The sequence below is a fragment of the Mytilus trossulus genome, chromosome 9, assembly GCF_036588685.1.
Source record: "Mytilus trossulus isolate FHL-02 chromosome 9, PNRI_Mtr1.1.1.hap1, whole genome shotgun sequence".
Taxonomy (NCBI): Eukaryota; Metazoa; Mollusca; class Bivalvia; order Mytilida; family Mytilidae; genus Mytilus; species Mytilus trossulus.
The window spans coordinates 40,846,979-41,359,007 of NC_086381.1; the positions used below are offsets into that span (position 1 = coordinate 40,846,979).

The 512,029-nt window shown below is 32.5% G+C and overlaps 21 protein-coding genes and 1 long non-coding RNA gene across 34 annotated transcripts; 17 read left to right on the top strand and 5 right to left on the bottom strand.

The window, feature by feature from the left end:
* Nucleotides 1-23,940: 23,940 nt before the first annotated feature.
* Nucleotides 23,941-35,321, top strand: LOC134684623 (uncharacterized). The gene is made up of 6 exons (XM_063543923.1): nt 23,941-24,047; nt 28,423-28,496; nt 30,460-30,603; nt 31,347-31,461; nt 32,468-32,540; nt 35,167-35,321. Exons 1-6 carry the CDS (start codon nt 23,952-23,954, stop codon nt 35,319-35,321), a joined length of 657 nt encoding a protein of 218 aa, XP_063399993.1. The 5' UTR covers nt 23,941-23,951.
* Nucleotides 35,322-45,582: 10,261 nt separating this feature from the next.
* On the bottom strand, nt 45,583-51,102 carry LOC134682919 (nurim-like). The gene is made up of 4 exons (XM_063541838.1): nt 50,935-51,102; nt 48,833-48,996; nt 47,804-47,971; nt 45,583-46,620 (listed from the first exon to the last, which is right to left on the bottom strand). The coding sequence occupies exons 1-4, from the start codon at nt 51,053-51,055 to the stop codon at nt 46,339-46,341; spliced, it is 735 nt and encodes a 244-aa protein (XP_063397908.1). The 5' UTR covers nt 51,056-51,102; the 3' UTR covers nt 45,583-46,338.
* Nucleotides 51,103-51,232: 130 nt separating this feature from the next.
* On the top strand, nt 51,233-62,987 carry LOC134682918 (prostaglandin reductase-3-like). The gene is made up of 12 exons (XM_063541837.1): nt 51,233-51,482; nt 53,678-53,765; nt 54,655-54,750; nt 55,381-55,479; nt 56,627-56,666; nt 57,269-57,297; nt 57,745-57,819; nt 59,159-59,230; nt 59,787-59,848; nt 60,892-60,994; nt 61,573-61,758; nt 62,531-62,987. The coding sequence occupies exons 1-12, from the start codon at nt 51,346-51,348 to the stop codon at nt 62,600-62,602; spliced, it is 1,059 nt and encodes a 352-aa protein (XP_063397907.1). The 5' UTR covers nt 51,233-51,345; the 3' UTR covers nt 62,603-62,987.
* Nucleotides 62,988-72,596: 9,609 nt separating this feature from the next.
* Nucleotides 72,597-118,462, top strand: LOC134682920 (sodium- and chloride-dependent glycine transporter 1-like). 3 transcript variants are annotated; one of them, XM_063541840.1, is made up of 16 exons: nt 72,597-72,794; nt 81,157-81,267; nt 82,123-82,318; nt 94,948-95,082; nt 95,780-95,923; nt 96,376-96,538; nt 98,824-98,956; nt 99,396-99,530; nt 99,896-99,999; nt 100,491-100,615; nt 101,648-101,760; nt 105,729-105,857; nt 106,290-106,389; nt 107,447-107,556; nt 109,261-109,437; nt 111,335-118,462. In XM_063541840.1, exons 1-16 carry the CDS (start codon nt 72,693-72,695, stop codon nt 111,482-111,484), a joined length of 2,127 nt encoding a protein of 708 aa, XP_063397910.1. In that variant the 5' UTR covers nt 72,597-72,692; the 3' UTR covers nt 111,485-118,462. The 3 variants fall into 3 exon arrangements, with proteins under 3 accessions (XP_063397910.1, XP_063397911.1, XP_063397909.1); XM_063541841.1 differs by lacking the exon at nt 72,597-72,794 and adding an exon at nt 73,169-73,350; XM_063541839.1 differs by lacking the exon at nt 72,597-72,794 and adding an exon at nt 77,463-77,696.
* Nucleotides 118,463-119,828: 1,366 nt separating this feature from the next.
* Nucleotides 119,829-122,106, top strand: LOC134683899 (collagen alpha-1(X) chain-like). The gene is made up of 3 exons (XM_063543206.1): nt 119,829-120,042; nt 121,089-121,142; nt 121,682-122,106. Exons 1-3 carry the CDS (start codon nt 119,895-119,897, stop codon nt 122,086-122,088), a joined length of 609 nt encoding a protein of 202 aa, XP_063399276.1. The 5' UTR covers nt 119,829-119,894; the 3' UTR covers nt 122,089-122,106.
* A 10,170-nt stretch (nt 122,107-132,276) lies between these two features.
* Nucleotides 132,277-161,592, top strand: LOC134682921 (DC-STAMP domain-containing protein 2-like). 5 transcript variants are annotated; one of them, XM_063541842.1, is made up of 5 exons: nt 142,023-142,216; nt 142,960-144,148; nt 144,961-145,316; nt 145,915-147,243; nt 150,949-151,049. In XM_063541842.1, exons 2-4 carry the CDS (start codon nt 142,970-142,972, stop codon nt 147,191-147,193), a joined length of 2,814 nt encoding a protein of 937 aa, XP_063397912.1. In that variant the 5' UTR covers nt 142,023-142,216; nt 142,960-142,969; the 3' UTR covers nt 147,194-147,243; nt 150,949-151,049. The 5 variants fall into 5 exon arrangements, with proteins under 5 accessions (XP_063397915.1, XP_063397912.1, XP_063397913.1 ...); XM_063541845.1 differs by lacking the exons at nt 142,023-142,216; nt 142,960-144,148; nt 144,961-145,316; nt 145,915-147,243 and adding exons at nt 132,277-132,595; nt 156,035-156,132; nt 158,932-161,592 and having other exon boundaries at nt 150,949-151,618; XM_063541843.1 differs by lacking the exons at nt 142,960-144,148; nt 144,961-145,316; nt 145,915-147,243 and adding exons at nt 156,035-156,132; nt 158,932-161,592 and having other exon boundaries at nt 142,040-142,216; nt 150,949-151,618.
* A 34,450-nt stretch (nt 161,593-196,042) lies between these two features.
* Nucleotides 196,043-203,339, top strand: LOC134682922 (collagen alpha-1(X) chain-like). 2 transcript variants are annotated; one of them, XM_063541848.1, is made up of 2 exons: nt 196,043-196,297; nt 202,905-203,339. In XM_063541848.1, the coding sequence occupies exons 1-2, from the start codon at nt 196,135-196,137 to the stop codon at nt 203,297-203,299; spliced, it is 558 nt and encodes a 185-aa protein (XP_063397918.1). In that variant the 5' UTR covers nt 196,043-196,134; the 3' UTR covers nt 203,300-203,339. The 2 variants fall into 2 exon arrangements, with proteins under 2 accessions (XP_063397918.1, XP_063397919.1); XM_063541849.1 differs by having other exon boundaries at nt 202,908-203,339.
* A 9,316-nt stretch (nt 203,340-212,655) lies between these two features.
* On the bottom strand, nt 212,656-409,418 carry LOC134682928 (cysteine--tRNA ligase, cytoplasmic-like). Of its 2 annotated transcripts, none has more exons than XM_063541861.1 (22): nt 409,124-409,418; nt 407,459-407,584; nt 405,440-405,531; nt 257,965-258,053; nt 256,783-256,879; nt 256,205-256,303; nt 254,389-254,535; nt 253,471-253,611; nt 252,262-252,350; nt 250,993-251,114; nt 249,989-250,095; nt 237,573-237,701; nt 235,318-235,551; nt 230,480-230,580; nt 229,271-229,311; nt 226,385-226,533; nt 218,296-218,361; nt 217,810-217,891; nt 216,774-216,910; nt 215,554-215,613; nt 214,381-214,464; nt 212,656-212,870 (listed from the first exon to the last, which is right to left on the bottom strand). In XM_063541861.1, exons 2-22 carry the CDS (start codon nt 407,559-407,561, stop codon nt 212,730-212,732), a joined length of 2,310 nt encoding a protein of 769 aa, XP_063397931.1. In that variant the 5' UTR covers nt 407,562-407,584; nt 409,124-409,418; the 3' UTR covers nt 212,656-212,729. The 2 variants fall into 2 exon arrangements, with proteins under 2 accessions (XP_063397931.1, XP_063397930.1); XM_063541860.1 differs by having other exon boundaries at nt 256,629-256,879; nt 409,124-409,417.
* LOC134682930 (small ubiquitin-related modifier 3-like) lies at nt 231,753-234,145 on the top strand. The gene is made up of 2 exons (XM_063541864.1): nt 231,753-231,921; nt 233,122-234,145. The coding sequence occupies exon 2, from the start codon at nt 233,159-233,161 to the stop codon at nt 233,459-233,461; it is 303 nt and encodes a 100-aa protein (XP_063397934.1). The 5' UTR covers nt 231,753-231,921; nt 233,122-233,158; the 3' UTR covers nt 233,462-234,145.
* LOC134682929 (heavy metal-binding protein HIP-like) lies at nt 244,600-245,400 on the top strand. The gene has a single exon (XM_063541862.1). The coding sequence runs from the start codon at nt 244,647-244,649 to the stop codon at nt 245,367-245,369; it is 723 nt and encodes a 240-aa protein (XP_063397932.1). The 5' UTR covers nt 244,600-244,646; the 3' UTR covers nt 245,370-245,400.
* Nucleotides 260,348-267,030, top strand: LOC134682927 (E3 ubiquitin-protein ligase DCST1-like). The gene is made up of 4 exons (XM_063541859.1): nt 260,348-260,559; nt 261,339-262,527; nt 264,542-264,930; nt 265,625-267,030. The coding sequence occupies exons 2-4, from the start codon at nt 261,349-261,351 to the stop codon at nt 266,901-266,903; spliced, it is 2,847 nt and encodes a 948-aa protein (XP_063397929.1). The 5' UTR covers nt 260,348-260,559; nt 261,339-261,348; the 3' UTR covers nt 266,904-267,030.
* On the top strand, nt 272,951-282,000 carry LOC134682923 (DC-STAMP domain-containing protein 2-like). 2 transcript variants are annotated; one of them, XM_063541851.1, is made up of 4 exons: nt 272,951-273,052; nt 274,546-275,215; nt 276,623-276,720; nt 280,349-282,000. In XM_063541851.1, the coding sequence occupies exons 2-4, from the start codon at nt 274,559-274,561 to the stop codon at nt 281,595-281,597; spliced, it is 2,004 nt and encodes a 667-aa protein (XP_063397921.1). In that variant the 5' UTR covers nt 272,951-273,052; nt 274,546-274,558; the 3' UTR covers nt 281,598-282,000. The 2 variants fall into 2 exon arrangements, with proteins under 2 accessions (XP_063397921.1, XP_063397920.1); XM_063541850.1 differs by lacking the exon at nt 272,951-273,052 and adding an exon at nt 273,252-273,329.
* On the top strand, nt 286,535-290,947 carry LOC134682924 (DC-STAMP domain-containing protein 2-like). Its single transcript, XM_063541852.1, has 4 exons — nt 286,535-286,654; nt 287,619-288,585; nt 289,027-289,382; nt 289,621-290,947. Exons 2-4 carry the CDS (start codon nt 287,629-287,631, stop codon nt 290,900-290,902), a joined length of 2,595 nt encoding a protein of 864 aa, XP_063397922.1. The 5' UTR covers nt 286,535-286,654; nt 287,619-287,628; the 3' UTR covers nt 290,903-290,947.
* LOC134682925 (DC-STAMP domain-containing protein 2-like) lies at nt 306,352-311,626 on the top strand. The gene is made up of 4 exons (XM_063541856.1): nt 306,352-306,452; nt 307,081-307,779; nt 309,658-309,755; nt 310,274-311,626. Exons 1-4 carry the CDS (start codon nt 306,450-306,452, stop codon nt 311,520-311,522), a joined length of 2,049 nt encoding a protein of 682 aa, XP_063397926.1. The 5' UTR covers nt 306,352-306,449; the 3' UTR covers nt 311,523-311,626.
* On the top strand, nt 312,211-403,215 carry LOC134682926 (uncharacterized). Of its 2 annotated transcripts, none has more exons than XM_063541857.1 (7): nt 312,211-312,541; nt 365,749-365,835; nt 380,923-381,020; nt 391,328-391,475; nt 391,880-392,056; nt 399,406-399,584; nt 400,030-403,215. In XM_063541857.1, the coding sequence occupies exons 1-7, from the start codon at nt 312,448-312,450 to the stop codon at nt 400,330-400,332; spliced, it is 1,086 nt and encodes a 361-aa protein (XP_063397927.1). In that variant the 5' UTR covers nt 312,211-312,447; the 3' UTR covers nt 400,333-403,215. The 2 variants fall into 2 exon arrangements, with proteins under 2 accessions (XP_063397927.1, XP_063397928.1); XM_063541858.1 differs by lacking the exon at nt 312,211-312,541 and adding an exon at nt 324,390-324,543.
* On the bottom strand, nt 361,710-363,831 carry LOC134683901 (uncharacterized protein KIAA1958-like). Its single transcript, XM_063543207.1, has 2 exons — nt 363,352-363,831; nt 361,710-362,373 (listed from the first exon to the last, which is right to left on the bottom strand). Exons 1-2 carry the CDS (start codon nt 363,811-363,813, stop codon nt 361,756-361,758), a joined length of 1,080 nt encoding a protein of 359 aa, XP_063399277.1. The 5' UTR covers nt 363,814-363,831; the 3' UTR covers nt 361,710-361,755.
* Nucleotides 409,419-416,153: 6,735 nt separating the features above from the next.
* Nucleotides 416,154-435,040, top strand: LOC134682931 (eukaryotic translation initiation factor 3 subunit M-like). Its single transcript, XM_063541865.1, has 10 exons — nt 416,154-416,329; nt 421,377-421,515; nt 427,843-427,984; nt 430,308-430,431; nt 430,854-430,948; nt 431,666-431,749; nt 432,221-432,320; nt 433,208-433,289; nt 434,003-434,146; nt 434,729-435,040. Exons 1-10 carry the CDS (start codon nt 416,288-416,290, stop codon nt 434,932-434,934), a joined length of 1,158 nt encoding a protein of 385 aa, XP_063397935.1. The 5' UTR covers nt 416,154-416,287; the 3' UTR covers nt 434,935-435,040.
* Nucleotides 435,041-440,316: 5,276 nt separating this feature from the next.
* Nucleotides 440,317-458,159, bottom strand: LOC134682932 (uncharacterized protein DDB_G0284459-like). 2 transcript variants are annotated; one of them, XM_063541866.1, is made up of 12 exons: nt 458,078-458,159; nt 451,972-452,824; nt 450,836-450,919; nt 449,870-450,044; nt 449,405-449,523; nt 448,041-448,229; nt 447,209-447,327; nt 445,020-445,114; nt 444,335-444,389; nt 443,581-443,754; nt 442,639-442,765; nt 440,317-441,732 (listed from the first exon to the last, which is right to left on the bottom strand). In XM_063541866.1, exons 2-12 carry the CDS (start codon nt 452,808-452,810, stop codon nt 440,847-440,849), a joined length of 2,862 nt encoding a protein of 953 aa, XP_063397936.1. In that variant the 5' UTR covers nt 452,811-452,824; nt 458,078-458,159; the 3' UTR covers nt 440,317-440,846. The 2 variants fall into 2 exon arrangements, with proteins under 2 accessions (XP_063397936.1, XP_063397937.1); XM_063541867.1 differs by having other exon boundaries at nt 458,003-458,125.
* Nucleotides 458,160-460,327: 2,168 nt separating this feature from the next.
* LOC134684624 (homeobox protein Hox-A3-like) lies at nt 460,328-461,023 on the top strand. Its single transcript, XM_063543924.1, has one exon. It carries the CDS (start codon nt 460,328-460,330, stop codon nt 461,021-461,023), a length of 696 nt encoding a protein of 231 aa, XP_063399994.1.
* A 1,167-nt stretch (nt 461,024-462,190) lies between these two features.
* On the top strand, nt 462,191-477,387 carry LOC134682934 (uncharacterized). Of its 2 annotated transcripts, none has more exons than XR_010100932.1 (6): nt 462,191-462,529; nt 468,895-469,094; nt 471,005-471,122; nt 472,197-472,263; nt 473,066-473,213; nt 477,198-477,387. It is a non-coding gene; the product is annotated as an uncharacterized LOC134682934 (long non-coding RNA). The 2 variants fall into 2 exon arrangements; XR_010100931.1 differs by having other exon boundaries at nt 462,193-462,529; nt 473,099-473,213.
* Nucleotides 470,947-473,190, bottom strand: LOC134682933 (uncharacterized). The gene is made up of 3 exons (XM_063541868.1): nt 472,953-473,190; nt 472,188-472,238; nt 470,947-471,093 (listed from the first exon to the last, which is right to left on the bottom strand). Exons 1-3 carry the CDS (start codon nt 473,188-473,190, stop codon nt 470,990-470,992), a joined length of 393 nt encoding a protein of 130 aa, XP_063397938.1. The 3' UTR covers nt 470,947-470,989.
* A 21,528-nt stretch (nt 477,388-498,915) lies between the features above and the next one.
* On the top strand, nt 498,916-504,799 carry LOC134684625 (GTPase IMAP family member 7-like). Its single transcript, XM_063543925.1, has 3 exons — nt 498,916-499,057; nt 503,027-503,860; nt 504,705-504,799. The coding sequence occupies exons 1-3, from the start codon at nt 498,916-498,918 to the stop codon at nt 504,797-504,799; spliced, it is 1,071 nt and encodes a 356-aa protein (XP_063399995.1).
* The last annotated feature ends 7,230 nt before the right edge of the window (nt 504,800-512,029 follow it).

Genomic DNA, 512,029 nt, shown 5'->3' on the forward strand with positions numbered 1-512,029 from the left:
TTAATTTATAGGCAATTCATCACGTTTTCAAGGTAATATAGCGGAATATTTGTTTTTTCAGAACTCAATTGATCTGTCCTGATAGACTTAAATATATGCATTGTCGTCTTCGTCTACCTCCCTACTATTTATTCCTATTGAATCTAAATTCCAAAATCTCTCCAGATTGAATTCTTCAACTTTGTGTGATACTAGAACATTACACATACTAGTCTTCGACGTGTTTGTTTTCTTACCGTATGTAAGTACCGAAAGCATTTATCCGATATTGGATTTCACGGCGGTCGGATCGTTTACACGGACAATATAATCTTTAACAATGTCCCCGTAGTGATATGCGCCTACCAGCAACGATATCTCGAATGAATCGTGCTTTGTCACCGTGTGCGCTATCTTTAAACCACGCAAATAACCGTTCTGTGTATCAATATTACGTATGTGATTCTGTATAGGCATGCCGATCATCTGTACTATCAGTACTTTGATTGACAATACGTGTCCTACATCGGTTTTCAGATAGATTGTTGACTTTTCTATGTGTCTCACGTTTTTCTCTGCACCTCCAAATGCCGATTAATATATTATTTATGTTCCCGCTATCTGTAAATTTAGTTAAGTTTTGCGTTTCAAAAGATGTTTGCCCTCCTTCGTCAAAAAGAATATCCGTATCGATAAAGAACTGATTTGAGCCTACTTGTGCCACGGCAGTTTTCAAAAGTACATTCGATTGCAATTCTGTCCGTTGAGAATACAAAATAGTAGTATTATGTTCCGTATCATCAATGTCATTCACGAGTTGAACGTAGGGCGAATTCTTTCTACGAGACTTTTTTCCGAGACTTTCCGTAAATGTCTATTTGTAAATGAATTGTATGATGCGAGAGCATAAGAAATTGAACATTTATCAAAATCATCATGTAACCGAGAAGCTTAATCCTTATGGAACAATTTTGTTCGGTGGATGGTGGGAGAGATTGAGAGGAATAACGAAAAACTGCATTAAACGAGCAAATATGGACAATGAAACACTCAACACGATAATGACTGAAGTAGAACGTTTACTCAGTGATAGCCCACTAACATACGTTTCATCGGATCAAACGCGGACGACGAACCCCTTACTCCGTCACATTTATTATATTGAAAACGGACCAAGACGCTACCGTATAACGGCCTTAAAGACTGTAGTTTACAACCAGGAACCAAAGACACTACGCATGAACCAGTAACTGGCTAGACAATCGAAGTTTCTTTCATTAATTCTTAAAAACTACATAAAAAGATGGAAGCAGGAATACATAAATTCGCTTAGGAAATATTACCGATACACAGATCGAAACACATAGAACATTAACGTCGGAAATATGTAGTTCAGATTCAGGACTATGTATCTAGAGTAAATTGGACTTTGGCGATCATTGACAAATTATTTTACGGCAAAGATGGACTTACACGATCAGCCATAATTCAAACAAAAACTGGTTTGATATCTAGACCAATCAACAAACTTGAATTCTTTGGAACTTGAAAATATAGCAGCTCAGAGTGAGGAAAAGACGAAAATAAAAACATAGACTAACATGTGTTAAATATAAATCGTGAAAAGTAAAATGATAACGTGTGATAAGCATATGTACATTAAAATGAATTTAAACCGTGGGCTGTTAAATATTTTACATATAAACTTTAAAATTTTACTAGTAATTTATTTTATTAGAACTTTAATAATTAATGTTGTGATCACTTTCATTTATTTTAAAGTAATTCATGTGCGGCCCAAGTATGTTAAGAGCAAAATCACAAACGCAACGTTCTTGCTGCCCATATTCATTGTAACATGTGTGACATGTTGACATTAGAGCTTGAATAGAAAGAATTATTCACACGAGTCATTATATCAGAGGGAGAGGTATCCATTGCCTCAAAAATGACAAAAATCTTTAATGCCCTAGACTCGTACGACTTAGCCAGGAAAGGATAAGGTTGGTTCCTTTATATATCACAAAGTCGAAATGAACTATTGCCAGCTGGCCAAACCAAGACATTTTCCACATGCGTCATGACACAAGAGGTATATGTAGTAGTTGTATAATGGCCCATAGTACTTATGTCCTAGACCCGTACGAGTTTGTCAGGAGGGGATAACAAGGGTTGTGGTACTCCGATTCATCACGAAGTCGAAAAAAACTATTGCCGGATGGCCAAATTAAGAAATTCTCCACGTGGGTCATTATATCAGAGGAAGAAATAGAAATTGCCTCTAAAATGACCCATACTACTATACCCTAGACCGTACGACCTAGTCAGCAAAGAGAAAGATAGGCACCTTTATATATCTCAAAGTCGAATTGAACTATTGACGACTTGTCAAACTAAAAGATTCTCCTCGTGGACCATGATACAGAGGTTAAGGTACTAATTACCTTCAAAATGACCAGCAAGTAAAAGTATGTTTGAATATTTTGATATACAAGAGTACTTCCCTTACCCTTTTCCTACCAATACGTACGGATCTATGATATACGATACATGGGCCTTTTTAGAGAAAACACCTACGCTAATCTTTTTGTTAGCCCACAAGGAGAAACTCTTAGTTTGGTCTTTGTGATATACAAGAGTACTTCCCTTTGCTGTTCAACAGGTACGGGTCTAGGACATAAGAACCATGGGTAATTTTAGAGGCAACATTATTCCATACATCTGATATGTTTGACAACGCAATCAGGGTTAGTGCTATGGCCCATCTTAAAGGCAATGGCTACCTCTACCTCTGCTAATATGGTCCACGTTTAGATTATCTTAGTCGGTCAGCTGGCAATATTTCACTTTGACTTCGTTGTACACCGGGATACTATATTCCCCTTTAAACCGTCTGCTGACAAATTTGCACAGGTCTAGGGCATGATTGTTATGGGCCATTTTAGAGGAAATGCCTACCTCTACCACTGGTATAATGGCCCACGTGGAGAATCTCATAGTTTGGCCAGCCGGCAATAATTCAGATCGAATTCGTTGTATACCGTGACACCATATCCCCCCTATTAACCCTTTACTGACAAAATCGTACGGATCTAGGGTATAATTTTTATGGGCCATTTTAAAGGCAATAAGTACCTCTTCCTCTGGTATCATTGCCCACGTGATGAATCCCTTCGTTTGGCCAGCCGGCAATAGTTCATTTTCGAATTTGTGATATACCAGGGTACCCCCCTTATCCTTTTCTGACTAACTCGTACGGGTCTAGGGCATAAGTGCTATGGGCCATTTTAGAGGCGATACCAACATCTACCTCTGGTATAATGGTCGATGTGGAAAATCTCTTAGTTTGGCCAGCCGGCAATAGTTCAGTTCGAATTCGTTGTATCCGGGATACCATATCCCCCCTTTGAACCCTCTACTGACAAACTCGTACGGGTCTAGGGTATAAGTGCTATGGGCCATTTTAAAGACAATAAGTACCTCTTCCTCTGGTATCATTGCCCACGTGGAGAATCTCTTCGTTTGGCCAGCCGGCAATAGTTCATTTTCGAATTTGTGATATACCAGGGTACCCCCCCTTATCCTTTTCTGGCTAACTCGTACGGGTCTAGGGCATAAGTGCTATGGGCCATTTTAGAGGCAATACCAACCTCTACCTCTGGTAAAATGGTCGATGTGGAGAATCTTTTAGTTTGGCCAGCCGGCAATAGTTCAGTTCGAATTCGTTGTTAACCGGAATACCATATCCCCCCTTTTAACCTTCTACTGACAAACTCGTACGGGTCTAAGGTACAAGTGCTATGGGCCATTTTAAAGGCAATAAGTACCTCGTCCTCTGGTATCATTGCCAACGTTGAGAATCTCTTCGTTTGGCCAGCCGGCAATAGTTCATTTTCGAATTTGTGATATACCAGGGTACCCCCCTTATCCTTTCCAGACTAACTCGTACGGGTCTAGGGCAAAATTGCTCTGGGCCATTTTATAGGTAATACCAACCTTTACCTCTGGTATGATGGTCGATGTGGAGAATCTCTTAGTTTGGCCAGCCGGCAATAGTTCAGTTCGAATTCGTTGTATCCGGGATACCATATCCCCCCTTTGAACCCTCTACTGACAAACTCGTACGGGTCTAGGGTATAAGTGCTATGGGCCATTTTAAAGACAATAAGTACCTCTTCCTCTGGTATCATTGCCCACGTGGAGAATCTCTTCGTTTGGCCAGCCGGCAATAGTTCATTTTCGAATTTGTGATATACCAGGGTACCCCCCCTTATCCTTTTCTGGCTAACTCGTACGGGTCTAGGGCATAAGTGCTATGGGCCATTTTAGAGGCAATACCAACCTCTACCTCTGGTAAAATGGTCGATGTGGAGAATCTCTTAGTTTGGCCAGCCGGCAATAGTTCAGTTCGAATTCGTTGTATCCGGGATACCATATCCCCCCTTTGAACCCTCTACTGACAAACTCGTACGGGTCTAGGGTATAAGTGCTATGGGCCATTTTAAAGACAATAAGTACCTCTTCCTCTGGTATCATTGCCCACGTGGAGAATCTCTTCGTTTGGCCAGCCGGCAATAGTTCATTTTCGAATTTGTGATATACCAGGGTACCCCCCCCTTATCCTTTTCTGGCTAACTCGTACGGGTCTAGGGCATAAGTGCTATGGGCCATTTTAGAGGCAATACCAACCTCTACCTCTGGTAAAATGGTCGATGTGGAGAATCTCTTAGTTTGGCCAGCCGGCAATAGTTCAGTTCGAATTCGTTGTATCCGGGATACCATATCCCCCCTTTGAACCCTCTACTGACAAACTCGTACGGGTCTAGGGTATAAGTGCTATGGGCCATTTTAAAGACAATAAGTACCTCTTCCTCTGGTAGCATTGCCCACGTGGAGAATCTCTTCGTTTGGCCAGCCGGCAATAGTTCATTTTCGAATTTGTGATATACCAGGGTACCCCCCCCCCCTTATCCTTTTCTGGCTAACTCGTACGGGTCTAGGGCATAAGTGCTATGGGCCATTTTAGAGGCAATACCAACCTCTACCTCTGGTAAAATGGTCGATGTGGAGAATCTCTTAGTTTGGCCAGCCGGCAATAGTTCAGTTCGAATTCGTTGTATCCGGGATACCATATCCCCCCTTTGAACCCTCTACTGACAAACTCGTACGGGTCTAGGGTATAAGTGCTATGGGCCATTTTAAAGACAATAAGTACCTCTTCCTCTGGTAGCATTGCCCACGTGGAGAATCTCTTCGTTTGGCCAGCCGGCAATAGTTCATTTTCGAATTTGTGATATACCAGGGTACCCCCCCCCCCCTTATCCTTTTCTGGCTAACTCGTACGGGTCTAGGGCATAAGTGCTATGGGCCATTTTAGAGGCAATACCAACCTCTACCTCTGGTAAAATGGTCGATGTGGAGAATCTCTTAGTTTGGCCAGCCGGCAATAGTTCAGTTCGAATTCGTTGTATCCGGGATACCATATCCCCCCTTTGAACCCTCTACTGACAAACTCGTACGGGTCTAGGGTATAAGTGCTATGGGCCATTTTAAAGACAATAAGTACCTCTTCCTCTGGTATCATTGCCCACGTGGAGAATCTCTTCGTTTGGCCAGCCGGCAATAGTTCATTTTCGAATTTGTGATATACCAGGGTACCCCCCCTTATCCTTTTCTGGCTAACTCGTACGGGTCTAGGGCATAAGTGCTATGGGCCATTTTAGAGGCAATACCAACCTCTACCTCTGGTAAAATGGTCGATGTGGAGAATCTCTTAGTTTGGCTAGCCGGCAATAGTTCAGTTCGAATTCGTTGTATCCGGGATACCATATCCCCCCTTTGAACCCTCTACTGACAAACTCGTACGGGTCTAGGGTATAAGTGCTATGGGCCATTTTAAAGACAATAAGTACCTCTTCCTCTGGTATCATTGCCCACGTGGAGAATCTCTTCGTTTGGCCAGCCGGCAATAGTTCATTTTCGAATTTGTGATATACCAGGGTACCCCCCCTTATCCTTTTCTGGCTAACTCGTACGGGTCTAGGGCATAAGTGCTATGGGCCATTTTAGAGGCAATACCAACCTCTACCTCTGGTAAAATGGTCGATGTGGAGAATCTCTTAGTTTGGCCAGCCGGCAATAGTTCAGTTCGAATTCGTTGTATCCGGGATACCATATCCCCCCTTTGAACCCTCTACTGACAAACTCGTACGGGTCTAGGGTATAAGTGCTATGGGCCATTTTAAAGACAATAAGTACCTCTTCCTCTGGTAGCATTGCCCACGTGGAGAATCTCTTCGTTTGGCCAGCCGGCAATAGTTCATTTTCGAATTTGTGATATACCAGGGTACCCCCCCCCCCCTTATCCTTTTCTGGCTAACTCGTACGGGTCTAGGGCATAAGTGCTATGGGCCATTTTAGAGGCAATACCAACCTCTACCTCTGGTAAAATGGTCGATGTGGAGAATCTCTTAGTTTGGCCAGCCGGCAATAGTTCAGTTCGAATTCGTTGTATCCGGGATACCATATCCCCCCTTTGAACCCTCTACTGACAAACTCGTACGGGTCTAGGGTATAAGTGCTATGGGCCATTTTAAAGACAATAAGTACCTCTTCCTCTGGTAGCATTGCCCACGTGGAGAATCTCTTCGTTTGGCCAGCCGGCAATAGTTCATTTTCGAATTTGTGATATACCAGGGTACCCCCCCCCCTTATCCTTTTCTGGCTAACTCGTACGGGTCTAGGGCATAAGTGCTATGGGCCATTTTAGAGGCAATACCAACCTCTACCTCTGGTAAAATGGTCGATGTGGAGAATCTCTTAGTTTGGCCAGCCGGCAATAGTTCAGTTCGAATTCGTTGTATCCGGGATACCATATCCCCCCTTTGAACCCTCTACTGACAAACTCGTACGGGTCTAGGGTATAAGTGCTATGGGCCATTTTAAAGACAATAAGTACCTCTTCCTCTGGTATCATTGCCCACGTGGAGAATCTCTTCGTTTGGCCAGCCGGCAATAGTTCATTTTCGAATTTGTGATATACCAGGGTACCCCCCCTTATCCTTTTCTGGCTAACTCGTACGGGTCTAGGGCATAAGTGCTATGGGCCATTTTAGAGGCAATACCAACCTCTACCTCTGGTAAAATGGTCGATGTGGAGAATCTCTTAGTTTGGCCAGCCGGCAATAGTTCAGTTCGAATTCGTTGTATCCGGGATACCATATCCCCCCTTTGAACCCTCTACTGACAAACTCGTACGGGTCTAGGGTATAAGTGCTATGGGCCATTTTAAAGACAATAAGTACCTCTTCCTCTGGTATCATTGCCCACGTGGAGAATCTCTTCGTTTGGCCAGCCGGCAATAGTTCATTTTCGAATTTGTGATATACCAGGGTACCCCCCCTTATCCTTTTCTGGCTAACTCGTACGGGTCTAGGGCATAAGTGCTATGGGCCATTTTAGAGGCAATACCAACCTCTACCTCTGGTAAAATGGTCGATGTGGAGAATCTCTTAGTTTGGCCAGCCGGCAATAGTTCAGTTCGAATTCGTTGTATCCGGGATACCATATCCCCCCTTTGAACCCTCTACTGACAAACTCGTACGGGTCTAGGGTATAAGTGCTATGGGCCATTTTAAAGACAATAAGTACCTCTTCCTCTGGTATCATTGCCCACGTGGAGAATCTCTTCGTTTGGCCAGCCGGCAATAGTTCATTTTCGAATTTGTGATATACCAGGGTACCCTCCCTTATCCTTTTCTGGCTAACTCGTACGGGTCTAGGGCATAAGTGCTATGGGCCATTTTAGAGGCAATACCAACCTCTACCTCTGGTAAAATGGTCGATGTGGAGAATCTCTTAGTTTGGCCAGCCGGCAATAGTTCAGTTCGAATTCGTTGTATCCGGGATACCATATCCCCCCTTTGAACCCTCTACTGACAAACTCGTACGGGTCTAGGGTATAAGTGCTATGGGCCATTTTAAAGACAATAAGTACCTCTTCCTCTGGTATCATTGCCCACGTGGAGAATCTCTTCGTTTGGCCAGCCGGCAATAGTTCATTTTCGAATTTGTGATATACCAGGGTACCCCCCCTTATCCTTTTCTGGCTAACTCGTACGGGTCTAGGGCATAAGTGCTATGGGCCATTTTAGAGGCAATACCAACCTCTACCTCTGGTAAAATGGTCGATGTGGAGAATCTCTTAGTTTGGCCAGCCGGCAATAGTTCAGTTCGAATTCGTTGTATCCGGGATACCATATCCCCCCTTTGAACCCTCTACTGACAAACTCGTACGGGTCTAGGGTATAAGTGCTATGGGCCATTTTAAAGACAATAAGTACCTCTTCCTCTGGTAGCATTGCCCAACTGGAGAATCTCTTCGTTTTGCCAGCCGGCAATAGTTCATTTTCGAATTTGTGATATACCAGGGTACCCCCCCCCCCCCTTATCCTTTTCTGGCTAACTCGTACGGGTCTAGGGCATAAGTGCTATGGGCCATTTTAGAGGCAATACCAACCTCTACCTCTGGTAAAATGGTCGATGTGGAGAATCTCTTAGTTTGGCCAGCCGGCAATAGTTCAGTTCGAATTCGTTGTATCCGGGATACCATATCCCCCCTTTGAACCCTCTACTGACAAACTCGTACGGGTCTAGGGTATAAGTGCTATGGGCCATTTTAAAGACAATAAGTACCTCTTCCTCTGGTATCATTGCCCACGTGGAGAATCTCTTCGTTTGGCCAGCCGGCAATAGTTCATTTTCGAATTTGTGATATACCAGGGTACCCCCCCTTATCCTTTTCTGGCTAACTCGTACGGGTCTAGGGCATAAGTGCTATGGGCCATTTTAGAGGCAATACCAACCTCTACCTCTGGTAAAATGGTCGATGTGGAGAATCTCTTAGTTTGGCCAGCCGGCAATAGTTCAGTTCGAATTCGTTGTATCCGGGATACCATATCCCCCCTTTGAACCCTCTACTGACAAACTCGTACGGGTCTAGGGTATAAGTGCTATGGGCCATTTTAAAGACAATAAGTACCTCTTCCTCTGGTATCATTGCCCACGTGGAGAATCTCTTCGTTTGGCCAGCCGGCAATAGTTCATTTTCGAATTTGTGATATACCAGGGTACCCTCCCTTATCCTTTTCTGGCTAACTCGTACGGGTCTAGGGCATAAGTGCTATGGGCCATTTTAGAGGCAATACCAACCTCTACCTCTGGTAAAATGGTCGATGTGGAGAATCTCTTAGTTTGGCCAGCCGGCAATAGTTCAGTTCGAATTCGTTGTATCCGGGATACCATATCCCCCCTTTGAACCCTCTACTGACAAACTCGTACGGGTCTAGGGTATAAGTGCTATGGGCCATTTTAAAGACAATAAGTACCTCTTCCTCTGGTATCATTGCCCACGTGGAGAATCTCTTCGTTTGGCCAGCCGGCAATAGTTCATTTTCGAATTTGTGATATACCAGGGTACCCCCCCTTATCCTTTTCTGGCTAACTCGTACGGGTCTAGGGCATAAGTGCTATGGGCCATTTTAGAGGCAATACCAACCTCTACCTCTGGTAAAATGGTCGATGTGGAGAATCTCTTAGTTTGGCCAGCCGGCAATAGTTCAGTTCGAATTCGTTGTATCCGGGATACCATATCCCCCCTTTGAACCCTCTACTGACAAACTCGTACGGGTCTAGGGTATAAGTGCTATGGGCCATTTTAAAGACAATAAGTACCTCTTCCTCTGGTAGCATTGCCCAACTGGAGAATCTCTTCGTTTTGCCAGCCGGCAATAGTTCATTTTCGAATTTGTGATATACCAGGGTACCCCCCCCCCCCCTTATCCTTTTCTGGCTAACTCGTACGGGTCTAGGGCATAAGTGCTATGGGCCATTTTAGAGGCAATACCAACCTCTACCTCTGGTAAAATGGTCGATGTGGAGAATCTCTTAGTTTGGCCAGCCGGCAATAGTTCAGTTCGAATTCGTTGTATCCGGGATACCATATCCCCCCTTTGAACCCTCTACTGACAAACTCGTACGGGTCTAGGGTATAAGTGCTATGGGCCATTTTAAAGACAATAAGTACCTCTTCCTCTGGTATCATTGCCCACGTGGAGAATCTCTTCGTTTGGCCAGCCGGCAATAGTTCATTTTCGAATTTGTGATATACCAGGGTACCCTCCCTTATCCTTTTCTGGCTAACTCGTACGGGTCTAGGGCATAAGTGCTATGGGCCATTTTAGAGGCAATACCAACCTCTACCTCTGGTAAAATGGTCGATGTGGAGAATCTCTTAGTTTGGCCAGCCGGCAATAGTTCAGTTCGAATTCGTTGTATCCGGGATACCATATCCCCCCTTTGAACCCTCTACTGACAAACTCGTACGGGTCTAGGGTATAAGTGCTATGGGCCATTTTAAAGACAATAAGTACCTCTTCCTCTGGTATCATTGCCCACGTGGAGAATCTCTTCGTTTGGCCAGCCGGCAATAGTTCATTTTCGAATTTGTGATATACCAGGGTACCCCCCCTTATCCTTTTCTGGCTAACTCGTACGGGTCTAGGGCATAAGTGCTATGGGCCATTTTAGAGGCAATACCAACCTCTACCTCTGGTAAAATGGTCGATGTGGAGAATCTCTTAGTTTGGCCAGCCGGCAATAGTTCAGTTCGAATTCGTTGTATCCGGGATACCATATCCCCCCTTTGAACCCTCTACTGACAAACTCGTACGGGTCTAGGGTATAAGTGCTATGGGCCATTTTAAAGACAATAAGTACCTCTTCCTCTGGTAGCATTGCCCAACTGGAGAATCTCTTCGTTTTGCCAGCCGGCAATAGTTCATTTTCGAATTTGTGATATACCAGGGTACCCCCCCCCCTTATCCTTTTCTGGCTAACTCGTACGGGTCTAGGGCATAAGTGCTATGGGCCATTTTAGAGGCAATACCAACCTCTACCTCTGGTAAAATGGTCGATGTGGAGAATCTCTTAGTTTGGCCAGCCGGCAATAGTTCAGTTCGAATTCGTTGTATCCGGGATACCATATCCCCCCTTTGAACCCTCTACTGACAAACTCGTACGGGTCTAGGGTATAAGTGCTATGGGCCATTTTAAAGACAATAAGTACCTCTTCCTCTGGTATCATTGCCCACGTGGAGAATCTCTTCGTTTGGCCAGCCGGCAATAGTTCATTTTCGAATTTGTGATATACCAGGGTACCCCCCCTTATCCTTTTCTGGCTAACTCGTACGGGTCTAGGGCATAAGTGCTATGGGCCATTTTAGAGGCAATACCAACCTCTACCTCTGGTAAAATGGTCGATGTGGAGAATCTCTTAGTTTGGCCAGCCGGCAATAGTTCAGTTCGAATTCGTTGTATCCGGGATACCATATCCCCCCTTTGAACCCTCTACTGACAAACTCGTACGGGTCTAGGGTATAAGTGCTATGGGCCATTTTAAAGACAATAAGTACCTCTTCCTCTGGTATCATTGCCCACGTGGAGAATCTCTTCGTTTGGCCAGCCGGCAATAGTTCATTTTCGAATTTGTGATATACCAGGGTACCCTCCCTTATCCTTTTCTGGCTAACTCGTACGGGTCTAGGGCATAAGTGCTATGGGCCATTTTAGAGGCAATACCAACCTCTACCTCTGGTAAAATGGTCGATGTGGAGAATCTCTTAGTTTGGCCAGCCGGCAATAGTTCAGTTCGAATTCGTTGTATCCGGGATACCATATCCCCCCTTTGAACCCTCTACTGACAAACTCGTACGGGTCTAGGGTATAAGTGCTATGGGCCATTTTAAAGACAATAAGTACCTCTTCCTCTGGTATCATTGCCCACGTGGAGAATCTCTTCGTTTGGCCAGCCGGCAATAGTTCATTTTCGAATTTGTGATATACCAGGGTACCCCCCCTTATCCTTTTCTGGCTAACTCGTACGGGTCTAGGGCATAAGTGCTATGGGCCATTTTAGAGGCAATACCAACCTCTACCTCTGGTAAAATGGTCGATGTGGAGAATCTCTTAGTTTGGCCAGCCGGCAATAGTTCAGTTCGAATTCGTTGTATCCGGGATACCATATCCCCCCTTTGAACCCTCTACTGACAAACTCGTACGGGTCTAGGGTATAAGTGCTATGGGCCATTTTAAAGACAATAAGTACCTCTTCCTCTGGTAGCATTGCCCAACTGGAGAATCTCTTCGTTTTGCCAGCCGGCAATAGTTCATTTTCGAATTTGTGATATACCAGGGTACCCCCCCCCCCCCCTTATCCTTTTCTGGCTAACTCGTACGGGTCTAGGGCATAAGTGCTATGGGCCATTTTAGAGGCAATACCAACCTCTACCTCTGGTAAAATGGTCGATGTGGAGAATCTCTTAGTTTGGCCAGCCGGCAATAGTTCAGTTCGAATTCGTTGTATCCGGGATACCATATCCCCCCTTTGAACCCTCTACTGACAAACTCGTACGGGTCTAGGGTATAAGTGCTATGGGCCATTTTAAAGACAATAAGTACCTCTTCCTCTGGTATCATTGCCCACGTGGAGAATCTCTTCGTTTGGCCAGCCGGCAATAGTTCATTTTCGAATTTGTGATATACCAGGGTACCCTCCCTTATCCTTTTCTGGCTAACTCGTACGGGTCTAGGGCATAAGTGCTATGGGCCATTTTAGAGGCAATACCAACCTCTACCTCTGGTAAAATGGTCGATGTGGAGAATCTCTTAGTTTGGCCAGCCGGCAATAGTTCAGTTCGAATTCGTTGTATCCGGGATACCATATCCCCCCTTTGAACCCTCTACTGACAAACTCGTACGGGTCTAGGGTATAAGTGCTATGGGCCATTTTAAAGACAATAAGTACCTCTTCCTCTGGTATCATTGCCCACGTGGAGAATCTCTTCGTTTGGCCAGCCGGCAATAGTTCATTTTCGAATTTGTGATATACCAGGGTACCCCCCCTTATCCTTTTCTGGCTAACTCGTACGGGTCTAGGGCATAAGTGCTATGGGCCATTTTAGAGGCAATACCAACCTCTACCTCTGGTAAAATGGTCGATGTGGAGAATCTCTTAGTTTGGCCAGCCGGCAATAGTTCAGTTCGAATTCGTTGTATCCGGGATACCATATCCCCCCTTTGAACCCTCTACTGACAAACTCGTACGGGTCTAGGGTATAAGTGCTATGGGCCATTTTAAAGACAATAAGTACCTCTTCCTCTGGTAGCATTGCCCAACTGGAGAATCTCTTCGTTTTGCCAGCCGGCAATAGTTCATTTTCGAATTTGTGATATACCAGGGTACCCTCCCTTATCCTTTTCTGGCTAACTCGTACGGGTCTAGGGCATAAGTGCTATGGGCCATTTTAGAGGCAATACCAACCTCTACCTCTGGTAAAATGGTCGATGTGGAGAATCTCTTAGTTTGGCCAGCCGGCAATAGTTCAGTTCGAATTCGTTGTATCCGGGATACCATATCCCCCCTTTGAACCCTCTACTGACAAACTCGTACGGGTCTAGGGTATAAGTGCTATGGGCCATTTTAAAGACAATAAGTACCTCTTCCTCTGGTATCATTGCCCACGTGGAGAATCTCTTCGTTTGGCCAGCCGGCAATAGTTCATTTTCGAATTTGTGATATACCAGGGTACCCCCCCTTATCCTTTTCTGGCTAACTCGTACGGGTCTAGGGCATAAGTGCTATGGGCCATTTTAGAGGCAATACCAACCTCTACCTCTGGTAAAATGGTCGATGTGGAGAATCTCTTAGTTTGGCCAGCCGGCAATAGTTCAGTTCGAATTCGTTGTATCCGGGATACCATATCCCCCCTTTGAACCCTCTACTGACAAACTCGTACGGGTCTAGGGTATAAGTGCTATGGGCCATTTTAAAGACAATAAGTACCTCTTCCTCTGGTAGCATTGCCCAACTGGAGAATCTCTTCGTTTTGCCAGCCGGCAATAGTTCATTTTCGAATTTGTGATATACCAGGGTACCCCCCCCCCCCCTTATCCTTTTCTGGCTAACTCGTACGGGTCTAGGGCATAAGTGCTATGGGCCATTTTAGAGGCAATACCAACCTCTACCTCTGGTAAAATGGTCGATGTGGAGAATCTCTTAGTTTGGCCAGCCGGCAATAGTTCAGTTCGAATTCGTTGTATCCGGGATACCATATCCCCCCTTTGAACCCTCTACTGACAAACTCGTACGGGTCTAGGGTATAAGTGCTATGGGCCATTTTAAAGACAATAAGTACCTCTTCCTCTGGTATCATTGCCCACGTGGAGAATCTCTTCGTTTGGCCAGCCGGCAATAGTTCATTTTCGAATTTGTGATATACCAGGGTACCCTCCCTTATCCTTTTCTGGCTAACTCGTACGGGTCTAGGGCATAAGTGCTATGGGCCATTTTAGAGGCAATACCAACCTCTACCTCTGGTAAAATGGTCGATGTGGAGAATCTCTTAGTTTGGCCAGCCGGCAATAGTTCAGTTCGAATTCGTTGTATCCGGGATACCATATCCCCCCTTTGAACCCTCTACTGACAAACTCGTACGGGTCTAGGGTATAAGTGCTATGGGCCATTTTAAAGACAATAAGTACCTCTTCCTCTGGTATCATTGCCCACGTGGAGAATCTCTTCGTTTGGCCAGCCGGCAATAGTTCATTTTCGAATTTGTGATATACCAGGGTACCCCCCCTTATCCTTTTCTGGCTAACTCGTACGGGTCTAGGGCATAAGTGCTATGGGCCATTTTAGAGGCAATACCAACCTCTACCTCTGGTAAAATGGTCGATGTGGAGAATCTCTTAGTTTGGCCAGCCGGCAATAGTTCAGTTCGAATTCGTTGTATCCGGGATACCATATCCCCCCTTTGAACCCTCTACTGACAAACTCGTACGGGTCTAGGGTATAAGTGCTATGGGCCATTTTAAAGACAATAAGTACCTCTTCCTCTGGTAGCATTGCCCAACTGGAGAATCTCTTCGTTTTGCCAGCCGGCAATAGTTCATTTTCGAATTTGTGATATACCAGGGTACCCCCCCCCCCTTATCCTTTTCTGGCTAACTCGTACGGGTCTAGGGCATAAGTGCTATGGGCCATTTTAGAGGCAATACCAACCTCTACCTCTGGTAAAATGGTCGATGTGGAGAATCTCTTAGTTTGGCCAGCCGGCAATAGTTCAGTTCGAATTCGTTGTATCCGGGATACCATATCCCCCCTTTGAACCCTCTACTGACAAACTCGTACGGGTCTAGGGTATAAGTGCTATGGGCCATTTTAAAGACAATAAGTACCTCTTCCTCTGGTATCATTGCCCACGTGGAGAATCTCTTCGTTTGGCCAGCCGGCAATAGTTCATTTTCGAATTTGTGATATACCCGGGTACCCCCCCCCCCCCCTTATCCTTTTCTGACTAACTCGTACGGGTCTAGGGCATAAGTGCTATGGGCCATTTTAGAGGCAATTAAATAGACTGGTAATGTTGAGATTAAAGACTCTTATTGATCTCCGTAATTTTGAAGAATTATGTCATTGAAATAGTAATTGACAGTTTCTATTTTTCTGTTTATTATATTCCTTCAATAAACTATGTTTCTTGTTTTTCTGATCTTTTTAATTGTGTGATACTATCGTATGTATTGTATATTTTAGTTTTAGAATTGGACTATATTTGTAGACAACGAACAGATTATGGAATGCCCATATGACAATTAATTCCATTTAATTACCCCATATTTAATCATCTTGTTTTAATTACTATAGTTTACATTGATTCAATAATAACAACATTTTAATGTTCATAATTGTTTTGTGTTGTGTGAGGCAATGCAATTAAACTTTTCATTTACTTTCATTTTAAATGACGCGGACCTTGCAGAAGACACCTATTGGCTTACTATTTCCTAATTACTTTATATTGCTATAAATAGCATAACCATAATGGATATTAACAGCAAAAGTTATTTTATTGTCACAATCTAATAACTACCCAAAACATTTCATCGAACGCGGTTTTGATCTCATGAATATTATTGACGGCTAGCCTCATGAATATTAACGCCGGCTAGATCCACACTAGTCAATATTTCCAATATACAAAGTCCGTTACAGAAAGGCTTTACTCAAGGTGAAATACCACTTGTTGCTGCTCTTATTCTTACTGAATTACATACTGAGGCTAAAGATAATGGGAATCCACTTATTATCGCACTCACAGATGATAAAAGTGCTTTTGATGTGGTCTGGCATGATGGTCTCCTTCGAGAAATGAATAAAGCTGGTCTTTGCGGTGACAACTGGCTTCTTTTTAAAGACTGATACAAAGGGCTGAACTCTAATATCAAATGGCAAGGACAAACGTCCAGAACATTTCTGGAATCTCAAGGTGTCCGACAAGGTGATGTCTGGTCCCCTACCGCTTATAAGATTTTCATAAACTCACTACACTCGAAACCTATCGTATATGTTCTCATATTGGTTCAATCTCGCAGATTCCTAAATTTCACTGACGAATATTGTAAAACAAAAGAGATATTTTAAAACACTCGTTTCAATATATTTAAAGCATTTATCATATATTTAGTACAAAATACAGCTATTTTGTATATTTAATAAAGGTTGTTTTTCCAGTCTGCATCACCTACCCTGTATCGCATACCCCGTATCGCATAGCTAAACCCGTATCGCATACCCCGTATCGCATAGCTAAACCCGTATCGCATACCCCGTATCGCATACCTTTTTTTTAAAAATTTTTTTTTTACATAAAGTAAGTTTTTTGTTGTTTTTTTATTTAAGAAAAAAAATCCTCAAAATAGGTCATTTTTTTAATGACGTCATTGTTTGGTATGTAACGTCACGAACGTCCAGTTTTCATATTGTATGTGACGTCACGAACGTCAAGCTTTCATATTGTATGTGACGTCACGAACATCAAGTTTGCATATTTTTTGGCACACTAACATGCTAAATGCAACTATAAAAAATCGAAACACTCAAATAAATACAATAATAAACAAAATATTTTTTAAAACAGCAGCAGGCAAATGGTAAGGTAACCCAGGTGCTTTGTATAAGCAGTTATTTTTAGGCTTTGAAACAAGACAAAAGCAGAACTGAAGGTAACCGAGTGCTAATCTATGGATCAGAAAACAGTTCATATAATATAATACTCTTCTGTTGAAATATATGATAAAGCGTATAATACATGGCAAAATCCGTATCACATGCCGTATCACCCTCGACCAATATCATCCCTCGGGCCTAAAGGCCCTTGGGCTGATATTGATGTCTCGGGATGATACGACATATGATACGGATTTTGCCATGTATTATTCTCTCTATATCGGCAAATGTGAATACCGTCCGGTCAACTTTTTTAGCAAACTTTATTTGCTCAAAAATATTTGTTTCCCTTTTTTTGTTTGGTTTTCTTAATATATATTTTAATCTTAAAACTTATCCTTAAAATTAGTCAGTTAGCCGTTAAGATATGGGTTTTAAATAATTTTATGCCACAGGATTTCTCTACTTATTAAAATACACCTGTGACGGAAATCTTTTGTCCAACTCTCCATTATTTTTCAGGAATGGAGAGTTATTTTCTATTGTCCGTCTTCATTATTATTCTTCCGAACGTTTTACCCTTTGGACATTTCCATGGGCAGTTTTGGAGATTCCTCTGCTTAATCCATTTATTAAATCTTACTTAAAAGTTTTAACTGGCTTGACGTGAAAAGATAAAAGGACTAAAAGTTAAATAGACTATTGAACGCACCTAGCCCTTGGATTAAGTTGTCAGACCACCGATTAAAAATCTTTATCTGCTAAACCAAATTTTGCAATTTTCACAGCTTTCTAAATATTTTACCTTAAGCTAAACTTCATAGAAACCAGGTATATCATGAATTCTACATGTATCACCTTAATTTCTACATGTCAATTTTCAACCCATGTTTAAATTCTTCTAAGAAAGAATTGCCTTTGGGAAAATAACTACTCCAAAAATAACCCCTGGTTTTCTGGAAATCCTAAATTAGTATACAGTTATTATGTAGTGCATTAATCCTGATTTTTTTTAGGCAAACTCAAAGACAAGTGAAATTTGGCTCAAAATATATTTCTCTTTCATCAAAAGTTTTATTTCTGTAAATTTGTTGGTTAGTTTAAGTAAACAGTGATATCAAAAGCACAATTTTGTGTCAGAGTAGTGCTACTTTTACGTTTTAAATTGGAGGGAGTTATTGGTGGTCTTACACCTAAAAATCAGTCTAACCCCACGTTAATATCAAGCCTGGAACATTTTTCCTGGGCTTGAAGTCATAAAACTTTGCTCAGTGCTCGAAGCACAAAAATCGTGCTTGAAACATGAAATCCAGCATTATGGTTGTTTAAATTTGGAGTTCGAGTACTAAAAACACAAGTTTCTATCTGGTGGGACATCTCAACAGAGTGTAGTACCATTGGTAATGACGGATTCATGAAGTCGTTTATCATCTGTAAAAATAGTCTACTACACTTCACGTTATGTGATTTGATAGATGACTCTCCGTCCAATGTCAGTGGCGGATCCAGAAATTTTCATATGTGGGACCCATTGACTGACCTAGGAGGGGACCTAAGAGTAGAATACGGTATTTTTTTTGACACAACGCCTGTTTTTTGTATTAAACGTAGAATATCTTTGGACACAACGTCTGTGTTTGTATTGAACGTAGAATATCTTTGGACACAACGTCTGTGTTTGTATTGAACGTAGAATATCTTTGGACACAACGTCTGTGTCTGTATTGAACGTAGAATATCTTTGGACACAACGCTTGTGTCTGTATTGAACGTAGAATATCTTTGGACACAACGTCTGTGTCTTTATTGAACGTATGGAATATCTTTGGACACAACGTCTGTGTCTGTTTTGAACGTAGAATATCTTTGGACACAACGCTTGTGCGTCTGTATTGAACGTATGGAATATCTTTGGACACAACGCTTGTGTCTGTATTGAACATGGAATATCTTTGGACACAACGCTTGTGTCTGTATTGAACGTAGAATATATTTGGACACAACGCTTGTGTCTGTATTGAACGTAGAATATCTTTGGACACAATGTCTGTGTCTGTATTGAACGTAGAATATCTTTGGACACAACGCTTGTGTTTGTATTGAACGTAGAATATCTTTGTTTGGACACAACGCCTATGTCGGTATATATTAAACGTAAAATATCTTTGTTTGGACACAACGCTTGTGTCTGCATTGAACGTATACTATCTTTATTTGGACACAACGTCTGTGTCTGTATTGAACGTAGAATATCTTTGGACACAACGCTTGTGTTTGTATTGAACGTAGAATATCTTTGGACACAATGTCTGTGTCTTTATTGAACGTATGGAATATCTTTGGACACAACGTCTGTGTCTGTTTTGAACGTAGAATATCTTTGGACACAACGCTTGTGTCTATATTGAAAGTAGAATATCTTTGGACACAATGTCTGTGTCTTTATTGAACGTATGGAATATCTTTGGACTCAACGCTTGTGTCTGTTTTGAACGTAGAATATCTTTGGACTAAACGCTTGTGCGTCTGTATTGAACGTATAGAATATCTTTGGACACAACGCTTGTGTCTGTATTGAACGTAGAATATCTTTGGACACAACGCTTGTGTCTGTATTGAACGTAGAATATCTTTGGACACAACGCCTGCGTCTGTATTGAACGTAGAATATCTTTAGACACAACGCTTGTGTCTTTATTGAACGTAGAATATCTTTGGACACAACGCTTGTGTCTGTTTTGAACGTAGAATATCTTTGGACACAACGCTTGTGCGTCTGTATTGAAGGTATGGAATATCTTTGGACACAACGCTTGTGTCTGTATTGAACGTAGAATATCTTTGGACACAACGTCTGTGTTTGTATTGAACGTAGAATATCTTTGGACACAACGCTTGTGTCTGTATTGAACGTAGAATATCTTTGTTTGGACACAACGCTTGTGTCTTTATTGAACGTAGAATATCTTTGGACACAACGCTTGTGTTTGTATTGAACGTAGAATATCTTTGGACACAATGTCTGTGTCTTTATTGAACGTATGGAATATCTTTGGACACAACGTCTGTGTCTGTTTTGAACGTAGAATATCTTTGGACACAACGCTTGTGTCTGTTTTGAACGTAGAATATCTTTGGACACAACGCTTGTGCGTCTGTATTGAACGTATGGAATATCTTTGGACACACCGCTTGTGTCTGTATTGAACGTAGAATATCTTTGGACACAACGCTTGTGTCTGTATTGAACGTAGAATATCTTTGGACACAACGTCTGTGTCTTTATTGAACGTATGGAATATCTTTGGACACAACGCTTGTGTCTGTTTTGAACGTAGAATATCTTTGGACACAACGCTTATGTCTGTATTGAACGTAGAATATCTTTGTTCGGACACAACGCTTGTGTCTTTTTTGAACGTAGAATATCTTTGGACACAACGCTTGTGTCTGTTTTGAACGTAGAATATCTTTGGACACAACGTCTGTGTCTGTATTGAACGTAGAATATCTTTGGACACAACGCTTGTGTCTGTTTTGAACGTAGAATATCTTTGGACACAACGCTTATGTCTGTATTGAACGTAGAATATCTCTGTTCGGACACAACGCTTGTGTCTTTATTGAACGTAGAATATCTTTGGACACAACGCTTGTGTCTGTTTTGAACGTAGAATATCTTTGGACACAACGTCTGTGTCTGTTTTGAACGTAGAATATCTTTGGACACAACGCTTGTGCGTCTGTATTGAACGTATGGAATATCTTTGGACACAACGCTTGTGTCTGTATTGAACGTAGAATATCTTTGGACACAACGCTTGTGTCTGTATTGAACGTAGAATATCTTTGGACACAACGTCTGTGTCTTTATTGAACGTATGGAATATCTTTGGACACAACGCTTGTGTCTGTATTGAACGTAGAATATATTTGGACACAACGCTTGTGTCTGTTTTGAACGTAGAATATCTTTGGACACAACGCTTGTGTCTGTATTGAACGTAGAATATCTTTGTTCGGACACAACGCTTGTGTCTTTATTGAACGTAGAATATCTTTGGACACAACGCTTGTGCATCTGTATTGAACGTATGGAATATCTTTGGACACAACGCTTGTGTCTGTATTGAACGTAGAATATCTTTGGACACAACGCTTGTGTCTGTATTGAACGTAGAATATCTTTGGACACAACGCTTGTGTCTGTATTGAACGTAGAATATCTTTGGACACAACGCTTGTGTCTTTATTGAACTAAAATATCTTTGGACACAACGTCTGTGTCTGTATTGAACGTAGAATATCTTTGTTTGGACACAACGCTTGTGTCTATATTGAAAGTAGAATATCTTTGGACACAATGTCTGTGTCTGTATTGAACGTAGAATATCTTTGGACACAATGCCTGTGTCTGTTTTAAATGTAAATAAACTTTGACCACAGCTCATTTTTCTGTATTAAATGTAGATTAACTTTGAACACAACGCCTGTGTTTGTATTAAACGTAGAATATCTTTTGATACAATGCTTGTTTCTGCGTTAAAGGTAGTAGACTATTATTCGGACACAACGCCTGTTTCTGTTTTTTAATGTAATCGAATTTTATTTGGCATAACGCATGTACCTGTATTGAACTTGAGTATTTTTGACAAATGAACTGTTTCTACGTGATTAACAGTCTTTTGATAAAGATAACAACTTATTGGTTTATTCGTTCTAAAAACTAATATGTAACACATATATAAACGACAACCACTGAGTCACAGGCTCCTCAAATCTAGATATCATCTCCCATTTAGAAAAAAACACATGAAAAAATTAATCTGTTATGTGTTGCTCTCCCAGCTACAAAATGTATACAAAACCAAAGATGTAGAACATGTTCTATCATAATCATTTGGTAACTAATGTAATTACTGTCTCCCCATGTCTGTATTGAACATAAAAAAATATTAAATAAATAACACTCCTAATGCTCAGATCGGTTGTCACCGTGCCACACAGTTAATAACACCATATACTATAGGAAAAACATAGAACTCTTTTTGTCATAAGACACTGTCAAACATCCAAACATACTATCCACACTCATCTGTGTCCACACTTGTTCGTTCTATCAAAATATTGATGGGCGTTTTGTAAGTCGTCCAAAATGCATCTGACTGTAGATTATAAAAGTATATAAATCAAAAAGAGCGAAATAAAAGAAAAACATTGTAGATTATGACAATCCAGTACTTATAGTTCAATAGAAAACCAACATGTTGCATTACACACAACAATAATATTTACAAGTTATTTCTGTTGTTCGTATCTTGTCATTCATAAAAATGGATTAGTCTGAATAAACGAATTCATGACCGTTTTAATTAATGCATACAACTATTCTGAAGCTATTAAACTCCTCGGAATAAACAGTGTTTAAATTTGTGGATATTTTGTATGCATTTCCTCATAAGGTATGTTATAATTATCCTATTTATTTTTATGTGAATCAAGAAAATTAGAATTATTGGTAATTGATTGTGGAGAGTTGTTTCATTGACAATCATACCACATCTTCTTTTATTACGTTTTACTAATTCTTCCGCGGAAACTGTCTTAATTTATGTAAATGAAACACGTATATTTAGGCATTACTAGTAATTTGTTTAAAGTAAGACTGGATTATTATCGGAAGAAACTACTGAGTTATCTCTAATATTGTACTTGGCCATTATCCTTTTTCTTATTAATCGGATTACGTCTGCCGTTTTTATTGATATAAATGCATATTTCTTCATAAAATCCTTTCCTTAAATGTTCAAATCTGCTTTGCAAGTTTAAAATGTCTATCATTATTCCATCATTAGAGGACTAATTCATCATTAAGACTATTTTTCATACAATTTTAAGATTTAGAAGAATTTCTATATTGAGACAGTCGTTAAGTTAGTAAGTTGTCGTAGCAAGAGACCCACACACGATGAAAGGACCTTTGCAGAATGATCTAAATGGACAAGACAAGCAAACAGCATAACAATAACAAAGACTTCGGTACTTTGATTCATAAAATTGTCTCGACTTGCTTGCTCATACATGAAATATATTTTGATGATTAATAATAAGACGCCGTTCGTAGCTATAGAAATTTGGGATAGTGTATATTTAAATGAAACGACTGTCTTCCATAAACCAAAGGAAGTTAATGTGAGTAGTGTATAGTTCAGTCGTTGTCGTTGGTTCATGTCTGTCTTATTTGTTTTTCGTAAATTGCTTTGTTATATATTTGGCCGGTAGTTTTCTCATATGTTTAATGTCGGGGCCTTGTAATTGGGTTTTCTTATCGTTGAAGGTCGTACGTTTGCCTATAATCAATTACAGCCACTTAATTTGGTGGATAGTTGTCTTATTGGCAATACTAGTACTATCATATCTTCTTATTTTATATGAACTGTATGAAACCAGTCTCATTGTGTGTTTTCATACTGTCATACAGATGAACACTGGCAGAATGAACTAAACAATGACATTTCTACGTTATATATTATGCTTGCGTTTGCTTTTAAGCGTTGTTCTATTTGCCCCCCCCCCCCTTTTCCATGAATGTGATCTAGCTAATATGACTATTTACCGGGTTTTTTTAATGAGCAACACGATGGGTGCCATATTTGGAGCAAGATCTGATTACCTTTCCGGATCACCTGAGATCACCCAAATTTTTGATGGGCTTCGTGTTGCTTAATCTTTAGTTTTCTATGTTGTATCTTATGTAATATTGTTTGTCTGTTTGTCTTTTTCTTTTATAGTTATAACGTTGTCAGTTTATTTTCAATCTGTGAGTTTATGTATATCTGAAATCTATCGCTCCTCTTTTGTAAGATATAAGTCAACTTAGTTTTATTTTCAGTGCCACAGTTGTATAATGGATAGCGCAGAAATATCAAGAGAACAAATTGATTTACCCAGACAATGGGAAGGCAAACTTGCGTATCTTTTACATAGAGTTTTATCTAAAAAGGTAGGAACTAATTACCCAGGCAATGGGAAGGAAAACTTGCGTATCTTTTACATTGAGTTTTATCTAAAAAGGTAGGAACTAATTACCCAAACAATGGGAAGGCAAACTTGCGTATCTTTTACATAGAGTTTTATCTAAAAAGGTAGGAACTAATAACCCAGACAATGGGGAGGAAAATTTGCGTATCTTTTACATAGAGTTTTATCTAAAAAGGTAGGAACTAATTACCCAGACAATTGGAAGGCAAACTTGCGTATCTTTTACATAGAGTTTTATCTAAAAAGGTAGGAACTAATTACCCAGACAATGGGGAGGACAATTTGCGTATCTTTTACATAGAGTTTTATCTAAAAAGGTAGGAACTAATTACCCAAGCAATGGGAAGGAAAACTTGCGTATCTTTTACATAGAGTTTTATCTAAAAAGGTAGGAACTAATTACCCAGACAATGGGAAGGCAAACTTGCGTATCTTTTACATAGAGTTTTATCTAAAAAGGTAGGAACTAATTACCCAGACAATGGTGAGGAAAATTTGCGTATCTTTTACATAGAGTTTTATCTAAAAAGGTAGGAACTAATTACCCAGACAATGGGGAGGAAAATTTGCGTATCTTTTACATAGAGTTTTATCTAAAAAGGTAGGAACTAATTACCCAAGCAATGGGAAGGAAAACTTGCGTATCTTTTACATAGAGTTTTATCTATAAAAGGTAGGAACTAATTACCCAGACAATGGGAAGGCAAACTTGCGTATCTTTTACATAGAGTTTTATCTAAAAAGGTAGGATCTAATTACCCAGACAATGGTGAGGAAAATTTGCGTATCTTTTACATAGAGTTTTATTTAAAAAGGTAGGAACTAATTACCCAGGCAATGGGAAGGAAAACTTTCGTATCTTTTACATAGAGTTTTATCTAAAAAGGTAGGAACTAATTACTCAGACAATTGGAAGGCAAACTTGCGTATCTTTTACATAGAGTTTTATCTAAAAAGGTAGGAACTAATTACCCAGACAATGGGGAAGAAAATTTGCGTATCTTTTACATAGAGTTTTATCTAAAAAGGTAGGAACTAATTACCCAGGCAATGGGAAGTAAAACTTGCGTATCTTTTACATAGAGTTTTATCTAAAAAGGTAGGAACTAATTACCCAGACAATTGGAAGGCAAACTAGCGTATCTTTTACATAGAGTTTTATCTAAAAAGGTAGGAACTAATTACCCAGACAATGGGGAGGCAAACTTGCGTATCTTTTACATAGAGTTTTATCTAAAAAGGTAGGAACTAATTACCCAGACAATGGGGAGGAAAATTTGCGTATCTTTTACATAGAGTTTTATCTAAAAAGGTAGGAACTAATTACCCAGGCAATGGGAAGGAAAACTTGCGTATCTTTTACATAGAGTTTTATCTAAAAAGGTAGGAACTAATTACCCAGACAATTGGAAGGCAAACTTGCGTATCTTTTACATAGAGTTTTATCTAAAAAGGTAGGAACTAATTACCCAGACAATGGGGAGGAAAATTTGCGTATCTTTTACATATAGTTTTATCTAAAAAGGTAGGAACTAATTACCCAAGCAATGGGAAGGAAAACTTGCGTATCTTTTACATAGAGTTTTATCTAAAAAGGTAGGAACTAATTACCCAGACAATGGGAAGGCAAACTTGCGTATCTTTTACATAGAGTTTTATCTAAAAAGGTAGGAACTAATTACCCAGACAATGGGGAGGAAAATTTGCGTATCTTTTACATAGAGTTTTATCTAAAAAGGTAGGAACTAATTACCCAGGCAATGGGAAGGAAAACTTTCGTATCTTTTACATAGAGTTTTATCTAAAAAGGTAGGAACTAATTACCCAGACAATTGGAAGGCAAACTTGCGTATCTTTTACATAGAGTTTTATCTAAAAAGGTAGGAACTAATTACCCAGGCAATGGGAAGACAAACTGGCTTAACTATTATAATTGTGATAAGATATAGTACTTCTAAAGATAATGGTTTATTCATACTAAATAGTATACACATAAACATATGCATTCTTCTTCGATGTTAATATTAAAAAAAGATGCCAATGAGACAACTGTCCACAAGAGACCAAATGACACAGTAATTAACAACTATAGGTCACCATACGGCATTCAACAGTGAGCAAAGCCCATACCGCATAGTCAGCTATAAAGGCCCCGATATGACAATGTTAAACAATAAAGCCTTCTACATGTGTAAGACTGCTAGCAAGCTTTTATACCGTGACTATATTTATATATATACAATTGAAAATAAAAAGACACATCATAATATATAAAGACTAAACGATTTTACAAAATTATATGCTTTCAGTGTTCCTACTCAAATAGTTTGACAAAATGTCTGAAACGTTAACATACACTACTACGGGGCGCCGAATGGGACTCTTGTGGTTTTGTACAAAATTCGATTATGTCATAACAAAGTCATTTTTGTTTTACAAAACTATGGGATACAGACTTGTTTAATGAGAACTTCAATTTTGTGATGACAAAATTCATTTTTGTAGACAAAATTCAATTTTGTCAAAAAGGTATGCAAATATAAACTTATTTGCATACACAATTGACTTTGTTACCTGATATGGAAATTAAAACACATGCAAAAGTCAATTGTGTGAGACAAAATTGACTTTTGTGAGACAAAATTGACATTAGTGAGACAAAATTGACTTTTGTGAGACAAAATTGACATTTGTGAGACAAAATTCAATTATGTCAATTTTGTCTCACAAAAGTCGATTTTGTGAAAACAAAATTCAATTTTGTGCGACAAAATTAATTTTTGTGACAACAAAATTCATTTTTGTGACAACAAAAGTGACAAAATTGAATTTTGTCTCAATTTTGTCAATTTTGTCTCACAAAAGTCAATTTTATGAAGACAAAATTCATTTTTGTGACGACAAAATTGACTTTTGTGAGACAAAATTGACAAAATTCAATTTTGTCTCAATTTTGTAACACAAAATTCAATTTTGTCTCACAAAAGTCAATTTTGTTACTTTTGTTAGACAACATCGACAAAATTGAATTTTGTCTAAATTTTGTGAGACAAAAGTCAATTTTGTCTCACAAAAGTCAATTTTGTCTCACAAAACTCAATTTTGTCTCACAAAAGTCAATTTTGTCTCACAAAAGTCAATTTTGTCTCACAAAAGTCAATTTTGTGTTACAAAAGTCGATTTTGTATGCAAATTAGTTCACAGAATCCAAACTTAACTAATTTGCATACACAATTGACTTGTGTCGCCCATTATTCAAATAAGGTAACATTCTGTTTAACACAAATGAATTTTGTCATGACGAAAGTGACTTTTGTCCACTGAAAGATAATTTTGTATGACAAAATTTTAAATTTATAGTATGTTACAAATTTTGTTAAACTGAACTCATTTTTGTTGAACAAAAGTCACTTTTGTCCGTACAAAATTGAATTTTGAGTACAAAACCACAAGGGTCCCATTCGGCGCCCCGTAACTACAGCTATTCTGGACCTCCTTTACCATATCTGTTACCAACCAGTATAGCAAACATGTTCATTCTTTGACAACTACTACTACGTTTTAAAACAACTTGTACAAAACATACACCTCCTTTATCAGCTATGTTAGAAACTAGATGCAAAACTGATGGTATATGCATATTCAGAATGCTATATCAGCTACGTAAAGATCTTTAAGCAAACCTATCTTTTCTGCTACGCTAACAACCGGTATCAAACCTGTTACTCCCTTGTCATCATCGCAAACATCCAATTGCCAATGAGAGCTCAGACAACTCCCTACTAGAGACCAAATGACACAGAAATTAACAACTATAGGTCACCGTCCATCCTTGAAGGCCTCAACAATGAGCAAAGCCTATACCGCATAGTCAGCTATAACAGGGCCCGAAATGACAATGTGAAAAAATTCAAACGAGAAAACTCACGGCCGCCCTAAAATTATGTACAAAAAATGAACGAATACAAATATACGTAAACATCAAGTATGTAGTAGCAAGTATGAACCTAATTTATAAGCTACATTAGAAACACGACGGGTGCCACATGTGGAGAGGGATCAGCTTACCCTTCCGGAGCACCTGAGATCACCTCAAGTTTATGGTGGGGTTCGTGTTGCTGAGTCTTTAGTTTTCGATGTTGTGTCTTCTGTACTATTATTTGTCTGTTTGTCTTTTTATTTGTAGCCATGGCGTTGTCAGTTTATTTTCTATCTATGAGCTTGACTCACTCTCTGGTATCTTTCGTCCCTCTTTTTTTGCTCCTTTGTCGGCTACGTTAATATTCAGGAGCAAATGTTATATGTATATTTAGGATGTTATGTTCTTTATGCATTAGGAATGTGACGATCTTATACAAAAGGCAGAAGACAAAGGATTTGAACCAACATTTTTAAACTGTAAAGGAAGACGGTAGGAATTATATATATATATGCTTATTAATTACAAAACAGTATTTATCATTGTTAGGGACAAACTATTCAACCAACTATACATGGCTTTAACATTTGGGAACGTACATTCATATTATAGACATGTTTTTATTAATTTCACATTTTTAATTCTAAAAAAAAAATCAAATATATATATTACTTACTCCTTTGTAAACTTGTTATACAAGTTATACTTCCACAATGATACTGTTATATGTATGCAGTCAACTTAATTGTTTGCCACATTTTCAGAAATATTTAAAGAATAAATAGAGTATTTATTTATTCTTTCAAAATGCTACCGTAGACGTTATTTATATAAATATTGAATATTCAAACTGTATGAGCAATCTAATTAAAATATTGATCTCTGATCACGTTATACTACATATGAGTATAACGAAATCAGAGATCAATATTTTAATTAGATTGACTGTATGAGTAAAATAAGATGTAGGATAGGAGTCAATGAATTAAGGGGAATCATCTGCAACCAACACCTAGATCTCAACATATAAAAAAGAAACACATCATGTTACAGATATAACATAAGGCAACGTACGAGATTCCTGACTATTGACATGATACATCGTTTGTAAACTTTGCTTTTGCAAGCACACATTCAGAGCCAAATTGTCCTGCTTGAGTTAAAACAATATCAAAATGTACTTTTAGTGAAATTTCGACCGTTTAATTTTTGCTTTAAGTAATCTCTTATTTATTTTCTAAAATCAAAATAATATCATTTGTCCATACAAGTTCAGACTACCCAAAAACGGCTATGCATACAGTTAATTAACATATAACATAGTCTTTATGGTCAAATACTTGCTACATGACGGTATTCCTACCCTTGTCATAGGTAAAACGTATTCTTTCTGCTTTGATGATTTTGACCTGATGTAAACAATGTCTAGCCGATCATGTTCTGTCGTGTAGTTTTCATAATCCGTTTTTATCGAGATGACCAATGAAAGTGTCATACATACAAAAGATAGGGGAAAAGGACATTAAGTTTAGGGATCAATATCAAAATGTTCATTAATCTTGATTTTTCTAAAAGGTCTGTCAAGAAAGGAAGTTTACAACATAATTATTGTGCGACTTTACACAGATTTCTAAAGTGTATAGTCTATTTTATGTTAGGTGTAATTTACAGTTCGGGGTGAAATATACGAAATTCGCACATATTAACATTAATATCTTGATGGAATGAAATAAAGTTATGATTGATTTTAGATCTGCACTCTAGATTAGCGTCTTATTAACATGGAAATAATTAAGTATCACACAAACTGTCTCGAAACAAAAATAAACGCAGACGAAATAAAAATAAGATAATATGGTAACACATGATTTTTATACCCGTAAATAAAAATTGGTGTTGAACATATAAAGAATACATCAGATAGCTTTTGTCTAATTTTGGTTATGCCAAAACGTAGTATATATTGATATATGTTAAAAAAATTATGATAAAAATGGTAGGTCATCCCGCATTTTCTCAAGCTATAAAATTAAATCTAATTATAGAGTTGTAAAATAAATTACGAGAAAATAGCTTTTAGAAAATGCTTTGAGAATATCAAAAGAAAGGATAGGGTTATCGCACGTTTTTTCCAGCAACATACAAAATAGTAAAATTCCATGTAGATTCCCACAGAAAAGGACTATATTTCAGAGTAACCTCCCCTCAAAATGCCAATTTAAGAATATTTAAAATCAAGCAAAATAATCTACAATTGTGATAATATTGAATTTATAAGTCATAATCTGATGAATTTATTCTTTGAAAATTCATATGAGTTATCTGCATTTCTGCTTCAAATTTTGCTAACTGGATTGAAAACCTAGACCTTAGGTTTTCTGATTTTTACAATCCAAGATGGCAAGAGACACCCATACCACCTTAAATCAGTGATTTTTTTATATCTATTTTCAAGTAGAAGCAATGGAATAGATGAGTATGGAAATTGTTCACGGTGTACTCTGGAATCAAAAGAAGTGGCAGACACGATGTGGAGACGAGTTGGTAATCTTATTCCAGAAATATGGAACAACAGAAAAGTTGTCGGTTTGAATGAGAGGTATGTTAGCATTACCAGATATTTGAGGTTTTTGACCCATGGTAAGAATATTTTGGTTGAAATCATAATTAATGAACAAAACAAGGACATAATACATTATTTGAATATAGCATTTTCTTTTATTCGGGTAACAGCCCATACCTCTACCTAGAATCAAATACAACGTTATAAATTCTTAATTCAACATCATCACCTAGACATGCACTTTTATCCAAAATGCAACCATCAGTGTGGATTCCATGAAGAGTGATTTAGTGATAGACATAGTTTAATAAATGTTTAACGATGGTGAAATACTATTAGTGACTAGAATGTTGCTAGTCCGAGATTACTCTAGTTTAATAAATGTTTAACGATGGTGAAATACTATTAGTGACTAGAATGTTGCTAGTCCGAGATTACTCTAGTTTAATAAATGTTTAACGATGGTGAAGTACTATTAGTGACTAGAATGTTGCTAGTCCGAGATTTCTCTGACGTCCAACGACTGTTTTGCCAGACAAGCTATGGGCCGTGGTCCATCTACTGTTTTGCCAGATAAGATATGGGCCGTGGTCCAACGACTGTTTTGTCGGACAAGCAAGGGCCCATGGTACCACGGCCCCAGATTGTCTGTCAAAACAGCCGTTGGACGTCAGAGTAGTCACTGACTAGAATGTTGCATGCATAAGACATAATTTGAATTATGAAAAAAACGTTCTAATTGGGGTTGTCCATACAAACGTGAACATATATATTTACAGAATAAGAGTGTTGAGGTATAATCCGGGTGACAATTTCCACCCCCATTTAGATGGATCTTATATAAGAGAGGATGGAGACCGAAGTTATATGTCCGTACAGGTGTATCTCAATCAAGTAAGTATATATATCTTAATCTATTGGTTTCCATATCAAATCAATTTAGTTCTTAATTAAGTGCATATATTTGATTAAAATCGAATTACAATGAAAACAAGTATTAGAATGTAAATATATGTACATATTAAGCTTTAACATTGGTTGAACTTATTGTTGCATGTGATCTATAAAGCAAATGATGTAATATATTAAACTGCACATGGTACAGATTATACTAGAAAATACATTTTGTGTTATTTATCCTTTTTTTTTACACGAAAGATTTGTTCGATCATTACCTTTTCGCTTCTTATGTGTTTTGTAGGCAGTTCCAATTTTATAAGTAATCTATTCTTACTGGGAAATCATACTTGTGAGAGTTCTCAGTATATCTATAGAAAACCCGATATATAACAAACACATATATTTGTTTTAGAAACATAATATATTGATTGTGAGTTTTCTGTAACATTAATAACATTATATTTTTTCTGTGATATTTCATTTGTTTGGGGATACATGTACGATGTTATTTACAAAAATGTGATAAACTTAGCATTATAGATTGATTGATTGTTGGTTGCATAAAATCCTCTTTTTTTGTGGAGAAAATGAAATTGTTCTAAAATATTGCAAATAAACTTGAATAGAATGGAGTTGATAGGTTTGAAACAAATGAGCAAATGAAGCTTGACAAAATTAAATGAATTATTCATAGGGAAAATATAACACATTAGATTAAATGTGTACACTGAATTACTTTGAATAATACTTTGCAGTCAAATTATATTTAAGGTATCTATGAATTTAAATTTTTGTGAGATATTAAAATTATCATTTAACCGAGTCTTCAGTATAAAGATAAACTGTCAAAATGTGATTGTCATTTACAAATGTAGAAACAGTCAGAACAAAAATGACTTTCTACAGAAAGCACAAGGAGACAACATCTGTTTGGATAATAAGAATTATAAGTTTGAAACGAATCATTTGTACTAAATGTTTTGATTAATTATTGTTGTAGAATTTTGAGGGTGGCAACACTACATTTCTGTGCATGTTAGAGGAAGATAAAACAGAAATTATACCACACACAGGTAATAATTAAAGGCAATAGTCTCCTTTCATTTGTCTTTCAAATACAGTACACAATAATCAAAGTTTTAAAATGAAAAATTGCATTGCATCAGTCAAACAAGAAGAAAAATGTTTTGAATTGAAGTTATCTTCCTTTGTTTAATATAATTGTTATTTTAAGAGTTATCTTCCTCTGTCCATAATTATTGCTTTGATAGTTATCTTTCTTTTTCCATAATTTTAGTTTTTGGAACAGATAAATAATTATTGTTTTGATAGTTATCTTTCTTTGTCCATAATTTTAGTTTTTGGAACAGATAAATAATTATTGTTTTGATAGTTATCTTTTTTTGTCCATAATTTCAGTTTTTAGGACAGAAAGAATCAAACACTATGTACGACTTAAGTTTCAATATCAAACTTTTCTTGAGAATTATGGTAATAAACGTATACATCATTTTGTAACTTGAATTTCTGTGTAATGGGAGGGAAAGGGTGATATTTATCGTGACCTTCACATCTGTGAAAATATTATTGCCTTAAAAATCAAAACATATATTCATGCATGATTGTCTCAAAAAAGGTTTATTTCTCACAATAACTGAAAATATATGGTGTGCAGCTTCCTCTATTAGAATGTATAATGGTTGTTCCCTTGCTATTAAACATGTTTTATTTTCATAGAAGGCAAGTGCTACTTCAACTTTTTTTCTTTCTAAATATTAGATAAATAAAAGATATTCCATTGAGTTTGTTTAGAAACTTGTTGGCTACATAAGGGCATGTCAGTTAACTGCTAGTAGTCTGTTGTTATTTATGTATTATTGTCATTTTGTTTATTTTCTTTGGTTACATCTTCTGACATCAGAATCGGACTTCTCTTGAACTGAATTTTAATGTGCGTATCGTTATGCGTTTACTTTTCTACATTGGTTAGAGGTAAAGGGGGAGGATTGAGATCTCACAAACATGTTTTACCCCGCCGCATTTTTGCGCCTGTCCCAGGTCAGGAGCCTCTGGCCTTTGCTAGTCTTGTATTATTTTAATTTTAGTTTCTTGTGTACAATTTGGAAATTAGTATGGCGTTCATTATCACTGAACTAGTATATATTTGTTTAGGGGGGGGGGGGGGGGGGGCAGCTGAAGGACGCCTCCGGGTGCGGGAATTTCTCGCTACATTGAAGACCTGTTGGTGACCTTCTGCTGTTGTTTTTTAGCTCACCTGGCCCAAAGGGCCAAATGAGCTTTTCTCATCACTTGGCGTCCGTCGTCCGTCGTCGTCGTCGTCCTGCGTCCGGCGTTAACTTTTACAAAAATCTTCTCCTCTGAAACTACTGGGCCAAATTTAACCAAACTTGGCCACAATCATCATTGGGGTATCTAGTTGAAAAATTGTGTCCGGTGACCCGGCCAACCAACCAAGATGGCCGCCATGGCTAAAAATAGAACATAGGGGTAAAATACAGTTTTTGGCTAATAACTCAAAAACCAAAGCATTTAGAGCACATCTGACAAGGATTAAAATTGTTTATCAGGTCAAGTTCTATCTGCCCTGAAATTTTCAGATGAATCTGACATTCCCTTGTTAGGTTGCTGCCCCTGAATTGGTAATTTTAAGGAATTTTTGCTGTTTTTGGTTATTATCTTGAATATTATTTAAGATAGAGATAAACTGTAAACAGCAATGATGTTCAGCAAAGTAAGATCTACAAATAAGTCAACATGACTAAAATGGTCAGTTGACCACTTTAGGAGTTATTGCCTTTAAAGTCAATTTTTAACCATTTTTCGTAAATCTTAGTAATTTTTTACAAAAATCTTCTCCTCTGAAACTACTGAGCCAAATTAATTGAAACTTGGCCACAATCATCATTGGGGTATCTAGTTTATAAATTGTGTCCAATGACCTGGCAATCAAACCAAGATGGCCACCATGGCTAAAAATAGAACATGGGGTAAAATGCAGTTTTTGGCTTATAACTCAAAAACCAAAGCATTAAGAGCAAATCTGATCGGAAGTAAAATTGTTAATTAGGTCAAGATCTATCTACCGTGCAATTTTCAGATGAATTGGATCATCGGTTGTTAGGTTGCTGCCCCTGAATTGGTAATTTTGAGGAAATTTTGCTGTTTTTCTGTTATTATCTTGAATATTATTATAGATAGAGATAAACTGTAAACAACAATAATGTACAACAAAGTAAGAACTAAAAATAAGTCAACATGACCAAAATAGTCAATTGACCCCCTAAGGAGTTATTGACCTTCATAGTCAATTTTTAACAATTTTCACAAAATTTGTAGATTTTCACCAACATTTTCCACAGAAACTACTGTTACAGATAGAGATAATTGTAAGCAGCAAAATTGTTTAGTAAAGTAAGATCTACAAACACATCACCATCACTAAAACACAATTTTGTCATGAATCCATCTGTGTAAAATGTTTAATATTAACATAGACCAAGGTGAGCGACACAGGCTCTTTAGAGCCTCTAGTTTTATTTGATCGGGTTGTTGTCTCTTTGACACTTTCCCCATTTCCATTATCAATTTTATACTCTTTCAACACAAGAAGTGAACATTTACAATGTAGTTTCTAAAAAATAGTGTAATTATCACATTTATTATTTGTTTATATTTTAGGTACAATGTTGATATTTGAGCATGATATCCTACATGAGGGATCCAAGATCTTGTCTGGAAGAAAGTATGTGCTCCGTTCAGATGTGATGTACTCTGGTGAAATTATACCAAAGAAATCTAAACTGTCGAGACTGTGTCATCTCTTTAAAACTTGATCGAAATATACATACTTATAACAATCATGAATACCAAAAGTCAGATTTGTCTTGATACACTAATCAGTAAAATAAAATTAAACACATTTTTACAAGTTTATTTCAAAATATATTTTCAGTTGTAAATTCAACTGAATACAATTTATTAAGAAGGACCAAAATCTGACCGGACCTTTAATCCTAAAAAAAATTTCTTTTAATCTACCAGATTTGTGAAATCCCTTTATCGTTCACGGTCAATGACGAAATGAGAGACCTTGCTACTTTTCTGGTAAAAAGTTTATCATATACTTTGATACAAAAGTCTATCTAATCCATACATGCTTATGTTTATAAAATTCTGAAATTGAAAGAGTACAATCCATATTTACTTATTAGCTACCTTAAATAATATCATTTACTATTTGCACAGAACTAACAGATTATAAGAACGATGATCTCCTTAGCATCTTGATTTGTTCTAACTAAACTAACCGGCTTTATCCAGATAATAAAATAGATGTATAACTCAGTGTAAAACACTTTATTAGCTCAGCAACAGCTGACTTGTGTTTTATGCATCTAACAAGAAATGGAGGTAACAGATGACGGTGTGCGTATACAATTCGCTAGTGAAAGTCACACTATCACTAAATGCCAAGTGTGTGACAAATAAAGACATAAGGCAAAAAAAATGCCAAAGGTATAACAAGAATGAAAATAAGACAAAAGAAAACCCTAAAAATTAGCCAAAACCATCTAAGGTCAACTTTGCCTGAGGGAGTTGAGACCTCTGATGTTAAGTACTATATATACCATGGTTTTGACGAGTTAACATATTTAAACAAACGAATCCGAAGGATGAGTTTGTTTAAATATGTTAATGAGTAAGACACATGGTATATAAAATTTGTAATATAAATAAAATGATTGACAGCTTCAAGGCCTTCAACTTATATTGGAAATTGATCACGTTACAGTTTTATCCAATGAAATGGAAGCTCGCGCAAGTCACTTTTGCGCCTTGTGTATGCTCTTTTGTGTATTTCATGTAATAGAACCCCTGCATTTGCAAAAAGGAAAGGGAATGTCATATTTTCCCGATTTTTATTTAGTTTTGCGCCCCGTGTATGGTTGTTTGCGCAAGTAACTTCATAATGTCACCAGACTGAGGTAAACAAAAATATCGGATTCCAGCGTCGGACAAGGATTAAATAATTATTCTAATGGCGGTAAGAATTTTTGTTTTTTTGTTTTCAAGTATCATACAAATTAATCATATTTTACAGAATTTTCAGCTCATTGAAAAATGCATATTTGTACATTTCTAGTTTTCGTACAAACTGCTTTCTTCCGTTATTTTATAAATTCGATTATTAGATTATTAATTTTATTAAAACACAATTTTAATGATAAAACACTGTATTTAAACAGTAGCGGATCCAGGGATCGTAGATAGTGTACTGTACGTTCCCCTAATTGATCGCAAAAAAATCATGTTTTTTTCACAGATATTTGTAGCCGATATTTATTCCTTTTTCTATAGGTACCCCCTTTTTTAAATCGAAATTTAATTGGATCTTCGCAAAGGAAATGATAGTTTCACATTTCATTTGTTTTACAACTTAAAGAAGAAACATCTAGTAATTGTTTCCAAAAATAGGGGAGTTCGTAACAATCCTATATAGTTTGAAAAAGGTTTCTTAAGGTTTGGGTACACATTATTTATTGCTTTTTGTTATGAAATGACAACAAATGAAGATCTTGACCTTTTAGTACGTTTAACAGTTTTCTAAATATTTAAGAGGCGGATACATTTAAAACTGAAAAGGTGGAGCTTCAGCCATGGAATAACATGAACATGAATATGTTATACCATGGCTGAAGCTCCGCCTCTTTTCCTTTGAATTCTAGTTGAGTTGCATATTTAATTAGCAAAGTATGGTACAACATTAATTTGCATATAATATACCATGGTTTTCCCTCACCACACTTTTTAAGCAAATTATTTCATAAAAACATCAAAGGATAAAATCTAATTTATGTTACAACTGACCAATATAAAGTTTCTCATAAGATCTTGCTATGGACTTGACATAGCTTTATTGTCAAAAAAATGTTGATAAACTTTAATATCAATGTAATAGTAACTTTGTGTGCTGACATGAATTATCATTAAACTGGTTATATTTAAAAATTGACTGTTAACAAAATTTTGAATATTTGAAATACTAAAGCTTTTCTACCTCAGACACAGACAACCTTAGCTGTAATTGGCAAAACTTTAAGGAATTTTGGTCCTCAATGCTCTTCAACTTCGTACTTTATTTGGCTTTTTGAAAATTTTATTGGATTCGAGCGTCACTGATGAGTCTTTTATAGACGAAACGCGCGTCTGTCGTATATACCACACTTAGTCAGTCCTGAAATCTATGATGAAGTTATTTACTGTGCAACCCATGTACTGTTTAAACTGTCACATTAATCAAGAGAAAGATCATTACGCTTATTATGTATTGACCATCAAATCTCCGATGTGATTGACACTGTTACAGTTATATAGCTTATAAAACATTTCTACTTTTTTTTTCAACCATAGTTCCAATAACTCTAAAAATAAATCTTCGGGTTCTGATTGGTTTGTAAAACTGGAATGAAGAGAAAATTTTGATATTCCTTTTTAATATTTATTTATAAGATATAAGTCTTTAATTATAGTTTACTATTATGGTATATTTTTAGTTATGGCAGTGATGCTAGCTAAGCAGAAACATTAGTATGATATCCGAGGTTTAGTAGTCCCATTAGAAGTGATACTATCATAATATATTTTTTGAAATGGCAGTGATGCTAGCTCAGCAGAAACATTAGTATGTTATCCGAGTTATAACAAAAACTGTAAAAGTTCATAGGTGGCCAATGTAGAGTATCTTTCAGTCCGAATTGTTTTACAAACGTTTCATCCGAATTCAAAATAACAACCTGGCCAGTTAAGTGCCAGTCTTTGTAAGAATCAGGCAATTTAGGTAAAAATTAAAACATGATTAGAAAAAACCCACCAAGCTAATCATGCTATTTAATACTAACCATCATCCTGAGTTAAACAGTATTAGTCTTTCGTTTGTGTGTGCCTGGTGATATCAAATAACTTGGTTAGAAAATTGGTTAGAATGATAGCAAATTACTGAGTTATCTCCCCTTATTCGTTAATTTCTAGTGCATTTCAACCAAATTGTATCTTCTATTACCAAAGCAGAAAATGGAAATGAATGTTGATTTTGTGCATAACTGCATATTATGAACTTAAATCAATGTCAAATTGGGTGGGTTTTTTTGGTCATGTTTTCACCACTGCCTGATTCTTAGGCAGACTGACACTTAAGCTTAATACAATGATGCTTCCTACTCATGTGGACTCTACATCCATCGGTTGCCCTATATGTTCCTTCCAAATTAACTTCCCATCCTGGTTAAAAACTTTTACTTCATTTTGGTACAAACTAGGTACACAAATATTTCCATTAAGTTCTCTGTTATTTTGAATTTGTACAGAGAACCAGACACTAAACACTCTTTTTCAATAAAACTTTTTCTTCACATTTTATAGTTTTTACAAAAACTTAATAAAGAATCATAATTTGACTATCTCTACTCCAACAAAGTTTTTTAATCTGGTAATGTGTAAAAAGTAGGATTTCATCATGTTCATTTTTGACCTGGATAGCAAGATTTTCTTCAACAGCAAATACAAGCTTCTTTGACTCTAAAAAAAGCATTTCAATAACTTGTTTCATCCCGCCTATCAATCTTGGGCTTTTATCTGGTTTCAGTTCATAACAACAGTTTTCATTTGAAGCTAAAATTGTTCTCAATTTTCTCAAAATCGTATGATTTCAAAGCTTTAATTTCAGTGTCTGGTTCTCCTTTCAAAGGAACTATATGTAGATGTCCAAAGTCATATTCTTTTAAAATCTTTTGACCTTTGGAGAATTATTTCGTCTCCTTTGGTATCAATAAAGGTTTTTCATAATCTTCAGGATTGGAAGACAAATCCAGAACATCCTTTTGGATTTGTAGTATATTGTGTTTGACCTTTGATTGTTTTATGAGTTCAATTTTTGCATTCAATTCCTTTTGAAGCTGTTCTAATGTATCCTGTTCTCTGGAAATAGCATCAGAATTACCAACAAAATTGTTTCTCAACTCTTCGATCAATGTACCCTCACACTTTCTTACTACTAGCTTCCTCAACTCATTTGCATGTTCTTCAATTATCTTCGTTTCTTCTTGAAACTTTATTTTATGTAGATTCTTCAATTCATCTAACGAATCAAGTTTTCCTTTGACACAGGGCAGCATGTTTGTTTTATGTAATTCTCTAATATCACAAGCTCTTCCAGGGATTCCTCGTGTATTTTATTTCTATTTTATTCCTATGTGCCAAATGACAAGAACTAACAGATAAACATTCCGGGCAAACAAGTGTTTTGAATTCAAGACAATAATAAGTACAAATGCGATTTACATGATCTGCACAACTAAATGTCTTTCAGATTTGTTTTTGTTTTTGAACTACTTTCCAACGAAATAGCCCTCACAATGTTATAATATCTCTTTCTCAAATCCCATTAATGATACTTTTACATTCATAGCATATCGGTTGATCGCTGTCAGAACATGTTCATTCAGGTATTTTTCTACTTTACAAAACCCACAGATGTGAATTTGTGCAGCCAGACTTGACGACGAAGCCATTTTACTTCAAACCAGAAAAATAAAACTTTATTTCGACACAATATTATTTAATACGGAAGCCGATAAGGGCCATTCAAAAAAAATATTTTATGTCGTAATTACGACATAGCATGTCGTAATTTCGACATAATATGTCATTATTACGACATCGCTATGTCGTAATTTCGACATCGCTATGTCGTTATTTCGACATAACATGTCGTTATTACAACATCGCTATGTTGTAATTTCGACATAACATGTCGTTATAACGACATCGCTATGTCGATGTCGTAATAACGACATCACTATGTCGTTATAACGACATCGTTATGTCGTAATAACGACATCGCTATATATAAAAAATATGTATTATGATTGCCAAGAGATATTAACACCTATACGTCATTATGATGCCCCCAATAATTAGAAAAGCCCCCAGCATAGTCAGCTATAAAAGAGGGAGGAAAGATACCAGAGGGAGAGTCCCCGAAATGCTGTGTTGCAGACAGTGTTATTATTCAATTATTAGCTCCCTTGGTAAAACTCCAAATTTCATATTTAATGCATTTTATTGTTAAATAATTTACATGAAGCTTTATAAGTATATATTTGTTAATTGCATAGCTTTTGCAATTTGAATTCATTGGTTAAAGATATTTATTTATATTGTAAAGTTTAATATTTGCATCGTCGCAAAATCTTTGGATACCTTTTTTGAATACCTTCAGTGAGAAACTTATATATTTTATTAAATACAAAATTGATAAATTAACGTTTTGTCAAATGGTGGTATAGACAAATTAGGTAAACAATCCTATGTGAATATGCGAGCCTAACTTGCCAGCGAAGCATCCCACATCCCTTAAAATAAGCACATACTACATGGCTTCTTGTAATAAGTAGAATTCAAGTATCAATTGCTCTAATGCTAAGTTATTTCAACTTAAAATGCAGTACTGTCGCAAGTAATGTAGGAAGGAAAGATGGGACGGAAGTACATGTATACGGTTTTCATATTAATTTTTTTATCATATAGGATGTTAAACATTCAAGTTGCATATCATCTGTCATTGTAAAATTTCTATATCCTTATTCATCCCCAATACAAATATATCTGACACTCTGCAAGTAAATCGAACATTTTTACTCTTGGTTAAATTTGAATAGAATTGTATTTTCCCTGACACATAAGTTGTCGAAATACACCCCTTCAATTACTTGAACCTTGGCTTGAAAATTATTTCCCAAGTCATCTTCAGATATATACATTTTGAAATATAGTAATCTACTCCTGGGTCGTCCGCGAAAACGGCAAATAAAAATATAATCCTTTTTTTTTTAATTCATTGAAACGGTTTTCGTTGCTGTTTGGGATTCGTCTTTCAATTATCTCCATTTCATGCACAAGTTTATATTGACGAAAAGTTCCGGCTTCGCTAGTACAGGAATTATTTTCATCACGAAATAGCAGGACAAATCGCGAAGTAAAACATTCCGTGAACTGGTATTAATTGTTTTGATATTGGTAATTGCACCTTACTGAAGTGAAGACTTTAAATGATCTATTTCGGAGTACTTTCGTAACATAAATTTCAATTTATTTTATAAAATGGGATTTTTCCCCCATTTCCAAATTCTTTCCCCGGGCGGAGTCTTTAGCAACATGCACTATTTTTTTTCCGGCAGCAATCATTAATATCTTTCTCCAAATTTCATAACACGATTTGTTTTAATTATCATAATCATTTAATTGAAACTTTAGCACATTTAACGTCGGAAATCAGCGTCTCTAGGATTTTAGACGTTTTCAGACATTTGGAAAAATTGGCTACCGTTTTGTAATGTATGGAAGCATTTTATTCCTTTAAGACCCAAATATGTAGTTAATAAGGAAAGAATCTTGGCATTTTTTACTCTTCGTATATCTAACTTTTGTTTTGATCAATTATAAAAAATACACCTTAACTGCTTTGAAAAATGAAATATCAACTTGGACAAAATGGCTACCGTTTAAAAAACGACTGTGGAGAGAAGATTTTATTGAATCAGCAATATGCCACAAAGAACCGACACATGTCGTTGTTCCTGTTAAGAATCAAGAAGATCAGAAAATAAGAAATAGGATCACTATACATAAGAGTTAAAACAGTTTTTCATAAATGTAACGTTGGATTGGGACATCCGTTTTTTTCACATAGCTTTCTTTTTTTAATCCTCAAATATACTAGATATTACTTAGGAGATGATCAAGAGCTGTAAAAACATAATTCAAAACATATATTGAATTTGTTTTAATATTGGTTAGTGTTTTCGAACATTTTTATTTTGTTTTGCGGATGAAATTTCGAAGATTCTGTTTTAAATCCTAGGGGTTGTAGGAATACGCGCACGCCCAACGTTTGAAAGTAGAAAAAGAGCTATCAATACTTCAATACACCCTTATACCAAGAAGCCATGTAGTTTGCGCTTATTTAAAGGGAGATGGAAAGCTTGGCATGGCTTGGTTGTACAATTTCAGTCGTCTATTAATTCCACATTTCATTCTTGACTGCATAGCTATTCTACGACCGGTATCTTGTTAATCTAAACGACTTTGTCGGTCTGTACAGCCCTAATACTATGGGCCAAGTTAATGTGAAATGGTATCTATAACATATTTAAGTTTCTCACTGAAGGTATCCAAAGAAGGTAACCAAAGATTTTGCGACGATGCAAATATTAAATTTTACAATATAAATAAATATCTTTAACCAATGAATTCAAATAGCAAAAGCTATGCAATTATCAAATATATACCTATTAAGCTTCATGTAAATTATTTAACAATAGAATACATTAAATATGAAATTTGGAGTTTTACCAAGGGAGCTAATAATTGAATAATAACACTGTATGCCACACAGCATTTCGGAGAATCTCCCTCTGGTAGCTTTCTTCCCTCTTTTATAGCTGACCATGCGGGGGCTTTTATAATTATCGGGGACATTATGATGACGTATAATTGTTAACTTCTTTGTCATTTAGTCTCTTGCCAATCATAATACATATTCTTTTAAATATAGCGATGTCGTTATTACGACATAGCTATGTCGTTAAAACGACATGATATGTCGAAATTACGACATAGCGATGTCGTTATGTCGAAATTACGACATAGCGATGTCGAAATTACGACATAGCGATGTCGTAATAACGGCATGTTATGTCGAAATTACGACATCCTATGTCGTAATAACGACATAAAATATTTTTTTTGAATGGCCCTTATCGGCTTCCGTAATTTAACTACTGTTATCTCAATAAATAAGAATAAAGAATATTTGAAATGACTTTAACTACTGTAAACAAAGATATCGGCATATCTATTTACAAAACTATCACAGTCTTAAATTGAAAAACAGAGATATATATTTTGTGTATTTGATTTTTAATATACAATTCTGTGCACCGCTTTAAAAGAAACTTTTTCGTTTATTTTTGAAAATATTATATTTATGTCTGCCTATTTGTAAATTATACCTTGTCCATTTACCTAATGAATAGGAATTCTATGTATTAGAATAATTAATAAAATGCCAAGAATATCAACGTATCAATATTAAAGTAGATCTGATGTTTTACTTCCACCCCAAATTAGACTTATTGCCTCCTCTAACTATAGCTGATCAAAATAAGCTTAAGTTTCGGGAGGTGTTACCTTCTCGTGTTTTCTGTTAGTAAAGAGCTCACACATTCATACGAGTAAACTCATGTATTATCCAATGTTCACAGGCTTGGTTTCATATGCCTTCATCTAAATGGACGTGTACAGGTATCTTTGGTATAACAATCCTTGCAAAGGAATCACTATTTGATTTGGTATCTACAAATATCGTCCTCAGTGATAGAGTAGAGCATTTCATGTACATTTTAGGCACGTTACCAATCCATCTCATGCTTTTTGTACAAAAATATAAGCTAAGAGTACAATGGAAAGGGAATGGGGAAAATCAAACTACCAAAACTTTGTTTGGGTCTTGAATTAAAATGTAAAATGGTGATATGGTTCATTCGAAAAGGGTCCAAATGATTATTATTATAAATAAAATAATGAGCATTTATTGTGTTTCAGAAATGCACTACAAGATTAACATTATATATATATCGAATTTGATACATGTGTCAACCTGATTGTCCCTAAGCTGATTAATATGTATTCTAATTAAGGTTTATTGTATGTTTTACTGCCAATATAAACATTGAGATAGAGTAAATAAATAAAATTATCTGTTACATGAACAGTCCAGATACATGTATAAATAATATAGCAACTGCGCATTAAAACATTGTTTTTTTCCTTATCATATCCCCTATCATGGTCAACTTAAAACATGTTGTGACGACTATTATAGTATGTTGTTTGTGTATTTTCCAGTTATGGATGTTTTTGAGTGTGTTCTCAATGATGACATCTGCCCACTAGACATATACACCTTACAATCATCCCATACAACATATATAGTAGACCTTTTGCATAAAGTAAAAGAAAAACAGACCAAAACACAAAAACTTAACTATAACCACCGAACCATGAAAATGAGGTCAAGGTTAGATGACACCTGCCAGTTGGACATGTACACCTCACAGTCCTTCCATACACCGAATATACTAGCCTTATTGCCTATAGTATCTGAGATATGGACTTGACCACCAATGATCCATAAAATAAGGTTGAGGTCAAGTGGAAACTGTCTGACAGGCATGAGGACCTTGCAAGGCACACACATATCAAATATAGTTATCCTATTACTTATAATAAAAGGGAATTCAGCATTACAAAAAAACTGAACTTTTTTTTCAAGTGGTCACTGAACCATGAAAATGAGGTAAAGGACATTGGACATGCAAACCTTGTAACATGAGGCATCTATATAAAAGGATGAAGCATCCAGGTCTACCACCTTTGTCAGACCGACCGTGCAAGGGCTGTATAGCCAGTCAAGGTCGTTAAAAACTTCCATTTGTTGTTGTCTACCACCTTCTAAAATATAAAGCTTTTAAGAAATTAGTTAACGCAGCTTCCGCCAGATCAATATCCCTATGTCGATCTTTCTGCAACAAAATTTGCAGGCTCGACAATAAACCACTGGCCCATTGAGCCCTACAGCAATTCATTCGGATATAATACAAGTTGATATATGATCGCCTTTAATAATTTTAATAGTAAAACATGTAAACAAAGACAACACAAATACCTTTCTATTGATTTTTATTAAAAATATATATAAAAAAGCATGTATAACAATAAGATAAAGTATGAACACAGACTTACTTCACTTAATAAACTAAATCTATAAGCAATGTAAAATAATAACTTGTAAAAATAATGAGCATTGAATATAATATAACAAAATTGCAACAAATACATATTAAAGTTCAACAATACCTGACAAAATATATTAACAATTGCATGTCCTTCATGTTCAAAACAAAGATAGAAATTCAAATAATTGGAGAATATATCCATGAAACATAGATTATGCTTCTGCTTGCAAATAACAGAATAAAGGGGTATAACTCAAAAACGATAAAAATGAATCAACCCAAATTCTACGTTTTGTGGTAATAAGCATTGTTTTAGAACATTTGGTTGAGGCAAACAAAAGTTAGAGAAACAAAAACTGTTTTAGGTCAAAGGTACATGCTGCCTTCCAGAAATTTTCGGTTATCAATCTGCCATATGATGTCAAAAAATTATTAAGTAACCTTAAGAAAGTCAATGTTAATTGACAAAATAATAAACAAGTTATATATTTAATAAATGTACATCTCAATTGTTTGATAATCTAAATTTATCTTTTCTTCTTCAATAGCTCTTTATAATATGTCAGAGAGTATATATTCTAATGAAAATATTAGGGTCTTCCTAGGTCTATCTCATTCAAATACTTGTAATCTAGTCTGCATATGCTTATGTTAATAAAAATCTGAAATTTTAAGTGGTCAACCCATAAATTCTAAAATAATATCATTTAATTTTTGCTCAAAGCTAAGCTTGATAATCTCCTAAGCCACCTGATTTATTTAACTAAAATAACCTTTATCTAGACAATAACATGTACATAGCACTTGAAATAACATGGATATAACACTTTATATAAACCTTACTACTACAGCAACATCTACCTTGTGTTCAAAGCATCTAATAAATAGTCCTACTGGCAGTGGTTTCTAATATCATAGAACAGCCCTGTTACTTATTTTTTAAAGAATAACAGACTGTTTCTCAAACTTCCTCCTTCATAACATAGGTTGCATCATTCTATTCTGTAATGGTAGTTGATGTTGACATAGTGACATACTCAGCTGTTTGTATCTGTTGTTCTGTGTATAGGTAATCCTGATGTGTCACACTGTAAGACTTACACATGTACATCGTCAGCACCGTAGCTAACAACCACCGATCCAGGGTCATTATTGGGAACACCCACAGGATCAAAATAAAACAGGTTGTACCAGGATGGGGCATGTGAGAGAGAAGTTCCTGAAACTGACGACTAAAGAATCTCTTGGGGGATCTGTATCCTTGTATAGAGTTATACAGCTGAAAATAGAAGTGAAACAAAAATAAGTATTTTAATAATTATGTTAACAGGAACAAGAGTTAACACCATTGTACATGTCTTGTCTGCTTTATTAATTTTGATAGAGATCGACAATTTAAGATCAACAGTTACTATAGGCTACATTACTTGTTCAATGATCCGTGCCTGTTAACTGATGCCTATCCTGAGGAAGATACTCATAAATTTCAATTCTCACACAGGATATTCAAATACCTGCCAGGTTATTATATAACCAGGAATTCAGATATGACCCTTTTTTTACCAGATTCTTTAGTCTTTAGATTGATTTCATAAGTGATTTTCAATGTACATTCATTTTTTTTTAGATTTTACAGGGCTTAATAAGCCAAGAATCTTTTCCTTCAAAAGTAAAAATACAGTTGCAGAACAATTTAAGCTGTACAACAAAATCACTTTATAATTACGTTATCTGTATTTTATTGCACACTTTTAAAAAAGATCTAATTTTTTTTTATCCTTATAAAAAAATCATGGATGTTAATTTTTTGTTTTGTGAAACTGACTCCTATTTGAACTGATAAGCTTGTCAGATCCAATTCATATAATATTGAACACACATTTATAGTGAAAATTATAGGGCTCCTGCATTCTATATACTGGGCCCTTATAAAATCATCTGAGATAACTCCTGTAAAATGTAACATTTAGTTAAAAGCTTTTCAAAACATTCATTTGCAATAAAGGATTTTGTTATTTTAATATCTGTTAACACAAATACACACCAATTATCATCTAAAACTTAAAAGAAAATGAAAAAAAGAAATTACTGTACTATTTTGACTGTTGTACCCAAATATCATGAATGTGTTCTATTAAAAATTTCATTTTTGTATTTTAAGAATGGACAGCTGCAGGTTCACACTAAGGCAAATCCATAAGTCCCGGACTCAGGAAAATCGGTCTGGACTCACCATTTTCAAAAAGAGTCCAAAGATGCATCAAGATTAAAATATTTTGTATAAACTTAAAAGTTTAAAAGTGATGTGAATGTGCTTTTATTGCTCTATTAGGTCATTGGAGACTAAAATAATATATGACAAATGTATGATATTGCAATAAAATATTTTCTTCTAACTGTTGGACTCACCATGGCCAAAAATTACCAGTCCCTAGAATTGCCTTAAAATATCCTTTACTAACCTGCTTGATTCCAATTAGGAAGAACGGCTCTGTCAATGTATTCTCCAAAAACAGAATCATCCAACAAAATATTTGTACTAATGTGAAGAAAAGGGAGGTGAGAGGAGCATCTTCTGTGTTAATCAACCATAAACTTATGTCTGTTCTCTGCCAGAAATACATCAATGTCTGAAAAATATAACTACTGTAAATGATAGGACAGTGAGACAGACATATGTTCTGAATCTAATTAGGATTTTTGGTTTTTTAAAATTTGAATCTTTGGTATATATTCAATCCACTTCTAATCTTTTCATTATTCATTCTATCAAGGCTTGTTAGAGAAAACCCCTGATGTTTTAAAAACTAAATGGAAGATGAAATGTAAAGAACTACCATTAATTATTTGTGTTAGGTAAATCCATTGATTAAAGATTCATAAGGTTTCCTCTTAATATTTATTTCCATGGTTTTATCGGTTTCTAACAAATCTGTTTATAGGTCTTGTTTTGTGAGAAACGGATTAAAGATGTTTTGCATGAAGGGAGATAAACTGATGGGCAATAACTGTTCATCGTAGATTAAGGTGGTACCTAACACTACAGGGAGATAACTCTGTAAAGTCAGCTAAACGTTTTAATTACGTTGTGTTGTAAAGGGAATATGTTAAGCTTCTCAATGATCAAAATTGGTGTCTGACAAAACGCTTGGTTCAAAATTTTTGAAATTTTTATATTTTTGTGAAAGGGTCAAAGTGAATACATTGTCCAAATTTTATGAAAATTAAACGAGCCAAATTAATTTTAGTGAAAGTGTTGGGTACCACCTTAAGAGGCATTTCTGGATGATATTCTGCAATAAGTTCTATAGAGTACTGTACATGTATTTAAATTTATTTTTATGTGGCTTCAATTTTTAGTTATGTATTTTAAGGAGCAGAAATAAGATATCCATATACTTGAATTATAAGAAATGAGAATATTGAATATATTTTTACATAGATTTCAAATATAAATATGACCATAAAAATGTTATTTATGATGTACAAACCTGGAGAGCTACACAAGTGGATATTGTATACAATGTTCTGTAGAGAGGTTTACACAAGGGCCATAACTCTTTCTTTATTGATTTTGATGTCATCACACTATGTTGTACCATGAACAGCAGTAAAAGACAAAAGTCTACCACTATCATAACTAGGTTTGATGAATCTAAAATTACAATATATATATATAAATTTGTCTGAATAAAGATAACACTGTAGACAAAGCATTATTTGAAATTGCATATAACATGTATAAACATGTCTATATATGTAACGATAATCTGCTGTTTCTTTGAAACAGGGAGAAGTTCACCCTCACTTTAATTTTTAAAATATTATTGAAATCTCATTGGTTTTTTTTATCTTAATCCACAAAATGTTTCTCTACTGTCCCCTTTAAAGCATCTCAACACAATTCTAAGAATAAACTGTAGAGCAAGGATGTCAAGAATTATCATGCAACACTAATACTATATTATTGTTTGACAATTTTAGACATAACAGTCTATTTTTATTAGAAGATACATAGAGTGGTGACTAAATTGTCACACATTTTTAGGGACTAAAAGAAATTTAAAGGTTTGATATACTTTAAATACCTAAAATTTTACCAAAAAAGGAAGATATATGCAGAAGCTTTAAAATAAAAGCTTTTTGGTAAAATTTTAGGTACAAATGTAAATCACAATTTATTGTTTGGTTACTGTATTTCAATTTTGCATCAAAATCATGGCAGTATAATGAGTTTTTTTATTGTATAAAAAAGAAGATGTGGTATGATTGCCAATGAGACAACTATCCACAAAAGACCAAAATGACACAAACATTAACAATTATACATGTAGGTCACCATACAGCCTTCAACAATGAGCAAAGCCCATACCGCATATAGTCAGCTATAAAAGGTGGTCATTTTGCAATGTTACATGGCAGATGCCTATTAGTTGGCTCAAAGTATATCAAACCTTTAAATTTTTCTTAGTCCTTAAAAATGTGTGACAATTTAGTCACCACTCTGTTTATCTTCTAATAAAAATAAACTGTTATGTCTAAAATTGTCAAACAATAATATAGTCACATACCTGCCAACTTTTCAAAATGACCATGGGGGTTTTATGTGCAAAATGGCTCACATAGTCCCACAAAACCTTCAAGGGGGGCTTCATATATATTCTTATGTTGTTTTTTGGCGTCTTTATACTTTTACAAGCCTATAGCCATTGTAAAATTAATTGTTTTGATTTAAATTGTGGATGAAATTGCTCTTTCAAAATTTCGATTTGGGAGCCTCCATGGGGAAAATCCCCCACAAATAGTGACAGTTGGCAGGTATGAATAAAAGATATGTAACAAGTGTTATAAAAATAATAAAATAAAATAATATACCACAGAAAACACACTCAACAAAATAGTAGCAATGTATTAAATAATCACTACTATTATTCAATGAATACTATGTTGACATTCACTCAAGTGCACCCGGTAAGTGTATTTTCACTTTGAAAAGACAAACATGAGGCATTAGTAGTTTGTGAAAGGATATCAACACAGCCTTGTGTACCCACCACCAATTTACAACGCAAGAGCAGTTGGTCTTATCCAATATAAGCTACACATGTAAGTCTGCGATCCAAGCTGGGTGCTCAAGTAAAAAACTTGAGGCCCTCCTACAAATTATGTAGCTTTAAAATAACTTCACATATAAAGTTATAACAATCGTGACACGTGAAAGTCAAATGATTGTGTCCTGAAAACGGGAAATGAGGTCTTGTAGGACCCGGGAAATGTCAAAAAATTGAGAATTGCTTACGTATATACATGTAGTGTAAGCGGGATACAGGAATCTGACAAAACAGTCAGGAGGATCCGGGATCAGAACCCCCAATGAGACCCCCCTATAATACTCTGCCCAGTTATTCTTTTTTAATGTACCTCATAGGCGGGTGAAGGGTGGGGCTTTGGGGGCCACCAGCCCTCTTGCATGGGAAAAATTTTGTTGATTATATAGGGAATCATTGGAGCATGACTGGAACGAGCTCCCCATCCCCCTTTTTAGGTCAGTCATCGGGCCCCCCTTAGGAAAGTTATGGATCCGCCACTGTACCTTTAATAACATATTCTTGATCAGGTTGTGTGGAAAGAAACCTGACAAGCTTGAACGTTGTTCCTGCTAACAATGTAAAGGAGAATATACCAAACAGGAGAAACATAGCAGTCTGCAACATTTTGTTAAAAATAAGCCTCCTACATCACCAATAATTTTTATTCTATATAAACTCATATTATCTTAAATTTTGAAAAACATACACCGTTATCATTATTCAAGTAAATCTTGAATATTTTTTTGAATTAAATTACCAATATCAAATATAAAGAAAATGTTTGTCCTTTTTTTGTTAAAACGTAAGCAAGTAGGACAAGGGCAGATAACTCCAAAATTTGCAGACGGACTTTGAACCTAAATTTAGCTGAAAAAGTGCATATAAAATTATATTGCAAACTAGACTTTCAAAAAATGGCATCCAGACAGCTACCTTCTACGATGAGGAAACTCGTTGTAACAAAAATAAGTCAGAAATTCCGTGATGTTGTCAAAATTACGCAAGAAAGTTTGCCAAATCCTGGAGCTGGTGAAGTGCTTGTGAAAAACAGGTGTTTAATTTAAAACGTCTCTTCCATATATCTCATTACAAAATCAATTGACAATGAAACTCTCTGAGATTTTTTCTAATATGAGGCAGGCATAACCTGTAAATGGGGATGAAGTCTGTATGCATTATTTTTTGTAACTTTAAAATTTGTTAAAAAAATAAAACGGAAATACCGTAACGTTTCCGATTTTGATTCTGTTGTTAGGGATTTTAGTTGTGACGTTATTTAAATTATGACGTCATATGCAATGTAAACAAAGAAACCCTTTCATCAGGTAACGTTTTTTCATATCAAAGAATTATTTAAAAAAATGAAAATTGGTATTGCGTTCCCTCCTTTTTATACTAGACTGATAAATATATATTTTACTCAAAGATTCATAACGAGACCGGAAAAAGGAAGTATATTGTAGATTTCTGCGCCGGTCCGGGATTTCAAAACATGACATAAAAAAAAGTTAACGATTTTGAGTTCATTAGTACAATGAAAAATTCGGGAAATTTTCCCGATTTTTTTTTTTTTTTATTTTTCTACCGTAATTGGGGACTCTGACCCCATATAATACTAGGAAGGCGCTACCTTATATGCTAGTCGAAATAATAATGACATCTTGAAAGGCTATAATATTTTTATTCTTGGACGCCTAATTACATCGTCCCAGGAAGGCGTAAAAGCAAAAATTTAAAATAGCCTTCCAAGACATCATAATTATTTGGACTTCCTTAAACGCTTTATAACAAGACTATGTTGAATATATTGATTGATTGTTTAACAATGTTGGTTGCTTAACGTCCAGTGGCAAATATTTCATGCATATTCAGGCTGAATGTCCTTCATATAGTTTTGTCTAAAATGAAATAATAAGTTCAGATGGAAAATGTTTAGGGAAAGATCATTAAACTTTCACATGTTCAAATGACAGGAGGGGATCATACTGTATTTTTTTTGCTTTGACATGTCGCAAGAAGGTATGAAAGCAAAAATTAAAAAAAGCCTTCCTTATTTGGGCCTAAAATAGAATATTGTTTGATTCCCAAATCCCGACCGACCCTGCAAAAACGGTGCTACTCATAAAATTTTATTGTCAAAACTAAGTCGAAAATTATTTTATTCATTTCAGATTTTTCAGCTTACAGCATCGTCCAATACTATGATACTATTCAGGCTTTTTGGAAAAAATAAAATTATTTCCCTACCTACCTACCCACACCTTGCTTGGCAGGGTCGGGATTGGGGAAACAAACAATATATTAATTTCTAAAGCCTTGTACTAGTATTTTCTTAAAAAAAAATATTGTAATTTCCAAATTGATGAGAGAAAAAAATTACTCTGATTTAGCAGACGATAAAAAAATAATTCTGAATTAAGATTTTCCCCATACCTTCTAGTGTAATATTTTGACTAAATCATTTTGATTGATGGCGTTTAAGCGCTTCACGTTTTAAAAATCTGACTAATACATGAAAACACGGAACTTTAGAATTGAAGATTTAACAAAATTGAATGTAATATGAGAAAGGCGCTACCGTAAATGCCAGCTTTATACCAAGACTATGTCCTAAATTTGAATTGATTGTTGGTTTCTTTTAACATCCAGTGGCAAATAGTTCATGCATGTCCAGGATGAATGTTCTACATATATTTTTTGTCTAAAACAAAATAATAAGTTCAAATAGAACAATCATTGAACTTTAAAAGGCATGAGTGGGCATGGTATTTTTCTTTAAAAAATATTCTGATTCCCAAATTGATGAAAAAAAATACTCTGTACATGTTCAAGCAGAGGACCAATTTTTTTTTAAAAACTGTAAGACCATATTTGAGAAATTATATTAAGAAATGGTGATATTGACCATGTTTGAGATCTTCCCAACCTGATAAACTATTATCTCATTGTCAATCTTTTTTTTTTCATGAAAGGATTGTTCATTGAGATTGCACAACTGTTAACAAGGTTAATCTTGATTATAAAAATAATAAGTTTTGTTATGATTGCCAATGAGACAACTCCCCAACATAGACCAAATGGCATAGAAGTTAACAACTTTAATATACTGTAGTGTATGACCTTCAACAATGATCCAAACCCTCACCTCATTGTGATATATAAAAGCTTGTATCAATTTCGTTAATTCAGTGAAAATTTGAATTCCAGGAGCCTTATGTGTTCATGTTTTACATTTTTTATTTATAGATTTGTTGGAATAAATGCATCAGATATAAACTACACTGCAGGCAGATATGATACAACTGTGAAACCTCCCTTTGATTGTGGATTTGAGGTTTGTAAAGATAAAACTAAATTTGTGTTCACTGTTGTAATAAACATATCTTTCTTTTGTTTTCTTTTCAAAAACTGTTAAGTGCCATACATGTATGAGTTGTCATTTTAAGATTGTCTGACCAAAAACTAGTGTTTGATACACCTATTAAATCGCTACATCCATTTAGTGTTAGATTTTAAATTACACAACTTTTTCATTCAGTTTATGAGTTGAAACTATCTGGGACCCTGTTTAAACAATGCACCATTCATAATACTTTTTGATGAGACCTGTTTAAACCATCGTAAACACTTCAAACAAAATACTTTTTTGTAAAAGTGGATCATTCTCTATCAAATTTTCTTGAGATCTCTTTCTAAATGTTTTCCTCTCTCAGCTCTTTACTGATGACCTTTGTTTTGTTTAACTTTTGACCCAAACAGGTAGTTTTTAAAATGACTATTTTTTCCCGATTGGACTAAATTGTGATAAGGTGTATAATTCTATGAATTTGAAGTCTATATGATTATTTGGGGTTAACTTCAATGTACATGTATAATAATAACTTTTTAGATTGTCCTTCATTTTGCAGGCTGTACTGATGATTTTATTTTACTGCAATCTGTTATTTTGCATGCTGTATGTGTTGACCATATTTAACTATACTCCTTGATTTTTCAAGCTGTAGGTGATTACTACATTTTACTATAATCTTTTATTTTCCAGGTTGTAGGTGATGACTATATTTTTCTATAGTCCTTTATTTTCCAGGCTGTAGGTGATGACTATATTTTTCTATAATCCTTTATTTTCCAGGCTGTAGGTGATGACTATATTTTTCTATAATCCTTTATTTTCCAGGCTGTAGGTGATGACTATATTTTACTATAATCCTTTATTTTTCTAGGCTGTAGGTGAAGTGGCAGCCATTGGACCTGGAGCTTCTCTCACAATTGGCCAGCCAGTAACTTATTCACAATTTGGTGCTTTTAGTGAATACAAAGTAAAATGGTTATTTCAGTTTGAGTATTAATTAGATATAGGATGATGTAGTATGAGTGCCAATGAGACAACTCTCCATCCAAATCACAATTTATAAAACTAAACCGTTATAGTCAAGGTACGGTCTTCAACACAGAGCTTTGGCTCACACTGAACAGTCAGCTATAAAGAGTCCAAAAAAATTAATTAAACCATTCAAACAGGAAAACCAACAGTCTCACCTATATATATAAAAAAGAAAAACACTTAGGAACCACATCAACAAACAATAACTACTGGACATCAGATGCATGCATTTACAACTACATGAATGGGAAGTAAAATTAATTTGAAGTTGTGTTTTAAAAAAAATAATGCATTTGTAAAACAGAACAAAATCAATAGTAAATTATTTCATTTATAGCTGAAAAAATATGAAAGAAGATTGTTTAGATAGGTAGATACTGTTTTATTAAAACTTGTTTACTGTTATGAATGTAAGATTTAAATGTACCACTCTTTTATCTAGGAAGTCTAATGAGCAATTATTTGTTATAGTTCCGGAAAATGATTAATGCCAAATTTTTACTGTTGCAATCTTTTGACAAACAAGTTAAAATAATATTCAATCATTTCATTACTCATTTTTCAGAATATCCCAGAGAGAAATTTGCTTAAATTACCAAGAGTGTCAGCTGATTATCTCCCTTTACAAGTTAGTGGAGCCACTGCTGCCATTGCTTTAGATAAGGTAAAAAAACAACGGGGCTTTTATAGCTTAGAAATGTCAGTCTGTAAGTGATCATTCTTTTAGGATAAACGCAAAAACTTTAAATAAGATTACTTCTCATGCATAGTGTATTTTAGGGGTGCTAAATCAAATACTACATATGGGATATTAACCTCACTAGGATAATTCGTCACAATTTATGAGCAGAAGATCCTTTTGATTTTTCCTTCATTGTTTAAGGTCAAGGTCAAATGTACTAAAAATAGACTAGAATTTGTGGAGAACTGTGAGTTTACAACAAAAAAGAATCATACCTTAAGTTAACAGAAAATACTATGCCATCAAGTCACTTAATCATGTCCTAATCATATAGGTGATGTGGGGTATCAGTGGTGGATCCAGAACCTTTTCATAAGGGGGCCCCACTTCTGTCATGCTTCAGTGATTCCCTATATAACCAACCAAACTGTCTTCATGAAAGGGTGGGGGCTGTAATGGCCCCCTGTATCCTCCTACGGGCATGCGAGTAGAGTTAACTTTTGTTAAATCAGTCATAATAGTTGATTATCTCCCCTTTTACAATTAGTAAGTGCTCCTGTTATCCTCATATCAAACTTCTTATACATGATAACATAGTTATAACTTTAACTAATTCATTACTATTTGTGAGCTACTAATTTAGGTTGATTTTTCTTGTAAAGATAAACAGTGTATTTGAATGTGCAATAAAGTAAAAAAGTACCCAAAAGAATAAATCCATACATGGATCCTAGGTAAGACTAGTCCGGAAAACACATTATAGGAAGTAAACAAGTGAGCTAAAAAAGTATGTCAGATTTGTTCAAATGTTCATTGCCTGCTCATATACTGTAGATTCATTTATTTTCATGGTTTTTACTAGGTCTACATACTAGCCTATATGAAATATGTTATTCGTTGAACATTTAATTTTGTGGTTTACCTGTACCCACGAAATCCATGAAAATTGGTTTCCAACTAATAATGAATCCACAGCAAATATAAATACTTTCTTTGGAGAATTTAAATATATCGATTATCAACAATTGTTTGAACATTCCATTTTAATTAATCAACTTAAACCACTGTTAATAAAGGTCAAACTGCATTCATTTGTCACGATTGAATGATATATTTTCTTTTATTCCAGTATGGAGAGTTAAAAGCTGGAGAAACAGTTCTTGTTACAGGTATTTAAATATCGTAAATCTATAAATTATTATGAGCCTTTGTAATAACTAAAATGTGAGACTTATTATTAAGATTTTAGAAAGAGTTGCAAAGAGATATACGTATCAGACATCAGAATTCAAGTTATTTTTGAGATACATACCGGTTTCCTTATTCAAATTAATAGAAGCAATTATTTATGAATTACATCATACATGATACAATTTAAAACTGGTTACATTGAAAATGTTGAAATGCTGAATTTTTGAGAATCATCTAATTGACAGTAACAAAATTATTTTTCTTAAATTACCTTAGCCCTGATCATCAGGATTATTTAGAATAACCATAATGCTTTACCTTTTTAAATTGCATTTTTGTATGACATTAACTACTGTATCAATTTTAGTTACATGAGAAGTATCAGAAAGGACCAATAATGCTGACTATGCCGTATGGGCTTTGCTCATTGTTGAAGGCCGTACGGTGACCTATAGTTGTTAATGTTTGTGTCATTTTGGTATTTTGTGGATAGTTGTCTCATTGGCAATCATACCACATCTTCTTTTTTGTAATGTCAACATGATTTGAAAAGGATATAAAAATATATATTTTATTTCAGCTGCTGCAGGAGGCACTGGACAGTTTGCTGTGAGTAGTTTAAAGTAGTACACTTACATTTTATATGTATGACTTACCTTTTTGATGAAAAATAATTCAGAGTCAAAACTTTTGAAAATAAACTGAAACATGACACAATTGAGAACAAAAACAAACAAATTCATCTGAAGTATTTTTCAAAAGTTTTTTTAGTTTGAGATTAGTCTATTTCATGGAGTGAAAAGAGATTTGAAAAGACATATACAGTAGTTTCAAATACTTACAATATAATCAGCTACCTTTCTCACCTTTTTATAGAAGATTAGAATATTGACGCAAAGGCTCATCCCTTCAACTTAGCACATAGTTAGTGTCCCATCTGAGAGTGGTAATAGAAAAACTATATTTAGTTTTCATTAAACTTCAATATGCAAGATGTAAATACATGAAAATATTTATACGTACATTGATCTATATTGTGATTATCTCCCTTTGCAGGTACAATGGGCCAAGAGAGCTGGATGTCATGTCATAGGAACATGTTCCACAGATGATAAAGTGCAATTTTTAAAGGTACGGCATAAGATATCAATAACAAATACTAACAGGAAACAATATTTCATAAAACTTTTGCATGAAATTTTACTTTTTATTTTAAACTTTTAATTCGTCTTTGCACTATATTTCAACATTTTATTTATACACAATACAATACAATACAATACAATATTTTTATTGTCAATCAAGGACGCCCTAAAAGAGCAGTATAATTACAAACAATTTATTACAATGAGTATTATTAATTCTTAATAATATACAAATGACAAAATATAGGACAAAGAAAATAATCACAAAAGCAAAATTAAAACCGCAGTTATTTATATATGCATATATTCAACATGTAAAAATGTTATTCAACTGTTTATGAATACCATTCGTGCCACAAAATTTAAATTTGGTCTATAAATGATTCACTGGGTCAGCAAATTGGCATCATTTACATTTTATCAACTTATCCCTCTCATTCCAGAGACTGATTATTAAATTATATAGGTGTTTTAGAACTTCTATATTCTCACAACCCATTAGCCGTATAAACATATTTTCATCGTTACATTTCTTTAGATTAGGATAAGAAATACAAAGTTCTTTAATAAATGTTATTCTGTATGTTTCTAATTTTTTGCATTATAGGAGAAAGTGGATCTCATCTTCTACCTCCTCCTCACAAAGTTTACAAATACGCTCATGAGCTGGGATGTTTTTGTGCCTCCCTGTTTCAATTGAAAGTTGATGGTCCCCAATTCTTAGTTTTGTTAATGCCTGCCTTTGTTTAAAGTTTAGCAGGTTTAAATAGGGTTCAAAATTGAAATTTGTTTTGAATAAACGAAATGTACAAAGTTTATTTTTTTGGTTATTAATACTTCTTACATCATTAAAAATATTAATTTTCGATTCTTTTATATATAATCAAGTATTCCCATGACTATTTTTTTAATATAATATTTACTCTTATGTAGTAAACTGTTGGGAGTGAGATCCAGAAGCTCCAAAACTTTAACAATATAAATATTTATATGTAAATTAAGATTATCAGCCTCTTTTTGCGGAAACTGTACAATTTTGGACAAAACAGTTCTACTTAAGTATTGTTAACATGATTATTCATGTTTATAAACCAAATTAAAGATGATATTTCAATTTATTCATATTGGTAAATGCCAAAATGCATCAGTTACACTTTTGTTGAGTTTGTCACTGTGATTCACCAGGCAGAATTCTGCTTGATAATTGTGTAGAAGAAATGTCTCTTGGTAATGAAAAATACATGGAAAATAGTCTTTAAAGTGCCGTTATGCTTACTCTACTCTTTTTTTATAAACGTTTTATGATAATACATTTCTTGTTTCAGAAAATTGGTTGTGATAGACCTGTTAATTATAAGAAAGAAAATCTAAAAACAGTGCTGAAAACAGAATATAAGGTAAAGAAATGTCAATGTTATGTTATGTTAAAATAATGTGTTATAGTACAAATATAAAGGGATTAAAATTTTAAAAAAAAAAGGTTGATCTACTGATGGCACCAAATTGTCATGTTTGTCAAATTGGATGTTTTGTTTAACCTCAAAGGTATAATTGCATCTCTCTTACAATCAAAGTCTGAATACAACAGCTGTATGGACAGTTACTGTTTCAAATGTTTTTCTAACACCTGCAAAAGAAAATTATTTTCACCTTTCTTTTATAGAGTTCTAGAAGTTTAAATTATCATTGCTTAATATATCTAATTTCAAATCTTAAAAAAAAATGAGTTATTGCCCTTGGTTGATGAATTTTTATATTTGCTTCACATCAATGGAATAGCTATCAGTTTCATACATTCCAGTAAAAGTAATAATGAAATTGAAAAAAAATTTAAGTTATGTGGTAACTCAAATCAAATTGAAATTTAACTTTTGTAACTTAACAAGCCTGAAGCAGAATTATAATTTTCAATATTCTATTGTTTGGCATTTCAATATGACATTTCTATTTAAGAATGGAGTAGATGTTGTGTATGAGTCAATAGGAGGAGAAATGTTTGAAACTTGTTTAAACGGGTAAAGACATACCATATTTTCACTTTAAGTATGCTTATAAAAAAGAATATAAGGTATGATTGCCAATGAGACAACTCTCCACAAGAGACCAAATGACACAGAAATTAACAACTATAGGTCACCTTCAACAATGAGCAAAGCCCATACTGCATAGTCGGCTATAAAAGGACCATGAATGACAATGTTAAGTTTGCCACTGCATGATATGAATTTTCACTTTGCTAAGAGCCTAGTCCTCTATTGATACCAAACTATGAGAAGAAAGTGAATCTGTTAAAAGTTAATATTATATAACAACATTAAAAAAGAAAAACACATATGTAATAAGAACCAGTTTAAAAGATGCCTATAATGTGCTGTTTCATCTATGTTAATTTAACTTCAAATGTATATCACAAGATGTTTTTAATACCCCCGCCTTGGCAGATGTTAAGTGTTGCCCTTCCAAAGGGTGTTTTTAATACCCCTGCCATGACAGAGGTTGAGTGTTGCCATTCCACAAGATGTTTTGAATACCCCCATCATGGCAGAGGTTGAGTGTTGCTCTTCCACAAGATGTTTTTAATACCCCTGCCATGGCAGAGGTTAAGTGTTGCCCTTCTTACATCTGCACCTCTGTATGTACATTCTGAAATTAGTTTCTGTTCTTTAACTTTTATTTGCCTTAACTTAAGGTTATGACAGTTATACAAAATGCTTATTACAACAAAATAACATTCAAGTTTGAATATAAGTACCATCACTTTTGCAGTTCTCTAGTTATGTCCCTTATTACGCTATGTGAGAGTGGGTGCATCATCTGTGTCTCTTGGACACATTTTCCATTTATTTCTTTATACAATTGACAGATATAGTTGAGATATATTACATGTTTGATTATTGTATAAGCATTGTTCATTGGAAAAGAAACATCAATGCCAAAAAAAGTCTTTGAAGGGAGTATATAGAAAAGCCACACACCTTGTAGAATTGAAATACATTTTCAATTACATTTATAAGTGAACACATTCAAAATAATGCCATTCTTTGTTTTATTATCATAGATTAAAGACCAAAGGTAGATTGATAGTAATAGGTTATATAACAGATTATGAATCTGACCAGGGATTTAAACCTACCAGAACTTTAGCAACAATACCAATCAGGGTAAGGTTATATGCTATTCTTACTGCACCTTAGTATAATATCTGCAATTATATAAAAAAAAAATGATTTAAGTTCGGAAGATATGAATTGATATTTGATTAAGATAATAGTCAGCACTGAATATGAAAAATTCCCTATGAGTAATAATTTCTGGTGTTATTCTATACCCCTCCCATTTTTTACATTGCATGATATTGTCTGTTAGATGTTTTGGAATTGAAGTTGTACATGTTGAACATTTGTTTCATCAAATGGAGGACCAGAATATTTTATTTAAGAATCAGTTATTATAAAACCATACCCCCTTTGCAGTATAATATATAGGTTAAAGCAAAAATTGAGACAAGTATCTATGTCCCAATCCTTAAACTTGTAATTAGGAGTTTAAGTATATATGCACTTATTAAATATAATGGACTCCATCAAGGAAAATATTTTTGAAACAAAATGAAAATGAGGAATTTTCTAATTTATTAAAATATTCATTCATTATTTTGTATGCCAATTTGTGAGATTGACTCAATATTGCAAATAAGTGCTTTAAATAGACTATTCTCATTTTGAGTGTTTTATTTTAGTTACTTACGAAGTCAGCAAGTATCAGAGGATTCTTCCTAAACCACTTTGTCAGGGACTGGGTACCATATGTTTCCAAAATGGCTGACATGATAGACAGAAAAGAATTACAAAGTGTTATAGATATGGGAGAGAACTCTCCGAAGGGACCTTTTATTGGCATAGATAAAATAGTGGATGCTGTCGAGGTAAGAAAGCAAATAATTTTACAAAAATTAGTAGTATAGTTGATGTTGTTGAGGGTGAAACATTTTACAAACATTGATAAATAAAGGCAACAGTAGTATACCACTGTTCAAAAGTCAGTAATCAATTGAGGGTTTACAAATATGGGTTAGGAAATATAAACAAGGAAAACAATGGATCAACAGTTACACTGAAGTGCAACAAAAAAAAAACGTCAGTTCTATTCATAGTAGTGAACTATGATTAATTAGTAGATGTTTATGTTTTAAACAATGAAAGTGTTATCAAGGATTCATTGTTTGGACGAGACCTGTAAATCTATCAATGAAACGGTTAATATTTTATGTTGAAGTTAAGTGTGGTAGATAGATGAAGATAAAGACATTAATAGAGCATCTACATTTTATTTGTATGAATAAAACCTTATTATAGTAAAGAATTTTAGATTTATTTAAGAATCCTAAATTATAAATAATTCTAATGAAAAGGAGTGGATGTTAAGACAATACTCCAATCAACCAATCAAGATACTGGATTTTGTGTTTTGAGCACAAATTATACTCCTTAAGTATTGAGTCAAGTTTTATGACAAAAAAAGCTTTGTGGCTTTGTCTTACTGTTACCAATGTTTTTATTTATTATTTTGATTCATCAAAAGTTTGTTGTTATGTGAGTTTTTATGACTCCCTTTGACATATTTGACCTCAGTAAAGTTTTGAGTTATATTTCGGTTGTTTGAATATCTTGATTTTTATTTATTCTTTTCTTTTTCAGTATTTGTATTCTCAAAAGAGCATAGGAAAAATAGTAGTTGAATTAAATAAACCTGCGACCAGTAAATTATGACAAAAGGACCAGTGAAAAAATAAGTGGCAACAAACACAAATCCTTCAGGAAAACAGATAAATTATATAATCAGAGAACTTAGAGAAACTATAGACGTGTTATGTGTTAGAGAATATCCAAGTTACAACTAATTGAGTGAGGTGATTCTCATTCATTGTGATGACTCATAAATATATCATAATGATTAAAACTGATTTAAATTTGATCAGAATTTGAATCCTAATGATGGCATTACTTTTCATTCACAGTGAAAAGGTAATATTGTTAAACTACCGAATTATGAACTAATTTATATAAAAAAATTATTAAAATTGTTTTGTTTGAATCGATATCAATAAAATAGGTCAGAAGACTATCATGGCAGGCCATTATTTGTGGATACAAATTTTTTTTTTTCTTTGGAAGAAATCAATCTGCTTTTGGATTTAAGATTTCATAGTTAAAGAATGTTGTTTTTAACATCCATATTTTATAAACGCATTTCTGTGGTTTAACACCTAATTGTTTGACCAATATTATTATCTATGTTTCTAATATGATAATATTTTTGTAAACCCTATTACTTAAACTTTAGAGCCATGATATTATTTTTGTAGAGCCTTCCACTTTAGTGGAAAAAGCGAGACTAAGCGATCCTACATTCCATTGTCGGTGTCGGGGGCTGCAGCGGCTCCACAAATATTCACTCTGTGGTTAAAGTTTTTGAAATTTTAATAACTATCCTGGATTTGTACCAAACTTGGACAGAAGCTTGTTTATGATCATAAGATAGTATCCAGAAGTAAATTTTGTAAAAATAAAATTCCCATTTTTTTCTGTATTTTACCTATAAATGGACTTAGTTTTTCTGATGGGAAATATTACATTCACTCTGTGGTTAAAGTTTTTAAAATTTTTATAACTTTTTAAAACTATCCTAGGTTGGTACCAAACTTGAACAGAAGCTTGTTTATGATCATAAGATAGAATCTAGAAGTAAATATTGTAAAAAAATAAATCCATTTTTCTGTAGTTTACTTTTAAATGGACTTTTCTGCTAGGAACAACGCATTCACTCTGTGGTTAAACTTTTAATTTTTTTTATAACTTTCCTTTACTTTTTTGGATTTGTACCGAACTTGGACAGAAGCTTGTTTATGATCAAAAGCTAGTATCTAGATGGACATTTTGTATTACAATCAGTCTGCAGTTAAAGTTTTTAAACATTTATTAGATTCATAAACTATCCTGGATTTTTACCAAACTTGAACAGAAGCTTTTTGCAATCAAAAGATAGTAATATCAGGAATATTTTATTGATTTATTTTCTCATTTTTGTTGAGCCTGCAATTAACAGAAAGAGTAGGCGACTGGGTTCCACCAAACCCTTACAATTTTTTTATATTTTCAATGGCTTCCTATTTGTTTATTAATCTTTTCCTTAACAGTTGTTATACAATTTGATGTATTTGAAATTGACAATGGAAATTGGGAATATGTCAAAGAGACAACATTAATCGGTTCTAAAGATATGTCTGGTAATTAAAGTCAACGCATATGGGAAAAAAAATATCAGCTAAGTAATGGACTAGAAGACCATTACTTAATAGGAATACAATAATAAAGATTTTGATCAGATAACATATTTCCTATTACAAGAAAGGTCACATACACTTGTTTTAAGGTAGCACTCCACAGTTAGGTGTGTAGTTTCGCATTTTGGCCCCTGTGGATTTTTTAAATATGAGAGCTAGTGTGCAATAAAATTCATTTTTGGATAGCTGAGTATTAAAATAGCCTTTGTATTGGGTTTATATGAACATCAAGGTTATGTAATGTATGTAATATAGGCTGTTTTCTGTATGACAGTCCGTATTTGCATGTCCATACCATACATTGGTCCGGCAATTATTGTAATGTTTTTTTCCAACTTTTTATCGCACGAACTTTGTGATTGGATTTTACGAAAAAATGAGGCGAAAGACACCCATTTTTTATTTGAGAAAACAGTTTCTAAAAAGGTATCACTCAAAGTCATTGAAATTCTAGTTTGATCCCAATTTTGGGGGGATATATGACATGTTCACCCCCCTTTTTGCAATATTTTATGGTAAATAAATGCTGAATGTTGCCATGGATACACATAAAAGAAATTAATTTTCACTCTTTTAACTTTGGAAAATTGAATCTATGGAAGATACTGATTACATACATATGCACATGTGCAACACAAACAGTTAGGTTAATGTATTAGAAATCCAGGAATAGGAGATGATAAAACATTTTGGGGCTCATTTTTAATTTTATTTTCTAACTGTGGAGTGCTACCTTATAGCACATCAGAAAGCACAGAAATGCACTTTTAAAGTTAAAATTGACCACAAATCTTTAGTCTTTTATGTTCTTGTTTTAGTTCTGAAGGTAAAAAAACTGCCAGGAATGCAATTTACGTTAATTTTATTGTTTACTGTCCTTAGCAACCAAATATACACATTTTGACACTTAGACATGTTGCGGTCTTAAATTTGTACCCCGTTAGCTTTGCCCTTGTAACCAAAGATTGCGCTTTATATGATAATCTCAGAATGTATCGCTTTATATTTTTGAATGCGAATAAGTCAAATAAACATTTTTAGTAGGATTTTATATCATAATTTGGCATTAATTAAATTTAATGATGCCAGTACTGTTAGAAATTTATACCCTGCTTGAGAGCTTCTAAACCAAGGTTAGGTATGCTATTTACAGCAAAAATTACCTATAAGTTCTTTCAAACACCTAAAGCTTGTACAATTTGTCCTCTTTTAAGGTAATTTTATAATTTCAAATAAAAAAAAGAGAAAAGTTTTAGAAATTTACCCCAAAAATGAGACAGACTTGAAGTTTTTCACTTTGATCCAGCATTTATTTTAAAATCACTTTTTGTCGCGTTTCAACACCAACTGCTAACCTTCATAAAATCTTTATTACTGAACCAATTTTAAAAACTAAGGTACCATTTTCATCGTAACAACTAGTAGAACACAGAAAACATAAAAAAGTTGAGGCAGGAGGGGAAAAATTTCACCTTAAGGTAGCACTCCACAGTTAGGTGTGTAGTTTCGCATTTTGGCCCCTGTGGATTTTTTAAATATGAGAGCTAGTGTGCAATAAAATTCATTTTTGGATAGCTGAGTATTAAAATAGCCTTTGTATTGGGTTTATATGAACATCAAGGTTATGTAATGTATGTAATATAGGCTGTTTTCTGTATGACAGTCCGTATTTGCATGTCCATACCATACATTGGTCCGGCAATTATTGTAATGTTTTTTTCCAACTTTTTATCGCACGAACTTTGTGATTGGATTTTACGAAAAAATGAGGCGAAAGACACCCATTTTTTATTTGAGAAAACAGTTTCTAAAAAGGTATCACTCAAAGTCATTGAAATTCTAGTTTGATCCCAATTTTGGGGGGATATATGACATGTTCACCCCCCTTTTTGCAATATTTTATGGTAAATAAATGCTGAATGTTGCCATGGATACACATAAAAGGAATTAATTTTCACCCTTTTAACTTTGGAAAATTGAATCTATGGAAGATACTGATTACATACATATGCACATGTGCAACACAAACAGTTAGGTTAATGTATTAGAAATCCAGGAATAGGAGATGAGAAAACATTTTGGGGCTCATTTTTAATTTTATTTTCTAACTGTGGAGTGCTACCTAAAGTAAAACTTAGCAAGTTAGGAATATAATTTTAAATTTCATATGATTTCCAAGAATCAATGTGTCAGCCAGTTACTTCATAAATAATTTAAAAAAATACAAGGCTCTGCACTATCAGCTTCCCACATATATATATGTATATATGACAAGGTTGTGACTCAATGGTGGTTGGTGAAGGAAGTCAGCAAAAATCATGACATTTGGTAGGAAAACTGAAGTCCTTGTCAATTGTGGGTTTCAAACTCACAACATCAGTGTTTATAGGCTAGTGAAACAGTGGTTTGACTTCTTAGACTACTAAGTCACAATGTCTTCCTTGCTGCTAAATGAAAAGAACACTTTATAAATTTAATGTGTCTAAGGTGCTTTTCTGAATTTACTTAAACCAGGAATGTTTTAATCCAGATATTTAAAAAATACAAGCATATTTTAATATCCAAACACATGAGGAGCTCTAAAATCAAAAAGGTATACTACTGTAAGAAGTGGATATGCATCCTTTGCAGATAATAATTTAGTGTCCTGTAGTCCACACAAACACATTTAGTTTGAATTTCTGTCAATACATAACTGAATTGGTACTATGAATAGAATGTATATTGCACTCAGTAAAAATCATGTTTGCTTCTAAGTTCATTAGTAGCATAATTTGGTGCTTGGTTTTTTTTCCGGCACTTTATTAGTTGATTGAATTTACAAAAATAGATTTATAAATATGACATTTGAAACAGAAACCATCTTTACAGTTTCTACATGAAGCGCTTTTTGTAGAAGTATGCAAGGCAAACTCATTTGAGGAAATGACATTTACAATAATTTGATATTACGTTTTATGCCGTTTCCTATGAAAACCCCTCATTTAGAAGTTTTGATGGGATACAATTTATTGAATGGCATTTTCCTATTCAGAGGTTTCAAAGATAAATAATGTGGAAAAGATGCTTGGCAATAAAAATGTGACAAACAAATAGAAAAACAACCAAAATAATGTACAAAACACAACATAGAAAACTAAATATTGAGCAACACAAACATCAAGGAAATATTTCATTCAGTAGAAACTTTGTGGAGTGCGACCCTAGTTTCAATCAGTGTTTAAATGTGTTATACATTATTAGCTTGGAACATTATCGCACAATTGGACTTGTGTAAGACCAAGGATTAAAACAAGTTGGTCCTTTAAACCTGAACATGTTGATTCTCTCCTTGAAGGAGTCGATAAGAATCACCTGCGACCATGATATGTGACAGGGAGTTCCTCAGGATCGACCATACCAGCGGGGAATAATGAGTCAAGGTAGCTGCTGGTAGAGCAAACTGCTTACTGAAATTTATGTGTGTGTCCCCTGGTTGTTAGGTAACGCCTGTATCAATAGTGATGATACTTAAGCAGTTGGTAGATGACTCGAATTATCATGGTGCAGCTGGCCTTGTTTTTACGTTACTGTAGGCTTTCTGAAGTAATAGTTTACTTTTATAAATTGTTATTTGGATGGAGAGTTGTCTCATTGGCACTCACACCACATCTTCCTATATCTGTAGACTATTTGTTGGAGGATCGATGTTACACTGCTATCTCTCCTTTAGTCATTCATGCATTAAAAATCTGGATGCACTTTGTTGTATAGATTTAATGACTGGTTATGCGGATGACTTCACATTTCTAGTGTGTAGCTCATCACTCAGTCTTTCTCCTACTGCTTCAGTTGCCCAAAATCTTCTTGTAATATATTGGCATTTTCTGATCTCTGAATAGGTCTAGGCAATCGTCTGCAAATAATATGGTCACTGGAACTTTAATGGTTTATTATTTATTAGTATATAGACAAGAAAAGGAAGACTGTAATTGCCTGTTGCACTCCAGATGTTACACCAGCTGGCTAAGATGACATGCCCTCGTAATCCATGTTGATGAACTGTCTCTTCCATTCATGAACGGTTTTTTTTTTTCTGAAACGGAACTGTTGGTCGGCTAGTATGTTATTGTCCTCTATAGTTGGTTGGTGGATTGGCTGTAAATGACGTGCTCTACAACTTTACAGCAAACTGATCTTGCTGTGATGTTACACTATTGTTTCAAGTGAAGGTGTAGGTTGGCGACTATTAAAACGTTTAAGCCATCTGCAAATGCAGCTGTCATCAGTCAGTAACCTGATGTCTAGTGGTGTGATTCATTAGTGTTTCTCGTTTTTATATACATTAGACCCGTTGTTTTTTCTGTTTGAATGGTTTACACTAGACATGTAATGGACCCTTTATAGTTAGCTGTTTGGTATTGGCTCCATGTTGAAGGCAGTACTTTGTACATTTGCACCTTTATATTCTTACATCTATGATGTCAGTGATACATGGTTATAGTTGGAAGCCTTTGATTTATCTCTTTTTTATATATATTTATTGAAGTGGCGATTGCTAGCTTCCAGTCTGGGGCTGTTCATTGATTAATTGCATGATGTCTGGAACAGTATTGTTAAAGTTGGTGTGAATCTGTCGCTCGGCTGTAGTCTTCAGGAACATGGTTGATTTTTTGTCTACGACTAGCTTTGTGAGGATTCGATCCTTTTAGTAGTTTTAGTACACCATTCTCTCACGTGACTTAATGTGTGATGCTTTGCTTTGTTGTGATTCTCCAAGGTGCGGCATACTATTCCATTTTACTTTGTTGAAGATTATTAAAAATTGGCGGTTCAGCATTTTCGCTTTTCTGATGGTGTTGAATAATGTGCCCTTGTAGTGGGGCAATACCAGTGTTATCAGGTTTGATTGTTTTGCTTTTGACAATTTGATGAAATGATAAATTTCCTTGTTGGTTTTTTTGTCTGATACTATGTTATGGACGTTGTTGTTGAAGGTTTCCAGCATGTATCTTTACTTTCTTGTTGGGCTCTATGGTATCGATCCCAGTCTGCTTTTGTTTTGGATTGTCTTTGCCTTCTTATGAGCTCCCCTTTCCCCCCTACTATGCTTTTAGAAGTTACGGTTGTAACAAGGATGGCTGTATCTAGCAGATGTGTATGTTGATGTTATATGTTTGTTGATAGTAGTTGTACAAACAGATTAAAATTCGTTCCACAACGTATTGAATTGTAAGGTTGCTTTTCTTTCTTGTATGGTCTTTGAGTACTGTTCCAGGTCGCTGAACATGCATTCGGTATTTGCTTTCGAACACATGTTTATGAGTCTTCTTACTAATCGTCGTCGTTTTGAAGTTACTTTGGTGGCTATAAGGATGATGTCGTAATCGCTTAGCCAAGGTAGTGGTGTACGGTTTGTTGCAAAATGCACTGTTATGGCTGCACCCCCGCGCTATGGTGTAGTGGTTAGTGTTTTCTCCCGTCTTATTTCCCCTTTTGCATTTACCTGTGTAATTCTTATGTGAAAGTCGACAAAAGAAGGTTTGAATTGAACGATCTAGTCAAATGTTGACTACCCCTCACCAGTACCGTTTCAGATTTTATTTCCTTATTGGTTTTATTTAAGTTATCTTAACACTATTACAACAGTCAGATAGTGTCTCTCTTCCGGGGGAAGTCTTTTAAAGGTGAGCACTTCCTTTGTGTAATAACCTATTCAAACAAACTCATCATAGATATCATACCAGGACTAAATTTTGTATATACGCCAGACGCGCGTTTCGTCTACAAAAGACTCATCAGTGACGCTCGAATCCAAAAAAGTTAAAAAGGCCAAACAAAGTACGATGTTGAAGAGCATTGAGGACCAAAATTCCTAAAAGTTTTGCGAAATACAGCTAAGGTAATCTATGTCTGTGGTAGAAAAGCCTTAGTATTTCAAAAATTCTAAATTTTGTAAACAGGTAATTCATGAATATAACCATATCAATGATAATTCATGTCAGCACAACAAAGTTAATTTATTTACATAAATAAGACCGTTAGTTGTCTCCTTTAATTGAATTGTTTTACATTGTCTTATCGGGGCCTTTTATAGCTGACTATGGGGTATGGGCTTATTGCTTATTGTTGAAGGCCGTACTGTTGACCTAAAGTTGTTAATGTCTGTGTCTTTTTGGTGGATAGTTGTCTCATTGGCAATCATACCACATCTTCTTTTTTATATTGACTACAATATAAAGTTGGCGATCTACACATAAATGTTTGTCCAAATTTTCCATACTGTGGTGATCCTCCTTTGATTGATTGATTAATTGATTGATTGTTATTGTTATTATGATTTCTATATTAAACTTCCGTTTTATAATAGTACGTAATTCATGTCTTTATTCAAAAGCAAAGTCATCACATATTACTTGTTTAGTACAAAACCTTTTTCTGAGCAATAAATCATCAGATATGATTCAATGACTTGATGGTTGGACAAGACTGGCGATGGTTGGACGACAACAGTTGAACATGACGATCCTGGTCATTATGTCTTCTTGCTTTTCTGCAGTGTTCAAATGTTTTAGAATATTAATTTCAGTTATTAAAATGATGTATAAAATCTTTTTACCAAAAATACAGATACTAATGGTGGCCTTGAGATATTATTTACTGAGTAGATATAGTGCCATCTGTCAAAAAAGATGAATTTGAATGATTCGTATACTGGTTTGTATTACTGTTGACATTCAGTTTTTGTCACGTACATGACACAAAACCTTGACTTTGTCAAACTAACACTCAGAGTTGTTTCTGTGTTGTTTTCATCCAATAGCATGGAAGCGTGTTTGTAATGCATACAAATATTTTACTGAACACTTCTTACACTCTATCAGTCCTTATAATGTCTGTCTTAGTCACTTCAACTGAGTTTAACTTATAACACTAAGTGTTGGCTTTCTTTGACAACTTTAGTTTTATATGCTACCACATTTTCCTTTTAAACAATATCTTTAAATTAAGAAGCTGCAATAAACCTATAAAATGACAGATAGGGTAAGACATAAATATTTACGTGCTGTTTTCGAGACATTGCATCTAAAGCGACTGCCGTTGGTGAAGGTAGCGAATTCATTTGCACTCAATTGATGACGTTCGAGTTCAGACAGAAAGCCTTCGAACAATATACTGTAGAAATGGACGCTATTTTGTCGGATTACATGAATCATTACAATCATGGAATACTAATAATCAGAAGGAGATGTATCAATGTGACTGGGTACTTTTTTTTATATATATAATCCAAGAAGTAGAAATCGGAAATTGTACGAAGAATGCATTTTTTGGTGATAAGACAATACACAATACACCTTATCGCTATTTGTTCGCCATTACTGGATATCACACAGGTTCCCATAAAATTTTGACGTCATAAAACAAAACATCTGACGCCACAATGGAAAGTGATTGTTGTATGCGTCAAAAGGTCGAGCGGCCGGGTCGGCCGGCCGAGTAGGATAATAGCGAAAAGGTGTATGAACTTATCTTCGCTGTTCAACATGCAAACAAATGGAAGTTTTTAACGACCTTGACTGGCTATACAGCCCTTGCACGGTCGGTGTTCAACATGGACAAATTATGTAAAGTTTTGGATTGTTAAAAAGCAGTTCATATTCGGTCTAGTTCTTTGCTTAAATCTGCAAAATTTGAGACAGATAGGCAAAAACCTGGCTGAGACAGTAAAAAAGAATATAGAAAATAATGATTTATTGCATTAAATACATTGATTTATCAAATATCAAATGTCTGTATTTGTTTGACTCAAATTGTCAACGAACCTAATGCCCAATTAAGGGGAGACCACTCAAATAATTATTTTTTTTAAATAAAGGATTGATGTTTATTTTTAGCAAGACAACAAGGTCGGTCCCGCCATATCTCTTCTAGCTTGAAAAGTAGTATGGTGACCCATACTTTTTATTGTATTAAAAAATAATTAAATGAAAAGTCTACATTCTGGCAGTGTATACAAAGAAAATGCTATCTGAGGAAACATATACTAATGACCCACCCGATATTAACAATACACTGAGCACTATTTGTTGTGATTTCTTCAATTATTTGTTAATTTTTGAAAGCCAATGTTACCCTATTGGTATATACACATCTTGAATTTTGGATCTATATAATATTCTGTTTTATTGTTTGTATATATATAATTATGTCAGATCATGAGATATAACAATTTATTAAAGTGAATGTGTTTGTGCAAATCAGGAGATAAATAGATATATTGTTCACAGTGCAAATAAATATTTCCTAATAGATTTGTATGCAAGTCTAAAAGAAATCTCTATTTCATTAATCAATTCATTTATTTAGACACAGGTTGCTCAGTTGCAAACAATAACAACTGTACTTTCAGAGACAAATGCCTAGTATTATAAACAGAGCATAGTGGTGCTCCTAAAAAGGAGACATATGCAGAGCATTCGCATGTGTTCGTTCGGCAACGTCCGTAAAAGGTCCGATTTCGCGGTAAAAACATCATGTCGTCTCACGGCACCAACGATTCTAACAGCAGACGTACACTAGAAGAAAGTAACGGGGATGAAATTATAGATGACAATGAAGCTCAAGTCGATCTTTTAGTAAGTAGAACCAAAATTTAAAACCTGAAGTGTTTATTTACAGGGAAGAAATTCACGAAACATGGGTTTCTCTTTTGTGCTCTCAACCATGGAGAATCAAAACAACGTGGCACGTGTTTACATTAAAATAATGCAGTTAAGAATGCCAATACGTAATAATTTATCAAAATTAAAAGTCAAATTGAGTTTCGCTTAATGTCGGTTTTATGTTTGAAAGAGTATAGATAGTTGTTATTGTTTATTTTTTGTGTGTGGATATTTTGTTTTGATGTCAAGCTGTTGTCACGATTCCATTCATGAAGAGTAAACAGACCGAAAAGTCATTGCGTCACCCTTGGTTTAAAAAAAAATGAAAAACGCTATTTATCAGTCTGTCAATACTTAATCTTTGAAATTCCATTGTACTTTCATTGATTGGAGTGTACACAGTATCTGATACATACATGAAACAAGTGTGTACAAACATGTACTTAATTGATTGATTGATTGATGACTGTAATCTGATTCCATCTGTCTACACAATCTTACCTACACCAGCAACTTGTTCACCCACATGGTGAGTGCTTTGGATATATTTTTTTTTTCACAATCTCACATTTTTATTGTCAAGAGTATTTTGAATTCCAGAGCTTATCATGCTTATGTTTGTAATTGCTTGCTTATACCGACTCTAAATAAAGCTTTATTATTATGAAATTTTGTGAGTTCCTATGATGTATTGTGGGATCACAAAATATATCCAAATCATCCTCCAAATTTGATTAATACCCTGCTTTGCTTTATTGTTGGAATTAATAAATTAGTAACTTAAAACAAATATTACAGTTTATAACAAAAAAAAAATGTTACAGCATCTTTCAGATAAAAATGTCAATGTTGAAGTATAAATGAAGAGCGAAACATGTTTGACTGTGTTATGGTTGTCATTACCAATCACAGGTCTTACAATGATTTAAAATGGTGTAAAAATATTTATTTTATAAACAAAAAAATCTGTTTTCACAACTTAGTAGTGATGTTTGCCTTTCTCTCAAATTTACACTTCATCACTTGTTGGTTGTTATAATACATTCAAAATATAACCTAATAAATACACAAGTAACAACAAGAGACAATCTATATAGATTTACAATACATGTATATGAAAGACGATTAAACATTTTTGTCGAGCCTTCGACTTTAGTCGAAAAAGCGAGACTAAGCGAGACTACATTCCGTCGGCGTCGGCGGCGTCAACAAATATTCACTCTGTGGTTAAAGTTTTTGAAATTTTAATAACTTTCTTAAACTATACTGGATTTCTGCCAACCTTTGACAGAAGCTTGTTTATGATCATAAGATAATATCCAGAAGTAAATTTTGTAAAAATAAAATTTCATTTTTTTCCGAATTTTACTTATAAATGGACTTAGATTTTTCTGCAGGGAAACATAACATTCACTCTGTGGTTAAAGTTTTTAGAATTTTAATAACTTTCTTAAACTATCCTGGGTTTGTACCAAACTTGGACAGAAGCTTGTTTATGATCATAAGATAGTATCCAGAAGTAAATTTTGTAAATAAATAAATCCATTTTTTCCACATTTTACTTTTAAATGGACTTAGTTTTTCTGCGGGGAACCATTACATTCACTCTGTGGTTAAAGTTTTTAAAATTTTAATAACTTTCTTAAACTATCCTGGGTTTGTACCAAACTTGGACAAAAGCTTATGTATGATCATAAGATTGTATCCATAAGTAAAGTTTGTAAAAAGATTACTCTGTTTTTTATGTAATTTACTTTTAAATGGACTTAGATTTGCTTACAATCATAAAATAGTAACAAGAGGAATATTTTTGTTGATTTTTTTCCTCATTGTTGTTGAGCCTGCGATTTACAGCAAAAATAGGCGAGACACTGGGTTCCGCGGAACCCTTACAAATTTTTACTTTAACCCTTTCACCAATTGCTGCCCAGACAGAAGTTACTCTGAGACGATGGCTCCCCTGGCTACTACTCCTGAAGTGGGAGATCTTCATAATAAATGTCGATAAAAACTTGTTTGTAATTATTTGTGTATTTATTTCATTCACTAACACCATGTTCACAGTTTTGTTCATGTTTTGATATTTTTTTCTTCATCAAATATTCAAATTTTCTGCATTATCTAGGTGAAATTCTCAAAATTCTGCTCTTTGACCCCAAATCGTAATTTTTTAACCCAAAACGGCAAAATTTTTTTTTTTTTAGGCTGTTCAAATTCCTCACACTGAACGATGTCCATTCCAAGGGTTTTTGTATATAAAACGACATTTTATGTTAAATAGGTACACTAGTTTTGCTTCAATTCTTCCATATTCTTTCAAAAAAAATGTTCCCTCATTTCAAATTCTTGTAAATTCCCTAAATGTCCTCTGATTTTGACATGATTTTCAATGAATGGAAGCGCCATGTTTACACTTTCATCCGGGAATTCATCAAAGAAAGATAACTTATATTTGCACTACGATCCCGGTAAAACAGGACTCATCGTCAGCTGTCCTAAGCGTGAATCCCGATAAACCGGGACTCATCAGGGAAAGGGTTAATTAAAATTTTAGTAGACTTTAATGAATTTAATGAAATTTGATTTCACATTATATAAATACCAATCAACAAATTAACAAATACATTAAATGGAAAACATTGTTTGTAATAGAAATATAACTTCAACTGGGCACATTGCATTTGCACCAATTTTTATAAAATCCAATCTTTCATTTGCACCACTACATTAAATTACATTTTGGTGTTAGTTTGATATGTGTTTAAGATGGTATTATTGGGATGACCCCTTTTAAAAGCCCCTCTGCAATTTTAGTGAAGGGTCAATAAGAAATCAATACTTATTAAGTTATTAATCTTTTATTGAATGCCAGAATGAGAACCTTTATGAATTTTTTTTTGGACCAGTTTCAGCTAAGGTGGAATAATTTTACCATTGCATCATTATTTGTTTACATCATTAGTTGAATAGATTCCAGGTTATACAATTTAGTTTGAAAAGTTTACATATAATTGACTGAAGCAAATGCATGAAATAAGTGAAATAAACTTTATTGTAAACTTTGATTAATGGCAGATTTTTAGCAGAATTGTCAAGAAGACAGGGACTTGTAAGTAAAAATTGATAGATTTTACAAAAATGAAAACAATAATCACAGGATGAGAACAAATTAAATAAACTTTAAACTCAAGATTGGTGGCCTGGCCTAGTACATGTAACATGCATCCTCATATGGGAATGATCAATCTATATTCAGATATATCCCGTAAGACATTGGCTACACTACTGGACAGGAAAAGACCACAGGACCATATATCTATTTAACAATCAACCTTTGGGCTCTAATTAATCTAACAAATGTAACGATCATGTAAAATTAGAATTTACTAGAAAAAATCAGAACAAAAAAAAAAAAAAAAAAAAAAATTGTCAATTCCTGTCTGGTGCATAATGCATGTACTTATTCACAGATAATTTAAGAGAATATCATGTTAAAAAAATAACTGATACATGATATTTGTCTCAGAAGTATGTACCTAGATCACTCAACTGTAGCTTTGTTTCAATTGCTATCCTTTGTGTACTTTAATATCAGTGGCTTCAGTGTTTAGACCTACATTTGTAAATATATGAAAAACTGGCAGAAAATCTAAATTTTTTATTTTTTATTGGAAAATTTGAATAATCAATTGTGATTTGTAACAGATGTCTGCTATATACTGAATATAACATAATAATGTACAGAATTATAATTCTTGGGGGTAAACTTTGGGTCATGTTTGTTTATTTCTGTGTGTGTTAGTAGTGGCCCATACATAGGGTAGTGATTATTCTTTAAGTCATTGTTAGGCCAAAATAAATAAAATGTATGCCTAGTACTGATCACATACATGTATCTGACCTCATTTTGTACTTTGCTGATACTGTTTTACTGGAAATAAAAACTAGTTAGGTGCTGTTAAAGTCTGTATGTTTTTGTAAAACAAGCAAGAGATTGAAGAATAATAATATGCTGTTTACATGTACATGTACTTAGCTGTCTTTCAGAGTAGATAGCCATGATAGTAAGAAACAATTATTTGATTTTGGTTTGAGGTTATTCTATTGAAAAACTTGAAAAATTCAATCTGATTATAAAGTAAATCTTTGTATGAAATATACAGTTAAATGTCCAAAGATTAGCCTTTGTGTTAAACTGGACATAAGTCCTATTCACAGTCAAATCTAGATTTTTTTTAGTCCTAATTCTATTCAAGCTTGATAATCATCACTTCATTTTTAGAAAAATGTCATAATAGAAATATATGTATGAAGTCTTGACATATATATGCATACAATAATGTCTTATTTTATAATATATACATGTACACTATATAAATTAAATTTTGGCGTTCGGTTGATATGTATTTAAGATGGTATTATTAGGACTGATGACCCCTTTAAAAAGCCCCTCTGCAATTTTAGTCAAGGGTCAATAAGAAATCAATACTTATTAATCTTTTATTGAATGCCAGAATGGGAACCTTTTTGATATAATTTTTGGACGAGTTTCAGCTAAGGTGGAATAATTTTACCATTGCATCATTCTTTGTTTACATCATTTGTTAGTTGAACAGATTCCAGGCTTTACAATTTAGATTGAAAAGTTTACATGTAATATGGACTTAATCAAATGCATGAAATAAGTGGAATAAACTTTATTGTAAACTTTAATTAATGGCAGATTTTAAACAGAATCGTTCAAGAAGTGAGGGACATGTAAAAATTGATAGATTTTACAAAAACGAAAACACTAATCGTAGTATACCTGACATTGCCGCTGGAACTCCTCTAATGGAGGACATTCAAGGTAGTTCTCAAGAAAGCAAGGGTGAGGTAAGGGGAAATAACTTTTAGATGTTCTGGTTGCTGTGTGTAACATTGTATGGAAAGTTCAAGGTCAGAGGAAGTTATTTCTACTTGAATACATATTGACTAAATACTAAATAGAAGTGGTTTTTTTTCTTCAATATGTAGGTGTTAGCCAAAGAAAATATTTGAATTCTGTAGGTTTGATGTCAAAATATAAGAAATTCAAAATCCTATTAAAATGTTCAAGGGATTAATAAGACAAGCAATGTTTATTTATCTATTGACACCTACATGTGTATAAGTATAGGTACTGGGATCGAAGCATATGCAAGGTCTATGCTATAGTAAGAAAACAGGAGTGAAAATTATTTGGACCAGAAACTAAGGAGGATTTGCACTTTGGCATTTCTTATTAAGATTCTGAGAGTGAGACAATTATGATAAATTTTTCGATTAGGGGTTTAGGAGGAGATTCAGTTTATACAAATGTATGCTAAAGAAAGCAGATACGACAAAGTTCATGTCATCCCAAAATTAACAAAGAAATCATTTTGATGAATAGATTAATACTGATGTACAAAAACATGAAAAAGACAGGATGTTAGTAAAAGTTCCACAAAATTCTATCTTAATGTTCTTGATCAGTTGCAGATTCCCTCCCCCCATCACTATATACATGTACCGCCCGCTGCAGAGAAATAGTAATAGAAAAGACAACAGAGAGCACTTTAAATTCAGCAAAAGATTTGAAAGTTACACTTCTGTTTCAGTAAAGGATTTGGGTTTGGAAATTGGGTATAAGCAGACAACAAGATAGAAACTTAAGAACACAAATAGAACTAAATGGATGTCTGTCCCATTCCCTATTTATTTCATAAACATTTATCAAGTGAAAGAAAACTCCCACGTAGTGTACATACAGAAAAATGTCATAAAAAAGACAATAAATGTAATGTTATATGTCAGATATTTGGACAAGTTCATAATGAGAAAAACCTGACGTTTTATGTGGAGGTCTAGTTTATAGTAAATATGGTTAGACATGTTACCGACTCCTGCAGAAAGTAATCAATGAATCCAAAGAAATTCTAACCTTTTCAACCTTTTAAATTCACATAAATCAATGTTTTGTTTGAATTGAAATGTAAAAAGTGTTGTAGTTGTAGTGAACTTTATTTGACCTCTGAGTTCATCTTGTTTAGACTAGAAATTCTGTAGTGTGTAAGATGTTGTAGCATTCATAGGCAGATCCAGGGGGGGCCCTGGCCCCACTTTCTTTGGGAAAATTTTGTTGATTATATAGGGAATCATTGAAGCATGACTGGAGTGGGCCCCCCTTAGGAAAAGTTCTTGGTCCGCCCAGTGGCATACATGTATGCTCTTATATAAAAATTCCATTTTATTTTAGAAATAAGCTTTGAATCACTACTAGCTTAAACAGGTATTGACTTGCATGTCAGGCCCAACTTATATTAGAAATAAGTAATAGAATATGATTTGCTCTCTGAATGCACATTTTTGCTGTCAGACAGGTTGAATACACGACCATAACTTACATTTCCATTAGAACAGTCTATGCCTACTCTGGTCTAAATGACAGATTTGATCACTAATCTTTATCCCTGTGAGGCTTCATTGAAGCCATAATCCTCAAAGTAGTCTGTATTAAACTTTATATATTTTTTTTGTAGAAAATACCTTAAAGATTAGTAGAATCGTTAATCCCTCTTCTCTACTCACTTAATACAATATACTGGAGAATTCTAGATATGTATATTTACAATGTATATCTAATTTCCTTCAAAAAATCCTAATTTTATACCTTCAATGTCAGAAATTAGAACATTTGTCCTCATGATCAAATGACTTTGTATTGGAATATTACATGAATATATAATGGCAAAGTATCATATTCAAAGTCACAGAATTTTTCAGAATCATGGTAAAGGATATTGTACATGTAGTATGTATAAATTAAATTTAAATTTAATGGTCTTCTAATCAAATATAAATTAGTGAGAATAATAATGGGACATTAGATTGAGAAAGATATGATATAATTGGCATGTAGATTTTAATATGTTGTATTTACCTTTTCATGTCTCTATATATAATGTCATAATTATATTTTTATTGCATATATTCCTCAAATTTCCCTAAAGAGAAGATATGAATGAAGTTTGGATGGCTTACACATTCAGATTATTTTTGAGCTAATGGTGATAATATAGATATTTGAGATTTCCAATCATGTACATATTGAGTAAAAGTTCTCTTGTTTCTTATTCATTAAATTTATGCTATAAAGATTTGTTAGATATTTATATGAAAAATGAAATGTGTTGTACAGAAAATATTGATCTGTTTCCAGTTGGTGTGCAATGATTAATTTCAGATGTTACTTGAGGAATAAATCCATTGTTTACACTGCATTCTTATTTGTTTCAGTAGCTAGCTGTGAGAATATGTACATTGAGTGATGGTTTATTGTGTCTAGACCTTTGGCATTGATGTAAATATCCCATCACGTTTTATCATTCAAAGGTGAACAAAATGGCATATAAATGGAGCTATTTTCAGGGCGTTCGACCATATTTAGATATTTTTATTTTATTGATATCAAATGTTTTTAAACGGATCCTTTGGGAAAGTTTTTATTTGGCACAGGATACTCTTTTGTCTTTTTCTCTAGGGATCGTTTAAGGGAACATCATTAATGATAAGTTAATTTTGTACAGACTCTCTCGAGAGTATTCTAAGAGTAGAGGGAAACAATGAACAGCAGATTCAATGTATGTTCTCTCTTTAAATTTCTGTTTTCTTATTTTTATATTCAGTTGGTTTAGATATATTAGATATGATCCATGATACATTTTATGTACTTCCACCATACTATTGAGTACATCAACATTCAATATTATCAAAATGAAAATGGCAATACTCTGCTGATATTTGATCCAATCCTATGACAACCAGTTTTTCGAGTACATGTATATGTTAGTTAGGTTGTTGAGTTTGTCCATTCTAAAAAGCCTATTGTCTTTATAGCGTTTTTAGGTTGCTGAACTAGTGTGTGGCAAACATTTATGTTGAGAGCATGAGTGCAGGTTCTGTTTACCCTTCTGGAGCATTTAAAATCATCCCTGATTGTTTTGTGGGGTAAAAGTTTCTAGGTCATGTTTTCTGCCAAACAGACTAACTTTTGTGTAAAAAGCATTACATTTGATTGATTATTTGGAGTTTTGACAGATGAACAGTACAAACATGGTTCTCAAATTTTTAAGAACTGATTTCTTAGGAGTATAAGACAGCATGCCTCTGGGTGCAGGAGTTTCTTGCTGCACGGAAGACCCATTGGTGGCCTTCGGCTGCTGTTTGCTCTTTGGTTGGGTTGTTGTCTCTTTGACACATTCCCCATTTCCATTCTCCATTTCATTGAAATTATATATCTCATAATTTATTGATTTCGATTTTGTTTTTGCAGAGAGGAACAGAAAAATACCACCATGAGTCCGATTCAGAAAAGAACAAGCACAAATGGGGAGTGGCCTATTATAAAAACAATGACTACAGTGGACCACAGGATGATGATATAGTAATTACATCTTTTGAGTTACTTTAGGTTTATAATGACATGTAAACACTTCACATATTTAAGTAAGGTCTCAACTCCCTCAGAGTAAAATTTTATTGTTCCGCTAGTCGACAACACTTACAAACTTAAGCATAAAGGTTAGATCTCCTACTTTTTACCTATTTTGTGATTTCTAGAACTGGCCTTTCAGCGTTTCTCAATTGGTGTTTTCATCTCATCTTGTCTTCTTTAGATTTAAAAATAAAAAGAAGCAGAAAGTACTGGCATACCTGCTGTTGTGTTCAATTGTTCAGGAATTCATATTTAATAAGAAAAATGTAAATCCCCAATGAACGATTTAGGAATCAATAACCTGGACATAGACCTTGACAAATGGACAGGCTATTGTAGTTGAATGTCCGGTAAATGTATGACCCCCTGCTGTTACTAGACACATACTTTGTAAGGAGTAGGGATCCAGTTATATCAATTGACTTATATTCAATTTCAGGTCTTTTTTTTAAAAGACAACAGTTATGCTGACTTTTGTTATTTTTCAATTTGTCCAACATTCCTCACTTTTTATCTATTTTGTCATGTTTGGTCTAGACAGATATAAATTACAAAATATAAAAATAAAATTAAGTTACTTTTCTCCTAACTTTGGCTACTGGTTGGTTTATGCATGAAAATGACAGTTGGTAAAATTAAGGTAAATAGTTTTAATTCTTTTGTCAATATTGCATATAATTCATTTACACAAAGATCTATATTTTTTGTTTCAAGAAACAGATTAGTTAATTTCTTGTACCAATGTCAAAAGACAGTTTTAAGTAATTCATTTTAATTAAAATTGCTAAAAACTTTTATTTTCAGAATCCTAATGAATCGTTGGTGCAGGAGGTATCCAGTACTGCTGTCCTGACCCCTCTTGATGATGACCTTGTCGGGGAGGAAGATGAGAGAGACAATTGGTCCGGACGGTTGGATTTCTTGATGTACCTCCTGGGATACTCGGTTGGACTGGGAAATGTTTGGAGGTTTCCATACTTAGCATACAGTAATGGTGGAGGTAAGAATCTCTGACTGAAATTCAAGTGCTAGATCAGGAGCTATTGATTTTGAAATAATTTTATGATCTTGCCGTAGCAAAGGCGGCATTAATGTAATATATTTAAAGTCAAATATACTGGTACACATATGATGTCAAATTGATTGTTTATTAGAAGAAGTGGTACAAAGAAACGATCAAAAGGACTTTAGTACACATAAAAGGTCAAAATTGACTGTTTTTTCATTCAGAGTGGTACAAACAGTCAAAGAGACTGTATATCAGCATATGGTACACATATGAGATCAAAATAGACTGTTTTATCATTCAGAGTGGTACAAACAGTCAAAGAGACTGTATATCATCAGTATATGGTATGCATGTGAGATCAAAATAGACTGTTTTATCATTCAGAGTGGTACAAACAGTCAAAGAGACTATATCAGCATATGGTACACATATGAGATCAAAATAGACTGTTTTATCATTCAGAGTGGTACAAACAGTCAAAGAGACTATATCAGCATATAGTACGCATGTGAGATCAAAATAGATTGTTTTATCATTCAGAGTGGTACAAACAGTCAAAGAGACTGTATATCATCAGTATATGGTATGCATGTGAGATCAAAATAGACTGTTTTATCATTCAGAGTGGTACAAACAGTCAAAGAGACTGTATATCATCAGTATATGGTACACATATGAGATCAAAATAGACTGTTTTATCATTCAGAGTGGTACAAACAGTCAAAGAGACTGTATATCAGCATATAGTACGCATATGAGATCAAAATAGACTGTTTTTTCAGTAAGAGTGGTACAAACAGTCAAAGAGACTGTTTATCAGCATATGGTACGCATATGAGATCAAAATAGACTGTTATCAGTAAGAGTGGTAAAAACAAAAAGATAAAATTTACTGTGTATCAGTCAATGTGGTACTTGTAAAAGGTCTGATTGACAAGTTTTATATCTTGGGGAGATTGTATTTGGTAAATAATTGAACACTTGCTCTTTTGAATTTGAATTTTTTTTAAATATTTGCCTGTCATTATAATTAAGCAGTAGTTGTATGAATTCTGTTTAAAAAAAGTGAAACTACAGCTTAACACCCCTATTTCAATGTTTAAGTATGGTTGTTAGCGAAGTTAGATTTAAATTGAACAAAAGACTATTTATATGACTTAGAATAATGGATTAATTCTCTTTTGTGTGAATTCAATATAGTGGTCACCTTGTAAGGACATTTTTTTTGTTTGTTTTCTGATGTGGTCAGGAGTTATTCAGTTCAGTAAGACCATGGGTCATATTTACATAACGAAGAACAAATATGGCATTAAATTTAGTCTGAAATTTGTTTGAAGTGTTATTACTGAGTTTTAATTCTTTTTAAATGTTGTTTGATGCTTATAATTGCATTAGAATAGTATGGGAAAATTTAAATGTCATTTTGTTCATTCTTAACCAAATCTAAATTGAATAATAGTAATATATGGTGCAGCTGCTATGGTGTAGTCTTAAGCTTCATTAAATATTTATCAGAATAGTAAGAAAATGAACATTAAATATAACAATTTTAACAATGATTTGTTCTTGGTAGTTTTACTATTTTATCCTACACATTCATAGTTATAAGGATTGAGGAATTGTAATAATTATAGTATTAATAAAATCGATAGAAAAGTATTCCTAAAAATTAAAAAAAGTACCAGCCCATGTCATAAAACCTGTATTTTCACAAGGATAGACTACATTACACCACATTTCTAATTTGCAACAATTTTTTTGTAAATACAGAATTATGACATTGGAGCTTTTATATTTTACAATGGAAAGTTTACAATGGAAAGGAATGATTGATTGCTTGATTGGTATTTAATGCCACTTTTAGCACATCTGTACTATTTCATGATGGTCAGATTTGATTTGTTGAGGAAAACCAGTGGTTCCCAGAGAACAACCAACCTTCTTCTGGAAAACTGACAATTCTAGCAAAATGGGGGTTTCGAGCTTAAAACCTCTGTGTTGGACAACATTGCCACTGAGGCTCCCAAATGGCAATGAACTGAAGATACAACTATATTGCTCCCCAATATGCCCAATGACAATGGACTATGTAAATTTACTGAGAGCCTGTATTCTGGAATCATCCACAAATATTAAACAGAAATGAGAAAGGAAATGGGGAATGTGTCAAAGCAACAACAACCCAACTATTGAGCAGACAACAGTCAAAAGTCACCAATGGGTCTTCAATGTAGTGAGAAACTCCTGCACCCTTAGGCATCCTTCAGCTGGCCCCTTTGAAAATATGTATACTAGTACAGTGATAATGGACGTCAGACTAAACTCTGAATTATACACAAGAAACTAAAATTAAAAATCATACGAGACTAACAAAGGCCAGAGGCTCCTGACTTGGGACAGAGGCAAAAATGCGGCAGGTTAAACATGTTTATGAGATCTCAACCCTCCCCCTATACCTCTAGCCAATTTAGAAAAGTAAACGCGTAACAATACACACATTAAATTTAGTTTATAATAAATAAAGTTTATATATAGTATTATTTTTAGAATGATGCAATGTTTACATGACACATATACTTTATATTTATGTATGTGTTAATTTGATGTCCAACCATCTTGGACATCTGACAAAATATGTCAGGTTAATTATGTGACACAGTAACTTAGATAAATAACCAGGTGTTGTTCTATAAGTCAGGTGATAATTGGGCCAGTTCCAACCCACATTGTGTTAATTTAAAAAGAAATAAACATTGTCATTGTACTCTTAATGACAATATACAATATGTCTGTTGGGAAAAATATTCTGTAATTAATTGTTCTTTTAATATTTGATTAAGGTGGTACCCAACACTTTCACTTAAATTAATTTGGCTCATTTAATTTTCATAAATTTTGTCAAAGTATTTACTTTGACCCTTTAAAAAAAATATAAAAGTTTCAAAAATTTTGAATCTGACAACCGTTTTGTCAGAAATATTACACTGGTTATATAGCAGTTTGACAAAAACCAATTATGATCTTTGAGAAGCTTTATATTCTTTTTACAACACAACATAATTAATAAAAGGTTTAGCTGACTTTACATAGTTATCTCCCTGTAGTGTTAGGTACCACCTTAAAGTAAGGGAACCCATGGGGCAAAAGTTAAAGATAGTTCTGATGTACTCCATAAACAGGGGCGGATCCAGCCATTTTAAAAGGGGGGGGTCCTAACCCAGGACAAAAAGGGGGGGGGGGGGGTCCAATTACATGTCCCCATTCAAATGCATTTATCGTCCAAAAAAAGGGGGTGTTCCAAAAGTCAAAATTTTTATTTAGTGAAATATCTAAATCAGACTAAGCTTGTGTAAACAAAGTAAAGTATGATTATGATAATATATCCAGTGTTTTACTTTCAACATTTAAAATAATGTCAAGTGTCTGTAACCCACAAACATTGGTATAATATTTCCTGTTGACAGATACTATAGAGAGACAACAAATGCCACTTACAATCATACCGCAGAATTCAATGTTATTTACATCAAATCTTATAGATTCACTTTGTACTGTTTACAAAGTTAAATCTGACCACACCTTTGATTGATGGTATTTTCACCATTTATTTGTCTTTTAATGTTTGCGTACATGTATTAATGAAAACATTAGATTTAAGATGAATGAGGTTTTCAGTCATAAGAACTCATGTTTGATATATATGTCTTTTAATTCATCAGTATATGAATTATTAATTTAAAAAATAAAATTGAAATATTAACAATAACACTTAAGTTTTCATGCATTTTGTATATTTTGTTAATTTTATTGGGTTTTCTAGAGGACTAAAGCGTCACATGTAATACACCAATTGTAGGCTATAGTGATGTGGTTATAATGGAAAAATTTGATTATGTTCATTCAAAGACAGATATTTTTGTGGTTGTTATATAAAGAAAAAATTAATACATTGAAGTTGTACAGATTTTACCAATGAAAACAATCTTGAGCTTACATAATTATTTGCGTTCTTTCCAAGATAACCCCTAGAATTACATCATATTTATAGTTTGAAGGGTGACCTTAACATACTGACGTCGCAATTGTATAGGTATATGCCCAAAATAAAATTAATATGAAGACATTAAATGAAGCATTGACGTCATGAATCGGTAAATCAGTACCAGGTACAAACTCAATCTGTATACATAGTGTATAGTATTACCACTCAAGGTTTTATTGTTTATAATGAATGAATAAAGTTACTACGTTTTATGGGCAAATAATGTTTACAAACATTGCAAGAGGAAAACAAAGGGGACCTATAGTTGATTACTTCCATGTCATTTAGACACTTCTGGTTAGTTGTAAAACTGGCAATCACACCATAATTTAAGGTGGTACCCAACACCTTGACTAAAATTTATTTTGCTCGTTTAATTTTCATAACATTTTTACAAAATATTTACTTCGACCCTTTGACAAAAAATATAAAAACTTCAAAAAATTTGAACCAACCATTTTATGAGAAAATTACACTGGTTATATAACAGTTTGACAAACACTAATTTTGATCATTGAGAAGATTAATACTCCCCTAACAACACATCGTAATTAAATCTGATTTTACAGAGTTATCTCCCTGTAGTGTTAGGTACCACCTTAAGCCGCATGACCAAATGTGTCAAGTACAATTTTTTCTTTACTTTGCATCCATCATCAACTGTTAACTTATGAAAGTCTTCCCTTCCGAAACTACCAGGCCAATTAGCCATAATCACCATTAATGGTTATCTGGTTATAATAAAAAAAATGGTCAAATTATACTGCCTGCCACCCTTCATGGCTAAAATTAGAACATATGGTTTAAATACAATTTTTGTCTATTATCTTGAAAACCGTTAGATGAGAAAAAAGTTGACAATGCAATTATGTAAAAATTGTTGAGACCTGCAGTTCATTTACATCAACTTCCAGATCATTTCTTATTGAAATCAAATCAAAAATCAAAACAAAACATAAACTATGATTCTACAAGAATAGTTATTGCCCCTAAAAAAAACTTTTACCAATTTTTGCTGTCATTTGTGGCATTGAGTACTTTCATGACTGTGTTAGATAGAGTGAAGCTTTAAAATTACAAAATATTTACAATGAACAGCAAGACAAGATCTACAAATTAGTCACTTTGGCCAAAATAGACGGATGACAATGTATAGGAGTTATTGCCCTTTGATGAGAGAAAATATTCACAAAAAAGTAATCAGCAGTACATGATTAACAAAGAACAGATTTTAGTCGTGAAATATTCTAGAGACTTGCAGATAAATAGTTGTCATTCATTTGAGCAAAGGGGATATGTTTCTTTTCATGTTTCATTAAAAAGAATAAATACAAGGATTTTCTTGGTCATGACACTTTTTTTTATAAAATTCTATTTGGCAGTACATTGTAGTACAACCTGTACAATGATCTGGGAAATTAACACGATGGTAAACATTGATAAAATATGTTACTAATGTAACAGGTGATGATGTATGGGGTTATGTAGACAATACATGATGTACATGTAAAAACATCTGTGTGTACACATTTTACATGTTAGAAATGTCTCGTTCTTTTGAAACATTTGAAAAATTTAAATATAAAAACATATTAGAATTGATCCTTATAGCAACATACCAGATTTTGTTTCAAGTTGAAAGTCATAAAAAAGTCAATTTCTAATCTTCCGCCAGGAATAATAATAAATTAAACAGAGACCTGTTATGTTTCATGTAGCTAACTCTTGGATTGACACCCCCCCCCCCAACAAAAGAACCAACAACGAACCAATAATAGAAGAAAGAAAGAAAATAACACCCCACACAAACAAACAAACAAGGAAAAAAAATGAGAGAAAGGGATAATCCTCTTGTTGTCATGGCCTCCTTGCATTCTTGCTATTTTAAACTTCTGTTAAAATGTCTGTCAAAAAAGAAGACCCCTAAAAAATCCTTACTTTTATATTGGTTATTCTGGGACAGGATACTTGTTTACCTCCTGCAATGTTTATAAACATAATTTTCTGTGAAACGTAGTAAATAGACATGTTAATGTTGATTTAAACCACAAATAATATCAATGGATTTAAACTTTTTACGATGTTTTATCTCCAAAATCAATAGTAACTTTTGTTTACTATATTTTCATTCATAAAACTCAATTCCTTTGATATAACGCATAAGGTAAAACATTCTTTTGAAGAAAGGAGTGTACTTAGATACCAATATATAGGCTTTACCTTTAATGTTTTACTTTGGCGGGCTTTTTTCTGCCCGCTTAATTGAGAAATTGTTTGGTCTACTTTAGGTAGATTTCAATTCAATAGACGTAACCTGTTAAATTTTATTTTGGGTTTGTTTCTGATTAATCTTTACACTTTTCAAAAGTGAAATTGAAAAATTAATGTCCATTTAAATTAAGATTTAATCATTAATTATTTGGCATGGATATTTCTTGTAAAATGTTCAATAAGCCAACTGTTTATAAATGATATAAAAGACACATCACAAATGTATGCAGTATATAGAACCAAAGATAAAAATAGATTGATTTATGATTTCTGCACTGGTTCACTTAAATGGTTGTATGGTTTTGGTTCTTTCCTAGATCAAACTTCCAGAATTAATGAGAAAAAAACTTATTCATATTTGAAATAGCAAAAAATTTTGAATCCACAGACACAAAGCTCAATTTTATAAAAAAAACCTTGATGTTGGCCTGTATAGAGGTTCAAAATCGATTAAACTTGCTTTGCCTAGGGGTCTGTGATTTAGCATGAAGACTAAGATACTACTATTAACTTGTCATGTAAAGACTGAAGCTTTCAACTCTATATATATATGTCTTGTAAAAATGAGAAACCCAGTGAGGTCTTTTATGGTGTTTTTTTTACAATTTTATATGGTTTCAAATCACAAAGACATATTTGCATGATGTGCCTCTGCATTATTAAAGATTGGTTTCAGGTTCTTCAGAAGTATCTTGGTCAAATTTGCTGGACTTTTCAAGCCTACTTTTATGAACATATCGAACAATACTTTTAAGTGGTAGGTCCATTCAACTCAAACTTTTTTCACTATGTTAACCCTCCTAAGGCTAGTTGTTGCTCTGGGCACTCCGTCTTACTTCACCAATAAAAAATATCCAATAGTGCAATAGTACTCAAGTCTTTATTCTATTCTTGTAGAATCATAGTTTATGTTTTGTTTTGATTTTTGATTTGAGTTTGAAGGAGGCAGTTATTGTTTTTTCCTTTTACAGAATTAAATAGAGTTGTAATTAATGACAAATGACTATTGTTTCTGACACTAAATACCATAATGAATAATTATTGATGTTTACATGGTTGAAAGCTATTTATATCATCATTTTACGATGTAGTTGTTAATATGGCAATATATCATAAATGGTATTGTTAATTTACTGAGACCTTGGCTTTAATACAAAACTTTACTGTTAAAACTAATAAGTCACTGATCCACAAAATCAGATTATATTTAAACAAATCATGGCTAAAGAATTTACACTTGAATTTTTAACTCTTGTCATGTTTTTTCAATATAAATTAAATGAATACCATGCATGCTTTTGGTTTTGACACCTTCTGTTCAGTTTGTGATTTATGATAGGTTTTTTAACTAATATGAGGCAGAATGCCAATATATAAGGCCTGCACTGAATTAAAAATAAAATTTACTTGAAAAAAAAAGTTTAACTTTGATTTTGGGCTAGAATGCTTTGGTATTAACATATTATATGTAATTAAAATTGTTCAGTTATCGTCCTTTGGTTTTCTTTTTTTGGATAATGGAAATTCCTTAGGAAATAAGAATAAAAATTCCAATAGTGTTAATTACATCAGGTGTAAAATAAAATGTATTTGTATGCCTCTTTGTTGAATTACATTGTAGTGCACACTGAGCTGGAATAATCCAGTAACCTCTGGTCCTCAATGTATGTAACAGATTGTGTTGTCTCGACTGTACTGGAATTAACTGGTATCCTTGTAAAGTTCAGACTATGTTTGAAGTCATATGAAAAGAATTTATAGCTATTAAAATGTTCAGGAAATTATTGAACTGATGCATGCACACATACTAAAATAAGTCCTCTGTGCATGTTTTTTAAAAACTTTTATGACAAATAAATATTGTATAATCCGACAACAAATATTTCATTGGTGAATGTGGAACAAATAGTTTTGCTACTTATTGATTTTCAGATTTTGGTGGCAAAGTTAACCTTTCACAACTTTAGAAATAAACAATACGAATCATGGACCATATAGCTAACTTCTTAAAAGCTTTGTATATAGATGCCTCATGTTACGAAGTTTCTGTCAGTCACATGTCCAATGTCCTTTCATGGTTCAGTGACCACTTGAAAAAAAGTTCAGATTTTTTGTAATGTTGAATTCTCTCTTATTATAAGTAATAGGATAATTGTATTTGGTATGTGCGTACCTTGCAAGGTCCTCATACCCGTCAGACAGTTTTCACTTGACCTTGACCTCATTTCATGGATCAGTGAACAAGGTTAAGTTTTGGTGGTCAAGTCCATATCTCAGATACTATAAGCAATAGGGCTAGTATATTCGGTGTATGGAAGGACTGTAAGGTGTACATGTCCAACTGGCAGGTGTCATCTGACCTTGACCTCATTTTCATGGTTCAGTGGTTATAGTTAAGTTTTTGTGTTTTGGTCTGTTTTTCTCATACTTTATTCAATAGGTCTACTATATTTGTTGTATGGAATGATTGTAAGGTGTGCATGTTTAGCGGGCAGATGTCATCTGACCTTGACTTCATTTACATGGTTCAGTGGTCAAAGTTAAGTTTTTGAGTTTTGGTCTCTTAATCTAATACTATAAGCCATAGGTCAACTATATTTGGTTTATAGAAATATTTTATGATCTATATGTCAGTGGCGCAGGTTTTATTTGACCTTGATCTCATTTTCACGGTTCATTGATCAGTGTTAAGTTTTTGTGATTTGGTCTATTTTCCTTAAACTATAAGTAATAGGTCAACTATAATTGTTGTATGGAAGCATTGTTAGCTATATATGTTTGCCTGGCATTGTCCATCTGACCTTGACCTCATTCTCATGGTTCATTGGTCTTTTTTTTAGTGATCTTGGTTAATGTTAAGTTTATGTGACAGTTGTAATAAAGCTTTATACTTAGGACTATCAACATAATATCAATGATTAGTAAAGAAGGCGAGACATTTCAGCGTGTGCACTCTTGTTTAGTTATGGCCCTTCATTGACTTGCATATTTAAAAGCAAGGGCATCTGTGTGACATGGACACATTCTTCTAGAATTTTTTCTCTATTTATATTTCCCGACCGATTGTGAAAAAATTGTTCTCTTTAGGGAAATGATTGTTCTCAACAAACAATTGGTTTAAATTTAATTTGGCATCAAATTTTCTTTGTTTCTTTCTTAGGCATAAAAAAAAGGTGTTCGCATTCAGGATGATGTCACATTCAAAGAGCACAAATTTTTGAAAAGCAAGGATAATGATTATAAGAGAAACAGAAAACAAATAACAAAGTTTCTAAAGGAATATATTCAGACTTTGCAAAACATAAAAAAATCAACAAAATGCAAGTTTTTCTCAATCCATGGAAATTGCATTGGTACCCACGAAAAATAAATGAATCCACGGTAGTTGTTATATCTAGGTCACTGTCTCTGGTGGAATCATTGGCAATTATATCACATATACCGGTATATTCATTTTTAGAAACACAAGAAAGACTCGCTCACCACATAAAAGATTTATACTATAAAATTAAATTTCTTTTAACATTAAATCCAAATAAATATACATAGAATTACAATATAAACTCAGCACATAGGACATTTAAACCAAAATCTAATAGGATTATTTTGCAGACAAAATATAAATGTTTAATGCACATCATTCAGTTACATAAAAGTCTTTATTGTATTATTTTTGATGTTTTTGTTGTAAAAGTATTGATATTGTCACAACAGTTACATTATAAATTTGATGGTCTATTTACAAGTACATTTTGTTCCTTGAAGTTTTGAAAAATTAAGTTGTTACAACAGGAGTAAACTTGTAAAGTTGATATGAAAAATTTGTCAAAATTGAATCTACAAAAATTATATACATATTTAGTTAATTTATTGTGCCTGGCATGTTTGTCAACCCAATTTATTTCATTAACATTGTAGTACTTGTTATTCTAATCATGGAAGTATTATATTGACTGTTTCATAAACAATATAATACTTCCATGTTCTAATGCATTCCAGCCAATACAAAACAGAAAGTGTCTTTGCTTCTTAATTGACTCAGTTCTGTACCATCATGTAAATATCTTATTAGTACTAAGGCCACATTAAAAAATAATGTTGCATTTGATGTTATTTCATATGATTGTTATTTCATTGGATACAAACATGAGACTTTCAGAAACATCTGGCGCAAGTGTATTATCAGGGCTTGTTACTCATGTTTCTGAATAACATTTAGTAAAGAAATTATAAACTTATTCAGGTTCTGTAGACCCCAATCCAGGGATCCCAAAACATCTTTGAAAATAGAAAATAGTAGAACTATATTTTTGTTTGGTATTAGTTGATATTGGTTGAATATTGGTCGCTTCTTATTGGTTGTTTGATATTAATTAATCAAGGTTGTTTGTTATTAGTTGAATGTTGGTTGTTTGAAATTACTTAATAAATGGTTGTGTGGTACTGACTGTTAGTTACTTGGTAACTGTTGAATATTTGTTGATTGCTAAAAAAATGTTAAAGTTGATGAATGGTTGTTCAAGGAAAGTTGATAAGTGGTTATTTTGAACAGGTTGATTAGAAACTAACCAGGTTTTGTAGACATCTTCCTTTATACATCTACACACTCACCATTTTTGGGGCCTCATAATTTCTGGGTACAGATGACTACAATATATTGTGACGGAAAGTTTGTATTTATATGATAAGTACATTCATACTCTGCTATTATTCCTGATAGGTTATAATTAAATAATTACCTTGACTTTGCCTAATTATGAGATAAGAGACAGAAGTGCAGTCTAGTGATTGTTATCAGATTCTTATATTACATAATATAACCAACCTTCAGGGTGCCAAAAAAATGTGCAATGGAAGTTTTATGTCAATGCATTCAAAACCATAAGGAGCAAGGGATTGTATTCCAACAAAAACATTGCAGGGCTTTTGTTTAAAGAATACATATGCAATTTATTTCATAACATGCAGTCACTTGATACCCAATAAAAATTGTACAAAATGATATTATTATGTAATTTTAAACGCTATGCACTCATTTTACTCCAAGAAGTTAAGGAAGGAAATGTGAATTAAAATTTTAAAGAGCTTTTTATTTAAATATTTCTAATGTCATTTGTTGGTCTTTGCTGAACATATTATAAACAATTGATAGTTGTTTTGGATAATGTCCAGTGGCAAATATATAATGTGTTTATCAGAGGGATATTTATTAGAGTCATATGTTATGTGTTTCTTCCTGTAACTGTCTTATCTCTCAGATCTACATAAGAATAAAGGGGTGTGTGTGTAATTGTTCTAAATCCCCTTTGCTGTTTTTTAAGGCAGAAAAAATAATAATTGTCACATATTGCCTTATAAGTTGATATTCTCACTGTAAAACAATGCGCTAGGGGAAAGGACATTCTCCCTGTTTTTTTTCTGTCTAGCCAGAACATTTATTGTCCTAGAACAAAGATAATTGTTTTCTAGCAACACAAGGTACATGCACAGATGCAAAATTAATTTCTCTTGACAGTATGAGTCAATAGGCACAATATATATACCGGCATATCTAAAAAAGTAAGATATAGTCAAATTGAAATGTACTTTATGAAGAGGTTTATTTTGTTGTGGTAATTATCACTCTCAGTCTACATTGTGTCAAGGCTGAGAAAGATAGAACAAGTATGAGGCAGTCATTTTGTTGGCCTCTCTCTTTTCTTTAAACTTTTTTGAGTCTTAGAAAATTTGCTCTCTTTTCTTGTGGATCACTGACAACATAATATCATGAATGAACACCATTCTTAAGCTATATCAGACTAAGAGAAATTCTAATGAAAATTGCATTCAACCCTTTAGCTATAGGCAACTGGAGCACTATGTGTTAACCTTGACAGTCTTTTTGTCCTTTTGTCATTTTCATTATCACTCGCTAAATAATGTTTGCCTTGAGCAATTTTTATGAAATTCATAAACAATGCTATAAACTACAACACACAGATTTCAAATTTGAGCAGTGAATTGCTTATCATTCTAGAGTTACACCCCTTTATAACTTGTAAAATTGCATATTGTTTGATTCCTTTCTCAGTTCAGTTTGCATCATGCAAATGTTATGAAACTCATAATGCTAAGAACCAAAACTTTCTAAAAAGTTCTAATTTAGGCAGTAATTCTCCTTGCATTCTAGAGTTAAGCCCCTTTTCAACTTGGAAAATTGCAAAGTTTGAGTGCATTCATATCTTCAGCTGAACGAGTTGATATGATTTTAAATACTCATTTGCATTTTCAGTATTATAGAATAACAAAATAATTTGTATAATTTCAGGTGCCTTTGTATTTCCTTTCATTCTGATGTTGTTTTTACTGGGTATACCGTTGATGTTCCTGGAGTTGGCTTTTGGACAGTTTGCTGCCTTGGGACCTGCCGCCATCTTTGACAGATTTTGTCCTTTGTTTACTGGTAAGTCACTTAAAATACTGTTGTTAAATGGTTGATAATTACCCTTATAATTCAAATGTTGATGACAAGCAAAGTTTTCAGATCACTAACATGGAAGAAACTTTTCAGTAAACAAAAATACCTCAAACAACTAAGTAAATTAGGTGGATAGTTGTCTCATTGGCAATTGTACCACATCTTATTTTCATATAATGATAATTTTTTTACTGACTATGATGGAAATGACTGAACCTTTTATTACACACCTCTTTACACATCTTTTTTTGAATGAGTTTCATAGAGGCTTAAACTTGCTTTGAAATTCCATATAAATTTTAATTATCAGGTACTTATAAAAAAAGAAGATGTGGGATGATTGCCAATGAGACAAATATCCACTTAAGACCAAAATGACACAGACATTAACAACTATTGGTCACCGCACAGCCTTCAACAATGCCCATAATGGATAGTCAGCTATAAAAGGCCCGATATGACAATGTAAAACAATTCAAACGAGAAAACTAACGGCCTTATTTATGTAAAAAAATAAACGAAAAACAAATATGTAACACATAAACAAACGACAACCACTGAATTTACAGGCTCCTGACTTGGGACAGGCACATACATAAATAATGTGGCGGGGTTAAACATGTTAGCGGGATCCCAACTTGCACAAGACAGTAATAACGTATGGTGTGACTTTGTTTTTCAGGACTGGGCTATGGTATGATAGCTATATCAGGAATGGTTGCTTTGTATTACACAGTAATCATAGGGTGGTGTATACTCTATCTTTTTATATCCTTTACTGCTGTTTTGCCATGGGAAGATTGCCATCCAGACTGGGCTACACAGTGTAAGTACCCTCAATCCTTGGTATTAACCATGTAAAAAGATCTTCATTTTAAGCAAACTTGAAAGTTATTCTAATACATCTTTGATTGGATGATGACTGCTGTCAATTCAAACCTTGATAGACAATTGAACACAATGCATATCAGATCTGTTATTTTGAACCATCTTATGCAGAGTTATAGCCCTTGGACTTAAAAATTCACTCAAATAGTTAGTTTACCATACTTTTCGTCATACTTGAAGATATTTGCTTGATATTTGTTATATAGTTCACACCATGACAAGTTATAGATCAAGTTAGCATTTGTTCCAGTACAATGAAGATTTAAACATTAGGGGACTATATATTGACATGCAATACTCTTGGAATGCTTGATATTTGTATTTTTAGACTGTTATCTTTATAGTTTTGCTGAAGTGCCATTTTAACACAATTATTGTTTGTATTTTCAGATTGTTACTCATACAGTGCTGCAGATGCTTGTTCAGCTGTAAATGGAAGTATTTACTTCAATCAGACTTGTTATAACGCTACCTCGGCTATTGAAGGAAATATTCATCACCTTTTAAATACAACCCATGCAGAAAGACATGCTCCTGCTCAAGATTATTTTGAGTATGTTTACAAATCAATTGTAAGCTTGTGAAATGTTGCTATGAATTATATGATATGTAATGATTGTGATAGGTAAAAATTTCGTGATGATGGGGATTTACAAGAGTTGTAATACAGATTCAGCTGAGATTTGTCAATGTCATGAGTAAAAGTCTTGACTTAAAAAATCATAAGCAGTGCTCCTGAAAACCTTGTTCTTGGCTACTAAAAATTAAGTAGGTCCTACAATTTGTCTTGCAGTCTTGATGTTCAACTTAAAGTTTGTGCTATTAAGTTCTTCTTTGCAGCTTTTTGTTATTAAGAAAACTGTCTATAGAGGAATACAGTTTTTTCAATAATATTTTCATTGTCTTGCCTCTTAAATTTTGAAAAAGCTGTTCTTAGGCGTGATATTCATGCCCTCGACTTATTTCTTTCTTGTTTAGGTCCTCATTGGTCTAAGTAGTCAAATTACTGCATCACTAGCCAGTCAGCACTAAGGTTGTGATTTAGAGTCCCACAAGGAGCAGGTGCACTCTACTCCAATCAGTTTTATGAAATCATAATCTTTCAGTTAGTTTAATTGAAGTCTGGAGCTGGCATGTCAGTTAACTGCTAGTAGTCTGTTGTTATTTATGTATTATTGTCATTTTGTTTATTTTCTTTGGTTACATCTTCTGACATCAGACTCGGACTTCTCTTGAACTGATTTTTAATGTGCGTATTGTTATGCGTTTACTTTTCTACATTGGTTAGAGGTATGGGGGGAGGGTTGAGATCTCACAAACATGTTTAACCCCGCTGCATTTTTGCGCCTGTCCCAAGTCAGGAGCCTCTGGCCTTTGTTAGTCTTGTATTATTTTAATTTTAGTTTCTTGTGTACAATTTGGAAATTAGTATGGCGTTCATTATCACTGGACTAGTATATATTTGTTTAGAAGCAAGCTGAAGGAGGCCTCTGGGTGCGGGAATTTCTCGCTACATTGAAGACCTGTTGGTGATCTTCTGCTGTTGTTTTTTATTTGGTCGGGTTGTTGTCTCTTTGACACATTCCCCATTTCCATTCTCAATTTTATTCCTATCAAAAGTCTGTGGCTCTCTTAATTCCAGCATTTGTACTATACCACCAAAATTACATATTAAGGCGAGACATACATCTGTGTCACCAGTTTATTTAATACACTCAAAAAGAACTAAGCCTTTTGGTTGGTGCATAGCTTCAAAGGCCTTCATCAATGTTCAATCAATAAGTGGGTTGAATTTTTCCATTGAAACATTGTTTTTTTATTGTTGACTAATTAGATAGAAGAAAATGTGGTATAAGTGCCAATGAGACAACTCTCAATCCAAGTCACAAGTTATAAAAGTAAACCATTATAGGTCAAAGAAGGGCCTTCAACATAGAGCTTTGGCTCACACTGAACAGCAAGCTATAAAGGACCTGAAAAAGATACTAGTGTAAAATCATTTAAACAGGAAAACCAACTGTCAAATCTATATAAAAACAAGAAACACTTAAAAACCACATCAACTAACTACTGAACATCAGATTTCTGACTTAGCACAGGTGCAAACAATTTCAGCGGGTTTGATGTTTTTATTGTACCAAACCTTCACCTTATCTGACACAATAGTGTTACATCACAACATAGAATGACACACTATATATGAAATATTAATTACAATGGTTCAACTCAATAAAGACATTAACACAAGTGGACATACTGTGGATTTATTTATTTTTGTGGATACCAATTTTCGTGGATTGAGGAAAACTTACCCTTTCATGGCTATTTAATTTCATGGTTATGCAAAAGTCTGCATACAAGGCAAGGGAAAATTTACAATCGATGAAGACTTAAATTCATGGTTAACCTGTACCCACAAAATCCACGAAAATTGGTATCCAACGAATATTAATGAATCCACAGTACACTGAAAGATGAGATTTGTTCTATGATTCAATGTAAATACAAAACAATAGAATAAGGGATGAATAATTAAAGTAACAGTAATATCATTGATTCTATGTGGTAAAGTGATAGCTTTGACAATCAATTATATGATAAGAAAAATGGTTATCACCCATTGAATATGATATATATGTAAATAGTTCCTGGAATATATAAGAAAATAATTTCCTTGCGTTTCACCCTTACATTCCCTTATAGATTTTGACAAGAGGTTGGATAGCTGTTCTTTTATTACAAAAGAATTTTAGGTCTATTCTTGTAAGAAAAAAGTCATAGACAATGAAATCTTGTATATTACATGTGTCATTACTAAACATTGTTATATTTTTTCAGGGTTGAAATTTTGGGTTTGTCACCTGGTATTGAAGTAATTGGTAATGTACGTTGGAAAGTTATCTTATGTTTGGCTGCTGCCTGGACACTTACTTTCTTAGCTTTAGGAAAAGGTGTCAAGTCCACTGGAAAGGTTTGTCATACACAATATTAGATAAAACTGAAGCAAAAATAGATAAATTTGTGATTATCAACTCGTCTGTGTATTGTACAAGCTCTTGTACTCAAATGTAAAAATTGTCAGACAAGATTTGAATTGAAGAGTACTATAGTAAAAAAAATAAGCATAGAAGGACAATTTCACAATGTATGTTTTCCTCCTGGATAGAAATGGACGCCATTAAATAAACAGTAAATCTGTTGAACTGTACCCTGTATATACTAAAACATGTTTTATCTGAATCCTGTATATACAAAAACATGACCCTTTATACCCTTTATAGACCAATAAACCTTATTCGAACTGATCTCTTGTACTAGAACCTGTAGTAAATACTCTTGAATACCTACATCTGTGTAAAACAAAACATTTCTTTGTCAGTATTGTGCAATGAATTTTTTTTTTTCTTCAGGTGGTATATTTCACAGCCTTATTTCCTTACTTGGTATTGTGTATCTTGTTTTTCCGTGGGGTTACCCTCCCTGGTGCTATGGATGGCGTCCTATATTACATCACACCGAGATTTGAGAAGTTAACTGAAGCTAAGGTATGTTGGTACATAGTCATTAAATCTTATCTTTATAATTATATTTAAGAACAGTGTCAATTAGAAGAATCTCTATTTACAATCAAAATCTATCAATTGTTTTTCTTCATCTACTTGTATCTATATTTTTTGGGAATATATAAAATCACTAAATAGTTAATTTAAAGAATAATAGCAATTACTCAATTTAATTTCAATAACTGTACAAAAGGAAGTGATTCAGTTATTGGTTGATCAATAAGTCTGGCAGATTATATTCTTTGGTAGTTTAAAAGTTTTAATTGTAAAAAATAATATTGCTTAACATTAGAATTTAATTTACAATAATATCACATAAAGTCAATAATACCATCTCAATTTGACAGGTATGGTCGGATGCAGCAGCTCAGATTTTCTTTGCTCTGAGTCCAGCCTGGGGTGGATTAATCACACTTTCAAGTTATAATAAATTTCACAATAATTGTTTAAAGTAAGTATCAACTGTTTCTATCATGAGACTAAGTCAAAAGAAGTTTTATTGAAATGGGACTCACAGTTATTATTTTTTTTCAGATTCATAAATAAAGGTTAATGAATGCCTATATTGAAAAATGTAGTTAAAAAACAAAATGATGGTGAATTATATTGAGTAAAAAATGTCTATTATACATACAGCCTTTTATGCGGTATGGGCTTTGCTCATTGTTGAATGCCGTACGGTGACCTATAATCGTTTATGTTTGTGTCATTTTGGTCTTTTGTGGATAGTTGTCTCATTGGCAATCATACCACATCTTCTTTTTTATATTTTACTCTATATTTTTTTTAAAATTACTGACAAGATATCCTATCGTATTTAACCACCCATACTTTTTTCTCTGGAATAGTTAAAATTAATTTCAACTACCGAGTAACATATTCATGGTTGCAATTTGGTTGAAGTCATAGATTGATTTCATATCTTCTTATTTTATTTTCCAGAGATTCGTTAATAGTGTCGTTTGGCAATATTTGTACAAGTTTATTTGCTGGCTTTGTGATATTCTGTATCATTGGATACCTGGCCAAAGAATTAGACATGCCAATAGATAAAGTCGTAGATGAAGGTAAATATTGGATAGCTTTTTACAAATATGTTAAATTATGGAATTGAGCAAGGTTTTTATTAGACCTCAAGTTTTTTTGGGGGTTTATATAATGCTATGATGTTGTCGGTGTCTTCATTTGGTTTCCAGACAATAACTTTAGTTTAAATGAATGTATCTCAATGAAATTTTTTAAGAAGGTTCAATATTACAAAAGAAGGGTTGGGATTGATTTTGGCAATGATGGTCCAAGTCAAAGTGGAATTAGGGGCCCAAAACAAGCATTTTTCTAGTTTCAGGATAATAGCTTGTGTAGAAATATTTCGATTGCTCTGAAATTGTACCACAATGTTTAATACCACAAGTAGAAGTATAGGATTCATTTTTGGGGTTATGGTGCAAATAGTTTAGGAATTAAGGGCCAAAAAAGGTAAAAACACAAGCATTTTTGTAGTTTCCAGACAATTTCTTGTGTGTAAGTGTATGGATCTCTCCGACATTGTACCTCAAGGTTCCATATCAGAAAGGGAATGCTGAGATTGAGTTTGGGGTTATTTGCCCTAAACATGCAGGAATAGGGGGCATAAATCGTTCAAAAACAAGCATTTTTCTAGTTTCCAGACAAGAACTTATGTGTAAGAGTATGGATCTCTCTAGAATTGTACTACAAGGTTCTATACTACTAAGGAAAGGCTGGGATTGAGCTTAGATGTACTTGCTTCAAAGAGGGGGGGAGGGGATTTTTTCCAATTTTTTCAAAGAGTTCATAAATATTTTTCAAAGTTTTTTCAAATTTCAAATTTTTGAAAAGTTTCGCAGAGAAATCTTTAATTATAGAATTGTAAGATTTTGGCCACATTTATTTTGTGTAAAAAATTTACTCACAATCCAAATAAAGACAGTATCAAGCTTGAATATTGTGTCCAAATTTTCCCCAACTGTTCAGACCTCTGCGGTCATATTGGGCTGTGCTAAGTTAAGGATTTTATTAATTCTGACTTAATAATCGATGCACCTTTATAAGGGAAATAACTCTGAATTTATTCTATTCAGGTGCTGGTTTAGCCTTTGTTGTATACCCAGATGTAGTGACTAGATTACCTATATCTCCTCTGTGGGCTATATTATTTTTTGTTATGATGATCACCCTAGGAATGGGTAGTGAGGTGAGTTATATATGACATTTATATCGAATATAGTGACTGATTGATAAGTACACACCCATTAGTAAAATATTGTACTACAATTGATATAAAGTACAAACCTATTTGTACAAATAAAGATATAATCATTTGTATTTTTTTTTTTTATCTAAGAACAAGATGTGTATATAAAAACTTTTGATTTTTTTTTTTTTTGAATAGTCAAAACTAAAAAGTTGTTAAAGTCAAAAGAAACCTCAAATTAAAAAAAATAATGCATATATTTTTAGCTCACCTGGCTCAAAGGGCCAAGTGAGCTTTTCTCATCACTTGGCGTCGGTCGTCTGTCGTCCGTCGTCGTCGTCCTGCGTTTTGCGTTAGCTTTTACAAAAATCTTCTCCTCTGAAACTACTGGGCCAAATTTAACCAAACTTGGCCACAATCATCATTGGGCCGCAATCATCATTGGGGTATCTAGTTTAAAAATTGTGTCCGGTGACCCGGGAAACCAAAGATGGCCGCCATGGTTAAAATAGAACATTGGGGTAAAATGCAGTTTTTGGCTTATAACTCAAAAACCAAAACATTGAGAGCAAATCTATTAGAGTAAAAATGTTCATCAGGTAAAGATCTATCTGCCCTGAAATTTTCAGATGAATCTGACATTATGTTGTTAGGTTGCTGCCCCTGAATTGGTAATTTTAAGAAAATTTTGCTGTTTTTGGTTATTATCTTGAATATTATTATAGATAGAGATAAACTGTAAACAGCAATAATGTTAAGCAAAACAAGATCTACAAATAAGTCAACATGACCAAAATGGTCAGTTGACCACTTTAGGAGTTATTGCCCTTTATAGTCAATTTTTAACCATTTTTCGTAAATCTTAGTAATCTTTTAGAAAAATCTTCTCTGAAACTACTGGGCCAAATTAATTAAAACTTGGCCACAATCATCTTTGAGGTATGTTGTTTTTAAAATGTGTCTGGTAACTCGGCCAACCAACCAAGATGGCTGCCATGGCTAAAAATAGAACATGTAGGTAAAATGCAGTTTTTGGCTTATAACTCAAAAACCAAAGCATTTTAAAATAGAGCAAATCTGACAGGAAGTAAAAATGTTGATCTGGTTAAGATCTATCTGCCCTGGAATTTTCAGATGAATTGAATTATCAGTTGTTAGGTTGCTGCCCCTGAATTGGTAATTTTGAGGAAATTTTGCTGTTTTTATGTTGTTATCTTGAATATTATTATAGATAGATATAAACTGTAAACAGCAATAATGTACAGCAAAGTAAGAACTAATAATAAGTCAATATGACCAAAATAGTCAATTGACCCCCTAAGGAGTTATTGCCTTTCATAGTCATTTTTTAATAATTTTCACAAAATTTGTAGATTTTCGCTAATATTTTCCTCAGAAACTACTGTTATAGATAGAGATAATTGTAAGCAGCAAAAATGTTCAGTGAAGAAAGATGTTCAAACACATCACCATCACCAAATTACAATTTTGTCATGAATCTGTCTGCTTCCTTTGTTTAATATTCACATACACCAAGGTGAGCGACACAGGCTCTTTAGAGCCTCTAGTTTTTATAACTCAATGAAAAGTTTTCATTATAAAACTTTGTACATTTTTCTTTTTTCTGAAGAAAATTCTTTAATTTATTCATTTTTAGAAGAAGTTTACTTTATTTTAATTGTCCTCCGACATATTTTCCGTATGCAAAGTGACATCGGTGTGACCTATCTCAGAAAAATCCTGGGATCACAATATGCATGGATGTCCTTAAAATAAACTATAAGTTGAATTTTCATGTTAATCATGTGCTCAATTTCCATGCTTTTTTGTTGCCTTTTTGTCAATTGTTGACAAACAGGTGACAATCGTTAAACTTTGGCTCCAAAACATGAACTTTGATTACCTGCCATATTTTCACAACAACACTGACCGATTGAAAAAAAATATGGACGATTATACAAAATTTACACGAAAAAAATGATAAATTTGTGCACAGGAGATTAAGTTTATGATATTTGTATGCATTGGTTCAAGAATTTGTAGAACATTATTTTTCACGGGTCACTCGTTTCTTATCACTTTAAGCTTGTTAAAAATCTACTCTCCCTTAACTTTGGATTGTGACAAAAATGAAAATTACAAAGGTGGAAATGGTAATATCAAACAAGCACTAACAACATATTTATCAGCTGCAGAATAAGTTGTTTAAAAAAACTATTTTTTCTTGCTGTATGTGTTATAGAGAAGTATATTTTATTTATTACTCAGTTTAACATTTTAGGCCAACCTTAAAAATATGTTTGTTTGCAGTTTTCCGACTGTACCTTCAAACTGAAGGGTCGGTAGGTAGGAAAAATATTTTATTTTATCAGCCAAAATACAGTTTAAACAAGCATGCAGTTACACTAAACCAAGTTTCTTGTGAAGAAAAAAACCCATTTTAAAACAACAAACACTGGACATGCTGAAAACCAACATCAAATAAACAGGCATTTTCAGATAATTTTTTTTTTAACCAAAACTGAAACTTTAACATAGTGTCATTATCCAATTTATGACATAAAATATGGTATAATTATTAAATACTGGAACACTTATAAACAAGGAATGTCATTATGACTAGATCTATTTAAAAGAAATATATTCAGACATGTATGCTTCTTTACTAGAATGTTTTCATGAGTAGAGTATTTTCACCAGAAAAATGTATATATTAAAGATTTATAAGACAATTATTAAAGAGTGTATTTTTAATAAAAAAAAAATAACCATTGAAACTTCCTCAATTGAAAAAAAGTATTAAGACATCCGACTGTTTTCATATCTCGAACAATATTTAATTATATGTGATAAGGTTATATTTTTGCCAGGCTTTAATGAAAACCAAAGAAATCTAAAGTTTGGGGTGAAATCCATAGCACCCCATTAAAAGTAAATGGTCTGTACTGAAATGTTTTAAATGCATAAAAAAAAATTGGAAGCATAGCTCCTAAGGACATGTTTAAATTGAAATCACACAGGCCACACAGTTTTGGTATATTTAATATTGTAAGAAAGAGAATAATTGCAATGAGTGGGGCAGCCCCCCTTATCCTAAAGGAGTATACTCATTGCAATCGAAGATAGATTTAATATAGAGAGAGTATATTTATTTTTCAAGCTAACCATTCATTTTCTCTACATCTTTGTGTAGTTAGGGCTGCTTCTTATTGATTTGGCATGATCTATATATCCATTAACATTTTAAATGAGCCCTTCCTCTGTACAGGCGTGTTTACAGATATCCATGAAGATTTAAGTCACGGATGAGTGGTTTCATCTTTGTCGTCTTCACAACGATTTGTAGAAAATATGCCATACTTCAAGCTGCTGTCAAATTATTTAACCACTGAAATTGGTTCCATCTGGGAACAGTATATTTATGTTCCTGGTTCCATAAAGTCAGGCTCCACAGATTCTGAACCTGATTTGTTTGAGACAGAATGGTTATCGAATATCGTGTCAGTTATGATTATCCGCTGCATCATCGTCAATGATATCATCACACATCATTACATGTGCCTGAATCTGTATAAACAGTTTACTAATAAACTTTTTTGTTTGTTATTTGTCTTAAAATTGACACGAGACGACAGCGTAAAGTACTCCTCTGTGACTTCATGGATACCTGTAAACAATTTCCATGTGCTTTATCATTAAATGGTCACATGAACGCTTGACGGGAAGCTAAGAAAAACCGAACTTGAAATGTGTAATTGACCCAGACTTTAAATCATTTCCGGAAAGGACCCAAAGATCCGGATCGCGTCAATAGAGGTATTAAAAAAAAATTCTTTAAATTTAAAGCAATAAAATCTTCACAGTCGGGAGGATTTTCAAGGGTCGGTCGGTAAACTGCAAACAAACAATATTTTAATTTAAGCCTTAAAAACATAAGGTTACTGAAGTCTATAATTGTTTATTTCTAGTTTGCTCTGTTAGAGACCTGCTTGACAGCCATTCAGGATACATACCCAGAGTTGAGAAAGAAGAAAGTATGGGTAGTACTAGTCACATGTATCATTGGATTCTGTGGAGGTATCATTGTTACAACTCAGGTAAATATACAATCAGTTTTTCTACCTTATGTTTTTGGTGTTTGCGGGATAAAAGTGATTAGCTTCCCAATAAGATTATAACAGACTGCACCAGAAGAACAGATTGCTTTCGCTACCAGCTCTAAAAAAAAAAGAAAAACTAGCGACAAGATCCACTCATTTCTCAGATATGATATACTAAGTGACCTACAGTTTAGAATTTTATACGGAAATGTTCATTTCTGTATATGCTTCACTAGTAAAACATGTTCTGGCTTTATATGTACAATCATTTAACAAAATTATTGATATATGATATTGTATTTTTCACTATTGAATGTTTATTTTCAGCAACTAATCAGTAATTTATCAATTAATTATGTTTGTACATTATATTGTTGAATGTTGCTATGTGTAATAGTTGATAGATAACTTCTCTTAACAATTTTTCAGGGTGGTATGTTTGTGCTACAATTGATGGACAACTATGTATCTAGTTGGTCAGTGTTTATTATGGCTGCCGGAGAAAGTGCCCTGGTTGGTTGGGTTTATGGTATGTATTCAAATAGTGTCAAGTCTTTTTTCTTTGTTTTGGAGTAAGAGCTGACACTGGTCACCTCAAAGTCAGATTGATTTATTTGGATAGATTGATGGAAATGTCTTCCTGAAGACATGGGATGTTGCACTGTCAGAATCCAGCTATGAGTGTTAAACAAGCACATAGCAGTAATCATATTCACTGGATCTAAAACATCTATCCATCTATCAGTGTCACCTTTCTTTAATCAGATAGAATTTGACAGAGATGTGGGGTATACGTTAATGAGCTAAACCACAACAATAAAACAAAACATTTGTGAGCATGCTGTATGCAGAATATATTACACAATCATTTTGTGGAGATAAAAGTAGTTAGTAAATTGAAGAGACAGATTTACCATAGATGGTTACTTTCATGGAAATCTGTCTACTAAGCGATACTTTTATGGATATATTTTTATTCAGATTAAAGACCAGTTGAAATATGTTCATTATCGTTGTATTTCCATCATATATATATAATATATATATATTGATCAGATAATTCATGATTTGAAATAGATTGCTTACTGTGGATACATATGTTTTCATGGGAACACATTTTCTCGCTTGTTTTGAAAACATTTTATTTTAGGTAATTATTGATTTCATGAATTTACATACAAACCTATAAAAGATGTATTCTTCATTGAAAATTTAAATTTATGTTTCACCCTTATCAACAATCTCAACAAACATTGGTACCCCACAATTAAATTTTTTTTTTAATTTAAAGTAGCTTTATATTTTTAATACTACTGATTTAACTTTATAGTATTCTGCCTTACAAGCTAAACAGACTGATGCATATATTTCTTTCATTTATTTGATAAAATTAGTAACCCACAATTAATAATGAATCCAGTTAGAAAAAACTGTGCATGGATTATTTTCATGATTTTAAGAAGCTTTAGTTTCAATACTTTCCTGTCTTAAAGAGTGAAATATTCTTACTATTTAGTATTTCACCTGACAACTTGAACAGACTGTTTCAAATATTAGTTTAATTTACATGCTTATTTGATTAACAGGAGCAGAAAATTTCTTACGAGATATACAGATGATGATTGGTCCAATGTCAAGAAAAACACAAATATTCTTCACAATCTTCTGGAAGTACTTATCTCCCCTTACACTTGTTGTAAGTATTGTTTATATGTAATCCTCTCTTTACATTTTGTAAGTAGTTTTTAAAATCATTTGCATTTACTGTCATAGTGAATAGCCATTTTGTTTATTGCCAAATTAGAGTGGTCACTTTTTTAGCTCACCTGGCCCAAAGGGCCAAGTTAGCTTATGCCATCACTTGGCGTCCCTAGTCTTCCGTCGTCTGTCGTCATCGTTGTCATCTGTCATCGTAAACTATTTCAAGAATCTTCTCCTCTGAAACTACTTGGCCAAATACTTCCAAACTTTAAATGAATGTTTCTTAGGGTATCTAATTTATAAATTGTATCTGAAGTTTTGATCTATCAACAAACATGGTCGCCATTGCTAAAATAGAACATAGGGGTCAAATGCAGCATTTGGCTTATATCTCAAAAACCAAAGCATTTAGAGCAAATCTGACAAGGGGTAAAAATGTTCATTAGGTCAAGATCTATCAGCCCTGAAATTTTCAGATGAATCAAACAACCCAATGTTGGGTTGCTGCCACTTAATTGGTAATTTTAAGGAAATTTTGCATTTTTTGGTCATTATCTTGAATATTATTATAGATAAAGATAAACTGTACACAGCAAAAATGATCAGCAAAGTAAGATCTACAAATAAGTTGATATGACCAAAATTGTCAATTGACCCCTTAAGGGGTTATTGTCCTTTAATGACAATTATTTACAATTTGTTCATCATATTTGCTAACTTTAAAAAATCTTCTCCTCTAAAACTACTCAAACAAATTCAACCAAACTTCAAGTGAATAATCAGTAGGGTGTATAAAATAAAGTTTGTGTTTTATTTTCTATTTCGTCAAAAAACATGGCTGTCATGGCTAAAAATAGAACACAGGGTAAAATGCAGTTTTTGGCTTATATCTCAAAAACTCCAGCATTTAGAGCAAATTAGACAAGAAGTTAAAGTATTTATTAGGTCAAGTTCTACCTGTCCTGAAATTGTCAGCCCAATTGGGTAACTGGTTTTTCAAGTATAATGCCCCTGAATTGATGATTTTAAAGAAATTTTGCAGTTTTTGGTTATTATCTTGAATATTATTATAGATACAGATAAACTGTTCATAGCAAAAATGTTAAGCAAAGTAAGATCTACAAATAAGTCAATTTGACCAAAAATGTCAATTGACCCCTTAGGAGTTGTTGCCCTTTAAAGACTTTTTTCACAATTTGTTCACCATGTTGACTTACTTTAAAAAATCTTCTCCTTTGAAACTGCTGTATCAATTTCAGCCAAACTTAGGCTAAATGAGTTTCAGAGTATCTAGTATAATTTTTATATTTTATTTCCTTGTATGTCAAGAAACATAGCTCCTATGGCTAAAATAGAACATAGGAGAAAATGATTTTTTTTTTTTGCTTTTGAAGAAAATGGGACGATTCAAAGAACATTTAAATAAATTGAAAAGCCAAAATAATCATTGATGAGAGATTTAACCAAAAAAATAAGGTGAGCGATTCAGGCTCTTGAGAGCCTCTTGTTCATTTTGCAGTTCTATCAAGATCCAATAAAAGGATGTGGTTTGCTTGATTTTTGTATGAGAAATTAAAAGTTATTTGAAAAGGCATCTCTAGTATCATCAGTGAGCAATAGTTTCATTTGTATTTAATAAAACAGAAACTCTACATGAAATATTATATATATTATATTTTTTATGTTTTGTTTTTTCCAGTCTGTACTGTTGTTTAACCTGATCCAGTACAAGCCTCTTGCATACGGAAATTATACCTATCCAGGCTGGGCCAATGGACTAGGATGGGTCCTGTCACTCATACCTATGATTATTATTACTGCTCTCGCCATCAAGAAAATTTACTATACTCCTTCGGGCAACATGTCACTTTTTCAGGTAAGTTTTAACATTGCATAGACATTTTTAAAATTTGTGCATTAGCCTGTACATTTCCTATGTTAGAATGTATATGTTATTTCATCACATTAAGATCTAATGGTTCAATTACGTCAGCTGATGTAAATCATTTATAAAACTACCTTTAGATTGGTGTATTACAATTTTATATTCTAATGTTTAAACATGCAAACAACATATTCAAAGCAAAAAAATACCTTTTGTATATAAACAGCAACATTTCAAACTTTTTCATGATTCAAAAAAATTCTTCAAATGAGAAAACAGTTTCAGTCCTGAAATGATTTGCAAGTTTTTTCTCTGTAACTGTTTCAAATTAAATAAGTTTTTACTGAAATTTGAAGTTTTGCCAGAGACATTCAGTTTATTTGAATAGCAGTTTAAAAAACTTTTTGAATTTTTGATATGTGCTGAATCATGTTCTTTCAAAATCAAAGGCTATTTTATTAGCTCACCTGGCCCAAAGGGCCAAGTGAGCTTTTCTCATCACTTTGCATCCGGCGTCTGTCGTCCGTCGTCGTCGTCGTCCTGCGTTAACTTTTACAAAAATCTTCTTCTCTGAAACTACTGGGCCAAATATAACCAAACTTGGCCACAATCATCATTGGGGTATCTAGTTTAAAAATTGTGTCCGGTGAACCGGTCAACCATTCAAGATGGCCGTCATGGCTAAAAATAGAACATAGGGGTAAAATGCAGTTTTTGGCTCATAACTCAAAAACCAAAGCATTTAGAGCAGTTCTGACATGGGGGTAAAATTGTTGATAAGGTCAAGATCTATCTGCTCTGAAAATTTCAGATGAATCGAACAACCTGTTGTTGGGTTGCTACCCCTAAATTGGTAATTTTAAGGAAATTTTGCTGTTTTTGGTTATTATCTTGAATAATGTTATAGATAGAGATAAACTGTAAACAGCAATAATGTTCAGCAAAATAAGATTTACAAATAAGTCAACATGACCGAAATGGTCAAATGACCCCTTTAGGAGTTATTGCCCTTTATAGTCAATTTTTAACCATTTTTCATAAATCTTATTAATCTTTTACAAAAATCTTCTCCTCTGAAACTACTGGGCCAAATTTAACCAAACTTGGCCACAATCATCATTGGGGTATCTAATTTAAAAATTGTGTCCGATGACCCGTCAAACCAACCAAGATGGCGGCCATGGCTAAAAATAGAACATGGGGTAAAATGCAGTTTTTGGCTTATAACTCAAAAACAAAAGCATTAAGAGCAAAACTGGCATGGTGTTAAATTGTTTATCATGTCAAGATCTATCTGCCCTGAAAATTTCAGACACATCGATATTCAATTTTTAACAATTTTCATAATATTTGTAAATTTTTACTAACACTTTCAACTGAAACTACTGGGCCAATCATTATAGATGGTGATATATTTACGCAGCAAGAATGTTCAGTAAAGTTAGATCTACAAGCACGTCACCATCACCAAAACACAATTTTGTCACGAATCCATCTGTGTCCTTTGTTGAATATTCACATATACCAAGGTGAGCGACACAGGCTCTTTAGAGCCTCTAGTTTATTTTAAAAAAATAGTTCTCATTCTTCTTATCTGCATTGAAATCACTTAAGGTATATTCAGTGGTCCCTCATATAAAGTAAGTAAAACAACTAACTCAAAAACTGTGTTCTTTGTACATTTTTTCTGATTTTCCATTTTTTTTTTTTATTGTTTACAAATGCCAGACCAAAGGACAGAAAAATGAAATTCTTGATATGAATGTTAAAAAATTTGATTTGTTTGTATATTGAGTATTGAGATATACTTTTTTTTTCTTTTTTTTGTCTCAAACTGCTTTAAAGTTTTCAAATGAAGTTTCTAATTATATTACATTCTATTTTGCAGAAAATCAAATTTTTATTGAAGCCATCACCAGCTTGGGGCCCTGCACATAAAGTTCCCACGTTTAAAATGGATGAAGATGATGATGAAGACGATGGAGTCGTATCTAATCCAAACTTTACGATTACCAATATACGTGAGATCTCAGCATAGTTCTGATAGCACCACGTGTGTAATGCTCAATGACCAGAAACACAAATTATTGCCTTGTTTTTATACGGCTAAGCAGCATTTATGTTCAGATATTTTCAGCCAATATGAATGTTTCTGATTTAAGCATGAATGTACATATTGTTTATGATCAAGTCCAACCAAATATTCATAAGGTTAGCAAACTCAAAAGACTTTAGCATCATGTCCAATAGTTAATTCTTTTACAGCATCAAAGATCTAAAGATTGAAGTTTTATGTTAAAGAATGTGAATCTCATAAGTAAATATCTTTTATTTTTGAAATGTTGTAAAATTTGTTATTTTTGATAGTTTTGTATCAGTTTAAAAGATTTCCGATTCTCAACATAAAGAATCTCTAATATTTTAAGTTGTTTATTTATGAACAGTTGTTAAAAGTGTGTAATTTTTGAAGTCTTATTTGATTGTTAACTGAGTATTATACATGTATTATGAATGAAATTGTTGACAATGTGATTGATTATTTGTATTGAAAATGAATTCAGAATTATCAGCATTAAGTATCAATGGTCTTAAATTAGATGAATGTATGATATCATGTGAGCAATATTTCAACAGAAATCAAGATGAGACTATAAAGATGTGAAAATCACCTAGATTACACATGTAGCTTGATTTTTGTATGTTTCAACTTTGGCAATAACCAGCCAGAAAAACACATTATATTCTTACTCATATCAGTAATGACCATGTGACTACTTCAACAGTTGATCCATTCTGAAATTGCTAAAACTATCCCTTTGGTAATATTTGTGATAAACTGATCAGGTTCTTATTTATAGGAGCTCAGGCTCTGCTGTTATAGTTCAGGATAAAATGTTGACAAAGTTTTAGTTCATTGATATTTAAATTTTTGTTGGGTATTTTTATGTTGTATTTTAAAACTTTTAATATTTTAAAAATCATACCAAAGCCTTTCTTTATGTAAACAATGCAAAAGTTAGAACAGTTGAACAAAGTCGGTAAAAAGTATTTTGTGGAACTGTTTATAATTTGTCTGATAGTCATTAACATTGTAAGAATGAGAATGGTATATTATTTTGTATTAATTTATAAATAATTATATCAGCCTAGGTGTAGTGACAACTGCAATTTATACCTTATCCATCGAATTTCATGATTAATAAATACCAGGCGTAACGATATTATAAAGTGCCTTGAACATCAATTTAACGATGTTAGGGTAGATCTGATTCTGTAATTCCGCCCCAAGTGGGACTTGAATCTGTACCTCTCACTTCTATGACAATACCGCCTAGCATATAAATGTGCAGGTAAATGTATATTCATGAATTCTTTTCAAACTATTTATTCCTTTTAACTACTTTGAAAGTTTTAATGTAGATTCTGTTGTACACTATGAGACATACACAATATATTCAAACATTTGATTAATTTTATTATGAATTAAATATTTTATTTATTTTACTAATTTCAAACATCAATGCCTTTCAGAGTAATTGCATATTTTAACTTTGTTTAACATCTGGGTATGGAGTCAGGCCTGTTATTTTAATTTAGAACAAATTATGTTAAAATGTTCCTATTCTTTAAAAAATATCAAATTTGTAAAATAGAATTCATCCCAAATATCCCATGATAACTATTTTTACATGCAAGATTTCTTTATGAATAGGATCACATGATTTTAAATACTTTACACTTGTTATATTTATATTGTTGTTTGTTATGTATTTCAGTTTTTATTCAAAATAAGTTTTACTGCCCTTTAATCTCAGTTCAATGATATTGAATTCTTTTAGAGTTGTATCTTACATATAAGTCAAAATATCCAGTTTAATATTTCTCAAATTTGCTTTCTCTGGTTCTCTACATATTTGAAATTTAAAGAGGTGTGTCATTATGTCTGTCTGTCACAAAATTTGCAGACTTAAAATCTCCTATGGTTTACATAGAAATTGGAAGACATTTCACAGTATTGCTTTAGAGGTACAAACTAAACTATTTTGTGGTTATTTACTTGTGTTGAAAGTAAGCTTATCTGTTATCCTTTAAAAAGTTTTTTTTTTAATTTTACATATTTATTTACTTGAGATTTTAAATATTAGTGCTGTAATAAAAACTTTAATTTGAAGGTCTTTTTATACTTGGCATTTTAAATAATAGTGCTGTATAAATAACCTTTTAAATTTTGATATTTTAAATAATAGTGCTGTATTAAAAACTTTTTTAATTGAAAAGTTGATTTTAGCTAATATACTGTATTCAGTTTAATTGGCTGCTTTTATAAAATCTACCAAAAGAAATATCCTTTAATTAATTGTTGAAAAAGTTTATTTCTTTTTATTTATATCTATCATGTTGATTTTTTTTTTCATTTTTGTGGTTAATTACTAATTTTGAATAATGATTATCATTCAATAATTATGAAGTTTTAAATTTAGAAACTCAAGATTCTTAGAATAAGAGCAAGAAGGCAAACTGCAGTGAGAGAGTAGTTTGTTTTACTCCACCACAATGAAGTTCTTATCTGATGCAAAAAGTGAAAATGAATTATTTAAATGTATAAAAAATGTATGAGTTTAATGAACTGTGATTTTAATAGGGCTATGTAAAACTGTTCAAACATTGCTAGAATGAATTTTACTGATTTTTGTTGTGGTCCATAAATGTTTATGATAACAAATGAAAACGAAGCAATTGTGCAGTTAAGATTAGGAATCATAACGTTAAATATGATTTTGTTGATGATTTATTCCTTGAATTTTATATTATTTTAATTGTCATAGGAAAGTGTCTTTTGTCAAACAAAACAACAATGTAAATTTACAGAACATTATCAGACTTGAGATATTGGTTAATGAATAACTTTTATTGATACTCTTAAATATTAATCCATTATTTAATCTTTTAAATTTGACTTTTTTGGTTGAGATTTGCAAATATAGAATTAAAATTAATTCTGCAAATATTCAATAGCAATTCATTTCCATGTCTCTTGACGATCATTAAATCAGTCTATTTTTAGTAATTTCAAAAAGATTAAGTTCTATAATTGGGAGACTTTTCACATAGAATGGTCTGTATGGTAAACAATCAAATTTTGCCAAACATTTGGGCTTCTTAACTAGGAGATCACCAACTAAATTTACATTGTCTGGCTTGAAATATTTCTGAGTAGAACACTATTAAAAATCATCTAGATCTTAAGAACAAAACTTATTTGACATATGTAACAATCAGAATGAATTATACATAATATCATATTAAACTTATTTAATTCTACAAGCTCATAACAATCACCAATTTTATATAAATACTCTTTTTCCAAAGGTATTTACACAAAGCAGATTAACTCATTGTACGTTACACACATTTATTTATAATGTTGAAATTTCTGAAGGTTGTTTGCTTGTTTCATTCCCTGGAAGTTAAATACTCATTAATATCGGTTAAATTAATGAGAAAACAATCTTGACATGGTAATGCTGATCTTTATATCTTCTGAAAATGAAATTGTTAACATTACCCTGATCTCTTTAGTCCTCTGTGATATTACTGCTACTTTTGATCTCAGGTTCAAATGACTAACAACTTAAATGTATATCTTAAAATGATCCTCAGTATAAAATGCTTCTGGTGAGTGGTGACCATTGTATTTTCCACCTTTAGAACTCCAAGTGAAAATGTGTGAATCCTAACTAATCAGTTCAATAATTTTGTTCAGTTTTATACAATTCAACTTTCGTTTTGTTTTAACTTGAGTAGGTTTTTGCTGTTTCTTTTTTTTTGTTCATTGTATATATGATGGCTTCATTGTTGTAAATAGACATTAATCCAGGGTTTGTTATTTGATTATATAATGCTGATATTTGTTTAAAAGCTGTCATTCTTTTTATTTTTCTGATACTTTTGTGAGCATTTTACGATTTGGCATAAAGCTGTGCTTTTCTGTATATGCCAGTACCAAAGTGGCATTATTCAGTTGGGATTAAAATGTCCCCAGTTGTTGTTCAGAAGTCATGCTCACTGTTAAAGGCTGCCATCATTTAAATTTATAAGCAAATTCCTAGAGAACATGCAAACCATAATGTGCATGATTCTATTCCAACATTCATTGTTTGAACATTTCTTTGGTTTCATGTGTGACATAAATGTTAATATGAATTAATGTATTTGTTCATCACATTTATTTATGATTTTATTTTCCAAGTAAACTTTAATGAGGAATGATTGTTATGTAAATAAAATGTAAATAATGATAGGTGACTGGTTTTATAGTGTAAGTAACATGTAATATTTAGTTCTACCATATATATCATTTTTTCTTACGTTTCTCCAAAATCAATGAAAATAAATCTTTTTCATTTTTAGCATAATAAATCCAGAAATTACTCTAACCTTCAATGTAATCTTTTGAAATCTAAAAGAGTGGTCAAAACAACAAATTACCTTCCAGAGAATAATGTTTAATCTTTACTACAAGTACTGATTGAAAGGTACAACAAAACTTATAGAAATTCACTTGCAGCTTGTCATATTTGGTCTGTGAATAATAATATGAATACTGCAAGGTTATTTGCAACTTTCAAATCCCTAAATTACTTTACTTTGAAAATCCATCAATAGATTACTAACAGTTGTTGTTTTTTCCCCTTTAAACACTTTTTTTCTCTTTACCCCCACCTTTTACTTTTAATCATCCATTAAGACAATATATGGTTTCTCTTTGACATAAGATCTAAGATTTGATCCAACACATAGGCTCTATTTCACAATGTATGAAAATCTTATATTAAAATGTTCACTTGTCCAGATTTGATTATTTGTTTATGAATTAATTTTGTTTTATTTTTGCTTTCCATGTAGCTTATTGACATGACTTTCGCTTGTATCTTTATTAAAATATTTATTTAGCTTTAAAACTTGATTAAAATTGCTTGTATCTTTTTTTTTAATTTAATAAGCTTTAAAACTTGATGACCTGTGAAACAAAATGATTTTATCACATTTTAATTTATAAGATTATTTTACTTTATATTTTGCATAATATAAACAGTGATCAAAGTTTACTCATATATTTAGTTACAATGAATCTCACTTTAAAAGCTTTACTTGTGTGATCAAATGTTGTATAGTTTTTGTGAAGTTTGCTCAAAATAAGATCAGTATCTTTGCATATCAAACATTTTATATTAAACAGAAGATATACAATTAATAAACATAGTTTAGCCTTTAGTCAACATGATATGCACATCCAAAGGTGTCAAAAATATTGTCTGTGTTTAGTCAGAAGACTGAGTACTATGTAATCTATAGCTAAACCTTAGTCATTAAAAAACTTTATATTAAGTTTAATTTACTGTATTTTTTCTAAGTAATTATTAATGAGAAAGTTAAATTGGAATGAATTTAAGATCTATAAAATCTAATTGATAACTAATCTTTAGGCAGATTGACAACATTCCTGTCTGGGTAAATATTTTTAACAGAAAAAGAATTTTGAGAAGGCACTTTCTATTATCTGTATACTCCTTTAAAGTTATAAAAAAAAGTTCCAATATTATTGACTTTTAAAAAAAAAAAAAAAAAAGTTTCCGTACCATGGGTGGTCCCATTATTTACTGGGTCTTGACAATTTGTTTTCATCTTTGCCCATTTTTCATAGTATTGGATATTTGGAGTACCAAGGTTGCATGAGTTTACCATTGTTAATCTCAATTTAGAACTGACCTGTTAGTTTAAATACATTATTTTTACATGTCAAGTTTTGAACATTATTGTTCTGAATCTAGTGCTTTGAGCTGAATCTCCTGCTATATATAACTGTGTTGTGTTGAATCTCTTACTTCATATTTTATGTTTTACTGTATATATTTTTTGCTACCGTGCCTTTATTTTGTGTTATAAATGACATTGTTATTTTGAATTGATCAAATGCTCACTCCTAAGTGTCTTGTTTAAAATCATAGTGCTCACATTTTAATTATTAGTTTACAACCTAAGTGCTGAACACAAATTTCTAAATTTATTTGCCGAATGTCTAAGTGCTACCTTTTTACATCATCTTTGAAATAAGATTTTATGGTACAATCCTAAAAAAATATATGTTTAATATCTATGAAGCACTTTGCTTCTGAAATTGACTGTATGAATACTTCTGTCAATGTAGACAAGCTGGATCATTGCATATAGTTTCAAATAATCACTTTTTCCAAAAGCTATGTTGTTTTTGCATTTATTAGATGTTTATTTATAAGACGAATCAAAACTGTTTTCTTTATAAATTCATATTCAAGGGGCATTTCTGTTTAAAGACTGAACATTTTTAATCACCATAATGTTATTATCTTAATCATGTGTTTAGGGTTTTAGACCATTATAAAACATTTTCCCATAAAACAATCATTTGAAAGTTAAAGGCTGATATATTTTTTTCCTTAAAAGATTTTCCACTGACTAATAAAACTGTATTTGACAATAATTTCCAAAATTAAAAGTTTAGTATTATTCTTGACTTATTAATTAAATTCCATACATGTATCAAAATCTCATGTTTTTGTTGCTAATTTTTTTGTGACCATCAAAAAATATTTGATTATCTATTATTTATAAGTAGTAAAGTTAATATTAGGGTTAGATTTGTGAGTGATTTTTTTTTGCATACTTTGAATGTTTCAAGTAATGGGTATACATTTTATTTAATCAAATTCTTTGTTGCTTTGTTTTATTTTTATTCCGTGTGGTTATAAATTTGACTTTGTTGTATAAAAGGTGGTAAACATGTACAGAGTAATTACCTGTTGTCAATGCTTAACTGATTTACCTTTAAAATACTTATATTTTTTTTTCCAATACAGCCTTTGGCAGCTATTTTATTGCACAAATCATATTTTCCTTGCTTTTAAATAAATGAAATTGATGAACAAACAATGAATTGCCACAAAGTGTTTCATTTTAATAAAGAATTTGCTTGAAATGGTTTTGTTTTTTGTTCTTCCATTAATCAGGTTGGAAAAATTTGGACCAAACATATCAACCAATCTGTAATCTTGTAAACAAAAAAAAGGCTTTGTCTTTTATATATTTGAAAATTGCTTTGTATATATTTGTTTAGGGCCAAGCAAAGGCATGCCTCTGGGTGCGGGCTTTTCTTACTGTTGAATAATTGGTGGTCTTCAGCTGTTTTCTTCTCTTTGGTCAGGTGGTTATCTCTTTGATACATTCCCTGTTCGATTCCCAATTTTATTTCAAAGAAATCAAAAGAACAGGACAAGCCTCGTCAGAAACTTTAAGAAATCTCCACGTCAGAAAGTCTTATCATTTTGAGCACAATTAATTCAACTTAATATTGTCTTATGAAAAAACTGGATTGATATGATTGGGTGAACATCAATGAAACGGTAACTAATTAGAAAGTAGTCTGTGACCCTTATTATTTATCTTTCTAACCATCTAATACAGTTTCTAAACAAATTAAACTGAATACAAAAATATGGAGATTTAGTATGATTGCCATAGAGACTATCCACCAAACTTCAAATGTACTTTTGCCATAACCAAATGTTTAAAACTTGCACACAAAGCTTACTACCTCCAAACACAAACTAAGCAACATGTTGATTGGGGTCACGTTACCTTACCCAAGTTTTGTCCCTACAAAAATGGAAAATTTTGCAATTTTGCTGTTGCCACATAATTAACATCTGTTCATGAAACGTGTCAAACATGCCTTTCAAAACATTTGATCATCTATAATGATTGAATGTAAACTCAATAGAGGCATAAACAAAACACAAGCAGTCAGGTGGACAAACCCCCAACCATTATTTAAATCAACCTTAGCACAGTCACTAAAACATAGACAAGACAAGATACTAGTGGACACAGTGACGTGTCTCACTTACTTAACTGATTTTAAATGAAATTATTTTTCAAGATTGAGGTCTTACTTACTACAAATTTTACATTGTCTATTATCCATATTTCCTGAAAACAAAGTTGAAGATCAGCTAAACCCTGTCATACATGTACAACTTACAATGATTATAGTTAAATTTTTAATACAATGCACATTGTGGATTAATTTATCCTCGTGTATACTAATGTTCTTAGATTGACAAAATATTGAATTTTTGTGGACATTTTATTTTTTTTAACAAATTATCATATAAAAGCCTTTAAAAATGTTTTTCTTTGTTGAAAATTCAAAATGTGTTAATACATGTATCAATTAAAAATCCACAAAACTGAAAATTTGTTGTCCCAAGAATAATACTGAATCCACACTTTACACAGTATGGTGAAAAGAACTCAACTAGGACATGTAAACAAAGTCTAGTCAATTGCAGTATCCTATTTCATTCTAATAACCTTTAGGCATCTGTTGCCAGGCATGCAAACCAGTAATTATGAATCCATACAGTGTAAATATAAAACTTTTCCCCAACAATCTCAGTTTTCCTGAACATATTTCACCATCCAGTATGACTTTTGCAGCAGTATTTGTTATCATGCTTGTGGTATCAATAGATGTTGTTCATGCTGGAGGGACGTGTGGTAAGTAAATTATGTTCTGTAAATTCAGAAATTATTGCAATGTTTTTATAATCTCGCATTTTGATTTTTTTTATATATATACTAGTATATATAATAGGATTTTTCTCTCAATATTGCAAAAATTAAAATTATATTTTAATCTAAAATCACAAAATCGCAATAATAAATGCACGCAATAATTTCTGAATTTACAGAATCTTAAATCATGCAAACCTATCAAAACACGTAAAATACAAAATTAAACTATATCTTAATGACGGTAAATATCTCTCATTTGGTATCTAATGCAAACCCTTTGTCACTACTTAGAATAAAAAGATGTGATGGGTTCTTCTGTTAAATACAGCAAAGGTAAACTATTTCTTTGTTCAACATTCTAGATTTTTGCGAACAATTTGTAGGTTTCTAAACAGTAAACTTTTACATATATAAGGGGGGTGTGTGTGTTTGTGTCGGATGGTCCTTATCCCGAAATCCCGGGGTTAATTACATGAAAACCAGAGGTCCCAAGTTTAAAGGAATTGAAATCCCATCATGCCTTACTTAGAAAAAATGTCCCATATCCCGAAATATCGATCCAGACGTCCCTAATAAGGTCCTACAGGAATTGCTTAGTCCTGTTATTATTAAAATATGAAGTTGATCTACAGATTTCTCTAATTACCAGACCCACAGAAAACAAAGACCCACCATTTCTAACTCAGGACAAGGTAACTTCAAATCAAGATGGTTAGGTTGGTAGGTTTTTATACCCCACCTACGATAGTAGAGGGGCATTATGTTTTCTGGTCTGTACGTCTGTTTGTCTGTTCGTTCGTCCGTCTGTACGTCTGTTTGTCCTGCTTCCGAGGTTAAAGTTTTTGATCAAGGTAGTTTTTGATGAAGTTGAAGTCCAATTAACTTGAAACTTAGAAACATTCTTGTTTTGGTCATGTTTTGATCTAAATGTTATCCCAATTGCCTGATTCTTACAAAGACTGAAACTTTAAAAGTTATTTAATCTATTTAGACAGCCCTCTTAATATTTTTCCTTTTTTCAATTTTAGAGAACAAGATTTTTGACAAAATGATTGACAAGATAGTGGCCATGCAAAATAAAGGTAAGTAATGTCATAAGTAAAATATATATACATCATTGTGAATATGTAAACTTGGAACTTTCCTTATAAAACTACACAAAGTCCATTAGAAAAGCAGGAAATTAAATAGGAGACAAGGGGACTAAAAAGGGTAAAATGCGAAAAAAAATAAAATATCAGTGAAAATAAGTAGGAACATTGCTCTTCAACTTCATTTGGCCTTTTTTACATGTTTTTATTCAAGCGTCACTGATGAGTCTTTTGTAGATGAAACATGAGTCTCGCATAAATATAAAATTTAAATCCTGGTGATTATGATGATTTTATTTACAGTATTCAAAGATTATTTTATTATAGGTCTTTAGTTGATAAATACAGTCAACTGGTGTTTCTGTTTACCCTCATGTAGATGTACATATAAATCAATCAAAACTTTTTTTTTATAAGGATTGAAATGCATTTGTTGATTTGTACATTAATTTTAAAAGATAGTATAAAGTAGTTACTGTCTGTAGTAATAACATTTAGAGGACATAGCAATAAAAGCCTATTTCTTGCAGATGACAACACAGGAAGAGATAGACCAGCTTTTACAGCGAGTCTGACTACTAGCGAGCCAACAATCACGGGAAAAGTACCTATCAAGTTTAACAATGTAGTTCTGAATCGTAGAGGTGGATATGATCCCAGTACTGGTTACTTCACAGTACCCCATACAGGCCTTTATCATATCTCAGCTACTATCATGTCCAGAAATGGAGCTACTTTTCATGCCAGTCTTGACAAAAATGGTCAGGATATAGTGTTAATGTATGGAACAAAAATAAATGGAGGCAACGAAAGTACAAACATTGTTTTGGAACTCACCAAGGGGGACAAAGTTTGTGTGAAACATTATATCTCAGGATCAGAGGTCATTCATGGATATGGCTACTGCTACTTTTCAGGATACTACATATCAAAATAGAGTAATTACATGTAAAGAATAAAAATAAAAGTATAGTAAATACATTTTTGTTGATATTTTCTCTCTCACACGTGCACTTAGTTCAGGTTTTATTTTCATTTATTACAATATACCTTTATGTCATGCTGATATTTGACCTTCATAGATTAACTATTAAGAGCCGTGGTGTAGTGGTTAGTGCATCGGACTACTGACAAAAAGGTTCCTGGTTCGATTCCCGTTCCGGATGAAAATTTCAGGAACTCAATTTTCGGCTTTCCCTTGACACCATTTGCGAGTACGGTCTTGAGAAAACGATGATAGTCCGTCGTAAATGGACGACAAATGGCTGACCCGTGTTAAGAGAGAGCCATATCTCTTGCATGTTAAAGACACCCTTGTAGATTTCGAAAAAGAGTAGGCTAATGCCGCTACAAGGAATCACTCGCACCCGCAACGTGGAAATGGATTAATATAAGTTGTAAAACTTGTTTCCCAATCCACTATAAATAAATATGTTTAAACTGAACTATTGGAGTTTGCATACAATGTTGGCTCAGTAAATACTATACCAACATAAAAAAAAATCTACCTAATCGGTTGTTCAACTTCAAATCTTCTCCATCCATTTTTTTTTTGGCATGGTAGTACTGTCTTTATGCATGTACCCAGCACACATTGAGGTCCTTCATAAGCATCAGGATAAGCAGAAATGCTAGATTTGTTTCTTGTAAGTTTGTTGTTTGGTGAGTATCAACCAATCTATTAATCTTTTTCTTTAGTTGTGTGTAAAACTTTCAGTTAATTATTTTACCAAAAGTAAAGAACAATTGGCACTGCAATTGAAAAGTCCAGGGTAATCTTTTTACGTTTATCTACGCACTGAAACATCACCTCTCAACTCTACAAGCCAGTTATTTTTTTAATTCTCTAGTGAAGACTTCTGGTTAAATTGCTGTGTTCATCAATCACAAGATAAACCATTAACCAATTTTTCCATCAAAAGTACAGTTAAAATGTATATAATTACAGACACAATATTATTTTAATATGACTACATTTAATAAATAAGTGATAAAACAACATGTAGATCAGATCAGAGTTCAGCACTTACAATATTATTGTCCATCCCCATCTCCTGGTTTCTGTGTAGCCATTAGTTTATTATACTTCTTTTCCTGTGTTTCATATTGTTTGGTCAGTGTCTTCAGAGCAGATTTTGTTAATTCGTTACCTTCAGCATCATGTGTTGGTATACCCTAAAATAGATATCAGTTTATGTAATTAAGGTCTTTAGTTCTGTGTTGCCCCTCCTATCTTTCAGGTGCACAATTGTTTAGCACTTCTTCTTGATTCATTCCCATTTATGAGTTCTAAATATATAACCAAACCATAACATTTACTTCATAGATATGTTCAAATTCTAAAACTACGTCTTGCAATGTCAACCCTAAACTAGATACAATGGGTAAAACAAGATTTTGTTACTCCCGCGTTATTTTCAAAATCCTCCAATTATGTAGCTGCATTTAAAATTCCGCCAAATATAATGACGCTCGCGGTCAAATAGTTTAACCCAGGTCCAATAGTTTAGATTTATGAGTTTGACCGTCCCTTTGGTATCTTTCATCCCTCTTTCAAAGCTTGTAATTTGGAAAATAGTGAAACTATTGTGTACCTATTATAATTTATTTAATACACTCAAAAAGAACATAACCGTTTGGTTGGTGCATAGCCCCAAAGGCCTTCATCAATGTTCAATCAACAAGAAGGTGTTTGTTTCCATTAAAACATTTTTAGCTCACCTGGCCCAACGGTTTTCTCATCACTTGGCGTCCGGCCAACTAACTAAGGTAACCGCCATGGCTAAAAATGAACAAGGGGTTAATGTAGATTTTGGCTTATAACTCTGAAACCAAAGCATTTAGAGCAAATCTGACAAGTGGTTAACTTGTTTGACAAGTCAATATCTATCTGCTCTGACATTTTCAGATGAATTGGACAACCGGTTGGTTGTTGGATTGATGCCTCCCCTGAATGGTAATGTTTAAGAAATTTTGCCGTTTTGGGGGTATTATCTTGAATACTATTATAGATAGAGATAAACTGTAAACAGCAATAATGTTCAGCAAAGTAAGATCTACAAATAACCCAACATGAACAAAATGATCAGCTGACCTATTAAGAAGCTATTGTCCTTTATAGTCAATTTCTATAAGTATAAGTGCTAATGAGACAACTCTAAATCCAAGTCACAATTTATAAAAGTAAACCATTATAGGTCAAAGTATGGCCTTCAACTCAGAGCCTTGGCTCACACTCAACATCAAGCTATAAAGGGCTTCAAAAAAAATACTTGTGTGAAACCATTTAAACCAAAAAACAAACTGTCTATAATTTATATAAAAAACAAGAAACACATAAAAAAAACCACATCAACTAAGGACAACTACTGAACATCAGATTTCTGTTTAAGGACAGGTGTAAACAATTTCAGTGAGTTTTTTGACGTTTGTATTGTACTAAACCTTCATCCTTATCTGAAACAATAGTGTAACATCACAACATAGAATGAAACACTATGAAATATCGATTGCAATGGCCCAACTTATTAAAAAAACATATTAACACAAGTGGACATACACTGAATGTAGAAATTTGATCTGTGATACAATGTAAATACGAAATCAATAAAATAAGGGATTTATAATTAAAGTAACAGCATTATCATAGATTCTATGTGATACAGTGATAGCTTTGACAAACAATTATATGATAGGAAAATGATTATGACCCATTGAAATATATATGTAAACAGTTTCTGGAATATGTAAGAAAATAATTGTTTAGTGTCCTTAAGTATCAGCTGTATTTGTACGAGGCTAGGAAACAAGGTGTATGCAAGCTTTTAGCGAGCTACTACACCTGTTTGGAGCCGAGTACAAATACAACGGATATTAAATACAATAAAAACAACGAATTATAAGAATCTGGAATAATTTTGAATTCTGGAATATTGATTAGAAATGTATGATGAAAACTAGCCTAACTAAATAGGGTTAGCCATACGCGCATGACTAAGGTTAATTTTACTTTCACTATCATTTTAGTATGAACTAACTATAGCCACCGTAAGTCATGCGCGCATGACAAACCCTATTTTTTAGCCTTTAGTCAACATGATATGCACATCCAAAGGTGTAAAAAATATTGTCTGTGCTTACTCAGAAGACTTTTGTAATCTATAGCTAAACCTTAGTCATTAAAAACACTTTGAATTAAGTTTAATTAACTGTATTTTTGCTAAGTAATTATTAATGAGAAAGTTAAAATCTGCGTTTTACGTTTCCGCAAATTGGCATTACTTTTCCGCGAAAAAAAGATGACGTTTCCGGAAGAAAAAAAATTACGTTTCCGCAAATAAATATCTTACTTTTCCGGAAAAAAAGTAACTATTCCGGAAAAAATAAATTATTACTTTTCCGCAAATAATTAAGGAATACATATTGATCGAAAGCAAAGCTATAATAAAAAATAAATATGTATTAAGTTAAAGGTAATCATAACATGTAAGTAAAATACATCATTAAAATGTATGAAAACGTATGTTCAAAAATATCTTGATATGAGCTCACAAGTCAGTTCTGGCAGAATATTTGTAGCCAACACATCGTACAAAGTCGATATTAGTTTTGTATTTTGTTCAGGAAGAAAGTCCTTCTTCTCCTTTTCATATTTCAGAACGGGTGCTTTTACAATTAGAGTTCTCATCTTTATGTAAGATGTTGTCTTCAGTTTCAATAACACATCGAGAAAGACAAATATGGTAGGATGGCTAGCGTAAAACTGCTCGTTCAGGTAGTCACGAAAAGACTTGACACCGTTCGTTGTTCTCTTTTCCTCGGGGTCAGAAGGTGATGCCCAAATGGTTGGTGGAAATCTCAATTGCCAACTATATAAAATTCCAATATATAATCGGCAGACCTAATGCATTTAATGTCAGATGGAGCATCGGCAATTAATTCAAAAAAGCATTCTTCAACCATGTCAGTTGGCAAGTAAGCCAAACCAATGATTTCTCAATGAAGTTTAACTCATGCTTACCCGAGTCAACTTGTTATATCTAGTAAATTATAGCTATACTGAGATCAGAACATTTTCATTATTGTAAAGAAAAAAATAAATAATTTATCATATATGTACATTCAATTTTTTATAATTTACCAGGTAAATGCAGAAAAGTAATAAATACAAATTGCGGAAACGTATACTTTAAATTTGCGGAAACGTAGTATTGGGACTTTGAAAAATTAGCGGAAATGCAATACGCCCGTTAAAATAGTAGATTCAGATTCAATATTTTATTAAAGTCTCACTACTTGCAATACATAAATATACAGTACATACAGAGTATATACACAATATAAAACGGACAATACACAGATATAAATTACAAGTACCATTCTATTAAGAATTACGAGAGACTATAAAACCATTTCTATATAAAACTAGTTAAAATACATACGATTATTCAAATCATTTCATTTTAAGAATATTAAAAGGTATTTCTTCTACTTAAAATATCAAAGCAGGTTTTGGCAACCATATCATAACAATTTTAATGTTTTAAATAAATAACAAATTTATCATCATCAGACAAATCATTAAAATCTACATTATATTTCATAGCTTCGCTATATTAACAAAAGCGCAAATCTGCATATAAAGGACATGATAGTATTACATGTGTTTCGTCTTCTATGTTATCATTACACATAAAACACACTCTTTCGTCTACATTTTTATTTTCATACCGCCCTGTTTCAATTCTCAACGGAGCTACTCCGCATCTAAATTTAGCAAAAGCACTATTATATCTATAAGATAATGTTTTAGATAAATATAATTCACTTCCATAACTGTCTTTAAACAATTTATAAGTCCGCAATTTTTTTACCAACATCTTGTGTTAATATTCTATTTTGCCAATTTTCTACATACTTTTTTTAATTTCTTCTATCTGCATAATATTTTCTTTACACAGTACATTATTTAAATCAGTATACAAATCTAAATTACATTCTTTAAACTTAGACATAATCCTAAAACACCAATTTCTTCTCTTATTAAGAGCATTTCTATAACACCATTTAAAAATTCTATAATTTAATCTATCTGTGCACATTATGTTACATCTAGCCCAGTGTCGAAAAACACAAGTCCACTGCTAAACACTTGGAGGTCTCCAGCCCATATCCCCTTGAATTGCATCGTTTGAGGTATATTTACCCACACCTATAAAAGACCTGATAGCTCTGTTCTGGACAGCATTTGTACATGAAAAATCTCTGGTGCCCCAAATGGCTGCACCATAACTTATTACTGGCCAGACCAGGCTATCAAATAATTTAGTAAATGTACTGTACTGGAAACCTCCATGGGCCTTACTCTTTACAATAATCAAACTTAATGCCCTGTTCGCTGATTTGGCTACAGCTTTAGCCATTACATCATAATTCAAAAATTCAGTTAATAGTAAACCCAGATATTGATAGCTTTGTACAATACATATCTGCTTATCATTAAATAAAAACACTGTTGTTGTCTGCTGTACAGAAGGATTTCTAAAGTGTACAATTTTAGTTTTCTCGTGATTAACATTTAATAACTTATTTTTACACCATATATTTAAAACATCTAAGAGTAATTGCAAATCGCTTTCATTCTCTGCAATCAGTACAATGTCGTCTGCATATAACAAAATGCCAACTATTTCACCATCAATATCAATACCAATATCTAATGCTTTAATATTTGTAACTAAGCTGTTTATAAAAATATTGAATAAAATTGGCGACAAAACACAGCCTTGTTTTAGGCCTGAATGAATTTAAGATCTGTAAATTCTGATTGATAATCAATCTTTAGACAGATTCACAATATTCCTGTCTGGGTAAATATTTCTAACAGAAAAATAATTCTGAGTCCTGAAATTATCTGTATACTTCTTAAAAGACTGAGTTATTAAAAAGTGCCAATATTATTGACTTTTTTTTTAAAAGAAATAAGTACCTGTACCATGCGTGGTCCCATTATTTACTGGGTCTTGACAAATTTGTTATCTTTGCCCATTTTCATGGTATTGTATATTTGGAGTACCAAAGTTGCCTGAGTATACCGTTGTTAATCTCAATTTAGAACTGACCTGTTAGTTTGAATACATTATTTTTACATGTCAAGTTTTGAACATTATTGTTCTGAGTCTAGTGCTTTGAGCTGAATCTCTTGCTATATATAACTGCGTTGTGTTGAATCTCTTACTTCATATTTTATGTTTTACTGTATATACTTTTTGCTACTGTGCCTTTATTTTGTGTTATATATGACATTGTTATTTTGAATTGATCAAATGCTCACTCCTAAGTGTCTTGTTTAAAATCATAGTGCTCACATTTTAATTATTAGTTTACAACCCAAGTGCTGAACACAAATTTCTAAATTTATTTGCCGAATGTCTAAGTGCTACCTTTTTACATCATCTTTGAAATAAGATTTTATGGTACAATCCTAAAAAAATATATGTTTAATATCTATGAAGCACCTTGCTTCTGACATTGACCGTTTGAATACTTCTGTCAATGTAGACAAGCTAGATCCTTGCATATAGTTTCAAATAATTGCATTTTATTAGATGTTTATTTATAATACAAATCAAAACTGTTTTCTTTCTAAATTCATATTCAAGGGGCATTTATGTTTAAAGACTGAATATTTTAAATCACCATAATGTTATTATTCTAATCATGTGTTTAGGCTTTTCAACCGTTGTAAAAACATCTTTCCATAAAACAATCATTTGAAAGTTAAAGGCTGATATATTTTTATTTCTTAAAGATTTTCAACTGACAAATTAAACTGTATGAAGAAATATTTATTGACAAATATTTCCAAAATTAAAAGTTTAATATTATTCTTGACTGATTATTTAAGTTCCTTACATGTATCAAAATCCCACGTTTTTGTGTCTTATTTTTTTGTTACCATCAAAAATTATTTGATTATCTATTATTTATAAGTAGTAAAGTTAATATTAGGGTTAGATTTGTGAGTGATTTTTTTTTTTGCATACTTTGAATGTTTCAAGTAATGGGTATACATTTTATTTAATCAAATTCTTTGTTGCTTTGTTTTATATTTTATTCCGTGTGGTTATAAATTTGACTTTGTTGTATAAAAGGTGGTAAACATGTACAGAGTAATTACCTGTTGTCAATGCTTAACTGATTTACTTTTAAAATACTTATTTTTTTTCCAATACAGCCTTTGGCAGCTATTTTATTGCACAAATCATATTTTCCTTGCTTTTAAATAAATGAAATTGATGAACAAACAATGAATTGTCACAAAGTGTTTCATTTTAATAAAGAATTTGCTTGAAATTGTTTCTTTTGTTCTTACATGAATTAGATTGGAAAGATGGGGTACCAATAAAATCAACCAATCTACAGTCTTATATAAACAGAGTATATCTTTTATATATTTGTACATTGCCTGGTATATATTTGTTTTGGGCCAAGCTTAAGCAGGCCTCTGGGAGCAGAATTTTCTCACTGTTGAAGTATTTGGTGGCCTTTTGCTGTTTTCTTCTCTTTGGTCAGGTGGTTGTCTCTTTGACACATTCCCCATTTCGATTCTCATTAAGAGAACAGGACAGGCCTAAACAAAAACCTGAAGAAATCTCATCATTATTTTAAGCACAATTAATTCAACTGTATACTGTGGATTCATTTATATTCGTTGGATTCCAATTTTCGTGGGAACAGGGGAACCAAAAATTTAAATGTTCAGCGAAATACAAAGTTTCCATAGGAATGTATGCAAACTTTTCTCAAACAACGAATTTAAATGTCCACAAATATGCAAGTTTTCCGCAATCCACAAAAATTGGTACCCACGAAAATAGAGGAATCCACAGTATTGTCTTAAAAAATTGAATCGATAGGATTGGATGAATATCAATCAAACCGACAACTAATTAGAAAGTCTTTTTGTGATCCTAATTAAATATCTTTCTTCCCACCTAATACAGTTTGTAAACAAATTAAACTGAATACAAAAGTATGGAGATGTGTTATGATTGCCAACGAGACTATCCACCAAAGTTCAAATGAAGTGGATACTAGAAATTATAGGCAATTGTACAGCCTTCAACAATGAGGAAAAAACCCATACAAAAGATTGACTTTATAAGGCCCTGACGCGAAAAATATAAAACGGTTTAATTGAGCAAACACACAGCCTGATTTATAACAACAATTTACAAAATTTATTAACAACCAATATGACAAATATGAACCAACAACAACCACTTAACTACCAGCGTCTGATCAGAACTCGACCAGTCAGTATTTTAATTGTAGTTTCTAAAATTGTTGAAAGATCAGTATATTCACAACTTGAAAAATATCCGGTGGAAAATGATCTACCTTATAATTTACAATCTGGTTTCAGATCTGTTTATTCTACAGATATATGTCTTATTCATTTGTTAGATCATATTAAAAATGAAACTGCTAAGGGACTTTTTACTGGAATGGTAATGATAGATTTACAAAAAGCCTTTGACACTTGTCGACCATCTTATATTGTGTAACAAACTACAAAAAATGGGTGTCAAATGTACTAAATGGTTTGAATCATATTTATGTTATAGACAACAAAAAGTTAGTATGAATGGTACTGAATCTGATTTAAGATATCTTACATGTGGAGTAACACAAGGGAGTATTTTAGGACCACTTTTATTTTTATATTATGTTAATGACATGTCTATAAGTATTAATAAAGACTGCAAAATTTTATTATATGCAGATGATGGTACCATACTATACTCTCAAGAACCCAGAAGTTATATCAGAGAAACTGGGTAAGGAACTTGAATCTTGCAGCAAATGGCTGATTGATAATAAATTATCACTTTATTATGGGAAAACAGAAATATTCTGTTTGGATTAAAACGTAAATTATTTAAAATTCGTAACTTTGATGTAACTTGTAATAAACACACAATTTCCTCGCAAAATTGTGTGAAATATTTTAGGCCTTAATATAGATAATTCTCTTTCTGGAGAAAATTTTTGAAATTATATTATTCAAAAGATAAATACAAGATTGAAGTTCCTATACAGATAGGCAAAATGTTTATCAGAACAATCAAGAAAGACCTTGGAAACAGCTTTAATTCAATGTCATTTTGACTATGCCTGTTCTGCATGGTATGCTGGTGTCAGCATAAAATATAAAAATAAGTTACAAGTATTACAAAACAAATGTGTTAGATTTATAAGTAAACACTGGATATAGATCAAAAGTTGACCATAATGTATTGAATAGTATTGGTTATGTTAATATTGAAAATCGTGTAAAACAATTGAGATTAAACCATGTACATAATATTTATTACCACCATTGTCCAAATAATATGTATTCAAAGTTTACAAAGATGAGACATTTACATCATCACTTCACACGAAATAGTGGGTTCCTCCAGTAAAGAGTCAACAAAGAAACACATTTTATTTTAATGGCATACAAGATTGGAATATGTTGCCAATTAAGGTTAAAAAAATAAAGAAAATAAAAGGAATTCAAAATTATCGTCAAAGAGCACTTAACCAAAAGTTATAGTGCGGCTTCATCAGACTCCTTTTTATATTATTAATCATATTTTTATAAAAAATATTTTTTATATGAATTTTTAAGTCATATTAATTTGTTTGATATCTTTTTTTGTATGCCGAACACTATAAGCCGTTTACATGAAGGGACCCCATTGGAAACGAGCTTTAGAGCTTTCATGGGTTATCCATGATAAAATATCAGCAAATTGTTTCATACACTTATCGATACTGCACTCATATATACAAAATGTCAAGAGGGCCAACTAAATTGAAGTGCCAGTCTCTGTAAGATTCAGTCATTTTTGAATATTTTTAATTCTAAACATAATTGAAAAAAAAACTACCAAACTACCCATCCTGTTTTGGAGTAACCTTTGTCCTGAGTTTGAAATTCTTTATTTTGCGTTCTAATAACTCTAGCTAAAATTTGGTTAGAATGATAGCAATTTTTCTATTGCATTTTAACATCATTTTTTACATCAAGTCAATTAGAAAACCGGAAAATCAAATAGCAGACAAGTGGACTAGAAAGTGAAAATCACGAAATAAAATATCGGTGAAATAAGTTGGTTTGCAGTATTCAAAGATTATTTTGTTATAAGACTTTAGTTGAAGAATACATAGTCTGCTGGTGATTCTGTTTATACTCACGTAGATGTACATGAAAATCCATCGAAAGGTTTTTTTATAAGGGTTGAAATGCATTTGTTGATCTGTTGATTTCTACTTTAACATCAAAAGATAGTATAAAGGAGTTACTGTATGTAGCTATAACAGTTAAAGAACATCGCAATAAAAGCACATTTCTTGCAGATGACAAGAAGGGAAAAGATAGACCAGCTTTTACAGTGAGTATGACTTCACAGGAGCCAGCAATAACGGGAAAAGTACCAATCAAGTTTAACAATGTAATTCTGAATCGTAGAGGTGGATATGATCCCAGTACTGGTTACTTCACAGTACCACAGACAGGCCTTTATCATATCTTAGCTACTATCATGTCTAATCATATATAACAACGGAGCTACTTTTCATGCCAGTCTTGACAAAAATGGTCAGAATATAGTGTTGTATGCAAGAAAAATAAATGGAGGCAATGAAAGTACAAACATTGTTTTGGAACTAAACAAGAGGGACAGAGTTTGTGTGAAATATTATGTGTCACGATCAGAGGTCTTTCATGGACATGACTTCTGCTACTTTTTAGGTTACTACATATCAAAGTAGAATACAGAATATAAAGCAAAGTTTTTGATGATATTTTCTTTCTCACATTTAGAGCATGTTCTTTCCCTTTTCTTTATATACATGTTTACCTTTATTTCATGCTGATATTTGACCTTTATTCATAAACTATTGGAGTTCAGTGGCCGATCCAGAAATTTTCATAAGTGGGGGCCCACTGACTGCCAAAACGGAGGCCCGCTTCAGTCATGCTTCAGTGATTCCCTGTATAAACAACCAAATATTTCCCAAAATATGGGGGCCCGGGCCCCTTCCTAAATCCGCCTCTGGAGATTATATATATCAAGTCAATCATGAAGTCAATTATCTTGTTCACAACATTTTCCTCTATTCTTTAGTTTAGAAGTAAGGAGATGTGATAGGTTAGCCTATTTGACAGGTATTAATCAGAGTTCAAATGTAGTGGATATAAGCAATTTTGGGTCACTGTACTGCCTTCAATAATGAGTAAAACCAACACATTATAGTTGACTATTATTAGCCCCAATATTAGAAATTTAAATGAGAAAAAACGGCCTTATTCATAAAAAAAACAATTTATGAAAACCATATATGACAAGACATGAACTGAAGATAACCACTGAACTACCTACTCCTGACTTGGTACATGCACTTATAAATAATATGGATGAGAAAAACATGTTACGAGCGCTAAACAATCCCATAATCAAGTTTATAATCTAGTGGTTGTTAATTAGGCAAACTATTTCACAAGAATTCAATTTCCAATCTGTGCATAATTATAAATTAACTGTAAACAAAACTTTGAATTTTTGAAAAACTGGCTTTTATACCCTAGGAAAAGATTACCTAAGCTATATTTGGCAAAACTTTTAGAAAATTTTGGTCCTCAATGCTCTTCAACTTAGTTCTCTATTTGGCCTTTCAAACATTTTTTGATTCGAGTCACTGATGAGTCTTTTGTAGACGAAACGCGCGTCTGGCGTTAATATTGTTTTTTTTTTAATCCTAGTATCTATGATGAGTTTTATCTCCATCCTTTCTTGGCATAGCGGTGCTGTATTTATGCATGTACACAGCATACATTGAGGTCCTTCGTGAGCTTCAGGATAGTTTATATCATATAATATGCTACATAACAGTTATCAAGACACAAACAAGAGTCAGGGGGTGATACCAAACAAGTTTTTTTTAATTACTTATATTAATAGGTTTTTTTTCTTTATTTTTTTTTATCTTTTTTATATGCCCGTCAAAATTTTGACGGGACGTATTATGGTATACAAATGACCGGTGTCCGTCCGTCCGTCCGTCTGTCCGGCGTAAACATGTCGCACCGTAACTTGAGAACGACTTATCCAAATTTCATGAAACTTAATATAGTTGTTTCTTATGATGGTCAAATGATCTGTATACTTTTTGGTGAAAATAAGATTTCAACTTTTTGAGTAACGGCACTTTATTTCTAAACAGGGGGGTATTTTTTTCACATGTCGCACTGTATCTCAAAAAAGATTCTTGATTATGACTTAAAACTTTAAACACTTTTTAGTTATATTAATCTCAATATCTGTATACTTTTTGATGATGATTCAAAATTTCATTTTTGAGTTTTTGAGTATTTTGTAAAAAAGGGGGAGTTTTTTTTTTACATGTCGCGCCATATCTCAAAAACAATTTATGATTATTGCTTAAAACTCTACACATGTCTTTGTTATATTAATTTAAAGATCTGTATACTTTTTGGTGATGATTCAAAATTTAATTTTTGAGTTATTAGTATTTTATATAAAAAAAAGGGGAGGTGTTTTTTTTACATGTAATGCCGTATCTCAAAAACGATTATAATTATTGCTTAAAACTTTACACACTTCTTTGTTATATTAATCTAAAGTTCTGTATACTTTTTGGTGATGATTCAAAATTTCTTTTTGTGTTATTGAGTTTTTTTGATAAACAGGGGAGGGTTTTTTTTACATGTCGCGCCGTATCTCAAAAAATAATTTATGATTTTTGCTTAAAACTTCACATACTTCTTTGTTATTTTAATATAAAGATCTGTATATTTTTTGGTTTTGATTCAAAATTTTATTTTAGTAATATTTAGTTTTTTGTTAAAAAAAAACAGGGTGGGGGTTTCACATGTCCCACTGTGTCTCAAAAACAATATATGGTTATTGCTTAAAACTTTCTCAGAAAATATTTATGATTATTGCATAAGACTTCCACACAAGGTGTCGGGCGTATCATGCGCTCATGGCGCAGCTGTTTAATAATTATTTGATATTATCTTAATAGTTATTTAAAATGTCTAAGTGGACAAAATGTAGTGTTTAAGAATTTTATATCATTTCATTAAGTAAAATTAGGTGTTTATCCAACTTGAGATGAGTTATTATAGAGAGGTTACTTTAAAAATAATGACAAAAATATTACTTTTATAAATTATCTTATACATCTTGGAAAAACTAAGTATACTTACAATCATTTAAGGAACATATTGTTTTTGATGAATATTTCAAATTATAAATAACTTCAAGTCTTTATTAAATCACAATGTTCCATCCATTTATATTTGTTCATCTCTAAGATTTTGAAGGAAAATGTTATTTTAATAGCCCCAAGAGACCAATCTATGACCAAGAAGTGTGGCATCAGAAAGGCAATTAGTGTTTTAGGAGGATTTAAATAGCTTCATATTGCATGGGGAAAAATAACCAGATGTGAAAATTTGTTGAAGCTTGTAAAACCTGTATGAATGGACACCTATAGAAATAATATTAACAAAAGTTACTTATCCATGATTTGAAACAACCTTAGTTTTCAATATAACTTGTATAGGTAATTTTGAAAATTACTAGTTTAAGTAATGCCCTTAACTAAACAATGGTATTTTTTTATAATCCTGGTACCTTTGATAAACAGCTATGGCGTTCCATAGACATGGCTATTAAAGCTTGTATACAGAGAAACAATAGAGGAGAGCATTTGGTTGGTTAATTCTAGTGATGTCTACTTTCTTATATGCACTGAAAAATGATGTTGTTTTATTACTATAGTACAGGACAGGAAAAAACTACTCATGTCAAGTATTTCTTTATTTAAAACATAGTTAAATTCTGCACATATTTTTAGAAAAATACCAATTAAACAAAGACTGATAGGGGGAAACACTTTTATATTAGATTTTCACTTAAGTACAGGACAGGATGAAACTTCACTTACGCCAAGTATTTCTTTATTTAAAACATAGATAATTTCTGCACATATTTTTGGAAAATTACCAATTAAACAAAGACTGATAGGGGGAAAACCATTTTATTATAGATTTTTACTGAAGTACAGTTCAATATAAAACTTCACGTATATAATGATTCCAAGTATTGCTTTATTTAGAATAAAGCCAAATCCACACAAGTATAAAACTAGAGGCTCTCAAGAGCCTGTATCGGTCACCTGATTCAACTTGGGTTTTTAAAATCATATAAAAAAAGATAAAATTAGGCTACAAAGTAACAACACTTGGCAAGCACCTCATAAGGAAAGGAACATTCCTGCTATGTTTGATTTCATTCAATTCAGTGGTTCACTAGAAGAAGATTTTTGTATGCATTCCCACAAAGCCCCCCCCCCCCCCCTTTCTTTGCAGGCAACCATCTTGGATGTTGGATTAGCGAAAAAGCAACAACACACTTGGTAAGCATCTCATAAGGAACATTCATGTTATGTTTGATTTCATTCCGTTCAGTGGTTCTCTAAAAGATGTCATTTGTATGAATTTCCCATAGGGTCCTATATTAAACTAAGTCCCCCCTTAAGGGCCATCCGAGCTGATGGATCGGCTACAAAGTAACAACACTTGGTCTGCACCTCATTAGAAACATTCATGCCATGTTTGCTTTCATTCCATTCAGTGGTTCTCTAAGAGAAGTCATTTGTATGCATTTCCTATAGGGTCCTATGTTAAACTAAGTTCCTCGCTGGCAGACATCTAAGATGATGGACTGGCTAAAAAGTAACAACACTTGGTCAGCACCTCATAAGAAACATTCATGCCATGTTTGGTTTCATTCCATTCAGTGGTTCTCTAGAAGAAATGCAAAATGTAAAATGTGAATCACGACAACGAACGACAGATGAGGGAAGACGGATGCCAAGTGATGAGAAAAGCTCACTTTGCCCTTTGGGCTAGGTGAGCTAAAAATGACATTTAAAGTGAGACATTTTAGAGGGAAAATATTCACTTTTTTGGTGGTATTACCTCCTCAACTTTTCTTATAGAAGCCATATTTTTTTTTATATAAAAAAACTAACTTTGCTTTACCTTAAAAAAAAATATAGAGGCTCTCAAGAGCCTGTATCGCTCACTTGACTCTACTTGGGTATTTGATATTATATAAAAACAGAAAAAATGGCTACAAAGTAACAACTCTTGACCAGCACCTCATAAGGAAAAGGCTATTCATGCTTTGTTTGATTTCATTCAATTCCGTGGTTCTCTAGAAGATGTCATTTGTATGCATTTCCCATAGGGTCCTATATTAAACTAAGTCCCCCGCTGGCAGCCATCTTTGATGATAGATCAGCAAAAAGTGACAACACTTGGTCAGCACCTCATAAGGAACATTTATGCCATGTTTGGTTTTATTCCGTTCAGTGGTTCTCTAAAAGAAGTCATATGTATGCATTTCCCATATGGTCCTATGTTAAACTAAGTCCCCCGCTGGCGACCATCTTGGATGATGGATCGGCTACAAAGTAACAACACTTGGTCCATACATCATAAGGAACATTCATGCCATGTTTGGTTTCATTCCATTCAATGGTTATCTAGAATATGTTATTTGTATGCATTTCCCATAGGGTCCTATGTTAAACTAAGTCCCCCTCCCTATGAATATTGAATCAATCAGTGTTGATTTCAAAAGTGCAAAGAAATCTATACATTTAAAATGCCTCATTTCTTGAACGGCAGTGTAGAGACCAAATTTCAAGACATTTAGTGAAAAAAAAGAGTGTACTTTTTTTCATGTCTATGCTGTTACCAACATTTTGATTAATTACAACACCAGTATGCTTGTAAAAAGTGCAATAACGTGTTGGAAACCAAATTCACAATAGAAAAACATAATAACTTCACCAAAGGGAGTAGTTATTTCACAACAGCAATCATAAACGAAGAAATTTGTCTATCCTGTTACTGTGGTTGCTATGGTTACAGTAACAGGATAGACAATTGTAGACAAAAACTGCGTTAAATTTTTATGCCCCACCTACGTTCGTTCGTCTGTCCCGCTTCAGATTGAAGTTTTTGGTCAAGGTAGTTTTTGATGAAGTTGAAGTCCAATCATTTTGAAACTTAGTATACATGTTCCCTTTGCTAAGATCATTCTGATTTTAATGCCAAATTAGAGAATTTATTCCAATTTCACGGTCCACTAAACATAGAAAAGGATTGTGCGAGTGGGGCATCCGTGTACTGTGGACACATTCTTGTTTATCTTAACATAAAGGTACAAAACAAATGAAATATTTCGTTGTTTGAACTCGTCTTAAGGTTAGAACGTATTAATCTTCCCAATTAAGCATTTGCAGGTGCAACACTAATATCGGTAACAGGATAGACAAACAGGTAACAGGATAGACTTTAATATAGTGATATATCAGAAGCGTACGTTCATGTTCTAATGAAATAAAGCGAAAAGTATACTAACTTATGAGGGATTTACTTGATGTTGGGTTTATTTGAAAGGGTAAAAAAATGCCGAACAATATAAATTGCTATCTTTGACTTGCATTACTGGTGGGTTTTTTTACAACCTCTGAAAACCAACTTTTAGAGGCATTTTTCTGTACAACCTGAACAATTGGCAAATAATCTATTATTTTACAGAATGAATGTATATAGAAGTTTATTCTTTTGAAAACCATCGAATTGGCTACGCAAAACAAGCTTAACATTTTATCTAAACCTTTTCTTAATAACCCAAAATTTCTTTTGAAATTGGTAACAGGATAGACAAAATATTGTACCACCGACCAAAAAATTATTCGATATATTCTTGTATGACATGGTTAAGATTGCATCTTTTAATATGTTGTTCTTAAAGTACTGGTTTTTTTTATTTGCTTTTATAGAGGGTTGTTTGAATAAGTAACTTTTGATATTTTTTCAATTTTAAAATTCGACATTTTTTAAAAATGACCCGTAACTCGTAATGTGGAAGCCTATAAACAAAAAGTCTGTATAACTGTGATTTTCAACAATTTTCAAAGTTATAAACCCTTAATTTTGGCAAAAATTAATGGAGAGGAACAAACTTAAAGTTGATCTGTAACTCATCATGAATAACTCACATACCAAAAATCAGCCAAATATCTGAAAGCGTTTAGAAATAAAGTCTGAATAACTGTTGTTTTCAACAATTTATCAAAGTCCAAAGCCCGTAATTTCAGCAAAAATTAGCGAAGCAGAACAAAACTTAAACTTGACCTGTATCTCATCATAGTTACCTCACATACCAAAAATCAGCCCAATTATCTCGGACCAAATGGACCAATATCTAATTTGGATATTAATGTTGTTGAAGCCTTCCCTCTGTTTCCTAAGACATCAAAACCTCTATTTTTGACATACCAGTAATTTGCTTGTAAATATTATTGCTTTCAAAATGTTGTACAACAATAGCTCTTTCATTATGCTCAAATAATGAAAATGTATCAAATACTATGAAAGAAGCTCGCAGATCATATTCATAAGAAACAAAAATAATCATAATTCATATAAAAATTTAAAACCTGGAATGTCCCATATGAGAAGTAATAATGTATAAAAATATAAAACCTGGCATGTTCAATATGAGAAGAATTAATGTATAGAAATATAAAAATATAATAGTTATCAAAGGTACCAGGATTATAATTTAGTACGCCAGACGCGCGTTTCGTCTACATAAGACTCATCAGTGACGCTAAAATCAAAATATTTATAAAACCAAACAAGTACAAAGTTGAAGAGCATTGAGGATCTAAAATTCCAAAAAAGTTGTGCCAAATACGGCTGAGGTAATCTATGCCTGGGATAAGAAAATCCTTAGTTTTTCGAAAAATTCAAAAGTTTTGTAAACAGGAAATTTATAAAAATGACCACATTATTGATATTCATGTCAACACCGAAGTGTTGACTACTGGGCTGGTGATACCCTCGGGGACAAAACGTCCACCAGCAGTGGCATCGACCCAGTGGTGTTAATAGTTATCAAAGGTACCAGTATTATAATTTAGTACGCTAGACGCGCGTTTAGTCTACACAAGACTCATCAGTCACGCTCAAATCAAAATATTTATAAAACCAAACAAGTACAAAGTTGAAGAGCATTGAGGATCCAAAATTCCAAAAAAAGTTGTGCCAAATACGGCTAAGGTAATCCATGCCTGGAATAAGAAAATCCTTATTTTTTCGAAAAATTCAAAAGTTTTTTAAACAGGAAATTTATAAAAATTACCACATTATTGATATTCATGTCAAAACCGAAGTGTTGACTACTGGGCTGGTGATACTCTCGGGGACGAAACGTCCACCAGCAGTGGCATCGATCCAGTGGTGTTAATAGTTATCAAAGGTACCAGAATTATAATTTAGTACGCCAAACGCGCGTTTCGTCTATACAAGACTCATCAGTGACGCTCAAATCAAAATATTTATAAAACCAAATAAGTACAAAGTTGAAGAGCATTGAGGATCCAAAATTCCAAAAAAGTTGTGCCAAAAACGGCTAAGGTAATCTATGCCTGGAATAAGAAAATCCTTAGTTTTTCGAAAAATTCAAAAATTTTGTAAACAGGAAATTTATAAAAATGACCACATTATTGATATTCATGTCAACACCGAAGTGTTGACTACTTGGCTGATGATACCCTCGGGGACGAAACGTCCACCAGCAGTGGCATCGACCCAGTGGTGTTTTAAAACCTGGCATATCCAATATGAGAAGTATTAATGTATAAAAATATGAGAAGTATTAATTTACAAGTGATACCACCTGGAATGTCCTATATGAGAAGCATCATATACTGTTGGTCCACAGCTGTGCCATAGAACATGTCTACCATTATGTGGGGTAAATACTTCCTACAAATACAAAATAATACATATGATGATGATACCAATTATAAAAGATGTAAATGATCTTATTCTTTTTTGAAATAAATATATAAACATTGATATTCTTGGGTTTAACACAGGTTTCTGAGATAATCTGTATGGCATTTGTTCATTGTTGAAGGCCTTACAGTTGTTAATTTCTGTGTCATTTGGTTTCTTTTGAAGAGTTATCTCATTGGCAATCAAACCGCATCTTCTTTTTTATTTCTATTTTCATTTGAAATGCAATACTCACGATTTGGTAAAGCTATTACTTGTTTTGAGCATATAAACCCAACAAGGCAAACACAGCACAGTCAAAGAAGTCTTAGGACAATTAAAAGGGGATGAGAGGGTATAGATATATGAGACAATAACCCATCAACAAAAATAATCAACATACATCTATTTGGAACTAATATTATGGAAGAATTTCCATTTCACCACAGAGGCACTTCAATCAAAACTGTGGAAAGTCACATCAATTATAAATTTGAAGAGTATAAAAAACAAATTGAAGATTGTAGGCTGATTTAAGGTAACAATATTTGTCTTTGAAACTTTAAAAGCGATTGGTCAATTTTTTTGGGTTAAATTAAGACTTATTTACAGGTGTAAATTTCTATATAAACAAAGGTCTTAAGGATCCTCAAATTTAATTTGAAATTGTGTTTTTTTTGTAAGTATCATTTGTTAATGTATAAAGTGAAATCACAAAAATATTAAACTCTGAGGAAAATTCAAAATGAAAAGTCCAAAATTAAATGGCAAAATCTAAAGCTCAATAACATTAAATGAGTCATATTCCTGACTAATGGTACAAGCATTTTCTTATGTGGAAAATGGTGGATTGAATCAATGGATAATGTAAAATCACATCCTTATTTTGCATAAAAACCAAACCAACACATTGCACATTACTAAGAACCTACTTCGTCAGATACTCTTAAATTTATATATACAAAAAATCTTGAGTGATTGTTTGACAACAATTCAAAAGTAAAATTGTCAATGATGAATCATTCAAATATATATTAAAGGATGTGAAAGTTGCACTTCAGAGGTGAAATGAATATTCAGTAAATAGTCGTAAAATTAACTCAAAATTATAGAAACAAAGGTAAGGAACATTTTTACTTCATATTTTTTTAATCAATTTGCTTTATTAAGACTAATTTTCTAGTTTGTACATTTATATTTTCTTAGATGTGTAGAAAATGTGTATTTGCAATTAAAATAATGAAATGTTTTTGAGAGACAATCAATACAGCTTATGATTTAGTTGTGTGATAGCATTCATCTAGGGATATAATACTTGATTTTATATTTTTTCATCATTTATTCATAAAACATAGTAAATTAAAAATGATGAAGTATTTTACCCCCATAATTAAAGAAAAGAAAAGTTCAGTAATACCTTCAAAAATCAGTTGCTATGTTTTTATCATTGAGAAAAATGTGACAGTATCCGGTTTACATTAACAAAAACTTATAATTTCAGTAGTGTAAATGTTTTAAATTACATGAAACAAATTCTGCATTTTTACAATTAATCCCTTGTTCATAATAATAAATGCACAAAATAATTTCTGACTTTACAGAGGGGGGAATGGACGGGTCCTGATCCCGAAATCCCGGGTTTAAAAACTGGAAATCCCAAGACCGTACGTTAATAAATTTAAATCCAAAAATTTCCAAAAAGTATTCCCTAATCCCGAAAGGGTCTATCCCGAAATCCTGAGCTTAAAAACACACGATCCCGGAGTCCTGAGTTATCCTTCTTCTCTACACTGTTTCAACTTTCAGAATAAATATTTCAATAGATCATAAGATTATTTTTTGTTTGTTTGTTTTAAATTCCAGATCTTCAATCATGTTTAAAGTCATATATAACTACAAAGCCTCCATAGAAACAGCCATTAACCTTTCTGTCGGAGATAAGATATCGAATGTTGAAGATGTTGGTAATGGTTGGTCAATGGGACATAATGTGTCTAGCGGAAAAAAAGGAACATTTCCGAATAGTTATATTGCCAAAAACTTGACCTTCAAAGACAAGGTAAAAAAAATGTCAAGGGTCAGGAAGACCACTGACCAACTAGAGATAATGTATAAAGCCATATATGCATACCAAGCTGACACAGATACAGATATCAACCTTTGTGTAGGAGATACCATATCAAATGTTGAAGATGTCGGTAATGGTTGGTCAATGGGACATAATAAGTCAAGTGGGAAAACAGGATCATTTCCGACTAGTTATATTGCCAAAAACATGACATTAAAAGACAAGGTCAAAAGAATGTCAATGGCGAAGAAGGCGACTGACAAACTCGAAATTAAGATGAAAAACAAGAGTGAAGATACAGAGACTATGGTTCCTCGGATCAAGGCCAAAATTCCTGATCATGTCTTACAAAGAAGACTAACTCGTGTTCCTGAACATTTTAATATTGTACAGAATTTTTTTTCTAAAATTGTTCCAAAGCCGGTCAAATCCTTTGTCAACAGCAGCCGTGGAGATCACAGGATCGTGAAAGGCATCTTTGGGATATTTGGAGGTTTTATTGCTTGTGGAATCCTGTTTGTTCTCTTGAGATACAGTTATGAGTATTCTCTACAAATCTCTTGCTTCACAACAATAGGATTTTCCCTCCCTATATGTGCAGCATTAGCCGTGTCTACACACATGAGATGTATCTTTTTACTAATGGTTCCCAACCTGTTTACTGGAAAAGGACGAGCTGTATTCATGTCCATTATATTTGCTATGTTACTTGCTGGTCCTGTAGTAAACATTGTATACAATGCAGAGCAAGCATCACAATCAATGGCCTGCACCCAGGAACTGATCTATAACCAGACTTCCATCCTCAGAGGTCAACTAGAAGAACCAATCAGATTAATAGAGAGGAGAATTTATGAAGGCCTTGTCGAACTGAGGAACATTGCAAATTCTATCAAAAATGCTATTGCACCAGTTAATAATGCAGTTAAAAAGTTTGTCGGTGGTCTCAACACAGCTAAAAATGCACTAAAGAATGCAGCTAAGGTATTAGTTTTATCTAATTTGCAACATCTTTGTAGCTTAAAAATGAAGAAATAAAACAGAATTTGTCTTAGCTTTAATTTATTTAATTTATTTTTTGGTGTTGATAAATAAAAAAAACATTTTCATAGATGTTTGAGTCTAGGGTTTTGATAATTTCTACATTGACAAAAGCAAAATTTGTATTTTTTTCAGCTCTTGAATTTGAGATTCATCTTTAACACAAAGCAAGCCAGAAAACTATAGTATTTCATGAAGTAAATAATGCTTCCTTTAGTCTTAATTATATAAAACACAGGCAAACTAAGTTTAAATAAATTGTTACCATATTTCTTCTAACTGTTTATATTATTTATCAAAGGATAATTCATTGGAAAAATTTTTCTGTATTTTATTTTCCCTCCCGTTTAACTGTATTTTTGTGCTTTCTATCTTTCCTTCCAATTAAATACATTTCCAAAATTTATAATTTTCCATCCCTGTGAATTGCATTTCTTAGCTTTCTATTTCTTCCTCTCCATCACAAGTATTTCAAGCTTTTGATTTTTTTCCTTCCTTAGTAGAATATTTTCCTAGCTTCTTTTTTTTTTCTCTCCCCCACTCTATTACCAGTAAAAGTTCTATTTCTCCTCATTAACAGTAAAAGTTCTTTTTCTCCTCATTTATCCAAGCTATGTTTTTTTTCCCACTATCAAATGTATTCAATAATTTCTAATTTATTCTCGAATTTCATATATTTCTACTCTCTGTTATTTCCTTCATGTTAAATGATCTCCTCCCTTTAAAATGTTTTTAATACTTTGCATTTTTCCCAGGAATGTAGTAAAGGAGTGGAAAAAGCCCAGTCTGAATGTGAGAGGGGAATAAACTATGCTAAAAATAAGTGTGAAGAAGAACTTAAAAGGGTAGACCCTTCAAATAAAGTCATAAAATTTGGTAAAGATGTAGCCAGAACCGGAGATAACGTTGTAAGGTCGATAGGAAGAATTTTTGGGAAAAAAAGGAAAAGAAGGAGGGCTATGACAGAGGAAGAGAAAAATGCAATAGAGTTAGCTAAACAGCTGATGAAACAAGAAACACCATTACAAAGATATGGTGATTACCTTAACTCTAACAATGATGAAACAATAACCAATAACACCAGACTGCATAACCAACATGCGCTGAAAAGGTAGGTTAGAGAATAAACATACAGATAGAGCATGCACTGAAATGGTAGGGATAGAGAATACAAATAAATGTACCTTGATCTATAATGTTTTTCTATTATAAATTTGTACTTAGAGTTGTCTCTTTGGCACTCATGTCACATCTTCCTATATCTATAAAACACATGCACTGAAATAATAGGTTATATAATAAAAATAATCATCAACATGTGGTGAAACGGTAGGGTTAGAGAATAAACATAAACCCCATGCACTGAAATGGTAAGTTAGAGACAAACATTAGCAGCATGCTCTGAAAAAGTAAGTTCAAGAGAACAATACCCTGAATGATTTTTGTTATCCAATACCCACCAACAAAAGTTATTTTGATATAGGGCATTAAAAGGACCAATTTCTTAACTCTGCCATATTCAAATATGTTTGTACAGAATTCAGACATTATACCTGTTGCCTTTGTTATATAGTTTTACCCCCTCTTTGTTTGGTTTTAGTGTTTATTAAATTATGCATCATAGAGCTAAACACGAAAAGTGTCAAAAAAAGGTTACCGTAAATTACAGTACTTCATTGATTAATGATTGGTATTTGTTTCCTTTGTAGGTCAAGGAGAGGTATTTTGCATCAGTTATGTTTCGTTCTAAACATTGGGGCAGTTTGTAAAGTTAGCCAAGGAGGAAATTATGTTGCCTGTACACCTCTAAACTTCATAGCACATATCATAGAAGTAGCTAATAATGAGATAAATTCCTTCTTAGATGGGATCACCTCCTTCTTCTCATTCGATTTTGAAGTAGGTGTTGATGCCGATGGGAAAATCAATTCCTCAAAAACAGCAGCACAAATCATTTCCCAAGTTAAAGACGACATACAGTCTAGAACTAAATGGATTCTAACAGTATCTGGTATAGTCAGTAATGTTCTCGTCATCACTCTATTATTATTATTTCTCAAGTCAATCTTCTATCTTAAGAAGTTTCTCAGTAAGGATCGTTATGACAATATCTACATTTCAAAGGCTTTTAAGACTTACGACCAGCAATGCAAGGCACAGGGAAAATCATCAGTTTTACCGCTGAAGAGAAAAGAATGCAGAAAGTACGCTGACACTCGGTCACCATGGTTATCATCGAAAGAAATAGATCATGCTAAAACTGTTATTACCAAAATTGGAATTCATATCTTGATAGCTACTGTAATAATTTTCTTTGACTATGTTCTTTACTTTGTTTTAAAGCTCATTGATCGCTTTGGTAACCTGAATATAAATATCGGTGGTAACAGTTTCCTGATTGTATCTGTAGAGGGCAGTGGATTTATTTCAGCATTTTTGAGAGTGTTCCTAGGCACAGTTGAATTAGATTCTGACTTTGGTGTTGAGTTTAACCTAACAACTTGTATCCCAACTCCCAGTAAACCAGATGATAATAATATCTACAAGTTTAGTTTTCTTTATTTCTTTGCATTTGTGTTCCTTATAATGCAGGCTTATGGTTTACGTTTACGAAGAAAAATTGTCACATTCTTCTATCCAGAGCGAGATATTGAGAGGATAAAATATCTTCATGAGAAAATACAACACCAGAGAAAATCTTTGATGAGTTGGCTGACCCAGCATGTCATATCTCGGAACAAGCAATTCCACATGGAAAATCGTATATCTTTCCGTGGATGGATGGAATACCGATGTCCGATATTTGCGAAATGCTTTTGCCCTTGTCTTACATATAAGACATGCATTAGCTGTGAAAAAAAGGATGGCGGAAGAATTCGCTTCCATCAATGTGATAAATGTCAATCTAATTACTGTGAGGAATGTTTTGGAGATATGAAGTACATTTGTCTTGTTTGTAAAACTGAATTAAACATATCTAAACCTTAGTCTAATACATGTATATAGCAACATTCTGTCATGAATGCAGATCTTGAAGTGTAAATAATAAATATCATTTTTATAAACCTGTTATATTTTTTAACAAATAATGTACTTTGAAAAATATTTTTTTGAAAGAAATTGTCCTTTCTCTTTTCAATAAAAGCAAACCAATAGTACAATTAACTACCAGACAGTGCATTTAACTCAATTTGAAACAAACCAACTTACCAAATGATAGACACTGTATTTGACCAATTAATAAGGACGAGAGGAAGGGACAAAAACACAAAATCTAAATATTTTTTAGACAGTTTTCAACTTTTTTGTATTTCATTGCATTATTTCTCGTCAAATTCTGGCCTTTTTAATTTATAGCTGACTAGTTTTAAATTTGTTTGGAGACAAAGCAAATGATATGTATAACTCCCCCTCCTTCTCCCCCTTTGTGATCAGTTGGGTTTTTTTTGCTATTTAAAGTGTACTGTCTCATTAAATAAATAAAATAGCTAGGTTTTTTTTTGGAAATTTCAATGGGACCTTAACATCTCTCCTGGTTAAAAACAATTTGTGGTTATGCAAAACAATAAACTCCAAGTGAATAGAAAATATATACCAAAACTATAATCATACATATTGTAAGAACAAAAGATAATGATTACACAATTATATCTATCACAAGACAACTGAAGCACATTAATATTGATTTTATTTGGTCAGTAGAGAAAAAAGACGGCCGTTAGTTTTCTCGCTTGAATTGTTTTACATTGTCTTATCGGGGACTTTCATAGCTGACTATGCGTTATGGGCTTTGCTCATTGTTGAAGGCCGTACGGTGACCTATAATTGTTAATGTTTGTGTCATTTTAGTCTTTTGTGGATAGTTGTCTCATTGGCAATAATACCCCATCTTCTTTTTTATATTGTATTGAAAATAACTCGATATATAAGGAAGTTAAATCAATCAATATTCAAATGTTGACCTCTAATTTGAGACATCCAAAGTCATCAAACAACAGACAATCCTCAAATTTACTCTCCAAGAGTAAGAGGAACAAAATAAGATGACCAAGAGAAAGAGACAAAATATTTGTTCAAATGTTATTCAACTATGAAATATATGTCTTGGAGACATAAATAAAACAGTTTTGTACTATACATGTAGCCTAGTGATACATTTTATGATGTATCATCATCATGATCATCATCATCATGTTATACATAACTCTCCAATTAAATGCATAGCTATTGTCCTCTGTGTGGTTTATATTCACTGGGACATTAAAATGTTTTTGAAACTCTGTCAGAAATCAACTTTTAATGTTTGAAATACTGTTTACATTAAAGGATTCAAAATATATTTTGATATTGTTTCGGGAGTCAACACATGTACTTTCCACCCAAAACACCAAAACAAAAGGGGGGATGTGTGTGTGGACTTGGCACAATTCCCCCTAAATTCACCTTTGTTTTGGAGCTGACTGTTTAAAATTTAAATTTCAATGAAGACAAATACAGTATTTTTATCTTTCAGAAGATTCTTTATTACTCAGCGTCATAGATATGTTTCTAGTGCTTTGTTTTAAACATCTTTGTAATTGAAAGATCACACTACTAAATTTAAAGTCAAAAGTATACCCTATTTCAAGTTTTAACTTTTGAACACTGGTATACTACTGTTGCCTTTAAGATACAATATGTTGACAAACAAAGGGTGAGTGCCATTCAATCAGTACATTTTTTAACCCTAGCATTAATTTCTGAGGAGACCTGTATTTGTTCTGTACTAGATAAATAAAATTTATGACTGTACATTAAACATTAGCAACAATCAATCCATCAATGTTAAATTCAAATATCAGCTATTGCAATGAAAGGATATCTAATAACTTTATGTTTAAAATTGTAAGGTCTCTTCCTTAATTTTAGATAAAAACCAGAATGTGTCCCCAGTACACGGATGCCCCATGGGCACTATCTTTTTCTTAGTTAGGTGGACCGTGAAAATGGGGGGAAATCTCTAATTTGGCATTTAAATTAGAAGGATCATATCATAGGCAACATGTGTACTAAGTTTCAAGTTGATTGAACTTCAACTTCATGAAAAACTACCTCGCCCAGAAAATTTAAACTGAAACAGGACGGATGAACGGACGAACCAAAGGACGGACGCACAGACCAGAAAATATAATGCCCATAAATGCGGCATAAAAATAAAAACAATGCAATTTCATAAATTTTCGGTGACATAATCAAATGACCAAGAAATAGATTTGCACAGATTTAGATTCAATGGTTTATTATAGTCTCACCACATACATACAAGTATGAACACAATATAATATTAAATACACAATATATGTGTCATTTTTAAAAGAACTATGAGAGACTGTTATCTACAATATCTCACAGTCTTTTTGTAGCACACTCTATCTTATGACCAGGAAATAGATATAAACAGCTTTGTTAATAGGGAATGGATCTTTTCCTTTAAGTTTTCCTCAGGAAATGAGATAAAGTTTCAAATATTTTTCCATTTTTTAGAAAAATTATTCAACAAACACTCAAATATTAAAAAAGAAGATGTGGTATGATTGCCAATGAGACAACTATCCACAAAAGACCAAAATGACACAGACATTAACAACTATAGGTCACCGTACGGCCTTTAACAATGAGCAAAGCCCATACCGCATAGTCAGCTATAAAAGGCCCCGATTAGACCATGTAAAACAATTCAAACGAGAAAACTAACGGCCTTATTAATGTAAACAAATGAAGTTTTCTTTGAAAAATGAGATTAGATATGCAAAATTTAGTCCTGGTAGCTATGATGAGTTTATTTATAACAGATCATAAAATTTCTCCTAGAAAAAACAACCCTACTCAGGAACGACATATTTTAAAATTAATAACTTCATAAACAGAATTTGAGTATCAGCATAACTATATGTGTCTTTTAAAATTAGATTTAAAAAGCATCCATTATGTGTGTTAAATGAACTCAAACTTTTCACATTTTGTTTCCCAATTTCAAGCACTCTTGGGCAAACTGATCAGTAAGATTTTTGGTCATAGTTGAAAGTGTAGGTAACAGTGACGTACAGTTGTTACATGCACATTATTTGGTCTTTGGTGGATAGTTGCTTCATTTATAAACTAACCCCATTTCCTAATCTTAACAATATCCTGTGGGTTGACAAAAATCCACGCCTAAAAACTGTCTAAGCTGATAAAAATGGGTATTCAATAGATTGTATGTACTAACTACAACCTGACAAACAAACATAATAAAAACACTATTTATATATGAGCTTTTGAATACAGTAATTATTTGTTGCATAAGGTCTTGGAATTTCAATGAAGACATTCTAGTTATATTTAAAGTATAATAAGAGCCTCAAAACGTTTATGAGACCATTCATAAGAAATTTCTATCTATTAACTATGTGGAAAGAGTTTCTAAGAGAACATGTATTTACTTATACTTTTTCTATTGAGTGATGATTTAAATTTTTGTTCATCACAGCTGACTGTCACTCACTCAGGACTTTTAACTAGCATTTCAATAATTAATAAACTTAAAGCAAAACTTGAATAGAAATAATGCCTTGAAATTCAAATCTTCTAGGAGAGTAAGTATTCTTTATTTAATCACATTGTACTCTGAGTTTATTATGACTGTTGTCTATGACTGCCAGATTTGATAGCTAAACTTAGTTTGATTTGACAAAGAGTATACAAAATTTGTTTACTTTGTACAGGTAGAAATAAAAAATGACACATGTGGAAACAAAAACAGGAAAATCAAAACTTCGATTTGAAGAGAAAAAGACTGAAGACCCAACCTCATACAATGATGCCCTTAGATTTCCTGACAAACTATTTAAAAGTAACCGCCATACATTCACCTGCCTAAAGGCTATATTTGGTATCTTTTCTGGAATATTGACTGGTGGAATACTGTTTGTTCTGCTAATCTACAGTTTTGGTTTTGCCTTGGATATAGCTGGGTATATATCTATTGGAGTGACAGCCGTAGCATGTCTAGGTCTAGCACTATCTGTCCATGTCCGCTGTATCGTGCTACTGATGATTCCTAGCCTATTTACTGGTAGAGGAAGGGTAGCCATCTTGGCAGTAATATTGGGACTCCTTTTATCAAGACCAATCAAAAACATCTCTATAAATACTTCAGAAGTATCCAGAAGTATGGCCTGTAGTACCGAACTCTTTCAGAATCAGTCACACACTCTCAGACAGCAGTTAAATGTGCCATTAAAGCAAATTACTGATGTCCTGGATAAACACGCTAAAGATATAAAGGAAATTGGAAAACAAATAGATAAAGCCATAAAACCAATTAATGATGCTCTTGCTGCTATTAAACATGGTGTCCAGAAAGTGAGCGGTGCACTGGATACAGCTTCACAGGTAAAATAGTAAGACAGTGGTGCACGAGATACAGCTTCACAGCTGAAATAGTAGTCGGTGGTGCACTGGATACAGCTTCACAGGTGAAATAGTAGTCGAGGTGCACTGGATACAGCTTCACATGTGAAATAGTAGTCAGTGGTGCACTGGATACAGCTTCACAGGTGAAAAAGTAGTCAGTGGTGCACTGGATACAGCTTCACAGGTAAAATAGTAAGACAGTGGTGCACGAGATACAGCTTCACAGGTAAAATAGTAAGACAGTGGTGCACGAGATACAGCTTCAAAGGTGAAATAGTAAGACAGTGGTGCACTTGATACAACTTCACAATGGATACAGCTTCACAGATGAATTAATTAGTAAGTGATATTCTTCACAGGTAAAATAATTAGTCAGTGGTGCACTTGATACTGCTTCACAGGTGTCAAAGTAGTCAGTGGTGCACTTTATACTGATTCACAGATAAAATAGTAGTCAGTGTTGCACTTGATACTGCTTCACAGGTAAAATAGTAAATCAGGGATGCACTGGATTTAGCTTCACAGGTAAAAAGTGACTCAATGATGCACTGGATACAGCTTCACAGGTGGAATAATGAGTTAGTGGTGCACTAGATACAGCTTCACAATTAAAACCGTACGTCAGTGGTGCACTGGATACAGCTTCGCAGGTGAAATAGTAGTCAGTGATCCACTGGAAACAGCTTCACAGGTGAAATAGGTGTCAGTGATGCAATAGATATAGCTTCACTGGTGAAACAGTAAGTCAGTGGTGCACTGGATACAGTTTTACATGTGAAATGTAGAGTCAGTGGTGCACTGGATACAGTTTCACATTTAAAATAATAGTCAGTGCCCACTGCATACAGCTTCACAGCTGAAAAAATGAGTCAGTAGTGCACTGGATATAGCTTCACAGGTGAAATAGTAGTCAGTGGTCACTGGATACAGCTTCACATGTGAAATAACGAGTCAGTGGCGCACTTGATACAGCTTCACAGGTAAAATATAAGTCAGTAGTGCACTAGATACTGCTTCATAGGTAAAATAGTAAGTCAGTGGTGCACTGGATACAGCTTCACAGGTGAAATAATGAGTAAGTGCTGCACTGGATACTGCTTCACAGGTAAAATAGTAAGTCAGTGATGCACTGGATACTGATTTAAAGATAAAATAGTAGTCAGTGTTGCACTTGATATTGCTTCACAGCTAAAATAGTAGTCAGTGTTGCACTTGATACTGCTTCAAAGGTTAAATAGTAAATCAGGGATGCACTGGATACAGCTTCGCAGGTGAAACAGTAGTCAGTGATCCACTGGAAACAGCTTTACAGGTGAAATAGGTGTCAGTGATGCTATAGATATAGCTTCACTGGTGAAACAGTAAGTCAGTGGTGAACTTGATACAGCTTAACATGTAAAATAGTAAGTCAGTGGTGCACTGGATACTACTTCACAGGTTAAATAGTAAGTCAGTGGTGCACTGGATACTGCTCACAGGTGAAATAGAAAGTCAGTGGTTCACTGGATACTGCTTCACAGGTAAAATAGTAGTCAGTTGTGCACTGGATACAGCTTCACATTTGAAATAATGAGTCAGTGCTGCACTGGATACTGCTTCACAGGTAAAATAGTAAGTCAGTGATGCACTGGATACAGCTTCACAGGTAAAATAGTAGTCAGTGGTGCACTGGATACTGCTTCATAGGTAAAACAGTAAGTCAGTGGTGCACTGGATACTGCTTCACAGGTAAAATAGTAAGTCAGTGGTGCACTGGATACAGCTCCACAGGTGAAATAATGAGTCAGTGCTGCACTGGATACAGATTTACAGGTAAAATATATGACTGTGGTGCACTGGATACAGCTTCATAGGTAAAACAGTGAGTCAGTGGTGCACTGGATACTGTTTCACAGGTAAAATAGTAAGTCAGTGGTGCACTGGATACAGCTCCACATGTGAAATAATGAGTCAGTGCTGCACTGGATACAGATTTACAGGTAAAATATATGACTGTGGTGCACTGGATACAGCTTCACAGGTAAAAAAAGTAAGTCATTGGTGCACTGGATACAGCTTAACAGGTAAAATAGTAAGTCAGTGATGCACTGGATAGAGCGTTTACAAGATAATAGCACATTCTCAATTTGAACGGGATGGGGATGACCCCCGGGAACTTCCCTTTAATTTAATGCGATTAGTCTTATTGTCCCCTACAGGAATATATGTGGTTTAGGGATTGGGATCTGGACCGTTTACAAGATGAAAGCACATTCTCAATTTGAACAGGATGGGGATGACCCCTGGGAACTTCCCTTTAATTTGATTTGATTAGATTTATCGTCCCGTTTAAAAATATATGTGGTTTAGGGGTGGGGATCTGGACCCTTTACAAGATAAAAGCATATTCTCAAATTGAAGGGGGTGGGGATGACCCCCCAGGAACTCCCCCTATATTTCATTTGATTTGTTTTATTGTCCTATAATGATTTCTGAGGACTGCATGTATCTATCTCTTACAGTTTTCAAGTTATATTCATTTGAAAATTTTAGAAAATAAAATCCCATAGGGTTCTATAGTAAACACCTCCCTCCTTTCTACCCCCAAATACCCCTTAATAGACCCCAATGCACAAACGAAAGATGAATGGCTAACCTAGACATATATATTAGTCTACCATTCTATGAAACCTTAAGTAAATCTGACAAGTGGTTTTGGAGAAACGCTGCGGACAAGTTCATTTTTAAAGCGGCGGAAGAAAAATAAAAATTAAAAAAAAAATAATAAGAACTGAGCAAAACCAATAAGTCTCCAAACTTTGTTTGGAAGACTTAATAATGAGTCAGGGGCGCACTGGATACAGCTAACTAGGTGAAAAAGTAAATCTTGGTGCAATGGATACAGCTTCACTTGTAAAATTGTGAGTCAATGATGCACTAGATACAGCTTCACAGGTGAAATAATTAGTCAGTGGTGCACTGGATACAGCTTCACAGGTGAAATAGTAGTCAGTGGTGCACTGGATACACTTCGCAGGTAAAATAGTTAGTCAGTGGTGTACTGGATACAGCTTCACAGGTAAAATAGTATTCAGTGGTGCACTGGATTCACTTCACAGGTGAAATGGTAGTCAATGGTCACTGAATACAGCTTCACAGGTGAAATAATGAGTCAGTTGTGCACTGGATACAGCTTCACAGGTGAAATAGTAAGTCAGTGGTGTACTGGATACAGCTTCACAGGTAAAATAGTGAGTCAGTGGTGCACTGCATGGACACAGCTTCACAGGTAAAATAGTGAGTCAGTGGTGCACTGCATGGATACAGCTTCACAGGTAAAATAGTGAGTCAGTGGTGTACTGAATACAGCTTTACAATTAAAACAATGAGTCAGTGGTGCACTGGATACAACTTCACAGGTGAAATAGTAGTCAGTGATGCGCACAGGAAACAGCTTCACAGGTGAAATAGTAGTCAGTGATGCAATGGATATAGAATCACTGGTGAAACAGTAAGTCAGCGGTGCAATGAATACACCTCACAGGTAAAATAGTAAGTCATTGGTGTACTGGATACAGCTTCACAGGTAAAATAGTAAGTCAGTGGTGCACTGGATACAGCTTCACAGGTGAAATGGTAGTCAATGGTCACTGAATACAGCTTCACAGGTGAAATAGTAAGTCAGTGGTGGACTGGATACAGCTTCACAGGTAAAATAGTGAGTCAATGGTGCACTGGATACAGCTTCACAGGTAAAATAGTGAGTCGGTGGTGTACTGGATACAACTTCACAGGTAAAATAGTAGTCAGTGGTGCAGAGGATACAGCTGCATAGGTAAAATAGTGAGTCAGTGATGCACTGGATACAGCTTCATAGGTAAAATAGTAAGTCAGTGATGCACTGGATACAGCTTCACAGGTAAAGTTTTAGACAGTGGTCACTTGATACAGCTTCACAGGTTTAATAGCAAGTCAGTGTGCTGAGTGTATTCAGCTTCACAGGGAAAACGGTAAGTAAATGGTGCATTGTATTTAGCTTCACAAGTAAACACAGAACTTAAAGTGAATGGTGCCATGCATTAATAGTAAGTACATGGCTAAATGGACACAGCTTCACAGTTAAAGCACTTATTAAGTAGAGGGTTAAGCAGTTATAAATACATATTACTTATTGAGTGTGTATTTTGAAGATAATTTAATCACACTACAACCCTCATTGTATGTCAACCTTATGTACCTTTATTCTGCAGAGGGAATACAGGAGTGACTGTTTACTGTTAGTAATAAATAAACTCATCATAGATACCAGGACTAAATTTTATATATACTCCAGTTGCGCGTTTCGTCTTCAAAAGACTCAACAGTGACGCTCGAATCCAAAAAAGTTCACTTATATTATAAGTTTTATATTTACAGGAGTGTGACAGAATGATGAACAGTGTTTATGATGACTGTACAATAGAACTCAGCAATGCATATGACAAATGTAGTGAGACACTTAGTTCTGCTAAAAGGTAAATATTATCAATCATCCATCATGCCTGACATCAGAACCGTTTGATTAATAATCAAAACAAACAATAGATAAAAACTGGGATTCAGCTGCTGCTTGAAATATTCTATCAAATTAACATAGGCAAAAAACTTAACACTGAAAATTGGTGATTATTAATATAGTAATTGACCAAGGTGTAGGGATTTTTTTTAAGGGGGAGGGCCTCAAGATAGTTGTCAATGTTTTTGATGGTAATGCAATTTTATAGAAAATATAATCATGCTCATTGTTCTATCACAAGTAGTTTCTATCAAACTGATATAAGCAAAAATTTTACATTGCTTAAATTTCACAGTAACAAGTATACTCTTTTACAGGTATGTTCCACATTTATATTTCACAGTAACTAGTATACTTTTTTTTCAGGTATGTTCCATGTTTAAATTTTACAGACGCTAGTTCCAGTATATACTCTTTCAAGGTACATGTTTGTTCCATGGCACGATTTCACAGTAACTATGATACTCTTTTAGAATATGTTCCGGGATTAGAACAGTGACTAGTATACTCTTTTACAGATATGTTCCTAGAACAGTAACTAGTATACTCTTTTATAGATATGTTCCAGGATTAGATCAGTAACTAGTATACTCTTTTACATATATGTTCCTAGATCAGTGACTAGTATACTCTTTTACAGATATGTTCCAGGATTAAAACAGTGACTAGTATACTCTTTTACAGATATGTTCCTAGATCAGTGACTAGTATACTCTTTTACAGATATGTTCCAGGATAAGAACAGTAACTAGTATACTTTTTTACAGATATGTTCCTAGATCAGTGACTAGTATACTCTTTTATAGATATGTTCCAGGATAAGAACAGTAACTAGTATACTCTTTTATAGATATGTTCCAGGATTAGATCAGTAACTAGTATACTCTTTTACAGATATGTTCCAGGATTAGATCAGTGACTAGTATACTCTTTTATAGATATGTTCCAGAATTAAAACAGTGACTAGTATACTCTTTTACAGATATGTTCCTAGATCAGTGACTAGTATACTCTTTTACAGATATGTTCCAGGATAAGAACAGTGACTAGTATACTCTTTTACAGATATGTTCTTAGATCAGTGACTAGTATACTCTTTTACAGATATGTTCCAGGATAAGAACAGTAACTAGTATACTCTTTTATAGATATGTTCCAGGATAAGAACAGTAACTAGTATACTCTTTTATAGATATGTTCCAGAATTAGATCAGTAACTAGTATACTCTTTCACAGATATGTTCCAGGATTTGATATGTGACTAGTATACTCTTTTACAGATATATTCCAGGATTAGATTAGTAACTAGTATACTCTTTTACAGATATATTCCAGTATTAGAACAGTGAGTAGTATACCCTTTTTAAGATATGTTCCAGGATTAGATCAGTGACTAGTATACTCTTTTACAGATATATTCCAGGATTAGAACAGTGAGTAGTATACTCTTTTACAGATATGTTCGCGAATTCTAGTATACTCTTTCACAGATATGTTCCAGAATTAGATCAGTAACTAGTATACCTTTTTACAAAAATGTTCCGTGATAAGAACAGTGACTATTATACTCTTTTACAGATATGTTCTAAGAAAAGTATCTAGTATACTAATTTATAGATATGTTCCAGGATAAGATCAGTGACTAGTATACTCTTTTACAGATATGTTCCAGGATAAGAACAGTAACTAGTATACTCTTTTACAGATTTGATCCAGGATTAGAACAGTGACTAGTATACTCTTTTATAGATATGTTCCAGGATTAGAACAGTGACTAGTATACTCTTTTACAGATATGTTCCTAGATCAGTGACTAGTATACTCTTTTATAGATATGTTCCAAGATTAGATCAGAGAGTAGTATACTCTTTTACAGATATGTTCCGGCATTAGAACAATGACTGGTATACTCTTTTTCAGATATGTTCCTAGAACAGGAACTAGTATACTCTTTAACAGATATGTTCCAGAATTAGATCAGTGACTAGTATACTCTTTTACAGATATGTTCCACGTTTAAATTTTACAGACGCTAGTACCAGTATATACTCTTTCAAGGTACATGTTTGTTCCATGGCAAGATTTCACAGTAACTATAATACTCTTTTAGAATATATTCCGGGATTAGAAGAGTGACTAGTATACTCTTTTACAGATATGTTCCTAGAACAGTAACTAGTATACTCTTTTATAAATATGTTCCAGGATTAGATCAGTAACTAGTATACTCTTTTACCGATATGTTCCAGAATTAGATCAGTGACTAGTATACTCCTTTACAGATATGTTCCAAGATTTGATATGTGACTAGTATACTCTTTTACAGATATGTTCAAGGATAAGAACAGTAACAAGTATTATCTTTTATAGCAATGTTCCAGGATGATATGTGACTAGTATACTCTTTTACAGATATGTTCCAGGATTAAAACAGTGACTAGTATACTCTTTTACAAATATGTTCCTAGATCCTTAACTAGTATACTCTTTTACAGATATGTTCCAGGATTAAAACAGTGACTAGTATACTCTTTTACAAATATGTTCCTAGATCAGTAACTAGTATACTCTTTTACAGATATGATCCAGGATTAGATCAGTAAGTAACTATTATACTCTTTTACAGATATGTTTAAGGATTAGAACAGTAACTAGTATACTCTTTTATAGATATGTTCCAGGATTAGATTAGTGAATAGTATACTCTTTTACAGATATGTTTAAGGATGAGAACAGTAACTAGTTTACTCTTTTTCAGGTATGTTCCACATTTAGATATCACAGCAGTCTGTAAAATCCTTGATAAAAACCAGGTCTGTGTTATACTCAAACCATCTGTTGTATGTTCACCAGTCAAAACACTTGATAATGCAGCTGAGAAACTTGCGGATTTTGCTGTCAATCTGGTCAAAGATATCGATAAATGGTTTCAATTCAACATCATCAAGAAGTCTCAGAATGACCAGGTGAATAATGCTACCAAAACAGCTAAAGAATTCATTGCTGAGATTGAGAAAGCTTTGACCGACAAGAAAATAACATTTACTTACATCGTAGAAAGTATGAGCCAACTTTTAGCTCTTTCCCTTCTGTTGTTACTAACCCAATCATTTTTTTACTTGAAAAATTATCTGGCCAAGGATGAATTCGATAACATTTACATTACTTCCCAGTTTATGGGTTATGATTCTGAAACACGCGAGAAAGGACAACAGGGCGTGTTACCTCTTCAAAAGAAGGAAAAGAAACTATACACAGATAGTACATCCTTCATGATGTCTCCAAAAGAAAGAAGCCAGAGTGTGATTGGTATTTCTCAACTCATCTTACATGTGTTACTGAGTGCTCTGATTGTGTTCCTTAATTACGTACTGTTCTATATATTGTTCCTTGTAAACAGGTATGGCCAGGTGAATGTAGATGTCACTGGAAAAAGTAAAATTAACCTAAAGGTCAGAGGAGGACAAATGGCTGCTTTAATCAACACTTTTATAAATAACATTAACATTGAAAACACGTACGAGGCTAGTTATAATACAACTGTATGCCTGCCAAGTCCAACACCTCCTGATGCCACGGACATTCCAGTTCTTTGTTCAGCTTACGCTGCTGCTTTTCTCCTGGTTTTACTGCAAGCCTATGGAGCAAGATGCAATCGTAAAATATGTGCCTTCTACTATCCTGAACAGGAAATGGAACGTATCGCTTTTCTGCAGAAGAAAATCCTTTACAACCGCACGGAAAGGCACACATTCATTAAACAACATGTTACTTCAATAAAGAATAAAAAAATTGCTGAGCAGAGAATGTCTGTAAAACAAATGTTATCTGCAATATGTCCTTGCTTTAAAGTGGAAAAGACAGATCTAAAATTCTGTATGTACTGTGGAGCTAATCAAGGGTCCAGTCGTACATTACAGGAATGTAAAAACACAAACTGCACATCAACTTATTGTTCTGAGTGTTTTAATGATGTGGACATATTTGTCCTATCTGTAGAAAATAACATGTTTATCATGTTTATATTATAGTTCTGATTTTTATTGTTTTCTAAATATAAGATTCAGTAAAGACAAGAGTGCACACGCTGAAATGTCTCGCCTTCTTTACTTCTCATTGATATTATGTTGATAGTCCTAAATATAAAGCTTTATTACAACTGTCACATACTTTTAACATTAATCAAGACAACTAAACATTGACCAAATTCCAATGAATCATATAAAATGAGGTCAAGGTCAGATGGACAATGCCAGGTAGACATGTACAGCTAACAATTCTTCCATACAACAAATATAGTTGACCTATTGCTTATAGATTGAGAAAAAACAGACCAAAACACAAAAACTTAACACTGATCAATGAACTGTAAAAAGGAGGTCAAGGTCAAATAAAACCTGCAGGACTGACATATAGATCATTAATTATTTCCAGAAATCAAATATAGTTGACCTATTGTATACAGAATAAGAAAAAAAGACAAAAACTTAAAACTTAAATTTGACCACTGAACCATGAAAATGAGGTCAAGAATAGAGCACACCTGCCAGCTAGACATGTACCCCTTACAATCATTCCATACACCAAATATAGTAGATCTATTTCATACAGTATAAGAAAAACAGACCAAAACACAAAAACTTAACTATAACCACTGAACAAAAAAATGAGGTCAAGGTTAGATGACACCTGACATTTGGACATGTACACCTTACAGTCCTTCTATACACCAAATATGCAAGACCTATTGCTTATAGTATCTGAGTTATGGACTTGACCACCAAAACTTAGCCTTGTTCACTGATCAATGAAATGAGGTCGAGATCGAGGTCGACTGAAAACTGTCTGACGGGCATGAGGACCTTGCAAGGTACGCACATACCAAATATAGCTATCCTACTACTTATAATAAGAAAGACTTTAACATTACAAAAGATCTTACTTTTTTTCAAGTAGTCACTGAACCATGAAAATGGGGTCAAGGACATTGAACATGTGACTGACGGATCCGTATGTCGAGCTTTCTGCAACTAAAGTTGCAGGCTCAACGAAAACAGACCAAGATTTGTTGAAAAACAAACAATCTTCAGTTTTCAGCTTATATATCTAGAAATGTAACAAAGTTTTTTGTATAAATTTGAAGGCGACTCGAATAAAAAGTGTGCTGTTATTTGGCAAATTTTTAAATACTCTTTAATGTTTGCACCCCTTATTAGCCAATTTGTTACAAATTTAACACACAAGCATTTGAATATTATTACCTCCAACAAGGAATAGATACATAAAGAAGGATCACTCAATCTTAATTTCAGAATTGCCAAACAGCTCTTAGTCTCCAGCTATTTCAAGCTGTAATTTTGCTTATGAATATACATCAAGTAATGCTTTTTACTACTATTAAATATTTTCATTTATCTTATTTATCTTATTTATAGATTCTATTCCCCCTTGTTTTTTTTATGGTAATGTACATCAACAAAGAAATATGAGGTATACACCAATGAGACGCCAGTATGTCAATAGACTACTCTCACCACAAGAAGTAACCGTCATTCAAGTGACATATTTTAATAGCTATAAAACAAGGTTCAACCACCATTTTCTTCAGAAAATGTCTGTACATAGTCAGTAGTATGACATTTGTGTTCTATTGATTCTGTTGGATGATAAAGTGTAACCTTTGATATAGACTTCTCTTTTTTAATTTACATTGGAGTTAGGTATTTCAGTTTATGGTAAACAAAAATCCCCTTTGAGCACCATCCATATTCCACAATGTTGGCCATTTCATTAGCACCTGTATGCACATTTTGGATTTATCCAGTGAGCTTATGAAAGTAATGATCCATAAACTCATCCAATCTTCTCCTGAGATTATCGGCAGGCACACATGGATTAATACGTTTTATACACTTGATTCCATAAACAGTTTAATTAATGGCCAAGGAATAAATTAATTTTTTTAAAGTATTGATGCAGCATCAGATTAAAAGAGGGACGAAAGATACCGGAGGGACAGTCCAACTCCAAAATCGAAAATAAACTGACAACGCCATGGCTAAAAATCAAAAAGACAAACAGACAAGCAGCAGTACACATGACACAACAAAGACAAGAGTGCAAACGCTGAAATGTCTCGCCTTCTTTACTAATCATTGATATTATATTGATAGTCCTTAATATAAAGCTTTATTACAACTGTCACATAAAGTCAACATTTACCAAGAAAACTAAACATTGATCAATGAACCATTAAAACAAGGCCAAGGTCAGATGAACCTTTTCAGGCAGATATGTACAGCTTACAATTCTTCCATACAACAAATAAAGTTGACATATTGCTTATAAATTAAGAAAATCGGACCAAAACACAAATACTTAACACTTGGCAATAAACTGTGAAAATGCGGTCAAGGTCAAATAAAGCATTTGCGACTGACATATAGATCATAAAATACCAAATATAGTTGACCTTTTGCATATAGTACTAGAAATAAAGACCAAAAGTCAAAACCTTAAATTTGACCTCTAAATCATGAAAATGAGGCCAAGGTTGGATGACACATGTCAGCTTGACATGTACACCTTCCAATCATTCCATACACCAAATATAGTAGATCAATTGCATATAGCAAAAGAAAAACAGACCAAAACACAAAAACGTGCCTATAACAACTGAACCATAAAAATGAGGTCAAGGTCAGACGACACCTGCAAGTGTGACATGTACACCTTACAGTCCTTCCATACACCAAATTTACTAGACCTATTGCAAATAGTATCTGAGATATGGACTTGACCACAAAAACTTAACCTTGTTCACTGATCCGTGAAATGAGATCAAGGTCAAGTGAAAACTGTCAGACAGCCATGCAGACCTTGCAAGGTACGCAGATACCAAATATAGTTATCCTAATACTTATAATAAGAGAGAGTTTAACATTACAAAACATCTTAACTTTTTTTGAAGTAGTCACTAAACCATTAAAATGAGGTCAAGGACATTAGACATGTGACTGACGGAAAGTTCTTAACATTAGGCATCTATATACATAAGTATGAAGCATCCAGGTCTTCCACCTTCTAAAATATAAAGGTTTAAGAAATAATCTAACGCCGGATCATTATCCCTTTGTCGAGCTTTCTACAACAAAAGTTTCAGGCTTAACAAAAACTAAAGAATAAACAACATGAACCCCACCAAAAACTAGGGGTGATCTCAGAGGCTCCGGAAGGATAAGCAGAACCCGTCGTGTTGCTTATGTTATAACAAATCCGGTAAATAGTCTAATTCGGTAGGTCATATTCATGAAAGGGAAGTGGATTGAAGTTACGAGGTAAGGAACATATCCGATATCATTTGTGAAACAGTTATTCCATAACGGTCAACCAGCTCGTGATGGCGTCCATAAAATTTACGAAGGGATGATCTCAACTTCACCATTTGGAACTCTGGGTTTAATAGCTTCCTTGTCAGCAGCAACACTCTATCAAGAAAATCATGATAGAAAATCCAAGCACTAGAGTATCTTATCAATTGGGAGATATATACCCTGTATGCAGGTGTTGCTGGAATGTTGCTACTTTGAAATGCAAAGTTCACAATTGGAAAGCTGAAATCATCTCTTTAGTCGTAAAGTTTTGTTTTCAACCAACCCTCATTGTCAATGTCTAAATGAAAGTCAAGATATGAGGCCGACTTAACTGTATCTGTTTTATCCTTTATCTCTAGTTCGAGTGGATAGATGTGTTCAATATAGTCACCAAATTTTGAATTATTTAGTGAAAGAACATCATCTATATAGCGGAAAGTAGAATAAAAGGATATTGCTAATTTCTTATCTTTCTTCCTAAGAAGTTCCTGTATGAAGTCAGCTTTTTGATAACAAAGAAACAAATCAACAAGAAGAGGAACACAATTGGTTCCCATTGAAATGCTGACAGTCTGTTGAAAAAAAATGTCCTCCAAACGTAACAAATATGTTGTCAATCAAAAAATCAAGCATCTTGATAATATCAGTTACTGAGAAATTTTTGCTTGAATCAGAGTGATCCTTTACAAAATAGGGTTTATCCTTCCCTAAGACAAGCTACTTGAATCTACATTTGCCATTCTTTTTATGAAACAAATCAATACCAACTCTTTCAATTTGTCTTTTAGTTTGGAATGAGGAATACCTGTGTAAAAAGTGTGAAAAAGTCAAATATCTTACTTTTGCAAGATGAGAGAGTCTTAGATTGTATATACTATAAAAGATCTTTGGATTTTTTAAGGAATCCAGATCTGATTCACGTTACCTCTAGAATAGGCAGTTTCACAATAACTTTGAAGCCCATCTTTGATTGCTGATAAAATAGGTGTTAATAATTAAGAAAGAGATTTAGTGGAGCACTTAGAAGACCCAGCAATATACCGTTGTTTGTAAGGACACTTATGTAGATTAATTAGGTATCCAATACAGCGACAGAAGATCCTTATCAGGTCCAAATAAGGGCTTGGTTTACAATATATACACAAGACTATATAACTATATTGGTTTATGTGATTTAGTTTTGAAAGTCTCAAAGTGTTTTGGTATCTTTTTGGAGAATTACAAGTCACTTAGATAAGTATACATAAGGCAATAACTGTTCTATAAACCCTATTTTAAATAAATAATCAATCAATATTGATAAAAGTGCTGAATACATATCTTAATTAGTTACAGCTTGAAACTATGGTTGGGGGAGACAACTCCTTCTGACTTTAATGTTTTTCCTTTATTTCATTGTATCATTGTAAAGTTGACAACAATACGGACCAATCTGATTTCAGTAAAGAAAAATTACTTGTGATTACAATTTGATGTTGTAACATGTCGAAATTTACATTATTGACCTGAAAATTCCATTTCCCACAAATTTTTGTGCAAAACATATACACGAGCATTAAGATACACATAAGGCTATTTTGGTTATTTTTGATTCACAGTTTTGCATTCAATGCAAGGAGGTGGAAGTCCTTATACTAATAATTCAGACAACATTTCAAAATCTAAGTAATGCTATCCAATAGACTAATAACATGTGAATGTATTTGGTAAATTTATAATAAGATTTTGATTTTTCAATTCACAAGTTCAAAAACAGTGGCTTCAATTTTCAAGTGCAGAATGACGATCAAGAAAGGTGAACAACAACCAAATGGGTATAAAAAAAAACAAGCACCAACTTTTAACTACTAGTATTTTAAGAACCCCATCAATGACCAGGATGGTCATAGGTAATAAAGAAGAGTAAACAGATCTTGCTCAACTAGTAGCACCTGTTATGCATCTAATGTATTTACTATCTACATACCCAGTAACAGGTCTTATAAGATATGCACAATCGAGGAAATGGAGGATGGGATAATGGTTACTAAGATTTGAACAGATCGTGAAGGTTACAGAAAATGCTTAAAAAACTGGCTAATATGACAGAATCTCATTCAAGAAAAAAGGCAGCAATATACACTTAAGTAAGGTAATCACTATAACTAGACAACAATGGGAAGAATCACTCTAGTTAGGTCATTACAGAAACATGAAAATATATGAGGGTGAACAACAGTTAGGTGATCACAGAAAAAAACAATCATGGAGGGTCAACTACAGTTATCTGTTGAACCTGGCTCTAATCAACTACCTTTTTATTTTCCTTATGAAGATAGGCAAATTTTAATTGTCATTGTTTTTATGTGCTCCTTTCATTGTATTAAATTTCTTTATAGTATCACTTATTATCCGTAAAACTCAAATGGCCAAGTGAAAATGACAACCTTTTTTGGCCAGAAATAAGCAACAAAAAATAGCACAGTAATGAGTACCAATTATATCAGACTCCCCTTTCAAATTTGTAACATTCATACACAATTAATACTATTTATAGAAGTTTGTATACATATATGATGAATCCTAAACTAATTTACTAATTGTTTTTAACAATTTGATACTTAATTTGTCAATGAAGGGTCATACCAATAAAGAATAACATTGCAAATGAGTTCAGAGGTCAACTGAATTAGCATTTATTTATTATCAGTAATATACACTTAAAGTTGTAGAAACTAAGGTAAGTTGGATTCTGTACATTATAGTTTTTGAATGAATGTTTTAAATAAATCAAATCTTTATTATATCTGTATTTAAACATAAATATGTCACTAAATCAATTATTTTTTAAATATTTTTTGTCTTCTCGATATTGTGTCAATTCATAATGATTGTGTAGTTTAATTATAAAAATGTCTCCTTCTATAAAAAAAATCAAATTAAATTATCATAGTTTTTATGTTATAAAAAAATAAATATAGCAGCATTACCTGTTATAACTTGATATTTTAAAAAGTTGTCAATTTTAAGTTCTTATAACTTTTTTCAAATGTAGTGGCAAAATGTCCATATGGATGTCCATAAAACAGCACATTGTGTCCCCCTCACCATATATATTCATGTGACTAACATATAAGACAACGTAAAAACATGACTATATCATTAAAGTGGAAACGCATATTTATACATGATAGCTTTAAATATTTCCAAGTTTAATTTCTTTAATCTTTGTAGTTTGTTAATTTACATTAAAATATATAGCTATGCCAAGTACAAGTGACTTTCCCTCAGATTGGTAAGCTACAATTAAAAGTACCTTTCGAATCCAAGCTAGAAGTTCAAGGATAATGTTTATCTCTCTAGGAAAATTAAACCCAGCAACCACCTGCTATCAAACTGTCATATCAAGTAGGACAAGTATAAATTAAAGATAAGTGAGTTATTAAGTCAATGATTCAGCAACCAAATGACACAGTAGATCAATCTCCTATTATGTCTGAAAAATAAATAAATATTTCGAGAGATAATAAGATCATCCTTCTTAACGTTTTAAATTCCAGGTCTGCAATCATGTATAAAGTCAGATTTACATACCAGGCCTCCACGGATACAGATATAAACCTTTGTGTCGAAGATACTATGTCTAACGTTGAAGATGTCGGTTGAGGTTGTGAGTTAAAATCCTACAAGGAGCAGGTGCACTCTCCTCCAATCTTAATTCTGTGGTTCACTTAATTCCAGCATTAGTACTATAACATCAAAATTACATATTATGGTGAAAAATACAACAATGTCAACGGTGTATACTTATTGACTGGGTATGAGTGGAATAATAACTTTATTGTCCTGAGGAGTAACGTAGCCGAGGGCAATAGTTGTATCCGAGGGACAATAAACTTACTTGTCTACGAATATCTAGTCAGGAAGTGTTCTATCATATCCAAAAAGACAGCAGACCATAAATGGCGGTGATAATCAACTATCGTAATATTAAAAAGAAGAAACCAAACCATAACATTTACTTCATATATATGTTCAAATTCTAAAACTACGTCTTGCACTGTCAACCCTAAACTAGATACAATGTAGCATATTAATCTTTTGCAATAAAAATTCATAATTTCTAATAAAATGTGTAGTTTTATCTAACAATGTCCTTTTATTTGTATATAGTAACATTCATTTATAGTGGAAAATTGTTTAAACAATGAAAAGTTAGCTAAAATTTGCTTGCCAGTCCCTCTCTGTCATCACAAATATATAACTCTAGCTCTTATCCCAATCAATCTATCATGAAGGGAAGTTAATTCAACTTAATTGATGCAAATTTCATTCATAGTCTATTTCAAAAATGATCAACAGTTCTTTATATTGGTATGTAAAAATTTGAAACGTTTCAAATTTATGAAATTATATTCGTACATCAATTGTTTTGATACACCAATAACAAAAACTGAAATATATTGCATTGATTCATTTTGTAATTATTCAAAATTATATCAGAAACCTAAACATAGTTATAAAAAAATGAACCTGTTAAGGGGAGACAATTCTCGTATAACTTTTTCGAATTTGCACATAATACCACGGAATGTCACTCATCATACAAATGGCACGTCAATATAATTAATTAACTGCGCAATCGTGCTCCACCTTCAATGATGATTCTGAATTATAAATATAACCAAAAGTTGTTAATCTATAGAAAGTGAAGACTAATGGAAGCTAACCCACTGTAAAAATATTTCTTTGCACTTTTTTAAAACTTCCTCAGAAAAAATCTCGAGCCACTTGACTTTCATAGCTCAAAATTAACGTTTTTACAGAATATTTAAATAAAGTAGTTACAGATTATTCGCTTCTCAAAGTGTAAGACGTAATAAAAATCATATGCTTGCACAATCTTACCGAAATACGGATTTAATTAAGTCCTAAACATTTTGACATTTCTTCGTATATTTTTATCGAAAACCGGTTTAAATAAATCACAAGTACGATATGGTCAGGTAAAATTGCTACGTAACAATGGGTAAAACACGATGTCGTTACTCCCGCGTTTTTTTTTAAATCCTCCAATAACGTAGCTGCATTTAAAATTTCGCCAAATATAATAACGCTCGCGGTCAAATAGTTTAACCCAGGTCCAATAGTTTAGATTTATGAGTTTGACTGTCCCTTTTGGTATCTTTCGTCCCTCTTTCAAAGCTTGTTATTTGAAAAATAGTGAAACTATTGTGTACCTATGATAATTTATTTAATACACTCAAAAAGAACAAAGCCGTTTGGTTGGTGCATAGCTCCAAAGGCCTTCATCAATGTTCAATCAACAACAGGGTGTATTTGTTTCCATTTTTAGCTCACCTGGCCCAAAGGTTTTCTCATAACTTGGCGTCCGGCATCGTTAACTTTTACAAAAATCTTCTCTGAAACTACTGAACCAAATTAAACCAAACTTGGCCACAATCACCATTGGGGCATTTAGTTTAAAAAATTGTGTCCGGTGACCCGGCCAACCAACCAAGGTAACCGCCATGGCTAAAAATAAACAAAGGGATCCATGTAGATTTTGGCTCATAACTCTAAAACCAAAGCATTTAGAGCAAATCTGACAAGCGGTTAACTTGTTGGATTTATTTTTCACCATAATATGTAATTTTGATGTTATAGTACTAATGCTGAAATTTTTAGATGAATTAGACAACCGGTTGGTTGTTGGATTGATGACCCCCCTAAATGGTAATGTTTAAAGACATTTTGCCGTTTTTGGTTATTATCTTGAATACTATTATAGATAGAGATAAACTGTAAACAGCAATAATGTTCAGCAAAGTAAGATCTACAAATAAGCCAACATGACCAAAATGATCAGTTGACCCATTAAGGAGCTATTGTCCTTTATAGTCAATTTTTCCTGTACCAAGTCAGGAAGATGGCCATTGTTATATTTATATTGTTCGTTTCTGTGTGTGTTACATTTTAACGTTGCGTCGTTTGTTTTCTCTTATTTTTGAGTGTAAATTCACATTGCGATAAGACATGTCACGGTACTTGTCTATCCCAAATTCATGTATTTGGTTTTGATGTTATATTTGTTATTCTCGTGGAATTTGTCTGATGCTTGGTCCGTTTCTGTGTGTGTTACATTTCAGTGTTGTGTCGTTGTTTTCCTCTTATATTTAATGAGTTTCCATCGGTTTTAGTTTATTACCCCGATTTTGTTTTTTGTCCATGGAACAGTTTTGAACAGCGGTATACTACTGTTGCCTTTATTTAATAATTTTCATTAATTTGGTAATTTGTTGTAAATTTTTACAAAATAATTTCCTCTTATACTAATGGGCAAAGTTCATTATAGATAGAGATAATTGTAAGTAGCAAGAAAGTTCAGTAAAATAAGAATTTCAAACACATCACCATCACCAACACACAATTTTGTCATGAATCCATCTGTGTCCTTTGTTTAATATGCACATAGACCAGGGTGAGCGACACAGGCTCTTAAGAGCCTCTAGTTTTTTAAATGTTGAATAATTAGATAGAAGGAAATGTGGTAGGAGTGCTAATGAGACAACTCTAAATCCAAGTCACAATTTATAAAAGTAAACCATTATAGGTCAAAGTATGGCCTTCAACTCAGAGCCTTGGCTCACACTCAACATCAAGCTATAAAGGGCCTCAAAAAAATTGCTTGTGTAAAACAATTTAAACCAGAAAACAAACTGTCTAATTTATTTAAAAAACAAGAAACACATAAAAAAACACACACCAAATAAGGACAACTACTGAACATCAGATTTCTGTTTAAGGACAGGTGCAAACAATTTCAGTGAGTTTGACGTTTTTATTGTACCAAACTTTCATCCTTATCTGAAACAATAGTGTAACATCACAACATAGAATGACACACTATGAAATATCAATTGCAATGGTTCAACTCAAGTAAAAGACGTATTAACACAAGTGGATATACACTGAATGTAGACATTTGATCTGTGATACAATGTAAATACGAAATCAATAAAATAAGGGTTGAATAAATAAAGTAACAGCATTGTCATTGATTCTATGTGACACAGTGATAGCTTTGACAAACAATTATATGATAAGAAAATGATTATGACCCATTGACATATATATGTAAATAGTTCCTGGAATATATAAGAAAATAATTATTTGGTGTCATTAAGTATCATCTGTATTTGTACGAGGCTAGGAAACAAGGTGTATGCGAGCTTTTAGCGAGCTACTACACCTGTTTGGAGCCGAGTACAAATACAACTGATATTAAATACACTAAAAACAACGAACTATTTGAATCTGGAATATTTTTGAATTCTGGAATATTGATAAGAAATGTATGATGAAAACTAGCGTAACTAAATAGGGTTAGCCATGCGCGCATGACTAAGGTTAATTTTACTTTCACTGTCATTTTAGTATGAACTAAGTAGCCACCCTTAGTCATGCGCGCATTGCTAACCCTATTTAGTTGGGTTAGTTTTCATCATAAATTTCTCTTCAATTTCCCAGAATTAAATATTTATCCAGATTCAAATAAATCCTTGTTTAAACAGTTATTGTCTTTATCCTGCAATTTATTCTGTATATTATTTGTGTTTTGAAAGACACAAAAACACATGTTTTGCATTTATTTTCGAATCGAAATCCCTGGAGTGCTGTGTAGTAATACGAAACAGTAATCACACTCAGGTGAAAACGTGTACGCAAAAAAATCTCAAATGGTCAACAATAATAATTTAATTTTAAGGTGAATAATTTATTTTAACATAACAACTCATTTCAACAGTAAAATTAAATAACAAAACATTTAATACAGGAGTGTACGAGTTGTCCTACGCTTTATACTCGACATTCACATGCATGCTGAAATTACATGGTTGTTTTTGTTTCACAATCATACACATTCAAGTTTTGAATTCGATAGTTGTCATCGTAGAAAAGACTGCTGTTCATGTGTGTATATTATCAGAAAATTAGTGTGAATCTTATTGCTCTAAAGAAATGTTTGAAAACAAACAACGTATAAAAGTAATCGTTAATTCGCAATCAATACGTCATTGGAATGCAACTGCAATACACATTCTGAGGTCACGCAGGTTCATACAATACTCAGTCCGGCAGTGGGCTGAGCTTTAAAGCGATATCTGTATAATATACAGATACAGCATAGCAATATCTGTAGGGCTGTATCTGTATAGTAGGACACCAAATTGCAGGATAAAAGATAAGAATTGCCTTGTGTTTCGCCCTAACATTCCCTTATAGGTTTTGACAAGAAGTTGAATAGCTGTTCTTTTATTACAGAAGAGGTTTTAGGTCTATTCTTGTAAGAAAAAAGTCACAGACAATGCAATCTTGTATATTACATGTGATGTTACTAAACTTTACTATATTTCAGAGTTCAGATTTTTGAATTGTCACCTGGTATTGAAGTCATTGGTAATGTACGTTGGAAAGTTATCTTGTGTTTGGCAGCTGCTTGGACTTTAACTTTTCCAGCTTTAGGAAAAGGTGTCAAGTCCACTGGGAAGGTTTGTCATATACAATATAAGTTAAAACTGAAGCAAAAATAAATAAATAAATTAATAATTATCAACAAGTCTATGTATTGTCCAAGGTCTTTTACTCGAATACAAAAGTTGTCAGACAAGATTTGGAGTAAAGAGTACTATAGTAAAATAATAAGCATAGACACAATTTCACAATGTATTTTTTCCCTATGGATAGGTGAGAAGCCATTAAATAAACAGTGAACCTGTTAAAGTGTACCCTGTATATACTAAAACATGTTTGATCTAAATCTTGTATATACAAAAACATGTCGAAAGTATACCCTTTATATACCAATAATCTTTTCTTGAACTGAACTCTTGTACTAGAACATGTAGTAAATATTCTTGAATACCTAAATATGTGTTAAATTTTGAGAAGTATGAGATTTGAGAAGTTAACTGAAGCTAAGGTATGTTGATACTAAGTCATTAAATCTTATCTTTTAATTATATTTAAGAGCAGTGTCAATTAGACGAATCTCTGTTTACAATCAAAATCTATCTATTTTTGTCTTCATCGACGTAGGGACGACATCAAAAGTTCAATGTAGGATAAAAAAACTTAATTCACATATATTTTTTTTTCACTGACCCCCACACACCCCTTTTTTGATTGAGTTTAGAGGTACTTGCTCCAAAGGGGGGGTAAAAAAATTTGGGGAGGGGATTTTTTTCCAATTTTTTAAGGTACATAAATATTTTTCAAAGTTTTTCAACTTTCAAATTTTTGAAAAGTTTCAAGAAAAAAATTGACATTATTATCTCTTCATTTGTACAAATAGGTTTGTACTTTATATCGATTGTAGTCACTATATTTGTTATATGTCGTATATAACTCATCTCATATATTTAGTTACTATGAATCTCACTTTAAAAGCTTTACTTGTGTGATCATATGTTGTATAGTTTTTGTGAAGTTTGCTCAAAATAAGATCAGTATCTGCATATCAAACATTTTATATTAAACAGAAGATATACATTTAATGAACATATGTTAGCCTTTAGTCAACATGATATGCACATCCAAAGGTGTCAAAAATATTGTCTGTCTTTAGTCAGGAGACTTTTGTAATCTATAGCTAAACCTTAGTCATTAAAAACACTTTGAATTAAGTTTAATTAACTGTATTTTAGCTAATTAAGTAATTATTAATGAGAAAGTTAAAATAGAATGAATTTAAGATCTGTAAAATCTGATTGATAATCAATCTTTAGACAGATTCACAACATTCCTGTCTGGGTAAATATTTCTAACAGAAAAATAATAAGAAGGCACTGTCTATTCCTGAAATTATCTGTATACTTCTTAATAGACTGAGTTATTAAAAAGTGCTAATATTATTGACTTTTTTAAAAGAAAAAAGTTTCTGTACCATGCGTGGTCCCATTATTTACTGGGTCTTGACAATTTTTTTTTTTATCTTTGTCCATTTTTCATGGTAGTGGATATTTGGAGTACCAAAGTTGCATGAGTTTACCATTGTTAATCTCAATTTAAAACTGACCTGTTAGTTTAAATACGTTATTTTTACGTCAAGTTTTGAACATTATTGTTCTGAGTCTAGTGCTTTGAGCTGAATGTCTTGCTATATATAACTGCGTTGTGTTGAATCTCTTACTTCATATTTTATGTTTTATCGTATATATTTGTTTGCTACTGTGCCTTTATTTTGTGTTATGTGTGACATTGTTATTTTGAATTGATCAAGTGCTCACTCCTACGTGTCTTTTTTAAAATCACTAGTGGTGGTGCAAACTACTTTTTTTTTTAACTTGGCTGTCATGTGAAAAATGTTCGGGAAACAGGAAGTGGTTTAGTGATGAATCTGAAAGCTTATCACACGATATAGCCGACTTCAATAAACCTTTGAGGAATCCTTGTAATGCAGTTCAAAAAATTCAACGAAAATATCCATGGGACGGAGGGATGAACTGGACGTTTGGAAGGACGGACAGACAGACAGAGGCAAAACAGTTAAACCCCACTTTTTTGAAGCGGCGGTATAATGATTGGAACAACATAAAGACTTTATAACAATAATAATATGATACAATTATCTTTACAACACCATAAGCCTCAGTCACAATCGGAGCCAAAACAAAATAGAAAAAAAACCCTATATTTCTCAAATAACAGTCAGTATCAAGACATGTACTACATAATTAAAAAAAACTATTTTTTAACAGTACAATCGTCAGTATTCCCCATAAAAGTCAATTTTTCTTGTGTTAACATCGAGATGTGCTAGATATGTGCTGAAAGAGTTCCTCCCTCAAATTGTAATGAAGTGAGCATTCGATTGAAAAATGACACTCATCCTCAACTCTATCAGCTGTACATTTAGATTTTTCAATTCTTAATGTAATGGGTGAGCACTGATTCTTAACTAACACTAGAACATACCCGTGATATCGCGGGTCCGTGACTGAACTAAAAAAAAAGTATATAACTATGCGCAAGCCTTATTTTAGTATAAGCATTGTCATCTGATAAAGTCATGCCGATTATAAGATACATAGTTTTCTCTGCTTTCAAATCTTTCTGTTTGAACCCGTCGAACTGGAACTTATCAATTATTGGTAATATTAATTATTTGGAGAACAAAAGGTCCTGGAATGGAGTATTTTTTAATCAACAGCATTGTCCTATATTAGTTATAAATAAAGTTGAATTCTTTGATTCGCTGTTTTACGTCATGCCCGCTAACAAATTGAAAACTGTACCTATACGCCTTATATTAGTCAAGATTTTTAGTATTCGTATTGTTATCTTAGAAATTACTAAATTACTGAATAATATAAAACCCTGTGATTATGACCCGTGTTTATAGCATATTAATCCTGAATACACCGTTTGGTGGTGCGCCTGTCAGATGCGGAACATACATATAAGGTAAGAGGTAACAGGTGAATTTACTATTGGTATCGGTATCGGACTCGACCCGGAATTTCTTAATTATTGGCAATATTAATTACGTGGAAAACAAAAGGGCCTGGAGTGGTGTAATTTTTAATCTACACCTTTGTACTATATTAGTTATATATAAAGTTGAATTCTTTGATTCGTCGTTTTTACGTGATGACGGCTGACAAATTGGACCTCGTCATTTTAGTATTATAGATAGTGCTCGCATTTTAATTATAAGTTTACAACCCAAGTGCTAAACACACAAATTTCTAAATTTATTTGCTGAATGTCTAAGTGCTACCTTTTTACATTATCTTAAAAATAAGATTGTATGGTACAATCCTAAAAAAAATATATGTTTAATATCTATGAAGCACTTTGCTTCTGGCATTGACCGTATGAATACATCTTTCTGCCAATGTAGACAAGCTGGATCCTTGCATATAGTTTCAATTAATCACTTTTTCCAAAAGCTACGTTGTTTTTGCATTTTATAAGATGTTTATTTATAATACGAATCAAAACTGTTTTCTTTCTAAATTCATATTCAAGGGGCATTTCTGTTCAAAGACTAATCATTTTAAATCACCATAATGTTATTATCTTAATCATGTGTTTAGGGTTTTAGACCGTTGTAAAACATTTTCCCATAAAACAATCATTTGAAAGTTAAAGGCTGATATATTTTATTTCTTAAAGATTTCCACTGACATAAAACTTTATGAAGCAATAATTACATTAGATGTATGTTTCATTATAATACTTTTTTTTGATTGGCTAACTGCACATCACCTGTTATTCCGTAAGCAATTGCATCACTCAATAAAACTTTTCATTCATGATAGCACGTGGTCCCACAATAAAGTGCACAGGTGAATAAAATACAAAATTTATAAAAATTCGTGTTTTCATGATCATAGCTAAAAAATGTAATTATAAGTATTGAATGCTTCTTTTTGTATCTTTATAGGGTTGTAAAAGCGTTGACCGCGCGCACATTTTTAGTATGAAGCGCTTCCGAGCTTCATACAAAATGTACTTTGGTCAATGCTTTTACACCCGAATAAATTTACAAAAAGAAGCATTCAATTCTTAAATATTTATTGACAAATATTTCCCAAATTAAAAGTTTAATATTATTCTTGACTGATTAATTAAATTCTTTACAAGTAACAAAATCCCAGGTTTCAGATGCTATTTTTTTGTAACCATCAAAAATTTTCTATTATTTATAAGTAGTAAAGTTAAATGTTTCGCATCATCATCCAATTATAGCCAAGCTAATATTAAACAATCCAGTAATTGCAGACACGAAAACAATAATAAAACAATCTAAGGTTTCATGGAATGGAATAAGGCTCGAGAAAAGAACAATTTGGAAGACTTCTCTTTTGCAACTTCACAGCATCTTTTGGGCGTGGAGATACCGAGTTTAGGATGTTCTAATTGTGATATAGAGAGTTATTATTCGAACATCGTAGATGCAATACAACAAGCTGAAACAGAAACTTTACCACACAAAACTTTCGTAAAATACCTTAAACCATACTGGACTCATCATGTAAATGCGCTGCATGAAAATATGGCTTCAAAACGCCAACAATGGATTTCTTGTAATAGGCCAAGAGGTGAACACGTCATATTTCAAGAATACAAATCCGCCAAAAGAAACTTCCGACGGGAATTACGAAATGCATATCAAAACCATATGCAAGAAACATATGATTCACTCGAAAAGGATTTCGATATAGATCAAAAACGTCTCTGGTCATTTCTGAACAAAAATAAAAAGTCTAAAAGCTGCTTATCAAAACTAATTGTAAATGGAAGACAATGTTCGACTCAGGATGATATCTTAGATGGATGGGCAGATCACTTCGAGTCAATCTTCAAATAAAATACTGAATCAGAACCGGTTAGTGACAAGGAACGGGCGATAACCAAGACTGTTGAGGTTGCTCACAAAGATTTCAGAGGAACATTTTATAACAAAACTAAGCTAAATATTACAGTTAACGAAGTGGAAAAGGTATTAAGTGTCTAAAAAACAATAAAGCGTCTGAATTGGATAACATCGAATATGAGCATCTGAAATACGGCGGAAATAGCATGTTTTCAACTTAGTTTGTTACAACTTTTATTCTCCAAAATCTTGGAAATCAAGTTTGATTGTTCCTTTATTTAAAGGAGGAAACAAATGTAAAAGTGATCCAAACTCATATCGAGGAATAAGTTTAGCACCGTGTATTGGAAAAGTGTTTGATAAAATCATTGATTTAAAACTTGAATTGAAAAAGAAAAAACAAATGATTTCCAAACCCACAGCAAACGGCATATCAGCAGTGTCTATCGTGTTTACATACATCATTCAATTTTCATGAATCCATTTATCACCATATTGAAAGACTTGGAAAAGTTATAGTTGTTCTACTTGATTCAACAAAAGCATTTGGTACGGTTTGGCACAACGGATTGTTGTACAAACTGCTTGAATATGGAGTAACTGGAAAATTATGGTTGCTTATAGCTAATATGTACTCGGACGCTAAAAGTGTAGTTCTTTACAACGGACAAATCTCACGTTTCTTCCCAGTTTATCGTGGTGTTCGCCAAGGGAGCAGCTTATCATCTAAATTGTATTTGTTATACATTAATGACTTGTTAGAAGAGCTTTCCGACTGTAGACGTGGTATACTCGTAACGGACATTCATATTTCATCACCCGTTCAAGCAGATGATATCGCTTTGATCAGTACTAACTGTTGTAACATGCCGACGATTGTAACAATATGCGAAAATTATAGCATTGATTGGAAATTTAAGTTTTATCCACTAAAAAGCATTCAACTTAATTTTTCCAAATCAAAACAACATACGGATATTCTACTGTACAACAGCAGCATACAATTGGAAATTTCCGCTAGGCACGTAGGAGTCCTATTGAACAGTAACCTTAATTCTATGGACAGAACACTTCAAGTCTGCAGAACATTAAGATCTTCAGCATTAGGGTTAATCAAATCAGGTTTACATCCTTCTGTTATCAGTATTGACACTTGTAACCGTATAGTTCGTCAGGTATGTTTCACGAAAGCTTTTTTTCTGGTGTGAATTGTGGACCGAAATTACCACCACCAAGATTTTACTATTAGAACGTGCACAGCGATATGTGTGTAAATCTATACAGGGACTACCAAGGCAAACTAGATCTGATATGGTAAATGCGTTGATTGGATGGAAGTCCGCCGAGTCATACATAGATGAACGGAAATTATTATTTCTTGGTAAGTTAGTACTAATGAAAGACTCAATGCTTCCAAAGCAGATATTTCTCACCCGAGCTATGGAATTTAAATATAACTGTGTGAAACACCAGCTTGGATTTATTCCCGATATACATAGAATTTGATCAATTATAGATTGTCAGACTTTGATACTTACCTGAGTACAGGTCATTTCCCAACTTACATTCAATGGAAGAAGAAAGTTAAAGTTGCCGTCCAAGAAACCGAGGAATCGTTGTGGCGTTTCAGGACAATAGACAAAGATTGTAAGTTCTTCAGTCGTATACATTCACTTTCCAAAGGTTTTCATCCTGCTTGGACTTTTAGCCGAAAATATCAATTACTTATAGAACAGTACCGTTTTATTGTCAATCTATGTACCTTAAGTTTTGGTGTGATTTAATAGATATAGGTCCAATCGAATTCAGTGCCTATCTACATAGTTTAACTGACGAAGACTTTTTAGCATGCATCTTATCATGTCATACAGACTTCGATCTAAACGAAGATGAACGGACTATGTTTCAAAAGGCCTGCATCACAAACATATACTGGATGTGTGCGACTTGAATTGAATGAAAAGAACAATTTCTACATATTAGACAATTAGTTGTGTTAAAGATCCTACTGTGTGAACATTGCTACTTTCTTAGACGGATAAACATTTAATTTTATTCTCTTATTACGCATTCTTCACTTTTATATAGTTGTGTAAAGGTTAATTTTGATATATTGTATGTAAATATACTGTCCTATCTCCCAACTTTACTTCAACTATCGATCTAACTAATGCTCTTCATTATTGGAGGAAATAAAGATTTATATACATTTTATGTAATCAAATTCTTTGTTGCTTTGTTTTATTTTTTATTCCGTGTTGTTATAAATTTGACTTTGTTGTATAAAAGGTGGTAAACATGTACAGAGTGATTACCTGTTGTCAATGCTTAACTGATTTACTTTTGAAATTTTTTTTTTTTTTTCCAATACAGCCTTTGGCAGCTATTTTATTGCACAAATCATATTTTCTTGCTTTTAAATAAATGAAATTGAGGAACAAACAATGAATTGCTACAAAGTGTTTCATTTTAATAAAGAATTTGCAATGTTATATCAAAAGAAATCAAGAGAACAAGACCAACCTCATCAAAATCTTAAAATAATATCATCCTAAGATAGTCCTATCATTTTGATTACAGTTAATCCAACTTTATCATGTGTATCAATGAAAATACAGGATCGTGCAAACATCAATGAATCAGCATCTAATAAGAGTCTTACTGTGACCCTTATTAGAACTGTGTAAAACTAGAGGCTCTAAAGAGCCTATGTCACTCACTTTGGTCTATATGCATATTAAACAAATTTTTGACTTATTTGTAGATCTGTCTTTTTTGAAAATTATTGCTGTTTACATTTTATCCTTATCTATAATAATATTCAAGATAACAACCAAAAACTGCAAAATTGCCGCTTCAGGGGCAGCCACTCAACAACATGTTGTCAGAAATATCTGAAAATTTCGGGGCAGATAGATCTTGACCTGATTTATAATTTTACCCTATGTCAGATTTGCTCTAAAAGCTTTGGTTTCAGAGATATTAACAAAAATCTACATTTTTCCCCCATGTTCTGTTTTAAGCTATGCTAAGTTGGATATGAAATCGGAGGTGAACAAAAAGAATCAGAACTGGACGGTAATAAAATCATATTTCAACCTCACGTGTGCTTCCAACAACAAAATTGGACAAAAATTTAAACACTGCAACAAATATACAAATTCTTAATCGTATGAGTAAAAATAAATTTCAGCTGAAGCATGACTGACATTGAAAGTTTCTTTAAACTTCAAAAAATGTATAGAATGGAATTGTACAGTATAAAAAAATACGGAATGCATATTGCTGCATAACTCGTTTGTGGTGGCTACTTGGTCTCACCAAGATTCGAATTGTTGGACTAAAAAATTAACATGCTCCTGATTGCTAATGAAAAACACCATTGAATTTGTGGAAACTGTAATATTACAAATAACCAGATGCTCCGCAGGGGGCAGCTTTATACGACCGCAGATGTTGAACCCTGAACGGTTGGGGCAAGTATGGACACTACATTCAAGTTGGATTCAGCTCTAAATTTAGATTGTGATTAAATAGTTGACACAGCATAGGTTTCTGACACAGAATGAATGTGGTCTAATGAACTCAAACATTTTTTTTTTAGGCCTTTGAGAAATTCACTATGCTGTAGAATATCTATCCCCTCAAAAAAATGTTTGAAGCAATTTTCTTTTTATTTATGAAATCTGAAATGAGAAAAATTGACCCCCCCTTTTTTTCAACCCCCCCCCCCCCTTTCCCTTATTTTAAAACTGATCTCAATTCAAATTTCTAAGGGAATTTGCAGCAATAACTACTCATTTTTAAAAATACATCATAAAATATTAAAATGTAAAAAAGTGTTTGTTATCACTGAATAGTAAAGATTGTTTTAATTTATCAGTTTGTAGTAAAAGTGAATATACCTTGTATATTGTATAATGATTTAGTTTGATTCAACTACTATTCTGGACAAAGAAAGATAACTCCAATTGAAAATTTCTTGCTATTGCGCAATATTGTGCAATTAGACATGTCTTACCATTGTGCAATTGAAGATTTCTTGCTATTGCTGAATACTGTGCAATTGAAGATTTCTTGCTATAGCATAATACTTAATAAAATAATTTTGGACCCCGATTTGGATCAACTTGAAAACTGGGCCAATAATAAAAAATCTAAGTACATTTTTAGATTCAGCATATCAAAGAACCCCCAGGATTCAATTTTTGTTTAAATCAAACTAAGTTTAATTTTGGACCCTTTGGACCTTAATGTAGACCAATTTGAAAACGGGACCAAAAATTAAGAATCTACATACAAAATTAGATTCGGCATATCAAAGAACCCAAATTTTTCAAATTTTGATGAAATCAAACAAAATTTAATTTCGGTCCCTTTGGGTCCCTTGTTCCTAAACTGTTGGGACCAAAACTCCCAATTTCAATCCCAACCTTCCTTTTATTGTCATAAACCATGTGTTTAAATTTCATAGATTTCTATTTACTTATACTAAGGTTATGCTGTAAAAACCAAGCAAAATGCTTATTTGGGCCCCTTTTTGGCCCCTAGTTCCTTAACTGTTGAGACCTCAACTCCCAATTCAATCCAAACCTTCATTTTGTGGTCATAAACCTTGAGTTTAAATGTCATTGATTTCTATTTACTTATACTAAAGTTATTGTGCGAAAACCAAGAATAATGCTTATTTGGGCCCTTATTTGGCCCCTAATTCCTAAACTGTTGAAACCAAAACTCCCAAAATTAATCACAACCTTTCTTTTGTGGTCATAAACCTTGTGTAAAAATTTCATAGATTTCTATTCACTTTAACTAAAGTAATAGTGTGAAAACCAAGAAAATGCTTATTTGGGCCCTTTTTGGCCCCTTATTCCTAAACTGTTGGGACCAAAACTCCGAAAATCAATCCCAACCTTTCTTTTGTGGTCATAAACCTTGTGTAAAACTTTCATAGATTTTTATTCACTTTAACTAAAGTAATAGTGTGAAAACCAAGAAAATGCTTATTTGGGCCCTTTTTGGCCCCTTATTCCTAAACTGTTGGGACCAAAACTCCGAAAATCAATCCCAACCTTCCTTTTGTAGTTATAAACCTTGTGTTTAAATTTCATAGATTTCTATTTACTTATACTAAAGTTATAGTGCGAAAACCAAATGTCTTCGGATGACGACGACACAAACGTGATACCAATATTCGAATATTCGACCAAAACATTTCCAATTTGTGCGGTTGTATAAAAATTAAACAGGAATGTGTCCATAGAACAGGGATGCCCTAATCTAGCACTATCATTTTCTATGTTCATTTGACCGTGAAATTGGAGCCAAAACTTTAATTTGGCATAAAAATTAGAAAGATCATATCATAAGGAAAATGTGTTCTAATTTTCAAGTTGATTGGACTTCAACTTTATCAAAATCATCCTGACCAAAAACTTTAACCTGAAGTGGGACAAACAAAGGAACGAACAAACGAACAAAGGCACAGACCAGAAAACAAAATGCTCATAAATGAGGCATAAAACTTTAAGCAATTTTGTATAATTCAAATAAAAGTTTTCAAGTTTTATTTTCATACATATTACTAGTCTCGGCATACAGTGAAGTGCATTAATGTAACAATAACGCAATGTAACCGTAGACTAAATAATTATTGTTACATTCGTAATTCATCAGTTCCTTACCCAACCTTGTATTCCAGCAATTATTCTTTATTGTAACAACAATATTTTTATAGTTGTTACATTTCCATGTAACCGTAGCCAGTGCCATTTAAAAATATGGATATGTATTATGATTGCCAAGTAGACAATTATGCACCAAAGTTCACATGAAGTGGATGTAAGCAATTAAAGGCATTTCTAAGGCCTTCAACAAGGAGAAAAACCACATACCTTATGGTCAACTAAAAAAGGCTCAGACATGAAAAATTTGAAAAAAAGAAATTGAGAAAACTAACGTCCTATATATACATACTATATATAACATAACATTTACGAAAAACATGTATGACAACATGAACCAATCATGTAACTACAGGCTCCTGACTTGGGACGGACACATAAAGAAAGAGGTCCTATTTGGCATCTAGTTTCTTAACAATTAAAGCAATGACCACCTAAATTGACCCCAATCTGTGTGTGGTAATAAACCTTGTGGTACTATTATATTGAGATCCATTGACTTATACTTTTGTATTTGTCCAAAAACCAGAAAAACCTACCCCATTCTCCTACTTATTCCTGAAGGGTCAATTATAACCTATCTTTTGGGATATTGCAACTTGGTACAATTTCAGAAATTTAAAATTTATTGTTCAGAAACTCGAAAAATCCTTTTTTGGCCCCTTATTCTAAACAGTAGGTATCATTAACCCAAATCAATCCAAACCTTCCTTTTGTGGTATTTAAACTTGTGTTTAATTTTCATAGAATTCCATTCACGTACATGTATACTAAAGTCATGTCTTCGGAGTGATAGCAATATATGAATGCATTTAAAAAAAAAAAATCATAGAAATCAAAGTTCAAAGGGTCATAACCCCTAGAAAAAAAAACAATTGCCTGTCAATATTCACATCTACATAGTATAAAGTAAAATCACAAAAATACTGAACTCAGAGGAAAATCAATACGTAAAGTTCATAATTACATGGCAAAATCAAATAACAAAACGCATCAAAAACGAATAGACAAGAACTGTCAAATGCCTTTATCATCCACAAAGTTTCATCAAATTCTATTGAGTGGTTTCAACGCAGTTACAGGGAGAAACTGTTTGATAGTATATTATGTAAAAAAAAATCCAAAATCTAAATACAAGGTTAAATTCAGCGTACCCATGTACACCACGAATTTACTTATTCAATTTTGATATGGACAATATAAGCTTAATTTAAAAAAAATATATTTAACATTCTGAAAATTAATGTATACAGAATAAAAAACAAACCTTCCATGAGGTTCCTCAAAAAATGTACAAAAAAAATGAAAAAACATTTTTCAAAATATCTTTCATCACTAATACAATGTCTTAAAAAAATCTATAAACCTTCTCTCTAATTATTATGCGCCACCTACGACAGTAGAGGGGCATTATATTTTCTGGTCTGTGCATCTGTCCGTATGTCCCGCTTTTGTTAAAGTTGCGTCTGTTCGTCCGTTCGTTCGTTCGTCTGTCCGTCTGTCCCGCTTCAGGTTAATGTTTATTGTCAAGGTAGTTTTTGATGAAGTTAAAGTCCAATCGACTTCAAACTTAGTACACATGTTCCCTATGATATGATCTTTCTAATTTTAATGCCAAATTAGAGTATTTACCCCAATTTCACGGTCCACTGAACATTGACAATGATAGTGCGAGTGGGGCATTCGTGTACTGGGGGACACATTCTTGTTTTTCAAAGTATCTTAATGAAAAGTAAATTTTAAAATTTATTTACACATAATTTCTAAAATAAGAATGCTATACTAGTATCTATTTCTCAAAATGAATCTACTAACAATTAATTTCTATTAATGTGCAATACAGCTCCGAATTTGGATTAAATATTTGACATAGCATAGGTTACTTACACTGAATGAATATTGTCTAAAAACTTAAAAATTTGAAAGGAGTAGATTCAGTAAGACCCCTTTTTGGCGCCAAAATATAGCAGTTTTACAAAATTGTGAAATTGTAATCTTTTAGCTATTCATTGGAAAGTAGAATGCTTCTGCTATATAAATATAGGCTGTTTTTCGACAATACAATGTACAATATTTTTACAATATTAGGTACTAGCATCATTAAGTCATGCTAAATTACTGAAATCTTCACAAGTTTAGCATTTTAGTTAAATTTAAGATGGTTTCCGTCTTAAATGAAAGTTGCCTCATTCGTGTTCATTCATAATATTGAAAAGCAAGTTGTGGACCTACTCCTTTGGACTTTTACCTATTATGGTCCAATACCCAAAATCTAAATTCATGGTGTTATTTTGCTTATCAAAAACCCCTTGAATTAAATTTTGGTTAAAATCACACTAAGTTTAATTTTGGACCCTTTGGACCAATTTTAAAACCTGGCTCAAAAACAAAAATTATGACTATATGGTTAGAAAGAAACCCAAGAATTAATTTTTTGTTCAAATCAAACAAAGTTTAATTTTGGACCCTTTGAACTTCAATGTGGACCAATTTAAAAACAGGGCACAAAAGCCAAAATCTAAATATACAATTATAATCATATTAAAGAACCCTAAGAATTCTAAACTTTGAATTAAACCCCATTTAAATTTCTCAAAAATAAGCAATTTAAACCACAGCATTGTTCATTTCGGTAATCAGCATTACTTAATTATGTTATTTTCCACAGTTATTCTTTATACTTATAAGTTATACACCCCATTTTGCTCTATTATTTATTCCCCCCCCCCCCCCAATTTTCTCTACCATATTCTATAAGTTATATGGTTCACTACTGACCCCATACGGATCCATAGAGGGTTAGTAAAATCCATAGGAGGTGAAGCCGGAGACCGAGTCCCCTATGAATTTTATTCACCCTCTATGGATCCGTAGGGGGTCAGTAGTTAACCGTATAACGAATTTATCGGACTCTGGACTTTTTCTGCGGCGTTTTGTTGAAAAATAAACAATGTTAAACGACCTGTGGCATCTGTTAATAAGCATGCAAACATGTAATATTAAATCCATAGTGTACATATACAATGCTTGTCCATTACCTTCTCCATATCCTGAACTTATTTCAAGAACCAGCATGACTTCTGTAGCAGTATTCTTTCATGTGCTTGTAGTATTGATGACTGTTGTTGATGCTGGAGATTCATGTGGTAAGTATTCATATTATCAATTATTAAATGATATGAGCAAATAAGCCCTTATACGGATAAATCAGCATGTGCAATACTAAAAACGTTCTACTGTCGATATAAATCAAGATTTAATATTGCTCTTCGAACAGGGCCAATACGGAAAAAAATTGGGCCAATACAGAAAAAAGCGGGAAAAAAGCCGTATTAGCCCTAGGGCTAATACAGGACGTTCACGTCCGGTTTTCAATTTTCTTACGCCATTACTTAACTTTGGAAGTATCGCTATGCATAAAAACATTTGTATAATATTTTTGAAATTAAAGTCATAAAATAAACAGGTTTAATGATGTACAATGTTTTGTAACGTCTTAAAGTTTTGAAACGGAAAAAACAGGGCCAATACAGAAAAAAAGCGGGAAAAAGCTGTATTGGCCCATGTTCACTTCCGGTCTTTAATTCTCTTATAATCATTTAATAAAAGTGTTATGAACTGGCTGTTTCTGTATTGGCACTGGTATAGATTCTCGGTCAGCTGTATTGGCCCTCGACCCTACGGGTCTCGAGGCCAATACAGCAAACCTTGAATCTATACCAGTGCCAATACAGAAACAGCCAGTTAATAACACTATATTATTTATTTCTTATTTCAGATTGTCAGTGTTCTAACAGGGAGACAACACCAGCATTTACATCTGTTCTCACAAATGCTCAAAGTGTTTCACGAAATGTTGCTATCACGTTTGACAGAGTTGCTGTCAATATTAAAGACGGCTACGACACCACGACAGGTATTTTCACTTCACCTAATAAAGGAGTTTATACTGCACTCGTTCTATTTGAGCAGTCAAAATGCGTTGACTGTATATTTCTATGTCATTTACAGTCACCATGCAACCTGATATCACTTTTCCTCATGAATATTTAAATAGAAATTGCCGAAATTGTTATTAATTATTTATGTGACCTATTCAACCTGTTCTCGTTTCCAATGTATACAACGACTCAAACTTATTTCTTTTACAATTTTTAGAAGAAAAAAAAAAATTCACTTTAATCATTATGTTTTATGCTTATTATTGATATCTTAGTTCATTCTCAAACAATTTCTTCACCATCGATTAAAGGTTTCATCAGAAAATGTACATTTCATTGTGTTGTATATTTCTCCGCCTGCATGATATGAGGCCTTTTTATAAAAGGGGGAGTTTCCCAATATTTAAATCAAATAATAAAGTTAACAAATTAAACAAGAATTGAAAATGTTTTGTTTTAGATTGCAGTATAAAGACAATAATAGTACATTGACTTGACATATCAACGATATAGGGATTCGTCACGAAACGGGAAAAATGCTCGGCATAGCCTCGCTTTCCCAGTTTCTAAGCCTCATCTTTATATCGTTGATATGTCAAGTCGATGCACTATAATTGTCTATGTATCATTTTTCATCAACTGCGACGAACGCACAAGGACAAACACTGTGTGTTAGTCATTACCTGAATGACGCAAATATGACAGGTATTTGGTTGAGTCCTTCTAGTCAAACTCATGAAATGGGCACAACTAATTATGATATTGAATCTGAAAGAAGGAGACACAGTATCTCTAAGGCCACAACGTAGTTACACAGTTTACAGTAATCAGCATATATACAGCCCATTCTCTGGCTATCTAATTATGAATTAATGAAAATGTACATGTTTATGGATTTAAGTTTTGTCATTTGAATGCAAACCAGATGCTCCGCAGGGCGCAGCTTTATACGACCGCAGAAGTTGAACCCTGAACAGTTGGGGCAAGTATGGATACAACATTCAAGCTGAATCCAGCTCTAAATTTGGATTGTGATTAAATAGTTGACACAGCATAGGTCTCTGACACAGAATGAATGTTTTCTAATGAACTTAAAAATTTTGTTTTCTCTTAGAGCAATTGTGACAAAAATGCAGTTTAGGCATAAGACAATATCTATAGTTTATCGTTTAATTGTAATCTATAATAAATTACCCGTTTGAACAATGCGTTAACGATATTAAAATGCATATGAAATCATTCTTTTATCCTTGGTTGTTATGAGACGCGTTAATTGTTACTATGGTGCTCCCTTCGAGGTCCGCGCTCTTGGTATATAAAGACACTAATTCATAGTGCGAGGTCGCTCATTTTTTATTTGGCCATTGATGGTTAAACACGGAAGAAAATACCAGCAAATAAAGAAGTTAGAATTGAGAAGTTTGTAAACCTAGTTTGAGTTGAAAGCTTGTGGTTTTGAAGCAAGCGGTTTTTGAAGTCTTTACGACTGTTGCAAGCTACCGGGTTGTTCCGAAACTGTAATTTCTCTCGAGAATGGTCGCAGTCCCTCGAACAGGTGGTTTGTAATAGTCTGGTGACTTTGGTGCTTCGGAGACTAGGTATAACAATTATTGCAAGCTACCGCGTTGTTCCGAAACTGTAATTTACCTCGGGAATGGTCGCAGTCCCTCGAACAGATAGCTTGTAATAATCTGGTGACTTAGGTGCTCCGGAGACTAGGTGCTTCAAAACAAGTTGTCTCAGGGACTAGGTGCTTCAGAGACTAGTCATTTCAGGACTAGGTGTTTTAGAGACTGGGTGTCTCAGAACTAGGTGTTTCAGAAACCTATGATTTTTGAAGCTTGTTCTTAAGTTTATTAGTGGTTGAATTGTTGTAATATAATTGTTTGTCAAATTAGTTGGGACCTCGGAGTCAGTGAAAGGACCAATGATAAATTGAGGTTATAGTTTTTAATGTTATTTCTTTATTAAGTTTCAAAGTTGGTCTTGTATTTTTAAGTAAAGCCTCCAAATTGTAGTTAGGTTTTTGAGTTAATTAAAAGATTGATATTGGAGTATCTCAGATTCTGTGAAAACGGATACGAACATATTGTTCATAAGCCAAACACGTTACAAAATTGGTTAGCAGCGGTGGGATCTGAGAAACTTCAGTATTATATGTAAATAATCACATTGTTTTATTGTCATTATTTCCTATTTGTTCTTAATTGCAAGAAGCAACACACTGTTTTGTAAATACATTGATTGTCAAATTGTTTAATAAAATATATTTGGAAAATTGTTTAATTTATTCTTCAAAATATGTCCCGATCGTACAGGGAAGATAAAATGTTGTATGACCCTTACAGTGACGAAACAAGAAATTCGACCAGGGAGTTAGATAGATTAAACAAGGAAATAGAGTGCTTAAGATCTAAGAGTTTTGAAAATGCTCCAGACTTTGCTCAGCCAACTCCCATAAGTCAAGCAACACGTCCAAGACAAGCTGACTCTGGAATTGCTGATGCTAGAATTCCAGACCCAGACTCTGGTAAAGGCAGCAGCATACTCCACAGTACTCACGTTGGGGTAGGGGCTAAGACAAAAGTTATGCCACGACCTGAAATACATAATAAAGATATTTCAGATTCTGTTCTTGAGACAAATTTTGTCACTGAGAGACGAAAGAAAGATCTCCAAAAACCACAAGACAAATTAGGTGCATTTAGGAGAGACAACAAAAACAAGAATATTATAAAACCCGCTACGTTTGATGGGCAGGGCTCATGGATAGATTACAAATCTCATTTCGAAGCTTGTTCAAGTATAAATGGGTGGACAGATACAGAAAAGGGTTTGTATTTGACAGTTTCGTTGAGAGGACAAGCTCAGGGAGTACTAGGAAATCTACCCACAGATAAAAGACAAAATTTTAAAGAACTTGTCAGGTCTCTTGAAGAGAGATTTTCGCCTGCCAATCAAACGGAATTGTACAGAACACAATTACGGGAGCGTCGTCAAAAGGCTTCGGAAAGTCTTCCTGAACTAGGTCAGGACATAAGACGCTTAGCGAACCTTTCGTATCCCACGGCCCCGACTGACGTTAGAGAAACACTTGCTAAAGAGCAGTTTATTGACGGACTCATGAGTGTAGACATGAGGCTTAGGATAAAACAAGCTAGACCTGCTGACTTGAACGACGCGATTCGACACGCTGTTGAACTTGAAGCTTTTAATAAGGCCGAAATTAAGCAAGATAATGGGAAGGGCTATTCAAGGGCTATAACTAGAGACGGGACCAACAGTGACGCTAACGACAAAACAGTAGAGCTACTTAAAAACATGCAGACAGCTTTGACTGATCTGCAGCAAGAAGTTAAAGCTTTAAAGCAGACTCGGGCACAATACCAGACTCACAAGAATCAAGGATGTTTCAATTGTGGAAAATTTGGACACTTCAAGAAAGATTGTGCCGATAGTAGTGTGAAAAGAGGACATTCAAACTCCCAAAACCTACCCGCATTTTCACGGGTAAAACAGAACGGTGTGATAGGAGTTAACAAATTAGCAAATGAGGCCGGTATGTTTATAGAAGCTAAAATTAATGGTTGTAAAGCCAAGATGCTTATAGACACAAGAGCGACAGTATCTATAATTTCAAAGAAATTATTTGACCGTATGGGTTCCCATGTTCTGTCCCCAATGGACAGAGATATTTTGACTACCAACGGTTCTCCATTAATTGTATTTGGGAAAGCCATCATTGATATTGAAATAAATGGTGATGTCTGTTCCAACATAGCTGTGATAGCAGATCTGAACGTAGATGGTATACTGGGAATAGACTTCCAAAGGAGCCAAAGTTGTGTAATTAATATTACTTAAGGTAATATTTGGGTAAACGGAAGAGAGACCCGTTTACATTTTGAAGGTCAGATAGGCTGCTACAGGGCATATGTTGCAACAACCATAACACAGCAACCTATTTGTGAAGTACTGGTGTCTGGAACCAACAGAAAAGAACCCATTTGGGCCCATTAAAACGTTTAATCCCGCTGCAAATGTTTGCACCTGTCCTAAGTCAGGAATCTGATGTACAGTAGTTGTCGTTTGTTTATGTAATATATACGTGTTTCTCGTTTCTCGTTTTGTTTATATAGATTAGACCGTTGGTTTTCCCGTTTGAATGGTTTTACACTAGTAATTTTGGGGCCCTTTATAGCTTGTTGTTCGGTGTGAGCCAAGGCTCCGTGTTGAAGGCCGTACATTAACCTATAATGGTTTAATTTTTAAATTGTTATTTGGATGGAGAGTTGTCTCATTGGCACTCACACCACATCTTCCTATATCCATTCCTAAAATCAAAGAAGTTGGTAGAATATTGGCTACGAATGAAGAGAAGAGCAGGTTGACATGCTACCAGTGTCGCAAAATGTTTAAAACGTCGACTTATTGCAGACGTCATATGAAAAGGTTTCATAAGAATGATGACGTTAAAATCGCTGAGCTACCAAGGGAACAAGACGTTTACTTTAAGGACGGAGATGTGAATAAGAGTGAATCCTCAAAAGACAGTAAAAAAGAGTCATTTCCCAGAGAGTCGACGAAGCTGATAGATGATGTTTCAGAAAGGGAAAGTTATGAAAATGAAAATGACAGTATGATACCAGAAAAGAATGATAAAGAGTCTGACACAAATTTTAAGACTTTCGAACATGCATGTCTGAATGGAAGCAGGACAAGTAAGCCAACACGACCAGAGAAAATTGTGTCACCAAGTCAAAAAGGATTTGTTAAGTACAGAAAATATGTCAAGTCAGTTAGATGTATGTTAAATAGAAATGAGGTTGAGGAGAAAATTCGGAAAGAATTTCAATCTCTGGCTGAAATTTAATCGGTTATTGTAGATAGCAATTGTTGTTATTTTAGAAAATATTTATGTTATTTTTATTGTAAGTGTTGAGGTGTGGTGAAATACACTCAACACAGAAAAAAAAATATATATATCAATGTGAGTCCGTCGGATGGGGACGTTAAATCCGAGGCCCCATGTACAGGAACATGTCACGCCCTGTGCATGTAAAAGACCCCTTCTGCAGATTTCGGTAAGAGTAGGCTCCTTGGGGCCGCTGCAGAGGCAAAATTTGTTAGGGACATTTAAAACTTATTCTTTGGCAGTTGCTTTGTGTAAATACAAATAGGAAATAAAAGTATGTTAGTCATGCGAGGACGCATGAAATCGGAGGCGTGGGTAATGTGACAAAAATGCAGTTTAGGCATAAGACAATATCTATAGTTTATCGTTTAATTGTAATCTATAATAAATTACCCGTTTGAACAATGCGTTAACGATAAATGCATATAAAATCATTCTTTTATCCTTGGTTGTTATGAGACGCGTTAATTGTTACTATGGTGCTCTCTTCGAGGTCCGCGCTCTTGGTATATAAAGACACTAATTCATAGTGCGAGGTCGCTCATTTTTTATTTGGCCATTGATGGTTAAACACGGAAGAAAATACCAGCAAATAAAGAAGTTAGAATTGAGAAGTTTGTAAACCTAGTTTGAGTTGAAAGCTTGTGGTTTTGAAGCAAGCGGTTTTTGAAGTCTTTACGACTGTTGCAAGCTACCGGGTTGTTCCGAAACTGTAATTTCTCTCGAGAATGGTCGCAGTCCCTCGAACAGGTGGTTTGTAATAGTCTGGTGACTTTGGTGCTTCGGAGACTAGGTATAACAATTATTGCAAGCTACCGCGTTGTTCCGAAACTGTAATTTACCTCGGGAATGGTCGCAGTCCCTCGAACAGATAGCTTGTAATAATCTGGTGACTTAGGTGCTCCGGAGACTAGGTGCTTCAAAACAAGTTGTCTCAGGGACTAGGTGCTTCAGAGACTAGTCATTTCAGGACTAGGTGTTTTAGAGACTGGGTGTCTCAGAACTAGGTGTTTCAGAAACCTATGATTTTTGAAGCTTGTTCTTAAGTTTATTAGTGGTTGAATTGTTGTAATATAATTGTTTGTCAAATCAGTTGGGACCTCGGAGTCAGTGAAAGGACCAATGATAAATTGAGGTTATAGTTTTTAATGTTATTTCTTTATTAAGTTTCAAAGTTGGTATTGTATTTTTAAGTAAAGCCTCCAAATTGTAGTTAGGTTTTTGAGTTAATTAAAAGATTGATATTGGAGTATCTCAGATTCTGTGAAAACGGATACGAACATATTGTTCATAAGCCAAACACGTTACACAATTCACTGTGCTGTTGAATATTAATCCTCTCAAAAAAATGTTTGAAGAAATTTTCTTTTTATTTATGAAATTTCAAATGAGAAAAATTTACCCACCCCCCACCCAATTTTTTTTTCGCATCCCCTTTCCCTTATTCAAAAACTGATCTTAATTAAAATTTCTAATGGAGTTTGCAACAATAACTACTCATTTAAATACTTTATAGAATATTAAGATGCAAAAAAAAACTACTCGTTATCACTGAATGGTAAAGATTGTTTTAATTTATCAGTTGGTATTAAAAGGTGAATATACATTGTATATTGTATATAACAAAGATTTAAGTTGATTCTGGACAAAGAAAGATAACTCCAATTAAAACAAAATTCTTGCTATTGCATAATATTGTGCAATAAGATATTTCTTGCTTACTATTCTGGACAAAGAAAGATAACTCTAATTAAAAAAAAATGCTATTGCACAATATTTAGCAATTAGATATTTCTTGCTATTGCGCAATACTGTGCAATTGAAAAGACTTGCTATTGCACAATACTGTGCAATTGAAGATTTCTTGCTATTGCGCAATACCATGTAATGGTAAATTTCTTGCTATTGCACAATACTTACTTATTTAAGATCCTGATTTGGACCAACTTGAAAACTTGGCCCATAATCAAAAATCTAAGTACATTTTTAGATTCAGAATATCAAAGAACCCCAAGAATTCAATTATTGTTAAAATCAAACTAAGTTTAATTTTGGACCCTTTGAACTTTAATGTAGACCGATTTGAAAACAGGACCAACAATTAAGAATCTACATACACAGTTAGATTTTGCATATCAAAAAACCCCATTTATTCAATATTTGATGAAATTAAACAAAGTTCGATTTTGGATCCCGATTTGAACCAACTTGAAAACTGGGGAAATAATAAAAAATCTAAGTACATTTTTAGATTCAGCATACCAAAGTACCCCAAGGATTCAAATTTTGTCAAAATCAAAATAAGTTTAATTTTCGACCCTTTGGACCTTAATGTAGACCAATTTGAAAATGGGACCAAAAATTAAGAATGTACATACACAGTTAGATTCGGCATATCAAAGAACCCCAATTATTCAATTCTTGATGAAATCAAACAAAGTTTAATTTTGGACCCTTTGGGTCCCTTTTTCCTAAACTGTTAGGACCAAAACTCCCAAAATCAATACCAGCCTTCCTTTTATGGTCATAAACCTTGTGTTTCAATTTCATATATTTCTATTTACTTATAGTAAAGTTATGGTGCGAAAACCAAGAAAAATGCTCATTTGGGCCCCTTTTTGGCCCCTAATTCCTAAACTGTTAGGACCGAAACTCCCAAAATCAATACCAACCTTCCTTTTATGGTCATAAACCTTGTGTTTAAATTTCATAGATTTCTATTAACTTATACTAAAGTTCTGGTGCAAAAAACAAGAAAAAATGCGTATTTGGACCCCTTTTTGGCCCCTATTTCCTAAACTGTTAGAACCAAAACTCCCAAAATCAATCCCAACATTTCTTTTGTGGTCATAAACCTTGTGTCAAAATTTCATAGATTTCTCTTAACTTTTACTAAAGTTACTGTGCGAAAAACAAGAAAATGCTTATTTGGGCCCTTTTTGGCCCCTAATTCCTAAAATGTTGGGATCAAAACTTCCAAAATCAATCCCAACCTTCCTTTTGTGGTAATAAACCTTGTGTTAAAATTTCATAAATTTGTATTCACTTTTACATAAGTTAGAGTGCGAAAACTAAAAGTATTCGGACGACGATGACGACGACGACGCAGACGACGACGACGACGACGACGACGACGCAGACGACGACGACGACGACGACGACGACGCAGCCAACGTGATAGCAATATACGACGAAAATTTTTCAAATTTTGCGGTCGCATAAAAAGCATAAAAGAAATGGAAAATGTTTTTCTTCAACTTAGAATAATATACGAAATATTACAAAAAAAACCCTCAAGTCATTTGATAAGCTAGCAGCATGGAGAAGACGTTTTTTGAACGAATCTTGATATTTTCTGAACAAAATATATACTGAACTTGTTCATAGTGTCAAAACTCAAATAAATAAGACACTATTAAAATAATTATGTTGTTTCGATTGAATCAGAAATTATCACTTGTTTCTGCGATTCGCACACAATTTACCAGTCGTCCTATTTTAGCCTGTCATTTTTCAAGTAGCTATCAATTGTAATCAACGGACGCATCTGTTGTCAAATGATGGTGTTTCTTCCTGTACACAAGAACAAAAACACAATTCTTTTGACCTCTTCTTTCTTCATAACAACTTCTTCCGGTGAACTTGACTTGTATCTAACTGTCATCACAAACACTTGGTCAAATCAATTAATAATTATCTTTCAAGGTTTTTTTTCATCAACAAGTACAGTCGTCTGTTGATCAGTCCAAATCTGTGACATTTTTCTAAATTGAATACTGTCAAAACTTCTAACTTACTTATTGAATAGCAATCAAAGATTTGATTGTCATATGGTCATTTGAAAAATAAAAATGTTCACATAAAACAGAGGCATACAATAGAAAACAAACAAATTGGTTTCAGAAACACGTAAAAATGCCCTGTAAATGTAAAAAAAAACTCTTCAAACTAATGTTAATTTGAGGGGGAGAAAATAGTCTTATTTAACATTCTACTTTGATATATCTATTGAATCCAAATCACTTCAATATTTGATTTATCAGATTCATTGCCTTTCTTAGGGAGCTACCATTTGATTTTTTATAGGGGGCTAGGATGAAATTTGAAAAAAAGGCAGGACAGGAGTTTTGAGTAAAAAAAAAGGCAGGATGAGACACTTGCAAAAAAAAAAGTCAGGACGACAATTTAGGTAAAAAAAAGTCAGGATAAATTTTAAAAAAAAAGACAGGACCGAACAGAGTGAAAAAAAAAGGCAGGACAGAGATTACACCAAAAAAAATGCAATACAAAATTTTTCATCCTAGCCCCCCCCCCCCCCCCCCCCCCCCCCCCCCCCCTAAAAATCAAATGGTAGCGTCCTTATAAAAATCTATGGCTTTTGTCGTACACTTATGATTTTTTTTTTTATTTGTCCACTTTGTGTATCCTTGCTTTTTTCAAATTGTTGCTAACCAATATTGATCAATATTGGAAATATTATCATGGTATCACAATAGCGCGTGTAATGGAAGGAAATTTTGCAGCCCCAACGACATTCTTAAAGGATGTGATTTATACTTGATATTGATACATGTAAAGTAGATATGAGTAAACAGGAAGCATCTGTAGTTTGTTATAATCTTCAAGCCTATAAAAAGAATAAGTGTGCCCATTCGTATCAATCGTTTCGAGTGGAAGTTAAAACAATGCAGTCCCAATGTCTATTATTATGTTTTCTTGCACTAGTAATATGCCAGGGAACAGAAACTGTTTTAGATTTGTTTCCAGAGTACAAAATTGGTCAAAGGAGAATAGATGCATTGGAAAATGACAATAAAGCACTGAAGGTAGAAATAGCTCAAATTAAAGGTACGACATGTATTGCAATAACAGCAGGATATTTGACATAACACTAGTAACATATCTTTACTACATACTAGAAATTCCGTTTTACTATTTCCAAAATAATCCGCCTATCATAATATAAAGCATTATCAGTAATATTTAAAAAAAAAAAAAAAAAAAAGGCACACCAAATCATTCTGAAACAACTATAATGACCTGACCGATATGAAACGGCTAAAAAATGTTTTATTATTGACAGGATAGACTTCAAATTCGATAACAAAAAAAGTTATTAGCATTTAACATCGGTCAGGACATTAGTCACGGGAGAACGTAGTTGGTCAGGTCAAGTTTTCTAACTCTTGAAAATATTTTTTTTCTTTTTTTTTGTAATATTTTTGTATTTAATGTTTTATTCTTCCTTGGTATCGAATTTGAGGTCTATCATGTCAATAATAAAACATTTTTTATCCGTTTCATATCGGTCAGGACATTAGTAGTTTCAAAGTCAAGTTGGTCAGGTCAAGTTTTCTACTCTTTAAACTATTTTTTATTTATTTTTATTTTTACAAGATTGATCGTTTATATAAATATACAGCGTTAATTTCCATTGTTTAACGGGAGCAAACATTTTAAATGAATAAAATGAATGAAAACTACGGTTCCTAGTTTGTGCATTGTGATAAAAAGTTCGTATGTATAATTACTTTCATTTGTTTCTTACTCTGTCTTGTATTGTTCTCGTCGTACTATTGCAAATATTCAATTTCATGACTGCATCAAGTGTTTCTATCAGTTTACCATAGTGATATCACATGGTAAGGTTAGGAATTAATGGTAAACCCTAGTTTTAAGATCCGATTTTTAATTAACAGTGGTAAGGTAATCGTTGCAAAAAATCCTGCTCAAACTTTTGTGAAAGACGTTTTAACTTTGAATTGTTGCGAGAGTTAATGTTCTATGTTGAAGGCACTTACATATAGTGACCTGAAATACAAGTACTGTTCCATTGAGTTTAGATACATGTCTTCTGTTTCTGTCCCTGACCCATGTTTGCTGTATTCGGCAGGTGTAGTGCATCATGCAATGAGACATTGATATACGTGATGAAATTTCGTGCAGGACTGCTTTTTTTTTTTTTGGCATGGAACTCCTGACCAGACTATGACTTTTTGACTCTTGACCTATGCACTTTGGGTGTGTCATCATGATACAGTGTGTTCCTTTCTATATTACCCTCACCTAGAAGTATAATTCTAAATTGACCTTGCTTCTGATTATGTAGCATGAAGATGTATTGTCATAAGATGGTGAGTCTTGTGGCACGAGAAACTTTATATGATCTTGACCTTTGCCCTCATTTTACAACTTGTATATTTTGTTTGAAGTATATGGAGAATCGTCTGATTGCACTCATATCCCATATTGTTATATCTATACTAGAACACACCCGTGATATCGCGGGTCCGTGACTAAATTAAAGTATATAACTATAGTATTGTCATTTGATAAAGTCATGCCGATTATAAGATTCACAGTTTTCTCTGCTTTCAAATCTTTCTGTTTGAACCATTCGAACTGGAACTTATCAATTATTGGTAATATTATTTTTTTGGAAAACAAAAGGTCCTGGAATGGAGTATTTTTTAATCAACAGCATTGCCCTATATAAGTTAAAAATAAAGTTGAATTCTTTGATTCGCTGTTTTACGTCATGTCCGTTAACAAATTGAAAACTGTACCTATACGCCTTATTTTTAGTCCAGATTTTTAGTATTCGTAGTGTTATCTTAGAAAGTCTAACTGATCAAAATACTACAATAGGTAACAATTTGACAATTAAGTAGTGTCAACCCTGTGGTTATGACCCGTGTAATACTATATAGAATATTAATCCTGAATACACCGTTTGGTGGTGCGCCTGTCAGATGCGGAACGTACAGATAAGGTAATCGGTAACAGGTGAATAAACTATTGGTATCGGTATCGGTATCGGACTCGACCCGGAACTTCTTAATAATTGGCAATATTAATAGTACGTGGAAAACAAAAGGGCCTGCATGGAGTGGTGTAATTTTCAGTCTTCACCTTTGTACTATATTAGTTATATATAAAGTCGAATCCCTTGATTCGTCGTTTTTACGTGATGACGGCTGACAAATTGGACCTCGTAATTTTAGTATTATAGATTAAATATTTAGATATATTTGTAATTGTAAGATCGGTTTTATGTATTGGAGTTTGAACTAGTACACATTTTGTTAAGGGGCCATCTGAAGTCCCCCGCCGGGCGAGGGATTTTCTCACTTTGTTAAAAACCCATCGGTGACCGTTGACTGCTTTTTGCTTTTTTGTCATGTTACTGTCTCTTAAACACATTTCACATTTCTATTCTCAATTTTTGATATGAAGAATGTTTTGATCAAATGAAAACTAAATCTTTTTATTGCTGTGAAAATTAAAAAGGATATTTACTGCTCTAGTAACACCATGTACTGCAAGTTGTGATAGATTGATAATTCAAAATGGTTCAATCATTTTACCTTGTATTTCATTTGATGGACATGTTGATATAGAAAGTCTGTTTAAGCATCTTAAAAATCACATGAAGGTATACGCATATCAATAAACTGAACTCAGTGCGAAGAACCTTTAAAGTACACTTAGACAAAGAGCTCAATCTAGTGAAACACTTTTTTATGCTGGTCACTGTCTGTTATCAAACTGCACCGCAATCCTAAAAAAAAATATGCAAGTTAATTCTAATAGAAGTAGAATCCAAAGGAAGTAAATAAACCGTTTACTGAAATAAATGTACAATATGTCTATGGGCCACAGATGCCCCTGCTTGTGAAAAGAAAACACAAGTAAACTCCACATATAGAAACAGGATTCACGTAATTTTGACTGTTAAGTGACCATAAGCATTGTGTATAAGTTTCAAAACATTTGGTTGAGGCAAACTAAAGTTAAAGAACAGAAACAACAGATTAAGCATGATCTTTCCTATCTTTAGTCTACGTGTTGATATTTGTATCATTAGTACTAGTACCAACTTCTTATATCTAATAACTCTTGAACAGTTACACCACCCAATATCGAACTTGATAGAGCTGTGTTATGGGGTAATACGCATTACGTATAAGGTTTATAAAATTTGATTGAGTCAAACTTATTTAAAAGAACGAAAACGCAAATTCAGCATTTTCTATGTTTTTAAAGGAACATGATAATTCTTGAACGGTAAAAGTGACGCTACCAAATTTCAAATTCATTTTATTGTATGTGGAAATAACCATTGTCCCAGGTTAGGGAGATGGCGAAGACCCCGCTAACATGTTCAACCCCGCCCTATTTAGTATGCATGTGCCAGTCGCAAGTCAGTGGCCTAAACATTTGTCCATTTCTTTCCTCGTTTAAATTTCGTTTTATCGTGGTTTTTTTCTATGTTGTGATGTTATAATATTGTTTCATCCGGCTGCAAATGTTTGCATCTGTCCTAAGTCAGGAATCTGATGTATATAGTAGTTATCGTTTGTTTGTGTAATTTATACTTTTTTCTCGTTTTTTGTTTTTTATTTAGATTAGACCGTTGGTTTTCTCCATTGAATTGTTTTACACTAGTAGTTTTTGGGCCTTTATAGCTTGTGGTTCGGTGAGAGCCAAGGCTCCGTATGAAGGCCGTACATTGACCTATAATGGTTTACTTTTATAAATTGTTATTTGAATATAGAGATTTGTCTCATTGGCACTCATACAACATCTTCTATACCTATTTGTTCATTGTTGAAAGCCGTACGGTGACATATAGTTGTTAATTTCTCTTTTACCTAGTCTCTTGTGGAGAGTTCTTCTTTGGCGCTCATGCCACATGAGGTGAAGGGTGTGGATCCTGCTAGCATGTTTAATCTGCCGCATTCTGCTTGTATGTAATTTTCCCAAGTCAGGAGACTCTAATTCATGAATTGTCGTTTGTTTATGTGTTACATATTTGTTTTTGTTCATTTTTTATACATAATTTGTCCGTTTCTTTTCTCGGTGCTTTTTATAACTGACTATGCGGTACGGACTTTGCTCATTGTCGAAGGCCGTAGGATGACTTATAGCTGTTAATTTCTGTATCATTTAGTCTTTTGTGGAGTGTTCTTATTGACACCCATGACACATCTTCTTTTTTATTTTGTGTATAAGTTTTGTAGTATTTGGTTGAGGCCACTAAAGTTAAAACAACGGAACCCTTTTTTTTATGTTCGGGACGAACGGACTAGAGTAACTCCGCAGTTTATGTCTCTTTTCTATGGTACCAACACAGAAGTTCTGACTAGTGTGCTGGTGCTACGCATTCCACCAGCACTGTCATTAACACACACACACACACACACATACAATTTTATTATAAAAATATTCAATCTTCATTTTGATTTGATTATTTTTGGCCTATAATGATTAAATGCATGCCTTAATTTCACAAGTAGTATCAAATTTGACAAATTTATTGTACATATACATTTTTGTTATATTTCATTACTTATTTTTCAATTAAACTTAAATTGATCATCACTTTCTTTTTATATGTCTTTTAAGATTCCGTTTTGAACAAAACGATTTGTTACATATATATACTTCCCACGTATTTCTATCAAATCTGATATTATAACAAAGCAGCTATTAAATAAAATGCATTCGAACTTTAAATGTGCATTTAAATATATATGCAAGTCGTCAACTGGTGAAGTGGCTAGATGCATATATCGTTGGCCAATTGAACGACAGGTCTCCAATTTTGTTGTTTTAAAACGTCTAGAAATATTAACGGAAATAAATAAAAAACAGAACGACTGAATTAAAAAAAATAATGTTCGATATAATGTACCATTTCGATTTATTTTTAAAATCTAAGCGATGCTTTATTTTTATCTAGTTTCCTAATCATTAGAATGAGAAAATAAATACCTTACAGCTTCTTTAACCGTCGATCCGGATATGTAATAATGTTATAAAACAATTTAAGCGTCTTTGACCTACTTTACCTTTTTATTCGGATACTTGTGGTTATCTTCTTCAAGTTCAACGGGAACATTAGAATAATCTAGAAAAGAACCCAGATGGAACCAGGAATTCGGGTTGCTATAACCAAACAACCCGGATGTTGAACCAGTTACCATGGTTTCGAACCAAAGAACCAAGGTTTAGAACCAAACAACCCAGATGGAACCAGGGTTTAGAACCAGAGTGCCCGGATAGAACCTTATTGCATTCGGAATTCTCATGACTTTTTATACCTTCAACGTATTTTCCAAATCATTTATTTATTTAGTATATTTATATATAATTTATTAAATATAAGTTCTCATCTTGCTTGATTCCAAATTTCAAGTAAATCCTTCCAATAATAAAAACGTATTAAGTATTTTCATTTCTGTAAGGACACTGTCAGGACATTGTCAGGACATTAGTGTATAAACCCTTATTTTTTTTTTATTTTTTTTTTATCAAATTAGGAAAATTAAACGTTGTAAAACTTTTCCCGTAAGAGCCTTATCTTTCGTTCCTCTCTATTTGTATAGATGCACCATTGTCTCGATATCTTATCCCTTATTACCATGAAATTTTCCTCCAATGTGTCGCGACTTTCTATTGGCTCCTTTTTTGTCAGTTAATCAATTTTCTCAGAATCTTCAGATAATCCCAGTTTATTTTAGCTTAATTCAAATTGGAGAAAATTCTAATTTATCTTAGAAAATATAGAAAATTCATTATCTTAAGAAAATCCCGGTTTATCTGACAATTCTGAGATAAACCGGGATTATCTGTAAAAAATCGAGATAATCCCGGTTTATCTAAGCTTAAAGTAAAATAGTGAGATAATCCTAGTGTATCTGAGATAATCTAGGATTATCTATAAAAGTGGTTCAGGCGTGCCATACATCTGGCCACCATTTGATTTGATTTGGTTTTTAAAGCAAGTTGAACTAACTCTATGTCAACAATAATGGGACATAATTTTGATTGAAAGGCATGTTATTAGGCCATACTTGTGTGAACAACATAATGTATTAAGGAGATGTTATATGATTTCAAATTAGACAGCTATTTACCAGAGACCATAAGATTTGGATGGAAGCAAATTTACGTTATTACATGTACAAAAAGAGATGTGTTATGGTTGCCATACTATCTGTAAGAGTCCAATGATCTAAGTTTATGATGGGACATTGAGCAACGGAAGGCATTGAACAGCCTTTAACAATTAGTAAACCCATACTGTATAGTATGTTTAGTAAACAATTCAAACAACAAAATGAATGGTCAGACTTAAGCAAAAACAATACGCAATGGACAAAAAATTGTAAAATTTTTGTTAAGAGTTTCCCACGTGAAATTGAAATCTACAAAAGGCTGCTGTTTATGTTAGATTAAGTTTAAGTCAGTTTCTCTGGGTATATATCCAAAGTAAGTGCTGATTACTCATATTCCATATTGATTGATTTTTAAATACTTGAAGCCTACAGTATGTCCAATCTGATATTAGGAAATCTTCGTTTTATTTTTTATAAAAGTATAAAAGTAGTCACAGTTATAAGTAGTAAACACAGTAAAGGTCATAACAATAACAAGCCTTTTTTTCTAGCAGATGGCGGCCCAGCATTTACAGTGAGTCTTACAACAGGGGAGCCAAGAATAACAGGAAACGTACCTATCAAGTTTAACCATGTTATCCTAAATCGTAGAAGTGGATATGATCCCAGTACTGGTTACTTCACAGTACCACTGACAGGCCTTTATCAAATTTCAGCCACAATCATGTCTAGAAATAATGGTCCATTCCATGCTTCTCTTAACAAAAATGGTCATGATATAGTATTGCTGTATGGAACAGAAATAAATGGAGCCAATGAGAGTGCAAATGTTGTTGTAGAGCTAACCAAGGGCGACAAAGTGTGTGTGAAACATAGCGGGTCAGGGACAGAGGTCATTCATGGATATGGCTACTGCTACTTTTCAGGATACTACATATCAAAATAAAATAATTATATGTTAAGAATAAAAATAAAAATAGAAACATTTTTATGTTGATATTTGCTCTCTCACAATAAGTGCATGTGTCTTTTTTAAAAATTATTACATTATACCTTTATGTGATTTTGATATTTGACCTTCATAGATGATCAACTATTTTAGTTTTACATGAAGCCAGCTCAATAAAGTCATGAGGACAAATTTCTTGTTCCCAACATATTCTTCTATTCTTAAGTTTAAAAATAAGGAGATGTGGTAAGATTGCCAATGACAAAAGTATCACCAGAGTTCAAATGAAGTGGATATAAGCAATTATAGGTTGCTGTACTACCTTCAAAAATGAATCGTCTACAAAAAAAGACTAATATGATTTTTTTAAACAAGAAAACGGACTAATTTATAACAAAACAATTTATGAAAAACATATCTGGCAGATACAGAAACCTTGAATAAGATATGAATTGTACTAACATAACACAACTGAACAGGGCGTAACCCTTAAAAATGCAGACAACCACTAAAATACCTGCTGCTATGGTAAATATAAAAAAGAAGATGTGGTATGATTGCAAATGAGACAGCTATCCACAAATGACCAAAATGACACAAACATTAACAAGTATAGGTCACCGTACGGCCTTCAACAATGAACAAAGCCCATACCGCATATAGTCAGCTATAAAAGGCCCCGATAAGACAATGTAAAACAATTCAAGCGAGAAAACTAACGACCTTATTTATGTAAAAAATGAACGAAAAACAAATATGTAACACATAAACAAACGACAACCACTGAATTACAGGCTCCTGACTTGGGACAGGCACATACATAAATAATGTGGCGGGGTTAAACATGTTAGCGGGATCCCAACCCTCCCCTATCCTGGGACAGTGGTATAACAGTACAACATAAGAACGAACTATAAAAATCAGTTGAAAAAGGCTTAACTCATCAGATAGACAAACAATAAAAGTGGACGTGGCCGGGTACTTATATATGGCCGTTCATGTCATTTGCGCGATTATATACGCGTATATAATTTTCAACGCGTATATATACGCGTATATTGTGGTTTTCAACGCGTATATTGTGGTTTTCAACGCGTATATTATCGTTTTATACGCGTATATTGTTAAAATAAACACGTTTATACTTTATTCCAATTTATTTATCATATACGCGTTAATATACGCGTTGAAAACCACAATATACGCGTATATATACGCGTTGAAAATTATATTATGAGTGGCCGTTCATGTCATTTGCGCGATTATATACGCGTATATAATTTTCAACGCGTATATATACGCGTATATTGTGGTTTTCAACGCGTATATTGTGGTTTTCAACGCGTATATTGTGGTTTTCAACGCGTATATTATCGTTTTATACGCGTATATTGTTAAAATAAACACGTTTATACTTTATTCCAATTTATTTATCATATACGCGTTAATATACGCGTTATTTGCATAAATATACGCGTTAATATACGCGTTAATATACGCGTTATTTGTGTTAATATACGCGTATGAAATCATTATATACGCGTTAATAAACATTCGTTTGTCTTATTGTTTTAACCAATGAAAGCTGCGTTCTTAAACTGGTTTGCATGTGACAATTGTATAACGGTCCGTGTAACACTTATCAAATCAAAGTTTTAAAAAGTTTTGAAATTTTAGATTTTTGGAATTTTGATCCAAGTTTTAAAATATCAAAATTTCAAATTGTGTTAAAGTTTTGAAATTTTGAAATTTTAACCAAATTATTAAAATATCAAAATTCTTAATATCGTTTATAAATTTGATAGTTTAGAAATTTGATCAAACTTCTAAAATACTAAATCTAACGCGCAATTTTAATTATTTCACTTTTTGAAAGTTTGATTTTTCAAATGTTTGCTTAAAATATCAAAATAGAAAAGGGGCAATAAGAGGGATACCTGTAAAAAGCGAAAGGAAATAAAAGCGGAACGATAAGAAACAATATGAATTAAAAACATACTGATACTTAAAAGTTTATGTATGAAATAAAACGGACAGTTGTAAGCGGTGAAAAAATAATGACAAAATTAATATTTCTTCAAAGAAGATACCAGACGTACGGCTCTGATATTGACCATTTTACCTGCTGGTTTTTCTAGCACCCATATTTTTGGAGAAACAGGAGTAACAGTAAAAACTGAACAACTCGCAGTAGTTCATATAGTATGGTTATGTTGAGCATGTATATATACATTTTCTACTAAACTCTTAAGCAATAAAAAAGCCCAATACACGATGTATTACTTCTTTTGATTTCATTTTTTTTTCTGTTTTGCTTTACGACTTCTTACTTTCTGCAATCATGTTGGCTAAAGAATATGTCATTTCATGTACAGAATGAACGATCATCTTAAACGTTTTTATCTATTCTTTGTAAGTTGTTTGCCCTAAATATTCAGCTTTAAGCGTTCCGTAAGAAGGTTGGTCAAGAAAAGCGCTTCATGATACTGAATGCACGGTGTCCTAATTAAGGTTGTGCTAGTCCACAACGTGGGAGGTTTTTAATATAATCTTATTTACGCTGAAATTAAGACGGTACTAAGATCCAATATCACAAAATTGGAGCCAATATATTGTTACAAGGTATCTACAACAACTCATCATAGATTGATACCAGGTTATAAATTTTGCCGCTTTTTGCGCCAGACGCGCGTTTCGTCTACAAAAGACTTATCATTGACACTCGAACCAAATTAAGTTAAAAAGGCAAATAAAGTCAAATGAAATTGAAAAGGCCAAATAAAGTAAACTTTTAAATCCAACGTATAGCTCTGGTTTTGTAAAAGTTGAAACCTTTCATATCATATATAAATGTATACCATAAACATTATTTTCACGAGCATTTATATTTATGTAATAGTTACCGCTGTACTACATTTAGCACCCAACCGTTTCATTCATGTTTATGTAATATTTGCCGCTGTACTACATTAAGCACCCATCTATCCAGTTGTAGGTGTTGGCATTTTGAAAGTTGAAAATTGTTTTCAAAGTTTATATCAGCGATAAATAGTAATCTTCTGGGAAACCAATATTTAGATAGTCACTATTTTTTTACTTGATACTACCACTAGGGGCTTCGATAATGGTACATTAAAATTATTATGATCCTCAATTTGATGATATAATATTCTGTGCCAGCAGAGGACAAAAGAAAAATTCTCCATGCCTTTAATGTTAGATATGAACCAGATAAGTTGATTAATAGCGATGAAAAACTTTAAAAAAAGTTAGCGCTTCGACACATTTAAAAAATAAAACTTTCAAAAAGTGAAATTATCAAAATTGCACGTTATGTTTAGTATTTTAAAAGTTTGATCAAGTTTCTCAACTATCAAATTTATAAACGATATTTAGCATTTTGATATTTTAATAATTTGGTTAAAATTTCAAAATTTCAAAATTTTAACACAATTTGAAATTTTGATATTTTAAAACTTGGATCAAAATTCCAAAAATCTAAAATTTCAAAACTTTTTAAAGCTTTGATTTGATAAGTGTTACACGGACCGTTATACAATTGTCACATGCAAACCAGTTTAAGAACGCAGCTTTCATTGGTTAAAACAATAAGACAAACGAATGTTTATTAACGCGTATATAATGATTTCATACGCGTATATTAACACAAATAACGCGTATATTAACGCGTATATTAACGCGTATATTAACGCGTATATTTATGCAAATAACGCGTATATTAACGCGTATATGATAAATAAATTGGAATAAAGTATAAACGTGTTTATTTTAACAATATACGCGTATAAAACGATAATATACGCGTTGAAAACCACAATATACGCGTATATATACGCGTTGAAAATTATATACGCGTATATAATCGCGCAAATGACATGAACGGCCACTCATAATATAATTTTCAACGCGTATATATACGCGTATATTGTGGTTTTCAACGCGTATATTAACGCGTATATGATAAATAAATTGGAATAAAGTATAAACGTGTTTATTTTAACAATATACGCGTATAAAACGATAATATACGCGTTGAAAACCACAATATACGCGTTGAAAACCACAATATACGCGTTGAAAACCACAATATACGCGTATATATACGCGTTGAAAATTATATACGCGTATATAATCGCGCAAATGACATGAACGGCCACTCATACTTATACATCCCGACACAAAAAGACACAATGAACAGATCTGAGAGTACTCGCAGTTATCTGACAACTAGTTCAAAGCCATTAACAACTAATAAAACCAGATGCTCCGCAGGGCGCAGCTTTATACGACCGCAGAGGTTGAACCCTGAACAGTTGGGGAAAGTATGGACACAACATTCAAGCTGGATTCAGCTCTAAATTTGAATTGTGATTAAATAGTTGACACAGCATAGGTTTCTGACACAGAATGAATGTGGTCTAATGAACTTTAAAAAAAAAATGCCTTTGAGCAATTCACTATGCTGTTGAATATTAATCCTCTCAAAGAAATGTTTGAAGAGATTTTCTTTTTATTTATGAAATCTGAAATAAGAAAAATTGACCCCCCCCCCCCCCAAATTTTGTTTTCACATCCCTCTTTCCCTTATTCCAAAACTGATCTCAATTCAAATTTCTAAAGTAGTTTGAAACAATAACTGCTCATTTAAATACATCATAAAATATTAAAATGTAAAAAAAGTGCTTGTTATCACTAAATAGTAAAGATTGTTTTAATTTATCAGTTGGTAGTAAAAGTGAAAATACAATGTATATAGTATAAAACAATGATTTAAGTTGATTCAACTACTATTCTGGACAAAGAAAGATAACTCAAATTTTCAAAGAATATATCTTGCTATTGCACAAATATCTATTCTGGACAAAGAAAAATAACTCCAATTGCATGAAAATTGATTGCTATTGCACAATATTGTGCAATTAGATATTTCTTGCTATTGAGCAATACTGTCAATTGAAGATTTCTTGCAATTGAACTATTCTGTGCAATTGAAAAATTCTTGCTATTGCACAATACTTAATGTAATAATTTTGAATCCTGATTTGGACCAACTTGAAAACTGGGCCCATAATCAAAAATCTAAGTACATGTATAGATACAGTATATCAAAGAAGCCCAAGAATTCAATTTTTGTTTAAATCAAACTTAGTTTAATTTTGGACCCTTTGGACCTTAATGAAGACCAATTTGAAAATGGGACCAAAAATTAAGAATCTACCAACACAGTTAGATTTGGCGTATCAAAGAACCCCAAATATTCAATTTTTGATGACATCAAACGAAGTTTAATTTTGGACCCTGATCTGGACCAACTTGAAAACTGGGCAAATAATCAAAAATCTAAGTACATTTTTTAGATTCAGCATATAGAAGAACCCCAAGGATTCACTTTTTGTTAAAATCAAACTAAGTTTAATTTTGGACCTTTTGGACCTTAATGTAGACCAATTTGAAAATGGGACCAAAAATTAAGAATCTACATACACAGTTGGATTCGGCATATCAAAGAACCCCAATTATTCAATTTTTGATGAAATCAAACCAAGTTTAGTTTTGGACCCTTTGGACCCCTTATTCCCAAACTGTTGGGACCAAAACTCCCAAAATTAATCTTGACCTTTCTTTTATGGTCATCCTTGTATTTAATCAACCTTGTATTTAAATTTCATAGATTTCTATTTACTAAAGTTATGGTGTGAAAACCAAGAAAAATGCTTATTTGGGCCCTTTTTGGCCCTTAATTCTTAAACTGTTGGGATCTCAACTCCCAAAATCAATCCCAACCTTCCTTTTTTGTTCATAAACCTTGTTTAAATTTCATTGATTTCTATTCACTTATACTAAAGTTATTGTGCAAAAACCAAGAATAATGCTTATTTGGGCCCTTTTTGACAATAACTGCTCATTTAAATACATCATAAAATATTAAAATGTTATAAAAAGAACATGTTATTACTGAATGGTAAAGATTGTTTTTATTTATCAGCTGGTACTTAAAATGATAATACATTGTATATTGTGTAAAACAATGATTAAAGTTGATTCAACTACTATTCTATACAAAGAAAGATAACTCCAATTGATTTCTATTTACTTAAACTAAAGTGATTGAACCAAGAATAATGCTTATTTAGGCCCTTTTTTAACCCCAAATTCCTAAACTGTTCGAACCAGAACTCCTAAAACCAATCCGAACCTTCCTATTGTGGTCATAAACCTTGATTAAAAATTTCATAGATTTCTATTTACTGAAACTAAAGTTATTGTGCAAAAACCAAGAAAATGCTTATTTGGGCACTTTTTGGCCCCTAATTATTAAACTGTTGGGATCTCAACTCCCAAAATTAATCCCAACCTTCCTTTTTTGTTCATAAACCTTGTGTTTAAATTTCATTGATTTCTATTCACTTATACTAAAGATAGAGTGCGAAAAGTAAAAGTATTCGGACAACGACGACGACGCCAAAGTGAAAGCAATATACGACAAAAAATTAAATTTTTTGCGGTTGTATAAAAATCATGCCTCTAAGACTAAGCAATCAATTCGTACACATCCAACATAGATTTAGTGTAAAGACGTCACAAACAGTCAGAGAAAAACATGACCTTGTGCAATGCCAAGTTACAGGCATCGACAGATTGTAGATCTATGAAAATGTATATGTATATAATGATACTAGTAATAATTATTAAGCTTATAATCTACTTATAACAAAGTCAATATTTATACCAATAAAAACAATATTCAATGATCTTATCACAGTGTTGAATAGATAACCTTTAAGAATAAGTTTATTTAAAGGAGCAACAATTTTACATGGATCATTTCTTAATTTCAGGGCACGGTTAACAACATTTCCGTAAATGAGGATGTGCTATTCCGTTTGAAATAAGTTTTCTACAGGTACAACCAAACTTCAAAACCAAATCTTTATATCTATGGAAAAATCTAGTAAAGGTTTTTAAGTAATTTATGGTTACGATATCCCTGGTTTAATAATTTACCAGTAATACATAGGTTGCGTTCGTTAAAATTTAAAACGTCACAACAGACACGGGCATAGCGAACAAGATGTGAAATATAAACACCATAAGATAGTGCCAAAGGAACATCACCATCTAAAAATGGAAAATTAACAATAGGGAACAAAAAATCGTCTCTTTTGTCGTAAATTTTAGTGTGTAGTTTCCCGTTTAAAACCAAAATATCTAAATCCAGGAAAGGACAGTTATAACCGAATACATTTGATTTATTTAAAGTAAGTTCCTTGGGGTAAATTTCAGCAGTATATTGAGCAAATTCTTGATTATTTAACGAAAAAATATCATCAAGATAACGGTAAGTGTTGTTAAATTTAACAATTAAATACAATTTCGACGGGTCTTTACTGAGTTTAGTCATTAACTGTGATTCGTAACAGTACAAAAACAAGTCTGCTATTAAAGGGGCACAATTAGTGCCCATGGTGATACCTACAACCTGTCGATAAACTTTGTTGCCGAAACGTACGTAAATATTATCAAGGAGAAAATTAACAGCCTCAATCATCTCATCACACCTCCAGTAAGTATATCTAGCATATTTACCTTTCTCATTAAAGAAGAAGGCTTTAAATGAGTTGCAGCAAATATATCTACATTTAGCTTTACCAAAAGACCATTTAATTAAATAGGAAAACTTTTGTTTAATAAGATAGTGTGGAAGTGTAGTGTAAAGAGTAGAAAAGTCAAAACTATTAACAGAATCAAAAGGACCATCAAAAGCCGAAGTGAAACGATATTTAAATGTTTTTTTGTGTAGTTTAGGTAGCCAATACATAGTAGGGACCTTCAAATGTTCAGAAGAAGCCTGAAGCTTTGATATGGTTGTTTACTATATGACTCTCTGTGAAGCGGATGGACTTAAATGTAGATAAATTTAAAATTTCATTCTTAAGAACGTACGTGTAGTATTTACGTCAAACCACAACCACCTTGTTGGCTGCTTTGTCGGCCGGTACAAGCACAAACCGCTTTGAAAGTATTTGAAGTTTATGTCTTATTCTGGAAATAGGTGTATTATGTACTCTATTATTTACTTCTAAATTATTTTCAAAATGTGATATTCTCTTATCTACTACATTCATACATTTATTTAAAGAAGAATCAAGAGATTTTTTATCAGATTTTTCCCGTTTACACTACTTTTTACAAAATAAGGAAAGAGCATCTTTGGTGACTTGACGACAATCTATTTTAGATGGAGGACGATATTTTGGTCCTTTTTTCGAAAAGTTTTTTACCTCTCTGTCCTGGACGATATTGAGGTCCCCTGTAATAACATGGCCATAGGGAACATATCTAAACTTCGAAGATTCACAGTTTCAAGTTAAGGGAGTATTACTATCAATATTCACGTCGGATGTAACCGACGTATAATTAAAATTAAACTTCTGCTGGGTTTTCTGTATGTGTATGAAATTATAGGTGGTTCTATATTATCAAAATAGGGAGGTATAAAGTTTTGAACGGTAGAGTCATTAAATATACTAGATAAGTTGATAAAATCAATACCTCTGCTAATATATTTAATTTTAAAAAAATGACGTTTATGATTTTCAGGTTTGTCTATACGTGGGAACAGCCTATGGTTGCAAAAAGCTGTAATTATACGAGAATATTCATACAGTGGGCTGAAGAATGAGATGGTGTCACACTCTTTGAAAATATTGTGTAATTTACTAATGGGTATTTGACTCAGTTTACATAATAATTGATGCCTACCATTATTTTTAAATACCATTATTTTTAAATATAGAAAGGAGATTATCAAGTGTAAATGCTCTTATTATAATGAATGTTGCAGAAATAAAACATGTTTGTCAGCGCTCAACCCTACCCTAATCTAGTGATTGTTAAGTTAACTATTTCACACTAATTAAAATGAAATCTCCTTCATCCTGTTTTCAGTGTGGATGTACTATCTTTACTGCATACACTGAGGTTCTTCATAAGCTTCTAGATAATCAGGAGAAATGTTAGATTTGTTATCTTGTATCAACCAATCTATTAATCTTTTTATTTTATCATTGTATGTAAATCTTTTAGTTTATTGTCATACCAAATGACCCTTCATGTGAATTTCTAAAGTATAGAAAGTTTTCTCTGCAACTGAATACACTGAAATCTCACCTCTTTGCTCATAAAGAAGCTGTAATTTTTTTAATTTCTCCATCAGTGAAGACTTCTGGTTAAATTGCTGTGTACATCAATCTCAAGACAAATCATTAACTGATTTTTCCATCCAAAATACAGTTAAAACATATATGATTACAATAATTACAGACACAATATTGTTTATGACTACATTTAATAAATAAGTGGTAAAACAACATGTAGATCAGATCAGAGTCCAGCACTTATAAGATTATTGTCCATCCCCATCTCCTGGTTTCTGTGTAGCCATTAGTTTATTATACTTCTTCTCCTGGGTTTCATATTGTTTGGTCAGTTTCTTCAGAGCAGATTTTGTTAATTCATTACCTTCAGCATCATGAGTTGGTATACCCTGAAATAGATATCAATTTATATGTTTTTTCCATTTATAACTTCTGTGTTACCCCTTTTAATTTTCAGATGCACAATTTTTTCTTACCAGTTCTTTTTGTTTCCTTCTTATTTATGAGTTCCAAATATAGTCAACAATGATGTGACTATTCGGACTTAGACTTCTTTAAAACTGAGTTTTACTGTGTGTATTGCTATGTAATTCTTTATTCTATATTGGCTAGAGGTATAGGGCAGGGTTGAGATCTCACAAAACAAGTTTAACCTGTCCCAATTCAGGAGCCTCTGGCCCTGCATGAATTGGTTGGTCTTGTATGTTTTTTTTAATTTTAGTTTGTTTTTATATGTTTCAATGTTTAGTGTGACATCCATTTTCACTGAACTAGTACACAATTTTTTTTAGGGGCCAGTTGAGGACCACCTCCTAGTACAAGATTTTCTAGCTGCCTTGAAACCTATTGGTGGTCCTCTGCTGTTGTCTGCTCTTTGGTCGGGTTGTTGTCTCTTTGAAAAACTCCAAATTTCCATTCTTAATTTTATTATAAGTCTTCTATTCAATCATCAAGAAACTATTTGCATACATGTGATGGACTGTGAAACTCAGATCAGGAGATTTTGATATTTTGGTCAGGAGATTAGGACTCAGATCAGGATGTTTTAAATCAACATAAATTTTATCGTAAATGTACATGTAACTGTGTGGTTTACAGATAAAATTTAACTTCAGGTTAGTTACACTGGATATGGCGGCTGAAAGTTTTCATTCATGAAATATTTCATACACAGGATGTCATCCTCTTCAACGGGAGGACGGGAGGAGACCCCTGAAAATGGGTATATTGTACTCCTGTCGGGAGGTTCACATGTATTTATTTGTAAGTGAAAAGCACATATCTTTTTAAGTGGAAATTTTATTGACTCCTCCAAAAATCTCATATCTGTCTAAAACCACGCTTTACAACAATGTATTACTAATTTGATGAATTCCATAATGATTTGCAGATGAGCCACTATACAGGGGGTAATTGCCTCATCTTTCCAATAATTAATGTAAATTTAAAAAGACTATAATCAAAATACATGAACTAGGTAAAGATCATCAAGAAACTATTTGCATACATGTGATGGACTGTGAAACTCAGATCAGGAGATTGGGAAATTTTGGTCAGGAGATTAGGACTCAGATCAGGAGGTTTTTAATCGACATAAATTTTGTCATAAATGTAACTGTGTGCTAAGGAGCAGTTTCAGTAGATCTGGTATTAACAGAAATCGTAGCGAAGATGCAAGTTTTCTATGTGTGTCTATCATGCTAAATGCTTATTACACAACACCAATACTTGTGAGGGAAGACCTTGTAAGCATCATGTTTAGTGTCTAAGAAGGAATTCAATCTTATATCTTGTATCAATTTCTGTTTATTAGTTTATTAACTTTATTTTGTTGATTTTTTCTTTAAAACAAAGTCTTAATTTAAATTTGGCCCTGTCAAGTTTAAGACATATAGTTACCCTCTCATCAAACTTTGAATATTTATCTGTCTCTTTTTTGAAGAGTTCCCCTGGTGGTACTCTGTCCAAAGCTTCTTTTGCTGCCTAGAATATAAAAATTACATCAAATGATTGAGGGACAAGTCAAAATGAACACAAAATTATGAAAATGTTCTTGGACAAATTGGACAAATAACAACTGCATGACATCTATAATGACAATTTAGGTCTATATATATCAACATCACTGCAATAATATATGTGATGTGAGATCTACTGTAAAAAAAAAATTCAAATACTGTGGATTTGTTCATTTTCATTGGTACCATTTTCATACATTGAGAAAAAATTGCATTTTCATGGGTACCATTTTTTATACATTGAGAAAAAATTGCAGTTTCATGGGTACCAATTTTCATACATTGAGAAAAATTTGCATTTTCATGGGTACCAATTTTCATACATTGAGAAAAACTTGCAATTTTGTTGATATTTTATTTGGTTGTTTTGTTTGAATTTGAATATATTCCTACAAAAATTTAGAATTCATTCAACATCGAAATTTGTGGTTCCCAAAGTACACTCTAATTGCATAAAAATTGGTTTCCAATGAATAATTATGAATCCACAGTATTCAAGTTTCAGCATTTAAGAGTCCAAAATATAATAATCATATATCATTTCAAGGCTAACTTACTTTTCATGTGAAATGTGATAGGTATATGTATACCCTGTAAATTTAATGTATGAACTTTAAATGAAGTATGTATCAAGAGAATGAAATTATTGAAGAAAACCTTTTATTCTTACATGACAAATTAAAACTTTTTAGAAAAGAGTTGGTTTTATTGAAAGCGCCTATAGAACCCCATTTCTAGCTAAAATTTAAATTTGTATTTATCAAAACTTTATCAAAATTCCTAGTTAAAACAATGTCTAGATAGTAGACGAATCTATTCTTCAAAATTTACATATATTAAGACTTTTTTCAAAAGGGACAATTAGTAGTGAGCAATTTAAGTTTTCCACTGACTTCAATGAAAAACAGGACAACATCATTGGTTTTCAGGAACAACAAATGATTGACATATCTGACCTCAAAATTCAATTTGCAGTAATAACTATTTCCTAGACAAAATCTTGCTTGAAATTTGGATAAAGATCACCAAAATCTCTAATTCTGATTAAACTGACCTTAACAGCCTCTTGGTCTTTTTTCTTCTTCTCTTTCTCTTGTTTTCTTTGCTCTTCAAACTGTAAAAAGAACAGAAATAAAATATTATATAAGTTCTGAAGATTGATCATCATAATGAAGGGGGGGGAATAGGACCTTTATCAGGACACCGTGATAGGGTGTTTTTTCAGCTCGGGATTTTCGGATTGACCCTTTTGGGATCTGGGAATTCTTTTTTTTGAATTTCAGGATGTTGGGATTTAAATTATCTAAATTCTGGACCGCGGTATTTTGTGTTTTTAAGACCAGGATTTCGGGATCAGGACCCCTCCTACCTCCCCCTTTCAATGAATACAACTCCAGGAAACATATTTAACCTTTATGTAACTTATATATTGAGGTATATTTTTGACTTCTTGACAAAAAAGTCATGTTTGTAGATCTTGTCTTCCTGATCAGTTTTGTTATATAAAATGTATATCTTTTATAAAAGTTTATAAGATAAGTAGTAAAACAATTGGTTAAAATTGTCATCAAAGGGCAATAACTCTAATGTAGTGTAGCAGTTAGGATTATTATGTCATAATTATTTCCCTTGTTTAAAACTATAAATTTCATATTTCTTAATTTGATGATTTAGATTAAGCTTATTCAGTACATATTTGTTAAATTGCATAGCTTTTGCTTTTTGAAATCATTAGTTAGAGATATTTATCTTAATTGTAAAGTTTAATATTTGCACCCTCGCAAAACCTTTGATTACCTTCTGCGAGAAACTTATATATTTTATACAACTCGTTTTAGATTCTTATCTTGAATCCTCTGAGGACTGATATTCAGTCCAACCAAGGAAAGCCAAGCTTTCCAACCATCGGTTTGATTAGTGCATTTGCTACATGCCTCCTTTTAGTATGGTTAATTTGAAGTCATTGACTGCTCCATATCTATATAGTTTTGGCTTTACATGTTAACAGTTGTACTTTGCTGATTAAATTATATATTGTTTTCAGTCTTTGGTTTTCATTTACTTAGATGTATTACAGCTCATCACATTTGTCATCAGTCGTTTTCCCCACACATCAGTTTACAAACTAGAATTAGCTGTGGTCCGCATCCCCGAATCTTAGGCAGAATTGTTCCTGCTACAGTAGCCTGACTATCCATAATGGCCAAATTAGTCATTTGTAATGATTTGAAGCTACATGTATTAATGACAGTTAACTTTTCAAAATAGACTGACCTCTCTTTCTTTTCTGATGGTCTCTGGGTCCATAAACTTGATGACTGCTGGAGCATTATCCTGGTCCTCTAATCGGACCCCAAGATCTGGCAAGACTCGGTTCCTTACTTCATCACACTGGATTAACACAGGTTTGACTGAAATGCAGTTATAGTAACATTTACATCAGTTAAGAAATTAATTATTGCATATCAGTATACAGATATTTGTGACTTTAGATATAAAAACAGATGACAAAAATGCTTAATTAAATGCAACAGATATTAAAAGAAAAATCTTAGATTTAAATTTGATAAAAATCTGACAAGAACTGTAGGTATGAGAGTACAGTGCAGCATTTCCTAGAGACATAACTCCTATAAATAAAAGTTTGCTTATTTTGTTACTTGTCTGAGCCATTGATAATGTTAACTCTTGATATAATTAACATACAAATTGGACAATACATGAAGGCATTCAATGCAGTTTACCACATACTTAACATCTCCAAACTCCTTTTGATATAAATATTGTAAAAATCTGAGAAAAAATGTATAGGCATGAGCATACTTATCAGACTGATAAGACAGACAGATTCATAACCAAGCACCTGGTATTCATATATCCTCTGCCATTTGTAAAGTGGTTGGGGGGAAATTCATTCACAAAGTAATTTTGATAAAGGCAAGGCTTTTAATCATCAACTCTGGATATAATACAAAGTATTATTTAATCAAAAAAGAAAATACTCTTAACATTTTGATTTGGATGTTACATATAACACTGTATAATAAGATAAGCTTGACAACCATATTTTTAAGTATTACAGGGGTTAAAAGTATTTCTTTCAGCTTTCCTTTATTGCAAATCTTCTTGCAAACACAATATCAATTTCAGTGAAAATATGGACGTCCTTTAAAACTAGACATTTGAACCCAATAAGAGGTCTCTTTTCAATTGTCCCTATGTTTTCAAAGGGGACATTGAAAAAGAATACATATGGACAACTACAATGATGAATGGACTACAGAGGTCAAATGAAATAAAAACTGCTTACTTTTCTGTTCTATGGCAACCTGCCTAACAGTGTCTCTGAACTGTGCAAAGGCTTGAAGGTATGGCATTACAGTTTCTTCTATCTAGAAATATACAATAAAAATATCTAAATGAAATATGTAACACTTCTAAATTAAAAAAAAAGAGTATATGTTTACATTAGCAGACTAAGAACCTAATACAGGGAATTCTTATAACATAAACAGTCTGATTACAAGCTAAAGCAAATCCTACTTAGTTACATTAACGTAATAGGTTCCAGCATTTATATAAGTAATCTTACTTACATAAACAGACAGAGTACCAGCTATAGAGAATTCTACTTACATTAACAGATTGAGTACCAGCTAGAGCGAAGCCTATTTACATTAACAGACTGAGTAACAGCTATAGGGAATCCTCCTCACATTAACAGACTGAGTACCAGCTATAGGGAATCCTACTTACATTAACAGACTGAGTAACAGCTATAGGTAATCCTACTTACATTAACAGACTGAGTACCAGCTATAGGGAATCCTATGCTATCATCTGTTTCTATTGCACCAAACATCTGAAATAAAAAAAAAATATAAAACAAGAACTCATATTTTATTTTAAATCATGGTGCAACTTCCTGCAGAAAAAACTGAATATACATTTTGGATTAACAATCATTTGATGCTAGCAATATGTTTCTTTAAAACATTATGTATTTGGAGATAAGTTTTTTTAAAATAATCAATTATAACTGTTAACACTATCATGAAATTCATTAGATGACGCCACAAAGTATATCTGTTCAACCTTATAAAATGCTAGCCTGGGTGCAGCTTGATTCTACCATGGAGGTCGAACCTTGAACAGGTGGGGCAAGTATGGACACACCATTCAAGCTTGATACAGCTCTAAATTTGGATTGTAATTAAATATTTGATTCAGCATAGGTTTATGACACAGAATGAATGTGGTCTAAGAACTTAAACATTTAAAATTTACATATTATGGTCCAATATCCAAAATCTAAATACATGGTTAAATTCAGCATATTAAAGAATCCCAAGAATTCAATTTTTGATGAAATCAAACAAAAGTTTAATTTTGAACCCTTTTAACCTCCATAAAGACCAATTTGATAACGGGGCCCAAAATCAAAAATCTAAATGCATGGTTAGATTCAGCATGTCAAAGAACCCCATATATTCATTTTTTATTGAAATCAAACAAAGTTTAATTTTGGACCCCTGTTTGGACCAACTTGAAAACTGGGCTCATAATCAAAAATCTAAATACATGTTTAGATTCAGCATATCAAAGAACCCCAAGAATTCAATTTTTGATGAAATCAAACAAATTTTAATTTGGGACCCTTTGGACCTCAATATGGACCAATTTAACATGGGGCCCAAAATCCAAAAACTTAATACATGTATACGGTTAGAATCAGCATATTAAAGAATCCCAAGAATTCAAGAATAAAACCCCATGTCTGGAAACTAAAAAAATGCTTATTTTTAACCCCTTATTCCTAAACATTTCAGACAATTGCCACACAACTCAATTTCAGCTTTCCCTATGTGATATGAAACCTTGTAGTACAATTTCAGAAAGATCCATACACTTGCAAACAAGTTATTGTCATGAAACTAGAAAAACGCTTGTTTTTTGCCCCCTAATTCATTAGATTTTGAGGCAATTACCCCCAAAATCAATCCCAGCATTTCCTTTGTGATATGGAAGCTTGTGGAACAATGTCAGAGAGATCCATGTACTAACTCTCAAGTTATTGTCTGGAAGTTACAACTAGAGGCTCTAAAGAGCCTGTGTCGCTCACCTTGGTCTATGTGCATATTAAACAAAGGACACAAATGGATTCATGATAAAATTGTATTTTGGTGATGGTGATGTGTTTGAAGTTCTTACTTTACTGAACGATTTTGCTTCTTACAATTATATCTATCATGAACTTTGCCCATTAGTAACAGAGAACTATATTTGGTAAAAATTTACATAAATTTACCAAATTAATGAAAATTGTTAAAAATTGACTATAAAGGGCAATAACTCCTTAAGGGGTCAATTGACCATTTAGGTCATGTTGACTTATTTGTAGATCTTACTTTGCTGAACATTATTGCTGTTTACAGTTTATCGCTATCTATAATAGTATTCAAGATAACCAAAAACGGCAAAATTTCTTTAAAAATTACCAATTGGAGGGCAGCAACCCAACAACCAGTTGTCCAATTCATCTGAAAAATTCAGGGCAGATAGATCTTGACTTGATTAACAATTTAACTTCTTGTCAGATTTGCTCTAGATGCTTTGGTTTCATAGTTATAAGCAAAAAACTGCATTTTACCCCTACGTTCTATTTTTAGCGGTGGCGGCCATCTTGGTTGAATGGCCAGGTCATCAGACACATTTTTCAAACTAGATACCCCAAAGATGATTGTGGCCTAGTAGTTTCAGTGGAGATTTTGTAAAAGATTAGATTTATGAAAAATGGTTAAAGATTGACTATAAAGGGCAATAACTCCTAAAGGGGTCAACTGACCATTTTGGTCATGTTGACTTATTTGTAGATCTTACTTTGCTGAACATTATTGCTGTTTACAATTTATCTCTATCTATAATAATATTCAAGATAATAACCAAAAACAGCAAAATTTCCTCAAAATTACCAATTCAGGGGCAGCAACCCAACAACCGATTGACCGATTCATCTGAAAATTTCAGGGCAGATAGTTCTTGACCTGATAAACATTTTTATCCCATGTCAGATTTCCTCAAAATGCTTTGGTTTTTGAGTTATAAGCCAAAAACTGCATTTTACCCCTATGTTCTATTTTTAGCGGTGGCGGCCATCTTGGTTGGTTGACCAGGTCAAGCCACACATTTTTTAAACTAGATACCCCAAAGATGATTGTGGCCAAGTTTGGATTAATTTGGCCAAGTAGTTTCAGAGGAGAAGATTTTTGTAAGAGATTACTTTAATTTACGAAAAATGGTTAAAAATTGACTATAAAGGGCAATAACTCCTAAACGGGTCAACTGACCATTTTGGTCATGTTAACTTATTTGTAGATCTTACTTTGCTGAACATTGTTGCTGTTTTTAATTTATCTCTATCTATAATAATATTCAAGATAATAACCAAAAACAGCAAAATTTCCTCAAAATTACCAATTCAGGGGCAGCAACCCAACAACCGATTGACGGATTCATCTGAAAATTCCAGGGCAGATAGATCTTGACCTGATAAACATTTTTACCCCAGTCAGATTTGCTCTTAATGCTTTGGTTTTTGAGTTATAAGCCAAAAACTGCATTTTACCCCTTTGTTCTATTTTTAGCTGTGGTGGCCATCTTGGTTGGTTGACAAGGTCACGCCACACATTTTTTAAACTAGATACCCCAAAGATGATTGTGGCCAAGTTTGGATTAATTTGGCCAAGTAGTTTCAGAGGAGAAGATTTTTGTAAAAGATTACTTTAATTAACGAAAAATGGTTAAAAATTGACTATAAAGGGCAATAACTCCTAAACGGGTCAACTGACCATTTTGGTCATGTTGACTTATTTGTAGATCTTACTTTGCTGAACATTATTGCTGTTTTTAATTTATCTCTATCTATAATAATATTCAAGATAATAACCAAAAACAGCAAAATTTCTTCAAAATTACCAATTCAGGGGCAGCAACCCAACAACCGATTGACCAATTCATCTGAAAATTTCAGGGCAGATAGATCTTGACCTGATAAACATTTTTACCCCAGTCAGATTTGCTCTTAATGCTTTGGTTTTTGAGTTATAAGCCAAAAACTGCATTTTACCCCTATGTTCTATTTTTAGCGGTGGCGGCCATCTTGGTTGGTTGACCAGGTCAAGCCACACATTTTTAAACTATATACCCCAAAGATGATTGTGGCCAAGTTTGGATTAATTTGGCCAAGTAGTTTCAGAGGAGAAGATTTTTGTAAAAGATTACTTTAATTTACGAAAAATGGTTAAAAATTGACTATAAAGGGCAATAACTCCTAAACGGGTCAACTGACCATTTTGGTCATGTTGACTTATTTGTAGATCTTACTTTGCTGAACATTATTGCTGTTTTTAATTTATCTCTATCTATAATAATATTCAAGATAATAACCAAAAACAGCAAAATTTCCTCAAAATTACCAATTCAGGGGCAGCAACCCAACAACCGATTGACCGATTCATCTGAAAATTTCAGGGCAGATAGATCTTGACCTGATAAACATTTTTACCCCCATGTCAGATTTCCTCAAAATGCTTTGGTTTTTGAGTTATAAGCCAAAAACTGCATTTTACCCCTTTGTTCTATTTTTAGCCGTGGCGGCCATCTTTGTTGGTTGACCAGGTCAAGCCACACATTTTTTAAACTAGATACCCCAAAGATGATTGTGGCCAAGTTTGGATTAATTTTGCCTATTAGTTTCAGAGGAGAAGATTTTTGTAAAAGATTACTTTAATTAACGAAAAATGGTTAAAAATTGACTATAAAGGGCAATAACTCCTAAACGGGTCAACTGACCATTTTGGTCATGTTGACTTATTTGTAGATCTTACTTTGCTGAACATTATTGCTGTTTTTAATTTATCTCTATCTATAATAATATTCAAGATAATAACCAAAAACAGCAAAATTTCCTCAAAATTACCAATTCAGGGGCAGCAACCCAACAACCGATTGACCGATTCATCTGAAAATTTCAGGGCAGATAGATCTTGACCTGATAAACATTTTTACCCCATGTCAGATTTCCTCAAAATGCTTTGGTTTTTGAGTTATAAGCCAAAAACTGCATTTTACCCCTTTGTTCTATTTTTAGCCGTGGCGGCCATCTTGGTTGGTTGACCAGGTCACGCCACACATTTTTTAAACTAGATACCCCAAAGATGATTTTGGCCAAGTTTGGATAAAGTTGGCCAAGTAGTTTCAGAGGAGAAGATTTTTGTAAAAGATTACTTTAATTAACGAAAAATGGTTAAAAATTGATTATAAAGGGCAATAACTCCTAAACGGGTCAACTGACCATTTTGGTCATGTTGACTTATTTGTAGATCTTACTTTGCTGAACATTATTGCTGTTTTTAATTTATCTCTATCTATAATAATATTCAAGATAATAACCAACCAGATGCTCCGCAGGGCGTAGCTTTATACGACCGCAGAGGTTGAACCCTGAACGGTTGGGGCAAGTATGGACACAACATTCAAGCTGGATTCCGCTCTAAATTTGGATTGTGATTAAATAGTTGACACAGCATAGGTTTCTGACACAATGAATATATTCAAATGAACTTAAAATTTTTGTTTTCTCTTAGAGCAAATCACTATGCTGTTGAATATTAATCCTCTCAAAAAAATGTTTGAAGAAATTTTCTTTTTATTTATGAAATTTCAAATGAGAAAAATTGAACCCAATTTTTTAATCACATCCCCCTTTCCCTTATTCCAAAACTAATTTCAATTAAAATATTCTAATGGAGTTTGCAACAATTACTACTCATTTAAATACATCATAAAATATTAAGATGTAAAAAAACTGCTTGTAATCACTGAATGGTAAAGATTATTTAAATTCATCAGTTGGTAGTAAAAAGTGAATATACATTGTATATTGTATATAACAAAGATTTAAGTTGATTCTGGACAAAGAAAGATAACTCCAATTAAAAAAAAATTCTTGCAGATATTTCTTGCTTACTATACTGGACAAAGAAAGATAACTCTTAATTAAAAAAAAATTTGCTATTTCACAATATTGTGTAATTAGATAATTCTTGCCATTGCACAATACTGTGCAATTGAAAAGACTTGCTATTGCACAATACTTAATTTAATAATTTTAGATCCTGATTTGGACCAACTTGAAAACTGGGCCCATAATCAAAAATCTAAGTACATGTTTATATTCAGCATATCAAAGAGGCCCAAGAATTTAATTTTTGTTAAAATAAAACTTAGTTTAATTTTGGACCCCTTGCACTTTAATTTAGACCAATTTGAAAACGGGACCAAAAATTAAGAATCTACATACACAGTTAGATTCGGCATATTAAAGAACCCCAATTATTCAATTTTGATGAATTCAAACAAAGTTTAATTTTGGACCCTTTGGGCCCCTTTTTCCTTAACTGTTGGGACCAAAACTCCCAAAATCAATACCAAACTTCCTTTTATAGTCATAAACCTTGTGTTTAAATTTCATAGATTTCTATTTACTTATACTAACGCTATGGTGCGAAAACCAAGAAAAATGCTTATTTGGGTCCCTTTTTGGCCCCTAATTCCTAAACTGTTGGGACCGAAACTCCCAAAATCAATGCCAACCTTCCTTTTGTGGTCATAAACATTGTGTTTAAATTTCATTGATTTCTATTTACTTTAACTAAAGTTATTGTGCGAAAACTAAGAATAATGCTTATTTGGGCCCTTTTTTGGCCCCTAATTCCTAAACTGTTGAAACCAAAACTCCCAAAATCAATCCCAACCTTTCTTTTGTGGTCATAAACCTTGTGTCAAAATTTCATTAAACTAAAGTTATAGTGCGAAAACAAAGAAAATGCTTATTTGGGCCCTTTTTGGCCCCTAATTCCTAAAATGTTGGGACCAAAACTACCAAAATCAATACCAGCCTTCCTTTTATGGTCATAAACCTTGTGTTAAAATTTCATAGATTTCTATTCACTTTTACTAAAGTTAGAGTGCGAAAACTAAAAGTATTCGGACGACGACAACGACGACGACGACGACGACGCCAACGTGATAGCAATATACGACGAAAATTTTTTCAAAATTTGCGGTCGTATAAAAACAGCAAAATTTCCTCAAAATTACCAATTCAGGGGCAGCAACCCAACAACCGATTGACCGATTCATCTGAAAATTTCAGGGCAGATAGGAATTGACCTGATAAACATTTTTACCCCCATGTCAGATTTCCTCAAAATGCTTTGGTTTTTGAGTTATAAGCCAAAAACTGCATTTTACCCCTTTGTTCTATTTTTAGCCGTGGCGGCCATCTTGGTTGGTTGACCAGGTCAAGCCACACATTTTTTAAACAAGATACCCCAAAGATGATTGTGGCCAAGTTTGGATTAATTTTGCCTATTAGTTTCAGAGGAGAAGATTTTTGTAAAAGATTACTTTAATTAACGAAAAATGGTTAAAAATTGACTATAAAGGGCAATAACTCCTAAACGGGTCAAATGACCATTTTGGTCATGTTGACTTATTTGTAGATCTTACTTTGCTGAACATTATTGCTGTTTTTAATTTATCTCTATCTATAATAATATTCAAGATAATAACCAAAAACAGCAAAATTTCCTCAAAATTACCAATTCAGGGGCAGCAACCCAACAACCGATTGACCGATTCATCTGAAAATTTCAGGGCAGATAGATCTTGACCTGATAAACATTTTTACCCCATGTCAGATTTCCTCAAAATGCTTTGGTTTTTGAGTTATAAGCCAAAAACTGCATTTTACCCCTTTGTTCTATTTTTAGCCGTGGCGGCCATCTTGGTTGGTTGACCAGGTCACGCCACACATTTTTTAAACTAGATACCCCAAAGATGATTGTGGCCAAGTTTGGATAAAGTTGGCCAAGTAGTTTCAGAGGAGAAGATTTTTGTAAAAGATTACTTTAATTAACGAAAAATGGTTAAAAATTGACTATAAAGGGCAATAACTCCTAAACGGGTCAACTGACCATTTTGGTCATGTTGACTTATTTGTACATCTTACTTTGCTGAACATTATTGCTGTTTACAGTTTATCTCTAACTATAATAATATTCAAGATAATAACCAAAAACAGCAAAATTTCTTCAAAATTACCAATTCAGGGGCAGCAACCCAACAACCGATTGACCGATTCATCTGAAAATTTCTGGGCAGATAGATCTTGACCTGATAAACATTTGTACCCCTGTCAGATTTGCTCTAAATGCTTTGGTTTTTGAGTTATAAGCCAAAAACTGCATTTTACCCCTATGTTCTATTTTTAGCGGTGGCGGCCATCTTGGTTGGTTGACCGGGTCACACCACACATTTTTTAAACTAGATACCCCAATGATGATTGTGGCCAAGTTTGGTTTGATTTGGCTCAGTAGTTTCAGAGGAGAAGATTTTTGTAAAAGTTAACGACGACGGACGACGCCGGACGCCGGACGCCAAGTGATGAGAAAAGCTCACTTGGCCCTTCGGGCCAGGTGAGCTAAAAATGCTTATTTCTTAACTGCTGGTTCCATGACCCCCTAAATCAATCCCAACCGTCCTTTTGTGGTATTGAACCTTATGGTAAAATTTCATAGAGATCCATTCACTTAAACTTAAGTTATTGTGCGAAAACCAATGTGTCTTCAGACTAAAACGATGACTACAACGCCAGCGTCATACCAATATACGGCCGCAAAATATTTTGGCGTTCATAAAAAAATAACTATGCAATATCATTTTTCCATCTGCTCTGAGAATATATTAACATGTGACTATTCCTGAAAGAAACAAATTAGTCAAAATATACAAATTAATAATATTTTGAAGTAATGCCTTACTTTGAGTAGATTAGTAATATATGAAGCTATATTTTGCAGTAACATTCTGTTGGGTAGAGTTTTGTCAGTCTTGTGTTTGTTGATGTATATATTGCTGGCCTTTATCAGCTCTCTAACTTCATCTAATGCTGTCTTTGTGTCAACATTATCTGTAAATAAACAAAACTGTCAAGTCAGCAAAAGTGTCTTTTGATACCAATGCAACTTTGAATCAATTTTGCATAAGTGTGATTTTAATTTGAATGTTTTTTTGTGATCATAAAACAGAAACCAATACAATTAAAAACCAATTGTTCAGAGAACAATTGAAGGTCTTTCCATCAAAACAATGTATTTTGATATGAAAAGTTGTGAAACTAAGTTTAAAATGTCATTTCAATCGTCAAATGATAGCTCCTAGTAAGCTGATTCCAAAAATATATTGTTTCCATACATTTTTTTTAAATAAGGGAGATAATTTGTTACTTCCGGTTTGAAAAATGTTACTTCCGATTATATTTGAATATTTACTTGACACTGATTCCAAAAATATCTGGTTCTATATACTTTTATATTAATAAAGAACAAAAAAATAGCTACTTCCGGTTTACAAAAAGTCACTTCCGGTTGGGTTTTTTCAAGGTTAAATGGTTTGATACCTTTTTCTAAAAGTTGTATATCTTTATCATGTATACATATAGAATAAAAGCAAAGGTCAAAATCTAGAACGTCAAATTAAGCTATGACCTTGAGATCAATTTCAAGGTCATAAACCAAGGACCTCAAATCAAAAGACCATAGGTCTTAATTATATTTAGTTAATGAGTTATATCACCAAATCGCTTCGGTCAAAATAGAACAAATCATGCGAAGGATTTAACGAGCAATTTTGTAAAATAAATTTGTCATAATCTTTTACGGTTGCGAAGGAGATGCGATAACAAGGAAAACAGTATTTGGGGAGATAACTCCTACAAAGAAAAGTATTCGTTTACGCAGGGTAAATTTCAAAAGCACATAAACTGTTCGATATCATATACAAAATATCTAAGCGACATATTGCGAAACAAATGTTTATCGCAAGAAAAAAATTAGGCGGAAGAAAAAAAAAAAATAATCAGAAGAAAAACAATAGGTCTTTCCACAGAAAAGTGGAAAGACCTAATAATAAAAGTAAACTATCACAAGAGTGCACACACTGAAATGTCTCGCCTTCTTTACTAATCATTGATGTTATGTTGATAGTCCTAAGTATATATAAAGCATTATTACAACTGTCACATCAACGTTACATTAACAAAGATAACTAAACAAAGACCAATGAACCATGAAAATGAGGTCAAGGTCAGATGAACCATGCCAGGCTGACATGTACAGCTAACAATGCTTCCATAAAACAAATATAGTTGACCTAATACTTATAGTTAAAGAAAAATAGACCAAAACACAAAAACTTAACACTAAGCAATGAACCGTGAAAATGAGGTCAAGGTCAAATAAAACCTGTGCGACTAATATATAGATCATAAAACATTACACTTAATATAGTTGACCTATGGCGTATAGTATCAGATAAAAAGACCAAAACTGAAAAACTTAACTTTGACCACTGAACCATGAAATTGAGGTCAAGGTCAGATAACATCTGTCTGCTAGACATGTTCACCTTCCAATCATTCCATACAACAAATATAGTAGACCTATTGCATAAAGTATGAGAAAAACAGACCAAAACACAAAAAGTTAACTATAACCACTGAACCATGAAAATGAGGTCAAGGTCAGATGACACCTGCCAGTTGGACATGTACTCCTTGCAGTCCTTCAATACACTGAATATACTAGCCCTACTGCTTATAGTATCTGAGATATGGACTTGACCACCAAAACTTAACCTTGTTCACTGAGCCATGAAATGAGGTCGAGGTCAAGTGAAAACTGTCTGACGGGCATAAGGACCTTGCAAGATACGCACATACCAAATATAGTAATCCTTTTACTTATAATAAGAGAGAATTCAACATTACAAAAAATCTTAACTTTTTTTTCAAGTGGTCATTGAACCATGAAAATGAGGTCAAGGATATTGGACATGTGACTGACAGAAACTTCGAAACATGAGGCATCTATATACAAAGAAAGTAGCATCCAGGTCTTCCACCTTCTAAAACATAAAGCTTTTAAGAAGTGAGCTAACACCGCCGCTGCCGTAGCTGCCGGATCACTATCCCTATGTCGAGCTTTCTGCAACAAAAGTTGCAGGCTCGACAAAAAACCATATCACCCTAAAAACTTATTACACATGGAATAAAGCTAGCCAAAAAATGGTCATCAGATGCAAAAAGCATCATTTTTATTCTTATTTCTAGACCTGGAAGACCCATGGTTGCTGATAAATGAACCTTTATGTGGTCTGCATCCTTACAGTTCTTAGGTCGGAGTGAAACTGATCGGGGTACAACAGTTTAAAAAAGATCAATTGGACCAAAAATATGTGAAATTTCATTTATTTTTTACTTCAACCGGACCTGCAACTGGAAGAAGTTGTTTCCTATTGTATTTCAATAATAAACATGACCAGTAGTTATACATACCTACCAACTTTTCAAAATGCCAATGGGGGTTTTACGTGCAAGATGGCTCTTATAGTCCCACAAAACCATAAGGGGGCCTTCAAATACATTTTAATATTGTGTTTTGGCTTTTTCACACTCATACACGCCTATTGACATTGTAAAATTGATTGTTTTGTTTAAAAATGTGAACAAAATTGCTCTTTCGAAAGTTCCATATGGGAGCCTCCATGGGTTAATACCCCGCAAATAGTGATAGTTGGCAGGTATGGTTATATGCCCATGGGTTTACACTATTTGTTAAGCTTTTACAATTAGTTTGAATCAGACTTACCACAAAGAGCAGCATGGACATTAGTTCTTGTGTCCATCAATCTGAAATAAATCAAACATGGCAATTCAATATTCCAGTCAAAACTAAGTTTGAATCTCAAACTAATTGCAACAGAAAATGTTAAAGTTATAATCTATAGTATTAAGCCCTAAATATACATAGAAAAACGTCCCATAAAATCTGACTCAAATTTTACATTTTTCATTTCTTAAGGGAATTTACATTGGAAAGGGAGATAACTCTGCAAAAATTAGTCTTTTTTTGTGTCAGTTTTTGGTTGATTTTCTTTAAATTTATGTAAAGTATGATACTTTGATAGGGTTATAAGTGTGTATTTGACTATAGTTTAGAATCTTCTGCTAATGAAATGTACAAAAACGAAGTGTTATGGGTATTTTTTATTTTTTTTGCACATTTTTCATTAACGAAATTGCAAATTTATGACTTTGTGACCATTTTGAAAAAATAATGTGAATATTTGGTGTTGTTAATATCTGTAAATTATATGTGTTCAGCATTTACCTTGTTTAAAGAAACTTTAAACGCCAAAAAGAAGAATATATGATTAATTAGTTTTATTCAATTTGAGATTCTTTACCTTGACATGCTGAAAAATCTAATAAATGGTAAACTAATGAATTATGAAATCTAGGTTGTAGCTTGATAAAAGATATGAAAACACCGTTAGAGATGTTTGATATACTTGAAATACTTGAAAGACTGCTAAAAAATCAAGAAACAATACATTCTGGTGAATAGAATCGGTAAAGTTATAGTTTTGTATCAATTTTTATTGATATTTCTGCTTTTTTTGCAGAGTTATCTCCCATATCAATGCAAATCGCCATAGGAATTTTAAAATCATGATTTTTTTTCAGTTTTCCTTAAGTTAGATTTATGGGACTTTTTTCTGTGTATATTTGGGGTATATACTGCTAAAGATGAAAACTTAAAAATCTTCTGTTGCAATTACTTCAAGGTTAGGGTCAAATTTATGCTAGATTGACTGGACCACAGTAAATTTCAAAACTACATACAATATGATCATAATGCTGTATTTACTTTTAACTTTGAGCTCTGGATATAGATTGTGATTAAATGTTTGACAGAGCATATACATAAACAGAGAACAAATATGGCATTTAATTTTCTTCAGCCTTTGTTTCAATTCTTATGTATATAAATAAGAAAGATTTCCTGTATCTGTACCTTGCATTGAGAGTGACTTCTTCTGGGTTCCATTTATGGAAAGCTGCTACACCTGTAGAGGCAGTGTTTCTTAATATACTCTGGATCGTCAGGAAAAACTCCTAAAATCAAATTAGAAATTAAAAAAAAAAATGTCATTAAAAAAGGAAAGAGTTTGTAAAAAGATGGATTATACAGTTCTATTCACTGAAATAGCTAAATGCAAATCCAGGTAGCATTACTTTTATTTGAAAAGAAGTTACTTCACTTGTTAGTGATGTGTAGATATTGTAAGACATATGACCAATAAAGATGATTTTTTTTTAACTACAAAACCATTCATTCTGTTTGCTGGTTTCAAAATTTCAAGTACTATAACTACTGTAAATTCAGAAATTATTGCGAGGTTTTTATTATTGGGAATAATGCGACTGAGTTGTAAACGCAATAATTAAAGCTCGCGTTTTGTAATATTTTAACTGAATTAAGCATGACTTTTCTCAAAATCGTAAAAATTAAAATCGCATTCAAGTGTAAAATGACAAAATCGCAATAACAAATGCACACAATTTCTGAATTTACAGTATTCAACAGTAGAAAAGTGATTCTCAAAACCCTGCAAAGGACAAATTATATGCCTGTGATGTCACAATAAGTATGTAAAATCTGTGTATCATGCTTCATTCAGAAAGACAAAAAAAACTATGTCCTCCATTCCCCCCACAAAACTTTTTTTTATAAGTTTGACTAAGGTTTTTAACCCCCCCCCCCCCGAAACTGTTTTTTATCAAAAAAAAAAAAAAGTTATGGCTAAGGTTTTTAACATGTAGCCAATTGACAAATATTGAAAAAATAGAAATTATTCAAATGAGAAAGAATTTTACATGTAGTCCTATCTTTTCCAAAAAAAAAAAAGAATTTTAAGTTACTATAGTTTAAAATTACTGCTGGATAAACTTTTTTAGGCTTTGATAAATATGTTTTTTTTTTAACTGAAATTATTTTTATTTGTTTGAAGGAGGATTTTCATTTTTTTTAAGGAAAGAACAGGTAACGCCTATTTTTTAAATAGCTTAGTAAATTCAAGATAAGACAATTATTTAAATAATAATTGATGTTTTACAATTTCTTTGTATGTAATACCCTTTGGATGGAGTCATCACAATTAGTTAATTGACAATTTAACAATTATATTTCCTGTGATAATTAACTTGACAATGAAATGCCTGGCAGGAGTAATTCTGATGACACTAACAGTGAGTATTGTTATAAACCTGTCTGTCAAGATGAGCAGATTTGATTGGATAATTCTATAAATAATTCTGTGAGTTAAATCACTCATCATTATCTTTATATCACCTAGGGTAAAGTTGGTTTAATATTCTACACTACAAAGTTGTCATTACAAGAAGGCTGAACCAGATCATCCACTTTTTATAAAATAACAGACAAGCTTTTGAGAGGTAATAATCAATTTTATTTATTTGTTAAGCATAATGTTATATTTTTTAAATTAGTTTTTGAAACTATATTTATTATTTATAAAATTATTTCCAATTTCAACATACAAGTTACAAGCAAATGTCAAAATATGAGTGTAAAAAAAAATTGGTGTCATGCCACATGTACAGTCATGTATGGTTATAACGTATAATTACCAAGATGGAACACTATTGCTACTTTATGCATATCCTTGCTCTATGTATAATAATTTCTTTAATTCTTAAACAATTTTTCCTTCCCTGATTTGTTGATTTTTTTTTATTTGATGAATTGATCTTAGTTCTTCAGAATTCAATTCTGAAATGTATTGAAATAAGTTTTTCTTGCTGTGAATTTCCTATTGTGAGGTCACGAAAAAACCAACAAAGCCTTATGATATTGCATACAAAGCACCTTTTTACAACATTTGTATACAAATCATTTAATTTTTGCTGAGATATCTTACATAGTTCTCTGGAATAACTTGAATAAGTTGATATCTGATATTTTGACTGGAATTTTTACTTTAAGCAACTTTATTCAAAATATATTCATGTTTTATGGGTGATATTGTATAAACTACTTTTCTAAACCAAACATCGTTTGTTTATGTGTTACATATTTGTTTTTCGTTTATTTTTTTTATATAAATAAGGCTGTTTGTTTTCTCGTTTGAATTGTTTTACATTGTCTTATCGAGGCCTTTTATAGCTCACTATGCGGTATGGGTTTTGCTCATTGTTGAAGGCTGTACAGTGACCTATAGTTGTTAATGTCTGTGTCATTTTTGTCTTTTATGGATAGTGTCTCATTGGCAATCATACCGAATCTTCTTTTTTATATTGGTTTTTTAAAAGACCATAAAAGTCACATCAAGCATTATTAACTTGGCTGTACCATTTTAGGATGTATTCATCTCTTAAATGTTTTTTAAATGATTAATATCCAATAGCAATAATTGAGTTCAAACAAAGCTAAGTCCAAAAATGACTTAAACTGATTAAAAAAAGTCAATCCATTTGAATATATAATCATCTTGAACATAATTTGATACAGGATACTGCTTTGTTTGTTTTCAAGAAGTGAAACTTTTTTGAAGTTTTAAATTTAGAAAATCTTAAACCTTATAACAAGTTGGGGACATTGAAAAAAACTAATTTATTTTCTATTTTTTTTTTCAGACCTCTAGTCTTTGATAAGATCATACGTTCATCCACAATGCCTGAAGAAACAGATACACAACAGCCACAAGAAGATGTCAAAACAGAAGGTGCAGGTATAGAACATATAAACATCAAGGTAACAGGTCAAGATGGGAACACAGTTCACTTTAAAATCAAACGTAAAACACCCTTACGTAAACTTATGAATGCCTACTGCGACAGAGCTGGGTTAACATCATCCATGGTACGATTCAGGTTTGATGGAAATCCAATCAATGAAACAGATACACCAACAGAATTAGATATGGAAGATGGGGACTCCATAGATGTGTTCCAGTCACAAACAGGAGGAAAATAAAACAATGACTTAAATTCATTTGACATCCTCGTCTTCTGACACAAGCTACCAGTGACTATAGTCAAAATCATTCATCCAAGACAGATCTTTTATATCATCATTCATAATTTGTGAAGGATCAGCATCTTTATCATTCATTCAACACGGATCACTTATTTTGACAATGAACATTTCATCACAATTCATCTGCCATTGATCATTTTCACCACTATTCATTTAACAAGGATCATATAAATCCTCATTGCCATTCATTAGACAGATCATTCTTATCACAATTCATGTGCCATATATTTATAAGATCACTGTCATCACCATTTATTTGGCATATCCATTAATCATTACCATTCATATTCATATTCATTGTCATTATCATATACATTGTCAGGATTTCATAATCATCATCATCATAATTATTACATTGTCATAATCATATTCATCATCATTGTCACCAGCGTCATCATCGTGATCTCATAATCATCATCATCACATTGTCATTATCATTGTCATAATCATCAAAATCGTGTCATCATCATTGTCATAATCATCATCATTGTCATAATCATCAAAATCATGTCATATACATTGACATGTACATGTAAACTAATGAACCTTACTAACTTGATGTAAAATTGAATTGAATAAACGTTTCATTACAAAATTGTAATAAATTGTAGTGGATATTTACTGTCATTCAAAACAAAATTATGTTATTCAAAATAAAAATAAGCAAATGTGGTATGATTTCCAATAAGACAACCATCCATCAAAGTTTAAAAGAAGTGGATGCAAGCAATTATAGGCACCCGCAACCGTAAGTCCTTTTCCGTCCAAAACCACCACTATGAAGGTTTACAAAAAGGTCAAGACTCAAGTTCTCCCTAAGGAATCAATACTTTCATTGATCATTTGACTGTTAAAACACCAGGATGTTAGTATTCCATCTATAATCGAAATAAGAAGATGTGGTATGAGTGCCAATGAGACAACTATCCATCTCAGTCACAATTTGTTATAAAATAAAACATTATAAGTCAAAGTATGGCCTTCAACACAGAGCCTTGGCTCACATTTACAGCAAGCCTTAAAGGGCCACAAAAAATGACTAGTGTAATACCATTTAAGCAGGAAAAAAACGTTCTTATCTATTTAATAGTATATCAGAGAAAAACTTAGGAACCACATCAATGACAATCACTAAACTACTGGTTCCTGACATAAGACACATGCAAACAAATGCAGTCATAATTTCAACAAAAGTTGTAAAGGGGAGTCCTACAGTTGTTAATAATTGTGTCATTTTGGTCTTTTGTGGATAGTTGTCTCATTGGTAATCATACCACATCTTCTTTTTTATAAGAAATAAAGGCCAATTCATAATGAGATAAAAATGTTTACTTTTTTTTTTCAAATTTGCTCTAAAGAGGGTGAATATTGAACTATCACCAAATTATATTAAAGTAAAATTGCAAAAATGTTTTACCAAAAAAAAAAAACATTTACCTTCCATTCACTTTTGTAGTATAATATTTATTAAATTCTACTCATGCTGGGTACGACCTCTTTATCAATCTATATACAGTAACTCTTTATACTGGTTTCCTTAAATCTGATCATGCATACCTCACTGTTAGAGTTAGTGAAATAAAAAGCTATGGTTGCTTCAGAATTGTACAAGTACGGCATTGATACTGTTTGTCAAAATGAAACTTAGAAAATGAAAAGTTCAGTTGAAATGGGAAAGTCCATTGTGCTGTAACATTGAGTTCAACTTCCAATCAATATGCAGTTGTCAGAAAAAATGTGTCAGAAAAAGCCACAAATACCTTTAAAACTAGGAAAATACTATAAATAATTACCTGTAAAAGTTTTTCATATTTCAATGCTCCTTCCATGCTGTTAGAGCCATAATCTAATGTATCATTCCAGGAATGTAGTAAAAACAGTAGTCGTAGCTGTCTGGCCGTGTGCTGTTTTAAAGCTTCAGTTATAGAAATAAAGTTTTTCAGTGATTTTGACATCTTGCAGCCTTCTATTGTTAAGTGTCCTGAATGAAGGAAATACTTCACCCATTGGTCATTTTGGAAGTAAGCCTACAAAACAATGTTAAACAAGAGTTAACTACTACATTGTGTTATGTCAATACTCCTCCCCATCCACAACACTTTAAAGGGCTGTAAGAGTTTTATCATTTCAATCTTTTTAAAATTTCATTGGGTGCATTTCTCTTTTCAAATCTTTTCAAGTATTCTTTACAGATAAAACAGATTAAGTTTTTCTTGTATCATGGGTGTTGAAATAGTAAGACATTAGCGTGCTGTGGGGGATGTAGGTTAATGGTATATGGTATACAGTTGAATTGGCATTGCCACATCTAATCCTCTGGAGATTTTTTTTACCTTCCCCCCCTCATTCAGAGTCTATTGGCATTGAAACTTTTGCATTGTATGCTTGTTATTAGATCAGTTTAAGATGAACCACTTATTGTAAGTGAATGCTATTTAGTATGCTGTTGTTTGAGCATTTGCATGTCAATGGAGAGAAGATGTCCATCCCTTCATCATGGTTCATTAACTTTAAGTTCTGAGATTTTTACAACTGGGTAGTTCATCAATTTTATCTACTGTAAACCAACTCAGTGATTTATTTTCATTACTTTCATGAGAAGAAAAATAATATATATAAATTGTTATGAATACCTAATACTTGGACCTTTCCTATTTAACTTCATATAATATTTGATTATCGCTATTTTTACGAAATGTTTCTTTGATCTTGCAGACTGATAATTTCCTTTCTCAGCTGAGTCGAGTGATTTCAAGAATTATCCCTAATAACTATGAGGGCACATGGCTTGTCAATGAAACTGACATGAAATTGACAACATTGTCATATGTAAAATAGCGATTAAACAGATTATCATCGGTCATCTCAATTCGATTGATTTTCTCACTTCGACGTACCAGCTTAAACAAGACCATCAATCTCATTGAAATGATCAACAATAATATAAAAAAATCTTGAAATTAAATCGCTGTGAAGTGGGCTAAAAAGGTATAAACATGAAATAATGTAATTGCGAGAATAATTTGGTTTAAAGTATCTGCTTATGATGAGTATATAACAAGTACATGGACAGTGACAAGAACTTCACTATATACCCTTCAACATTATTTACAAAAGTTATAAAACCCTCCCACACACTTCATTTTTCCACTACTAAAATGGGACATAATGCCTTTTTATTTTTCAGAAATGTATATAAACCTCATAAAGATTATATTACATCAAGATTCTTCTACATTCTTCACCGATGGAGCTACAATGTACATGTATAGAAAATTTGTGCAGAGCTCACAAATTTATACCTCTTTCTCCAATTATGTATATAGATATGGCAAAGTTAACATTTACAAAAAAATCATAAAATTTCACCGTTATAGAAAATAGAACAGGGTTCACAATGCCATCAGATGCTTTAAAATCACTGAAAGTTTGATTGAGGTTCAGCCACCTGTTGAGCAGGATTTGTTTAAATGGGCGCACTACGTTTGCTGGCATTTGGGGATTAAAATGTTTTACATTTGCACACAGCTTTTGATTACATTTGCGCGCATTCATTTAGAGGTAAACTCAGGTAAAACTATAAATAAAAACTTACTTTAATTATAATTGACCATATATTTTTTTTATTTTCATAATAAATATGAAATATTTAATCAATTATTAATTTTGAAACTATAAGCTATGTTTGGGCATTTTAACATTCTTATCTATACATATTTCTAAGATTTAGTCCATGTGCATAATAAAACGGACTTATCTTGCTCAAAATCCCACTTCCACTTCATCGTTGATGAGCAGCGGACTAAAACTAATGGAATGAGTACGTAAATAAATTGTATTTAAACTGTGTTTACCTGTCAAAAAAATTTGCACAATTGTAATCAAAAGCTGCGCGCAAACGTAATGATATTTGCGTGCAAATGTAATGGTAATGCACGCAAATGTAAAGCATCGGTTTAAACAGTTTTGTGAGATGAACCAATAGTCACACGGATCACTCTATACACTTCAGTAGTAATTTTACTTTCACATAGACCTGTACACATACCTCTGCCTGAGCTAGTTCATTATCATGATGGGGAAACTTCAGATCACACCCTCCTGTGTGGATCTCCATGGACTCTCCCAAAATACTGCTAGCCATTACTGAGCATTCAATGTGCCATCCTGGTCTACCCTAAAATAAAGCATAATATATTCTAAATGCATCTAATGTTAAGAATGATTGCCAAGAATCCAATAGCTAAAGGTGGTTCGCATCAAATTAATCAAATGCTGCCTCTCTATCAGTAAGCTGGTTGTTCCATTCTAGCCTACCAGATATTGCCCCCCTCTATATTGACATTGTATGGGTTTTCAATGAAGACTAAAGTAGGCTTCTTTCTCCAAAAAATATAAGCAGAAAAGGTGAAGTAATTGTTTTGGTATGGTGAACCACAAAAAAAAATCATCAATATAATCAAATATTAAAATAAAGAATTGTATCACTTCATGTCCTATAGAAAAGAATTTTACAGTGTAGTGTACTACCAGTGAGACAATAATATCAAAATTATAGAAACTTCTACCAACTCTAACTCAAAATATTGACAATTCTGTGTGAAGGGGGTGAAAAATTCAGTTTGACAGCTTCAAACGTGATAAAATTTGACCTTTTAGAACTGGACCAATTCACTACTTAACATAAGGATTCAGCACCCAAATTTTTTTGACATGTAATTACATCCCCTTACTTAATATTTCATGCATCTAATATCAAGAAATAAATTGGGAAAGTGTATCAAATAAAACATGCAAGTTATACACTCTTTACACTAGGGACTATATTTGTAGACAACGAAAACCAAAGGACGATAACTGTGTCCTTGGACCTTATATGAAAGAGGGTCATAAAAAAAATATTCCCTCAAATTTGACAGATACCTTTTCCATAGCCCAAAAAAATCTGATTCATAAACATATATCAATTGTGTTTCAAAGCATCATTTTTTGGGGTCTTTCTATAAAATGTTTTGGAAACTTGAGGTTACATGGTACATGTATTGTAACTTATGATTGCAAACAGGGAAAAAGGGAAGATTTGATTGATCATTCCAGTGATGATGTTTTTCTTTATGTAATTAAATGTTATGTACAATTTTCATTATAGGAGCCAGTGATAAGACTTGAGTAATGCCCAGCATTTCTTTATTGGAAACAGAGATATACACTGCACAATTTTCTGAAAAAAAAATCTATATTAAAACACAATGGCAGTATTTATCCTACTACAGGTTTTATTTCATGTGATACATAAAACAATAAAGTACTAATGGTCAGAGTTGAGCACAAAACTAAACGTCCAACCAAGGATATCTGAAACTTTGGTTTCCTATACTGAGCATACAATATGCTCTACAACAATAATGCATAAACTTTTCCTTTACCAAAGGTTATCTTGTAAACAATTAACATCATGTGACCAAAATTAATTGCACCTTTACTAAACTGTTTATAAATATCACATATTTTTAGTTCTGAAAGTAGTAAGATTTTTTGTCTATAGAGTTCTAGGTCTAACCTTCTATTGAAAAAAAACCCCACCAAAACTCTTTATTATACTTTAAGCCACAACTTCATGTTTAAATTTTTCATCTTATTTTTTAATTTGAGTTTAATCAATAATGAAATAATTTTTACACCTCTGTTATGGATTTAAAATTTAGACAGAGAATCAAAATATTATTAAAGGGAGATAACTCAATTTAATTTACATGTTCTATTACAAAAATATCACCTTTTTTTCTCAATAATACCTTACAAAGATAATTTTAGTTTCAATTCAGGCGTGAATTTTTGAATGTAAACTTCCAGCTCTGTCAATGTTGAAAATGTTTACTTTGAAAGAAAAAACTCTCACTAATGTTAATAAAGTGCTATCAACAGTGTACAGGATGTCACTATCAATACCCCTTACCTTCAAACAAGAATATAACTGTAGCCAATTCAAAAAGTGAAAATTTTCATAAAATTCCTGTGATTTGCACTTAATTTAAATAAAATTTTAGCTATGTATTAGCTTTTTTAGTTGTGTTTACAATTTCAGGACAGTTTTTTTTTTAAATATCTAACGTATAACTTAGTATTTCAATGGATATATTAAAGGCTGCTTCATACCTTGAATTACAATACATCACAGATATTGACAGAGGGTTGATTGAGAACTTTATGACAAAAGAGATAGTACCATCTGTATATGGAGTATATATGTCCCAGTAGATGTAAAATTACAGACTAGTATTTCCTATTATAATTTCCTTAAAAGAGGACTGCTGCTTACAAGAAAGTTATTTAACCAATGGTTCCTTTTGTAAAGGGTCTTTATGCTATTAACCAATGGTTCCTTTTGTAAGGTTTCCCGCCCACCCTTTTTTGTTGTTGATAATATAGGGAACCACTGAAGCATGACCGGAGTGGGCCCTCTCTTAGGCAGTCAGTGGGCCCCTACTAATAAAAAATACTGGATCCACCACTGAAAAATACTTTGTGGCAGTCACTCGGTGACAATCTGTATAAATATTTATCGTCCTTACCTACGCCTATATCACCCTGCTATGGTGCTACGTATGTGTAGAGTACCCGATAATCTATATATATATATAAATATATTTATCTTAACATAGCTTTCATTAAGGATGACAACAAAAATAACAGTGATAGTTCATTAAGAAACTTAAAAAAACAACATTTGTTTAAAAGAATGAGGTTTCTTAAATTACAGGGTTCAAATCTGTAGCAATAAAGTGACATAGCACATTCATAATTGAATGAAAATCAAATCTAGTAATGGCACTATGGACAAAATAAGACAAAAACAAACAAAACCCAGGAGAATTACAACAAAGACTCACAAAACCAATGGACATTTACACCAACAGCTATAAATAAGTTTTCCCAATATTTGGAGCATTTATTTCAAATTTTTTCCCCTTATAAATTTAATAAAAATTGGAAATATTGAATATAAAAAATGAAATTTGATAGATTTTAATTATACTTGTGTTATATTATACATGGTAACATCTGGAGAAAAATCTATAAAATTCTTGGAACTGAAATCCAAAAGTTTTATATAGTAGACATTATTTCATAACTGTATCATATCAACCATTATGTGCTGCACATATTCAATTCTTGTGTTCTTGTTTTCCTCTCTGGTATTCGGAATTAGTGGACAACAGTGGAAAAAGAATGCTGCAATGTCAGAAGAAACACTTGGTCTGACAAAAAGAGAGCATAGTTTCAATTTGGATGAAACTATCAAACTTATCAAAAACTCTCTGAAAGAAGTGTATGAAACCAAAACTCATCACTTAGAAGCCCAAATTCGACAACAAAATGAAAGGATAGAAAAACTGACAACTGGAAAAGAAAAGTTGGAACAGAAATATGACAACCTGGCTAAAGATATTGCTACCATCAAACGCACTGAGAAGTCTAAAAACATAGGATTTTCAGCTGGAGTTAGGACCCATGTAATACTAAAATCTGATGAAATAGTTAAATTCAATGTAATAAAATCAAATGAAGGAAACGCATACAATGCTGCTACAGGGATATTTGTGGTACCAATAAGTGGGACTTATATGTTTACAAGTACTATTCTAACTACAGCTGGCTCTGTTTTGGAAATTTGCTTAAATGTTAACCACCACAGTTATATCATGTGTGTGTACCCTGTAGGGGACAGTGCAACAAACTTTGTTATACTAAAACTAAAGAAAGGAGATCATGTTATGATGACAAAAAATCGAGATTATGGAAGAAAGCCATTCTTTGTACATGGTAGCAACAGTTGGAGCACTTTTTCTGGATTTTTAATTTATACATAAGTAAATGAACCAATAAAGTTACAGGAAAACATATGTTTTTTTTTTCATTTTTGTAAAAAAAAATCATCTCAAAATATTTGTTGAAATACCTGAAATATTTGATTGTTTTCTCACAACAGATTTCTTAATGCCTGATAAACTTGGACATCTTTAAGTAAGTTTAAGTGTTGATTTTTAATGAAAGTAAAATGTTATCCTCTTTAATCAAACAAGACTGTACAACTTTTTTTTGCACAGCAAGCCTTTAAATCAAATACCGGACTTATAATGGTTATTTCCTACGTTCTTCCTTTTGTATCTCACTATGCAGTATGGGCATTGCTAATTGTAGAAGGCTGTACGGTGACCTATAGTTGTTAATTTCTGTATCATTTTGGTCTCTTGTGGAGAGTTGTCTCATTGGCAATCATATCACATCTTCTTTTTTATATTTTTTGTCTAACATTAATTGATATTCAACTTGATCAATTCAGTTTATCTGTTTTACTTGCTTCAATGATGTTTTGACTCTGTAAAAGGTATTTTCTACTTCCATATAAAAATAGGGAGATTGCCAATGAGACAGTTATCCACCAGAGTTTTAAATGACGGAATAAAAGCAAACATGTGTCAATATACTGCCTTCAACAATGAGAAAAAAAATCAAAAAAATGCAGACATATAAAAGTCAGTTGCAAATGGCTTCACTGAAATTTGTACAAAGTTAAAACAAGAGTGCACATGTTGAAATGTATGTCCTTCTTTACTTATCATTGATATTATGTTGATAGTCCTTAATATAAAGCTTTACTACAACTATCACATCAATTTGACATGATACAAGAAAAGAGGTCAAGTTCAGATCAACTGAACTGGAAATACATGTACACCTTACAATCATTTCATAGACCTAATATGCTTTAAATATAGATGACCTATTAAATAACAAAGATACAAAATAAACCAGGAAAACTTAACATCGATCAATGAACCATGAAAATGAGACCAAGGTCAGATAAACGCTGCCAGACAGACATGTACAACTTACAATCATTACATTTTCTAAATATAGTTGACCTTTTGCATATGGTATGTAAGAAACAAACTAAACCAGGAAAACTTAAGATTGACCAATGAACAATTAAAATGAGGTCATGGTCAGATGATAACTGCTAGACAGACATATACACCAAATATAGTTGACTTATTGCTAAAAGTATTCGAAAAACAGACCAAAAACTAAAAAATCAATAGTGAGCAATGCAACATAAAAATGAGGTCAATGTCATATAAAACTGATATGTTAATTGTAAATTATTTTCATGAACCAAATATAGTTGACCTATTGCATCCAGTTTTAAAACAACAGACCAAAACACACCAACTTAACTTTAACCACTGAACCATGAAAATGAGGTCAAGGTCAGATGACACCTGTCTGTTGGACATGTTTACCTTAAAATCATTCCATTCACCAAATATAGTAGACCTATTGCATACAGTATTAGAAAAACAGACCAAAACACAAAAACTTAACTATAACTACTGAACTATGAAAATGAGGACAAGGTGAGATGACACTTGCTTGTTGGCTATATAAACCTTACAATCATTCCATACATCAAGTATAGGAGACCTATTGCTTAAAGTGTCTGAACTAAACCTTGACCTGCCAAACTTGACCTTGTTCACTGATCCATGAAATGAGATTAAGGTGAAGTGAAAATAGTCTGATAAGAATACTATTTTTTAAAGTCACTGAACCATGCAAATGAGGTCAAAGACAATGACATATGACAGACAGACAGAAACTCCATAAAATAAGGTTATCTATATACAAAGTATGAAGGATCCAGGTCTTCTACCTTCTTAAATATTTAGCTTTTAAGACGTTAGCTAACCCTGTCACTGACGAATCACTATCTGTATGTCCATCTTTTTCTGCAACAGGTTCTATAATAAACCAACTAACATAAAAACAATCAACACTAAGCACTAATAAATATGAAAGAACTGGCATTTACGGAGAGCTAGTCCAAAGCCAATTATAAGTAATAAATAAATCATGTTTTCACAGACTGAAGTTTAAATCAGTACGCATCCAACATTGTCGATTTATATCGTTAATTTGGGTTGACCTTTTTTAAAGCAGGTCATTTTATCAATCCTCTGAAATTCTACTTGGCTTTAAACAGTTAAATTAAATGTAGTCTGTTCAAGTAACAAAAGTATGTTTTCTGGATTTTTAATTCATACATAAGTAAAGAACCAATAAAGTTAGAGGGAAACAATGAAATATTTCTAATTTTGTGAACATTTTTTTCAAAGAAACCCTAATGATATGATTTATTGTGTCAAAACTGATTTCTTAATAACGCTTGTCAAAGTTTATTGACATTAAAGTTAGTTGTTAATTTTTAATTAGGGAAACATTGACCAGTATCTGAGTGCTTTCATCAGGGAAACATTGACCAGTATCTGAGTGCTTTCATCAGGGAAACATTGACCAGTATCTGAGTGCTTTCATCAGGGGAACATTGACCAGTATCTGAGTGCTTTCATCAGGGAAACATTGACCAGTAGCTGAGTGCTTTCATCGGGGAAACATTGACCAGTAGCTGAGTGCTTTCATCGGGGAAACATTGACCAGTAGCTGAGTGCTTTCATCAGGGAAACATTGACCAGTATCTGAGTGCTTTCATCAGGGAAACATTGACCAGTATCTGAGTGCTTTCATCAGGGAAACATTGACCAGTAGCTGAGTGCTTTCATCGGGGAAACATTGACCAGTAGCTGAGTGCTTTCTTCAATGGTTTATATTTATACTTCCTTCTACAAGAATGGAGTGTGGTCACCTATTTGATCAGATTATACTGTATTTTAAAATTTCCTTGTTCCTGCCCTTTATATCTGTAAGAATGGACCATGGTCACCTATCTGATCAGATACTGGACTTGAAAATTTCCTCTTTCCTGCACTATGGCATTATGGACAAAATAAGACAAAAACAAACAAAACCAAAGGACATTTACACCAACAGTTAAAATAAGTTTTCCCAATATTTGGAGCATTTATTTAAAATTTTTCCCCTAATAAATTTAATAAAAATTGGAAATATTGAATATAAAAAATGAAATTTGATAGATTTTAATTATACTTGTGTTATATTATACATGGTAACATATGGAGAAAAATCTATAAAATTCTTGGAACTGAAATCCAAAAGTTTTATATAGTAGACATTATTTTATAACTGTATCCTATCAACCATTATGTGCTGCACATATTTACTTCTTGTGTTCTTGTTTTCCTCTCTGGTATTCGAAATTAGTGGAAAACAGTGGAAAATGAATGCTGCAATGTCAGAAGAAAAACTTGGTCGGACAAGAAGAGAGCATGGTTTCAATCTGTATAAAACTATCGAAATTATCATGAACTCACAGAAAGAATTGTATGATACCAAAACTCGTCACTTTGAAGCCCAAATTCAAAAACAAAATGAAAGGATAGAAAAACTGACAAAAAACCTGGACAAGAAATATGATAACCTGGTTAAAGATATCGCTTCATTCAAACGCACTGAGAAGTCTAAAAACATAGGATTTTCGGCTGGAGTTAAAAACAGTGTAATACTAAAACCTAATGAAATAGTTAAATTCAATGTTATCAAATCAAATGAAGGAAAAGCATACGATCCTGCTACAGGGATATTCTTGGTACCAATTAGTGGGACTTATATGTTTACAAGTACTATTCTAACTAAAGCTAGCTCTGCTTTGGAAATTTGCTTAAAAGTTAACCACAAAATTTATATCATGTGTGTGTACCCTACAGCTGTGGATGGTTATAACAGTGCAACAAATTCTGTTGTCCTAAAACTAAAGAAAGGAGATCATGTTGTTATGACTAAAAATTGGACTTTAGGTCGAAAGCCATTCTATGTACATGGTAACAGCAGTTGGAGCACCTTTTCTGGATTTTTAATTCATACATAAGTAAATGAAGCAATAAAGTTACAGGAAAACATATGTGTTTTTTTTCATTTTTGTAAAAAAATCAACTCAAAATATTTTCTTAAAAAAAATCAAAGTAAAGTGTTACCCTCTTTAATCAAATAAGACTGTATAATGGGTATATCCAACTTTTTTGTCTATCCTTATATTAATTGGTATTTATTTACCAAAAGAAAGTCAAGTCTTATTTGCATAGCCTGCCTTTAAATCAAATAAAGGACTTCTGATGGTTATTTCCTACGTTCTTCCTTTAGCTCACTATGCCGTATGGGCTTTGCTCATTGTTGAGGGCTGTACGGTGACCTATAGTTGTTAATTTCTGTGTCATTTTGGTCTCTTGTGGAGGATTGTCTCATTGGCAATCACACCACATATTAATTGGTATTCAACTTGATCAAGTCAGGTTAACTGTTTAATTTGTTACAATGATGTTTTGACTCTGTGAAGGGTATTTTCTACTTCCATATAAAAATAGGGAGATTGCCAACAAGACAACTATGCACCAGAGTTTAAATGATGGAATACAAACAATCATGGGTCACTGAACTGCCTTCAACAATGAGAAATTAAAAAAAAATTGCATTCATATAAAAGTCAGTTGCAAATGGCTTCACTCCAAATAGGTACAAAGTTTTACAACTATCACATCAATTAATATGATCTAAGAAAATGGGGTCAAGGTTAAATCAACCAAACAGGAAATTTATGTACAGTTACACCTTACGATCATTCCAAACACCAAATATGCTTTAAATATGGTTGACCTTTTGCAACCATCCAAAAAACAAACTAAACCAGGAAAACTTAACATTGAACAATGAACCATGAAAATGAGGCCCAGATCAGATGGACACTGCCAGACAGACATGTACAACTTTCAATCATTACGTTTCCTAATTATAATTGACCTTTTGCATATGGTATCAAAGAAACAAAAAGAACCATGAAAATTAGGTCATGGTCAGATGATAATTGCCAGACAGACATATACACCAAATATAATTGACTTATTGCTAATAGTAGAAGAAAACAGACCAAAAAGCTAAAAATTATCATTGAGCAATGCACCATAAAAATGAGGTCAATGTAAAATAAAACCTGACATGCTAATTATAAATTATTTTCATACACCAAATATAGTTGACCTATTGCATCCAGTATTAAAACAACAGATTAAATCACACAAACTTAACTTTGACCACTGAATCATGAAAATGAGGTCAAGGTCTGATGACACCTGCCTGTTGGACATGTACACCTTAAAATCATTCCATACGCCAAATATAGTAGACCTATTGCATACAGTCTTAGAAAAACAGACCAAAACAACACAACCAGTTGGTCCACAGGGCACAGCTTTATATGAACGGAGAGTTCAAACCCTGAACAGTTCGGGCAAGTATGGTCACAACATTCAAGCTTGATATAGCTCTGAATTTGGATTGTGATTAAATAGGTTTCTTAACTTAAACTTAACCAGATGCTCCGCAGGGCGTAGCTTTATACGACCGCAGAGGTTGAACCCTGAACGGTTGGGGCAAGTATGGACACAACATTCAAGCTGGATTCAGCTCTAAATTTGGATTGTGATTAAAGAGTTGACACAGCATAGGTTTCTGACACAGAATGAATGTGTTCTAATGAACTTAAAATTTTTGTTTTCTCTTACAGCAATTCACTATGCTGTTGAATATTAATCCTCTCAAAAAAATGTTTGAAGAAATTTTCTTTTTATTTATGAAATTTCAAATGAGAAAATTGAACCCAATTTTTTTTAATCACATCCCCCTTTCCCTTATTCCAAAACTAATCTCAATTAAAATTTCTAATGGAGTTTGCAACAATAACTACTCATTTAAAAACATCATAAAATATTAAGATGTAAAAAAACTGCTTATTATCACTGGATGGTAAAGATTATTTTAATTTATCAGTTGGTAGTAAAAAGTGATATAACAAAGATTTAAGTTGATTCTGGACAAAGAAAGATAACTCCAATTAAAAAAAATTCTTGCAATTGCACAATATTGTGCAATTAGATATTTCTTGCTTACTATTCTGGACAAAGAAAGATAACTCTAATTAAAAAAAAAATGCTATTTCACAATATTGTGTAATTAGATATTTCTTGCCATTGCGCAATACTGTGCAATTGAAAAGACTTGCTATTGCACAATACTTAATATAATAATTTTAGATCCTGATTTGGACCAACTTGAAAACTGGGCCCATAATCAAAAATCTAAGTACATGTTTGGATTCAGCATATCAAAGAACCCCAAGATTTTAATTTTTGTTAAAATCAAACTAAGTTTAATTTTGGACCCTTTGGACTTTAATGTAAACCAATTTGAAAACAAGACCAAAAATGAAGAATCTACATACAGTTAGATTTGGCATATCAAAGAACCCCATTTATTCAATTTTTGAAGAAATCAATCAAAGTTTAATTTTGGACCCCGATTTGGACCAACTTGAAAACTGGGCCAATAATCAAGAATCTAAGTACATTTTTAGATTCAGCATATCAAAGAACCCAACCGATTCATTTTTTGTCAAAATCAAACTAAGTTTAATTTTGGACCCTTTGGACCTTAATGTATACCAATTTGAAAACAGGACCAAAAGTTAAGAATCTACATACACAGTTAGATTCGGCATATCAAAGAACCCCAATTATTCAATTTTTGATGAAATCAAACAAAGTTTAATTTTGGACCCTTCGGGCCCCTTATTCCTAAACTGTTGGGACCAAAACTTCGAAAATCAATACCAACCTTCCTTTTATGGTCATAAACCTTGTGTTTAAATTTCATAGATTTCTATTTACTTATACTATAGTTATTGTGCTAAAACCAACAAAAATGCTTATAAGGGCCCTTTTTTTGGCCCTAATTCCTAAACTGTTGGGACCTAAACTCCCAAAATAAATCCCAACCTTCCTTTTGTGGTCAAAAACCTTGTGTTTAATTCCATAGTTATCTATTTACTTAAACTAAAGTTATAGTGCGAAAACCAATGTGTCTTTGGACGACGATGACAAAGATGACACCGCCAATGTCATACCAATATAAGCCCGCAAATATTTTTGCAGTCGTATAAAAACTTAACTGTAACCACTGAACTTTGAAAATGAGGTCAAGGTCAGATGCTCCTGCTTTTTGGACATGTAAGCCTTACAATCATTCCATGCATCCAATAAAGGAGACCTATTGCTTATTAAGTGTCTGAGATATGGCCTTGACCATCAAAACATGACCTTGTTCACTGATACATGAAATGAGATTGAGGTCAATTGAAAACAGTTTGTTGGCCTTGAAGACCTTGCAAGGTACGCACATACCAAATATATTTATCCTAATATGCATAATAAGAGAGAAATTAAGAATACTTTTTTCAAGTAGTCACTGAACCATGCAAATAAGGTCAAAGACAATGGACATGTGACAGATGCAAACATCATAACATAAGGCATCTATATACAAAGTATGAAGGATCAAGTCCTTCTACCTTCTAAAATATTTAGCTTTTAAGACGTTAGCTAACCCTGCCACTGCTGAATCACTATCTGTATGCCCATCTTTTTCTGCGACAGGTTCTATAATAAACCAACTAAAATAAAAACAATCAACACTAAGCACTGATATAAGAGTACTGGCATTTACTGAAAGCTAGTCCAAAGCCAATTATAAGTAATATATAAATCATGTTTTCACAGACTGAAGTTTAAATCAGTACACATCCAACATTGTCGATTTATATCCTTAATTTGGGTTGACCTTTTTTTAAAGCAGGTCATTTTATCAATCCTCTGAAATTCTACTTGGCTTTAAACAGTTAAATTAAATGTAGTCTGTTCAAGTAACAAAAGTATGTTTTCTTGATTTTTAATTCACACATAAGTAAAGAACCAATAAAGTTAAAGGCAAACATTGAAATATTTCTAATTTTGTGAACATATTTTTCAAAGAAACCCTAAAGATATGATTTATTGTGTCAAAACTGATTTCTTTATAATGCTTGTCAAAGTTTATTGACATTAAAGTTAGTTGTTCATTTTTAATTAGGGAAACATTGACCAGTATCTGAGTGCTTTCATCAGGGAAACATTGACCATTATCTGAGTGCTTTCATCAGGGAAACATTGACTAGTAGCTGAGTGCTTTCTTCAATGGTTTATATTTATACTTCCTTTTACAAGAATGGACTGTGGTCACCTATTTGATCAGATTATACTGTATTTTAAAATTTCCTTGTTCCTGCCCTTTATATCTGTAGGAATGGACCATAGTCACCTATCTGATCAGATACTGGACTTGAAAATTTCCTCTTTCCTGCTTTTTACTTCTATTAGGAAATGCCTCACCTTTCTTACTTAAGAATCCAATATTGTTCCCATGTTTGATACTCCTTGTTGAGAATTGATAGACAGCTCAAATCATATGACATTTTTACAGGACCCCTTTGGGATTCTATAGATGACCCTCAAATATATGCTTTACCTTTCCCCATGGTGAATCCCAAGATGGCTCCCCAGGTTTGGATGCTTTACCTTCCCCCATGGTGAATCCCATTAGGCTCCCCAGGTTTGGATGCCTTACCTTTCCCCATGGTGAATCCCAAGATGGCTCCCCAGGTTTGGATGCTTTCCACAGGGCAAAGTCTATTGGACTTTTCTTCTCTGTTACTTTATCCTTAGACAGGTCACCTATAGAATAAAAAAAACATTACACTGTGTACTGTGGATTCATTATTATTCCTTGGATACCAATTTTAGTTGATTTTATGGATGCACTATAATTGCAATTTTTCCTCAACCCACAAAAAAATAATGAATCCTCTGTATTCTTTAAATTTGTGTGTACAATTTTTTCGTGGGTTAAGGAAATTTGTTTTTATACACATGTATGATCTCATTGTTGTACAAGTCAAAATTCTGCATAGAAGCCTATAGAAAATTTGTACTTCGTTAAAAATTTAAATTTTTGGTCAATACATACCTTCAAAATCCATAAAATTTGGTATCCCACAAGTAATAATAAGTTTATATAGCTGACTGTGCGGTATGGGCTTTGCTCATTGTTGAAGGCCGTACGGTGACCTATAGTTGTTTATTTCTGTGTCATTTTGGTCTCTTGTGGACCATTGTCTCACTGGCAATCATACCACATCTTCCTTTTTTATATTTATAGTACCACAACTAATTATATGTTAGCATTTTTCAGCTATAAAGAAGTTCAAGAATATGTTTATTACAATTTATTTCTGTTTTAACAATATTGACATACCCCCTTAATTAAGCTGAGGCTCTTATATGCTTAATGTTAAATATTTTGGACATTTTTTGAAGGAAGTGGGAGCAAATTCCAATTAAATGTCAAATTGCTGTAAAGTGATCTAATAGGTTGTGTGCAGAAATGTGGGCTTACAAAAACATGACGTAAATACATCTTACTCACTTTACCATTTTGGTAGAGTATATTGATTGTGATATTTTGGAATTTAACTCTAAACAATTACATGACATGTTTTTGATAAACATCTCACTTTATTAAATTCTTATCTAAAACATGGTAAAATTCCTAATATATATCTTTATCAATACCTTCTCCTTCTGCTAAAGCCTTGGAATCTCCAACAGATTCTGGTACAAGTTTGGCATAAAAATGTCCTTCACTCTGATCAAAGGTAGGAGTGTCAAAATATACAGAGCCATTTGATTCATATCTGAGATGAGTAATGAAAAAAAACCATAAAATAAAATTGAATCATACTTCATTTAAATCACAAATATGCTATTAGGAAGTCAATTTCTGTTTTCATGGCGACATTTAATAACATACATTTTAAAGTGTTTTCTGGCTAAAAAAATCAATCCTTTAATATTTTTTACAAGAATAACTGAATTAAATCCAGGATCAGCAAACCAATTACACCATAAAATTTCTTAGGATTATCTACAAATTTTTTCTCTCCAGTATTTTTAAGTCATTCCATATTATCAATTAATGTAACTCCCAAACCCCCTAAAGGTACACTTCCCCCTCCCCGGGTATTGAAACAAGTACATATTTCTCTGTAAGGGGTGTCTCTTAGGTGCTTGAGATGTTGGAAATGCAGTCCTGTCTGTTAAGAATGGGAACATTAAATCTGATGCCTAGTGCACCTTTCTAAACATGGTCTCATGTTCCATTTGAAATTGTTAATCTGTTTCTCCCTTAAGGGGGCTCGCAGGTCTAAATCAAATTTTTTATTTTATATAGGATTTCTCTATATTTTTCTATAAATTAACTTTATCTTATACCTAATGGAAAAATGAAATAAAAAAATGGGGTCACCGTGCATTTACGCTCACAATCTGCTTTCGGAAAAAGCATACATTTTTGTAAATGTCCTTTTTTTCTGTTGAACTAATAGGAAAAATATTGGTAATATCGAAACAAAAAAAGAACTAAATTACAGAAATTGGTTAAATTTCACAATTATTCTGTTTATGAACAGCCTATTCGAAAACAACAATAAAAAATATAGGTCACCGATGAGTTGAAAAAGACATTTCATTTTTAGAGCCAAAAAATTGCATTTTTGCACCAAAGGGAGATAATTTGGTGCCTTTTCAATGATATCTAAATGTTAAAAGTCACCTGGGGCCAACATGTATTGATTTTTTTGAAAAATTCTTGTACCATAAGATAAAGTAACAACTACTAAAGGTAAATAATAAAATTTGTAAAGAAAAATGAATGTTTGATTTTTTTCTTAAAATCATATACCCGCGAGCCTCCTTAAATATGAATTAAAATATTTTTGAAGGAACATTACACAACAAGAATTGTTCATAAAATAATGTCCTAAAATCAATTATGATATTTACCCAAAGCCATTATCTATAATTTTCTGTACAAAAGTTATAATTTCTGGTATGTATTCACTAACTCTTGTTAACACATCTGCTGGTAAAACCTACAGAACAAAAAGTTACAATTTTTGAAACAGATTCATTGTGGCACATATTTAATGCAATATAGAATATAGTTTTTAGTGATTATCCACAAAGTTACACAGACAGGTATATAACTTATTTAACTGTTGTAATGAGATTCAATAATAAAACCAAAAACAAATGCCAAATTTATCAGCATAACTGTTGGAGTGATATATTTCAGAAGAGACCATGTGACCTTCTTTAATCCCCTTCTTGGAACTGATGTCTCCAAATGTTTGAAGTGCCATGTTAGTAAATAGAGCAGATTTGTTAGTTTTTACAACTTAAGGGAGTTCACTTCTCAGTTTCAAAATAATCAACTTTTCAAAACACTAGTTTATATTGATAGGGGATACATAAAGGAATCCAAAGACCAACAAAAATATATAGGTCAATTTGCTTGTTTTCGAGATATTAATCATTGAAATTGTGGTGGGAAAATATACTCTTTTGACTTTTCATAGCTTTATCATTGACAAGATTATGTTCTTAAAAAATAATTAAAATTTTATAAGACTTTTACATATGGCTTATCATTATACATGTAAAAGATTTATAAAAAGAAAAATGGGGGTCAATGGGCAAATTTTTTGAAGGCATTCAAATAGATAAAACATGAAGATTCCGAAAATCTGACAAAATTCCCAAACATGACAAGCGAACTTCCTTAACATTGAATGGGCAACTGTCTAATGCTCGCAACCATGTGTTGATCTGTAGATGTCATCTGGGGTTACATTGATTGTTGTTTGATGTTCTGTCTCATTGTAGCATATCAGGAATTACATATCAGGAATTACATATCAGGAATTACACATCAGGAATTACATATCAGGAATTACATATCAGGAATTACATATCATGAATTACATATCAGGAATTACACATCAGGAATTACATATCATGAATTACATATCAAGAATTACATATCATGAATTACATATCAGGAATTACATATCATGAATTACATATCAGGAATTACACATCAGGAATTACATATCGCATATCAGGAATTGCATTGAATATTTATGAAACAACGGCATTGGCTTGAATATTTATGACACAGAAGGCAAAGCTTTGTACATTATCAAATCTTACATTTAAAGCTTTCATATCTCCATGGAACTGTTCTTCAAAAAATCTTGGCAGACTTGTGAATATAGAGTTATCTGTGACCTCTGACCCATGTAAACTATCCAACCAATCAGCAACAATGTCTCTGGAGGCTTCTAATAAGGCCTAGAATATATAAAGCCAATTATAAATATTCAAAGTGCTTAGGTACTTCATTCAATTTATTCTGCAAACTACAAAGGAATTATCAATAAGATTGACAAAAATTCTGTCCGCAGAAAAAGAGGGTCTTTAGAAATACTGTGAAACTGTTTACTCAGCTAGTGGTATTAACCATATGTGGATTAAAAAGAATCAAGAAAGTAAGGAATAGTTGATCAGTATGCTGAGTTTCTTATTGACAACATATTTGATGAATTTGGAGGCAAACATAAAATTTGTCAGCATTTTTATGAGAACTAACTGTGCACCTCTCCTCGCCAACCTCTTTTTATTTCCACATGAATCTGAGTTCATTTGGACACTTGTCAAAAAAATTGTTTTCTTAAAAGCTTTATGTATCTATTCTGGCCTTTTATGCTGCTAGAAGCATTAAACTATAATTTTCCTTATGGCCCTTGATCTAAGCTTTTTTGTCTTGTGAGTTTCACCTTGTAAGAACTTTAAAATAGTCTGCAATATCTAATAGCAGTTTAAATTGGGCTTGAATTACTTTTTTTTTTACACCTTTTTTAAAATGTAAATACGGTTTAGGTTTAATTAATTTTTGAAGGCCTTTTCCATATATATATATATATCCTATGGTCTTTGTATTGATAATAATTTCCTGTCCAAAAACCTTAATGTTTCAGATTTTGAAGAATTTTATAATTAAGTTGATTTTTTTTTTTATATTTCTGTTAACACTATCATGGCATTTTTGACAACGTCATACAACCTTACTTTTCTAGCTTGCTGGATTTCATCTTGACCTTTGTTATTGACAACAGCCTCCAAGGCTGTGAGTGCTTTGTTGACCTTCTCCGACATTCTGTCATACATGGCTTTCTTATCTGGGTCAGTTTCTGTCCTCACTTTCTCAGCAAAGGGCTTCAAAAAGATGAGAAAAGGATTCATTATAAACATACATTCATGAAAGTTGGATGCATAGGAGGAGAGAGAATGTAAACTTGTCCCTTCTTTAAATAAACTTTTTCTAAAAGTTTACCTATTCAACACTGTAATAAGATCATTGAATATTGTTTTTATTGGTATAAATAATGATTTTGTTATCAGTAGATTAAAAGCTAACTAAATATTACTAGTATGTTTTATACATATACATATTCATGGATCTACAATCTGTCGATACCTGTAACTTGGCATTGCACAAGGTCATGTTTTTCTCTGGCTGTTTTTGACATCTTTACACTAAATCCATTGGATGTGTACTAATTGATTGTTTAGTCTTAGATGCATGATTTTTTTTATTAGTTGTTAGTGGCTTTGAACTAGCTGTCATATAACTGTGAGTACTCTCAGATCTGTTCATTGTGTCTTTTTGTGTCAGGATGTATAATAACTGGCCACGTCCATTTGTATTTTTGTCTATCTGATGAGTTAAGCCTTTTTCAACTGATTTTTATAGTTCGTTCTTATGTTGTACTGTTATACCACTATCCAAGGTTATGGGGAGGGTTGGGATTCTGCTAACATGTTTAATCCCACCACATTATTTATGTATGTGCCTGTCCCAAGTCAGGAGCCTGTAATTCAGTGGTTGTTGTTTGTTTATGTGTTACATATTTGTTTTTAGTTCATTGTTTTACATAAATAAGGCCGTTGGTTTTCTCGTTTGAACTGTTTTACATTCTCTTATCAGGGCCTTTTATAGCTGACTATGCAGTATGGGGTTTGCTCATGGTTGAAGGCCGTACAGTGACCTATAGCTGTTAATGTCTGTGTTATTTTGGTCTTTTGTGGATAGTTGTCTCATTGGCAATCATACCATTATTGGCTCTTTGTGTAATCATACGTTTTTTGATTGAGTTAAGTCTGCTAATTGATATTTTATCGTATGTTTTTATATGTTGTGATGTTATGCTATTGTTTCAGAAAAAGGGAGAAGGTTTGGGCCCATTAAAACGTTTAATCCCGCTGCAAATGTTTGCACCTGTCCTAAGTCAGGAATCTGATGTACAGTAGTTGTCGTTTGTTTATGTAATATATACGTGTTTCTCGTTTCTCGTTTTGTTTATATAGATTAGACCGTTGGTTTTCCCGTTTGAATGGTTTTACACTAGTAATTTTGGGGCCCTTTATAGCTTGTTGTTCGGTGTGAGCCAAGGCTCCGTGTTGAAGGCCGTACTTTAACCTATAATGGTTTAATTTTTAAATTGTTATTTGGATGGAGAGTTGTCTCATTGGCACTCACACCACATCTTCCTATATCCACATCTTCTTCTTTATATTGTAGAGAATTCTTTCTATAGAATCACATTGTATACAGCATCAGATAAATTCATAGCTTCCTGTAGATACTGTTGGCTACCAATTTATGTGGGTTTCATGAGTACAGGTAAACCACAAATTTAAATGACAAATTTTCTAAAGGATTGTATGCAGACTTTTGCAAAACCATGAAATGAAATATTCATGAACATGTAAGTTTTCCTTAATCCATGAAAATTGATACCCACAAAAATAAATGAATCTACAGTATATCTAATTGATGTGACCTATGTTGTCTCTTTAGTTTTATAATTCAATCTCTAGTTACCTTCATGGCCTCGAGTGTATCATCCATAATTCTTTTCCATGGGTGATTCTCTTCTACATATTTCTCAAACAAATAATTCTGTCTTGCTCTTTTGATAATCTGCAACATACAAACATTTGTTGTGTTTGGACCAACACATAATTATATATATTTTTGTTATTCTTTACTTTTTCTTGCATTGTTGATCATTTTTACTGCTGCAGTTTTTTTACCAAACCATTACAGTTTTAAAATTTAAAGGCAAAAACTTGAAAATAAGAAAAAAAAATAGGAATGTGTCCATGGGACACAGATTATCTCTCCCAGCTTCATATTTAAAAAAATTCCTGCAGAACTCTTCTTAAGATGTCAAATGATACATAGGATCTCTCTCTCTGGAACACAATTCCCCCTCCCCCTTTTTTCCTCTCTATACAGTACAAACCTTATCATCAATATCTGTGATATTCATACAGTAAAACACTTCATATTTAAAGTAATCCTGCAGAACTCTTCTCAAGATATCAAATGCTACATAGGATCTCTCTCTCTGGAACACAATTCCCCCTCCCCCTTTTTCCTCTCTATACAGTACAAACCTTATCATCAATATCTGTGATATTCATACAGTAAAACACTTCATATTTAAAGTAATCCTGCAGAACTCTTCTCAAGATGTCAAATGATATATAGGATCTGTAATATAAATCTATTAATTGAGGAGAACAATTATGGAGTCAGAAAATACATGTACAGATACCAGCAATGTATAAAGTATTTATATTTTAAAAGTAACTTTTGTGCTATCTGCATTTATAAAGTAGGTGTAAAAGAGTAGATTCAATAAGTTCCCAAAATGGACCCATCTTATTTTAAAATTAAGGTTGTCAGCGCCTACACTATGTTTCCAAAGAATATAGATGACATCAAAAGCTCTACTTTTGACTTATTTGCTTGTAAATATTAAAGCTTTAAAAAATAGAGGCTCTCAAGAGCCTGTGGCACTCACCTTGGTCTATGTGCATATTAAACAATGGACACAGATAAATTCATGACAAAATTGTGTTTTGGAGATGGTGATGTGTTTGTAGATCTTACTTTACTGAACATTCTTGTTGCTACAATTATCTCTATCTATAATGAACTTGGCCCAGTAGTTACAGTGTAAAATATTTTGTAAAAAATTATAAAATTTTACAAGAATTTATGAAATCTACTTTATTGAACATTCTTGTTGCTACAATTATCTCTTTCTATAATATACTTCGCCCAGTAATTAGTGGAAAATGTCTTCTAAAAATTTTCAAAAATTTATGAAAATTGTAAAAAAATTACTGTAAAGGGCAATAACTCCTTAAGGGGTCAACTGACAATTTTGGTCATGTTGACTTATATGTAGATCTTACTTTGCTGAACATTATTGCTGTTTACAGTTTATCTCTATCTATAATAATATTTAAGATCGCCATACATTTTTTAAACTAAGTACCCCAATGATGATTGTGGCCAAATTTGGTTAAATTTGGCCCAGTTAAGTTTCAGAGGAGAAAATTTTATAAAAGTTAACGATGCCGGACACTGACGCCAGACGCAAAGTGATGAGCAAAGCTCACTTGGCCCTTCGGGCAAGGTGAGCTTAAAAGTTGCACAACAATAGTTTCTTCCTTATGCAAAAGAAGTGCAAAAGTATCAAATACTTAGAAAAAAATGAAAGATGATTTTCATCAGAAATAAGATAAAAAAAAAATGTTGAATGTACTAATTCATAAACAATATAAAACCTGGCATGTCCCATATGAGAAGCATCATATACTGTTGGTCCGCAGCTGTACCATAAAACATGTTTACCATTCTGTGGGGTGAATACTTCCTACAAATACAAATTAATCCTTATGATGATGATACCTCTAATAAGAGATGTAAATGGTCTCTACTCTTATTCTTCTTTGAAATAAATATATAAACACTGATATTTAAGAGATAACTGTATTTCATTTGAAGCTTAAAGGACGTCCATCAGATGTTTTACTGTTGCAAATTCAGTTTACTTGGCAAGGCGTAGCGGAGACAGGTAAACGGGTATTTGCGACAGTAAAACTACAGATGGACGTCCGCAAAGCTTCAAATACAATACAGTTATCTCTATTCTAATGCAAAACAAGTTTATAATTAAATTTCCATCATTATTTCAGTGTAAAATCTTCATTAAAGAAAATTCTGCAAAAAGATGTTATTTCTTTAGTCCCTACACTAGGTGACGTCACAGGTATTCTTCCGGCGTTAAACATAAACATGGGGCATTATATGGCTTCTGTGCCACTTCAGAATGTAATAATATTTGATAAAAAGATTTTGAGGTTCAACATGTGATTTTTTTTGGTTTTTATTGTAGAAATTACATGTCAATACATTTAGTAATTCAAAATGTTGGCTTCCTTAGTTACGGTACAGACAAGGAGATAGAGAATTTTACACCAACTGTCATCCAATCAGAACCATTGATGCAAAATAATTGCATTAGAATATTAAATTTAACACAGGTTTCTGAGATTATCTGTATGGGCTTTGCTTATTGTTGAAGTTAATTTCTGTGTCATTTGTTTTCTTGTGAAGAGTTGTCTCATTGGCAATCAAACCATATCTTCTCTTTTTATATTCAATTGAAATGCAATACCCAAACTTTGGTAAAGCTATTAATTGTTTCGAGCATATTAACCCAAAAGGCATACACAGCACAGGCAAACAAGTCATAGGACAAACAAGAGGCTTGAAAGAGCCAGTGTCGCTCACCTTGGTCTATGTGCATATTAAACAAAGGACACAGATGGTTTCATGACAAACAAGAATGTGTCCAAAGTACACGGATGCCCCTCTCGCACTATCATTTTCCATGATCAATGGACCATGAAATTGGATAAAAAATATAGTTAGGCATTAAAATTAGAAAGATAATATCATAGGGAACATGTGTTCTAAGTTTCAAGTTGATTGGAGTTCAACTTCATCAAAAACTACCTTGACCAAGAACTTTAACCTGAAACATGAACTTTCATTTTCTCTGTTCAGTGGACCGCGAAATTGGGGTCAAAAGTTTAATTTCGCTTTAAAATCAGAAAGATCATATCATAAGGAACATGTGTACTAAGTTTCAAGTTGATTGGACTTCAACTTCATCAAAAACTACCTTGACCAAAAACTTTAACCTGAAGCGGGACAGACGGACGGACGAACGAACGCACAGACCAGAAAACATAATGCCTCTCTACTATCGTAGGTGGGGCATAAAAATGTGTTTTTCTTCGTAGATCTTACTTTACTGAACATTCTTGCTGCTTACAATTATCTCTATCTATAATGAACTTGCCCCAGAGGTGACAGAGGAAAATATTTTGTAAAAATTTACAAAATTTTTGAAATTTGTTAAAAGTTGACTATAAAGGGCAATAAAGGTCAATTGGCCATTTTGGTCATGCTTGACGTATTTGTAGTTCTTACTTTGCTTAACATTATTGCTGTTTACAGTTTATCTCTATCTAGAATAATATTCAAGATAATAACAAAAGCTACAAAATTTTCTTAAAATTACAAATTCAGGGGCAGCAACCCAACAGCAAGTTGCCTAATTGGTCTGAAAATTTCAGGGCAGATAGATCTTGACCGAATGAACAATTTTATCCACGATCAGATTTTCTCTTAATGCTTTGGTTTCAGAGATATGAGCCAAAAACAGCATTATACGCTCTGTTATATCTTTAGCCATGTCGGCCATCTTGGTTTGTGGGCGGGGTCATAGGACACATTTTAAACTAGATACACTAATGATGATTGTGGACAAATTTGGTTCAATTTGTCTTAGTAGTTTTAAAGTAGAAAATTTTTATACTCAAATTTTAATTTTTATTGTGTTAATTTATAAGTATCATTTGTTAATGGAGAATCTGAAATCACAAAGATACTGAACTCTGACTGATGAAAACTCAAAATGAAAAGTTCCTAATTAAATGGCAAAATCTCAAGCTCAAACACATCAAATGAGTCATATTCCTGAATTCTGACTTAGTACAGGCATTTTCTTATGTGGAAAATAGTGGATTGAATTAATGGATAATGTAAAATCACACCCTAATTTGGCATAAAAACCAAACCAACACATTAAACATTACTGAGAACCTACTTTGTCAGACACTCTTAAATTTATATCTTATTACAAAATCTGGTATCTGATGAATCTTAACTGATGGTTTGACAACAATTCAAAAGTAGAATTATCAATGATAGATCAACCCAATATACAAGGACGTGAAAGTTTAACTTCAGAGGTGAAATGAATATTCAGTAACTAGTCGTAAAATCAACTCAAAATTATAGAAACAAAGGTAAGGGACATTTTTACTTCATCTTTTTTTAATTAATTTGTTTTATTAAGATTAATTTTCGAGTTTATATATTTGCATTTGCTGAGATGTGTAGAAATTGTGTATTCGCAATTAAAATAATGAAATGTTTCAAGTTTTGAAAGACAATCAATACAGCTTATGATTCAGTTCTGTGATAGCATTCATCTAGGGATATAATACTTGATTTTATCTTTTTTCATCATTTATTTATAAAATATAGTAAATTAATAATGATGAAGTATTTTACCCCCATAATTAAAGAAAAGAAGTTTATATATCAATGTGTTGCTACATTGACAATCTTAACTGTGTCAATTCAGTAATACCTTCAAAAATTGTTGCTATGTTTTATCATTGAGAAAAATGGGACAGTATATATATCAGGTTTACATTAACAAAAACTTATAATTTCAGTAGTGTAAATGTTTTAAATTACATTAAACAAATTCTTCTTTTTTTACAAGTAATCACTAATTCATAATAATAAATGAACCAATAATAATTTCTGACTTTACAGAGGGGGGATTGGAGGGGTCCTGATCCTGAAATCCTAGGGTCCCAAATGTAAATAAATTTAAATCCCGAAAAAAATATTCCCAAATCCCAAAAGGATCAATCCTGAAATCCTGAGCTTAAAATCACTGATCCCGGAGTCCCGATAACGGTCATATCCCCCCTCTTTACACTGTATCAACATTCAGAATATAAAATACTTCAAAAGATCATAAGATCATTCTCCTATTTGTTTTAAATTCCAGATCTGCAATCATGTTTAAAGTCAAATATAACTACAAAGCCTCCATAGATACAGCCATTAACCTTTCTGTCGGAGATAAGATATCGAATGTTGAAGATCTTGGTAATGGTTGGTCAATGGGACATAATGTGTCAAGTGGAAAAACAGGAACATTTCCAACTAGTTATATTGCCAAAAACTTGACCTTCAAAGACAAGGTCAAAAGAATGTCAAGGGTAAGGAAGACCACTGACCAACTAGAGATAATGTATAAAGCCATATCTGCATACCAAGCTGACACAGATACAGATATCAACCTTTGCGTTGGAGATACCATATCAAACGTTGAAGATGTCGGTAATGGTTGGTCAATGGGACATAATAAGTCAAGTGGGAAAACAGGAACATTTCCAACTAGTTATATTGCCAAAAACTTGACATTAAAAGACAAGGTCAAAAGAATGTCAATGGCGAAGAAGGCGACTGAAACACTAGAAATTAAGTTGAAAAACAAGAGTGAAGATACAGAGACTTTGGTTCCTCGGATCAAGGCCAAAATTCCTGATCATGTCTTACAAAGAAGACTTACTCGTGTTCCTGAACATTCTAATATTGTACAGAACAAAATTTCTAAAATTGTTCCAAAGCCAGTCAAATCCTTTGTCAACAGCAGCCGTGGAGATCACAGGATCGTGAAAGGCATCTTTGGGATATTTGGAGGTTTTATTGCCTGTGGAATCCTGTTTGTTCTCTTGAGATACAGTAATGAGTATTCTCTACAAATATCTTGCTACATAACAATAGGATTTTCCCTCCCTATATGTGCAGCATTAGCCATTTCTACACACATGAGATGTATCTTTTTACTAATGGTTCCCAACCTGTTCACTGGAAAAGGACGAGCTGTATTCATGTCCATTATATTTGCCATGTTACTTGCTGGTCCCGTAGTAAACATTGTATACAATGCAGAGCAAGCATCGCAATCTATGGCCTGCACCCAGGAACTGATCTATAACCAGACTTCCATCCTCAGAGGTCAACTAGAAGAACCAATTAGATTAATAGAAAGGAGAATTTATGAAGGCCTTGTCAAAATGAGGAACATTGCACATTCCATCAAAAATGCTATTGCACCAGTTACTAATGCAGTAAAAGTTTTTGCCGATGGTCTCAACACAGCTAAAAATGCACTAAAAAATGCAGCTAAGGTATTAGTTTTATTTACTTTGCATCATCTTTGCAGGTTAAAAAAAACCAACAGAATTTGTCTTTGCTTTAATTAACTCAATTTATTTTTTGTAATTGATAAACACATTGCATTTTCATAGATATTTTAGTCTAGTGTTTTTTACATTCACAAAAGCAACAGAAAATTTGTATTTCTTTCAGCTCTTGAATTTGAGATTCAATGTCACCTATAACACAAAACAAGCCAGAAAACTATAGTATTTCATGAAATAAATAATGGTTCCTTCAGTCTTAATTATATAAAACACAGGCAAACTAAGTTTAAATAAATTGTTACCATATTTCTTCTAACTGTTTATATCATTTATCAGAGGATAATTCATTGGAAACATTTTCCTGTATTTAATTCCCCTCCCGTTTAACTGTATTTCTGTGCTTTCTATCTTTCCTTCCAATTAAATACATTTCCAAAGTTTCTAATTTTCCATCCCTGTTAATTGCATTTCTTAGCTTTCTATTTCTTCCTCTCCATTACAAGTATTTCAAAGCTTTTGATTTTTTTCCCTTCCTTAGTAGAATAGTTCCCTAGCTTCCTTTTTTTCTCTCCCCCACTCTATTACCAGTAAAAGTTCTTTGTCTCCTCATTACCAGTAAAAGTTCTATTTCTGCTCTTTACCAGAAAAGTTCTTTTTCTGCTCTTTACCAGTAAAAGTTCTTTTTCTGCTCTTTACCAGTAAAAGTTCTATTTCTCCTCATTAACAGTAAAAGTTCTTTTTCTGCTCATTACCAGTGAAAGTTCTTTTTCTGCTCATTACCAGTGCAAGTTCTTTTTCTGCTCTTTATCAGTAAAAGTTTTTTTATTGCTCTTTACCAGTAAAAGTTCTTTTTCTGCTCATTACCAGTGAAAGTTCTTTTTCTGCTCTTTACCAGTGAAAGTTCTTTTTCTGCTCTTTACCAGTGAAAGTTCTTTTTCTGCTCTTTACCAGTAAAAGTTCTTTTTCTGCTCTTTACCAGTAAAAGTTCTTTTTCTGCTCTTTACCAGTAAAAGTTCTTTTTCGGCTCATTACCAGTGAAAGTTCTTTTTCTGCTCTTTACCATTAAAAGTTCTTTTTCTGCTCTTTACCAGTAAAAGTTCTTTTTCTGCTCATTACCAGTGAAAGTTCTTTTTCTGCTCTTTACCAGTAAAAGTTCTTTTTCTGCTCTTTACCAGTAAAAGTTCTTTTTCTGCTCATTACCAGTGAAAGTTCTTTTTCTGCTCATTACCAGTGAAAGTTCTTTTTCTGCTCTTTACCAGTAAAAGTTCTTTTTCTGCTCTTTACCAGTGAAAGTTCTATTTCTGTTCTTTACCAGTAAAAGTTCTTTTTCTGCTCTTTACCAGTGAAAGTTCTTTTTCTGCTCTTTACCAGTGAAAGTTCTATTTCTGCTCTTTACCAGTAAAAGTTCTTTTTCTGTTCTTTACCAGTAAAAGTTCTTTTTCTGCTCATTACCAGTAAAAGTTCTATTTCTCCTCATTACCAGTAAAAGTTCTTTTTCTGCTCTTTACCAGTGAAAGTTCTTTTTCTGCTCTTTACCAGTAAAAGTTCTTTTTCTGCTCTTTACCAGAAAAGTTCTTTTTCTGCTCATTACCAGTGAAAGTTCTATTTCTGTTCTTTACCAGTGAAAGTTCTTTTTCTGCTCTTTACCAGTGAAAGTTCTATTTCTGCTCTTTACCAGTGAAAGTTCTTTTTCTGCTCATTACCAGTGAAAGTTCTATTTCTGTTCTTTACCAGTAAAAGTTCTTTTTCTGCTCTTTACCAGTAAAAGTTCCTTTTCTGCTCATAACCAGTAAAAGTTCTTTTTCTGCTCTTTACCAGTAAAAGTTCTTTTTTCTCCTCATTTATCAAATTTGCAACCTATTTATTTTTTCCACTATCACATGTATTCAATGATTTCTTTTTTATTCTCCCATTTTCATATATTTCTACTTTGTTATTGCCTTCATGTTAAATGATTTTTTCTCTTTATAATGATTTTAATACTTTGCATTTTCCCTAGGAATGTAGTAGAGGAGTGGAAAAAGCCCAGTTTGAATGTGAGAGGGGAATAAACTATGCTAAAAATAAGTGTGAAGAAGACCTGAGAAGGGCAGACCCTTCAAATAAAGTCATCAAATTTGGTAAAGACGTAGCCAGAACTGGGGAAGACGTAGTGAGGAAAATAGAAAGAACTGGGGATAACATTGTGAGGTCGCTAGGAAGGATTTTTGGGAAAAAAAGGAAAAGAAGGAGGGCTATGACAGAGGAAGAGAAAAATGCAATAGAGTTAGCTAAACAGCTGATGGAACAAGAAACACCATTACAAAGATATGGTGATTACCTTAACTCTAACAATGATGAAACAATAACCAATAACACCAGACTGCATAACCAACATGCACTGAAAAGGTAGGTTAGAGAATAAACATACAGAGCATGCACTGAAATGGTAGGGATAGATTATACAAATAAATGTACCTTGATCTATAACGTTTTTCTATTATAAATTGGTACTTCGATTTGTCTCATTGGAACTCATGCCACATCTTCATATATCTATAATTAACATGCACTGAAATGATAGGTTAGATAAAAAAAAAAATCATCAACATGTGGTAAAATGGTAGGAGAATAAACATAAACCCCATGCATGCACTGAAATGGTAAGTTAGAGACAAACATAAGCAGCATGCTCTGAAAAAGTAAGTTCAAGAGAACAAACATAAACACCATGCACTTAGAGTTTCAATTCAGACAGAATAAACACATATAGGTATGAAGAAAAAAACACTAGTAAACGTCATGCAACATTTATTCTTTACCCTGAATGAATTTTTTTTCCAATACCCACCAACAAAAGTTGTTTTGATTTAGGGCATTTAAAGGACCAATTTATTAACTCTGCCACATTGTTTGTACAGAGTTAAGACATTTGCCTGTTGCCTTTATTATATAATTTTACCCCCTCTTTGTTTGGTTTAAGTGTTTTTTAAAGTATGCATCAAAGAGCAAAACACAACAAAATGTAAAAAAATAAGAACTTTACTGTACAGTAAATTACAGTACTTCTTTGATTAATGATGGATATTTGTTTCCTTTGTAGGTCAAGGAGAGGTTTTTTGCATCATTTATGTATTGTTCTAGACATTGGGGCAGTTTGTAAAGTTGTCCAAGTAGGAACGTATGTTGCCTGTACACCTCTAAAATTCATAGCGCATATCATAGAAGTAGCTAATAATGAGATAAATTCCTTCTTAGATGGGATCACCTCCTTCTTCTCATTCGATTTTGAAGGAGGTTTTGATGCCGATGGGAAAATCAATTCCTCAAAAACAGCAGCACAAATCATTTCCCAAGTTAAAGCAGACATACAGTCTAGAACTAAATGGATTCTAACAGTATCTGGTATAGTCAGTAACGTTCTTGTCATCACTCTATTGTTATTATTTCTTAAGTCAATCTTCTATCTTAAGAAGTTTCTCAGTAAGGATCGTTATGACAATATCTACATTTCAAAGGCTTTTAAGACTTACGACCAGCAATGCAAGGCACAGGGAAAACCATCAGTTTTACCGCTGAAGAGAAAAGAATGCAGAAACTACGCTGACACTCGGTCACCATGGCTATCATCAAAAGAAATAGATCATGCTAAAACTGGTATTACTAAAATTGGAATTCATATCTTGATAGCTACTGTTATAATTTTCTTTGACTATGTTCTTTACTTTGTTTTAAAGCTTATTGATCGCTTTGGTAACCTGAATATAAATATCGGTGGCAACAGTTCCCTGAGTGTATCTGTAGAGGGCAGTGGATTTATTTCAGCATTTCTGAGAGCGTTCCTAGGCACTGTTGAATTAGATTCTGACTTTGGTGTTGAGTTTAACCTAACAACTTGTATCCCAACTCCCAGTAAACCAGATGATGATAATATTTACAAGTTTAGTTTCCTTTACTTCTTTGCATTTGTGTTCCTTATAATGCAGGCTTATGGTTTACGTTTACGAAGGAAAATTGTCACATTCTTCTATCCAGAGCGAGATATTGAGAGGATAAAATATCTTCATGAGAAAATACGACACCAGAGAAAATCTCTGATGAATTGGTTGACCCAGCATGTAATATCTAGAAACAAGCAATTCCATACGGAAAATCGTATATCTTTCCGCGGATGGATGGAATACCGATGTCCAATATTTGCTAATTGCTTTTGCCCTTGTCTTACATATAAGACATGCATTAGCTGTGAAAATAAGGATGGCGGTAAAATTCGCTTCCATCAATGTGATAAATGTCAATCTAATTACTGTGAGGAATGTTTTGGAGATATGAATTACATTTGTCTTGTTTGTAAAACTGAAACAAACATATCTAAACCTTAGTCTAATACATGTATATAGCAACATTCTGTCATGAATGCAGATCTTGAAGTGTAAATAATAAATATAATTTTTATAAACCTGTTATATTTTTTAACAAAAAATGTACTTTGAAAAATAAAAATTTGTAGAGAAATTGTTCTTTCTCTTTTAATAATAGCAAACCAATAGTACAATTAACTACCAGACAGTGCATTTAATCAAGAAATTATTCTTTCATGCCATGCTCTATGCTAATTTTAACATGGGTAGGCATTATATTTGTTAATATCTTAAAACTGAGTGTTAGTGAGGTATTAAATGTTTACAAATATAATGCATACCCATGTTAAAATGAGCATAAAGCATGGCATGATAGAATTATTTCCATTCTAAAAGGAATATTTTGAACTTCTGTACTTCGAAGCGGCCCTAAAGAAGTCATTCGAAATGTCGCCATTTTATTTTGATGAACAAAAACAGTTTAGGACAATCAGCAGTTCATCAATAAAAAAAGAACAAAAACATTTTAAACTTACTTTTAGAATGTTTTAATTTAATTTCCTAGCGAGCAACACCAACAAAAATGTCCATTTTGATATCTGGCATTTTTCAAAATTCATATGACGTTGCAATTTCAATTGTGACGTCAATCATGTGCAGCCAGCCCATGTTCTATTCAATTAGAACATGGCTTTGTACCCAAAGCTAAAGAAGAACGTCATATTAGAACTCAATTTGAAACATACCAACTTACCAAACAATAGACACTGTATTTGACCAATTAATAAGGGTGAGAGGATGGGACAAAAACACAAAATCAAAATATTCTTTAGACAGTTTTCAACCTGCATTCTTATAATCTCATTGGACATAATATCATATAAAAGATGAAGTATGATTGCCAATGAGACAAATATCCAACAAAAACCAAATGATTAAGATGTCAACAACCATAGATCACCAGTTAGCCTTCAACAATGAGCAAAACTCATTCAGCAGAGTTTGCCTAAAAAAAAACATATTGATAAAATGTGAATTTAATCAATATAATGAAAGATGTTCTGAGATTCTATCAGACAGAGCGTATAGTTATGCTGATTTTGTAGATCAAATTACCACTTCATAGGTCAGTGTGAGTTTGGTTGGTTTTCTAAGAATTGATAAATTTTCTAATCTGATTCTTTATCTCATTTCCTGGGAAGAATTTAAGGGAAAAGAGCCATTTCCTACAGGCAAAGCAGTTGCGGTTTCAGTTTGTAATCTGGATTTGTTTTCTCAATTCATTTATGACTTTTGAACAGCTGTTTACTACTGGTGCCTTTATCTATTTCTATTTCCATGTTATTTGGTAATGCAGCAGAAGATTTATTTTCTCTTTTATTTGGGGTTTTTATCCTCTGAACCACAAATAAGAGACATTTTATTTTTAAAGAAAAAGGTATTCTGTGATGCATTGTGGGTAATACTTTTAGCAGAATACATCAAAACTTTTCAATATCCTGACAATCACCTAACAAAAAAGGAAAACACTTTATGTAAATTTTACGCATTGGAAGTGCATTTAACTTCATCAGGAGTGCACAATGCCATAGATTTAAGAGAATATATTTCCTAAACAATGGAAATTCAGCCAGTGGCGTGACATTATTTTCATTTTAGGTACCAAAACAAAATCTCCCATAATTCTGGATAAGTTTTGAAACAGCTTATTGGTAGATTTTGCCAAGTGCCAACAGGAGTGATGGAAGTACATTTAGATTGCTAAATACAGGTCTCCTCAAAAGTTGATGCTAATGTCCTTGAATGTACTGATTGCATGGCACTCATCCTCATATTTTATTGCATAGATTAACTTTGTCGTATTTGGCACAACATTTTGGATTTTGGATCCTCAATGCTCTTCAACTTTGAACTTGTTTGGGCCACACTTAAAAATATTTTGGTTTGCCCAAAGGTTGAGACAGTGGGAGGTAGGTAGGTATTTCTTTTTTTTCTTCTTCAAAAAAAGAAATTGAAGTATGATATCAGATGTTTATTAGTCTTCATGCCTATTTGATTGAAAAAAAAATCTTCAAATCAGGACAATAAAAGAATTTGAGTAGGCAGCTTTTTTCTGGGTAGGTAGCGTTTGGGCAAACAAACCTATTACTTATTATGGCCTTGGCTTTATAAATATTTTGTTGATATGAGCGTCACTGATGAGTCTTATGTAGACAAAACGCACGACTGGTGTACTACATCATAATCCTGGTACCTTTAATAACTATTAATGACATTTTCTCAAATGTTGTGTTGTCCCTTTATGTTACTCATCTTATTTTGTCCCTCTTGATGAGTTAAGTCTAATGAGGGATGCTTTGTGATTTTTGTAATTGTAGTTCAGTGATCAGGGTTGACTCCAACAAAGAACATGTTTATGTCTGGCACTTAGACCTTGTATGGGACATCAAATTGGAATTACAAGATATCTAAATGTAAAGCAATGTGAAGTCATAATTGGACCATTACAATCTGGTGCCCAATGGATTTTTTTCTTTCAAATTGTAAATTTTCTTGTTTTTATCAGAAAACAGAAATTCAAAAGTTTATAAATTTTCTGTGGCACAAGCAAATGACCAGGAAATAGATATAAACAGCTTATAGTCTATCGGGAATGGCTCTTTTCCTTTAAGTATTCCTCAGGAAATAGATATAAACAGCTTATAGTCTATAGGGAATGACTCTTTTCCTGCAAGTCTTCCTCAGGAAATGAGATTAACATGATAAAGTTCCCAAAATTTGTCCATTTTCTAGAAAAATAATGCAACATACAATCAAGTTTAAATTAATTACTTCATATACAAAATTTGTGTATCAGAAAAACAGATTATTATCTTACTAAAATCTGAGAACAACCAGTATGGTGGTTAAATGGACATGATTTTTTTACTTTTGATCAATTTAAGGCTTTTTTAATTTAAAGCTGACTATTATATAGTTTTGAATTTTATTGAAGACAAAGTAAATTATATGTACAATTCCAATCCCCCTTCCCCTTTTGCGATTATTTGGGGTTTACCTGTCAATTTAAAAATTTTCAATTTAAAGTGTGCTGTTTCAGTGAATAAATACAATAGCTAGTTTTCTTTTTGGAATTTATTCAATGGAACCTTTACATCTCTCAATTTTTAGTTACACAAAATAATAAAATCCTACTGAATAAAGAAAACATGTACCAACACTCAATAATGACACACATTTTAAGAGCTAAAATAATTGATTCCACAATTATGCCAAATACAGCCAAATATAAGACAACTGAAGCACAAAAATATGGATTTAATTTGCTCAGTACAGAAAAAAAGACTTGTAAAATAATTTTTAGCAGTGAATAAACGTACATACATCCAAAGTCATCCAACAACAAACAATAATAAAACATTTAAGCAAATTTTACCCAACTATGAAATATATGTCTTGGAGACATAAATAAAGCAGTTTTGTACTATACATGAAAACTAGTGATTAATTTAATGATGTACAAAGAATGCTTTTACATAACTCTTCAATTGAATACATTGCTATTGTCCTTTGTGTTGTTTATTCATGGATATTAAAATGTTTTTGAAATTTTGTCAGAAATCAACTTTGAATCACTGTTTACATCATTATTGAAAATATGTTTTCCACTTGTTTTGGGAGTTAACACATGTATTTTTCACCCCAAAAAAGGTGAAAAGGGTATGTGTGGGGGGTTTTGGACTGGGCACATTGATCCTAAATTCAGCTCTGTTGTCGAGCTGACTGTTTATACAGTTATAAGTATTTAGAAGATACTTTAGTACTCTGCGTCATAGATATGTTTCTAGTGCTATGTTTTTTTTTTAAATCTTTGTAATTGAAAGATCACACTACTAAATTTAAAGTCAAAAGTATACCCTATTTCAAGTTTGAACTTTTGAACACTGGTTTTACTACTGTTGCCTTTAAGATACAAGATGTTGACAAACAGAGGATGAGTGCCATGTCATCAGTACATTTTTAACCCTAGCATCATCTCCTGAGGGGACCTGTATTTGGTCTGTACTAGATAGATATTGGTGCCAATATCCAACATATCCTTATTTAACAGTGGCAATCTAAATGTACTACATCAATCCTGGCCAACCTTCTTTGCAGAACCTACCAATAAGCTGTTTCAAAATCCAAAGTATTATATGAGATTTCATTGTTAATTACCCTAAAATGAAAATGATATGATGTCCTGTCATTGGCTGAACTTCCATTGTTTAAGAAGTTGTTAATGGCAAATAACAAAGTGTTGGTATATTCTCTTGAAAATATTACCCACAATTCATGACTTTCTGAAGCAGCTTATTACATGAATTTTTAATATAATCTTTTGAATATATATGAAATATTTTTGATTGAACATTAAACATGCAAGATTCAATTCATCAATGATAAATTCAAATATCAGCAATGAAAGATATCTAATAACTTTATGTTTAAAATTGTAAGGTTACTTGATTTGAGATAAAAACAAGAATGTGTCCCCAGTACACAGATGCCCCATCCACACTATCATTTTCTATGTTTAGTGGACCGTGAAAATGGGGGAAAACCTCCAATTTGGCATTAAAACTAGAAATATCATATCATAGGGAACGTATAGTACTTTTCGATTTTTGATTTAACTTCAACTTCATCAAAAACTACCTTGACCAAAAACTTTAAGCTAAAACGAAAAAAGAGAAGAACGAACAGACGTTCAAACAAGAAAACATAATAGATATAGGAAGATGTGGTGTGATTGCCATTGAGACAACTCTCCATCCAAATTACATTTTATAAAAGAAAACCATTAAAGGTCAATGTACAGCCTTCAACACGGAGCCTTGGCTCACACCGAACAAAAAGCTATAAAGGGCCCCAAAATTACTAGTGCAAAACATGATTCAAATGGGAAAACCAACGGTCTAGTTCATAATGGGGCATAAAAACAAAAACAATACAAGTTTATAAATTTTCGGTGGCATAATCAAATGACCAAGAAATAGATTTGCACAGATTCAAATTCAATGGTATTTAATAATCTCACCACATACATACAAGTATAAACACAAGATAATATTAAATACACAATATAAAAATCTAGAATGTATATGCCATTCTTAAAAGAACTATGGGAGCTAGATTATTATATACAATTTCTCACAATCTATCTGTTTCACAATCAAATGACCAGGAAATAGATATAAACAGCTTTGTTTATAGGGAATGGCTCTTTTCCTTTTAAGTCTTCCTCAGAAAATGAGATAATGTTCCAAATATTTGTCCATTTTCTAGAAAAATAATTCAACAAACACTCAAATTTTCTTTGAAAAATGAGATTATAACAGATCATAAAATTTCTCCTAGAAAACAACCCTACTCAGGACCGACATATTAATAAATAACTCCATAAAAAAAGTTTAGTATCAGCATAACTTCATGTGCCTTACTAGATTTTAAAATAAATCCATTATAAAATTTGTGTTTAATAAACACAAAAGTTTCACATTTTGTCCCCCAATTTCAAGCACTCTTGGGCAAACTAATCAGTAAGAGTTTTGGTCATAGTTGAAAGTATAGGTAACAGTGACGTACAGTTGTTACAAGCATATCATTTGGTCTTTGGTGGATTAAGTTGCTTCATTTATAAACTAACCCCATTCCCTAATCTTAACAATATCCTGTGAGTTGACAAGAATCTATGCCCAAAAACTGTCCAAGCTGATAAAAATTGGTATTTAATAGATTTTATGTACTAACTACAACCTGAAAAACAACCATTATAAAAAACTAAATTTACTTTTATGGATAATTTATGAGCTTATGAAGAATCACTATTTTTTGCATGAGGTCTTGGAATTTAAATGAAGACAAAGCTAGTTGTATGTAAAGTATAATAAGATCCTAATAACACATCTATGAAACCATTCAAAAGAAATTTCTATCAATTAGCTATGTGGAATAAGTTTCTAAGAGAACATTTATTTGCTTATACTTTTCAATTGAGTGCTGATTTAAATTTCTGTTCATCACAGGTGACTGTCACTCCAGGACTTTTAACTAGCATTACAATAATTAATAATCTTAAACAAAACTGTAATAGCAACCGTGCCTTGGAATTCATATCTTCCAGGAGAGTAAGTATGCTTTATTTTATCACATTGTACTTTGACTGTATTATGACTGTTGTTTATCTAAGCATATTGTTAAAATTTCTGACCAGTTGAATAGTTTGATTGGATAAATAAATTCAAGGTTGGGTCAGAATTGTGAATGAACGGAGAGAAACACTTATCAATTATTGTAATGTAATTGTTTATTTCCTGAATTTCAATAGTTATAAGTATCCAAAAATATTTCCCTGAAAATGAACATTCATATCAAATATTTCTGTTGTATAAACTGCTTCTGAAGGTAAGATGCTTCTCTTATTATTACCATATTATTTTCTTAAATCATTTCTATTTCATTTTATCCTTGTGAGAAAAAAAGATACGGGGTTAACATAAAAGACAAAAAAAAAACTACCTAAAAACAAAAGCTCACCAGAGTCATATAATGACAATAATACAAATGTGAGTGATATATATTCATAATCATAGAAGTAATGCATTTGAAACAAGAATGTGTCCATAGTACACGGATGCCCCACTCGCATTATCACTTTCTAAGTTCAGTGGACCATGAAATTGGTGTCGTTACTTTAATTTGGCATTAAAATTAGAAGATCATATTATAGGTAGCATGTGTACTAAGTTTCAAGTTGATTGGACTTCTGAATAAACTTCATCAAAAACTACCTTGACCAAAAACTTTGACCTAAGCTTTGCACTATCTTTTTCTTTGATCAGTGAACTGTGAAATTTGGGTCAAAACTTCAATTTGGCATTTAAAATAGAAAGGTCATATCATGGGGAACATGCATACTAAATTTCAAGTTGATTGGACTTAAACTTCATCAAAAACTACCTTGACCAAAAACTTAAACCTGTAGCAGGACGAACGGACACACAGACGAACGGTATGACGGACGAATGAATGAAAGGACGAACTGAGGCACAGACTAGAAACATAGTGCCCCTCTACTATCGTAGGTGGGACATAAAAAGTGTAATTCATTGAACATTTAAAATCATGGATTATACATAACCACAAAATCTATGGAAATTGGTTTACCATGAATAATATTGAACTGAAAGGATACAATGAGCTCCAAGAGTTCTTAGGAAGTGTTGGTGTGATCAAAAATAACAAATTGAAGGCTCATAGGAATTCCTTTACTAAAAAAGAAATATAACACAAGCAAGAAAACTTAAACCTGTGCACTTATTCTTTTAGATAAAAACATTAAAATATTTGGTTTAAACTGTCAATCTATTGATTTTTCATATCTTTTGTAAAAGGAATAACAAGAATTCAACCAAGTTATCATTATAATGTAGTGATGTAGCTAATTTCATCTTATAAATTTTTTATAAGAAAAGTGGAGGTAGCTGGTCAAATTTGAAAAAGCTAATAATAATGAAAACAAAATGGGCAACATAATGAGTGAACATCCTTCTTCCAGAGTTGATAGCTAAACTTAGTTTGATTTGACAAAGTGGATACAAAATTTGTTTACTTTGTACAGGTAGAAAGAAAAAATGACACATGTGGAAAAAAAAGCAGGAAAATCAAATCTTCGATTTAAAGAGACAAAGGCTGAAGACCCACCCTCATACAACGATGCCCTTAGATTTCCTGACAAACTATTCAAAAGTGACCGCCATACATTTACCTGCCTAAAGGCTATATTTGGTATCTTCTGTGGATTTTTTACTGGTGGATTACTGTTTGTTCTGCTAATCTACAGTTTTGGTTTTGCCTTGGATATAGCTGGGTATATATCTATTGGAGTGACAGCCCTAGCGTGTCTAGGTCTAGCACTATCTGTCCATGTTCGCTGTATCGTGGTATTGATGATTCCTAGTCTATTTACTGGAAGAGGAAGGGTAGCCATTTTGGCAGTTATATTTGGACTCCTATTATCAGGACCAATCAAAAACATCTCTATAAATACTTCAGAAGTATCAAGAAGTATGGCCTGTAGTACTGAACTCTTTCAGAATCAGTCGCACACTCTCAGACAGCAGTTAAATGTACCACTAGAGCAAATTACAAATGCTCTGGACAAACACGCCAAAGATATAAAGGAAATTGGAAAACAAATAGATAGAGCAATAAAACCAATTTATGATGCTCTTGTTGCTGTTAAAAATGGTATCGAGAAAGTGAGCAATGCACTGGATACAGCTTCACAGGTAAAAAAGTAGTCAATGGTGCACTTGATTTAGGTTCACAGGTAAACTAGTAGTCAGTGGTGCACCTGATATAGGTTCACCGGTAAAATAGTAGTCAATGGTGCACTTGATATAGGTTCACAGGTAAAATAGTAGTCAGTGGTGCACTTGATAAAGGTTCACCGGTAAAATAGTAGTCAGTGGTGCACTTGATATAGGTTCACAGGTAAAATAGTAGTCAGTGGTGCACTTGATAAAGCTTCACAAGTAAACTAGTAGTCAGTGGTGCACTTGATATAGGTTCACAGGTAAAATTATAAGTCAGTGGTGCACTTGATATAGCTTCACAGGTGAACTAGTAGTCAGTGGTGCACTTGATATAGGTTCACGGGTAAAATAGTAGTCAGTGCTGCACTTGATATAGGTTCACAGGTAAAATAGTAGTCAGTGCTGCACTGGTTATAGGTTCACAGGTAAAATAGTAGTCTGTGGTGCACTTGATTCAGCTTCACAGGTCAAATAATTAGTCAGTGGTGTACTTGATACAGCTTCACAGGTAAACTAGTAGTCAGTGGTGCACTAGATACAGCTTCACAGGTCAAATAATTACCATAGTCAGTGGTGTACTTGATACAGCTTCACAGGTGAAATAGCAATTCAATGCGCTGAATTTATTCAGATTCACAGGGAAAATAGTTGGATATATTCACTTGTACACAACACCTGAATGTATATGAATGTATACAGAGGCTGATGAGTATGAGAAAATATTTATGTTCTTAAATGATGGAACATATGTTGAATGTAACTAAATATGTTAGCATGTTCAGCTGTGATTTATAAATGTTAATTCTGATGAGAAAAAGTATCATTTAAAGGTAATATATGCATACCAATAATTGTGGATAATTCAGAAATGATTGTTTAATATCTACAAGATTGGGAATAATTATTTCCCATATTCACGATACCTGTTCTTATAATAATTGTAAATACCAATTTACCAATCTGGCATGAGTAATGGATAGAAATAAAATAATATTTTTGGGTCAGTAAAGATATCATATAATATTTTTTCCAATCGGAAAAATAATTATTACATAAGATTTTTTTTCCATTTTTTACATTTTAATGAGTGATATGTCAAAATGATATACCAGTCATAAGATGAAATTTCTACCATAATGTTTATTCAAAAGATAATTTATTATGTAATGACATATCCTATTGGGCTTTGTTTTATGTGATAAAAATTCTGAGGCATTGGTCCTTTTATTATGCTGATGGAATAAATATCCCATAACAATAATTCCAATTGGAACTTTTGTAACATAATAAATCTTTGGAATAAATATAATGACGGAACTTATATTCTGTGACATACCTTTAGTGAGAGATTTCTTATGTTTATAATTTATATATTTACAGGAGTGTGACAGAATGATGAACAAAGTGTATGATGACTGTAGAAGAGAACTCAACAAGGCTTACAGTAAATGTAGGGAGACACTTAGAAAGGCTTTAAGGTATAAATATCATCAATCGTCCATTATGTCTGACATCAGAATCATTTGATTATTAGTTTAAACAAACAAAAGATAAAAACCGTGATTCAGCTGCTGCTTGAAATATTGGCAAATTAACCTAGGCAGAAAAGTTAACACTGAAAATTGGTAATTATTGTAATTGACCATTGTGTAGAGGAGATTTTTTTTTTTGGCGGGGGGATGGGCAGGGCCTCAAAATAGTTGTCAAACTTATAAGTTCTGATGGTAATGCAACTTTAAAGAAAATCTTATCCTACCCATTGTTCTATCACAAGTGGTTTCTATCAAACTAAATGAAGCAAAAATTTAAAATTGCTTTAATTTCACAGTAATTAGTATACTCTTTTTCAGATATGTTCCAGGATTAGATCAGTCTCTAGTATACTATTTTTCAGATATGTTCCAGGATAAGATCAGTATCTAGTATACTATTTTTCAGATATGTTCCAGGATTAGATCAGTATCTAGTATACTCTTTTTCAGATATGTTCCAGGATTAGATCAGTAACTAGTATATTCTTTTACAGATATGTTCCAGAATTAGATCAGTAACTAGTATACTCTTTTACAGATATGTTCCAGAATTAGATCAGTTTCTAGTATACTCTTCATTAGATATGTTCAAGGATTAGATCAGTAACTAGTATACTCTTTTACAGATATGTTCCCGAATTAGATCAGTAATTAGTATTATCTTTTACAGATATGTTCCAGGATTAGATCAGTAACTTGTATACTCTTTTACATATATGTTCCAGGATAAGATCAGTAACTATTATACTCTTTTACAGATATGTTCCAGTATGAGATCAGTAACTAGTATACTCTTTTACAGATATAATCCAGGATTAGATCAGTAACTACTATACTCTTTTACAGATATGTTCCAGAATTAGATCAGTAACTAGTCTACTCTTTTACAGATATGTTCCAGGATTAGATCAGTAACTAGAATACTCTTTTACAGATATGATCCAGGATTAGATCAGTAACTAGTTTACTCTTTTACATTTATGTTCCAGGATTAGATCAGTAACTTGTATGCTCTTTTACAGATATGTTCCAGGATTAGATCAGTAACTAGTATACTCTTTATTAGATATGTTCCAGAATTAGATCAGTAACTAGTATACTCTTTAACAGATATGTTCCAGTATTAGACCAGTAACTAGTATACTCTTCTACATATATGTTCCAGGATTAGATCAGTAACTAGTATACGCTTTATCAGATCTGTTCCAGAATTAGATCAGAAACTTGTATACTCTTTTACAGATATGTTACAGGATTAGATCAATAACTAGTATACTCTTTAACAGATATGTTCCAGGATTAGATCAGTAACTAGTATACTCTTTTACAGATATGTTCCAGAATTAGATCAGTAACTAGTATACTCTTTTACAGATATGTTCCAGGATTCTATCAGTAACTAGTATACTCTTTATTAGATATGTTCCAGAATTATATCAGTAACTAGTATACTCTTTAACAGATGTGTTCCAGGATTAGATCAGTAAATATTAGACATTTTTACATAAATGTTCCAGGATAAGATTGGTAACTAGTATACTCTTTATCAGATATGTTCCAGAATTAGATCAGAAACTTGTATACTCTTTTACAGATATGTTCCAGGATTAGATAAGTAACTAGATATAGTATACTCTTTTACAGATATGTTCCAGGATTAGATAAGTAACTAGATATAGTATACTCTTTTACAGATATGTTCCAGGATTAGATCAGTAACTAGTATACTCTTTAACAGATATGTTCCAGGATTAGATCAGTAACTAGTATACTCTTTATCAGATATGTTCCATAATTAGATAAGAAACTTGTATACTCTTTTACAGATATGTTCCAGGATTAGATCAGTAACTAGAATACTCTTTTACAGAAATTGTCCAGGATTAGATCAGTAACTAGTATACATGTACTCTTTTACAGATATGTTCCAGGATTAGATCAGTAACTAGTATACTCTTTTACAGATATGTTCCAGGATTAGATCAGTAACTAGTATAGTCTTTTACAGATATGTTCCAGGATTCTATCAGTAACTAGAATACTCTTTATTACATACATGTGAACTTCCCGACGGGAGTACAAAACTCCCGTTTTCAGGGGTCTCCTCCCGTCCTCCCGTTTAGGAGAAAAAACTCCCGTGTATGAAATATTTCATGAATGAAAATTTTCAGACGCCATATTTGATCATTTCTTACTACTGTTCAGGTGTAATTGACACCTGTGTTAAATTTTACCTGTACATCAAAGAAGATGTATAATTATATGGCCTCACTTGACAGCTTGGGTGTCATACATACTGGTAATCAACGATGTTTACCTCTGGCTAACTGCCGTTGTGTTAAAAAAAAAACGATGTGTATTGGGAATATTGAAATACATTTTTGTTACTTCCCTTTGTTTTATCCTGTTTTCAGTTATTTTGCTTTTAAAAATGTAAATTGTAAAAAGACTATAAATGATTAATATTTTCATCAAATAATCATAAAAGGATGTTGATTAAATGAATTTAAATGTTTTGGGACAAATAAAAAAATATAAATTTATAAATTAATTTTGCAATTTAGACCTCCTTTCAAGAATGAAATTGGAGTTTATATATTAAATCTGTTTAAAATGTCTTATATTTACATTGAGCTAGAAATAGCAGAACAATATACACAGATTAAGTCTTTTTTAAGTTTTCTTCAAATATGACTTTAATAATGCTGAAAAGCCATGCAGTACCACTGTTAGTAGTGTTTGTTATTTTTATAAATCATTTATGATATTGCAAATATACATTAAGAGCTTATTTCTTTCTTATTTGTCTATACATTTACCAATGATAAGGAGATGGAGACATGAATAAAAATCTATACAGATAAGATGAATAAATCCAATGATTAATTTGCAAGCAGTGAACAATCATTTATCAAAAACAAAACAAAACAAGAAACAGATTCTTCTTAATATTTTAATTTATTCAAATAGAAAGGCAATAAGGGTACATGTACTATAAACATATAACAATTTGATGGATATTTGAAGATAAAACACAATTTCTACATCATATGGTTACATTTACGACAAAATTTATGTCGATAAAAAACCTCCTGATCTGAGTCCTAATCTCCTGACCAAAATTTCCAAATCTCCTGATCTGAGTTTCACAGTCCATCACATGTATGTTATTATATATGTTCCAGAATTAGATCAATAACTAGTATACTCTTTAACAGATATGTTCCAGGATTAGATCAGTAACTATTAGACATTTTTACATAAATGTTCCATGATAAGATCATTAACTAGTATACTCTTTATCAGATATGTTCCAGAATTAGATCAGAATCTTGTATACTCTTTTACAGATATGTTCCAGGATTAGATCAGTAACTAGTACTCTTTTACAGATATGTTCCAAGATTAGATCAGTAACTAGATATAGTATACTCTTTTACAGATATGTTCCAGGATTAGATCTGTAACTAGTATATTCTTTTACAGATATGTTCCAGGATTAGATCAGTAACTAGTATACTCTTTTACATATATGTTCCAGGATTGAAACAGTAACTAGTATACTCTTTTTCAGGTGGGTTCCAGGTTTAGATATCACAGCAGTCTGTAATATCCTTAATATACAAAAGGTCTGTTTTATACTCAAACCATCTTTTGTATGTTCACCAGTCAAAGCAATTGATAAGGCAGCTGAGAAACTTGCGGATTTTGCTGTCAAACTGGTCAAAGATATCGATAAATGGTTTCAATTCAACGTTATCAAGAAGTCTGAGAGTGGCCAGGTGTATAATGCTACCAAAACAGCTAAAGAATTCATTGCTGAGATTGAGAAAGCTCTGACCGACAAGAAAATAACATTTACTTACATCGTGGAAATTATGAGCAAACTTTTAGCACTTTCCCTACTGTTGCTCCTAACCCAATCATTTTTTTATTTGAAAAATTATCTGGCCAAGGATGAATTTGATAACATTTACATTACTTCACAGTTTAAGGGTTATGATTCTGAAACACGAGAGAAAGGACAACAGGGCGTGTTACCTCTTCAAAAGAAGGAAAAGAAACTATACACAGATAGTACATCCTTCATGATGTCTCCAAAAGAAAGAAGTCAGAGTTTGATGGGCATATCTCAGCTCCTCCTACACGTATTACTGAGTGCTCTCATTGTGTTCCTTAATTACGTACTGTTCTATATATTGTTCCTTGTGAACAGGTATGGCCAGGTGAATGTAGATGTCACTGGAAAAAGTAAAATAAACCTAAAGGTCAAAGGAGGACAAATGGCTGCCTTCATAAACAGTTTTATAAATGACATTAACATTGAAAACACATACGAGGCTAGTTATAATACATCCGCATGCCTGCCAAGTCCTACGCCTCCTGATGCTACGGACATTCCAGTTCTTTGTTCAGCTTATGCAGCTGCTCTACTCCTGGTTTTACTGCAAGCTTATGGAGCAAGATACAATCGTAAAATATGTGCCTTCTACTATCCTGAACAGGAAATGGAACGTATCACTTTTCTGCAGAAGAAAATCCTTTACAACCGCAAGGGAAGGCACACATTCATTAAACAACATGTTACTTCAATGAAGAATCAAAAAGTTGCTGAGCAGAGAATGTCTGTGAAACAACTGTTATCTGCAATATGTCCCTGCTTTGAAGTGGAAAAAACAGATCTAAAATTCTGTATGTACTGTGGAGCTAACCAAGGGTCCAGTCATACATTACAGGAATGTAAAAACACAAACTGCAAATCAACTTATTGTTCTGAATGTTTTAATGATTGTGGACATAGTTGTCCTATCTGTAGAAAATAACATGTTTATTGTGTTTATATTATATATCTGATATTTATTGGGGTTTTTTTAATATAAGATTCAGTGAAGAATACAGAATACATGTTCACCAAGATTTGTTAAAACATACAATCTTCAGTTTTCAACTTATATATCTAGAAATGTAACAAATCTTTTTTTGAATAAACATGAAGGCAACTTGAAAAAAAGTGCAATACTTTTTTGGAAATTTATAATTTCTGTTTAATTTTTTAACCTTTAACTAGCCAATTTGTTACAAATTTAAGACACAAGCATTTGAATCTTATCCCCTCCCACAATATACAAGGAATATTGAATAAAGAAGGATCACTCAATCTTAATTTTTAAAATTGCCAACAGCTCTTAGTGTCCAGCTATTTCAAGCTGTAATTTTGCTTATGAATATACATCAAGTATTGCTTTTAACTATTATTAAATATTTTCATTTATCTTATTTATCTTATTTATATATTCTATTCCCTCTTGTTTTTATGTTAATGTACATCAACAAAGAAATGTGAGGTATACACCAATGAGACGCCAGTATGTCAATGGACTACTCTCACCACAACCCTCATACAAGTGGCATATTTCACTAGCTATAAAACAAGGTTCAACCACCATTTTCTTCAGAAAATGTCTGTACAAAGTCAGGAGTATGACACCTGTGCTTTATTGATTCTGTTGGATGATAAAGTCTAATCTTTGATATAGACTTCTCTTTTTTTTTATTTACATTGGAGTTAGGTATTTCAGTTTTGCGATAAACAAAAATCCCCTTTGAGCACCATCCATATTCCACAATGTTGGCAATTTCATTAGCACCTGTAAGCACATTTTGGTTCATCCAGTGAGCTTATGAAAGTAATGACCCTAAACTCATCCAATCATCTTCAGAGATTATTGGCAGCAACACATGGATTATTATTTTTTATACACTTGATTCCAGAAACAGTTAAATGGCCAAGGAATAAGAAAAAACTTTTTAATGTATTGATGCAGCATCAGAATAAAAGAGGGACAGTCAAACTCATAAATTGAAAATAATCTGACGCCATGACTAAAAATGAAAAAGACAAACAGACAAACAATAGTACACATGACACAACATAGAAAACTAAAGAATAAGCAACACAAACCCCACCAAAAACAAGGGGTGATCTCAAGTGCTTCAGAAGGGTAAGCAGATCCTGCTCCACATGTGGCATCCGTCGTGTTGCTAATATTATAACAAATCCGGTAAATAGTCTTATTCGGGAGTCACATTCATGAAAAGGAAGGGGATTGAAGCTACAATGTAAGGATCATATCTGATATCATTTGTGAAACTGTTATTTCATATTGATCAACCAACTTGTGTGATGGCATCTATAAAATTTATGAAGGGATGATATCAACTTCACCATTTGGAACTTTTGGTTTTTAAAATAGTGTCCTTGTAAGCAGCAACACTCTATCATGATAGGAAATGCAAGCACGGGAATATCCTATCAATTGGGAGATATATACTTCGTATGCAGGTGTTCCTGGATTGTTGGTGGCTTAACGTCCAGTGAGGTGTTGCTGGAATGTTACTAATTAGAAATCAAAAGTTCACAATTGGAAAGCTGAAATCATCTCTTTTGTCATAAAGTTTTGTTTGCAACCAACCCTCATTGTCAATGTCTAGATGTAAGGGAATATCCTATCAATTGGGAGATATATAACTTGTATAAAGGTGTTGCTGGATTGATGGTGGCTTAACGTCCAGTGAGGTGTTGCTGGAATGTTACTAATTAGAAATGGAAAGTTCACAATTGGAAAGCTGAATTCATCTCTTTTGTCATAAAGTTTTGTTTGCAACCTACCCTCATTGTCAATATCTAGATGTAAGTCAAGATATGAGGCCAACTTTACTGTATCTGGTGTATTCTTTATCTCTAATTAGATGGGATAGATGCATTCAACATAGTCACCAAATTTTAAATTATTTAACGAAAGACCATCATCAATAATATATAGTGGAAAGTAGAGTTAACATATATTGCTAACTTCTGTTTGATATCAGCCTCATAATAATAAAGAAACCAGTCGGCAAGAAGAGCCTGGGCACAATTGGTTTCCATTGGAATGCCAACAGTCTGTTGAAAAACGTAACAAATATGTTGTCAATCAAGAAATCAAGCATCCTGATAAAGTCAGTTTCAGAGAATTTTTTGCTTGAATCAGAGAGGTCCTTTACAAAAAAGAATTTATCCCTCTCTAAGACAAGATACTTGTGTCTACGTTGACCATTCTTTTTTTTATGAAACAGAGCAATACCAACTCTTTCAATTAGTCTTTTAGTTTGGAATGTGGAATACTTGTGTAAAGTGTAGAAAAATCAAATGTCTTAATACTATTCCAAGATGAAATTTATAAGTATCCACATCTGATTCACGCCACCTCTAGAATAGGCAGTTTCACAATTACTTTTAAGTCCATCTTTGATTGCTGATAAAATAGATGTACATAATTTAGAAAGAGGTTTCGTGGAGCACTTGGAAGACCCAGCAATATACCGCTGTTTGTAAGGACACTTATGCAGTTTAGGTATCCAATACAGTGGTGAAAAATCCTAATCAGGTCCAAATTAGGGCTTGGTTTACAATGTATCTTACCTTCTATACATTTCTAAGAATATGATTGGTTACGAGATACCATGTGGAGACCATGTATATCCCATATTAGGTTAGTAAGGTTCAGTATAAGGTTAGAAGTGGAGTTGTGTCCCTTTATAAAAACAACACGGCGGTGAGAAAAGTTGTAATTGTTGGCATTGGTTTTTGAAACAGAATTGAAGACTTGGTCACTTTTATAGGCCACTAGCTAGTCTAAATATCACAATATATATGGTGTCAGTAAATTTCATATGGGGGTGAGGGTGAACTTTTACCCCATATGGAATTTACTGACCCCATATATGTGGTATTAGTTCACTAGCGCACTATGTAACTAATTATATGCACAATACTGAATAACTATATTTGTTTATTAGATTAAGTTTGCTAGTCTCAAATATGTTTTGTGTATCTCTTCGGAGAATTACAAGTCACTTAGTTAATTATACATAAGACCGCAACTGTTCTATAAACCCTACATATCATTCTTTTCATCCTTTTCTGTAATGTCTCAAATTATTTTAAATAAATAATCAACCCATATTGATAAAAATGGCTTATAAAAATCTGAATTAGTTACAACTTGAAACTATGGTAAGGGAGACAACTCTGTCTGGCTTTAATGTTTTTCATTGCCATTGTATCTTAAGTTGACAACAATATAGACCAATCTGATTTTAATTTTACTTGTCATTACACTATGATGTCATAACATGTCGAAATTCAAATAACTGACCTAAAATTTCCATTTCCCTCAAAGTTTTGTCCAAAAATTATACATGAGCCACAAGATTATCCAAAAGGCTTTTTTGGTTATTTTTATTTCACAATTTTGCATTCAATGCAAGAAATTGGAAGTCCTAATGCCAAAATATAAGACAACATTTTAAAATTTAAATAATGATGTCCAATAGACTAAAGTACAAGAAAAAAGGCAGCAAGATACACTAGAGAGTTAGGTAATCAAAACAACTAGACAATGGGAGGAAACACTCTAGTTTGGGCATACAGAAACAAGAAAAATAGGAGGGTGAATAACAGTTAGGTAATCAAAACAACTAGACCATGGGAGGAAACACTCTAGTTTGGGCATTACAGAAACAAGTTAAAATAGGAGGGTGAATAACAGTTAGGTAATCAAAACAACTAGACAATAGGAGGAAACACTCTAGTTTGGGCATTACAGAAACAAGTTAAAATAGGAGGGTGAATAACAGTTAGGTAATCAAAACAACTAGACAATAGGAGGAAACTCTCTAGTTTGGGCATTACAGAAACAAGTTAAAATAGGAGGGTGAATAACAGTTAGGTAATCAAAACAACTAGACCATGGGAGGAAACACTCTAGTTTGGGCATTACAGAAACAAGTTAAAATAGGAGGGTGAATAACAGTTAGGTAATCAAAACAACTAGACAATAGGAGGAAACTCTCTAGTTTGGGCATTACAGAAACAAGTTAAAATAGGAGGGTGAATAACAGTTAGGTAATCAAAACAACTAGACAATAGGAGGAAACTCTCTAGTTTGGGCATTACAGAAACAAGTTAAAATAGGAGGGTGAATAACAGTTAGGTAATCAAAACAACTAGACAATGGGAGGAAACACTCTAGTTTGGGCATTACAGAAACAAGAAAAAATAGGAGGGTGAATAACAGTTAGGTAATCAAAACAACTAGACAATAGGAGGAAACTCTCTAGTTTGGGCATTACAGAAACAAGTTAAAATAGGAGGGTGAATAACAGTTAGGTAATCAAAACAACTAGACAATAGGAGGAAACTCTCTAGTTTGGGCATTACAGAAACAAGTTAAAATAGGAGGGTGAATAACAGTTAGGTAATCAAAACAACTAGACAATGGGAGGAAACACTCTAGTTTGGACATTACAGAAACAAGTTAAAATAGGAGGGTGAATAACAGTTAGGTGATCACATAAAGAAGACAATAATGGAGGGTCAACTAGAGTTACCGTCTTGAACCTGGCTCTAATCAGCGACCTCTCAATCTTCCTTATGCAGATAGAGAAATTTTAGTTGCTATTGTTTTTATTGGCTCCTTTCATTGTATTAATTTTTAGTATCACTTATTATCTGTAAACCTCAAAATGCCAAGGGAAAATGATAACCTTATTTGGCAAAAAGTAACCAACAAAATATAGCACAGTAATGAGTAATAACTATATCAGACTCCCTTTTCAAATTTGTAACATTTACACAACAAATACTATTTATAGAAGTTTGTATACATATATGGTGAATCTTAGACTAATTTACTAATTTTTTTTTAACAATTTGATACTTAATTTGTCAATGATGGGTCATACCAATAAAACATGACATGACAAATGAGTTCAGAGGTCAACTGAATAAGCATTTATTTATTAGCAGTAATATCCACTTAAAGTTGTAGAAACTAAGGTAAGTTAGATTCTGTACATTATATTTCTTAAATGAATGTTTTAAATAAACTAAATCTTTATTATATCTGTATTTAAACTAAAATGTATCACTAATCAACCATTTTTTAAATATTTTTCTAAATGTCTCCTACTATAAAAAAAAAAAATCAAATCAAATTAGCATAGTTTTTATTTTATAAAAAAATAAATATAGCAGCATTACCTGTGATATTTTAAAAAGTTGTCAATTTTAAGTTCTTATAACTTTTTTTCAAATGTAGTGGCAAAATGTCCATATGGATGTCCATAAAACAGAACATTGTGTCCCCCTCACCATATATTCATGTGACTAACATATAAGACAATGTAAAAAACATGATTATATCATTAAAGTGGAAACACATATTTATACATGATAGTCCAATGCTTTAAATATTTCCAAGTTTAATTTCTTTAATCTTTGTAATTTGTCAATTTACATTAAAATAGATAACTATGCCAAATAAAAGTGACTTTCCCTCAGATTGGTAGAGTACAACTAAAAGTACTTTTCAAGTAGAAGTACTAGGATAAGGTTTATCTCTTTAGGAAAACTTAATCCAGCTAATACATGTACTGTGGATTCATTTAATTTCGTGGGTACCAATTTTCGTGGATTATGGAAAACTTGCAAGTTCGTGGACATTTCATTTCGTGGTTTTGCTGATGTCTACATACAAGCCTATAGAAATTTTTTTATTCGTTTAACATTTAATTTCGTGGTTCACCAGTACCCACGAAAGCCACGAAAATTGGTATCCCACAAATAATAATGAATCCACAGTTTTAAACTTCCATATAAAGTAGGAAAAGTATAAATAAAAGAGAATTGGGTTATTCAGCAACCCAATGACACAGTAGTCAATCTCCTATTTTTTTCTGAATAAATAAATAAATATTTTAAGAGATAATAAGATCATCCATCTTGATGTTTTATATTCCAGGTCCGCAATCATGTATAAAGTCATATTTACATACCCGGCCTCCACGGATACAGACATAAACCTTTGTGTGGGAGATACTGTATCAAACGTTGAAGATGTTGGTAACGGCTGGTCAATGGGACATAATAGGTCCACTGGTAAAACTGGCACATTTCCAACTAATTTCATTGTTAGGAAATTGTCATTCAAAGACAAGGTCAAAAGAATGTCAATGGCAAAAAAGATGACTGACGAATTAGTCCTCATGTCCAAAAACAAGAGTGAAAGTACAGAAACTTTGGTTCCACGAAACAAGGCCAAAATTCCTGATGATATCTTACAAAAAAGACTTTCTCATGTTCCTGGACATTCAAATATCATAGGTGTCAGACTTCCTAAACTGGTTCCAAAGCCAGTCAAATCCTTTGGAAAGAACTTTGTCAACAGCAGCCGTGGAGATCACAGGATCGTAAAAGGTATCTTTGGGATATTTGGAGGTTTTATTGCCTGTGGAATCCTGTTTGTTCTCTTGAGATACAGTTATGAGTATTCTCTACAAATCTCTTGCTACATAACACTAGGATTTTCCCTCCCTATATGTGCAGCATTAGCCGTGTCTACACACATGAGATGTATCTTTTTACTAATGGTTCCCAACTTGTTCACTGGAAAGGGACGGACTGTATTCATGTCCATTATATTCGCCCTGTTACTTGCTGGTCCTGTAGTAAACATTGTCTACAATGCAGAGCAAGCATCGCAATCAATGGCCTGCACCCAGGAACTGATCTATAACCAGACTTCCATTCTTAGAGGTCAACTAGAAGAACCAATCAGATTAATAGAGAGGAGAATTTATGAAGGCCTTGTCAAACTGAGGAACATTGCAAATTCTATCAAAAATACTATAGCACCAGTTACTGATGCAGTAAAGGCTTTTGCTAATGGTCTCAATGCAGCTAAAAATGCACTAGAAAATGCAGCAAAGGTAACTTTTATTTACTTTAGTGAACCTCATTGATTGGAGGATCTTTGCATTTTAAGAAAAAGAGAAATGGAATAGTATTTGTCTATTTTTTATTCACAAAAAGCTTGTTAGGAAGTAGAACTGATAAACTTTTAAACATATATATAAATATAAGCATTGTGTATAAGATTTATAGCATTTGTTAGCTGAACTTTGGTCAGAGAATGGAAATGAAAAATAAATCAGCATTTTTTCCATTTGTACAGAAGCATGACTGAATTTATCTTGGCTATGATAGGGGAATACAAATCATAACTTTAAGATACCAAAATATCAGCAAATGTATATAAAAAAACATATCATTATCATTTTTAAGATAACATCTAAGTTCTATCATATGATGACATACACTTCTTTTTTTTCCCCCCTTTCAAAACTTTCACTTTACAATTTATTTCCTAGGAATGTAGTAATGGTATTAATACTGCCCAGTCTAAATGTGAGACAGGAATAAACAATGCTAAATCTGAGTGTGAAAAAGCTCTCAAATCTGTTGACCCTACAAAGGATATTATCAACTTTGGGAAAGATGTAGCCAATACTGGGGAATCAATAGGAAATGGTTTGCGTAGATTGTTTGGGAAAAAAAGGAAAAGAAGGAGAGCTATTACAAAGGAAGAGAAAAATGCAATAGAGTTAGCTAAACAGTTGATTGGGCAAGAATCACCCTTACAAAGATATGATATCTATCTAAAATCTAAGAATACTGAGATGATAACCAATAACACCCGACTGCATAAACAGCATTCACTGAAAAGGTAGGTTAGTCTTGAGAATAAACATAAACCACAATCCCTTATAAAGTAGATTAGATAATAAACATGAACAACATACACTGAAATGTTAAGTTAGAATTACACAAGATTGCAACTAAAATGATACAAACAATGAAAAAATGGCTTCAAAGTTTGCTAAACAAAATAAAAATGTCTCATAATATAAGTTGAATAACAGTATTTCAGTTTAATAATGATGAACATTTAATTTTCCTTGTAGGTCAAAAAGAGGTGTTTTGCATAAGATATGTGTGGTTCTTGACATTGATGATGTTTGTAAAGTTGTCCAAGTAGCCAATGTACTTGTCTGTAAGCCTATAAAATTCATATCCACTGTCATAGAAGGTGCAAATACTGCAGTTAATTCTGTCCTTAATGAAATCATCTCCTTCTTTTATTTTGACTTTGATGGAGATATTAGTGCAAATGGGAATATCAATTCCTCAAAAACAGCAGCACAAATCATATCCCAAGTTAAAGATGACATACAGTCTAGAACTAAATGGATTCTAACAGTATCTGGTATAGTCAGTAACATTCTCGTCATCACTCTATTGTTATTATTTCTAAAGTCAATCTTCTATCTTAAGAAGTTTCTCAGTAAGGATCGCTATGACAATATCTACATTTCAAAGGCTTTTAAGACTTACGACCAGCAATGCAAGGCACAGGGAAAACCATCAGTTTTACCGCTGAAGAGAAAAGAATGCAGAAACTACGCTGACACTCGGTCACCATGGCTATCATCGAAAGAAATAGATCATGCTAAAACTGGTATTACTAAAATTGGAATTCATCTCTTGATAGCAACTGTAATCATTTTCTTTGACTATGTTCTTTATTTTGTTCTGATGCTTATTGATCGCTATGGTAATCTGAATATAAAAATCGGTGGCAACAGTTACCTGAATGTATCAGTAGAGGGCAGTGGATTTATTTCAGCATTTTTAAGAGCTTTCCTAAGCACTATCGAATTGGATTCAGACTTTGGAGTAGAGTTTAACCTAACAACTTGTATCCCAACTCCCAGTAAACCAGATGACAATAATATCTACAAGTTTAGTTTTCTTTATTTCTTTGCATTTGTGTTCCTTATAATGCAGGCTTATGGTTTACGTTTACGAAGGAAAATTGTCACATTCTTCTATCCAGAGCGAGATATTGAGAGGATAAAATATCTTTATGAGAAAATACGACACCAGAGAAAATCTCTGTTGAATTGGTTGACCCAGCATGTCATATCTCGGAACAAGCAATTCCATATGGAAAATCGTATAACTTTCCGTGGATGGATGGAATACCGATGTCCCATATTTGCTAAATATTTCTGCCCTTGTCTACCTAAATATAACAGATGTATCAGCTGTGAAAATAAGGAAGATGGGAGAATTCGCTTCCATCAATGTGATAAATGTCAATCTAATTACTGTGAGGAATGTTTTGGAGATATGAAATACATTTGTCTCATTTGTAATGCTAAATCAAACATGTCAAAAAGGTGACACCCCATGATTAACTATGCAACCACATGCAACATTCGGCCTTGAGCATGGATCCTTCACAAAAGTAAAGTATGTGCATTTAGTGTCATACTTATATATATATATTCTAACCAAAAAATGTACTATGATCAATAAATATGTGTGGACCAATTCTCTCTTCCTTTTAATCAAGGATCAAAAGACAATGAAATTCACTCAATGATCCTCAATAACAGACAGTGCATTCCACCTGAATAGAGACACAGCACTCACTCAATTACAGACACTGCACAAAAATAGTAACAGAAACTTCAGGTAAAAACACATCAACATGGAGACTTTGGTTTTTTTTTCTTTGTAGTTTAAAGTTTGCTTAGGTACTTCATTTGATGCCAATGAAATCATGCCAATTTTAAAGACCTTGAAGGTTGAAAAAGGGTAACAAAAATACTAAGTATTACTTGTACCTGAACTTTTCCCTTCCAGCAATAAAAAGCTTGTGTGATTTCTCAATTTGGGATCACAGGATATGTAAATACATAGCGAGGTAAAATCAAGTAAGGGGTATTAAATCTGACACCCATTATACATCAAAGAACCGTAGCAAGAACATCTGTGGGATCTGTATTTTCCTGACTTGATACTGACATTGTCTTATGTAGAAAATGGTGAATTTAACCTGGTTTTATATCTAGCTAAAACTCTCACTTGAAAGACAATCGTATAAAGTTACTTTGTAGTGAAAAAGATGCGTGAACAAAACAAACAGGCTTTATAGGTAAAAATGTCCAAAATAGGGGTACAGGAGTAGACATTGTGTTATTATCATGATCACAATAAAAAAAAACCAGACATGTAATAAAGAAACCAAAAAGGCATATAGAAAAAGCCCATTAACAAAAATGAATTTGTCTCTGTTTAAATTTGTAAGGTCTTTAATTTGTATTTAAGAAATTAATAAAATACAAAATTTAATTAATATCCTGTTACAGGAAACAATACAATAGAAATACTTCAACACAGGAGTATTTTAACTAGTTGTATCCGTAGGAAATGTCTTCTTTCCTCAGGAAAGATTCACATAGTTAAAGAAAATCTATATCATTTTCGGTAAGGAGATTGTCTTTAAGGAAAAAAACCAAACAACCTGCTAGCCATGATATGAATTGATCACTTCCATAACCTATAATTATCAGAAATATGCATTACCTTATGATATGCCACTGCTGGTGGACATTACCCTCCCCTCCACATACATAATATAACAAGGCCAGTTATGTCGACACTCTTAGACTTATGACATGAAATATTATACTTTCATATTCTGAAAAGTCAGTATTTATAAGAACACTTAAGAGAAGTTTCTCTTCCCAAAGTTATATATTGGCTTTTTCATTTTTAGCATAACATTTTGGAATTGTATTATATTTGAAGTTTCAATTAGTATTATTTCAGCACCACTGGTGAGTCTTTTGTAGACAAAAGTACATTTGGTGCACTTATTTACAAGCCTGATATCTTTGGTAAGTCTTTTGTAAAAACAAGAGGCTCTCAAGAGCCTGAATCGCTCACCTTAATTTTTTTGGTTAAATCTCTCATCAATGATTATTTTGGCTTTTCAATTTAATCCAATGTTCTTTGAATTGTCCTATTTTCTTCAACAGCCAAAAAAAAAATCATTTTCTCCTATGTTCTATTTCAGCCATAGGAGCTATGGTTCTTGACATACAACAAGGAAATAAAATATAAAATTTATACTAGATACTCTGAAACTCATTTAGCCTAAGTTTGGCTAAAATTGATACAGCAGTTTCAAAGGAGAAGATTTTTTAAAGTAAGTCAACATGATGAACAAATTGTGAAAAAAGTCTTTAAAGGGCAATAACTCCTTAAGGGGTCAATTGACAATTTTGGTCATGTTGACTTATTTGAAGCTCTTACTTTGCTGAACATTATTGCTGTTTACAGTTTATCTGTATCTATAATAATATTCAAGATAATAAACAAAAACAGCAAAATTTCCGTAAAATTATCAATTCAGGGGCAGCAACCCAACAACAGGTTGTCTGATTCATCTGAAAATTTTAGAGCAGATAGATCTTGACCTGATAAACATGATACCCATGTCAGATTTGCTCTAAATGCTTTGGTTTTTGAGTTATAAGCCAAAAACTGCATTTGACCCCTATGTTCTATTTTTAGCAATGGCGACCATGTTTGTTGATAGATCATAACTTCGGATACACTTTATAAACTAGATACCCTAAGGAACATTCAGTTAAAGTTTGGAAGTATTTGGCCCAGTAGTTTCAGAGGAGAAGATTTTTGTAAAAGATTACTAAGATTTACGAAAAATGGTTAAAAATTGACTATAAAGGGCAATAACTCCTAAAGGGGTCAACTGACCATTTCGGTCATGTTGACTTATTTGTAAATCTTACTTTGCTGAACATTATTGCTGTTTACAGTTTATCTCTATCTATAATAATATTCAAGATAATAACCAAAAACAGCAAAATTTCCTTAAAATTACCAATTCAGGGGCAGCAACCCAACAAAGGGTTGTCTGATTCATCTGAAAACATTCAGTTAAAGTTTGGAAGTATTTGGCCAAGTAGTTTCAGAGGAGAAGATTCTTGAAATAGTTTACGACGACAGACGACGGATGACAACGGACGCCAAGTGATGGCATAAGCTCACTTGGCCCTTCGGGCCAGGTGAGCTAAAAATAAATTTGGTGCACTAAATTATAAGCCTGATATCTATGGTTAGTCCTATGAAGGTAAAAAGTACATTTAGTGCAATAAATCATAAGCCTCAAATCTTTGGTGAGTCTTGTAGACAAAAAGTACATTTGGTGCATTAAATCATTTATAAGCCTGATATCTTTGGTTAGTCATTTGTTGACAACAAGTACATTTGGTGCACTAAATCATAAGCCTGGTATCTTTGGTGAATCTTTTGTAGACAAAAAGTACATATGGTGCATTAAATCATAAGCCTGATATCTTTGGTTAGTCATTTATTGACAAAAATTATAAGCCTGGTATCTTTGGCGAGTCATTTGTAGACAAAAGAACATTTGATGCTCTTAATTATAAGCCTGATATCTGTTCTGAGGTTTTTGTACACAAAAAGTATGTTTGGTGTACAAAATCATAAGACTGATATCTTTGGTTAGTATTTGGAAACAAAAAGAACATTTGAAGTGCTTAATTATAAGCCAGGTATCTTTGGTTAGTTTTTTGTAGACAAAAAGGACATTTGGTGTTCTAAATTATAAGCCAGGTATCTTTGGTTATTCTTTTGTAGACAAAAAGTACATTGGGTGCACTAAATTATAAGCTTGGCTTCTTTGGCGAGTCTTTTGTAGACCAACAGTACATTGGGTATACTAAATTATAAGCCTGATATCTTTGGTTAGTCTATTGTAAACAAAAAGAACATTTGGAGTACTAAATTATAAGCCTGGTATCTTTGGTGAGTCTTTTGTAGACAAAAAGTACATTTGATGCACTAAATTATAAGCCAGGTATCTTTGGTTAGTCTATTGTAAACAAACAGAACATTTGGAGTACTAAATTATAAGCCTGGTATCTTTTTTGAGTCTTTTGTAGACAAAAAGTACATTTGATGCACTAAATTATAAGCCAGGTATCTTTGGTTAGTCTATTGTAGACAAAAAGAACATTTGATGCACTAAATTATACACCTGGTATCTGTGGTGAGTCTTTTGTAGACAAAAAATACATTTGGAGTACTAAATTATAAGCCTGGTATCTTTGGTGAGTCTTTTGTACACAAAAAGAACATTTGGTGTACTAAATTATAAGCCTGGCATCTTTGGTGAGTCTTTTGTACACAAAAAGCATATTTGGAGTACTAAATTATAAGCCTGGTATCTTTGGTGAGTCTTTTGTAGAGAAAAAGTACATTTGGAGTACTAAATTATAAGCCTGGTATCTTTGGTGAGTCTTTTGTACACAAAAAGTACATTTGGAGTACTAAATTATAAGCCTGGTATCTTTGGTGAGTCTTTTGTACACAAAAAGTACATTTGGAGTACTAAATAATAAGCCTGGTATCTTTGGTGAGTCTTTTGTAGACAAAAAGTACATTTGGAGTACTAAATTATAAGCCTGGTATCTTTTGTGAGTCTTTTGTACACAAAAAGTACGTTTGGAGTACTAAATTATAAGCTTGATATCTTTGGCGAGTCTTTTGTAGAAAAAAAGAACATTTGGTGCTCTAAATTATAAGCCCATACCCGTAGCCAGGGGGGGTTCGGACTGTTAACTACTGTGTTTTCTATTATTTTGTTTATATTATTTTCAGGTACATGTTACTTGGTGGGTTTAGTTTATAGTTTAGTAAAGACATTAGAATAGACAATAGAATTATATTGAAGCCATAAATAGCCAATCAACAGTGGTAGCAGAGCTTATAAAGATGGCAACAGCACCTAGTTACAAGAACCCACCAGGTTTGACCAAAGATAAAAGTTATCAACAATGGAAAAATGAAGTTAAAATGTGGCAACTCGTGACCGATCTTGACAAGAAGAAGAGAGGTTTGGCTTTAGCTTTGTCGCTACAAGGAAAACCAAGGGAAGTAGCCCTAGAAGTAGATCCCACTGATTTAAATGTTGATGAAGGAGTAGATAAGCTGATAACTGAGTTGGACAAGCTTTTTGAGAAGGATAAAATAGATCAGGCTTATGCTGCATATACTGTATTTGATAAGTTCCACAGAATAGATGATTTAAGCATGTCTGATTATATCATTGAGTTTGAGCAGAGATACAATAAATGTAAGAAATATGAAATGGTACTCCCAGATGCAATTTTAGCTTTTAAACTTCTTGACAATGCTGGGTTAAGTCAAAGTAATCGTCAGCTGGCATTAACTGCATGTTCTGACCTTAAATTCGACACAATGAAATCTGCTTTGAATAGGATATTTGCATCAAAATCTCAAAATTTTCCTGGAGAACAAGACTCTGTTGTAACTGTTAAAGAAGAATCAGCTTTTGTCAGTGATGGGTATTATCAGAGAGGTCGAAGTTCAAGAAGAAATTTTCCTCGTAATCGAGCTGATAGATCAACCAACTCTAGTAGACTTAAGACAAAAATGAATCCAGTCTTTAATGGAAATGTCTCAAGATGTAAAATATGTGATTCCAAATTTCATTGGGTCAAGGATTGTCCTCACAAGCAGCTCGATGTGAATTTAACAGAACATGAGAGTGATGAGTTAAATGAAATTGTAAATATAACATTATTAACCTCTGCACAAGAATTTAAGCCTCTAACAGTGTTTGTCGCAGAAGCCTACAATGCTGCAGTTATTGATACTGCATGTTCCAAGACAGTGTGTGGTTCTAAATGGTTATATGAATTTGTAGAATCACTTGATCCAGGACTTGATCAACTTACTTGTAATGAAAGTCATGTACCATTCAAATTTGGTGATGGACAAACAGTATATTCATATCAGAAAGTGAAAATTCCAGCACTAATTGGGTCAGTTAAGTGCTCAATTGAAACAGAAGTGGTGGATTGTGAAATACCGTTATTGTTAAGTAAAACCTCTCTGAAAAGAGCAAGCACTATCCTAGATCTCAGAAATGACAAGGTTACCATGTTTGGACAGTTAGTGGATGTAAACCTAACTTCAAGTGGTCATTACTGTATCAACATTAAAGACAAGCAATGCACGAACAGAAATAAGAATGAGAGTGAGGAGGTTTTGATCATTGACACAAAATTACCTTTTAAGAAGAAAAAGGAGATTCTTTTAAAGTTGCATAAGCAGTTTGGACATGCATCATCAGATAAACTTTTATCCCTGTTACAAAGTGCTGGTTCTGTTGATTCTGAAACAAAGACCATTCTTAAAGATATCTGCACAAAGTGTTTAATTTGCCATAAGTTCAAGCATCCAAAAGCTAAACCAGTGGTTGCCTTTTCACATGCAAATGATTTCAATCAAATTGTGGCAATGGACCTTCATGAAATTGACCATAACTTTTATTATCTACATGTTATTGACTTATTCAGCAGATTGAGTGCAGCTGCAATCATCAGAAGAAAGGACTCTAAAGTCATTGTAGATAAGTTCATGCAGATATGGGTGGGCGTTTATGGAGCACCTGAAGTTGGTGTTTACACAGATAATGGAGGTGAATTTAATTCACAGATATTTAGAGACATGGCAGAAAACTTAAACATGTCAGTTAAAACAACAGCAGGATATAGTCCTTGGTCCAATGGTGTAGTAGAAAGACAAAACGCAACGCTTACAGAAACAATCAATAAAATGAGAGAAAGCTCTAACCTTTCATGGGAGACTTCCGTCAGTTGGGCAGTCCATGCTAAGAACAGTTTGTTGAATGTCTATGGCTACAGTCCATATCAAATAGTTTTTGGAAGGAACCCAAACATGCCAACGTCTATAGTTAACAAGCCTCCTGCATTAGAAGGTACAACAATTAGTAATATTATGGGAAAGCATTTAGTTGGCTTACATGAAGCTAGAAAAGCATTTATTGCCGCAGAATCCTCTGAGAAAGTAAGAAGGGCACTACGTAAGCAAATCCGGCCTTCAGGAGAAAAATTCAAAAATGGTGACAAAGTTTTCTTCCTCCGAGACAATCAGTGGAAAGGACCAGGCTGGGTAATTGGTCAAGATAACGTAGTTGTTTTTGTAAGATATGGAGGTACATATGTCCGTGTACATGAAAGTAGATTAAAAAGAGACATTGATGTTGAAGGAAAACAAAAGATTATTCATAAGCATACAGCAAAGTCAACTCCTGTGCGTAAGCCTCAAGCTGCAACATATAACAACACTGAACCAGATCATGACTTAGTATACTATGAGAGTGACGATGAAGAGCCTCATCAAAATGATACTGAGAATGATGAAAATCAAGAAAATGTTGAAGAATCTGCAGACGAAAGTGCTGATCAAGATGATAGTCATGCTGGTAGCTTGAATGGTAGTTTGAATGGTGAAGATGGTCATGAATCTGAAGGGAGAGACAGTTTTGATTTGGAAAATCCGGCAGATAATGATATACATGAGGAAAGTATGGAACATAATCCTGAGTCCCAGGAAAATGATTGTATGAAATTAAAGAAGGATCAGATAGTGAATTTTAAAATCCCTGGTGAAAATGACACAAGAGAAGCAATAATTTTAGGCAGGGCAGGAAAAGCTACAACTGTTAAAAAGAGCTGGTACAATATAGAATACAATCAGCCAGAAAATATGAGAGGTGATCAGATATCAATTGATCTAAGAACAGTCAATGATTTGAAAGTTGTTAACCAGTCAGATGAAATGAATGAAGATGTATTTTTAAGCGATATTGATTTTACTGAGGCTAGAGAGGCAGAACTGGATAACTGGAGAAAGCACAATGTTTTTGAAGAAGTTGAAGACAATGGTCAAAACTGTATTTCAACAAGATGGGTTTACACTATGAAAGAATTAGAGAACGAATTTCATAGAAAAGCTAGATTGGTAGCAAAAGGTTTTGAAGAAGACAGTCTAGATGAAATACCAAAGAATTCACCAACATGTGAAAAGCAGTCTCTACGACTAATTTTATCAATTATTGCTAGTAAAAGATGGTCAATTAATTCTGTGGACATTAAAACTGCTTTTCTTCAAGGAGAGAAAATGCAAAGAGAAGTCTACTTGAGACCTCCTAAAGAAGTTAAAGCAACTGGTAAAGTCTGGCGCCTTAACAAATGTGTATATGGTCTTGTTGATGCATCCTTAAAGTGGTATGAAAAAGTTAAAGCAACATTGCTAGATTGTGGAGGAACAGTGTCCAAAATTGATTCAGCAGTTTTTTATTGGTATAATGAAAAAGGTTTGACTGGTGTCCTAGCAGTTCATGTAGATGACTTTCTTTGGGCAGGATCCAGTACCTTTGAGAAAAGTGTTGTGTCCAGAATTAGGGATATGTTCAAGGTAGGGAAAGAATCCTGTGAGTCTTTCAAATATTTAGGTCTTGACCTCAGCCAAGAAAATGAAACTATTGTTCTCAGCCAGCAAGACTATGTCAGAATGTTGAAGACTGTTTCAATAGATAAAGACAGAGTTAAAACATCTCCTCTTTCATCATCAGAACAGACACTATTGAGGTCAAAAATAGGACAATTATTATGGTTAGCAAGACAAACACGTCCAGACATTGCGTTTGATGTTGCTGCTATTTCATCAAAAATTAAGTCTAGCACTATTGAAGATCTAAAGAAAGTCAATAAAATAATTAGGAAGGTGCAAAACGATCCCGTTTCACTGCAATTCCAGAATCTTGGACATGATGTGAAATTTATGTTGTTCAGTGATGCATCATTTGGAAATCTTCCAGATGGTGGAAGTCAGGGTGGTTATGTTGTGTTTTTGATGGGCGATGATGGTAAAGTGAAACCCTATCACTTGGCAGTCTAAGAAATTAAGAAGGGTTGTACGTAGTACTTTGGCAAGTGAAGCCTTGGCCTTAGCTGATGGTGTGGACTGTGTTATATCTTTAGCAGCTCTGTTTAAGGAATTAATGCACAATGAGAACGATTTGATGCATACTCCAGTAGATTGTTTCGTTGACAACAAAGACCTTTATCATGCAATATACTCTGATAAACCTGTTGGAGAAAAGAGATTGAGGGTGGAGATCAATGCAATAAAGCAATTACTTCAAGGTGGAGAGCTTAAAGAAGTTAAATGGATTCAGACAAATGAACAAATCGCCAATGTTCTTACAAAGCATGGTGCTTCTGGACAAGACATCTTACGTTGTTTTGAAAAAGGACTTTTGAATTCAAGCCTTTTGTAATTAGTGCAACTGACAATAAAAAAAAGGAGAAAAGATCAGATAAATACTTGATACTATGACATTTTAATTGCCTTCATTTTTATTTTTATTTGGACATTAACATTTCTAGTGAAAAGAGAAAAGGATTAGATTGTTAACTACTGTGTTTTCTATTATTTTGTTTATATTATTTTCAGGTACATGTTACTTGGTGGGTTTAGTTTATAGTTTAGTAAAGACATTAGAATAGACAATAGAATTATATTGAAGCCATAAATAGCCAATCAACACGGACGACCCCCCCTTGAAAACAAAAGTCAATGTTCTGTTCGAATTGTGACTGTTAAAAACAAGTTTGTGAGTCCAATGAACCCCCCTTTGGAAATTCCTGGCTACGGGCCTGAAGCCTGGTATCTTTGGTGAGTCTTTTGTACACAAAAAGAACATTTGGTGTACTAAATTATAAGCCTGGTATCTTCGGTGATTCTTTGGTAGACAAAAAGGCCATTTGGAGTGTCAACGTATATTTGTTCCATCTGGAAACTTTATTATAAACAATGTCATAATACTTGTACCTGTTGGAACAAATATTCTATAATATTTAGTCCATTAGGAACATCTACTGTAATATTTATTCCTGTGGAAATAATATTCCAGAATAGTTTTTCCATTTGGAACTTATATTATAAAGGAACTTTTATTCCGTGACACTTAATTATAAGCCAGGTATCTTTGGTGAGTCTTTTGTAGACAAAAAGGACATTTGGAGTACTAAATTATAAGCCTGGTATCTTTGGTGAGTCTTTTGTAGACAAAAAGCATGTTTGGAGTACTAAATTATAAGCCAGGTATCTTTGGTGAGTCTTTTGTAGACAAAAAGCATGTTTGGAGTACTAAATTATAAGCCTGGTATCTTTGGTGAGTCTTTTGTAGACAAAAAGCATGTTTGGAGTACTAAGTTATAAGCCTGGTACCTTTGGTGAGTCTTTAGTAGACAAAAAGTACATTTGGAGTACTAAATTATGAGCCTGGTATCTTTGGTGAGTCTTTTGTACACAAAAAGCATGTTTGGAGTACTAAACTATAAGCCTGGTATCTTTGGTGAGTCTTTTGTTGACAAAAATTACATTTGGAGAACTAAATTATAAGCCTGGTATCTTTGGTGAGTCTTTTGTAGACAAAAAGCATGTTTGGAGTACTAAATTATAAGCCAGGTATCTTTGGTGAGTCTTTTGTAGACAAAAAGCATGTTTGGAGTACTAAATTATAAGCCTGGTATCTTTGGTGAGTCTTTTGTAGACAAAAAGCATGTTTGGAGTACTAAATTATAAGCCTGGTATCTTTGGTGAGTCTTTTGTAGACAAAAAGTACATTTGGAGTACTAAATTATGAGCCTGGTATCTTTTGTGAGTCTTTTGTACACAAAAAGCATGTTTGGAGTACTTAATTATAAGCCTGGTATCTTTGGTGAGTCTTTTGTTGACAAAAAGTACATTTGGAGTGCTAAATTATAAGCCTGGTATCTTTGGTGAGTCTTTTGTACACAAAAAGCATGTTTGGAGTACTAAATTATAAGCCTGGTATCTTTGGTGAGTCTTTTGTAGACAAAAAGTACATTTGGAGTACTAAATTATAAGCCTGGTATCTTTGGTGAGTCTTTTTTAGACAAAAAGTACATTTGGAGTACTAAATTATAAGCCTGGTATATTTGGTGAGTCTTTTGTAGACAAAAAGGACATTTGGAGTACTAAATTATAAGCCTGATATCTTTGGTGAGCCTTTTGTAGACAAAAGGCATGTTTGGTGTACTAAATTATAAGCCTGGTACCTTTGATAACTATCATCCTAATTTAAGTATTCTGACAAAGGGACAACAAAGAAATATATTTCTGTAAAAGTTGGCTATATATAGTATGTATTCCAACTAAATAGTTTACGACGACAGACGACGACAGACGACGGATGACGACGGACGCCAAGTGATGGCATAAGCTCACTTGGCCCTTCGGGCCAGGTGAGCTAAAAATAAATTTGGTGCACTAAATTATAAGCCTGATATCTATGGTTAGTCCTATGAAGGTAAAAAGTACATTTAGTGCAATAAATCATAAGCCTCAAATCTTTGGTGAGTCTTGTAGACAAAAAGTACATTTGGTGCATTAAATCATTTATAAGCCTGATATCTTTGGTTAGTCATTTGTTGACAACAAGTACATTTGGTGCACTAAATCATAAGCCTGGTATCTTTGGTGAATCTTTTGTAGACAAAAAGTACATATGGTGCATTAAATCATAAGCCTGATATCTTTGGTTAGTCATTTATTGACAAAAATTATAAGCCTGGTATCTTTGGCGAGTCATTTGTAGACAAAAGAACATTTGATGCTCTTAATTATAAGCCTGATATCTGTTCTGAGGTTTTTGTAGACAAAAAGTATGTTTGGTGTACAAAATCATAAGACTGATATCTTTGGTTAGTATTTGGAAACAAAAAGAACATTTGAAGTGCTTAATTATAAGCCAGGTATCTTTGGTTAGTTTTTTGTAGACAAAAAGGACATTTGGTGTTCTAAATTATAAGCCAGGTATCTTTGGTTATTCTTTTGTAGACAAAAAGTACATTGGGTGCACTAAATTATAAGCTTGGCTTCTTTGGCGAGTCTTTTGTAGACCAAAAGTACATTGGGTATACTAAATTATAAGCCTGATATCTTTGGTTAGTCTATTGTAAACAAAAAGAACATTTGGAGTACTAAATTATAAGCCTGGTATCTTTGGTGAGTCTTTTGTAGACAAAAAGTACATTTGATGCACTAAATTATAAGCCAGGTATCTTTGGTTAGTCTATTGTAAACAAACAGAACATTTGGAGTACTAAATTATAAGCCTGGTATCTTTTTTGAGTCTTTTGTAGACAAAAAGTACATTTGATGCACTAAATTATAAGCCAGGTATCTTTGGTTAGTCTATTGTAGACAAAAAGAACATTTGATGCACTAAATTATACACCTGGTATCTGTGGTGAGTCTTTTGTAGACAAAAAATACATTTGGAGTACTAAATTATAAGCCTGGTATCTTTGGTGAGTCTTTTGTACACAAAAAGAACATTTGGTGTACTAAATTATAAGCCTGGCATCTTTGGTGAGTCTTTTGTACACAAAAAGCATATTTGGAGTACTAAATTATAAGCCTGGTATCTTTAGTGAGTCTTTTGTAGAGAAAAAGTACATTTGGAGTACTAAATTATAAGCCTGGTATCTTTGGTGAGTCTTTTGTACACAAAAAGTACATTTGGAGTACTAAATTATAAGCCTGGTATCTTTGGTGAGTCTTTTGTACACAAAAAGTACATTTGGAGTACTAAATAATAAGCCTGGTATCTTTGGTGAGTCTTTTGTAGACAAAAAGTACATTTGGAGTACTAAATTATAAGCCTGGTATCTTTTGTGAGTCTTTTGTACACAAAAAGTACGTTTGGAGTACTAAATTATAAGCTTGATATCTTTGGCGAGTCTTTTGTAGAAAAAAAGAACATTTGGTGCTCTAAATTATAAGCCCATACCCGTAGCCAGGGGGGGTTCGGACGACCCCCCCCCTTGAAAACAAAAGTCAATGTTCTGTTCGAATTGTGACTGTTAAAAACAAGTTTGTGAGTCCAATGAACCCCCCTTTGGAAATTCCTGGCTACGGGCCTGAAGCCTGGTATCTTTGGTGAGTCTTTTGTACACAAAAAGAACATTTGGTGTACTAAATTATAAGCCTGGTATCTTCGGTGATTCTTTTGTAGACAAAAAGGCCATTTGGAGTGTCAACGTATATTTGTTCCATCTGGAAACTTTATTATAAACAATGTCATAATACTTGTACCTGTTGGAACAAATATTCTATAATATTTAGTCCATTAGGAACATCTACTGTAATATTTATTCCTGTGGAAATAATATTCCAGAATAGTTTTTCCATTTGGAACTTATATTATAAAGGAACTTTTATTCCGTGACACTTAATTATAAGCCAGGTATCTTTGGTGAGTCTTTTGTAGACAAAAAGGACATTTGGAGTACTAAATTATAAGCCTGGTATCTTTGGTGAGTCTTTTGTAGACAAAAAGCATGTTTGGAGTACTAAATTATAAGCCAGGTATCTTTGGTGAGTCTTTTGTAGACAAAAAGCATGTTTGGAGTACTAAATTATAAGCCTGGTATCTTTGGTGAGTCTTTAGTAGACAAAAAGTACATTTGGAGTACTAAATTATGAGCCTGGTATCTTTGGTGAGTCTTTTGTACACAAAAAGCATGTTTGGAGTACTAAACTATAAGCCTGGTATCTTTGGTGAGTCTTTTGTTGACATAAAGTACATTTGGAGAACTAACTTATAAGCCTGGTATCTTTGGTGAGTCTTTTGTGGACAAAAAGCATGTTTGGAGTACTAAATTATAAGCCAGGTATCTTTGGTGAGTCTTTTGTAGACAAAAAGCATGTTTGGAGTACTAAATTATAAGCCTGGTATCTTTGGTGAGTCTTTTGTAGTCAAAAAGCATGTTTGGAGTACTAAATTATAAGCCTGGTATCTTTGGTGAGTCTTTTGTAGACAAAAAGTACATTTTGAGTACTAAATTATGAGCCTGGTATCTTTGGTGAGTCTTTTGTACACAAAAAGCATGTTTGGAGTACTAAATTATAAGCCTGGTATCTTTGGTGAGTCTTTTGTTGACAAAAAGTACATTTGGAGTGCTAAATTATAAGCCTGGTATCTTTGGTGAGTCTTTTGTACACAAAAAGCATGTTTGGAGTACTAAATTATAAGCCTGGTATCTTTGGTGAGTCTTTTGTAGACAAAAAGTACATTTGGAGTACTAAATTATAAGCCTGGTATCTTTGGTGAGTCTTTTTTAGACAAAAAGTACATTTGGAGTACTAAATTATAAGCCTGGTATCTTTGGTGAGTCTTTTGTAGACAAAAAGGACATTTGGAGTACTAAATTATAAGCCTGATATCTTTGGTGAGCCTTTTGTAGACAAAAGGCATGTTTGGTGTACTAAATTATAAGCCTGGTACCTTTGATAACTATCATCCTAATTTAAGTATTCTGACAAAGGGACAACAAAGAAATATATTTCTGTAAAAGTTGGCTATATATAGTATGTATTCCAACTAAATAATATGTGTTACATTGACATAAATTATTACAATAAAATATCAAATATTTTTTCCTGGTGATAATTCATTACAAATATATTTGTGAACTGTTTAGGCAATTTTTACATAAAGTTTAACTTTGTCTGATGAATTGTTTTTGAACAGTAATATCTCTAAAAAAAAACTAGATATCATTGAGATGGAAGCCATCTCTGCGAGCCCCGCTGTCAATAACGTTGGGTAAATAAATATAGTGTGAATCAAAATTGTAAGCGATGGACAGACCAACAGACAGACAGACCTTTGATCTAGGAAGTTGTACATACATCATGACACACCCTCTGGTGTTGGTTAAAATGGATGTCAAGTATAATATTTGAAATCAAAACGGTTCCCAAGATATAGAGCGGACACAATCTTCAACTCAGGACACAGGGTTGTCAACTAAAACCAAAGTTTTTTTTTCCTTGACCTTTGACCTAGGAAGTTGTACATTCATCATGACACGGTTGATGATGGTGGTTAAAATGGATGTCAAGTATAAACTTTGAAATCATAAAGGTTATCCAGATATGGAGCGGACACGATCTTTACCACAGGACACAGGGTTGTCAACTGAAACCAAAGTTTTTGACCTTGACCTTTGACCTAGGCAGTTGTACATACATCAGTTGTACATACACCATGATCACCCTCTGGTGTTGGTTAATAAACATGTTAAGTATTAAGTATAATATCAGAACGGTTATCTAGATATGTAGCGGACACGATCTTCATCACAGGACAAGGGGTTGTCAACTGAAACAAAGTTTTTGACCTTGACCTTTGACCTAGGAAGTTGTACATACATCATGACACACCCTCTGGAGTTGGTTAAAATGGATGTCAAGTATAAACTTTAACATCATAAGGGTTCTCAAGATATAGAGCGGACACGATCATCACCACAGGACACAGGGTTGTCAACTGAAACCAAAGTTTTTTTACCTTGACCTTTGACCTAGAAAGTTGTACATACATCATGACACGCCCTCTGGTGGTGGTTAATAAACATGTAAAGTATAAAGTATGAAATCATAATGGTTTTCTAGATATGGAGTGGACACAAAGTTAAAGTGTTACGGACGGACGGACAGACAGACGGACGGACGGACAGACTGATCACTATAGGGCGACCCGACTTTTAGTCAGGGCCCTAATTTTGATTCATATTTTAATTCTGTGATATCACCTATAATAGCACATAAAAACCTGATTTTATTATCCAATTTTATCCAGAGTACATATTAGGTTGTGTGTGAAAAAATTAACGTATGATTTCAATACAATATTAAGGATATATGGTATGAGTGCCTATTAGTAATTTTTTCCATCATCCTGGACCAAAGAACTCATATGTGACTGTATCTTTATTTGGAATTATAATTAATATTAATTGTAATAGTGTTAATCATATCACATGACCTTATGTTACATGGTCATTAATACAATTGTCTATTTCCTGAATTTCACTGATCATCAATATACATACACTGTTTGACTGAATATGAATATTCATATATCACATTAAAGTTTTTCCTGCAGTTTAAACTGCTTCAGATGGTAAGCTGATTATTTTATTATTTTATTTTTTATAAAATATCATTTTATTTGATTTTGTCTTACCAAAAAGAGATAAGGGTATAACATAAAGCAATTTACCAGATAGGGACAGTTATAGAAATCTTAAATCATATATACAAGTGAGTAATATGGCAAGCTGTAAAGATTAAATGGTTATTGCTTGCATGCTTAACATTTACTGGAATATGAAAGCTTGATAAAGTATAGATATTTCGTGGATGTATAGATTCCCACACTGCAAAAGGGTATTACTATATTTCTATATTTCTGCCAAGAACAGATATTTAAGTAGTGAGAAAAAATATTTTTCTCTCAACGATCAAGAAATGTGAAAATAGCACAAAAATTGGAAAAAAGTCATTCTTGTACTGACATAACTCATTTTAGAAAGGTATGCAAAAGATATATATCCAAAGTAGAAAGAAATTGAAAAAAAGTAAAGGCTCTTCTTCTAAATACTTTTCATCTAATAATATATCTAATAAAAATTAAAAATATTATGGTTGAGTACTTATCATTTGAAGAAACCAGAAAATCTAAAAACATAACGCTTTTAAAAAGTTGGTTCAACTTGCAAAGAATAAATATCTTGGTTTTTTTTGCACAGACAGAAAGGAAAGTAAGAATGACACATGCAGACAAAACACCAGGGAGTTCAAAACTTGAATCCATCAAGAGAAAGTCTGATGACCCACCCTCATACAATGATGCCATGAGATTTCCTGACAATTACCACAATACATTTCCTGACAAACTATTTAAAAGTGAACGCCATACATTTACCTGCCTGAAGGCTATATTTGGTATCTTTTCTGGAATATTGACTGGTGGAATACTGTTTGTTCTGCTAATCTACAGTTTTGGTTTTGCCTTGGATATAGCTGGATATATATCTATTGGAGTGACAGCCTTAGCATGTCTAGGTCTAGCACTATCTGTCCATGTCCGCTGTATCGTGGTACTGATGATTCCTAGTCTATTTACTGGTAGAGGAAGGGTAGCCATCTTGGCAGTTATATTGGGACTCCTGTTATCAAGACCAATCAAAAACATCTCTATAAATACTTCAGAAGTATCCAGAAGTATGGCCTGTAGTACCGAACTCTTTCAGAATCAGTCACACTCTCTCAGACAACAGCTCCAGGTACCAATAGAGCAGATTAAAGTAGCCTTGGGTAAACAGGCAGAGGATATAAAGATGTTAGGAACAGCAATAGATAAAGCCATAGAACCAATTTATAATGCTCTTGTTGCTGTTAAAAAAGGTGTCAAGTTAGTGAGTGGTGCATTGGATACTGCTTCACAGGTAAAATATTAAGCCAGTGTTGCAGTGTATTCAGATTCACAAGTAAAATTTAAGAACCTTAGTGAGCAGGCTCATATACCCCACATCCCCACATTGTCATTGGAGAAATTAAATAAGTGTAAGGAAAAAAATTGTATAAGAAAAAATATTGAATAATAATTTCCTGTCAATATCCACATCTACATGCATAGTATGTCCTTATTATTTACAAAATTTCATGAAATTCTGTTGTGTGGTTTCAGAGTAGTTGAGATGACAAACTGATGCAGAAGTACATTGAAGCAAATAAGTTCAAAGGGGTGTAACTCCTAGAAAAAAAAATGAATCAAAATTTGTTGTCGAAATGCACATCTACGTAGTATGTCCTTTATATACAAAGTTTCATGAAATTCTGTTGTGTGGTTTGAGAGGAGTTGAGGTGACAAACTGTGGAAGTAGTACCTTAAAGCAAATAAGTTCAAACAGGTGTAACTCCTAGAAAAAAAATTGAATCATAATTTCCTGTTGGTATGCACATCTACATAGTATGTCCTTATTATCTGAAAAGGTTTCGTGAAATTCTGTTGTGTGGTTTGAGAGGAGTTGCGATGACAATCTGTTGCAGTAGTTCATTAAAGTAAATAAGTTCAAAGGGGCGTTACTCCTAGAAAAAAAATTGAATCATAATTTCCCGTCGATATGCACAACTACATAGTATGTCCTTGTTATCTGAAAAGGTCTCGTGAAAATCTGTTGTGTGGTTTGAGAGGAGTTGCGATGACAAACTGTTGCAGTAGTACACTAAAGTAAATAAGTTCAAAGGGGCATAACTCCTAGAAAAAAAATTGAATCGCAATTTCCCTTCAACATGCACAACTACATAGTATGTCCTTATTAAATGAAAAGGTTTCGTGAAATTCTGTTGTGTGGTTTGAGAGGAGTTGCGATGACAAACTGTTGCAGTAGTACGTTAAAGTAAATAAGTTCAAAGGGAAAAAAATTGAATTGCAATTTCCCGTCGATATGCACAACTACATAGTATGTCAATATTATCTGAAAAGGTTTCGTGAAATTCTGTTGAGTGGTTTGAGAGGAGTTGCGATGACAAGAAACAGGACTGACGGACGGACGGACTGACGGACGGACGGACGGACGGACTGACGGATGGACGGGTCAAAAACATTATACCCTCCGCAACTCGTTGCGTGGGGTATAATAATAAGTGGAAACCTGACTGCTTCACATGTAGGAGAATTATTCAGTGATAGCCCCAGAAAAGTTATAATAGTAGATTGTGATTTTGGAAATATCATCTTGGACTTCAACATTCTTGGTATTTTAACATTTTGTACATTCATCCTGCAGTGTAAATAACAATATGTATTCAGATAAAGGCAACAGTAGTATACCGCTGTTCAAAACTCATAAATCCATGGACAAAAAACAAAAACAGGGTAACAAACTAAAACCGAGGGAAACGCATTAAATATAAGAGGAGAACTGTCACGGAATAGAAGTTCCTTCATAACATAAGTTCCAAATGGAAAAACTTTTCTGGAATATTATTTCCACAGGAATAAATATTATAGTAGATGTTCCTAACGGAATAAATAGTATAGAATATTTGTTCCGACAGGTACAGTTATTATGACATTGTTTATAATAAAGTTTCCACTGGAACTTCTGTTCGGTGGAACAAATATACGTTGACAGAACAACGACACAACACCGAAAGGCAACACACACAGAAACTGACCAAGCATCAGACAAAATACAACGAGAATAACAAATATAACAACAAAACCAAATACATGAATTTGGGATAGACAAGTACCGTGCCACGTCTTATCTTAATAAGTCAGACACATATGTATTTATTCCTACTCTATATATTTACAGGAGTGTGATAGAGTAATGAATGGTGTGTATTATGACTGTGTAAGAGAGCTCAACAAAGCATACAGTGCTTGTAAGAATACACTTAATAATGTTAAGAAGTAAGTATCATTAGTAGTACCTCATGTCTCACAGAGCTTTGATTTATTTCTCTATTGTTGAGAGTTAAACTAAGGTCATTTTCAAACTTTCCTGAACTTAGTTTCTACTTTTGTATGTATTGTATCAATATATTTTCCTACAATATTTGACCAAACTTTCATCATTTTAACTATTTTCAATATCTATATTTGCATCAGTAAATATTTTTGGTGCATAGATTAATTTCTACTTAATTCACGATGAATCAAAACAAATCTCCCCCTCTTTTTAGAAGAAAATATTCATATTCTTTTCAGTGGTAAACTCAATAGTTTTCAATGGTAAACTCAATAGTTCTCAATGGTAAACTCAATAGTTCTCAATGGTAAACTCAATAGTTCTTAATGGTAAACTCAATAGTTCTCAAGTGCACTCAATAGTTCAAAACAATGTGATTAGCCTGTATAAAAAGTTTATACATTGATTTTGGGAAAATAACAATCAGCAAAAATTACAGTAGCCATCACATTTTTTGCAGGTATGTTCCAGGATTAGATTTAACACCTATCTGTAAAATCCTTGATATAGAACAGGTCTGTGTTATAGTCAAACCATCTTTTGTATGTTCACCAGTCAAAACGCTTGATAATGCAGCTGAGAAACTAGCAGAATCTGCTGTCAATCTGGTCAAGGAAGTCAATAAATGGTTTCAACTGAACATCATCAAGAAGTCCCAGATTGACAATGTTTATAATGCTTCTAAAACAGCTAAAGAATTGATAGCGGAGGTTGATGCCGCCCTAACAGACAAGAAAATAACATTCACTTACATCGTGGAAATTATGAGCAAACTTTTAGCTCTTTCCCTTCTGTTGTTACTAACCCAATCATTTTTTTATTTGAAAAATTATCTAGCCAAGGATGAATTTGATAACATTTACATTACTTCCCAGTTTAAGGGTTATGATTCTGAAACACGCGAGAAAGGACAACAGGGTGTGTTACCTCTTCAAAAGAAGGAAAAGAAACTATACACAGATAGTACATCCTTCATGATGTCTCCAAAAGAAAGAAGTCAGAGTTTGATGGGCATATCTCAGCTCCTCCTACATGTGTTACTGAGTGCTCTGATTGTGTTCCTTAACTATGTACTGTTCTATATATTGTTTCTTGTAAACAGGTATGGCCAGGTGAATGTAGAGGTCACTGGAAAAAGTAAAATAAACCTAAAGGTCAAAGGAGGACAAATGGCTGCCTTAATCAACAATTTTATAAATAACATTAACATTGAAAACACGTACGAGGCTAGTTATAATACAACTGTATGCCTGCCAAGTCCTACGCCTCCTGATGCTACGGACATTCCAGTTCTTTGTTCAGCTTACGCTGCTGCTTTACTCCTGGTTTTACTGCAAGCCTACGGAGCAAGATACAATCGTAAAATATGTGCCTTCTACTATCCTGAACAGGAAATGGAACGTATCGCTTTTCTGCAGAAGAAAATCATTTACAACCGCAAGGGAAGGCACACTTTTATTAAACAGCATGTTACTTCATTAAAAAAACAAAAGATAGCTGAGCAGAAAATGTCTGTTAAACAAATGTTATCTGGGATATGTCCCTGCTTTAAAGTGGAACAAACAGATCTAAAATTCTGTATGAACTGTGGAGCTAACCAAGGGTCTAGTCGTACATTACAAGCATGTAAGAACACGGACTGTGATGCAACTTATTGTTTGGAATGTTTTTATGATTTTGAACGTGTTTGTCCTATCTGTAGAAAATAATAGCACCGCTTTTATAGTATATATCTAATATCTAATTAACTTTTATAATCAAGATTTAATTAAGAATACATCCCATGATCAACAAGATATGTGTAAAACTGCTCCATCTCTATACTATATTATTATCTTCTTTTTTTTCTTTGCATTTTTCTTTCTTTTTTTTTTTTAAAGAATAATACTATCAAAAAAACTTTAGTTTATAGCAGAAAGAAGTCTACTGTCGGAAATTCTTGTTAAGAATTATATTCTTAGACGGTGCAATCAGTTATCAAATATTTCTAAGCATTGAAACTGAAGTTACATTTGAATTGTCTCTCTTTGTACAAGCTGTCAGATTATAAGATGCAAAGGAAGATTTTATGAAGAAAGTAGAAACAGATATTTCATTTGAATTAAATTGATTCTATGCCTTTTTCAGATAACAAAACAAAGTATCAGATTATATTTTCAGTTCCAACCTATTGTTCTATTTCCACTTTAAAATTGAGAATAGAAATGGGGAATTTGTCAAAGAGACATCAATCAGAGCAAAGTTAAGTTCATCCTTCTGACCTGAGAGTAGTCTCAGTTCTGACTAACCCTCTATATACATGATGTTTTCCTCATGTAAAAAGGGAAACATGTAAGGATTTTTTTTTTTTATAAGCATTGTATCAAATTATTTAAACACAATTAACAATCTACATCAATAAAAGTACCTAATCTAAATTTGAGTAAAACTTAATCTAATAAATTTAAGCCTGAATCTGTGGTATGGGAGACAACTCTGTCTGGCTTAATGGTTTTTCATTGTGTTAAAAGGTGTCAACAATATGAAGCGATCTGATTGGCTGTGGATGTTTGCATGTATAAATCTGTCCTATAATTATCCACAAAGCACATGCTGTAATGTCAGAGTAGTATACACATGGAAAACCTTACCTAAATGGATTTAATCACATTATTTTTGGTGTTTATTCTTTGTTTTGTGGACTTTACGACTCCCAATAGGAACGATGACATGTGGGAAGCACTGTCGTGTAAGTACAACATCAATTGGAATTTAATTGGATCAATTTAAACTATTAAAAACAATCTATTTACATTAGGAAATTTTAACTACTGTTTTGTAATTTGGTCTATAATAAAATGAAAATAAAATTCAGAAAAAAAAGACAATCAAATCATGACGAATGCTGTTAATTTAAAAAAAAAACAAAAAAAAAACATTTAATCAAAGTCACTTAACTGATACAATCAAAATTTAATTTCCTTAATTTTCCTCATAAAAAAGAAGCTAGGTTGCCAATAGGTAATTTTGGGGGGTAAAAAACATAGTTAAGTTTCAAATATTGACGAACACTTCTGAGTGTTTATCAACATGGTTAATCAAATAGTTAGATCTATTTACATCTAAATATTTGTTTTACTTCAAAAGAGAGACAAATTAAACTGAACACTGTTCACTATGACAGAGGTTTAAAGTTCTAATAGGAATCTGAAGATTGGAAATAATGGCAGGTGATATAAGGATCTATAACTGATAATCGACAGAAAAATAAAAGAATAATATCCATATTTAGAAAAATTACAAATTATTACCATGGAAACCATAAATATAATATTACACCTGTTATTAGTTCGCAGACTATTGATTAAATATGTATTTTATAGTTATTCCACATAAGGACTGACGAGTCTCAAGAGTGCTGATCAAACGTTCAGTTCCTTGGTAATGTTTGGATAGAACGGTTTAAAATGACACAATAACATGACATACCAAAAAAATAGGCTCCCAATTGATTTACAGTTTTCTGGATGCAAATAGAATAAATTGAAGCAATCTAAAAGTAAATATACTGTAAAATAATGACAGGACTAAGGTTAACACATTAATGTTCTAATATGCAAAACTAAAGTCTGAAGGAAACATATATCAATTCTCCTTTGAATGCATAGTTTCACATTTTGTCATGTCACTAAGGCCTTTCATAGTTCACTATATGGTATCGAGTTTCTTTATTGTTGACAAAGACAGTATAAGGGTACATTAAGGGCATCAATGTACACTGGGTGATTATCTGTCTCCAGGCCTGTAGCCAGGAATTTCCAAGGGGGGGTTCGTTGGATTCACAAACTCGACTTTAACAGTCACAATTACATCAGAACATTGACTTCAACTGTGCTTATTTGTTTTCAAGGGGGGGGGGGGGGGGGTCGTTCAAATCCCCCCTGTCTACTGGTATGGTGTCTAAGAATCTTTTGACTTCTATCTTTTTTTATTTACCTTGGTGTTCAGTATTTTTGTCCATTGGTTCAATTTAATCAGATGTTTTAGATATGTTTGAAGGCCTATAACAAAAAATGTCAAGTACTTTGCAATCTTTGATACTACTAGATATAAATAAATTCTCTATACAAACCTGTCAGCCATTTCTATTCTGTCATTTTCTCATTGTTGGGATTAATGTCACTTACCTACAATAGAAAATAATAACAAGGTAAAAAACAAAAATAATAAAAAATTAATTGTTAGTCATTTAGCTGTGGTTACTAATAAGCAACATCATAATCTAAATCTTTTAAAAACTTAGGGTTAGTTTATTTCTCCATCAATATTATAAGGGTTTAATCTGAGATTGTCTCTGTGACAGCATATCAAAATATACCATACATATAATATCAATGATAAATTCATATGAAGTTTCAGACATACGTACACACACACAAAAAGAAATATAATTCTAAGTAAACAAAATCAAAATTTCCAGTAAACTTGAATTTACAAGCTGGAAAATTTTGACAAATGGAAAAGAAAGGATGTGGTTTCATTTAATCAAAATTTCAACATTTTATGAAAATGACCATTCTCTAAACATTAAATTTATACTCATATATATACTAAAAAGAACAATATGATACATGTCATTGTCTCTACTTGTCTCTACCCAGTGGATATGAATAGAAAGATTCACTATGTCATTTAAACGTATAAAATTGCATTTAGCAAGAGGTTATAGGTTCCTTTTATTTTCATCTTCCCGGCTATTCAAATTCATTTCGGCTCTGAGCATTTTTAATAAAGATTTATTGTAAATTCAGAACAGCGTGAACATAGTTAATTCTTTTTTGAATTTTTAAAAACTACCCTTTTGTCATTCCTACATAGCTAATGACAGAATTTTTCCTTATTTTGTTTTCTTGAAAGAGTGAAACCTACCAATTGTAAATACCCAGCACCTTGCCAATTATCCGTTTCAAACAGTGCCATGCATTTTAAAGGTTTCAAACAGCACCCTGCCGATTATTGGTTTAAAACATGACCATATGTAAATATGCTACTGAGGAAGTTAAATTACAAGTAACAAGGGAAAATTCATCTACATTCATCCATCATAGCTATATAACCAATGTCATACTTTTATTTGTTTTTCTCTCTAAATTGAATGAAAAATCAATGGCTAAAATCAACCTAATTATAGTCATACTGAAAATAAATCCACATAACACAACCACCTGGTCCTAAAAAAATTAGCTTCCTGTTGGTTGTAAATGTATGAATTTGTACGGTAAAATTTCAATTTAGCATCCGGAGTGTAGCATGAGTCTTGCTGTAGGACATCGTACAACCCGATCATATCCCATGTATTGTATAGAGAAAATAGATTAAATTCTCAATCGATAAATAAATAGGAAAATACTCGAGAATCGTCGATCAATTTAGCGTTAACTTTAACGTTTGACTTGATTAAAGGTAACAGCATTAGGACTCTTCATTTCCGTTTTACACACTGGTATGGCTGACTTAAATTGGGAACTGAGACTTCAAAACATACTAATCAAAAACTGTTGTATGTCTTATTCTTCTTAGAGTTTAAATCATACAAAGACAACGTAACACAAAACCAATCTTTTTGTGAAAGCTTCCGTCAAATCCATGGGACTTTCTTTACTTTCATTTTTTGTTCTTTTGTTCTTGAGATGAATTTGCATGCATAAATCTATATACAACTTGGTTGACAATAAAACCAATTTATTTTTTCATCCAATCTAATTTCAAATGCATGAAAAGTGTATAAACTTTTTCCTTTTCTTTTCCAAGTATAAAAAATTACCATTAAAAATGAGTATGCATGGAAAACTTTAAATTAATACTTAGATCAACAAGCAATTCACTTTCAATAAATCACCATAGACACATATAAATTTTAAAACTCCTCGCATTTTTTATTTGTCTATCCTATTTTTCTCAGGAGCCGCAGCAGTTTAGATGGTCAATTGTTAGTTCATGTCTTTCATACTTTTTGTTTTCATAACTCTATTTGTTATAAATAAGCCTGTAAGTTTTATCAATTGAACTGTTTCGCATTTAAAACGACAGGGCATTTTGTAGCAAACTATACAGTATTGAATTTTATCATTGTTGAAGGCTGTACAATGTAACCTGTACTTGCTTACATCCACTTCATTTGAACTTTGTGTATACTTGTCTCACCAGCAATCCTACCACATCACTTTATTTTTTGGTCTATAAATTATTTGTATTTGTACCAGTGTACCAATCAGCAAAATTTTGCAATGTCATATAAACATCTTGCAAAGCAAACTAAAATAACATTCAGTTCAATTGCCAACTGTAACAATAATATAAAAAATTTACTGATTTAAAAAATTACCTGATTCAGACAATATTATTTTTAAAACTTTTTTCAAAATTAGCTTTGTTTTTGCTTGGTGTGTAAATATCCTGTTGTGTCATATAAAGTTTGCATTTTTTTAAATGTCTGCTAGTTAAATTAGCTTTGTTAGGAAAACCCACACAGGAATGAACATCGTCAGCACATATACCTATATATCAGTTAAGATAGGGAAAGTTATCATAGGGGATTCACAAATAAAATTGGGAGATTTCATTTTATGTTATAAAAATACAATAAATTTTCTGGTTATTACCTACCGGTATTTTAAACCAGACCACACAAACGGTTACATCTTAGAGATAATTTGTTCTAATTTTTATCGTGATCTTGGTGATAATTTGCTATTTTTTTTTATAGAATTTTATCCTGACTTTTAATTCACAGAAAGACAAAACGTGCAAAATGCCAGACACGATTTATCTTTAATAATAAGTTGTAAGTTCTGTTAGTATTTAACTAAATGAGAAGGAAAATGTCAGCCATCATGACTAAAAACTTAATTTAATTTGATATGATCTTTTGATACACTTTTTCAATATACTAATAAAGTAAGCATAGGCGCATGAGAGCCAGTGCTCTCCCTTCCTTTTGTGGGAAAAATCTGTTTGATTATATAGGGAATCACTGAAGCATGACTGGAGCAGGCCCCCTGCCAATAAAAAGTTCTGGATCCACCATATAGGATAGCATTTTCAGCTCTAAAAAAGTAACTTCAAAGAGGTGACTTTTTTCAATCATTTAAAGTTTAATTGGAAAAAATTGAAATCATTAATTATTTAATCATCAAAACATTTATCGACTATCAAAAATAGATATTTGTAACAGATCAGTATATATTCAAGTAAACATTGTGAAAAGGATAGGACAAATTCGGCAGAGAAATTTCTCACGAGATCTATCCATAAAAACACTTTTACTAGTAAAAGCTATATATTAGGAAAATAAAGAAGATTTGATCCAGTAGAGCTCACTGACATAACAGAAACAGGTGCCCTTTCAGATTATCGTAACAGCAAATTCAATTATTCCATTATCTCACTTTTTACAGTCTACCGATTCCTATAAACAAATTATTACAATAGATATCAATATAGACATGATAAAAGTATAGATTCATTTAATTCTCAGAGACTCAACAATATTTAATTTCAGTTTGATAGCACTTTCAGAAAATGGATACTTTCATTCATAAAATAATAAGTCTGTATATGAAATAAAGTAATATATTATGAGTTCTAAGTTTTAACAAATAATTGAAATAAGGATAAATATTAAAAATACTTGATTTTTAAGACTTATCTACCCTCCCCCACCCCCTATAAACTAATATATTAGATATTCATGAATCAAGTACATGAAGTATGTATTTTAATTGACTTACCAACAACACATTTTACAATTAAAAGCAGTTGTAAAATAAATAATAATTGTCATGACATCAGTACAACTATTTACCAAACCACTTACATAGATAGAAGAAAATTAAGTTTTATATTTAAGCCATGAAAATAATAAGAATCTGTATATGTTTGTTATCAGTGATAAGAAGAGTATTTGATGTGATTCTGGAGTGACTTAAGTATTTCTAGAGTACCAGTATCTCTCTGTTAATAATATTCACTAATCAAATTAGACAATTATAATCAATTATTAAAATATTTTCCTTGTTTAATGGATTTCTATTGTCAAGCAAGTGAATAAATCTACACATTTAAATTCAATTTAAAAGGGGCACCTGCTACCCTGTTATTCAATTATATATACTTTATATATCTTGTTGGTTTTAAAGATTTTTAAAGTGTGTTTTATTACAGTTAAAAGCTGTATATTTTGTTCCATTTGGTGAAGTGCTGATTAAAGCAATCTTAATATATAGTAATTAAGTATATAGTGCAATTTAAGGACAATATTCAACACTACATTCAAATTTCCTCCCTAAAACTTAACAGAAAGGACAGAATAACAAAGCAATGTTTGTTTATCCCTCCCCTTAATCAATGTTTCTAAACATTACCAATCACACCCAATAATTCTCATTTAATTGTGTAAACCTTCATAAATAATCTGGATAAAATGACATAAAGATTGTGTATAAATAATGTAACATTACTTTGTATTATGTAAGGATAAATACAGCTGGATGGTAAAATGAGGATATAATCAAATTGTGTAAAGTTTAATAGAAAAAGCAGGTTCTATCTCAGTAACTTTCAGATTCATTTATTTTCTTAAGGAGAATTTAGCCCAGATGTTTGTTATAAAACTTTATCAAATGTCTATGACATCAGTGAGTGTCCTTAGTTAGCCGGCATGCCTCTCAAAATAAGAAAACAAACAGATCTTAACTATGTAAAACCAAACACACCTAAATTCATATACAATTGTCTTTTGTCTTATTGATTGTTTTTATATTTACATTTTTTTATAGATAAACATAAGCAATTTTTTTTTCGAACTCAGAGATGATTGTGCAAGTGTTAAACAGTACAATTTTTTTTGGATTTGTAACAAAGTACAAAGTTGTCCGTCTAAATGGATTAGAAATATGCACTGCAAAATTACTATATCCAATCAACGTATAAATCAAAAATTTCATAGACACAAATATATTTAAATGTTATAATACATAAACCATTTTCAGATTATATTTTTCTAATGGGTGTTAAATGAAGTTCATCTTAAGTACAGACGTCAAGATAAACTTCAGTAAAACATTACTAAGGTCTGAAATACAATGGCATTATTAAGCTGGATCTACAGATATCTTTACAATTATTTTAAAGTCTGTCTGTAAGATATGTGTGTGGTATTAGGTTACATTTTAGTTATCTTAACCTTTGATATGGTTTAGTGTCATATATCATTTGGAAGAACACACACCACAATTATTTTAACTTGCGTTTATTTCTTATATTTGGACCAAATGCTTTTGTATTGTATGGTTTTCTAAAAGGGCTATATCTATTCCTAGTTATTTATATAAAAACCTAAACTGACCAAGTCGAAAAAATAATATCTTGAATTTTTTATTTTTTTTATTTTATCATTTTATTCTAATTGAGACATTGACACTAATAGGTCTAACTTTAAAACACTTCCCAATAAATATCCAGGATAATTGGACACAGGTTTTGGTGACAAGAAGCACATACTACAGTTTTTGGCCTCAGCAGATTATTATAGATCTATAGTCCAAAAATAACCCAGACATGAAACCTGCAGAAATAAAGATAGGAAATCTGCATGACCTTCTTTACAAATTCAATAGAATATTATGACTGCATTGTACTGTTACACATCTAACAAAAAAATGATATTTTTATCTCCATGTCAAGTCTAAATGAAAAAATATGGAATCTGAACGTAATTAATATCTGTCTGGAGAACAAAGAGAAGACCTTCAGTCCCTTGTTGTCCGTCTAAATGGATTAGAAATTCATTTCAGTTCATACAAATACATTGAGAGAATTATCTGAATAAAAAAATAATCTTTGTTCACACGTCGCGACGATTCTGTGAAAACTATTGGAATCTCCTGACAATTAATACTTGGAAATTTACACAGATATTGTACACTGCACCATTACCACTGGGTAACTAGAGACATCGACACTTAGCATGCGTTAATGGTCCATTGTGTCACTAGTAGTAACGCCAAACTCAGTGGTTATAATACAGAGTTATTATTATGTGTTTTCAGACTTCTTATGTCAACATTATAATATCTGATCCACATTTTTACATCAAGAGTACAGGTCATGACTTTAAAACAAATTGTTTTATACAATAGTATCAAGTTTACAGCATTATGCTACATGTTGTGGGAAATTCTTTGGAAAATTGCAACATGAAACATGAAGTACACTCGCGGGTGTTTTAACGGTGACATTTCCCAGGGTGGAGCTTCTCAATAAATAAAGCTGCCTCTAAAAAAAGAGTGCAGATTTCATATTATTAGGTGCACTTTATACATATAATAACAATGTGGTCATTATATTTGTAAATTTCATAATTTAGATAAAAATCTAAATATTTTCTGTATAAGACAACAGTGAAATACATTGTAACCAAAAGTGATTTGCATTTTAAGGTTTAATCTTTATTTTTAAAGACGTAGAACAATTGCTACAGAAAAACACTCTAATGAAAACTTGTAATATCCTGAATCAAGCCTCCCAACAATCATCAATGTGTTTTAATTCATTCCGTTATCTTCCTGTTATTGTTGTATATAACCTTCCGACCGATTCTATCCGCTGATTGTCTACGTTGATCTATGCTACAATCAACGTCAGTTTCTGTGACTACTGACAATTAAGAGAAATCTCCTATCATTCCAAACTATACTCCGGGAAGAACTTTGTAAATGTAACAGGACTCAATGATTGATCATATATGTGAGTTCAGTAATATACAAATCAAGTAACGGGGGATCCAAGTATAAAGATCCCATTCATTACTATACTTATAAAGGTCTGATCACAGAAATGTAGTGGTTGAATTAATCAATCTTTTTTTTCTTTGGGGGGGGGGGGGGGGGGGAGGGGAGGTAGGAGGTACCAGAAGCATTACTATTCTGAAATACTAATATGGATACTAATGGGTACTATTTACAATTGTTGTCCTATTAATCTTATTGTTACATTTTATTGTTGAACTGAAAAAGGTATTGTAGTGTTCTTTTGGTATCTATAATTCTATAATGACTTGTACTGGTATTGTAACTAGTTCTATTGATGAGTTGTTGCACAGGAACACCCTGCCTACAGCAGGAAATACAAACAAAGAAAGCAGTCATTATTTGACTTGATATTCTACCGAGCTACAAGGCATACCCTTCCTATAATATCAAGAATGGTCAGTCAATCATCTATTTATCAATACTTAGTTTATTTCCTTGGCGGGAAATAGCGGAGACAGCCTGATGGTCATTTGACTTATTATTTTGTGATTAAATCGTGTGTTTGTGCCAAACTTCCTTTACAGAAAACAGCGACCCAGGTGATACACTCTCCGTTCTAATCACTGAGGAAATAATTACTTTCCTTTTCTTCAGTCAATTTATAGATTTACAGTAAGGAAGAAATAAGTTTTAATTAGAGAGAAAGATGACAGCCACATGATGGTTCTACCTCCAGGTCGGAGAAATAAATTTCCAGTGGCAATTTTACATCCGATCTGTTGATGTTTTTGCTTTTTTTTCTTCGCTGCATATAGAACCTACACGCTATCTCATGACATTAGTTGCTATTTTGGGAATTGTTTTGACAGAAGAATTCAATGAAATAAAAAGTTTATGTTGCCTGAATTGTGTGTGACATTGCATGTTATCCAGCAATGTAAAATAAGATGTTGTATATCTGGGATAAAACTATTGGTAACAAAGTGCTACATAGCTGATAACATGAATGGATTGATACGTTTAATGCTAAGAATAATCTTTCTCAAGTATCGTAAAATTAAATCCTATACATGGCCTGATAAGCATAAAATACAATAACAATTTTTTTTCTACTGCAATATCCTTGGTTACAAAACGTCCTTGGTAACTGTGTATCAAAGTGCATGAAGATATTTTCTTCATTTTAAATATTCTATAAGACATAGATTAATGACACTGAAAAAAGAGACCATTTTAAAACATTAAAAGATAATTTATAAATTCTGTTAGTATCAGACGCTATCTATTCCAAACTGCAACTCTAGCTTAAAGTAATAAAATACAAAAGTCAATAATAAATATTTATAGTTTTTAGTCTGTTTATATCGAAAACAGGGAGGAATGTGACATATCAGCAGCTGGTTCCCTGTTGTTTAATATCTATTTTGGAACCAAGGATTCCAAAGAGGAACCAACATTTTTTGTTGTTACAAGTTAACTGATTAGATGTCAAAAGCAAATGTCCAAGAAGACAACTGTATATAAATGTTCTGATTAAGACAATAAAGCGTGTAATCTATTTTCTGCAACGTTACCGTCCTTAATCAGGCATACAACGTCTTTACAATGGATGAAATAGTATCCCTGTTCCTAGACACTATTCTAAATCAATTTGACCTAATCTACCTCAGAAAAAGTCTGATGTTATCTCCCGTCTTAACGTCAGTTTGATGACAAAAAATGGACAAATAAAGAGCTACGATTAATCAAAAACTATTTCTTAGAGAGCCATGGATGAATTTATGAATTCTCAAATAGATAGAAAATGATCTTCATCTCCTAGAAAGGTAAAAGTTTAATAGCTTTGTTTCGGAATCAGTTTACGATATCTGGCCAATAAAGATCCCCCATCGGACAACGTAAGATATGTTTATGAAGGTTTAAAGATGAACATGTATCAATATGTTTTAGAAATCGTCAAAATTACAATACGTACTGATCATTCCACGGATGGAAACGAGAAAGTAAAGAGAAACCATTAATTGAAAAGTTTGTTTTTGACATATAAGAAATTGGTTAAGATAGATAGGCGTAAGATTTTCGATTACATCACAACCTAAGGCTTAATGCAATATTTTCCAAATCATTTTTGAAATGTAACTTTTCAAAAGGTTCTGATTTTGATGTTAGCATCAATCAAACCATGTTATAATTCTCATTAATTTCCCTCCTTGACCAATAACGTATAGATACAATATAACTTTAACTTTATTGTTCACCAAGTATTGTACCATAAATATTTAAAAGCTGAAGTCATAGCTTCATTAGATATTATGAATATAACAATTTGTTTCCAGATATTAAATATAATTTGTACTGGTTACTCCGTCTTTTCATTGACAAATGGCGGGGGGAAACATTCAATATTATTTTGAATTCTTCAGTTTATCCTGTATTAATGTGAAGAAGAGTTAATTAATATTTATGGTTGAAAACGCTACATGTACCAATAAACCTATATACCTTTACCCTTTGAAGGTATAACATGGACATGTATGATGATAAACAGGTCCACAATTATAATAAAGATGTTTTCTCAGTTATCATCAATCAATGCAACTTTCAGCAAATAAATAAAAATTGTAAAATTTGATATCCAGTTTATTTTTTCAAATAATTTTTAAAGGGATATCAAATTCTTTCAATAATGATTCAATTGCGTGTCTGGTCTTAAATGTTCTGCAGAACAAATGTTATAGGTCCATTTGAGTTTTTGGCGATAAAGTTTTTTTCTCGGTTTTTTCAGTGTTTGTTACTCCCTTTTTCCATTCATTTTATTTATGTGGCTCTTGTCTTCCTTTGTCTAGATCTCAAGTACTTAAAGAATTATATCTAGTGTATTCCAATTATCCAACCATTACATCAACCTGTTGATTAACAATTACAAACTTCTTTAATCAACCAATCAGAAAGATCTGCATCAGTTATTGACAAAATCTTATCAATTCAGAATTTTTCAAAACCCTTTTATCTTGAGGATAGAAATCAGATATATAAATAGAGGAGAAAGTTTAAACAAAAGTAAGTTGTTCAACTAAGCAAAAAACTGCAAGATTAGAAGTGAATGAATAGCTTATGTCAAACACAATGGACTTGAATGCCAATAACACTGTAATAGATTGGTCTGGATTAAAACATTTACAATAAATTACATAACATTAGACTGTTGGTATAAGTATATTATATATCAAAGGGAGGCAACTTGTAATAAAAGTCAACCCTCTCGAGTTTACATTGCAAAATTCATATGTTTATTCAAGTGAAACAAATTAAGAACAAATATATTACTTCATTATGTAAACTGTTATGAAATAAAATCATAAATGACTCTGTTTTAACAGTTTATGTATATATATTTTAGAAAAAAACTGCAAATTATTCAAATATTTATTTTATTCAATGGAGCAAAACTTAAATCTATGGGGAAATTCAAATTTCAAACCGTCAGCTCACATAATTTGAAGTTTGTTATTTATGAAAAACATAGCATTTGAATAGCATTTGAAAATGCATAAAAAAAATTGGAAAACTAATGCATGAGGCAACATTTTTGGTACTGAACAGTTTAATCAGAGACATATATACACAGAGATTGGCAACTGTAACAGTGGTCAACGAAATCTAATCCACGTAACGCATCTCACGAGACTTTAACGAGATCGCCATATTGATTTTATCACGACAAGTACACCACCACGCTTCGATTTTTATTTCACATCAAGCATTTCAAAACAGCATAATGTAAGTATATATTTCAATTTCTACTATGAATTACCCTGTTTTATTCAGTTTGCAGTAGTTATTATTTAAAATATTGAGACGATTAACGTTTTATTGCAGTATTTAATAATGGTAGAAACTGGGCCGAGATGCACGTTATGGAAATTTTTAGCACTGTCGTAATTTTTATCAAAACATTTTCATTTGAAAAGGAATAAAACAAATTGCGTGATGAATTACTTTCCTCAGACATATTGAATTTGCATGTAGAGGTTGTTTTTATCATATTTTTACCCACTTTGATGCAATTTACAATTAAAAATCAGTATTATAGCTGACGGCCATGTTTATTTTCTTTAATATCAAGACAGACCCCTGTCCATGACTACTGTTTAAAACTTTTCCATCTTCAGAGAATAATTGTTCCCAGCAAATTATTTTTTTTCCTATGACATACTGAATTTGCATATGCAGGTTTTTTTTATCATATTTTCACCCACTTTGATGTAATTTACAATTAAAAATCAGTATTATAGCTGACGGCCATGTTTATTTTCTTTAGTATCAAGACAGACCCCTGTCCATGACTACTGTTTAAAACTTTTCCATCTTCAGAGAATAATTGTTCCCAGCACATTATTTTTTTTCCTATGACATACTGAATTTGCATATGCAGGTTGTTTTTATCATATTTTCACCCACTTTGATGTAATTTACAATTAAAAATCAGTATTATAGCTGACGGCCATGTTTATTTTCTTTAATATCAAGACAGACCCCTGTCCATGACTACTGTTTAAAACTTTTCCATCTTCAGAGAATAATTGTTCCCAGAACATTTTTTTTTTTCCTATGACATACTGAATTTGCATATAGAGGTTGTTTTTATCATATTTTCACCCACTTTGATGCAATTTACAATTAAAAATCAGTATTATAGCTGACGGCCATGTTAATTTTCTTTAATATCAAGACAGACCCCTGTCCATGGATACAGTTTAAAACTTTTCCATCTTCAGAGAATAATTGTTCCCAGCACATTATTTTTTTCCCTATGACATACTGAATTTGCATAGAGAGGTTGTTTTTATCATATTTTCACCCACTTTGATGCAATTTACAATTTAAAATCAGTATTATAGCAGTCGCCCATGGTGTTTTGCTTCAATATCAAGACAGACCCCTGTTCGTTTACAGTTTATAAACTTTTCCATCTTCAGAGAATTATTGTACCCAGCACATGCATTACTTTCCTATGACATACTTGATTTGTGCATAGAAGTTGGTTTTTTTTTTCATTATTTCCACCACTTTGATGACATTTACAATTTATATAGATTTACAATCAGTATCTGACAGCTTTCTTTTTTTTAACAGGGTCCTGCATGCTATAAAAGAACAAAGATGTTGATCAAATTTACCTGCATCAGTGCAGCACACAAGAGATATAATATCATACATGGGCTGAATGTAGGACTCCCAAGTCTTTCTGATTGAAAATAAGACTCCCTGGCAAACAGAAACAACTAGTGTTGACTTTTTCCAAAAGTGACGGCACAGTCATGTAGTGGACTGATTACTACTATCAATGTGATACTTAAAACTAACAATGGTTATGTAAGAGAGAAAAGTACATGTGCTTATCCTGACTGTAAAATGGATAAAAAAGCAAATAAATATCTTGCGTTCAACTTCATTAGTCTTATTTATGTTTACAAAGTTTACATAGTTTTTACAAGAAACCATACATGTAGATGTATAACAATATGATGATGTAGTATGATTGCTAATGAGACAAGGATTTACATGTATGACTATCATTAGAAGGCCACTCTATTCACAAATTCCTTCCTCTCCATGGAAAGTAACATATGTAATTGTTTACATAAAATGACAAAATGTGTAGAAAAAGAAGCAAGAAATGTTCACTCTGCTACTGTACACTAGTCGCTTACATTGGTCACCATCTATGTTTGTTTAAGTCCTTTAAAAAATTGTCAATGGTGCTTATTTATATTTATCTGTTGTGTTGTTTAAGTTTACATGTCCTCATTCTGTGATCACTATTTCATCTCTCCTGTTTTGAAAAAATGTTTATGGTAATATTTTCTGCAATAAGTTGAAAAGGCACAGATGCTATGACTAAACAGAAATGTGAGGTATATATATGTCAATGAGACAACAACCCAACGACAACAATATTCTTTGCACATTTATGAATGTTTAAGAATTCTTGTGGAGGTCAAAAGCACATAACGTGTACTTATATTATATCCATGACCTGGTACATGTATGCACCTATTGATGCATTCCGTCCTAACTGACACAAGTTGTGGGAAGAGACCAAGCAGTTGATATGCTTATAAAAATCTGATATTAATATGAATTCCTGTATAACAAATTCCGGGAATGAGACTATTTTATTTAAAACAGATGAGATATTTGTGGTAAAGGTTTAAACAGAAGCAGGAGATGTCAAGGGGCAAATCAAAAAGTACAAGGTCGTGTAACACAGAGGAAAAAAATAACAAATGAAATGAAATGAAAATAACTGCACAAAAAATTACCTTGAACAACATAAACCCACAAAAGATCAGATAAAACTTGTGCACAATTTTAAATCTTTCTAATTTCAAACTCAAGTTTCACTGTGTATATATGTCTCTGGAAAGAGTAAAGATAAGAATGTTGAAATACTCCAGTGGTTTATGAAACAAAACATTAAAATTCTACAGTTGAGCAGGAACATATTAACGTTAGATATAATGTTCCCAGAGTTGAGCAGAGCATTATACTGTACTTATGAAACATATTGTTTTTAATCAAAGTCTGTGATATTAAGTCTTTAAAAAAACACAAATAATGACGGATTCATATTCAATATTTCATGGCAGCAAAAAATAGTGATTTCGACAACACTATAATGTACTTTCATTGAGGAAATTTACGCAAATGTTCCATAAATAATTTTATTTTAGGTCAATCGACAATTTAACATTATAATTAAATTAAAACAGATATAAATTCAGTTTCTCACGAGACAAAATTCGGCCACAAAATTCTACTGGCTACATATTTTTATATATATGACCAGAGACATATAATGTCTCTGATATGACAAAGTTGCCTCATTTCTTTTTTTTTACATGTTAAAAGACTCTTTTTGTTTTCCTGATTGAATATACACTATAGTATTGCCGAGTGCTTCTGTTAAAATAAAGTTCTGGTCATGGTTAAAATCATGTCAGAATTTGTAATTTTTTTAAAAAACAATTGCCAAGTAATAATCCATTTAGAATTCACCTCCGGTAATATTCAGGTGATCGGAGGGCAATAAATTGCGTAATCGCACACCTGTGAATCAACAGTCACAACTCTATTTAGGACCTAATTACCGGAAAATCGGACACACACAATTTCACTGTGTAATTAAACAAACTATTGCAAAGATATATGCCGTACCGAAAATTTTCTTGTTATAACAATTGAGCATTACCAGATTTGAAATTTTAATTATGAAATGCATATCATATAACAATATTTTTCTCAATAAATGCTTAAAGATAAATATAACATTCAAGTTTTTTTATTAGAAAAGAAATTATAATATGATCTGATATAATTTTCCCATTGCTTCTCTTGATTATCTACCGAGATTATTCATCCCCGACTTGATTGCATGTTCTAAATTTTATCGACGAGAATCTCATTCTGGGCCGCGATCTTTAACGGGATTTCACGGAGTTGCCAATCTCTGTGTATATATGTCTCTGGTTTAATGTTGTGTCTGCCAAAAATCTTTTTTTTTAATTTTTTTATTTTACCATTCATTAAATTTGAAATAAGTGTTCTTCTCAACTTATCTTTACAGTAAGCTAGCAAAAAACTATTGAATCTTGACATATGCACTTGACATAGCCATTAATTTCAATTTAATAACAAGCACCTGTTCAGAGATGATTGATGGGAAGTAACTCTGTATAAAGTATGATCATGTGATCTGTGTAGATACATATGTTGATAATCCTTTTGTACTTAGGATCTTTGTTCTACCTTGTTTATCTATGTGTCAATCTGTCTATCTAGAATAAAATTTATGTTCTTAGAATAATGATGAGAGACATCTTGTATTATACTTTTTGTCCTGTAATTATCACCTAAGATCCTCCAAAATTTTACAGGTCAACAAGTCACCCAAAACACTCTATCTTTTCAATTTTTTAGTGGGTTATATAATTTCTTAAAGTCTTCCTTGAGGAATCCAGTATATAAAAGATCTATATTGATATATCGATGTCTCCTCTACTCATTGTTGAGGACACCCAGTGACAAAAGACTGAGAATGTTAAAGATATCTATTTAAACTGTGTTGTAATAAGTTTATTCCAACTCATTAGCTAATCTGTCTGTCAATCTTATTTATCTGTTATACAATCTGTCTATCTCAGTTATTAATCAAGATCAAGATTAAGATAAAATTATTAAATATCAGTTATTTATTTGCATGAAATAAATTACCTTTTTATTCAATTATCAACTGCTAATATCTAACCATGACTAAGGAAATGTTTGGGGGGTTTGTAAACAAGACAAGAATGAAGAGATTCAAGTTATTATACTTAGGTTTAATGTCTTCTATTGTCTTTCTTTGAATAGAATAAGATAGTATTTTGTCTAATCATGTTTACTTCTAGGTATCACAGTAGGAGTGCATTGTGGGGTTATTAATTTCAAGGTACACTACCAGGAAAATAGGTTGTTGCTCCTTAAAATTGGTCAGAGAAAAAAAAATAGAATTAAAAATCTTGCAAGTCAAATAGAGTTCAATGTTATGTGATTGTTTTATTGGACTAATTAGGACGACTGTCTGCCAATCATATTACTGGACAGAGGTTATATCTGGGTCAGATCTATTATATTATATCAAATCATTATACAAAATAAACAAATAGAAATGATAGGTTTGTACAATAAGTAAGCTATTAACATATCTTGTTCAGAAAGCTGAAGAAGAACGTTTCAATACATCTTAACAGGTTCATAAATCAGTAGGTTTCATACAACACTCACTGCTAATAGATAGTTTTGAGCAAACAATTTCACAGTGAATATAATAAGGATGCACTTCAAAAAGGGGAACAAACTTTTGAAAGTGACAAGCAACAAAAAGAAATTTATGTAGATATAGGATGATGTGGTGTGTGTGCCAATGAGACATTCACTCTCCATCCAAATAACAATTTTTAAAAGTAAACCATTATAGGTCAATGTACGGCCTTTAACACGGACCCTTGGCTCACACCGAACAACAAGCTCATAATAAAGGGCCCCAAAATAACTAGTGTAAAACCATTCAAACGGGAAAACAAAGGGTCTAATCCATATAAAAAAGAGTCTCTGTAAATCATTAGACTATTTTTACTTCAGATGAAGTTATAATGGGTCATGTATTCATTGATATATATACTTTAGGAAGATTATGATTGCTGAAATGCTGATTCAATGCTGTGGGTTAGGTGTCTTACTATTTTGAGCCACTGTGTGGCTTTTACATCTGGTTCAAAGCTGGATACCTGAATGTTTTCTTTACCTGTCCAGTTGTATTGAGCATACATGGAACTGACTGATCTTTATTCTTTTATTGAAAAGTGAGATTTATAAAACCACATTAACTTTTTAGAACAAACCCTTTAAATCAGATAAAACCATTTTTGCCATTTTAATTTTATTTGACATAATAAATGATACCCATATTTAGAAATGAAGTAAATTGGTAATAAAATGCCTGAAGTTTTCAGTAAACAAAGCTTTGTTATAACTGAATCAAATAACTTGACTTAATAATAACTACATTACCACATTCTAATAAAACTCTCATTTTGATACAAAAAAAATTATCAAGTGTTTTGACGACCAATTAAGTTATTGAAATCAGAAAAATATTGTTTCATAACCGATGTATTTTCCAGATCAAAAGAGAATTATTCCGTCAATGATCTTCATTAGATGTTGTGATAGTAAGAGATCAATTCTGTTGTGGAACTATGACATAGCTTCAGTAGAAATATCATGGAAATTTAAAATTCATTTCAAAAGACTAATGGGAACAGACCAAGCATGACTGCAAAAAAGACGTCATTGCATGGTATGCAATAAAATTGCTATAGAGAGCATGAAACTTTTTTAAAAGGTCACCTATGAAATAGAGTCTTGGAAACAAGAATTTTAAAGTCTGGAATTGCTACCAATTTAGTAAGCATAATTTTAACAAATGTTAATTTTTTTAGCCATTTATCTAAAAATTCTCATAAAGATGTAAAAAAAAGTTCTGAAATTCAAATATTGAACTTATTATCACAGTTAAACACTTGAAATTTGCTCAGTTATAAAAATCAATTTCATTAATTGTGCCATTTGCAGATCAAGAGAAAAATAATGCAATAGACTTAATATACCGTAATAAGTCTTGGAAAACAAAATCTACAGTTAACAACATTGCGGTTAGCAACATGAAAAAACTTTCCTAACAAAGATCTGAGACCATGTTCTAACCTGGAATCAAAACGTATTGTAAATGTCTCTGATGGTATTTCTAATGCTCTTTGAGGATGAATATCTAATAATACAACACTTAACACAAAACAAACAATCCATTATTCCCAATATTGTTTTCTTTAGTAAATATTTTACCTTGGCTGAAAACAATTGGAGTTTATTGCCAACGTCATTAAGAATAAGCGTTTATATAACAGGACAAGATACAGATCATTGTAACAAGTCTTTTTACCGTTGCATGACATACAATAATGTTAGACGAGTATAACGCTTTGATCATCAGGAAGATCAATTCTACGTAGCGCTGCCGAACATCGCTGTCGAACATCGATTGGCCAGATACTGAGCATTCCTTTAGGAAGATTACAACTTTAATACCAACCAAATCAAGTGTATCAATTTTCTTTCTTCAGTAAATTGGTGTAATTTGAAGAAAATGTCATTTTCTTTATTTAATTATATGTAGCATACGAGCTTTATGAAAGGGACAAGATAGAAAATAGATTTTATCAATCAGATAATCCTCTTCAAATTACGTTTCTTTAAATTTATCCATAAAGAACCAAAAAAATAACAGAAAACGAAACAATTCAAAGATTATTCAAAATTAAAAACCAATTCAGGAAAGAATTTAAAATAAATAGAAAATTAAACATAAGATTGCTGCCGGAAAGTGAAACAATTCAAGCACAACATCCCGTAAATGATAAAATTACAGAGTACAATATAACATTATTAACCAATTTAAATGAAGCAACCATTCAATTGTTAGGGTCATCTAATTATCTTGTTATAGGGACTGTAAGCTAATATCTCATTACATAATGTTAAAAGTTATATAGGACCTTTGAAAGTTTAGTATCAATAGTGAGCTTTATGTTGGGTTGCTGTCTCATTGTCATATAATGCATGCTTAAGTGAAATATGTCATATAATGCATGCTTCCAATATTTAAAATACACTGAAGACATGTAATTTACTGGTTTAGATTTTTACACATTATAAATCATCAATAAACAGAAGTAATTTTTCCGTAAGAAAGGAAGCTTTTAAAGAATTACTTGGCATAATATGTAAGCTATATTGGTATAGTAAGTCATCAGAACGAGGTAGCTCTTTATAGATTGACAGGATATACCATTCCCTTTCCGGAGACGAAAGGAAACTATTATCATTATAAAAGACTTTTTCTCTCATCTATTTTGTGCTATAATTGACACAAAATTTGTCATAAAAAAGAAAACTTCCTGCATTTCTGAACAAAAAGTTACGAAATATGTCATTCCGCTGTAATGGGATCTATTCTTGTGGAAAATATGTCAATTATACCGAACATTGTGTAGGATAATGGAAGGTCTTGATGGATAACATCCACGTACAGGTATCTCACTCAATCAAAGCTGATAAGGGTAAAATTAAATGAGACAGCAACCAAACAACACAATCAACCAAATGTCAATTATACCGAACATTGTGTAGGATAATGGAAGGTCATGATGGATAACAAATCATCATAACATCCACGTACAGGTATCTCACTTAATCAAAGCTGATAAGGGTAAAGGTCAATCTCAGACAGCAACCAAACAACACAATCAACCAAATGTCAATTATACCGAACATTGTGTAGGATAATGGAAGGTCATGATGGATAACATCCACGTACAGGTATCCCACTCAATCAAAGCTGATAAGGGTAAAGGTCAATCTCAGACAGCAACCAAACAACACAAACAACCAAATGTCAATTATACCTAACATTGTGAAGGATAATGGAAGGTCATGATGGATAACATCCACGTACAGGTATCTCACTCAATCAAAACTGATAAGGGTAAAGCTTGTTGTGTGATATGGGGTTTTGCCCATTGTTGAAGGCCATACAGTGATCTGTAGTTACTCTTACTTTTTTGTCATTTTGTCTTTGGTTGGTGTAGGCCCAGTTGTCTTATTAGCAAACATTGCCAGATGTTCTTACTTTTTTTTATTTTAAGCCAGATGAAAAAAAAGGCAGAAACTGAACTGGTTTTATTTTTTTTAAATCTATTTAATTCCTCATACATTCCTTTTTCACCTCATAAAAAATAATTCATTTTCTCAATTTAATATGAGAAAATATCTCAAATCGGATTACAAATTGCTTTAAAAGCTTATGGTAACATTTTAGCTTGTAATTGTATATAAATGGTCCATTAAATACATTAAACTCTCCACATATAATTATGTACAGTACTACAGGTCTATGTCAATCATGGGGAAAATTATAGTCTTCAAAAGTAAACATCTTCTTATAAATGACTTTTAAAGTTATAGTGTGAAAATAAAAGATTTTATAGGGATTCCAACCGGACTACAAATCATCAACAGATTATTTTTAACTACAGTTTATAGTACCTTAAATACAAGACCTATATACCACAATTAAAGGTTAAAGATCATTGGAAGCTATCGCAGTGATGTAAATTATTCAAAGATTTCTTTTTTATGTATTTATGATCAGATGTTTCATATGTAGGTTTAAATGCAGCTCTTTTCTAAAAAAAAACCACCTTAATTTTCATGAACATTTCAATATAACTTATAATCAGTTTTAATTGAAGATTTTTTTGTAAAAACAAGTTTCATGCAATTCTTTACTGAAACTTAATATTTACTTTTTGAAGAGACATTGCATAGGTTAAAACTTTTACATAATTTTAAAATTATAGGTTAGTATTGACAGCGTTGGTCTAATGTTTCTCTGCCAATAAATATTGACCTAAATCACAAATTATAGGGTAGCACCTGAACACTGTGGTCTAACACCTTTTAACTAAATTTATCTAATTCATCTTTTATTATAAAATTTAAAATGACAACATTTTATATTTGTAGAAACAGTAATTGTATATAACTGAAGAAATTACTTGAGCTAGAGGGCAAACAGAGAAAATCATCTGTCCTTTGTACATTTCACTATCATGTTTATCTCTAATTTCATTTCCATTTATAGAAACTAACATCTGCTAGATCCGCTTACTTAAATAAAAAGTTTATTTTGATAGAAAATTTTTCTTTCTCTGACAAATTAACCATTCAAAGGCATTTGTATGTGAGGTGAAATTGGTATTCTGATGTAACGATTTATAGTTTTTTACATTTTGAGAAAGAACTTCATGTTTTTTTCACATTTAATGCTTATTCCAAAATAGACGTTTTTCATTTATTTCCAATTCTTTGTTGGCTACAAATTAAATTTATTCCATTTATTGACTGACCATCTGTATGATTAGAGGGAAAGTTCCACAACATGGACTCAAATTTCACATTAACATCCCCCTATCATATTTTACATAAAAGTTTATCTGTTCTTTTATTTTGTATCAATGTTTAAAGCCAATAGCGATTTCTCCCGGATAATATCAAATTTCAAAACATTACTTTTTCAATCAGTTGGAAAACTTGACATAATTATGCAAGATATCAAGAACATAAAATGCATTATCTGATTGGCCGAAAGCAGAAAACACTAATATCATGTGTCATATGCCCTGGCCATATGGAAAATTGTTTAAAGTGAACTTTGATAACCATCTATGACAAGTCTCTGATGGTCAGGATGTCTAAGGACAAAAATCCAACCTTGATACATTAATGGTTTATTATTATTGGCAACTACTTAAAATATTATTCACCGTTTTTTTCTTAAATAATGATGATTTTTGATGTTGGGGAAAACAGCATAGAGTATTAGTGTAGAACACATCAAATAATTAAACTTCACAAGTTTCACTGACTTTTTGATGAGTTAAATCAGAAATGTGAAATTTTATTGGAAATGTAACTGTATAAAATAATGTTCAGGATTACAGCATGTTTGATCGGAGGATAAGTTATGTTGTATTTATCAAGATCAACAACTGATTTATGTGAGAAAATCACTCTCTAGAAATAACAATAAAATGAAATTTACCAGTTGTCTGACAATAACCAGTAAAATGGATTGTACATGTAACATTACTTTTATAAAACTATTACATGTACTAGAATTTTTGAAGTTATAAAAGAAAGTATAATTTTGTACCAGAAATTTATAAATATACATTTTTGTACTTGTTTTTAACATTTTTTGGATGGAACATTTATTCTGCACAGTTATACAAAACAAAAAAACTCATGTAAATATTATCTATTCTGAAATGATTTTTTCTCAGATCCCAGATGAATAGAATACCAGAAACCTTGACCAGTTTCCGGCATTTTTATTTTACATTCAGTAAATCACCAGTTGTAATTTCCTATTCACAAACAGTTCAAGATTCCCTTATTATTAGCTAAAAAAACGCAATAAAAATTTCCATTTTATAGACAATATTATCTTAAACACTATAATTATCCACCCAGCATGCTATTTGTGGCCTCTTTTTGGAGAACTATATTTTCCTTAACGGTTCTACGAATTGCTTGATTTACAAGTAAAGCTAGAGTTTTATTGTTGGACTCGGTAGATAATCACCCATCTTCCTCAGACACAATAAAACTTTTGTCTCGGAAAGACCCACTATCCATACTGCATTCATTGTCACTACATCAATGGACGATGGTCGCCTGTCAAACCCTCGGCCAAACTGACAAGTGACCAGATGACAATGCATCAGAGATGTTTACTTATGCTATTTTCAAAGGCAGCTTGATTAAACACTTGAGCCACTCAGATAACCATCAGAGTCAAACGGTCACTATGCTAATTTGTGAGGTTACAATTTGAATCGTATTTGTCATTTTGGTCAATAATACATTTATTTCTTCCAATTTTAAACATGTGCCACTGAAATTGTAATTAATGATAAATGCCAAGAAAACACCATCTATTATTGAGCATTGAAATGAATTCAATTAAAACTTGTATTCCTTAAAAAGGAAAATCCACAAAACTTTGAGTTAAATTTATGACTTTTTGCAGACAATGGATTCAAGTAGAATGATTAGAATCAATGAACATCAGCTTTAGTCTATTACCATAGCTTTCTGAATCACAGACGATTGCCAAACATCATAGACAGTGGTTGTGTCATGTCAGTTCAGATCACCTATAACTTTGGGGCTTGTTGATCAGTCATGTGGGTTTTAGTTCAGTTTCACTGTAAATTTTGAGCTTGTTATTCATGGTTACATGAGTTTATGCTAAGGGGGGGGAGGGGGGGGAGGACCTTTTTCGGGACATCGAGATTGGGTGGTTTTATGCTAGGGATTTCAGGCTTGATCCTCTCAGTATCCGGGAATTCTTTTTTTCAATTACGGGATGTCTGGATTTAAATTTCTTAAAATTCGGAACCTCAGGATTTCATCTTTTTAAGCTCAGGATTTTGGGATCAGAACCCCTCCTTAGTAACCCCCTCTTCTGCTAAGTATTAAAGTTTAACTTTTGCTTTAAAAAATCTTTCGTCTATTATTTAAGGTTATCAAAAACTGATTTTTTAATTAAATCAGAGCTCATGTTAATGTCCGTAAGTTTGACCCACCCTGATGATTGAACACATGGACTCCTGCTTTATAAGGCAAGCATGTCCCATAAGGTCACACAGAGGCAGTTGTCATGGATTGGAAATATCTAAACTAAGAAACTTTAATGTCAATGCATCCTAACCCATTTATACTGTGAACATCCATAGCAACAATCAATGGCATGGTAACATTTTACACCACAGTAATTTTGAAAAAAAGATTCCAGAGTTTTAATGACCTTTTAGTAAATAAATAATGTAGCAGTTGATGGAACAAGTGCTGCAGTCATCAAATTCTACTTACATACATACAACTTTACAAAGATCAATCCAGCTATTGATCTTTACTGGATGATGCAAAACTCCATTTCCTCGTGTTTCTAGTCAAAATAAAACTAATGCATATTTGAAAACGTTTTACTTTTAATGACAGAAAGACTAAATATTCTCAAGTGTAAGATAAAGACTTGTAAAAGATGAATAATGGAGAATTGTTATTTCAAAAACCATAATCAAAGTACATTTTATCTTCAGTTTTACTCAAGAACATTTTAAAATTTGTTTTTGTCAAAAGAAATGTCTGATGTTTATGGCCTTTTTGACAAATGACTTTCATATTTTTTTCTCCAAAAGCAGTATATCTATCTCTAGATCATTATAATGGGAATATAATCTTGGTGAAAACATTTCACTATTTTTTACCTAAAGCATCTATATTTTGATGGCCTTTAGATACGTACTACTGATAAACGGAAACATGGTGCCGAAAGTCATTAGTACTTCGACAATCAGTGAATGAACCTTTTGATTTTTCTGGTTCTTTACAAAAGCCATTTTTTTCTATTAATCAGCAGTATCTTTTGAATTATGAGAGCCTATAGATATAGCATAGTCACAATAGACAATCTACAAGCCAATATATCTACAAGACAAATATCTCACATAGATATCAAATATTTATACTCTTTTCAAGATCTTCATTGATACCGTAAATGACTTCTCTACAAAATACATACATCTCCGGTATTGATCAGTGAAAATTCATAATAAAATGTCTACATTAAGGTAGGAATCGATGGGCTACCAATAAAATCATCAAATAACACAATCAATCAACCGGCCCTTTGTACATTGTAGTTTCATCAACAAAGCAAGCCTTGCTATTTTCCAGCTATATTATACTCTAATTCTAATTTGAAAAAGAAAATGAAAATCTAATTGGTTATTAATGCTTTTTAATGGAAAATACATTAGAGCTATCAATAGAGCTAATCATATGTATACAAGAGAACTCGGACAGTAGACATAATCAACTCTAATTTCTTTAGTCTTATCCCTGTAGTATTGTTAATCTAACGGTCAATATTCTAGTTAGGCTTCATTCTGCTGGCTAAGGTCAAATACAGTACTGTTAATCTAGCCACTCATATTTTTGCTGGCATAATTCTGATCTATACCAAATCACTACATTATTAAGGTAGTTTGTTGATTCTTCATTATGGGACGTTCTGTCATTGTTTGTAGGATCAATCAAGGATTAGGAAATCAAGGAGATGTGGGTTCAAATTTACAACAACATCAACCCAGCAACACAAAAATCTATTGATATCTGAAGGTCAACTTTTTTACTGTCTTTTAATATTTATTTTTTTAATCAATACCTTTAAGTTTGAACAATATTTTTCATACTTTATATAAGATTGCATACAGTTCTCTGCTAAAACTGTGGATTGTTAGTGGGGGGATACCAAGTTTCCTTGATTTTGCTAGAAGGAGAAATAATATGCAATGTTCAATACCCCTTTAAACAACTACCATTTTAAAGCTTAGTCAAGGCATATTCCAATTCTTAAGTTTATTTGAATGCTACTGTTTTCTTTCCTTTAAGATGGTAGTGATTGTGTATTCTAGTGATTTGTGTTGTATAATTCAATAATACTCTATTTACATTAGGAGCTAGCTATAGAGCCAGATTTAACTGATTACACAAGAGAACCAGCAGGCTACTCAGTCACTACTGTATTGATCAAACATCATTGGCTAATCAATTCTAATTAATACAATTTATGCTAATTACTAATTTGTAAATGTCATTTACAAACTCAATGAATTTTAACACAATTTTGACCAAATATGGTAATGATAGTGTAGTGGGATGGACAAAAGGAGTTATTAATTTCAAATTTGTGGCCAAATAGATGATTTTAAGAGAGTATAATCAAGCACGCTTCTTCAAGTGTGGTGGGAACATGCCATGATAAATTTCTTATAATTTTATCCAATATTTTAATCTGCCTAATTTCCGAATCTCAAGGGGAGAAATAATTTTTCTCCATTAAGAATTTAATCCAGCAAACTTTATAATTAGCTAGGAACTTCGGTCGACCTTTAATTGATAATTTTCGTAATAAGCATCATGCAGTTTCAAATTTTCTTAAAGATTAACAAAATCATAAAGAAGATGAGAATTAATCCCGCTTTGATCTCGGTAGATATAACGTTTATTTGGTAATGACATTAACGTCATCAAACACAAAGCAAATATCAAAATAACTTGAAAACACAGCCCTTAGCCATTAATGGAAATATTTCATTTCCACTGCAACTAGAAACGTATGATCAACAAAAGAATGATAGTGTATGGTAGGAACAAAGCAGAGAGCTTTAATTAACTGACAGTCCATCATTATCTCTCACTGTCAGAGATTCCGTAACAACATTCGTAGAAACGATGGTGTTCTCTTTTAATGACCATTCTTATTCAGACCACAAATATTTACTCTTAAAGGTGAAAAATAGACTTCACTTACTAAGTCAGAAATTCAAAAAGAAACTGATTATTCATCATGGAGGAAAGGCTTTGAAAGGAAAATCCAACAATTGTCACCATTTCATCTTTTAAAGTAAAGACAAAATGTTATTAAACTCAATTTCAGATGTCTTTTAATGATTTGAAAGAGAATTGTAGCTGAAAGTTTTATCATTTTTTCATACTTCTTTTCCTGTTTAATTCTTATTATCTAAAAGGGACAAAACCTTTAATTCATTCATTTTACCAAAATATTTTTTTTTCTCCAAAATATATTTTTCCGAAATGTTATATGTTTGAAGGGTTGTGATACCATAACTTATAATCAACATAAATTTTGAAATTGGTTGTGTTGTTCTTATCCTAATTACTACACTTATGAGTAATTCTGTATTAATAGCTGAAATAACATCCTTAATGGCAAACTAATATCATTCTTTGTATCTTTGACACAGGTGGTATTCCAAGATGAAAAGCTAATCTTACATTACTCTAATGATCACAAAAAATCAAATGTGAAACCTATTAGAACTCAAAATGGAGGAAAGAACTGCTTTGTCTAAAAAAAATTGAGAAATTATAAATCAACTCACTTAAAACTTCACTGTGACAAAAGTAGAATACATTAGAGTTATCTGCAGCAAACTTAAAAATGTCCCACATTGCCCAAGTTAAGCTTTGTCAAATACTGGGAAAACCAACAAACTCAAATGAAAATAACCAAAAAGAATCCTTCCGGATTTTTGTAGAACTCTAATGTCCCAGAACAGTCATTTCAGTAGATCAGATACAGTCAAAGTCAATTTATGGCGGGATATAAAAATCTATGGATAAGGAAAATGTACTAGAGCTGATCTGTGATCTAGTTTGTATGTAGATATATTGGTAGCTTTACAAAAGGCCATAGAAATCTATTAATAAAGAAGCTCAGAACTAATATCTCTGTGTTGTTGTGTTAACGCTGATTGAACGTAACTAAATCCCGTATGAAAGTGGTTTTATCGAATAGGATGAAAATCTCTTCTGGCTGATTTACCGAAGTCAAATATATCGGTGATGTTTGTGTATAATGAACTTTAAATTCTATCGAAGTTGTCTATATATGATTGGATCGTTGAAATATAGTGCAGAAATATTCGAAAGGTCATTAAAATTGTTCAACAAATCTACTGCCCATAATGATTTGGTCATTTATTAAATTCACCGAAAGAAAGGTGCACTTGAGTGGGGTTGCACCATGCAAACAGTCAAGTTCCATTTAGGTCAAAGTTTATTTGTAACTGGAAAACAATCACACGTAACCATGAAACAGGATTAGTAAGATGATTTATATTTTTGATGAATGATCTAAAGCCATAAGACAGCTGACTTATGAAATTGATTTGATTGGGTCTGACACAATAGACTATTATTTTCAACTCAATAGGTAACAGCAGGCCACCATTTTTATAAAGAAAATTCCCATAAATGAGGAAAGAAGTGGGATTTATCATTAAGCTTTTTACAACTTCTTTTTACTACCTGATTAGCATTAAATGTGCCTAAATGCATAGAATGATTCTTCAATGCTAAAGTCAAAAAGCTTCAAACAGTGATACAATGTTTATTTACTGCTATTCATCTTGTATTAGGTACCCCATTTCCACCCTCCTTAATATGGAAGAAAATTAAGGTTTTTAATATGACCAGGTCACTGTAACTTTGAGATAATAAAACATGGTGCATATTAAATCATCAGACATGCATTTCCATGGCACCAGATTGTACATTGTGTTTCCAATGGATGTTGTAAAAGCTGGGACAATGGAATAATATCTATTAGCTCACCTATTCTCCAGTGAAAAGGTCAAACAACGAAACATTAATCTTCCATTGAATTCATAAAACTTCCATTGAATAGAAAAATAATTAATATCATGCTACAAAACATCTAAATGAGAGAAGTTATGTTACAGACTAATACAGACTTGTACCAACAGTAAATAATCTCTAGCAGAAAAATTAATATTCTACATCAAACATTAATGGATATGAATAAAAGAAAATATGAATTATATGTCAAGGGGGAAGCAACCCAACAAAACAAATATCCAAACAACTTCTAGATAGCGATTAAACAGAAGAATGAGTCTTTCTGAAATATCTCCGAGTTTAGAATGAGACTTGGCTTCATCAGAATCAAACATCAAAGCCATATGAAAATTTCCTTAATATTTTATATTTGACAAACTAAATATGTCAGAATTCCCCCACCAGAACAAAGCTAGTTTATTGAGTGACTAATGGTGGTGTATCTGCAGGTCTATTTCCCCTGGTATAATACCAACGTAAGATAATCTCATCCACAAACCATACAGATAATACAAAATCCTTTACATTCCAATACACTGTCAAGGTCCAAATTCAATAATACAGGGTATAATCTGATATCAAATCTCAGCATACGTCCCAGAGGAATATCATCCTTGTTCCTAATACCACTATCATTGCAACTCATTCTAACATTTAAAGTTTTTCTCTCAAATGACTCATTGATAAAACGTAATTTCTGTATTCTCTGTTTCCCGTTAATAGAATACATACAGAAGATAAATAAATAAAGTTGTACAATAATTAATATTATGGTAACTTGATGAGGCCAATTTTACCCAAGTTAGAGACAATCCAGCTAAATTAAAGTCAAGGTAGACATAATGGAATTTGACAGTAATAGAATTACTCTACAGAGTTTTGACGATCGTTATTGTATTACAGCTACAAAAGAGTCGTCTGTCTGTCTTATATTTTACCAGCTTCAATCCATAGATTCAATTTACAAACTTGTATCTAAAAGCATTCCAATCGTGCACGATTACAAAATGGCAACTATTACCGTTTAAGCTCAATTTAATGTGTTTATATAATTTGTTAATTAGTGATTACTTGTATAGATATTTTTGGGTTAATAGGGTCAAGGTCATTCTACAATTTGGTTACAGCTGAATTCTTTCTAGGGATTAAAATTTTACCCCAACAGGTTTTTTTTGGTGACCTTCACATCTGATGACAATTAATATTCCTTCAAAGAACAAATCAAACACACCTCAATATTTTTACCTCCCTTTCAAATGTAAAATTGAGAATGGAAATGGAGAATGTATCATTTAAGGGACAACAAACCGACCATTATAAGAGCAGACAACTTGTTTTCATTGAGGCATAATTCAAGTTTTGCCAAACATTTACAAAACAAAACTATCAGAAAAAAAGTTATTGATAATTGGTTTATAATGCTCAAAAGCATTTAAGACAACTTTTTGCAGGTATAATTGACCTTGGTTCTAACTTCTACAGTAATCATGAAGGTATAATGGTCAATTGAAAATACATTAGGATAAAACACTTGTGTACAGGATAAAGTCCTTGAAAATAATTAATTCAATCAAGCCGTCTGGCTTTAATGATATTAAACAAATATATTAGCAACATTCCATTTCAAAAAAACAGATTTGGTTAAGAAATTGTTTTTTTCTGGAAATCTGTTGAAAATGAAGAAGGCTTAATATATTAAGCATTTAGACCTTGATGGGACAGGGCCTTTAAAAATTGCCTTAAAATAAATTAAGCTAAAAACGTAAATGACAAGCAGCAATAACACATTTTTCATCTACTGAATTTCAGGCTGCTGTCTTTGGATGGAGACACATAAGTTTGGTTTTTATTGTCTGGAAGATAAATATAATATAGGTTACTACAGGAGCATGCTATAAATTTGGACCTTATATCATTCACAGAAAAAATCCCAAATATTTACACTATATCTGCAAGGCATTTTTTTTGTTTTTTTGTCATGACAATATTTCCTAGCTATCAACAATTTCCAAGTGCAGTAGACAAGAACATTGCATCTGATAAGTATAAATGACACTGCTGATTTAGAATAAAATAAAATTTGAATTTTTCACAGTTTTATCTCATATTGCATGATATACTTAAGTAACTTGCCATGATAAGATAAATAAGACATTTTTATTATTTTTTATGGAAAATGTCATAAAACTGTACAGTCACATATCAGATAATTATCTTTGTAAATATTTTATACTCCAATTTGTACAATTAGGATGAACTCAACTTTAATCAACTAAAAAGATAAGAATTTAATCTCCTCAAATGCAGAATATATACTTGCTAACTCATCAAAATTTTATTGTGGATTCCATTAGTCAGATGAAAAGTCCTTTTCTGTGTTACACATGAACGAGTTTTAATTCCCCATCTATAATCATAATTATAACCTATTGATCAGATTATCATCATAAACTGTATGATTAATTATTTTATCATTATTACAATTAATCATGTTTGGATCTATCTATCTTAATTTCAATAATTAATCTTGATCCTAGATAAACAGAGATAACCGAATATAAAAGGTGCACTTGACTTTTCACTGGTTAGGTCAAATTGTGTTTGATACAGGGACTTTGATGCCCTTTGTCCCAAGAAGGTGGTGTGCTTGAGCCTTGTAAACAATCGGAGTGAGTGAGCTCAAGATGTACCAATAATAAGGAAGAACATGTTTGAATAGTACCAAATTTTTTTCCTGTGTTTTAAAGCTGGATATGCCATCATAAAGCGGTCATTATACGACTTAGATTTATCAAAAATAAGGACTCATATCATATAGCAGTCAATGACCTAGATTTAGCAAGAACAAGGGCTGTTCTAGTCCTGGTCAATGATTAAGATTAAGCATGAATAAGGTGTGTTTGATTTTCTTATGCAGAGAGTTGAGGGGAAAGAGAGGGTACAAAATTTTGTAAAGATTGTTTGAAAATAAATATATTTTTAAGATAATGAAATATGTAATGGAAATATGTTTTAACATGTAAAACTGACTCATGCATAAAGACTTCTTTATAATTATAATATTCTCAATTAAAGTCTTAATGTTACATCTTTTCAAGGGAAAATTGTTAAATTTTAAACAGTATCTACTGTCTTTATCTTTTCATTCTCATGAAATATTTCTTCTTTTTTTATTTTCTTTCTTATTTCTTGTGTGTGTACTTCACTTCTATAGTGACATGCAAAATAACTATAAATCAAAATTAGTGATGAAAGAGGTGAAAATTCTCAGGCAATTCTCATTCTTTAAAGATAAAAGTTTCAAAACCACATGATAACCTTGATTATATTATCTTAGTATCTTCCACAATATATTTCTGCTTTTATTACAAGTTTCATGAAAAATTGATGACTAGAAAAATGTTAAGGAAGAAATATAACCATGACATCATAAGTCTGTTAATTGCCTGGATAGAAACGAGAGACGATCAATGATGGGAGAACATAAAACAATATGATCTCTACTGTTATCATTACTTCTGTGCTGTATGCCGTATCATATAATGGAACTGGTTAAAAATACATGAACATTAAGACTTAACTCATGCTTGGAACTTTACTGATGGCAAAAACTGGACTAACATGACAACAGATCAATACTATATAGAAAGGTTTTGTAACACAGTAATCCTCGAAATCTTTATATTTATATATCTGATGGAACTTGAAGAGTAATTAATTGCTGGTTCCCACTACTCAGTGGCGGATCCAGGAATTTTCATAAGTGGGGGCCCACTGACTGACATAAGAGGGGGGCTGCTTCAGTGATTCCCTATATAAGCAACCAAATTTTTTCCCAAAAAAGAGGCCCCCCCCCTTAAATCCGCCTCTGCTACTAATTCCATTACAAAACATCAAAATTGTATCGGTCTTTTGAAAATTTTGGTGGTAAAATCCCTCTGACCACCACCACTTTTAGAGAACTCTGACACAATATTTGGTTATAATGACTACGTTATGGGTTTATTATTTTACCAATAATCTTCTGATAAAAAGGTTCCTTGCCAATGTTTAAAATATCTATCAAAATGTTTAATTTTGCAAATTTTAACAATTTTAGAAGCAATAATTCTATTATATAATCAAACACATTAATGAGCACCAAATAAAATAATATTTATCGATTTTAATCATACATACAAAAAACAAAGTTTTCGTCTATAAATATTTTCTATTCATTGAACTGGTTAAAGATGAAACTTTTGTATGTTCCGCTTGTTAAAATCATTCATTAAATAATTTCATTCACCATTTATTTCCGTCAAAATATGAACTGAATGTATCGAATGTATGATTTTGTCATAACATTATATCATATCTTCTAAGCAGTAAGAAGTTTGGCGTGTTATTATTTGTCTGGGCTGCCATATGGTATATTGAGAATCGATGTTTAGCTGTATGTTTGTGTAAATCCGTTCTATCGTATCACAGATGTCTGACAGTCGGACATCGTGATTTTTTGCTACAAAAACAATTTTCTGCCAAAGTTTTTGTAGCCCTTAGATAAGACAAGATCATACAAGGTGTTAATTATATTTTATTCATTTTTCTTTGGCTCATTATGAGATTGAGATTGCAGATTGTACACAGTTGTACTCTTGCAATGATTTGGTTTCCTCAAAATATGAGATTCCCATCACATTTTTGTTATATTAAGTTTCTGTAAAACTGTTATTTTGCTTTCAATGGGTTTTATCTATAAGTGTTGCTCTATGGCATGGAGTTTCAAATGTTGTTTTTTATGGAACTGATTTTAAATCACTGATGATTTATCGATTAAGATTTGTGATAAACATCAACATTTACACTTTCTATAGAAGGAAATTCCTATCTGCTGATCTGAAGAACTTTCAAATTTTCCTAGCTAAATCCAACCCATCTCAATGAAACTAAAAAAAATAAGAAAAAAATGGTGCATCAACTGTGTTAGCTGATAGTAAGGAAGTGTTATTGATCTGAGACTGATGTGAGTTTGACAGATTTCCACGTACTTAACAGATTAACATGTATTTTCTCCTGTTTGTTTATACTTATAAACCAAAACAGTCTGGCTTCTCATCGTAGTACTGTAACTTATGGTCGACTGGAGATGAAAGAAAACGGTTTCAAAATAAACAAAAAAATAACTTATGTCAGATTTCCTAACTGGATTATGGGGGTGTGTTCAATGAATTAAAGTACATTAACCTAACAGTTGTAAGCAATCTTGTGTTTATTCTTAAAGAGGCTAATAATTGATAAAAAAAACTAAAAAGTGCAGCGTGCTGATATTCCAAAAGATTTTGGTAGAGTCAGCCTATTGCACTGTCACTATTGCCTCATAAAAATACTGCAACATGTTTCAAAAAATCTATAGCTAATTTCAAACACTGAATTAGTCAGACATTAAAAGCAATGCTATAGTCTGTCTTCAAAAAATTAATCCAAAATATTCCCTATTTGAATATTTAAGACATAAACATTTTGACATTTCCCATTTTAATGATTGGAACACTGCCGATCACATTTGTAGAAATGAAATATAGGACTAGTTTCAATTAAAATGGCATGTTCCATCTCTAACTAACTGTTACATCACAGGCTATTGATCCTACAAGTTATAAAAAACACATAACTGGCTCAGAGAATACTCAACACCCATTTCTACTAATCAAAGTGGATTTCAATATCTGTATAAAGAAGACAATAGATAAATTAACACTATCTTATCAATGATGAAATTTGACAGAAGAGTGCATAAGAAATTTAGTTTGGTGTATTTGATCATCGTAAAATAATAAATATATGCCCCTCATTTCATAGTTATAATTACTTTGGATTATGATTTTTACGTTTTATTGTATAAATGTCTGACAAACACATCAAAATATAAAGAGCATTAATTCATTGATTTGTGAGGCTGGTATCTCACAAGATTAATCATTACTATTCTAATGTACCATTTGTTATAGTCTCAACTTTCTCTTTTAACTAAAAATAATATTTTAAAACTTAAATGTAACACCTATTTAACACTTCTTTATCAAAAAGTGAACATTTCCTATATAAATCATGTGAAGTTTTGGCACTATCAGAATTGAAAATAACAGATAAAAACTTCCCAACTGTCATTTCTTACTTTACATAATGATTTTATCTTCTAAATTTTATTTACTTTATCTTCTTAAATTCAGCTAAAAAAACTGAACTTAAGAAATAAAAAACATAATGTGAAGGCGGGAGACTGATGCATAGGGATATGATTTAAAACCTGCACTTTTAATGGGGACTCCATGGAGTTACAAATTAACCCTAGTTACTAAGTTTAAACTTTGAGTAGGGGGCTGTATGTATATTAATACATCCTTAGGCAAGATTAAAACCTAGACACACAGATAATGTATCAAAGTTTAGATTTAACAAAAGTTTAGATTTAACAAAAGTTTAGATTTAACAAAGACAGAGGAACAGATAGATATAGGAAGATGTGGTGTGAGTGAATGAGACAACTCTCCATCCAAATAACAATTTTAAAAAAAGTAAACCATTATAGGTTAAAGTACGGCCTTCAACACGGAGCCTTGGCTCACACCGAACAACAAAGCCCAAAATTACTAGTGTAAAACCATTCAAACGGGAAAACCAACGGTCTAATGGAATTTATGTATGGAATTTATATAAAAATTAAACTTATGAACTAAATTGATATACAGAGTGACTAAAAGAAGATTTATTTGACTATTACAATGTATGAAAGGAGACATACCTTCAACCTAGACAGGACAACTTTGAGAACATATGGGGACATAACTTACAACTACAGACAGGGAATTTATGTATGGACATCATTTGACCATAACCGAGCTGGGACATTCTGTATGGACATATGACTTCAATGTAGACTTGGGAAAGAGGGCATTCTAAATGGAGACTATTACCTAAAACTCACTAGATAGAGGGATTTTCAGTGTCACATTTCAGTTTCCTTTCCAGTGGACTGTAAATCTTAATTGCATTTCTCAAAATACATTAAAAATTGACCTAATGTACAACAACACATTATCCACAATAAATCTGTTACCAAAGAAGTCAAGTCAATTTGAATGTACATGTATGCTATAAGATCTATAAATAAGTCAGTGATATGACAGATCTGCAGTTATTCTGCCCTATAAATGTTACAGAATCTCTCTGAAGACTGATCACAATACAAGATCACATTGATTGTATATATCAGTTACACAGACGATTGACATTTAGATATATTTATTTCTTCACATTGTCTCGTAATAGGGTTTAAGTTCTGTTCTATATTTGGTGCATTTATAGCTGCTTAATTTTTTTAGGTCCCGTTGCTCCTAACGTATGGTATTTCAGTACACATACATTTTTGGCTTTGAAATGTTTGAGTTTGGGCTTATCTTCTGAAGGTACATCTTAAAAAAAGTGCTTCTTAGTAGAAATAGAATTTTATTCTACTTTAATATAGTAACTTTGAAATATACCTTTGACATGTTAACTTTAAAATAGGGAGGGATCTTATGATTTTCACATAGCTTTTTCACTGACCCCCCACCCCCCTCTTAACTTAATTAATTTGGGGAAAATTGATTTACCAATAGGGATATATGTAAAAATCGATTTTAGATATTCAAAACTTGTAGAATTTTTTTCGTAATCTGGGATATTACTGAGAGTTTATAATCAGCAAACAATTGTGGCATAATCTTCAGAGATAAATAATGATTTCAATCATATCTTTATCTTATTAATTCATTTTCAAACTTTTGAGATCCTACACATAAGCTTATTATCAATAAAACAATTCTCCTCCTATTCCATACTTTTACATTGTCATATTGGGACCTTTTATAGTTGACTATGCGGTTTTGTCTTTGCTCATTGTAGAAGGCATAGCAGTGATCTATAGTTGTTATTTTCTGTGTCATTTTGGTCTCTTCTGGACAGTTGTCTCATTGGCAATCATACCACATCTTCTTTTTTATACTTTAATATGTAATAATACAATAGTTTCCCTTATACAGCACAGACATCACAACTAGCTATTATTTAGCAATCTATCTTCTCTTCAAAAGAAATCTTTCCTTTATTCCAAAAGCACTTTTGAAAGTGTGAGCTAACACCACAATAAAAACCAATCATTCCCTACGAAAAATAGTGCGTCTGTTCAGTACTAAAAACACATTTGTTAATTGCAATTACCACAAAAAAATTATCAACTTTTCCGAAATTTCTCCGTCTTACAAAACACTTGGAGAAAATGTTTGATAATATCTTGCATTAAACTGTCAAGGAAGAAGCTACCAAATCTAAAACAAAATTGACATTTATTTCTCTCATACGACAATACAAGACATCATTTCCCAAAAAACATTGAAAATTAGAATGTAATTAGAGATGAATTGAAGTTTCTAGACATTAATACCAACACAAAGAATTAGAAATGTGTTCATAGATTTCACTACTTCTGTGATACTATATTATTTTAAAATCAAACTTTTTAAATATTATGGATCCATTAAAAATATGACGTGACACCATTTTTTTAATTGTAAATTCTCAAATCTTTGAATGAATTATCACCAATCAACTAACTCATTTCTGATGAATAAAATAAATATGTAAAAATTGTGAATTTAATTATGTCTGGATAAATTTTGAAAGGAGTATCTTATTTCTCAAAGTAGTTTATAGACTTCCTGAAAATTGTTACCTTTTGTGAGAAAAATGTAATTGATTATTTAGGGAATGACTGAAGTTGGCCACTTCTTATTTCAATCAGTGGGCCCCCTTATGAACATTTCTGGATCCGCAACTCCAGAGCTCCAGTTAAGTTAAACTGTATACCTGTCTCATTAAAAGTTTAAGGGATCAGCTACAAGGCTCAAGTAGTAAAACTGTATACCTGCCTCATTAGAAAACTTAGGGATCAGGTACAAGGCTCCAGTAGTTAAACTGTATACCTGCCTCATTAGAAAACTTAGGGATCAGGTACAAGGCTCCAGTAGTTAAACTGTATACCTGTCTCATTAGATGTGTTAGTCATCAGTTTATCATATCTTGTCTGATTTCTATCATTAACTACACAGACCAGGCTGTAAACTGAGCAGACATTAGTATGGTAAAACAATCATATCACCTCCAAAATGACAAACTTTCCCAGCATCAGCTGTAGTTATCTCTGTTACAGTCATGTGACTGTGAATAATGATTTGTTGCCCTCTAACAAGACAACAAACATTTGGGTAAAACACTAATAGGATTCTGATGGAAATATAACAAGGTTTGTTTATGATATCTTGTTTAATCCTCGTCAGTCATGGGCTTGAATCTGTTCTGTTGGGTTTCTTTTTAGAAATTACAAGCGATTCATTCCGCATTTTATTTTAAGATTTTTTCATCCAAATCCCATCTGTTAGGTGGAATAAATATATGTTGACACCCTCAGCATGATGTTTCTGAATACCTAACAAGTGCAAAAAATGTTGACTACATAGATATTTGACAACTCAGTGAATGATTTTGACTTTCTGATGAAGAGCAGCTAAAAAAGAGCTTCACATTCATTTGCTTTGAGATTTTTTGTTTGCCTGCAATGATTTTACATATTAAAAAAAATCCAGTTCACTTTTTTAAGTTGAACAAACTGTTAACATCATGTCTCAAAAACATATCTTACAATTTGTCTCAAGGGGAAATTGATAATATTCAGACAATTAATATTTCATATTCAAAAAAGAATTATCAGGGTAATCACTAGTCAAACTGGTACCATTCTCAGACAAAACACGACAAAACCCACGGAGGATCTCAAGTGGATCATGTATAGCTATATCCTATCAATTAATAAACAAATTTCTAGACATGCATTCCGTACAAATCAATTTATATTGTGGAACCAAAAAAAGAAATATCTATTAATTGTCCAGACAAGTATCATTTAAAACACATGACACATTTTTTTTCTTTTTGTAAGGTCACCTGCTGCAAAATGTTTCATTAAGTGCAATTCCATACCAGTTTTAAGCTTTGTAGAAAACTAAAGAAACATGGCTTTTAAGTCTCGTACAATAAAATGCACTTTTAATTTTCAACACATAATGCAGTTTATTTCTTTCATTTATTAAAATATCTTGTTGATTTCATAAAATGTAGCATGTTTTTACCCAAAAAAAATAATATTATTTCGAATTAACTATGATAATTTTGCTTCAAAGGTAAACATTCAACTGGAATGGTTTTCTGATGTTGTTGATAAAGATGTTTGTAATAATCAGACTTAAATAACTCTTGGATAAAATACAATTTTACAGTTAAAAGGGGTGGGCGGGAGCAGATTACTATGTTATGGGTAACATCTTTATATAACATGAAAGTTTATGTGATGTCAATCAGTAGGATGTGAATGACTATGTAATACGTTAATTGTCACTGCAGAGGCCAGATCTTGTGCATGAAAGTTTTTTACATGTAAATATTATTACTGATGTCATGTTTGATTAGAACTGAGAACCTCCTATGACTTAACAGTACTTATTCCAACTGCTATATTTGATATCAAATGTATTTATAATTACCCCCTAACCCCGACCATTAAGATTTGGTTATGTAATAAGACGGGAAGAATCTAGCCCTATAGCAGGAACATACCAGGATAGTCGTGTCTCTGTCTAGTGCTCAGTTTCTATGTCTGCGACTTAATTCTACATTTAATATAATAAAAGAATGGTCCCTTGTTTTATTGCACAACACTTTCTAATAACTGTGTTTATGGCGCCCTTCATCTTAATGTTACTTTTATATAACATACATAGAAATGAAAATGCTTTCCTACTGTTATCATGGACGTTACTCAGATTCTTATTTCTTATACTTCTTCAAATTGCATAATTATCACGACCCCATCCTTGCTAAATCTTAATTTTATATAATTGAGCAAGGAACAATATGCTTTCACATGATATCAAATCCTCGCCGTAAAAAATAACCGATGTAGAATTAATATTAAATCTGGTTCAGTAGTACAACTCTGGATATTTCTTCATTTAGCTACATGATAAATTACTGAACTCTCGTAGAAGTCGATCAGTGTTAATTTATCAATCAGGAAAAAATTACTTTATCAGATCTTGGATTCGGTGATACAACCAGAAAGGTCAGAAAACGTTATGAAGAACAATGTGATTATGGAAAAGTTAGCAAATTTGAAAACAAGTAACACAGTTGTGTAAGTCCCAGAGGGAATAATACTTTCATGCTTCATTCCATTTCTTTTTTAAACAAAGAAAAAAAATACAAAATGCAAATGAGGATACTAAACATTTATTTTTTCATCAATCAACACACTCAAAACATGTCATAAACCGCTACCATATGATACAGTCATTTAAAGCAACATAAAATAGACAGCATATCAGCTTGTCATTCTAAAATTGTCATTTAACATTTTTTTTGGAATTTCAGATTTGATTTTCTTTGTTTGCTCTCCAACTTTGTCAAGATGATATCCTAAGGCTATGTTAAGTTACAGATGATTTTATTGGTTAAAATTAAAGTCCCAAAATTAGTTTGGAGAATTACATTTATGTTTGAAAGGGAGACATTATATCTGCAATATACTTAGCTTGAAGCAAAGTTATTGTTCTCAATCCAGTGTTTCATGGATTTGGTGGTAAAAATAACATTTGATACAAACATGAAATTTCTCAGGATCATTGCAGTCAGCTTTCAAACTTTATAGTGCAAGATACTTGTACATTGTTAAAGGTCATACAGTGATATGCACATGTTCATTTTTGGATCCTATTTTTTCTCTTAGGTTGCTGGTTCTTTGATGTGAATACAAACAAAACAAATGTTCTTTTTTTTCCGTCAGTTCCAGTTCGTTTCAAGTAACCGTCACTTAAACGTTTTTACTTCGAGTATAGAGTCACTTAATTTACTGAGATCTGAAATAAATGGCAGTTTGTTTTCATTGCTATCAAAATCTTGACAGCTTTAGAACCCTCAATATTATGTAATGCTCAAATGTAGATTTTTCCTTGATGATACTTTAGCTGATTTAATTGTATCATAAGTCAATTGCATGACTTCTAAAACTCTATCATCATTATATAAACAGTGTATTCTATTGATTCTCTGTCCAATACTATTGCTACAAGGATATTTCTTCAATAGACACTACAATCAGCTAAAATTCAAACATAACTTTAGATTTTCTTATTTTATAGATCCACAGATTAATAATTTAGGTCTTAAGCCTGTATCACAATTTTAGTCAACCACAGTTTAAGTTTAGTCTTTTTGTAAAAGGACTTTAAAAGAAATTTCCTTGCATTACGTATGATCCATGAAAAAATATGTACCATATCCACATAGCTAGCCTACCCTATCCTTTTCTGTCAAAAGGAAAAAATCATACAAGTGTATAATATTTTGGCCTTATCATTGATTTGAGAAACAAAAATGGTACCTATCTTTTTATTTTTGAACAGTTTTTTAGTCAGAATAATTCACCAAGTGTCATTTCATTCATTAGACATTCTAACTGACATTTTTTCAGTTCCAAAAATCTCTTGACCAAATCATTTACTGTTAAAATGTTTCGTTTATCATTTTTTAATTTAAGCATGTTTAAATCAACATCAATGTCTTATCATAAATAAATTTATAAGCTTTCTAAATACTTCACTGGGTTACAAAATGTCTGGTTAATGACAGTTAGTACAGTAGCCTGGGATATATGATTCTCATCAGATAAAATATATCAATGCCAAGAGTTTAAAGAGCCAGTACATGCACAAATTCAAACTGTCTGATTATGTTACTAAGTATTATGTAAGATTTTTTTCTTAAGTAGAAAAAATAAATCATTTACTTCAAGAGGAGCATAGTAAGTCATTATTTATTTTTATTTCCTAAAAAAACACCCTCTAATTATACCAACATTGTAAAGGTATTCACAGAGGTCAAAGCCTGAGGTAGATCAAGTCATGGTGGCAATCATTACTGATCATTCCAATGTAATGGTAAAATCAATTACCCATAATGCTGTTGTACTTCCAGGTGTGATGAACAGATGGTCAGGTGCTAGAGACACCAAGGCATGTCAAATCATAATAAACACATAGAAATCCTGTAAAACTATCTATTTTATGTTGCACTTTTATCACAACAAGATGTTTATAAAGTGTTGATAAAGATCTCATGTGTCCATTTTGTACTTTGCAACCTCTTTTGATTTATCATAAGGGCAGTGTATCATGTCTGATATCAGCCAGTAATCTTTATAAAGATCTATCATAGTGACCCAAAACAGTGCCTAGAAATCAATAGATATAACATATTTGAGATGAATATTATAGTTTAGCATCTGATTGTGTTTTGACTGTAGTATGAACATTTAAATGGTCACGATTCTAAGGGAGAAATTAAAATTCTAAAAATATTGATTCTCATTGGTACACATACAAAAGCTCTCCACTGTAAAAAATGTTCTAGAACAGATTTCTAGTTCTTGAAATTTGAAGAACTTTTCTAGACCATCAAGAACTGTTCTTGAATCACTAAGAAAGTTCATGAACATTAGTTCTAGAACACAATTTGTTCTTAATTTCAGGTTCTAGAACACAATTTGTTCTTGATTTCAGGTTCTAGAACAATTTGTTCTTGATTTCAGGTTCTAGAACAATTTTTTCTTGATTTCAGGATTTAGAACACAATTTGTTTTTGATTTCAGGTTCTAGAACAATTTGTTCTTGATTTCAGGTTCTAGAAAAGTTTGTTCTTCGATTTCATGTTCTAGAACATAACCCCTGTCAAAATACAACCATGGTGGACCATGGTTACCAACACTAACCATGAATATCCATGGTCAAACCATGGTTGGTTGTGCTGAAAACCATGGTCAACTATGGTTTCCTACATTTGTGACCATGGTTGACCATGGTCAATTTGACAACCATGGTTTACTGCCTTTTTTAGCATGGTGAGTGTGACAACCATGGTTAACTGCCTTTGTGAGCATGATGAGTTTAACAACCATGGTTTTCTACCTTTTTGGCCATGGTCAACTTGACAACCTGAACCATGGTGTAATAAAAAGATCTGGTTTATCTTTTTATAACCATGGAAATTTATAACAAACGGTTAGTTACTTTGAGACATGTATGAATAAGAAGTAAAGTCTCTTCAGCTTTTCACTGCTATCTAATCTGCAATTGAGACTTAAAGTTTTCTGTTAAATTAACAAATGTTTTTTATTAAATTGAATGAACACAATTTCCTTGCTTTTACTAATTTACACTTGATTGGAATTATTCATAAGCCAAAAAGTGCATGTAACATACATATGAATTAACTTGTTACATAAATGAGTAATATAAATGCATAAAATGGAGAAAAATGTGCCATAAAACAAATAATATAAGTCCTTCTTTGAAGTGTTAATAGATATATATCTGTCTCATGATTTTCCATTAGGTTCACTAAGCAGAGTAAATGGAAATTCCCAGGTTTATAATAAAGATACATTTTTGGCGGAAAATAGTTGCTGTTTTTCTTAATCCTAATCTATAGAAAGCATTATAATAGAATTAGTTTATGTTTCATAAGTAATAAAGCACAGTACAAAAGACTCCTATAAATCTAACTGAGAGCAATGGTGTCCTAAGTCTCCGGAGAATCTTAATTCTTGATATGTTACAGTTTTCTTCAATGATTTCTTTGATTATCTTTCTCTTAATTTGAACGAAGTAGATAAATCAATGTATATTAACATATGTCAATCACGACGTTGGTTCAGGATATACTGTTTCCTATCCCGACTGATCCCAGATAATCCGTGCATCTCAACACACGAATAATATTGTCTTCATTTACATACCAGACTATACAACATATTCAAACAGTCTTCATTAAAACCATCTTACTAAGTTATTAGTACATTTCTTAATAATATTTAAAAGAGAAACTACACAGTAAAAGGTCATATCGAAGGGAAATAACTCCAATTTCTTCATTTATATACCAGACTATACAACATATTCAAACAGTCTTCATAAAAACCATCTTACTTAGTTATTAGAACATTTCTTATTAATATTTAGAGGAGAAACTACACAGTAAAAGGTCATATTAAAGGGAAATAACTCCAATATCTTCATTTATATACCAGACTATACAACATATTCAAACAGTCTTCATTAAAACCATCTTCCTTAGTTATTAGAACATTTCTTATTAATATATAGAGGAGAAACTTAAAAGTCATTTTAAAGGGAAATAATTCCAATATATTCACTTACGAGTGACCACTGTGCTTTAACCTGAGAATATTGGTGTTTGCGTAAAGTGACATTAGCCAAAGGATTGATACTGTACACGCATCTTAGATATTCCTATCTATCTTATAATATAAACTGTTCTATCACTCCAGAGACAATCATATTTTTCAATTATCCGAGTTCCCTGCTAAAAACACCATTGTCATTATTCTTCTTAGTCGAGACAATTTTTTCTTTCTTTTAAATTTCAAAATGTCAAAGAACTAGTATATTATGTTAGAGACAGATAAATAATATTCATTATTACTAAATACAACAGAACGAAGCCGGATAAAGAAAATGTAGGATGAGCTGGCGACAGTTTCTAAGGTTTCTCAACTCAATTGCTATTTTTTTTTAATATTTTAAAATAGAAGCAGTCTGTATGAAGATAATTACTTCTTCTCATGACATGATTACCGAATTAAATGTGGAGTCTAATCTGTAGTCAAGGTCTAACAAACAGAAATTCTATAATTTCTGCACTTTTTTATCTTTTAGCTTTAGTTTATTTGGGTTTTATTTAGGAAGTTCAAGCAATTTTCTCATCCTATGCTGGACAACTTTAACCATAATCATTTTTGCCATCTAGATTATGTTGAATATTCATCCTGTTCAACTATTTTAAACCTCCATATTTGTATGCTAGTGCAATTTGGTTAAAACGTTAATTCCTTAAAATGATTTGAAATTTAACTGTCAAATTTCAAATTAAAAATCATATTGATAGTTTTCTGAACTTGGAACTTTGACTTAAATTTTCTATAACAAATATGATGATTGAAGAAGCATTTTACAATATTTCATTCAGTCATCAATTGTCATGGCTAATGATCTCAGTATATTGCATGATAAAATCACTGCTAATGCTGGAATCGGTAAAATTTCTACCGACCTTCAAGTTCTATGACTTAATGTAAATGATCATACAATCAACTCAAAGTACACTCTCTATTATTTTGTAAATATGTGTTCTGTTCTAAGACTAATGACCAAACTGAATAATGCATGAGTTGCAGCAATAGCCTAACATCAACCCTTCACAGAACGTCAGTGAAATATGCAATTGATTCCTATTCCCCATTAGGAACCTGTTAATTTAAACATCTGAATGACCAATATCTAAATCACTGGAATGTTTGTAATTACTTGTTGCCAAAAACAGACATTATCTGAAACATAACATTGTTAATATACCAATAAGGATCGTAGTACTGGTATCATGTACACCAATAATCGTTTAGGTACCAGTATCATACAGTGCAAGTGATTGCTATGTAGAAATTGGATGCTGTCGGATTTTTCATTAAATTTTCTAATTTCCAGGTCAATAATGTAGTTAATGAAGGGTAACTGTTAGATAATGATTGCTTATTGGATGCAAGTTTGCCTTTACACGTAAATTCACATATATACTTATTTAATAGGAAGAAACAGTAATCGGTATGCCTGCGTGAGTTTTAGACAATGTTTTCCCAGCCAACATTAAAATATGAATCATACAAGATCATGCAAGCTTAGTTTATGTAACTCATGATGAGTTAAATTAAATCTTCAATTATTCAAATTATAAACAACAGAATGAGTTTACACAACCTCATTAAAGAGTAGGCGTCAAGTTACATGTTACTTTCCAAGGCTGTGACAAAAGGGGGGTAATATTTATAACATACATAATTCAGGACATCAAATACAATGCACTTTGAAGAAAATGGGAGTGTTAAAAAAAATCATCTTAAATGAATATATTTTTTTCTGCAAAAATGTTAAACAACTAAATGATAATTGTTATTTTTTTTTCAAAATTTCTACCTTTAAAATAGAATGCACATTTGTAAATCAATGTTTAAATATTCTGTTCAAGACTGTATACTATATTCATCTGAAAGTTGTTTGTCTATTTAATACTGTTGACATCCATTTGACATGTGGCCAAGAAGATATAGTCTGATTTGAGTCTATCATGTAATTCTTCTTTGGACCGTGAGATGATAAAAGGCAAAAGACATAAAATCTGTACCTTTTGTATATTAGATAAAAGCCTGGTACACAAGAGATCGTGGTAGATATTAACAGTCCATATAGGGAGAATGAGATGATATCAGCAGCCATCCAGTCCTACCTTTATAGACATACAATCCCGTTATGTATTGATGTGGACAGAGGGAGCCATTAAATCTAAATTAATCAGATGTGATCTTTATGTCCAATTTTTAATATGCTGTAAATATGTCACAAACCATGATGGCTTTCTTCCTCCATAGCTTAAGGGAAGAAGCTGTCTGGAGCCAAAGACTTATTTCCCAAGATGCTCGTAAAATATAACAATACATAAACTCAAACATATTTACATAATGGTTTGGATTAAAACATTCATGATAGTAAGATATAACAATAAGTCTAGATCGATCAGATGCTTGTAACAGTCTGTTAGCTACATGTAACATCTCAGTAACTAGATAGAATAGAAAATGGAAACAGGGGAATGTGTCAAAGAGACAACAACCCGACCAAAGTGATGCTTTATTGTAGCAATGTGAAATAATAGTTCTTGGAGATATTTTAGAATGTTAAGTATCTGTGATTTCTGTTATATACTTACATACTTTACTTATGCAATGTATATACTTACTTTCTCAGAGTCATTCTCATGAAAACATATATATCCATATTCAACAAACTTTCAATAGGTTTGTATGGATTCCTTTAAAAGTTTTGGAGTTATGTGTGTGATGTCCATTTTCACTGAACAAGTACACATTTTGATTTAGGGGCAAACTACAAACCAACCTCTTCATGCAGGATTTTCTTGCTGTTTTAAAGACCCTTTGGTAGGCGTCAACTGTTTTAGCTCTTTGACATGTAACATTCCCCATTTCCATTCTCTATTTTATTATTTAAAAAAAAAACTGAAACTGATGTCTCACAGTGTTGGAGAACTAAATCATTATCATGTAGGATTTATGAAAAAACATCACATCATCAGTTAAACACTTCAGAAAAATGAAAAAAAAATAATGAAAATCAACCCTCCCCTACACTAAAGCAGGCAATACTGTGTTTGAAATATGTTTTAAACCATTTTCAAAGTTGATTCAGCAATGCTTGATTGTCAACCAAACATGTCTATAGTTTATGCTTCCTGCTACATTGCAGTTACATTATTGGTATCAAAGGAAAAGGGTTGCTCTGAAATAAACATGTCAACTCTGCCATCAGAGTTATTCTGCTGGTATTTACACAGAAAGAAACATGATATCCCTACAAACAATGATTTCCCCTTACTCTAAAGAAACGGGATAACTCGGCCCACAGATTAATATTTTTTCATCTTTACTCAACAGTTGAACAACGAGTCATATTATTTATGACAACACTTGATCTATTTACCGACTCGTCATTGGGACATAAATCTATTTCAGTTAAATAGTTGCGGATGCTAAACCAACAGAGAATTTTAGAAAACAAACACTGCTTCCTTCCTTACTCTTTGCCATTACACAAATTTATAGTTTATATGATCGATTCCAATCATAAATATGCTGTTACAGTAAACTTTTTCATTATTATCCCAGATAGTCTGACTTAATTGTACTAAAGGTAATTTCCACACCTCATAATTTTTATCATTTACACAATCATCTTCTAAATTTGACCAATTATTTTAGAACAAAGTATAATTTTCTAGAATTAGGATAAAGAGGTGATATTTATTGGGCTTAATTATTTACTATAATAATGTTATGACATAGTCAATATTTTCAAATAAATAATGAAGCATTTAAAATAAATTATTAAAACTAATTACCATGCTAATGTTGGGCAATGATGGTGGTATTGAACACAAACTGTAACAAATTAAATAAGATGTTGTGCAATAGGATTTAAGGCAGCTATCAACCAATGACTGTGTTACAAAAAGTCAATCAAGGTCAATGTCCAAGGACATAACACTCAGAGCAGAGCATCAACAGAAGCTCAAAACTTTCAACATTTTGGCTAAATTAGGTTGCATTGGACAGAAGTAGACCTCCTTCAAAGAGGTTTATAAAGCACATCAAATTGAAATAAAAATTACAAGTAATGATTTATATGTAATTGTAACATTTGTCTCAAATTTTTTATCTTTAAATTGAGAAAAATATATTTTTTATTTAAAACAAGTAAAAAATTCTTTGGTTTATATTTTTACTGACCTTCAATATTTTTGTATCACTGATGCTTCAAATAATTATAGATTATTTATGTTTTTTTAAACGAGATGCATTTTCTCATTCTCATCTCATCGAAGGGCGGAGCCCTGAGATGAGATGAGAATGAGAAAATGCATCGAGTTTAAAAAAACATAAATAATCTATTTATCGCTGTTATTTGTATTTTCGAATATCATTTAATTAAAATTTCAGTTAAAAAAGGTATTTTGTACGATGATAATGCATTTTCTTTTGTGGTACTATTTTTTTGGCGTAGGCTTATTTGATATAAATATGTAGTCGCTCAGAATGTTCATTCATTTGAAAAAAGGTGTCCCATTTGAACATTCGACGTGATCAAGTATGGCGAAGACCATTTTCACTGTTTACAAGCTGTAATTTGGTGTTTCTGCGTATCAAATGAAGTGAACGATTGAATATATAATGTAAGTGTATTTTAAGTAAGTGTCAACCCTTTTATATCTGTAAAATGAAATTTATTGTGTACGAGACGATATATCATATAGACTGCATGCAGCATGGTCAGACAATAAGTTAAAATCCCACACATTTAACAGATAAATGTGACAAACACTGCCCTGTTGTCAGTACGATTACTGGTTATTATACAATACATGTATGGAAGATGTGAAAATGTCCTTCATCAAGGCCTCGCCCCGATCAAGCTCCCCCCCCCCTTTTTTTCAAGCTGGAGAACCATGTCTCTTCGGTCCTTTTGATATTTATTGACAATTTGTAGACAAAATTAATAATGAAGACCATTAATAGTTACTATTTCCATCCACAGCTACTTTTAATTATGAAATAACCAGTTAAGAAGCAAAATTAAAGATATACAACACCAAAACATTTCATTTGTATAATTTGGACACTTCAATTGCCTCATTAGCAATCATATCACTTTTATCTGTTTAACCCAAAACCTTGCAGTCTGTATAAATAGAAATAATTTGTCAAACTTATCCAATAACTTATATCACACATTGTTTAATATATATGTAAACTGTTTAATTAACTATAACAATAATTGAATTGTAACAAAATAGTCCATTTAGAAAACATTATGAATTTTGATTATTTCATGTATGAAACAAATGTATAGATTAATATATCAGTAGATCAGTCACTGTCTGATTCAATAACCTGAACACGTCTGCGCTTGGGTTTTGGACCAGCATTGTCATCTTGGCAAGTACTTGAAGTAGTTGAATTTCCAAAATTGAAATTGAAATTTCCTCCATTTATTATAGTTCCCTGTGGAAAGAGCATTGCTGAATTTTTAAGTTGAGAAGTGTCTGTATTGTTGTTTTGATCTGATTTAGTTGGTACACCTGGACTTTCAGATCTTTGTTCTGGTTGACCTTTACTGTTTGATACTGACTCGGAAGAACCACCATCTAACACATGTGCTATTTCTTTTTGTTTCTTAAGACTGTTTTTCTGATATGATAAGAGGGATTGAATGTTTTTATGGCCTGTATGCTGTTGAACAACAGTTAATGGAAGGCCCTCTTCTATAAGACGTGTTACAGCTGTCCTACGACCAGAATGATTTGTGAGTTTTTTGTCTGTTATGTTGGCTTTTGTTGCTGCAGATTTCATCAGTGTGCGAAGCTTTCCTTCACCCATAGGCATGTTCTTGTACCAAGTGACCGCTTTGCCTTTTTTAGAATGGTTTATTCCAAGATAAAATGGACTGGTGTCATTCTGCATTTCTTGCGGTCTGTGATTTTTATACTGCAAAATTATTAGTAACATATTACAAAAGATATACATTGCTAGAAAATTTAGACAAACTATTCGTTTCAGGATGTTCGCTACTCTTTTTATATTTTTTTTTTTAAATGACTGGTATAAATTAATAATATTCAAATACAGGATTGCAAATTAAGGGTCTTTTTGGTTGTTATTGAGATGTAAACCATTGGTAATTTTTGTTTTTAATTGGGAGGGGGGGGGGGGGTGTGCATAAATCACAAGATTAATTATACATTGGCACCTTTTTCCTTTCAAAAACTATGAAATAATGACAATGACTTTAAATACGGTATACATTGTATCTGTCATAAATAAAAAAAATTATAGCGGACATCCTTATTTGGCAAATGACAATAAAGTATCTTTCTAAAATGTATGGTACATGTACTTAATTTTGGCCTCAATTGTATGGTTCACTGAACTTAGTAATGTGATCATGTAATACAAATGGTCCATTTAATATCAGGTTTATAAAGCGCTTGGCATGGTAACAGTAATGAAGCAAAATATGTTCATTTTTGGAATGGTATTTCTTAATTGTATGTACACAATGTAATTGTAGTGTTTAACCTCAAATTCATGGTTCACCGAACATGGGAAATGCCAGTGCTAGTCTCTGAACTATCATATGGACACATTTTCTTAGTTTTATAGTAACATGTACCCTATTTACAACATTTTTTTCATCTGATCAAGTCAAGCTGATATATATTTATTTTCGAAACCTTTTACAAGATACACGAGTACCAGACAATTGTATAAATTTCATACAACATTGCATACGTACAGATTAAATGTCCTTACTAGGAACTGCCAGTGTGTTGAGTTATTTTTCTATCTTAACACCTGATAGTTGTTGGATAGGATGTTATTGTTCAACTCATCGTGCATATGTATGTGTACAATATTTGTATACTCTTTTTTTTTATTCGACTTAATATTTAGAATATATCATACCTTCTCGTATGCAGATACATGACATTTTTCGGGATTGTCATGGTTTATCCATGCTTTAGGCGCATATGCTCTGGTATTTTTGCAGTTTGTTCCATCCCTTGTTTTTGTGAGTCGCTCATTATAGACCAGGTGTTTTTCTGGGGTAGCAACCAATTTAACATCCCCCCACTTCAACTGCCTATGCTCATGGCATCCACGTAGTCCAAAATTTCGTGTATTTAAGTACCACAGGAGAGTGACCAGACCTTCAGGGTTGTCCATGCCTAATGACCCTGCCTCTATCATGGTCTCCTCATCAGATAATTCCACTGCGTCTGAAACATATGGTCGGTTGCCCATTCCCATCTCTTTCAGTTGTTGTTTTTTTGCTTTGAGGCAATCTCTGGATTTCTTAAACTCATCATCTATTTTAATGTCATATTTATATCCATTTTGCTTCAGATATCGGCAAATCATGGACATGTACCCATCAAGTGTGCTGGGTTGATACTCATTTGATTCGCCTTCTTTGGCATTTTCTTTTCTGAGACCAACATAAAATTCTTGTAGATACTCATCTAACTGTTTTGGATCAATATTAAAGATCTCCTCTTGAACATTTCTGATACTTAAAATGTAATCAGTAAAAATCTTTACACAACTTTTCATTTTTCTTTTAGTATTGTCATTCTCTCTGTCAAGCATAAATTGCTCTCTTTCATTTTCATTTATCTGTTCAAATCTCTTGTTGAATTTATCAGACTTTGAGCAACTTGGAGGGGCAATACATGTAGCTGTTTTGTTGACATTTGAAGAACATGTAGCTACATTTATATCAGTACCAGTATTTGTTTCAGATATTGTCTCTAGAATTATATCATGAAAATCATTGCTGTCTTCCAGAAAGTCTATGTTAGGTGGTAAATTTGATGTGTGATTGATATTTTGTGTTGTATCTTCTTGTTTTTCAGTGTCAGTAGTTTGATTTGTCTTAAATGTCCAGTGATTGACATTGGGAACGTCTAGTGAAAATGTTCCAAATGGTTGTGTACTTAAATTTTCCTGGTATTCAAAGTTTTCTATGTTTTGTAAGGCTGTCTCTAGGTCGAAATCTGAATCCCACAATTCCGATGTGTCCATGGCTGAGCTTTTGGGATTTTTTTTCAAAGCAGACGAAGAAATGTACATGTACGAAGAAATGTACATGCAGACAGACCTACGATGATTTGAAGTAGACTTATGTAAAAAAGGACATTTGTTATTTGTTATAAACATGATATGATTACTTTTATTAACTTCCAATAAATTATTTAACGGCGAAATTCACGGTAAAATATTAAAACGAGAAATCATCTTTTATTGTTGACATTTCAGCGCAGTCATTCGATAACATTTTTTTTATAGTTCCGGCGAACCTTTTCTGATTGGCCGACACTTTAGCGCATGAATTAGATTATTACGCTGTTGCTAAGGTCCTTAGAAACTAGCGATAATTTTCATTCTCACTCTACACGAGTGATATGAAAATTATCACAAAAAAACATCAAAGGAAAAATACAGATAATAGCGATAATCACTTTTATCTCTTAATTACTTTATTATTACACCATACATTAGAAAATTAATAATAAAGTGCTTTCATTTTGACATTTTACCAAAGCTAAATTTTAATGCCAATCTCTATAAATTATTGCTTTACAATGTATACTTTATAAAGCAGAATGGAAAATATAAGTTGGACAAACAAGTATAACGTGACACTATCATATAGTTAGTCACACACAATGTTTCCGCAAACAGAAACAATCTAGATGTTAAAAGTTTGTAAACATCAATTTAAGCACGGTATCGGTTGCATCAATAGTAGATATAAATCATTATTTGTACTCATCATACATGCATTAAATGACTTAACGGACACATCAGCCGCTCTATTATAACTGATGTGACAGGTATTATAGTATATTATACTGTTTTAACCCAGAGAGGACCAATATTACACAATTTATTTGCACCAGTAATAGCAAATATCCACAAGGGCAATGATATAAAAGGTTTTTATTGTTTTAGAGTACGTTTGTTTGATCTGAAATTCTTTTTGCTGCAATGTGTGTTAAACTTATGGAGAAAATGTTTATTTGTAATTTACAACTATCATAGCTGGTTTATTTGTCGCTTTTTTTTACCTGGCTAGTTTTTTTTCTTACAATTTGAGAAGTTTTACATATTGACTAGAATTTGTTTTCATGAAAAGTTTACTTCCTAAGAATAACAAAGACCAGTATACCACCAATTCCATAAGATTCACACACACAAACATGAGGCAATATGTTGTCAAAACAGCAAAAGTCATATTCATATGGCATACATAGATACTGTGGCACTAATATAATCATTTCTTTCTTTTGTGTTTTTCAGTAAGATTTGGAGTATGGAAAGAGCTACCTCGAACATCACATGAAGCTGAGCGAAAAGGCTACACAAGAGTTAATGATATCTGCAAAAGTGAGTAAAAGGGACTTAACTCTTACATAGTGTTGAACAGAATTTAATCAGTACAATTTTCATCTTCTTTGTAATTTGGAATTCATATTTTTCAATGAAACATGCAGCTTAGTAAAGAAAACATTTTACTATATCAAGATTGACTGTTGGAAACGAATGGATTACGAAATCCTATTTCAAATCCTTTCTTTTCGAAAAGAAATATAATTAAGAAAATAATAACGAAATAAGATTTTATATAAGCCTGACACAATCACTTGTTAAACACCACAGGCAAAATTTTCTACAAAAACATATTGATTTGTAATTTTCACGTCGTGTTGTATTTCTTTCTGAATTAGGTGAGTTTTAAATGAAAGATGTCCATAAAATAAGCCGTAATCGCAGTGATTAAACTTATCATTACCTGCTAGGAACAATATACAAACTCTGCTACCGGTGATTACAGCATTAAAAATCATTTCCGGAATGGGAGAAACCACCAATCGATACAGAATGTCTTTACACTATATCATCACATTTTATGTACAAACCATAACTTGTAACTTTACAACATGATAATAAATTTAGTAATTGCATGCTTTACGACCATATTCATAAGGAATCTGGACTGTAACATTCCAACAGGCTTATTTCAAATTTCACTGAAAAACTAAAAATTCATGCTCAAATAGGACTTTAAACTCTTTTAATACAGTCTAACTGTCTAAAAATATGGATACTATTTTCATCAGATGTCAATCCACGATTCCAAGAGAGAGGGCATTAACTGGGGCAACGTTGGGAGTAGAACATGTAAAGAGTCAATGCAGCTCCATGACAAGGGGGGCTTGGGAACTATACCATACAAATAATACCCACATTTTAGTATAATGGCTGCTCAACCTCAGCAGATTGTACCTATCAAAGACAAGCTTTTCTAATCAAGGATTTATCTGCAGTAACTTCAAAGCATCTTTAACATCATCTAGAAATCTAACTGTATATAAAACTATATTAGTGTCATCAAAGTAGTCTGAATCTAAACAATTGTATAGAAGTGAACATCAGTCTGTTTTAATACTGTCAATACATTATCAATATCTATTTGAAGTTACTTAGCATTCCAAGTTAATTGATACTTAGACTAAAGATCAAAAACCTGCAGAACAAACAGATTAGTGTAGAACTTATCAAGTGTTTACCACTTGATGTGCTATAATCTTGTTTACTGACTTATACACAGACTAAATACTGTCTGCTATACATGTAAGTTTGTTAATTGACTTATACAGGTTGTTAACAAGGTAAATAATGGCAGCTCTGTGGTGATAAAGCTTCATCTACTGGTAAGTTGTTTACACACACAGTAAACAGTTTGTCTGCTCTCCAATGAAATGATTCCATAATATTATAAGTGTCAGCTCTAGGTAATGGTTGAGGGACTTGATAGATTTCAATTTTGTTTACTAACTTGAACATGTAAACAGACTGTGATATTTGCCTTTGGTTGATACTGGATAAAATATCTACAATTTTCAGTGAAATAATCATCCTGTTTTGTTTGTGCTTTTCAAAAGCTTATAGCTGATGTAGAGTATTGTAAGACCCTATCCAAATATTTCCAAATGTAATCCTACACATAGTTATATACTTATGCTAGGTGTTCAATTATTTACAAACCATTAAAATAAGCTAGAAATACTTCAAAATTATAATGTGAAAAATTAATATAACACTGCTGTATAATATCATCTTAAGTTTATCAAAAAATAATCATATAAAAGGTAATCAGTGTGAAAAATGTGATGAAAAGTACCATGGACTGAAGCAAACTTTTCAATTTTATATCAAATACATTTCTCAAGTACCTAAGAACCTCATCAACAAAACTTTCTTTTCATGACACTAATTGTATCAATTTGAATTGCCTGTATATTTGCATCTAAATATGTTGTCAAATATACATTTTTTAAATCTATCAAACAAACAATTGTACACAAGTGCATCCAAATTGTTTTTTCTTATAAAAACCTCTCACAAATGTAGAAGTACTTTTAAGAAGCACACACATGATGCAAAATTTCCACTTAGTTTGAAGCACAAATGACAACTCTATCATGTCAACATTTGCATGTCTGGAGTTTTTCAATACTTTATCAAAATGACAAGATGTTTCACCATGACAAATCTTAAACTCTCTTCAGTTATGACAGCAAAAAAAACAAGTTTGGTTTTGTAAATATAGAAAACCACCCAGATTCTAAATATTTCTTAAGGTACATGTGTATCCTTTATGTGTTTCTTAAAACTTACAGGTTTCATTTCTAATACAGTAAACCAAATTAACTTTTTCAGTGGTTACTTTCTTTTTACTTATATGTTTTAACTTATTTCACAGCGAATTTTAAAACTTTTTGATTTTTAAATTTGTTTGTAAGAGAATATTGAACTTTGACATATTCTTGGTTAACAGTACATGAGTATTAAATTAATTGGTTGACTAGACTTATTCTAAAGATGTCTGCTTTTTAAATCAGATTTTTTATTTATCTTTCATCTCCAAATTTTAACTCACTCCCTGGTTCAAAAAATCTCCAATTTGTCATTTTCCCCAACCACGAAGTCTTCATTTTTGTTCTCCGGTTACATGTTGGTGGTTATGTCAGATTTGTAGTGCACCAGTGGTAATGTGTGAGTGATGTCCTAACTAAGGCTAACTATGTGTTTTACCTACAGAATCATCAGAAAACACGTGTTCTTATGTATTAATTACTTTTGCAGCTAAGCCATAACAACATGTTCCATCTTTTCAACAGTCAGTGCCAAACATTGATAAAATTACTCAATCTGCTGATACCATTAAAACACTTCTTGTAAAACAATTAAAACTTTTGATAATCTTTATCGATTCTCATTAGCCAAAAGTTTGATTCATAATATCAAAACCATTCTGGTAGTCTCTGGTTTTTACAATAACATCTGGTGCACTTGAAGTCAAAAGTCAAATTTTCTAAAATAGCAAAAACAATACTCCTGCCCTTCGCATAAATGATCAAACATAGCAGAGAATTATTTTTTATTAATCAACCTTTTTTTAAATTTTTTGTTGAGATGTTACAATCAGATCAAACCAATAATAAAAGCAAATTGAGCTTCTGCAAGTTGACATGAAAAAAGTGTCAACCACTCGTCAAAAAAAGCTAATATTAAACGTGATTATGCAAATGAATTCCAATGAGGATGTCACCATGAACATCTAAGAGGGTTAAGGTTGACACCTAATTGAACGTAATATTACACAATTTTATTGCAAGAAAAAATCCAACAAACGGATAACTTTCAACATCTGGTAACCTAATATAGTTTATTTCTATAAGAAGTCAAAGAAGCAGGCAACATCAGGCAAAAAACCTTCTGGTTGAAGCAAAATTATTATCCAATAAAAAGAAACATCAGAACATGATTAAAGGAATTTACCCTGAAGTTTAAAATATTCTTATGCTTCTAAATTTAGCAGAAAAACTAAGAAATTACGATTTTCAGTATTTTTATCATGGTTTTACATTGATTATAGATGTTTGAACTATTGGTGATATTGGTGATGTATATCCCATCCCTTTTTATTTGATTGAATCTTTTACCTGAAATTTATCAGCTCTACACTTTTGTAGTCAGTATTAAATATACATCCCACATCATTATATATGTGAAATTTATTAAAACATAAATAAAAAAATAAATACAAATTGACCCCACAGTATGATGATAACCTTAACATGAAAAATAAACTATCATAGAAATTAAATTAATCTAATTGTTCTATATTTAGGAAAATATCGGAAGAATAACAGCCACGCTTAAAGACTTTTAAAAAGAAATATCTTGTATAATTTTTCCAATGAAAAACAATTTTTGTATGGAGTTTGATCAAGTTAACCCTAAAATTTCACAAAATAATTACAATAGAAAATGTTGTCAATGACAAAAATATGAAAAAGCAATTGAAAAGTGTCTCTATTAGTGTGAAGAACAGCATTGGACTCAATAGACCGTATGTCGTAATAGGATTATATCAAAGCTTTGATCTTATAACAAAGTGTGAGACGCTGATATTTCAACCTTCGAAGATTAGATGTTTGCAACACAACAATGCAAATTAGCATACAATAGAACGTCTAAAAAACCACCATCTGACTGACAAAAATATGGCCGAATCAGACAAGATTACTGTTACAGATTATCTCCATCAATGCACAAATCAAAGAAGTTTTAATCCTGAGGCAGAAAATTGAGAAAGAATATCTGATATTTAAAGGGGTGGTCACACACGCATTAGAACTATGGGACATCCTTGATCATCAACGTTATGTGCCATATGCAGCAAATCGCTTTATAAACATTAATTTTACCCACAAATAAAAGAAATTAAATCTGCAAAGTATTTACTTTTGATCAAAGCCAATAATTGCATTCAAAATTATCATTGATTACTTCAAATCAAGGACTTTAAACTTATTTAACTTTAGGTCTTTTTTTGACAATTTGTTTCATCAATTCATACAGCACCATTAAAAATAATCGTGGCAGCCATCATCAATTAGTGTAGATATATATGGAAGGATATATTGAAGAATTTCTGCAGAGGGCATGTTCTATTTTCTTTGCTGAGCAAGTCATAGTTAAACCAAAAGCAATTAAATTTAGTCCACATCATACATGTACCTATATGAGTAATTACTGCTATTAATTACATATTCCAACTTATATAAACAGCTGGTCCAGTATAATCTATAATTTAAATATATTAAATATATGATTAATAAGCATTAGTGATTCACTGATCCATAAGTATCAGACAAACTGATGACTCTTGTGTGACCTTCTTGCATTACTTTAAGTTCTATGTAAAAAGTCAAATACTTATAAAAACCTATATTTATTAAAAGATACCACTAAGATTAGTCATGAGTAGTGAACAAATTGCTGAATATGTTGAAGAGAAATGAAAAATGCAAGACAAAGGGGATGGGGGTTTCCAAGGTATCTAAAGTCTTCAGACAATACAAGACATCAACAGTCCCTGATAGCAGTTAAACTCTCCAGCATTTCAGTATAAGGAAATGCCAGTGTCCTGAAGTCAAGACTTGAGAGCTTAATATTAAATATTTTTGAGCTTCAAAGTCTTCAATATGACATTTCTCCTTGTATCAAATCTTGAGAAGCTCATGTATAACATTTCATCAAACTAATTAAACATCTTTGAAATTCTTATAAAATGTTGCTAAGGAGAGACTATTCTTTAATCAATAAACGTACTGCTCACCTTGATTATCAAGGATTAAATGGACAAAGATGTATCCTACAATGAATCGATACCCTTATTAGTCACATAATTCACCTGAAATATCTCTTATGTATTCACCAGAAAAATATGTTTAATTTAGTAATGAACTCATGGAAAAACTCAGCTCAGACCCCTAGACTGGGTAGGAACTCATCAATCTCATATCCAACTGGTGACTGTCAATGATTTCCGTCTTCTCAAATTATCACGTTTTTACCATTTATAAAACAGAACCCTGCTAGGAAGTTCTGCTGTATAACAATGGTAGCTAGCTGTAAACCCTCCTCCTAGTTTAACGTATATAGAATATCTTACTAAGACTGTAATTGTCAATTCGTAATGATCCATAGTAGCGATTTAAATTAAATGAAGTGTTAATCTTTAAATAATGAATTAATTGGTGTCAACTTTTGCAATTGATAATCAGACAGAACTTTCGCATTTCAATCTATAAGTTCACCGAGAGCGAAAGTAACAATTTTTAATCTAACACGCAAATGATGCAAACTTTCTGTAATGAAATTCAATATTAAGTTGTTTAACTTTTAATGAAGTGTCAATTAACGAATAAAGTTTTCATTTGACAGATTTTTATGTAAGAGAACGATTTTTCCCATCATGTTTGAACCTTACCACTCAGGGGACCAGATTAAATGCAAATAAGCATATAATATAAAAGTGTTAGTGCAAACTTGGGTTTTGAAATGGTTCATAATTTACAGTCAATAAATGGTCCATTTCAATTCCTTAATTATGAAAATATAATGTCATTTTGAATTCAATATTTTCATTAAATCATTTTCATCTTTGTCATATTTTCCCCGATTTGACAAAATGTATAGGAAAAGAAAGGGGTACATGTACAATAGACAAACATCAATGAAAAGATAGAAATAGCCATTCATTATATCAACCTATATTGCTTTTTGTTTTGTTTTCTACCCAAATGTAAGTTACTTTTCATTAGCACGACACTGAACAATTTAGACAAAGAAATATTTTGTATTGAAATATGACAGAAGAGTTCTCATAAAACATCTTTCGTCCAATCAATACAACAAGTCTTAACTCTTACAATATAATTATTCTACTCGGGTCGGATATTAGTACAGACTTTAGATAATAAACCTTTTGTATGTAGTCAGTAGTCGGAAGAAATCCACGGTTCCAATATAAAAACACTGGTTTAGATCAGCACAGGATTTTCTAGAATAAACAGTTTCGATTTGTATTTACTCTTTAAGTACAAACTTTTATGCAATTACAGAACTGTAAATATTGATTAAGGTTAATAAGTACAAATAACAGGGTACATTTTAGAAATATCTGTAGACATATTTTTGTTGACATAATAAGGTAAACAAGTGCAGATTTTCTCTGGTAATCACTACCCACATTATGTAAATGATTCCAAGTTCAGTCATTTAGAGTAGCCTCCCTTAGTTCCCACCTACAAACAGATTACTTAGATCATGATCTATTCATTCTTGATACAAGACTATATAATATGTCTCATATCCATCCCCATATTGTACTATTTAACAAAAAGATGAATACTTAATTTATTATTCCTTTATTAATGCAAATTTATCATTTCCGTGCATTTAATGTCAATTTTTTAATAATTTTTTCTAAAGAAAACCAACAGTGTGAGGGCTGTATAGCCAGTCAAGGCCCTTAAAAACTTCCAGAGTCTAAACAATCCTCAGATTTATCTGTTGAAGGTAGACAAATAGTGTGTTTCAAAAAAATCCTTTAATAACTTTTCTACCTCAAATTATTTCAAAATTTACTGGACAATTTGAAATTTTTGATTCATGCTCAATTACTCAATTGAAAACAGTAATTATGTCCTGATGAAATTAGAATGTCAGAAGTGAGGCTGTGGCTGTTTATCTTGTGAGCCATTCTCTGTGAGGATATTCCATCCATCATTACCAGGACAAAGGCAGAAACAATTGTATCTAATTAGACCATGATGGAGAAACCATTTATTTTCAAATGTTGTTTAAATAATTACAAGTGTTTTAAATCAATCACCTGCAATAGGTAAACCATTAAGACATGTTTCTCTAACACATCTGTTTGTACATCAAAGGCTTTATACAATAACTTTAACGGGCTATTCTCTGTTTTTTGTAATTTTATTAGGTAATATTAGTAATCTGTACAATGGAGCATAGAATTGTTTGATGCCATCTCCTGTAACCAATGAGGCGTGACATGACTGAAATAACTAGTTTATTTGTAACTGCTACCAAATCTTAGAACTGCAGCCTCATGTTTTACTTTTTTTTCCTTTTATCTTTCGTCTTTTTTTCTGAAGGATAATAAAGTTTTTAGGAAAGCAATGATAAACAAATCAAGGCTTATAGCTTTTTCTTGTTTTTAGCCTGCAAAAAAAATCTTAATTAACACCCATATGTCCTCTAATATTGAATTTTGTTTTTTTCTCCTTTAGAATTCATTTGTATTAACTATGTATTCATAAATTTGCTGCAAGCAATAACAGTACAAAAATTGTTTGACCAGTAAAATTACAGTTTAGCATTTATTCAGAGAGACAAAGATATTTTTTCTGACTACTTCATGAATAAATCTGACTACAGAAATATGACTGTAAATCTGTCCTTGTCACAATTGTCAAAATAGCTCAATACTGTCTACCTCAAATACCCTACAATCCATTCAATTGCTTTTTTACCAATCTAATACATAATTTACTGCATGTTTTATCAATCAATGCATAAAAAATCTCCACTATCAGTCAAAGCCGAACTGTATCAGCCAGATCATGCTGTTTCTAACATAGGTTTTTATACAATACAACTTATTAATTATTTACTCCTTTGGTATACTACTTGTCAGTTTTCTAATCATCTCTTCGACCAATTTCAGTGAACCTTTTTGAGGTGAAGTGTAATTGAGCATATCATATTTTGTATTTTAAATTACGGAATAACATTTCTATGAGTACGACTTGAATGAGTCGAGTTGGCCAACCATTGTTTAACATCTTTTCAAGACTTCTTCTTTAATGTAAATGAAGTTTGAATCTTTTATTCATTCAGAGAATTTCAGTTTACTTCAGAGCTTTTATAAAGAAGACAGATCTAGAAATATCTACTCTGAGAATACGGGGGAGGTTCTCAGGGGATTGCTTCTACTTTTTGTCTGCTTTGACGTGATTCCCTCTTAAAACTGAGAACGCCTTGGAAAGGGAAAGGGTAACAATGATCTCAGGAATCCATTCTTGCTGGATCTTTCATTGAAATGTACCAAAATCTTGAATATTTAAACTCAGTTAGATTTGAAACTCTCACAAAGTTTTTTTACACAGCCATATCATAGAGTTGTTTTCTTCTAATCATGTTTTGTATAGAGAGCATTAAGGTGTTTGACTGACAAGTTTCTGACCTAAAGTTAATCACCAACATCTCACACTCCTAATCAATAGTTCTACACTGACCACTAGTTTTGACAGTCTGGTCACCTTCTATTTCTCTCTAAACAAGCTTGACCAGCTGGTAAAGATGATTATTTACTGCATATTAACAGTATCTATGAGAGAGATCACCAAGGTATACGATTAGCCTACTCCATTTGATCTTCAGATTTATAGCTGGCTGGACAGCGTCCATTCTGTAGGTCTAATCAACCATTACTTTTAAGTATTATTATTTATTGTAACCAGAAGCTGGACAGATCTGATTTTAATGTGAAACAAATGATCCCTGCTATGATTTAATGACTGCTCCCTCTAAGTGTGAGTTAATTAATTACAAATATATCATCGGTACAATCAGTGTCCATGATCTCACCGTCATTACTGTAAGGAAATAGGTTACAGATGAGGGATAAAACTTTCTTCAAAAACAGCATGTTCACGTTCACAAACTTTAAATTATCACAGATAAATTACAATCAACAACAGATGAAGGATTCAATTTTCCCTACAATTATCATGTTTCTATTTCATATAAAAGCTTTAAACTTACTCTGGGATATTACAAGGGGATAAGTTTAAAATTAGTACAACATGAGCAATGAAAATGATCCATAAAATCAGCACATTAAATTTTGGGACATGTAATGACAAATGTAGCGTATTAGCTAAGTGAGTAAAAAGCCAGGGGATAAACTTACTATTGGAAACAGATGGGTGGTAAAAATATATCTTTTAATATGAATTTAAGACCTAAGTTATAAAAACCTTTAAAGTTTCAGAATCACATTCATTTTTTTAAAGGTGATTTCTTTTACCATTATGCCATATATTATTTTTTATATTGTTCAAATCTGATTTAAACTAGACCCCCATCTGCTACTGATAAGTAAAGAATGAAGGTCAATTAAATCTCAATACTGTGTCACAATCAAGTGTCTTTATTATTGCAAAATGGACTGTTTTATAATTAGGTGATCCAATTTTCTGCATTTTTTATGTAAAACTTTTTCCATCAGTAAACAAGATTCTGCAAGAAAAAACTTGAACGAAAATGACATATTGTAATTAAAAAGGAAATCACAAAAAAATCTAGAGAAAAAGACAAAAGGCTTAATACATTATATGAAAGTGATAATGGTTTCAATTTAACCTTTTCTTTTGTGTTTCCTGGTTACAAATTAAAATCATTGACTTGGAGGGTTTCTTCTCTTAATTAAACACCCATTAATCAAAGGTCTGCACGAAATCCAAAAAAGTTATGCAGGAACTCTCAAATGCTTCAAGATGTTTCTGACAGACAAAAAAATTGTCCAAATTACATTTAATATGAAAAAGTTGATGACTCAATTACAAAAAAGAAAGATCCTATTTAGTTGAAGTACCGTTAGGACACACTCGATGACTGGCCCCCATTATAATTACTCCTCTGTGTATTAACGACAATGTCCTATTAATTGGTAAATGATTTTGGTAAATTAACATATTTTTGTTGGGGAATGTAATATCCGTTCTATAAAAAAACTTGTCTACCAAAATATCTGTAATTGACAGAACAACAATTGGGATGTATATTTCCAATTGATATCAAGGTGTATTTTACTCATATTCATTATAAATATAGAATAAGCTGGAAAATATTTTGAAAATATACAGGTTAAAAATTTTAGTCTCTAAATTTTAAAAGGATTTATCTTCATGTATAATTGATTTCAAATTTTTCAACACATTTGGTCTTTACTGTAATCGTAAAAGATCATAAATATTGACCTCCTGAAGTCTTTTAACTTAATAATGTTGTTAGGGTTGCTGCCTCTTTGACATCATATTTAGTACTTATTATTTTTTTCCACAAAAAAAATATAAAATCTTAGTATTTTTTTGATACAAGGATTTTTTAAAAAAAGTATTTTTCATAAAAAAATACGGATTAGCTAATGTCACTTAGAAACATTATAATCAAACAAAATTCAAGAAAAGCACCATAAAGTCATCAAATAACAAAAATCTGTGATCACATCACACTGTCATGTGACTTGATTGACTGGGGGAGTAATAAAGTGTAAAAATCTGTCCCTTTTACCTGGATCCGTATTACCAAAAGTTAATAAAAGTGAACCACATAAAACACTATTACTGTCATTAAAACAATCGTAACTAAGCCCAATCCGTAATCTTTCCTTTCCTACGATTTCCCACCATTGTTCTGGGACAGAGTTGGGAGATGGAAGAGAATGATGACAGTGTCTCGTTGACAAATTGATTTCATATCTAATGGGGCATGTTCTATTGTGAAATGGACTTATTTGATCTAAATTATTGTTGATTAACTCGTCTTTGTTCTCATCAATGCAGAAAATTGATGGAAAAATCTCACAATCAAATAAACCCTGATAATATTTACTGAAAAAATATTCAATATCAAATCTATTTTTTTTATTCTTTTTTTTTAGCAAAAATCATTCATCAAATATTTGCTATATAACTGATATCTTTTATTTTTTCAATGATTATTTATCTTGTAGCTACAATGAGCAAATATATTCAATTTAATCATGATTCATGGTGATCTGTTTCAAAGTGTACAGACGAATCACTCCAGCACTTTAGCTAGTTACACAACATTTAGGAGTAGGAACAAAGAGCACTTAGGAGTAGAAATTCATAGCATTTAGAAGTTAAGGGACAAATTAAGGAGTAATGATAAACATAATATTGGGGTGGGTCAATCCTCTCTGTCATGTTCTATAGAGTTTTTGTTGTAGTGTGCAGCATTTAAGGGTTGTCCTGCAAGTAGTAAAAGATTATTGGACCTAGATACAGTTGAAAGATTACACACTAGAGTTGAAACACTCATCCATAAATAACATTGCAGTTTGTCACTCTTCTTCAATAAATGTAGAATACAAATTGTATGTGCACTAAAATATCAATGGAACTATATCATAAATATCAAAATATGACATCAACATTCATTTCTTCCTCATAATTCAATATGTGATCATAAAAAATACAAACTCCAATTAGCAAATGGCTACAATCAAATTCAATGCTATATTTCGATTTCTGAACCAATTTAAAAAAAACTCTTTCAATGATTCATGGTGCCTTTTGTCTTAATTTTCTATAATTTTTACAATCCGATTTGTTTTGTTTGTTCTGAAAGGTATCCCGCCTGAATTAATTAAAACAATGGTGACTTATATAAAGAAGAATCAATGTTTATTGTTCCCAAGCTTAGTTTTCATCAGACTGTGCTCTGGTGGTACTTTTCTTTTTAATGACATAATCCTATCTTTAATGACAATTGCTTTTTTTATACACCTGAGATGACAAAACTGTGAAATGTTGTCACTGCAAGAGATGTAATTAGCTACCTGACGTCTGTCGCACCTGTGTAACCTGTCTGCAGCACGAAGACATGCATTGTGACTCATTACGCACATGCAAATTATTAAACACAAGATACAACATACGGTTAAAAAAGCCAATAATTCAAGTAATGGGCTGCTTTATAATTTCTGTAATGCATTATGCAAGATTAAATCCAAAAACCCATTTTTCTTTTGAAGACCTTTAAAATATGGAAAAAGAGATTAGAATGGATTATATCTATCACTTCACATCAAATAACCAAAGAAATAAAAAAAATCTGGTTATCATTTTCTAGAAATCAATATCCTAATTGATATTTTTTATTTGAAACATTCTACATTTCTTCATCTCAAAAGATTTTTTTTAATGGACGGGGTGAAATGTTTACATTAGCGACAGGATGAAAATATGGTTGTCATTGCAAATGGACTTGTTGTATACTACTATTCAAATTGTAACTGATTAGTTCTAGAAAATGACAAACATCAAGAAGAGGCTCATTCTGAGACAATCCAGAATTTCCTAGGAGAAAAAATATGAAATCACATTCAATATGCAAACAGTAACCAAACTCTTCCCTGTACTGGTTATATTTAGGAATCTGGTTGACTGACAGGGATACAGAGCATCTGAAAGACACACTGGTACCTGTCAATCATAAGTCATGGTTCCAGACGTTTAGTATGGGATTAAATAGTCAGACACATTAATCCGCAGGGATAGAAGGAATGATTGATGCTGATACACCATTATTAAAACAATTGACAAATTGGCTGTGAAATATTTGGACAAGTATAGTGTGGTCACTAAATATTTCATAGTCCAGAAACTTGTATCCCTCTGAAACACACAAGGGTGTTATCAATGATATCAGCATGACTGGCAGGGGTCAAATTGTAAAACAATATTAAATGCTCTTTGCAACATTGATTTTGATTGGTTAAAATCAAAAAATATATATAAACACCCTTGTTTGTTATTATAATGTGAAAGAGATGCCCAACAGCATTTGAGTGTTTAGGATATCAAAGCCTGCTGATGCTTTCATTGGAATGATTCAGGTCTTCTTTTAATTAGAAGAATATTATCTGAAACACGTTTTTTTTTTCTCCAAAAAAAACTTCCAAAGTCAGATATTACTTAAACTATATAAGCACATGTTTGCAGTTAAACCAGCATAGAATTGACAGAACAGACATGTTTAGTTCGATTTTTTTCAGTGGACAATCACTTTCAGTGACTCCTTTCTTACTTACTACAAAGAATCTTTTATTATGGGACAAAACTTTGTGTTTTAGTATGTCCAGCAGACTAAGTTCTATTTATTTATTTATATATTGTCTGGACAATTATATAAAAGATGGTCAATTAACATTAAGTACAAGTCTGTTGAGGAAGTACCCAGACAGAACCTATCAAATGTCTAATGCAGGAAAGCTCCATAATGTCACAAGCTTGGACAAGAGTCAAAAATACAGAGAACCAATGTCTATGAATTTATAAAAAATGATTTTTTGATAATACTTGTAATGATGTGCAATCCGATCTATGCATTATGTAAAATCCAGAGGAAATCCTACGAGAGCAATGATAGGACTTCCATATGATAATGGAATAAATTGTCCACAATTGCTTAAGTTGACGTAAATGGCTTATACAGCCTCTAGAGAATAACAGACAAGTTGATTAATGCATGGAGCTCTGCTCTTTTTGTATATCTACTTAGTACAAACTCTATGTAATATACAATTCAATACAACATAATCTATGATCTCAGTGCTGTACAGCGGCAGAACAATTTCTTGTCCCTGTCATTGAAATTGTTGTTAAGAATAATTCCGTAATCAGACATAGCGGAATTGTTTGGGGTGTGATTTACATTACAACAGAAGGATGTTCAGCTCTCGCTGATAAACATGTTAATATAAAAGCTCCTTTTTAAAATTCTTCTTTCTAGTCGTTTGGTTTGCTATGGTTATTAGTAGAAGAAATCATTCATGGAATGCCTTATGTTTTCCACAATCGACTTAAAAGTTTCTGTATTTTACAACTAAATTACATAAGAGAAGGGTTCCATTCATTTCCTAAGTTTACGTTTTTACTATCCCACTATAATTGCAGTACTGTCAAAGTTGTCATCATTGTAAAGGTTGATTGAAAGAATGAGGACAAAAATCAATAACAAGTTTGAGGGAAGTGTAACATTTTATTACAAAACTCTTCACTGTTTTTATTAATAAAGATTATTTTCCAAAATGTTTAAGTTTTCAGAAAATATACAGATATTGAAAAATTTGATTAATATTTTACCAGGAGCTAAGGTCAAGAGTTTATCTTCCATGGGGTTCCCAGTAAAATTATATACAGCATCAATTGTAGTCTAATATCACAAAAAACAAGAATGTGTCCATAGTACACCGATGCCCCACTCGCACTTTCATTTTCTATGTTCATTGGACCATGAAATTGGGGTCAAAACTTCAATTTGGAATTACAATTAGAAAGATCATATCATAGGGAACATGTGTACTAAGTTTCAAGTTGATGTAACCTTAACTTCATCAAAAACTACCTTGACCAAAAACTTTAACCTGAACTTCGCACTATCATTTTCTATGTTCAGTGGACCATGAAATTGGGGTCAAAACTATAATTTGGCATTAAAATTAGAAAGATCCTATCATTGGGAACATGTGTACTATTAGTTTCAAGTTGATTGGACTTCAACTTCTTCAAAAACTACCTTAACCAAAAACTTTAACCTGAAGCGAACGGACGCACAGACGAACGGAGGCACAGATGGATGGATGGACGAACGGAGGCACAGACCAGAAAACATAATGCCCCTCTACTATCATAGGTGGGGCATAAAAATAACCAACTTAAATCTTTTTTAATGAAGAATAACGAAAAATTATATCAATATTTTGTTTTCTTACAGCTAACCAATACCATGGATTTCTATATAGAAGATTAGGAGATACAAAAGATATACCAATATATGATTTAAATGGTTGGATAGCTGGAATTCAAGCTATGGTTAGTATACATTTTACTATTAGAATAGATAGGTTGTGAGAATTCAGGCAATGCAAAGAATCTTGTTTCTCTCATCTGTATTGAAATCACAAAGGATACTGTGGATTCATATATTTTTATGTGGACCCATTTTCATGGGATGAGGAAAAATTTGATAACATTGGCCTATACCCTCTGAATCCACCATGCACTACGTCTTCTTCCAACATTAAAAATGCCCCCCCCCCAAATATCTAACAGTACTGACAGTGGTGTTAAACATCAATCAATCAATCAGTAACATCAACAAAAACTCCATGAAAATAAATGAATCCATAAGAAGAAACAATTAAAAATAATTAATTCTTCATAGTGATGACGGACATAGAAATAATGTGTCTGTCTTGAACTAAAGTCTCCTTCTATAGATACTATTATTACTAAGTTTTAACTCTTGGAGGGCAGTACAACATATTGTAAGATACTATGTTTGTCTTACTTCAGATTTTGAATTCATGATTTAATGTCTAAAATACTCCACATTTCCTTTACATTCTTGAAACAAACAAATTATACAGATAGAGTCATTTCCATCAGTTTGTGCAACACGGTATCATAGAGAACCAATATGGGAACCTTTAATGTTTTCCAATATCAGCTCAATTTTCTCTCTACTTTATGTAAAAAATTCAATCTTTGAATCTTGATAGAAGATATTGACTTTAGAAGGAAAGTCATATAATAAGATACAGATAAGTACCATAGATAAAGCTAATTAATACCAATTATAATCATTTTCAAGATAATAACATAGAATATATATTTTGGGATTCTTTGAAATCTTCATAATTATTATTGAACGGTTGATATATATTCTCTTTGATAGAACTGTATCATTGATCAAATCACAAAATATATTTAAATATTTTATTAACCCGTATTTCGTTACCCATCATGGCGAGTCATAAACGTCAATGTAAAGATAATTACTAGAACCATCAATTGTAGCATTAATAAAATTACTGTTAACTTTTTGTCATTTTTATACCCTTTTATATCAATTCTGTGAAATTTTAATACTTTATTAGACAAATATTTCTTTATTATAGTCACAAAATTAAAACTTATCCCCTGGATATTGTAAGATTTCAATGTTATTATTTGAGCATGTGTTTGATTTTTTTTTCTGATTTTTTTTTTTTTTTTTACAAAAATACCAATCATACATGACATTTGAGAAGTTTGATTCTTAAATAACAGACAAATATTTATTTATTATTCACAAAATTAAAATGTATCCCCAAGACAGAGCAGAGAGAGTTTTCTGTGTTGTTACTCTAAGCATGTGTTTGATTTTTTCTGACTTTTTTTCCCTCTAAAATACCAATACTTGTGATATTTGAGAAGCTTGATTCCAGAGAGTCTGACAGTGAAGTGAAATTTTCAATATTCTTGTCATCTTACATTGGAAGCAAACAAACATGATGGATCAATATTACTACTCTACATCATAAGATGAGTTATAGCTTAATAATACATACTAATTTTAACATTCTTCATAAAAATTAGCCTTGACCAATTGACCTTCAATCTAATGCTATATTTTAACTTTTAATTAGGTAAGAAATATGGAAATTCCACGTACGGAAAAACTCAAAGTGTTGAAGTATACCTAACATATGTTGATATCTATGTATGATTGGTTTGTTCACTATTAAAAAGTCAAATATAATATAACCTAGAAATAAGTCCAAATAATTGTCACATCTTTAAAGTTGATTTCTGAGTTTTATTATCTTCCTTATTAAAACAATGTACCACTAAATATCGTTAAACAAACGAAAGCCTTTAGATCTGGACTTAAAACTTGAAATAGGTGATATTCAATTTAATGCCTTAAGAGTCTCTTTGAATAAAACAAAAATCTCTGCCCCATACCCTTAATGTAAAAGAGAGATGGCACATTATAAATCTTCTTTTTAATGAAACAGTATACAGAGTTATGAATTAAAAGCTTCGACAGTAAAGGGAAATCACCATGTCAATGATTTGTTGGAGAATCAAGTCATAATTTCAATTAATTGTCATGAAACAGAATATATGAGATAGTTTAAATGGAATGTTCAATCCCTTGGAAGTTACAAACTCATTTAAAACATACAATGTGTGAATATGAGACTACATCAAATACACAAATTCTCTTCAACATGAGTCTCTGTTATAGTAAATTCTCATTACATGGAAACATTTTTTTTTAAATCCAAATTTAATATATTGCATTGATTGTTTCTATAGCACTTAAAAGTAATGTCAATGTTGGGAATTTCATTTTTAAAAATTGTGAAAAAAGATTGAATCTTCGAACAAGAACTTTATCACCATAGGATATAAAGGGATGCATACAGACTAATGAAGTATTTGGTCCAGTTAACCTTATGACATTATGAGAAAAATAAAGATATCAGATAAATATTTCTATAGATTAACACCTCTACCATGGACCTGCCAGTAATTTTTTTCATCATCAACATTTTCAACTTTATAAATTCAAAGCTCATAAGAAAAATTGAAAATCGTACAAACATTTAATGAATGGCTGTTATTTATTTTGAATTTATTGAACCATAAAATTAATTTTTGACTCTTCACATTGAATAATCCGCGAAGCGGATTATGTTAAATGTGAAGAGTCAAAAATTAATTTTATGGTTCAATAAATTCAAAATAAATTATTGCCATTCATTATAAATAAATTTCTATCAAAAATAAGGCTCAAAGATATGTATTAATACGAAATAACAACGTACACAGATGTTTGCGTATGAATACACAACGTTAGAGTGGGCGTGTCTCCATAAAAATTGATAACATTGAAAATAAAGCTAATTCTTTTAACCAATCAGAAGACAGTAAATACACAAAATTTATTTATTCTGTTATATAAGAGAGAATTTCAGAGGGTAAGCATTTCAAGACACTGAATGATAAATCTATTTATCAAAAAAAATATTAAAAAAATAGAGAGAATAAATTCTATTACTGATGGGAAACCCTGTGTAAAAAGCTTTTAGCTATACAACAGATCTGATATCTGATGAACACATTCAACCACAAACGAAAAAACGCAAGGCTATTTATATAATATGGATTCTATCAAACTTGCACAAAACTTTAAGAAGAACAAAGAAAAAGCTTTAATGTTTTGCTCATTTAGATGAAAGCAAGTATGAAAAAATGTGGACTTTGTGTTGATTCACTGTCAAAATGTCACGTTAGCCTCAACGTCCCTCTGAGAAATGATGCTAAAGTCATCATCATTTTCTAAATGCATTTTGCATCCATTAAACTAATTATCAAAATGGCAGCTCAGCAGCACAAACCAAAAAATGATGCTTGGGGACAATTTAATGTAAAAATTTCTTAAGAAACATTCACACCATTAGGCCATTGTCACTGAATAAAAGAAACCTAAACAAATCGTTAGGAATCTAAACAACAGCGCATTGTGCCAGCTCAAACCTCCAAATCTTTTTGACGAAGATGACAATTCTGTGTTTGATGTGATAATGCGACCCACGATACCGAATCTTGTCCACTTCTTGGTCATTATGATGAATTCTTGACCGTTAGGTAGGAACTATAGGGACTGCAGTTAATGGTCAGAAACTACAGAGACTGCAAATAATTGTATAGCATCTGTTTATAATTGAATAATATCTGAAGAAACTTAAAGAAACATAAATCTTACATTATTGGTCATTTTATCTCTTATTCCCTAGTGAGATTATCATTTCCCTTGATATAAATTGTCCTTATCTTCTGCACTTTAAAGATAAGAGACAGAAAAAAAAGATTTTTATTTTGATAAATATGAATTAATGTTGATTTTCATATGATATATCAATTGGTCAGTTTAACAGCAGATAAAAAGCTGAGTAAACAAGATTGTATCCATTTAATAAGTCATATTCTAGCTTCATTTTTACCACATACTTAGAAGTCCATCAAATTCTAATAATTTATAATTCAACTGGTCAGTTTAAAAAGAAAGACTGATGTGTTTTTACAAGATTTATCAGGGTCAGTAATACAGTATTTAGATAGACCATTATAGATAAACATCTTCATCTCTGAACTGTCACAACTGTAGACTGGTAATACCACATTTACTAAAGGTCAAAAGGAAGAAAAAAGCATTTATTTTGTTTCAAGTGATGGCTTTTTTAAATATATTTATATAAATATAAAATAAACACTTTTTTGGATATTCTTTCCAATGATTGACTGGTAGTATTATTTAATTTTTTGGTAATACATGTAACTGCATGTAAGAAATGATTACCATTCGATGAGAGTATTAAGTGTGCTTGGCTGACCCTATATGGAATGAATTTCAATGCATTATAAATTAGGAATACAGTATCTTCAATGCATTCAGGAAAAAGAATCGCAGAAAAATATGTCATACAGAGACTAGAAACACAGCAACAACAAAAATGCTATCAATAAAAGTTTCTACATAATCAACCTATATTTTGCAGATCCGAAGGTCGGCATAAAACCTACACCATAAACCTCTGTCATAGAGGATGGTCTACAATAATTGTGTCTTCCATTAGGAAAATAAAGTCAAAAAGAATCACATTGCAGAAACTCAAGCATTGTCTTGTAATAACAAAATTTTCCTGAAAATCTGTTTTTTCAATAAATAAACATGCAGCATCATAACAACTCATTAGATAAATAAAGTATTTGATTCTGTATCATATCACATTGATTTTTAGTCATTAGGATTAGATGTTTTGTTACCGATCTGCAGGGTTAGATGTTTTGTTATGGAGCAGACAATTCTTTGTAATGTATCAATTAAACATCTAAATATATCCTAATTTGTGCTGCCTATGGCTTCTCTAGAAATAGACATACATGTACTCAAGATATAATTACTCTATTATAAAACACTCCTTATAGACTTGAAGTAGTATGTAATATAATAGTGACTGGTCTTCAGACATACCGACAGATGTGACGGATAAGGTTTTCTTTCCATTTAGAGACATGGATAAAAGGAGGTGTGGGTATACACTAAGACATGCTATGAAATTTTGTCTTGGTTTAGAAGGAAAGGCTCATATATAAAATGTCCTCGGTAACGTAATTCATAGTTTAAGTCACAAACGTAAAGCTAAGCAGTGCAAGGAAGGTTCTAGCAGTGATGGCTGGTTTATACCTTTGAACTTTTAAAGCAGCAAAAAATAAAGTTTAAGTGATTGGTAGACAATGTGTAGATGACTTTATTCAAACATAAAAATATGTCAGAATTCATTAGATATTTTTATTCATTTTAAAAAATCTAAATATCATAAAAAGTTTTTAAAAACATGAGTGTATTTCATTTCTTATTCACTGCCCTTTCTTTTTCTCCCCCCCCCCCCCCCCCCCCCCAAAAAAAAACATTTTACTTTCACCTCACAAACAAATTCTTTAGCACTTGATTTTATTCTTCCATGTAAGGACATATCACTCTTAAATCAGGGCCACAAATTTAATTCATTTCTGTTACCAGTTTATAAACATCAATTCCTCTTCTCACTATAATTAGCTGAGGAAGAAACTCCTAATCTAATGAAGAAATCGTAATGAATATCTGTTGCATGCAAACTTAAAACAATCAACTGACATTGATAAAAATATGCTTTAAAACAAAAAGCAGCAGTTTCTTGGATTGATTTCTTAAATGAACGTTGGGACAGATGACGAGGAAGACATGCAATCCTGTTTACTGATGCTTTGTGAAAATTGAATGAAAACCAATTCATGACAGAATTTGTTTAATTTTAAAAGCTTTAAAATGTTGTTCATTAAATTTACACTAAAAGTTGAGTGGGATAAAATGAAAAATCTATCACATTTAAAATATCCTTAGAGAAATTATTGAAATGTATATTCTGAATTCAATGATTGTAAAGTACGTGAATTTTAATTGTGTGTTAACTTTGTGCATTTCTTCTTCATTAATATACAGTCCTATAAAATAAAATAATGATTATTATCAGAAATATTTTTAACCAATAAGTTCAGAATTTATTTTCTAGAAATTTATTCATTTAATAATGGATTTTTTTTTTAAATTGCTATTAAAACTGTTATGAAATACAACCAGTTGTTCATGTCACCACTCACCTAGGAGCTGTTTATAAGTCACCACTCACCTAGGAGCTGTTTATAAGTCACCACTCACCTAGGAGCTGTTTATAAGTTTCCACTCACCTAGGAGCAGTTTATATGTCACCACTCACCTAGGAGCAGTTTATATGTCACCACTCACATAGGAACTGTTTATAAGTCACCACTCACATAGGAGCTATTTAAAAGTCACCACTCACCTATGAGCTGTTTATTAGTCACCACTCACCTAGGAGCAGTTTATATGTCACCACTCACCTAGGAGCAGTTTATATGTCACCACTCACATAGGAACTGTTTATAAGTCACCACTCACATAGGAGCTATTTAAAAGTCACCACTCACCTAGGAGCTGTTTATTAGTCACCACTCACCTAGGAGCAGTTTATATGTCACCACTCACCTAGGAGCAGTTTATATGTCACCACTCACATAGGAGCTGTTTATAAGTCACCACTCACCTAGGAGCTGTTTATAAGTCACCACTCACCTAGGAGCAGTTTATATGTCACCACTCACCTAGGAGCAGTTTATATGTCACCACTCACCTAGGAGCAGTTTATATGTCATCACTCACCTAGGAGCTGTTTATATGTCATCACTTACATAGGAGCTGTTTATCAGTCACCACTCACCTAGAAGCTGTTTATATGTCACCACTCACCTAGGAGAAGTTTATATGTCATCACTCACCTAGGAGCTGTTTATAAGTCACCACTCACCTAGGAGCTGTTTATAAGTCACCACTCACCTAGGAGCTGTTTATAAGTTTCCACTCACCTAGGAGCAGTTTATATGTCACCACTCACCTAGGAGCAGTTTATATGTCACCACTCACATAGGAACTGTTTATAAGTCACCACTCACATAGGAGCTATTTAAAAGTCACCACTCACCTAGGAGCTGTTTATTAGTCACCACTCACCTAGGAGCAGTTTATATGTCACCACTCACCTAGGAGCTGTTTATAAGTTTCCACTCACCTAGGAGCTATTTATAAGTCACCACTCACCTAGGAGCTGTTTATTAGTCACCACTCACCTAGGAGCAGTTTATATGTCACCACTCACCTAGGAGCAGTTTATATGTCACCACTCACCTAGGAGCAGTTTATATGTCATCACTCACCTAGGAGCTGTTTATATGTCATCACTTACATAGGAGCTGTTTATCAGTCACCACTCACCTAGGAGCTGTTTATATGTCACCACTCACCTAGGAGCAGTTTATATGTCATCACTCACCTAGGAGCTGTTTATAAGTCACCACTCACCTAGGAGCTGTTTATAAGTCACCACTCACCTAGGAGCTGTTTATCAGTCACCACTCACATAGGAGCTGTTTATATGTCACCACTCACCTAGGAGCTGTTTATATGTCACCACTCACATAGGAGCTGTTTATAAGCCACCACTCACCTAGGAGCTGTTTATATGTCACCACTCACCTAGGAGCAGTTTATATGTCATCACTCACATAGGAGCTATTTATATGTCACCACTCACATAGGAGCTGTTTATCAGTCACCACTCACATAGGAGCTGTTTATGTGTCATCACTCACATAGGAGCTGTTTATCAGTCACCACTCACATAGGAGCTGTTTATATGTCATCACTCACATAGGATCTGTTTATGTGTCATCACTCACATAGGAGCTGTTTATCAGTCACCACTCACATAGGAGCTGTTTATCAGTCACCACTCACGTAGGAGCTGTTTATAAGTCACCACTCACATAGGAGCTGTTTATATGTCACCACTCACATAGGAGCTGTTTATAAGTCACCACTCACATAGGAGCTGTTTATAAGTCACTACTCACCTAGGAGCAGTTTATATGTCACCACTCACATAGGAGCTGTTTATATGTCACCACTCACATAGGAGCTGTTTATATGTCACCACTCACATAGGAGCTGTTTATATGTCACCACTCACATAGGAGCAGTTTATATGTCACCACTCACATAGCTGTTTATAAGTCACCACTCACATAGGAGCTGTTTATATGTCACCACTCACATAAGAGCTGTTTATATAGTCAACAGTCAAGTTAGATTTAGTCACTGTAATTAGCCAGAAACAGTCAACTGGGACACTGCTATTAGACAAACATTGTCCATGTTCATTTTGAAATAAAAACAACCCTGTGTTTGGTTAAAAGTTTTGAAACTAACTGGAAACAATACCTCTGACTTTTTGTTCTGACTCTCACAATACAATGGAAGAATAGGCATACAAATGCATTAATATGCTGTAGCTTTTCAAACAGCAAAATTGTTGACTTAAAAGTCAGTCTGCCCTGGAAAATAGAAATTTATTAAATTTCAATTAATTGATCAAGTCTTCCAATTTTTTTATTTACCCAAGTTAAATATTTAATAATAAAAAATAAAGAGGACAACATTGCTCTTGTGAATGGTTATATTTTAATGTAAATGTGTATAGAATACTGTGAGTGCTTTGAGCACATTTTAAATATTTATACAGCAAAAGTACAAATAGAGGGACGTCGCTTCTGCATACACTGTCAATATTTAAATTAAACAATATATTAACAGTAACTTTAAAATATCTATGTTTAACATAAAGAAAGTTTGTTTGAACAATGAAGGAGCCTTTTACTCAAATCAGCCAGCTGCCGACATGTTCTGAATAGATTATTTCTTTACAACTTTTTTTACATGAATGTATGAAAGATTCAGAGATTCAGAGTTTAACCTTTCAAGGCATAAACTTTTTATAAGTGCTAATCAGTAATTAATTTGTTTCATTAAATGGATTTATCTCCCTTTGGAGACACTTCCTGTCTACAGAATCTTTCAAATCACTTATTTCTATTATACCTCCTTTGATAAGGACAAGAGTTCTCCATATTAACACACTCTCTGCTTGACATTTACTAGCTGTTTAACAGCTTTCCTCACAGAATATCAATGTTCACAAACTCAGAATCAATGTATAGGATTTAAAAGATCACAGTTTTATGCTTCCATCTTAATTTGTAATGCCTTTCTCACACTACTGACATTTAATTCTGTTTTACATGTACTTCCTTTATTGTTATTCAAAACACCTACAATATTGTGTCATGCAAGTGCAACCTTAAAATGAAGGGTTAAAACTTAAATTCTTGTCCTCATTATCATCAAAACTTTGTACTGCTGAATAATAATATTTATCACAACATTAGATACTACATAGGTTGAAACGTGCAAAATTTAGATATTTGAAGCGAAACACAAAGAAAGGTCATGTGTTTTCTTAGCACTTTTTAATAAAATTGAGAATGGAAAAAGGGAATCTGTCAAAGAGACAACAACCTAACCAAAACGCAGAAAAAATGCATCAACTCATAACTAGTAGGTATATAATTTCAAATCAATATCTAAAACATTTGTTTTCTGCTCTTTGGTCGGGTTGTTGTTTCAAAATTGACACATTCCCCATTTTAATTCTCAGTTTATTCAAAAATATTTTGTATCCAATGTATTGTTCTTATAAATTTCTAAATTTTATCTAAAATTAGTAAAAACATAATAAAACATTAATGATTTCTGTTGAACTTTTGTAACTTTTGACATCCATCATCAAACTGTAATCACTTAAAAGCCTCTCTGGAATCAATTACTGGTATCCCAAGATGTACTTATAGGGTCAAGGATAACACTAATTTGAAAGGAAACCAGTCCCCAAGGTCAAACCAATCATACCACGACCTTTTTCTCATATTAACCATAGCAATAATCATAAAAATACATTTTTCAGTTGTCATGTACCACAACACATTTGATCATCATCAATTAGTTTTTTCCAAAGGTATAAAGTTTTCTACATTTCAACAATACCATATAATATTAATGGAATATTTGTTTGGTATTATCAAAGTCTGTATTTACGGTTCATGTAAAATTTTCAAAAATGAAACATAATATAAGGAACCAGTCATCTTAATCTAAACGGAACCCTGCCTAGACAAAGAAACCTATCTAAATCTCACCTACACTAACCCGAAACATGTCTTAACCAGACCTCTGTACTTACATAAAAGACTTTATTTCTTTATTCACGTAGTTTTGACAGTTTGTGTATACATTGTATATGTAATTTAATTTTTTGACAATTTGTGTATAATTTCAGATTCCAGCTTATATGAAAGGTTATAACTCACTGAATGAATCAATAGCTTTACCACCTGATGATATCATCAAAAACCTCATGAATGAGGGACCTTTGTTACATGGTAGTGACCCACACGAACCTGGTAGAACATTTTATACAATTACAGGTGAGTTATCTACCCTTTTATCATAGAGTTATCTCTCTTTATCTAAGTTGTGATAGCTTTAACATTGTATTTATTTTTTCCTAAAAACATATGATCAACAGCAACAAACAACAACCACTTAATAACAGGCTCCTCCTGACTCTGGACATGAACATATAGAATGTATCTCTTTTTATTTAGGTAGGAATAGCTTTCACCTATAATTTGAGTTTGTTTTTTCCTCAATATAATAATTAGCACCTGAAATTCATCTCTATATATTATATTTTTCTTCAGTTTCATCAAATAGTTAACTTTTGATAAACTAGATTTTTTTTTAAGTAGGGCAGTTAAAGGTATTTTAGTTTACCTATTTGTTAAATACAAATACAGACTAATACATGATATTGTATGTTTTATTCCAGCATATTTCAAACATCCTCAATTAGTGTGCAGTCCTATAGCCAAACACCATATACAGACAGGGAAAGGGCTATATATACAAACAGGAAATGACCCTATAGTTAGTCATATGTCTATACCATTAGAATCAAAACAACTTGGTCCAATGTGGGTCCAGGGTACATGTGTACCTAGAATGGGTAAGTTAATAATAATATTGTATTTACAAATAGTTGGAACCCCCCTTTACTCCTGGTTGGGAACCCCCCACCCCCTTTTTTAAATGGCTGGATCTGACCCTGAAAGCCCATACCACATAGTCAGCTATAAAAGGCCACGAAATGACAAATGTAAAACAATTCACATGAGAAAACTAATGGTCTATGTATTTTCTTGGAATTGTATATTCTAACTGTAGAATGTATAAGGTATATTAACCGTCATTAATATTAGTATGGAATGAAGTTATACATGTAAATCACAGCCTTCACATAGAATTGTGAAACCCACTTATTCTATGAACTTTGGTTTACCTTAATCAATAGCTTTAACAGCAGTGTAATCCTACGTCTAGACTAAGTCATAATTCTTACTCTTCTTAAAATTTAATTAGCAGAAATAAAAATAATCACTGGTTTTGGTTAGTGACAGTTTTTTGTTCTTTAAGAAAATTTAAAATACATTAAGAATGAGAAACATTTATATCCATTTGGACTAGTTGATTAAAGTAAAATTTCTACTGAAAGGAAAACCACAAATGCGTTTTTTTTTTTTAGCCATCTGCGAATAAGGATGGTTTAAGACCATCTGTTGAAGGTCTGTTACTAAATTTATACAAACATCCTTTTAAATCCACACCAATCTACCTTATTTAGTTAAACTTAACTACTGTCGACTTAAGTACTAATTGAATAAGAATACGTTACAATATGAAAATATATTCACTGCAGTGCAGAAAATGAATATCGAAATCGCAGTAGCTGAACACCAGGGGTGCCCATTATTGCCTTTGTTGTAAGATAATTACAATTAAATTGACTTTCTATAGACTTGCTCCCGATAGAAATAGACTTTACCTGTATAACATCATAGAAAGCTTAGGTAGCAATGTAATGATACTCAAAAATAACTCATGCAAAAGTACACAAATTGATGTTATTAGTGTGTAGTTATCATTGACAAAAGTCACTATGGCAGAAAATAAATTGATTCAGTTCATACAAGTGACCTGATGTAACTTACAATAAATTGATTGATATCTTAAGTGATGTCATCAACTGAATATCTGCTTTAAAAAGATACAATTATTTTACTGATTTGAAGAAATATGTCAACAATTTATGTCAACGATTTCAGATGTTGATTTACCTTACAGCATATTTATCATGTGTCATGCAGAGACTTAATAAAAAATATATAAAACCAGTCAAGTAAAAGCTCTAGACCACCCGGATATTTGTCTGCAGTTTTTGCTCAGTCTGTTGGTGTGCTAAATTTAAATTGCTTCCAATTTTGTCATATTGCGGCCCTTTGGAGTAGACTATTTTGCTCATTTTTGAAGATCTTTGGTGACATAAAGTTGCTTATATCTACACCATTTGTTCTCTGGTAGATATTGTAGTTGTTTTATTGGCAATTACACTTCACTTCCTTGCAAAAATTAAAATTTCACAAGCATCGTCTCAGCTTCTTCTGATAAAACAAATTCTTCAGCTTAAATCTATAGTACCTCATTCTTTTAAACTGATGATTCAATATATGAACTAATTATTTAGTACATAAAGTCAACGAAATATGCATTTGTTGCATGTTAAATTTACTTGAAAATCTGCTATAAAAGAAAGTGTGATACTTTTTAAGGAAAATGAGGCATGTTAAAAGTATAAAACACATGATTATAGTGTTAATCAAATTAAAAATCATGGTAACGGCACTTTTACATGAAATTAACACTATAAAGTGAAAATTCAAATGTTGCCTTTAGGTAACACTTCATTTTTCAAAGTAAGATTTAATTACCATTAGTCAAACTTTAATAAACTAAGATTTACAACTTATTCTGAAATTTAATTAAAGTGTAGCCCATTAGTTTTATGGCAGTCTTGATGATGACAACATAATTTGCAGTTAATCTCCATTTGTTATTCTATACAACAACAAAACTGAAAATAAGTTAATTATACAAGCCTTTTTTACAAGAAAGATAAAATACTAATAAAAGGAAACTGAATTTCAAAAGTAAATGAGAAAACAACTCAAAAACAAAACTTCTTCTTAAATACACGTAGTAGTATTGTATTTTAAGATTGAACAAATTTTCCTGATTTGATAAATGTTGAAAATAGAATCATCCTTATAGTTTTCCTGATTTGATAAAAGTTGAAACTAGAATTATCCTTATATTCAGGTAAACAACAAATTTGGCCTAAAGTTATGTTAACTGTAGTCAACACTGTCATATTCCTTGCTTTTATCATATGTCCGTCTTTTCCTTGTTTACACTCGACCAACACAACATTGACTTTTCAAAAAATATTGGACCCGTAATTAATAACCTGAATGAAGGAACGTGTGCCTGTGATATCTAAATGAATGGCGAGTTGACAAGATACGTCCAATGCCCAACAGCAAATTATATATCACTACTAAACACTCGACGTCAAATAGACATTGATGAATACCAATATGATGTTAAATCTAATTTACAAACCGATTGGGGTGGTCACTTTACTAAAATTAATTCAAAAGTTTCGTGGAACAAAAGGTTTTATAAATGTGCCCTCAAAACACAACCTTGATGAAAAGAATACAAAAGTGATATGAATGATTTTTATCAATGTCTTAATAACAGTTATTAGACCTGATAACACCTTAAAACCAATTATCAAGATTTCTCAACCGATCAAAAATGGAACAATGTATCAATTACAAATCGTACAGCTGGTTCGCCATTACCATTTTTTAAAGTCATCTTTTTGGACGTCGGTCATACTAAGACTTAAATTAATTAGCCTCATCCAATTACGGGGGAAACCATCTGCCCAATGTAATCAGCCGCAATTCACAAATCATATTCCTTCACATAATTTTTCATTTTCTTCGATCGCTAAATGTGAGATGCATAAGACCTTTATAATGTTATCAAGTGTTCCCAAATCATAAAGATCTTTGAAAAAATTATATAAATATTTCATTGTTTTGACAACAATTAGCGAATCATTTATTAATAGAAAGGAAGAAAATGTCAAAATACTTTTTATGAAATGATGTAACAATCTCAAATTTCATCACAAATCATTTATCTGCCAACACACATTAGATAAAGCAGACATCTTCTTTCTGTGTTTCCTGTGGGTTTATTAAATGGTGAAAGTTTTTGTAGACTCCCTGATCTTACAACATACAGTATGGTATAGTGTTATACAATCAAACTATTGATCATTTGGACCCATTTAGAGACCCGCTGTTTTCCATTTCTCTTTTTATTTTTGTGGGTAAAAAGATTAAAAAAGCTATGTAAATAGTTTTGTAGAAAATTACCTCAAAAGCAAATAAAAAAATGCTGTATAAACAATTCCTATGATGATTCTAGTAATTAATTTTAATATTTCATGAAGCTAATTATTCCAAAAAACTAATTTAGTATCATAATAACTTTTTTGTCTATCCTTACAACTGGTACCCTGCAGACCAGAATAAATCAGTAGATACTAAGAGATTGAAGATAGCAATATAAAAACTCTTTTAATACTCCGCTTTCGATGTGAATAACTTTCGTTTTTTAAATAAATTGACATTGGTCCCTGGGTAATACAGATTTATATGGAAAAACAGGACCTTGACTATAAAGTCAATTCTACATTTTTAATGGGAACTTTCAGATTCTCTTTTCAGCATTTGGGTTTAATATGCTCACCACATGTAAATTTCTATCGACATTTCTCACCTTAAGTTTCAAAATTAGAAATCTGTAGTGTTTGGCAAAGCAAGGCAAAACATTTGCCCATATCAAGCAAATTATAATTTTTGATGGAACAAAATTTCCTTCCATTCATCCCTGTCAAACCACTTTTCGGGAACTGTGGGGTTTTTTTTTATCATTTGTACTTCACCAACAGAGCTGAGTTGGAGTGAGTTTTGCCTATATAGGTTATCTTAATAGTTCATGTGTTACCGTAGAGGTACAATCTGTATTACAGCTATGATGTTACAATATTGACAATAGTTGATAAATATGATATAAAAATTTCAAAATAGCTGCACTTTGCAAGCACTTTGTTGAAAAGTGCTATACATAGTTGAAGTTTGTTTTGAAATCCTTTCTTTCCCATTAACTTTTAAAGATAATCTGCATAAGGGACGAATCAAAAACATGTTGTTGACATCCACAGATTATCTTCACGAGGGACTAATCAGATACCAAACACCTGAGTCTACTAGAATTTTAGTCCCTCAGTACTCATTACTCTACAGCACTTTATAGAAGGTATTAGGTCTTTCTTCTCATCCTATGTTTTGATGGTTCTATTTATCTAAATGCTGGCATTAAAATCCAGATCTCAGCAGTGTAGTGGATTAAAGATTATTCCAAGTATAAATCTTTAGGTAGATGGTGGAAAGTTTACAACTATCGAGGGATGATAATGTCACAAATTGCAATGAATTTCTTTTCCCTGTAAGATTCTACCTCAGTACTTTTAACTGGCATTAACCTTTCTTCCACGACCATAAATATTTCTGATTGGTGGACTTATTTTGTAAAAATCATAAAGATGATGCTTATTAACCATCAATTATTTGCCGCAATATGAAACTCTATCATAAAATTCAGATTACATGAAAAATCATTAAAAATTTCTCAGATTTCCCATAAAAACAAGACAATATGAAATCAAATGAGATTTCAACATCGTAACTTCCCTAATTTCACCTATTTTTACAGCCACGACACAAAGAAATAAACTTTTCAACATATGAAAAAGTAGACTGTAATCACCATCAGATAAAAGTTTTCATCTATATGTCTTCATCAATAAGTAATAAGCATCTAATAACAAAGATGAGTCATATAAAGTACAAAGATTTCATTATGATTTCTAAGATTGCTAATTAGATGTGACATTTTAGAGGAATACCATATCTATTTAATATAGTTGTCTTTAGTCTAAAGCCATTTGACATGATATTTCAGTGTAAGGTTGTACCTAATATAGATGATTTTAGTATAACGCCATTTGACATGATATTTCAGTATACGGCTGCACCTAATATAGATCAGTTTGGTATAACTTCCTTTTAGTACACCTACATATATTATTCTTATTAATATTGTGGATCTTGTCTCAATCAAATTTGTTATCTACAGTTTGTTTGAATTGTATTAAGTTCCTTGATTGACTTCTCATGAAGGCACTAATTGTATATTAGGAATAGTCAATTGTACCAATATCAGGAATGATAGTACTGAATAAACTCATCATAGATACCAGGACTTAAGTTAGTATATACGCCAGAAGCGCATTTCGTCTACAAAAGACTCATCAGTGACGCTCAAATCCAAAAAAGTTAAAAAGGCCAAATAAAGTACGAAGTTGAAGACTAACTAAATGAAAAGGAACGAAAAGTTCTGTTTCTTACATTTGTTCTTTAACCAGCAAAAAAGCATAAGATACAAGCAAACCAAATTATAAAACTTCATTTCTGTCTCCATTTTGAAATTGTATAACTTGATAAAGAACACATACTACTCAGTTAAATGGTATAAAATAAGTTTTGGCTTCACAAACATATCATTTTTAGCTAAATATAAGTTACATGTTTGTGTAATTCTACATATAAAATTTATTTTTGTGTCTTCAAATCTTTAATAGACATTTCCCTGTTCAGTTTGGTATGTTCATATATTTTGCAAGTTCAACCAATAACATAAGAGTATTTGTGACTCTCAGTCGTGACTACAAGCTTCAGAGATAAAATAGACCAGTCGTTTTTGTTTAAATTATATTTTGAATTTCTTATTCTCAGTAGTATCATTATCAGAAAAGGCATCAAAAAAGTAGGAAATCATAAAATGAAAAATACAGTTTAATCATTTTTAAAAGCTTTCAGCCAAAGGACATAAATAAATAATTCAAACCCACAAATGACAAGAATTTCCATATGTTTTCACTCTGGATTCATCCATACAGCCTCAAGTTATGTAAAATCAAAAATTCAAAAAATAATGTGATCATTTTCAAATCAGTTAAGCTACAGGCTCTGTAGATGTAGAATTTAAATACATCATTTTCACATTTAAAACCTAATCACAGAAGCAATTTAAGAGAATTAATATATTTAGTATTTATGCAGTACATAAAAAGTCAAACGGATTAAATTATTCTATCATTAAAAAGCCAAAAGCATTTGTATCTGTGTAATGTTTAACATATTTATTACAATATGTGCGATATCTTTTCCTTTGAAGTGATTTTTTCAATTATGTTCCAGATGAAATATTACAAAGCAAGTAGTTTTAGGTATTGTCATTGTAATTAAGGAAGGATGGAAAAACTGCCTAGGAGCAATTCTGTTGATATTTTCAATAAATGCATTGTTTTCTATATATAATCTATAGATCTTTAGGGAATTTGTAATATAAAATCTTGTACCTTTCACTACAAGTCATAAATCTTTCTATAAGTATGGAATAAATTGTTTTTACCCATTTTCCCTTGACAACTAATGAATTATTTGACAATGTTTCGAAATAAAAATTTACATTATCTAATGAAAATGCAAGTGATCCATAATTTTTCAATATTTCATAACTAATTTTCTATGTCATCACATTTTCCCCCAGAGGACTTGTGTAAAGTAGTTAACATTGGTTATTCTGATCGCATGGTGAGCAGCGTAAAGTACATCTCAAAGAAACTTATTGAAACGTTGGCTGTATTATTAGCAAAAACAAAATCACTAAGATTATTTTCTATTACATAGATATGATAAAATCTGGTATGAGTGCCAATGAGACAACTCTTTTGTCCAAGTCACAGTTTGTTAAAGTAAACCATTATAGGTAAAAGTGCAGTCTTTAACACAAAGCCTTGGCTCACACTGAAAACAGCAAGCTAAAAAGGGCCCCAAAAATTTCATGCACATTTTTCGATTTTTTCTAAAAAAAAATTAGGGGTTAGTTTGAAACTATGTCTAAAATCATTTAACTTGTTCCTGATACTCTAGTTATGATGTGAATTTCTTTATGAACAACAACTCACCTTAATGGTTAATGGGCAATGGTCATAAAAAGAGGTTGCTGATGTTTTCTAAATTCTGTTTGTTGAAAGGCAACCTTTTTCTCAATCTAAGATATATAATTTATTTTACAAGTATTTGCCTATAAAAAACTGAATGGCTGGCAACAATTTTATTAAAGTTTGACTTTAAAAAACTTTAAGGTCGAAATATATGTAAATACTTTTCATCTTTATTAATACATACTCTACATCCCCTTTTATTCATATTTTTTCCACAATAATTACTATTTTTTATCTTCTTCTATTTTCAGGTACTCACTATTTCTATAACTTATCAAGAAGTTTGCCCTGTGAGAAAATTTACCCTGTATTTCTGATGTATGACAGTGAGGGTAAACTGGGAGCTTTTGGTTGGTCATTCCAAGGATTTGCCCTCGACAGTAGCCAATCAGATTTGTCTTGGTTTAAATTACGGCCGGAGACATATCAGGCAAATAAAATTTTATTTATATTCTAAACTGCCTTTCAAATTCAGAGCTGATTATAGAAATATTAGTGGGTATATGTTATAAAGGTAGAAACCAAACAGCAGTGTAAAAATTGAAATCTACTGAAAAATCATGTCCACATTTATGGGAAAGTTTACGATGAACATATTGAATATTGCTGATTTTCTGGGCTTAATGTCAGCAATGTTTTTTTTAACAGCTATTTTCTTAATTCGTTTTTATAGTTAAGAACACATCTGATATGTGGTAAGAAAACATGTAACAGAGTAAGATTAAAGTATTTGATGCAAACTTTGATTTAAGAATACACAAGAAAGTATTAGTTATCCTCTTTCTTACTAGCTTTCACAAGAAAGTATTACTGGTAGTTATCCTCTTTCTTACTAGCTTTCTATATATCTAACCATGTTTTTTTCTTCTTTTCAGTTTACCTTTGATACAAGCAAGTTACCACCGTGTATGTTTAATGAAAATTTCCAAGTGTTTGGAATTCATATTTGGTTAAAAGATCCAAATTCTGATACAATGTTGTGTAAAATTATACAGAGACCTCAACAGAGACTAACATCAACAAGAAAGCCAGATAAAATAACTTATAAGACTGGTTACAGAGATAATCATATTATAAACGCAGATAGAAATACAGACAATGTTTCAAGTCGGAACACCTTACATTACTCTCTTATTGTTTTAATTATTTTATCTTGCTATCATATTTTACAACGGTGACCATATTAGCCACTTTTTATTGCTGTTTTCTTTGTTAAATAATTATATTTTTATTGATGACAGAGGGGGAGTAACTCTAATTGAAAACAATCATTGTCAGGTTCCATTTAGAGTGATTTCCCCTTACCATTATGAATTCCATTTCTGGCAGAGAGAATAAAACTCGTTATAAGATGTCAAATATATACTTAATAAACTAGCAAGTATCAAAAAGCATTTTTGTCATTTTCCTGAACATAAAAAGTCAAAACTGTGAATATCATAGTGTTTATTCTACTTAACAATCAGCAGTCTAAATGAATGTTTTTAAATCGTTTTAGGTCTTCTCTTTTAACTCCATTTCAATGGGTTGGTTCTTTAAAGATTTCAGGCATAAAAACAAATTGTGCAATTTGAAAAAAATATACTGGAAAGAGAAAATTTTATGACTTATTTGAATAACCCGTTACCAATTGCAGTAAATTTTACAGCATTTCCACTGATCTGTTGTCTATCAAAATCAAACCACATTTTCATTGTAAGTTATCTCATTTCCTTCATACATTGTATTTTCTAATGCACATACTGTGTGTTAAAATTTGTTGACAGTTAAGATAAATCACTATTGAATTTGTTTTAAAAATTAGCATTGCACTTAACAAATTTATTCTCATCCTTTCATCTGACTGTTTTTGATACTTTAATAAGCCACACAAGTAAAAATAATCTCTCTCATAAGCCTGGGTGCTTCTAGAAGTTTGCCACTAAAAGTAGGCTTCTATATTAACCATCCACAAAAACTGAGGTTCCATTTGAGCTTTAACTTTCATATTATAAAGATACCATGGTGCTTCTAAATGTATTTTCATAACTGTTGCACATCATTTTCATCCATTCACTGTCAATGTGTTAATGTTCAGTTGTCTCCCTTTACATGAAGTCATTTTACAGTCATCTCCCTTCACATGAAGTCATTTTACAGAGTTATCTCCCTTCACATGAAGTCATTTTACAGAGTTATCTCCCTTCACATGAAGTCATTTTACAGAGTTATATCCCTTCACATGAAGTCATTTTACAGAGTTATCTCCCTTCACATGAAAATCATTTCACAGAGTTATCTCCCATATATCATTGAATTCATAGAAAATATTCAGGGAGATGATTTGAATCTGGAATGTATAATTTCTGTGTAAAGTTTGATCAAAGTATGGTGCCACCTTTTTTTACATGTATTTTGTACTCCTCAAGTGCCCTATAATGTTTGTTTGTGCTCACTTTTTATAATTATTAAATGATACATGGTTTCTAATCCTATGCATGATTTTGTTCAAATCATTTTATGTGGTACATAAGTGTTATTTCCCCAATTTCTACATACGATGAATAAATGACCTCATTTAGTTTAGAGCAACAAAAAAACATTAGTTATCAATAATAGGTTAAAAAAAATAGGTAATCATGATTGTATTATTTCATTTATGTAAATAGGTCCAAGAATAAATTATTATATCTTTTTAACAAAGCAATTATTCAATAAAAGTCTATGAAATGTTTCAAGCTTGTCTGGGTGCTGGGTTTTCTAGATCTTTATTCTCTGAAAATTAACATGTTTTACATATTTTAATTAAGAGTTTTCAGAAGATTTTTATAGAACAAAGACTTTCATGTACATGTAACACACACATGTTTTTGTTATTGCAATAACCAGAAAGAAATATCTCTGTAAGCTTAACGGGAAAGGTATATATATCTTGTATCAAGAGTTACAGAATCCCAAATAAAGTTGGTCATTTGTCTCACTTGTAATCCATAGCTAAGGTCAATGAAAATATCTACATGGAAATGGTGGACAAAAAGATTTGTAAAAAGAAATCCGGTCAAAGTGCATTTTTCTTTAATTGACGTTAGTTTCTTGCTATTTTTAGGCCATTTATAATCATTCCTCTCATTAAAGCATAGATTTGTGATACAACATCTCATTAACATGTCTGTATTCATCTTTAGTGTGTGTTCTTTTACTTGGTGATTTATACATGCCTTAACTTATTGTCCAAAAAATCAACGGCAGAGTGTGTGTGTATTTGTGAAGTCTTTGTGTCCCACTTTTTGCATGCTTGTCGATGTTTCATGTGAGATTTCTTCAGAAATGTGAGAATTTTTTATCATCCTCATCAAATTTACCTGCAAAAGTTACATACTTTGAAATGTTAGCTATTCATATTTCAATTGGCTGCCATTTTGTGTACTGGAACCAATCAAAACTGTTCAAAGTAGAATGTAAATTTGAAACTTGATGTGATGAGTTATTTATTTAATGAAAAAGGAAAACAGTTCATCATTATTCAAATTTTTCATCTTGAAGCATGCAAATATTGGAACACACATTATATATAAAAGATTTTTTTCAATTTAGATTTTGTGATACAAGGAATTTGTCTAAGATATCTTTCTCCAAAAATGAAATAGTATTTGTTAAAGTTTTCTTTCTGTAGCATTTGTAGAGCTGTAAACGCGAAGTTGAACAAAACTTAAGAGTTTTTTTTTTTATAATAAAACAACAAGTCCTTTACCAACTTTTAGGATGACAAAGCTTTACATATGATGAATTCTTATCAATTAATATAGTTGACATTGTTTTATATTTTGTTATGTGTGTTGCTCAAGCTTAATAGAGTAAATACACTTCTTGTTTTATATGTGTGCTTGTTGGTGTGTGGTATGGGAATGGTTAAAGGAATGTGATGGATGTGTAATTGTGTACATGAGAGGTGTGTGATGAATACATAGTTTTGAGTGTACAACTTTGTTAATGTGTATTTGTTTGAAATTTGTACACAAATTGTGGAAAAAATGTTGTAAATGATAAAAGATTCAAATAAAATTATATCATAAAATCTTAAATATGCTTTCTGTTTGTTTTCTGTTTATTCTAGCTGCCTTTACACAGACTTGACAAGCAGTTTGAGAGTATTACATGGCAGTACATAGTCCCCTATCCTTTAAAAATTCCTTGTACTCGAACAAAATGCTAACTTGATCTATATTAAGTTGTCATTGTGTAAACTACATAACAAATACAAAGCCTTTATCTTTAAACATGATGAAAAAAATGTAAAACGCAATTATAGGCAACTGTATAGCCTTCAACTATGAGAAAAATCCATACTGTATTGTCAGCTATAAAAGACCCCTGAAAGTGACTTCAAATATTTTACAAGGCCATGTCACTTTTGTTGGTGCGTCTTGTGTAATATACCGAAACTTTGAAAGCTTATTACACTGAATGTTTCATTATACAAACAGAAGAGTATAAATATTAACATGAATGTTCACCAGGCACATTTTACAGTTTAATATGTCAAATGACCTAGAAGTGTAGGTAAGACTGACTGAGCCTGTTGGTGGTGAAAGATGCTGCATTTCATATCAATGGTGTTGCAAATGAGAGGGTATTTTACAGCCACAATCTCATCAAAAGGTGACAGTCCTAAAATTAGTGATATTGCTGACCAGTGCTAGATTTCAAAATCAAAGCCAATGACCCTAGGTCTCAAAATAATTAAATCGGTCTCACATTTCAGGAAAACAATTTGTGGTATAATGATAAGTTTAGGTCTAACATAGTTTTATTCTTAATGATCCAAATTTGACTGATTTTTTTTTCTCTCATACAAAATGTAGATTATGTATTCTACACATCTTAATTTGTCTATTACATCATCTATTCAAATTCATACAACAATTATTTTCCATTAAAACTGACAAAATATAAATTCACTGTCAATAACATTTGAATAATTCATTTCTTTTTATACATAAAATGTACTTTATTTCCACAACAAATAGTCTCTCATACATATTGCATATGTATTAAAAAGATTTTCTCATTTAAGAGACAAATTATTTTTAAATTTTCCCTACAAAGTAATTTTACTAAATCTCTATGGAGACAACTCCATTAAGTTTTAGAAAAATGTCTTTGTACAAAAATATAAACATTATTTCTGTTCCCTGTAGTGTATTCAATATAAATTCTTCATATTTTGCACTTTCTATATAAACATAATTATGATGTAACTCTCTCTTTTATAACACAAAAAAAAGATTTATTCGGTAGACAAATATCTGACAGGCCATTGAAACAAAATACTGTGTTTTTGTACAAATTTTTTTTGTCTGCATTTTTTAATTAGTTTTTTTTTTCATTTTTTAAAAGTAACCAATAAATTCAACATTAGAAAAAAAGGAAATCTATAATATTTTCAGGGAAAATTTACCATATATATTCCTTTATTTTTTTTAACATTTCACTTAAAGGCATTATTGCAAGTATCACATGTTGATTGAATCTGATATATATTTACTGATAATCTAATGGCCAGGAGGGAAACAATAAAAAATACATGTCATCATCATTTGCATTTGAATTATTCTATCAAATCTGTGACCGTTTACAGTACCACTGGAAAATGACCATACCTACCAACTGTCACTATTTGCAGGGGATTTCCCCAATGAAGGCTCCCAAATGGAAATTTTGAAAGAGCAAGTTTGTCCACAATTTAAACAAAACAACAAATTTTACAATTTTATTGGCTTGTAATAGTATGAAGAAGCCCAAAAAAACAAAACCTAAAATATATTTGAAGGCCCCCTTGATGGTTTTGTAGAACTATAGGATCCATCTTGCACGTAAAACCCCCATGGGCATTTTGAAAAGTTGGCAGGTATGAAAGACTAAATCAACTTTATTATAACAACTGATATCTATCCATAAAATAATCAGGAGTTATTCAACACAAAAACATGTACTACCCTTAAATGTGACATTTTTTGTTCAATACAGGTGAAATTCACCTTTTTATTAGATAACCCCACAAAATCCAGTTGGACGTTGTCTATAAATAGATAAGTTAATGAGATAACTGTATTAGTTAAACTAAAAAAAACAGCCAGGCTTTCCTTAAAATGAGTTGGTTCGTGTGGAGCACCTATGCAATGAATAGACCTTGGTCCAGTAGATTTAAATTTCAGAATAAACCAGAAAAGTGATCTTGCTTTTTTCTCTTGAATTAGGTTAGTCTATATCAAAACCAAGCACTGTTAGTGTCAAACAGTGTCCTACCTTTTGTCTTGTCAAACTGTTATATAACTTGAGCTGTGGGACTTCTGTACCTTTAGGAGGGGTCCACTTAGGCTGTGTCTTCTTTACTTTGGCTGTAAATATATATATCGCATGTAGTGCCAAATAAATCCTTAAATTATGACGTCCCTTCTTACATATGATGTTGGAAGAACTGTATGCAATCATAAAGATAAACTTACATACATAAAATTGAAAATGGAAATGGGGAATGTGTCAAAGAGACAACAACACCACCATAGAACAGACAACAGCCGAAGTATGTTAGGATCCATTTCATTCTCATGTTATGTAGTCAGGATGGACTGTAAAATTTGACAAAGGAATGAATAGTTATAATTTAGGTCTTAAGTTTTCTCAATTGAATTGTTACACAATTTTATGTTGGAGCCACTAAAAGACGACTATGTGGTATTTTTTTTTATTGGTGGTCTGTATGGTCGTGATGGTTGTCTGTAATTGATTACATCCACTTGGTTCAAAAATCTGGTTGAAAGTTGCCTAAATGACAACCATACCACATCTCCTTATTTTTCACTGAATAGACCAATATAAAGACATGGTGTTTACAGCATGTTCCAGAAACTGGAAGCATGGATATTCAAAATCCACAGAAGAGAAATACTTTAGATATCTTTAGATATATTTGTGTCATATACTCCTCACTTTTAACAAATACCATAGGTTCATTTAAAACAAACCAAATCATGATCATGATGACCAAAAATAAAAACAAAATTGAATATTGAGTAAAAACAAATTGAACCTAAAACAGATAGTGAACCAGGGTACTCCAGACAAAACTCTTTTAACACAAAGATCCTCATCACTTTGACACAGATATAACCATGAATAAATATTTATAAAGTATCAAAGTTAGATGCTGAAATTAATATGTTCATTTCTGAAATGACATTGGTGATTTTAGTGTTTGTGTCAGGTATTTGGTTGTTTTTGTTGAACCCCGTAAAAGTTTTCATTAGTTTGGGATATTTGAAGCCTGTCATATGATTTTTGATGATATTAAGCCACCTTTAAGCACTGAATTTGGGCTATTTCGTGTTGCTCAGTTTTTATCGGTGGAGGAAGCGGGAGTGCATGGAGAGAAAACTACTAACCTTTGATAGGAAAACTAGCAATCCTTGTCAATTAAGATTGAAGTCAATTTCACATGCACGAGTGGAAATCACAACCTCAGTGTTCACTGGCTAGTGATAACAGTAGTAACTACTTAGACCATGTGGCCACCGAGGACCTGCCTGTCACATGATGTAAATACTTGTCCATCATTAAAGACATTACTGTGACCTTCAGATATCGTTTTTTCAACCATGTATTTGTAATCTTATTGCTGTTGATCCATTCAAACTTAAATTCAGATATGTCACATTTTGTAGTCCTTCCATAGGACAGAATTGTATTTGCTTGTACAAAGTCTGTGGTCTTGGAGGAGTTTGTTACTTTTTTTTAAAATTTTTCTGCAACTTTATATAATTGTAATAAAACACACACATAACATTGCTAGTCCATGACTTATTTAAAGTACCTATGCCTTATTTTAAGGCTGTATTACAAGTTTTTATATTGTCATCACATAGATTCAGGCTGATCATTAGGTGCATTATTTTCTCTGCTTAAAAAACATTCTGTTTGAACTGGTCCTGATTTTCGGATTGCAGTATATCCTTACAAGTTTCCTGTTTGTTGTCTTTGCATAAGGGTTGAACTTGTCCCTTATTGCAGTATATCCTTACAAGTTTCCTGATTGTTGCCTTTGCATACGGGTTGAACTTGTCCCTTATTTTGTATTTTACAATTTTTATATTTTGAGGATGAGCAAATCAGGTTAGTGTATTCATATGTTTTATTGGATTGTTTTGGGGAAAGTTAACATTCTGTTGGTAGGACCCTCCACCGAAAGGCTGGAAAACTGACAAATGCTCAAATGGTGTGTTATTTTAGACTAGTAGTATAGATACCCCAGCATTGCATTTAACTTACTAGCCATTCTATATGTCTGTTGTATCTGTACTGTAGTAACTGATTTAAATAATCCAATAGTCAACTGAGATTCACTAATATATTTTAGTCCACGCAATGCCATTCAATGGTACAAACTTTGTTAATCTGAAATATAAATAAAACTGAATTATCCTTCCCTTATACAGTGTTATACATGTATTTCTAAATGTTTTCATAAAATACTTTGACATATTATATATATCCATATTGACTCTTATATTTGAGATTCAGTAGGTCTTTAATATTTCCCAATTTAATAAGAGTAATCAAAAATTGTGGTTTATAATATTTATGCTTACTTGGGTAAAATGCTTGGGAGCATTTCTATTTAATATTCAAGTCAGTCAGACAGACAGATAATATGTGACATCGCTAGACAGTGTTGGGGGTACTTCAGTAAATTAAACTTTATGTTGTGGTTGTTTTTTGTTTTCTTGGCATTAGACTAATTAATTGTTGGTTGCTTTACATTTGAATATTTTCTATTTAAGTTGGATTTGAACCATGCTCTTTTATAGCTGACTATATGTCATATGATAGGTATTGTTCATTGCTGAAGACAGTATGGTGACCTATAATTACTAACATTTACATCATTTGGTCTCAAGACGACAGTTGTCTCATTGGCAATCATATATTATCTTCTTTTTTTATATCAGTAAATAAATCGCACAGGAATGACAATGTTACAAAGCACATCTCTGACACAGGTACTATGAAGAAAAATTAACATGGTGGTGAGGTTTTTTTACAGTTATCATGGTATACAAAAAATATTTCATCTTGTTATTGGTGATAGACAGCTTTGAATTATTGCTTATTGATTTTCAAGATTGGCTTCAAAAGTTAACCAATTGTGACCTTTTCTAACCATAAACTCAGAATCATGGAGCACATTAAGTTGCTTTTTAATTGCTATATAATTTGCTGTGCTTGATACCAGTATTTATGCTTTGCATGATGTGCTTACTGTTTTATGTCTTGTGAGCTCTACAGAGCTATAAATGTTGTATTGTTATAAACGTATACCAGACTTTTAATAAATCTTTTATGCTTTATCATGTATAAGTAAAATAAAAAGGCTCTAACAGTAATATTCAGGAAGACAATACTAGAATAGCAGCACATTTCTATAGAGGTTTCTTTTTGTCAAAAGAAAGTCAATGTACAAATGTTTTATGGTAAAACATTAAAATCATATTCATATTTTTTTGTATAATTTAAAGGTTCTTATATTTTTTAAATTTGAAGAGTATGCTGTCTCTTAGAAATTAACCAGACAACCAATTTTAAAGGTTTGTTATAGTCACAAGATAATCATCTTTGTAATCAAGTAGTTGATACATGTAAGTCACAACAAATGTACATGAGCACTGCAGATTTAGGCTCTATACAATAACATTAGCATACTGCCTATGGTTTTTTCTACAGGAGATCATATTACGCTTATATGTTTGCATTTTCAAATACCAATATTGCAGGTTTTAAGCACACTGTTGTTACCTTTAAAGAAATCATACGTGTAAAAAAAATCGGGAAATCGTCTGCTATACAGCAACTTTTAAACTTTCACCAATGTTACAAACATAAGTTAAAATATATCACACCACTGAAAATGTAAATTTTAAATACCAAACTACTTACCTTTCATACCAGTCGAAGCTGTCTGTGTGTAAATAGATCACAAACGGAGCTTATATACCGGCAACGAAGCTGCCGAAACGTGATGAAATAGCGGAAGACGAGTAGAGAAACCTAACTGACTCGCCTCTAATTCTACAACAGTTGAAATCGCTAAATGTAGAGAGCAGATGGTTATTTTGGTCAGTTGGGATATAAGTATCTTTCAATATCTTCTAATAAAGTCATTAACAAAACCCAAACATATCTTTTTAATCTATAAATCATGAAAATATGGACAAATTAGAACCGGAAGCAGCATGTATGAACTACTTCTGTACAGTATAGTGTTCATTCTAAAACGGTGAAGGGTGACATTGTTACATGTCTTATAACTGAACTTTTTGTAACGATAATCTAAATATTCTTGAATAAAGATAATTTTGAAGAATTCAATTCCATCGGTAATTAAGATTTTTATACACTAAAACTTGTCTTATGTCTTTTAAAAAAATATTACCGGAAATAAGTGAAATCAGGCACTACGCTTACATCCTATCAATCCATGTGACGCTCAGTATTAAAGGCATAGGCTGTAAGTCTATTGCCTAAATAATATTAGGCATTACTCTTAAGTCCTAGGATTTAAAATTAAATCCTGAAAAAATATGGCATGTCATTCATGTTAATGCCTAAAAGGAAAAGAGAGGAAATTAAAAGAAATATTACCCGAAACTTTGAAAGTTAATCATAATTAGGGATATATGGGATAATAAGCCTTGAACTAAAGTTGTTCTTTTTTTTTAAATTGTTTAGCAATTTTTAGTTGTATTATACTTTTTTACTTTAATTATTCATTTCTTATTTTTATTAACTTTGTATTTTATGATGGCCGGAAGCGGCCATTTCGCTTTTTCGCGTTTTAGTGATTTCTCCTTTCGTTTTGTAAACACGAAATCGGAAAAGCGGAATCGACAAATTGAGAAATCGGGAAATCGGGAAATCGAGAAATCGAGAAATCGAGAAGGCAAGAAGGCAAAAACGCGACAACACAAAGCAAAAACACGACTCAAAAACACGAAATGAATTTCTCGATTTCACGTTTTCGCTTTCTCGATATATCAATTTTCCGATTTCTCGATTTCTCGATAGGCCCATTTCCCCATCTCGATTGCTCGATTTCTCGATGTCCCCATCTCGATTTTAAAATTTCCCAATTTCGCGTTGGAATAGTGAAAGGAGAAATGCGAAAACACGAAAAGGGGAAATGGCCGTATCCGCCCACCATAGTATTTACATTGTATCATAGATCAAATGTATTCGTCCAGTGTATATTCCTTGGTGTTGCTACGTCTTTTGACTGAGTTGTGCCATTCCAATAGATATTTTAAAGTGTGGCTTTCTATGTTGTGGTGAGTACACTATTGTTTCAGATGAGGACGAACGTTTGGTACCATTAAAACGTTAAAGGCCCCTGCAATTATTTGCACATTTCCTAAGTGCCTGATGTTCGGTAGTTGTCGTTTGTTGATTTGCTTCATAAGTGTTTCTCCTTATTTTATATAAATGTGACCGTTGGTTTTCCTGATTGAATGGTTTTACACTTGTATGTTTTGGGGTTCTTTATGGCTTGCTGTTTGGTGTGAGCCAAGGCTCCGTGTTTAATACCGTCAAGACCGTACTTAATTTGGCCTTTATATAAATGGTTTTACTTTTATAAATTGTGACTTGGATGGAGAGTTGTCTCACTGGCACTCATACCAACGTTGTGCACGATGTTCCTACAACACGACGTTACAACACCACGACGTCGAAGAGAGTTTTCTGAAACTTTTGACGTTCATTTATTCAATTTGCAAGTTTCATTTGCTTTTTTTTATGTAGTTGGTTGATTCCAAATCTGTCTCTATTAATTTTGTGATGTCTATTTACCATGAATTTATTTACCTCAAGTTATGGAAATCGATTAAATATTTTTTTGCCCATAATTCACCTTAAAATGTTATATTGTCGTAGTAAGTAATAAACTTGAAGGAAGGAAAAATGGGACAAAAGTATACAGTTTTCAATAAATAAATTATATCAAAACTTTGATCACAGGCTGCTTAAATTGCATGGTGCATATCATCTGTCATTGTAAATTTTTCATATCTTGATTCAACCCTAATACAAATATATCCAACAGTCTGCAAGTAAATAAAACCATATTTACCCATGATTAATTTGAATTGAATTGTATTAAAAATTTGCTTGACACGTAACTTGTCGAAATACAACCATTGAATAAAATTATTATAACCCAATCTTGAAAATTATTTTCCAAGTCATTTGAAGTTGCTTGCTTTTAAAATGTACTAATCTTCTTCTGAATCGTCCGTATAATACGGGGTCGCATGATTTCAATGAAATTATTATGAAACTGTTTTTGTCGGTTTTTTTTAAATTTCACCTCGCGATTCGTTTTAAGTATCAGGAATATAGAGGGAGGGTAGGAGGGGTCCTGATCCCGAAATCCCGGGCTTAAAAACCCGAATTCCCGAGGTCCTATCCCCTCTCATTATATAATGGAACAAATTTTTGCATATGTAACGTCGAAAAAACCCGTTTTTTTTGGATATTTCGACGTTGGGACAAAATGGCTACCGTTTTGTAATGTTTCGTAGCATTTTATTTCTGTAAGACTCAAACATGTAGTTGATAAAAAAATAATCTAGACTTTATGTTCTTTTCGTGTATCTAACTTTTGTTTTGGTTAATTATAAATTACCTATTGAAATATCCGGTAAAAAAAACACATTAATTGCTTGGACAAATGAAATATCAACTTGGACAAAATGGCTACCGCTTGAAAAACGACTGTGTAGTGATGGGTTTATAGAATCTACAATTTTTGAACTCACGAACAAAGAGGCAAATGTTTGTTCTTTCGGTAGATGGTATAATTATCTCACAATTTTTAGAAATTTTTAGCTATGTCTACTTCTAAAACTACCTTTCAGACGTTAAGTCAACGAAAAACGTCATTGGACATATTTCTTGTTCCAGCTTAATATGCAGCCACCGAGTCAAACGAAATTCGACAAAAGAACGGCTTTAATTTAACCAAGATCTGACCCACTTCGTTGCTTCTGCCAAGTTTCGGGAAGATCAGAGAATAAGAAATAGGATCACTATACATAAGAGATAAGACAGTTGTTCAAAAATGTAACGTTGGACATCCGTTTTTTTCACATAGCTTTGTTGTTTTAATCCTCAAATATACTAGATATTACTAAGCATATGACCAAGAGCCATAAAAACATAAAGAATAACATATACTGAATTAGTTTTAATAGTGGTTAGTGTTTGTTAACAGTTTATTTATTTTTTGCGGAGGAAATTTCGAAGATTTTGTTTTAAAACATAGGGGTTGTCACATCTTCTTATATCTATAACGTTTGAATTTCAATCACATGAAATAAAATCACCTGTAAAAAGTTAAATCACAAAAATACTGAATATATGATAACAACTGTCATATTCCTATAGAAGTACTTCAGTTTGACGTTAACCTTTAGTAATATATTTTTGTAAGGTAAACTTGATACATCATAATGTAAATACAGTTTCAATCTTAATTTGATTGGGAATCGACTAATTCAACTTGTCCCCTAAAAAAAAACTCTTTGGATATACGGGATTTAGTACGACTCCCTCCCTATGCCAATTTTATCATATGTTACAATTTTCACAAAATGGAAGAAATTGAACAATAAAATTATTGAAAATATTTACAAAGCCACACAAATCCATTTCAAACAGTTTTATTTATTCACAGAATAACACATCCTCATTTTTACAATACAAATAATCAATTCATCATCTGATTTTAGGAAATAAGCTAAATATAAGCAGCCAATAATGTAATGGTGGTGAGATGCATATATACTATACACGGAAACGAAATTATCAATTCTTCTACATTTAGGTCCTAAAGATTCACAGATAGTCAAATTGTAAACAAATATATCACTGCGACTACCCAGCTTAAAGCCTCTTCAGAACATTTGAAAGTCCCTATAAGTTGCACAAACAGCTATTCAAATTCCGTTTCATCTCAGCATCTAGTAAGTGTTCCAATATACTAATTTATCAGTGCTTGTAACTACACCCTTTACTACTATCTAAGAACTTGCTATTATTAAAATACATTGCATGTTATAAATAGTAAAATATGAGAATTTGAATTAGCAAATCGGTGACCATGAATTGGACAGCTAGTTATGGCGCGCAATCAGGGTAATAAATATCGATTTTAGTATATCTTAAAAGGATTAAAAGGATTTCAGTATATACTAAATTACATTTTAGCATACCCTTAATTGATTTAGGATATCCTAAAATGAATTTTAATAGCATATACTAAAATGATTTTAGCATATACTAAAATCATTTTAGCATATACTAAAATCATTTTAGGATATCCTAAAATCAATTTAGGGTATGCTAAAAAGGTAATTTAGTATATACTGAAGGATATACTTTAAAAATCGATATGTATCACCCTGATTCCGTGCAATAGCTAGTGCCCCTCAGTTAAAGCTTTTTTTTCTGTACCGAAAAAGGAAATATGCTAGATACACAAAACCGCTGCATTAGTTTGCACAAATCCTAAGTTTAGTAGTTCTTGTTTGTTGATGTGGTCCATTAGTGTTTCTCGTTTCTCGTTATTTTAGCTCACCTGGCCTAAAAGGCCAAGTGAGTTTTACTCATCGCTTTGAGTCTGTCGTCCGTTAACTTGCACAAAAATATTCTCCTCTGAAACTACTCGGCCAACTTTAACTAAACTTGGCCACAATCTTCATTGGGGTATTTAGTTTTTAAAATGTGTCCGATGACCCGGTCGACCTATCAGATGGCCGCCATGGCTAAAAATAGAACATAGCCGGATAAAATGCAGTTCAGTTTGGCTTATTGTCTCTGAAACCGTAAAGCATTTTAAGCAAATCTGACAAGGGTAAACATGTTTATCAGGTTATGATCAATCTGTCCTGAAATTTTCACACATCGGACAATCTGTTGTTGGGTTGCTGTCACTGAATTAGTCATTTTAAGGAAATTTTGCATTTTTGGTTATTATCTTGAATACCATTATCGATAGAAATAAACTGTAAACAGCAATAATGTTTAGCAAATTAAGACCTTCAAATAAGCCATATGACCAACATAGCCAATTGACCCATTATGTAGTTATTGTCCTTTAAAGTAATATTTAACAATTTTCCGAAGTTAAATTTTGTAATCATGGCTTTTACAAAAGTCTTCTTCTGAAACTACTGAGACAAGTTTAACCAAACTTGGCCACAATCAGCATTAGGATATCTAGTTTAAAAAATGTGTCCGATGATCCTGCCTGCCAACGCATGGTAGACATGGCTAAAATAGACATAGGGAGAAAATGCAGTTTTTGGCTTATATCCTTGAAACTAAAGAAAAAGTATAACGGTTGCATTATTTAGTGCATCAAAATAAAAATTTCAGGTGAGCGAAACAGGGCCTTTTGGAGCCTCTAGTCTAGTTATAAGGAGTAAACTGTTGTTTCCCCGTACTTTTGACCTAAAATCGTTTACAATACAAAAGTGACTTGGATGGAGAGTTGTCTCACTGGCATGCATACCACATCTACTCGTATGTATCATTGTTGCATGCCTTCATTTTTCAGCATTTCATTTATTTGTTAATTTAAGTGATGTAAGGACTTTCATAAAATTTGTGAAATATTTGTGTTTCAGAGGTATTAGGTGACACATCAGTTCAAAAAAGGTATGAATTTCGTATGTGTCCTGATTATGAGTATGAATGTGAATCTTTTAACGAGGAATCGTCCTATTTTATTTGCAGTTTAAAATCAATAAAGACATTTGAGTTGCAACTAATTTTATTTCACTGCCTATATTTTGGTCCGACTTTTAAAATCAAATACTTTTTGCATTATGTCAGCGAAATGTTTTTATAGAAACATATCTGAACATATCTAAACTTAAATCAAACTCCTATTTTTTATGCCCCACTAAGAAGCATTATGTTTTTCTGTCTGTGCGTCTATTTCCTTATCCCTTCGTCCGTCCGTACGTCCGTTTGTTCAGCTTCATGTTAAAGTTTTTGGCCAGTACGTCAAGATAGTTTATGATGAAGTAAGTCAACTTGAAACTTAATGCACATGTTTCCTATGATATGATCTTTCAATTTTTTGTATGTCAAATAAGAGTTTTGACCCAAATTTCACGGTCCGCTGAACATAGAAATTGGGACATTCGGGTACTATGGGCACATTCTAGTGTTTTGTTTTATCGTAATATTGGAAATTACTCATGTGATTCTTCCCAACCTCAGGTTCGGTAAACAGAGTTCTAGAGAGCTAAAGCTTTGCAATATTTTTCATTGCTTTGATATTGTTTTTTTTTGTAATTTGAAGTTATTTCAAAATATTCTCATGATAAGTACAAATTTTACTGGACAAGTGAACTTCAGCTCATTTACTTGTTTCGTGACAATTTAACCGTTATAGTCGTGTTATAGTCAGTTTCCACAAATGTGATAAATACGGCCTTTCTATCTGATATATGTGCTTCTGGTCAATTGTTGTAAATCATTTGTAGAAACTCTTTGTTTTGAACTGTCAAAAGATCCAAATAATCATAGGACAATCCTTTACTAAGATCATGATTTTAATATTTTCATTCTTTATAATTTAGTGACATCATATATCCTACAATTTCATTGGTCGAGAACATTTATATTCTAAAACACTCAACGATATTAGGGTTTTCCTTCTGTCCGCCTTGTTACACGTTTCAAGCGAATCAACAAATTACTGAATCAATCAATCAATACATCAATCAATCAATCAACCAATCAATGTATGTACTCGAGATTCCGCCAGTTTAGACGCACCCCTTGATTGACTACAAGGGTACAGCGGATCCATGTACACTCCCTAAGGATTAAAGTATAAATATATAAAGATAAACGAATAGATAGATATCAGTAATAATAAGATGTATTCCAAAAGTAACTTGTGATAACATTGCAAAATGACCGGTTACTCATTTATATGGCTAATTTTCCCTGATCACCTATTATAATGTTGCCATTGATAAACAAGAAATTAACACGTTAGTGTGATTTGACAACAAGCCATCAGAAAAAATGAGCATACCGGTATTCATAGACTTACCCATCAATGAGCAGGTAAAACGCCAGATCTATTATACATGAAAAACAGTCAAGGATTTGGAATTATAAGTTTTCTTTAGTTAAACCCAGTCTTTCTCTTAATCTCATACATAATTCTTACACCAGCCGGGTAAAACCACAACATGCGTTACTTTTATCTTCTTCTTTCGTTACAGAAAACCATCAATGTACTGATGTTTATTCTCAAGCACATGCCTGGTTAATGTTTCCAAAAAGATTGATATGGAGAATTTTTTTATATCAAAACTTAGACGGGGTCCTGATCTCGAAAACATGAAAGGGGGTCTCATTGGGGGGTTCCGATCCCGGATCCCGCTTACTGTTTTGTCAGATTCCTGCATCCCGCTTACACTATGTACGTTAGCAATTCTTACTTTTTTGTCATTTCCCGGGATCCCCAAGACCTCATTTCCTGTTTTCACGCCACAATAATTTGACTTTCACGTGTCACGCTTACTAAAAATCGGCAATCCCGCGTCACACTGAGGTCCCATATTTAGATAAACCTAAATCCAGATCCACGAGAAAAGAATTCTCGAAACTCCGAAAGGTTCAATCCTGAAATCCTGAGCTTATAAACACCAGATAAAGCTCCTATCCCCCCTCATAGATAATCAAAATATTTCTTGTTTATTGTTGTTTTTGTCATATGTTTTGGTATGTTCCATCTTACATACATGTGTATATAAGTAAAGTTGGTAATGATCTTAATTAAAAGTCGGGTTTTCATACCCTACCGTAGTCTAAGATCAGTGATCTTTTTGGTTCCTTTGGAATTTGTTATTGTACTCATCACATGGAAAAACACAATGACATCACTAAGCTAATACCAGCGTTCAAAATTAGAGCAGAATACGTATTTCTACTCTTCTCAATAGTTTTTTTTTCAAAAGATATGATTTCATTGTTATTCTAAAGAACAGAGCATTCCCTTGAAATTGAAGTAGCAGGTTAATTTAAAATTATATGGAGCTACCACATGTGTTACAGCAGGGGTGTGGGGCTGCTCAAGGCCCTTGGAAGCGCAAAAAATCCTGCATTCTAGCAATCTCCGGGCACATAATTCATGTAATTTCATCTTTTAAATATTCATTTTTATTCATGAAATTAAGAGAAAAAAAAATCTCAAAGATATTTCATTTTTTTTGTGCAAGGCCAGAAATAATATATGCCTGTTGAAGGTACATCATCAAAATAAATAGGGAAGGTAATTCCGTATTTCCATTTTATTATTTTTGTCATTTTCATTTTGTGCCATGATTTTGAGTTGTGTGATCCGTCTTTCTGTGGTCCGTGTTATCCATGGGCAGAGTTCACCCTTATTTTAAATGATTAGATTATTGTCCTTGGTTGTTGGTTGGAAAAAAATGGTGACAAAGTTTTATTTTCATTACACCAGTTGCGAGTTTCCTTAAAACAGCTGTCATATTCACCATTGTGAACATTGGGATGTATCAGGCAATTGATTAGATTTATTTGCAACCCTTAATTGGCTTTTGACACTAGTTCTATTAATTTTTCACTTTTATACGTAAAATGACAAAGGATTGGCGCTCAAATTAGGGTTGGTTGGTAACCATTAACAGACATATAATTTTTTTGGCCTAATGGTCAGTTCTTTATTTTCTTTACCACGTTTACCTTATGCTCAAAATTCATTTTCTTTTGTTTACAGGAATTTTATTTATTTAATGATCTGATTTATTAGAAATCTTGGTTGATTTATTTTGCACAACCTCAGACTTTTGTAAACATGACCCCCCCCCCCCCTTTCTCTTCTCAAAAGACTGTTACACATATTTAAATCATACAATCATTTCTTAAGCATTGACAGAACATTGATATATCCTCTGATTTTCTCTGTTTTTGTAAACTGTTCAATAAATAGGATACATAAATCATTTGGAAATGTTATTTATTTGTGGTTGAGTCGATAATATTCTACATTTGCTTTTGACCTTGATTCTCTGAACACCACATGGTCTTTGAAAAATGAATTGAAAAATGAACTTCAAAAGGCACTGTTTTCCCGATTCTGAACAACATGATATACATGTACTACACTTTCTTTTATTTGACTGATATTATTCCATAATATTCTATTGTCTTCTTATCTGATTGTTTTCACTTTCTTAAAAGCCAAAACCGAAGAGTCTTCTGATATAAATTTGTCTTGTTATCTGTGAAAAAAATTGATGCATTCCAACTTAAAATAGACTTAAACCTGACTTCCAAATGCCAAAAAACGTTTCAGAACTTAAGAAAATCCCACTTCCGGCCTCCATTGCTACATGTGTAAGTGTGCATTCCATTAAGCGTTATCAATCTTAGTAGCAGACAAAACAAACCTAGCAAATCATATTTTTAAGAATTACAAAATGACAAGCACCTTAAAGGTATGTACTTCTTACACGATTATCCTGCAAAGAAAAAAACATCTTAAATGAAAGAAAAACTTTGGGAAAAAAGATGATGTTCTTGCCAGATTTTTGTTAAGGAATATAGAATAGGTTAACAAAAATCATTTTACATATATTTTTCATAAACAATTTTTTTTTTTTAATTTAGAGTGTCAATATACTGACCATAGGTACATTTGAAAATATTCATGTCGAAATTCATGGCTAAAAATGAGGTTTCCTAAATGAATAATTCCCTAATTTATTACAACTTATTTCCAAGCAATATCACACAAACAAATAATGTAATTGCCTTAGTCTGCAAAAAATCACCCAATTGACAGTTGAGCAATTTGACTGGGTAGAACATTCAACAATTCAATGTGTCACATGGTTTTGACACCATTGGACTTTGACTTTAAACAAACAGGGTCAGCAGCTTTAGTATGGAACATTCATGAAGGGGAAAGGAATTTTAGTTACGACGTAAGGAATATTTCCGATATCATTTTTTAAATGGTTATTCCATAATGGTCAACCAACTCGTGATGGCGTCCATAAAATGTACGAAGGGATGATTTCAACTTCACCATTTGGAACTCTTGGTTTAATAGCTTCCTTGTGAGCAGCAACCCTCTATCAAGAAAATCATGATAGGAAATGCAAGCACGGGAATATCGTATCAATTGGGAGATACATGTATATACCCTGTATGCAGGTGCTGCTGGAATGTTGCTGTTTAGAAATGGAAAGTTCTGACACAATTGGAAAGCTGAAATCATCTCTTTTGTCGTAAAGTTTTGTTTTCAATTGACCCTCATTGTCAATTTCTAGATGCAAGTCAAGATATGAAGCCGACTTGACTGTATCTGTAGTATCCTTTATCTCTAGTTCAATGGGATAAGTTTCACAAGAACACTTTTATAAACTTATACTGAAGTTATATGGTTTGCTACTGACAGTCAGGGGTACTACTTGTACAAGTGTATTTTATTTACTTAAAGAAGTGAAAAAAAATATACACATATAAGTAAATAAATAATGTTTGAATAATCTCCCCTTAATTTTCTAAAAAATTTACTTGTATAAGTAAATTTTTCTTACAATCCAACAAAAATCCTCAAGTTTCAAGATGTAAAATCATGCCTTACAAATTTTTTCCCAGGTTTGCTCAAATTTTTTCATTAAAGTTCAATGTTTCATCTCATTAATTCATCAAAGAAACTGATTGAGCAAAGATCTTGTATATTTGCGCAAGGCCTTCAAAAATTGCTCCGTTGGGGCTTGTAAATGAGCAGTGTTAAGAAGATAACAAACAAATGGGACTTTCATTGTCCATGAAATTACACTTAAATGATTAGTAAAGACATCTGTAAAGGGTACACAATTTAAAATTCTATTAGAGCAAAGAAATCATAAGAATTCAAGAAAAGAAGAAAGGATGATTTTTTTACTTGTACAAGTAAAAAATTCTGAATGCTTAAGGGACATAACTAAGCCAATTTTTTTTTTACCTATACAAGTAAATAAAATTCACTTGTTTTTAAAAGTATCCTACAAATTTACTTATATGTGTATATTTTTTTTTACTTCTTCAAGTAAATAAAATACACTTGTACAAGTAGTACCCCTGACTGACTGACCACCTACAGATCCATAGTCTGTTTCTGTTAGTAAAACTATACTAGGGGTTGAGGCCGAATTATACAGATCCTTAGATGGCTAGTAAAATCTATAGGGATGAGTCTGAATACTGTAAATTCTGAAATTATTGCGAGCTTTTTATTATTGCGAATAATGCAACAGAGCTGTAATCACAATATTGTAATCTCGCATTTTGAAATATTTTACATGCACTAAACAGGATTTTCCCAAAAATCGTCAAAATTAAAATGGCATTTAAGTCTAGAATGACAAAATCCACTAATAAATGCACTCAATAATTTCTGAATTTACAGTACTGATCGGTAGAGGGTTAGTAAAATTCGTAGGGGTTAACCCATAGGCAGAATTTATACATTTTACTATCCCTCTATGGACATGATGGATTCAACGAATTATTGCCCACAGGACTTTCCCTGCTATTAAAGATGTGTATAAAATTGCATAGTGAAATACATATGAATTCTACTGACACTGTATTGATACATACATGTAGGGTCATCATGTGACAGCCCTAAACCAATCATTCTGTTGCAATAATGACAATTAATCAGAAGTGAGGTGAGATAAATTGGTGACGAATACATGTAAAGTACTATTATACATGTCATATGAAGTCTTTTTTGCATTTTGTCAAAATAATATGTATCATTCTGAGTATATAATTAGCAATAAAAATAAATTTTATGCTTTCTTTAACGGTGTTGGGAAGGAGATCTAAGTAATAACAAGAAAAACAGTGCTTGGTGTTCTGTTAAAAAAGGTCAGTTTCAAAAGTGTATAAACTCTACAATATCATAAACTAAGTATTTAGGCAAAATCTTTATTGCACAAGAAAAATAATAGGTGGAAGGAAAAAAAATAAACAACAAAAGCAATATGTTGGCTTTTATTATTATGTACCCGTATTCTTTTTAACTCTTTAATAGTTTTAAACTTTTTTCACAGTACATCTTGATTTATTTATCTTTTATTTTCAGGTCCTCGAGCTGCGGGGCTACCTCAAAGAAGTCGGAGCAGATATTTCTGCTGAGGCTCTTGAGGGGAATAGTTTAGGAGATTTACGTCAGATCATAGAAGCCAGCAAATATCTGTGGGAAAATCTAAATATTGATGCAGGTAATAATCATTCATATAAAATGCACACACAGCACACTAATTCCTTTTTTGGTTTAAAAAAAAGCCCATGACTGACTGTTGCTTTCAGCAATATGGCACAGAAGTGTAGTTCAGGTAATGGTAGCCTTTTCTCAATTTCTTGACTCTTATCTGAAACTTGAATACAATGTATGTATGATGTCTCGTTTCTAAGCTGTCTGACATAACCACATATTTGATTAAATATTCAGTATACAAGGTAAGATGAATTTTTACGTAGATTAGCACATCCTGAAAATCTATTTGTGATGTGGCTTCTCTAGGTAATTAAAATACTTTTTTTCACCAAATAAGTTCTTTGAAAATTTAGTTTTTTGCATACATTTAATAACTCCATAGTTTTTGTCGAGCCTGTGACTTTTGTTGCAGAAAGCTCGACATCGGGATAGTGTTCTGGCTACGACAGCAGCGTTAGCTAACTTTTTAAAAGCTTTATATTTTAGAAGGTGGAAGACCTGGATGCTTCATACTTTGTATATGGATGCCTCATGTTACCAAGTTTCCGTCAGTCACATTTCCAATGTCCTCGACCTCATTTTCATGGTTCAGTGACTACTTAAAAAAAGTTAAGATTTTTTTGTAATGTTAAATTCTCTCTTATTATAAGTAAAAAGATAACTATATTTGGTATGTGCATAGCTTGCAAGGTTCCCATGCACGTCAGACAGTTTTCACTTGACCTCAACCTCATTTCATGGATCAGTGAACAAGGTTAAGTTTTGGTGGTCAAGTCCATATCTCAGATACTATAAGCAATAGGTCTAGTATATTTGTGTAATCTGACCTTGACCTCATTTTCATGGTTCAGTGGTAATAGTTAAGTTTTTGTATTTTGGTCTATGCAATAGGTTTACTATATTTGGTGTATTGAATGATTGTTAGGTGTACATGTCTAGCTGACAGGTAAAAGTCAAAATCGCCATTATTGAACTTGACCTTCATTTAGTTGTCAGTAACAACATATTAAAATTTTAAAAGTTGTGGTTGAACGCTTCATGAGTTAATGCACGGACAACATTTGATTTCCGCCCGCCCGACCACCCTCCCGCGGAGCATCTCCAAATCAATAACCGACATTTTTGTCACAAAAATCCGGTTAATAAAAGGCTTAAATATCTCTATTATCCATAGATAATTAAATCATCTGACCTAGCTTGACCTCATTTTCGTGGTTCAGTGCTCAAAGTTAAGTTTTTGAATTTTGGTCTTTTTTTCTGATACTATATGCAATAGGTCAAATATATTTGTTGTATGGAAATAGTTTTTGATCTTTATGTCAGTCGCATATGTTTTATTTGACCTTCACCTCATTTTCATGGTTCATGGCTCTGTTAATTTTTTGTGTTTTGGTCTGTTTTAATAAGCAGTAGGTTATTTATATTTGTTGTATGGAAGAATTGTTAGCTGTACATGCCTGCCTGGCATGGTTCATCTGAACCTGACCTTATTTTCATGGTTCACGGGTCAATATTAAGGTTTATGTTAAGTTTATGTGACAGTTGTAATAAAGCTTTATATTTAGGACTATCAACATAATATCAATGATTAGAAGAGAAGACGAGACATTTCAGTGTGTGCACTTTTGTTACAAATTTATTCTGTGGTCCTCATATTTTCAACGTTTTTTATAGACTCTGACCTAATGATTGAAGTGCATAAATGAAACACCTACTTGATGTTTAGATGTGTTTTTTCAGTGATTGGATATTTTAGAATTGACATAATTATAAAAATCTGTCAGCTTTATTAAAAATGATAAAAGACTCAAGTTATGGATTTTTATTATTTCATATATATATTTTGAATGCATTTTAGCTAGCATGACTTAAAAGGCAACAAGAGCATTTGTCATCACTAAGCATTCATCATCCATCTTATCCATTGTAAAATTCTTCAGATATCTTCTCATTCGAAACTACTAAACCAATTTAAACCAAAAGTAAGGTTTAATGATTCTGAGGGCATGTTGTACATGTATGTTTGTGCTGTTTTTTCAGTAAGTCAAAATGCCATGACAAAAAATTTAACATATGGGTAAAGTACATTAATATATCTTGAAAACCATAAAAGCTAGAGGAAATAATCAGAATGTCAATAGCTCCCAACTTACCTTTTTCACCAAACAATCTTGCTCACCAAACAATCTTGCTGTATTAGATTATTTTTGGGTGAAATACAAGGTACATGTAAACAGCTTATGGGATCCTATTGTTCAAAGATCTTCTTGTCTGAAACTACTGAACAGATTTTAATAAAAATTTGACAAGATTGATATTTGACTTTAGGATGTTTAGATTTTATATCTGTCCATCAACCAACACCTCTACCAAGGAGCAAGGCTAAAAATAGAAAATAGGGGTAAAATGCAAGTTTTGTCTGTAAATATCTTGAAAACCACAATAGATGTAGATGAATAAAATCTGACTGGACCAGAAATGTTCAGATATGTTGATCTACCAGCTGGGTAATAACGTGATAACTGTCATGAATTATTGCCCTTAAAGACTAATTTAACCATTTTTTTGGAAAGATTCATCATTGGAACTTTTTGCAACCTTTTTACTAATTTGCCTATCATCTTGAAAACTATAATAGATAGATAGACACTTTAAAAAAAAACCACTAATGATCAGCAGGATAATTTCTACAAATAAGTCAACTTTGCAGAAATCATCAGTAGGCTGCTTATTGGAGTTCTTGCTCTTGCATGACAATTTAAACAATTTTTGGGTGATTGACCTCAAAGAACTGTTTCTACCCTTTTTGTTTTGTATCTAGTAAAAAGACTAGATAGAAACTGTGAACAGAAAAAAATATCAGCTATACAAAATCAACATAAAAGTGATTTGTCCTAAATTCTACTCTAGTCTGCAATATTGGAGAGAGCCCATTGTTTAAGATGCACATAGACCTAGGTGAGCGACAAATGCGTTAGAGCCTTTAGTTGACATTCTTTTAATGTACTGGTATGCATGTCAATTGATAATTCTTATTATGCATGAAACATTTGTAAAACAAACAATGATCAATAAACCTTTGTTTGACATGACTTGATATCATGCTTTGTTAGTTTAATTTCAGTCCCAGTGTTCCAAAACATTGTGAATATATTGATCTCAGGTTGACCTTTTCTCAAACTGTGATTCTGTAACATTTATCCAAGTTTTTGTGGCAAGTCTCACTTTCAACTGCTCCTTTTTAATGCCATTGCCCTATGTACAAAATTTGTTAATTAACCAGTTTGATCTTTAAAATCCAGAGTACTTTATTTCAAACAGTTTAGCTTTTGGATCCTGACTACCATCTGATGTATAATTCCCGATATAGAAATGTCCTGGTGAAGATAAAGCAAGAGAATAGAGTCCACGTATCCCTATATGATTCACCCTATAGTAACATATGATTTGTCCACTACTGTCTAAGATATGTAGTGCATGGTTCTTACTGTCTGCCACAATAACATTATCTAACGGCGTTGTGAGTATATCTGATGGCTTAAATGGTCTATCTTCAGTGTTTATATCAGGATGGCCCGTGTATATTTTTATCACTTGTCCTGATTGTCCTAGTATTATAACTCTACCTCTTCGTGATTCATCTAACTTATCAACCACACAAATATTATCGTGACGGGTTGTGGTTATCCGGTAAGGATATGTAAACAAAGGTTTGTTGTTCTGGTCATATTCAAATTCAGTTAGATGATTTCCACTTATTAAATCCATTACTATGACTACACGCTTTCCTCTAGCAGGGAATATTTTCCCTGCGGGTATAGCTCCAATGATGACTCTATTATCTGTAGTAATATGTATTCTGCATGTTGTTAGTGGTGCAATGTCATACATAGTGTGAGTGATCTGTCCTGTTCCAGTATTCATCCACTTCAGTAGCGTTCCGCCGTCCGATACAAGGATAGCATTAGTAGAAGTAATTGCCATGTCCCATATAATCATACTGAACCGTGATATAACGTCAATTTTGTTTTGTTCAATTTTAATATGTTGAACTGTATTCCTGTTGTCTGCTATCCAAACTGATCCATCCTGGCAGGAAACCAGACAATAAATACGACTAAGATCTGTAACAAATTTTGTGTCAACTTTAATTTTGATATTAGCTTTATCAGTTTTCATTACTTGAGGTTCACTTGAAACAGTTAGCTTGTTTAGTTTGTTCCCAAGTTTGCTTTCTGTTTCAAATTCCTGTCTGATCATTTCTGACTTATACTCCTCTTCTTCCATTACTTCATGACCCCTGTGAACTTTAGTCAGACACTTCAGACAAATAAATTGTTCACAAGTTTGACAAAACAAACAACAGACCTGTCCATCATGTTCTTGACATTTAATGTCACTGAGTTTGAAATGTTCCGTTGATTGTTGACAAAGCTCCAAATCTTTTATATTTATAATTCTGTGATCACTGGCACTTTTAATTTTTAGATGGACTTTTTCTTTACATCTATTACACATCAATAATGAACAATCCAAACATTTCCATTCAATCTTCGTTTCTACTTCACAAAACTGACATCTTATAGGTATCTGGGCCTTTAAGGTAGACTGTTTGAATGCCATTATTGAAAAGCAAAATGTCTGAACTCATAATACCATCTTTTGTGTCTATTTATAGTTTACCTGTGATGCTAAAAATAGATTTAAATTCCTGTATCGTCTTCTTATGTATATAGTCATTTAATCCTGAAATATTGTATGAATAAAGTTTAAATAAAATTTATCGAAAGATAAGTTACAAAAAGTTGCATATTTTATATATGATTCAACTGTGGTCCATCATAAAATGATTTATTGTATTATTATTATTGATAGTTTATCTGTAACAGTGAATTGTATGGAAATACTGGCCTTTTCCATGATTTCAAAGAATAAATTCTAAGAGTAAAAACTGCAGGGCTGAGAACAATCTTAAATTTTAAATTTGTATGACTCTGTTATTAACAGAACACAAGTGGCAATGTTTTATTTCCTCAAACAGTTTTTAATAAATTTACACAACGGTCTGCGATAAACATCAGCTTTGCCAAAAAAACAAACCTTTAAGATTTTGAAGATATTCAGCTTTATCTCTATAGTTACTTATAAGCTGTTTGTTTCTTTTATTCTAAAAATTAAATGACTAAAAGCAGTATTATCTTCCTTATATAAGTGCTGTTTTTACTCCATAGTTATCTCCCTTTATTAGCTCACCTGACCTATTGTAAATCAGGTCAAGATCTGCTCTAAAATTTTCAGATGATTTGGACAGCCTGTTATTGAGTTGCTGCCCCGAAATTAGTAATTTGAAGGAAATTTTGCCGTTTTTTGTTATTATCTTGAATATAGTTATAGATAGAGATTCTGTAAACAGCAATAATTTACAGCAAAGTAAAACCTAAAAATAAATCAACATGACCAAAATGGTCAATTGACCCCCAAAGGAGTTATTCCCCTTAATAGTCAATTTTTAACAATTTTCATAAAATTTGTAAATTTTTACTAACACACATTTTCCACTGAAACTACTGGGCCAATCATTATAGATAGAGATAATTGTAAGCAGCAAGAATGTTCAGTAAAGTAAGATCTACAAACACATCACCTTCACCAAAACACAATTTTGTCATGAATCCATCTGTGTCCTTTGTTGAATATTCACATAGAGGCAGATATGTGGGGCTTCAAGTGGAGGATAGAATATGTAAATTATGTAACACTGAAGTTGAAGATGAAATTCATTTTCTTCTTCAGTGTCCTGTTTTAGAAAATAAAAGATCTGAATATATAGATTACTTAAATAAGGTTAACAAAAACTTTAAAAGCCTCCCAAATAAATCAAAATTAATATGGTTAATGTCATCTGAGGATAATGTTATAATTAAAAAAGTAAGTTTATTATTGTGTACTTTATTTAAAGAGAGAAACTCAATTCTAGATACAGTTTAGTCACCGGTAGTTTGTCCATCTATATTATATTGTAAAACTATATATATATATATATATATTCATCTATTTTGCAGATATTATTTAGGTGAAAAAAAAACTTGACTTTGTTTAATTGTTAAATAATCAATGTAATCAATATGTAATCACTTGTATGAAATTGAACTTAATTGTACTGCTCAAATTATTGGGCGTCATAATTGACAATAAAAAAACTTTGTATTTGCATAGACCAAGGTGAGCTACACAGGCTCTTTATATAATTAGAGCCTCTAGTTTTACAGATTTAGAGATGACTTGAAACAATATTTTCCTTATATAAATGTTATCTCCCTTAATTTTATAGATTTAGAGATGACAATGAACAGTATAATCTCCCTTGTATTAGTGCTGCCACCTGATCAGATACAAGAACCAGTACTCCAGTTTTGTGAAGCAGTTGCTAAATCCAGCAGTGGAGACAAAAGAGCTAGTTTGAGAATTAAATTGTAAGTTAGTCCCTAACTGAATTTAGGGGGTGTTGTTTTGTATGCAAAGCTGTTTTCAGCTCAAACCTTGAGCTGTTTTCTGCTCTACGGTCAAGTTGTTGTCTCTTTGACACGTTTCCCATTTCCATTCTCATTTTTTAGCTCACCTGGCCCAAAGGGCCAAGTGAGCTTATGCCATCACTTGGCGTCCGTCATCGTCCGTTGTCTGTCGTCGTAAACTATTTCAAGAATCTTCTCCTCTGAAACTACTGGGCCGAATACTTCCAAACTTTAACTGAATATTCCTTAGGGTATCTAGTTTATAAATTGTATCAGAAGTTTTGATCTATCAACAAACAAGGTCGCCATTGCTAAAAATAGAACATAGGGGTCAAATGCAGTTTTTGGCTTATAACTCAAAAACCAAAGCATTAAGAGCAAATCTGACATGGGGTAATATTGTTTATCAGGTCAAGATCTATCTGCCCTGAAATTTTCAGATGAATCCAACAACCCGTTGTTGGGTTGCTGCCCCTGAATTGGTAATTTTAAGGAAATTTTGCTGTTTTTGGTTATTATCTTGAATATTATTATAGATAGAGATAAACTGTAAACAGCAATAATGTTCAGCAAAGTAAGATTTACAAATAAGTCAACATGACCGAAATGGTCAGTTGACCCCTTTCATTTGCCTTTAGGAGTTATTGCACTTTATAGTCAATTTTAACCACTTTTCGTAAATCTTGGTAATCTTTTACAAAAATCTTTTCCTCTGAAACTACTGGGCCGAATACTTCCAAACTTAAACTGAATGTTCCTTAGGGTATCTAGTTTATAAATTGTATCTGAAGTTTTGATCTATCAACAAACATGGTCGCCATTGCTAAAAATAGAACATAGGGGTCAAATGCAGTTTTTGGCTTATAACTCAAAAACCAAAGCATTTAGAGCAAATCTGACATGGGGTAAAATTGTGTATCAGGTCAAGATCTATCTGCCCTGAAATTTTCAGATGAATCAGACATTCTGTTGTTGGGTTACTGCCCCTTAGTTGATTATTTTAAAGGAAATTTTTCTGTTTTTGGTTATTATCTTGAATATTATTATAGATAGAGATAAACTGTAAACAGCAATAATGTTCAGCAAAGTAAGATCTACAAATAAGTCAATTTGACCAAAATTGTCAATTGACCCCTTAAGGAGTTATTGCCCTTTAAAGACTTTTTTTCACAATTTGTTCATCATGTTGACTTACTTTAAAAAATCTTCATCTTTGAAACTGCTGTATCAATTTCAGCCAAACTTAGGCTAAATGAGTTTCAGAGTATCTAGTATAAATTTTATATTTTATTTCCTTGTATGTAAGAAACATAGCTCCAACATTGATGCGAGATTTAACCAAAAGAATTAAGGTGAGCGATTCAGGCTCTTGAGAGCCGCTTGTTATTTTATAGATTCACAAGATGCTTTGGACAGATTTTCTATTTTGTGTGTTTAACTTAGATTGATCATAACTCAGTGACTATTGAAGGGTCATTGTTTACTACAGAACTCAGTGACTATTGCAGGGTCATTGCTCACTACAGAACTTGGTGACTATTGTAGGGTCATTGTTCACTACAAAACTCAGTGACTATTGTAGGGTCATTGCTCGCTACAGAACTTGGTGACTATTGTAGGGTCATTGCTAACTACAGAACTCAGTGACTATTGTAGGGTCATTGGAATTGTTCACTACAGAACTCAGTGACCATTATAGGGTCATTGTTCACTACAGAACTTGGTGACTATTATAGGGTCATTGCTAACTACAGAACTCAGTGACTATATATATATTGTAGGGTCATTGTTCACTACAGAACTCAGTGACCATTATAGGGTCATTGTTCACTACAGAACTTGGTGACCATTATAGGGTCATTGTTCACTACAGAACTTGGTGACTATTGTAGGGTCATTGCTAACTACAGAACTCAGTAACTATATATATATTGTAGGGTCATTGTTCACTACAGAACTCAGTGACTATTATAGGGTCATTGTTCACTACAGAACTCAGTGACTATTGTAGGGTCATTGCTCAACTAGACTAAACAACTAGATAGAGTAAAACATGTTTACATTGCTTGGGTATCAAATGGCTATTATCAATTTAGTTGCAAATTATAAAAAAGAAGATATGGTTTGATTGCCAATGAGACAACTCACCACAAGAGACCAAATGACACAGATATTAATAACTATATAGGTCACTGTACAGCCTTCAAAAAAAATTTCTATGATACAATTTTTTTTATATGTATCTTGTATCCTCTGATTTTACAATATTCTACCTTTCTGACAGATTATCAAACTTGTTTTCTGGTCTGGACGAGAAAAGTTCCTCAAGAGCTGATGTATACCTATGTTTAGTCAAATTAGCCCACCAAACAGATCTATTGTATTTAGTCAATACAAATCTAACCAATGTAAGTATTAATATTTAGTTACAGTTATAACTCAGACTTAACTTGTGTTACTTTATTACATGTACATGTGTAGTTACAGAAGGTCTAGAAAATGAAAAATAAGAGATGACCTCTTATTGAGTTCCTAAATTTTAAATTCTTTAATATGAATAGCTTGACTGTCACATATTTATAAACACAATTAATATACAGTAAAACATGTCTGTAACTGTTCTTTAAGGGCTGAAAAATTTGTTTCTGATAAGACAGGTGTTTTGTTTATAGTGCTATAAATGGGTGTTTTCATATTAATTCTGTGTTATGTCCAAGTACAGTCATATTGGGAACATTTAAACTGTAGACAGGTTTCCATGTAATAAGAGAACTTTTACTAATGAGAGTTATGAAGATTTCAGCTTACTGACTAATTCTTTAATTTGTAGGTAAAGAAATGGGCCAAACAATGGGATGTATCATCAACAAAGTACCAGAATATACTGAGAAGTTTACATGACGCTTTATTAGATACTAAAACAAGGTAAACACTTTACTGAGAAGTTTACATGACGCTTTGTTAGATACTAAAACAAGGTAAACACTTTACTGAGAAGTTTACATGACGCTTTATTAGATACTAAAACAAGGTAAACACTTTACTGAGAAGTTTACATGACGCTTTGTTAGATACTAAAACAAGGTAAACACTTTACTGAGAAGTTTACATGACGCTTTATTAGATACTAAAACAAGGTAAACACTTTACTGAGGCTATATATTTGGAGGCGTTATTATAATACATAATTTAGTATTGGTATTGTAAGAGAAGGTAGTCCTGAACATGCATGAAACTGGACTTTATGCACCCAACAATTAACCAATGTAAGAGAAGACAGAATGTGTTTGTGGTCTTACTATGCTTGAATTATCAGGGAAATTTGAAATTTAAATCTAGGATTCAATTTATGCCTGTATTAAAGGTGAGATAACACAAAATTTAAAAAAAAAACAGTAGTTATACATTAAATGTAGTTGTGGTGCCATAGAAAAATACTATATTTTCAAGTGTCCTATCAAAGATATGAGGACAAATGGGCAGTTTTTGAGTGAAGAGAACATTAATGTGGTTTCTTGTCCTTATTGTCTGAAAAGTGACTAATTGATCATTTTTATAGATGAAGAAACGAATCAATTGAATAAGTTATTGTATTTTTGCTGGATGTATAGTGTATTTACTTATTTCATCCATTTTTTTCAGTGAAGCAGCAACAAAAGTAATGATAGATCTTCTTGGTACATACACAGAAGACAATGCTTCACAGGCTAAAAATGATGCTCACAGGTATGTATGTTTTGTCATTTATAAAGCTAACAAGTTTAGGAAACACGAAGAGTTAAAGGTGTTGATAAAGGTTATAATTACTCTTGTCCTATTTCAATCATTGTCTTTTCAATCTTGTACTTCTTGATATTGACATCAATTCCCACATTAAAGCATAAGTAAAATGCTTCTTTTGTTTTTTTCTAAATGAAATTTCTATAGTTTGTTCTAAAAATTGCAGAAGGATGTGTCATTTTGTCTTTTAAAAAAGTAGCTTTATGAAATCTAATATGAAGAACCACATGAACTTTCCAGGTGAAATTATCAACTTTTATCGTAAGATGTTTTTGTAAAAAGAGCCCCAAACTCTTTAACAAAGTTTTTCAAATGGTCCCTTTTTACACACATATTAACACAGACAACAGCACACTCATCTTATTAGTGAAAATTAGATGTAGCCCAAATGAAATAATGATATTGTATTATTTATAGATGTATAGTAACACATTTAGCAGACCCAAACACATTTCTGATGGACCACTTGTTGTTACTGAAGCCTGTCAAGTTCCTGGAAGGAGAACTCATACATGATGTAAGTATATGGAGGAATAAATGGGTGACATTTATACATTTCACTTTTTCGTATGTGCTTTTACCAAATGATAATTTGTCTCTTTTTATACCCCCGCTTTCAAAAAAGGGGGTATACTGTTTTACCTCTGTCTGTCAGTCCGTCCATCAGTCAGTCCGTTCCATGAAACTTTCGTCACATTTTTCTCAGGAACTACACATTCACCCTTTCTTTAATTTGGTATCAACATTTATATATGTCAGCCATACCGTGTGATGCGTTTTCAGATTCATCATTCATCGACTTCCTGTTTACCGAACACTTACATTTTTTTACACATGATAGCCAAGTTGAAAATTTTCGTCACATTTTTCTCAGGAACTACAATACAAGGATATCTGAAATTTGGTTTCAGGATTTATATAAGTCAGCTATACCGTGTGATGCGTTTTCAGATTCATCACTCGACAACTTCCTGTTTACCGAACACTTGCATATTTTTACACTATTAGTATTATCCACTTGCGGTGGGGGTACCATCAGTGAGCAGTAGCTCGCAGTTTCACTTATTTTATGTCAAAGTTGTTGATTTATTGACTTTATATACAACACATATAATAAATAAAGGAACAGGATTTGCAACAAGCTGTGAAAGGTTTTACAAAACTAGTTCCTTTCGAAACTTCATATTTTGTTGAACATTAAAATTTGTAATTCACCTATACCCATTTAATCTACAAAAATTAGACCTCAAAAAAAAAAAAATCCGCTGTAGTATATAATGTGTTTCTTTGAAAATACAATGAACTCATATATTTATCATATTGTCAGGAATTTACTGCGAAACAGTGTCTTTATAGCTTCATTATTTTTTTAACTATTCTTAAACCTTTTGTCTCTTTTTTCAGTTATTATCCATATTTGTATCAGGTACAATAACACAGTACCAACAGTTCTACAAAACTAATACAGACTTTGTCAAGTCATTAGGTAAATAATTCAAGTACATTTACTGTGTATGTAAAATGATAAAGATCTTTAGTCAAACAGGATCGTAAGAATTCATCCAACTACTGTAAATTCAGAAATTATTGCGTGCATTTATTATTACGATTTTGTAGTTTTAAACTTATATGCGATTTAAATTTTTACGATTTTAAGAAAAATCCTGTTTAATTCATATAAAATATTTCAAAATGCGAGTTTAAATTATTGCGTTAACAACTCTGTCGCATTTTTCGCAATAATAAAAACCTCGCATTAATTTCTGAATTTACAGTAATAGTTTCCAAGTTTTTGTCTGCACTGGAATATTTATGCAACATCAATTTTTATGTTACATTTGGCCTAATATCAGGTCTCAACCTCAGTTTTTGGAGCAAATAGCAACACACATAAACAGTTCATGATTTTTGTAAATTTTAATATGAACATCAATTATGACTTTTGCATAACAACTGAAGTGACATAACTTTAATTGGTGTTCATTGATAATTTGACAGAATTTAAAAAAAAATCATATCTTATAGTTCAAATTGTCAGCTGTGGTGCAATAGACATGAGCAACAATATAGCTATCTCATGACTATGATTAGAATTTGTCAACACTACAGTATTTGCAAATTATATTCTTGAGATGTATTTTCAGGAGTGGACATGCACCCTGAACTTTGCTAATGCTTTTCTCGCCTTATTATTTACAGGTTTATCACATGACCAGAATTTACGTAAGATGAGAATGTTGACGTTTATGCAGATGTCAGAAAATAAAAAGGAGTTAGATTATAGTGTCATCCAAAAGGAGTTAGATCTTCAGGAGTCAGAAATTGAAGAGTTTATCATTGACAGTAAGTTCTCAATAACATTTCATATTCTAATATTTATGCAAAAGTAAATATAAAACATTTTGAAAATCACAGGGCACAACTTACTGTCTTTAAAGACATATACATGTGTCACAAACAGCAGAATCAAAATTTGAACTACTCATGAGTGTTAATGGTCTTACAGTTTGCAATTTGTCATTTACAGAAGAATGGCCTAATTAGTATAAACAAGATCATGATCTAAGTCTGTTTTAAAAATTACCAATTACTTACCAGGAGCAATGTTTAAACACAAGAGAAATATGCATTGAAAATGACATTTTTATAGATGTACAACATAACGAAACAGTGGAATTCTTCTTTTGATGTATACTAATAGTCTCTTGCAATCATATGCATCATAACTTATAATACAGGGATACCCAGGTTTTAATTACACTAAACCAAACTTTATAGTAACTATATGGTTTTTCTTTAAGAAATTGTGTATCTCACTTTCAGGAATATTTTTTTTAACCGTTTGACATTTTTTGTTTGTTTGTAGTTTTAAGAACTAAGTCAGTGAGGGTGAAGATCTGGTATATATTATTATTATCTTTGCAGTTTTAAGAACTAAGTCTGTGAGAGTGAAGATAGATCAGATGCAGAAGAAAGTTGTCATCCATTCATCAATCCATCGACAGTTTGGCCGACAACACTGGCAGATGATACAACAGAGTCTGTTACACTGGAGAGACAACCTGGATACAGTTCAAACCAGTTTGAAACAACTGGACATGCTACGTACTCAACAAGTTGGGGCACAATAAAGAAGAACTGTTTAACAAATACCATCTGATGTGCTTATTGTTTGAAAAAAGACAAAAATGATACTGTTGTCAAATATTGAAAGAATAAATAAATACAGACATTGGATTTTATTTTACTTTTATAAATCAAGCTAATGTGAATAAATGTTGGGTACAAGTCAATGAATATGAAAAAGAAGATGTGGTAAGATTGCCATTCAGACAACTTTCCACAAAAAACTAAATGACATAGAAATATGGCCTTCAACAATGAGCAAATAAAATTGAGAAAGGAAATGGTGAATATGTCAAAGCGACAACCACCCGACCATAGAGCAAACAACAGCCGAAGGCAACCAATGGGTCTTCAATGTAGCGAGAATTCCTGCACCCGTAGGTGTCCTTCAGCTGGCCCCTAAAATATGCATAATAGTACAGTGATTATGGACATCATACTAAACTCCGAATTATACACAAGAAACTAAAATTTAAAATCATACAATACTAAAAAAGGCCAAAGGCTCCTGACTTGGGACAGGCGCAAAATTGCGGCGGGGTTAAACATGTTTATGAGATCTCAACCCTCCCCCTATACCTCTAGCTTATGTAGAAAAGTAAAAGAATAACAAGACGCACATTAAAATTCAGTTCAAGAGAAGTCGGAGTCCGATGTCAAAAGATGTAACAAAAGAAAATAAATAAAATGACAATAATACATAAATAACAACAGACTACTAGCAGTTAACTGACATGCCAGCTCCAGACCTCAATTAAACTGATTGAAAGATTATGTCTTCATCATATGAATATCAGGTACAATCCCTCCCGTTAGGGGTTTAGTATCATACTATCATGAAATATATGAGAAGAACATAACCCGTGTCATGCCAACAACTGTTTTTTTAGAAATAAATGTGTTTAGTTCCGATGCAAAGACCCTATCAGTGAATCAATGTTAAAGCCAAAATATGCAATCTTTAATGACCTGACAACAGTATCTTAACTATATCCCCTTTTAATAAGTCTATTTAAAGGTTTTGTTAGTTTCTGAGGAGAATACTGACATTTTTGTGCTTTATAAAGAATATTTCCATAAAATTTTGGATGTGAAATACCTGAACGTATAAGATGTCTGCATGTTGAGTTATATTTACGAATTATTTCCTTATACCGGTGATAAAATTTAGTAAATGTTTTGACCAGTTTAGCCCATTCTGTATAGTCAGCTATAAAAGGCAGCAACCAAACTACAGATAAACCAATATCGATGTACTCTTCGTATGATAAACAACTCTTCAATCTATGAATTTGATTTTCCCTTTGGTATCGTTTGACCCTCCTTGACAAAACAATAGTACTATGAAACCCACTATGATAAATAGTTGTTTTTGATATAATGGTGTATAATTTCTAACAAAGCACCATTTACCATACAATAATTCTCTTCTAAAGACACAGAGAGATTGTCAAGTCATTTGAATCACAGGGTCAAAATGAAAATACTTGTATTTGATAATTGCATTATGCAAAAACTTTGAAAAAAAATCCTGATTTTAGTCTCTCCTATGATGAAAGTCACAGAATGCCAGATATAGGAATTGCAATGTTAGAGCCAGTGGTGTTTTTTTTTGTTAAAAAAGTTATATTTCAGATGGTAGAAAACCTTGTAGCTTCAAAAATTGTATTCAGATGCCTTGTGTTCAGAAGTTTTCATCTGTTATGTCTGTTATCCTTGACCTCATTTTCATGTCGATATTATGTATGATTGCCAATGAATTGAATTCATCAGGTTCAAAGTACAAGTGAAGTGGATGTAAGCATTTATAGGTAACAGTACAGCCTTCAACAGTGAAAAAAAAAAATACCTTATAGTCTGTTGCCTGTAACAGACCTGACATGAAAAATATCAAACTATTCAATTGAGAAATTTATCAGCCTGATTTATAATAAACTCGGCAATTTACAAGTACAAATATGACAGACATGTACCAACAACAACCAGTGCATTACAGGCTCCTCACTTTGGTCGTGCACATAAAGAATGAGGTAAGGTTTTACACGCTTGATAGCACATAACTTATTGTGTCTAGCAACAACTCCCTTTTTTTTGTCATGTAAAATACTTAACTACTGTATGCAATGGATTAACTATATTTGGTGTATGAAATGACTGGCAAGTTTCATTTGACCTTGACCTCATTTGTCCCACAAAGCTTGACATAGGGAAAGTGATCTGGCAGCAGTGCAGGCTTTAGCCGACTTCTTAAATGCTTTATATTTTAGAAGGTGGAAGACCTGGATGCTTCATACTTTGTTTATATATGCCTCATGTTACAAAGTTTCCGTCTGTAAAATGTCCATTGTCCTTGACCTCATTTTTATGGTTCAGTGACTGAAAAAAAAGCTACAACATTTTTTGTAATGTTAATTTCTCACTTATTATGAGTAATAGGATATCTATATTTGGTTTGTGTTTACCTTGCAAGGTCCTCATGCCCATCTGACAGTTTTCAATTGACCTTGACCTCATTCCATGGATAAGTGAACAAGCTTAAGTTTTGGTGGTCAAGTCCGTATATTAGTTACTATAATCAATAGGGTGACTGTATTTGTTGTATGGAAGGACTAAGATGTACATGTCCAACTGGCAGGTGTCTTCTGACCTTGACCTCATTTTCATTGGTCAGTGGTTTTAGTTAAGTTTTTGTGTTTTGGTCTGTTTTTCTTATATTTTATGCAATAGGTCTACTACATTTGGTGTATGGAATGATTGTAAGGTGTACATGTCTAGCTGACAGGTGTCATCTGACCTTGACCTCATTTTTCATGGTGCAGTGGTCACAGTTAAGTTTTTGAGTTTTGGTCTTTTTTTTCTAATACTATATTCAATAATTTAATTATATTTGGTGATGGAAATATTTTATGATGTACATGTCAGTCTAGCAGGTTTCATTTCACCTTGACCTTATTTTCAGGGTTCATTGCTCAGTGTTTAGTTTTTGTGTTTGGTCTGTTTTTCTGAAACTATAAGCAATAGGTCAACTATATTTGTTGTATGCAAAAATTATAAGCTGTACATGTCTGTCTGGCATGGTTAATCCGACCTTGATAGATATAGGAAAATGTGGTATGAGACAACTCTCCATCCAAATAACAATTTATAAAAGTAAACCCTTATAGGTCAAGGTACGGCCTTCAACACGGAGCCTTGGCTCACAATGATTGTAAGGTGTACATGTCTAGCTGACAGGTGTCATGTGACCTTGACCTCATTTTCTTGGTTTATTGGTCAATGTTTAGTTTCCTTGCTTAAATCTGTTTCATAGAAACTATAAGTCAAAGGTGAACTATACTCTGTGTACTGAATGGTTGTAAGGTGAACATGTATTTCTTGATTCGGTTATATGGATATAGGAAGATGTGGTGTGAGTGCCAATGAGACAACTCTCCATCCAAGTAACAATTTAAAAAGTAAACCATTATAGGTTAAAGAACGACCTTGACCTCATTTTCTTGGATCATGTTAATTTGATGTGATGGTTGTGAAAGCTTTATATTTAGGACTGTTCACATAATATCAATGACATTTCAGTGTGTGTACTCTTGTCATGGTTCATTGATCAAGGTTAAGTTTTCATGATTTTGTCAGATATTTTAGGCAATTGGTCAACTAAACCTGAGGTGTAGCGCTCTAGGTGATATGACAGAAAGGTTTACTCTATGCAGCTGTATAGAATGTTTGCATATAGTGTACATGTTATCTGGTAGGGTATATCTGAAATTTACCTTATTTTTATGGTTCATTTGTCAATGTTCAGTTTTCATAATGAGGTTTGTTTTGCAGATGCTACTAGCAATAGGCTAACTTATATTTGATGTATGGGGTAGGTGCAAGGTGTAAAATTAAATCAATAATGTTTTATGTTTATTCATTATTTCTAGATAACTGATAATGACACTAACAACTAGACAATTAATATCAATACATGTATAACATGTATCACCATAATTCATAAAATACAAATACAAATTTAACAATTTTAAGACAAAATAAAAACTTTAAAAAATTATTTAAAATCAATGATTTTGGTACCTGTCATCAACTGCATTATAAATTATGAAAAAAAGAGTTCAACACACAAAGAGAGAAATCTTGAAAGATAACAATCTATATATTGATATCATCAGGGTTTCCCCTGGGTCTATTATTTTTTTCACCACCTCTTTCGCCAAAACAATATATTTTTCGCCACATTATTATTTTTTTCGCCAAATAACATAACTATATTTTTTGTTTAAAATTTATATTTTTTTCTACCCCCCCCCCCTTTTCCCCCTTTCCCTTAAATAAGATGATTTTGCCCATTGTGTCTATGATTATGCTCTCAAACTTATTTTAGAGTTTACATGTTAATGAATAAACACTAAAAAATTACTTTAAAACAACAGATTTTTTTAATTTAAAAGGGAAAACTATTCATTGTATTTTAAACAACTTTAGTAATTGATTGGGCCACTATACTTTTAATACGTCCTAGAATATAACAAAATAATTGGACATGTTTTCATTATATAATACCAGTATAGTTCGTAGGGAAAGTTTCTTTAAAAGAAAAATACTGATGTTCCCTTTCGTACTGAAGAAGGTTTTTTTTACAACAAAACAAAAGCTTTTATCACATGAAATTGATCCCTCGTTTCATGTGTAGTCATTACATTGAAGGGCTACTCTCAATCGAGCCAACCTTTTTGATAGATTTCTTCATAATGACAGTTTTCTTTTTTTTCTTGACCATCGTAAATGAAAAAGTTAAGACGTAAAACTAGGCTTGAAACACGTGTGTCACTCAAACGACTTTAAAAACGGCTTCCTAATCAATTAACGATATTTAAGTCAAAGGATAATTAAAGTTTTAAATCCGAGATTTTTCTTGCTTTTGGACATTTTTCGTCACAACAACAGCTTTCTTTTCTAAACTATCTTTAAAAGCGGAGGAGACGTCAAAAGTTTGCTTCAAACACGTGCGTCGCAAAGTGGTAAATAAATTCTATATGTGACATTTAGCAGAAGCCATTTTACCATATCATTTTGTCAAACAATTCAATCAACACCTTTATTAATATAGTCCTTTGTTGTCGATAGAAATAAAATGCAATCAGCTTATTATTCATTTTCTGTCCAGACGTTAATGAGGTCATGGTGATTTCCGAGTATTGTCTGATCAGGTAAAGTCCGAGAAACTCGAAAAAAGTAAATAAACAAGATGGAGGAAAATAAATCGTTCTATATATTTCTTTCGCCAAATTCTTTCGCAAATGACGAATTTTTATCGCCACAATTATTATTTTTTCGCAAATTGCGAAAATGGCGACCCCCAGCGGAAACCCTGGATATCATTCATATTAATAAGAATAAACAAGTAAGCTTATCTAATGTCACAATTCTATTCCTCTTATCATATAGTTTATACTGTATACAGGAATTTGGAAGAAGTAAAAAAAAATCTATAGTAAAGGGAGAAATTTGTATCGAATATTGTTATCACTGATATCAACAAGTAAATAAGCTTTCCTTATTTTAAATAGAGGTAGTAAATACAAGAATTTAGAAACAACTGACCTAAGTATATTTTGTACATTTGGTAGTTACAGAATAGGTTTTTATTACTCTCTAGGATGTACAATAATGACAAGATATTCTACAGAGATTTTATGTGTCTGAGAAATATAAAAACAGGATAACGTAGCTCATCTGCATTATGTGTGGTGAACATTAAAAGATTTTTCTTGTAAGTTTTAATTTTATAAATACTTTATCTTCAATACATTGCTTTTATGTTTAGGACAAAGCTGTAATCAAAATTCCAAATTTTTGTGAAGTGTTTCTGTTAAAAAATCTTAATGCTCAAAGTAAAAATAATTTGTATATAACATCATCTCTTTCCTTTCCTTGTTCCTTTGTCTTCATGTTCAATATATTTCTGATCAACATCAGAAGCCACAAATTCATTGTCAATGCTAACACCTGGAGATGACCTTGAATTGTCATTGTCAAGGTCATTGTCTTGATTTACAGTGACCACCTGATATGTAGAATTGTCTGAATCAGTTTGTTCTCTAGATTCTAAATTCTTTCCTGGTGTTGGAATTTTACTGGCATTAATGTCAATAATATTTATATAATCCTCATTGTCATGTTCTGATGATGGTTCCTGGTTCATACCCTGAGGTAGTAGTAATGATTGTGGGTTATCTTCCCCTGTAGCAATTATAAAGGGAAGATTGTCACCAGTCTCCTGTTCTTCCATTGGCTCATCTGTTTGTGCCTGAATACAAAATGACTTGCCATTGGCTGAGCTAGTACCAGCAGTTGACTGCAGATTGCTTGGTAATTCCACAATATTTGATGCCCCATCCAATGGAATTTGTAGATTTCCAATTGGTTGATTTTGAAGTTGGTAAACATGAATTACAGTTTCTCCTTTGCCGTCCTCAGGAGTGTGATAGACAAGAACCAATGGTGAATTATTCGCATCATGGGTGATCTGCACATTGGCATTTGGTGGGAATTCAGCAGGATTAATGGCTATTGATCCCTCCATCTCAGAGTTGATTTTGGAAGCAAATGAAGCAGGATTAATACTAACAGATCTCTCCATTTGTGAACTGACCTCTGACCTTGGCTGTTTCTGTGGTGACAAGATTTCTGAATCACTCATAGTGACCTGTAATTCCATAATATCACTGTCATCATCTTCATCTTGTGATAAACAAAATGGTGGAACAAAAGGAGCATTTTCATATCGCTTGAATGGAATTCTGCAAAAAGAGAGAAAAAAAGTTTCTGTAACATTTATTGTAGCTAAGATAAAGCAATGTATCTCCTTTTATGGAAAGTAGTATAGGGAGACATTATATATATGTTCAAGCTACTTATATACAACATGATATGCCATCTCCTGCAAAGGTTTGAGATAAAAATTAATATTCAAAAACTTCTATATTGACAGTTTTTCAACAAATCAAGTCTCCCCAACCCCCCAAAATAAACAGAATTCTAATGTCCTCTGTGTTGCACATATTTTATCTACCCATGTGCAATAACTTAAAAAAATCATTCTTTGTCCTTCAAAAATTTCTACAAATAATTTGGGAAATAAAGGCTTGAGAGAAATACAATAAAATTTCCAAAATCATTAATATTTCCAAGGGGGATAACTTAAAAAAATATTTGAAATTATCTGAGACATTGGTCATATAAACCTTTTTATTACATTGGTTGCAATGAATTGCATAGATTTCCTAGTGAAATAAAAACCGGTTATTTCACTCCTCTGACTTCATACTACAATAGGCGTTGTCAAGACGTCGATAAAGTCTGATCAAAACAAATTGTTAATGCGTCGAAAAAGATTACATTTTTTACTTTTATTTCATAATAAAAACCATTTGCCAATGAAATAAAAAGAATAACTAATCAAATATAGAAATATTCAACTCTTGACTGAGCAACACTGATAATTAACTCATGTGCTACGAGCATTCGTAAATTAATGTGTTGTTCAGTCACTCATTAAATATTTTTCTCTATTTGAATTCTTTGATTAGTAATTCTATAAATAATAAATTTATTAAAAATCTGGGAAAAAATGTACATATGAGAGTGCTTGCAATGCAATTTTAAATATAATTTTCAATGTGCCTCACTCAATATCTAAAACCTACCTTATAGGTGTTTTAACAGGTGTGGGTGGTGTTGATTCTATCTCAGACACGTCTCCTTCTGTAGCATCCTCGTAATCATAATAGATATTTTTTCTTGGTCTTGTACTTTTCCTTGCTGTTTGTTTTTCTGGAAATTAATATTCTAAGGTTATTACAGAAATGAAGGCAATAACTATAAATTATATAAATTTCTCTTAACAAACAGAGCAAAATAATTTTGACATACATTTGACTTGAAAAAAATAATATAAAAATGATATATTCCTCTGCTTTGCATCTTCTCCACTGTATGTGGAATGCAAAGTATTTTGTATTGCTAAACATCTAGGTACTGTAAACCAACTTATTTTCAAGGATACTTTATTTCACATTTTTTCCTTTCTAGTCATCTTGCGGCTTTGTAATTCCACGATTTTCAAATATACCTCATGTTATTTAATGAGTAAACATCCAATTTTACATATTCAAAAAGATTTATGTTTGTGTTATTTTTCTACTCACAAAAATAAGTTGGTTTGTAATAATTTTATCACCTTTACTAAAAGGAGGTCCTGCGTTTTTCCCTTACTGTGTCAAACTTTAGTTATTTGCTGCTACTCTTCAAAACATGTCACACAAAAGAAATGTATGTACATATACAAAAATCGGTGACAATGTCTTTTGTGAAAATGTAACATTGTAAGCTAGCTCATAAAAATCAGAGTTCATATTTGTATCACATTAATATCTTTCTATTGTAATCATGGCTGACAATTATCAGCTGAACATTGTATTCCGTATAGCAGTAGGCTGTTCAATTTCACACTATTTGGGGTACACTGTGATTGAAATGCATCCAAAGACCTACAGTAATGTATTTATATAATGGCGTAATTTCTCTTTTCAAAGTGTAAAAGTCATTGATATTTTTATATTCTCCACAAAAACTCCTTATAATCTTACCTTCTTTCTCCTTATGTTTCTCTTTCTGTGCATTTTTCTCTCTCTTCTTTTCCTGTCTCATTTCTTTAGTTTTCTTCAACTTTTCTTCATCTTCTTTCTTCTTCCTTTCTGTTTCAATCGCATCCAGTTTTTCTTCTTTTACAAAGAATGACATATCAAATGGCTTTTTGTTCTCTGTCAAATAAATTAAAACACATGTGCTGTTTACTATGACCAAAAATTGCTAATCTCTTGGTCAAACTCCTTAAATCACTTAATTCATAATTGACAGCTACGATTAAATTGTTGGTTTGACAGGTAACATGTAAAATAATGTAAGAAGGACTTTACTCAATGATGCTTGACAAAATTAACCACAGATTTCAGTTTTCGTCTCTGTTCTGATCTTTACTGCTGTCAGGTCAACATCTGGTTTTAAAAAATGTGTTAAAATGTTAGAATCTTACTATATGTTATTGTGATGATAACAAGTAAAGTGCAAATGAATATCAACTGATGTTCCACACTTCAAACAATACACTGTCAATTGACAGAGCTATCCATTTACAAACTTATCTTATTTCATGGAATCTTATCTTCTTAAATTCCACATAGATTAACTTGATTGTTTTTAGAGATTAACAATGGGATTTAAAAATAGTCCTGCTGGTTCAATATTTGTTTGGTAGCAATGATCTGAACATGCATGAAATATTTGCCACTGGATGCTCAGGAAAAAGCAATCATCTTACAATTTACTGCAATTTCTACTTACTGAGAGCCAGTTCCACTTTGTTTCTGTTTAGCTTATCTTCTCTTTTAAACTTGGTCTGTAATATAGGGAAAAGTATAAGGTTATCATGAATGCTTATAATGGAACTTGGTGAGAATTGCAATAATATGAGCTTCCAGTCTTATACATATATCGATATCTTTATACACATTTTCTAGAAATCGCAATAATTAATCTTGCATTGTTGTATATTCTTCAAAAATTGCAATAATATCTGAATTTACAGCAATTTGAAGAAACTGTTTCAATCACAAACTAAACAGATCCAAAGTACATAATGTTAAGTATGTGAGTATTAGGCTGAGTTGACATTTCAAAAAGTTTTTAAACAAAATTACTTATGTTAGTAATGAAATAAACTGAAATAATTTTATTGAGTTACTTTCCAGGTGTGTTGGCAGATAAATGTATAATTTGGAATTACACCATATCTCATATTTATATAGTCATGATTTGAGTGGTAAGGCATATGCTATGGGCTTGCGGTCATAAAATTTTCAGGCACAATTTTCGTACTAAGACTCACAAATCAACCAATTAATACACTGGATTTTGTGATCTGAGCACAAATTTTGTACTTGGAGCACCGAGTAGTTTTGTGATCAAGGGTCCTGTGTATGGTTATGTAGTAAAGATAATCATTAATCTGAGTTAACCTATAAGTTACCTTAATGTCATATCTTGTTCTTCTTTTGAATAGTTTGACCATCAGTGAGAAATCTGTCCCTATATAACTCAATGCTCTATAAAACTTCTCTGTTTCTGTTAAATTAAACAATAGTTTCATAAAATATAGATAATTATGGAAGGCTCTTAATTTATGAAATAATATAATACAAGAGTCTGTCACAATGACAGCAAACCGGATTTATTAACATTTATTTGTGTCCTGGCAATATCACAAGAACCATTACTGATGAATGGTGAAAGTGAAAATCGTCAATATCAAATTTGACCTCCATTTTGTCATCAGTATCATAATAAAATTTGAAAAGCTTAGATTGAATGGTTCATGAGTAAATGTAACAACATGAATGGAAACGCCATTTTACGATCTTTCAAGAACCATAACTCCTGAACGGTAAAAGTCAAAATCGTCATTATTGAACTTGACCTCTATTTTGTCATCAATAACAACATATAAAAATTTCAAAAGCTTTGGTAGAATGGTTCATGAGAAAATGCATGGACACGACTGGAAACACCATTTTTCAATCTTTCAAGAACCATAACTCCTGAACGGTAAAAGTCAAAATCATCATTATTGAACTTGACCCCTATTTTGTCATCAATAACAACATATAAAAATTTCAAAAGCTTTGGTTAAATGGTTCATGAGAAAATGCACGGACACGACTGGAAACACCATTTTTCAATCTTTCAAGAACAACTCCTGAACGGTAAAAGTCAAAATCGTCATTATTGAACTTGACCTCTATTTTGTCATCAGTAACAACATATAAAAATTTCAAAAGCTTTGGTTGAATGGTTCATGAGATAATGCATGGACACAACTGGGAACACCATTTTTCAATCTTTCAAGAACCATAACTCCTGAACGGTAAAAGTCAAAATTGTCATTATTGAACTTGACCTCTATTTTGTCATCAGTAACAACATATTAAAATTTGGGAAGCTTTGGAAGAACAGTTCATGCGTAAATAAACAGACACAACTGGAAACTCCATTTTTCAATCTTTCAAGAACCATTACTCCTGAACGGTAAAAGTCAAAATCGTCATTATTGAACTTGACCTCCATTTTGTCATCAGTAACAACATATTAAAATTTGGGAAGCTTTGGAAGATCAGTTCATGCGTAAATGCACAGACACGACTGGAAACTCCATTTTTCAATCTTTCAAGAACCATTACTCCTGAACGGTAAAAGTCAAAATCGTCATTATTGAACTTGACCTCCATTGTGTCATCAGTAACAACATATTAAAATTTGGGAAGCTTTGGAAGAACAGTTCATGCGTACATGCACAGACACGATTGGAAACTCCATTTTCAATCTTTCAAGAACCATAACTCCTGAACGGTAAAAGTCAAAATCGCCATTATTGAACTTGACCTTCATTTAGTTGTCAGTAACAACATATTAAAATTTTAAAAGCTTTGGTAGAAAGGTTCATGAGTTAATGCATGGACAACATTTGATTGCTGCCCGCACGCCGTACATCCCAAAATCATTAACCGACATTTTTGTCACAAAAATCCGGTTAAAAACCCTAAATCAAGAAATGAAGCAGTAATAAGATTCACACATTATGATTTCACTTTAATTCACCAAATTACATCTAATTTCAGTGTTCACCCTGGGTGATTTTTGTCAAAATCAACGTAAAAGTAAATCAAAAGCAGATGCACAGATTGACATCAAATGAAAATGGAAAAGAAAATCGTACAATGTGAAAGCCCCTAAAGAAAAATGAAATCACCAGCTGAGCTATATGACAGGTGCAATATATGAAGCTGGATCTGCTTAGGGCTATTCCAGAGAAAAATGTATGGGGGGGTTTGAAGGCAGTTTTTGTTAGCACCAGCCACCCAGACAATTGTAATTGAGAATTATAGTGCATTATAGTGTGAAAAAGAGCTCTGATACCCATCATTCACCCATGTATTATTAATACAATGTGCCTTCCAACCCCCCCCCCCCATACATTTTTTTCTGGAATAGCCCTTACCCTTTCTGAGATCACTTCCATTTTTATGGAGTGGTTCATGTTGTCATATTTTGTTGAGTCAGTTAGGTCTATTCATTGTTTTTAATATTCTTGAAGTGATATTGTTGATTTCATTTGTTTTTCTGAAGGTATCATATGTAGCTGTAGAGATAATTAAGACATACCCCATTCAGACCAGGCAATTCTACTCAGTGGTTTTCTGAAGCTATTATATGTAGCTGTACTCCCTGTTTCTTCTATCAGTTCAGACACAGGCGATTCATCTTTTTTCTTTATAATCAAACTGAAAGTAATACAACATTCACTATATGTAATTTCTGTAGTGTTTTTAAAGTGTGTCACTATCGCTGTTCCATTTAAAAAACATCTTTAGAAAAAATAATTTTGGGTATTTCTTTAATAGCCTCATTTTACATATGTATGTGACTTTTAGTTAACTGCATCATTTTACCATGCCCTATTACTATCACTTTTGGCCTAGACTTTAAAGAAACGTTTATAATTCAAATTCCTATGAGAGCTGGCATTGTACTAAATGGAGTCTGTATGTCATACCTTACTTTTATTTGAAATGAATGTCGAGAATCATTTTTTTTAAACATTTTTTTCGTCATCTTCTAACGAACAACACATATGTCTGGGTCAGTGTTCAAATTGTAAAAATCATCCCCGTTCTACAACTTTTTTAAACTAGCACATGTGATTAAACTTTTTACCTAACAAATTAAGACACAAAGAATTAAGTTCTTAGAATAATTTCTAAAAATCTATATCAGTCATTTTCTAAACAATATACTTTTCATATGAATATGTATCTGATGGACAGTATTGTATCCTTAAGGTGTGCTGTTCTAATTTGTAAGAGCCACACAGGTTGTGAGTTATAACCCTGCTGCCATGAAATAGCCTAAAAGCACTAATCAAAAGTGGCGTTAGAACACAGAAATTCAAATCAACCTTATTATAAATCTATGCAAAATGTAAATTGATTATTACCTTTCTTCATTAATTATAATGTTTCCATCCGGTCCTATTTTCACTTGAGGTACAGGCATATCTGGGTCTTTACTATCCATCACATCAGCTTCTTCTGATTCTTGGGGTTTTTCTTCTTCTTCTTCAATATTTACATTTTCTTTCTCTACTATTATTTTTGCTTTCTTCTTTGGTGTTTCAATGATGGTTCTATGAAAATAAAAATAATATGCACAATTTTTTATGTTGTAAAGTCAAATATACCCTGACATATTGTTTTTGGTCAATTAATTTGTGAAAACTGGCCTTTGATACAGACATGCATGATAATCCAACAGTTTGACAAAACTGCTAATTTAAAAAATTTCAATATTTTTCGAAGTCGAATTTACATGTAGAATTGCCAATGAGACAACTGCCCACAAGACATCAAATGACACAGAAATTAACAACCATAAGTCACTGTATGGCCTTCAACAACGAGCAAATCCCATACCGTATAGTCAGCTATAAAAGGCTACGAATTGACAAATGTAATTCAATCACCATGTCATCATTCTAGGAACACTCACATAATGACAGATATGTTCCAATTGTCGTAAACACAATCCATACACTGTAAATTCAGATATTATTGCTTGTATTTATTATTGCGATTTTGTCATTTTAGACTGAAATGCAATTTTAATTTTTACGATTTTGGGAAAAATTGTGCTGAATTCATATAAAATATTTTAAAATGCGAGTTTAAATTATTGCATAATTACAACTCTGTCGCAATTTTCACAATAATAAAAACCTCGCAATAATTTCTGAATTTACAGTAATTCTAGGAACACTCTCATAATAACAGATATGTTCCTATTGTTGTAATCACAATCCATTGTCATTTCCTCAAATTAATTCAGAATTAGACATATTGCCAGGTTTGTACTTAGGTAGCAAAACACAGTAAGGATTTAGTTTCGCATTTTGGCCTTTGCTACCTTATATGAGCAACACAAAGGGTATAAAATGTGGAGCAGGATCAGCTTACTATCTGGAGCACTTGACACCAACCCTAGTTTTATGTGTGTTTGTGTTGTTCATTCTTGAGTTTTCTATATTCTGTTTTCTATACTTTTGTTACTTTTGGTGGTTTTTTTTTGTCTTGGAGTTTGTTTTTGACTTATTAATTTGAATGTCCCATTGGTATCTTTCTTCGACTGCTGGAATGTTTCTGTGATATCCTTGTAAGGAAATTCCACTTTAATAATCATTATATTTTGAAGCTGACAGATACAAGTAACTCATCTACAATTTTTTTTCTTCACATTTTCATTTTCTTCTAGTATATCAGATACCCTATAGTCATAGCATTTATTTACAATTATAATATTACTTACGCCATTTGATTTTTGCCAGGATTCCAGTATATAAGATCCCCCATAGTCATGGTGTTTTTATTTATTGGTGCATCCTCATCAGTGAATCCGTTCTTCTGTTTGTTATTCTTCAACAATCCCTGTCATATAAATTGGATTTAAATTCAAGTTGATGTATAAATGGTAAAAAATTTCACTATTTCTTCATTTTCTGTATAGAATTTACTATATTTCATTGTGATTGTAGATTAGTGATGTGAGAATCCATTGAAATTGAAGGAAGATAATTTTCTTCAATGAAATTTTTTAAAACTTAAAAATGGAGATTTTTGTAAACTGGAAGCTTATCAAATTAGATAATATTGACAAATCATTGTGTCAGAAGTGATATTTTTGACACAGTACTTTTATTTCTATTACATCTTGACAGGTGATTGTGGCTGGTATTTTACTGAATACAAAACCTGCTGATCTGCACCCACTAACCTGTGTATCACTGTGTACAGTACTGATAGAACTGTTACTATAATGTCTTTTCCTGGCCTCTATAGCTCCATCTGTTTGAACATTAATTTCTGAACTGGTATCCTGAGATTTGTCTACTTCCACTGGACTGACTGGTTTCTGAGCATGATGGTTTATAAACTTTATAGGAGGCAGACTAAAATAAAATCATTAAATTGTTGTTCATACTTACATACTGTAATAAAGGGAGACAATTTGTGCTTTTCTGAGTGTTTATGATGTTTTTACACTAAACTTGTTGGGTGTGAGTGATTGATCTATGAGTCTGGGAGAACATGAATCATAAATTGGTTGTTATTGGATTTGAACTTGCTTTCAGCAACTTAAAGATCTCTCAGATAGGTACTTTGTGTCTTTTTTCTTTATAATATGCTAGCTGTTCTTGTGCTTTTCATCAATCTGACGGATTGAGCCATTTCTAATTAACTTTACAGCTTCTTCCTATGTTGTGCTCTCCTATGTAAGAGGGAGGGTGACACGACAGACACTCATTAACAAGTTTAAACCTTTCACATTATTTATGCCCCTGTCCCAAGTCAGGAGCCTGTAATTCAATACTTTTCTGGTTCATAGTTCACTTTTAGTGTTCGATAGGTACCATGCATATCATGTCTTCACTCAATTTAGTGTAAAATTTTCTGATACTGCCTGACTTCTCAATAACTCAACAGATTTTTAAAACAAGTAAAGAAGCTTTGTTTATCCATTGGATATTTATGATATTGAATAAATCAGTACATGTATTTATAACACTTTTTCCTTTTACTCTTCTTTCATCTCAACTCTCATAAATCTGCTCTATTATTTTTGTTTTAACTTTCATAATAAAGCTTTTTGCATAAACTGATTAACTAATTATAATATACTAAGACAAAAAAATATAAATGACATCTACCAATATTCCGGCTTAATAATGAGTGAACTTACATTTTTCCTAGTCGTGGTGATTTAAGTGGTGATGAAGGTCTAGTTGAAATATCTTCTTTACTTCCAGACAGATTTATATTTTTACTGAAAAAAATAAAGATTTCAATAATATCATGCATCTAATTTGTCAACTTTCAAGTGAATACATGTACTGAGTTTTAAATTTTCTATTTCTATAGATGGTTAGTGGGTTTAGTTGTAATATAATTTAGATGTTAACTGGATGATTGTGAAATTAAACAGGAATTTTGCAAATTAAGTTTAGAAGACACCAAGACTCACTATAAATCTCCAAGCTTGCATGAAAATAAAGGAACTGACGTGAAAATATTTTGAGGAGTCTTTCATATTTTTTCAATATTTAAAAAAAAAAATAATATAATATTCCTGTAATCCTGTGTGATGGAGAATCATCATACACATATATATTATATATTTTTTTTTAATTTAAGTAATGTGAGAATCTCAATAAAAAGAACACACAGTCATGACAGTGTGATATTTATCAACAAGCAAATTTTCCAGAAATCGCAATAACTAATTTTACATTTTTGTTCATACTTGGTAATAAATGCATGTACCAGTAATATTTTCTGAATTTACAGTATGTTAATCATTCATATTAAATTAATTTACTTTCAAATTTCCCATAATAAACTCTCATAATTCTATATAACGTGTATAAAGTCTGCAGTCATTTAAATCTATTCAGTAATTCTACAACATTAACATACATTGAGATATACATTGTAAGAAGATGTGGCATGAGTGCCAATGATATAACTCTCTATTCAAGTCACAATTAGTAAAAAAGGAACCGTCATAGCCTTATGTCAAAGCTTTCAACAGCTTTCAACACAGAGCCTTGGAAAGCTATAAAGGGCTTCAAAAATTACTAAGGTAAAACTATTCAAACAGAAAATCAAAGTTTTAATCAATATAATGTATCAATGCTGAATTATTTTTAAACCTTTCTGTAAAGCGTTCCTTACTTTCAATGATACTAATTAATATTAATGTTGCAATTACATTCCCCACCTTTAAATCAGCTGATCATAATAATGAAGGAAATAAAGAAACCAAGGTGAATCTATGCCATTAGTTATGTTTTAGTTAATATATCATAACATACTTACTTTCTCAGTTTGAGAGCTTCAATATTTGGTTTTGCTTTCGGAAATCTTGATCTAAAAGGTAGACGTTGTATGACTGAAGGTTTTGGACTAGATTCTGAACCATCTTGGATCTGGTTGTTAACATTTTCTATTTTTTTCTCTGGTTCATGAGAATCAACTATCTTTTTCTCAACATTTTCATCTTCAACTGATGTTTCTGTTTGTGGTGAGAGGATCAAACTTTTATTTAGACTAATCTTATCTACAGGACTAGAACATGGCAGTTGTGTTTTAGGTTTAGGGACATTACAATTAAATCTCTTTGTAAAAGTACCAGGTTTATTTTGTACAGAGCTTTGAGAACTTTTACTACTTGGACTTTTTTCTTTATTTTGCTCAACCATCTTTGGCCTAACATCCTTATTTTCCTCTGAGCTGTCATTTTCTTCCTCTTTAGATTCACTCCTGTGTACAATTTCCTGTGATCCAACAATCAATCCTAGATTTTTGAGTCTTGTAAAGGCTGGTTTAGTCACACAAGAACTTGATTTTTGTGCCGAGTTTTTGTCATCCTGTTGATTTGTGTTTCCTTTGTTATCTCCCCTTCTACTTGGAGATGATACCACTATACCAACTTTGCCTGATGACTTTCTAGGAACTTCTGTTGACCTTCCTAGGTCTTTTGTTGGACTGATACCTTTTTTCAAACCAACAGCAGTTGCAGCTCCTGCTGCAAGCTCAGCACTTATTTGAACACTGGTTCCTTTCTTCTCTTCATTACCTTGTCCACGTTTTAAACCAGAAGAGGTTTTACCACCAATATTTGGTTTAATCTGAATCCTGGATCTTCTGGTTGCCATTTATCTTTTTAAATCTGAAAATATGTACATTACCACATAATTCATATAGTAAAAAAAAATTGTAAGGGTTCCAGTGTCTTGCCTACTTTTGCTGTTAATCGCAGACTCAACAAAAATGAGGGAAAAAGTCAATAATATAATTCCTCTTGATACTATCGTTTGATTGTAAGAAGCTTCTGTCCAAGTTTGGTAAAAATCCAGGATAGTTTATGAATCTTTTTAAAAACTTTAACTGCAGACTGCCTGTAATGTTAACTGGAAGAACCAGATGCTCCGCAGGGCGCAGCTTTATACGATCGCAGAGGTTGAACACTGAACGGTTGGGGCAAATATGGACACAACATTCAAGCTGGATTCAGCTCTAAATTTGGATTGTGATTAAATAGTTAACACAGCATAGGTTTCTGACACAGAATGAATGTGGTCTAATGAACTTAAATTTCTGTCTTGCCTTTGAGCAATTCACTATGCTGTTGAATATTAATCCTCTCCAAAAAATGTTTGAAGAATTTTTATTTTTATTTATGAAATTTCAAATGAGAAAAATTGACCCCCCCCCTCCCATTTTTTTTTCACATCCCCCTATCCTTTATTCCAAAACCGATCTCAATTCAAATTTCTAATGGAGTTTGAAACAATAATTACTCATTTAAATACATCATAAAATATTAAAATGTAAAAAAAAGTGCTTGTTATCACTGAATGGTAAAGATTGTTTTAATTGATCAGTTGGTAGTAAAAGTGAATATACATTGTATATTGTATAAAACAATGATTTAAGTTGATTCAACTACTGTTCTGGACAAAGAAAGATAACTCCAATTGAAATTTCTTGCTATTGCACAATATTGTGCAATTAGATATTTCTTGCTATTGCGCAATACTGTGCAATTGAAAATACTTGCTATTGCACAATACTGTGCAATTGAAGATTTCTTACTATTGCACAATATTGTGCAATTGAAAATTTCTTGCGATTGCACAATACTGTGCAATTGAAGATTTATTGTTGCTGAGTACTGTGCAATAGAAAATTTCTTGCTATTGCACAATACTTAATATAATAATTTTAGATCCTGATTTTGACCAACTTGAAAACTGGGCCCATAATCAAAAATCTAAGTACATGTTTGGATTCAGCATATCAAAGAAGCCCAAGAATTCAATTTTTTGTTAAAATCAAACCAAGTTTAATTTTGGACCCTTTGGACTTTAATGTAGACCAATTTGAAAACAGGACCAAAAATTAAGAATCTACATACACAGTTAGATTTGGCATATCAAAGAACCCCATTTATTCAATTTTTGATGAAATCAAACAAAGTTTAATTTTGGACCCCGATTTGGACCAACTTGAAAACTGGGCCTAAAATAAAAAATCTAATACATTTTTAGATTCAGCATATCAAAGAACCCAACTGATTCAATTTTTGTCAAAATCAAACTTAGTTTAATTTTTGACCCTTTGGACCTTAATGTAGCCCAATTTGAAAACGGGACCAAAAATTAAGAATCTACATACACAGTTAGATTCGGCATATCAAAGAACCCCAATTATTCAATTTTTGATAAAACCAAACAAAAAAGTATTTTGGACCCCTTGGGCCCCTTTTTCCTAAACTGTTGGGATCAAAACTCCCAAAATCAATACCAACCTTCCTTTAATAGTCATAAACCTTGTGTTTAAATTTCATAGATTTCTATTTACTTATACTAAAGTTATGGTGGGAAAACCAAGAAAAATGCTTAGTTGGGCCCCTTTTTGGCCCCTAATTCCTAAACTGTTGAGACCTCAACTCCCAAAATCAATACCAACTTTCCTTTTGTGGTCATAAACCTTGTGTTTAAATTTCATAGATTTCTTTTTACTTAACCCTTTCCTCCATTGAATTTTTTTTTTTGCATACTTGATTCGCATAGGATTTTTTTCATAAAAAGCTAAACATATGCTTTAAAGTATTAAAGCATTGCAAAAAACAACTATTTCATCGAATAAATTTCCGTTGGATATTCCTTTTCATATTGGATACAAATTTTATTAAGTCAACTGCAGACACTTTGTAGTCAAAGTGTTTCAACTGAGGTACTACACAGGCGTCAAAAGGCGTCATTATGGAGTAAGGGGGTGGCGTCAAAAGGCGTCATTATGGAGGAAAGGGTTAAACTTAAGTTATTGTGCAAAAACCAAGAATAATGCTTATTTGTGCCTTTTTTTGGCCCCTAATTCCTAAACTGTTGGAACCAAAACTCCCAAAATCAATCCCAACCTTCCTATTGTGGTCATAAACCTTGTGTCAAAATTTCATAGATTTCTATCTACTTAAACTAAAGTTACTGTGCGAAAACCAAGAAAATGCTTATTTGGGCCCTTTTTGGCCCCTAATTCCTAAAATGTTGGGATCAAAACTTCAAAATCAATCCCAACCTTCCTTTTGTGGTCATAAACCTTGTGTTAAAATTTCATAGATTTCTATTCACTTTTACTAAAGTTAGAGTGCGAAAACTAAAAGTATTCGGACGACGACGACGCAGACGACGACGCAGACGTGATAGCAATTTATGATTTTTTTCAAATTTTGCGGTCGTATAAAAACTAAGTCCATTCATAAGTAAAATACAGATACACAAATACAAAATTTTAACAAATTTTCCTTCTAGATACCAGCTTTTGATCATAAACAAGCTTCTATCTAAGTTTGGTACAAACCCAGGATACTTTAAGAAGTTATTAAAATCTTGAAAACTCTAACCACAGAGTGAATCTATTGTTTCACCGCAGAAAAAATTAGTCCACAGAGTTCATAAAAAGTGGTGGTCCTCAGTATTTTATCACCAAAAGTTTGTATAGGACTGGCACAATTTTAGTATTTTTCAATAGAATTAATGAAGAAAGACCAGCAGACTTTCTTCAAGGACCACCAGGGGGAAAAAGATTTCACAAACTCTGAGTCCAAAATTTATAAGTAAAATACGGAAAAAATGGATTTTATTTTGACAAAATTTACTCCTGGATACTATCTTTGATGATCATAAACAAGCTTCTGTTCAAGTTTGGTAGAAATCCAGTGTAGTTTAAGAAAATTATCAAAATTTCAAACACTTTAACCACAAAGTGAATATTTGTGGAAGCCACTGTCGAAACCGCCGCAATGTAGGATTGCTATGTCTTGCTTTTTCAAATAAAGTAAAAGGCTCAACAATAAATAAATGGATAATGTGTCCCCATGGACACAGATTATGCCCCTTTCTTACAACATTATAAAGGGACATAATTCAAGAATGGTCATAGTGACGCTACACAAATTTGTACTTGATCTGAGTTTTGTTATAAAAGGTATTGTATAAAGTTTCATAATGTTTGGTTTGAGAACCTAAACTAAACAAAAAAATTCCCCATTTATAAAGGGGAACAACTCGAGAATGGCTAAAGTGACCCCACCAAAATTCAAACTTTATCTTTACTTTGTGGAAATAAGCATTGAGTTTGATTACATTTGATTGAAAGAAACTTAAGTTAGAAACAGAAACTAAATTTTTTGCAATTTTTCCAATTATAAAGGGGCATACGTATATATAACTCTAGAATGGTAAGGGTGACACCACCAAAATTCAAATTTAATCTTTGCTTTGAGGTAATAAGCATTGTGTATAAGTTTCATAATATTCAGTTGAAGCAAACTTGTGTTACAGAAAGGAAACTAAAAAAATTGTAATTTTTCCAATTATAAAGGGACATACATGTAACTCTAGAACAGTAAGAGTGACACCACCAAAATTCAAATTTAATCTGTGCTTTGAGGTAATAAGCATTGTGTATAAGTTTCATAATATTCAGTTGAAGCAAACTTGTGTTACAGAAAGGAAACTAAAAAAATTGTAATTTTTCCATTTATAAAGGGGCATGAATCTACATTGTAGAATGGTAAGAGTGACACTACCAAAATTCAAAATTGATCTGTATTTTGTGGTGATAAGTATAGTGTATAAGTTTCATAACACTTGGTTGGGGCTTACTTAAGGGAGAAATCGGAAATAACAAAAAATCTATCTATAAAGTAGCATAACTCTATAACGGTTAAAGTGACACCACAAAAATTGAAACTAGATCTGTGTTTTGTGGTAATAAGCATTGTTTATAAGTTTCATTACAATTAGTTGAGGCCAACTCAAGTTCATAACTGTACAAATGTAATTTACGAAATTCAATAAAATGTCGCCAATTAAAATTTTGATTTTCATTCCAAGGGAAATAACTCCAAATGGTCTAGCTAAAAGAGGAATTACAGCAGGGTGTTCTACAATACGACAGAAAAATGGGCATGGCGCCATTTTTTTTCCTTTACAGGCAGGGTCTTAAGAAAACATTGCATGGCAACATTACAGGTTACAAGAGCACATTCAAGCGTAATGCATTTTCCATAGGGTACAACTTGTGTTTCATATTTTTTTTCTCAAAGATTACAAAAACTAGAGAAAAACAGGTAGCAGCTTCTGTTACTAGAAATGCTGTGTTGTATTACATCCAAAAAACTATATAGGGTCATGCGGCTCATATTTACTAAAAATGCAGTTGAAAAAGATCGTTTGTTTATTTCGCTTAATGAAAAGTCATATTTTTTATGGCTCTGACGTGCAGAAATGGAAGATATTTTCTATACTTCCTTAAATGTGAATATGATTTTTCTGCAATTTTAAAAACCTTCAAGATGAATTCAGGTAAAAATTCTTGCCAAATGACTTAACAACAATTTCCGTTGCATGAAAATGAAATATACACTTTCTTTTAGATGATAAAGAAAAAGAAAGATTTTGACGAAAACTATTTTTTTCCAAAAAATAATGGTAAAAACAATTATTGATAGTTGAAGTATCCAAATAAAACAATATAAGGATATTTTTATTGTCACAGTAAAATTAAAACCAATTTGACACTCGGTAGACGAAAATACCTGTTTGGCACCTGATGGTAAAGGCAAGTATTGGAATAGTAGGTAACATGATTAATCTTAGTTAAAGGCTTTACTATCCTCATTCAAATTAACACTGTTGATGTTTTGTGGAAGTTTAATTAGTGATTTATTTTTTACTAGCTCATGAGGCTGAGCTGATATTTTATCGAGCACAACAGTCAACAACAGAAACCATCCCTCCGTTGACGGCAATTCATAATTCGTCTATTACTATATTCATACCGTGAAACAAATCGTTTTTGGGTGTTGTAAACAATGTAAATAGTGCATATACATTCAATTCACTTTTCCACTTACAAGAAAACGTTCACATATATTTAACAACTTCCGGTTACAGGTATTTTCTCGAGTTGTCGATACGCACAGTAAAACAAACAAAGATGTACCGAATGTAAAATTCTATCTGATTACCGACACATCCTCGTTTACAGCAGTTTACTGGAACGGACAACCATTTCGTGTGATTGCATCACCACATTCATTTATTGAGAAAGCAATGCATAAATAAAATCTGGGATTTAACATATTGTTACATTGTAGTATAATAACCCTAGAAAGAATTAAGCAAAACAAGGTACTCACATTAAACTGAAATAAGATTTTTTTCTTCATTATTTTGCAATCAAGTTATATAATTATTAGCTATTTACAATAAATATTCAAGATTTTTTTTGATTTTTTTTAATTATATCATTTTACTATTGTTGCATAGTAATATCATATTTCAAACAGAAAGTAACCAAAATTTAGCGTGCAATAAATTTCAATAGTGCGGCACTTGTGCAATAAATCTTCAAGATTCATGACGTCATCAACGATAATTAATATCTTTATTGAAACCAATTTTTACTTTCAAATATCATATTGCTATACAAAAAAAGGTTATTGCATGCATATTTGGGAATATTGTCCCTCGTTAAACATATATATATATATATATCGGTTGGTCTTTTGGAAAATGTTGTTTGTGCTGTTTTAGACCCTTCTATATATAACGAAATTTTGTTTTACATCCACAGTGTGGATTCCACACGTATAAAAATTCCGATTTTTATCCAACGCAATCATAGGTTTGAACGTAGTTTTCAATTTAGACTCGTTTATATTTTTTTGTTTGGGCTTGTATCATATTTTCCTCCGGTTTATATGATCCGTTCCTTATTGACTCTTAAAATTCAAGAGTGAGGATTTAAAAATGAGGGTACTTTTTATATGGCCTTCAAATACCGTTCGATCCCTAACATCACTGAAGAGACATTTATTGTCGAAATCCGGATCTGGTGTACTAAAAAAATATTGACACCGTATGTTTGTGGCATGACATCGTGGCCACAAGTTAAAACAAAATTTCTGTTTAGTATTAAATTTATATTAAGATCCATTTTGTTACATCTTGTAATTTTAGTTGACAATCGTCAATGGCAGTCAGCAGGGTTAAAGAACATCAGTTGTTCGACCTGTTAGTCAAATGCGTTTTGTTTAAATATACTTTTTCACTTTTTTGGTCTTTTGGAAATTGTTGTTTGTGCTGTTTTTAGATCCTTATATAACGAAATTTGTCACAAGTTTACATGCACACGTATAAGAGTTGCGATTTTTATCCAACGCAATCATATGTTTGAACGTAGTTTTCAATTTAGACTCGTATGTATATATATACAACTCGTCTAAACATCAACCAAACAATGTTAGATCTGTAAATTTGCTTTCGAAAACTTTTTGTTCTTCCCTCGTCGAGATTCGAACCCATGCTACAGTGATGTCGTGACACCAAATCGCCGTTCCGCTATTTTTTTCTCTTGATCGCCGTGTCTCGCTTTTGCGACAAAATTCACCGGCTCGACGAAAATGAACTGTCAAAACAAAGTAACAATTTATTGTCGCAATAACCATTCAAACAAAATGTACGTGTACTAAGATCATAAAACAGTTACCCGATACAATTACTCAGTTGCAGAAGACAGAGTTACACTGCCGTGAACTTTAAACCATAATTTGAGCCTCCTAAACTATTTATCATATCGCAATGATCAGTCGATTTCTTGAATCCAAGTAATGTTTTACAATAGTACAAGTCAATATTTCCTCCATTTAGTGCTATCCTTTTCTTCTTCTTTTTTATTTTAAGAAACTCGACACGTTTAAAAATTAACAATCATTACGTTTATTTCATTCTCAAACTTGACTTGTGAATACATATAAATCACTTTGTTTGCATTGATGACATACTCATCTGACAAATAGAAATGATTTGAAATCGTTAAGTTGTTTGACATAATTAATTAGCTTCACTCATTAAACTAATTATCTTAATATTGTTAATTGAAATTGACTGGATTCAAATCAGTGAAGCGTGGGTTGCATTTAATGACAGTCACATGCTGACCACTGAATTGTTTTGATAAGAACCATTATGGCTCTTAATAACTAATCACCTTGAGTAGGTATAAAACAGACAGACTGACTAGAGCAGCTCATTGTCAAAGTGTCTTCACACAGTTAACTACTAATACAGAAATGACTTATCGACAGAACGTACAAAGCAAGATGTCCTTCAGCATTGAAGAACTGTCAAAGAGTAGCAGGGTCATGAATCCTGTCCGCATTGATGCAGTTGTCAACCACATCCACGACATATATTTACCAACCAGCAGCCAGTCGTGTACAGCAGATATGGTGCGTCCACTTTCCAACTCAGATCAACGTACTCAAAACAAGAGGAAACGACAAGACTCATTACTTTCTGACAACAGCTTCAGCTCTACAGACTCGTCATCAAGAGATTGTACTTCACCTGGTTTATGCTCAGACGACTCGGATAAATCCTACCAACAACCAAAGAAAGCCAGAACTGCCTACACAAACTCACAACTGATGGAACTAGAACTATACTACAACAACAGGAAATACCTTCAGATTGAAGATCGACCAGTGCTTGCCATGAAACTCAAACTTAGTCAACATAAGATTAAATGGTGGTTCCAGAATCGAAGAATGAAAGAAAAGCGTCACATCAAGAGTACAAGCTACAACAGTCCACGAGAGTTGTCACAGTTTGTTGGTGTAGGTAAACCTGGTTCCAGAATGATTTCAACAATAGAATCTAATGGTAACATCAGTCATCAGTCATACTCACCATTCCCAATGGTGTCGCCTTATACGTATGGTATGTCACCGTTTGTGTATCCTGGTTATAGTCAACAGTTCTACAGCAGCGTATTACCACAGTCATACAGGACCTGATGACTTGAAATAAGCTTTTGGAACAATATGTGCTTCAATGTTGTTAAATTATGTCATAGTATGTGCTTGTTATATTTGTTTTGTTAAAGATGTAAATAAATGTACTATTTAAAATGCATATATCTTGTCTTATTTTTTTATTTTTTTTGGTTTATCAAGATAATAAGAAACAGATGATGGTAAAGGTAGTTTAGTCTTTTCAGTACTAAAACCAGGTGCTCCGCAGGGTGCAGCTTTATACGACCCCAGTGGTTGAACCCTGAACAGTTGGGGCAAATTTGGTCACAATATTCAAGCTTGATTCTGTCTGAATTTGGATTGTGATCAAATTTTTGACTTAATGTAGTTTTTTATAGGCCTCCGGGTGCGGGAATTTCTCGTTACATTGAAGACCTGTTGGTTACCTTCTGCTGTTGTTTTGTCTATGGTCGGGTTGTTGTCTCTTTGATACATTCCCCATTTCCATTCTCAATTTTATTTTGTCACAAAATTGATGTGTTCAAATATCTAACAAATTTATTGCACAATACTGTGCAATTGAAGATTTCTTCTTCAAACTTTTCGAAATTTGAAATATATTGAAAAAAAGGAAGCCCTTTTATATTTTTGGGATCGTATGAAAATGCTTGGTGGTGCAATCGTATGACGATTTTTAGTTCGCCAAGGGTATGCATGTCATTAAATACTAGTATAAAAAAGAGATATTGTACATCCTTCAACAAACAGAAACCCAAAATAAGTAAAAAAAACCCTGACATTTAGAGGTCGATAACGACCTTTAAAATACAATATGTCAACTCCAAATTGCAACTCGATTCTAAAAAGAAACATACAATCGAGTGAAAGACGGTTTCTGCTTCAATATGTTAAATTTATTTCAGCATATACCCACCATGCCATATAGCACCGTCCCTTGGTGCCTCCTGCAGTTAAGTATATATATTTAGCCTACTCACAGATTTTTTTTGGTTATTTTCTAGAGGAGTGCCTGAGGCGAAGGTTTTATATAGACTCCAGACCCGATATATAGATATAGGAAGATGTGGTGTGAGTGCCAATGAGACAACTCTCCATCCAAATAACAATTTAAAAATTAAACCATTACGCAGTGATGTTAAGGCAATTTCGTCGAATTTTTGTCAGGGGTAGGTAACTCCGCAATTACCTCATTATATATTCATCAATGGCGGACTCCGTGAGCAGCGTCCATCGATAAAATTGTAAAATACAAATTGCATGCAGGCAATCGGATAAAAAAGGGATACTGGTATGATGTCATTTAATTATTAAAACAAGATTACGGCATTTTTTTGATGAAAATATATAATAAATGGTTGCAATAGATGTTTTTATTGCCGGGATTACACCCCGCCTACTTCCGAGTAACAACCAATGAGAAGCCGATCGTCCCCAAATCGCCGTCATTAGATGTTTGGAAGTTTGCAGAATGGAAGCACCTTGCCGGAGCAATTATTTTCTCTAATGTGTGAAAATATACCGACAAAAGTAAGTGACAGCTACAAAATATATAAGCATTAATGAATGTAAGTTGTTTACTTTGTAATTCATCCATTTTAGTAGATGAGAAAAGGTGGAGAGTTAGAAAATAACGAGTTTAACTTTGGCAAACATGCTACACGTGTTCAGATGGGGGAAATTAAGAAAGGTATAATTGACTTTCATTTTTAAATTGATAGAGGAGCGGATGAAATGAATTTGTACGTATACTACCACTTGCATTCCCGATAGTTACGGCACTGTCACCTGCTTGTCCTAGTTCAGATAAATCATTTCTGGTGATCAATTTATAATTTAGTAACAAAAAAAATCAGCCTATTAAAATATCATAGATAAGAATTTAATTAGCCCTACAAAAGTCATAATTTATTTAATTAATTGATGAAGAGGAGGATTTAACCCCCCCCCCCCCCCCTCATTTTCTTGTAACATATTTAACTAACCCTACATGTACCTTATTCTGTATGTGCATCTGAAGTCAGTATGCGAATATCATATTTGTTCTTTTGTAGTCGTGTGGATAAATTAGACTGTCAGTATTTTGTTTGAATTTGTTTATGTTTTGTTTTGTCTGGGCCTTATTTCATTTAGTTTAAATAATTATGACGTCTGGCAAGGATATTTTAATTTTTTTCTGGGACACCTTCCTAGCAGCGAAGATAAAAATTAAAATAGCCTTTCCAGACGTCATAATTACTTGGACTAGGCCTTATTTTAGTATAATAGCTTGGTACAAGTTATGGTTTTGTTTTTTGTTAGGACCAATGGTCACTAATATTTACCTCATTTGGTCACTGGTTGATAGGCAAGTCTCATTGCAATCTGGCAGTAACATATTGTCTTACTTTAGTCAAAATAATTATGGCCGCTCTAATAAAATATATTTTGTGGGACACCCAGACAGTATTAATTAAAATACATATACATATAACCTTGCAAGACCTGGTTCCTTTACACATATCATATTTGGTATTATGTGCTACTGGAATAGGTATATATATTCTGCACCAAAAATCTTTCTGACTACTAGTTTGGAGTAAAAATTGAGAATTGAAATTAGGAATATTACAAAGAAACACCAACCCGACCATAGAACAGACAACAGCAGAAGGTCACCAATAGCCTTATAGGTCTTCAATACAGTGAGAATCCCCTGTAGCACCCAGAGGCATCCTTCAGCTGACCCTTAAACATATATATAATATGTATATACTGCAGTGTAGTTCAGTGATAACAAAAAGGCCTGTTTTCCGTCATTTTATTTATATGTTTTAAGTAAAGATTTTTAAAACTTGCTGGTTCAATTTTTTATTTACAGCTGTACTTGTCAAGTTTATCATACTAGTGCCTAGCAGTCATTGAAAAAGTCTTTTATTCAAATTCCAGCTTGAGAATATGTCAAAATATTGGAAAGCTATCAAAAATATAAATTAAATAAGGTCATTAAAGTTCCAATATAGGCTTTTATCGCACAGCGGGTAAACTACATGTATCACATTGTGATTGGTTTAAAGCCGCCACGTGGTGACCCCCTATGAGACCATAATAGGGGTTAATGGCACGTTAATGGTGACATCATCTATTAATGTTGTGTTTAATTGTTTATTTTTATCAAAACGCAGCAGAAACAGTCTAGCATGCAATAAATTCATTATACAGTTAACTAAGGAACCCCTATGGATCCATAGATGGTGAATAAAATTCATAAGGGTTTCCCCCCCCCCCCCCCCCCCTTTTTGAGGGAAAAATATTCTGTGCGAAATTGGTCTCTTGTGGACAGTTGTCTCATATGTAATCATACCACATTTTCTTATTTATATTATATGTGATATGGCCATGGGAGGGTTCATGATCCCGAAATTCGGGGCTTAAAAACACAAAATCCTGAGGTCCCGAATTTGAATAAAATAAAAATCCCTGATCCTGTAATTCGAAAAAAAAGAATTCCTGCATCCCGGAGTCCTGGGTAAATCTGGAGCTTAAAAACACCTGATCCTGGAGTCCTGGTAAAGGTCCTATTCCCCCTTTTGGGTTTGTCTCAAGTTTGAAGGCCATACTGTGACATTTAGTTAAACTGTGAACTTCTCTTTGATTTTTTCCCCCTGGATATTTGGCATGCCACATCTTCTGATTTTATATGTATATATTATACAAATATCGCTGATTACCATTTTTATCCGGATGAGTACAATTCTGATTTGACTTGTCGATAATATAAGCCCTCTTACTACATAGTATGGTTTCAGCTCATTGTTAAAGGTTGTATATATACCTATAATTGATTAAATCAAGGTCATTTGGATTCTTTTGGATAGTTTTTCTCATTGGCAATTATACCAAATCTCCTGAATTTTATTTTGAATTATTTTCATAATATTATTACAAGCATGAAAAGTAAAGGTTGTTTCTGTACACACATGCATTGGATATCTGAAATTTTAGTGCCTTAGAGTTTTCATGAAGTGAAATTTCAAAAGAATTACAAAATTATAATATGCTGTGGATTCATCTCTTTTGTGGTTTCTTGCATTTGTAGTTTGTTTAAAGCTTGCGTACTAGCCTAAGGAGGATTTGTATTTTATTGAACATTTTTTATTAGGTTGACCAATGAAATCTTTGAAATTGACTTCCAACACATACAAAACTGAATCAACATATTCAAGCATCACAGATCGATCAAATCATAAAATAAATATGTTAGATATATGTTTCAGTTTATTTTCAAAGCAAATTTATATATTAAAGTAAACTATAATGAAGATGATAGACAAAATCTTCTTTTTATTTACAAATTTATAATATATTCTGAAAAATAACGCTCAACTTCTTATGGTGGTTCACTCTGCATTCAGAAGGTTACTTCCATAACCATCGAAGCTACCTTCCTTCCAGGCTTGTGACTGGCAAGATTTTAAATATCTTGGCTGCATTCCCCACCCACCACCACATTGCAAAATTCAGTCCAAGAGAATTTTTTTTTATACTTTTAACTTTTATCAAAATGGCTGTGTAAAAATTAGTTAAATTTTCTATTTACATGTATGTATTAAACTTTCCCATGTTTGAAGCCAACCTCTGAAGAAACAATACTGATTTCAATTACAAAATGTACTTGTTATTTTTACGTTTTTTTAAACAAATTAAATGCAGTTTTTTATGCTTGCCATCATTTGAAGAATAAGGTTACATGTAGACATTATTGATATTTTTTAAACATTGACCTATATTTGAATTAAGAAAGAATATGACTTACTCTCATATTTATCATTTACTCTATTTATAAAACTTTTTATATCCAGGAAGAGAAAAATATCAGTTTGAATTAATATTCAAAGTTCCTGATGGTGCTTGACTTGGACTGATGAAATATTGCAAAACAAAATATGGCATGAAATGAAGCATTGAGAATTTTTACACAGCAAGTAAACACTTAAATGCCATTCACATCTTCTCTGAAACCACTGTTTTCATTACTTCTTCTTTGAAACCACTGTTTTAATTGCACCTTCAGGCTTCTTTGAAACACAAAGACTAAATAATTTGCAATTTTAAAAAAAATTATATAAGTCATTTATGCCAGTCATTCTGATTTTCTTGTTGGGCCTTATTTTTTTAATACCTTGTCCTGTGAATTATTTTATTATTTTTTGGATCGTTATTTATTAATATTTTAAATTTAACTCTTCAAAAGGAGAAATTTTTAATGCCCACAAGAACTGTGTACAAAACATTAACATCTTTAAACTGAAATCCTAGATGAGAAGTTAAATCACTTGTCTTACATTATTGAGTCAAGTCATATTCATTAATTGTTGTCGAATCAAGAGAAAAGTCATATCCGGTAAACTATGTTGTCGTATCCCAGGGGTGTCTGCTGGTACTTAAAGTCTAATACACCATCCAGTCTGCTTATGCTTTCATCTAGCAAGTCTGTACAGGGGTCTCTGTCTAAATTCAAGATACATGGTTGATTAGGTGTTTCATGATCTTTGAGTCTCTTCCAAAATTTCCTTCTGAGCAAAGAATTTGAATAAGGGTATAGCGTAGAAAAACCCACACTGACCCAAAATACTTTCAGAATCCTATCAATGACCTAGCTTTTCCTATTATGGTATAGCGCTGAATCCCACACTGACCGATAGTATACTAGTCATATCTGATAGTTAAAGGAAGGACTCTTAAATTCAGATGTTGTCTTATAACTTCTTTAAAGATACTTGTCCTGTTACATAAATGTGTCCTATGGGTTGAACTGAGAATTTCTGCACCCCTGGGATTATTGAGTAAATCATTGTCATATCTTGACAGCGGTATCATCCTGATGTTATTGGAAGCTTGGTATAGGAATCTCTGGTTGTACTCGTGGCGGTAACTTAAGTACAGGCAATGAGGCTGATGCTGTATTCACGGTTTTAAAAAAAGAATTTAGGAAAAAGCTTCCAACCATGCTTATTATTAAACCAAACTTGAATTAATATTCTCATTATACACCTAAAATATTTGAAAATTGTATTTGAATGAAACTATTTTGAAATCAAACATGTAAATGACTTCAGTTTCCTATTTTTTTCCACTTATAAGTCTCAATATTATATTCTTGATAGGTTGTTCTTCAGATTAACATATACCGGTATGCAGTCTTCTGGACTTAATTACAAAATATATTAATTTCAAAAAGTTAATACTAAAGATGAATACAGTATCAGCCATGTCTGTCTATTGAAGACTTCCCTCTCATAAATCCTTTCATATTAACCACAAGGTCTATTTAAAACTACAGGGGCAGGCTTTGAAAATGAATATACCGGTAGTTGCAACAAGGTTTAAGTAAATGCACCTATCGAAGGTCAGTTTGTGATTAAGGTTCACATAGAAGAGCAGCCATTGAAATTACCATTTGTTTTGTACAAATCAGGCAATATATTTACTGGTTTGAATTGAATCTTGCTTCCTGGTATAGGTTTTGCTCATTGTTAAAGGCCCTCCCAAACAATAATCTACAATTATATTCTATTCTGATTTTATGACTATACATACATGTATTATGAACAATAATTGTGTCATTTGCAATCCTATCACATTACCTTATTCTTATCATGCTTATATTAATGGGAAATAACATTCTAGTCGATCTACCAAGAATAGTTGTGTCATTTGCAATTATATCACATTTCCTTATTCCTTGCCTCCTATTACATAATGTATAAATTTTCCTGCCCTTATCGTGATACATCATGTACATCTGCAGTAGGAATTATTCTGAGGATTCAACACACATATTTTAGTAGTTTGTTATAATTCCCTGTTTCAAAGTGTAACCAGGGTATGTTCTTAACAACCTGACCCCGTCCCCTTATATATATGTTGCCTTTATGAAAATAGCCTTATGATCCAAGCCATTAAGGGTGCACATACAAAACATATCCAGTGCACCATTTAACATATTAAAGTACTAATTATATAATTGTATGATTGATCAATTCACTATTAAATGTGCATTAATGTAGTGGTTATCTAGTATGAATTAAAGCATATAACATAAATATGTTCTAGTCCTAATATGCATGTGATATTTGCCACTTGCAGTTAAACAACTGCCAAGAGGCTAAAAAATATGGAATTTATCTGAACTTAAACATATTACATGTATTTGCCCCTGTTCTAAGTCAGGAACCTGATGTTAAGTTGTAGTCGTTTGTTGATGTGGATTTTAAGTTTTTCTTGTTATTTTAAGACCGTTGGTTTTACAATTAAAATTGGTTTACAAATGTCAAATTTTTGGACCCTTTATAGCTTGCAGTTTGGTGTGAGCAAAGGCTCTGTGTTGAAGACATCACTGACCTATAAATACTTTAACAAATTGTGACTTGGATGAGAGAGTTGTCTCCTTGGCACTCAAACCACATAGATCTACTTATATCTATTAAAAATGCTATGATACATAACTTGCACCTACATTAGATGTTTTTAAGAAATAACAATTATAGTCAAATGCTATAAAGGTAGTATTTGATAAAGTAGAATTGAGAAAATTGTTTTTTCTTGAATTTCTTGTGCTTCATGGTGACCAATAGCTGCTTTAAACTACATGCATGTCCTTTTAGACAATTTGAGCTAAACTTTTCATTGGCAAATATACTACATCTCTTTATTTTATAACTTAAGTAGGTATGGCATTTAGTAAAATTATTTTATATGCAACATTTAAACATTTTAAGAATTATTATGTAGTGCACTGGACATTAAAAGTAGTACACTCCCCAGTGATCAAGCAGCTTTTGAGCAATCTCCTTGTCGGCTAACAGATTCTCCCTGTTCTCCTTTCCATCATCTTTTGCTGTTTTATCTTTCAGGGCAAAATACCTTTTGCTGACCTCGATCTGTAGCTTAGAGAAAGATTGATCAAAAGCTGATATGAAGGATTTATGACCGGGGTGTTTTAGCTTCAATTCCCTGTACTTAATGCAGTCATCCACATCTGATGATGGGCCGAGTAGTTGGACAACCAGATCGAATGTTGTCTTCTTTCTACGTGGTGCTGAAGCATAAAAAGGTAAATACCATCATAGTAAAATTATACTGAATTTTTACGTACATCCCTTTTCACAAGTATTCTTTATTTATTCTTTTAATTTAGTTTAATTACAAAAATAGCTACATGAAAATGTATGTTTTATCCCTAAAATATGAGATGCTGCATACCTATCATTCTTATCATAATCTTTAATTAAGCACACAACTGGTAACAATATTAATTATCGACATGCATTATATTAATCAGTGATTAATTTTTGTATTTATAGTTACAAATTTGATTAAGAAATAGCTCTTCAGAAATGGTATTTTACTTCTTATTTTGCTCTAATTAACTTATCATTAAAGTTTAGGTAATACTATTAATACTTTACTACTTACCAAATTCTTGGTTGGAAATTTCAGAATCAAATAATTTCCTTTTGCATGATATTGGCTTCTTAGCTGAAATCAAAGGTTTTGTTTTGAAAAAGGTGTGATTAACAGCAATCTAACATTATAAAGCCATTATTGGCTTCAATATATGATTACAGCTAATTTCCTAAAGCATGCAGAGCAAGACTTTAGTTATCTTGCTTGCTTTATTTTTATATTGTAGAATCATTAGGATAACACCCAATTAAATTCAAATATTATATATACAGGTTAAACTTTGACTATATATATTGTTTAAAGATGTCAATCTTGTTTACAAAGCTTGTTTAAACAAATACAAACAAAGCAAGCAAGCCAACCAAAGTTTTGCTTTACATGCATTAGGAAATTAGCTGTAATATCTGATAAGTATTAGAAAATGATGATTGTGTAACCTACCTGGTAATTTTTTAGGTTTGACCATCGGATTTTCATGAGCATCAGTGCTGTAAGGTTGTTCAACCCATCTCAAAACTGAAATTAAAACATATTTTATATATATGTCCTGTATATCTGAATGATGTGCAGTTATATAAATAGAAAGAAGTGTTATGATTGCCAATGAGATATCTCTACACTAGAGACCAAATCAACCCAGAATAAAAAAAACTACAGGTTACTATACTTCATTCAACATAATTTGGTCAACAAATCTCGAAATGTTATTTTTTCTATGACAAAACAAAGTAGAAAAGTATTTGCATGCATGTAATATTGGTTTATTTATTTATATATACATATAAAATTGTATGTCATTAACAGCTGCTTATTGTTTATATATTTGTACAAGAATATAAAAAAAAAATGTTTATTAAAGGCATCATGTAGGAACAATGTATGTATGTTAATGATGCAGGAATAAATCTATCATGTCCATCAATTAAAAAAAAAAAAGTGCAGAAGAATTTTAGAAGTCTTTTTTGTACGCTATGCCAACACTGTTATTAGGTAGGCATGTTCCTGGTATGGGTGTCTGTATGAATCTGGATTTTTTTTTGTGGTAAAATACAATTTTGTTCTAGGTTACTTAATGGTCACATCAATTTGAATCTCTACTTGATTTGAAGTATTTAATTACCTTTCATATGTGATTTGTACAAACGTTTAATGTTGCTGTTCTCAAGCAGTCTCCTCTCTGTTTCCTCTCTGGTCTCCTCTCTGGTCTCAAGTTCATTTTCTATGTCTGGAATTTGATCTGGATCTATGATAAATGTTCAGATGAAATAAAATTTATGTAGATTACTGAAATAAAATTTATGCAGATTACATTACATAACATTTTCTGAAAGGAATGTTAACTAAAGTGTCAACAAAAAGGGCAAACTATGATTAGGATATTAACCTGAAGGCTGTACCTTTCTTACCTGAATAATTTTGGTATTTATAATCCTGTGTTTTTAATATGCTAAATGAACTTTATTGGTGATTGAATTTATATTCAATAAACAATCAATGAAGTTAACACACACCTTTTAAGAATATAAATATTATATTAATACATTATTTCCTTTGTAGTAATATACCTTGTTCTAAATTCTTTTCCGGCGAAGTTGATGGTTGATCCTCGTTGGCAGGTTCTATGGTGCCACTACTGCCTTGAAATTCTATGGAAAAAAAAGAAAAAAAAATGCAGGTAAGGAATTACAATTATGATGCTTAATCATTCTGAACAGAAACAGCTTTTCTGTCCAAAATTGATTTTGTTGATCTTGCTAAAGGCGATAGACATAATTATATATATATATGCTATACAATTGACATGAAAGACAGTACACAAATTGGTCAATAGATATAGGAAGATGTGGTGCGAGTGCCAATGAGACAACTCTCCATCCAAATACAAATAACAATTTTAAAAAGTAAATGATTACAGGTTAATGTATGGCCTTCAACACAGAGCCTTGGCTCACACTGAACAACAAGCTATAAAGGGCCCTAAAATTACTAGTGTTAAACCATTCAAACAGGAAAACCAACGATCAAGTTTATTTTTTCCAGATCATAATAAGAAGATAAAAAGACACATTTATAACTTATAATACAAAGAACTATTTTTGTGTTTGTTTTTCCAGATTCTGATTTCATAAAAATTGTCCGTAAAAAAAAACAATAAAAAGAATGATCACTGGGCTTATTTTCACGCTACATGGTGTTCAAAATTGACAGATTTTGTAAAGAGTATGCACGGAAAACCCAATTTTCTGCAATAAATCATAATCTACGCCATAGAATTTTGAAATAACCTATGAGAATATAACTTTAATAGTAGGCTTTTAGTGAAGAAAAAGAAAAAAATGTGGTCACCAGACCCGTTTTCTTGCTACTTAATAAAACAGGTAAATTCCTAAAACATTCCATTGTTAAAGTACCTTAATCTGAATTATCTGCCCTTGCATTTGAGTTGCCTCCCCTTATTTTGCAAAATTAGTAAAAAAAATAATTTAACAAAATTGACTGTTTTTTGTAAAATACAACCACAAATATGATACAACATGTCATTTTCTATATTGAAATAAAAGTACTTACACATGAATTACCAACTACTCTCAAAATTTGCACATTCTATTAAAGATATAGACCTTGTTTTCTGGTATTCCGAAATCAACGATTGAAGAAGACACCCTATCTACCTTAAGATTAATCACTGATATTAGCATGATTGTTTAAGTATTGAGAAACATTTAAATCTATCATTTACCTTGTACAGGTATGTTGTGCTGGTAGTTGTCTGTTGACTCAGATGGCAAGTCTACAAAAAACATCAGTAGTTTCTGGTAAGTTTATACAGTATTAAGATGCAATTTTAAGGAATTAAATAATAACATCTAAAAAGAATTTTAAGTTATTTTTCACTTAACATTTATTACTTTAGGCATAACTTTCATAACTTGAAATATTGTCAAACAAGTAAGAATTAAAATGTATCAAATACCAGATTTTCACCAAAAAAATCATGAAATTATTATTCGAAAAAATACCTAGATTTCCAAATATATGTATGATGATGAATATATAATATAAGGTCTTTAAAACTTCTAGCAGCAAAATATTTGCAAATTCAAATTGAGAACATGCAAATCAATATTCTACATTGCTTTGTACACGATTGTTATACTGAGCTGGATTTTAAACATGCTTGTAAACAAGGAACACAATTAATTCCAAACATGAACAAGCACGTCTTTTCTTTATATCCTTAATCATAAAGTTATTTTTGATTGATTAGTAGAGATGCAGCCATAAAACAAAAGTTTATCAGTTAAGAAAGGTATTTATAACAAAAAAATTCGAATTTTTGCAAGAGTATTCAGTTATGTCTGGACCCGATTTATCAAAAAATATTATAATCTAAATTATGTTGTTGCTTGGGAAATTTTCATTGCATTTCTCATGAATAGTCTTGAAATATCATCAATAATATAATATTTTGGAGTTGACATTGGTTTAAACAGTTTATACATACCTGTCTCAGTTGGTGTTATATACACGACTTTGCCATCTTTGTCAAACGTCTTAATTCTTTGAAGTGGTAATGTGATGATGTTTCTTTTATAATTTTCTATAACCTTTTCCCAGATGTCTTTCAGTTGTTGATGTTCTTCTTTATAGGAGGATGACCGGAAGTGGTGCATATCTGGACCTTCGATGTGAAAAGGTTCATCATCAGGACCATCATGGAAGATCATGTTACCATCTTCCATATGCCACCAAACTCCTTCGCCAGGTAAGATGTAATCACTTATCCTCTCCAGATGGCTTTGTAATAAAATAGGTCTTGTATTAAGAATTATTGAAGGAATTAAAGTTCTGGGTTTGGCCTGAATTTGTTTCGCGAGCTTTTGAATGATAGATTCTTGAATGTAAATACTGTCCTGCTTGCTGGATTGTTGACAAGTGAATCGAAGAACTGCGTTGTCGCATACGGTTTTTGGTTGACGGTTACTGGTGTTTTCTGAAATTCTTCGTAGATCTCCAAAACATCTTTCTTCTTGTTCTGTTACGAGGGACCTTAAATTAAATATTCTTTGAACTTCTGCAAGATGGATGGATACACTGTGGAAATGACTACCAAAAAATTTCCTTGATGTCATTTTAGACGGGACTCCGACAACGTTTCTGCAATTTATCGCGAGAAGAAAGCTTTGATTATATAGCCTTAGTATCTGTTTTGGAGATCTGGTGTTGTACTTAGAATACGAAATGTTGGTTATTTCAAGAAGCGAGTCAATCATCTGTCTTATGCTTGGATCAGTCTGTTGTGAAGAAGCTAAAAAATGGGATAATTTTACTAAGTATAGCCGCGCATCGGATCCCTTTATTTGATTTTTATCTCCGATGGTGTGTTTTGAAAATTCCTCTAATTCTTTTTGAAGTTTTTTGTCTCTTATATGGGATGGTAATTCAGTTATAATGTTCTGTATAAAATTGGAAAGATCATGTAATGGTTCCATGCCAAATATTTCATAGTTGTTTAAGTTCAGATGATGGGTTGAAAGAGTAGGATTTGTTGTCATTAGAGCTGGTGGTCTGCAAATTCCATGAAGTAGGGCGGATAGATTTTCTTGTAGTTCAGGACGTAACATGTTGTGAATATCAATATCTCTGCTTTCTAGTTCTTCTATGAGGTAGTCTTTCTTTAAATTTTGGAATGGATTTAAATTTCCCTTTTTCAGTTCTTCGAAACATCGTGTGGATTTTATTAAACCGACTCGTTCATCTAGTGTAAGAGGTGAAATGCCATAACAAAGAACAAAATTTCCATGAGCATTCGCGTGAACTCCACATACACAGGGATAATTTCCACCTCTCTGCTGTCCGATTTCAAATTGTCTTGCTGGACCGTCGCCGCTGAATACACGCATCACATCAAAAATTTTAATATTACCATTGTCTGCTGTGATAGGTTCCGATAAAATTTGGAGGTCTTCAATTCTAACTGCAGTGTAACTGGATTGTTCTACGTCGCTGCTACCTGATTGGCCGAAAATATATAACTTTGGTTTTTCTACTATACCTTGAACATTAATTGGCTTACGGTCTTTATACTTCTCTTGGTACTCTATGTCAGTAAAATAGTTGGCAGGATCATATAGCCATGAGATGGTGAAACATACATAGGAATGGTTTAAGATGCAGCTGTGGTCGTGCCATAGTTTAATTTTTCTTGTTCTTTCAGTGAGTTTTAGATGTTCTATTTTATCTGAAAGAGTTCCTGCTGGTGGTTTTTGTCCGATCCTGATATAACGAGATGTAAGTTGGTCCATGGTTAAGCTGTCATATTCCTGGTCACTAAAATATCGTAATACTCCACTGCTTACCTGTTCCTGCAAAGCTATTCTTCTCAGTCTAACGAGGGGGAATTTTCTACCATGTATAACTGTTGTTTTCTGCTGCAATTTTCCATCTGTTATTGTAGTTGAAATGATGTCCTTTGGTGCTATTTCTTCCCCTAAATACAAGTCTCCGGAAGCTATCTTTACCTTTATATCTTTCTTCAAGTGGGATGACTGCCTTGGAGTAGGGAGGGAAATCTTTGTTCTGCTGACGATAACCACTTTTTTTGCCCTCCTTACCCTTCTAAAATATGCCCTTTGGTTTTTATAAACTTTTGATTTGAATTTGATGGTGTTAATTCCTTTGCTTCTAGCATATTCCTGTATAATTTGCCCCCCGTTTGCAGGAAATTTGTCGTTGCAGGTCATTTGATATTTACGGGCTAGAGCTGTCCAGTTGATCGTGTCCCCTTCATTTTTGGATTTAATCTCGGCTAAAAATTCTGTTCTGTCAAATCTGTAAGAGTCAAATTGTCCATGGTGGTTTTTGTGTTTCCTCTTACCAGTTTTCTCTTTCTCTAGACTCTTATTTACTCTCTGTTGGGCGTTGTCTTTGGTTTCAAAAAAATTACCGAGGCGGATCCTGTCATGCTCACGGAAGGAAATTGATGAAGAAAGGAAATTGTTAACGTCATTTCCTCCGTCGGTGAAAGATTCATTGATTTTTTTCCTGCTTTCTTGCATAACTTTAATTTTTGTTGATTGCAATTCCTTTGGTGTTACTGGTGGGGACAGCATGATGGAATCTGAAATGGGTCTTGGAAATTTCATATCTAAACGTTGCTCTACTATGGGTTGGATGATGTTGACGATTGATTTTATTACTTTCATTCCCTTGGTAGTGGTATTGCTGTTTGGTGATGTTATCTTTAATATGTTTTCTGTCCCTTGTTCGTAAAGCTGGTGTGCATTTTCAAAATTAGGTGCTATGGATTTATGAAGAGTTGAAAAGTTGAAATGAACAGTTGAACAAGGTCTACAGTCGACTAGCTGGTGTTGAAGCCTTTCATTGGAGCTAAGTGAAAGCCAATTTTTAAGAGAAAAATGGCCAAGAAAAGAATGCTGCTGTCCAGATTTGTTAAGATTTTGCCAATATTTCTTGTCTGAGAGATATGATTGTAGTTTTGTGGTTTTGCTTCTAAATTGATCAAAATTCAAATACATTTTTGGGTACTTTTCCATAAAAATTGAATAGTTGTAGTATCTATCTTTCATGTTGATATTATTTGTCAGTCTCTCCTTCTTATTTTCTTTATCTTTTTGGGTATTCCACCAGTTTATTGTCTCTATATCTTTGGTGGATCTGCTGATGATCACTTTTGCAAAGTTGCAGTAGTTCATCCTAAAATTAATTTAATTCATTTTGTAAGTATATATTTTAGGGGGAAGGTCTTGAAGGTTAAGGGTTAATATGCAATGTTAGATACATGTGATAGCTTATGGAATTTTTATGATAAAAGTACACAAGTTGTTATATATACTAATAAAAAAAATGGGAAGAAGCAAATATTGGCAACTGTTTGCCCTTCAACAATGAGAAAAACACATACCATATTGTGGGTGGGCTTTTAAAGGTCAAGAAATTAATGTTTGTCTACCATACATATATATACACTGTTCAGTCCTATCTTTCTCATGAACTATGTATAAATCACTTAATGAAATTTGGTATATTTTTAATTCATATGAATAACATTGCTATACTGTGTGATTTGTTTAGATTCATCGGTTGGTAATTATCTGTGAATCAAGGCTTCTATTCAACTTGATGCTTTTAATAATTTCATTTGTTATTAATGTCATATATTTTTGTAATTTGTCAATGTATCCCTTTCTACATCATGACATCAATTGTATGAAAAAAAAAAATCAACGTGTGGTTCAATTTATTTCAGTTCTTCATTGGTTAAAATCCATTCTAATGCAATTAGTTTGTAACGATACTTTTATTTGACGTTGACAAATATTTTGAGGTGTTAGATTCCACGTTCTACCAGTCTGTAACTATGAAAGCCACCATTTTGAATTCCAATAATTTAATTTTTTGGGGTATGCAATTTCTCAACAAAAAAAATAAACAAGATAGTCACATTCTGAGCCTCAAAATATTCTCTTTGTCTATATTGAAACCACTCTGAAGCGTACTAAAAGTAAAAATACTTTAAGTATTCATGTTTGGTATCCAAAGTATACATATAAAGTCACATTGTTAAGATGCCAATGACGATGTGACAGTTTCAAGAACTTTTTCATTTATAGCATTTTTAAGCCAAATATTTTAGACTGCTATACTTTGTATATTATGTATTATACAGTATAGCTTGAGGTATTATGTTATTCACTCAATTCTGTAATTATTTTATTTCTAATTTCAGACTTTCTCTAAATCAGAGTGTAGTATTTATGTGTTGCAGCCAACAGAGAAAAGTAACAAAAGGACCAAAAACTACCACTACAACTGAATTGTTTAAATCCGACATCCAAGTTTGCATTTGATGTACATGAATATTGCTTTATAGCTTTGTGTTACTAATTTGGTAATACAATTTCAGCGAAATGGGAAATAATTTTAATACATGTAATACAATTTTAGTGAAATATAAAATGAATTTGGTATTAATACAATTTTAGTGAACTTGTGATATAAAAATATGAATAAAAAATTGTATCTCAAAGGTTGAATTTTTCACAATTGCTATAATATTATGTAATCAAATGACGGAGAAAAACAGTGTTTGTTTGTTTTCTTTAGAAAAATTTAGACCAAATTGAGGGACAGGTCCTGATATTGCAATCTCAGACTAAAGTTGTTTTGAAAAAAAAATAAGTTGTATGGCATTTATAAAAAAAAAAAAAATGATATAAATGCCTATGAACATGATGAAACAACTTTTATGTCTGTTCTATGTTCGGTTCCGTGTCTCTTTGACACATTCACCATTTCCATTCTCAATTTTATCTTCATTTATATGACACAGAAATTAGCTACTTAAGGTATGGCCTTCAAAAATGAGAAAAAACAAAACCGCATAGTCTGCTATGCGTAAAAGCCAAGAAATGACAAATAATGCATGAAAAACAAATATGATGTACAGCAACAAAAGACAACTGCTAAAGTACAGGCTCCTGACTGAGAACAGTCACACAGAATTGGCAGGGTCAAACCTTCAACTCCCTTTATTTAAGGAATGACTTATTTATTTTTTTTGTCTATGAAGAAATAACATTAAAAAATGTGGTGCACACCAAATAACACGTGTAATTTAAAGTGTGAAATGTCATTTAGAAAAGGCAGAAAATAATATTAGTCATTTCCTATAATTTAATTCGTCATTCAATTTTTAACCAGAGTAAATCATGAAAAGACGTTGATGATGATCAGTCACATGACATAACTATGTCTGCCAAATGGAAGTTTTTAAATACCTTGACTGGCTAAAAGGCCCTTGCATGGTCGGTAAATTATTTCTATGGGCTGATTAACAGAACGACATCAGCCAATCAGAAGACATGTTACATCCAAAATTAAATTATACAGAAATACAGTTGAAAATTTACGGCCACTTCTTTTTGGAGAAATCTTTTTTCAGAAGATACTATGTCATCCCGAGGGAAGAATAATAATTAATTGGTGTTTTTTATTTTTTAAATGCGAACAGAGTATTCTTCTAATTTATTATTTTTTCTGTGGGCGGTGGGGGTGTAAAATTAGTGTGGTCCTTGGTTGGGACATAGTATTTTCTGAAGCACCCCTTAATAGGAATTAAAAATCAAATCGTGTTTGTATTCTGTGATTCTGGAACAGGCACAACCCTGTTTTCCAAACAAAAATTTCCCGTGTTCTTATACCTGAATATTTTATGAACTATTCCACACTTTATACTGTAGAGTGGATTGTTAGTTGAAGATTTTTTTCATTTGAAAAATGCAGAATATTACCTTTCCGTTGGTGATGCAGGTAAACTTGATGTTCAGGAATATATGAAGGTATGGCTGGAATAAGGTAGGTGTTTCTCCACAAATGATTGAAAACTAAGTCAAATATAAATATTATTGTGAAATTAAGTCGATCAATTAAACTTTAAACACTGAAATTTAAACAAAATATGCTGGTGGAAAATTTCAAGGTGTCCTCTTCAAAAATGAATCTGGAAATAATATTCTACTCTACAAGGGGGGGCCGAAGGTAGCAAGGGCCATATGTAGGAAAGTTTTAAAAGTGGGCAGTGAGAAATGAGGGACAATAGAATTTGTACATCTGAATATTCATTCTAAAATTTATCAACTTGATGCATCTTATATCACAAAATCGGGTATATTTTACAAAGTATTAAAAGATAGCACCCCTAAAAGCGTACTTGGACTTGACAAAAAAAATATCTGATCACAAAAATATTTATTTTTTCAATTCTGGCAGTAGTAAAAGTTTAATACATCAAATGAATAACTAAAATAATATATAAACAATAAAAATAAATACAAATAACACATTGTATTAAAGGCGCAAAACTGTCCATCAGTTCAAGTTTTCGCGGTATTTACACTTCTCCGGAAATTTGGATCTGTCCGCAAATGTTCAAGGTGTTCTCATACAACGTCATTCAAGCGATTGATAATGGCCCTGAAACGATACACAATAAAACTCGATTAATAATATTAAAAAGTCCAGCGTGTTCCCGGAGACAGAATGACTGGATTGTAACCATTCTGAAACGAGAAATGTCTCTTTTAACAGATAATTGCTATCCAAACACGTAAATATCTTGATATTAATGAAAACGAGTGGTGTAAACGGGACAAATCGTAAAAATATCCCTTTTTTCATCAGATTTACACCAGTTTTTACCTTTTGTCAGTATAGCTTAAACTTTGGATAGCATTTTTCAGAAAATATACATTCAGACGATTTCATTGATGCTTTATTTTATGTTGAAAGGTTCCAGCAACACGCTGGACTTTTGAGTTGAAAATGAAATAAACACCTTCAGTAGCTGCTCGGGTCACGTGACTACTTTCACTTTTGATATAAACAAACCGTGAAAAATTAAATTTAGATTCTAATGATTAACACTATTACTGCTGATAAGAAATTCTTTTCTGGCAATATTAAGTTAAAATTGTTTAAAATTAATATGTGTTTTAACGTATTTTTCTCGTAAAGTGCCTTAATATCACTGCGTATAGGTTAAAGTACGGCCTTCAACACGTAGCCTTGGCTCACACCGAACAACAAGCTATAAAGGGCCCCAAAATTACTAGTGTAAACCCATTCAAACGGGAAAACCAACGGTCTAATCTATATAAACAAAACGAGAAACGAGAAACACGTATATATTACATAAACAAACGACAACTACTGTACATCAGATTCCTGACTTAGGACAGGTGCAAACATTTGCAGCGGGATTAAACGTTTTAATGGGCCCAAACCTTCTCCCCTTTTCTGAAACAATAGCATAACATCACAACATAGAAAAACATACGATAAAATATCAATTGGCAGACTTAACTCAATCAAAAAACGTATGAATACACAATGAACGAATAAATTTGATCTGCGATATCTGAATACAAATGCACAGTTAATTAAATATTAGAGACAAACATTCATGACCAAAAGGCTAACAAACAAATTCAAACACACTGAGAAATATTTAACCAATCAATGTTAACTTTAGAAAAAACCCGTTTTTTTATAATCTTGAAGTTTATACAAATGTTGTAAGAACAAGTGAAAAATTGAAGATATTACAAATAATCAAAGCTGGTATACGGACAAGATCCATATAAATAAAAAATGACAAAAAAGCATTATAAACAGTATCAACAGGTCGAATTAACAAGAAAATACTATTTGAGAGTACTCGCAGTTACTGACAGCTAGTTAAAAGCCAAAACCAATTAATAGTAAAAAATCATGCATCAGAGACTAAAATCGACTAAAACACATCACAGGGATTTAGTATTTTAACGTCATTAATAGTCAAAGAAGACATGACTTGTGCAATGCCAATTATTTAATTCGTTTCCCTTAGTTTTCGTTTTTTACCCCGATTTTGTTTTTTGTCCATAGATATACGAGTTTTGAACAGCGGTATACTACTGTTGCCTTTATTTTACTATCAGTCTCACATTAAGATTGAAAACAGACCAATTCATTAATTTGAAATATATTGAAAAAAAGGAAGCCCTTTTATATTTTTGGGATCGTATGAAAATGCTTGGTGGTGCAATCGTATGACGATTTTTAGTTCGCCAAGGGTATGCATGTCATTAAATACTAGTATAAAAAAGAGATATTGTACATCCTTCAACAAACAGAAACCCAAAATAAGTAAAAAAACCCTGACATTTAGAGGTCGATAACGACCTTTAAAATACAATATGTCAACTCCAAATTGCAACTCGATTCTAAAAAGAAACATACAATCGAGTGAAAGACGGTTTCTGCTTCAATATGTTAAATTTATTTCAGCATATACCCACCATGCCATATAGCACCGTCCCTTGGTGCCTCCTGCAGTTAAGTATATATATTTAGCCTACTCACAGATTTTTTTTGGTTATTTTCTAGAGGAGTGCCTGAGGCGAAGGTTTTATATAGACTCCAGACCCGATATATAGATATAGGAAGATGTGGTGTGAGTGCCAATGAGACAACTCTCCATCCAAATAACAATTTAAAAATTAAACCATTATAGGTTAAAGTACGGCCTTCAACACGTAGCCTTGGCTCACACCGAACAACAAGCTATAAAGGGCCCCAAAATTACTAGTGTAAACCCATTCAAACGGGAAAACCAACGGTCTAATCTATATAAACAAAACGAGAAACGAGAAACACGTATATATTACATAAACAAACGACAACTACTGTACATCAGATTCCTGACTTAGGACAGGTACAAACATTTGCAGCGGGATTAAACGTTTTAATGGGCCCAAACCTTCTCCCCTTTTCTGAAACAATAGCATAACATCACAACATAGAAAAACATACGATAAAATATCAATTGGCAGACTTAACTCAATCAAAAAACGTATGAATACACAATGAACGAATAAATTTGATCTGCGATATCTGAATACAAATGCACAGTTAATTAAATATTAGAGACAAACATTCATGACCAAAAGGCTAACAAACAAATTCAAACACACTGAGAAATATTTAACCAATCAATGTTAACTTTAGAAAAAACCCGTTTTTTTATAATCTTGAAGTTTATACAAATGTTGTAAGAACAAGTGAAAAATTGAAGATATTACAAATAATCAAAGCTGGTATACGGACAAGATCCATATAAATAAAAAATGACAAAAAAGCATTATAAACAGTATCAACAGGTCGAATTAACAAGAAAATACGATTTGAGAGTACTCGCAGTTACTGACAGCTAGTTAAAAGCCAAAACCAATTAATAGTAAAAAATCATGCATCAGAGACTAAAATCGACTAAAACACATCACAGGGATTTAGTATTTTAACGTCATTAATAGTCAAAGAAGACATGACTTGTGCAATGCCAATTATTTAATTCGTTTCCCTTAGTTTTCGTTTTTTACCCCGATTTTGTTTTTTGTCCATAGATATACGAGTTTTGAACAGCGGTATACTACTGTTGCCTTTATTTTACTATCAGTCTCACATTAAGATTGAAAACAGACCAAATGAATGAATCCCTTATAGCAGAATCTTGCCAAACTTGTTGGTATTGCTTTGAAAACTTAAGATGTATAGCATTTTTTCTAACTTTAAAAGAGCTTCCAAAAATCTCTCATTTTCATGATTGGAAGATACATGTATAATTTGACAGTGATTCTCATAAATTTAGGTGAAAATAGACCCTAAAGTCTTATGTTATCACCTCTTAACAAAAAATAGAACAAGTACATATTATGTTATATGCATTGGCAAAACAAAACAATTTCAACTCACCGAACATAAAGCAAACACCAGAGACAAACAAGGAAAAGAAAGCATTAAACAGGTGGAACGCATAAAAGGCTACCAACGAAGTAACACCAGAAAAAAAAAGAAACGAATATAATTCATTCAAAGGGAACAAGGTGAATAAGGAACGAACCAGTAGCAATAAGTAACAGGGTATCAGTCGAGAGCACATAACGAATAGTTCAAGTTTCAACAAATCGTGTTTGTTAAGTGTTTCATCCAAAAATGAAAATTTATCCAAAAATGGAAATTCGCTTGTGCGTGAGGATTTAATTTAATTGTCAAACTTGCCAAATTTTGTAAAATTGTTCTGTCTGTTATAAATTAGATTTGCCTTCCACTGCAAATTCCTTAAATCATGTACTTTATGTATATTGAATATGTAACCATGTCATTCTATGATCTCATTATTTTGTATATATGTTATTGTTTGTTATTATTGTTTATATTCACATACCCCTGATGGGGTCTTGAGAAATAAAAAGTTTCAAAGTTTCACGGGTACGTACGCGATAAAAGGTAATTTTATCTTCTCAAAACAATATTTTACAGCACAGTCAAGAAGAGAAAAGAAAAATAAGCATAAACAGGGGACAATATATTGAAAGCGAATAAGTAAAAAAAAAGGATTAAAGAGGAATAAGTAACGAATACATTTCGAATAGGGAATAAAGAACAAATAACTAACATGTTACGAACAGGTATATGATAAGGAACAAATAACGAAATATAGAAAACGAATAAGGAACAAGGAATAAGTATCGAATATGGAATAAGTAACCAACCCTGCAAAGTTGATCAGGTTTGAACGACGGAGGACACCTATAATAATATTGTTTAACAAATTGCATCCTTCAATCTTTATAGTTTTTACATTGTACTACAAAATTAAATTCAACTTCAATTGTTTTTAAAGTACAAAGAACACATTTTTGTCAAATCTTTTTAATCCATAATTATGTTCTACCTCAACAAACAAAGTATGAGGACAATCTATAATAGACTTTGAAACTCATGTGTTTAGTAAGATGATATAAAATTCATACAGTTGTTTCCTACCTTAGTTTTTCAGAACACAAATACTTGTAGATAATAAATTAAACCAGCACTTCACTATTTTATTCATTCTAAAATATATCAAAGGGTATCAACCAAGTTCATAATAGACTCGACCATAATATTTGTTGTACACTGTTAGTCACTGCAAAAATCTAGTTTTATTGTTTTAATATTTGGAGCTTTATGAAATCCCCATAACTTCAAAACCATAACAATACTTATCAAAGGTACCAGGATTATAATTTAGTACGCCTGACGCGCATGTCATCTACATAAGACTCATCAGTGACGCTGGTATCATAATATTTATCAAGCCAAACAAGTAAAAAGTTGAAGAGCATTGAGGATCCAAAATTTCAAAAAGTTGTACCAAATACGGCTAGGGTAATCTATGCCTGGGATAAGAAAATCCTTAGTTTTTCGAAAAATTCAAAGTTTTGTAAACAGGATATTTGTAAAAATGACCACATTATTGATATTCATGTCAACACTCAAGTGCTGACAACTGGGGTGGTGAAAAGAGGGACAAAAGATACCAAAGGGACAGTCAAACTCATAAATAAATTATGATACTCATATAAGTATCAAACAAATTCAAGTTTATAAAAACTTTATAACACAGGTGACGAAACCTTTCAAACCAACTACAGCTTACCTATTTTGTTCAGCTGAATATCATTGAGCGAAAGCAAATTTACCGTTGAAATTAGCAGCACGCCAATTAACAAAATTTCTCATTTATGTCAATATCATTTCCATCAGATACCTGATAACTTCGTCTTTCATAAATTCTCCTTTTCCTAATACCATAATATATGTGGGAAGGTTTACAGTTAGACACAATTTATAAGTATGTACTAACTGAATAAGTAGTTACCAAAGTTCCCAGGATTATAATTTAGTACGCCATACGCGCGTTTCGTCTACATAAGACTCATCAGTGATGCTCATATCACACTATGTATCAAGCCAAACAAGTAAAAAGTTGACGAGCATTGAGGATCCAAAATTCCAAAAAGTTGTACCAAATACTGCTAAGGTAATCTATGCCTGGGATAAGAAAATCCTTAGTTTTCGAAAAAATTCAAAGTTTTGTAAACAGGATATTTGTAAAAATGACCACATTATGGATATTCATGTCAACACTCAAGTGCTGACAACTGGGGTGGTGAAAAGAGGGACAAAAGATACCAAAGGGACAGTCAAACTCATAAATAAATTATGATACTCATATATTTAAAGTATCAAACAAATTCAAGTATATAAAAACTTTATAACACAGGCGATGAAACCTTTCAAACCAACTACGGCTTACCTATTTTGTTCAGCTGAATATCATTGAGCGAAAGCAAATTTACCGTTGAAATTAGCAGTACGCCAATTAACAAAATGTCTCATTTATGTCAATATCATTTCCATCAGATACCTGATAACTTCGTCTTTCATAAATTCTCCTTTTCCTAATACCATAATATATGTGGAAAGGTTTACAGTTAGACACAATTTATAAGTATGTACTAACTGAATAAGTAGTTATCAAAGTTCCCAGGATTAAACTTTGGTACGCTATACGCGTGTTTCGTCTACATAAGAATCATCAGTGATGCTCATATCACAATATTTATCAAGCCAAATAAGTATAAAGTTGACGAGCATTGAGGATCCAAAATTCCAAAAAAATTTGCCAAATACGGCTAAGGTAATCTATGCCTGGGATAAGAAAATCCTTAGTTTTTTCGAGAAAAAAATCAAAGATCATACCACAAGTGCCCAAAAGTAGAAATAATGATAAGTTTTGTACTGCATAATGTATAGTGTATTATCTGGGAATCATAACATGGTTGCTTACGTTTCACTATCTATCCATATTCAGAAAAGTTAAATTAACATCATAACTAGCAATATGTAAATTTAGCGCTTTAATTTTCAAATTATGGATTAAACCATACTTTGGACTCATGACTGTTGACGGCCATCTTGAAATTGGCGGCCATTGTAATTTTGTTATGGCTCCATATCCAAAACTGTTTATAAGCATCATAACTAACACTGTGCAAAGTTTCGTGCTTTTACCATACATTGATCAATTGTCCCAAAATATTTGACTTAGCTGCTGGACTAATAGTTCATACTTATTATTGCCAACCTTTAAAATGTCTGAAGAAACTGGTATACGAAAATGTCCTGAATTTTCTTGTATCCTTAACATTTCAATCGTTTAATAAATTTGATCGTTTTCCTCATTATACATGTACTGCTCTTTATGACTGTCAGCTATGTTGTATGTCCTTTAGAGCCCTAGGTAGGACAATGAAATGTTATATTCTCTCTTCAGTATGATATATGTATCAATAATGATATTTGACAAAATGAATCAGTAAGGTTACGTCCACGCTATCAGTTGTCTGTACAGTCATCCATGTAGAGCGCTACATCAGCCAGTAAAATATGGATTAAATGAATAGAGGAAGAATGTATGATCTTACTTTTCCACGAGAAACACATGGCTTGGATAGTTAGGATTGAGCGGATTTAATAGTTATGCAATCGCTTTCCACAACACAATTAAATAAGTCTAGAAGTAATTTTTTCCTGAGAACCATTTCAGTCCCAGATATTTGGGATTTTTTAAATATTTTAGAAGTGAGCTAAATATGCTTTTCAATCTTTAATAATAGATGTGTCATTCGATCACACACAAATATTGGAAGACGAAGGAGATCGCGGTGAATACTGCGACATTCCCGTAAGTTCATGGACCGATTTCAATCACATGTGAGGTAATAGTAATTATTTACTGGACCGATTTCAATCACGTGAGAGGTAACAGTTATTATTTTTTGGACGATTTCAATCACATTTGAGGTAATAGTACTTATTAACCTGATCGATTTCAATCACATGTAAGGTTATAGTCATTATTCATTGGACCGATTTCAATCACATGTGAGGTAATATTAATCACGATGCCGCGTACGTCGTTTACGATTTCATTATAATTGAAAAATATAAATATTTACTAGATGTGAACAAAGCAGGTTCTATAATATCGTATATATCCATGCTGATGAACGTTATGGTATTTGGTTTAATGTTCGGCAAATCTTTGCCTCACCTGCTACAATCCTGATACAAGGTCTAGCTGCAGATTTTTTTTAACGGCGTTTACAACCTATGGATTTGAACCATTGTTCCAGATGCAATATTATTGCAGGAAAATAATTGTACCGATGTTTTCTTTACCATATCCATACTGTTCTCTTTCACATCATCTGTCGATATTACCCTTCACATTCAACAATGTATCATACCTGATCACTTCATGTCTCGGTATACAGAAAGTCATAGCAATACTATTTGCAATCTGGACAAAATTTCAACTGACCAACAAGAAATCCGTTATTTGCTGTACAGTGTTGTTTCTATTGTCCATTACAATGAACATTCCACGACATTTAAGCAATCAGCTTCAGCAATAAAATAACGTAAGGTACCCATATGTATGTTATGGTTCTAATAAAAGTGAAGGATTACTACATTATTCTTCTTTATATTACTTGATAATCCAGACCATTCTGTTGCTTTGTCATGCAGATATCTGCAGTTTTTACTAGTGACAAGTTGATGACTAACAAGTTCCGGGGAAGACAGGACAAAGAAAAGTTGAGAGAAGATCGGTTAAAATGGTATCCATAATTCTGGTAGTATTCCTTATCACAGAAGGAAAAGTTCCAAAAGTAATTCTGAAATTGTGGTGGTGTTACAATTCTGTCGCATGTAATTTTTACAATTGTTGTCAGTCTCTTAATATGTGGTTGGTACGACGTTATGAGGGAATGATGCCATGGTTACTGGTAGTAGATAAAGATATGATCAGTGGAGAGGAAGACTTTAGATTGGACGTCATTGTTTTCCTTGTTGAAAGTATTAAACTATTTACAATTGTAAGTTGTATATCAAACTTCAGCATCTATATCGTAATGTTAACCAAAATGAGGAACGAAATCATTTTGATTTTTAGAAAATGTTTAACAGTTGTGCACATGCGAGTATATCTGATAGGCAGGTAACAGCAGATCAAACAATTACAAATAAACGGAAACATAGTGCCAGCAAGTGTCGTAAATATAAGATTGGGATAAACAAGAATAGAAATCAGTGATTGCGACACACGAGCACTTCTGACGCATAAAAGCTATGAAGTGATATTTCTATGAGATACATACAAACTCTACACAAGTAAACATGCAACTTTTTACCAAATTGAATGCAAAAGAAATGAATCCTTACACATTCTTACATTTGACAGTATTATGACATTATTATGAGCACGAAACATTATTACGAGCGATACAGAAACTACAGAAACCCAACAAATTCCTTCTGATGGTTTATACATTACAAGATCTTGACGTATAGTAAAGCCTTAAATCATTGAATCAATGAAACTTCCTGTATATGCTTATATTTTTTTCTAATTCAGAGGGGAGATAGGACCTTAATCGGTACTCCGGTGTCGTTTTTAAGCTCGGGATTTCGGGATTGACCCTTTTAGGATCCGGGAATTCTATTTTCGAATTTGGGGACCTCGGGATTTCGTGGTTTTTAAGCCCGGGATTTCGAGTTTTCGTATTTTTAAGCCCGGGATTTCGGGATTAGGACCCCTCCTACCCTCCCTCACTATTGAACACTGACTTTATATAGGAACATTAATTTGAATTTGTCTATTGTATTTGCATAGCTTGAGCATGTTATTTTTTCTTATTTGTGTTGAGATGTAACATTATTCTTATAAAGTACTTTACGTACTTTGATTTACGTTCGTTGAGTAACTTCGCTTTGGTATCAGTCTGATATGATTTATGTAAACCCCATATATTATTTGTATCATTATTCGTGTGGAATACAAATGAACTCGCTGCTCTTTGTTTGTCATTCTTATTATCGCCATGTACGGCCCCAGAGAATATTACAGTAATCACAAACTCGGTGATGATAATATAAAAAAGAAGATGTGGTATGATTGCCAATGAGACAACTATCCACAAAAAACCAAAATGACACAGACATTTACAACTATAGGTCACCGTACGGCCTTCAACAATGAGCAAATAGATAAAGGAAGATGTGGTGTGAGTGCTAATGCGACAACTCTCCATCCAAATAACAATATCCCATATTGCGTAGTCAGCTATAAAAGGCCCCGATAAGACAATGCAAAACAATTCAAACGAGAAAACTATCGGCCTTATTTAAAAAAGAAAAGTTTCACTATGACGTCACAATTCACGAAAAAAAGACAGGCTTGAGGATATCCATGGTCATTTGTGAACAACCATTACATAAAACAGCATCGTCAATGATCCAAAGAAAATGAATCAGACTAAGTCAGATGAATAATGTCAGAAAAACATGTACACCTGACTATTTTTCGTCTTTTTTTACTTGGGAGTTTGAATTAACATTTGACTGGTATCTTCTTTCTTTATCTTTCAATATTCCATATATAAAATAAAGTTAACATATTATCAATTATAATAGTATATGAGAAACGGAGCTGAGCTACCCAAGACAATTTCTATTTTTCATTGACTCATTAAAATGATAAAATGATGTCAAGTTCAGATGAATATTGCCAGACAGACAAGTACCTTAAACAACCGTTTTATACAAGAGATGAAGATGGAATCGGCCACATGGTAATGTGCACCTAACATTAAATCCATGAATGAAAAGACAAGGTCAGGTCAACCATAACTTATATATAATACATATATAATGTAGACCTTTCAATGATCTCCTATACCAAATACAGCTATTCCATTTTTCATAATAAGTGCTATTTAGCAGTTACTGAACAATGAGAATATGGTAAAGAACAATAGACATATAGAAACTTCAAAGCAAACAGCATCTGTAAACAAGGGATGACACATACAGGGATTTTGCCTTCTTAAATATCGAATTGTAAACAAATAGTTTACATGACAAAAAAAAACTGACACCCATGTACGATGTACAACATATTACGACCAACAAGAAAAGTACATTGGATCTGCTTCATTTGATCAAGCACCGTCTCACACGACTACCTTCAAAGTATTTAAATGCAAAATAAATAACACAGGGTAAACCAAGAGTGAGATAGAGGAAATCTGCACATTACAATATTTACTTCTCAAGCTGTCTTAGATTCAAAACTTCGTAAAATAGGGGACAAAGACACCAGAGCAGAGAGGAATCTGAATAGGAACTCTTCTTTCGCACTGTTGGCTTTTGTTGTCTTTTCCTCGATCTTTTAGTTTAGTAGGTTTGTTTTTATGACAAAAATGTTGAAGCTTCTGGAGATGAAAATGTTGCCATATTTTGAGTCATGAATGTTGGTGGACGATGAATCATCCATTTACTCAACAGGAATTGTATTGTGAGTAGCAGACATCAAAAATAAAAACGCACAGGAAATTTCAAAACGGAAAACCCTGAGAAAATACCAAAGCTCACAACAACAAGCAAATGGAAAACAACTGTAGAAAATGGTGGATAAAACCTGATTGTAAAGCTAGCTAAAACTAGTCTCTCACTGGTATGACATGGGCATAAAATTCCATTATCTTTTAAAAAAATCTGTGCACCGTTACAAAACAAGCAAACATAAATAGGCAAAAATGTAAAATATAAAGATACATTGTGTTATAATATCTATCAGTACAAAAAACGAACAAAAATGTCAATAAATGAAAATAAAATTACCTTTAGATATAGATCATACGACAAAAATGAGGCGAAAGTTAAAGGAACAACCTTCAATCAGCTCAGGGATGGAATGACTTGCTATGGAATGTGGACTGGTTCTTCCTGTACAAATTAGCGGCACCACAGTAGCCTGAAATGTGGCGCAGTTCCAATGAATATATTGACAAATATTGATAAATGAAAAGGTGGCGAGATGCCCTTTATTGCATGATGATCGATGTTCTCCCACACTCCACTACGGTTTATTTTATATTGTATATAGTATACATGTGTAAATAAATTTATTAAAACTATTCATTCGTGGCTCATCTAAATAACTGCGCGTAAATCCAACTGAAGTCTATTGTCATTTTTTTTTATATTTTATAATAAGCAGCAAAAAACTATAAGGACAGAAGGCCATATTCTTTTTTTTATATATTTGAACTTCTACGCCAAGGGAGACAAATCAAACTTAAACATGAAGTTGTCATATGAAATATCAGCTGACGCTGTGAAATTACTTTGATGTGTTTTATCAGCAGATAATAACAAGATATTGCACAAAGTCTAGCTATCTATGTTAGGTGGTAAGTTTTCGTTATTTTTTAAACAATTTTCTCTTCCTGGAGCGATCTGATGAGAGTGATTTGATTATTTTAATGATTTAACATAATGCTCACTTTGATATCGATAGCCGGTTATTTTATTATTTTTATGATAGTTGTTGTGGCAGTGGTTTATAGTCTAGTCAATTTATTGAACAACCTGCAACTAATTGCAACACAAGGTTTTTCTCTGAAAAACAATTCTGTTACTATCTATGAACAACATACTAAAACTATACAAAAATATATTTTGCGGAAAGTGGTTTATTTCACGAAAATATTTTGTATTAAAAGTAAGGTACTATGAGTTACTTCCCCTTATTTGCCAAAATTGAAACAAAAAATACTTATCCATAAAATATTCTTTATTTTTTAAAACACTTCGAGTAATACAATACAATGCATAACTCTGTCAATTCAAAAGAATAATATTACAAGTGGATCACTTTCCTGTCTCAAAGTTTGTATAAATAAATAAAGATATTGACCGAGATTGTGTTCCGCTATTTTACAATTCGAAGATATAAAAAAATTAATTCTCCTCAATAGTGATGGTATGTAACCTATAACAGAAGACTATTCTGAGTTAGATTGACCAATATTGTCACAATTTTACTAGGTTTTTGAAAGAAATCTACCCCTGTGTATAAGTTAACTTTAGTAGGGGGAGGTGTTCTCGAAACACATACATATATATGTATGTTTGGCCGGGCGTATGACATTTGCGCCGATTTTGAAAATTTTCATTCTTTCATTTGCGCCGATTTCATTTTTTCATTTGCGCCGATTTTATATTTGCTCCTAATTAGATTTACAGGTAGGTTAAAACTTGTACATGTACTGTGCTATGCCATTGGTAAAATCTGGTTTTAATTGTTTTTCATCCATGTTTAAGTTAATTTTGATTCATATTGTTCTGGAATTTCATTGTAACTTGATAGACATATTGCACACTGAAACGGATCGAGGAGTCAATTCTTTAATCATCGAGGGCCATACATATCGGAAGGACAGTGTTCTGAAACATAACTACATATCTTACTAATGTACCATAAAATCGTGTAAAGCCAGAGTTACCACGGACTCTATTGTCAAAACACAGATCGAGCATAACCATGTGGCAGATGTCCGAAAGACATAGGCAATAGTACTACGGGTACGGTCAGCAAGGGAAAAAAGTCTGGAGATGTATCTAATAGGCCTTCTTCCACGTCCCAGTGGTGAGCAGGGGACAACAGTTATATACATTTCATTACATTTGTACAAGTGGCAAATGGAAGCGATCTATAATGATAAATGAAAAATAACATGACTTGGATGGAGAGTTCTCTCGTTGACACTCATATCACATCTTCTTATGTCTATTCACCTGTAATATACCTGTAATAAAATCGGCGCAAATGAAAACAAAAATCGGCGCAAATGAAATGCAGATCGGCGCAAATGCAAAACGCCGGTTTGGCCATTAAAAATTGATTTTGTTTGCAAGACTATTTTTTTGAAATTCAAAGTTTTTAATTATTTTTTTACCACAACTTTTACATGTTTTAAAAGAAAACCTTTTTTTTTCATTTTTCTTCTTGAACAAACATAGTAAGATTTAGAATCAAACTATATATGTTTTTCAGAAAAAAAAGAATGATGAGTGTTAAATGATGTATGTTAGAATGAAAATTCCAGGCTCCTGAAGCAAATAATAAACTACTCATGTCAATAGCAACGATCTCAGTACTTACACACCATATACATAAAGCTTTTGCTGTAACATTTACCCCCGCAGGGGTGCACGTTCCATACCAGGAAAGGCGCCTCCCAAAACCTCAATATAATATATAATAATAATTCTGAACCCACTTTTCACTGATTTCTAATCAGATGTGTACAGATTTATATTTAAGTCAGTGCCAAGAGTATTTATTCATCAACTGTAATTAGCTTTGAACTAGCTATTGGAACTCAGTTTCATTTTGTCAATTGGTTTAGTATATACTCTGTGCTTACCTTTTTGAGTTGAGCCCTTTCAAACTAAGTTTTACAATTTGCACTTATGTTGTTTGCTATTTCACAACTGTTCCTTATTATGGGAGGGCTTGAGTGCATGCTCACACACATGGTTAACCCTGCACACTATGAATATGATTATCACAAGTAAGTGGCCCTTGAGTACATGGTGGTTATTGTTTGATGTCTGTCATATTTATTTTTCCATTCATTGTCTTATCAGTTTTATATTTTAACGATGAGTAATTTTAGTTGTTAACATCCACACCCTCATCATTGTTATCTCTTGTGGACATTTTTGTCATTGCCAATCATACAACATCTTATGTTTTTAGAATGAGGAGGTTTTACAATTAATCATGGTTTCAAACATACTACCAAGAGATCACTGATAAAGTTTAGTAGACCTTGAAAGCTAAACATTTATATTTTTTAGGCATTAGGTGTAACGAAACTATATTTATTAAATATGTTATTAGTTTCGTTCAAATGAGTAGTAGAGTATAATTATGAATAAAGAGAGATTTGAGGTTTTTAAAGTCAATTAAAAAGCAACCTTAAACAACTAACAAAAATTTCAGATTAGAAAGGACTATCTTTGGCCATAAGTCGCCCACATGTTTACAGTTCTTATGCTAATAGATATAGGAAGATGTGGTGTAAGTGCCAATGAGACAACTCTCCATCCAAATAACAATTTAAAAATTAAACCATTATAGGTTAAAGTACGGCCTTCAACACGGAGCCTTGGCTCACACCGAACAACAAGCTATAAAGGGCCCCAAAAGCTGATTTCCTTTTATAAATTAATTAAATGAGATATCTTAAAGAAGGAACTTGGTAATGATTTTCTTTATATACATATATATATATCTTTGACCATAACATTTCATACAGCAGACATATCCATGTTAGTTCTTTGTCATTATCCTTTGATTAATGTTTCAGACCACTACATACAGGTTTACAAGGTACACACAAAAGGCACTGCAGGGTTGGATCCAGCGATTTTAAAAAAGGGGGGGTTCCAACTGTATGCCGCCATTTAAATGCATTGATCGGTTAAAAAAAGGGGGGTTCCAACCCGGAACCCCCGATCCGCCAATGCGCTGTTACTATTAACACTCCAGGAAGTGATCCCATCAATTCATTCAACAGTCGGCTTATCTCATTTTCAACATCTAAAGTTTGACAACTTTGGTACAATTGCTATTTAAATTTAAGCTCTTAAGGTAAAATTATAATCTTATTGACAAAGCTTCTCTTGAAATAAGGCAATTTCTACATTGCATGCTAATTCAGTGAACTAGTGTTTGTTCCAAAAAATTAAAAAGCTTACATATCTGAAATTAAGCCTGGATATTGATAGAGCTTGCTAAGTAAAAATGGTCCGTGTTTAACTGTGACTTTATGCAATTCAAATGTTGAAAAAGTAGCTGATGGAAAAAATACACGAAAAGGACTACAATCTATGACGATGCAATGATACTAGAAAAGTATCTCTTCCAGCAATTAGCATGACAAAATCAAAAGCAGTAACCAAACTGATTCACAGTTATTTTTTAACACAATCTAATTTTTGATGTAGTATAGCTACATATGTAAGTACTATAAATACATAACAGTTTCATAAAGATAACAATTTCAAACTTCCACAAAATGCACTTCTTAAAAACTGAGTTTTACTGTGTGTTTATTTATTCTACATTGTCTAGAGAAAATATGAGAGGGTTGAGTTCTCAAACAACATGATTTTTCTCCCAGCCACATTATTACACTGATCCCAAGTCAGGATCCCCTAGCCTTTGTTGGTCTTGCATTTATGGTTTTTGTTGTTGGTAATTTTGGTTCATGTGTATGTATTGGAGTTTAAAGACTGGTTTCCATTTGGCTGAACTAATGTACACAATAATTAAGTGGGGCAGCTGACGCCCACCTTTGTGTGCCGAATTTACTTGCTATGTCGAAGACCGATAACAGGGGAATTGTTTTCTCTTGACACATTTCCTGTTTCCATTCTCAACTTTACGTTTGTAAAAATCAAGCTGGAAGTAACCAAGATTTTAAAATTTTCATTTGTTATATGCCCCTCACTTAGGAGTACTATGTCTTTCAGTCTGAGCGTCTGTTCATTCATTCGTCTGTCTGCCCTGCTTCTATTAAAGTTTTTGGGGCATCCATGTACTATGGACTCGTTCTTGTTTTGTAATTAGTTTGTAAAATAATATATTTCACACAACAAATAGGTCATTTTTGATATCGATAACAAGAGGAATACATATGCATATAATCATAAGATAATAAAGTTTGTCTATAAAGATCCTATGTTAAAAGTTTTGACAATGAATAACCGTGAATAACCGAGCTTTTTATTTCCATTTTCACAATTTTTCTGTACACATCATATTTTACACAAGAATTACAGTTTTTTAAATACTAATTTCTATAGGACTTTTTAAGATAACCATCAGAAAGTATTTACTATTTATATCCCAATGCGAAAGTTTTAACCACCAATAACCAAGATTTTTTTTTCAATTTCAGTTATTGGGTTTTCTGTCTCAAAACATATATTCAACTGAATTACCCAAATATTAATACAGAGAACTAAAGGACTTCACAAAATTAACATAAAATAGTATGTTCTTTTTTCTATATAGATCAATTTCAAAAATATTAACTATTAACAATGGAGGTTTTCTGTGTTTCCAGTTTTCGACGTTTTTCACTAAAAATCACTCATTTCACCTCAAAATTACTTCAATTTGAATAAAAATAGCTAATGGACTACTTTATAGTCTATTTAGATAAGGTTTCCTGTCTTCCACAAGCTTTAGGTCTAAAACTGCAACAATAAATAATATTTTTTCTTCTTTTCCAGTTTTCAGCACTTTTTCTCTAAAAAACACATATTTCACCCAAAATAACCTTTTCCGCAAATCATATCAATGTATAGTTTTAGTATGTTGTTAGTACATGTCTATATTATAATTTTCACAAAAAAAAGCTTGTGTTGCAATTAGTTGGAGGTTGAGTGATTTTAGAGCTAGATTGACTAGGCTATTAGTATAATTTGCATATTTGATTCAAAATAAATAGAAGACATTGGAAAGATAATACATGTACGTAAGAAACAGTATTCATAATTCCAGAGAGACAATAATCGATATGGTATTGCCATTAAACTCCGACTGTATGTTACAATCATATTAAAGAGTCACCGTTTTGGGGGTTTTAAAGCAACTTTTTTCGTGCTATGGCGTAAAGCCATCTTTGTGACCCAGATCAAGCCAAAGGTTTTTAGCAGTAAGTGATTCTAAAACTACTATGTATGTTTTCTAAGGAAATGTATTAATTAAAACAATTGGACGACATTAAGTCATAAGTGGGTTTGAAAAGTTTCAACATATGTTCGTGTAATATATGTAACACAGAAGTCCAAGTGAACTGAAAGTGCATTCGTTTTTGATGCGTTTTGTTATTTGAAATTGCCATGTGAATATGGACTTTCCGTATTGATTCAACAAAATATCAAGCCAGTTATAGATGTACCGGTAATATTGGTAATTTTACTGAATTATTTCAAATATTTTATGTTCTTTAGTTGGTGCTTTTTTTTTTAAAGAGATCAAAGTTTCACTAGTTCATTTATAAAATTATTGTAAAGTACGCACGTTATAGCAAGGTATTCGTATCTGGAATATTTTGTTTAAAATTAAAGGTAGTACATTTTTCGCGTCCTGTTTAATCACACAATGATTTTACTACTTTCTTAAAATCACCGGCCCTTTTATTCAGGGTTTCCTAATTGCTGTCGACGTGTCGGATGACTTGAGGGGGCTCCTTGGTATTGGATGAGTATTTAATGCTCCAGATATTTCATGGGAAAGCAACTCAATTACAGGATCAAACATTATCCACTTAGAGTCAGCCAAATATATCTCGACATCCCACAGGATATGGCATTAGAACAAATGGTAAAATTCCCAACAAGACTCCAAAACACATTAGATCTAATACTTACAAGTCATTCTTCATTTATGATACGCTGTAAGTCACTTCCACCTATTGGACTAACAAGTGATCAATGATATAGTACTGTACAACACACATATACAACCAAATCGAGTTAAGCCAACACAAAGACAAATTTTCTGGTGGAAAAAACAAACATGAAAGCAATTAAAATTTCTCTTAAGAACTTTGGTGAACAAATCTGTCAATCGAAAGACCAGACACTGGAGGCCATGTGAAAGGCAATTAAAACAATCATGTTATCTTAAAGCATGTACCAACAAAACAAACAATGAACAGGCACACACACCCAGACAAGAAGAGCATAAAACAAAGAACTCACTCCAAAACTAAACGTTCTTATAACCCAAGCGACTTGGAAAAGTACAAGAGACTGAAAGCAAACACCCAAAAGGAGACAAGAAAAGCTCATAGAAAGTGCATCCAGGATGTTGTCAGCAATGACTTCAGACAAAATCCTAAGTGCTTCTAAACATATGTAAAAAGTAAGAAACAAGAGTCATCAGGTGTTTCTGCTCTTACCAACAAAGACATATTTTGCATAGTAAAAGCGCTCAAAAGGCTGAAATTCTAAACGACCAATTTAAATCGGTCTATAATAAAGAAGTCATGACTAATATACCAAACAAAGGCCCAAGCCCATATCACACAATGGGTAAAATCAACATAAACAGAAATGGAGTATACAAGCTTTTAAAAAACCTTAAACAACACAAAGCTACAGGACCAGATAACACTCCAGCACTAAAACTTAAAGAAGCAGCAAATGAGATGGCTCCCATCCTTTCCAATCTTTACCGAACTACCATTGACAACGGTGAAATACTAAACGACTGAAAAGAAGCAACAATAGTCCCACTAATAAAAAACGGGGATAACAAATAGCAGCAAATTATTGACCAGTTTCACTAACTTCTATTTCATGCAAAAGTCTCGAACAACAAGTCCTGTGAGACGCAACTCATTCCAACAATAGAAGGAATTGACAAACAACATAAATCAGGGAAAGATCAAGTGGATGTAATCTTACTCTAACAGGAAACAACAAGTGGTAGTCGAGGGTTGTAAGTCAACACTGGGAGATGTTCTTTCAGGGTTCCCACAAGGTACTGTGTTAGGACCCTTACTATTCCTAGTATTGATCAACGACTACCAGAAACAGTTTAACATTCAACTGTCAAAGTAGTCACTGACGACTGCCTCCTATTCCACCATATCGAGAATTCCCAGGATGAAGCCAAACTACAACAGGACCTTTCAGCACTAGAAGACTGGGAAACCAAATGGCAGATGAAATTCCACCCTGAAAAATGCACTGTCATCCGCATTAGAACCAACAGTAAATCCAAAAAAGAGACATACTTCAAAATACATGGCCACACTCTCGAAACTGTACCAATCAGCAAATACAAAACTGTACTAGTATCTAGGAGAAAATTAAAGTGAGGACCTACAATGGAAACATTTTGATGAAGTTGCTGTCAAAAAAGCATCTAAATCCATCGGATTCCATAAGCGTAACCTTCGAAAATGCAGCAAAAATTTAAGAAATGCAGCCTATATATCTTTGGTCAGACCAACACTAGAAAATGCTAGTGCGGCATGGTACCCTCATACCACTGAGGACATAAACCGTTTAGAACAAGTGCAAACAGGTTTGTAACATACAACTACACTGATTAAACACCTGGATGTGTGACTACTATGGTCAAGACACTAGAATGGGAACCACTAGCTAAAAGACGAAGCAACCATCGACTCGCCATGCTTTACAAGATACAGCATGAGCTAATGGACATTGATGCCAGTTCCATCTTACGTGCAAACGATCGGCATACTATAAAAGGTAAACAACGCCTGTATCAATTACCAGCAAACCTGAGAGTATAAGATAAGATATAAAGATAAGATAAATTTTATTTTCCAAATTAGGTCCCCAGGGGGCATATACACATAACATATATAATTGATACATCATACAGTATTTTAAATAACATTGTAAATTAAACTTGAAATAGTCATACAGGTATTATTTGTTAAATAAAAAAGTATTTCAGAGTTGCTACTCCAGAGATGTGGCAAACTTTATTTATATATTTACTTATTTTTTCTCTTTTTCTCACTTGATTTTATAATGTTTTGCTGAAAATGTATAAATATAAACTAAATGATTGTTTAGCTGCAACAGAAACCAAGGGACGATGCTCTAGGATAGTGATCTTAAAAGCTCTAACAATCCTCCTCGTATCTGATGCAGAAAAACAAACAAAAATGGACAAAGTTCATGCATATTGACAGCAAATAACATATACTATATAAGTACTCATACTTTACACGGACTATAAAGAGTGGAACCACCTTCCAACAGCTTTAACTGACGTCTGACAATAGAGGGGTTCCAGTGTGCACTTGCCAACAATAGTGCACCCAAGAAACCAACACCATAGACAGAAGCCAAGTGTACATAGTTTTAAATTGAATATATTCGGAACGTTTTATTTGTAAACAGTTACAGGAGAATTGCTGTCTCATTCTCCGTCTAGTAGACGTATAACATTCTTTTAAGAATCCATTCCTTAGCAAGGAAGAAGAAGAAGAAATCATTTTTTTTTCTAATATAGGATTTCGCTATATTTTTTTCAAAAAGGAACTTTATCATATTTTTTTTCATCAAGGAACTTTATCATATTTTTTTTCATAAAGGAACTTTATCATATACTGAAAAGAAAACTGAAATAAAAAAATGGGGTCACCTTTCATTTAAGCTCACAATCTGCCTCCGGAAGAAGCATACATTTTTCTTAACGTCCTTTTTTTTTCTGTTGAACTAATCGGAGAAATAGAGGTAATATCGAAATAAAAAAATAACTCATTACAGAAATCGCTTAAATTTTACCATTATTTTGTTTATGTACAGCTTATTTGAAAACAATAATAAAAAATATAGTTCACCGATGAAAAACATGGCATTTTTGCACCAAAGGGAGATAATTTGGAGCTTTTTTCAATGATGTAAACATTTTAAAAGTCATCTGAGGCCAAACCGAATCGATTTTGTGGGTTGATTTTTGTACCATGTCATAAAGTATGAACTAATAATGTGATGAATAAAATTTGTAATGACAAAATAAAGGTTTATTTTTTTGCTGAAATTTTTGTACCCACGAGCCACCTTAATGACCCTCTAGGCCAATTGAAAATGCTTACCAATAATTCGCTATTTTAACGTATCTAGATTTTTTGCTATTTTACGATTTTTTTCTTTGATCTTGCTGACTGATCATTTCCTTACTCAGGACAGCAGAGTGATATAAAAATTATCGATTGAAACTAGGGCGCACGAGCCGTTGTCACTGTACAAATGTTAGGTTTAGTTCTTTTACATGTGGATGAAAAATAAAAGTCACGAAAACATTAACGAGGCAGCAATTTCTTTAACAGACGTCAATGCTTGGATTCTCTTTCAGTAGAAATCAATCTAGTTTCGATATGTGATGGAGAAAAAATGTCTAAACGAAATGAAATAATCGTATTCTTTTCGTCGATTTTTCTTCTTCTTGTTGTGCATTACTCGTTCATTTATGACCAAGACGTATTTATAAACAAATCCTGTGACACCCTTATATGTTAATATCGTTGAAAAAGAACCGTTAACAGCAAAGAAATGTCATTTTTGTCGAAAGCGAGACAAAGCGATTCTATACAGTCCATCATCGCCATCGTCATCGGCGTCGGAAGCGGCGTCCACACATATTCACTCTGTGGTTAAAGCTTTTAGAATTTTAATATCTTTCATTAACTATTCTTGATTTCTACCAAACTTGGACAGAAGGTTGTTGAAAATCATAAGATAGTGTTCAGATATAAATTTTGAAAACACATTTTTTTCTTATAAATTGACTTAGTTTTTTTCTGCCAGTTAAAATTACATTCACTCTGTGGTTAAAGTTTCTTAAAATTAAGAATTAAAAACTTTCTTAAACTATCATGGACGTGTGCTAAACTTTGATAGAAGCTTGTTTATGATCAAAAGCTAGTACCTAGAAGGAAATTTTGTAAAAATGTATTTTCTGGTTTTCGGTATATTATTTATATATAGATATAGTTTTTCTTCCAGTTAACATTACATACAATCTGAAGTCAAAAATAAGGGGCATAATAAGATTAACGGTACCAATTTTCTTGCACCAGATGCGCATTTCGACAATACATGTCTCTTCAGTGATGCTCGTCATAAAGAAGGCGAGACACTGGTTTCCGCGGAACCCTTACAAATTATGAATAAAAATCTTTGGACGGGTTATTAAGAACTCGCAACCAAAAGTAGAAAATGCACAATTTTTACTCCATTTATTATTAATTGACTGCATCTCTGAAATTATAAATGCTACATATAAACATATATATACGAAATGTCGCCTGACTACATTATTGCATCTAAGAAATAATTCAATGAGGTCGTTTATTTACGTAAATTTTCACTTGACATGGGCTGTTTCGAAACTTATCCCGAGTGTTATATTGTATGTCTTTGACTGCGTGAAAGACCTGAAAGATCTTACTCGTAAATTGTTTTTCTAAATATTGATAATATTTTTGATGTGTTACTTATTTCAAAATTTAAACATTTATATTTAATTTTCATTTTCAAATAGAAATCTTAGTGATACAATCGAAGAGTGAGTGACTGATAATGTATGGTGCTCAGGTTGTGCTCGGACCGCTTGAGGTTGTCAAGGCAAGACAAAAAAGTCAATTTGCAATCGGTAATTTACTTGATTTTCAAAGTCTATGTCAAGTTATCAATGTGACTTATTTGTAGAGTGTTTAGATAATTTGACCACATGATCATAGAACAATAATAAACAGACAAATGAAACATCCACTAAATGTAATTCTTATATATTTTTTATTCTATATATAGACACTAATGATAGTACATTCATTATAATAAATGAAATAACACATAGCTGAGAGAGTGATAGGATAGATTGGTACCCCCTCCAAAATGTCTTGTCAACCTTGGTTTCGCCGCGGTTGACAATGTTTTCTCAGGGTTAAAATCTTCTCTATCACACTTTCAGCTATATGTTATTTATATTATATCAACAAAACGTTGACACACACCTGTTCATAATTTGATAGTAAAAGGTAATCTTCATTTTAGAATAGCCATACTTTTAAACGGGTAAAAACATCAAAATTAATGAACCTCTTCTGCAGGTTTAGTGTGCAAAACTCTTCAGAATTGATATATGTAAATGTTTATTAGCTGCATGTCAATTTCAATGACAGAGTATAACTGGTTCATCTTAAATCGACCTAACCACAAACTTAGAAAACTATGCAAAACTCCAAAGTCAATAAACCATGATTAAAGATTTGTCCTATGGAAATGCGATATGCTAAGGCTTATACAACCTCGAACCAAATATTGCCGTTTCATAAGTGGTTCCTCTTACCTTATCACAAATTTTAACGTCGAATACTGGAAAAAATGTAATGGCATTGTGGACAGGGATATGAAATCTTCATGGAAGTAAGATGTACTTATACCAATACAACTGCATACCAAATGTCATTAACGTATACTTAAAAGGTAAAAACTTCGTAATTTATTGTCTGTGTCAAAAAAAATAAGTTATAGTCTATATTACTTTAATTGTTATATCTCAACTTCATCTATGTAAAATTTGTATTCTGGTATTAAAATCTAAGGTTCAATCTTCTGTTGGATCTACGCCTGCACCTGTTAATTACTTCGTGTGTACTTATCCACGTCACTGAACAAATCAGGAAAATTATATATTTGTAGAAAAAGAGCTGCGGATAGCTTTAGTGGGGAAAACGGGAGTAGGAAAAAGTGCAACTGCAAATACCTTGTGTGGAGAGAAAAAATTTCAGTCTGGCACGGTAGCGGCCAGTGTGACACAGATTTGTCAACAAGAGAAAACAAAGATACATGGAACCGAGGTTTTAATTATTGACACTCCAGGGATATTTGACACAGAAATCGATCCAAGTATCATTGAAAACGAAATAAAAAGATGCGTCCATATCGGTGCACCAGGTTTACATGCTGTTCTTTATGTAATGGAGATAGGGAGATTTAGAAAGGAAGATATAAACGCAATAACGGAATTTCTGAGATTTTTCGAATGCGAAATGAGGGACCGAGTGATCGTTGTTTTCACATATGGTGACAAACTACAGAAAAGTGGGACAAGACTTGAAGAATTTCTACAAAAAGCTCCAATGTTCTTAAGAAATTTCCTGGATGACTGTCAAAATCGTTGTATACTTTTTAACAATGAATTCAACAAAGAACAGAGCTCAGAGCAAATTGGTGGCCTTTTAAGGATGGTCGAGGCACTTAAAAAATCTAACGAATTCGCATATTACTCTGATGCCCTATTCAAGAAAGCAGAGGAAAGAATTCGGGTACGAGAACTGGAAATCGAAAAGCGACTGCAGGAACAATACAAAGAAAGGCAAGCACAATTCGAGAGAACAATGAAAATTGAAATGGAAGATCAGATGCGACAAGAAAGGATAGAAGAACTTATTGAAATGGAAAAAGAATACACAGATAGATTGGGGAAAGTCCGTGAGGAAGTCAGAAACGAAATTTGTGAAAAAATAGTAAATGGTGAGTTACATTATATAAGCATTAGGTTTCACTTTGAAAATACAGTTGTTTTTTTCAAACCACGCCTCTTTTGGGGAGATATATAATATTCAGAGATAACTAATTATGTTTACGTAAGGTTCCCAGTTATGATCTCTATGTTTTATCTAGTAGATACAACACTTGGGAATGATAACCGTAAATATACATATTTGTTTCATATCGGTCTAATTGAAATCTGTGGGAAACCTATGGTCAAGGAAGGGTGTGTACAGTATTTTAGTGTAAGTTTAAACTTTTAAGAAGTTCCGGGCATATACACATGATTTATGCGGCACAGCCCTATATTTTGACCTTTGAAAAAAAAGATATTAGTGCATTTGAATCTTCCGTTGTAGGATATACTTTTTTCAAAACTTAAAAATAAAAGTGGTACAGCTTTAGCCGTAAAGGGAGTTCCTATGGGAAATTGCATTGTCAATATTTAAAGAAATGCTTTCCTTAACTTCAGTTGTAACAATATGAATTAATTAAAGTGAATTGAGAAAGTCGTTAAATGTATACCAGCTATCGACGCTTTCGTTGAATGTAACAGAAAGTGAATGACAAAGGAAAAAAAACAAAGAAAATTAATATTTACAATCATAAAAAGAAAATGTTTCAGTTTAATTCTATTTGAACCTCGAAAGTAAATTTTATCAACATATAAAAAGATAGTTTAGATTTCTTTTTTTCTCTTGAAAACTTTGTTCATGTCTTAGCGGTTTTTTTCGACTCACTTGAAGCTTTATGCGCATAAGACATAAATATCATAACTGATCATCTAATAGTCATATAAATTTAATGAAAGTTTCTTTTATTGCAGCACAATTCTCTAATGAGTTGAGTAGACTTAGGAGCATCATTCCTGAAACAGTTCCTTGTAGTATCGATCGTGAGAGCATTTACATAGTGATTTGAGAAATTCTTGTTTAATTATGTACTTGAATCAGATTCCTTTGATACATTTCTTACATGTACTTGTATATCTTCACTTACTTGGAACGATTTTAAAAATGTCTTTTTTTAATTACTTTCTGTGAATAATATTATATTCGAAAATATGTTGAAAGCATCTAATTGAACTCCTTTCGTAATATTACTTGATTATATGAAAAAGAAGATGTGGTATTATTGCCAATGAGACAACTATCCACAAAAGACCAAAATGACACAAACATTAACAGTTATAGGTAACCGTACATTTTGTCTTACCTCCTGTAGATTTATGGGATTATTATCGTTAAAAAGAACTAAGAACTACACTGAAGACCTGTTGGTGACCTTCTGCTGTTGTCTGCTCTATGGTCAGGTTGTTGTCTCTTTGACACATTCCCCATTTCCATTCTCAATTTTACACATGGTGACTATATACCGGTATATTTAATATAGGGTGTCCTAAAAAAATAAGAGATCAAATTTAAAAGACTTAAAGAATGGTAAGCCATCTGTTTATAAAATATTACAAGTATTTAGCACTACTAATGTAAAAGACTTGTGCAACTTAGTAAAATTTATATTAAGAGCACTGAAGGTCAGAAATCAGTTTTTAGTAAGATGATTTGTAATTCGTTTGCTACATATATTTGCTATTTGGAATTATATTTATATGTTTTATATTTTTGTGTATTTAATACTTCTGTCTGTTTTGTTATGATCGTATGTTTTGTAGTCTATATATTAGTATATATTGAGTATACATGTATCTATATGTTGTAAAACATTTGGTTAATAAAAAACTTGCAAATTTAATTGAAATTAACATCTGAATAAACTCATCATAGATACCAGGATTAAATTGCAGATAGTAATTTTTGATATTGGGTGACATCTTGATGAGCCAACAAGAATTATTTTGTGGATCTCTTAGTTTTCAATATAATATAGTCTTGGACAATATTGAAGAAAGGTGTTTTTATTGTCTATATTTGTAATGTTCAGATCGCAATAAAGTAACTATCTATGTTGAGTGTGCCAACTATGTTTACAAAAACGAACTCCACGAGTTCTATGATAAATTTTACAGTTTAGATGGAAGTGGTCGGAGGTTTCTATCTGTCATTATCAAAATGGGTCTGATTCCATTTTTTTCTGATACATGTGATCTCTTAGACTACTGCTCTCGGTACGGATCGGGCATGAGTTGCTCTGCGTAATAATAATTTGGTCTAGAATGGTTTAAGTTAAGAAAAACTTTTAGTGGAGCGATATAGCAAGCATTGTTTGTATCTGGGTGAAGACTATTCCAAAGTCGAACGTCATGGAAGGAAACTGTTCATATAATAAGTAGTTCGACAGGGTACGGATGGAAAATTGTTTACGGAACGAGTTCTATACTGGTGTATGTTTCTAAACTGATCGGGTAGGATATCATTTAGGTAGCTTGGGATCTTTCATTCATACACCATATTATGAAAAAAAAAGTAAAATTTTATGCTTATCTCTTCGAAGAGTCTCCCATCCGTATTCTGCCAAAAGTAAGCATAGACTGGTGAGTTTTGTTGTACCAGTTACGAGCACCATCTAGGTGACTATGTGGAACGCGACTATCCCATCGAATTGGAGATAAAGGATACTACAGATACAGTTAATTCGGCTTCATATCTTGACTTACATCTAGAAATTGACAATGAGGGTCGGTTAAAAACAAAACTTTACGACAAAAGAGATGATTTCAGCTTTCCAATTGTGAACTTTCCATTTCTATTAAAGTAGCAACATTCCAGCAACACCTGCATACGGGGTATATATCTCCCAATTGATACGATATTCTCGTGCTTACATTTCCTATCATGATTTTCTTGATAGAGGGTTACTGCTCACAAGGAAGCTATTAAACCAAGAGTTCCAAAGGGTGAAGTTGAAATCATCCCTTCGTAAATTTTACGGACGCCATCACGAGTTGGTTGACCGTTATGGAATAACCGTTTCACAAAAGATATCGGATATGTTCCTTACGTCGTAACTACAATTCCCTTCCCTTTCATGAATGTGACCTACCGAATTAGACTTTTTACCGGATTTGTAATCACATAAGCAACACGACAGGTGCCACATGTGGAGCAGGATCTGCTTACCCTTCCGGAGCACCTGAGATCACCCCTAGTTTTTGGTGGGGTTCGTGTTGTTTATTCTTTAGTTTTCTATGTTGTGTCATGTGTACTTTTGTTTTCTGTTTGTCTTTTTAATTTTTAGGCATGGCGTTGTCAGTTTGTTTTAGATTCATGAGTTTGACTGTCCCTTTGGTATCTTTCGTCCTCTTTTACGATGCGTGATTTATATGTTCAAGCTTGGCTTTTAAGTATTCGGGACAATTATCTCGGACAACATCAACATATTCAAGTAATGGGCGTACACAGCTAAAATACATATTTTCAAGAGATCTTCTATCAAGCCTTAATTTTAGGCGACGCAGTAAGTTTAGTCGAGGTAATGTCTTTGATTTAATTTGTTCGATGAGATGATTCCATATTCCATCACTCGAAAAAGTAAATCCTATATGCTTTTAACTCTTTTTATTATGACGCCATTCGTAATCAAAGGTGGATGCGTACAATATATAGCTGGGCGGATAATTGGTTGGTAAATTTTAATCCGTGTAAAACAGAATCCATTGTTTTCTCACGAAAAAGCGAACCAAATTAAAAGTGTACTGGCATTATAAGATCCTCAATATAAGAAGGCTAGCACAAAGCATTCAAACATCTTTAAGTATTTTATTTATTCTATTTAATTTTGTTTACTTATCTTTTTTTTTTTGTACATACAAAACCTTTTACTAATTATTTTTGAAAAACTCACATTCACATATTTAGGCCTAATTCGGTTTATACAAAATAGTTGGCAACTAAATTCACATACACAAATTGGCATATCAAAATTATTCGCTCTTTACTTGGCTGCTAGTGTATCAGGACAACGTTGCTGCCGATCACTCGTTTGCTTGGCCTAGCTTTTCTCCTGTTCCTACTTTTGGTGGGCCATTTTTTTTTTATTTATTTACTTTTTAATTTCTATGGTTTCTATAAAAAAAATGTATTCTTTCATTTTATTTATATCATATTTTATTTTCATCACTTATTTTATTCGTGAATTTATTCATTAATTCATTATTATTCTTTTTTTTATTGTTAATGTTTGCATTTGTCTTTGTATAGACACATAGATGTAGTTTCTTAATATTAGGTATTGAAGACCTAATCGCTATGATTGGCCGCTAGGCTAAATTAGACATGTGAAGATAGTCGGTAAAATAAATTCGTTACACGGTGTACTAGTGACCTAATACGATATATATGGGGTCAGTTAATTCCATATGGAATTTACTGACCCCACATATATATTATCGTATCACTAACACACCATGAAACAAATAATATAAGGTTAAAACTGCCGGCACTTATTGTGGTTGACATATGATTTTATTAATCGTACAAACACGTAGTGTATTCAAACAATGCAAAGGAAAAAAACGATAAGCTTGACATCACTCTTTGATTCATAGTTGTAGCATAAAAAATAATTATAAAAAATAAATGCGTCTTTTTATGGTTGTAGAAGTGCTGATCGTGCGCAGTTTTAGCTTGAAACGCTGCCACACAGTGGAATATGAATATTTATCTTACCTCCTATACATTTCTAGGAATATGATTGGTTAAAGCGTCCTTGTGGAAACCATATATATTTAATATTAGGTTAGTTGGGAGGCGGGGCTTATTTCATACACGGTAAGTAGTGGAGTTACGTCCCTTTATATTCCATAAGGTAATAACTAATAAGGAGGCGGGGATTATTTCATACACGGTTAGTAGTGGTGTTACGTCTCTTTAGAAAGACAAAGGTTTCAACAGACGAAGAAAGTGACGATAAAGTGAAATAAATTCATAAAACAAATTTAAATCTAAAAAGTTGTCATTGTTGGCATCTGTTTTTGTAGGATCAAAGGAAGTAGTTTCTTAATCATATTAATGCTAACTGTATTGCAGACTTGCTCATTTTGATAGGTCACTAGTCTATACTTTACACGTTAAGATATAGTCGGTAAGATAAATTCGTAACTTAGTGTGCTAGTGACCTAATACAGTATATATGGGGTCAGTAAATTCCATATGGGGATTCGAGCTGCATTCTCATCCCATATGGAATTTACTGACCCCATATATACCGTATTAGGTCACTAGCACACCATGTAACTAAAAGTACAAACGTCAAGACATTTTGGCGTTATTTCCTTGATAAAAAAAAACAAATAAAAGTAAGACAAGATTTGATGAATTATGGTTCATTTATTTACATTTTTAACTAAACAAATATAACAAGCAAATACTATAAAAAAAAAATTGGTTTAACAAAGTTGAAATTAATAGACTACTGGCAAAACAGACATTCGAAAGAACTCTTTTTTTCTTCCAAAAACAATAGTAGAGTGGAACCATCTGGACGAGGAAACTGCATGTCAAAAGACAGTTGAGGGTTTCACGGCTGCCCTCCAACGGTTGGACTAACCAACCCGCTCTCCTGTCAGTGCGCATATATCCGCGATCGGATCCTGTACTGTGTAACATACAGATACAGATACAGAAGCACATATTGTCCCAAAAGCTAATCTCAAGTCCTGCTGTGTTTCTTATACACTACTGTTGAACTGTCGAGTATAACCAGGATACCATGCGTATAAGGCGAGATCATCGATAATGGTGAGTATGACTGCTGACTGGTGTTACCATTGAATTCCATTGAAGTAACCATTTGGGAACCAGGTTTACCTACACCAACAAATTGTGATAACTCTGAGGAACCGTTGAAGCTTGTACTCTTGATGTGACGTTTTCTTTCATTCTTAGACTTTGGAACAACCGTTTATTTTTATATTGACTGTGTTTGAGTTTCTTGACAAGCACTTGACGATCTTCAATCTGGTATTTGCTGTTACTGTAGTTTTGTTCTAGTTCCATCAGTTGTGAGTTTGTGTATGTAGTTCTGGCTCTCTTTGGTTGTTTGTCCGATTTATCTGAGTCGTCTGAGCATGAACCAGGTGAAGTACAATCTCTTGACAGCAACATAAGTCTCGTCCTAGCAAAATTAAAAATCCAGTAGATTTAAGAAACACACGTCTAAGTATTGTTATAAGTAATGTCCTGTATCCTATTGGAAATCTATTACAACCAAGAATTGTATACAAATATTGATATCCCAATTTCTACTAGTTGATATTGGAATTCTAATTTGTATTAGATGGCTCTGGTTTGTAATAGTTTTGATAAGAATGGAGGCGTTACATATGATGCCACGTGTATAAGTAACGATACATAATCTATTTGGATGTTAAGAACCCTTACAACATCCGTTTGAAAGGATGAAGGTGGGTTGTAGCAAAAGTAAATGTCCGTCTCTGACTGACCAATATAACATCTTTTTACAGTAGCGTTTCAACTTTTCCTCATTTCATTCCAATCAATTGCTATGGCATGACTTACGCATTTTATTGATTGTTAATTTGCTCTCGACCAGAACATGCATGTGACATTTGCCACTGGATCTAAAGCAAACATTTTTCAACCAATTTAATGAACATGTAACTTAGGCCGTGTTCACATTGACCTAAATTCGGTGTTGTGTTAGTGTAACTCACACGTAAACTAAACACAATTGCGTTCCCATTGATAAAACTCAATGTTTACATGTAGTTTAAATCATGTTTTACCTACACACAGTCGATAGTAAATGAAGGCCTTGTGTAGGTTAAGTGTATAATGACGGTACGCACAGTATTGGTGAACCCTACTAGTTCTGCGTTTTTTCTTCCTAATTTGAGCATGTCTTTTAAAATTAATGAAAACTGGTATGATATGTTATGTTTAAAAGACTATAGTTTTATAGTAATATCTTTAAAATAATAAAATTATAACATAAAATTAAATCAAATAACACTCAAGGGAAAAAAAACGTCAAAAAATATGAGCGTAACTTGTAACATGGAAATCGATTTTTTTTAGTAATTTGAATCAGAAAATCTTATTTTTGCACGCAAATTAGCAAGAAATGCTATGCGAAATTTTAGCACAATTCGCTACGACGTCGCATCCGACGTTTTGGGCATTTTTTCAAATATTCGAGTTAGAAGATGCATTGAAATGTTCAAAAGATGATGTAACAAGTCATATGAAATAGGGGAAAAAATTACAATGGATTCTACAGTAAGAAATTTTATGGAATGCAATAATATGTAAACGAAAAAAAAAACATATATTCTCAATGTGCTTTTAATACCGTTTACAAATAGTACAAAAATATGGTTTGGAAGTGGAATTTTCTAATCGAATTTTAACTTTATGCTTGTCTAGTCCATTTTGTTACCGTGTGCTAAATGCACAAATTATGTACGTTTTTGTAAAGATGTTGTACATTCGAACGTAAATATAAATCAATTGTGTATCTTATTCTTGAGTTTATGTATTGTTTTTGTAATGTGTTTTTAAAAGTCTTTCTCATATAAAAGGAATTTTGAATAAATAATGAAAGACAAAGAAATAATAATAAAATCGAAATGTCTAGTCTGATTTGTTACCGTGCAATCTTGTAACGTTTTTCCGTGATTTTCAACGTAACGTTTATTTTACGGTGTTTATTTTGTCATTTTAATTTTTTATGCATAAACTACGTTCTTGTAGGCCAAAACAAATTTAACCACCACTGAAAGAATAAGATTAAATAAAGAAAGAAAGGAAAAAAGAAGAAGAGAACAAAAAGCGGGATGCTAAGATTTAGATGCAAACGTTAACACAGGCTTCAATAACGTTTTCTCAACGTTCCGTCGATGAACTTTTTCTGACGTTACAAACGTATCACCAATACTGTGCGTAACGTATATACAAAACTAGGGCCGTGTTCACACCAAACGCCGTGTACAGTAAACATGTTTACATTTGGTTTAATGAACTGTACACTAGTTTCACATAAGATTTGTCCACATCTATACACCTTGTTTAGTTACCTGTACATAACATTTGTTCACACTTGTAAACTTTATGTCAGTTAAATGTTCATTACGTAGAAACCGAATTCATCATACTTTATTTCCTCCTAAAGGAGATTGACAAAATGCATATGAATTATGTACAATTACAAAGTTTTGAAATTAGATAATAGAAT

Excerpts from the sequence above, each read along its gene's own strand:
- LOC134682921 (XM_063541842.1), top strand. The coding sequence starts at position 142,970 with ATGTTTAAAGTCATATATAACTACAAAGCCTCCATAGAAACAGCCATT. Across the intron at positions 144,149-144,960 it reads CACTAAAGAATGCAGCTAAG|GAATGTAGTAAAGGAGTGGA; the intron begins GTATTAGTTTTA and ends CATTTTTCCCAG. Across the intron at positions 145,317-145,914 it reads AACCAACATGCGCTGAAAAG|GTCAAGGAGAGGTATTTTGC; the intron begins GTAGGTTAGAGA and ends TTTCCTTTGTAG.
- LOC134682929 (XM_063541862.1), top strand. The coding sequence starts at position 244,647 with ATGTGCTGCACATATTTACTTCTTGTGTTCTTGTTTTCCTCTCTGGTA.
- LOC134682919 (XM_063541838.1), bottom strand. The coding sequence starts at position 51,055 with ATGTTGCAGACTGCTATGTTTCTCCTGTTTGGTATATTCTCCTTTACA. Across the intron at positions 48,997-50,934 it reads TCAAGAATATGTTATTAAAG|ATTCATCAAACCTAGTTATG; the intron begins GTACAGTGGCGG and ends TTGTAATTTTAG. Across the intron at positions 47,972-48,832 it reads CCACTTGTGTAGCTCTCCAG|ACATTGATGTATTTCTGGCA; the intron begins GTTTGTACATCA and ends TATATTTTTCAG.
- LOC134682920 (XM_063541839.1), top strand. The coding sequence starts at position 77,538 with ATGGCAGATTTTAAACAGAATCGTTCAAGAAGTGAGGGACATGTAAAA. Across the intron at positions 95,924-96,375 it reads TCCAGACTGGGCTACACAGT|ATTGTTACTCATACAGTGCT; the intron begins GTAAGTACCCTC and ends TTGTATTTTCAG. Across the intron at positions 100,000-100,490 it reads TTTCACAATAATTGTTTAAA|AGATTCGTTAATAGTGTCGT; the intron begins GTAAGTATCAAC and ends TTTATTTTCCAG.
- LOC134682924 (XM_063541852.1), top strand. The coding sequence starts at position 287,629 with ATGTATAAAGTCATATTTACATACCCGGCCTCCACGGATACAGACATA. Across the intron at positions 288,586-289,026 it reads CACTAGAAAATGCAGCAAAG|GAATGTAGTAATGGTATTAA; the intron begins GTAACTTTTATT and ends TTTATTTCCTAG. Across the intron at positions 289,383-289,620 it reads AAACAGCATTCACTGAAAAG|GTCAAAAAGAGGTGTTTTGC; the intron begins GTAGGTTAGTCT and ends TTTTCCTTGTAG.
- LOC134682925 (XM_063541856.1), top strand. Across the intron at positions 307,780-309,657 it reads CATTGGATACTGCTTCACAG|GAGTGTGATAGAGTAATGAA; the intron begins GTAAAATATTAA and ends ATATATTTACAG. Across the intron at positions 309,756-310,273 it reads ACACTTAATAATGTTAAGAA|GTATGTTCCAGGATTAGATT; the intron begins GTAAGTATCATT and ends CATTTTTTGCAG.
- LOC134684624 (XM_063543924.1), top strand. The coding sequence starts at position 460,328 with ATGTCCTTCAGCATTGAAGAACTGTCAAAGAGTAGCAGGGTCATGAAT.
- LOC134682918 (XM_063541837.1), top strand. The coding sequence starts at position 51,346 with ATGGCATCCAGACAGCTACCTTCTACGATGAGGAAACTCGTTGTAACA. Across the intron at positions 53,766-54,654 it reads CCTTTGATTGTGGATTTGAG|GCTGTAGGTGAAGTGGCAGC; the intron begins GTTTGTAAAGAT and ends TTATTTTTCTAG. Across the intron at positions 54,751-55,380 it reads GTGCTTTTAGTGAATACAAA|AATATCCCAGAGAGAAATTT; the intron begins GTAAAATGGTTA and ends CTCATTTTTCAG.
- LOC134682923 (XM_063541851.1), top strand. The coding sequence starts at position 274,559 with ATGACACATGTGGAAAAAAAAGCAGGAAAATCAAATCTTCGATTTAAA. Across the intron at positions 275,216-276,622 it reads CACTGGATACAGCTTCACAG|GAGTGTGACAGAATGATGAA; the intron begins GTAAAAAAGTAG and ends ATATATTTACAG. Across the intron at positions 276,721-280,348 it reads ACACTTAGAAAGGCTTTAAG|GTGGGTTCCAGGTTTAGATA; the intron begins GTATAAATATCA and ends ACTCTTTTTCAG.
- LOC134683899 (XM_063543206.1), top strand. The coding sequence starts at position 119,895 with ATGAATCCATACAGTGTAAATATAAAACTTTTCCCCAACAATCTCAGT. Across the intron at positions 120,043-121,088 it reads TCATGCTGGAGGGACGTGTG|AGAACAAGATTTTTGACAAA; the intron begins GTAAGTAAATTA and ends TTTCAATTTTAG. Across the intron at positions 121,143-121,681 it reads AGTGGCCATGCAAAATAAAG|ATGACAACACAGGAAGAGAT; the intron begins GTAAGTAATGTC and ends TATTTCTTGCAG.
- LOC134682927 (XM_063541859.1), top strand. The coding sequence starts at position 261,349 with ATGTTTAAAGTCAAATATAACTACAAAGCCTCCATAGATACAGCCATT. Across the intron at positions 262,528-264,541 it reads CACTAAAAAATGCAGCTAAG|GAATGTAGTAGAGGAGTGGA; the intron begins GTATTAGTTTTA and ends CATTTTCCCTAG. Across the intron at positions 264,931-265,624 it reads AACCAACATGCACTGAAAAG|GTCAAGGAGAGGTTTTTTGC; the intron begins GTAGGTTAGAGA and ends TTTCCTTTGTAG.
- LOC134684623 (XM_063543923.1), top strand. The coding sequence starts at position 23,952 with ATGGATAGCGCAGAAATATCAAGAGAACAAATTGATTTACCCAGACAA. Across the intron at positions 24,048-28,422 it reads ATAGAGTTTTATCTAAAAAG|GAATGTGACGATCTTATACA; the intron begins GTAGGAACTAAT and ends TTTATGCATTAG. Across the intron at positions 31,462-32,467 it reads TACAGGTGTATCTCAATCAA|AATTTTGAGGGTGGCAACAC; the intron begins GTAAGTATATAT and ends TTATTGTTGTAG.
- LOC134682933 (XM_063541868.1), bottom strand. The coding sequence starts at position 473,190 with ATGGAAGATGGTAACATGATCTTCCATGATGGTCCTGATGATGAACCT. Across the intron at positions 472,239-472,952 it reads TATAACACCAACTGAGACAG|ACTTGCCATCTGAGTCAACA; the intron begins GTATGTATAAAC and ends TGTTTTTTGTAG. Across the intron at positions 471,094-472,187 it reads GCACAACATACCTGTACAAG|AATTTCAAGGCAGTAGTGGC; the intron begins GTAAATGATAGA and ends TTTTTTCCATAG.
- LOC134682922 (XM_063541848.1), top strand. The coding sequence starts at position 196,135 with ATGCAGTCCCAATGTCTATTATTATGTTTTCTTGCACTAGTAATATGC. Across the intron at positions 196,298-202,904 it reads AGAAATAGCTCAAATTAAAG|CAGATGGCGGCCCAGCATTT; the intron begins GTACGACATGTA and ends CTTTTTTTCTAG.
- LOC134682926 (XM_063541857.1), top strand. The coding sequence starts at position 312,448 with ATGGATTTAATCACATTATTTTTGGTGTTTATTCTTTGTTTTGTGGAC. Across the intron at positions 312,542-365,748 it reads CATGTGGGAAGCACTGTCGT|TAAGATTTGGAGTATGGAAA; the intron begins GTAAGTACAACA and ends TGTGTTTTTCAG. Across the intron at positions 392,057-399,405 it reads TACATGTGTACCTAGAATGG|GTACTCACTATTTCTATAAC; the intron begins GTAAGTTAATAA and ends TTCTATTTTCAG.
- LOC134684625 (XM_063543925.1), top strand. The coding sequence starts at position 498,916 with ATGGTCAAGACACTAGAATGGGAACCACTAGCTAAAAGACGAAGCAAC. Across the intron at positions 499,058-503,026 it reads CGATCGGCATACTATAAAAG|AAAAAGAGCTGCGGATAGCT; the intron begins GTAAACAACGCC and ends ATATATTTGTAG. Across the intron at positions 503,861-504,704 it reads TTGTGAAAAAATAGTAAATG|CACAATTCTCTAATGAGTTG; the intron begins GTGAGTTACATT and ends CTTTTATTGCAG.
- LOC134682931 (XM_063541865.1), top strand. The coding sequence starts at position 416,288 with ATGAGCATACCGGTATTCATAGACTTACCCATCAATGAGCAG. Across the intron at positions 427,985-430,307 it reads GCTAGTTTGAGAATTAAATT|ATTATCAAACTTGTTTTCTG; the intron begins GTAAGTTAGTCC and ends CCTTTCTGACAG. Across the intron at positions 432,321-433,207 it reads AAGGAGAACTCATACATGAT|TTATTATCCATATTTGTATC; the intron begins GTAAGTATATGG and ends CTCTTTTTTCAG.
- LOC134683901 (XM_063543207.1), bottom strand. The coding sequence starts at position 363,813 with ATGTCCATGATTTGCCGATATCTGAAGCAAAATGGATATAAATATGAC. Across the intron at positions 362,374-363,351 it reads ATGTATCTGCATACGAGAAG|TATAAAAATCACAGACCGCA; the intron begins GTATGATATATT and ends ATAATTTTGCAG.
- LOC134682928 (XM_063541861.1), bottom strand. The coding sequence starts at position 407,561 with ATGGCATTGCGTGGACTAAAATATATTAGTGAATCTCAGTTGACTATT. Across the intron at positions 252,351-253,470 it reads GAGATATGAAAGCTTTAAAT|GTTTTACCAGCAGATGTGTT; the intron begins GTAAGATTTGAT and ends TTTGTTCTGTAG. Across the intron at positions 212,871-214,380 it reads ATTCAAAGTTTGATGAGAGG|GGTATACCAACTCATGATGC; the intron begins GTAACTATATGT and ends TATCTATTTCAG.
- LOC134682930 (XM_063541864.1), top strand. The coding sequence starts at position 233,159 with ATGCCTGAAGAAACAGATACACAACAGCCACAAGAAGATGTCAAAACA.
- LOC134682932 (XM_063541866.1), bottom strand. The coding sequence starts at position 452,810 with ATGGCAACCAGAAGATCCAGGATTCAGATTAAACCAAATATTGGTGGT. Across the intron at positions 449,524-449,869 it reads CTGTACACAGTGATACACAG|GGATTGTTGAAGAATAACAA; the intron begins GTTAGTGGGTGC and ends TTTATATGACAG. Across the intron at positions 448,230-449,404 it reads CCTGGCAAAAATCAAATGGC|AACCATCATTGAAACACCAA; the intron begins GTAAGTAATATT and ends TTATTTTCATAG.